Below are 576716 nucleotides of genomic sequence, written 5' to 3' on the forward strand. Positions count from 1 at the left end.
GTGCTGGGATTACAGGTGTGAGGCATTGCGCCCGTCTGAAATCTCTAATTTAATATTTCATCTGAAACCACCAAGTTTTTATATGCCCACACACACACTCATACACACAAACACACACACATACTAAGGTAAAATTGATTCATGCTTGATGCACAGGTATATTCTTAATTCTAAATAGACATTTTTATTTTCACTCGTTCATATGCATGTATGATATTATTCATCAGAAAATCAATGTTTAATAATGAACTCTAGTGCACTTTAATACCTTTTAGAATGAGTACATTAAAAAGGACATATTTTATATCTATATTTAAGTAATAATTTAGAAATGCTAAGATGGAATGCCAATGAAGTTGAGGGTAAAAGTAAACATTTCATCAACATCCAAAGTCAAGGATTTTGAAAAAAAAATTTTTTAAGGAGTATGTGTTCTCTAAAAGATAATTTATAGGATCATATCTATAGAAAAAAAGTTTGACTTGAAAAAAATAGATTCCTGCTCTTCGTATAAACTCTCGCTCACTACAGATCATAATATTAATTTTTTCTTCCATACATATGAGATCAGGAAGTTTTTATATATATGTGTGTGTTTCTGTGTGTGTGTGTGTATACACTTCAGCTGTGTATTTCAAGATATAATATCAGTTAGTGGCTATTACTATTTACCTTCCAGAAGTTTATTAAACATGCCTTGGGTCTCTCTGTTATCTTAAAATTTAAAATTACAGCACATAGATTAATACTACAGCCCCTCGGTTTTGTACCTCCTCACAGGTTTAGTTCCCATTACCTTTGGAGCATCTGACTTCTGAATAGGTTGGTGCACGTCTACCTCTGTGCTCTGAAAGCAAGAAACACCTGAAAGCGTGACATTGCCACATTAGTAGGGCTTTCTGAGCCTGGCTTTGCCTAGAGAAAAGCTGAATGTTGTGAGTTTTGTATTTATTTAATTTAAAAGTCCTTCAGTCAGGGGAGGTTCCTGAGAATCCTGTGCATGCTTCAGCCTCTTCAAGGTGCAAATCCAAAACAGAAAATAAGACACCCATGCAAGAAACAATTACACTGTTGGTTGGCTTATGATGGGATGTAAATACAGGACTCAAAAAGACAGAAAGTTGTACCATATGCAGAAAAATTTGCCCAACCAAATTCAGTTGCCCAAAGCCAATGCTTCTTCGGTAAACCAAAGAACAAATGTCGTCTCACACACTGCCCATCTTTTTCCTTTTCAGTTCTCCCTCATTCCTACTGCCTAATACGAATCTTTTCTCACTGTGTGGCTCACCCCACAGTTTCAGATGGAATGAGGTCTCCCAGATACCCATCCTGCACACTCTCTGGGCTTATGTCACTGTGAAAATACACCCAGCTCCCTTTCCTTCTGTAAACCAATATCAGCTCCCTGTTTTCTTTTTGTTTTCCTTGGTATATTATGTTTCTGAATTCAGATGGCTTGCTGCTTCCAAAGTTAACACAAACTCTTTTCCTTCCACTCTAGGCTTGGCAATTAGCTCTAATGTTTAATGCCCTCTCCCTCACCCTACCCCATACATTTCAAGCGTATTCTCCATAACTTTTTCTGTATTTTAAGGTTTTAAGAAAAGCTGACAGATAAGAGTGAAACACATCAAACTATGTTTTTAGGTTAACAGTTATGTATTTATCACTTGTGCAAGGTAAAGTTGCCTTTGTACGCTATATAATTCAATTGCAATATTTGATAGGCCAATGAAAACAGGATCAATCAACTATGTTAATGCCTCTTATGAAGAATTTTGCTTTCAAAGATTTTTTTGCTCTAAAAGCCATATGGTCATGCTCACACATTTAAAGTCTTTTTCCAAGTCTTAATGTCTTTCCTCCAAGTCCTCCTCTAATTATTCGTGTAAGGAACCACATTTCATCAATACAGATATATACACTTCATTAAATGACGCAAGAGCCTGAACCTTTAGCCTTTGTTCCATGACGTTTGCTGATGGATCTAAGGAAGGGTACAGTAGTCAAAAGTCACTTGTTAAGAACCTCTACTGTGAAGAAAAACAACCTTGTATTTAAGTGGCTAGTAGGTACTTAGAATAGTATGTAATTACTGTCTAAAGCAGTGATTTGTATAGAAATCACCTAGTTATCTTTGTAAAATGCCAATTCAAGTTTAATAGAAACCTGAGATTATTTTTAAGAAGTTCACAGGTGTTGACCACATTTTGAGTAGCAAAAGTGTAGAGTGAGGACCAGTGGTTACTTTTGAAAAGGACATTTTACAGTCATATATTAAGTATGGAAAATGGTTTCTCCCATCCACAAAAATAAAAGACACCTTTTCTACAGTAATACATGGTTAAATTGGTCACCAAAGCACACACCGTCCTGCTGTTGGTCACTGACAATTCTTCCTTCTCATAGTGATAGTTTTTAGGGACAAGAGCCTGCAAAATGGAACAAAGAGTAAAAAAGGAAGGTAATGAATATCATAAGCAGAAAAAACATGACAGATCCTACTCCAGTGGCCAGAGGCAATCTAGCCTAGTGGTTTTGAGTCAGACTCCCTTAGACTTCAGATCTGATTCCTCTACTTACTAGTTGCTTGACCTTACACAAATTATTTTACCTTCCTCTGCCACACTTCCTTACCTATAATAACGAATAATAATGCCTTACAGAGTAGTTGTAGGAAGTAAAAGAGATAATGTAAGAAAATAATATAATGCACTAGTATGACTACAATAAACTAAAACTACATGATTATACTCTTTAATCGTCAGAGATAAAAATATATCAACTGAGATGCAAAGGAAACTCTCCAACCTTCGCACATATTAAGCAAATTACCTAGAAATTAATTAATGTTATTAAGGGATAAAAAGCCCCAACTAGAACTTTAAACATAATGTTGGCCCATATACAGAAAATGTATCTTAAATATTTACAATTACCTCCAAAGAAATGATAAGATTAATGTAATAATGCAGGACATTATTAGGTGTTTGCTTTTTAGACTCTAAAATATACATTGTCTTTATTGTTCAGGACTTGTATTAAATGGTAGAGAAGCTTTGCTGTATTTAGAAAAACATTTAAACAGAGGACAGAAGGCTTAATATATTATTGCTTCCAAAGGAAATATGTGTTTTATATCTAAATTATATTTCTAAACATAAATATGGACTTTCATATTTAAAATATAGCCTTTGAAAGCTTTTTGATATTAGGTGGAAATTTATCATGTAATCATACTTAAAGTAAAAAATTCAGCTAAGTGTCACATATTTGATGACCAGTTAAGTGTTTACATCTTCTTCTGGAACTCATTGGCTTCATAGAGACACAGCCTAAGGTTTCACACATACCATGCCAGTCTCTCTTAATTCAATTAATTGAGACTCACTGGGTCTTCACCTTGATTCAACACTCTTTGCTACTTTATTCTTCTCTGGTGTTGCCTTATTCACGTTGCTCTTCTTCACAGACCCTTTCCTTCTGCTGTGCTTCTGCCCAGCCCCACGTAGATGTTGTAGAAAGAAAACAAGGTGCCGGAGAAACATAGAACCAAATCCAGTGTGGAGTCTGCCAATGGAGACCTGCATGGCCTTGGACAAAGCTTTTTCTCTGAGACTTGGTTTCCTTTGTTCATATCAACACCACTTTACTGGATTACTGTGAGGATTTGAGATAATATTGTTAAGCATTTACATGGAGGCCACACATGGAAAATAGGCAACGTTTATAAACTTGTTTTTATTTACTAAATGCCAACTGATGCACCACTTAGTCCTGAAAGCTCTGAAGACACAAGCAGTTTTTTACCTCCTCAAATATACATAGGTGCATTTTATTTGCAACTGGTTACTTTTTTATGTGGCATTCTAGTTATTAGGTATAAATTACAGTCTGTGTAGATTATCTCCTTTATAAGACTTGAAATTTCTAGAGGAAATATTGCCATATTCATATATGCACCATGCTTCCAGCCAGGAGCTTATGAATAATAGGTATAATAGTAAGTAATTCAATCAGTATTTATTTAATGGAACAAAAAGCACTTTCTTACCAACCTCATATCAATTTTTAAGTTGGTCTCCTTTGGGTTTCCCCCAATTTCTCCAACTTTTCAATGCCTCACTAAATTGAATTGCATAAAACACCAAATGTTTCACAATGTTTTCCCTCAAATATGATTTATTTAGCAATCACATGTAATAAGAAACACAGAAAATACAGCATAATAAAAACACAAGAATTGTAGGTTGTCATGTTAAAAATTAAATAAAAGAGGTTTCAGTTAAATGAAAAGGCATATAAACTGCAAGATATATATGTTGGGGAGCTGAGGTTAAAAATGCAAAGCAGGACATTCACGGTGCAACAGCCTAACCTATCAATCCCTCTCTTCAGATGGCCTCAACAGTGATGTTTGCAGAAAGACATGCACAGATAACCTCCACTCTGACTTTCTACTAATTAGTGCTCAGTAGTAGCTGTCTTACAGAGAGGAAAACAAAGGAAGGAATAAATATAAAAGCTTAAAAGAAAAAGAAAGAAAAGGAGGGAGTGTAGCAGATAGAAAGAGAGAGATTAGGAAAATAAGTACAGCAGTAGCATGACAATACTTCTGAAGGAGTAAAACTTTTTTTTCTTTTTTTTTTTCACTCTCTCTGGAAGTTTGGTCACAGTGCTTTATAAGTCGCATAACCTGGAAAATTAGGTTAAAGCCCATGTACAGAAATTGATGAATTCTTTATATTCCTCTACTTTTTAGTAATAAGGTCTTATAGATCTTAAAGTATTAATAGAAACAAAGTGGATATGCTTCCTATGACATTTAAGAAGTAGTATTTCTATTTACTTCTTTGAGAGATTCTATAGCTTTACTGAAAGACAACTGGCTCAAATAGGAACAATAGTAATTAGACTCCTCAGATAGATTCTATTTTAAATGCATGATATTTTCTAGCTGGTAAATAGCTTGCTTTAAAAAGACATTAAAAGCAGTAGTTACAGTCTCTCCATAAATAGAAATAAAAAGTCCATTTGAAAGGACAAAAAGTAACCATGATGTACATATCTATAAATGTTTTCCCCAGCACATTATTATAGATCAATCTTACTCCTTACATTTAAAAGATCAATTACATCATAATGTCTATAATACAACTCAATTTTTTAGCTGTGTTTTGCACAAGATTCAGGTGAAACTAAAGCTAAGGATCTATTCACAGAACAATTAAAAGCATTTTATACAGCCTACATCCAAATATATCTTAAATTACAATGATGCATAATAAATATGCATATAGAATATGGCTTACACATTAAAAGAGATCTAAGTTGTGAGTTATAAAATCTCACCACCCGGGCTTAAAAGCTTCCGATTGTACCCTTTTCTAAAATATTGCTTAACATTGTGGAACCCAGGAAGGAAGCAGGTGCAGCAGAAAACTCGTTAGGATGGATGGATCCTCCTTTGCATGATTTAATTTATGGCTACTCTTGATTCTTTCCAGCCAATTTTTACCTTTCACAAAGATAAATTCACTGAAGCTCACAATCATTGCAATGCTTGTACAGTGAAAAGTTACAACATCTAATTGTGCTTGATCTTTCTTGTCAGCTAACAATGCATAAAGGTAGTTTTTCAGCTTTAAGCAAAGGAAAGACTTTGCACATGCTCAGGCAAAACATGACAAGGAAGCAGGGCCTCTGAGGGCTGCAGTTTGTTTCTGTGTAGTAAAATATAAAAGTCACATCAAATAATGTTATCTGTACAGAAAAGTGTGGGTTTTCATTTTCATAGACATTTTTGAACACACACACACACACATTCTTGTCTCTTATCTCTTGGCTGGTAATATATTTTGTTACATTCTGATGGGATAAACATCCCGCTGGCAAATTTCATTTTCCATTCTAGTGTCTGTCTCCACCAATGGTTGACGGTCTTGTTATCATGAACTGTAGATAGCATGTGACTTGCTTGTAACCACAACCATGGAGGTAATGCATTCGTGCTTTGAAACCATGGGGACGGACGCAGGCTGGTCCATGGGTTCAGAAAAAGGTTTCACTGCCATTTCCCAGTATGAGAGTTTACAAAGGTGTCCATCAGGTCACCTAGCTGCGGATCTAATGCTCCATTGTTGGACTGTAGCATTGCTCTGATGCTTCAACCAGCTCCTCAGCATCCCACCTGTCATTCTGTTCCCATGCATTTAAAATAAGAAGGACAATCTAAATAGTATATTCCCCAGCACAACAAAAAAAAATTTTCCATAATTTTGTTTTTGCTTCCTTTTATTTAAGACCTTGAAAAATTTATAGTTATAGCACTCTGTGTAAGACAGTGCAAGGAAGTAAATTTTAAAATACCTCATCTTCTGCACATGTATTGCACAGTCATTATGACAGGGTTCAAAGCAAGAAAAATTAAGAACTGTCTGACTTTTGTCTCAAAAATTTATCTGGCTTGATTGAAGAAGGCCAAATTGTGGAGGGAAAAAAATGGCAGAAGCACTGGCCAAAAACTCTGATAAAAACTTGAGTGTATTTATTTGGCCAGAGTTACTAGCTCAAAATTTATGTTCTTCTTAATTCCTTGTATAGGAGTCAATTAAAATGGCCCAATCCAATTCTATGTTGAAAGAAGAGCCATAGCTTTGTGGAAAGTTGAGAATTTAGGATGTTTTTCATGCTGATTTCATTGTCCTGAAATAAAATCCAAATGAAAATATGGATCAGAGAAGAAAGAGTGGGAAGTGGTTGGGCGCATGCTAGTCAAAGAGTACAAAATTCCAGTTAGATAGGAGGAATCAGTTCAAGGGTCTACTGTAAAACATGGTTACTGCAGTTAAAAACCAATGGATCATATTCTTGAAAACTGCTGCTAAGAGAGATTTTAAATGTTCTCCCCACAAAAAGAGATGAGCATGTGAAGTAATGAATATGTTAATCAGCTTGATTCTCCAGTCCACAATTTCAAAAAAACATGTTGCACACCATTTTTATTTGTGAATTTAAAAATAAATAAATAAAAAGAAAAGAAAACATAGAAACTGAAGGTCATCACTTAGTCATACACAGGTATCAATTACTGTGTGGCAATTCACATTGCACTTTACATACCTTGTCAAAAATAAGGGCTTTCTTTTTTTAAAAATTTTTAATTAATTAATTAATTTATTTTATTTTATTTTATTTGTTTTTTGGTGAGACGAGTCTCACTCTGTAGCCCAGGCTGGAGTGCAGTGGCGCGATATCGGCTCACTGCAAGCTCCGCCTCCCGGGTTCACGCAATTCTCCTGCCTCAGCCTCCCGAGTAGCTGGGACTCCAGGCGCCCGCCACTACGCCCGGCTAATTTTTTGTATTTTTAGTAGACACGGGGTTTCACCGTGTTAGCCAGGATGGTCTCGATCTCCTGATCTCATGATCCACCCACCTCGGCCTACCAAAGTGCTGGGATTACAGGCATGAGCAACCGCACCCGTCCTGGCTTTCTTTACTATCTTTCTAATAGATAGTGGTTTTACATCGGTTGGAATTTCTCTTCCTATTTCTGCTCTGGGTGTGCGTGCGTGTGTTTGTATGTGTGGGTGTTCAATTCCAGTAAAAACTCTGGTTCTCTAGATCAGATAGGCATATGGGCCTGTCAGGTAGTGTAAATGAGTTAAGTGGGCCAGTGTGAGTGTAAAACAACTAGACTCACAGGGACTGTAGTCAACTAAAGAACATAAGCCCTGCCTAAAGACATTCCAAAAGATATTTTAAATCAGTGTGAAAGTCCAGGCAAGTCTACTGACTAAATACAGCAACAAATCATCAATTTTGATATCTTGTTGGATAGCACACTCAACGTTAAAGAGTAGACACCGGTCGTGATAGGGAACACTTTCCTCCCAGTGGGTAACAGGTCTGATAGTGGCTTGCTTTGGAAATGCCAGAAATTCCTGACATATCTTTCAAGAAAGATAATGTGATAAATGATATGCCATTAGCTTTTTAAATAATAAAGCAGCCTGGGATTATATATCCAACCATTCCATTTTATTTCCTTTAATAAACAAAAACACAAAAGAAAAATGTAAGCAAAACAAAACACTTTCGTGGTCTAAAATCTCTTAGAAATGATGGCGAAATTATACAACAATGTGAAAAGTAGATTTCAAGGGCTTCTTTCTTGTCCTAAGTGTAGTGTTGCACATTGATTTATGAAGTCTCAACACGGCACAGATTTAATTAGAGCTCAATATTTTCTGGGAAATTGCCTCACAGTGGGACCTACACATTGAGAACAAAGCAGGTAACGGCTTTCAGAGACATGGCCAGGCTGCGATAACATCTACACTTTCTGTGATGGCAGCCAGCAAAGAATTAGCTATCAGTCACAAAGAAGGTGTGCTAAATTTGCAACAGAAACCCTGCAAGCCAAATCTGACCCTCAGATATATTTTTCTCTTGTCCACAAAACATTTCAAAAAACTTTGAGCCAATAGGAAAAATTGGAAGAGTTTACTTTAAGGACCTTTCTTAACCACTAGAAACAGCTGGCAACACTGGGCCCTTACTCTTCCAGAGTAAAAATCTGCCAGAGCCAAAGGGTGGCTGACTGTAGCCTTCAGATTGGGTGTGCTGTGTCCTCTCTGTTTCCAGGACTGATCACTGCCTGTTGTCTCCCAGACACCATGCCTGAGTCACAGTTGCCAATCGTCACCCCTCCTGTTGTTTTTAGACCTCACTCATTTCCCTCATTTAAAAGACCTACTTGTTTTGGGAAGCTATGTGAATTTCTGTCTGAAGTTTGAGTAAAGATATTCCAACAATTAAACTTTGCACCAATTAACTTTGACATAATTCCTTTAACATATGCTGTAGGACTGTATCAACTCAGTTGCAGCAGAATTCTATAGAGGTTACATAATTAGTGAACATATAAAATTTATAAGGTGCTACTGAAGATCACATTTCCCGGAAGACTGTGCACCAAAGGCAGGGCTTTCTCAAACTGAGAAGGAAGCTAAATAATTTAACTGGCCTTGACAGAAAAAAAAAAAAATTGCCAAATCGTCTGCTCGGGCTTAAATATTATATTTAATTTGAGCGGGCCGCACACTGTTCTAGCTTTGGGGTTTTTTTAGTTGAAAAATGCAAAAAGGGGCCGGGTGCAGTGGCTCACGCCTGTAATCCTAACACTTCGGGAGGCCGAGGAAGATGGATTGCCTGAGCTCAGGAGTTCGAGACCAGCCTGGGCAACACGGTGAAACCCTGTCTCTACTAAAATACAAAAAAATTAGCCAGGCTTGGGGGTGGGAGCCTGTAGTCCCAGCTACTTGCGGGGCTGAGGCAGGAGAATTGCTTGAACCTGGGAGGCAGAGGTTGCAGTGAGCTGAGATTGTGCCACTGCACTCCAGCCTGGGCAACAGAGCGAGACTCGGTCTCCAAAAATAAAAAAAGAAAAATGCAAAAAGTTATTTCATATACAAGATGTTCACCACAGTGCCTGACACTTTATTGTTGCTATTCACAAAACTATTCTTATGAATAAAAGACAGTCTTACAACTGTCTTTGTAACTCAAGAATATTGAGGAAGAAATTATTTTAAAAGCGAATCACATTTTAACACTTTCATATCTAAAGTAACAGCTGTGGAACTAATAATAACAACATCTCTAAGGTTTGGAATGGTACCCTCAGCATTTTCTCTTGCCCCAACCCACCACCCCCGTAACAGGATGTGTTATAACACTTGGATTTTGTTCTTTACTTCTTCTTATTTTTAGTAGATATTAAGACATCTCCATTGTAAATACACATCCCTCTTTTCTAACTGCCCATATCTCCGCCATCGGTTCCAGACAGTGATTCTCAATTTTAGTGGACAGAAATATCAACAGACTGGCTTATCAAAAATTCAAATTTTCAAGGCATCTCTCCCAGAGTTAATAATTTGGTAGACTGAAAACAAGCCCTAGAAGCTGAATTTTTAAAAAGAGAACCATAGATGCACATGTTCACAGATTTTAACAAACATGATATTTGCTTTATAATATGTACTTGCTTTGTTTTAATTACTGGGTATAAACATATTTTTACATGAAATAAAACAAGAAATCAGTCTAAAACATTTATATTTCTTACATGATGTGGAAAAAGAAATGAGGATTAAACATCCCCATGAACGTATTTATTATTGTTATCATTATTATTATTATTTTGAGATGGGGTCTTGCACTGTCACCCTGGCTGTAGTATAGTGGCCTGATCTCGCTCACTGCAACCTTCGCTTCCCAGGTTCAAGCAACTCTCCTGCCTCAGCCTCCCAAGTAGCTGGGATTACAGGTGCCTGCCACCACACCCAGCTAATTTTTTATATTTTTAGTAGAGACAGGATTTCACTATGTTGGCCAGGCTGGTCTCAAACTCCTGACCTTGTGATTTGCCCGCCTTGGCCTCGCAAAGTGCTGGAACTACAGGCATGAGCCACTGTGCCCGGCCATTTTTAAAATTATTTTTAAAGATTGAAAATTTCAGTTCCAGTAAATATAATTTTTGTTGATTAACAAATTAAGAACTATTTGAAAAGGTAAATATTTAAAGTTTACCTGTTAAGATTTTGTCTCAAAGGATTGATGATAGAGATTTAAAAACTCTAGGAGGGCATTTAAATAAGATAATTTCATCCATAATGGTATTCTGCAAACCATTTACTTTAGAAGTTAAGTTTCTGGTCTATAAAATAAAATTACCTCTCATGTTTAAAATGACAGAAGTCTTTAAGGTGTTTCGGGCCTATGAATGTGTCTCATCATGTTTTTCTTCAGCATATACTAAGTCTTCTGAGTTCTTATGAAGATCGGATTCACCTAAAAACATAAGGAAACACAAGCAAAACAAAACAAAATAAGGCTTTGGAAAAAACTAATAAGGTTAGGAGACTGAAGAACTTTGTAAAATGTTGAAGACTGAATTTTACAATGGATTTTGTGGCACATTTTTTCAAAGACACCAAACATCTTCCTTTCAGCCTGTGGATCTACATAGTATAACAAGCTATCTTCTGTTGGTTACATAACTTTCTCAAGCTGTGATTTAATATGAAAATACAGAAATAAAATAGATGAAACATGTTTAAACATCTATTAAATCCCATGTAAAAAATCATGTTTTTTTCTGAATATTTTTTAATTGGAACAAATTCCTTTAACTAAACCTTCTAATGATCAATGTTTTTTTAACCATACATTGCTTAGTTGCTATGAATATTTAAAAATGAGTATGAAAGGATAGTAGTGTTTAAGATACCATCTGTCAAGACAAACTAATCTTGGAATCACTCAGTTTCCATATAAACTTTCAAGAAAAATAAAATATTAGCATGGAAAAATCTTTCAACATTTCTGGAGAGGTTGTAGAGAATCTATGAAAATAGAAGTATAAAGCAAAATGTTTAGATGAAAGAGTCTTATTACATAACCAACAAAGTAAACAAAATAAACAGAAATTAATTTTTGAGTCAATTACTTGAAATATCTTGATAGTTCAGGAAATAGTCACATACAATGAAAGGTTCTTTCTGTCTGAAGTTTGAGTAAAGATATTCTAACAATTAAACTTTGCCCAATTAACTTTGTTATAATTCCTTTAACATATATTGTAGCATTGTATCAATTCAGTTGCAGCATATTTTTGTTGAGGTTATGTAATTAGTGGACATACAGAATTTATAAGGTGCTATTACAAAACAATTTTGTCTTTACGATATGGAGGGTGGGGACTTATCTTCTCAGCCAAGATCAAAATTTCAGGTAGTCTCATTACTTTCCTGATCATTCTTAGAGAACTAAAAACATCCTGTGATCACATTAAGTTGCCAAAATCTCAAATCAGACAATAGAAGGTCTGGTCTCATGTAATACACATCGTCAAACAAAGATAAGACTCCTTTCCCACCTTGTTTGTTACAGAACCCAGAAATGGTGCCTGTGTGTGTGGAGGGGGGTGGGGTGTGTATGGTTGATGTTTCTCTCATTTCTTGCTTGCTCTCCCTCCACTGGCTACTTTGGGCTCCTAAGCATGGGAGAGAAGGCTAAGAGGAGCAGCAGTGTTGTAGGATGGCTTTGCACTCACTAGACCTGGCAGGCGTTTACAGCTGCCTTTATTTTCTGTGAGCACAGTCATGGGCTCTTAACAGAATTCTTGCCAAGGACCATGGCTTTTTACCAGGTTGGTAAGACCCATGAATCTCTGGCTTCTTTACAATGTCCACAGCCCCTGGAAATTTGCTGGTACATTTCCAGCTTCTGTCTGCTGAGGTCCCATCAGCTTTCCAAATGTGGGTGGGTACATTTGGTTCACATGACACACTCTTGAGGCATTTGTTTCCATGAATGACTGGAAGAAAAGCTGAAATCTACACAGCTGTCTCTCCTTTGGCTCACCTGCCACCATTTAACTCTTTAGATATCTCAGGTAGGAACTAGATTCCATTCTCAATAGCCTCTTAAATTCAATCTCTCCAAGGGTCTTGGTGAAGTTCTCCTCCCTTAATTTGAGGTGAAGAAGGAAGCGTTTCTGCACTTTTCCCAATAGCAGAGAAGTCTTTAAAGAAATCATCTTCATAAATCTTTTTTTTTCAAGCTCAGTGACCTGAGCTTTTCATTTGTTTGAATTGGGAAAGGGTTTTATGCATCTTATTACTGAGTTTTGAATCTTCTTTGAAATTCGTGTCTCAAAAATCCATTTTTTTCTGACATTTATCATGTTAGAGTCTTGGTTTAAATTGTGATTTAATATTCTGTTACTTAAGACTAGATTAGAACAGAACAAAACAGTCTAGAATAGAACAGAACATAGTAAAAAGAACAGACTGAATTACAAGAAAGAAATAGAAGTAATTAACTAATTCACTGGTTCTCAAAATTTTTTAGAGAACTTTTTATAATGGGTAAAGGCCATTACTAAGGCCATCCACCACCAAATTATTTATCTTATTTCTAGTGAATAAAGAAATCAGCAGTAATAAAAGAGTAAAAGAAAAAGAAAGTAATCAAATGGCAACAAGGCAGCAATTATAAAAAAATAACAAATCCCCAAATGATACACATATTATACCCAATAATAATTCTGTACATGTGATTAGCAACAATTAAAAACTATGATAAACTCAAGATAAGAGTTTCGTAGCACTGAAAAAGGGTCTTCCTTGAAAACTAAAATTCCAGCTCTTTTCAGGAGTAGACACGCAATTGCCAAGGAATTTCATGACAGCCAGATAGCAGAGTCCTCAGCAAATCCAAATTACATTATTTTAGTTGATAAATCTTTAGGTGTAGACGCCTTTACAATTAACTTGGGCAGTACTGCTTGTTAGTGACCCTTAGTACTTCATAAAAAAGGAAGTCATTCTGACATATCGTTCTCCCATAAAGAGGAAATAATTTGCATTTTCAATCCATTAAAGATCATCTTAGATGACCTTTATGGCCCAAGAGTGTACCATATAAAGGCTTCGAGAAACACCCATATACCAAGGTTCCAAATGGTTTTGAATCATAGATCCCTCTTGTAGTCTGGTGAAGCCTATGGCCCGCTTTTCAAAGTACAATTTATAAATAAAATAAAACATATATGATTACTAAGAATTCTACTTAAAATACAGTTATCAACATATTTAAGTAAACCTAGTGATGTGCTATAGTGTTATATATGCTCCATTAATGCATTAAATTAAAAGGTCTAATTGAAGGTCTACCTATGTAGTTTTGAAATAGTGATATAAAATGATACTTCAAGGTTGCTACACTAAATATAAGTGTATAATAGGTATATAATAAATAGATATATAGTTCTATTGATGACAAAAATACCATAAATGTTGATGCATATTCTTTCCTACAAATGAAGAGAATGATAAATTTCAGTTAAAGACTAGTAAAAAGAAATCCCTCTCTAAGTATTCTGAACCTCTCTATATAACTCTGGATTAAAACTTGATCCAGTCTAACTTCATTTTTCAGGCAAGAAATAGGTCCAGAATAATCGATTGACTTTCTACAATGCAGATCATAAATAGATAACCTGAAGTCAAGACTGTTGGCTTTTAATTCACTGGTACTTCAAGAAGACCAGTAACGTCACTTTTGAATTTCATCTTACTGAAAGGATTTGCAATGTCATATGTATAGAAAGCTGCTCATTAGGAATGAATGCAAGTGGTCTGCTCAAAGAAATTGCATATAAACTTGTTTGTCAGCCAGGAAAAACAGTGAAAATAAAGGAACATCAATAATTCTGTTCAGTTCAAAGAGTTTTAGGTGTTCATCTCAACCAGTTTCAAAAGTTCAAATCTAACAAAATAATTTGTAAAATGATAGAAATTTTATGGGTTTGGTTTGTAAATAGAGTCTCAATTCTTCAAGGAGCAGGGAGGGGATAGTTGTTATAGGAGAGACAGACTTACCAACACCAACAGAAATCCTCTAAATTTAGCTAATCTAGGCTTTTAGATTGCAATTTAAGCTCACTTTTACCATATTAGAATCATAATGTGTTAGACTCCTGGTGCTGTGAATAAGACTTGCAGGGAATTACACCAAACACACTATCAAGTGGATATTAGAGACTTTTGTCCTCCAGTCAGGGTCTCACTAACTATCTGAGAAATAACCTGTTAGGATAAATTATTATACAATTGAAAATATACCAATAATAATCAATACTTTGTGAACACCGACTAGGTGGCAGACACTATTCTAAGTGCTTCACTCACCTCACTTCCCTGAATCCTCACAGCAAACGTATTATTATTATTTTTTGAGACAAAGTTTTGCTCTTGTTGTCCAGGCTGGAGTGCAATGGTGCAATCTCAGCCCATTGCAACCTCCGCTTCCTGGGTTCAAGCGATTCTCCTGCTTCAGCCTCTCAAGTAGCTGGGACTATAGGCATCTGCCACCACACCCAGCTAATTTTTTTGTTTTTTGTTTTTTTGCATTTTTCATAGACACGGGTTTCACCATTTTGGCCAAGCTGGTCTTGAACTCCTGACCTTCAGGTGATCCACCTGCCTTGGCCTCCCAAAGTGCTGGGATTACAGGTGTGAGCCACCACGCCCTGCCCCCCTCACAGCAATCTTATAAAGTAAGGTTGAACAATTGTGGAAGCTGAGACATAGCTTGAAAGCTATCTGCCCAAAGTCTTAAAGCCAGCAAGGGGCTGGATCCTCTGACAAAGGACAACCAGAATCTTGGCCTCTAGTTTGACTGTTTCCCAAGCTACAATCATGAGTAACCTACCCTCACCAATTCTGCTGTATTCATATGCCACCTGTCCTCTCGCTTACCTAATATTTTTCTTTAAATAGACTTTAAATATACTCCTTTAAAAATTAGTTTAGTTCTCAATAGTAATTTTCCTACCACAGAAATAAATTTGTTGTTCTTTTTGTATTTTTCTAATACCTCAAATCCATAATTAAAAGATCATTTCTCATGTAGATATAAAAAACAAAATGATTTAATAGCTTATTTTGCACTCGTTATTTTTGACTTATCTAGCCCAACAATCCCTGCATGTAAGTGGGAAAATCATCATTATGATTTTCATTTTAGAGATGAGAAAGACATGATTAGAGGGGTAGCTGACTATTCCAACACAAAATAGCCTAGGTGAATTTGGGAGACAGAATCACAAGCTATTCCTCAGAGCAATGCCCCAGTTAATTTTTTAAATTTAACAGCAATAATAAATGGTGTTTGAAAAATACCACAAAATTGGTTTGTGCAGTCTTTTCAACAGAAATACTAGCTCTGAGTATCACTGCATTCTTATTTTTTCATAAGAAGAATATTACCTTTGCTATGTATAATAGTATTTCCTTAGGCACATCTCTAAGTTGCTTCAGCTTTACTTTTAGACCATTTATATAGTTTATGTTGCAGATAACTAGAATAAATTGGTGATCAAAGATTAAAGTTACAGTCATTGGAGAAATGTAATGTAGGATAAATCAGATATTCTGATTTTAATTGGTGTTTTGGCATCCATATAATGTAGTTTGCCTTACATGCTGGGAAAAAGAAATCTATTTTAATACCAGGGGAAATACTTTCCCTATTTTTTTCCTCTTTTTTTTTTTTTTTTTTTTTTTTTTTTTTTTGAGATGGAGTCTCGCTCTTGTTGCCCAGGCTGGAGTGCAATGGCATCATCTTGGCTCACTGCAACCTCTGCCTCCCAGGTTCAAGTGATTCTCCTGCCTCACCCTCCCAAGTAGCTGGGATTACAGGCACCTGCCACCAGGCCCAGCTAATTTTTGTATTTTTAGTAGAGACGGGGTTTCACCATGTTGGCCAGGCTGGTCTTGAACTCCTGACCTCAGGTGATCCACCCGCCTCAGCCTCCCAAAGTGCTGGGATTACAGGTGTGAGCCACTGTGCCCAGCCTATTTTTTTCCTCTTAATTTTAATGCATTTGGAGAAGAAGCAGTTGTATGTGTTCGTTTACTTTGCAGTATGCGTGAAGGCAACAGTAAGAGAAGACAGGACTGCACACTAGGCAGAAGAAAAAGAAGGCTGTGAAAACAAAATTCCACTTAATTCCAAAATGTGCTAGCTCCAACCCTGTAAAATTAGAGCAAGTAATACCTTAAAGTGTTACATAAGACACAAATCAAGAAATAGGTAAATTATGTATTGGTTCATTAAAGAAAAACAGAAACATCTGATTTTGAGGAAAATACACCAATTTACTTTAGCAAGCTTTATACTTACACCCAATGCATATGTGCTAGGCATCTAGATATGTAGAGAGTTTTACAGGTGATCTACAGAAAATGAAAAATTTATATGTATATTCATCTGCAAATCAGTGAAATTATACTCAACTTGGGGAAGCTAATACCTTGTCAGACAGCCAGAAATCTTAGCGCTTAAGTTACACTGAAATAGTTTAACAATGTGGGAGGTAGTTCAGCTGGCACCTTGAAAGAGTTGTCTAAAATTGGGTCTGAAGGTTGTATATGTTTTGTTGGCACACAGGTAGGAGTATGCTGTTAGTGAAGGGATGAGGAGGTACGGTGGAGTCTGAGCAAAGGCAGAGGGTTGAAAAGAAAAATGATATGCCAGGAAAGAAATGAAGCCCAGCTGAGAAAACTACTGTGAGCTCCTACCCACTGGTTGAAGCAATTATTTCTCCATCAGAGTGTCATTCTTTTAGAGGAAGGCTCTGACACCTATTAAAATGTTATTATTCCTAGAAGGGAACTTTGTGACTGAATCGCAGATCTTCTTAAAAGAAAGCAGGCTCTGAGAGCAGGGAGATGATAAGAATGCACAGGCATTGATTGAAGGTAGAGAAGTTGGGGGTGGCAATGGAGAGAGAAGCTCTGGAGTGGTGAAGTTAAGACCATTCAAATCACACTTTATCTCTTGTAAAGAGTAGCAGGAATCAGCCATGGAAATGATCAGATTTGGCTCGTAGAGGCAAGTTGATGTGAAAGGCAACATGGGGCTGCTCTGATTTCTCAATTAGGATGAAAAATGGGATGAAAATTGAGTCTGATGTTGGAGATACTGAAGGGTAGGAGGTTTGGAGGCAGGTAAGGGATGAAAAATTACTTAATGGGTATAATGTACACTATTCGGGTGATGGCTGCACTTGAGTGTGAGAGAAATGCCAAAAATTCACATATTCTTTATCTTTATAAATAGGACAAATTAACTGTAGAATATTGATTTTAACTATCTACCTAAGTGAGTTTCAAAAGCTAAAACTTGGAAAAAATAATCTGTAAAATGATGCAAACATTTTGGCTTTCCTTTAAATAATCTGAATAAACTATTCTGGTTGATTGAGTTTTCTTTGTAAAGCTGGATTAAGAAAACAAACAAACAACAACAACAACAAAACAAACTTCAATTGCCTTTAGTAAAAATGTCAATACATAAATCCATTTCTGTGCCTGAATGGAGAATGTTGAATATGATTGAATTTGTTTTGATGATGATAATCATGTAAAAACAAAAACAAAAAATCCTGAGGTGCATTGTTCTAAACATAAACCATTAATTTTCACTCTCCTATACATGTACACTAGATATATACGTGTCAAATAAACATGTATCATTCATCCTTATTATGAATGGCTCTAAGAAGTTGATATGGTTTAGCTGTGTCCCCACCCATATCTCACCTTGAACTTAATAATCCCCACGTGTGAAGGGCAGGGCCAGGTGAAGATAATTGAATCATGGGGGCAGTTTCCCCATACTGTTCTCACGGTAGTGAATAAGTCTCACGAGATCTGATGGTTTAATAAATGGGAGGTCTCCTGCTTCTTGCCTCTCTTGCCTGCCGCCACGTAAGCCACACCTTTGCTTCTCCTTTGCCTTCTGCCATGATTGTGATGCCTCCTCAGACATGTGGAGCCGTGAGTCCGTTAAACCTCTTTCTTTTATAAATTACCTAGTCTCAAGTACGTCTTTATTAGCAGTGTGAGAACAGACTACTACAGAAATCATTTAAAAAACAATTCTTAAATTTTCTGGTTTGTTACCATTTCTCAATTTACAAGTTAAAAAATTAATTCAAGGATCTACTTTCAATGTGGAATTTTATAACATAATACTACTACTAACAAATTATTTTTCAAGTTGCTTTAAGAATGTCAGAAAAAAACAATAAGGCATTCATATTATGTAATTTTACCACTTATCTGAAATCTCTCACCTATAATTTTTCATTGCTCTCTTTTTTTTTTAATGGGCCCAAACATGAATATAAAAAAATGTCAAATTTTAATTCTGCTTTTTTTTTTTTTTTTTTTTTTTTTTTTTTTTAAGAGAGGGTCCCACTCTGGTTACCCAGGCTGGAGTGCAATGGTGCCATCATGGCTCGCTGCAGCCTCCACCTCCTGGGCTCAGTTGATCCTCCCAACTTCAGACTCCCAAGTAGCTGGAACTACACAAGCACACCACCATGCCCAGGTACTTTTTTATATTTTCTGTAGAGATGGGGTTTCGTCATGTTGCCCAGGCTGGTCTTGAATTCCTGGACTCAAGCAATCTGCTCACCTCGGCCTCCAATAGTGTTGGGATTACGGGCATGAGCCACCATGTCCAGCTGGGAAATTCTGGCTCTTTATGCAATAACCTTAAAATGATGTAATACACAACCACATTTATATTTTAAATTCTTCTATCTGACTAAATATGGACTAGATATATACATGTAGGATAAACATGTATAATTCATCTTTATAATGAATGGCTCTAGGAAATTGATATGGTTTGGCTGTGTCCCCACCTATATCTCACCTTGAACTATAATAAGCCCCACGTGTCAGCCAGGTGCAGTGGCTCACGCCTGTAATCCCAGAACTTTGGGAGGCAGAGCCTGGTGGATCACCTGAGGCCGGGAGTTTGAGATCAGCCTGACCAACAAGGAGAAACCCCGTCTCTACTAAAAATACAGAAAATTAGCTGGGTGTTGTGGCGCATGCCTGTAATCCCAGCTACTGGGGAGGCTGAGGCAGGAGAATTGCTTGAACCAGGGAGGCAGAGGTTGCAGTGAGCCGAGATTGCACCATTGCACTCCAGCCTGGGCAAAAAGAGAGAAACTCCATCTCAATAATAATAATAATCCCCACAGCTCAAGGGCGGGGCCAGGTGAAGATAATTGAATCATGGTTGCAGTTTCTCCCATGCTTTTCTCATGGTAGTGAATAAGTCTCATGAGATCCGATGGTTTTATAAATGGGAGCTCCCCTGCACAAGCTCTCTTGCCTGCCACCATGTAAGCCATGACTTTGCCATAATTGTGAGGTCTCACCAGCCATATCAATAATCTGTCTATATGTATTTTAGCATGAAGTGTTACTATAGCTCAAATTATCTAATCATAAGTTATCTGTGCAGGAAATAGCATAAGAGCATAACTTAGTAAGGAGGAATAACTTAAGTTTATAATTATTAAGAACAATATTAGTAGCAACAGTAAAAACAATAGTAAACATTCAGAAAATGCTTACTATGTACCAAGCACTGTGCTTAGTGCTTCACATATTTTATCATCTTATCCTTTCAACACTTTTTTTTTTTTACCCAAGGTCATACACCGTCTAAGTGACAGAGCTGGGCTTTCAACCCCAGAGCCATGAATTTTATTACTAAGTTGAAGAGTTTGGTAACATGGTGCTAAGGCTCTGACTCAAAGGGGAAAGTATCTATTGATTGGAAAGGGCAGGAGCATTCCTAGTCATCTGGAAAAGCACAACAGTGAAGTTTCCAGTTGGGAAATGTGGAGTAAACATGACATTTTTCATCTTCCTTCTCTAACAAGCTACTAGTATTTGAAATTCAGTTCTTCAGGGGTGGCTGAGTAGTGTGGTAGTAAGAAGTGTGAGCAGCATTTGTAAGAAATAAGATTATCTTTTTACTACTATTCTCTGTGATAAAACCAGCAGTAGAAGATAATCTAAAAAGAATCCAGCAGCAAGGCCTGCACAAGTCCTATACCCCTGGGGATTTCAAAGTAAAGGGCTGCTAATACTATAAAGGAGAAATAATAGACATTGGGACTCCAAGAATAATGAGAAGTTATTTTATTTAAAATCCAGTATAAATATATAACTGAAGTAAGTATCTATGCTTAAAAAATCAAAAGATGTAGAGGAGCACAAACCCTGTTATCATTTTTGTTTTGTTGAATTTTTTATTTTATTATTATTATTATTTTATTTTATTATTATTTTTTTTTTGAGACAGAGTCTTGCTCTGTCACCCAGGCTGGAGTGCAATGGTGCAATCTCGGCTCACTGCAACCTCCAGCTCCTGGGTTCAATCGATTCTCCTGGCTCAGCCTTCCCAGTAGCTGGGATTACAGGCACACGCCACCACGTCTGGCTAATTTTTGTATTTTTAGTAGAGACAGGATTTCACCATGTTGGCCAGGCTGGTCTCAAACTCCTGACCTCAGGTGATCCACCTGCCTTGGCCTTCCGAAGTGCTGGGATTACAGGTGTGAGCCACTGTGACCAGTCTATTTTGATGAATTGTGACTCTCCGTCCTGAAACACCATGGCTAAGCATCCATTGTAGATCTTAAAACATCTCAAATTGTGCACACTTTGCATATTCAAACATAGCAAGAGCTATGAACTGTTTCTAACCTAGAGACTGCAAATATCACAAGTTTCTATAGACTCTAAGACCCAATTTTAGTGTTTATAATCAACAAACTCTTCAATGCAGAGGGCACTTCTTTGTATGAGTTTCCATCTAGGGAGGATGCGAGAAGAGTCAGGAAAGTAAGTTTCCTTTGATTTTTTTCTCTTCGTTTTTTTCGTGGAGACTAAACCCACTTACAATCTTTACCAACCTAAATAATATTCACCATGTAAGTATCTGTTACAGAAGAACAAGTCATCAAATGCTGGTGGTATGCATAATCCAAAATTCTAGAGTCTATAGATATCCCTGATGGTATTGTGTAAACACTGTTCAACAAATTTGTAAACTGAGTTGAATTGGAGCTACCAAATGCCCCCAGAAATAAATGTTTTTCCATCTCATCTTTTAGCTTGCAGCCACCAAATATTTAACTCTAAGAGGCTTTAGAGAGTTGGTAGTAGCTATGTTGATTGGGCCTAAGAATCAGCCAAGATAGAAATCAATTCCACATATTCAGCTATGCTTTAACCTGGGGTGAGAAAGGCTCTTGGCTTCTTACAAAAGTCTTTCCACGTTATTTCTTTCTCTGCTATGTACATGTCAATACCTAACTTTGGCTGGCTATGATGGGGGGTTATTTGATGGGATATGTGGAGAGAGCTAGCTTCATCTACTTACAGTTTGTGAACGTAGTGGTGGAAGAAATTGCCTCCCTTGGATGTATATGCAAGTTGCTCCTATTGAAGTAAACTTGTAAATTCATGCTTTAAAATAAAAGCACTTTAAGCAATTAGTCACAAAGTACTTTATTGATCTACAACTTTCAGTCAGGATTAGGAGAAGCAGTAGAATCTCTAATCTCTAAAGACTCATGTAACAGGTTAACTGTCCTGATGGAGGCGAACTTATTTAATATAAGTTGTGGGTGTTTTGTTATCTCTACATCAAATTACATCAAAACTATTCTCTTACTCTTGTTGTACTGCCTTTATTTGATGAAGTTTTTGTTTATTACTGATGTATTTGGGTTTCTCTGAATCAGCAGGCATGCCTTCATATTTTATAGAAGTCTCATCTGAGATGGAAGGGTAATGTGGGAACACAGGAGCCTTCTGAATGAATCCCATGTCCAGAGTGATGAGTTAATATCTTTGAGTTGATATTAACTTGACTGAATTTCTATTGCTAACTCTACAAAAATTTCCTGACATGAATCAAAATTAGTGCATGGCTTCCAAGACCACTCACTACCCAGTTGTCTTGCTAAAGAATGGGCCTTGGTTATGTTTTGAAGATGACACTGTAATAAACTTTGAGCATCAGATTCTTGTAGGTTTTCACCATCTTCCCATGAAGACATACTGAATCCTACCTTAAGAGATCTTTTAGATCACTTTTCCTTTCCTTTTCACTTTGCATAATTTTTTTCTTTGGAGAAAGAACAAAATACAGAAATTAAATACATATGACAGAGATCAAATACTTTAGTTATACATTTTTTGCATAATTACTGGGAATTTCCTAGATTCCTATCATTAAAAAGAGAAAGTTATATTAGCCAAAGTATAAATAGCAGTCCTAGAAGAAGTAAAATTAGGGAAGCTGAAGAGTTTGGGCTGTATACAGTCTAAATCTAGGCATATTTTAAGAGATAAAAATTAAAATGGTAAAAATCCCTTCAGGAAAGAATTGAATTGTCATAAACCAAGTTTACTGGATGAGCTAAAGTGTCCTCTTTTTGAGAAAATTTAGGTTTACAGAACATTCTTTTTTAGAATCCTTCTTTCCCCCTAAAGGCTTCTGTGACAAGTATATGAAGTGGCAGAATCCTTAACAGAAAGTATTTAGATAAAGATGGTCCATTTATAACTATATAGAGTGAGCAGTTGTAGTAACCATTCAGAACAAGCTAATTCCATTGCTTGATTTACTCATCAGAAAACTGGATGGATTTGAGAGATATTTGGGGATAAACTTTATAGACTATCTTGATAGGTTAATTAAGAATGGAAAGGTGATAGAAATCACCTATCAAGATAATTCATCATACAGCAGTTCACTCGACTGATTGATGGACAGTGCCATTGCATGTTTTGTCATGAGTAAAGCATAATCTTATATATATCAAAATCATCTTGAGCAAGTAATATTTTTCCATAGTACACTTCTTTAAGGAAGCTTTATATGAAATATCCATTCAGTCTCAAGGAACATATGTGAGCTGAGGAGAATAAGAATTAATGTAGGCCTAGTGCATTGGCTCTTGCACTTTGGGAGGCTGAGGAGAGAGGATCACTTGAGTCCAGGAGTTCAAGACCAGCCTGTGGAACATAGACCACATTTCTACAAAAGTGAAAATTTAGCCAGGCATGGTAGTGTGTGTCTGTAGTCCTAGCTATTCAGGAGACTGAGGCAGGAGGATTTCTTGAGCCCAGGAGTTTGAGGCTGCAGTGAGCTATGATTATGCCATTGCACTTCAGGCTGGGTGACACAGCGAAACCCTGTCTCAAATTAAAAAAAAGAATTATTGTAGAAAATGCCAAGTTCTAAACACTTTATATACATTGACTCATTTAATCCTCCTAACAGCTCTTGAGACAGAAACTATTTTTGTGATCCTCACTTTATAAATGAGCAAACTGAAACACAAAAAAGATTAAATCAATAGTCCAAGATTACATAACTAGTAAGTAAGGAACCAGAATTGAAAAAGATAGTCTAGTTCTAGAGTCCTGGATCCTAACTGTATATTATGCTCCCTCCCTGGGTGTAATGTACTGCCTTTTATGTTTTTGGCTTTTCTTAGCGTGATGATTAATTTTAGGTGTCAATTTGACTGGGTTGAGGGCTGGTGAGGTACTGATTTTGGGTATGGCTGTGAGGGTATGTCCAGAAGAGATTGACCCATGAGTTAGTGAACTGGGCCACCCTCAATGTGGGCAGGCACCATCCAGTCAGTTAGGGATGTAGGTAAAGCAATGCAGGCAGGAAAAGGGAGACATTCGTCTTGCTCAGCTTTTTCTTTTGGCCTCTCTGTCTCTCTCTTCCTGAGTAGACACCTTTTTATCCTTTGCCCTTGGACACCAGACTCCAGGTTCTTTGACCCTTAAACTCTGAGATGCAGTAGCCACCTCCTGGGGCACTCTAAGGCCGTTGGCCTCAGATTGGGGCTGCATTCTTGGCCTCCTTGGTTTTGAGGCTTTCAGACTGAGATGGTCACACTACCGGCTTCTCTCAAAGCCATGCTACAAACTGCTTCTTCATCTTGCAGACGGCCTATCGTGGTGAGACTTTGCCTTTGTGACAGTGTGAGCCAATTTTCCCCAATAAATTCCCTTTCATGTATATTCTATTGGTTCTGTCCCCCTGGAGAACCCTAATACAGACACTGATGCCAGGAATGGTTCTAGAGGAACAGTATTTTTAAAAGGAATTTCCTTAATTGGTTTTGGGATTTCTGGAACTGACTCTATAAGCTGATTAAACCTAAATAGTCTTTGGCGTGAACTGTTTATAGAGATACACAAAATAAAGGCACTTGATGCTTCTAATTCACCACTTTCAGGAGGGAAGGAGTTCAGTGACTCTATGCATACCTTCAAACTCTGGTGGGAAACCAAGGAATGATAATGAAGTTAGTTGGGTGCTCTTAATATCACTGGACAAAGTGAGGAAAGAAAAAGATGAGCTCAGGGATTCCAACTCCCAGCTCCAGATGCATATACATACCCTAAAAGTTTCTAAGTGTGTCCTGAGGGAGAATCTCCTCTTCTTTAGCCATGGGACTTAAACTGCTGAAAATCAAACACAAGCCTTCAGCATCCATCGGCTGAGTTACAAAGAAAGGTGAACTCTCAGCCTTTACTGGTATCTAGTGTTAAAGTGAGGACATTGGTTGGGGAAAAAAAAATGGAATTATCTAAATGGGGATGGAGATGTGTGGGATGATCCTGATGGAGCTGGGGGCATTGAGCTCGTAAATTCTGAAGAGTATTTTTTGCCAAGGTGACTGTCCTCTCCACCTCCAGAGGCAGTGGCACCCCCACCCACAATGGTATCTCTTTTCCACCCCTCTCTGGGATTAACTGCATTGTCAGAAAAAAGAGTAATGGTCTCCCCTGCAGCAGTTGCTAGGCAAGACAATGCTGATTCTCCTTGAGACCCACCCCTACTACCCCTCTTTGCTTCTAAACCTGTAACTAGACTGAAATCCCAGAGGGGAGGTTCAGAGTGTGACCCACAAGGAGGTGCGCTATACTCCAAAAGAACTACTTGAGTGTTCTAATTGATACCAGCAGAAATCCAAGAAACATGCGTGGGAATGGATATTAAGGATGTGGGATTATGGTGGAAGAAACAAAGAATAAGGTCAAATTTATTGATATGAGCCCACTAAGCTTATATTCTGCATTTAATATTGAAGCTCAAGGAGTGAAAAAAGGCACTGTAAGTTTATTTGGCTGACTGGCTGAAACATGGATCAAAAAATAGACCACCCCATGAGTGAGCTGGGGATGCCTGATCTACCTTGGTTTCATTTAGAGGAGGGAATTAAAAGGCTTAAGGAAATTGGAATGATACAGTGGACTTGTCACATAAAACCTACTCCCCCACACTGCGAGGGTCCAGAAGATACACCTTTCACTAATATTTTAAGAAATAAATTTGTGAGGGGAGCACCAGCATCCTTAAAGATCTCTGTGATTGCTCTTCTCTGCATTCCAGAACTTACAGTGGGAACTACAATCACTCAATTAGAAAACAAATGCAATGGGAATAATTGGATCCCTGGGTGGCAGGGGCCAAGCGATGGCACTCAAATGTCAAAGGCAAGGTGGGCGTAGTTACTGGAATTAACAGCAGAGGCAAAGCAACAATCAGAATAATCTGACTTGTGTAGACCTCCAGCATTGGCTAATTAATCATGATGTTCCTAGAAGTAAAATAGATGGGAAGCTTACTATGCTCTTACTTGAACTGTAGAAGCACAAAATTTCTGGGTCAAGTGAAGAAAAGTCTAACTCAAATCATGACAACAGGGAATCACTGCCCCTCCATCAATTTCTAGACTTGAGCCAGTTTACAGACCCAGAGCCCTTTAAGTGAAGGGGAGACCAGGTCCTGTTGAGGAAAGACTCTGGTGCACTACATAAAATTTATACTGTTAATCTTTCTCTTATACTTCCCCAAAGGGACCTCTGGCCTTGTATCAGGGAAAGGAAAATAATCAGACTTTTCAGGGATGACTGGCCACTGGCTCTGAACTGACACTGATTCCAAGAGACTGAAAACATCACTGTGGCCCTCCAGTTATAGTAGAGGTTAGGGGAGTCAGGTGATTCATGGAGCTTTAGCTCAGGTCCAGTGGTCCCCGAACCCATAAGGTAGTTATTTCCCCAGTTCAAAATGCATTATTGGAATAGACAGACTTAGCAGCAGGCAGAATCCCCACATCTGTTCCCTAACTAGTGGGTGAAGATTATTATGACAGGAAAGGCCAAATGAAAGCTATTAGAACTGCCTGTACCTAAGACAATAGTAAATAGAAAACAAGGTAGCATTCTTGAAGGGTTTGCAGAGACTAGTGCAACCATCAAGGACTTGACAGATGCAGAGGTGGTGATTTTCACCATGTCCCCATTCAACTCTCCTATTTGACTTGTACAGAAGACAGATGGATCCTGGAGAATGGCAATGGCTTATTGTAAGCTTACCCAAGTGGTGACTCTAATTGCAACTGCTACACCCAATGTAGTTTCATTCTTGAACACATTAACACATCTGGTGCCTGTTATGCAGCTTTAGTTCTGGTAAATGATTTTTCTTCATACCTGTCCATAAGGCCCACCAGAAGCAATTTGATTCACTGGCAAGGCCAGCAATATACCTTTGCCCTCCTACCTCAGGGGTATACCAACCCTTCAGCCCTATGTCATAATCTATTTTGCAGGGATCTTGATTGCTTTTCCCTTCCACAAGATATCACCCTGTTCACTTCATTGATGATATTATGTTAATTGGACCTAGTGAGCAAGAAGTAACAACCACTGTGGATTTATTGGCAAGACATGTGCATTGTCAGGGGGCAGGAAATAAATCCAACTAAACTTCAGGGGCCTTCTATTTCAGTGAAATTTCTAAGGGTCCAGTGGTGCAGGGCCTGTCAAGATAACCCTTCTAAAGTAAAGAGTTGTTGGCATCTGGCCCCTCCTATAACTGAGAAAGAAGCACAATTCCTAGTAGACCTATTTGGATTATAAAGGCGACATATTTGGGTGTGTTACCCTAGCCCATTTACTGGGTGACACAAAAAACTGCTAGTTATGAGTGGGGCACAGAACAGGAAAAGACTCTGCAACAAGTCCAGGCTGCTATGCAAGCTGCTCTGCCACTTGGGCCATGTGACCCAAGAGCTCCAATGGTCCTTGCTGTATCAGTGGCAGATAGGTATGCTGTTTGGAGTCTTTGGCAGGGCCCTACAGGTGAATCACAATAGAGGTCTTTAGGATTCTGGAATGAGGCCTGGCATCATCTGCAGATAACTACTCTCCTTTTGCGAGGTAGCTCTTGACCTGCTACTAGGCCTTAGTAAAAGCTGAATGCTTGGCCTTGGGCCAGCAAATTACCATGTGACCTAAACTACCTACCATTAACTGGGTGTTATTTGGCCCATTAAGCCATAAAGTTGGGGAGACACAGCAGTATTCTATCGTCACATGGTAGTGGTATACACATGATCGGGCTGAAGCAGGTCCTGAAGGCACAAGTAAGTTACATGAAGTAGCCCAAATGCCCATAGTCCTCACTCCTTCTACACTGCCTCCTCTCTCCCAGTTTGTACTATGCCTTCATGGGGAGTTCCCTACAATCAGTTGACAGAGGACAAGAATACATGGTCCAGTGGTTTGGCTGGATGGTCAAGGACTTGGAAGGTACATAATTGGAATATTGATAACACAGAAATTTGGGGAAGAGTTATGTGTATAGACCTCTCTGAGTGGGCAAAAAATGTAAAAATATTTGTGTTCCATATGAATACTCACCAAAAGGTGACCTCAGCAGAGGAGGGTGTTAATAATCAAGTGAATAAGATGACCCATTCTGTGGATACCAGTCAGCCTCCTCCTCAGCTACCATTGTCATTGCCCAGTGAACTCATGAACAAAGTGACCATGGTGGTAGGGATAGAGGTGATTCATGGGCTCAGCAACATGGGCTTCCACTCACCAAGAGTGATCTGGCTACTGCCTCACCATAGACTGAGCACTCACAGACCAATAGTGAGCACTCAGAGACCAACAGTGAGCCCTAATATGGCACCATTCCCCAGGGCAGATTGATTCCATTAGACTACTTCCATCACAGAAGGGGCAGCATTTTGTCCTTACTGGCATAGACACTTACTATGGATATGGATTTGTCTTCCCTGCATACAATGCTATTGCCAAAACTACCATCTGTAGACTTATGTAATGACTTATTCACTGCCATCCTATTCCACATAGCATTGTTTCTGACCCAGAACTCACTTCACAGGGAAAAAGTGCAGCAATCAGCTCATGCTCATAGAATTCACTGGTCTTAGCATGTTTCCCATTATCCTGAAGAAGCTGGCTTCTACAGTACCAGCTAGGTGACAATATTTTACAGGGCTGAGATAGATTTCTCCAGAAGGTTGTATATGTTCTGAATCAGCATCCAATATATGGTACTGTTTCTCCCATAGCCAGGAGTCATAGGTCCGGGAATCAATAGGTAGAAATGGAAGTGGAACTACTTACCATCACCTCTAGTGACCCACTAGCAAAATTTTTTCTCACTGTTTCTGCAACATTATGTTCTTCTGGCCTAGTTCTGCAGGGAACTTTGTTTCAGAGGGAGGCATGCTTCTACTAGGAGACATAAAAATGATTCAACTGAACTGGGAATTAAAACTGTGACTCGGCTGCTTAGGGTTCCTTATGATTCTTGAGTCAACAGGCTAAAAAGGGAGTTAGGGTGTTGGCTAGGGCGATTGATTGGCCCACTGCTCCACAATGGAGATAAAGAATAGTATTTCTGGAATACAGAAGGTTCCTTAGAGCAACTGTTAGTATTACCCTGTCCTGTGATGAAGGTCAATGGGAAACTACAACCACTCAATATAGGCTGGACTATGAATTGCCCAGACTCTTCAGGAATGAAGGTTTGGGTCACCTTGCCAGGCAAAGAACCATGACCAGCTGAGGTGCTTACTGAAGGCAATACAGAATACAGAATGGGTAGTAGAAGACATGTATAAATACCATATACAGCCATGTGGCCAGATACAGAAATGAGGATTGTAATTTTTATAAGTATTTCCTATTTTGTTAAGAATACATTTGTATGTATATTAACATGTCTTAAGCAAGTATCTTTGTTTTCTCTTTTCCCTTTATCATGTAACATAAGATTTATTGACTTAATATCAGCATTTGAATATTGTTAATTTTATATCAGATTTGAGTTGCAGGAGATCAGAAGAGTAAACAACACTCATGAACTTTATCCTTTCTTCTGAGGATGGGATTAGTACATGTTGGCTTGTAAACAGGATAGTTTTACCATGTTGGACAGAATTATGACCTTTTTATAGTCTTCATCTGGAGATTAGGTATGGTTTAAAGAGGTGCATAATGGGTGCCAAGCTGGCAAGGGGTAGACTTGTGATGGGTAATTTTAGGTACAAACTTGACTGGATTGAGGGATGCCTAGATGGCTGGTGAAGCATTGTTTTGGGGTGTGCCTAGGTGACTGTTTCCAGAGAAGATTAACCCATGAGTCAGTGGGCTGAGAGAGAAAAAGACCTACCCTGAATATGGGCGGGCACCATCCAATCAGCTGGGGGAGCAGCTGGGACAAAGCAGGTAGAAAAAGGGAGACACTCAGCTTGCTCTGGCTTTCTCTCTTTCCCTTTCTGAGTAGGAAACTTCCATCACAGAAGGGGCTGTTTATCCTCCTTCCCTTGGACATTCAGCTCCAGGTTCTCAGCCTTTGGACCCTGAGACTTGTACAAACAGCCTCCCGGGAAGGGGGTGGTCTAAGGCCTTTGGCCTCAGGCTGGGGCTCCACTGTTCACTTTCCTGGTTTCTCGGCTTTTGCATTTGGACTGAGCCAAGCCACCAGCTTTTCTGGCTCTCCAGCTTGCAGATGGCCCATCATGGGACTTTGCCTTTGTGACTGCATGAGGCAATTCTCCCTAATAAATTTCATTTCACATGTATTTCTTATTGTTTCTGTTCCTCTCGAGAACCTTGACTAATCTGATGATATTTTATAGCCAAGTTTTCCACCTCCTGTGAGAAGGCAAGGCGAGATAGATGAAATAAATATACTTATTTGTGAAAATACATTATTCAATACTGGACATCAGCCATTCTTAGCTAATTAATTATTGGAGTGCTTCCACTAGTCTAGCAGAGTTAACTATTAAGTAAACTGATAACAGTAAAAGATGATGTAGGAAAGCAGCTCTTAAAAACCAGACTTTTTCCAAAAAGAAATAACTTAGCTAATCTTAAACTGAATTATGTAGGAAACAAGTCAATTTCAAATCCAACAAAAACAGTACAGTAAACCGTTTATGTTCTGAGAGACCAAAATAAATACCCACTTATTAACTAAGATGAACACTAAGGTTAAGGAAACAAAAGTTACTTCCAGGTTGAGTGTTGAGAGCTTGACTGTCATGGAAACTTCCTAAATTCCTACGGCTATAAGAAAAACCACATTCTTGGTAAACTCCCTAACAATAGGAGATATCAGAAAAATTGCAGACCCTTCCTAACTGATTTATAGCCCACACCACTACAACTTTAAGAAGACTCAGGGCCAATCTTACAAACATTCTTTACTGAGAAGTAACTAAAGATCTCAAGCCAGTTTTGGCCAGCTTACAGAGACTGTCCACAAACTTTGTATCCTATGTTTCTTTAAAAGAAAGAGCCAAATTCCTCCTCATTTTAATGCTAAATCCCCACCCCAAAATGAACATGGGATGTACATTACATATATGTTTACCCATTAGGCATGTGCTTGACTCTGCTCATAAATATGTATAGCTTTTTCCCCAAACCTACTAAATATGTATGCCTCTATTGTGTAATAGACTCTGTGAGGCATAAAAACCCAACTACCCTTTCCCGCTTCGAAGAGAGCATCTTTGGTACACACTGAAGACTGTCTCTTCCCAGTTGCAAACTGATATTGCCAGTAAAACTCACCTTTCTACTATTTGGACAACCTGGTGGGTTTTTGGATGATACATTTCATCCCTGCCATTCACTCTCACTATAATATAAACATGTTTTCAAAGATATCTATCCCTTAGGACAAATGGTAGAATTAATGTAAAAGATAATTTTTTTTTTAATTTGCACTACCTTTTTGACGTTTTAGAAAAGGGACAATCTAAGGTGAAAACAGGTGGACCAAGCTTTATTATAGAAATGACAAAATTAGCAATTAGCTGCTCAAAGAAAATTTATTGGCACTCAGTAAAGACAAATGCCACAAAATGCCATTGAAACAGATATCTGAAAGCACAAGGTGCTGATGTAGCCACTAGATGAATCTGTTCGGTAGCAGTTGAGCCCGGTGAATTAAGGAGTTTACAGCTGTTATTTATGTGGCTCATGATGCTTATTGAGCAATCTGCAAAAATAGATTCCCTGTCTCACACAGGACAGGGTAGATTTCCAGCAAGCATAATCAAAATCTCCAAGTCTTTTGGTCAAATTAGAGCTGCCACCATGCACGAGGTTTTACTTAAAGGTGTTTACTGATGGATAAACTCACACTTCTGTGAACTGGTTCTTGCTTCTGAAAAAAAAAAAAGCGTACTTATTTTAATAATTTAGAGAAAATGCTGTAAAGAAGTTATGAAAAAAATGTAATTCTCATTTATAATCAGCCATGATTGTAAAAAATTACTGTGGTAAAATTATGAAGAGAAACATAATTGGCATATTTTCCTTAATTTTTAATATACTTTGCTTTTGCTATTGAAACTTTTGTGATTCTTGTATTCATCAGTGGTGATCTTAAGATGATTCATTTTTCTTTATAACTCAACTTATTTTTTACTCTACTTGAATTGTTTCCTGGATTCCTATGGAGTCCAACTCTAGTTGTTATCAACTAGAGCAGACACTCTCAGAATCTAATGAGAGATTATCTTGAAACCTATTAATATTGTCTGCTAACAAATAGTATGCAATGCAAATATTTGGATGTAGAATTTTATTATGTAAAGAAATGATATTCTGTGATTTATTTTCAAAATAAAAAAGAATAAAATCATGTTTCCTTTTCCTTTATCCACAGAAAATATCTTTCTCTTATTAAAAAATGTTGAAATATGCTAACAACAACAACAAAATTTCTGATTGAATTACAGACCTGGAAGGGCTAATGCTGTCACATAGGTTATAACATGATTTTCAGGTGGAATTGTGCTCTATCATTCCTCAATCTCCTGAAATGGCATCAAGGAAATTATTAAGTCTTGTGTGCATGTGTGTGTAAGTGTATGTGTGTGTATATCTGACAAGTTATAATCATGCCCAATATAATGCTATTTTTTGTAATTTAATATAAATGTCATAAATAATTTCTTTAACTCATAAGCATTTGGTAAACTCATAAGCATTAAGATGAACTATAGAAGGACAATTTTGGCCTCATGTGGGTTTTAGAACAATTCTAAACTCATTGAAATTAGGTTTCTTCTCTTTACTATTTACCAGACTTTACATTGATTCCATCTCCAGTTTAGTAGAGTTATGGAAATACAGTTTTAAGGAAAGAATATTGTACATTGAAAAAAACATACTGAAACATAAATGCTGAAAGTTATACCATAAGAATTAGTTATATTTATTTATTTGCACACATATGTGGCATGGATTTTGTATATCAACACAATAAATGTCATAAGCTCTGAGTGATACAACTAAAATAATAGTAAAGGCAGTATTGGCTAAAATTGTTGATCATAACAATGAGATATGACACACAGAAAGAAAAAAAATCTATAATACTCAATAAGGACCATCTGCTAGGGTTCCTGTTAAACAAATGGGAGGGAAAAAACGCATACCTTGGATGAAGGGGATTGGTGGAATCTTCTGGAAATAACTTCTAATATCCTGACTGTATCTAACTATGAGTAAACATCTAAGAGTTACTCCAAGACAGATGAGCTTCACAGACCACCCCTACTTTCAAATTTAGTAAAGAGTACATCATCTGATAACTCATCTTCCTACCAACCCAGATCCTTTCTTGTCCTAGTCCTGCCCCCCTTGGGAAAACATTTTATCATCACCAAGCCAGCTAATAATCTCCATGGGAATGCAGGCATGCTCCCTCTACCTTCCTTCTTACTTTTGTTGTCCATGCAAATACAGTGGATAGGAGACACACACACACACACACACACACACACACACACACACACACACACTCTCCCTCTCCCTCTCTCTCTTTCTCTTTCATACACACACACACACACACACACACTCACACACACAATATTACTTAAAATATCCTTAAGTTCTGCTGCTGTCAGAATCCTTCCATCAGTAGATTTTGAGCACACTTTTTGCTCTGGAGGGAAGTTTAGAGAATTTAACTAAACCAACCCATCATAATTAACTTCTAGAACATGATACAGGTTACTGGTTTTGAATTTGGGCAAAATAGATGAAAAGCCCCGCCTTTTCAAAAATTAGTTTTGTGACGTTAGACAAATAATTTAGTTTCTCTGAGTGAGCTTCACTTTTGTCAGACTAAAATTCTTTCCTTGTAGAGTTAGCTGTAATTTTTTTTGTATAGATGGTCAATGATAAATGACCATCTATACAAAATGATAAAATGATAAAAAATGAAATGATAAAGTGAAATGATAAAAAATTTCACTCCCAAATTCATAACTTTCAACATTTAAAAATAAAAATATCTGTGAGATATAACTAATCTTATGAGCACATTTGTAAGCTCATTGGATAAATTGTGCTAAGATTAAACAGAAGTAGATCTGATGAAGCAATTATGCTAGTCTTTGGGGTAAGGTTTCACAGGAAATTCTTTCCTCTTTCTGTCTGTACTCCTACCGCATAGCTATACCATATAATTTTCTGTGTGCTATATGAAACCGTGAAAAGAAATGAGAAAGTTAGATTCATTTGTAATACATGTATACACCTGTGATGCTGGAGACTTACTTCGCTGCCTTAGACCTAAGTTCTCACCTTGGATTTAGATATGATAATATCTAAATTGTAGGGTTATTTGTCTGACTAAACAGGATAGTGCTTGTAATAAAACTCAGTGTATTTTCTGGAACATAAAGATGTAGTTAGTAGAATATGAATCTACATTTGATTTGGCATTAATACCAACATAATTACAAAGATCATTTACCATACCTAATGCAAAATATTGCATCTTAAGATGTTTCAAATATAAACAATATATAAAGTTTAATTAGTGAACTATGATAATATATTAAAATACTATGTTAATCATAAGGCAAATTTGATCTTTTAATAATGTTAATACTTTCCCACCAATTTTAAATGTTGCTCTTACTTCTAGTGAAAAACACTTCTAGTTTTGTTTTTAAATTTTTAAACCAGTGATATAAAACATATTCCCATTTTTTTGTTTCCTACTGAGAAAATGTATGAGCTTTTCTAGCAAAAACATAATTTAAATAAACCGTAAAATGTTAAAAATATAAGCAACCATCTAACTCAGTAACTCGTGATATTTTCTAATTACAAATGTAGGTCATAGGTACAGTGATTAAGATTTTGAAAAATGTCCTGAGGGTAATGAGGAAATTAAATTTTTATAGGAATTCTAATGAAATTGAAAATAACAGACAAACCATGATCAACCCAGACAATATGCAGTATTGCATATTATGTATGGTACATGATTTTTGTTTGAAGAACTATAGATGTCATTTTAGGGAAACCATCAGGCTTTTGCTTTGTTGAATTGATTAATCTTTTGACCAGAACTAAATTGTTCTGAAAAATTGGGAGTATTTTAGAAGCAGAATGAGAAGAGAGATGGATAGAGACCTGGAATCAAGAGGAACGGAAGCCTATAGGTTTTGGAGAGAGAGGAGATGAGTGGTAACAAAAGAAGGGATTTCTGTTCTTCAAGGTGTAAGGTTAAGACAACAGAGCTTCCAATAATTTGGAAGTACTTTCAGTACTTGGAGCGGGGCTAATTATTGGGGGTATATAACAAAGTCTTGAGTTTGTCCTTGGTGTGAGCATTACACATGAACCCAGTCAAATTCTGGTCACACATCAAACTCCTACTAGATGAGAGCGGCAATAGAATGAGAGAACTGTCTCTGAGAGCTGTACCATACCTTGTACCCAAAGACTTAGCTTACTCTGCCCCATCATCTCTGTTCGACAGTGCAACATCCAACCCAATACTCCCTTCCCCATTATTACCTCTACTTCCCAAATTTCCACACTTCCTGTCCCAGAGTTTTCAGAAGCCACAAAACTCCCATGAACTCTTGCATGCATTACTTATATTGCAAAGTACAATTAGAGCAAGTGACTAGGTTTGAGGTATCAGAAAACATTGCAAATGCAGACATAAAACATGAGGAGAAACTTTTGGGGAACAACCCTTACATTTAGTTTGCCCTTTTGTGATTTATCAGATTTTTAAGGTCATTTAGCTAACAAACAAAAACATACTACAAAATAGTGGGTAATACTATTTCATTTATGTGGACTCACCATTAATATCAGACTTCCACAAAGTGGAGCAAACTTTCTTCTAATCAACACTGACAGAGCTCTTACCTAGCCCTGAGTAGGAGACACCAGAAATCTGATGCTGAACAGCCCATGAGTTCTGCTCTCAAGAAAAAAAGATGATAGGCATTTGTTTGCACTGGTACATAGGGGGTCTCTGTAAATATTTTTGTAATGACTTAATTAGTGGTTCTCAACCTTTTATCAAAATCCATAGTTTTTACATGTGTAACATACTCCAATCATATCTCATAATACACAGTGGTTCTCATTGCATAGAGAAATGGTGCACACACCCAAAGCAGAATGCCAGAACCTCGATAAGGCATGTGTAGTTAAATGTCCTCTCCACCTCCACTCTTACTGGAACTCTAATTTGGGTAGGCCTCCTGCAAATGCATTTCTCACTTCTTATTTTGAGAATGCAAGGTAGAATATGATAAGCAGTCTAACTACACTACAGTATGAAAGAGACAGCTATGTTTATAAAACTAAATGATAGGCTTCTTGGAGAAGATGGCATTTTAATTGAATCTTGGAAGACAGGTAGGATTTTAATAAGCAGAATGGAGGAGAAGGCCCAGGAAGAGCATTCTATGAGGAGGGAAGAATAAAACCAAAGGTAGAGAGATAGGAAAACATAGGCGTAGCTAGACTTCAAGTTGTGTGAAGAGTAACCTTAAGTTCCAGGACCAGTCATGACCTTGTCCACTGATCTTCCCAGAAGTAGAGAGCAAACATTCCAGGGTACAACAGTATGAACCAAGATCTAGATATCATGTGGGATAGACACAATGGAACTATCCCATCCCTAGGTGGATATAACTACAAAGGTTCCCATTGCCATTTCCTGACTTCAGCCTGCCAAGGTGAAGCTGGCTCAGATTTAGATCTGTACTTGGCTTGTCCTGACCATGAGCTGGTATTTCCTGCTCTTCCCCTACATGTCCTGTTGCACTGATTTAAATGCACAAAAGTGTTCTACCTAGACCTTCCTCTGTGAACTGGAGAAAGGGCATGTTGAACTTTAAAAAAATCAAGTAGTCCAGATGATGCTGATAGGCTGCCCAGGTTGAAAACTTTTGATTATACCTTTGTAATAAAGGAATGAGTGAATGAATGGATAACACACAAGCACACACCATTCAAACAATTATTTAAGCTCTTCTAGGGTTAAGTGACTCTGAATATCACTTCTTAGAACTTCATGATTCTTACCTTCTGAAAGTTCCACTCTATCAAATGCATACTCCTGCTCTATAGTACTGCTAACATGATGTAGAACATGATCTGAAGACAAAGCTGAAGAGGTTAAATTGGAAATAGGAACAATAAAGGAAATATATAATATAATAATTTAATTTACTAATAATTTAAAATATATAAAATTACTAACATGATCTCATTTAAACTTCTAATTACATTTTGAACCATAATTAGAGAGAGAATGATAGCAAGCTCTAGTTTTTATTTCTGAAAGACTTTGTTTTCCTCTGTTTGATTATTTGTCCCTTTTGAAATCTAAAATGTACATGTATATTCTCTCAGAATTGCTTAGGATTCAGTCCTGGGAACTTAGAAGTTATAATGTAAAGTGAACTGTGCTTTACATGAAGGGTTTTGATTGAATTAAAAAGATAGTGGAAAGGAATAGCAAATATTTTAAGAACACATACCTTATAAATACAACTTTTCAAAGTAATTCAATACAAAGTAACATTGACATGTTTTCGTTACTTTCAAAAAATCAATTTTTACTTTCTCTAAGCAACAGATGTGGAAGAGTGAGGCCCACTGGTGAGTACTAATAGGCATTGCTGGCAAATAAAAACATGTGCTCAGAAAGCTCACAGAGACCTGTGAGATAAAACTACAGATAAATACCACAGGGGAATGTAGGTCTTTGAGAGTCACTGCTCTGTAACTAGTTGGGGTGGGGTGCCAAGGCTAACACTGCTATTCATTCTCCCTGAGCAGCTTGTTATCTAGCAGTCCTAAAGGTGATTTGAAAATATTCACTGAAAAAGCCTCTCTAAGTGTCCACAGAATCAGAGCTTGGGAATGGAGCCTGAAGCCATTCAGCCTTATTTCCTGATGACGTCCATGGACGCAGACCTAGGTTTTTCACAGAGAGGCAAAGGAGGAATATAAAGGTGGTACTCAGATTGATTACTTATTTATTGTTCCAATAACAACTTTTTCACATGCTCTGAAACCAAAAGGAAGACTTGGCTTGATTCAAACTGTGATACTTTTCAGAAGGAGCAAGAGAAACTCTGAGAGTCAATCAGGGGAGGGTAAAACAACTGTTTGTTGCATTTATTTTTAAAGTTCTCTGCATTACACACTGAACAAAAAGAAGGGCAAATTCACTATTCCTACTCTGTTACAGTCCTCAAGTTTTTAAGCTGGCTTGTATAATCCTTTAAGTATTTTCTGGGAAGAAATAGTTTAAATAATTCAATTAACACCTTAAGATAGTCCTACACGTTGCATAAAACAGAACAGGTTATCTCATTTGTTTTTTATTTATTTTATTTTATTTTATTTTTATTATACTTTAAGTTCTGGGATACATGTGCAGAATGTGTAGGTTTGTTACAGAGGTATACACATGCCGTGGGGGTTTGCTGCACCCATCAACCCGTCATCTACATTAGATATTTCTCCTAATGCTATTCCTCCCCTAGCCCCCCACCCTCTGACAGGCCCTGGCGTGTGATGTTCCCTTCCCTGTGTCCATGTGTTCTCATTATTCAAGTCCCACTTATAAATAAGAACATGCTGTATTTGGTTTTCTGTTCCTGTGTTAGTTTGCTGAGAATAATGGTTTCCAGCTTCATCCATGTCCCTGCCAAGGACATGAACTCATCCTTTTTAATGGCTGCATAGTATTCCATGGTGTATATATGCCACATTTTCTTTATCCAGTCTATCATTGGTGAGCATTTGGGTTGGTTCCAAGTCTTTGCTATTGTGAACAGTGCTGCAATAAACATACGTGTGTATGTATATTTATAGTAGAATGATTTATAATCCTTTGGGTACATACCCAGTAATGGGAATGCTGGGTCAAATGGTGTTTCTAGTTCTAGATCCTTAAGGAATTGCCACACAGTCTTCCACAATGGTTGAACTAATTTACCCTCCCACCAACAGTGTAAAAGCATTCCTATTTCTCCACATCCTCTCCAGTATCTGTTATTTCCTGACTTTTTAATGATCACCATTCTAACTGGTGTGAGATGGTGTCTCATTGTGGTTTTGGTTTGTGTTTCTCTAATGACCAGTGATGATGAGCATTTTTTCATATGTTTGTTGGCCACATAAATGTCTTCCTTTGAAGTGTCTGTTCATATCCTTCACCCACTTTTTGATGGGGTTGTTTGTTTTTTTCTTGTAAATTTGTTTAAGTTCTTTGTAGATTCTGGATATTAACCCTTTGTCAGATGGATAGAGTGCAAAAATTTTCTCCCATTCTGTAGGTTGTCTGTTCAGTCTGATGATAGTTTCTTTTGATGATAGTTTCTTTGCTGTGCAGAAGCTCTTTAGTTTTGTATAAAGTGTAAGGAAGGGGTCCAGTTTCAGTTTTCTGCATATGGCTAGCCAGTTTTCCCAACACCATTTATCTATTTATTTCTTATTATTATTTTTTTTTTTGCCAGGAACACTGAATCTTTTTTTTTTCTTTTTTTTATTATTATACTTTAAGTTTTAGGGTACATGTGCACATTGTGCAGGTTAGTTACATATGTATACATGTGCCATGCTGGTGCGCTGCACCCACTAACTCGTCATCTAGCATTAGGTATATCTCCCAATGCTATCCCTCCCACCTCCCCCCACCCCACAACAGTCCCCGGAGTGTGATGTTCCCCTTCCTGTGTCCATGTGTTCTCATTGTTCAATTCCCACCTATGAGTGAGAATATGCGGTGTTTGGTTTTTTGTTCTTGCGATAGTTTACTGAGAATGATGATTTTCGATTTCATCCATGTCCCTACAAAGGACATGAACTCATCATTTTTTATGGCTGCATAGTATTCCATGGTGTATATGTGCCACATTTTCTTAATCCAGTCTATCATTGTTGGACATTTGGGTTGGTTCCAAGTCTTTGCTATTGTGAATAATGCCGCAATAAACATACGTGTGCATGTGTCTTTATAGCAGCATGATTTATAGTCCTTTGGGTATATACCCAGTCATGGGATGGCTGGGTCAAATGGTATTTCCAGTTCTAGATCCCTGAGGAATCGCCACACTGACTTCCACAATGGTTGAACTAGTTTACAGTCCCACCAACAGTGTTAAAGTGTTCTTATTTCTCCACATCCTCTCCAGCACCTGTTGTTTCCTGACTTTTTAATGATTGCCATTCTAACTGGTGTGAGATGGTATCTCATTGTGGTTTTGATTTGCATTTCTCTGATGGCCAGTGATGGTGAGCATTTTTTCATGTGTTTTTTGGCTGCATAAATGTCTTCTTTTGAGAAGTGTCTGTTCATGTCCTTTGCCCACTTTTTGATGGGGTTGTTTGTTTTTTTCTTGTAAATTTGTTTGAGTTCATTGTAGATTCTGGATATTAGCCCTTTGTCAGATGAGTAGGTTGCGAAAATTTTCTCCCATTTTGTAGGTTGCCTGTTCACTCTGATGGTAGTTTCTTTTGCTGTGCAGAAGCTCTTTAGTTTAATTAGATCCCATTTGTCAATTTTGTCTTTTGTTGCCATTGCTTTTGGTGTTTTACACATGAAGTCCTTGCCCATGCCTATGTCCTGAATGGTAATGCCTAGGTTTTCTTCTAGGCTTTTTATGGTTTTACGTCTAACGTTTAAGTCTTTAATCCATCTGGAATTGATTTTTGTATAAGGTGTAAGGAAAGGATCCAGTTTCAGCTTTCTACATATGGCTAGCCAGTTTTCCCAGCACCATTTATTAAATAGGGAATCCTTTCCCCATTTCTTGTTTTTGCCAGGTTTGTCAAAGATCAGATAGTTGTAGATAAGCGGCATTATTTCTGAGGGCTGTGTTCTGTTCCATTGATCTATATCTCTGTTTTGGTACCAGTACCATTGCTGTTTTGGTTACTGTAGCCTTGTAGTATAGTTGGAAGTCAGGTAGTGTGATGCCTCCAGCTTTGTTCTTTTGGCTTAGGATTGACTTGGCGATGCGGGCTCTTTTTTGGTTCCATGTGAACTTTAAAGTAGTTTTTTCCAATTCTGTGAAGAAAGTCATTGGTAGCTTGATGGGGATGGCATTGAATCTGTAAATTACCTTGGGCAGTATGGCCATTTTCATGATATTGATTCTTCCTACCCATGAGCATGGAATGTTCTTCCATTTGTTTGTATCCTCTTTTATTTCCTTGAGCAGTGGTCTGTAGTTCTCCCTGAAGAGGTCCTTCACATCCGTTGTAAGTTGGATTCCTAGGTATTTTATTCTCTTTGAAGCAATTGTGAATGGGAGTTCACTCATGATTTGGCTCTCTGTCTGTTGTTGGTGTATAAGAATGCTTGTGATTTTTGTACATTGATTTTGTATCCTGAGACTTTGCTGAAGTTGCTTATGAGCTTAAGGAGATTTTGGGCTGAGACCATGGGGTTTTCTAGATATACAATCATGTCGTCTGCAAACAGGGACAATTTGACTTCCTCTTTTCCTAATTGAATACCCTTTATTTCCTTCTCCTGCCTAATTGCCCTGGCCAGAACTTCCAACACTATGTTGAATAGGAGTGGTGAGAGAGGGCATCCCTGTCTTGTGCCAGTTTTGAAAGGGAATGCTTCCAGTTTTTGCCCATTGAGTATGATATTGGCTGTGGGTTTGTCATAGATAGCTCTTATTATTTTGAAATACGTCCCATCAATACCTAATTTATTGAGAGTTTTTAGCATGAAGGGTTGTTGAATTTTGTCAAAGGCTTTTTCTGCATCTATTGAGATAATCATGTGGTTTTTGTCTTTGGCTCTGTTTATATGCTGGATTACATTTATTGATTTGCGTATATTGAACCAGCCTTGCATCCCAGGGATGAAGCCCACTTGATCATGCTGGATAAGCTTTTTGATGTGCTGCTGGATTCGTTTTGCCAGTATTTTCTTGAGGATTTTTGCATCAATGTTCATCAAGGATATTGGTCTAAAATTCTCTTTTTTTGTTGTGTCTCTGCCTGGCTTTGGTATCAGAATGATGCTAGCCTCATAAAATGAGTTAGGGAGGATTCCCTCTTTTTCTATTGATTGGAATAGTTTCGGAAGGAATGGTACCAGTTTCTTCTTGTACCTCTGGTAGAATTCGGCTGTGAATCCATCTGGTCCTGGACTCTTTTTGGTTGGTAAGCTATTGATTATTGCCACAATTTCAGCTCCTGTTATTGGTCTATTCAGAGATTCAATTTCTTCCTGGTTTAGTCTTGGGAGAGTGTATGTGTCGAGGAATGTATCCATTTCTTCTAGATTTTCTAGTTTATTTGCGTAGAGGTGTTTGTAGTATTCTCCAACACCATTTATTAAATAGGGAATCCTTTCCCTATTGCTTGTTTTGGTGAGGGTTGTCAAAGATCACATGGTTGTAGATGTGTGGCATTATTTCTGAGGCCTCTGTTCTGTTCCATTGGTCTATATATCTGTTTTGGTACCAGTACCATGCTATTTTGGTTACTGTAGCCTTGTAGTATAATTTGAAGTCATGTAGCATGATTCCTCCAGCTTTGTTCTTTCATTCGGATTTCCCCATAATAAAAAAATGTCTTTTTTGTTTTTCAGTTTCCTTCTGAAATATGTCTTTGACATTACTAACCATACTGAAACACCTCAATGGATATAAAATTATGGATTTAATTTGTATCACATGATTCACTTCCATCACATTAAATCACTTAAATTCAAAGAAAAAAATAAGCTTCTAATCTTTTTTTTTCTGTAAAGTGATGAAACATACTTGATAAATGTTCTTTGAATAATAGTATTTTAAATACACTTAATTTAGTAATCACACATTGTTTTTCATTTCTCTTTTAAAACAACTACAAAAGCTTATTTTGTGTGTCTCGATGAGCTGATACAGTGAATCATTAGCTGATCTGGTTTTGTTTCTACTTGTTTGTTATCACAGGCTCATGCCTATTTAGACAAGGAGACACAGGGGTTGTTACTAAGCTACCCCAGAAACAAAGGCATCTATCCTTTGTCTTCAAATTCAAAAGCCACATCTATGCATGGCTAAAAGGTTTTTGGAAAATACTTAATCAAGTTCTACCTTCCCACCCATACTTCCAGAGGAGATCCAGGTTTCTCACTCCCTGGACATGGATCTAGGTTTTCCCTAAGAGAAGCAAAAAGGGGTATGAAGGTGCCATTCAAATTGGAGGAGGGAAAAGTTTAACTCCTTACCCTTCCAGTGACATATTTTTCACCCCCTATGAAACCAAAAGTAAGGTGTAAGGGAGAAAAGTGTTGGAAGATTCAAGAGACTTAGACAGTTATAGTCTGAGACGGGACCTGCTCTCTGAGTTTGGCCATCCCTGTGCATTTTGAGTTATTTCCGAGGGAAAAACAAGAAAGAATTCTGAGAAAAAGTCAGGGATCCAGGGGTTAGAGAAGATCTTTGTCATGTTCCCTTATCCAGCATTCTGAACAAGGTGGGTGTTCTCAGCGTGCAAGGAATAGAGGAGGGGTGGCTGTGTAGAATGTCAGGACAGGAGAGCCTGAGAGAGCGCCTGCAGTATTCAGTCAACCCCAGTGACTCTGATGTGAAGACCAGCCTGTCCTTCAGCCCTGAGAAGTACAATGAGAAGGAGAAGAAAAGAGAGCAAGCAAGCTGTGGAAAGCAAAGATATGGGGGCCTGTCATGGGGAAGCAAGGGGTCAGAGTCAGAAGGTGATACAAGCCAAAAACCAATGGGGGCTGTCTGTCTGGAAAGATGAGAGAGAGGCCAGAGGTCAAGCAAGGACCTGATGCTCATCTGAAATCCATTAATACCACAACGTTAGTCCCCAGGGACTGCAATGCCATCTAAAGAAGGAGGAAAGAGAGGTCAGAAACCCTGGATTGACCAGGCTTACTCTGATTCAGTCAAAACACTTAAATGATAAGCTTATATTTTCTTCAAACAGGTAGCATGAGGACATAGCTAGAAACTATGTTTGGTCACAGAGAAATAATGAAGGGTATATTATTTATGCACCTGATTTGTGGCCCAAGGATATGATATGTACAGACTTAAACAAAACACTGATATTTAAAAAGTATCTGCACAGTATTTGGATTTTTTTTTCTGTCTCATGTTTTCTGCAAGATCCAGAAAACTCCTGCTGAAACAGAACAACATTTGTGTTGTCATGGATAAATTTTAAAAAGCATGTTGTTGAGTGGAAAGCAATTCATAAAGGAATATATATGGCACAGTTCCATATATATATGTCTGTTTGGTTTTAAAACAGACAAAACTAAATTATACATTGTTTAAAATTATACAAAGAGGGATAACAGCTTAAAAAAAGAATGATTATCACAGAATTCAAAACAATAATTAGCTCATGGGTGGGAGAGAAGGAAATAAATGATTAGAGAAGGCATAGAGAGAATTCCAAGGGCATGGCAAGATCATATATTTCATATTTTGGGGCCTAGATGGTAGGTTTTCTACCTCTCTCTTTCCTTCTTCCCTTCTCCTCCTTTCTCTACCCCCTCCTCTCTCGTCCTCCCTCTTGCGCTCTGTCTCTCTCTTTCTTCCCTGCCTACTGCAGATAATCATTCGAATTTCTACTTTGTGCCAGTCTCTGTTCAAAGAGCTTAGGATACATCAGCGATGGAAACAAACATCCTTATTTTAATGAACCTTATTTTTAAGGGGGTGAAGTAGATAATAAAAATGAAGCATAATAGGTCAACAATCTCTCCCTGCTCTAGGACTAGGGAGATGTTTTTGCGATATCTGTGAAATAGAGCTTAAGGGTTAATATGATGATGAGCAAACATGTGGAATTCTCTTCAAAGCCCTGATGCTTAATTAATATTCCAAAGCTCTAAACATCATATGACCTGCTTATTTTAATCTCAATGCAATTGTAATAAAGAAACTTTCATCTTCAGCTTATAAGACTAGAAGTGGTAGGTACTGGAAAATTAAAATGGCAATATCTGATACTCAGTGACTTTAAAATTGATCACTATGTTAGTAGATGTATTTTAATAGCTTATCATTGTTTCATTTTTATGCAATATTTCATGTATATAAATGAATTATAGATGCATATATAAAGCACATGTTAGACATAATCATAATCATAATGATAAAATGAACTTTTGTGTGTCTAGTGCCCAATCTAGGAAGTAAAATTCTACTTATTTCTAATAATATGAAATTTTGGGTTGAAAAATTCTTATCTTTAAGAATGCTGAATATTGAATATTGTATATTGCCCTCACTCTCTTCTAGCTTGTAGGGTTTCTGCTGAGAGATCTGCTGTTAGTCTGATGAGCTTCCCTTTGTAGGTGACCTGACCTTTTTCTCTGGTTGCCCTTAAACATTTTTTCCTTTGTTTCAACCTTGGAGAATCTGAAAATTACGTGTCCTGGCGTTGATCTTCTCATGGAGTATCTTAGTGGTGTTCTCCGTATTTCCTGAATTTGAATGTTGGCCTGTCTTGCTAGGTTGGGGAAGTTCTCCTGGATAATATCCTGAAGTGTGTTTTCCAACTTGATTCCATTCTCCCAGTCTCTTTCAGGTACTCCAATCAATCGTAGCTTCAGTATCTTCACATAGTCCCATATTTCTCGGAGGTTTTGTTCATTCCTTTTCATTATTTTTTCTCTAATCTTGTCTGTATGCCTTATTTCAGCAAGATGGTCTTCAAATTCTGATATCCTTTCTTCTGCTTGATTTATTCAGCTATTGATACTTGTGTATGCTTCACAAAGTTCTTGTGCTGTGTTTTTCATCTCCATCAGGTCATTTATGTTCCTCTCTAAACTGGTTATTCTAGTTAGCAGCTCCTGTAACCTTTTATCAAGGTTCTTAGCTTCTTTGCATTGGGTTAGAACATGCTCCTTTAGCTCAGCAGAGTTTGTTATTACCCACCTTCTGAAGCCTACTTCTGTCAATTAATCCATCTCATTCTCTGTCCAGTCCTGTGTCCTTGCTGGAGAGGTGTTACAATCATTTGGAGGAGAAGAGGCATTCTGGCTTTTGGAATTTTCAGCGTTTTTCACTGTTTCTTCCTCATCTTCATGGATTTATCTACCTTTGATCTTTGAAGCTGATGACCTTTGGATGAGGTTTTGTAGGAGGTCTTTTTTGTTGATGCTTTTGTTGTTGTTGCTTTCTGTTTGTTACTTTTTCTTCTAACAGTTAGACCCATCTTCTGCAGGTCTGCTGCAGTTTGATGGGGGTCCACTCCAGACCCTGTCACCTAGGTTTCACCAATGGAGTTTGCAGAACATCAAAGATTGCTGTCTGCTCCTTCCTCTGGAAGCTTCAGCTCTCCTGTATGAGGTGTCTATTGACCCCTGTTGGGAGGTCTCTCCCAGTCAAGAGGCGCAAGGTCAGGAACCTGCTTGAGGAGGCAGTCTGTCCCTTAGCAGAACTGGTGCACTCTGCTGGGAGAGTCCCCCTTGTTAGGGTCAGCTGCTCTCTTCAGAGCCGGCAGACAGGAAAGATTAAATCTGCTGAACCTGCGACTGCAGCTGCCTCTCCCTTCAGGTGCTCTGTCCCAGGGAGTTGAGAGTCCTGTCTGTAAGCCCCTGACTGGAGCTGCTGGATTTCCTGCAGAGATGCCCTGCCCAGTGAGGAGGAATCTAGAGAAGCAGTCTGGGCACAGCCGCTTTGCTGTGTTGTGGTGAATTTTGCTTAGTCCAAACCTCTCAGTCTCCTTCACACTGTCAGGGGAAAGCCGCCTACTAAAGCCCAGCAGTTTGCTTATTTTGTGCAACACTGTGTCCTTCATTCCTGTGGTGATTAGTTAAATTTTAACAGTTTTATACTGTGCCATAATATGTACATACTACAGTATATAAATCAATTTTACTGTTTTTTACACTTTATTTTGCAGTCATGAACAATGCTGCTGTGAATATTTTAGACATGTCTTTGATGCATATGCACAAAAGTCTCTCTGGGGTAAAAATACAGAAGCAAAATTGTCGAGAAGTACGGCACATGCATCTTTAAATTTCCTACAGAATGCCAAATTGTTCCATGAAATGATTATATAATTTTACCTATATACAAATAATGTGTAAGAAAACCAAAAAGCCTGGCATCATTTTTGATTCTTCTCTTCACTTTGTTTCCTACATCTAATCTGGTAACAAATCCTATCAGTTCAGCTTTCAAAATATCTGTATATCCAGAATCCAATCCCTTTTTGCTTACCCTCCTTCTACTCACACATACTGCCACAATCTTTACATATCCAGAAATTATACACCCTCTCAACCATTACTACCTGGTCTAAGCTCCCATGTGTCTCCTGGGTTATGAACAACAGCCTTCCTTCTGATCTCCTTGTTTCTATTTTTACTACCCAAACAAAAGAACATTTTCCATTCTGTAGCAGAGTAATCCTTTTGAAACCTCAGTTCAGATCAATCAACATTTTTTCTCAAAACTCTACATTTGGTTTCCTGTCTTTCTCGGGCCAAAACCAAAGGTCAGGCACCACATTCCCCACCCATCACATTGCCTACATTATTCCCACTTGTCCAATTTCTTCCTGCTTCACTGCCCTTCTTGTTGTTTCTGGCATGTCAGGCAAGCTCGGCCTCCTAGATAATGTGGTAGCCAATCCGTTTTAAAAATTTGTTACCACCCACCCTCCCAGACCTCTCCATCATTCTCTTTCTAACCTCCATTGTGTATTTATTTAAATTATTTCTTCCTCAGTGAAGGCTTTCCTTACCAGTTTACTATATAGAAATTATCCCCAATTTCCATAGTAATTAGATTTTCTTAATCTGGTAATGTCTTTATTTTTCTTTATTTCTGAATAGTTTTGCTGGATTTAGAATTCAGCATTAGGGACACCCCTAGTTTCTATATAGTAGCCCTATAACCCTTATTTCTAGAACACATGGCAGAAACATAATAAATAATAGTTATAGTAATAACAGCTAACTCATATAGCGCTTAGTACTCTAGACACTTCTAAGCAAATTATATTAATAAACTCATTTAATTCTCTTAAAACCTATGGTGAAGAGGAATACTTCCTGCTATAGTGATGTCAAGAAGTTGAGTTTTTTCTCTTCATGAAAAAACAAGAGTAAAACTGGAAAGCATTAATAAAAACAACTATTCAATGACTCTGGAAATCAACCAAAGGGACATAATAATTTGAGAAACATTTATTCTTAAAAAATTGTTGGACATTCAGGTAAAAACAGCAGGAACCTGTGACCTTCTTGCCTGAAGTTACTCCCACTCCTCCATCTTCCTCTCCAACTCTGACCTGGGAATGGAAGCAAAAGCCAACTTTCCTGCTGGATGTGGTAGAATCAACTTGGAATGGGAAGGCAGCAAATAATTCTGGTTACTTGAATATAAAATGGTGAATCCACTTAGACTAGATGAGGAGAGCCCCAAGCTTTGTCAGCCTAGGGTTGGGGTCCAAGTTGGGGTAAAGGGTAAACCAGCAGGATTTAACAGAAAAACCCTAGAAATTAGAGAGCCATAGAAAGGCCATTTATAGTCAGTTTTAAAATTGATTTCAAAAAATTCAAGACAAGTTTTTTAAATATGTTTTTAAAATTAAAGAAAATAATCTTGAAGAATTAAAGGAAAATAATGCTAACAATGAATGAAAATATAAAATATCAACAGAGAAATAGATACTATAAAAAAGAACCAAATGGAAATAATAAAATTGAAAAAAAGTAGCTGAGATAAAAAGTTAATTCAGTGAAATCAACAGCAGGATTGAGGTGGCAGAGAAAGAAACAGTAAACTTGAAGATAAATCATTAGAAAGCAGCCAATCAAAAATGAATGAAGAAGGAAGGAAGGAACAAAAGAAGGAAGGAAAGGAAGAGAAGAAAGAGAAAGAAAGAAAGAAAGAAAGAAAGAAAGAAAGAAAGAAAGAAAGAAAGAACAATTAAAGAAATTGACAGAGATCCAGAGCATCCAGGACAATTTCCAGAATCCTAAATTATGCATAACACGATCCTCAGAAGGACAGAACAGAGAGAGAGAGGCAGAAGAAAAATATTGAACAAAATGACAGAAAGCTTTCTAAATTTGAAGCAAATTATTAATTTGTGGATTTAAGAAGCTCAGTGAACACTAAGTAGAATACTGAAAAAAAAACGACCTAGATATATCATCATCAAATTGCTGAAAGTCAAAATAAAGTCTAGAAAACAGAAAGAAAAAGATAATAGTACATACAAGGAAGCAACAATACAATTTATTTTTGGCCAACACTATCAGAAACTATGGAAGCCAGAGGCAATAGAATTACACATTAAAAGTGCTAAAATAAAAAAAAATCATTCAACAATTCTAAATCAAGTAAAATTATTCATAAATAAAAGTAAGATACAGACATTCCCAGATAAAGAAAATCTAATTGTTTGTCAGTATAACTGTGTTATAAGAAAATACTTGAGAAAGTACTCCAGTGTGAAGAGAAATGATACCAAATAGTAGCTCTGACACACAAGAAGAAATGAAGAATATCATAAGGGTAAATATGTGAGAACATACAAAAGATTGCATATACGAATGTGTGTGTCTGCCATCTGTCAAGTTCTGCAGGAATTAATGTACTATTTTTGGCTCTCTGGTCTATTCCCAAGGCCCATCTTATTATCTCTATATCACAGCCACACTAAATTTATTACTTCAGTATAAGAGTAAATTTCGATATATGGCAAGTGCTCCCACTTTATTATCCTTCAGGAGTGTCTTGAGTATTCTTAGGTATTTGCAATACCATATAGATTTTAGGATCAATTTCTTAAATTCCATGAAAAATGTATTGGAATTTTCACCGGAAACATGTTATATTTATGGTTGACTTTTGGGATAATTGAAAACTTTTCAATATTGTGTCTTTCTGACTATAAATATGATTTAACACTCTATTTTGATCTTATATTATCCATTTTAAGAAAAATAAGTTTATTCCTGAGTATATTAAAGCTGCAAAAAACACAAGGAAAAAAATTTCTGGCTGAAAAAATAACTACAAAGACCCTGGAGTATTTTAAGAAACTTCCAAGAGGCCATTGTGCAGGGAGTGTAGTGTATAAGGGAGACAGAGCTGTGGGAATGAGTGTGAGAACAGGCAGGGGCCAGATCTGGATATGAAAGCTAATTCCTGCAGGAAAGATAATAACTGTTTGAATACCAACTCACAAACCTACTAAATGGACTAATTAATTTGAAGCAGCTAATATGTCAGAAATAACTGTAGCTACCTTCCCATGCGATTGCTGTGGTGGTTGATTACTAATGATTTCCCCAATTCCTGTCTAAATTCTGAGTCAAAAAAGCAACTTAGTGAAACAGAAAAAAAACACACCCAAGTCTCTGACATGAAGTGATAACACACTTAATGCAACACAAAAACCACTTACCAAGTAAAATCCAGGCTGGAAAGCACCTCTACGAAAGCACAGGAGTTTATATGGTACCACAAAGTTTTGTCACCATTTCATTATCTCATCTTTCAGTATGCAGTTTGCCACCACCCACTGACACACAGATCTGCAGCCCATGTGGCACAAACAAACCAGAACCTCTTTTTATCTAATAAATGAGCCAACTTTCTCATGAATGATCAAAGAGTAGCCAAATTCCCAATACCATCAAGGGCTTACATATTCTATAGAAGAAGAAATCTAGAAGAAGTAATCCAAACTCTTAGAGGAGAAGTGAAGACAGAGAGAGATGGCAGTAAGGCCTCATAAACAACACTACCTTGTGCAGCTAACTCTTTCCACCTCTCTTTGTTCTGCTGAATGATGTCCACCAGGTTGTTCTTGAAACTCTTCAGGTCCACTGCTGCAAGGGAGTAGTCTGGGGAATAGGACCCATCACTCATGGAGCCTTTTGTATTTGATCGTCTTAGTGCATCAGCAATGTGTAACCCCACAATGGTGGTTGAGCTAACAGTAACAACCAAAGAAACCAAAAAACACCATCAGGATATGGGGTGAACAAGGAAAACCTGAAAAACTTTACAAAACCGACTAGAAAAGCAGGATAGTAGATGCTCAGTCCCAGTTCTGAGCACGTGGCAGCTGCTCACCTCCTTTCTCTCCCTCCCCACACTGGATTCTCCTTAGTACACACCTTACTAGTATTTCATATTTTGTGTATTAAACTTTAGTTGTCAAAGGCAGATGCAATATAATATAAAGCCACTAGGTGGCAATACTCCCTAATAATTCTTGTGAGAATTCTCTGCCTAGATGTGAGAAATATAATCATTAAGGAAAGGGTTACTAAACACCACAAAGATGAAAAATAATGCAAAAAAGAAAATATCATACCTGCTTGCCACATAGGAAGAAGTTTCGGCTTTTGAGGCTTCCTCTATAAGAGGAATAACAATTTTCTCTGTTGAGTCTGTCAGAAGAGAAAATGTTGGCTCTACTATGAAATCGATGAAACCTACAAAAGCCAAAATGAGAAGAGAGAGAGATAAATTCAAGTGTTACAATTTCCTGAATTCTGAAATCAGAAATAATGAAGAGCCTCTGACAATCCTGGGATAGCGAGAATCAACTAAAATATTGGTTCTGCTTACCCTTTGTATTGTTTTAATCTAATAACAGTCTTTAGAGATGGTTTAACTGCTCTATAAAATAATACTTGAAGCCATGGAAGTGACACAATTTAAGCTTGCTAACTCAAGTATATTGGCTTTTCTATTTACTATTCAGCCTTATATAATATACGATTGCTAACAATACATTTAGATCCAATGAGAGTGACTATAGTTTCCTCTCTCAACACCAGGGATCATTATCTTTTTTGAAAGCACATCATGTGCATTTTGGATTTCATTCTTTACTAACAAGAAATCATATCTAAGCTCCAAAGAAATTAAATAATTGAAGGTTTTTCTCAGGTAACAGGAAGACAATTACTTTTTGTTTCTTACTATATCAGTCAGAGCTTTCTGCCAGTGTGTTAATATTTCAAATTGCTGTTTATTATTCTCTGGATGTAAAGTGTTAGTTCACAGCATGTGTGTGTGTTCTGTCAAATCAGTGAAGAGAAAAGTAACATCTCTGGGAGACAGCATTAATCCCACCACTTTGAGATGTCAGTACTGAATGAAGACTTTTACATTTAAAGTACTCATCGAGATAGAAAATGACACACAGAGAAAAGGGCATTGTCCTCTGGGAGCATTTTCCATCCCATGTTTAGGCAGAGGAGGAGACAACAACCTATTCTAAGGTCTGTGTACATGGCAATATCCCAGATCCCAGGACTGCTGTGGGTGCCTCAAGTCAAGAATTGTTGTTGGAAACACTTCTGAGAGCAATGGACTACCACCTGAATATAGGAGAATAGCTGGAGGGAGGCTTTTTAAGTGATAATGTCCTGTAAAGTATGCACATTTAAAGACTGTCCATCAGATGCTTGGATAAAAGTAATTCACATTTCAAGTAACTGGATTACTTATAGTATATAATAAGGCACATTTTTAATTTAATAAAACTTCAGTAGTTTTAATGGATGCCTTCAAGTTAAATCAGTGTTAATTGACCACCTAGGGTACTATTTTAAGTTCTATGTTCTTTTTTTGTTCTTTTTTTTTTTTTTTTTTTTTTTTGAGATGGAGTCTCACTCTGTTGCCCAGGCTGGAGTGCAGTGGTGCAATCTCAGCTCACTGCAACCTCTGCCTCCTGGGTTCAAGTGATTCTCATGCCTCGGCCTCCCGAGTAACTGGGATTACAGGTGCATGCCACCACGCCTGGCTAATTTTTTGTATTTTTTAGTAGAGACGGGTTTCACCGTGTTAGCCAAGATGGTCTTGATCTCCTGACCCGAGATCCACCTGCCTCAGCCTCCCAAAGTGCTGGGATTACAGGCATAAGCCACTGCACCCAGCCAGTTCTATGTTCTTAAATGCCTGAGATGTGTAGACTGTCAACTGGGGCATCACCTCTACTAACATGGCAGCAATTTGCATTACAGCAACAAGCCTCAGAAACTTCCATTCTTAGCTTGCCACATCAGGTCCTTAGCCTGCCACATTTAACACTTACTAAGCAAGGATAGGCACCTGTGTTATGGTCTCTAGAAAAACAGCTGTTGAAACTTGGATGGGAAGGGGAAAAGGTCAGAGCAGGCAGCTTTCCCCAACGCTTTGTGATGGGTGGTGCCGGAGCATAACTACACAGCTAAGAAGTGATCCTTGTGTTTATTGATCATATTGTTCAGTAACAAAAATGCTGGCTTAGGGAATAATTATTACAAGTATTTGAGCCATGCAACACATGTTTTAATAATGGACTGGACTTGAAGTCCCCAACACAAATACAGATGATAAGAATGAATGTGGTTGGGAGCATTATCATTTTGCAAATTTCCTGTTGTTGGTTAATCTATTCACATCATGAGAGAATATTTTTCCAAATGAAATGTGCACTACTATATTAAGCATACCATGGAAACTTAGTGATAGAACAAGTGCACTAACATTTTCATTGAGTTGACCTATATATCTAAAGAATTAAATTACAGAAAACAATAATCAGCAACAAAACAACATAAAATGGTCTCCCACACAAGAAAATTTTATATTTTGTAAAAGGATTACAACCATGATAACAATTACATTTACTAATGTTGCTTTATTGAATTCATTTTGTGAAAATGCTTCAATAAGTCTTATTCAGCACCACATAGATCCATTTAAAAATCAAATATATCATGAATATGGAGTGAGGTTTTCATGCAAGTTACCCCTTTAAACAACATCGTTTACCCATTTGAAAACTGACAAGCACACACTCACTTTCCACCACCACAAATCATCAGAATTACCTATTTGTGACTGGGCCACCATGGTTGACTTCCGATCACAAAGTGGGGAAAATGGAAGCCCTAATTCAGCTTCTTTATCTCCCTGGAGAAAGAAAAGCACATTAATATAGACTTGGGTTGGAGAAGCTAAAATAATGAGCAACCTAAGATATAAAGCCTAGAAAAGCCACATCTTTCATTTCTTAATTAGCAATACTTTTTTCTTATTTATAAAACCAAAAGCTATGGTCCAAGTTTACATAATTTTTCTTGGATGGTCTCCATTTGGGGACATTTTGCAGGGAGAAAAATGAGGAATGTTTTCAGTACCTGGAGACTTTGCTTTGGCATTACAATCCCTTGACTTTCAAGAAACAAACATTTGCTTTTGGAATTTTCCAAAGTCACCATAAAATACCTAGCCATCTTATGTGTTATCTGACATTTAATTAACAATCCAAGCTAATTTATTTATGCCAAGTATATCAACAGACCTTTACTATCAAAATTTTGTGACGGAACTGTTTTTCAAAATTAAAAGTATATGATGTGAAACACCTTTCTATCCATTAACCAAGTTTTATTAAATCTTCCACAACATATAATGAGGAATTTCTTCAACATTCTTACATTCAGTGTGCATAAACTTATTTTAATGTTTTCTTCTCGGAGAAAATTGAAATATCAATTTTTTTATTATTTGATCTCATCTAAAATAGATTAATTGAGCACATATGTTAAAGAATTCCATTTATATTGGGGTTTTACTTCATGAGAAGTAATTAAATTTTCATCTTCTAAAACAAAGGTTGCTGTTCTGGTCAAACCTTTAATATCACAAGGTTTATTAAACTTTGGTTCTTTCCTTTGCATTAAAGGGGATGTGCTTATGAAAGAAAGAGGAGAGGATACTTCCTTGTTCTTGTTCATTTCAATTTCCTGGCCATTTGAAAGAACATTTTAGGTTCTATTTTCTCCTAATTTATTGGCTGTATACCTTCATGAGCAACATCAGCCTTGCATCATTAAGTCCATAACTTAGGATAAAATACGTAAGGACTCCACGGTTTCCTTTCACTCTGTTTCCATTAACATCTTTCTATGCTAATCTTTACAACATCATGTCAACATGTAGCTTTACAACTTTTTGAGAATATCTTCTAGAGCAGTTCCCCTAAACCATGCCTTTGATTATGAGAGTTATAGACAGAAAGTCTGGAATCAGAATTGTTGAGGAAAATCTAGATATGGCCATCAAAGAAGTAGGAAAATAGTTACAAACAGGAACATTTCACTATGTCATAACTCAGAGAAAACAAGGAATAAGAATTTCTGTGACCTCTGCCAGTAACTCCCCTAATTCCTCTGGATAATAATAACACTATTTCCATTTGAAATTGCGATTTATACTCAGCTTAAAGGACAGATGGAAGGGAATTATTAATGCCACTAGTCTTAGAGTCAGAAGATACAGTCAGCTGAATCGCTGCTGTCTAGGGGTTATTGCTGTTACTTCAGACACAGCACAGCCTTTGCTGAAATGAATTCTCCTTATCTGTTACCTAATTTTGTGATCTTGATTTACTTGTTTTAGGGATAAAATATAATAGATGTAATAGTATCTATCCTGAAGTTATCTAAGATTATTTATATGAAGCATAAAGACAGTGCCTGACACTTAGTAGTCATTAAGTTTAGCTAATAAGAAACATAATTTAGGTCAGGCACGGTGGCTCACACATGTAATCCCAGCACTTTGGGAAGCTGAGGCAGATGGATCACGAAGTCAGGAGATTGAGACCATCCTGGCCAACATGGTGAAACACCGTCTCTACTAAAAATACAAAAATTACCTAGGTGTGGTGGCATGTGCCTGCAGTCCCAGCTACTCAGGAGGCTGAGGCCGGGGAATCGCTTGAACCCAAGAGGTAGAGGTTGCAGTGAGCCGAGATTGCACCACTGCACTCCAGCCTGGGTGACAGAGCAAGACTCCATCCCCCCCCAAAAAAAGAAAAAAAAATCCATAATTTAGAATAGCAACAACATGAATGCAATATGTACAAATTAAAGGTATTTATGATGTCTAATGCATACATTGAATAGTTTTAAAACACAGGAAATTGAAGTAGTGCTTAATTTAGCATGTAATAGAGAGGGATCAGCTTTTTCTCCCTCTTTTTTCCTAGCAAGGAATTGACAAGAAAGGATTTCCACTTTTGAAAGATTAGTTTGTCTGCAGTATGAGAGATGACTTGGGGTGAGTTGAGGATGACTCCTTGGCTTCCAGTGTGAATGGAAAGGAGGAGTCTGTTGATGCCACTAATGGAAACCAGATATCTGGGTGGGGGAAAGATTTGAATACTATTATGGATTTGGTTTCTAACATGTTGAGGATAAGGTGCAAGAATAATGTCATCAATCATTTATGTTAAAATGTAAATACTAATATTACTATTGATGAAATAAAATAGAAATAAAGCTATCGATAGGCTTTTGGGAACCTGATATTAGAGATGCTTATTTAACATATGCTGATACAACTGCGTTTTATTCTTTTGTGTATTTGTTAGGTTGGTGCAAAAGTAATTGTGGTTTTTGCAATTAAAATTGTCAGTAGTCTTAGAATCAGAAGATACAGTCAGCTGTATCTTTTGCAATTAAAATTGCAAAAACCACAATTATTTTTGCACCACCCAAAATATTATAAGATTGTATCTATTAAATGCTGCTAAGCTATATTTAACTTTTTTTTTTTTTTGTCAAGATGCTGCTATCTGGCATTTAAGGACACAAATGTAATAGATGTATTTTTATACTCTGTGGTACAAGCTCTTTGGCCCCAAAATGATAACTTTGGCCTGAGAAAGGCATTATGATGATTTACTTTCTTTTTTTTTTATTTTTTAATTTTTTTTTGAGACAGTTTCGCTCTTGTTGCCCAGGCTGGAGGGCAATGGCGCAATCTTGGTTCACTGTAACCTCTGCCTCCCAGGTTCAAGCAATTCTCCTGCCTTAGCCTCCCAAGTAGCTGGGATTTCAGGCGCCTGCCACCATGCTGAGCTAATTTTTTATATTTTTAGTAGAGATGGGGTTTCACCATGTTGGCCAAGGTGGTCTCAAACTCCTGACCTCAGGTAGTCCATCTGCCTCAGCCTCCCAGAGTGCTAGGATTACTGGCATGAGCCACTGTGCCCAGCCACTTTCTTGAGCTAAATTTTATAGAATGTTGAATGGCAACATATTTCGTATAGGGCTTAGGCATTTGACAGATACATGCAGGGATGACCTTCCTACAGATGGAGCAAGAGATTTTATATTCTATTTGCTTCCTCTACCTCACAATTAATTTAGAATATTAAATTTTCGCTGTCAAAGCACATTGAATGCTAAAGTACATTAATTATTTAATTTATTTATAAATATTTCAAAGTGTTATTTACTCTTTAGGGTGAATAAAGGCCATGAGTGCAAGATTAGTAGGGGGCCCTGTAGGTAAACTATGAAGGAACTAGAACTTTGTATAAAGAGAATGTTAGAATCTCTGAGTATAGATTTGGCCACCTTTATAATTTCCTCATTCTGTCCCAGGATAGGGAATATTTATTTTCCATCAAGGTAAAAGCAGAGGTCATCGCAATAAGCATTGTGAAAGAAGAGTTTATATTTTTCTTAGAGGTTTCGCTGTCATTTGAGGATGCTGCCTTCAGGGGGCCAAAATACACTTTTAAAAATGAGGAGTAAGTAGAAAAACTAGTCCCATCGAAATGGAAACTCAAGGCAGCCTGAGGTTCTCAGGCCCCACAGCTTATACCTGTCTTTACAATTCCCTGGAGATCCTTCAGGTTTCTTCTCTGAAAGTCTGTAAGAGAACTAGTAATTGTTTTTAAATGCCTTCCTACCATTGTAAAGTTCTCTGACAGCCATTAATAAGGTATGAAATCCATTGACCTAACAGCACCTTTTTGTTGTTGTTTGTTTTTTGCATTTCTCTGAAACCAAAAAAATTTCTATAGTTTTGCTTTGTTTTTGTTTTTCTTTTTTTCTTGAGAGGAGTCTCACTCTGTCGCCCAGGCTGGAGTGCAGTAGCATGATATCGGCTCACTGCAACCTCCGCCTCCTGGGTTCAAGCGATTCTCCTGCCTCAGCCTCCCGAGTAGATGGGACTACAGGCACCTGCCACCATGCCCAGCTAATTTTTGTATTTTTAGTAGAGACAGGGTTTCACCATATTGGCCAGGTTGGTCTCGAACTCCTGACCTTGTGATCCGTCTGCCCCAGCCTCCCAAAGTGTTGGGATTACAGGCGTGAGCCACCGCGCCTGGCCAGTTTTGTTTTGTTTTGTTTTAATGAAGAAGATAAGACAGGGTAAAGTATAGAAATCTTGAGAAAACTCTTCATTGAAACGTCAATTTTGGAGAAAGAAGCAACGTCGATAACAAATATGCAGGAATCCCCTGACCACAGGGACAGGGGCTTAGGAAACACTCCTCCTAAGGACAGCCTTTGGAGACATTCTAAGGCTGAGGGTGAAATCTGAGAGACCACTGGTTCTATAGAGAATTTGATTGGGAGAGGAGAGGAGCATGCACTAATTTAGCCTTATTTGGAAAATTTAAGGAATTTAGGCCCTCTAATGACCCTTCTTTACTTCTTCTACAAATGGGCCCTTCTAAATTCGAAGAACGCCACGAAAAACATTTAAGCATTTAATAATTACAGCAACTAATACATTCAGTAAAATATTGGTCTGATATAACTGTATTTCTGTGAATGTTATAAATATTTTATGGAGTATTAGAACCCCTGGTGTAATCGGTGTTTATAGTACTTTTATGGCTCTTGAAACTAAAAGCTTTACTTTTTTACATTTAAAGTTATCTTGGCTCATAGCTACAGTTCTTTTCATTTCTGTAATTTTAGGGGTTATGTTTATGATTTTTTTGAAAAGCCAGATCCTTGGCTGAGAATGGACTAAGTACATTTGTATTACTATGGACAATGAAATTTATTTTGAAATAACACACTTTATACTACTTCTAACAACATTTAAAAATAGAGAGGCCTGACTGTATACAATTCAAGGTAAAGTAAACATTTTGACCTTTCTTTCCAAATAACTTGCATTTCCAATTATTTTTTTCTTCTTGGCTAACAAGGTAATAATGATTAATAAATGCAGATTTTGTTCAAATATAGATTTTTTTCATGTGTCACAAAACAGCTAGTTGAAGAAGGGAAAAAATTCACGTAGTTATTGTTATTTAGTTTAAAATATAAGCACATTTTGATGGAAGTGACTATTTTTGTAAAACAATTAACTGCATTGACTTCTTATCTTGCCAACCTGACATGTGTGTTCAAGAGGAGAATAAAAAGCAAAAACTTGTCTTCTTTTACCAATGATTACTTTTTTGGCTGATATTGATCTCTCTCTCCTATCAGTCATAGTTAAAATAAAGCAGCATCTTCCAAATCTACCCATTACTGTCAGTAGGTGTGTTGATCTGCATGAAAACTCGAGGAGACATTAATTGTATTAATAAATATCACAGGCTTGTTGCGAAAATGCCTTGGAAATGAGAACTCGCTCTACTGCCTTTTACCATTAGCAGCTTATTCAAGAGTCAGAAATCAGCGTTTCTCAAGACTGCAAATTCTGGATACAATTCTGATCTCTGGCTAGTTTCTCATGGCTTTAGAGGGTGAAACTAAAGTAGTAGCACTAAAGAATGGGATAACGTTGATGGGATTTTTAAGAATAATACAAATAGCTTGTCTTCCAGAAATATACAGCATTTAAAAAATTCTTAGTGTCTGAGTCCATTTGTTAAATAAAATGAGTTCGGTAGACAAACTAATAAGAAAATGATTTAGAAGTTAACACATCACAAAATTTCTCTGCATTTTTCTGAAATATTCACACACACACACACACACACACACACACACACACAGGAACCTTTCTTGAAAGGTTGCTCTTGAAAAATTCTAAAAATCAGCTCTTTCCTTTGCTACTTTTCTGATTTTTTGAATTTCTATCCAGGCTCTAATTTTGTTCAAAACCAATAGAAGGAATTGCAAGTCTAGCATTACATTCTGCAGAGCAAAAAGGAAAATACTTCTCTTAATTGGTTACTTTTTAAACTTGATGATTGTGTTGGAAATGTGCTTTTAAATTGTGCCCAGATCTTTAGAAATTCAGCGTTAAGTAACTATCAAACAACAAAATACTTCATAAGCAATGGTGTAGTATACTGATACCTTGCCTCGGAAAGTATAAAGCTTAAAATAGACTAGCAGGATAACAAATACCACCAATTCCTCACATTTGAAGCCCTCTTACTTTTGTTCTATCACTTTGCTCCTCACAATCATCCTGGGAAGTAGGCAGGATGGGAAAAGGTAAGAAGGTGTATAGAGACAGGAAGGGGAAGACTCATGTCTCCCACCCCTGGAAGAATGAGAAGCTAGGGCCTACCCTTGAGTTTTCTGAAGTCAAGTCCAATTATCTCTCTAATTCGCATTATTAGGCTTCTTATGTTTGACCAATGTACATAAAATACAGTCTTTAACAAGAAACACAAGATGTTTACATTTAAACTGTAGCTGAGCACCATAATGAGCTCTGGACAGACCTCCTTTGATTTACCTCAAAATCTCTAGCACAGCCAGTGGAATTTAAGACACAGTATTTAGCTTCTTAGTACCTTCCAAAGGAATGAAGACATATATTTGCAAATTGCTTTGTAAAAGTGCTGTTTTCACTGTCCAAGATGAAAAACCCAGTCACCTTGGCTAAATGCAGAGCAGAATGGTATCAGTACTGTGGGTCTGACAAAGTGACAGTTTTACAGATGGCTATGTGAGGATGAACAAAAATAAAACATACAAGAACCACTGCAGTCCTGCTAATTTCTAGGACATCTGCATAGATACATAGACACAGTTCAATATCTTATGTCAAATCAGAGAAATGCATACAGCAAGGAGTTTCAGGTTCATTGCTTATTTACCTCCAAAGGTGTACATTATGCAGTATGACTAAGAATAAGTGAGAGTAATATGGGATTTATTTAGTTAGTTCAATGCAAGAAAACGTTTTACCTGTTGGAATCAATATCATATTTCAGTTTAAGTTTCATAAAGAAAAACTTGTTTTGCTTGAAAGACATATTTGTTGGCAGTATAAACTTAATTATTTTGACCTTTAGCTCCACATTTTTCTGTTTTGCTGCATATGTTTCTGAAGGGGATTTGAAAATCATTTACTTTTAAAAATCCAGAAATTGGTGAACTTTCAACAGATCTGAACTCAATTTCATTGAATTTACTAATCTCATGATCCTGTCAGGTATTCTTTGTCTGTTTTGAAATCAGTAAAACAAAAGGATAATACAAATCGTGATATTATTTGGAGATCTAATGGTAATCTTCAGGAGTCTCTGGGATTTTAGTTTTGTTTTTTCCCACAGTAATTTTTTTAGGGTCTTCTTTAAGTCAGAGATGAGCTACCTTCATTATGATATACTCTTTTTAAAAAAAATTAAAGGGAAATTTATGGGCAAATCTGAAGGGTATAAACAGGAACACTTGTATAATACTTGATTAAGATATAGAGCATTTCCATTACCCCCAGAAAGTTGCCTTAACCTCGTCCAAGGAATCCTAACCCATATAGGCACCTACTGTTCTGATTTCTATCACCATATATTAATTTTGCCAATTTTTGAACTTCATATAAATTGGTTTATAGTATGTATTATTTTGAGATTTATTGTCATTTGTATCATTAGTCTATTTTTTATTGTTGCTTGATATTCCATTGTATGACTGTACCATGATTTATTTTTTATCCATTTCTATTTTTCATGAATATTTGGACTGTTTCTAGCATTGAGTTTTTGTAAGTAGTAGTATAATGACTACTCCTATATAAGACATTTGGTGGGCATAAATACTCATTTATCTAGGGGTAAAAGTGCTGGGTCCTAAGGGATATTAACTATCCCTTCATATTAACTTCAGTAGATGATATCCAGTAGTTTTCCAGAGTGATTGTAATAATTTATCCTCCCACCTGTGATGTATGTATGATACCTCCAGTTGTTCCTCATTTTTGGTAACACCTTATATTGTCAATTATTTTAATTTTAGTCATTCTCATGGGGCTATATGATATTTCATTATGGTTTAATTTATAATTCTTTGATAAGTAAAGAAAATGAACATACTTGTATGTAAGTATTACCTACTTGTACATTTCCTTTTATAAAATATCCATTCAAATTGGCCTGATTTTCTTTTTACTATTGATTTGTTGGAGTTCTATATGCAATTGGACACAAGTCCTTGGACAGATATTTGTAGTACAAATATTTTCTCTCAGTCTATGGTTTGCATTTTCTTAATAGTGCCTTTGGAAGATCAGAAGTTTTGAGTTTTGCTTTTTTCCACTTCATTTTTTTTTTCTTTTATGGGTAATGCTTTATGTGTCTTCTCTAAGAAATATTTACCTACCCCCAAGATTAGAGAGATCTTCTCTTGCGTTTTCCTCTAAGATCTTTATAGTTTTAGGTTTTGTCTTAAACTCCTTAATTTTGAATTAGTTTTTGTGTTAAGGTGTAGGTAGGGGACAAGTTTCCTTTTCTTCCCATATATTCACTAATTGCTGTTCCATTTCCTTTTGTGGAAAGACTTTCCTTTCCCCATGTAGTTGTTTTGGTGCCTTTGTAAAGATCACATGACATTATATATATGAGCCTGTTTCTGAAATCACTCCTCTATTTTAATGATCTATTTGCCTAGCCCTATGCCCTATGCCAATAACACAGTGCCTTGATCACTGTAGCTTTATACTAACTCACATAAGGAGGAAGTGTAAGTCCTCCAACTTCTTTAATCTTTTTCAAAATTGTTTTAGCTGCCTTAGACTCCTATATTTCTATACAGATTTTAGAATCAGCCTTTCAACTTCTACAAATAAGCCTGTTACAATTTCTGATAAAGATTATGCTAAATTTATTAAAAATTTGTAAGAATTGACATCTTAGAAATATTGAGTCTTTCAGTCATTAACATATCTCTCCATTTATATAGGTCTTAAAATTTCTGTCAACAATATTTTGTGGTTTGCAGTGTGGAGGTTTCATATACATTTAATTAAAGGTTTCCCCGAATATTTTATTATTTTATGCTGTTATAAAGCATACTGTTTTCAATTTTTATTTTCAAATTGTTTGCAGCTTGCATACAGAAACACAATTGATTCTACAACTAATAAACTCATTTATTAATTCTAGTAGCCTTTTGTAGATCTCTTGAGGTTTTCTATGCAGATGCTCATGTTTCTGCAAATAACAGTTTTATTTATTTTTATTCAAACTATACTTTGTTTTTTATTACCTTCCTACACTGGCTAGAACTTCAAATGCAATGTTGAATAGAAGTGGTAAGAGTATCTATAATGAACTTAGAATAAAAATGTTCAATATTTCATTGTGAAGTATCACATTAGCTATAGACCTTTGATCAGGTTGAGAAAGGTCTTCTACTTCTAGTTTACTAACAGTTTTTATAATTAATGTCTGTCGAATATTGTCAAATGCATTTTGCACATCTATAGGGTTGATAATATATTTTTTCCTTTATTTCCTTTAATATGGTGAATTACCTTAATTTTTTAATATTAAACTGACTCAAGTTATGATATGATATGCACTATCTTACTAAATTGCTGGATTTGATTTGCTAAAAATTTTAAAAATTAAAAAAATTTCTCTTTCAGTTTTATGGCAGATGTGGATGTGTAATTTTCTTTACTTGAAAAGTCTTTGTCAGGTAATGTCGAGAATTATGCTGTCAAATTTTCCTCTTCCTCTATGTCATAAAAGAATTTGTGTAAAACTGGCATTATTTCTTCCTGAAATGTTTGAGAAAATTCTCCATCTCTCAATTGAATTGAATATTGAGAATTGAAATCGGAAATAAGAATTAAAGTCATCTAAGCCTAGAGTTTTCTTCATAAGAAGAGTTAAAGTACAAATTCAACTTTTGAAACAGATATATGAATATTCAGACTACATGATTTTTTCTTGTGTCTGTTTTGGTAATTTATATCTGTCAAAAATTTTGACAATTTCATCTAAGTTTTCAATTTTATTGGCATAAATTGTGCATAATATTCCTCACCCTTTTGATGAATACAGGCTCTATAATGATATTCTCTCTTTCATTTATAGTTTTTTCCTCTTTTTGATCCTGCAAGTAATTTCATTACTTTTTCGGAGAGCCAACTGTTATCTTTATTAACTTTTGTTATTGTTTGTCTTTGTTCTGTTTCACTGTTTTTGGCTTTTATATTTATTATATCCTTCCATCAACTTATTTTGATTCAATTTTCTTAATTTCTAGCTTCTTAAGGTGAAACAGATATAACTTACTTTATTACACATTTTTTTCTAATGTAAGTATGTGAAACTATAAAATTTCCCCTAAGCACTGCTTCAGTTGCATCCAACAATTTTCAAATATTATGTTTTCAAAATCATTCAACTTAAGATATTTAAAAATTTCTTCTTAGCCTGAAAAATCTTTGTATCTCTTTATTTTTCTGTTTTTGCATCTCTAATGTCACAGGGCTATACAGAAAGATCTCTGGTTGATTGATTGAGTATATCATTATAATTTTTAATTGACCATAATAAGCAGTTGACCTTTAGAATTTGGTAGGTTTTTACATTTAGTGTATTTTTTTAGCACAAAGTAAATTATTAAAATATTTTTCAATACTATTTTTAGGACCAAAATATTTGAATTTAGTAAGATGCTACTCAGTAACTTTCTCTAGGAATATAAATTGCAATATAAAAATGAAACCACACATTATGTCCATCAACAATGGGAGACAGAAACGTGAGTCATCCAAACATAGTAATATATTTGGTGTTTATATCTTCAGAACAGGTATAAAATTAATGAACAAACTTTCAAAATACCACACATTATGTCCATCAACAATGGGAGACAGAAACGTGAGTCATCCAAACATAGTAATATATTTGGTGTTTATATCTTCAGAACAGGTATAAAATTAATGAACAAACTTTCAAAATAAAGAACAATACTGAGAAATGAAATAATCTGAAAATACAGAAATAAAAGAACTTCTCTAAGTGGGACTGTGATATAATAAAACAAAATTATCTGATATTCATTCCCAGTTCCTAGCAGAGCTTCAAAAACCTGTGGAATTTCATGAGTGATAGGAGACTCTATGCTAATGAGGCAACTCTGGGCCTATGCCCTAGATAGTTTCAGCATAGGGCCTGGTCACCAGAAACCAACCACATGATTAGAAAGTTGGAACTTTAAGCCAGCCAGGGGATATCTGGGAAGGAAGTGAGGCTGGAGACTGAGTTCAATCGCATGTCCAATGGTTTAATCAACCATGCCTATGTAATGAAACCCTGATAAATACTCTGGACAGGAAAGCTCAGTAGAGCTTCCTGGATGGTGAAAACATTGACAAGGCAGGATGGTGGTACTCGCTAACTCCACTGGAAATAGCAAGGAAGCTCTGCATCCAAGACCCTCCCAGGCCTTTCCTTATGGGCCTTTTCATTTGGCTCTGCCTGGATTGTATTCTTTATAATAAAATTGTAATTGTAAGGATAGCACTTTTGAAGTTTTGTGAGTCATTCTAGCAAGTTATCAAACCTAGAGAGGGTTGTGGGAACCACTGAACTTGTAACTGGCTGGTCAGAAGTGCTGGTGTCCCACAGCCCCATTTGCAGCTGGCATCTGAAGTAGAGCCAATCTTGTGGAAGACTGAGCCCTTAATTTGTGCAATTTGATGCTAACTCTGAGTGGTTAGCATCACATTTGTATTGTAGCACTCCAGCTCGGATTGTGGGGGTTGCAAAACAGGGACATGTATAAAGAAAAGATGTGTACTTGTGGCAGAGAACGCCAGTCACAATCCTTATCCGGGCTTGTTTCTGACGTAACATTAGATTTTTGTTGTTGTTGTTGTTGTTGCCTATTTCAGTTAGGCATGTGTCCACCCAGCTAAAGCAATATTTCTTGGCCTCCATTAAAATTCTGGCCAACAAGATTTATGCAGAACTGTTATATATCCTTATCTACTCTTTCTATTATGAAAGCTATTTGCTGTCTCTGCTGTGGCACTTACGTCTTAACAGCAGATAACAATTCTTAGCTGCCTTTATTTTTCTTTCCTGACAGTAGCATCTCAGATCCAAAATTTGAATCTCTTTAAAACATGTATCACACTACATAGACTTAATACACCTTTCTGATAGACTAATAAATTTTGCTGAAACCCCCAAGAATGTGTAGGTGGCCAGTTGATAATAGTAAGTCACAAGCCCTGGATTCCATACAGAAAAGGTGTACGCTAATATGCACAGTCACTATTTCCAAAAACATTTGCACAGAGTGTGAAAGAGGCACCTGCAGGAAAAACTCCTCCATTAGGGCCATGGTCCACCGATAATGCAGCTTCCAGGATTTGGCTGGGTGGCTGATGTCTGCTGCGTGGAGAATCAGGGACATGGTTTTGGCTCTGTCAATCCTGTCAAACCAAGGACATGCTTATATTATTCAAAACAAAGGAAACAATTACAGTCTTTTCTGAGGCCAAGCCCCTGGAACTTTAACATGACCAAAAAAAAAAAAAAAAAACCACAAAACAAAACCTACCCTTCAGGCTGCTGCAAACTGTTTCTTATATTTTTAATTTGCTGGAAGTGACCTGACATGTCTGTAGATAAAACCATTTCAATCACTAGGTTCCGAAGATCCCTGCAGAGTCACCAAAAGGAGAAAGGTTCATTCAGCCATTTATTGTTCTGAAGTGGAACACTTCAATAAATAATCACTCACCATGTTTTATAGTTCTTAATGGATACGAACACAAAAGATGCTACTTTTTAAATGTGAAAGTCCACACACAAGTTTGATATTATTTTACCTTTTAACTGTCATGGATCTAAGAAGTTGCCAGCAGCGAGAATGGCAACGATGTTCACACCTCCCTGAAGAGCTAGTGTTTTCCCTTCTCACTCCCACAACTCTTCTGCAGTCATAATTCCTAAATATTATTATTTTTAATCTGAAAGGAACTTTAGCCATTTTAAAGAAAAACTATTCCAAATACAGTATTATATAGTATTTCAGTGCTTTGAGGAAAAAAAGTAGTCCAATGGGGCCTGAGACTATTCTAAATCCACATGTCAACCAAACTAAAAGGTTTGATGTCTCAGAGAAGAGACAGAGATAAGAAGAGCATGAGATTTCAAGACCCTATCTGATTCTTCTTCATTTTGCATTTTTAATCAAAACTACTACTATTAATAAAACCAGTGCTATTCATTCAGTATTTATTCAGCAAGGCACTGAACTGTAAGGATTAAATGTCTTCATATAATACCGATAATAAAATACTTTAGCAACTAGTTGCTTTGTATGTATACAAAGACATTTAATCCTTCTAACAATCCTGAGGGAGCATTAATATTTCCCCCCAAAGGAGACTGAGTCACCCAGTCACACAGCTGGTACATGGCTCAGATAAGATTCAACGCAAGAGGTCCCACTTCCAAAGCAGACACATGGACCACTCCTCTGTGCCAAGCTTCCATCATAAGAACCCCAGAGAGGCCGGGCGCGGTGGCTCACGCCTGTAATCCCAGCACTTTGGGAGGCCGAGGCGGGCGGATCACGAGGTCAGGAGATCGAGACCATCCTGGCTAACACGGTGAAACCCCGTCTCTACTAAAAATACAAAAAATTAGCCGGGCGCGGTGGCGGGCGCCTGTAGTCCCAGCTACTCGGGAGGCTGAGGCAGGAGAATGGCGTGAACCCGGGAGGCGGAGCTTGCAGTGAGCCGAGATCGCGCCACTGCACTCCAGCCCGGGCGACAGAGCGAGACTCCGTCTCAAAAAAAAAAAAAAAAAAAAAAAGAACCCCAGAGAAACCAAGATGCTAAAGTGAGTAGTGATTTTCTGTTTAAGCTTTTGGGATCTGACCCTCCCTAACATAAACAGAGCCATTGGTATTACTGACTATTTTAACCAAGGCACTGTAAATACAATAACCATGTCACAAAGCCTCACACTTAGTAGAAAATAAGGCACCCCAGCAAAGCCTTGCACGTTCCACAATTCCTTGTTTGCTCTATACAGATAAGTTAAAAAAGTCACTTGTACTGGAAAACATATTTCATTTTCATTGTGTGGTGTGGCCAGTAGGATAAGCTGAACCAAAAGTGTGAAGGAAACTTGAATTACGATCTTGCACAAAGATATTTTATAAATATCAAAGATGATATAATCTATTTAATTGCTTTAAAAAAAAAACTACATATTGGCCGGGCATGGTGGCTCACGCCTGTAATCCCAGCACTTTGGGAGGCCGAGGCGGGTGGATCACGAGGTCAGGAGATCGAGACCATCCCGGCTAACACGGTGAAACCCCGTCTCTACCAAAAATACAAAAAAAAAAAATTAGCCAGCCCTGGTGGCGGGCACCTGTAGTCCCAGCTACTCGGGAGGCTGAGGCAGGAGAATGTCATGAACTCAGGAGACAGAGCTTGCAGTGAGCCGAGATTGCACCACTGCACTCCAGCCTGGGCCACAGAGCAAGACTCCGTCTGAAAAAAAAAAAAAAAAAAAAAAAAACTACATATTGATGGTTCTTGCTGAAAATCATGAGCACTCAACATTTCTATTGAATTTTTAGATAGAAGCCATGAGAATCAATACTCTGCTTACTTACTTTTATTCAAGTAGTAAGGGAAAGGAAGCTATTAATAAAATTATTCTCAATTACATTTTCTTCACTGAAAATATGACAAGACCCATATTTGAAAAGCAACTGAATAAGAACATTTATGTTTGCTAAGGAAAATGAGATTAGAGTTTAAGGAAATCAATAGAATCTAATAAGTATATTGTGCTTTGTATATAAATGATCAGTAAATGCTAGATGTTATCAATAACCAACTAATAATATGTCAATAATTAGGCAAAATAAGAAAACATTACTTAATTTATAAAATTTTCTTGTGAAAACTTTTAAATTAATGCATTTATTTTTACTAAAAGTACTTTAAGAAATAAACAGATATGTAAACAGAAAACATCAGTCTTTAAGAAGATATCCATATTTTAATTCTTAGTAAAATGTTATCAAACGTATAGCATCAAATAGGTATTTTATAGATTTTTGGAAAGTGTTGAATCTATTAAATTCTAAAATGTATATAATATGTACACTATTTGTTAAAACAATTCTTTAAAAACATTCAATTAAAATGACTCTGAAGTTACCAAACAGAAACTTAGACAATTACAGCAATAAACTATTAGAATAAAATATTTAAAATGGTAAATAACAAAATATAATAGGAAATAAAATCACACTGAAATAGCAACAAAGTGAACTTTGAGGAAAAAAGGTTTATTTCTTTGAATAACAACAGAAATTAATATTATAAAAATTATCTATGGGAATGGTAATCACTGATTAAGAAAATAAACTAATACCCTAGATGTAAATAATCTCTCTTAGGCTTTAGGAAATATCTCAGAACTTGTCTGCTTGTTCCTACCTTTGCCCATCTAATCGCTACATAACCCAACAGTGGTCTCTTTAAAATTCTTTCACAGTTAGATCCTGGCATTTCTAGACTGTAAATCCTCTTGGGCTACTATTTCCTGCAGAATACAGTTAACCCTTGAACAACGTAAGTTTGAACTGTGTGGGACCACTCGTACACATATTTTTTCCCCTCTGTCACACCTGAGAAGCAAAACCAATCCCTCCTCTTCCATTCTCCTCCTCAGCCCACTCCACATAAAGACAGAGGATGAAGGCCTTTTTGATGACCCACTTCCACTTAATAAACAGTAAATATATTTTCTATTCTTTATGATTTTCTTAATAACATTTTCTTCTCTCTAGTTACTTTATTGTAGTAATATTGTATGTAATACAAATAACATACAAATTATGTATTTATCAACTTTTATATTATTGGTAAGGCTTCCTATCCAGAGTGGGCTATTAGTAGTTAAGTTTTTGAAGTGTCAAAAGGTATACATGGGTTTTCAGTTGAATGGGGGTGCCCCAACCCCTGTATTGTTCAAGGGTCAACTGTAAAATGAAAGGCCTGAACTGTGTCTCCAAAAGAAAGTTCCACCTTCCCTCTACCTGACAGCATTTTCTAGAGTTGCAAAAATGAGCCCATATTTCTAGATATGGCCTTGAAGAACCAGGAAACTTTGAAAATTTGAAAAAGTGCTCACAGGAGATTTAGGCTTATTTTAAACTCTGATTTTTATCTTTTACGTTTTTTAATGTTTTTATTGTCACTTTCCTTTTGGATATTTCTTTTTACCTTGATTTAAAAAAACAAAAATGAAAGCAAAAACCTTTGATATTTACATTCAATTGGAAACCTTTTCTAGTCAATTAAATGACTTTTAATAAGATTGTTGTTAAAGATAAATACAGGCCTTTTTCTGTTCTTACTATAAGAGAGTCCCATAGAATATTAGGGACATATACTAAGAAGATTCTATGATTAATGAAGTTCATATTTAATTGATTGTCCTTTACTTTTATTTGTGAAGTCCAGCAACCCTATTGTCAATTGAAGGAGATGATAATGACCAAAGGATCAAAAAAAAAGAGAAGAAAGGTTATAAGAGGGATGGGGGTACATCTTGTTATTTTTCCCTACATAGCAACAAGTATCAATATACCATGTAATTTTTTTCAAGCAAACAGATGCTTTGGAGAAACATGTAAGATTTCCTCTGCACTTGGGTCATTTTAGTATATTGGAATTTTTTTCCCACATTTAACTTTTTGTTTTTAAAAAAACCTTAACTCCACATCTTTTAAAAAAAATATATGAAAGAATGAATATAATGCCAAAATTTTGAATTTATGTAACACCCCATATTGATAAAAATTGAGCAGAGCTCCATTCCAGAGAGTGTGTAATTATGTATATAAAATTATTTGTTGTGTTATGTGTGGTCTTATTCAGACATATGGATGTTGAGTTGACCTGGAAATACTTCAGGTCCCTTTAACACAGTCTGGCTCTGAACAAAGTCCCTAAGTACTAATCCTTCTCAGAGTCATCCAGTCGACAGTAATTAAGTTTGTAATTTGGGGAATGCATCGACTTTCATCTTTTTTCTTGACTTTAAATCACATAATTGATTCCTTTCCTGAAATTAAATTTCCTCTAGGTTTTCTCTGAAACTCACCTCCAGTCATCTTTGGATAAATTTATCAAGATATTCATTTCTTCTTCTTGCATAAGTCGATAAGCTGCACTCACGTGGTGATTCTCAAGGACAGAGCGATCATTATACAAAATGGCAACATCTGACCTAAGAATTAAAAACAAAATGCCCAACAGAGGATTTCTTTAGACATCATGAATGTCTAATAAGACTTACTCAAGTATCAAGTCATCTGACCAGAAAACATCCTATAATTGAACAGTGAGAATTATGGAAGTACTTAGTTTCTTTTATTTTTTACTGTATGATATTTTAAAATTTTATATAAACTCTATTAGAGAAGTTTTAGGCTCACAGCAAAATTGAAGTTGGTACAAAATTTCCCATGTACTTTCTTCTTCCACACATGCGTAACCTCCCCCATTGTCAACATCCCCAACAAGAGTGGTATTTTTGTTACAATTGATGAACCTACATAGACACATCATTATCATCCAATGTCCACAGTTTACATTAGGGTTCACTCTTGGTGTTGTACATTCTATGCGTTTAGACAAGTGAATAATGACATGTATCTACTATTATAGTACCATACAGAGTAGTTTCTCTGCCCCAAATCCCTCTGTGCTCCACCTCTTCATCCCTTTCTCTCCCCTAACCCTGGCAACCACTGATTTTTTTCACTGTCTCCATAGTTTTGCCTTCTTCAAAATGTTATGTAGATGGAATCATATAGTATGTTGCTGATATGGTTTGGCTCTGTGTCCCTACCCAAATCTTATGTTGAATTGTAATCTCCAGTGTTAGGGGAGGGACCTGGTGGGAGGTGATTGGATCTTGGGGGCAGACTTCCCCCATGCTGTTCTTGTGATAGTGAGTTAGTTCTCATGAGATCTGGTGGTTTAAAAGCCTGTAGCACTTTCTTCTTTGCACTCTGTCCTGCCACCATGTGAAGATGTGCTTACTTCCTCTTCACCCTACCATCATGATTGTAAGTTTCCTGAGGACTCCCAGCCATGCCTCCTGGATGACCTGTGGAACTGTGAGTTAATCAAACCTCTTTTCTTTATATGTTACTGAGTCTCAGGTAGTTCTTTATAGCAGTATGAGAATGGACTAATACAGAAAATTGGTACTAAGCGTGGGGTATTGCTATAAAGATACCTAAAACTGTGGAAGCAACTTTGGAACTGGGTAATGGGCAGAGGTTGAAACAGTTTGGAGGGCTCAGAAAAAGAGGAAGATATGGGAAAGTTTGGAACTTCATATAGACTTGTTGAATGGTTGTGACCAAAATACTGATAGTGATACAGACAGTGAAGACTAGGTTGAGGACGTCTTAGGTAGAGATAAGGAGGTCTTAGCTAGAGATGAGGAACTTATTTGGGACTCTGAGTATTTGAGTACTTATTTGAGTAAAAGTCACTCTGGCTATGCTTTAGCAAAAAGACTGATGGCATTGTGCCCCTGCTCTAGAAATCTGTGGAATTTTGAACTTGAGAGAGATGATTTAGGGTATCCGGTGAAAGCAATGTCTAAGCAGCAAAGTGTTCAAGATGTGGTTTGGCTGTTTCTAAAAGCCTATGCTCATTTGCATAAAGAAAGAAATGACCTGAAACTGGAACTTATATTTAAAAGAGAAGCAGAGCATAAAAGTTTAAAATAGTTGCAGCCTGACCATGAGGTAGAAAAGAAAAACCCATTTTCTGGGGAGGAATTCAAGGCTGCAAAAATTTGCATACGTAAAGAGAAACCTAATGTTAATAGCCCAGACGATGGGGAAAATGTCTCCAGGGCATTTCAGAGACCTTCATGGCAGCCCCTCCTATTACAAGCCTGAAGGCCTAGCAGGGAAAAATGGATTCATGGGCCAGGCCTATGGCCTCCACTGCTCTGTGCATGCATCCTGGACATCCCAGCTGCTCTAGCTCCAGTCGTGGCTGAAAGAGGACAAGGTACAGCTCAGGCCATTGCTTCAGAGGGTGAAAGCCCCAAGCCTTGGTGGCTTCTACATGGTATTAGGCCTGTAGGTATGCAGACAGTAGTAATTGAGGCTTGGGAGCCTTTGCCTAGATTTCGGAGGATGTATGGAAATGCCTGAATATCCAGGAAGAAGTCTGCTGCAGGGGCAGAGGCCTCATGGAGAACCTCTAGTAGGGCAGTGTGGAGGGGAAATGTGGGGTTAGAGTCCCCATAGTCCTCACTGGGGCACTGCCTAGTGGAGCTGTGAGAAGAGGGCTACTGTATTAGTCCATTTTCACAGTGTCATAAAGATAGTACCTGAGGCTGGGTAATTGATAAAGGAAAGAGGTTTAATTGACTTACAGTTCTGCATGGCTGGCGGGGGCAGGGGCCTCAGGAAACTTACAATCATGATGGAAGGCAAAGGGGGAAGCAAGGCACATCTTAAATGGCAGCAGGAGAGAGAGAGTGCAGGGGGGATGCTGCCACTTTTAAACCATCAGATCTCATGAGAATTCCCTCACTATTATGAGAACAGCATGGGAGAAGCTGTCCCTATGATCCAGTTACCTCCCAACAGGTCCCTCCCTCAAAACATGGGGATTACAATCTGAGATGAGATTTGGTGGGGACACGGAGCCAAACCATATCAGCCACTGTCTTTCAGACTCCAGAATGGTAAATCTACCGACAGCTTGCACTGTGCACCTGGAAAAGCCACAGGCACTGGACGCCAGCCAGTGAAAGCAGCCATGGGGGCTGTACCCTGCAGGGCAACAGAGGTGGAGTGCCCAAGGCCGTAGGAGCACACCCCCTGCATCAGCATACCCTGAATATGAGACATGGAGTCAAAAAGATTATTTGGGGGCTTTAAGATTAAATAACTGTCCTGCTGGGGTTCAGACTTGCATGGGGCCTACAGTCCCTTTGTTTGGGCCAATTTCTCCCTTTCGGAATAGGAGCATTTACCCAATGCCTGTAACCCCATTATATCTCGGAAGTAACTAACTTGTTTTTCATTTTACAAGCTCATAGGTGGAAGGGACTTGCCTTGTCTCACATGAGGCTTTGGAGTTGGACTTTTGAGTTAATGCTAGAGTGAGTTAAGACTTTTGGGGACTGTTGGGAAGGCATGATTGGTTTTTTGAAATATGAGAAGGACATGTGATTCAGGAGGGGCCAGAAGTGGAATAATGTATTAGTCCATTTTCAAGCTGCTGATAAAGACATACCCAGGACTGGGCAATTTACAAAAGAAAGAGGTTTATTGGACTTACAGTTCCACATGGCTGGGGAGAGGCCTCACAATCATGGTGGAAGGTGAAAGGCAAGTCTCACATGGTGGCGGCAAGAGAGAGAATGAGAACCAAGTGAAACAGATTTCCCCTTATCCAACCATCAAATCTGGTGAGACTTATTCACTATCACGAGAACAGTATGGGGAAAACCACCCCCATGATTCAATTATCTCCCACTGGGTCTCTCCCACAACACACGGGAATTATGGGATTACAATTCAACATGAGATTTGGATGAGAGACACAGAGCCAAACCATATTATGAGCCAAATGTTGATTACAATTCAACATGAGATTTGGGTGGGGGACACAGAGCCAAGCATATTATTTGATATGGTTTGGATCTGTGTCCCCCGCCCAAATCTCATATTGAATTGTAATCTCCAGTACTGGTAGAGGGACCTGGTAGGAGGTGACTAGATCATGGGGGTGAGTATCCCGCTTGCTGTTCTCATGATAATGAGTGAGTTCTCATGAGATCTGGTTGCTGAAAAGTGTGCAGCACTTCCCCCTTCACTCCCTCTCTTGCCACCATATGAAAATATGCTTGCTTCCCCTTCGCCCTTCTGCCATGACTGTAAGTTTCCTGAGGCCTCCCAGCCTCACCAGCCATGCCTTCTGTATGGCATCTGGAACTATGAGTCAATTGAACCTCTTTTCTTTATAAGTTATCCATTCTCTGCCAGCTTTTTATAGCAGTGTGAGAAGAAGATAATACAATTGGTTCCTTTCACTCAGTAATATGCATTCATGTTTCCTTCATGTCTTTTCACCGATTGATAGCTAATTTCCTTGCTGCACTCAAGTTTTCTTGTCTGCATATACCACAGTTTATTTATTCAGTCACCTACTGAAGGACATCTTGCTGGCTTCCAAGTTTTGGCAATTATGAATAAAGCTGCTATAAGTATCTGTGCTATAAGTTTTTGTGTGAATGTGTTTGTAATTTTTTTGAGTAAATACCAAGGAGTGCAATTCATGGATCATATGGTAAGAGTAGTCTCAATTTTGTAATAAATTGGTAAACTGTCTTCCGAAATGGCTATACCAGTTTTCATGCCTACTAGCAATAAATGAGAGTTCCTGCTGCTCCATTCTCACCAGCTTTTGGTGGTGTTAGTGTTACGGATTTTGGCCATTTTAATAGATGTGTATTGCCTATTGATCTATTTGGTATCTCATTGTTTCAATTTGGATTTCTCTGATGACATGATATGGAATATCTTTTCATATGCCTATTTGCCATTTGTATATCTTCCTAGCTGGAGTGACTGGTAAAGTTTTTGTTTCATTTTTAAATTAGGTTGTTAGTTTTCTTACTGTTGAGTTTTAAGCATTCTTTGTATATTTTGGATAACAGTGCTTTATCAGATGTTCTTTGCAAATATTTTCTTCCAGTCTGTGGCTTGTCTTTTTAGTCTCTTGATAGTGTCTTTGGTAGAGCATAAATTTTTAATTTTAATGAAATCCAACTTATCAATTTATTATTTCATATATTGTGCCTTTGATATTATATTTAAAAAGTCATCACCAAATCTAAGGTCATCTAGATTTTTCTTCTATGTAATCTTCTAGGAATTTTATAGATTTTTGTTGTAAATTTAGGTCTGTGATCCATTTTGAGTTAATTTTGTAAAGGGTATAAGGCCTGTGTCTTAGTGTGTTTTATGCTGATGTGACAGAATACCTGAGGCTGGGTAATTTATCAAAAAAAAAAAAAAAAGAAATTTATTTATCACAGTTCTTAACTGGAAAGTCAAAGATCAACATACCATCATCTCAGGAGGGCCTTCTTGCTGTATCATCAAATGGTGGAAAGCATCACATAGTAGAAAGGCAGAGAGTGCAAGAGAGCAAACCCTCTCTGGCAAGCCCCATTTTATAATGGCATTAATTTATTTATGAGGATAGAACACTCCTGACCTCAATACCTTCCAACCCTGTCACATTGGGAGTTATGTTTGCAACACATGAATTCTGGGAAACACATTCAAACCATAGCAGTCTGTGTCTAGATTCTTCTTTTCTTTTTGCTTTTGCATGTGGATGTTCAGTCGTGTTAGCACCATTTATTGAAAAGATTATTTTTGCTTCACTGTATTGCTTTTACTCCTTTGTCAAAGATCAGTTGACTATATTTTTTGTAGGTTCATTACTGGGCTCTCTACTCTTTTTCATTGATCTATTTGTCTGTCCTTTTATCAATACTACACTGTCTTGATTACTGTGGTTTTGTAGCAAGTCTTAAAGTTACGTAGTGTCAGTCCTCCAACTTTGTGCTTCTCCTTTAGAACTGTGTTAGCTATTATGAGTCTTTTGCCTCTCCATACAAACTTTAGAATCACTTTGTCAGAATCATAAAATAACTTGCTGGTATTTTCATTGGGATTGGATTATATCTATAGATGAAGTTGCGAAGAACTGACATCCTGACAATTTTGAGTCTATCTATGAACATGAAATATCTGTCCCTGTATTATTTATTTCATCAAAGTTTTACAGTTTTTCTTACGAAGGTCTTGTATATGTTTTGTTCCATTTATACCTAAATATTTAATTTTGAGTGGTGCTAATGCAAATGATATTTGTGTTTCCAATTTCAAATTACATTTGTTTATTGCTGGCATATAGAAAAGCAATTGAGTTTTGTGTATTAACCTTGTATTTTGCAACCCTGCTATAATCACTTAGTTCCAGGAGTTTTTTGGTCAATTCTTTCAGATTTTCTACATGGACAATCATATCATCTGCAAACAAAGATAATTTTATTTCTCTCTTCCCAAGATGCATGGGAAGAGAGAAATTCCTTTTTCTAGTTGTATTGCATTAGCTAGGACTTCCAGTATGATACAAAAATTAGTTGTGAGAGGGGACATCTTCCCTTGTTCACAATCTTAGTGGGAAAGCTTCAACTTTTTCACCATTAAGTATGAAGTTAGTTAGTTGTAGGTTTTTTATAAATAGATACTTTTCTTTGAATTATTTACTTTTTAATTGACAATTAAAATTATGTATATTTATTACGTATGAGATAATGTCTTGAAACATATATATCTTTCTATATATATATGTATACATTTATATATACACACACACACACATAGTGGAATGGCTAACTCAGGCTAATTAACATATGTGTTACTTCACAATTTACCATTTTTTGAGGTGAGAACACTTAAAATCTACTCTTGGCAATCTTTTAGAATACAATACATTGGGGAGGAGCCAAGATGGCCGAATAGGAACAGCTCCGGTCTACAGCTCCCAGCGTGAGCGACGCAGAAGACGGTGATTTCTGCATTTCCATCTGAGGTACTGGGTTCATCGCACTAGGGAGTGCCAGACAGTGGGCACAGGTCAGTGGGTGCGCGCGCCGTGCACGAGCCGAAGCAGGGCGAGGAATTGCCTCACTTGGGAAGCACAAGGGGTCAAGGAGTTCCCTTTCCAAGTCAAAGAAAGGGGTGACGGACGGCACCTGGAAAATTGGGTCACTCCCACCCGAATACTGCGCTTTTCCGACGGGCTTTAAAAAAGGTGCGCCACGAGATTATATCCCACACGTGGCTTGGAGGGTCCTATGCCCACGGAGTCTCGCTGATTGCTAGCACAGCAGTCTGAGATCAAACTGCAAGGCGGCAGCGAGGCCAGGGGAGGGGCGCCCGCCATTGCCCAGCCTTGATTAGGTAAACAAAGCAGCAGGGAAGCTCGAACTGGGTGGAGCCCACCACAGCTCAAGGAGGCCTGCCTGCCTCTGTAGGCTCCACCTCTGGGGGCAGGGCACAGACAAACAAAAAGACAGCAGTAACCTCTGCAGACTTAAATGTCCCTGTCTGACAGCTTTGAAGAGAGCAGTGGTTCTCCCAGCACGCAGCTGGAGATCTCAGAACCGGCAGACTGCCTCCTCAAGTGGGTCCCTGACCCCTGACCCCCGAGCAGCCTAACTGGGAGGCACCCCCCAGCAGGGGCAGACTGACACCTCACACAGCAGGGTATTCCAACAGACCTGCAGCTGAGGGTCCTGTCTGTTAGAAGGAAGACTAACAAACAGAAAGGACATCCACACCAAAAACCCATCTGTACATCACCATCATCAAAGACCAAAAGTAGATAAAACCACAAAGATGGGGAAAAAACAGAACAGAAAAACTGGAAACTCTAAAAAGCAGAGCGACTCTCTTCCTCCAAAGGAATGCAGTTCCTCACCAGCAACGGAACAAAGCTGGATGGAGAATGACTTTGACGAGCTGAGAAAAGAAGGCTTCAGACGATCAAATTACTCTGAGCTACAGGAGGACATTCAAACCAAAGGCAAAGAAGTTGAAAACTTTGAAAAAAAAAATTAGAAGAATGTATAACTAGAATAACCAATACAGAGAAGTGCTTAAAGGAGCTGATGGATCTGAAAACCAAGGCTCGAGAACTACGTGAAGAATGCAGAAGCCTCAGGAGCCGATGTGATCAACTGGAAGAAAGGGTATCAGTGATGGAAGATGAAATGAATGAAATGAAGTGAGAAGGGAAGTTTAGAGAAAAAAGAATAAAAAGAAATGAGCAAAGCCTCCAAGAAATATGGGACTATGTGAAAAGACCAAATCTACGTCTGATTGGTGTACCTGAAAGTGATGGGGAGAATGGAACCAAGTTGGAAAACACTCTGCAGGATATTATCCAGGAGAACTTCCCCAATCTAGTAAGGCAGGCCAACGTTCACATTCAGGAAATACAGAGAACGCCACAAAGATACTCCTCGAGAAGAGCAACTCCAAGACACATAATTGTCAGATTCACCAAAGTTGAAATGAAGAAAAAAATGTTAAGGGCAGCCAGAGAGAAAGGTCGGGTTACCCTCAAAGGGAAGCCCATCAGACTAACAGCAGATCTCTCAGCAGAAACCCTACAAGCCTAAAGAGAGTGGGGGCCAATATTCAACATTCTTAAAGAAAAGAATTTTCAACCCAGAATTTCATATCCAGCCAAACTAAGCTTCATAAGCGAAGGAGAAATAAAATACTTTACAGACAAGAAAATGCTGAGAGATTTTGTCACCACCAGGCCTGCCCTAAAAGAGCTCCTGAAGGAAGCACTAAACATGGAAAGGAACAACTGGTGCCAGCTGCTGCAAAATCATGCCAAAATGTAAAGACTATCAAGACTAGGAAGAAAACTGCATCAACTAACGAGCAAAATAACCAGCCAACATCATAATGACAGGATCAAATTCACACATAACAATATTAACTTTAAATGTAAGTGGACTAAATGCTCCAATTAAAAGACACAGACTGGCAAATTGGATAAAGAGTCAAGACCCATCAGGGTGCTGTATTCAGGAAACCCATCTCACGTGCAGAGACACACATAGGCTCAAAATAAAAGGATGGAGGAAGATCTACCAAGCCAATGGAAAACAAAAAAAGGCAGGGGTTGCAATCCTAGTCTCTGATAAAACAGACTTTAAACCAACAAAGATCAAAAGAGACAAAGAAGGCCATTATATAATGGTAAAGGGATCAATTCAACAAGAAGAGCTAACTATCCTAAATATATATGCACCCAATACAGGAGCACCCAGATTCATAAAGCAAGTCCTGAGTGACCTACAAAGAGACTTAGACTCCCACACATTAATAATGGGAGACTTTAACACCCCACTGTCAACATTAGACAGATCAATGAGACACAAAGTCAACAAGGATACCCAGGAATTGAACTCAGCTCTGCACCAAGCGGACCTAATAGACATCTACAGAACCCTCCACCCCAAATCAACAGAATATACGTTTTTTTCAGCACCACACCACACCTATTCCAAAATTGACCACATACTGGGAAGTAAAGCTCTCCTCAGCAAATGTAAAAGAACAGAAATGATAACAAACTATCTCTCAGACCACAGTGCAATCAAACTAGAACTCAGGATTAAGAATCTCACTCAAAACCGCTCAACTGCATGGAAACTGAACAACCTGCTCCTTAATGACTACTGGGTACATAACGAAATGAAGGCAGAAATAAAGATGTTCTTTGAAACCAATGAGAACGAAGACACAACATACCAGAATCAAATTTCCCTCTACACACTGCTTTGAATTAGGTAAACAAAGCAGCCGGGAAGCTCGAACTCTGTGGAGCCCACCACAGCTCAAGGAGGCCTGCCTGCCTCTGTAGGCTCCACCTCTGGGGGCAGGGCACAGACCTGCATTCAAAGCAGTGTGTAGAGGGAAATTTATAGCGCTAAATGCCCACAAGAGAAAGCAGGAAAGATCCAAAATTGACACCCTAACATCACAATTAAAAGAACTAGAAAAGCAAGAGCAAACACATTCAAAAGCTAGCAGAAGGCAAGAAATAACTAAGATCAGAGCAGAACTCAAGGAAATAGAGACACAAAAAACCCTTCAAAAAATTAATGAATCCAGGAGCTGGTTTTTTGAAAGGATCAACAAAATTGACAGACTGCTAGCAAGACTAATAAAGAAAAAAAGAGAGAAGAATCTAATAGACACAATAAAAAATGATAAAGGGGATATCACCACTGATCCCACAGAAATACAAACTACCATCAGAGAATACTACAAACACCTCTACGCAAATAAACTAGAAAATCTAGAAGAAATGGATAAATTCCTCAACACATACACTGTCCCAAGACTAAACCAGGAAGAAGTTGAATCTCTGAATAGACCAATAACAGGATCTGAAATTGTGGCAATAATCAATAGCTTACCAACCAAAAAGAGTCCAGGACCAGATGGATTCACAGCTGAATTCTACCAGAGGTACAAGGAGGAACTGGTACCATTCCTTCTGAAACTATTCCAATCAATAGAAAAAGAGGGAATCCTCCCTAACTCATTTTATGAGGCTAGCATCATTCTGATACCAAAGCCGGGCAGAGACACAACAAAAAAAGAGAATTTTAGACCAATATCCTTGATGAACATTGATGCAAAAATCCTCAAGAAAATACTGGCAAAACGAATCCAGCAGCACATCAAAAAGCTTATCCACCATGATCAAGCGGGCTTCATCCCTGGGATGCAAGGCTGGTTCAATATACGCAAATCAATAAATGTAATCCAGCATATAAACAGAGCCAAAGACAAAAACCACATGATTATCTCAATAGATGCAGAAAAAGCCTTTGACAAAATTCAACAACCCTTCATGCTAAAAACTCTCAATAAATTAGGTATTGATGGGACATATTTCAAAATAATAAGAGCTATCTATGACAAACCCACAGCCAATATCATACTGAATGGGCAAAAACTGGAAGCATTCCCTTTCAAAACTGGCACAAGACAGGGATGCCCTCTCTCACCACTCCTATTCAACATAGTGTTGGAAGTTCTGGCCAGGGCAATTAGGCAGGAGAAGGAAATAAAGGGTATTCAATTAGGAAAAGAGGAAGTCAAATTGTCCCTGTTTGCAGACGACATGATTGTATATCTAGAAAACCCCATGGTCTCAGCCCAAAATCTCCTTAAGCTGATAAGCAACTTCAGCAAAGTCTCAGGATACAAAATCAATGTACAAAAATCACAAGCATTCTTATACACCAACAACAGACAAACAGAGAGCCAAATCATGAGTGAACTCCCATTCACAATTGCTTCAAAGAGAATAAAATACCGAGGAATCCAACTTACAAGGGATGTGAAGGACCTCTTCAAGGAGAACTACAAACCACTGCTCAAGGAAATAAAAGAGGATACAAACAAATGGAAGAACATTCCATGCTCATGGGTAGGAAGAATCAATATTGTGAAAATGGCCATACTGCCCAAGGTAATTTACAGCTTCAATGCCATCCCCATCAAGCTACCAATGACTTTCTTGACAGAATTGGAAAAAACTACTTTAAAGTTCATATGGAACCAAAAAAGAGCCTGCATCACCAAGTCAATCCTAAGCCAAAAGAACAAAGCTGGAGGCATCACACTACCTGACTTCCAACTATACTACAAGGCTACAGTAACCAAAACAGCATGGTACTGGTACCAAAACAGAGATATAGATCAATGGAACAGAACAGAGCCCTCAGAAATAACGCCGCATATCTACAACTATCTGATCTTTGACAAACCTGAGAAAAACAAGCAATGGGGAAAGGATTCCCTATTTAATAAATGGCGCTGGGAAAACTGGCTAGCCATATGTAGAAAGCTGAAACTGGATCCCTTCCTTACACCTTATACAAAAATCAATTCCAGATGGATTAAAGACTTAAACGTTAGACCTAAAACCATAAAAAGCCTAGAAGAAAACCTAGGCATTACCATTCAGGACATAGGCATGGGCAAGGACTTCATGTCTGAAACACCAAAGGCAATGGCAACAAAAGACAAAATTGACAAATGGGATCTAATTAAACTAAAGAGCTTCTGCACAGCAAAAGAAACTACCATCAGAGTGAACAGGCAATCTACAAAATGGGAGAAAATTTTCGCAACCTACTCATCTGACAAAGGGCTAATATCCAGAATCTACAATGAACTCAAACAAATTTACAAGAAAAAAACAAACAACCCCATCAAAAAGTGGGCAAAGGACATGAACAGACACTTCTCAAAAGAAGACATTTATGCAGCCAAAAAACACATGAAAAAATGCTCATCATCACTGGCCATCAGAGGAATGCAAATCAAAACCACAATGAGATACCGTCTCACACCAGTTAGAATGGCAATCATTAAAAAGTCAGGAAACAACAGGTGCTGGAGAGGATGTGGAGAAATAGGAACACTTTTACACTGTTGGTGGGACTGTAAACTAGTTCAACCATTGTGGAAGTCAGTGTGGCGATTCCTCAGGGATCTAGAACTGGAAATACCATTTGACCCAGCCATCCCATTACTGGGTATATACCCAAAGGACTATAAATCATGCTGCTATAAAGACACATGCACACGTATGTTTATTGCGGCACTATTCACAATAGCAAAGACTTGGAACCAACCCAAATGTCCAACAATGATAGACTGGATTAAGAAAATGTGGCACATATACACCATGGAATACTATGCATCCATAAAAAATGATGAGTTCACGTCCTTTGTAGGGACATGGATGAAATTGGAAATCATGATTCTCAGTAAACTATCGCAAGAACAAAAAACCAAACACCGCATATTCTCACTCATAGGTGGGAATTGAACAATGAGAACACATGGACACAGGAAGGGGAACATCACATTCTGGGGACTGTTGTGGGGTGTGGGGAGTGGGGAGGGATAGCATTGGGAGATATACCTAATGCTAGATGACGAGTTAGTGGGTGCAGTGCACCAGCATGGCACGCGTATACATATGTAACTAACCTGCACAATGTGCACATGTTCCCTAAAACTTGAAGTATAATAAAAAATTAAAAAACAAGAAAAAAAAAAGAATACAATGCATTGTTATTAACTCTAGTTGACACATTGTACAATAGATCTCTTGAACTTCTTTATCCCATCTAACTGAAATTATGTATCCTTTGACCAACATCTTCCTAACTTTTATCTCCACCCCAGTCCCTCATAACCACAATTCTACTCTAGTATAGATATTCTTTATCAAGTTAAGGAAGGTCCTCTCTATTCCTAGTTAGAGTTTATATCATAAACGTGGGTTGGAATGTTTTGTAAAATGCTTTTTCTGCATTTATTGATAAGATCATGTGATTTTTTTCCTGTATACCCTGTTGATGTGGTAGATTATATTAGTTGAATTATGAATGTTGAGCCAGACTTGCATACCTGGGATAAACCCCACTTAGTTGTGGTGCTTAGCGTTCTTTTAATTATCATTATTATAGTTTAAATGTGTTTATGCCTTTTCCTTCTGATTTGTAATCCAGACACCTGCAAAATACTCTAGATATATCAAAGTGAATAAAATTACCTAACGTCTTATTCAGTCAGTGAATGAACAAACCCCTTTGTACCCATTCAAGAGTGTTGATACCATCCCTGTTCCTTTAAACTAAAATTACTTTGGGTAGCAGGTGAAGGGGATGATGAAAATCATTTGATCTATTTATGATTCTAGTTTTTTACTCTCTTATAATGTTGTGATTAAATTTTGTTACAGATCCTTTTGCTTTAAAATTAAGATAGAAAAGTCGTTTTTAAAGAAAACTTAAAATGTATGCTTCATCACCCATTTAAAAGGAACATTTTATTTTTAAAATGATGAATACATCAAGGGAAGGCTTTTATTTCTCACCTGTCTGTATTTTAATATAATTTTATTATGAAATAAATTGGTATACTTCAAGTTGCATTGATGAATTTGGTATTCTAACTTTAAGCTTGAAATATTTCAAGTATTCTCAGATCTGTATAATGGAACCTGGGCTTCTCCTTCCTCTATCCTCCTAGGTTGCCAGATCATTATGCAAGTGTGGAATGGAAGCAAAATCACTATGTTCAATCTCTTAAAATGGTGAACTCGTTCATATAAGTTGGCAAGTTGAATACTGACAACAAATATAGCAAAAAAGAAAGTCAAGTTAAAACTTGTAGCAAGTTTGCTACCACTTACCCAACACCGAGGCTTCTCTCACTGTCCTATCTCCTGGTAGATACTTAATGCTGTCAAGTGTAAAACTGCCTCACTCCAGACTTACTGTTTCAGGCTTTTCAGTGGGTAAAGTCCTAGGTATAACCTAGCACTGGCCCTGCCACTGAATATTTATGATAGAGTAGACAAGGACAAAATAAAAAATGAAAAGTTCCCACTAAAACAACACCACCACCACCACACATGGATAGCTATGTGAGATGATGGATATATTAATTTGCTTCTGTATAATAATCATTTTACTATCTGTATCTTATAACATCATGTTATATACCATAAATGTACACAATAAAAACTATTTAATAACAACAGAGAAAACAAAAACTAAAGAAATCTGGCATTTTATACAAGCAGCCTGTTTAAGATCTGTGTCTGATAGTCTGCCAGATAAACCAAGCTTTATTATTCATCCAACATATGATAAATGACCTACCAGGCACTATTACTTTCTTTTTTTTTTCTAGCACTATCATAAAGATGAAATAATATATGTCTTTAATAGCACATATTTCTAAAATAGATTTCCATTTAATAATCTTAGTTAAGGCCTAAAAAGGATTTAATCAATAATCATACCTCAGTATACAGAAATATGAACTAGCAAAGCATATGTATAATTCTTATTGAAGAGATAATTGAAGAGATGTTTCCCAAGCAAAACACTGTGTGCATTTCTAGAAGTTTGCTGAGATCATGGGGAAAGCTGTGATTTTCCAGTAACATTTGCACTATATGGCACCAAATCTAGCCATAGCAGATTTGTCAGGGTTATTACATGATATGGCTCCAAGCATCACCATCTACTCTTTCAGAAACAAGCTAAAATGTGTTTTTGAACCAGATTTAATTGTAGCAAAGTATGCATGATTTTGTCTCATAAAGCTAACAAGGATGCTGAGAATGCAGCATGGTCTAATGTTTGAGATGGTCTTTGACTGCTAAGAAAAGAACAGACTCTGAGCAACATCCAGTATCCATGGTAACATGTAGCCTGGCATTTTCTTTTCACAAAGAGGAAATTATTTCCATTTATTTACACTTTCAAGGATTTCATGCATTATAATATCTGCATTGAACTCAAATCTAGCCTTGCCCTATGTTCCAAATCACATTTTAGCCATTTTGTATTATGTAGTAAATTAGTTTCCAGATTGGAAAAAACACTCTCAATCCAAGTAACAATGAATAATATAAAATAAAATAGAATTACTGATATAAATGTCATATCACCTTATTTCATCTTGGATGAAGGCAATATTGAGAGTTAAAAATCATGTTATATTGTTGCATTTTGGCCATTACAACATTTTGGTTCATGGAATTTTCAAGTTCATGTAGAATTAATTCATTAAATAGTTGACCCTGTTAGACAATTTTTTCCCATTTTTATACAGAGTTTTAAAATATAAATTGAAAAAAACATGATTCTTCTTTTTCCTTCTCTGCCCCCAGCTACCCCTTCTTGTCCTCCTCTTCCTTGTCATCCCCCTCCTTTCCTCCACCACCTCCTCCTCCCTCTCCACAGCCAAATGCATAAGTAAATCAGGACTCTTCATCCACTTGCAGATAAATAGTAAAAGGAGAAAGCTAGAGTGATGATCTAACACTGCTGCTGGAAGAGGCCAGCCCACTGGCCTTTACTTTTCAAAGTCGAAAGGGCAACTGGCATTCACTGATAACAAATCACTTGCTTTCTTCTCAAACCCCTAGAACTGTTTTCCTGTACAGAGCCCAGCTCAGTGATGAGCGATCTTTAATTAAAATCCTCCACATCGTGGATCCAGTGGATGTAGAGAGCCTTTGTTAAGCAAAATGATCTGCATAGTCTTGTTTTCCTTTGACATTAAATACAAATAAAAGCAAAAATCTCCCTATACTCTGCAAATATGGGTAGAAAAACAACATTCCTGCTACATAACCAGACTCTGACGTTTTCCTTTTCCCTCCAAACTGTATCAATCTCTGGGACCCTGGGGTTTCCTCCATTCCAGGGACAGACAGAATGCCCTCCCCAACACTTCACTGTTTGAATTGCAACTCTTCCTCTGTCTCCATCAAGGGGCTACAATGTGTAAGCCCACCCCATTTCAGGCTTTAACAGCTTGGAATTATCATGTGTCCATCTCTGGCCGTGGGAGCAGACTTATATAAAAACTGGATTGACAGTGAGTGTCCCGTTTCTCACTCCTCAATTCTGCCACTGCCATCACCTGACCAAGTGCATATAGACAGGTCACTCTACCTCTCGAGGTCTTCATTTTCTATTTTTAGATGACGGATATCAGACCAGATGATCTATACTGTGGATCTCACTCATCTTAGGGTCCTTTAAGTTCTAAAGTGTCTAACATTTTAATAAACTGTTTCTATATTCCCCACATCAAACAATAACTCCCACATCTGGAAAATCAGTTGTTAAAAAAATATATATATTAAAAAAACAAATGAACTGACCACACAAGAGCCTGCACATGTATGCTTATATCAGTATTATTCATAAGTGCCCAAATTTGGAAACAACCAAGATTTGCTTTAATAGGTGAATAGATAAACAAACTATGGTATGTCCATGTAATGGAATAGTATTCAGTGATAAGAAATAAGCTGTCAACCATGAAAAGACATGGAGGAACATTAAACACATTCTTCTAAATGAAATAACCCAGTCTGAAAGAATTATATACTGTATTATTTCAGCTCTATGACATTTTGGAAAAGGCAAAACTAAAGAGACATTAAAGAGACCAGTGGTTGCCAGGGGTAAAGGGGCAGGAAGAGAGGAATGATAGCTGAAGCACAGGAGACTTTTAGGGCCGTGAAACTATTGTGTGTGATACTGCAATGGTAGATACATGACATTATACATTTGTCAAAACCCATAGAACCCATAATGCAAAGAGTGAACCTTCATATAAACAATGGACCTTAGTTAATAACAATGTATCAATACTGGTTAATCAATTGTAACAAATATCTCACACCAGTGTAAGATGTTAATAACAACGAAACTTTAAGGTAGCAGGAGGAAGCATATGGAACTCATGCAACTCTGTACTTCCTGTTCGATTTTTCTGTGAATCTAAAACTGCTCTAAGAAATAAAGTCTATTGATTAGAAAAAAAAAAATCAGATCTAATCTTTCCTCAACAAGAATGGAGATTTATGCAGTGGTTCAAGAGAGACATCAGCTCTTAACATATATCTCCTTATTAAGCATCCTGACTAGTGAAAGAGAAATTTCAGGATCCCACACATATAAAGTAAGTTGGATCCTGATGGGGCCTAGACCAAATCCTGCTTCTCAGATACTGACTTCTGTGCCTAACTAAAAAGAGGTTAGGGTAACTCTCTGTTATGGACTGAATTGTGTCTGCCCTAAAATTCATGTGTTGAAGCCCTAACCCTCAGTGTGTCTGTATTTGGAGACAGGGCTATTAAGGGTGTAATTAAAGTTAATGAAGTAACAAGAGTGGGGCCCAAGTCCGTTATGACTGGTGTCCATATAAGAAGAGGAAGAGACACTGGGGTGCATGTGCTCGGAGAAAAGACCATGTGAAGACACAGCAAGAAGGGTGTTGTCTGTAAGTCAAGAAGAGCAACCTCAGAGGAAACCAAACCAGCTGACACTGTGATCCTGTACTCCTAGCATCCATAATTGTGAAAAAATAAATTCATGTTGTTTAAGCCACCCATTCTGTGGTATTTTGTTATGGCAGCCCTAACAGACTAACATACTTCTACTCTGGTATTTGATTTAAATAACTTCCATTGTAACCATCATCAAATAATTTCATTTTCTAGTTATTTTAAATTTAATACTTCATGCTGGCCTGAAAATGAGATTTAATTTTTGGATTTTGTTTTCAGAAGTACACTCGTATTACTTTCAAATACATAATGACACCAAACCAGTACCTTAAGCATTATGTTGCAAGATTTGCCTCAGTGAATAGATGTCTGACTTGTGTGGTAGTTCACAGTGTAAGTTCTGGGCAGAGACAGATTGTCTTAAACATTTTCATGTTCTTTAAATTGCTAGATATGCCATAAAATACTATACACAAGATTCTTAAAAAATAGTAGTTAATTGATTCAAGTGTTAGCAGCTTAAGAAATTTTGCTAAAAATTAATTAAACCTGTTCTTATTAGAATCTTTATTATTTTTTAAAAATCCTCTTAAGTGATATGCAGAAAAATAAATTTCAAATTTTAACTAATGAAAGTTAATACTTTTTCAAACTTACTTACCTTGTCTGAATGTGAAAGTTGTTCGTTGTCCCTGTATGCTCATAATCATGAATGGCAGCAGCAAAGACCATTGCTAAAATTTCCAGTTCAGTGAGCCAGTGCTAGTAAATTACAGAAAGAATCCATTATATTCAAGAAGTAGATACCATCTTTCCTTTCTTTGAAAAGGACTTTCAGTGCACCCTGTTTATGTAATCATATAAAATTATTTTTCATTTCTTTTAATTTGTTTCCTATTTTACCTCCACTAATTGTGCAAGATGGATGCTTCATGAAGTCAATGATTGTTTCATGGCATATAAGTTCAAAATTCAGAATATAATTGTCCTTGCTAATTGAAAAAGGAGTAGTTTTCTACGATTTAAAAGGTGAACCCTAACTGGATTTTGAATTTACAGCCATACATGTTTGGGTTCTTCTGAAATCAATTACAGTTTGGTGATTTTTAACATACAGCTCATACATTATTAAAATGTCTTTTAGCCCAAGTGTTGTAGAACAATCTACTATGAAAAAAAATTTCATCTAAAAATTAAAAATATTCACTTTCTTACTAGAGAAAGTGCACTCCATTTTCATGTTTAGAGATTTAAAAAAGTTTCTGAAATTCACAAATTTTTCTATTCATAACACATAAAAATGGCTGTGCAATTAACTTCAATAATGTTAAAAGAAAGAATAAATGCTTTCATGTAAAAATCCATGACTATCTGCTTTACATACATTCATCTTTCAGTTACTAACTAGATGCTTTAACAAAAGTTCCCTGCTATTATTAGTTCATTTAGAAATAATTCAATAGTTTTTTCATCACTCACATTTTGTAAAACCCTTATACTGTACTCCCAATATGGTAACCACATGTGACTGTTTAAGTTAAAAATAAAGAAAATTAAGTAAAATTAAATTCACTTTCTCAGTTACACTAGCCACATTACATATGCCCATTGGTCACATGTGACAAGTGGTTACCATATAGAACAGCACAGACACAAAACATTTCCATCACCACAGCAAGTTCTACTAGAGAACACTATAAATAGATGGCACTTGATGGTACGAATGCGGAATCCAAAATGCTATGACACTCACTCTGAGTGGTCTTATTCTGTACACTTAAAACAATAAAAGACTTTGCGAAAAACAACAGAGATCATGTAAACTATGTGCACATTTGATAAAAGTTTGCAGAATAAAGATGCAATTTAAGAGCATAGACAGAAAGGCTAATTGGTGGCAGTAGATCTTGGGAAAAGGATGGAAAAAGGCTGATAGTTAAGTGCAAGGATGGAGACAGAAGAATTTCAAATAGAAAGAGCAAATGTAGAATCATACTATAGGGTCTGTATTAAAATAGAATTGTCAATAGTACAATCGTGTTGGAGAATCAAGTGAAGTGTAATTGAAGAATATGGAGAGTATGGAAAGAGTTAATGGACTAATTTGATGAGAATTGATGAATTTAAATTTTGTGTAAAAGGTAAAAGAAAGCCATTGTAGGTCCATGAGTCAAAAATGAAGGCAGTGACAATTGTTGAATCTCACAGGTACCAAAGGTATAATCTTATTAATCTTAGCTCCCTTCACATAACCTATCATGATATTTGGCACATATTAGGAACTTAGTATTTGTTTGTTAAATTGCAGTTAGCTAGTTTTGCATTAGAAAGAGGCAACAGTGGTAAGAGACCATGGAATCAGTCCTGGTTTTAAATCTCTGTTAATCCTCAGGAAAATAAGTTATTTACCCTCTTAGCTACAGTTGTGGTGAAAATGGCATTAGTAATCTTTCCCCTATGGGGTTTAAGAAGAAGTTTTGGGTTAATGTATGCACTGCGCCTGTCATGTCTTGTCATATGGTAAAATAAAGAATAAATGGCATTTTGCTAGGAACTTACTATGTTAAATGCATTGATAAAGGCATTAAATCTGGGAAATAATAGCTAACATATCATTAGTGATTGTAATTCATGTACAAATGCCTCACAACTGGATGAGTGAAGCAGAAATAATTTTCAGAGCCAAAGGGAGTTAATATAACTAGCTGTTCTGTGTTCATAGACACATTTAATTGTGAGTCATTAAAAGGAAGAAAGTTACCTTATAGAGGTCTGAATTGGGATTGAGCCTCCAATGTTCCCAATGAAACTATGGAACTAAACACCATGAAATGAATAGCAATTGAAGTTAAACTAGTTTTGTACCCTAGAAACCCATTGTTTTATTAAAGAAAACGGAAAAAAATCACTTATTTAAATTTTTGAGTAGGTTCAAATTACGTATTTATAAATATAGCTGTGGTTTTAAAAAAGGCAGCATTCATTATCTACTATGATAACACAGAATATAAAGTGTCAATAGTAAAAAGAAATTAAATTAGAAAATCAGAGATGGAATTAATTAGTGATTGACTCATAAATATTTAAAATTATTATCTTGCTAGCTGTGAAAATTTATTATAAATACATTTCCTGTTTTTATTTTGGTTCATTTCTGCCTCCCATAAATAGTACTTTCTCCACAAATCCCCCTTACTTATTTCTGCACTATGGACTATATCATTAAGTTCCACTACAAACTAATATAGGAAGAGAGAAACACTGAACTTTCACACTTAATTTAAAAACACATCTACTTTGCATTAGCAAAAGTAGAATTCTGGACTGATTGTTAGTTCCTTAGCTGCTGATTCATTTTGTGCTGGTATCAAAAAGAATTCTAACTCAGAAAACAGGTGCTTAAATTCATAGATTTTATAAATGACTCCTGAGGGCAAGCCAGAGAGAATGAGGTTAAATCCTGTCACTCTTCCCAACTACAGCACTGGTCAATACAAATCCAAGGTTCTTCTGATTCCTAATAGGCAGAAATAAAGGGTTAAGAGGATAAATCATGAGCAATGCAACACTGTATTTCATCAGAATTGTAGGTTGTATTTTGTCTGAAGAAATGCTCAGGTTGGCTTACTCTAGAGCGGGCAGTCATCAACTTACAAGGCGGTATTGACTGCTATTAATAACATGTATTATAACAGAAACAAAGGAAGGGAATTAACATTAACTGGACACTTTAGTTAGCTGATCTCATTTAATTCTTAAAACCACTTTATAAGATGGTTATAGGTAAATATTTTTATGCCTATGTTGCAGAAAACAAAGCTGAATCCTAGAGAAATGGATCAACATGTCAAAGGTCACATACGTATCTAGCGGCAGAGCAGGAATGCAAACCCAAATCTGTCTGATTTCAAAGTTTCTATTTCTTCAACGGATCACAATAGCATTCATTACATAAAGAAGGCAATATGCTGAACACATGCTTCTAAGGTTTCAAAAGTAGAATTTCTAGCTAATTTTAGTATATGAATGGGTAGAAGCTAACAGAGTTTTGACTTAGGACTTAAAATGTAATTTTCATGTCTGAATTACTCAGGATGTGTGAGTGTGTGCCTGTGGGATAGAAAAAGTAAATATGTGTATTATACAAAGTATGTATGTGTATTATATAAAGGGTGGGGAGAATTTCAAGTCAGAAAATCACATTTATTTCTTGATTCCTTGTGTATCTAAAAACACATAATTAACAATTCTTTTAGCTAGAATTTATGAGGTTTGACACTATTTTTCACTATTCCTTTGAATAGGCTGAAGAAGTTTGCTGTAAGTTACCAGTATAGAAAATTGGCATATTACAATTAATTAATTAAGGTATGTTAATAGCTATTATGTTTTAGGCACTAGGTTAGGTGCCTTGCAAATGTTTTATTTACTCCTCTTTGCCATTCTATAAGGTGGCTGGTATTATTAACTGCATTTTAGTGACAAGGGAAGCAATGTAGAGCTAGTGAATTAGAAAGTGGTGGGGCATGGTTTTAAACTCGTGTCTGACTGCTTCCTGAGTCCATGCTCTCTTTCCTCTTCCAAACAGTATCATATTGGAAGCCATTTATAAGAACAGAATTTCCACATAATTTGTAGAAAGATATAGTACTAAATGTTCTGTAGACTGATCAGAGAAAAATGCAGTCATTCCAAAGTGTGGAAGACTGTTTCTGTGTAGTCAGTGCACTAAACATTCCAAAGGAACTAGATTTACAGTCATCTCTCCTCCTTCTACTCTTAGTATTAGAGAGAACGCAGTGCCAGGAGCCCTCTAATGCAAATGTTTTCTGGCCAAGGCCCTTGTATAATTCCATATTCAAAGAGACACTTGAAGGTGACTTGACAGCACTTTATAAAACATTTGCTCCTTAGCAAATGGACTGAGTTACTGTGCATCACTGTCACCATGGCACAGGACTACAAATGTATCAAGTGACAAAAGGACAGAGATAGGGGGACAAGCAGGTGTATGAGCATCAACTCTCCTCAGCATTGTCTACTCCCAGACTTGAGGGCGTCCCTTATGACATTAACAAACAGAAGGACAATGGCTTAATTGCAATCCCTTTCAGGAATGGTCCTTAAAACATCTTGCAGATGACAACATGCATTAGTCTCCTGACAGTACTGGGCTGCTACTAGAGTGCTTCATAAATGTCACACTGATAGGGCCACCCTGAAATAGCAGGGCATCAACTAAAACACTAAAGTAGATGGCCCAGTCTTCTTTATATCAAATCTGAGGGGTGAGAAAGAACTAAAGATTTTTTCCTAATGAAAATTTCTATAAAGCTTTTTTGTTTCAAAGAACCAACACATTCATATACATGAAATTTAATAGTCACCTATCACTACTTTTTAATGTAGAGAAAACTTGTTAAAATAACTTTCCAAAAATTGTCAAGCTGACAATGTAACCTAGTTTAGACAAAATAGTCAATACATTCATAAACTCATGTTGTCTTCCCTTTCTCCATCTATGGTAAAAGTTCTCATTATTCTCTTTAGTTCAAAGGTATTTTCTTGGTTCTGGAAAACACTAAAGGTCTACCACCAGACTATTTTTGTAATGGTTAAATTAATGGATGAGTAAAGAGGCCAGTGACACATTTTTGCTAAAGGATGAATAAAATCAGAAAGTTACATTTATATTTGGTAAGTCATAGCTGTCTCAGAAAGTGACTATGTGATCTTTGCTAACAACTTTAACTTTCTAGGAGTCATGCCAGGCTGGGCCAAATTCCCTAGTCTTACAGAGAAGTTGGAATGGCTTATTAGGTCCCATAACAGTCTTCCTTATAATTCTGAGGGTAAAACCACATTGTAGATTTGATTTTCTCTATTTACCAATTAATATGACACCCACATCTCTTCAATGTCACCTTCACACCAGATGTTCTGAAGCTGATATAGTAGACTTTTATTTGGCTCCCTTTACACTTGTAGCAAGTGTAAAAAAAATGCATTCAAGCAGGAATTTTTTTTTAAATGATGAAATTCTGGTTGCCTCCTAGGCTGAAATGGCATTTTCTCACTGCACTTCACGATTAAAGCAGGTGCTAGGATTTAGAAATCTCACATGGCCTGCTCCTTTTTTGAACCCAGCTCAGTTTTGCACCTTCACAGGAAGGTCAGTTCCTCACTTTTTACCTTCTGGGAATCATCCTGAGTTCTAAGACATTACAAAAATTCCCAACTCTCTCAGAGTTCCTGTCATACACTCACTGTTATTTCAGGCTTTGCATCGCTGAATCGTTTAGTCACCCATTCACTGATTCATCAAATGCAAAGAAGAGGAAGGAAATTTTGGAAAAATTGACATTAATAATTTCCCCAAATCCCTATTAGAATTTGACTGTGATTAGTAATATGAATAAGAGAGCAAAAGCGACTAAGTTCAGGTTAGGAGCACATAAGGAATGAGAAAAAGAGTGCTATAACTTTCTTTCTAAAGACTTTTTCTCTAGGTCACTTTTTTTTTGGCTGACTCCTGCAGAATAAAGGAATTTACAAACAAAAATGTTTGGTAGTCCAAATTTTGGGGAACTTTTTTTTTTTTTGCCTCTGGTTATCTTTTTTGCACTGACTTAAAGTATTTTTTGAAAAATGTGTATTATAACACATTAAGCTTCAAAAATCCAAACAATTATTATTTATAATACTTATTACTTAGAATACCTCTGGGCATTAAAGAGACAATAGAAACTTATAGGAACGGAAGTTGATGCTTCCAAACTAACAAACCTCAGTTACAAAGACTGTCTTACCATGATACCTGTATGAAGCATTATGTAATGCACAGTTTGAGTGACATCAGCTGCATGAATCAAATTGTGATATGGATTTTTGTACTTGCTGTAACCAACTTCTAAAGCTTCTGCAAAGGTGATTAGGCAAGAAACAGGAATCTGTGGAAAGTAGTAATTATAATTATATTTTGACCAAAAAAGTGGTACTAAATCAACCTGAGCACTGTTTGTCATGGAACATATTAGTGAGTCAGATGTGGACAGTAGTTTCTTTATGTCAAATGTAGATTGTTCTGAAAAACCACCTCATGAACATGTTAACTTTCATTCCCAAAAAGAAAGATCGTAACCCCCAAGTATTTGACTAGGACAGATTAAATAATAGCCTTAGTTGTACTATAGCCTTGAAATTTTGGTATCTTCCGGAGAGTAGGAAGGCTAATTCGTAGAAGGGTAAATATTTCCAGTTACAATTAGTGGAGTCTAGTTTTTCTACCTTAATACAAAGAGGTTAAAATAGATTATCTCTCAGTACTTTATAGCTCTAAAAATGTGATGATTCTACAGGAAATGATGAAAGTAATAAGCTACAATCTGCTCAGTAGTCTGTATCAAATCTATTGCTTGGATGGTTCTAAATGAAGTTAATTAGAAGCCCCTTCATTCTAATTTAAGAAAAGCTGGCAATAAAGGTTCATTCTGTATTTTAGGAATGCTGGAGTAGTCATATTTCTTTAAGACATAGCTGCCAAACCCTATGTGAGTGTTTTGTGAATAAGTCAGGGGATATTGGCATCTTGCTGGAATGAGGCTATAGTGGCCTCATGATCTCTAGGTGGATATATAGATGTGTCAGTGAGTTGCGGAGAATGGTTCTATCATATAAAGACCTCATCCCCTTAATTCTGTGACCTGCTAACTAAAACATCCTAAAATGAATTGCTTAATTACTCAAATGTTCTGCATTTTCATTCTTATTCAAATAACCAATTCTAAGAGCATTTCACTTTTGTTCCATGTTTCTGACCTTGAAACGGTTGATAAGATCATATCTGGTAAACAGTTCATAAATCATAAACTTCAGACTATGCTCTCCACTTGCTTCATTTAGGGCAAATACATCGAAAGACCACTTATCAACATCCTGTAGAAAAAAGAATAAATACTTTAGGTGCCAATATCATACTGTTTCTACGAGAATTTATTCAAAAGATAAGGCATTGTACATTTAGCAGGTCATCTTTCAATTTAGCATGTCAAACTACACTTTGACCAGAGTTTCATAGGACAGGACCACTTAGTATCCATGGGTCCACAAAATTGAGGACATAATGCTTTATAAAGCATCAAAACCTTTTCTTTAATCCCAAAGTTACTAAAGTGATTTAATACATTTGATAATACCATAATACTGCCATTATCTTTAATCTCTCTCCAACTTCCTGCCATAAATCATTTTCTCAGAGTGGACCTCAATTTAGGGTAGAATTGCTAGTTACATAGGTGATGTCAATTGGGAAATACAGAAAAAATAGTCCCGGTTTTTCTTTCTTACTCACTTGCTACATTGCTTGAAATTTCACCATAAGAGTTTGCAGTTTGGCATAAAGTTTTGATATTTATGTCCTGTTTTAAGATGTAAATATCGGCCTGGTGTGGTGGCTCATGCCTGTAATCCCAGCACTTTGGGAGGCCAAAATGGGCCGATCACGAGGTCAGGAGTTTGAGGCCAGCCTGACCAACATGGTGAAACCCCATCTCTACAAAAAAATACAACAATTAGCCAGGTGTGGTGGTGCACACCTGTAATCCCAGCTAATCAGGAGGCTGAGGCAGGAGAATCGCTTGAACCCAGGAGGCAGAGGTTGCAGTGAGCCAAGATTGCGCTACTGCACTCCAGCCTGGGTGACAGAGTGAGACTCCATTTCCAAAAAGAAAGAAAGAAAAATATGTAAATATCATAGCGAGATAGAGTATACACTATCTTTAATTATTAAAAGGTATTTTTTTACACTACTTTTCAACTATTATTATTTGCTCTATCTTTGGCTGACTTACTAATACTTTGCTTGAGGGACAGGTGGTGAGGAAAAGGAAGTGGGCCTTTTGATTGAGGAGGAGGATAGTAATACTCGCATTTCATGCAGTTCCCTAGGGAAGCAAGCAGGCCAGTACGGAAACTGGAAAGTACCCCCTAACAGACAGAGAGGAGAGTGAGCAGGGATATAAACCACTCCAGCCACCTCATGATTTTGCTTTGAAAATCTATAGAAGCACTGTAGTCCATTCTAATGGTTATCAGAAACTGCTAGCAGGATGGCCTACTGTTTATACACATACAGTAGGTTTACTATTGAACAGTAAGTGGGCAACCATAAAGCTATGCGTTAATTTTCTATTTGAGTAGGCACGTTTCAAATTTCATTCAACACATTTTTCTGGAGGCCAACTCTATGTGCTATAATATGCTAGAACCAAAATAAAAATCTGATAAAAAGTATTCAGTCTCTTTTAAAAATACTTCCTTCAAAAAATAATAGTAAGAGCTTCAAATGGTACTTTTAATCACTTGGAAACAAGCACCAATGAAATAGTTTTTGGTTTGCTTGTATGTCGTTATTAAATTCCTTGCATTTGGCCCTTATTTGATCCCCAAATGCTTGCTTTATCTCTTTATATATTAAAAGTTATTATAAGTTCTGTTAGAAGGCATTTTACATCAGTAAATCTCAAAGGAGGTCAATAAATCTTTTATCAAACTCCAAAGCTAACAAACAAGAGTTAGTTCAGACTCTTAGAAGGTTGCTATTTATATTTACAGTTCCAACTTGGGGGTTCCCACTGAGTAAAAGGTTAATTCTTTATTTCTTGAGAATTTTTTATAAACCCTGATGATTTACATTTCTAAACTACTGCAAATGCTTGGCTTTTATGTCATCAGATTGAGAACAAACAAGACAAGGAGGCTTCTCAGAAAATAAGAATTATTTAACTAAAACATTCTTTACTTGGTGATATTCCCTCTCTCAACCTGTTAGTTTATATCTTTTTTACTATACAACACTTTAGAAAAAATACTACATTCTCTCATACTAAAATATTTTGTTAGTTGGTTTTTAAGCAAAGATTCTTAAAATAAATAAAAATGAGTAATTTTCTTGCTCATTGTTAATGAAATAATAGAGAAGGCAAAATCTCTCAAGAACCGAGGAATGATTAATATCCTTTAATGCAATGGTCCTCAATATTTTGGCACCAGGGACTAGTTGTGTGGAAGAAAATTTTTCTACAGGCTGAGTTGGGGTTGGATGGTTTTGGAATGAAAGTATTCCACCTCATCAGCAGTGCACAACCCTCACATGCACATTTCACAATAGGGTTTGCACACCTATCAGAATCTAGTGTCCCCTCTGATCTGACAGGAGGCAGAGAAACATAAATATAAAAAAAGCACCAAAGAAAAATGAGCTATCTTTTAACATTAAAGAGATTAAAATCTAATATGCAGCAGAGAAAAAACAAATGCAAAGAAGATGCTTAAAATTTTTAAAAACAAATTTAAAATTAAAAAGGAGTACAATAAGTCAGAAATAAATCAACCCAAGATCTGCTGCTGCCAATATCCTTTAAATTCTTGGTTAATGCAGAAAAACCAACATGCAGATGTTTTAGGAGACAATGTTAAATTCCCTTAACCAAATTAGGCAATAGAAACAAGTTTAGAAGGATGAGCCTACAAAATGCCTCTGTAGAAATACATTTAGAAACAAGGCACATGAACACCACACACACACACACACACACACACACACACACACACACACACAATGGAGCAAGTATGTGAGCCAATAACTTTACTCACTTCAGAGTTTCAACTCTGATTATTTCTAACATATGTAGCACTGCAATTGGGCCTTAGAATAGTGTAGCCACAGGAGAAGCCAAAGACGAGAGAGAAGTGTTTCTTCTTTCTTAATTTTATCTTACATTTTGTATTTTTTCAGACCTACAATCCTAAATAATTTCCTTCTGTATGTTTTGTCATTTAAACATCATTGACTAAAACATCTTTTTATAACATGCATTTAACTCTTCCATAATATATTCATAACAAAATATGTACATTTTGACAAGTACTAGTGCCATTTCAAAATGAATTCAAGATCCACATAAATAAAATTAAGAAAAAAAACACACGTGTGTGCATACAAACATGCATATATATATGTTGATATAGTTTGTGTAAATCAGTCATTTGAATCTACAGTGAGTCATGATTTGGAACACAGTTCATTTTTTAAATTGTTAGGATATGTTGAATTTTTTAACGTTCTAAGATGTAGGCTGCAGTAAAGACCTATTCTCATTTTCTCCTAGCCTTTTTAAGAAAATTTTTTTAAATGACCATTTTATACACGAAAATAATGAAATTATGTCACCTTTAATGTTACGATGACAGCTGCTGGATATGCCAAACCAACCATATGATATGTTTTTCGGTACATTCTAAAAAAGACAAAAATAAGTGTAAATATAAAATTCATTTATTCAAAGTTTTCAACTATTTCTTAAATATAAGGGAAAAGATTACTTTTGACATGTTCACCTCTTATCATTAGTTACAGACTCCCTTTGTGTCAATAATGATAACTATAGTCACCTTTTTACTAAACATCTACAATGTGACAATGTAATATATTCTCTATTCACAATCACCCTGCAAAGTTAATGTGACTTTAGTTTCCATGTAAAGATATCCTTCCCTGAACTTTATCGTATTAAAAGATGCACTACACTTTGCATATGCGACAACTTTCTAACATGCCACCATATCCCTGACAGCAGAACATTCTTGTTTTATGTCCATTTATATGCCAAAATTTTTAGTCTGGAAGCTAAACGTCATTAAAATATTTCCTTTATATTTTTATATTAAAATTATAGAGGGGAATATGTAGTATCATCAGAATTTACATAGCTCCCCCTTCTTTTATTTAATGATATTGGGGAAATCATACTAGCAAAAATTGTTTTGTTTTGTGTTTCTTTTTTTTTTTTGAGACAGAGTCTCGCTCTGTTGCCCAAGCTGGAGTGCAGTGGTGTGATCTCTGCTCAATGCAAGCTCCGCCTCCCGGGTTCAAGAGATTCTCCTGCCTCAGCCTCCTGAGTAGCTGGGATTACAGGCATGCGCCACCATGCCCAACTAATTTTTGTATTTTCAGTAGAGACAGGGTTTCACCATGTTGGTCAGGCTGGTCTCAAACTCCTAACATCGTGATCCGCCCACATTGGCCTCCCAAAGTACTGGAATTACAGGCGTGAGCCACCACGCCCAGCCAACAAAAGTGTTTTTAATAATCAGTGATTTGATTTTTTCTATCTTCTGCTGGGCAACCCAAATAGCATAAACCAAATATAAGAACCCCCTCCATGAATTCATGTGAGAAAAGAATCAATATGATAGCCTAGCGTGTGATATAGCAATAGTGCTTCTATTCGGGACTCTAAAAGAAACATGTTTCCTCCTCCAAGGCCTGGGAAGAAAGAATACAATTGAGATTAATCATGTCCCTTAATTTTTATATCAAGTTAGTCCACAACGAGCTGAATTTCTAGGCTACATGGCTGTAAATTCTCCCTACAAAAGGCCTGGACAATGCCATAGCTTAATTAAATATAACGATAAATATGGTCGATGTAAGAAATGGTCACATGGACAATATTCTACATCTTTTATAAAACCGCTATAGAGGATACTAAATTTTTTGATTCAATGTTCCTTATGTTAAAAATGCATGGGACATATTACTCAGTTTCTATGTAAAAGCCATCATTTGTTAAAGATAATCAAAGCTAAGCAACTTATCATGTTTTCCTTTTAAGTCTTGACTAGTTGGAAGTTCAGAATGAAAATATTGTGTTTAATTACATCTCTAGCCTAGGCTTTCTTGCTGAAGTAGCTCTCCATTTTATTCTAGAGACCTTAAGCACAAAGCTTTCATGCTTCCACTTTATGTTTATTTTAAATAGTCATAAATTATTTTTGGATGTGGGTGATTAGGTAGAATAAGAAATTATCCTATATCTCTATTGAAAGATTTTAGAACAGTTAAAACTAAAAATACTTATATTAATTACTCCATTGATATAGGTATAATTATTCTAATCTTGCAAAGCAAGGAAACTACTAATCATACTATACAAGATCTAGAATAATTACTATCAACGATACTCAGGTGTTTTTTTTTTTTGGAAACAGTCTTTTCCATCTGTTTCTAGTCATTACTATTAATACTAAAAAAATGGAGGTGCAGGGGAAATGGAAGGATGATGAACAGGGAAAAGCGTCAATATAAAAATCATTCAGGATTAAGAAATTTTAAAATGTTAATTAACATTAGCTCGACTTGACTTCATGGCACAGAAAGGCAAAGAGAACACATGCTTTGAATCACATGTTAGCCACTCACTGCTGTGTGACCTTTGGAAACTATTTAATGTCATTCATTTGTAAAATGAGAATAATTATAAGCTTTTTGTGTAGAGTAAATGATTCTCAATATAAGAAAGGCATCATTTTTATTATTATTTTAACTGTTCTCATTACTTTGCAGCCAATATCATTGGTTCAAAATCTTATGTCTTTAGAGCTCTCTGGCCTCAATGGGACCTCTGCTGCTACTGAGTTTCTTAAACTTGGGATAGGTTGAGAAATGAATACCAATATACTTTCTCATTACATGGAATGTAAAGGAAGACAAAGAGGATTACCCTTCCAAAGAGATAGAAAACTTTCCCATTATCATACTTTTCTAATTCTATAATCAGGAATAGAATTCTAGGATGGAAAATTAGAAATAGAACACTAAGATGGAAAATTAAGGTGACTCATCCTTGAATTAGAATGAGCATTGGAGATATCTTAACCCAGTTGTCTCACACTTTAGTAAACAGGTGATATATTACAAGTTTCTGAAAAATGATAGTGAATTTCCTGGGCTCCTAAAGGTGGTGAAAGTCTAACTGGAAATGTAGTGGATTATTTTTGGAAGTTTCCATAATAGTTACAAGATATAATTCAAAAACTCTTTTAAAATACTATTTTAAGGACGGGCGCAGTGACTCACGCCTGTAATCCCAGAACTTTGGGAGGCCGAGGCGGGTGAATCACCTGAGATCAGGAGTTCGAGACTAGCCTGGCCAACACGGGAAACCCTGTCTCTACTAAAAATACAAAAAACAATTAGCCGTGCGTGGTGGCACGCGCCTGTAATCCCAGCAGGAGAATCTCTTGAACTCGGGAGGCGGAGGTTGCAGTAAACGGAGATCAAGCCACTGCACTCCAGCCTGGGTGACAGAGCCAGACTCCGTCTCAAAGAAAAACAAAACAAAACAAACACACAAACAAAAAACAACACTATTTATACCAGGCACTCTGCAAGGCAACAGACTTATTTAGTGGAAGGCAAGGGAAATATTGTTGCTATTTCACAGGGCTTATTCCAGTGGTGAGGAGAAATGAAAAATAAGTTACAATATATGATTACAAACAGGGATAAGTGCTAGGAGGTAAACCACTGGCTGGGGGCAGCAATAGTGAGGAACAGCATAGAGTGATCCGGGAAGACCTCTGGAACGGTAAAAGGGTCAGCCCGCCATGTTGAAGGGTGGGGAGAACCACTTCTGACAGAGAAAATAACAGGATGAATGGCTCCAAGGCAGGAAAGAGCTTAGAAATGTTCTTGAAATTGAAATCAGGCTAGTATAGGTGTTCAGTCAAGGATGAAGGTTGCAGTAGATGAGGCTAGAAAGCAGAAAGGGACCTAACCAGGCTCAAGTGAATTGGGAAACCTTCTGGTGGTTTGAAGCTTAAGAATGACAGGAACTAGGCCAGGCACGGTGGCTCACGCCTGTAATCCCAGCACTTTGGGAGGCCTAGGTGGGTGGATCACGAGGTCAGGAGATCGAGACCATTCTGGCTAATATGCTGAAACCCCGTCTCTACTAAAAATGCAAAAAAATTAGCCGGGCATGGTGGCGGGCGCCTGTAGTCCCAGCTACTCGGGAGGCTGAGGCAGGAGAATGGCGTGAACCCGGGAGGTGGAGCTTGCAGGGAGCCGAGATCGCGCCACTGCACCCCAACCTGGGTGACAGAGCCAGACTCCGTCAAAAAAAAAAAAAGAAAAAGAAAAGAAAAAGAAAAAGAAAAGAATGACAGGAACTAATTTATATCCTAAAAACATCACTGTGGAATGGCTTGGTTGGGGTGGTCAAGTTAGGAGGAGAGGAGCCCAGTTAGAAAGTTACTGTCGTATTTCTGAAGGCAGATAGTGGAGGCTTAGATTGTGGTTGCAGGAGTGGAGATGAGGAAGTGAGTGGATTCAGAATGCATTTGGGTAAGTAATTGCCAGGGCTTGCCAGGGAATTGAATCTTGGGAGGAAGTGTTTAAAGGAAGAAGCAACAAGACTTCAAGTAGACTTTCAGCTGTCAGGATTGAAGATGATTACTTTTGAAAATTTCCAATAAACTTGTCCCACTATTTTTATGCACCTACTAGTGGGGATTCAACAGTGATTAAAAAAAGACTTTATTTCCATATGTTCTTAGCACATTGATTTCTTAAAGACTGCTTACTAATTTAGTTACCTGAAGAACAATTTTATACTTTTATAGGCTACTAAGTAAAATGTGTTTTATGTAACATATGAAAAAATTGAAATTTAGCATATTCATATATTTTATATATTATAACCTTCTCTTGAATGGAAATGGAAAATCAGTTGATCTTCCTCCACAGTTTACATTTTTTCCCAGTTTGCCAAGTTCTGTAATATTTTTTTAAACAAAGAAGACAAAATATACATTTCTTTAGCAAATCAAACATACTCTCATGTTTCATCTGTGATTCTCTCACAGATTTTCTGATGTACTATTTAGATATTTTTAATTTGATGCTAGAGAAAAGTCATCTTCTTTAAATTGCAGTGTATTTAACCATCTTTAAGCTTTATATTTGTTGCCATGCATTCTCATTTACACTTTTAGAAATTCAAATGTGCTTTCCATTGTCCCTTTAGCAGAAGAAAATTCAAGTTTGTAATATTTATTAACGGTAATGCCTAGAGATATCAGAAGATGAGAAATAATGCAGTTTATCTAAAATTTAATTTTAGGCATATTGGCAAAAATTTTCTCTGTTTCTCAACTTTATTAGTTTCTAAAATATTCAAATAATCATTCCACATATAATTTCATGTAATTATTTTTTAATCTAAGGGATTTCTGATAACTACTTTTCAATTCTGTCAAACATGAAATGTCTATTTTGGCAAGTCTTTTGTAGTTTTAGTTCTAGGAAATATCTTGTTTCCTAGATGGAAAAAATAAGCTGTATTCTTAAGGGCTGAAAGAATGTAAAATTGGGTCATATTAACATGTGTTTCACATTGAAAACTCTGATGATATAACTAGGCGTTTCTAGGGGCCATCAAATATCCCTTGCTTCAGTGACAGAAATGTTGAAAAAAAAAAAAAACCTATCAAAAGTGAGCATGAGAGAGATTTCCTCCATTATGGAAAGAAGGGAAGCAAATGGTCTTCTGTCTTTAGGGCAGAGGAAGGCCTAAGTGATCTTGACATGTAGATTGCTACCCAGTGTAGAATGTATTTCATGAAATGTTACATTTTATTCAGGTAAAATTAGTTGTGTAACATATACATGTGTCAGAATTGTTTTTAAACAGTTGTTCACAAAGGTTCATTTGAGGAGAAAGGTCATTCAAAAATCTTTGCTTTCAGTCTTCATGTCAACTTAAAATAAATAAAAAGAATGCATCCGGGACCAGGTGTTTTTGTTATAGGTAAGTTCATCATAAAGTCCCAAATTTGTTCATTCTAGTTATCATTATGATCACAGTTTTCGTCAATAAGTGAAATATAGACTGCTCATACCCTTGAAAAAATGAACGTATCTGCTGCCTTTCAAATGTTACTGTCTTGAGATACAAACAATTTCACTTACCTTTCCACAAAAATTCCAGCTTGAACAGCATGCACAATGCTCCGAAATTTTGGTTTTTCCTCAGGTTTCTTTTTTGTCATCCCCATTTTCCGTGTAAAGGTAGAAGCCAACCAGTCCCGGACTTCAGATGGGACTGAGTCAGTCTGAATGTCACTGAGCTCATCTTCAGTATCCAGAAGTCTTCTACAAAAATTTATACAGATTAAACTTTTTTATAAAAAAGTGAAGAAAAACTAATAACAGAAAAACAAGGATTGCAATCGGATTTAAAATATAGCCAATCACTCTCTGATTATTCCTTAATACGTACTCTCTAAAGAAAGAAAAAAAATTCATTAACATTTGGAAAGCTCTTAATTTCTCAAATTGATCATATGAAGACAACAACGAATAGACTTGAGCATTTGCAGCTTCCCAAACATTTCAGCACAATGATACACCAGTCTAGAGGTACCGACTGTTAATATCTTTAGTGTGCTATTCTAATAATGAATAAAACTAAGGAAAGATGGGGAAGAGAATTCATAAACAGATGTCTGCTATTAAAGGAAGTAACTGGAGTGGGAAGAAAAAAGGGGGATTGAATCTATAATAGTTGTCATATACTTAATAATCTTGTGTGTATCTTAAGTATAGTACATGCTATTTGAATAAGGCTTTGCAACTTATAAAAGTCATTCACAGATGCTACTTCATTGGATAAGTACCTCTAAATTTTAGGAAAATAACCACTTAAGTGCTCCCAATGATATCCATTCTATCAATGTCACAGATTTTAAAAGTGAAAAAAAAAATGAAAACACATGATATTAAATAGATTATGTTTAAAGCGCATTTCAGGTGACCACGGGGTGGAGCTCTCATGGGTTTAGAGCTGCTGGCTGAGGAAATCAACCCAGTGAGTGAGGTAGTGAACAGGAACTGAAACAATGACCACGCTCTGTATAAGCTCCAGGTAGATAAAATTGACTGGACTGCTGAGTAATAACAGCTGCCATTAAAGAGGAAACTAAGGAAACATCGTTATTTTAAGGCCAGTCAGCTTCGGCAGTCAAGAACTTCCTAGAGGTCTGAACGGGCAACATCCCAGAGGCTCCCCACCAAATACAGAAACAGCTTACAGAACAGTTGAACTTTGCCTCTAGGAAGAACACAGGCCAGCTCTGCCTGCCATTTGACTTGGTTCTTTCCTTATCTGTGCACCAATCTAAAAACTCTGGCACATGTTAGCTTCAACCTTTGGGTTTCATCTGCTTTTGAAAATCTCTTTGCCCAGACCTAGGCCTAAGGATTATGAGCTAATGTTGGAAGGTGGCCAGAGATGGTTGTACATGCTAATGCCTCAGAAACAAGGCAGGGGCCATCTCAAAAAGCAGGGACAAAACAAAGGACAAAAAACAGGAGGTCTCCACAAAGAACTCAATCTGACTAAAGAGAGGCTCAAAAGGTAATATGCAGGAGAGGAACTCTTCATGTTCCTTTAAATGACCTCTCACATATGCTGCTGTTTCCTATAAACCTGCAGAAAAGTCATTTGCCAATATTTATTTTCCATGGTATTAAATAAGCATGAATGTATTTATGAAATACCTTATAAAAAATAAACATAAGTTCTGGAGTCACAAAGATACGTGTATACATATAACGATAAAAAATATTTAGAGTTGAATGTTAATACTGATTAATACTTACTCTATATGATTTTTAACTTTCTTTCTGATCTGACATTTGGATGGTTTTGATTTACCCCTAAAACACCGAACTAGAAAATTAAAGCAAAATAGTTTGTTTATCTTTTTGCCCATTTGAAATTAGATTCCCTAGCCCATTTCAGCAAGTCACTAAACTTCATGGCTTGAAAATATCACTACTTTAAAGATAATGCCATTTCTACTATCTCTTATGCAGTGATCAGATACAGGGTAGGTAGAACAAGTGGAATAGGAATCATTGTGGTGTAATCTTGTGATGTCACCATGCTCCAAGCATTCCACTGCAGCCTAGTTTTGTCAGCTAATCTCCTTAGAATGACAGAAACCTGGCTGATGGTGCCAATTCCTTCACAGTAAATTTCATGTTGATGGCTTTAAGGCTATATGTCCTATACTCATAAATGATCCAAGAGAGCTCACCAAACATGACAAAACCAGCATATGGAAGTGATATTCCACATAGTAGAGTGGTACTTAGGAGGCTGGAAATCCTTAGTCGTGATGCATGAGGTCATCTACTGAGAAGAAAGTGCATATAATTTTAGGGAGAAATAATCATACGGATTAATTAGGGACACACAAATAAAGGACGACAGTGTGTTAAGGGAAGAGCATGGAATATGCTATTGTGTAACTTGAAAAGGGAATCTTGAAAAGGCAACAACTACCTCCGTGAGGTTTAATTTTATGTGTCACCATAGGTAGGTTATGGTGGCCAGTCGTTTGGTCAAACACCAATTTAAATGTCGCTGTGAAAGTATTTTTTAGATGTGATTAACATTTAAATCAGTAGACTTTGAATAAAGCAGATTACCCTCTAAATTATGGGTAAGCCTCATCTAATCAGTTGAAAACCTTAAGAAAAAAGATTAAGGTCCCCCAAAGAGAAAGGAATTCAGCTTCCAGAACGCCTTTGAAATCAAGACTGCAACAATGACTCCTGCCAGGGTTTCCAGCCTGCCAGTTTGCTTTGCAAATTTCAGACTTGCCAGCACCAATAATCACATGAGCCCATTCCTTAAAATACATATCTTGCTCTCTCTCTCCTCTCTCCTCTCCTCCCTCTCTCTGTCTCTCTCTCGTGTGTGTGTGTGTGTGTGTGTGTGTGTGTGTGTGTGTGTTGTGTAGCTGTTGGTTTGGATAAGAAATCATCTTTCCATCATTTATGAATGCTGCGTGATAACTACCAGTGTAGGTTATAAATAAAATAGAATATAAAGACTCAGTTCTCTATTAATATTCATTTAATAGAACATACCAGTCCTATTTCTCATGTAAAAATCCTATTTGCAATGAAATAAAATGCCTTTTTAGCAATTATAAATCTACACACCATACTGTTTAAACATTACGGAATTATTGTCAAACTAAATGAAGTGATTAAAAATTGAAAAAATGAGAATGATCCCTTATCAGGTAGAACTTATATTTTAAAAGAAAGACTAAAAATAAAATAAGAATTATGATATAAGGTTAATTATGAGAGGAAACACTATGTTAGATAAAATGATCAGATAGTTAAGACCCGAACAATGAGGAAGTATTAGTTATAGGAAAGTCTGGGGGAAGTCTGTTCTATCTATTCCAGATAGAAAGAACGGCAAGTACAAAGGCCCGAGGCATGATCAGTATTGGCATGTTTGAGGAACAGGAAGGAGGCCAAATGTGGCTGGAGTATACTGACTGAGAGAGAGAGTGACCCAAGTTGGGAGGCAAACATAGGTATAAGTAAGCTAATATCAGGCCTTGGAAGGATTCTGTCATATTTGCAATGGCAGGTCATTGAATTATTTTAAGCAGGATGCGATATGATTTATGTATCTAAAAGACCAATGTGCATGCTGTGGGAGGAATAGAAAAAGTTGTAAGAATGGTGTTTTGAGTTTAGTTAGTTTAGTTAACTGAGCACAATTGCAAAAATGGTCTTTTATTTTGGAAGTTCACTACTTTCAAAGACCGTAATTGGTATTGAGTTGGGTATCATTTTGTCCTGTAAACATATGGCTCAAAGTCTTAATGTTATATTATTTTATTTACTTATTATTATTATTTCTGAGATGGAGTTTCGCTCTTGTTGCCCAGGCTGGAGTGCAATGGTGCGATCTCGGCTCACCACAACCTCTGCCTCCCAGGTTCAAGCGATTCTCCTGCCTCAGCCTCCTGAGTAGCTGGGATTACAGGCACGTGCCACCACGCCTGGCTAATTTTGTATTTTTAGTAGAGACGGGGTTTCTCCATGTTGGTCAGGCTGGTCTCGAACTCCCGACCTCAGGTGATCCGCCCGCCTTGGCCTCCCAAAGTGCTGGGATTACAGGAGTGAGCCACCATGCCCGGCCTTAATGGTATATTATTAATGTTTTCTCAGACTATACATTTTTTTTCTGTTCCATTCGTTTGGTTCTCTTCTTCAGGGAAATGGATTATGCCTATCAGAGATCTCTTTTATCTAGTTTCCATATCTATCATTTTTCCACTAAACTTTTTTTGAAAAATTAATGTCTTGATCTTATCCTGTTTTGTTTACCTTTTTCTTTTTTTTTAAAAGTATTTTATTTGTCAAACACTCTACCATGTTTTCAGTTATGTCTCTTTTAAGTTTTGTGGCTTATGGCTTGGCTGTCTCTACAGGGTAGCCTCATTTTCCTCCTCCATTTGCTGACTGAGTTATGTGTACCCATGTTTCACCTCCTTGTATTATCATATTATTTACCTCTTGAAACCTTTTTCTTTGTTTTAATTGTATTATTTTTTCTACAGAATTGATGATTTCATTAAGTTCTTGAGTTCATAGGATGAGCTCACAGATTTGTACATTCCTCTGGCATGGGTTCTTTGTCATGTGTTTTTCCCTATCTTTTCCACCTTTGTTCTTGTGGTATTTTTTTATATGGATTCCATGTTGGTTTCTTTTTGAAAATTGTTCATTCTTGTATGAGAGAACTTCTTTCCAAATCAGAAGGTTGAAGAGAAGGACCAGGAGAATGTGTACAGCAGAAAAGAAGTGAATCTGGGTATGAGTTCAGTTGTATGTCTCTGTGTGCAAGAACTGACTTAACTTTCTCTTCAGCTGACAGAAATAGTAGCTGCAGGTCTGTTTCTCACAGATTTTTCTCTGCTCTACAGCCCAGTTACAACAATGGCCTTTGAGATCTTCATCTGCCTATGCATGCATCTCTGCTACTCCAGTGTGTGAAATGGGGGAAGCCTCCAAAGCCAGCCAACATAACTTGACCTTTTTATTCTCCTCAAGAAGTTTTTAATTTTTCCTTTTTGAATAAGCATGATTACCTAGAGAACTCTGTACTATGCTATCCCTGCCTGAAAGCCACAATCTCAGGCACCTTCTTCATTTAGACTTTATTTTTTAGGCTTACAGAAAAATCGAGTGTATAGTACAGAGAATTCCCATTCATCTCATCTCCACCCCTACCTTCACAGTTCCCATATTACTGACATCTGGTATTATTGTGGTACAGTTATTTCAGTTGATGAGCCAATGTTAATACATAATTATTAATTAACATCCATAGTTTCTATGAGGACTCACACTTTCTGTTGTACATTCTATGGGTTTTGATAAATCTATAATGACATATGTCTACCATTACAGTATCATACAGGGTAGTTCCACTGCCCTAAAAAAAATCCCTATACTTCATCTATTCAACCTTCCTTCCTTCCCTCACCTCTGGTCCCTGGCAACCACTATCTTTTTGCTGTCTCCTTAGTTTGGCCTTTTCCAGACCATCAAATACTTAGTATCATATAGTAAAAGGCTAGACTTTTTAATATTGGCTTATTCCACTTGGTAATATGCATTTTCTCCATGTCTTTTCATGGCTTGATAGCTAATTTCTTTATATTGCTAAATAATATTCTATTGTGTGCATAGATAGTTAGTCTATGCATTCTACTATTGAAGGACATCTTGATTGCTCCAAGGTTTGACAATTATGAATAAAGCTCCTATAAACAGGTACAGCTTTTTTCAACTCATTTGAGTAAATGCCAAGGAACACAGTGGCTGGATGGTATCATAAGTGTTTAGTTTTGCAAAAACTGCTAAACTTTCTTGCTATACCATTTTGTATTCCCACCTGTAACGAATGAGCCAGAGGCCAAGCTGCCATCATCTCTTGCCTGGCCTCCTGTGCAGCCTGCTAACTGGCCTCCCCCTCTTGCTCCTGACCCCTGTCAGTCTCTTCTTCCCTCTACAGCCAGAATGCCTCTTTTAAAGTTTAAGTCAGACCACAATGCCTTATTCATAAAACTCCACATAAGTCATCTCAAGCTAAGTCTCCAACCTCACCTTTTAACCAGTTCCCCTTTATTCATTTTGCTCCAGTGACACTAGCCTTGCTGGATGCAAAGCTGCCAAGCTTGCTTTTGCCTCAGGGCCTGTGTACTTGCTATTCACTCTACTTAGAATCTTGTACTCAGATATTTGTGTGAATCATTTCCTTACTGCATTTAGGTAGAGAGGGCATCCCTGTGCCTGCCCCCAATAGTAAGCATTTTTCATTTTTATTTTGTCTTTTTATTCTACTATAGTCTTTTTCTTTTTTCTTTTTTTTTTTTTTTTTGACAGAGTCTTGTTCCGTCGCTCAGGCTGTAGTGCAGTGGCATGATCTTGGCTCACTGCAGCCTCTGCCTCCCATGTTCAAGCGATTCTCCTGCCTCAGCCTCCCAAGTTGCTGGGATTACAGGCACGCCACCACATCCAGCTAATTTTTTGTATTTTTAGTAGAGACAGGGTTGGGTTTCGCCATGTTGGCCAGGCTGGTCTCAAACTCTTGACCTCAAGTTATCTGCCTGCCTCAGCCTCCCAAAATGCTGGGATTGTATACAGGTGTGAGCCACCATGCCCAGCCTTACCCTGTTATAATCTTCTTAGCACTGACCACTACTAGATGCCATACCATATGTCCACTGGTTGGTTTGTTCATTTTATGCTTACAGTCTAGCAGCCTGGGCTGCAAAGACCTGGAGAGCAAAGAGTTGGCCTTCTGTTGTACACTGCTGTATCATCAGCTTCTACAATCATGTGTGACACAGAGCAGGGGGTCAATATATATCCACTGAATGGCTATAAAGTGTCTAGAAATATTTACATTAGACTAATTGTAACTGATTACCTTCATGAGTGGAGTAAGGATGGAAATGGTAGAAGTTTTAATGTATACTCCTGTGCAATTTGATTGATATAATCAAATTTATTGCTGCTTATGCAGCAACAACATCTTGGGAGCAATTCACTGCTGCCAATCATCTCCTTCATTGCCTTTAGATTAAGTTGTTCCTGAATAATCATGTTGCATATTATTGAAACAAATTGTGGGGAAACACATATATTTGGTGTAGAAAAAAAAAACTAAACATTTTTGATAGCATGTTAAAGTCACAGGAAAGAAAACTTAAAAAAAAGTATGCATTGTTTATATGCCTTTAGCCAAGAAACTCAGTATTTCTGTCAAATATTAGCTCTTTTATGCTCATTTATCACATAGATAAGAGTAAGAAACTTCTAATGAAGACATAAGTAAGTGTTCACAGGTTCATTAAGATGGTTATTCCAGTTTGGAGAGAAGAAAGTTGAAAAACAGGTAGATCAAACCTAAATTTGAATAAATTTTGAAAATAAACTAATAAACCTAAAGACATATTTCTCCCTACTCCCCTCCATTTACCTCTTCTTACTTATTCATTTTCCCTTTCCCTCGTACCCGCCTTGTACTCCGTGTCTTCTTCCGTCTGAGCAACATGAGCAGCTCCTCAAGTTTCATCTGACCATGCTAGACAGTGCAGGAACAAAAACTATAATGTAATATGGACTAGTCATTGTCATCCTGTACTTTTTCACGGGCAGAGAATTATTATAAAGAATTTTCCTATACATTTATCTAAGACATGAAAATATCTGAATACTTGTATAAGATTATGCCACATGTAAAACATATATTTTGTCCTCATTTCATTTTTGAAAGAAATTTGTGCAAGGAGGATGATAAAATAGGATCTCAACTATCATAGTTAATTTTGTTTTACAAACATCTAATAGCTTCATTGCTCTTTATTCTAATGTTAAAGGGCAGAGTGTGCATAATCATTTACATTGTAAATGCTTTTTAAAAATGAAGACTTTGTTTTTAAGAAACATACAACGTGAAAAATGATGACTGGTATATTTTCCTTAGGAATTCTTAAAATGTGTCAAGACCAGCCTGGCCAACATGGTGAAACCTTTTCTCTACTACAGATACAAAAATTTAGCTGGGTGTGGTGGTGCATGCTTGCAATCTCAGCTACTGGGGAGGCTGAGACAGGAGAATCACTTGAACCCAGAACCAGAGGTTACAGTGAGCCAAGATCACACCACTGCACTCCAGCCTGGGCCACAAGAGCAAGACTGTCAAAAAAAAAAAAAAAGAAAAGAAAAAAGCAATTCTTAAAATGTGCTATACAGAAAAAGAAACGATAAGGAATATATGTGTAAAATGTTACCACTGTTTACCTCTGAAAAATGCTCCCACTGGTGTTTGATACGACTTTAGTTTTTGTCCCAGTGGAGTCAATAAAGCATAAAGTCAAGGGTTTCTAAACACGACCTGGGTGCAGATGGCAGCCGGTGAACTGTGAAAACTGACCCTGCATCCAATCTGTGACTCAACTAATCCTTCGGAGCTATTTATAATCATAATTTTCTCTTGAAATCAGATTACATAACTCCCAAAGGGCTTATATTTTGAACTAAAAAGTTTGCAGGGAAGGGAAGTAAAGAAGGAGGCGGCCACGGAAGGAGAGGTCATGGGATTTTGACTCTTACAATCATATGTCAGTGAAAATATTTCTGTCCACAGTGGACTCTTGGAAAATGATTACATTCATGTACTGATGTGGTTATTTCTGGGCAATTGGTACCCGCAATTATACCTTCTAAGTGCTAAAATTCAAGTGCTAGGTGCGGTTAGGAGATACTGGTTTCTCAAGTTTGAAATGTTCCTTTCCTGCTTTACTATTCTTATAAAGGACATGTTTCACGCAGCAACGAACTCATTCAGTTCTTTCCCCTAACATTTCATGGGCTCAGGGTGGGAGCATATTTCATCCAAATACCATTTAACTAAGTATTTTAAAGTTATGTATCAGGTGACTAAACTGCTACATGTTCTATCCTTCTACCTTTTAATAAGTTTCATAAAAGACAGACAAGTTGGGTGAACTGAAAGTTCTCAGCTCCTTGTGTGACAGCGCTGGGCCAGCAACCTGCAGCTCCACTCTGCACCACAGGTGGAAACCTCAGCCCCCAAGTACAGTCTCCATCAACCTACCTAGCTTTGAAAGGAGCTGCTTCTTGGCCACTCCTTGGTTTGAGAGGGTACAAACACCAATAGCGCCCTGGGTCCCTTGAGAGGAAAGACCTAATAAGAAAGCCCAGTAAGATGGAGGAGACAGGCTTGGGGACCTTTGGGTAGAGAATGCTGGGGTCTTCTGCCCAAAATAAGGTAAAGGAACATACTGGGAAGAGCAGGGAATTCCAGGGTCCTACAGTATCTGGAGGGGGAAGAGGGCCATGAGCTTCAGGTTCTTCTTGGTCTTGCGGGGCACACCATGGGGAGAGGAACACCAAAGAGAGCCCTTGTCAGGCCCCCTGAAGTGGGGAATCGTGCCCTGGGAAGCAGCTTCACTGGCCTGGGGCTAAAGGTGGTACTGAACTCATATGTTGCGAATATCTTCCAGGACAGCTGGAGGAATTAAGGGTGGTTCATCTTTCCATAGTAGGAATACTCTTGTTGGAGTAAGTGGTTTCCTCCTAAGAAAGGCCATTAGTATTATTTCTTTGATTAACCTATGTCTGCGTTCTGAGCTGCTTGTACCCTTCTTCACCCTTACCCCCCAACCCCGCCCCAAAAAACAGAAAACAAACCAAAACTCTAAAGGTAACACCAATCCGTCACTCAGGCTTCAGAACTGTTTGAGGATCGATATAGATGATAATGCCAGCTGCTTTATTGCTTTCTTACTAAGAACCAGGCAAGAAACCAAGCTTTAGCTTATTTAATCCTCATAATACCACCATTAGAAAGATCTAATTATTATTGCTACTTCTATTTTACTGATAAATAGACTGAGGCACAGATGTCTTGAGTGATTTGTGCAAAGTCATTCAACCAGGAGTGTCCGTGTCACATTTTTTGGTCATGTATGTCTGGTTTCAGGGTCTGAGTTACTGATTGATAAGTTATCCTCCACTTTAAACGCATTTTTTTCATACTGAGTACCCAGACTGCCTTCACATTCGGTCAATGCTAATGCCAGTAATCATTTTCTCTATCTCCTCTCTGCCTTGAAACTTATGGTTAAAAAGAATTGATCTCAAAAAGTCTTAAAGGAGTTTGATCTGTCTTGATCTGTCAGGAAATCTTTAGTTGGAGGAAGCTTGAATTTAATTTCCAGTGCTAGTATGTTGAATTGTTTTCTCATAGAGAAATATATCTGGATGACAAAATTTCAGGACACTTTGAAGTACAATAAATTAAATGTCAGGATGGAAATAGGTAATACATTTGAAATGCCATATCTACTTGTCAGTAACCTACTTACTAAGCGCTAAATACATTTGAATTATTTCTTTCAGGCCACCACTGAAGCATGTTTATTTATTCCCTGTTTTGTTCCAAAAGGGATTTAAAATGGCAAGCTTACCAATTTATCTCAATAGCGTTTTTTTAAGAAAAAAGTTTCCTGATAGATTTGTTCAATGTTCCTCTGGTATTGTTAGCCTCTCCTCGACCCAACTTTTTTTTTTAACTGTGAGAAGATGACCATTGTATATGAGTGACTATGAAGACTGAACTTTTGGGTGGAGAAGTCAGTTATGCCGACCTTAGCTCAATTCCCAAAAGGCAAATCTTGGCGTAAATGAGGTCAAGTAAGGATAATGTTGAAGTTAGATGTGGCTTTCTCCAAGGTAAGACCTACGGAGTGCTTGGTGCCTCCTCCATACCCAATCTAGGAAGCAAAGGTGGAGGCAGTGGAGGTCCTTTCCCCCAGGAGAGGCAGAAAGGACCCAAAGAATGTTGAGGGGAAGGGCCTGAGAAAGAGTCAAATTGCTTGGAGAGCTGGGATCAAGATTGTATTTTTGGAGTCATTTGGGGATGGAATTGGGATTAATGGGTGAGGCAGAAAACTGCCCAAAGCCTTGCTGATGACTCTTGGCTTCCCACCAGGAAATCCTCTTGGCTCAAAAACATTTTTGAAAATATTCCATTAGGCATAGAGCCTAATGCTCCACTGATTAACAAATTTTGATTAATAAGCATCCTGTGTAGTTAGAAAGACTGCCTCTGGAGTCAAACTCCTGGCTTCATCACCTATTGGCTGTGTAGTTTTGGAAGAAATATTTCATCCGCGTGAGACTTAGTTCCTTTATCAGTACAAAAAAAGGTTGGAATTGGGGCATTTTAGCACAAAGTTATCTCATTTACAACTTGGAACAACACTTGGGGCATAGTCTTGATAAGACCTTAAATTTCTAACCACCAAATTTCTAATGGTCTGTTTCTCTTTTTTTGTGTGTGTATGGTCTCATTGTGACATCATCTAGAAGAGTAGTTTCAAATTGTTGTCACTAGACCAGAAGAATTAGCATCACCTGGGAACTTGTTAGAAATGAAAGTTCCCATGCTGTAAGACCTATTGAATCAGAAAGTCTGGGAGTGAGGCCCAGCACCCTGGTTTAACAAGCCCTTCAGGTGATTTCAATGACTACTAAGGTTTGAGAACACTGTTCTCCTTCATTCACAGCTTGCCAATTAATGGAAGCTCTATACCAAGAAAATACGATTTACTTATTTTCTATGACATGTACTGAATGGCACTGCTTATTTCCTTATGCACATTATTTCACCGTCAGTGATGAGGCATGTTGGTGAATTATATCGGGAGGAACAGTCAGAAGAGTCCTCATGAAAGTATTTTAATTAATGAATCTTTTATAATGATGTTACAAATGGGAATTATCTGTATGTTACTTGACTGCGAACTAAAAAAGTCAATTTTCAACAGACCATGGGTGGAGAATGTGTCCTCAGTAGAGCAGGGGTATATTTGGAAGACAAGAGTGTAAGGGGAGATAAGGAATATATTTCTTTCTACACCCATGAGGCCAAAATAGTAGGGATGATGACAACTGGGAGGTAACGGTAGCCAAACAGAATAGCGAAATAAGTATCAGTGTATATAGTGTGTCCTTCACAAATATTTGTTGAATAAATGAATAAAAGTATAAAAAACATAGGCATAGGGTCTCTGGTTTTAGGGATTTTTAAAATATTCAGGTATTTGCACTAGTTAGGTATTAGCCCAGATGAAGAATAAAGTCATTTTTATTTGCTTATTTTGATGCATATGTTGTATATGTCAGTGTTTTTAGTCACATCCTGTTTAATGTAGAAAAAGATATTTTTCATGGGTAAAAATGTTTAAAAAAACAATTTAAAAAGTATTTTCTGTGATCCTGTAACTCTTTGTATATACGGTCAGCCATGAATTCACTCACTGACTCAAGTTGTAAATGACACACAATAACCTACCTGAAGGAGGGAAAAATCCATGTCCCATGGAAGGAAGAGAGACCCAGGAAAAGATAATAGAAGAATATGTGATAAGTCAGAGTAAAGTTTCCATTCCTGTGATTGTCCAAAGATACCCCATATTAACGAAGAGTAGTCAGAAAGGAAGGCAGGAGAGATCTTGAGAAGGAACACTGGATCCTGCCTGACCTCTAATCCAAGACAAACTGTGAGGAGGGTGGGAGCATGCCCCAGATAAGTTTCCAGGATCCTGCAGCAGAAGCCAGCTGAATGCCCCACCCTAACCCCAGCCCCTACTCCTGGGTGGAGCCTGCAGGACGGCAAGGTCCCTGTGTGGAACTGACTAATGTGTGTCTACACAGATAGGCCTGAGACAGCCTCACAGATAATGGTGACTCCAGCTAGACTGATAGGGATGGAAATGAGATAAAAGAGATGGAGAGTAGACAGAAGAAAAATATATTGGGAAGTAGGCTATATAAATATAGTAAAGAATGTACAAACATCTTTGTATGTAGAAAAATGTAAGTCCCTCATTTCTAGTACTTGATACTTGCTCAAGAAACACCTATGTTGTTCGACTTTATGACGGGATCAGTGTTTTGAGGGTTACCTTGGAAACTTAACCTATTACCTCATTTCATGGGAAACTAGATTATGAATTATTAGTGGTTAACTTAGAAATCAAACATTTGCATTAGGATTTATTGTTAGGGTAAAGTGACTCCTGGGAAGGATTAGAGATGAAGAACACGAATTTGGAGCAAGTCCAACCTACCTGGCTGTAAGAATGCTGTCAATGACAAGTGACATCAAACCTAAATGAAAGTGGCTCAAATAATGTAGAAATTGATTGATTTCCTTAAAAAACAGTTAAAAGTAAGTTGACCCCAGTAAGGGATTTTTTAAAATCAGGAAGTCAACGATATCACCAAGGACTAAGGTTTCCTTTGTCTTTCTACATGAACAACTTTAGTATTAGGTTTAGCTTTCTGTTTGAAGCAAGATGGCTGTATTCACTGTAAGTATCAGATGTAGATACACCATCGAGAAGCATGACACCCTTCCTATGAAGAGGAAACCTTCTGCCAACACCCCCTTCATTCTGCCATTTATGCAATTCTCATTGGCCAGAATCATATCACATGTCCAAGCCTAAACTCACTGATTAGTGAACTGGAGAACAATAACTGGTTAATATCAATTAGGAGTCATCCATCCTGAGCCTGGGGCTGATGTTGGTGTCCCCTGAATCACTTGGCCTTAAAAAAGGGAGTAAATAATTAGGAAAAAAATGGGCTCTGTTGGCTAGGAAAAAAGAGAAAAATAGATGTTTGATATATTCCATTTAAGTTTGAACTTGTCTCTGATGCTTAATAATTATATAATCCTAAGCAAGTCAATTACTTTCTTTATGCCTTAAGTTTTTTAACTTTATAGTAGAAAGAATATAAGTATCTAATTTATAGGCATTTTTGAGAATTATATGGAATCATATATGCAAATTGAATAATATGTTGCCTTGGATGTAACTGTCAAATGATTTTCATTATCATTATTATTATTATTAGAAAAGAATAATATTTGAAACATCTTTTTAAAATGCAGCAAATATTCATTTATATTACACGAATCAAAACTTCACTAATAATCAGATCTTATTCAACACATAGAGCTTTTTTGTTAGTCATTTCTCAAAAGATCTGGTCAGGTTTTTTTCCCCCTTTTCAGGAGTGAGGCTGTTTTTGAAAGTTTGTAGAAAGTAATACACCACAGATGGACAGAAAATAGGAAAACCAACCAAAAAGTATTGCAACTTTTTCTAAGTGATTTTCACACTCCACCTACAGGGTGAGAACAGCCTACAAACACAACACTCCAAACAGCCACCCCTCCCCACAACTCACACCACAAAAATGGAATTCAGAAAAATCATTACTTGATTTTTAATGATTCACTGAGCTCCAGCAACGTCTTAGCACATTTTCCTCAAATTGATTTCCTCAGGGACTTTTCCAAATGGAAATAATTTGAAGAATACAAGAGCCCATATTTATAAATGCTAAGCAAATGATAAGCAGTTTCCTCCTGTCACCCTCCTGGTAGTCAGGGTAATTGAGTCATGAGCAGGTCTTTACAGGGGGACTTTGGAACCATGGATAAAATCACACAATTCCAGAACAAAAAGGGACTGGAGATTTTATCTTCCACGTGAAAAAAACAATGATTAGAGACTAATCATTAGTAGGAGCAAAGCCAAGAAAGGAGTTGCTGAACTGCCAATCAAGGGCTTTCCACCACATCCCACACAAACCCCAATCCAGGTCCCCTGCTTGTGACACTAACGGAAACATTTTAGTTTTCACTGCAGAGACAACACAGTTGTGGTTTGAGAAAGCACTTTCCTCCATTCTCAGTGCTTAAGCGTATGACTTAAATAGAGTTGACCACCTATCTTTCTCATGGGATGCTTGACGACCGACCTTGTATATTCAACTCCCCTGGACACAATGACTGGTTGAGGGATAAATATGTTACCTAACTAGAGCCAATGAAACATAAGGATATGCTTATCGGATCCTATGGGAAAGAAAACTTTTCTCATTCCTGTTGGATTTGATGGTGTGAGGATGTGAAGCTTGGAAATACTGTCACCATCTTGCTACCAGATAAAACATCAAAAGAGCCATTCCAGAGCAAGCAAAACAGAGGTGGACCTGCTGACATCATTTGTGCCCTAGATCAACCTATGTTTATAGTCACCACTAGCCATCAATATTTTGGCCATGAAAGCCAATAAGTTAATCATTTGTTTAAACTGGCTTGGTTGGGTTTCCTGTCACTTACAATTGAAATATTAATAAAAGCCGTTCATTAGCCCAATCTATTTCTCTTTTTCCTCTCTCTTATTCTGACTCTAAATGCCAAAGGAGCACACATGAGTGAGTGCCATCATGATGTGCAGGTTGTAGTGATTAAACATAAAGAGTTTGCCCTCCACATCATTCCCCAAGTTTAGCAGCTCATTATTCATACGTTAGCCATAACTCTTGCAGCGCATTTACCCATGCTAAGCAGCTGAGTTTAAAATGAAATACCAGTGAGTCTTTCGGATTTTACAATGCTACTCATGTTTTGCTTACTTGAAGACCCTTGGCTGTGCACTAGTTAGCTCCAAGTTCATCTACACTTTTTCTTTTCTTTCTTCCTTTTCTTTTTTTTGAGACAGAGTCTTGCTCTGTCACCCAGGCTGGAGTGCAGTGGCATGGTCTCAGCTCACTGCAACCTCTGCCTCCTGAGTTCAAGCGATTCTCCTGCCTCACTCTCCCAAGTAGCTGGGACTACAGGTGTGCACTAGCGCACCTAGCTAATTTTTGTATTTTTAGTAGAGAGGGAGTTTCACCATATTGGCCAGGCTGGTCTTGAACTCCTGACCTTGTGATCTGCTGACCTCATGATCCACCCGCCTCGGCCTCCCAAAGTGCTGGGATTACATGCATGAGCCACCGCACCTGGCCACATCAACATTTTCAACCAATGTTTGGCTATTTCTCTCTTCCTAGATAACTTCCCAAGGATGACTTCTTGACCTAATCTTTCTAGGAAGCATTTTTTTTCTTGTCATGCTAAATACGTTTTTTAAACTTTTCATTTCTGGGCTACAGATACCAACCTTTCATCCTAAAAACAATGTGAACAAAAACATACAAAAAGGATTCCTCAAGTATATGTCCAAATCAGTAGATTGGTCTATCTCTGTTTTTTGTACTCTAGCAAATTCTGGAAAAATAATCTATACTAATTTCTTCACGAAGCCATTCCACATTAATTCCTCATAGTATCATCTTCTGGCTGGTAGCTTTTTCTCTTTGCTGAAACTCTACTTCAGGGCATTAGGAATCTCCCAACTCATCCAGTGGTTCACCCTGTGGCATTTGATTTACCCTTTTCAGTAACCCTGCTTTCTGCTAATTGGGCAATTCATATTTGTCATATATGCCTGTTGCTTTGGTGTCTATTCTTTCTAGTCTCCTCTTTGGTAGCTCCATGCCTTGCCTTAAATACTCAAGTTTTCCTTAACTACCTGCCTGTCCTTAACTACCCTCCTGTTCCACACCTCCAATTTTATCCCCTCCCTTGATTTAAATTACTAGGATAACATGGTAGCCCATTTTGATATGGAATTCCAAGCGTTTTTTAAACCTTAATAGTTGAAAGTGAAAAAACTTTGACATTTGAAAAGTCAAAAAATTGGTTTAGTCTACATAGATAGGCTTTATTTTACCTTCAGTGCAGACTAATTCTTTTGTTTTATAAAAAATACTTTGAATAGGTCTTTTAGTTACACTAAAAAAAGTAAGGGCTCTCCTTTGGCATTTAGAAGACTGAGACAATGGGATTCCAAGAGGCTAAACATCTCCAGAAAGTAATGCTCAAGCTTGTCTTCACCATGAGCACAGCTGCAACACTCTCAGGTTCTGTGTCCTTTAGAAAACTGTCATGTTTTTTCTAAATGTGAATTTAGACTGCACAGTCTTTTAACATAGGGGTTGATCCTTAGAGATGAATGACATTAATTTTGATTGCCCCCTATCTTTATTTTAGTCACAGAACTTGAGGTCCTGAACTCAGGACAGCAAGACATGTCAAAAGGACTTCTGTAGTGGAAGGTCTCTGTGACATGGGCATCAGGCATTAGAGGATGCACCAAGATGCTTGATAAGGGACCTCTATGAAAGGGCTTAAGTTGTAGATTTTTGAAAGCATCTATCGGCTGGGCGCGGTGGCTCACGCCTGTAATCCCAGCACTTTGGGGAGCCGAGGCGGGCAGATCACGAGGTCAGGAGATCGAGACCACCCTGGCTAACACGGTGAAACCCCATCTCTACTAAAAAGACAAAAAAAATTAGCTGGGTGTGGTGGCAGGCACCTGTAGTCCCAGCTACGCGGGAGGCTGAGGCAGGAGAATGGCATGAACCCGGGAGGCGGAGCTTGCAGTGAGCCGAGATTGTGCCACTGCACTCCAGCCTAGGCGACAGTATGAGACTCCATCTCGAAAAAAAAAAGAAAAGAAAAAAAGAAAAAAGAAAAAAGTAAGCATCTATCACTAATGCCTTATAGCAATTATAGCTGATTTTAGCTTCAGTTTGGAGAACAGGAGGAAGGGATTGAACTCATGCTTGGGATCCTGGCTATACACAGCTGGACTTGAGGAAAAAAATAGGTAAGAAGAAAAAAATGCAAAGGAACATTTCATCAGTCTGAAGCCAGAGAGCTGGCTGCAAAGGAAAGTGACAGCCAGGACAGACTGGTGAAATAAGTAAACATTCACTGACCATTCTCAAGAACTTTAGGATGGAGAACATATTCAAACAGTAAAGGAGCTCCAACTATTGAATGTTAGCATCAAAGTAAAGGTATTTAAAAATTCTGAGACCCTTGAGTTATAATTCATATCTCTAAATGGCACTATATTTCTGAGCTTCCATGCACATATATCTAGCATATTCCAGACATATTTTACCTTTAGTCCTCTTGTTAGAAGCCATGTCTTTAAGAATAGGCAGGGAGAGCTTTGCCAGAGAACAAACTCATTAATACTCAAAAATGCCTGCAAGTCTAGAAGTCTAGACATATCTGGTTTGGAAGTCTGACTCTGTATAAATTCTTACCCCATTCTTACCCCATGTTACTCCCTCTGGTTATCAGTTACTGTTGATACTTGGTGTTTCCTCCTTGTAATCTGTCACTGTTGCTTGGGTCTCTCTCTAAATCTCTCTGTTTCTTGTTTGAGCATTTGTTCTTGTGCCTAGGTTTGGCTTCACGATTCTAGACCCATTTCTAGCCACCAGCTGCCTGCACAATTTTGCTCCTGATTCTGATTACCAGTGTGTCTGGTATTCATTTCAGGTACTCAACAGGTATTTGTTAAATGAGTGAAGATTCCTTGGAAAGTCCCTCTACTCAGTAATTTCAAGGATCTTAGCCTCTAATGTACCCTAAATGACACTCAATTTCTTTCTACCAGACTAACTTCTCAAAGTACTGATTGACATCAATGCAGTATCTAATCCCAAATTAAGGATCCCTAGATTTAGCAAGACGCAAAAGTCAACTGATGTTTTTACAGAGATAATGTGACTCTGTATTAAGGGAAAGGCATTCTTTTCCATAATTTTATGCTTTCATTCCTTGGTGACCAGCACCCGTTTTCATTTTCTCAGGATTAAAAACTGCTCTCAGGGAAGCATTTGATACCTTCATTAGAATATGTAAATCATATAGCTTCATGTGTTATGTATCCCAGAGTTATTTGCATTTTACTCATACGTAATAAATAAGAATTTTATTTAAAATAGAAATATCTTGTTATTTAAATTTTACTCTTAGGCATTGTTACACATTTAATTCTCATATCAACTTTACGAAGTGAACATTGTCCTTACTCTTATTTTGTAGATGATAAAGCCAGGGATGTAAAGTAACTTCCTTAAAGAAAGAGTATTAAGTAGAGAATCCAGACTTTGAACAACCTACTCTTTCTGAATCCAGAGTCTAAGCGCTAATCATCGAAATTACGAGACAGATTGGTTCATGTTAAACAAAGAAAGTTATAAATTGTGTTTTTAGGAGGTATTAGTAAGCACAATACCGATCTTGAAAGTATATCTCTCAGGCAGCTGCCTGCCCTGCTATGCATGAGGCCAAAAATGCTACTTTGCTTGGCAATATCCCAATCCAAATAAGGACAATCGAACATATTTTTTTAGGCTACATGTTTCTGGATTAAAACTTTGTAAGTTTGAAAAACAATAGCCTCTAGAGACAGTTCTGAACACAAGACTCATAAAGGATTGGCATTTGCATTTGAAAATGTCTTTTAAAAAATCCAGCAGTCATATTCATTAGGGTATTGTGCTATTATCTCCACTAAGAGTCAGAATTCAGAAACTTTTTATTTTTCTCACCAAAATCATCTTTAAAGGGAGATTTTTGTTTTGATTGCTTTCTTAACTGAAATTCTGCAATCATTAAGGCTCTGTATGTGTGTGTGTTTTAAACCAATTAATAATTTGTGTTTTACACTGCTCTATTTTGTGCTGACTTTTTTCTTTCAGTCCAGCCCAACTTTCAAACAATACCTCTCTGGAATACTCACGGCATCGAATTTTCTATCAAAAAACATTTCAGAAGTCAAAAGGTTTCTAAAGTTTAAAAGCAACTAAATGCTTCTTGGACCTGACTCCCTTTACATAATCTCTGTTTTACTGATAGTTTTAAGGGAAATGGTACTTTAATAATTGTACGGACATCTCAACAGAAACATCCTCAGTTTACTGCGGTGTGTGTTACTAAGTATATAGAAAATCAACCACATAAATTATTATTGTTCTAAAAAATCTTAAGCTGATATTTTGATCATGAAATTGCAGCTCTTAGGAGATTTGTAAGAGGTAATCTTAGGTCTGACCTGTGGTATGATGGTAAATGTTTAACAACAGACTCACCAGAAAAAAAATAAATTCTGATGTGTAGCATGTTATTTTTCATGGGTGTGAATACTCCCACGGTAGCCATTTTCAAGCTAGCCACATGAAATTACTGAAGGCAGAATTGGAAAGAGATGCCACACAATCAGTACACCACTGGGGCTGATGATCCTGACAACCTGTGCACTTTCATCAAACTTCAGTGTCTCTGAAGTCACCTTTTCATCAAATGTTAGAAAAGGGATGAGGATGAGAATTGCACTTCATAGCCCAAGCCCTAGAGTCAGACTGCCAAGGCCTTAATCCAACTCTTCAACTCCCTGTCTTCCCTTTGGTAAGCTATGTAACTTTTCTGTGATTTAAGTTTTCTCATATACAATCTGGTAATAATAGAGTTTCTATTTCATAGGACTTTTATGATGTTTAAATAAAATGGTACATATAAAATGCTTAGAAGATTTTTTAGCACATAGTAGGCCCTTAATACGTGTTAGCTACAGGATTTACACTTCCAGCTATCAAAATGTTTTATATGTTGTCATCTAAATCTTTCAGAGGTCACTAAAAACCATTCTGTTTTATAGGAATACTCTGAGAAGAGTCAGGTATAGAGGAAGGAGTACTAAATAAGAAGTCATGGGTTAGGTTTTAGTCCCAGTTTTGCCAACACTTCCATCCATGACCTGTGTCAAACCATTTTCCTTCTAAGAGCTTTAATTCTCTCATTAGTAAAATGCAGAAAGTAATAATCATCCTGCCAATCACATAGGATTGTGGTGACACTAATGTGAGATAATGAAACTAAGAGCCCTTTGAAGATGATACAAATGTGGGGTATTATTATTAATCCAATTTAAAACTCATGATGCCATGGAAGCATTATAATAAAATAATAAAAATTTGGAGTAAATATTAGGAATAATGTGGTGTTAAGAGATGGAATGTTTTGTTATATGAAGGAAAAAAATAAATGGATTTCTACCACGAAGCAGGGCAGCATTGTGCTCAACCTCTTTTCCCCGCAAAAGAGCAATTTTCAAATGAAAAAGGGCTATACTTTAGGTATAATATACATTTAAATGAGTTAGGGATCATAGGGAACTAAGTTAGCAAATATCCATGGAGTCATACTTCTCAGGGAAAGGAAATGCACCAGAAAAATGAATAAATAAATAAAGCATATAATAATCTATTAAATGACAGACAGGACATTTAGGCAAACCAGGTAGTTAGCATTATGCCGTTAGAAGATGAATAATGAAATTTTCAAATCGTTCTTTGGTTCTTAAGTTTTATAGATAAATAGAAAAGAAAATATCTGTTCAAGGACAGATTGAATAAATCTTAAACCTGTTAAGTTCAATCATCTTGTGAACAATAAGAGCACACATAAAAATGAGGGAGCAAGGGAAAAACATCAGATATTTTTAAAATTTGCACTTTGGATTCTGTTTACTTAGAAGAATCATGTACATTCATACACATTCAGTGAACATTCACCAAGAAAATAATTTCTTTCTTTCTTTCTCTTTTCCTTTCTTTCTTTCTCTTCTTTCTTTCTCTTTCTTTCCTTTTTCTTTTTTTCTCTTTCCTTCTTTCTTTCTCTTTCTCTCTTTCTTTCTTTCTTCTTTTTTTATTTCTTCTTTCCTTCTTTTATTCATTTATCTATTGACATGATCTCACTCTGTCACCCAGATTGGAGTGCAGTGGCACAATCTCAGCTCACTGCAACCTCGGCCTCCCTGGCTCAAGTGATCCTCCCACCTCAGCCTCCCAAATAGCTGGGACTACAGACACACGCCACAATGCCTGGCTAATTTTTGTGTTTTCTTGTAGAGATGAGGTTTTGCTATGTTGCACAGGCTGGTTGTGAACTCCTGGGCTCAAAAGTGATCCGCCCACTTCAGCCTCCCAAAATGCTAGGATTATAGGTGTGAGCCACTGTGCCCAGCCTGTTTTCTTTTCCTCAAATAATTTCTCCAAGCTATGCTTTAGTAGAGGAGTTTCATTCTGCAGACAAAGAAAGAATTGCTTGTGCAACAAAGCTCTCAATATGGCCTCTTCTGCCAGCTATTAGTAAAAATTCTCATTGTCAAATATTTAAAAAATCAGAATAAAATAAAAGGAAACTTTTAAGTTTCCTTTTTCAGTGAAAAAAGAAGAATGAGAGACTGTTTACGTAGTATACTATCTTCCATGAAAGGATGAGGCAAAAATACAAAATAAAAATATGTAATAAATCACTGGAAAGATGTATAAGAAATTTATGAGAAACAGAGTAGACTGTGACCAGGGTAGAGGCAAGAATTTCATCATGTGAATTTTTTACTTATTAAACAATGTGTGTGTGTGTGTTTGTGTGTGTGTGTGTATCTGCATGCCTGTGAAGTCCAGTACACATAGGTAAATAAAAACCAATGTTATTTAGTTGCCCATCCAGTTTAACATTGCTCATCTTCCCCAAGCTTAGGCCTGGGACAGGCATGGACACCTGCTGAGTGGAAGGGGCCTAGTGGGTGTCCTCACCTCCATATTCCCACTCACTGCTGCTTCTGGTTGTTTAGCAATGCGGTGCGAGAGGCAGGAAATTATAGGACCAAAGGGTCTGGCTAGACTGGTGGTTTTGCTGTCATCTATGTGACAAATGCCCAAATGCTGCCTATTTTTTTTCTCCTGGGGACCATTTGTGGGTCCTTCAGAGACAACTTGCTAACACCAAGAGAGTACTTTGAATATATATATTTTCTACTATTTTAGCTGAATTTTTATAATTCCTACCCTGGCTCTTATACCATCACTTACTCTATGCAGCCTCTTTTTCACTATTTGACTTAAGTAGTCTTTGGTGCTTTAAGAGACCTCTATTCTACCTGCTTTATGGCTGTGAAAAAAATTAGCACCTTTTCCATGTCAAATGCTGGAAATGCATGCCTCTCTCCCCACAGGTTCCCTCTTAGCTCTGAATTCACAGGTAGCCCTGATTAGCCTGTCACTTTTATCCTTTTTGAGAAGAGAATTAGGAACCAGATATCTTTGAACACCAAGAGACACTGGTCACATCTCCTGGATTTGCCAAATATCCTCCAGGGGGTGAACAGCCTCTTTGAGGGTCACAGCACTAAGCTGGCAACCCTCTTCAAATAAGTCCCCCTTTCCTAATCTCCTTACAACTGCTAATTATGAGGCTAGGTTTGGATGATCAAAAACACACATTTGGGATGCCCCTTAGCAATCCCTGCATAGAGGGCCTGTTAGACACATCTCATGAGAATGTGTGGGCATATAACACCCATTTTCCTAAAGGGACTCTTACATTTGAGATAATAGGGAAAATCCTTACATCAGTGAAAACCAATATAAGCCTACATGTAACTCTGACATTTAAAAGTCTGAGCCCAAGGAGACTGAGGATGGGGGAAGAGGAGATTTTTTTTTCACTTTAGTGTTTGACTATCTTATGACATTCAAACATTTGGATTAAAATGTGTATTAATTTTAGAGAATCATAGTCCAGTTAATTAGCTACATGAAGAAGAACATTTCAAATTTTAATAAGATTTGATTTTGGTTTCACAGGAAGATATGCTAAATTCCTGTTTGAGATAAAGGAGGGTCAAGAAAGAGGAAGAAAAACGGGAGAGAATCAAAGAAGATAAAAGAGAAGAAGGTTAAAACTTACCTTGTTTCATCGATATAAACTGCTTCCAGCACAGATGCCGCATATTCAATATTCTTCTTTAAGTCGACGACGTTAACATCACCTCTTTCCAGCTGCTTCACCAAGCATCTTAGTCTATTTCAAAAAAGTAGCCAAAGAGAGAAAGAGCAAGGAATTTATTGTAACTATATGGAAAATAGTACAGTATTAAATACACTCAGTTAAGATTTTTAACATAGCTACTTCTAGGTCAACAAATAGCATTATTTTCAGATTTTTTTTGATATAATTAAGACCAGCCTTTATTATGTAAGGAATTATTAGGTATTATATTCAGCTCACAATAATATTAGGAGTATGGGTAGCTAGTTTAAGTATAATATTTCAGAGATAGTCTTCCTGAAAATTCAAGACAATATAGACATTTTCAGAAAAGTATATTCCTATAATTTATTCTATGGTTTTTCTGTTTTTTCAATGTTGGCACTAGGAGAATATTCAAAGGATACTCTTCTTAATTCACAGTTGCAAAAATATGGAACCAACCTAAGTGCCCATTGACCAATGAGTGGATAAAGAAAATGTGGTATATATATATATACACACACACATACACACCATGGAATACTACTCAGCCATAAAAAGGAATAAAATAGTGTCTTTTACAGCAACTTGGATGGAGCTGGAGGCCATTATTCTAAGTGAGGTGACTCAGGAATGGAAAGCCAAATATAGTATGTTGTCACTTATAAGTGGGAGCTAAACTGTGAGAATGCAAAGGCATCTGAATAATATAATGGACTTTGGGGACTCACAGAGGAAGAGTGGGAGGTGGTGTGGGATAAAATACTATATATTGGATACAGTGTACACTGCTCGGGTGATGGGTGCACAAAAATCCCAGAAATCACCACTAAAGAACTTATCCACATAACCAGAAACCACCTGTACCCCCCAAAAAAACTACTAAATAAAAAATTAAGAAATAAAATTAAAAGAAGACTTCATAAAATAAACAAAAAAACAAAGAGTGCTTTTCTGACTGCTAGATTAGCTATTATTCACTGTATAAAGCAATAAAGACAGACGAAAGGCAAACATTATTTTAAAAGTTAATTGAGACAAGAAAAAATATATGTATGTGTCCTTAGTGTATTTACTGCACTCATTTTTCACCTGAGGCAAATTTGAAAATATTTTCTCATGTTTGAGTCCTTAGGATGATGTGTCCCAATGCTCTGAGGAATTTTAAAGTATAGGACTCAGCTAGATTCCTGAGTTACAGAAACCATGAGATAATTAATCTTAGTGTATTAAGCCCCAAGCCTTGAGATAATTGTTATATAGCAATAGGTAACTAATAAAGTAAGGTGATACAAATTACCTTAACAAGTTTGTAACAGCTTTGGCAACTTCTATGCATTAAATTGTAAGCTGCCTGTTTCTGAAGATACTGCTCTTTACCAAGTACAAAAGGAACATATTCCTTACTCTCTCCATACTACAGATAAGCAATATAAAGACTACTTGTCTATTTTCCTAAGTCATCAGACAGAATTTAATTCCATTCTATTCAGAGGTATTGCAAAAGAGAGTAGATTGCGGCTACTTTTAGGCACTCCCTTAGAGATAATTTAGCAGATTTCCTAGCAATTTACCTTGGATAATTTTCAATGCCAAGGGTGAAGATACAAAGGCAAGTTAAGAATTTCAGCAAAGGTATTTGACATTTCTCCACCCATAAGCAATAGTTCATTTCTCTATGGGAAAAAAAAGACACACCTAAATGAAAATGTCTTACTCAGGAAGCTGTAAACAATTACTTTTTTTATGCCATTTACTTTTGTATGATAAAATATCAGCAGGCAATAACATTGAAAAATAAATTGTATATACCAATAAATAAGTCTTATTAATACAGAATAAGCAAAACAAAGCACAACAAAAAGGCAACCAAAACAGGTTACTTAGAAAGGAAAAATTAAGCCTGGCTTTGAGGCTTGTCTGAAACAACGAATGTGGTTATAATGGATCAAGATACAGAGGGTTTTGAGATTTTTGTAATGGTTATGACCCAAGAACATTATTCTTAGTCAAACTGTCCTTTATTTATGAAAGTAGAAGATAGAGTTTTTGTTTTTCCATAGTCCTGCAATGGCTTAGAAATATACTATCATATGTCTTTCTTGTGAAAATTACTTGAGTTCAGCTTGGTAATATAAGGTGGTTTAAAAACAATAGTACTTCAAAGGGTTGCCTTCCTTTTCCCTGAAAAACTGCATTCTACTTTTATTTGTTAGCGATTTTCCCACTAAAAACACTACATTTTCTAAGCTCTCTTGAAGCTAGGTATGGTCACATGACTAAATTCTTGCCACAGATGATGTGCATGGAGGTTGTTGGTGAAACTTTCAGAACAGTTCTTTGGAGAGAGCTAACTGTACCGGAAGGAGTTCTCTTGCTGTCTGGAATGCAGCGGAACTCTCTAAAGGCCAGCAGCCATCTGGGATCATAAATGACCTGGCAAAAGAAAGCCACACACTAAGCATGGTAGAAAAGAAAAAATGGAAGTGGCCTGGATATCATGCTGTGGGTCCACCTGAATGAAATCGCCCATCTCTGGACTTGTTTCTGATGCAAGAACAACAAAAATTGCATTTAAGCCACAATTATTTTGTGGTTTCTTTTATAGGCAAATGAACCCAAAACACACTGATAAATGAATAGAGAATGAAGCAAAATAAGGTAGTCAAGAATGGAGAAATCTTCATTATCAAATGAGATGATGAGTACCCTAGGAGACCATCGACAAGTGCATTTCCTAACTCACAACAGCCTGTGGTTGTTCCTAGGGGATTCATCCCATCTGCAACTATAACTGATAAGACTTGTGAAAATCAAGAGGCTCTAATGCTTGCACAATGAACATGCCCTTTCACACAGAGATCTCAATGTGGTTTAAAAACAAAATATTATGAATTATGTCTTGATAATTCATAATTAGGTATATAAACCTATAATTGGACATAAAACTTCCACTGGGGAAAAACACTTCAGTAAGGTTTTACCACCCAATTAGAAAATGTAATTGCATATAGTTATAACTCAGTAAAACCATATCCCCTCATACACACATGCACACACACACACACACACACACGCCTATATTCACTATGCCAACCCCAAAAGACTGGATAGAAATGTATATTGGGGGGTTACTAGGACTCGTTTTTTCTCCTTTGCTTCTTGCACTAAATTTTCATTAACGAGTGCACATTTCTATTTACATAAAAAGGAAAACCTTTATATTGTAAAAATATTATTTACAACTAGAACACGAGCTTAATGGAATAATTTATATTATTATTACTATCCTAATTGTAATCATTTATATCATCACTATCCTAATTGCAAATATGCTTTTGTAATCAAATTATATATACAACAATCCTCAACAATCTTATTTCGGCTACTATTTTACTTTCTTCCTAGATAATACAAGGTCAAACATCTTCATGAATAATTTTCAAATGATTGTATGTTCTGTACTGGTGGGTTCCAAAGTGTTAAGGCTTTATTGTATATATCTGTACAATTTTTTTTATTTTTAAGATAATCACATCTTATTTACCTAATTCTTAAGCCATCCAATAGACAAATTCTCAGAGCTGAAAATAAAATATTTTATGCAGCAAGTCATGTGCATAAAATAAACAAGTTCCCTTAATTTAGCAAAAATTCTTTTTAATAATGATTTTGCTTCTTTCATCAATCAGGGTGGACAAGCTGAGTAGAAAACAATGTTCTTAATTTCTGGCATAGATAAGTTGTTCTGGTTCCCAAAGCTTAGGGTGAGGGCATGTTCTTGATGTTCTAATCTGAGCAGTTTCTGACCCAGAAAATTGTGGATGAGGACGGCTACTGTGTTTGGTAGCAAAACAAGTCAACAGCTGTTGTATCAAGCAGTATAGACAACTTTGCTAAAAAGGTGTTAAAAAACCCAGTTCAGTTAGATAAATTATTATTGGGTATCTATTACTGCACCTAGGGCTGTGTAAAAGAATAAATATCTATATATAGATATTAGTGCATATATAAGAATACATATGTATACATTAGTTTATATATATAAGGATACACACAAAACCACACTTATATATACATATATACATATATAATGCATGGGTACCTGTGTGTGTGCACAACAATACCTTCTTCAAGGTATTTGCAATCTCTGAGGGGTGTATGACATGCAAACAATGTGGTCAAATGTCAAACTGCGGGTATTTCCCGTTGCTTCTTTTATGCACACCATAATTTCTAAGCAAACTGGTGTAGTCACTCTTCCTCAAAAACCCTCACATCATCTTAGATCCCAGTGCTTCTCTCTTGCTGAACTCTCTTTCTCCCATGTTCCTACCATTTGTTACTGTCTTAAATTATGTTTGGTTACCAGGCATATCTGAGATGCTAACTATCTCGTAAGTCCTTTGAAGATGCCTGTTCATTGTGATCACTCCCTACGTAGAAACTAAGCCACATTTTATTTGTTTCTCATTGACAACGTTCACATTTCTCTGACTTTCATATAATTTCAATTTTTTTTTATATGATAGTTCCCCAACTGGTCTCTCAGCAAATAAAAAATTTTCAGGCATGCAAACAAGCAGGAAAATTCACCCATGATGAGGATAAAAATAAATGAGTTAAAATTAACCCAGATATGACAAAGAAGATAAATTAGTAGACAAAAATGTTGATTGTTATTATACAAATAAAATAATATAAACAACATTATGCCAATAAATTCAATAACTTAGATAAAATGAATTATTTTCTTAAAAGACACAAACTAACAAATATCAAGAAGAAACAAATAAATGAAATTTGTAGCTAAAAACCCTTCGCATAAGAAAACTCCTGGCCTAGAAGACTTCTCTGGTAAATTTTGAGAGGCCGAAGTGGGTGGATCACCTGAGGTTGGGAGTTTGAGACCAGCCTGGCCAACATGGAGAAACTCCGTCTCTACTAAAAATACAAAATTAGCCGGGTGTGGTGGTGCATGCCTGTAATCCCAGCTACTCAGGAGGCTGAGGCAGAAGAATCACTTGAACCCAGGAGGAGGAGGTTGTGGTGAGCCAAGATCACCACCATTGCACTCCAGCCTGGGCAACAAGAGTGAAAAATCTTTCTCAAAAAAATAAATAAATAAAAATAAAAAATAAAAAAATTAAGGATGTAATAATATTTTATACATGCTTTTCCAGAAAATTGATCAACTGTAAATACTTCCCAACTCATTCTAGGTGACCAAATTATTTTTATAACAAAACTAGATGCAATCATTGAGGAGGAGGAGTTCTATTTATATAAAATTTGAGAAAATGCAAATGATCCTAATAGTGACAGAAAGTAGATACTAGTTGTTTAAGAATGGAGAAAGCAAGAATCCGGGAAGCAGAGGTTCAAGGAAACTTTTGAGAGTAATGGATAATGTTAATTTTCTTGTTATATGGTGATGGTTTCACAAGTGTATACCTGTGTCTGCACTTATCAAATTGCAAATTGCAAGCTAAAATATGTAATCAGTAATTTGAGAAAGAAAAAGGCTATGGGCTAAATAGAGGCTATTGGTATATACCTTCATTTTTCATCTATTTTATTAAAATATTTAGAATTCCAAGTTATATTATCAAAGACATGAAAAAAATCTAAAGCATCATTAATGATCTTTTCCCAAAGAGAATGACACAAATCTTTGATAATTCCTAAGACTTTAAAAATCAGCCTGAAAATATGTGCTGAGCACACTTTGATCTGCTTAGTTTTTAAAGGGACTTCCTTACCTTCTAACAATCAGGACACATAAAAGAAGACAGAAACAAAAATAGCAATACCATCTTTGAAAGCAATTGATTGGCTCTGTGGCTAAATCAAGCAATTGCAGAAGACACATAATTTCTTCTTTTGAACAAAGAGTACTGAGTTGTAGAAAATTATTGAGTATTTTAATTCAAATACAGAACTGCTACATTCCAAATGAAAAGTTAGTCAATGTCAAATAATGCAGTTTTTATAACCAAGTACTCTGAATACCTTCTAAGCTACTGTTACATAACCGAATCTTGCAGAATGACCACCTACATAAGTAACAATGTTCTCATATGGAAAAATCCTGTGCGTCTACGCATGTCTTTTTAAATTTTAGGATACAAAATACCCCGGATATCCCTCATGTGACAGAGCATGAATAAAACGTAATAATTAAATAAATAAAATTTATTAAAATAATTTATAATTATTATATAACTATCAACGATCCCACTTGTGATCTGATTGAAATATAAAAGTGAAAAGGATATGGTTGTAAGAAATCCATACTAAGAAGAGCTAAAGTTAAAAGAAATTATACACCTATAATACATATTAATATTAACATTAAAATCTGGCCATAAGCAGAAGCGCATGAAATCGCATAAATAGAAACTATCAGAACAAGAAGCTACTGTGTCATTTTCAGTAAGTCCTGCTTGACTCTAAAACAATAAAAAGTTGATAATAAAATCTGTTAAATAATGAAGTCTTATCTATTCTGCAGGTCGATGCTCAGGAAATTAAACCCTAACCTTAGTCTAAAATGCAGGGTTTATGGACGTAAAGACTTTTCCAGTATTTTTTTCATACAGGCAAATATAACTGTAAAGCTCCATGATACCTTTATTTTATATGATAAATAATTCCCCAAACAATTTCTATAATTGAACACAATGAAAACAAATGGGATCAATGGCATAATGCACAGCATGAGGACTACACTTAATAATATTGCATTGTACACTGGAAATTTGCTAAGAGAGTAGACTTTTAGGTACCTTTACCACCAAAAAAAAAAAAAAAAGCTACCTATGTGAAATGATGGAATGATGGATATGTTAATTTGCTTGAGTGTACTAATCATTTCACTGTATATGTATATAAAACATCATGTTGGTCTACCTTAAACATATACAACAAAAATAGTATGGCAAACAGTATTACTCTTAAAAATGTGTTTACAGTCTACATTTAAAGGAGCAAAATAATCCCATTGAAGCAGAGAATATGTGACTGAAAAAACTCTTTTAAGTACAAAGGAATATATTCTCTCTTCCCCAAAAGTCACAATTTAGGTAAACTATTTCTTTACTTCAAGAGGTATTAACTTTTTCTACAAAAATGGACATTATGTAATTTCCAGTTTGTTGAAGAATTCCTCATAAGTACAGAGATGTAAACATTCAAAGAGTTAGAAATGCTTTCAAGATCAATTTGTTTCTCCTTGAAGATAAGAAAACAGTAAGATCATATCGAGTCTAAACAAGGAACCAATCAAGTGTTTCTGGTCAGTGTTAACCATCTGAAATAACTGAGTCATATTACATCATTTAACTGTGGTATAATTTTTATATTGTTCAAAAAGAAATAGACAAAAGGGTATTTATGGTTTGCATTAACTCCTGGTAGATTAAAAAATTTCTTTATTGGTGCTCACCATCGAAACATTAATATGACTTAATAAACTGAAACAGAGACTGAAAAGAACTATTAAGAAACAAACAAAAAACTTTGAGAAAAGAGATTGATACATGATGCAAAAACATGCTACTTTTTAAATGGAATAAATGGTGATGAAAGGGCTTTTGGAAATTAACACTAATAATTTACATGAAAATGTCAACAGAAGGGGTAGAGGAAAAGTCTAATTTCTATCCCAGGAAGTGGACAAAAAGACAGCAAGATGGATACTAGAATAATAAAGAAAAACATTAGAGAGCCGGTTTGGGAGATCTAATATCCAGCTAATTGGGGTTCTACACATAAGGAATACAGAAGAGAATTAGACAAAATTATCAAAGAAATAGTCACTTTCCCAGAACTTAGAATCTCCATGCTGAAAGGACCTCCCAAGGCCAGCTTCATGGGCATGTACCTGTGCAGTCACTCAGGGCCTTGCACTTGGGAGGGCCCCGCACTTTCCTTAGTGCTCTGCTGTCGCTATCTTGAAATTCTTGATAATTTTGAGCAAGAAACTGCATATTTTCATTTTTTCACTGGGTCCTGCATGTTACGCAGATGGTCTTAGGTCTGACCTAGAATTCTATACTCAGCCAAACTCTCAATCTAGTTTGAGGAAAGAATAAAGGCATTTTCAAATATTCAACAACTTCAAAAATTTGAATTTTCATGCACTCTTTTTCAAGAAGCCACTGAGGAGATGCATTTGACCAGTACAAGAACATAACAGAAAATCTAAGACAGGTAAGTTGGGAAGGGAAGTCTTACAATAAGAGGTATGTGTCCATCCTGGAAACTAACTAGTCCAGATTGAAGTATGAGTACAGAGGAAAGGAAGTGTGAGAGAAACCTGTAAGGGAAAAAATGGAACTAATGACCAATGGAACCGATAGAATGTTTGGAAATTCGTTTTGACAGATCAAGCATTTACAAAATTGTGAAATATATGTATGAAAAAATACAATAATTATGAATCTAGGAGGAAGAAAGAAGTTGTATGAGATAGGAAACAGTCATAGTTCACTATCTGATTGACAGTTGAATAATATATACAAAGTCATATTACTATAAACACTAGTAATTTTAAAACAAAATAAGGCACAATATCTCTTTTGAGAACATTAGAGTAAGGAAGTTGATGAAGTTAATGTACAAGAGTTATTTCCTCTATTATCATTGTGGATGTCCATAAAGTCTGAAATTGATAAATCAAGAAAGAATACAGCATTTTATTTGGAAATATAAATCTTCCTCCAAAAGAAGGAAGGACTAAAAGAGCTAAAACATTGTGATTATTCACTTCTGGGGAATTGACTGATATCTTTTGATAATTAAAAAAAGAATTTTAATGATGTAGTTCCCTATTTAAGTAAAATGTCCAAGTCACAAGGAAAGTGACTTAACTTAGAAGTCAGATCCTTTACTTGGTAGTTTTTGAATCACTGACCATGACAAATTTAAAAGCCTGAAAAATAACAAGATGTCAAAATTCATCTTGAATTTAAAAGATTTTGAAAAGGTATGAAGCATTCAAAGTTGATAGTGATGTTGAGATACAGTTCTAGGCTCTTTTAGGCATATGGCTAAGCCAAGGATAAAAAAAATAGATACAACATAAAAAAAATATATATCTTTTGTCACATATATCATGCTCATCTACTGAACTAACTGAAAACAGGCACATATTTCAGGTTTGAGGTAGACATAAAGAAGAAAATACACATTAAGTGAAAAGAGAAAGAGAAATATGATGAAACAAACTATGATGGCTGAATTTATCTTTTCTTTTTTCTTTTTGCAAAATCAGAGGAAAGAAAAAAGTGTGTTGAATACTTTTACAAAAATCAAATTAAATTGTGGCTTAGAAAGAATGAAAGTGAGGAGATAAAAGGTTGGTTGGGCAAAGAACTCTGAGATTTGGGTGCTCCTGAAGCACTAAGGTGGTGAAAACCAGTAAAATCTATTACTATATTGGCTGAGCAAAGCAATCTCAGCACCAGTTCCACCAAAAATAACAAAGGAATGGTTAAAAGTGGTATATTAGACCAAACAAAATACCATGTACTGGGTGGCTTATAAACAAGAGAAATTTCTTTCTCGCAGTCCTGGAGGCTGGGAAATCCCTGACCGAGGTGTTGGCAGATTCAATGTCTGGTGAGGGCCTTCTTCCCAGTTCATAGATGGCTGTCTTCTCACTGTAACCTCACATGGTAGAAGGAGCAAACCAGCCCTCTGGGGTGTCTTTTATGAAGACACTAATCCCATTCAGGAGAGCTCTGCCCCCATGATCTAATCACCTCCCAAAGGCCCAACCTCCTACCATCACCTTGGAAGGGTTAGAATTTGAACCTATGAATTTTGGGGTGACACAAATATATCAAATGGCTTGGGATATTTATTCTTAATTAATGCAGTACCATGTACCGACACACTTCAAAAATGCACTAGCAGAGAAGGAAATCTTTTAAAAATAGATTTTTACACAAACATGCATACGGAAAAAAAACACAGAAAGAAAAGTCAACATGATATTTTTCCAATTACAATAGATCTCACAACACAAAAATATCTAAAAACAGAAATATTTCCATGGCAGATACTATCGGAGAGCATAGAAGTCCTTCTGTTACTCTTGATACTCAGTGATAGAAAAATTGAGTCATTTCAAGAAGCGTCTCTTGAAAGGCCAATTTTTTGGAGATACAATTTGTGGCATAAAAAGCAATCAAATCGAGTCCAAAAGAATTGATTGAGAAGATAACTTTTATTGTGAAGGTTGTTATATGTATTATAAAAAATATTTTAGACTCCAATTTGATTGATTCTCTCTCTCTCTTTCCCTCTCTGCCTTCTTTCATGTATGTATGAACACCTAAGTTTCAAGAAAAAACTAAAGTTGAATGACAAAAAACTCATATTTGGTTTTACAGAATTTCCCTTGCTTCTGTAGAAATGTAGCTTTTGTAGCCATAATCTCTCAGAATCATTGTAAATAATTCTTTCTTTATGATATCTTTGAAGCATTATATTGACATTGACAGAAGTAGTTTTGAGAACGCATCATCACTGGTATAAACTTCTGAGTTGCTTAGCAAGGCTTAACAATAAGAATAAAAAATGAAATACTACTAAATAAATTAGTTAAGGTCTAACTAGGAAAACAAAACTCTGAACATTTAAAACTAAGTTTAATTCTTGCAATTGATTACTTGGATGATGGGAGATGAGAAAACAACCAGGGAATAGTGAGGATCCCCCAAATAAGCAACTGCAGGAAGCTTTTGGAGGGTCAAAAGAGGGAGGCAGGATCACCAGACCCCAGTGGCTTTGGGAGTTCCTGCAGAAGAGAGAAACACCAGTGGGGACTTCCCACGGCAATCTTGAACCACAGAAGAGACACAACTAATGTAAGAGAGGCTTCCTCAAGGCAGACAGAGAGGGAGAGGAATGCCCTGGCTTTTACCTTCCTCCTCACCTATCCTGACTTTATATGCCACTGGCCAGATCCAAGCACAAGTCAGCTGACAGGAACCTGGGAAATTTAGCTATGATTCTACAGAGCACTGCAGGGCAGGGATAAGGCAAGGAATAGATCACAGGCTAGTAGGCCCAGAACCGCAATACACAGTACCCAGAAGGTGTCAGAAAGTTTTTCTTGAGATTTGCAAATAAGGCAGAAAGGTAGGTGGCATGTTGTTTCTGTCACATAAAGGCAAAGCCAACCAAAAGGTATCTAGAATAAGGTATTTAGTTCATCTTACTGTTTGATGTTGATTAAAGGGCCAAGGTTTAGCAAGGCTGTTTAGTTAACTTGCAGATTTTTGTCTGGTGTGAAAAAAAATAATTTTTATTTGGCAGAATAGGCACCCTCGTAAATTCATAATCTCATTAGACATCAACTAGATTTGCTTCTAACACAGCCATTTTATTGAAACATTGCCTATGTATATCTAACTTTCTAAATGCTCTTTCAACCAGTCATAACTTCTTACTGATTCCCTCATTATTAATGATTTAAATAGAAACATTGGCATATGCTCAATTTATATTTGCACATGACTAATACTTTTACCTTTGGAAAATTATATATTAACAAGGCATTACAAATTTTGGTACAATTAATTTCAACACCTTCAACATATAGGATAATAAATAATACTCCTAACTCTAGAAAGGAGGGAGGAATCTAAGAGAAATAAAATTAATGACCAGAAAAAACATTTCCTTCCTCTCTCCCTTCCTTCCTTCCTTTCTCCCATCCTTCCTTCCTTTTTCCATTCTCTCTCTTTTCTCTGTTTCTTTGTTTCTGGTTTCTTTCAAGAAAACTAATAAAGACATGGCTCTCATGAGTTCCTAGAATGTAGACAAAAAATGAACAAAAATTGGTCTTAGAAGCTATGCTCCAAATAGCAACTGCTGCAGGAAGTCAGGGACCCCAAACGGAGGGACCAGCTGGAGCCATGGCAGAGGAACATAAATTGCAAATATTTCATTTTAATATGGACATATATCAGTTCCCAAAATTAATACTTTTATAATTCCTTATACCTGTCTTCATCTCAATCTCTGAACATAAACTGTGAAGATTTCATGGACATTTATCAGTTCCCAAATAATACTCTTATAATTTCTTACGCCTGTCTTACTTGAATCTCTTAATCCTGTTATCTTCGTAATCTGAGGATATTTGTCACCTCAGGACCACTATTGTACAAATTGTTTGTAAAACATGTGTGTTTGAACAATATGAAATCAGTGCACCTTGAAAAAGAACAGAATAACAGCAATTTTAGGGAACAAGGGAAGACAACCATAAGGTCTGACTGCCTGTGGGGTTGGCCAGAATACAGCCATATTTTTCTTCTTGCAGAGAGCCTATAAACAGAGGTGCAAGTAGGGAAGATATCACTGAATTCTTTTCCTAGCAAGGAATATTAATAATTAAGACCCTGGGAAAGGAATGCATTCGTTGGGGGAGGTCTATAAACAGCTGCTCTAGGAGTGTCTGTCTTATGAGGTTGAGATAAGGACTGAAATATGCCCTGGTCTCCTGCAGTACCCTCAGGCTTATTAGGGTGGGGAAAAAATCCCATCCTGGTAAATTGGAAGTCAGACCAGTTCTCTGCTCTCGAACCCTGTTTTCTGTTGTTTAAAAGTTTATTAAGACGATATGTGCACAGGTGAACATAGACCCTCATGAGTAATTCTAATTTTGCCCTTTGCCTTGTGATCTTTGCTTTTGTCCTTGCCCTGTTTCCTCAGAAGCATGTGATCTTTGTTCTCCTTTTTTGCCCTTTGAAGCATGTGATCTTTGTGACCTAATCCCTCTTCGTACATCCCCTCCCCCTTTGAAATCCTTAATAAAACTTGCTGGTTTTGTGGCTCAGTTGGGCATCATGGTCCTACTGATACGTGATGACACCCCTGGAGTCCCAGCTGTAAAATTCCTCTCTTTGTACTCTTTCTCTTCATTTCTCAGATCAGCCAACACTTAGGGAAAATGGAAAGAATATACGTTGAAATATTGCGGGCGGGTTCCCCCGATAAGCAATTCATTTGGGAATGCCATCATCCATTTGAATTTTTGGTTTTTAAAAGCAAAGATCAAGTGCTGAGCATTTCCCAAGAGACCACCATAGTCTCACTGCATATGCACGACAGAATTCTCCACCTAGTTGGGCTTCTCTTGTAAGTTCATATCTGCCCCTACATGAGGCAAACAAAGCAAGTAACTTGGCAAGACGAATTTCTGATCTTAAACATAAAATAACGTACTAAACAACAACAAAAAATTGCCCTAGGTTGTCTTTAAGGAATTCTTAATGGTCTAGATCCTTGCTAGAGAGCTACTGGGTGCAAGAGAGACACCTGATTCTTAAGTGAAGTTTTTCTCATTTAACTGAGGTAAGCACAGTTCCGTCTATATTGAGATGCACTGAGTTTCAGCAGGTGTTTCAGATGGAATTAAACTGCCCTGTGGAAAAAACAATATGGTATGTAACACTGTCAGAAAGCTGCTCACCTAGAATGGCTCACACTGTCACTTGGTCTTATCCTACTCTACTGTGTCCCTACCATGACAAGGTTACACTGAACAACTGTCAAGTACCATCCTCCATTACAGTGTATTCAATGTCAATCAATACACAGTACCAGACAGAATATATTTACCATATGTGGTCTGGCCAAGAGATCTTGATGACTTCTTCTTGGAAGATCAAAATTTCTTCATAAAACATATTTAATATAGTGATTAAATAGGACAATTTCTTAGTAAGTCTTGAATTCTCTACCCTTTCCTGTGTCCCTACAACAACTCACATCAAGACAAGCACTAGTCTGAAAATGGGCACATTTTCACACTTAAGGATCACATTTAAGGATGTGATTTAACAAGCTTACACAATTGAGTTGAGTCTTCTAATTTCAAAGTCTCTAGTGGATATAACACACACACAAAAGTGGATATAACACAAACAATCATCAATCTGCAGGAGAAGATGAGCTGGAGCATAAACTTTTGACATTATTTTTCCAGGTATTTAACCATAAACACTAAAAGGCTTCAATTCTATGTTTTGGTAGACTAAGATATAGAGAAAGTTTAGCATTAAAATAGAGTTTTTAAAAAAGTATCATCAGTAAAATTTACATTTCTATCATATGAGAGGTTTATAAGTCATTTTGATTATTTAGCAGTTCATTCATAGTTTTGATCTAGTGTATAGTGGTAAATAGAAATGTTGTTTATGTATTATGGACTAGACTTCAAAATTACATGGATACTTATCAACACTAAAAATCTAACTGAAACAGTGATTCATGTTGGTCCAAATGTAAGAGGGGCCTCAGAAGTGAATACCTGTTTGACATTCCAGAAGGAGCCTTCACTCTGGTTAAGTTCAACCCTGTTCTCTATAGTAGCCCAGCAATGATTAATTTGGAGGGGAAGAAAAATCTGGTAGAATTGACTAACCCAAGAATATGTGAAGTTATTTTTACAATTTTTAACTTTTTAAAGTAAGCCAAACACAGTTTATACAGATTTGTATAGGGTATTAGGAACAGAAGCATTAATGTAAAAGCTTAAAGTTTAAATTCCAAGATTGAAGTTCATTTCTTTTCAAACTCAGATACCTTACATTGGTAAATGACAGAGACTTTTATAGTTTCTTAGAGACTCTTATAAATTATGTTCTTTTAAACAATAACCAAAATCCTAAACCAAAACAATAACCAAGGTATAATGAAAATAGGGCATAGAGGCAGGATTCTTAAAAAGTAAATTATCAGTTTTTTAGTTTAGTTTTTAATCTTATGTAGGCAATGAATATTCACTGTCAAGAGTTGGAGGATGAGCAGATTTTCAACAACGGTCTGTAGTAGGAGAAAATATGCCACTCTGTAATTCTTAGACGAGCACAACCTAAATTATCATGATGTACAGAAACTCCCAAAGCATCCCAGCACCATAAAAAAATAGAGAAATCTTATCAGTCTTCTTTAGGATTTGTTCCCTGGGAAGCCAATGACCATCAAAACAGAATGGCTTTGGTTACTGGTAAGAGCAACCTTCCTTGTAGAATATATATTCATGGACCAGATTTTTAAAATCCTGCTTTCTTTTTCTTTCCACAGTCAATATGCTTGGAAGAATATCAACCCTGAATACCTATCATGTATCCTTTACAGCTTCAATGGTATAGGGTCTACATATCTTCAGGAAAATATCTTTGTAAATCTAAATATTAAGGTTTTCTTTTGTCTTTCTCATTCTTTGAACTTCACTTTTAAAACATCTTTATTGGAGTAAATTATGGACAAAATTAAATGGCATATTTAATTTACAAATACATATAGTTTTATAATGAAATAAAATATATTTAATTTCTCTTTCTCTCTACCTATCTCTGAAATCTTTTTATAAAAATTAGCAGTTTCTTCATCCACTTAGTCCTACCCTATGTTCTGCTCACTGGGACATCTCTTTAAAAATACTTTGATTGTTTTTTTCTGGGATTTTACTCTACATTTTAAAATGGTATGCTTATTCTGCTATCTCTTGGTTTATTGATACTGGATACCACCTATTGGCCTCCTGTTATGGTGAATAAGGACTTAGGTGTTTTTTATATATCTGCTCCATTTTACCTTACCCTAAGTTACCAAAAATACTGTTTTATAATACTTGTAACATTAATAATCAAGGTTTACATTTTTATGATCAGACATACAGTGTTCATTACATAGCTGAATAGTGTATGAAGATTACATTTCCATGCCTTTGGGTTTTTTTTATTACCCAAAGTAATGAATTACTGCGTTTTTTACTAACATTATGTTCTGAATGTCTATCCAAATTTTCCCCCTAAGCCCCATTTACATCTTCCAAATATCAATCAGCACTTCCTCTTTTATGCTGGAAACCTATCTTGGACCTGTATCTCTGGCTCACATTCAGATCTGTTGCTCTCCAGATCTTACACAGCTGTCATCCTGAGGCTGCCCTCGACCACATTTCCTGTTGGATTCCCTGTTTCTGGATTCTATGACCTCACTTCTGAATTTTCTTCTGTTTTGCACATTCTCCAGTAGTTTCCAAGAAAGTGTGTATGTGACATAAATCACTGAGTTTCTGAATGCTAAAAATTTTGTTCTTTCTTCCCACTTGATTGATAGTCTGACAGAATATTCTAGATTGAAAAGAATTTTCTCTCAAAATTTAAAGGCTTTTCTTCATTTCTTCTGTTAGGGGGAGTCCTATGCCTAGTGACTCTGCTCTGCCAGTTACCACTATTCCTTCTGTTTACATTTTTCAAAAATTCGCTAAAATAACCTATTCTCTAATGCCTTCTCTTTTTTTCCTCTTTGATTTTGTGGGTTTATAAATTTTTATTTTCAATTTTAGAGGGTTTCAAGCTGGAAAAAAAATCAATACATGTGACCATCCATCACCTTATTCAAAAGTAAGATTTTATTTTTTTGCTGCCTGACTAAATTGGCAAAATGATAGTAATAAGGTGGCAGCAAGGTAAAAACTTCTTTTTAATGATGTACCTAAATAACTGCACAAACTAACAATGACGAAACAGATAAGTTACAGGGCTGGTGCAAATGGACATTACCCATTTGGTATTGGAAAAATTATAGAGATGTTTTTCACAAACAGAAGATAATCTCTTTGTTTTTTCTGGGGCAGAAAGAATAACTGAGGAAATAAAAAATAAAGAATTATAACAGAAAGTCCATTTAGATAGTAGGAAGAATCAAGTTTGATCTAGATCTCAAGGGAGTCTGTGTATTCTAAAATGCATGAGTCATTTTCATTTTTTAATTTTAGCATTAATTTTGTGTTTTCATCAGTTACTTCATTTTCCTTTGAAGGTGTGATATTCTGTCAAGTTCTATAACACGGATGCTGGTTTTCTACTGCAATTTGCTTTTAAAATGTCCAGTGGAAAAAAATGCTAAAGAATGTTATAATGAGTGCTTTGTCTTAGTGATGTTTAAAAGAACCTTGCCTCTCAAAGAAACTGCTTAAAACAAGCCTGTGGAGCAAATGGTCATGCAACTTTAAAATGCTGCCAGTAAAATAGCTAAGTAATCTCAAGAAACCCATCTGAATGCTAACCACCTAGACCAGAAAACTCAATCCAAACTCCAATAATCAACTGCTTCGTGAAAGAGCCAGCTGCTGAAAAGATGTTCTTCCTACTGCTGCTAAGAAAGAAAAAATAACTGTGCATACTCTATGTACACCATATTCAACACGTGCTTTTACAGCCAGAAGAGAACTGAAGAAATCAGTGGAGTGTGATAAATATCAGTGTGTCCAAAGAAATCAGTTTGTGAAAATTTCATTATTTTTTTAATTTTCCCCTCTCAACGGCTGCTTAGATTGTTTTACAGTCACTCTGATTTAGCAAGAGAATATTGACTGGAAGGGAAAATATTTTTTAATGCTGTGAATAAGCAAATTGTCAATTTTGCTTCTAACACTAAATGTCTTAGAGTTTAATATTAAATATAGTTAAGAAATTTTAGAAAAATAAACCTGAGACTAAAATGATAAAGAAAAGAAACAAATATATTATTGATACCATTTTGTATGTTTATTATTGATCACCCAAATCATTCACCCCATACCTGTGCCTTTCTGTCATCTGGAACAATGTTACCCTCAATGATGTTATTTTAACAGACAGAATGATGACAGTTTAATCTTGATATGGGAGTAGGCCTATCCAGTTAACTCTGGTTTCTCAACTCACTCACCTCTAACTCTTACAGAAGATATTTAAGCATAATCCTAATCTTTTGCCACTATTCCACTCACTTATCCTCACTACTTTGTCACTCTTGAGCTCTTTCCTGTCTCCACTATCCATGCTTAAGTAGGTCTTGGCTACCTTTCTGCTCCAAGAAGAGATGATCATTGTCAGGAAAAGCCACTGTAGCCTCCTTACATACAAGCCTCCTTACATACATTTCAAGTTAGTGACCTGGGTCCTCTGATGTTCTGCCCTAATTTTAGCTATCAAACATCTTCCCTAAGAAAAACTTTCTATGTGAATAAAATTCATCCTTTTGAATTAATTAAGTTCATAGGTGTCATTGTTACTTAACTCAAGATTATGAAAACCTCAGCACCAAAGCATACATTCTCACCAAATTTCAACTCTCAGCTCTATTGCATGCAACACACTCAAACATCCCAATATTTGTAGGTAAGGAGACATCCATATCATATTTCATATCCTAATATTGGAGATTTGTGTTAGTTATGTGTGAGTACCTATATATAATTCCAAAACTTGGCATTATTTTCCTACATACACCAAGAATTTAATTTGTTTATTTTTTTGCAATTTATAAATGATTGACCCAATATATAAATATACAGTCTACATGCATGTTTTGTGTCTTAATAAATCTGTTAGTCCTCAATTACAATTGGCAGTCCAGTTCATTCAATAAACTATTAAAACTTCCTTAATGTTCATAAAAGCCCTAATGAAATAGTCTCAATTGGAAAATGTGGACACTGTGCCTTAAACTTTTACAGAATCTGTGCATAGCCATACTGTTGAATCACAGAAGAGGCATGTCTAAAACAAGCAGAACTTTCTCAGAATCCATGCTATTTCCATCTATTTAAAGCTGGAAATAACACTAAGGTTATGGGTAGTAAATTTAGTAAATACCTTAGGTATTAATCAATACTAATAAGCAATAGGAAAGAAATATTTTCTTTTCAAATCTTAAAGTATAAACTGTCAACTCAATGTAATCGTTCCCAAGGACTAGGAAATGTAATGGCAAAGTAAAATCACTGGACACTTGTTGAGTGTCCACATATGTGTGGTCAGGTAAGTTTTACACATAGTAGTAAATGGTCACCTATATGTTATGATTAAGTGATTCTGATGTAATGTTTTGACCACCAAATCTTTCCAAAAATCATAAAACAAGTTGCTTAAACTGGTATATCTCTTTGAATAGTCCACCTTATCAATATGAGAACATGGTTTTGGTATAAAGGGTACCTGAGTTACACACACACACATACACACACACACACACACACATTATGACTTGGTGGCAGCCTTCATTAAATGCTATATAACACAAATTATTAGATTTGAGAAAATGACAAAACAATATAGGGCTCCGGGATTTTGATATTATTTATTTATGAAACTGTTATGAGTTTTTTAAAAAAAAATCTTTTCAACTTTTAGCTCAGAAAAAAATGAGTTAAATCTTGAGTTTTACAAAGATACAACCTGAAGTTTTCCTAGGAGGAAACAAAAGATGTATTCACCCAGAAGGAAATTAATCATGCTTAGGAACTGGGGTCTGTATTTGAAAACAAAAGACAAAGAACCATCACTACAACTTGACACATTTTGACAAAGTTGTAAAGATTATGAAGTGAAAGTACAAAGGAGGATGCTTTTGATTAAATTAGTGGTTAGCTAGGACTCTATGGAAAGCGTCATGGCTTGTAAAAGATTATCCATTATCAAACCTCATTTTAACATCTTTTTTTACAGATAGTGGAAAACTTCGATGACACATGAAGCCTACTGCCACTTAGGATTTCTAGGAGGTGGTTTTTTAATAGTAAAAGTTATAACAATCAAGTACATACCTTCTTTTTCTCTGGGATACAACTGTATCAGGTCCCAGCTTTCAAGCGGCTAGTGACCTGGCAGCCCTTACCTGGCCTATTGCAAGAATCAGTTTGGGAGAACAAGAGGCAGTAAGGAAAGGAAATGGCATATATGAAAGAACAGAAGGATATAACCTGAGGCTGCATTGTCCATGATTTTAAATTCTCGTTTGAGGAGTCTGTGTCTTACAATACATGAAAGATTTCAAGAAATTGTCAGATGAAAGTAGTTTTTGGTAAATTGACTTAGCTTACTTCTTAGCTAGAACAAATCTTAAATGCAAAATAACATTTATACTTACAAATAAATAGCTGCATTAGAGGATTTTTACTGACTGATATATCACTAAGATTTTAATAAGATGACTGATAATTAAAATATAAAATTGGAACATAAAATTAAATTGAGCAAACTCACAAATTTGGAGAAGCATTGGCTAATTTGTTATTTTCACTATCTTTGCTAAAATGCATATAAATATATTTTGGAGGGAAATGAGTATAAGTTGAAATTTTATATAATGTCATTAATTATCAGATACACAACAAATTTATCTTGCTTAAAGGGGGCATGTTGGCTAAAATGATTCAGAAGAAAATAATCAGATTTCTCCCATTTACCTAAGTCAATAGAAAATATAGATGGGTGGTAATTTTTTAATAATAAGGACATAATATAAAATCCCCCTAAATTTTTAATCTTTTCTTTATGCAAGCCTTTTGTCATCAATATAGGATCATGTCGAATATTTTCCCATTCTGGAAATAAAACAATAATAACTAACATTTATTAAGCACTTTACATATAATAATTCCTTTCATCTCACATTGATTTTATGAAGTAATTTACATTTATCTTCATTTCATGATGAGGAATCTGAGACACCATGAGATTAAGTAACTTGCCTAAGGTCACACAATTAGTTGGTAGTTTCTTGGATAATTAGCCATGCAGTTTTAAGCAATGCACGAGTTAGCTTAGCTATCTTCGCTTTCCTCAAGCCAGCATTCTTATACTCTTGTACTTTCTCTTCATAGCAAACTTGCACGCAGATAATCGTTTTGCCGCCTCTGATTCCCTCCCCAGTGCCTGCCTTCCACCCATCAAAGTGGCACTGCAGCCACTCTTGCTTCTGCCATCCTGACTTCCGCACAGCTATATCTAAGGATACTCCTTGGTTTTTATGTTTTTCAAAGCTCTGCAGCATCTTTCACTTCTGGACACTCTTCAGAGTGTTTTCTTTTCTTGTTTTCTCTGGCATCATCTTATTTTTGTTCAAGCAATAAAGTTGGTTTATTTTCCTCAATTTCCCTTTCTTCCCTCCCTCTGCTAAGGACATTTAAAATGCATGAACCGACCCTTATTTGTACCAAATTTGCTAACCACTAATTTAATCAACAGGACACTTAGCAGAGGGAGGGAAGGAAGTGGCCAAAATCAGATTTACTAAGAAACGATCTGGTCAAATTATGTCTAAGGACACTTAGCAGAGGGAGGGAAGGAAGGGAAATTGAGAAAAAACTGAGAGAGTAGAGTATAACCTTCTTCTCCTAACCACTTCCCATGTGGATGTTGACTTTGACAATATGAGTTACTTTGGCCAATGGAAAGTCAGCATCTTGAAACAAGTGGCAGCCTTAAATGCAGCAGCTTGGCTTGGCATCTCAGGCTTCTGTGACCCACCATAGTAAGAACATATTCCAAGTAGTAGGTGGCTGAGGACAGTGAGGAAACATGTGGAGCAGACTTGAGTCTAACCTGCAGCCTGGAGCCAGGCCCAGATGATCTTAGCTGAGTTCAGCAGAGGAATAGCAGACTTGCAGACCCATGAATGATAAATCAAACAAATACTATTATAAATCAATGGAAAGGGACAGATTCAACTCCACTACTTATCATGAAACTTTAATATAGGCAAGTTATTTATCCTCTGTAAGTCTTAGTGTTTTTATCCGTAAAGTTGGAAAATGAATAGTTTGCTTTACTTTTACTTGATTTGTAGAGAAAATTAAATGAAGTAATATATGTGAAGTGCTTAGCACAATGGCATAGTATGAGCCCAGTTAATGCTAATTTAAGCAAAGAATGTTTTCCTTATTTCCAGACTCAAATATGACGCTAGAAAGCTGCTCTGGGAGGGCACTTCAAGAGCTCAAAATCAACAGGTGTCATAATGAACTCATTACATTTCCTCCTCCTCTGATATCTAACATTGTAAATGACAGCCTTTTTTACACAGCTCACAAACGAGCAACTTAGGGGTCCTCCCTACCTTTCTCCTTACCACTTTTCTCTGATTTTCAATCAAGTTTTTTTTTTATTTTATCTCCTGTATATGTTATCTGTTCATCACCTTTCCTTCATCATTACAGCCACCATCTAAATCACTTATTTTACTGCATCAATACCTATTTTAGTTAAGGTAAGGCTAAACACTGTAAGAGGTAAAATCCTCAATCCAGTCATTACATAATCAGTTTGCTTCTCACTCATAAGAAATCTTAGTTGTGAGTTCCTGATTAGTGAGTGATTTCGGACCTAAGCTCTTTCCATCACATGATGTCACTATTTTCAATACATGGCTTCTTCCATAGTCGCTGTATTCACATTAAGCCGGTGGAGAGGGAAAGAACATGGATGGTTGTATGTGGAAGGCTTTATGGTTAAGAGTTGGAAGTGGTGCTCATAGCTTCCACTCATATTACATTGAGGATAAATCTATCATATGATCACATCTAACTTTAAGGGAGGCTGGAAAAGGCAATCTGACTGTATGCCAAAGAAAAAGAGGTAATAGGTATGATGAACAACTAGCCATACATTATCCCAGTTCCCTCAGTGGCCTCCATGCTTCCAGCCTAGTCCTTTTACAATTCAGTTCCTACAAGAAGCCAGAGTTTTGTTTGTTTGTTAAACATAAATTGGATCATCTCACTCTTATGTTTAAAATTTCCAATGTCTTTCAGTAGGGCATTGACTAAAACCCAAACTCCTTACCTTGACTTCATAATCTTGCCCCTGCTTTACCTTGCTGAACTTGTCTCATTCCAATCTCTTCATCATGCACTATGGTTTACTCACATTGATTTTCTTTCTGTTCCTTGACCATCTGAAACAAACTCTTCCCCTATGATCTTTATACCAGCTCTTCTTTCCTTCTAGAACACTCTTCCATAATCTTCACATAGCTGGTATCTTCCTCCCACTAAGACTTCATTTTAAATGACACCTCTTCAGAAAAGCCCTCCCTGACAACCCAGTCGAAAATAATCACCCAGTCACTTTCTACCACATCGATGTATTTTAACATTCTACATAAAACTTATGAGAATTTGGTGGGTTTCTTTCTGTCAGGTAGCTATTTATTTTTTATTTGTCTGTCTATCATCTATCTATCACGTCTATTTATCTATCTATTTATGCCTCCACATGCAGACAGAGATCCTTGAGTGTTTTATTCCCCACTGAACTCTATTACCTAGAATACTAGCCCTGTTTGGCACAGGGCTACTTGAGTAAAGTTTGACTCACTAATAAAGTTTGCTGAACTTTCTGTGCACTAAGGTAGGAACACTTTCATCCCACCAACCAACTCTACTGAGCAGAAAAAGACAAAACAAGTTTGTTTCTTACTTAGCATTACAAAAGATACCTGTGGCTGAAAGTCAGGTTTACTAAGAAACAAACTGGTCAAATTATGCCTAAAGAACTGATTAGCTGACCAATTTACTTGTAAGCTTTTCTCTTTCCACTGAGCCTAAGACTCTGAATGTAATGTCTGATGATAGAAAATACACTTTTTCTCACTTAGGTAGGAACCTGTGTTTTTTGTTTGAAGGAAATTTTATATTTATGTGTAGTAAACCACTTAATTTTTCAGCCTAGAACAAATATCCTCTTTAATTTAATGAACTGAATTGTTCTTCTTGTTTACATTGATAAATCTCAGTTCAAAGAGAGAACAAGTGTATTACATGGCATTTAAAATTAAAAATTAAAAAGTTTTACAAGGAAAGCCAAATTATTGGTACTTAAAACAATGAAAGACATTTATTAACATTTGATAAGTGTTTTAGTACAATTTTAGTTTGCAAATGTGGAATGAAGACTTCTATTTTATTTCCTTCCAATAGAATGTTTGTAGTAATAAAATCATAGCAGTTAATAGTTGCTGAGAACTTTTGATATGCCAGTCACTATCCATGCTTACTTTACAAGAACTGTGTGAACTTAGGCAAGTGAGGCCTAAAGAGGTCAAATTACTTTCCCCAAATCAGAAAGCTATCAAAAGTAATCGCCGTACACAGTGCAAATGCAATTTACAAATCACAGTGTAATCTCTATGTCCTGGACTACAAGAAACTGCAGTCAACAGGTTCGTCTATCAACAGGCATTCTGTCTTAAGTTTGGATATCATCATTTTCATAAGGCATACTTTTAATTTCAGTCTGTAATAATCATCCAGTTCTCCTGGATGATGTAAGGCATAGCAGATTCTGGCAAATCTACCCAGAATTACCTTCATGGCCAGCAATTCAATACTTGCAATAAGAACTACCAATAACATTAGTTTCTGCCTGTGGAAGACACCACAGAAAACGCCAAGTACAACTAGCTTGGGGGAAACTTGAACTCTTAAACAGATCACCAATGTAGCATCCATGTCAGACGTGTTATCCAAAAGGAGCTACCAAACCTGCTTGTGGAATTTCTGTGGATGACTATGCTTGCTTCCCTCTCTGACTTTGCCACTTCATCAATCCCTCAGCCCATTCCCGCTTGAGTACAATCGAATATTAGAAATGATGCACATTAGAAGTTAAGAAATCAATATGTTTCAGAACTTCAGATTTTGAAAGACTTTTAAAAATAGTAATCTGGTTTAAGATTTTTCTTTTGACAATGAATTAAATCATTTCAGAGAGATTTGCCATTAGGAGCAGTCAGGACTAGGACTCCAGGCCTCTTGCTCCTGGATTCACATTCCTTTTGCTATACCACTCTTCCTCACCTTGCTACTTCTGGTTGTCCATAATTCTTTAGAGTTCCCTGGACCTTTAGAATCTACATGATTCCCGAAGTTAGAATCCCCACCCACTCCCATTACAACACCAATATTTACCTATTCTGTTTCCTTTATTCTCAGTGTTCTCTTTCTGTTCGTTTAGATATTAGAAAATTGCATAAATTAATTCTAATGCCTATATTAATGGAGGCTACAGATTGAAATACTTCTTTCCCTTTCTAGCTAAAATTTTGTTTATTTAAAAACACACCATTGCAATTACTAAGATTTCAGGTAATATAGCAGACCAAGAAGAAAGACATTATGGGCAGGCATTTTTCAGAGCCCCTCACATCATTTGAGGGAGAGCCCAGCTTCACATAAAAGACACAGAAGCGGAGATGCAGTGGTAACATAGCAGCCAGAACAAGTTAAATAACATGGATATAAATATTTTAACTAGGGCTAGACATCACTCCCTGTGTTTTAATATTGTATCTCTCCTTTAATCACAAACTCTTCCTTGTTTAGTTTTCTGGTTCAAGAAAAAGCAGATTTCAAGAGGGGCCCTTTTAGCTTTTAACAGGAAGGACATTTTCTACAGTTATTTTCTCAAATGTAGCAGTTTGTTCAATTTCCTTATTGGATTTCTAAGCCGGAAACTTATTATTGCCTTTTGCCTACTAATGGCAAATGTATGTACTTAATTCTAAAATTCTCATCTTCTCTTTTGATTCTATTATTACTCCTAACCTACGAGTTACTTTTTTGATGTTTTAAATCAGTGTAAATAAAATCAGTGATGATTTTCAAAAATTATAAAAAATATTCAAAGAAAAATAACTAGAAATGTAATCTCATCTTGAGACAGACTCAGCTATGTATGGATCAAACATATTCTGTACTGACATAAACCCCACAGTAGGTTTCCAAACAAATTTGTTAAAGGTTACATTAAATTATCCTAATAAAAATGTTCAATTTTGCTAGAAAAAAATGCATGCCATAGTAACATGAAAAATATAAAAAGTAAATAACTGTCAATTGTGGAATTAAATTAAAAAATTAAAAAGTCTCTTTTACTCTAAAGCAATATGCTCAGTGATTGAGATCATCAACAAATTAGCTCTGAAGACAATTTTACATATTCTATAGCCTTTTTTGTCCATTAAGCTCAGGAATTACCAAAATTAATTAATGCCAAAACTTGAGAAGAAAAGTATATTGAGTATGCATGTATTAGTATATTTGTATGCATCTTCTGGGTAAGTCATCTTTTTTCAAAATAAAATAAAATAAGATAAATGTTTAGTAATATCCAAATCTTTTGGTGGAAAGACTGAAAGCCTTCAGGTGTTTACTAATTTCTCTCAACCTTACGGCTACTGTCTAGCAATACTAACTAGGGATAAAATGAAAAAAACAAGGGTAGAACTAGTGGTAACTTTGGTTAATCTTAAAACATGAAAAAACTGTAACAGATGAGTCTCTGCCCTATATACAAAGAATAAAGAATCCAGCCTCCCTCTGCTTGCCTGAAAGGGCCTCCCCATGTCCCTTCTTTGAAACTCTGTATTTCTATGGCTTGTATGCCTGTCACTGCACTGATTTCTTCTTTTGCTCCAATCTAATCCATCCTTTTTAGAGCCTTTTACTGTTTCCTTTCTCATTCTTCTGCTTAGATGATAGTGTTGTCGAGGGTTCTATTGTTGCTTCTCTTCTCATTTTACTCTACATGCCACTGAAAATCTACTGCCACCTATCAGCACCTCCTACTTGAGTTCTCTATTTAGAATTTTAACCAGTAATTTCACTCTCCATAACCCCAGCTGGAGCTCATAAACTTTCCCCCAAATCTGCTCTTTCCCACCTACACTGAATTTTATATAAATGGCACCAACATTCGCCCAGTCCTGCAAGCTAGAAATGTGGTTTTCATGTGTTCTGACTTCACACTTACACTAACTCATCATGTACAGTTATACATTAAATGCCACTGATTCTCCATCATAGCTCATCCATTTAAACTTTCCTCTTCTTTCCTGCAGCCACAATGTTAGCTCTGATCCTGACCATCTCTTGCTTGAACTAGTAATTCAGTCTACTAACTGGTCCACCCTCCTTCTAGACCCTTCAAACCTCTCGTCCTGCCTAGGCAATCCTTCATGTACATTACCACTGATCTTCATAAACCACACATTCAACCAAGATTAAACTCTTCAGTCTTCCTATTGCCTTCAAAGATTTCCAAAAGAAATTTCTCACCATATCTACACCTGGAAACTCTGTCAAACTGCTGGTCAGTCTTCAAGAACTAGATCAAATGTTTACTTCTTTGTGAGATCCTTCATGACCTACTGATGCAGGGTTAATCACCCCTTCTGGTAACAGTATTGCACGTAGTGCATATCTCTTTTTTATATTTACCACACTGGTATGATTATGTGTTTACATGACTGTACTGCCTCTGGATTGTCAACTCTTCAAGGCTCTGGTTGTAACTATTTATCTCTGTGGTTAGGGACCTTAAGTTTTCTGCAGAAAAAAATATACCAATTCCCTCTGGAAACATGAGAGACTAATAGGATTTGTTTAATTTGGAACATAATCTAGCAACAGTTTAGAGCATAAAGTGGAAGAATGAGTGGAAAATAGGGACCAGGAAACAAGTAGGAAATAAGCTGCTGCAGTACAAACACAGAAGAATGACAAAGTCCTGGATAAAGAGAGAGCTGGGGGTCTGCCGAAAGGGCACTGCTGAATTTTGGAGAAAACTATTTGCCTATTCATAGGATTTAAATTCTGACATTCAAAGAAAATTTTTAAAATTTTGTTTAATAATATTTGTAGGCAATTTGGAGAATAAATATATTCATTGTGTTTCCCCTCCCCTAAATATCCTTTTGCATCATTGGGAAGTGAAACAGATGCTCAGGAAGCATGACTGTTACTTGTAGTTTAAAAAATGATGTATTTCTTGGTTTTAAAAAAGAAGACTAGTAGTATAGTATGATCTATAAAACTGTATTGCCAACTTGGAAATAAATGTCTCTATGATAAAGGTAAGAAATATTCTTTTTGAAATATTCATATAATTGGATATGCTTTGTGTGTATAAGGGGCTTTACAAGTGTTCTTTTTATAAGCTTCTGAAAGACCAGAGGCTCTCTCTCTCTACTAATTCTATCATCTGATTAGAATGCAGATATTTTGGAGACATTTATTTTTTGGTTATTTATGTTGACCTATATTTTATGCCTAAATTTTCAACAATTAAGCTTCTGAGAACCAAGTGTCTATAGATCTAATAATTTTTATGACATTTATAAACAAAAAAATTATCTTACTAGTTTCTCCATTTTTCATGTTTTCATATTTTAAATAATTTTTAATTAAAATAACACTTTAACATGTTTTAGCCCTAATTTCTGCTTAGGTTATCTGTCACACAGAATTTGATAATTATTTCTTTTTAAAATATGTATTCCACAATAGTGAGACTATTCAATATTCAAGGTATATTCTTGAAGTACACTCAGAATCTATTCTCATCAAAATTATGTATTTCTGAATAATAGTACAAAATTTGCTATTTTTATTTTTTATAATATCATAATGCAGAAAACAGAAACAAGAAAGTGGAAACCACACATGCAATTGCAACATCTTTCAGGAGAACATAAATTAAGTAGTAAAACTCTTTCTCTATCTCCTCTCTCTTTCTTACCTTTTAAATTAAAAGTTTGATGTTTCTCATTCCACATTTTTCCAGTGGTTATAATAAAATGCATCTATACAAATATCTGTATATAAAGCATAGCTTTTTGTTATAAAAATGAAGTCATATTGCATATACTCTTTTGCAAACTTAAAAAATATTGTCAGTGTATCATTGTGAGGTTTCCAATTCAGTATATCATACATAAAAATGTAACTCCTTTAATTTTTAAAATTGAGGTATAATTTACCTACAGTGAAAGGGATACATCTTGAGTGTACAGTTCAATGAATTTCAACAAATGTATAGATGAGTGTAAACAATGTACCCTTTTCAAGATTTAGAACCTTTCCATTGATATTTTAAAGGTATACCATAGAATTGACAGTCATCAGTTACCCTCTGTAAGAATTCTTTAAGAATTACAAGCTGAGAACCCTGGATCCTCTAGAAAGAAAGTTGCATCAAATTCTTCCTCAGAAATTTGAAAGTAAAAGGATGGAATTTCCAGACAACAAATAACGCAACAACTCTTGTATCATTAAAACTTACATTCAAGAAAATAAATTAGGAAAAACAGTAGCGCTTTGATTTAAAAAAAAATCTTCAGAGAACAGCAATTCTGCAGCAACATTATTACTCTGAACATTTTAGTTACTTCAGTATTAATGATCTATATTTTTTCTCTCACCTGGTACTGATATTGTTCATTTGCTAACACATATTTGAAGGAAAAAAAAACACCTATAGCCTTTAATGAGCTAATTATCACATGCAACTTCCACATACATCATGATAGTATGAATAATACAATAGTGTCCCCTCATTCATGGGGAATGTGTTCCAAAACTCCCAGTGGATGTCTGAAACTACAGAAAGTACCCTAAACACAGCCTACATGTGATGACATTTAATTTATAAATTAGAGACATAAGAGATTAACAGCAATAACTAATAATAAAATAGAACAATATAACTGTAAGAGGAGTTATGTGAGTGGTATCTCTCCTTCTTAAAACACCTTATTGTACTGTACTTATCCTTCTTATGATGATGCGAGATGATAAAATGCCTACATGATAAGTGAAGTGAGGTGAATGACATAGGCATTGTGAGGTAGTGTTAAGCTACTAATGACCTTCTGACAATACTCAGAAGGAGGTTCACCTGCTTTCAGGGTTCCTGGATCATCAAGCCATGATGATGTCTATGGTGTGATATTAGGAGCAGATGATATTGATGACTGACGGGTAAGTAGCATATATAGCACAGCTACGCTGGACATAGAAATAATTTATGTCTCTGGCAGGACAAAGTGGAACAACAAAAGATTTAATCACACAAATCAGGATGGCACACAATATAAAAACTACGAATTGTTTATTTCTAGAATTTTCCATTTAGTATTTTTGGAGAGCAGCTGACAACACTTAACTGAAATCTCAGAAAGTGAAACCTTGGATGAGGGGGGAGCTATTGTACAACATAAGTAAACGTGATAAATGTAAATTAATCAGAGAGCAATTAATCTGGGCTTATAAATGATAATTTTTCAAAATAACATTGGCTTACAGAAAGGTATGTTTTTCATTTAATTTTAGCTTTTTATTGGAATGAAACACTAATATTTTCATGGCATTGTTATGCTTTTAATAATAATGGCATTAATAACTCATATGATCTCAAGTAAGCATGAAAACACACATACGAGGTAAATGTGCTAGGTAGACATTGACAATGCTGCTCACACATTCTGTTTTAAGAGAAAGTCCAAACTCCCTTCTATAGGATCCCCATAGGCAGCCATATTTAATATCACATTACCCTGTGTCTTTCAGCATCAGCTAATTGGGCAAAAGGTGAACACTGTTTCAAGGGTGGTAAGTTTATAGAGTATCAAGTACTATATGATGTAGCCTGGCACAAAAGTTAAGCTGGGACCAATAGACTTTCTGTTTTAAAAAAATGTGAATTGAGAAAGAGTAATAATCAAGCAGTTAATAGTGGCAGGTAAAGACGAAAGGGTGTTTACAGAGGTGAGCCATGAGGGCAATCAGGGTCATCAGGTGTGATGACAAATCAAAGTTATAAGGGAACAGAGGGAAACAGAAATGCCAGGAAAGAGAAATCTTTGGCCCATGAGAGGGAGAAGGATAGGTAGTGCCCAGAGCCGAGTGCCCCAGTTTTCCACAGATAATTTTAGGTAACTTGGTTAAGTCTCCGTTTATTGCAACCAAAAACGACCAATCAAAATAAAAGGTAATCTTATCCCTACTTTGTAAATTGAATAACAGAAATTCAAAAGAATGGAAATCACCTATCTACTATCAGATGGTCATAAAGTGTTTTAGTTGGTAATGGAAGAAAAACCTCTTAAAGTCAAATCAATGTTTTGTTCACAGATGTTTTCTTAAATCTAAAAAGTTGTCAGAATTTTTAGGAGAGTTTTACAGCATGCCAATTTCCAGGCCCTGAATGGTACCTATGGATTCATAGTCTTCAGGGATATGACCATGGCTTAATTTCAGAATTTTAAATGAGTTCCCTGATATTATTCTGATGATCATTCAGATTGAGAGCTAAAATGTCTACTTTTAAAATAACTTAAAACTTTCCAAATTTGTCTCTTTGTAAAATTAGCTTAAGTCCTTTTTTTGAATAAAATATATATATACTGAGAGAGAAAGAAAAAAATGTTTGATTTAACATTATTGAACAAGAACTATAAAAATGAAGAAACCTGGATGTTGTTAACTATTGATTCCTTATAAGGAAAAGAAATTAGAATTTATTGGTCATATTTCCAATATTTGAGTATTAGGAAGAAGTCCACCATAGTCTAGTCATACAGATGTGGCTTGCTAGATACTAGAAATTTACTCGTTAATTAACTTAAATAGTGGGAATGCAGGCAAAACATAAAACTCTGAGTTCACAATTGGTTGAATATTTTAAGCAAGGTAATGCTTTCAAGCTTTCAATTTTAATACCAGTCAGTATACAGAAACTAAAAATATAATCATGGTAAGCTCAAATATAGGCATGTGTAATGCATTAGAGTCCATGGAATGAGGCCAAAAAACACTAACTTAAAGTATACTGCCTTGATTTGACATTTGGGGTTGCTTTTGAGCTCACCTCGGGCTCTCTGGGCTGCTGTGCCCCAATGCCTTGCTGTAGATTTCTATCATCTTTTTCTTAGTTTTGATACAACTCCCCCACTGTCATACATATAGGACAGTGGGGATGAAGTCAAGGCACATATTTGCCTACTTATCAACTAGGGTGAACTGAAGAAAGTACTTTTGGTTTTGCAAATATTTGGATGTCTGAGTATATGTGGCTACTACTGGGGAAATCCTACTCATAGATAGATGATATAGATACACAGATATAGACACAGATACAGATATAGGTATAGATACAGATATAGATATAGACCTTTCCCTAAGGGCATAGCAATGAGTGGCCTATGACATATTGCCTAAGAAAAATAAGGCTAACTAATAAAGAGGCAACCGATCTTCAAGTGAGGAACACCTAGCAAAATTGCCTTTGGAGGCTCTAAAATCTATCCCACCAGCCACTGGATGTGTGTGATGATTAATTTTATATCAACTTGACATACAGTGCTCAGATAAAACATTATTTCTGGGTGTGCTGTGAGAGTGTTTCCCAATTAGATTAGTATTTAAATTTATGGGCGCAGTAAAATAGATTGCTCTCACTCATGTTGAGTACACATCATCAATCCATTGAGGGCCTGAATGGAACAAAAAGGTGGAAAAAGAAGGAACTCACCCGTTTTTTCTTTCTGCCTTCCTAATTGAGCTGGAATGTCAGTCTTCTCCTGCCATTGGTCAAGGATTTATGCCACAGGCTTCTCTGGTTCTCAGGCATTCAGACCTGGACTGGAATTACATCACTGCTTTCTTGGGTCTCCAACTTCCAGAAAGCAGATTTTGGGACTTCTCAGCCTCCATAATCATGTGAGCTATTCCTTATAATAAATCTCTTCCTAAATATATCCTCTTGGTTCTGTTCTTTGGAGAACACTGACTAATATGTTATATTATGATCTATATTTTGCCATTGGATTGGTTAACTATAAAGTAACTTTCGGCAGTTACAGGGTTATAAAAACTGTTACTTGGAAGGAGGAGCCAAGATGGCCGAATAGAAACAGCTCCAGTCTACAGCTCCCAGCGTGAGCGACACAGAAGACGGTGATTTCTGCATTTCCATCTGAGGTACCGGGTTCATCTCACTAGGGAGTGCCAGACAGTGGGCGCAGGTCAGTGGGTGCACGCACCCTGCGCGAGCCGAAGCAGGGTGAGGCATTGCCTCACTTGGGAAGCGCAAGGGGTCAGGGAGTTCCCTTTCCAAGTCAAAGAAAGGGGTGACGGACAACACCTGGAAAATCGGGTCACTCCCACCCGAATACTGAGTTGTTCCGACGGGCTTAAAAAACGGCGCACCAAGAGATTATATCCTGCACGTGGCTTGGAGGGTCCTATGCCCACGGAGTCTCGCTGATTGCTAGCACAGCAGTCTGAGATCAAACTGCAAGGCGGCAGCGAGGCTGGGGGAGGGGCGCCCGCCATTGCCCAGGCTTGATTAGGTAAACAAAGCAGCCCGGAAGCTCGAACTGAGTGGAGCCCACCACAGCTCAAGGAGGCCTGCCTGCCTCTGTAGGCTCCACCTCTGGGGGCAGGGCACAGACAAACAAAAAGACAGCAGTAACCTCTGCAGACTTAAATGTCCCTGTCTGACAGCTTTGAAGAGAGCAGTGGTTCTCCCAGCACGCAGCTGGAGATCTGAGAACGGACAGACTGCCTCCTCAAGTGGGTCCCTGACCCCTGACCCCTAAGCAGCCTAACTGGGAGGCACCCCCCAGCAGGGGCACACTGACATCTCACACGGCAGGGTATTCCAACAGACCGGCAGCTGAGGGTCCTGTCTGTTAGAAGGAAAACTAACAAACAGAAAGGACATCCACACCAAAAACCCATCTGTACATCACCATCATCAAAGACCAAAAGTAGATAAAACCACAAAGATGGGGAAAAAACAGAACAGAAAAACTAGAAACTCTAGAAAGCAGAGTGCCTCTCCTCCTCCAAAGGAATGCAGTTCCTCACCAGCAATGGAACAAAGCTGGATGGAGAATGACTTTGACGAGCTGAGAAAAGAAGGCTTCAGACGATCAAATTACTCTGAGCTACGGGAGGACATTCAAACCAAAGGCAAAGAAGTTGAAAACTTTGAAAAAAATTTAGAAGAATGTATAACTAGAATAACCAATACAGAGAAGTGCTTAAAGGAGCTGATGGAGCTGAAAACCAAGGTTCGAGAACTACGTGAAGAATGCAGAAGCCTCAGGAGCCGATGCGATCAACTGGAAGAAAGGGTATCAGCGATGGAAGATGAAATGAATGAAATGAAGTGAGAAGGGAAGTTTAGAGAAAAAAGAATAAAAAGAAATGAGCAAAGCCTCCAAGAAATATGGGACTATGTGAAAAGACCAAATCTACGTCTGATTGGTGTACCTGAAAGTGATGGGGAGAATGGAACCAAGTTGGAAAACACTCTGCAGGATATTATCCAGGAGAACTTCCCCAATCTAGCAAGGCAGGCCAATGTTCACATTCAGGAAATACAGAGAAAGCCACAAAGATACTCCTCGAGAAGAGCAACTCCAAGACACATAATTGTCAGATTCACCAAAGTTGAAATGAAGGAAAAAATGTTAAGGACAGCCAGAGAGAAAGGTCGGGTTACCCTCAAAGGGAAGCCCATCAGACTAACAGCGGATTTCTCGGTAGAAACCCTACAAGCCAGAAGGGAGTGGGGGCCAATATTCAACATTCTTAAAGAAAAGAATTTTCAACCCAGAATTTCATATCCAGCCAAACTAAGCTTCATAAGCGAAGGAGAAATAAAATACTTTACAGACAAGCAAATGCTGAGAGATTTTGTCACCACCAGGCCTGCCCTAAAAGAGCTCCTGAAGGAAGTGCTAAACATGGAAAGGAACAACTGGTGCCAGCCGCTGCAAAATCATGCCAAAATGTAAAGACCATCAAGACTGGGAAGAAACTGCATCAACTAACGAGCAAAATAACCAGCTAACATCATAATGACAGGATCAAATTCACACATAACAATATTAACTTTAAATGTAAGTGGACTAAATGCTCCAATTAAAAGACACAGACTGGCAAATTGGATAAAGAGTCAAGACCCATCAGGGTGCTGTATTCAGGAAACCCATCTCACGTGCAGAGACACACATAGGCTCAAAATAAAAGGATGGAGGAAGATCTACCAAGCCAATGGAAAACAAAAAAAGGCAGGGGTTGCAATCCTAGTCTCTGATAAAACAGACTTTAAACCAACAAAGATCAAAAGAGACAAAGAAGGCCATTACATAATGGTAAAGGGATCAATTCAACAAGAAGAGCTAACTATCCTAAATATATATGCACCCAATACAGGAGCACACAGATTCATAAAGCAAGTCCTGAGTGACCTACAAAGAGACTTAGACTCCCACACATTAATAATGGGAGACTTTAACACCCCACTGTCAACATTAGACAGATCAACGAGACAGAAAGTCAACAAGGATACCCAGGAATTGAACTCAGCTCTGCACCAAGCGGACCTAATAGACATCTACAGAACTCTCCACCCCAAATCAACACAATATACATTTTTTTTCAGCACATCACACCTATTCCAAAATTGACCACATACTTGGGAGTAAAGCTCTCCTCAGCAAATGTTAAAGAACAGAAATTATAACAAACTATCTCTCAGACCACAGTGCAATCAAACTAGAACTCAGGATTAAGAATCTCACTCAAAACCGCTCAACTACATGGAAACTGAACAACCTGCTCCTGAATGACTACTGGGTACATAACGAAATGAAGGCAGAAATAAAGATGTTCTTTGAAACCAATGAGAACAAAGACACAACATACCAGAATCTCTGGGACGCATTCAAAGCAGTGTGTAGAGGGAAATTTATAGCACTAAATGCCCACAAGAGAAAGCAGGAAAGATCCAAAATTGACACCCTAACATCACAATTAAAAGAACTAGAAAAGCAAGAGCAAACACATTCAAAAGCTAGCAGAAGGCAAGAAATAACTAAAATCAGAGCAGAACTCAAAGAAATAGAGACACAAAAAAACCCTTCAAAAAATTAATGAATCCAGGAGCTGGTTTTTTGAAAGGATCAACAAAATTGATAGACTGCTAGCAAGACTAATAAAGAAAAAAAGAAGAATCTAATAGATGCAATAAAAAATGATAAAGGGGATATCACCACCGATCCCACAGAAATACAAACTACCATCAGAGAATACTACAAACACCTCTATGCAAATAAACTAGAAAATCTAGAAGAAATGGATAAATTCCTCGACACATACACTGTCCCAAGACTAAACCAGGAAGAAGTTGAATCTCTGAATAGACCAATAACAGGATCGGAAATTGTGGCAATAATCAATAGTTTAGCAACCAAAAAGAGTCCAGGACCAGATGGATTCACAGCCGAATTCTACCAGAGGTACAAGGAGGAACTGGTACCATTCCTTCTGAAACTATTCCAATCAATAGAAAAAGAGGGAATCCTCCCTAACTCATTTTATGAGGCTAGCATCATTCTGATACCAAAGCCGGGCAGAGACACAACAAAAAAAGAGAATTTTAGACCAATATCCTTGATGAACATTGATGCAAAAATCCTCAATAAAATACTGGCAAACCGAATCCAGCAGCACATCAAAAAGCTTATCCACCATGATCAAGTGGGCTTCATCCCTGGGATGCAAGGCTGGTTCAATATATGCAAATCAATAAATGTAATCCAGCATATAAACAGAGCCAAAGACAAAAACCACATGATTATCTCAATAGATGCAGAAAAAGCCTTTGACAAAATTCAACAACCCTTCATGCTAAAAACTCTCAATAAATTAGGTATTGATGGGATGTACTTCAAAATAATAAGAGCTATCTATGACAAACCCACAGCCAATATCATACTGAATGGGCAAAAACTGGAAGCATTCCCTTTGAAAACTGGCACAAGACAGGGATGCCCTCTCTCACCACTCCTATTCAACATAGTGTTGGAAGTTCTGGCCAGGGCAATCAGGCAGGAGAAGGAAATAAAAGGTATTCAATTAGGAAAAGAGAAAGTCAAATTGTCCCTGTTTGCAGATGACATGATTGTATATCTAGAAAACCCCATTGTCTCAGCCCAAAATCTCCTTAAGCTGATAAGCAACTTCGGCAAAGTCTCAGGATACAAAATCAATGTACAAAAATCACAAATATTCTTATACACCAGCAACAAACAGAGAGCCAAATCATGAGTGAACTCCCATTCACAATTGCTTCAAAGAGAATAAAATACCTAGGAATCCAACTTACAAGGGATGTGAAGGACCTCTTCAAGGAGAACTACAAACCACTGCTCAAGGAAATAAAAGAGGATACAAACAAATGGAAGAACATTCCATGCTCATGGGTAGGAAGAATCAATATCGTGAAAATGGCCATACTGCCCAAGGTAATTTACAGATTCAATGCCATCCCCATCAAGCTACCAATGACTTTCTTCACAGAATTGGAAAAAACTACTTTAAAGTTCATATGGAACCAAAAAAGAGCCCGCATCGCCAAGTCAATCCTATGCCAAAAGAACAAAGCTGGAGGCATCACACTACCTGACTTCAAACTATACTACAAGGCTACAGTAACCAAAACAGCATGGTACTGGTACCAAAACAGAGATATAGATCAATGGAACAGAACAGAGCCCTCAGAAATAACGCCACGTATCTACAACTATCTGATCTTTGACAAACCTGAGAAAAACAAGCAATGGGGAAAGGATTCCCTATTTAATAAATGGTGCTGGGAAAACTGGCTAGCCATATGTAGAAAGCTGAAACTGGATCCCTTCCTTACGTCTGATACAAAAATCAATTCAAGATGGATTAAAGACTTAAACGTTAGACCTAAAACCATAAAAACCCGAGAAGAAAACCTAGGCATTACCATTCAGGACATAGGCATGGCAAGGACTTCATGTCTAAGACACCAAAAGCAATGGCAACAAAAGACAAAATTGACAAATGGGATCTAATTAAACTAAAGAGCTTCTGCACAACAAAAGAAACTACCATCAGAGTGAACAGGCAACCTACAAAATGGGAGAACATTTTCACAACCTACTCATCTGACAAAGGGCTAATGTCCAGAATCTACAATGAACTCAAACAAATTTACAAGAAAAAAACGAACAACCCCATCAAAAAGTGGGAGAAGGACATGAACAGACTGGATTAAGAAAATGTGGCACATATACACCATGGAATACTATGCAGCCATAAAAAATGATGAGTTCATGTCCTTTGTAGAGACATGGATGAAATTGGAAATCATCATTCTCAGTAAACTATCGCAAGAACAAAAAACCAAACACCACATATTCTCACTCATAGGTGGGAATTGAACAATGAGATCACATGGACACAGGAAGGGGAATATCACACTCCAGGGACTGTTGTGGGGTGGGGAGAGGGGGAGGGATAGCATTGGGAGATATACCTAATGCTAGATGACGAGTTAGTGGGTGCAGTGCACCAGCATGGCACATGTATACATATGTAACTAACCTGCACAATGTGCACATGTACCCTAAAACTTAATGTATAATAAAGAAAAAAGAAAAAAAATTTATTACTATTAAAAAAAAACTGTTACTTATTACACAAGGCTTCCACTGTCTTTTCTTGGTTTTGATCTTTCCCATTAGTGAAAAAAAAAAATCCTACTAACCCTCTTTTCCTCTTCTTCCTCCCACCCATTTGCTTATTAAACTCTATATTCTGAGCCCAATGGAGAAAAAACAAGAGCCATTTTTAAATCTTTATCCTTGGGCTGGCCACAAAGAGGAGGTTTGATCATTAAATTGAATTGGGGCTCATTTTTATAAAGCCACTTTTAAGTAAGTGAAAACTAGACAACGTTCCCTAAGGACAAATGTGAAAGTAACAGTCTAACGTAGGATTACCAAAAAAGTCAAAAAGCCTGTGCTCTTGTTTCCATTCTACTTCACATACACTAAGACGTTAGATGTCACTTATAAAAGATGCTATCAGTGCCTTGCCCATATCTGTTCAGCCTTTACCATTTCATTCCATGTCTCCTCTACTTCCAACATCCAGCAGCTAAATCTCTACCTGAGAACTTTCCCTGTATAACAGAGCCCACTCTGCCTATGCATGTGCCTATGCTTCCAGAATTACACCTTGATTGGTATATGAATACCCTACCCTCTCACTCCATTTATGGTATAACTCTGAGGTGTGTGTTCCATACCGTTTCCTAGAGTTCCCCAGCAAGCTCCAGCTGCCCAGTGGTAACTTGCTAAATAACACATTATTTCCTCTGTTACTTCCCCCTTCCTTACCAATGATCCTGACCAGCAACTGTTCTGCTTTGAGGAATCATATGCAAAGACATTATTGTCTTATATTAAGTAGCAGATACTCAGGGTATGTTAGCAGAATTGGGTAACTTGTTAGCCATATGGCAACAAGAATTCCATTGCTGGCTGTAATTGCAGTGGTGATAATCCCTGGTGTACTACAGCACCACAATTGTTATCTCATCTGTGAAGAATTGGGATAAAATACAGATGGAAGAAGATACTTACACATAGCATCTGACAGCTGTAAAGGCAATGGTAATTATAGGACCTATGAAATTGGGTGGCTATTGATAAGTGCCATTGCAGTGCTTAAAGCAAGAAAATGACAGTGTCAGTTGAGCTCACTGTAAACTCAGGGCAAGGTGCGAAGACCAAAAAGTCTCTGTGGTTGTATTTAAACACACCTGTCTTCTCCAGCTGGAGTAATATGTTGCCTTATTGTGAGAAAGGCTAAAACAGAACCAGTAAGTCCTATATGGTGAAGTAAGGCCCTGAGAAGAAAGAACATGACCATGATATGTGGGATGGGGACAATGCGGGTGGATGCATTTGGTAAAACTGAGTCCTCCAATTTCTTAGAACCCCAATAGAAGTGCCTCACCCCCAGTTGTTAGAGGATAGCAGCCTTTCTTTTACTGGAGACTATACAAAGACCTCACCTGAAGCAGATGGCTCACAAGCTAATCTTGCCCCACTTTACCTCATTACTTCCAGAAAAATAATTAGGGTTAAGTCTCAGCATGACCCAGCTGGAGAAACGGTCCCTTCTATAAGAGGAAGGTGATTATTAACCTAATTAACCACAGGATATCAATATTATATATTAGCAAAAACTGAGAGAATATGCCTGAGAAGAAATCTTGAGGACTCTAGACTTTAAGTGCTGAAATATAAGTAATGGAATATAAGGTTGAATATATACAAACACACACACACATTTAAAAACAGATCAAGATCAGGGGAGCTGAAAAAGCTAATATTTGACTACAATGGAAATTTACAATCTCTCAGCCAGTGTTCCAAGCAGAAACAGTATTAGATTCAAAACCTATTAACTAGGAAAGCTAGGTCCCCTTGTAGAAGAATCCTGCAACACCATAGCAAATGTGTAGAGTATCAATTCCCCAATATTTTCCCCGAAATACCAGGGTCTCTGTACACTGGGGAAAAATACATATTTTAAGGTGTGTTGGATACCAAGAGACCCTGAATACCATCAAGGCCTGACTGTTATAGGGTATATAGATGCCAGGTAATAAATGGAGGCCTGGCCCAAGTCTGTCTCACAGTGGACATAATATGTCCACAAACTTATCTGGTGATTATTTCCCTAGTCCTTGAATATAGAATCTGGATTGATATACTTAGCAACCAGCAGAACCTTTCAGTTGGTTCCCTGATCTTTTCAGTAAGAGCCATTATGGTAGGAAAGACCGAGTACAAGTCCTTAATACTGCTTCCTCCTCTCTGGCCAGGGATGTAATTCAAATGCAATGTGGCATCCTAGATGAAATGGCAGAGATTAGTCCCACCACCAATGACTTAAAGGTCCAGGATGGTCATCTCCATCATATTCCCAATTAATTCACCATTCTGGACCTGCAAAAACAGCCTAGAACATGGCACATGGCAGTCAAATACTACAAATTTAATGAAACAACAGCTCCGTTTACAGTTTCTGTGCTAGATGTGTTATCTGTTCTACAGCAGAGTAAGAAAGCCTCTGATATACAGTATACAACTGCTGAAATGATAAATTTTTTTCCATACTTATCAGAAAGAAGGATCAGAAGCAGTTCAGATTCACATGATTGCATAACAATGTGTTCTTGATTATACACCAAGATTGCTAACTTTCTTGCTGTCTAACACAATATAGTCTGAAGGGACCTTGATCATTTCGACATCCTTCAGAAAGTCACACCGGTGTATTGTATTGATGACAGCATGCTATTTAAACTTGAGCAGCAGCTAGCAATAAGGACAACCACACTGTGACATATCTCAGACAGATAGTGGGAGATAAATCTTCCTAATTCAGGGGTGTATCACATTGGTGAAGTTTGTAGTAGTCCAGTTGTCTGGGACATGCTGTCCTATATGCCCCAAGGTAAAGAACAAGTCATTGTACTTTGCACATCCAGCACTAAGAAAGAAACGTGACCCTTAACATGGCCTCTTCAGATTTTCAAGTCAGTTCTGCCCCATTTTGGACTATTCACTGATCTGTTCATCAGGTGAGTTGGATGTTAAACAGATAAAGCCTCATATAACAAATATACTGAGAAAATATAAATAAGCTTCAGGAATAGGTAGACTAGACTTCCATGTTTCACTGACACGTTTTTCATACCTATGGCTTCATGGGAAGTTCCATAAAACTGGCTGATGGAGCTAGAGTAAAACCTGGACTTGGTTCATTGATAGGCCATTGCAATCAATTGTTGGGAGTTGAAAGCTCTGTACTAGATCCTCACTCTGTGATATCCCTGAAAGACAATAGTATGGACAAACCTTCCCATTAGGAAGAGTTTTGAGCAGTGTATCTAGCCATCAATTGTGCAGGGGCAGAACATATATTTAAGAGAAGGGTATATATGGACTACTGAGCAGTTACAAATGACTTGAATGTTTAGTAAGTGGCTTTGGAAAAAGCAAGATTGGAAGACTAAAGATAACAATGTCTAGAGAAGAAATAGTGGAAATAATTATAGAAGTAGGCACAAAGTATGTATATCTTGGCCTCTTGTATAAATGTCCTCTGAATTAGATGCACTGAACAAACAAATGGATAGAATTACACGTCTAGTAGGACAAGTTGTTTTTGTTTTTCTTGGCTACTACACTTGTTGTGTAATGGCCCATGAAATGAATAATTACTGTGACATGAATGTACGCTATGCATGGGCTCTCTCTTGCAAAGTTGTTCAAGCTACTTCCTCCGTCAAATGACTGATTTCTCATAATCAGAGACGAACTTGCAACTTGGTTGCAAGTTGATAATATCTGACATTTTCCTACCTGGAAAGAGCAGTAATTTTTCATTATCGAGATCAATAAATATTTTAGATATGGGTTTAGCTTTTCTAAGTGTCTCATCTAGCAATATTATCCAAGGACTTGGAAAATGTGAGATTTATCCTCACAAGATGGTATATGATATCTCCTTGAACTAAAGAACCCATATTACAGCAAAGGAAAGATGACAAAATGTAAATGACTGAAATATCACTCATTTTACAATATATTGCATTACCCCAAATCTGCTGGCCTGACAGAATGTTGGATTTGTTTCTTAAAGGCACAAGTAAACAAACCAGTCTGTGGATGGCATTGTTACTCTGCGAGATTTGGATATTATCCTTTAAATGCCAGTGGCTACTATATGGTGTTGTGTCTCTAACAGGTAGAACACATGGCTCTGAGAACCAAAAAGTCAAACTATAAGTGCCCTTTTATTATCTCTCCAAGTGACCCAGTTGGGTGATGTGTGCTTCCCATGTTCCACTTTCAACTCAGCTGTAAAAGACACACTTGATTTCCAAGGTGTGGTAGTGGTGCAGGGGTGCTTTTACAAGGGAGGATAGAGTAAGGGTTCTACTAAACTATGGCTGCTACCTGATCATTTTGTTATCCTGATCCTGATATATTAGAAGGAAAATATAAAACAGTGAGTATGCTGACACAAATAAATCATAATCATAATGATGAGAAAGAAGTATTGATGCAAAATGATAATGAACAGTATGTCTTAGAATTCAGGGGACTCACTGAGGAGCTCTTGGTGCCCCCAAGCCTAGTGATAACCATGGACAAACAATTACAGTGACCTCTGTCTGAAAAGGTCATAGTAACCAGGGGCTCAAGCCCCTCAGGATGAAAGTCTTTGTTACCCATAGGACAAACCTACACCTACAGAACTACTGGCCAAGGATGAGAGGAATCTAGAATGAGTGATAGAGGAGGGGCATGATGATTATTAATTATAGTTTTAGGATTAATTGCAGCAGTAAGGACTACAAAATCTACCATTAAGTCTCCTGTACTAAGTTGTTGGGTTTTTAAAAGAAATTGTAATCTCTTGCCACCTAGAAGAATACAGAAGAATATGTAGCAGGAATGGGGTGAAGTTAATGGAGGCAACAGTGGATATTAATAGTGGTAGGCTGGATTTTAGCAAACACCCATAATAACTCAGCCCTTAACATTTCAGTACATGCCAGCCCAACTTTCAACTGCAGTTCTTGCATCTCTTTATCTGACTTTTTTCTCTGGCTATTGAAGCCTCTTCCGCCCTTGCACATGGTAAGATAGATTGCAATAGAATTAATACCCCTACGAGAAACCCTCAATTATCGGCATGCCTCAGAGATACTGTGGGCTTAGTTCCAGACCACTGCAATAGCGCAAATGTGAGTCACACAAATTTTTTTGTTTCCCAGTACATATAAAAGTTATGTTTGTACTACACTGTAATCTCTTAAGTGTGCAACATTATGCATAACAATGTATATAACTTAATTTAAAATACTTCATTGCTAAAAAATGCTAACAATCATCTGAGCCTTTCAGCAAGTTGTAATCTTTTTGCTGGTAAAGGGTTCTGCCTCTGTGTTGATGTCTGCTGACTGATCAGGGAGGTAGTTGCTGAAGGTTGAGTTAGCTGTGCCAGTTTCTTAAAAATAAGGCAACAATCAAGTTTGTCACACTGACTGACTACGTCTTTCATAAAAGATTTATCTGTAGCATGCAACCCTGTTTGATAGCATTTGACCCACAGTACTTCTTTCAAAATTGAAGTCAGTCCTCTCAAACCCTGCCACTGATTTACCAACTAAGTTTTTTTTTTCTTACCAACTAAGTTTTTGTAATATTCTAAATACTTTGCTGTTATTTCAACAATGTTCACAGCATCTTCACCAGGAGTAGATTCCATTTCAAGGAACCACTTTCTTTGCTCACGCATAAGAAGCAACTCTTCATCCACTTAAGTTTTAACATGAGATTGCAGCAATTCAGCTACATCTTCAGGCTCTACTTCTAATTCTAGTTCTCTTACTATTTCTACAACATCTGCAGTAACTTCCTTTACTGAAGTCTTGAACCCCTCAAAGTTATCCTTGAGGGTTGGAATCAATGTCTTCCAATTCCTGTTAATGGTTATGTTTTGACTGCCTTTCAGGAATCATAAATGTCATCTAGAATGGTGAATCTTTTCCAGATGCTTTCAATTTATTTTGCCTAGATCCAACAAAGGAATCACTATCTATGGCAGCTATAGCCTTATGAGATATATTTCTTAGATAATAAGACTTGAAAGTCAAAATTACTCCTTGATCCATGGGCTGCAGAATGGACGTTTTGTTAGCAGGCATGAAAATAATATTAATTGTATATATCTCCATTAGAGCTCTTGAGTGACTAGGTGCATTGTCAATGAGTAGTGACATTTGAAATGAAATCTTGTTTTCCAAGCAATGGGTCTCAACAGTGTGCTTACAGTATTTATAAACCATGCTGTAAACAGATATGCTGTCATCCAGGCTTGATCGTTCCATTTCTAGAGCACAGGCAGAATAGCTCTGTTATTTTATTCTTAAGGGGCCTGGGATTTTCAGAAGGGTAAATGAGCATTGGCTCTAAGTTAAAGTCACCAGCTGCATTAGCCCCTAATAGTAGAGTCAGCCTGTCCTTTGAGGCTTTGAGAAGTCAATGTCTGGCTTCAAAGCTTGGCATTGACTTCTCCTATTTAGCAATGAAAGTACTAGATGGCATCTTTTCCATTAGGCTGATTCTTCTTCATTGAAAATCTGTTGTTTAAGGAAACTACCTCATCAATGCTCTTACCTCTATCTTCTGGATAAACTGCTGCAGATTTTACATTAGTATTTGCTGCTTCATCTTGCCCTTTTATGTTACAGAGATGGCTTCTTTTCTGTTTGTTTGTTTGTTTGTTTGTTTGTTGAGATGGAGTCTCGCTGTGTCGCCAGGCTGGAGTGCAGTGGCAAGATCTCTGCTCACTGCAACCTCCGCCTCCCAGGTTCAGGTGATTCTCCTGCCTCAGCCTCCCGAGTAGCTGGGACTACAGGTGTGTGCCACCATGACCAGCTAATTTTTGTATTTTTAGTAGAGACACGGTTTCACCATGTTGGCCCTTGACCTCGTGATCCTCCTGCCTCGGACTCCCAAAGTGCTGGATTATAGGCGTGAGCCACCATACCCGGCCGATGGCTTCTTTTCTTAATCCTCATAAACCAGCCTCTGCTAGCTTCAAAATTCTTCTTCTGCAGCTTTCTCACCTCTCTCTATCTTCATATAATTGAAGAGAGTCAAGGCCTTGCTCTGGATTAGGCTTTGGCTTAAGGGAATATTGTGACTGGTTTGATCTTCTATCCAGACAACTAAAACTTTCTCCGTATCAGTGATAAGGCTGTTTTGCTTTCTTATAATTCATGTTTTCACTAGAGTAGCACTGTTAATTTCCTTCAAGAACTTTTCCTTTGCATTCACAACTAGGCTAACTGTTTGGCATAAGAGACATAGTTTTTGTCCTGTCTTGGCTTTCAACTTGCCTTCCTCGTTAAACTTAATCCTTTCTAGCTTATGATTTAAAGTAGGAGACATCTGACTTCCTTTTACTTGAACAGTTAGAGGTCATTCTAAGGTTAACTGTCCTAATTTCAATAATATTGTGTCTCAAAGAATAGGAAGGCCAAAGAGAGGGAGAAAGACACGGGAATGGCTGGTTGGTGGAGCAGCCAGAACACACACAACATTTATCAATTGAGTTGGCCATCTTATATGGCATGATTTAGTGGTGCCCCAAAACAATTATAATAGTAACATCAAAGGTCACTGATCACCATAACACACATGATAATAACAATATAGTTTGCAAGAATTACTAAAATATCACACAGAGACATGAAATAAGCATATGCTATTGGAAAAAATGGCACTGATAGACTTGCTTGATGCAGGCAGTGTTGCCATAAACCTCCAATAAAATTAGTGTATAAAGACCCCAACTCCATTGTCCCTCAGATGAAATAACTCTAAGGAACATGCATTACATTTTTCCCCAGAGTCGCTCAGTAGGATTGAGTTTCAGTTGTCCACCAAGAAAACACATGAATTAATAACACTTGCCTAATAACACATTATTGGCTTTCTTCCTTCCTTGTCTCTCTTCTCCAATCTTCTATTAATGTTTGTTCGGATTACTTCCACAATAAACAAACTAAATTCAAATCTTTTTTTCAGAGTCTATTTTTGGGGAACTTCAAAATAAGACAGCAACTAATCTCCAGGTACCTCAACTTCCCCCGTTGTTAAGTAAATTTTTCCTCTACATCATGAATAAGCCATTTTTTTTTCTTTAAAGGGCCAAATACAGGCCTTACAGGGCATACTTTCAGCTTTACCCTTACAGATAATACATAAATAGATGAGCCTGTGTTTCAATAAAACTTTATAAAAAGAGACTGCTGACCAGATTTAGCTCATGAACTATAGTTTGCTGATCCCTGCTCTAAATTAATTCCAAGTTTTTTCATGGTCTAAAATTCAGTACTGTATGCCTCTGAATTCAGACAACACTTTGGAAATCCTACAAATTGCAAGAGATTATCAGTAGCTCTATAAAGAGATTATAAAGTTTATAAAAATCAAATAATCTAAAATTGTTGCTAAGCATTAGAATTTCAAAATTTATTCTCTAATGATAAAAGTGATGTATTTATTACTGTTGTTGTTTTTATTATCTTAAAAGTAGATAATTATTTTTATTATATTGTAATTTGACAAATTATAATGGTATATATTTATGAGGTAAAAGTGATATTATGATATAGGTATACAAAGTGGAATGATTAAATCAAGCTAATTAACATATCCATCACCTCAAACATTTACTGTTTTTTATGATAAGAACATCTGAAATTTACTCTCTTAGCAATTTTAAAATATACAATACACTATTTTGAACTATAGTCATCATACTATGCAATAGAGTTCAAAAAATTTATTTCTCTTATTTAACTAAAACTTTGTATTCTCTTAACAATATCTCCTCATATCCTCCACCCCCAGCCTCTGGTAACCACCATTCTACTATCTGTTTCTTTGAGTTCAATTGTTTTAAATTCTATACATAAGTGAGAACATGTAGTATTAGTTTTTCCTTGCCTGGCTTATTTTACTTAGCATAATGCTCTCCAGGTTCATCTATTTTGCCACAAATGACAGAATTTTCTTCCTTTTTAAGACTGTGTAGTATGCCACCATGTATACGTACAATATTGTACAGCATTGTAAGTCATGCTGCAGTGAAAATGGGAGTGCAGATATCTCTTTGACATACTGATTTCAAATTCTTTGGATACATACACAGAAGTGGAATTGCTGGATTCTATTGTAATTCTATTTTTAGTTTTTGAGTAATCTCCATATAGTTTTTTGTTATCCCAATGTCATTTTTCACAGAAATAGAAAAAAATCCAAAAATTCATATGGAACCACACACACACACACACACACACACACACCCACCCACCCCCAAGGCAATATTGAGCAAAAAGAACAAATCTGAAGACACCATACTACCTGATTCCAAACTATAATGTAAATCTATAGTAATTAAAACAGCATGGGACTGGCATAAAAATAGACACATTTGCCAATGGAATAGAAGAAAGAACCAAGAAATGAACTCAAACATTTACAGTCAATTGATTTTTGATGAAAGTGCAAGAATACAATGGGAAGAAGAAAGTCTCTTCAATAAAAAGTATTGACAAACATGCAGAAAAAGAATGACATTGGATCCTTATCTCACTCTTTATAGAATAAACTCGAAATGGATTAAAGACTTAAATGTATGACCCGAAACTGTGAAACTACACTGAAAACACAGGGGTGACACTATACAACATGGGTCTGGGTATTGATTTTTTAGATATGACCCCAAAAGCTCATGCAACAAAAGCAAAAGTAGATAAACGGGATTACATCAAACTAAAAAGTTTCTGCATAGCAAAGCTACAATTAGCAGAGTGAAGAGAGAACCTACCAACTGGGAGAAATATTTACAAGCATATTATCTGTTAAGTGGTTAATATGTATAATATAAAAGGAAATTAAACAACTCAATAGCAAGAAAACAAATAACCTGATTAAAACATGGGCAAGGGGCCTGAATAGATATTTCTCAAAAGAAGACATACAAATTACCAACAGATATATGAAAAAATGCTCAACATTACTGCTATGGTTTGAATGTCTGTCTCCTCCCAAACTCATTTTGAAATTTAATTATCATTATAACAGCATTAGAGGGTGGGACCTTTAAAAGGTGATTAGACCAGGAGAGCTCTGCCTTCATGAATGGATTAATGCTGTTCTCACAGGACTGTGTTTTTGATGTGGGAGTGGGTTCCTTATAAAGGTGGAATGTGCTTTCACTGTCACCCTCTCTTGCCCTTCCACCATGGGATGATGCAGCAAGAGGTTCCTTGACCGATCCCAGCCTCTTGATTTTTGTCTTTTGAGCCTCCAAAGCTGTGAGTCAATGAATTTCTGTTCATTATAAATTACTCAGTCTGTGATATTCTGTTATAGCAGCACAAAACAGAGTAAGACAATCACTGGATCATTAGGAAAATGAAAGTTAAAACCAAAATGAGATATCGCCACAAGCCTGTCAGAATGGCCACTATAAAAACATGGAAACAGCTTGGGCAACATAGCAAGATCCCATCTCTACCAAAAAAAAATGCTTCGCTGGGAATCATGGCTTACGCTTATAGTCCTAGCTACCTGGGAAACTGAGGTGGGGGGATGGCTTGAGACAGTGAGCTATGATTATGCCACTGAACTCTAGCATGAACAACAGATACAGACTGTCTAAAGACAAAAACAAAAACTAAAATAACAAAAGAGATGAAAGATGACAAGTTGTTGGTGAGGGTGTGGAGAAAAGAGAGCCCTTGTACACTGCTGGTAGGACTGTAAATTAGTACAATCATTATGGAAAACTATATAGAGCTTCCTCAAGAAAACTAAATATAATTGTTTTTTAACAGTTAGCATTAAGACACTGACAGTTAAATGAAAATTGAATTTGAAAAATAATGTCCACTGGAGAAATTACTCTTTTTAATATGGCAGGCCTTGTTGACAACATTATTCTGCACAAGTTTAACAATTATAGCCTAAATCAGAACAAAATCACATCCAGCTTAGAGTGCTCAGGGAGAAATACTACACATAACATATATAATAACTAAGAAACATAAAAAGGTTGTTCTTTCAAGGGTAATTCTATAATGAAATCAATTATGTAAGCAATATAAGAGAAATTGCTTTTATTTAACTCCAATAAAGATGGATGTGGTTTGTGCAAATCATCACTTTTAAATTGCTAAAAATATATTAAATATTGAAGTGCCAAATAAAATACATTGCTGTAAATCTCTTTTAAAGTCCGAAATGTAATTTAAAGTCATTGAGAAATTTATAAAGCAAATCTTGGTATAATAAGCAACTATAAATTAAGTAAATCCATATGTGGATCATGTTTTCTCCCCCTTCATTTTTAACCAGGCAGAATATTTTATAGGATAAAATAAAATAAAATGATCTAGAAATTAGTAAATTGTAATAAAATGTGATATTTGGTCAAGCATAGTTTTTTAAACTTTAAACAACAATGATGTAAAAATTTTTCACTTTCATCCAATTGTATGTTTTTATATCTTTTTTACAGATACAATGTGAGTTATAAAGTATGAAAGTCTTTGAAACAATCCAAATACTTTTTTATATTTAGTTGAAGGCAAAATATATGTGCTTCTTTCCTTATAAAGTGCAGCGTGCAACCTATAAATCTCTAATATTGATTAAAATTCAGCTTAGTCAAAGCACACATACAGGCTAAGAATTCTGCTATGTTTATTTTTCCTCTTTAAATTGGAATCGTATTTATGCCCTTATCTTACCTATGTCCTTATTTCTACAACTTATCCTAAATGCCAGATAAATATCTATTAGTAAGGTTATGAAATAGCATTAGTCTTGCTTTAAAAAAAAAAAAAAGTGACAAAGAAGTTCACACAGGGAAAAAGCAGAGTTTGCAAATTAACCTAAGAAGAGCTTCATGAAATTCAGGTTTTCCTTTTACGTAAAAAGTTGGATATGATTTTTGTTTATTTAAGAGACTCAATTGCATTAATTCTGAAAGGAGACAAGACTTATTAACTATCCCTTTATTTTACAGAACCATGTTTTTTCCTTCTAAAGTTGTAAACTTAAGTAAAGAAAAATCAGTGTGTTGTATTTATATTGAGACAATAAATTGTGACAAAATAGAAAATAACATTGAGCATACCATCCTTATAATTCTACAATCATGGGTAATCACATACACAAAAATATACTTTATTGCACTTACACCTAACCAAAACTTAAGGCTTCTCCATTTCTGCCAATAAAATGTGGCACCTAGAAAATAAAAATAAAATAAAACAAAACAAATAAGTACCCAAAGTGTCAGAAGAAACTTAGAAGGCCAGCTTCCTACTGATGAAGTCACAGTTACCTTCTAAGAGTATAAAGCATTAACTGTACCCATGATCTCTAATCAAAAAATATCAAAGATGAGAAAGAGTAAGTCTATTCAATTTGAATATTATATCAGTAATTTCAGTCAAAATCACATGTGCAATTGTTTGAAGGGCGAGAAGAACGAATCAATGAAGAAAACCTTATTTTTCAGATATATGCAGTCAGGTAAAATATGCATGAAATACAACTGATGGAAAGTATCAAAACCACAATTTTAAGAATGTTTCTGACACAAAGACATGGAAAAGTGAAAAAACTGCATGTGATTGATGTGAATAGCTCAAGTATGGTGGAAAAGTTGCCTTGGAACTCAATAAAACAGTTAAAATAGGAATCAAAGGCACCAAGAAGGTAATTTAAAAAGAGAGAGGAGAGAATGCCAATGCAATAAAAAACATCAAATTGGTTTTAGAAGTGACTAGTTGGCAGACAGCCCTAAGGGAAGAGACAGAGTTATCAGAGTAATTGAGGCAAGACACAAGGAACATACTAAAGATAAGCAGAAAATATAGATGAGGCAAAAATGAAATCTGCAGAAAGAAGAGACAAAACCAGGGCTTAATTTCATCTTTTGAAATAAGAGTCTATCATTCACTTCAACATTGCGCACATTATTGTTATTTTTATTAGCACAGATGGTACCACTATATGCTTAGCTATAACATAGCAGGAATCCAAAGAAGTGTTCTAAGAAATCCTGTGGTTTCCTTTCCTTTATAGTTAATAACTTATTAATATCTTCTCTTTAGAGGGGAACAAGATAGGCAAAGGAAATAACTATTCCTTCAGGGGGCTATGGAGGAAATATCAAAGGTCAAAAGTTATGGAAAAACTTTGAACGTTGAAGGGAAATCATTGAAAAAGAAAGAAATGCTTTGCAATTGTAGCAACTTTTTTTTCAGATTAATACAATATGTGTCATATACTCATTTAGTGTTTTATAAACCTTGAGAGACAGTTTGACTATATTACACTATTCCATCCTCAGTATATCTTTGAGTGGTAGGCAAATATTATCCTAGTAAACAAACATGTATTTAACGCAAATTTATTCCCCCAAAGACAGTATAATTGGCATTTAATGTCCTCCTTTAATTTCTGCCACATTCTCTTACAAATTTTACCAGCTTCCTACAGCCAAACTGAACTCACTGCTCCATGGCTGCACATCTCAATTTCACGTTGCCATACCTGTAGCAGAGACATTGTTATGTGCTCATCAAACTCATTTCCTTCTTCTAGGAACCCAGCTCAAACTATATCTCCCAGTGCTTTTTTCAGATAAACAAGGCCATGTGACCATGTTCTGGCCAATAGAGTGCAGGCAGAAATGATATACTCAACTTTTATGCCTGTCCTCCAAAATCTCCCACTCGATCTGCCACAAAAGCGCTCTGCTTCCATATCTTTCTTCCCCTGTCTCCAGGCCAGATACAGAAGACACAGTGGAGGATGCCAAGACCTACACTCTCTAGGTTTGAGATCCTGCCTCATCCGTGGGAAGAATGCCTCCTGAATATTGAAGTGAACTGCCATGTGGGCCAGAAATATATCATTCCTCTGTTAAGCCACCAAAATGTTGGATTATTGAATAGCAGTAAGTTTTTCCTAACTCATATTATAACTTCACTCTTCTGCTTTTCATCTATTTAGATAGAAACTCTAACCAAGTGAACCTACTCCAGAAAAACTTTCCTGACCACTTCAGCATGTCCCAGTTTTCTCTACTATTAATCAGTTCTGCTTACTGTTTCATGTGCATAAATATATTTTTTAAAAATCAGGTTCATTGATGTATAATTTATGTAACAAAAATAATCTTTCTGAAGTGTACAGATCAATAAGTTTTAGCAAATGTATATAGTCACGTTACCATCACTACACTGAAGACACAGAACATTTCCATCACCCCTAAAAGCTGCATCATTGCCTTTTCCCTCAATTCCCTTCCTACTTCTGGTCCTATAGTTTTGCTTTTCTAAAATGTCATATAAATGGAAGCATACCATCTGTAGCCTTTTGTGACTGGCTTCTTTCCCTGAGCATAAAGCTTTTAAGAATAGCTCATGTTATGGCCTCTATCAGAAGTTTGTTCCTTTTTATTGCTGAGTACTATTTTTTTTTGAATGGATTAGCCACAATTTGTTTATTCATTCCCCAGCTGATGGACATTCACATGTAAGTCTACGTATCTTGTATGATTTCATTTCTCTTGGATAAATACCTATGAATGGAAGGGTTGGATTGCATATTAGGTATAAGTTTAACTTTTTAAGAAGCTTCCAAACTTTTTCCCAAAGTGACTGTACTATTTTATATTCCCACCAGCATTATATAAGTTCTAGTACCTCCACATTATCACCAATGCTTAATATGGTCAGAGTAAAATAAAAATTTAGTCATCCTAATAGATGTGTAGTGGTATCTCACTGCAGTTTTAATTTGCATTTCCCTAGTGATGAATGCTTCTGCTGCTGTGAGTTATCTTTTCATGTGCTTACTTGCTATTCATGTATCCTCTTTGATGGAAGTGTCTTTTAAATTTTTTTCCCATTTTTAGTTGAATTATTTTTATTTTCTTTTTTCCTTTTATAGAATTTTGAGAGTTCTTTAGATATTCTTGATGTAAGTCCTTTTTCAGATATACGGTTTGCAAATATTTTTCCCTGTCCATGGCATCTTTTCATTCTCTGTACAATGTCTTTCAAGGAGCAAACCTTTGTGGTTTTTAAATAGTTAATGAAGTCCATCATCTTTTTTTAATTTTGTAGATTATATGTTTTATGTTATATCTAAACAATATTTGCCTAACTCAAGATCACAAGGCTCTTCTCTTATAATTTCTCCTAGATGTTTTACAGTTTTAGGCTTTACATTTAGACCTATCATTCATTTTGAGTTAATATTTTACATATGATGTGAGATACTGCTAGCAGTTTATTTCTATACATAGACATCCAATTATTGAGAGCACCATTTGTTGAAAAAGCTATTATTTCTCCACTGAATTGCCTTTGTACCTTTGTGTAAAAAATAGATTGTCCATATATATGTGGGTTAATTTGTGGACTCCACTTTATTACATTTCTCTATTATCTACCAGTGATGCCACACTATCTTGATTACTGTAGCTTTTAATCAATCTTGAAATCAGGTAGTGTCAGTCTTCTAACTTCGTTCTTCTTTTACAAATTTATTTTGGCTATTACAGGTTCTTGGCATTTTCATATGGATTTTAGAATAAACTTTTTATGTTTTACCAAAAAAAAAAAAACCTGCTGGGATTATGACTGGGGTTATATTGAAATTGAACCTATAGAACAATTTAGTGCGAACTGACATCTTGAGTCTTGACCATAAACATAGTATATCTCTCTATTTATTTGTGACTTCTTTAATTTCTTTCTGCAATGCTTTAAAATTTTTAGTACATAGATCTTGCATATCATTTATCAGATTTACTCTAAAAATTTTCAGAATATCTGTTGCTATTGTAAATATTAGATATCCTATTATCTTGCTAAACTTACTTATTAGTTCTAGGAGTTTTAAAAAGTAAATTATGGCCAGGTGCAGTGGCTCACACCTGTAATCCCAGCACTTTGGGAGGCCGAGGCAGGCAGATCACGTAAGATCAGAAGTTCGACAGCAGCCTGGCCAACATGGTGAAACCTCGTCTCTATAAAAAACATAAAAATTAGCCAGGTGTGGTGGCGGGCACCTGTAATCCCAGCTACTCAGGAGGCTGAAGCAGGAGAATCGCTTGAACCCGGGAGGCAGAGGCTGCAGTGAGCTGAGATCGTGCCACTGCACTCCAGTCTAGGTGACAGAGAAAGACTCCGTCTCAAAAAAAAAAAAGTAAATTATTTCCGGCTTTCTACATAGGCAATCAGATGTTCAGCAAATAACAGTTTTAATCCTTTCTAATCCAGATTTTTCTTTCTTTTTCTTGTATTGTTGCATTTCCTAGAATTTCCAGACCACATTGAATAGCAGTAAGAGCAGACATCTTTAACTTGTTCTAGTTGACACTTAATTTTATTTTCATATTTTGCTTTTCATACACTTTGGTATTTCACCTGTATTGATCTGTACTGGTGAGCATATTGAGGAATGGTAAGAAGTGTGTGGCTTCTACAAACACTTTAATTTATCAATTTATTTATTTTGAGTCTTACTTTGCATATAGGATGAAACATTAGTAGGTTTTTAAGGGGAGATAATATGAAGAAGTCCACTTAAGTACACTTGAGTAATCATCAGTTATGCAAATACATAATTGATCTAATATTAAAGGGTAACTCATTTAAAAAGACTGGGAATACCTAGTGCTGGCAATGAGGTAGAGCAACTTGAAACATACGTATTGTAGGAATACAAAATGAAGCAGTCACTGTGGAAAACCTAGCATGTTCTACTAAAGGTAAATATGCATTTCTTATACAGTCCAGCAATGCCATTTCTAGATAGTTACCCAAAAGTAATGAACACAATATGTTAATACACAGACTTGTACATTAACATTCATAAGAGCTTTATTCTTAATAGCCAGACTAAAAGCAAACCCAAATTTTCATCAACCGATAAAAATATAAACAAATTATGATGCACCAATACAGCAGAATACTACTCCAGAGAATAAAAATGAATGAATAATTGATACACACAGCATCATGAATGAATCTCAAAATAATTACACTGAGTAAAAGAAACCAGAAGCCTAGTAAAGTCAATTCCTGTAGTCCCAGCTACTTGAAGGCTGAGGCAGGGGGATTGCTTGAATCCAGGAATTCTGGGATGCACTATGCCAATAGGGTGACCTCCTGGGAGTGCGAGACCACCAGGTTGTCTAAGGAGGGGTGAACTGGACCAGGTCAGAAACAGGGCAGGTCAAAACTCCTGTGCTGATTAGCAGTAGGATTGCATCTGTGAATAGCCATTGCACTCCAGCCTGGGAAACACAGTGAGACCCTGCTTCTTAAAGAAAAAAGCAGCAGCAGAAGAAGAAGACACCACAGCCACCCGACAAAAAGAATGTTATTTATGTAAAATTCTAGAAAATGGAAATGAATTGATAGTGATCAAAAGCAGATAAGTGGCTGCCTGGGACCAGGAGGCCAGAGAAAAAACAAAGGGAGAAATTTTCAAGGAGCATATGGAAACTTTTTGGGGTAATGTCTATTTTTGTGATCTTGATTGGAGTAGTAATTTGATGAATATATATCAAAGCTTATGAAAATGTATACTTTATGCATGCAATGTATTATATGTTAATTATGCCTCAATAAAACTGTTTTTAAAAAAGAAACCTTGGGGAAAATTATAATATTTATTCAGTTAGATTAACTTGTCTTAGAACTAAATGTCTTCTGAGACTGTCCCAGTTATAAGCATATCAAAACAAAACTGTGTGTAAAGGTGAGGGTTTAGGGGTCTGGAAGGTATGTTTTCTTAGCTAGACCCTGAATTTTCCATGAACACTTTAAACTCAAAAAATCAGCATAGAATGGCTTAGTAAAATATCCTGATTAATAACACTCCTTGATTAATTCTTAAATTTTACCTTTTAAATTGTAAAACTATTAATATGCCTTCAGAAAAAATGGAATGACATCAAGATTTTTAAGGCCATAATTAAAATGCATTTATATGCATGTGGTCTCTCCAATCATTTTCATTAATAAGTTTGAAACTATTATTACTTTGAGCATATTTTTCAAGCATTTATTTATCCATTCATTCTTCAAGAATTATTTTTTTACCATCTACTATGTGCCAAGTACTGAAGCTATTGACACAGAGTTTCTCTCTCAGAACTTACTTCTAGAAAGCTAGAAGACAAATATTAGTAAATAAAAGCAAAATGCATATAATTAAAAGTTAAATTCTATAGCAGAAAAGAAAAGAAAGCAATGTCTGATTATCCATTCAAGGAAGCCACACCAGTTTATTTTACATGTATTGGCTGAAAAAAGAAGAGTTACTTCTGGGCTCCTTGTGAGAAGGAGTTGGGATCATGAGGATAAAAAGTACAAGTTGTGTCTGTCTCAGCTAATGGTCCCCATGCCCAACTTCAAGAACTGACTCTATTAGAGAAAAAGATTACATATCTGGGATATCTATTTTAGTGAGGGACTTTCTGGGACACTGGGGCACATGTAAGATGCTTTAGTGCCTGCCCAGACTCCCAGCACAGAGTAGGAGAGAGAAATATTCTTCCTACAGTTTCAAGGTCCACTATGGGGTTTTGGCAGAGAGGATCTGGGAAATTCAATATACATTTTGCCCTTAAAGGGTTTGCAGTGTTAAGAGCACCAAGAAAGAGCATCTCCTGGCAAACACATCACTATTTCCACTGGGGACATTGATGATAGGTGTCTGGCAAAGCTCTGTTCACAAGTGGCTTTACAAGCAATAAAAATTGACCAAGAGGTAAGAAACCAGAAGAATCTGGAAGTTGTGAACTCAGAGGAGACATCCTGGTGTCTCTGAGCAGTAATTGAATAAGTCTCTAAATCTGGTTGGAGGACCTTGCTAAGCAGATGCATCCAGGAGTTGAAGATGTACTGCACAGGTTCTAAATGAGCAAGATGCACATCAGATTATTCTAACTCATCCATGTGATCAGTAGGGTAACAGGGGACTTTAACATAAAAATGAGGTAATTTATGTGGTCAAACTTTGAAAGAGTGTAATGTTTTATAAAGTTGTAGTGCATTATACTGATGTATTAAATTATATGTTTAAACTTTTACAAAGATCTTTTACATATTTTTCTCATTTGATTAAGTAAATGTTAATTAAGCAAACAGGAATTATTATCACTATTTTACAGAATAGTGAGCTGAGATTCAAAGGAAATAAGTAATTTGCCCAAGACCATATGTTTGGTAAATGGCCCAGATAAGGGTGGGTCTTTTGAATTCTAATCTAAAGTACTTCACATTCTACTAAGCTCATAGTGTTAAGAATGGATTTGCAATGTCAGTTTTGTTAATAGCTAAAATATTTGTAAAAATATTGTTGGTTTCTTCATTTCTGGTTTGGGATTGAAAAGAAGATATTCACAAAACTAAGAATGATGAGTATATCTTTTAATTTTTATTCTCTTTTTAAAACTGCATGACAATAAGTATTGTATATTGTACTTTACTTTCAATAACTGTTATGCAGACTGCAGACTCTGAATATACGAAAACATTTTAAAAATTGTATAAATTGGATATTACTAATTTTTGAAAATCAAAGGTAAAAACATGGACATTTGTCTCATTTGGATATGTGTTGGCTTAGTATTAAGTAAAGAAAATCTGCCAAATTGCTGTAGGATTGACACACTCATTAAAAAGAGTGAAAAGTTACTTACATCCTTTTGTAAGACTTTAAGGACGATCATATTTTCATTGTTCTTCCTCTGACCAGCCTATGATTAGGTTTAAAAAAGGCTTGTGTTTTGGTTTCATCTTGCTTCCAAATAATACATTTCTGGTTTGGAGTTTAGACAAGTTTACTTATGCAGTGCATCTTAATGCACACACTTAAGTATATTCTCATACAAACCAGATGTTAGCACTCACATGCATTTATACTTTATGACACGTGGAGTGATATGTAGCTCCAGAGTTGTTTCAAATATTTTTGCTTAATTTTTTAAGAAAACAGATGCTCTTGGAACATTTCTCACAAACTTTTTTTTTTTGAGGATAAGAGTACTATTGGATAAAACTATGATTCATTGAGCTAGGACATTCTGCATAGTATCATTCTCTCCACTCAATGCTACCATCATCCACCTTAAAGGACTACAGCCATTACATTAACAAATATATGTTGAACACCTACTATGCACCAAGTATTATGCATGCCATGGCAAATTCTAAAATGAAACATGCAGTTCTCATTTTTACAGACTAGAAATGCAGATAGGCAAGTACTCTGGCAATCATCGTATAAGATGATGAGTGCTGCAACAAGGAAAAGCAGAGGCATACATAACCGATGAGTGCTGCAACAAGGAAAAGCAGAGGCATACACAATGATATGTCCGAAAGCCTGAAGGTATGCAAGAGCAGAAACCCTTCAGCAAATTGCCAATTATTAGAAGCCAGGGACCCTGTGGCAGCTGATGATCCCGGAAAGCAGGCAGGGACCATCTGCACCATTAAGAAGTTTGGAATTAACATAGAGGCCTATGGGAAAGCCAGTGAATGATTTAAAGCATGGAATAGCACTCCTCCAGTAGCACTCCAGCAGTTTTGCAGTATTGTGAAAGATAAATCTAAGAGGGATGGGAATACAGCACGAAACTTGGAGGATATTTTGTTATCCAAGTGAGGAACATGAGAAGGCAGGCAGGGTGGAGAGCAGAACTTGATGACTAACGGGATGTGGCAGTAACAGAGAGAGAGATGCTTGGGTTTAGGAAAGTGTGGGATTAGTGAGCATCACCATGATAGTGATTATGGGAGAGGAAGGAGCAGGCTAGGCTGAGAGAAATGATGGATCCAATTCTGGGCACCCTGAACTTGTGGTGCTTATGGAAGAGAACCTGCCCAACAAGAAATGGAGCACTTAGTTCTGGCACTCAGGAAAGAGATTTGAGATGATGACATAGACTTGGAATTCATCAGAATGCAGGACAGAAGAAGATCTGGGGTCAAGCCCCAAATATGCATGTCTTTTAAGTATCCCTAAGTGATTCTGAAGAAGGTTTATTCACAGCCACATGTGCAGTAATAAATAGTAGGTAAAACTATTGGTGTGGACTAATGTCTCCAGGAGATGTAATAAAGACAGAAGGAAACAACGATAAAGATGGAACCATAAAAATGACAGTATGTAAAAGGCAGGCAGGAGAAGATGAACTCTGTAAGAAGGGAATAAGAAAAGGAAAGGCAGAGAGGAAGCTGAGGCAGAAAACGTCAAGGAAGAATGTATAAGAATAATTATAGTACTAGTGATCCTCAGGATTAGGTGCAGAGAGAAAATCCTGAGAACTACTGATTACATTTGGCAACCAAGGGAATTGGGACCTCAGTGAGACCAGCTTCAGTGGGACGGATGAAGATCAAAGCCAGTTGCAAAGGGTGGAGGCTTGAATGCACCATGAGAAAGTAGAGATAATGAATGTGGACCAGAAAGTTTTACTACTAGGAGACAGCCAGTGTGGTAACGGGGCAGGGACCTAGGAACAATGGAGGTGGCTCTCTTTCAGTTCTTAATTGATTCTTGAGTATGCTTAAATTCTGGGTGGGAAAATAAATAGACATGAGAAAGCTAGAAGGAGAAGGTGAGCAAGAGTTAGAAGGAGAAGGGAATAGGTAGATGGGGGAGAAAACAAATCACTTTTTTGTAAGTATGCCTGACACTTAAAATACTATTGTATTTATATGTCTTAATGCATGGATATGATTATCTAACTCTGAAAATTTGATTATTCCCAATTTACAGGTCAATAAAATAAGACTTAGGAAGTATAAGTCAGGTGCCCCAGCATACAACAAGCCAGGCTGATATTCAAATACAGAATTCTCTGGCTATAATACATATTTTCTTTTAAATACACCAGATTCTCAAACATTTAAAACCTTTCTCTACTTTCACAAACATGAAAATTTCAGGGTCACACTTTTAGCTGATTTAATATGTCCCCTCAATATAGATCACTATAATCTGTATTCTCACTAGCCAAGAATTTCAATCCCTATAGTTTGTAACACAAATCAAATTATATTTGTTATTTCTAAATATAAAACTGCAATGCCAATGATGCATTTTCAACCTACACACACCCTCTGACCCCAGTTGTCCCCTACTGAAAATCACCGCTCACATCATACTATTCCCTGGCCTCACCAGTCCTAATCTTCATATCGAGAAATGATTCCTGCCATTTGTCATTTTCAATATCCTTCATTTAGAAAGATCAACAATGTTATACACATAAGTCCATATAATCAAGAAACAGCTTTCACAGATAGCATTGTTAGGAGGTGCTAAGGCTCTTTTGCCGAAAATTAAATGCTGCAATAGTAGCATGCTGGTTTCACACTCTCCCTGGAGCTCTTCATCTTGAGGCCCATATGACAATCATGTGAATAAAAAGAACTTCACCCACAGGACCACAGCTGCTGCCAAATGCTCACTTCAATGCCTTGGAAACTCTAGGAGGAAAGGAATAGCTTTGCAGCAACATGATAATTCTCTGTGACTTCTAAAATTTTGCAGAACACTAGTGGTCCTAATTTTCACTAGAGTCACCCTCAGCTGCAATCTATATGATATGAGCTCTTCTTTATTCCTTTCTTTTTTAAAAACCTTTAAAAAGACTTTGTTCAGCCCACATTGATTTCAATATGTCTTAGTATTCTCAGCATGAATTACTCATTATCCTATTTTCTTAGTCATTCTTCCTATGTTTATAAAAATGTGTTGAGAGCTGCCTTGGAGAATGAAGATATTCTTTTCATCACCTTCTCTCTCATTTTACCTTTCATGCCTTCATGTTTTGAAAATGCAAGATTATTTCTCGTCATGTATTGATTTTCCCATTTTGGTAATTTTTGCTTTTGCCAAAAAAAGAAATTGTGCAATATGCCTCTTATCTCAGGATAAGATGATTCTTTTTGATTTCTGTAAGAGGATCTACTGACTGAAATTCTCAGCAGAATTATACAGAGTTAGGAGAAAAACTAAAAACATATCTTTACATAACCTAAACATGTTCTGTCAGGTCTTTATTGATGTTATTAAACCAACACTGTTAACTTTGACATGGATGATAAAATTTATAGGGAACAAAAGAGATTTTAAAATTTTTTTTAAAATCTAAATCCCTGTTTAACCTTTTGTTTTCTGGGCTTAAGTTAACTGAAAACTAAACAATGCTCATTGTGGTCTGGCCTTAATTTTCTATCTTAAATCTATTCATATTTAGCTGTAAGTGTATCTTTATTTACTCCTATATTTCTAAATGGAAGTTACTATGCTTGAACAATTAGCATAATATGCATTAATGGGGTGATGTTATGTAGACTTCATCTACTCCTGTGGCAATCTAAGGAATAATTTTCCCCAAACATATTTTCTGAGGTCTCAAAAGGACAATAGAAGTAAGAAGTATGTTTAAGCACCTTTCCTAGCTGGCTCATTTGTATCTGTACAGCTGTTCTTTAGAAGCTGCCCAGAATGACTTCAGCTCCTGATGACAAGCACAGTAACTCATCAAGAAATATAAAAATTGGTGTGACAAAGTAAATAAAGATGATACACATTATTTAATTGGCATGTAATGGGATTATTTTCTTCAGAGTTAGACTGTAAGATTCTGAATATTTATTCAGTCTCTCCAGGATTCTAAGACTATGATAAATCAAGAAGCAGTTTTCCATTTTCATATTTCATTCTTGTTTAGAGTAGCATAGACTATGTCAGTGGTCTGCATTCTCTGGTGGATTTAAAGGCTGGTAGGCCCTATGTTGCCTATATTCAGTGTCTTTCATTCACCAGGACCTATAAAATAAGGGCCAACTGGAAGCTATACAAGTCGTCTTGGCTCATAGTCAAGACTGGACAAATACAATAACTGTTTAATTAATGAATATTCTAAGTAATGCATGAGGCTAGGTATTGACCCTAATATTAGTGACAACATAAGCTCAATATAGGAAGATACTGTCCAGTTCCTTTTATCCTGTGACCCAAGAACATGGCTGGTTGGTTTTGTTGGTTATTTGAGTGGAGGATAATTACCAGAGCATGAGCATACTCATTCAGCAGACAGCTGGTGTAACCTGCCAGATCCTAAGGTGCTGGGGTATGAGGGCTCTGTCTTTGTGTAGGCTGCACTGATCAAGAGGAAATTTGCCAAAGAAGACTTGAGAGAAAAATACAGCTTCACATAGGCTCAAGAAATAATATTTTCTAAATTTACAAAATTTAAAAACTGTAGTATAAATCCAAGTAAAAATAAGAAACAATATTATCTGGAACAGAAAAAACATTTTTGAATAAAATTTATGTTTATCTTTGTTACGTTTGTAAGTAGATATTAGCAATAAGTAGATATTTGCTTTGAATTTGCTCTTTTCAGGACTCAATACAACCAGCTTTTTGAAAGTTAGCTATTAATTTTAGCAATAAATCACTTTTCCAATGTTCGTAGCTAACTTCAGTTGAATAATTTTCAATGGACTAGTTACAAAAGACCTATGATTAATATAAATTTAGACATGTCATTTGACAGAAGATCTTGATGGTTTATAATAGCAAATTCACTGTTACTTATTTTGTGACTCCTTTGTCTCCATGAGATCTAATTTCCAAGGTATAACCTAAACCAAAAATATTCCACATGTAAGCTATTATGCAAATGAAATATTTTGCAAAACATTTTGTCCTATTTCACTAGTAGGTATACAATATGTAATCATTAATTAAATTATTTACTAATGTATCTATTTACACATTCAATCTCATGCAATAGGTTCTAATAAAATGCTTAAATAATCTGCTATCAACAAAAAGCAAAAAATAGCATTTAGGGCAAATAACTGCTAATGACGTGTGAGTGACTGTTTATTTAAAGCAGATAGATGTTTTGCATGTTGCATGAGATGTAAAACCAAGATGATCATTAAAAACAGGAATAATGGCATTTTCCAGAAAGAACATTTACTGGTGCCTTCTGACTGAATTCCAATTCATGAGATCACAGCCAGAATTTTCGAGCTCTCCTGTAGTTTCAATTGGCATACTTCTCTAATTCTTGCTTATTTCTCTGTGAAGGGACATGGTGTTTCATTTTTAATAGTTCACAAGTTCTCCCCAAGGCAATATATGTTAGAACAAGTCTGATGATTAGTTACAAATCAACATGTAGCTATGAAAAATTAACTTTCCTTCCAAAATCTTTGCTTTTTTTTTGGTTTTATGAAGTATCAGGCACTGTTAATAATGAGTTTCAACAATTAATGAAAAGAACAAAATACAATCGGTATCCTCCTACTATATGGATCAAAGATGAGAGAGAGGAGCCACAAAGAAGGGAGTCTATTACTTTGACAAGGAGTAAAATGATCCTTTCATTTTAACTACATTGCTGAACACCTGTTTTTTCACTAATGGAATAAAGATCTTGGCCTTTACAGTGGTTTTGCAAATTATTCCTTTAGGACTTGCATCTAGAAGGATTCTTTGACACTCACCTAGAAAGCACCTCAAGCTGAAAGTTGTACAAACCTTCCCATTGCCCCTTCTCTCCTCATAGAGCTCTCCAAATTTGCATGTTTTATAGCTTTAAGCTTCCAGGTAAGATTTTTATATAAGGGAAGAGTTTCATGGCTAGGAAGCAATTTATAAACCACCAGGCTAGATATTATTTTAATTTCCCTTCCAGCTTCACCATTCTAGGATTCTAGGAAATGATGTTTTACTCTGGATTTAAAATTTCAAGGTAATTACCTTTAGAAGGACAGTGTGGTGTTCTGTCCCTAATCGTTGGAAATAAGAGCTCCAAAGTCACGTTGCACTTTGAATTCCTTCTCTCCTACTTACAAGTTGTGTGATCTTGGGCAAACTATATTTTCTTTCTAAACCTCTGTCTTCTCTTTTATAAAAAGAGATAAGAGAAGAATCACCAGGATTGAATTCAATATTGTATGAAAATTTCTTAATATGGTGTTGGGCACATAGTAAGCCACAGAATCAACTCGAGACTTCACAGATTCCAGACTATTAGAAGCTGATATGGTTTGGCTTTGTCCCTACCCAAATCTCATCTCGAATTATAGCTCCCATAATCCCCACATGTTGTGGGAGGGACCCAGTGGGAGGTAATTGAATCATGGAAGTGGGTTTTTCCTGTACTCTTCTCCTGATAATGAATATGTCTCAAGAGATCTGATGGTTTTATAAAGGGCAGTTCCCCTGCACATGCCCTCTTGCCTGCCACCATGTAAGATGTGCCTTTGCTCCTCTTTTACCTCTGCCAAGCCATGTGGAACTGTGAGTCCATTAAACCTCTTTTTCTTTATAAATTACCCTGTCTCAGATATTTCTTCATAGCAGTATGAAAATAAACTAACACAGAAGCTGAATTCACTTCTCATGAGGCAGACTCTGTTATACAATTAAAAAGTTATGTGATTCACCAATAGTTTTTATTTTTATCTTGATGGGCTTTTTACCTAAGACACTCACCATTTTTATAAAGTTTAGTAAAAGAATTTGTAGAACACTCCAGTGATACAGATAGGTGAAACTATATTCTTTTTATTTTAGAAAATAAATGATAAAGTAGATACGTTAAATGATTTCGCAAAAATAAATAAATAACTAGGCTGTAGACCCAGAAATAAAATCAGAGAGTATATTTCTTGAAAATATCTTAATTACATGTTAGTTGATTGTTAAACTATGCTTAGTTTCTACAAAATGAGTTCTTATCTGAATGTTTTAGAATACTCAATATTCTGAGTGTTATACACAATATAACTATTCTACATCTTGTAAGACTCATAAAAAGTTGTCTGCTGACTTATTACAAAATAAAACAAATGTTATTTTAACCTTATGAGCTTGAACAAATAAATCTAAAATAAATGGCTTTATAGAAGCCTTTGAACTTGTAAACCAATTAAAGCAATGGAAAACAACTACATATATATAAAGGACAGAAAAACATACCCGGTTTATCTCTTCTTTGTGACTAACAATTGTGGCTTATTGTCAATGCTGTTCGATATATTTTGTAAATTTATGGAAATGAAAACAGACAAACAAAAAACTCCCATTTCTTCTCTCCAAATAAGAGATTAGCTATTTCTATCAATGGGATTCAGTCACAAGAGTTCTAAAGAGAAGTTCTTTATTAGAGAAGTAATAACTATAATAAGGAATGTTTTCTCTAAGAGGGAAGAGAGAGACTATTAGGAAGTTGAACATAGGCTGGAGACAGACAAGAAAAAAATGAATTTTTCAGAAACATCTCTACCCCTGCCCTGTTGTTTACCAGTTAAGAGCCAAAAGTGTCTTTCAACTTCTTGGAGGCAGGGGAAATTCTTTGGAAGATTTAAGTGCCTGTCGGAGGAGCGCTGAAAAAATCCATCTTCAGCATTAGCACTGCTTGGAGGGTCCTTGTCTGGAGAGGTAGGTCTGGCTATCGTCAATGAATAGGGCAGGAAGCCCCCAGGAACACAAGGAGGATAGTATCGCAAGTATTACATCTCACGAGCTCTGAGGCACCCTGTTTCTGCCAGAGGTGTGAGACTGTACCAGCTTCCAAGGGATTTCCACCAGAAGCCCCACACCCTGGTAGAGCAGACCAGCGTGTCAGTGTGTTGCCACACCATCCAAGGCACAACTGTAGGACCTGACATTGCAGTAGGGCTGTGCAGGCCTTTTCAGGCACAGCATAGATTTTCTCAGTGGGCCAGGGAATCAATCAGAGACTCGCTACACCAGTAGGGAAGACATTTCTGCTTTAAGAACCATAGGAAAGTGAAAGAGAGACCCATAAATATAGGTGGTGCTATTAATTTTTACTGTTTATTTCCCAGCAAGATGCCTGGAAAAATTATTCATTACAAGCTTATATGCTTCATTTCATTTGAACCTCAATATATTACTGTGAGGGAGATAGGAAAAGAAGTATTATTTCAGTTTCGTTGAGGAGGGGATAATACTAACGGTTCTATATCTCAGTGATTAGAGAACAGGGAGGAGAATCTATTCAAACATAATTCCCTCACAAGAATCTTGACTTCATCATTTAATCCACTAAAATTTCCATTTTGGGAACTTGCATACAAGATAATTGATGTATACAAATTTAGGCATATTTTAAAATTCTAATTCTGTTAAATATGAAAATGATGTGCATAAAATCATCTTAATGTCTAAGTTTAGGGGATTCCAAAACATAGTAACTTAGTTGTCATAATTACCTGTATATGAGAAAATTAAAAACAGATGAAAATCAGAGACCTTCTATGTAATCTTAAATATTTAGACTTTCCACCTAATGCCAAGCATACTCTATGTTAGAGGTCAAATCTGTTATGTTACTTTTTGCTTGAGGTTTCATATTTTGCCCCAAACCTACAAGAAAATAAATCACTGTTCTGTGGGTACATTGGGTAGCACACGCTCATCCCACGTCTGTACTCCTTTGTGATGTCTCTTGGAACTCGTTCTTTTTTTGTTCCCCCAGCATAGACGGTTTGTCCCTTCCATCCTCCATTCACTGTACAGTTGACTGCCCTCAATGCAAAACCAAGTCAGCTGAAATTAGTCACTCACAAAAAAATCAGTGCTTCAGTCTTGAGCAATAAGTTCAGGAAACATTTAAGTGTTTATTACGTGCCAGTTGCTTTCACAAAGGTTATCACAACAAATTCTGAGGTAGACACTATTACTCCTGCAGCTCAGAAAGGTTCAATGATTTGCTCAGGGTCATGGAACTAGTTATTTCTGGGATTCAGTCCAAGATTTTGACTTTGAATTCACTGCCCTTTTTCCTATCCTATTAACACACATCAGGGCTAAAATCCCAGGGTACAAACATACATTTGACTAGTCAACAGGAGCAAAAATGGTAATAAATTCAGGCCATACTGAGCAATTAAAAATAGGAAGATATAAGTCTCAAGTATGAGAGTAATGGAAAATATAGACTTGTTGGTTAGTAATTAATTTAAAGTTACATAGATACTTTGTCAACCTATAACACTAAATGTGACTAAAAAGCATATGTGCCTTTACCATACAACATATACAAAAAGTAAAAATGAATCAAAGATCTAACATAAAAGCTAAAACTATAAAAAATCGTAGAAGGAAACATAAGGGAAAAGCTCTATGATATCAGATTTGGCAACAATTATTGGATATGACACCAAAAACATGGGTAATGAAACAAAACAATGGAAAAAAATTGAGTTCATTATAATTAAAAACTTGTACATCAAAGGAGACTATCAATAGAATAAAAAAGCAACTCAAAGAATTGGAGAAAATATTTGTAAATCACATGTCTAATAAGAGATTAAGATCCAGAATACATAAAGAACTCCTACAACTTAATAACACCAAAATAAAAACCCAGCTGGGCGTGCTGGCTCACGTCTGTAATCCCAGTAGTTTGGGAGGCCTAGGCAGATGGATTGCCTGAGCTCAGGTGTTCGCAACCAGCTTGGGCAACATGGTGAAACCCCATCTCTACTAAAATACAAAAAAATTAGCCTGGCATGGTGGTGTGCACCTGTATTCTCAGCCACTCAGGAGGCTGAGGCAGGAGAATTGCTTGAACCCAGGAGTCAGAGATTGCAGTGAGTTGAGATCACACCACTGCACTCCAACCTGGGTGACAGAGCAAGACTCCATCTCAAAACAAACAAACAACAATGACAAAAACAAACAAGCCAGTTTAAAAATTGGCAAAGAACTTGAATACACATTTCTCCAAAGCTATATAAATGGCAAATGAACATATGAGAAGACACTTAGCATCACTAATCACTAGGAAAATGCAAATCAAAACCACAATGAGATATCAGTTCACACCAATAAGGATGACAAGTATATATATATATTTTAAAAAGAACAGAAAATAAGTGTTAGCAAAGATGCAGAGAAATTGGAACACTTGTGCATTACTGGTGAGAATATAAAATGGTGGACCCATATCTACCCACAAGAATTGAATGCAGGGACTAAAAGAGATATTTGTAGACTAATGTTTATAGTACCATTACTCGTAACAGCCAAATGGGGAAAAAATTCAAATGTCCATTGATGAATTTGTGGGGAAACAAAGTATGACATATGCATACAATGAAATATTATTCACCCTTAAAAAGCAAATAAATTCTGGTACATGTTACAACATAGATAAACCTTGAAAATATTATGCTATGTAAAATAAGTTAGATGCAAAAAAGATGAACGCTGTATGATTCTTAGAATTATACATGAGGTTCCTAGAATAGTCAAATTCACAGAAACAGAAAATAGAACAGTTGTTCTCAGAGAATGGTGAATTATTGTTTAATGGATACAGAGTTTCAGTTTGGAATGAGGAAATAGTTCTGGAGATGGATAGGGGTGATGGTTGTACAACACTGTGAATGTAATTAATACTACAGAATGGTATGCTTACAAATGTTTAAGCTGGTAAATTTTATGTTATTTTATCACAATAATAATTTTTTCTTCAAGACTATCCCTGCAGTTACTTGGTAAAAGTGAGTTAGAAGCCCTGAATAAAAAAGTCCATGTGGGGATTAGGATCAGAGACTGGAGGGAGGCACACACATTAACTTTCTCTGAATATTGGTGATTCAGTCTTTCAATTATTCAACATTTAAAAGCATATGTTAAGGCTCTCATTTATTTGTAATGTAAACAAGATATTATCTCTGTGCTTAAAAAGCTCACAGACTATTTTGAGTAAACATTATCTCAACAGAGATACCTGTGATGCTAAATTGGTTCACTATCTCTCATTCATTCAACAAATAATTATTGAATATCTAGCTGACTAGGAATTCTTCTAGGTCCTGGGGACACTATGGTATATAAAACAAAGTTCCTGTTTTAGTAGAGCTGACATTTCTTTGAACAAGACAGAAAACAGGCAAATGAGTAAATATGTAATGTTAGATGATGATCAATGCTGTGGAAAAATTAATCAGTGTAAGGGAGAGAGGGAATGACTGGTTGGAAGGAGCAAGTCGAAGTGTATTGGAAAAAGTGATCATGTGATACTGGAGTAGAGAATTGAGTGAAAGAAAATGTAGGCAATGTGGATATCTGCAGGAAGAGCATTCCAGGCAGAGAAAAATTTATTTTCAGAAGTCAATTAAATCCCTCAGATAGGAATATGCTTGAGTGTTCAGGGAAAAGTAAAGAGGGCAGCATGGCTGGAGCAGAGGTTTTTGAAAATACTTTAAATTTTAATGGTAAGGAGATGAGGAAAAATCAACAGAAGTCATTGAGATGGAGTGGCCAACGAGTGAGGTTAGGGTAGAACCAAGTGAAGAAATTATTTCAAAAACGAGGGAGTATTTCATCACCTCTAAATCTGCTAATAGTTTTTATAAACAGACTGAGCTATGACCACTGGGTTTAACAACACAAGGTCACTGAAGACTGGCTGGAGACACAGGGACAAAGCCTGATTCCAGTGGGTTTGAGAAGTATGGAGGAAGAGGAAGTAGAGAATGCACTGCAGACAACACATTAGGACTTTGTTATAGATGATGAAGAGTGGGGAGAAATGTGGGTTGAGGAGGGCTTTTTCTAAGTAGAAAAGATAAAAACATGTTTCTGTGCTGAAAGCACTAAACCAATAGGACAAACTGATGGAGTGAAGAGAGGGAGCGATGTCTGGAGTAAAGTGAAAGGTGAGAAGGAATGCGATTTAGCACCTAAGTAGAAGCCATGGCTTTAACAGGCAGGCTCTTCTACATTAATAGGAATGAAGGTAGAATATGCGAATATAGGTGCCATTAGGGAGGTAGATGTGCGGGAAATGTCTCAAGTTCTCTTCTGATTGCTTTTATTCTGTCAGTGAAATAAGAAGCAAAGTCACAAAGACTATATCTAAGAGTGACAGGGCAGAGACCAAGAAGGTGTGAAATAGATTCTAAGAGAGTACTTAAGCCTGTAGCAGTAGGAAAACATGGAATGATTGCCAGGAAACATTAAGGGATTATTTGAGGTTGATGGTGAATTTAAACACAGAATATTACGCATGAGTTTGTTTTTATTCAGTGACACCACTAAAGTGCTGGTGTGAATCATTTAAAAGTTCATTGTAATATTATTTGGGTTTTGCCAGAAGAATAACATAGAAAGTAATGGAACGAGGGCATTGAGAGTACATGGAAGGTCATTATTGCAATGATGGATTATTGAGTATAAATTGGGGAGAGAAATAAAGGTAAAGTTCAGGGACATAGTAAAAAAAAAGTGGTGAGATGAACAGATTGTAAGTTCTACTATAATCAAGAATTTTTGGAGTTGGAATATGAGAGGGAGGGAACTTGAAGGACGAGATGCAACTTGAAGGCTGGACACTGAGATGCTAGAACCTGAGATTGTGGAAGGGGTACAGTTATTAGGTCTAGAGGATGACCACGGGAGCAGGTGGTTAAGAGAGTGAGGAGAAAATCTAGAATGAGGAGATCAAGGAACTGAAAGGCCAGAGTTCCATGGGGGAACCACCATGAAATACTTCTAGAGACTGTGACAATAAACCAGTCCTAAACTCTTCAAGGACAGGTAAGTAAGAGTCTCTGCATTATTTAGAATCAAAGTAACATTGAAGAATGGTGTTGGACAGCAACTCATCCTCCATAGCAAGAGCTTTTAACCTGGGCTTTATGGAAGGGTTTCCAGAGTTCCAAGAACTCTACAAAATTGTAAGCAACTTCTTTTCTTTGTGTAAACATGGGCTTTTCTCTAGGGAAAGAATCCACAGCTTTCACAGGTTCTTAAAGTGGTCTAACTAATAACTTCAAATATAAACAACTACCAGCAGGGGTAAAAAAATTATACAAATTATACACAATAAAAATAAAAACTGTAATTCACATGTGATACATTCCTATGGCTGTCTTTACCAGTAGGCATAATAGATGACTATATATGGCTGTAAAATTTAAATTGCCAACCTCCTATTCCCTGTGCTCTCAAATTTCACTCCAGCCATAGTGGCATCTTAGTTGTTCCCTGAATATGTCAAAATCTCTGCAGTTGTAGATTGTTGCACTCACTGTTCTTCATCAGAAACTTTTTCTATCCATATATTCATAAAGTTGAATCTCTGGCTGCCTTGAGATTTATACTCAAACGTCTCTTTATTTTATTATTTTTTATTTTTTGGAGATGGAGTTTCACTCTAGTTGCCCAAGGTGGAGTGCAATGGGGCAATCTTGACTCACTGTAACCTCTGCCTCCCAGGCTCAAGCGATTCTCCTGCCTCAGCCTCCCGAGTAGCTGGGATTACAGGCACCCGCCAGCAGCCCCAGCTAATTTTTTGTATTTTTAGTAGAAAGGGGGTTTCACCATGTTGGTCAGGCTGGTCTTGAACTCTTGACATCAGGTGATCCACTGGCCTCAGCCTCCCAAAGTGCTGGGATTACAGGCGTGAGCCACCAGGCCTGGCCTGTCTAATTACCAAATAGGGGTTTCTATCTCCTATCTGCAAAGCACCATCACCACTCCAGGGACCACTCCTACTTTCGGATTCCAGTTTAGTTTTCTTCATACTAATTATCTCCACCGGACATATTTTCTATCCATTAATTTGCATGCTTACTGTTTATTTTAGAAAGACTCCACAATGAAAGTTCCATGAAAGCAGGGTTGTTTTCTGTTTTGTTTTTGCTCGTTATATTCCCCACACTTAAAATGGTGTCTGATATATAATGACTATTTAATAAACATTAGTTGTTGAATGAACCTCAAATTACCATCTGTTATTTCTCGGTTGGGCATCGTGGCTCAACGTCTGTAATCCCACCACTTTGGGAGGCTGAGGTGGGTGGATCACCTGAGGTCAGGAGTTCAAGACCAGCCCGGCCAACATGGTGAAACCCCATCTCTACTAAAAACACAACAATTAGCTGGGCATGGTGGCGCAAGCCTGTAATCCCAGCTACTAAGGAGGCTGCGGCAGGAGAATCACTTGAACCTGGGAGGTGGAGGTTGCAGTGAGCCAAGATCATGCCATTTCACTCCAGCCTGGGTGACAACAGCAAAACTCAGTCTTAAAAAAAAAAAATAACAACAGTTATTTCTTGGGTTACAGCACTGAATAATTTATTAAAATGTAAATATTTTCAGAAGGGTTATAAGCCTACTTCTTTCTCCTCTATCTTACTTTATCACTCTCTAGCCTTCTCAGTCTCATTATTTCTCTGATCCTTAAATATTATTAAGAAACACACATAAATGACCCTTATGTGCAAGCCCTTCTCTCAGCTGTTTTCTCTCTGGCTTCAACCGTCTCTTTCTGCAAGACTGCTTACTGTCCCCTCTGTCGCCCTCCTGCCCTCTCTGCCTCTGAACCCACTGCAATCCCACTACCATCGCTGCAGCTCTAGAAAGGGGTCTCTCAAAAGGTCAGTGATGACCTCATTGCCAAACATAGTCATCTGATTTTAGTCCTCAAAATATAAAAAGTTATCTTTGGCCTTGCTGACTAGTTTCTTGGTTTCTCTAGCATCACTCTCTTGGTTCTGCTCCAGTTTCTTGAACCTCTCTCCCACACAGTCCTTTACAGCATCCCTTTCATTTCTGAATATTTCTCCCTTCCCTGGCCCCACAGGGAAATCTTGCTCCATGCGTTCTTCCTGGAGATCTCACTGGGCTTCCTTCCACTGGGAGCTGTAAGTGGCTAGTTTCCAGACATTGTGCTCCACCTTGCCTCTTAAATTCCAGAGGTACCTTTTTACCTGCTCACTGAACATCTCCACCAAGGGGGCTGTGAACTCTTTGAAGCATATCTATTTATTTTGTATCCCCACTGACCTTCTTTCAGATGAGCAGATGGAGGCATAGAGAGGCTTAGTCACTTAGCTGAGATCACACAGTTAGGGAGTGGATGACTATAAACATCATACTGACTTGAATCTTGACGCTGGGGAAATTACTTAACTTTTCTGTGCTTAAGTTCACTCATCTACAAAAGGAGATTTTTAAAAGTCCCTATGAGTCTTGACTCTTTCTCCTATTTGCCAGTCTATGTCTTTTAATTAGGGCATTTAGCCCATTTACATTTAAGGTTAATATTGTTATGTGTGAATTTGATCCTATCATTATGATGCTAGCTGGTTATTTTGCCCAATAGTTGATGCAGTTTCTTCATAGTGTCGATGGTCTTTACAATTTGGTATGTTTTTGCAGTGGCTGGTACCAGTTTTTCCTTTCCATATTTAGTGCTTCCTTCAGGAGCTCTTGTAAGGCAAACCTGGTGGTGACAAAATCTCTCAGCATTTGCTTGTCTGTAAAAAATTTTATTTCTCCTTTGCTTATGAAGCTTAGTTTGGCTGGATATGAAATTCTGGGTTGAAAGTTCTTTTCTTTAAGAATGTTGAATATTGTCACCCACTCTCTTCTGGCTTGTAAGGTTTCTGCTGAGAGATCCACTGTTAGTCTGATGGGCTTCCCTTTGTGGGTAACCCGACCTTTCTTTCTGGCTGCGCTTAACATTTTTTCCTTCATTTCAACCTTGGTGAATCTGACAATTATGTGTCTTGGGGTTGCTCTTCTCAAGGAGTATGTTTGTGGTGTTCTCTGTATTTCCTGAATTTGAATGTTGGCCTGCCTTGCTAGGTTGGGGAAGTTCTCCTGGATAATAACCTGAAGAGTGTTTTCTAACTTGGTTCCATTCTCTCCCTCACTTTCAAGTACACCAATCAAACGTAGGTTTGGTCTTTTCACATAGTCTTATATTTCTTGGAGGCTTTGTTGGTTCCTTTTCATTCTTTTTTTCTCTAATCTTGTCTTCACACTTTATTTCATTAAGTTCATCTTCAATCTATGATATCCTTTCTTCCGCTTGATCGATTCAGCTATTGATACTTGTGTATGGTTCACAAAGTTCTCGTGCTGCATTTTCCAGCTCCATCAGGTCTTTTATGTTCTTCTCTAAACTAGTTATTCTAGTTAGCAATTCCTCTAACCTTTTTTCAAGGTTCTTAGCTTTCTTGCATTGGGTTAGAACATGTTCCTTTAGCTCGGAGGAGTTTGTTATTACCCTCTTTCTGAAGCCTACTTCTGTCAATTCATCAAACTCATTCTCTGTCCAGTTTTGTTCCCTTGCTGGCGAGGAGTTGTAATCCTTTGGAGGAGAAGAGAAGTTCTGGGTTTTGGGAATTCTCAGCCTTTTTGCACTGGTTTTTCCTCATCTTCATGGATTTAACTACCTTTGGTCTTTGATGTTTGTGACCTTCGCATCGGGTTTCTGGGGTTTTTGTGTGGATGTCCTTTTTGTTGATGTTGATGCTATTCCTTTTCATTTGTTCATTTTCCCGCTGCAGGTCTGCTGGAGTTTGCTGGGGAGCCACTCCAGACCCGGTTTGCCTGAGTATCACCAGCAGAGGCTACAGAACAGCAAAGATTGCTGCCTGCTCCTTCCTCTGGAAGATTCGTCCCAGAGGGGCACCCACCAGATGCCAGCCAGAGCTCTCTTGTATGAGGTGTTAGTTGACCCCTGCTGGGAGGTGCCTCCCAGTCAGGAGGCAAGGTGGTCAGGGACCATTTCACGTGGAAAGACACACATAGGCTCAAAATAAAGTAATGGAGAAATATTTACCAAGGAAATGGAAAGCAAGACAAAAAAAAGCAGGGATTGCAATCCTAGTGTCTGATAAAACAGACTTTAAGCCAACAAATATCAGCATAGGCAAAGAAGGGCATTACATAATGGCAAACGAACCAATGCAACAAGAAGAGCTAACTATCCTAAATATATATGCACCCAATACAGGAGCACCCAAATTCATAAAGCAAGTTCTTAGAGACATACAAAGAGATGTAGACTCCCACACAATAATAGTGGGAGACTTTAACACTCCACTGTCAATATTAGACAAATAAACAAGACAGAAAATTAACAAGGACATTCAGGACTTGAACTCAGCTCTGGACCAAGCAGACTTAATAGACATCTACAGAACTCTCCACCCCAAATCAACAGAATATACATTCTTCTCAGCACCACATCACACTTCTTATAAAACTGACCACATAATTGGAAGTAAAACACTGCTCAGCAAATGCAAAAGCACTGAAATCAAAACAAACAGCCTCTCAGACCACAGTGCAATCAAATTAGAACTCAGGATTAAGAAATTCACCCAAAACCGCACAATTACATGAAAACTGAACAACCTACTCCTGAATGACTATTGGGTAAATAACGAAATTAAGGCAGAAATAAATAAGCTCTTTGAAACCAATGAGAACAAAGACACAATGTACCAGGATCTCTGGGACACAGGTAAAGCAGTGTTTAGAGGGAAATTTATAGCACTAGATGCCCACAGGAGAAAGCAGAAAGATCTAAAATCGACATCCTAACATCACAATTAAAAGAAGTAGAGAATCTAGAGAAAACAAATTCAAAAGCTAGCAGAAGACAAGAAATAACAAAGATCAGAGCAGAACTGAAGGAGATAGGGACACGAAAAACCCTTCAAAACATCAATGAATCCAGGAGCTGGTCTTTTGAAAAGATTAACAAAATAGACAGACCACTAGCCAGACCAATAAAGAAGAAACAAGAGAAGAATCAAATAGCCACAATAAAAAATTATAAAGGGGATATCACCGCTAATCCCACAGAAATAAAAACCACCACCAGAGAATACTATAAACACCTCTATGCAAATAAACTAGAAAATCTAGAAGAAATGAATAAATTCCTGGACACATACACTATCCCAAGACTAAACCAGAAATAAGTTGAATAACCGAATAGACCAATAACAAGTTCTGAAATTGAGGCAGTAATTAATAGCTTACCCACCAAAATAACCCCAGGGCCAGACAGATTCACAGCCGAATTCTACCAGAGGTATGAAGAGGAGCTGGTACCATTCCTTATGAAACTATTCCAAACAATAGAAAAAGAAGGACTTCTCCCTAACTCATTTTATGAGGCCAGCATAATCCTGATACCAAACCCTGGAAGACACACACACACACACACACACACACACACACACACACGCACAAAAAAGAAAGAAAGAAAGAAAGAAAATTTCAGGCCAATATCCCTGATGAACATCGATGCAAAAATCCTCAATAAAATACTGGCAAACTGAATCCAGCAGCACATCAAAAAGCTTATGCAACACGATCAAGTTGGCTTCAACCCTGGGATGCAAGGCTGGTTCAACATATGCAAATCAATAAACGTAAGCCATCACATAAACAGAACCAATGACAAAAACCATATGATTATCTCAATAGATGCAGAAAAGGCCTTCAATAAAATTCAACATGGCTTCATGCTGAAAACTCTCAATGAACTAGGTATTGATGGAATGTATCTCAAAATAATAAGAGCTATTTATGACAAACCTACAGCCAATATTATATTGGATGGGCAAAAGCTGGAAGCGTTCCCTTTCAAAACCAGCACAAAAAAAGGATGTCCTCTTTCACCACCCCTATTCAACATAGTTTTGGAAGTTCTGGCCAGAGCAATCAGGCAAGAGAAAGAAATAAAGGGTATTCAAATAGGAAGAGAAGAAGTCAAATTGTCTCTGTTTGCAGATGACATGACTGTATATTCAGAAAACCCCATTGTCTCAGCCCAAAATCCCCTTAAGCTGATGAGGAACTTCAGCAAAGTCTCAGGATACAAAATCAATGTGCAAAATTCACAAGCATTCCTATACACAAATAATAGACAAACAGAGAGCCAAATCATGAGTGAACCCCCATTTACAATTTCTACAAGGAGAATAAAGTAACTAAGAATACAGCTTATAAGGGATGTGAAGGACCTCTTCAAGGAGAACTACAAACCACTGCTCAAGAAAATAAGAGAGGACACAAACAAATGGAAAAACATTCCATGCTCATGGATAGGAAGAATCAATATCATGAAAATGGCCATACTGCCCAAGGTAATTTATAAGTTCAATGCTATCCCCATCAAGCTACCACTGACTTTCTTCACAGAATTAGAAAAAATGACTTTAAATTTCATATTGAACCAAAAAGGAGCCCATATAGCCAAGACAATCCTAAGCAAAAAGAACAAAGCTGGAGGCATCACGCTACCTGACTTCAAACTACACTACAAGGTTACAGTAACGAAAACAGCATGGTACTGATACCAAAGCAGATTTATAGACCAATGGAACAGAACAGAGGCCTCAGAAATAACGCCAACACAACTACAAACTTCTGATCTTTGACAACCCTGACAAAAACAAGCAATGGGGAAAGGATTCCCTATTTAATAAATGGTGTTGGGAAAACTGGCTGGCCATATGCAGAAAACAGAAACTGGATCCCTTCCTTACACCTTATACAAAAGTTAACTCAAGATGGTTTAAAGACTTAAACGTAAGACCTAAAATCATAAAAACCCTAGAAGAAAACCTAGGCAATACCATTGAGGACATAGGCATGGGCAAATCTTCATGAGTAAAACATCAAAAGCAATGGTGACAAAAGCCAAAATTGACAAGTGGGATATAATTAAATTAAAGAGCTGCTGCATAGCAAAAGAAACTATCATCAGCATGAACAGGCAACCTATAGAATGGGAGAAAATTTTTGCAATTTATCCACCTGACAATGGGCTAATATCCAGAATCTACAAGGAACTTAAACAAATTTACAAGAAAAAAATAAACAACCCCATCAAAAAGTGGGCAAAGGATATGAACAGACACTTCTCAAAAGTAGACATTTATCTGGCCAACAAACATATGAAAAAAAGCTCATCATCACTGGTCATTAGAGAAATGCAAATCAAAACCACAATGAGATACTATCTCATGCCAGTTAGAATGGTGATCATTTAAAAGTCAGGAAAAACACATGGTGAAGAGGATGTGAAGAAATAGGAACACTTTTACACTGTTGGTGGCAGAGTAGATTAGTTCAACCATTGTGGAAGACAGTGTGGCGATTCCTCAAGGACCTAGAACCAGAAATACCATTTGACCCAGCAATCCCTTTACTGGGTATATACCCAAGAGATTATAAATCATTCTACTATAAGGACACATGCACACATATGTCTATTGTGGCCCTATTCACAATAGCAAAGATTTGGAAGCAACCCAAATGCCCATCAATTTTAGACTGGTTAAAGAAAATGTGGCACATATGCAACATGGAATACTATGCAGCCATAAAGAAGGATGAGTTCATGTCCTTTGCAGGGACATGGATGAAGCTGGACACCATCATTCTCAGCAAACTAACACAGGAACAGAAAATCAAACACCACATGTTCTCACTCATAAGTGGGAGCTGAACAATGAGAACACATGGACATAAGGAGAGGAACATCACACACCAGGGCCTGTCAGGGGGTAGGGGGCTAGGGGAGGGATAGCATTAGGAGAAATACCTAATGTAGATGATGGGTTGATGGGTGCAGCAAACCACCATGGCACGTGTATACCTATGTAACAAAACTGCACGTTTTGCACATGTACCCCAGAACTTAAAGTATATATATATATAAAAGTCCCTATGAGAGTTGAACAATGAGAACACATAGACACAGAGAGGGGAACAACACACAACAGGGCCTGTTGGGGGTAGGGTGTGAGGGGAGGAAACTTAGAGGATGGATCAATAGGTGCAGCAAACCACCATGGCACACATAGACCTAAGTAACAAACCTGCGGGTTCTGCACATGTATCCCTTTTTTTTTTTTTAAATAAAGAATAAAAATAAAAGTCCCTATGATACAAAGTGGCTACGAGAATTAAAATAAAATACACATATAAAATAGTATTTAGAAGAGTACATTGTAAGTGGTAAATACTTGGTACATAGTAAATGGTAAATACATGTTAGGTTGTATTTTCCTTATCTGGAGTTTAATGTATACACTTTGCCTTATATGTACAGTGTGAAGTGCACAACCTCAAAGGTAGGGAAAGGATTTGAACAGAAAAAGATTGAAAGATTGTGACTTTCACAGGAAAGAAATACATACAAAATAAAGCAGAACATTAAGTGGAAAGAAAGAAAGAAAATATCCTACATGTTAAGAGTTTCACAGTTAATTTCATGTAAACATTATATGAAACATACTTAGTTAACCACATTATAATACAGAATTACGTTCAATTTACCATCTAAATGGTAGAGTGTGTGTGGAATCTTCAGAATGTAAATAATTGTCATTTTCAAAGTCATGAAATTATTAATTACCTAAAACTTTTGGTAAATAACATGTCATTTCATCTTCTCCACTGTAAAAATTAGCCCCTAGAATCTAGAAATTAGCTTTTCACTAGAGTTTCCAAATAATTTGGAGAATGGCCTTTTGTACTTTCAGATGCCAGAGCACTTGGGAAGAAACAGAAGCTCATTAGAAAGCTGCTTCATTTCCTTTCCCCATCCATGGTCAATAACCTTCGACAGCTGATCTAAAAAGGTCGCCTATTCTAAGTATCACAGGATAGAGTTATGTCAAATTGGACTTAATGAATGTTGTTACCTTTTTGACAAAAAGCAAAATGATCCTTTTCAGTGCACTAAAGGTAAATATAGGATTTTAAAAAAAAAGAAAGTGTGATACCCCTCTGTTATTAGTAATGTCTATGTCAAAATATTAGACACTAAACCAAAACTACCTTTGTCAATTTTCATCCTCAATGACCTACCTGTCATTTGATGTTCCAGAGCCATTAGGTCTATATCACATAGGTATGTTCCTACTGGATCCCCCATTTTTTAAATGTCCTTCAGCAAGACCTGCACACTATTAGCACAGTTTGAATGGATTAAAATATTCTAATGCCATCATTTCAGAGGTAAGTCTACAGAGAAGAGACAGTCATTCAAAGATGCATGACACTTTGGATCCATTGAGTTCATCCTCTTACTGCCTTGAATGAGGCCACAAGAGAAGTGAGGATGCTGGAGCTGGCAGCACCTACATGTGAACCCTGACTCTAACACCCAGTAACTGTTTGATGTGGAATTACATAAGCCATCTTTGGGTCTCAGCTTTCTCATCTGTAAAATAGGTATAATATCACTCACTTCACAGGGACTTCATGAAATGAGCGTGTAAAATGCTTTTAATAAATGTTAGTTCACTTTCTTGATCTAACATGAGAGTTCCTTTCTTGTTGGTTCTGCACTTAGAATTTTAACTTGCATAAGTACCTATGTAATCAAAACCACTTTACTCATCACAATATCAGCTATCACTGATTCCACCCTTCCACTAAGCACATGGTTTTATTTATTTGTTTGTTTGTTTGTTTGTTTGTTTTTGAGACAGTGTCTCATTCTGCCGTCCAGGCTGGAGAGTAGTGGTGTGATCTCGGCTCACTGCAACCTCTGCCTCCCAGGTTCAGCCATTCTCCTGCCTCAGCCTCCCAAGTAGCTGGGACTATAAGCACCTGACACCACGCCTGGCTAATTTTTGTATTTTTAGTAGAGACGGGGTTTCACCATATTGGCCAGGCTGGTCTCAAACTCCTCACCTCGTGATCTACCCGCCTCGGCCTGCCAAAGTGCTGGGATTACAGGTGTGACCCGCTGTGCCCAGCCGGTTTTATTTTTAACCAGAAGGCAAGGGCTTGAGATGACAGACAAGTAAGTCATCTGTTTTATTTTGCCTGACTGCACCCAATAGTAGCAATCAATATTTCAGTGGTAACTAGACTGAATTTAATGAGGTGCTTGAAACTCTTAGCCTTATTTTCTGTTGATGATTATCAGTGTGTTTCTGAAGAATATGAATTTTAATTAAATTCTTCCTCATGGATTTGTGCTGAAGATATTTTTTTTCTATATGTTTACAAAAGGATAACCTTGCCCTAACCTCAAGGCATATTTCCTCTTCTTTGTACCACTGCATAAAAGAAAATTTTACAGGGTGTGTTACTAGGAGTCCTTTAGTAGAACTAAAAGAGACACAATGAATAGAACCACTTCCACTTGTTTAATAGATTGTGAAGACTTTCAATGAAATTTGTATTTCTCAAAGGTGCATTTTTTTTACCCTACCTCATTTCATATTACTTTTTTATTTCTCAAGTTGCCTGAGAAAATGTTTAGTATAAACTAGATGCTCTTATCCATGAATTTCCATTCTGTAAACAAAAGTATGGCAACAAAAATCTCATTCTTGAAAATTACTTTTTAAAAGAGCTATAAAATTCAAACACAATCTAGATTCAACAAAAATTAAGCTTACTTAATTTGAATAAGATGCTTTCATTACTGTAATAATATGTAACTCAAATAATCATCAGAACATAACTGCTTTGAAAAGTGACTCAATTCAATTCTTTGTGTTAAAATGATCACATAAAAATGGCCTGAGTTCTACAAGTCCTGTTGTATCTGCTGGAGCCTACTGCACTTCTAAATCTTGAACAATTGGGAGTTAAAAGGCAAGGGCTGGTCCCTCTTTCAGAGGAAATTAAATATTCTACTTCCATCTATGACAGTGGTTCCTAAACCTGCCCACTCATAATCTCTTGTAGAGCATTTTAAAAATATTAACACTCCATGAAATTTTGATTTAGCAGGTCTACTCCATGTAGATTCCATGAAACTTTTGCAATTATTCTTATGTTTTGTGAAAGAGGGAGAAGAGTTTTCATTTTCTAAAGTCCTAAACCCAATTTACTTAGGGCAAAGGGAATGATAATCATATATTCAATATCCTACTTTATTCTAGAGATGTAAATATGCCTCAGAATAATCCTGATAAAGCAAGCTCCTGCTGCGTAGTTCAGGCATAGATGGCTGAGATTATACTGTAAAATGCAACTTTCATTAAAGAACAATTTATGAGGATTGTTGAATTATGACAAGGCCAAGGTAAACGTTAAAATGAAGTATAAGCAGTTTGTAGATTTATAAAATTGTCAGAAGAGTTTCAAAATAAGCAAATGGCTGCTTTTAAGGTCATTTGTAATATATGCAACTGTACTTCTATTTGCTTTCAGGCAAATTATATCCAATTTAAATGTTATTCTTCAGAAAGTATGTCTAATAAAATTCACCACCATAACTTCTGCATGGGTAATGCCTGCTCTCATCACTGAAGACTAGTTTGCTGTCAAAACTTTCAAAGAGCCTCCAAGTGAAATGAATACTGAAAAATAAAGCTTCTAAAGGCTATTTTGGGTTCCGACACCTCCTTTCTCATGTGGCATTAAACTAAGCCAAGGGCACCTTGTCTCATAAGACTCACTTCATGAAATACCTCTTGTAAAACTGCAGAAAATGGGAAGTTTGAAATTAGAAACAGAATACAAAAGAGAAGCTAGCCCTTAACTACATGTAGCATCTTCAGATTTTTAAGTAGAAGGAAAAGTGGTTAAGAAAGGGTTTTCTGTGAAAATTGCATGACTATGTTATATATAAATTAAATAGCTAGAATGTAAGGGACAATAGCTAGCTTTTCTGTAGCCCTGATGTTAAAACAGAAGGAAGTTAACCGAAATCTGGGTATTAAAAATAATTTAATGATGATGAATGTTTTAACAGATCAAATGGATATATTGTAGAGAATTTCTCTTACCTCTCCTTTAGAGTCATGATGCCTGGTTATGCCAGGCTAGTTGTAGAATCATGGATAAATCAAACAGATCTTCTAGGTCTCAGAATTCTCATTTGTAAAATGGAGAGTTTGGATACGTAATTTAACTTCTAAGGTGTCTTCCTGTTCTCTGGACTCTGACTTAAAGTATTATTTCCTCCTAGAAGCTTCGAAAGTGTAAACTGTTTTCTAACATGCTCTGGCATTGTTTAGTATGGTGCTGAGCATACAGGAATTTGGTTGTTCATTAATAATAAAACCTAAGTTTTCAATAGTATGTTACTCCTTCAAAGTACTCTTATAAACATCAACACTTTCAATCCCAATTCTGACAACGTTATAGAGAGGAACATGGACATGAATAATTCCCTTCATTTTATTAAGGAGAGAAGCAAAATTCAAGCGATTTGGGATCCTATCTAAATTACAAGACCAAGAAGTAGCCAATCTGGCTCAAGAAGCCAAGATTTCTAACTCCTCATCCACAGCATCCTATTGATGAAGTCATTTGTATGAGTTGTGCTTGTATACAGAGGCTATTTTTCTAAATTTCTAACTATAAAAACAGCAATATTTGTGGCAATAACTGTTTTAATGTCATCTTTGAAGATGTCCCCATTGTTAATCATCTTTGTTTAGTCCTATGGTGCACTCATATGGGAACTCCAATCTACCTCATAGTTCCCCTCCCTGAAGATTCAGCAGCCCCAGAAACTCCAACTTGGCCTGGTCATATATTTTGATAAACAGGTATGACATGCAGTTTTATCTTATCCATCACCCCCATAAAGCATAAGCTCTTACTTGTGAAATTTTCTTTGTAACTTCACTGAGTGAGCAATTGATAGGGAGAAAGCTATTTTTACTCTGGTGCTTTATTGTGTTCATATGTGACACTTTCTTTGAATAAACTACAAATTTGGTAACATTTCTTTATCCTCTTTTTTTGAGATAGGGTCTTTCTCTGCCATGCAGGCTTGGAGTGTAGTGGTGCAATCACGGCTCACTGCAACCTCAAACTTCTGGGCTTAAACAATCCTCCCATCTCAGCCTCTCCAGTAGCTAAGACTACAGACACACGCCACCACACCCAGCTACTTTTTTTAAAAAAGTGTTATTTATTGTAGAGACCAGGCCTCGCTATGTTGCCCAGGCTGATCTGGAACTCCTAGCCTCAAGTGACTCTCCCACTTCAGCCTCCCAAAGCACTGGGATTACCAGGCATGAGCCACCACACCCGGCCCTTTTCTATAGTTCTCTTTTATATATTAGCAGAATTTGCTCATATTTGCTCCCAGAAATTTTGTGTTAAATGTTCATTTTATAACTATTAAACAATCTTTTATGTTTTGGCTGAGAACATTTCACTTCTTTGTACTATACCTGGACCAGACTTGGTAGACAAATCAGAAAGTGTTGTTGTTGTTTGTTTTTATATAGTATTTTTTGTTTCTTAAATTTTAAGTTCAGAGGTATATTTGTAGGTTTGTTACATAGGTAAGCACGTGTCATGAAGGTTTGTTGTAAAGAAAGATTTTTCAAAGATTCCGAAGCAAAAAACATCACCTAAACATAGGCCAGGCACGGTGGCTCACGCCTGTAATCCCAGCACCTTGGGAGGCAAAGGAGGGAGGATCACGAGGTCAGGAGATTGAGACCATCCTGGCTAACACGGTGAAACCTCATCTCTACTAAAAATACAAAAAATTAGACTGGCGTGGTAACACATGCCTGTAGTCCTAGCTACTCAGGAGGCTGAGGCAGGAGGATCACTTGAACCCGGGAGGTGGAGGTTGCAGTGAGCTGAGATCGCGCCACTGCACTCCAGCCTGGGCAACAGAGCGAGACTCCGTCTCAAAAAAGAAAAACAAAACAAACACACACACAAAAACTAAGTTAATTTATACTGAATTTTCTATTTAAAATATACAAATAGTCATCATTTATATGGAACCATATTACGTAACATAATTTCATATGGAACTCTTTTGCAAGAAAGTCAATAGACTCTTTCGTACCTATAACTAGAGATTCTAATGTGTTATACTGAAGAGAGGTTCAGGGCTCCAGAATAATAAGACACTTTCTTTGTCCTTTAGACTCCTATGCAGGATAAGGTGAATATACAATATGTATATGCACATATATGCATTCATATATGTTTGTGTGTGAATACATGTACAAACTGCATATGAAGAATAAATGCAACTATAATTATGTTTTATAATTGGACTATAGAGTGGATACATTGTCTTATATACAAATAGGCCCATAATACTCATTGGTTGACACCTGAATGTTCTGCATGAATCAGTTCATCCACTTAGAGTGTGCATAATTCAATTTACAATGTCACCACCTGCAAGGACACGGTCAATTCAGGTATAGTCACAGTTCAAGGTTGTTTTGTCTGGGCATTTTGGTGGAAATTTAACATTAAGCAGGCAGGTCTAATTCCTGCTTATTCACTATAAATTAAAGTTAATAGTTATCACCTTATTCCCTGGCTAACATTTAATAGATATACAACACTATACCAACTAACTACTTCACAGTACATACACATAATTTAAATAGGAAATAATTCTGAAGGTTTTCAGATGCCATAAGCAGCAGACCTAACTAGGTGATCTTTGAATTTTATTCTTACAATATTAGTATAATATGTTTCTTCTAAGATAAGAAAACAACTAGAAAATTTGTCATTAAAATTGCTCCAATCTCTAAAAATTCTTACACTTAAAAAATTTTGCAGCCTAATTGACAAGGTTAGCATTTTATACAGGTCTATGTCTTCTAAACTATTATTGTGTTTTTGCAATATACTTATCAATTAATTGTGATAACAATTAAATTGGGTATTGTGGTACCAGAATTACAATATTACCATTTATGATTTCTTATATTTAGTAATTAAGATATTAAATGTTTTATCTCTGGTAAGAATATCCAAGGACCATAAACCATATTTTATCTCTGTCAAGAATATCCAAAGACCACATTACTATGTCCAAATACATAGTAATCTCTTAATCTTTTTCTTTTTCTTTTTTCTTTTTTTTTTTTTTTTTGAGGCAGAGTCTTACTCTCACTCAGGCTGGAGTGCAGTGGCACAATCACAGCTCACTTGCAGCCTCAACCTCCCTGGGCTCAGGTGATCCTCCTATCTCAGCTTCCCAAGTAACTGGGACTACAGGCACACGCCACCATGCCTGGCTAATTTTTAATATTTTTTGTAGATTCAAAGTCTCATTATGCTGCCCAGGTTGGTCTCAAACTCCTGGGTTCAAGTAATTCTCCTGCCTTGGCCTCCCAAAGTGCTGGTATTACAGGCATGAGAAATGAAGCCTGGCCTTTTAATCAATATTTTTGAAGCCATCACTGAAATTTAATTGAAAATATTGTTTATATTTTTGCATCATACTACAAAATATATGAATATAGGGAATCTTATTCATATGCAATAAAATATATATAATGTTTACAAAGAAAATATGAACAAATATTTTAAAATGAAAACTCAGGATTATAAGTATACACAAATACATTGTATGTTGATTTGCTCTTACTAATGGCTGCAAATTGGCTTCAATCTTCCTAGCTATTGTACTTAATTATAACATAATTTGATTGTCTCCAGACTCCATACTATTTTATACACAATCACTCAGAGCAGAGCATTCGACTCATCTTGGCTTTTTTTAACACCTCCACTTGTAGTCATGGCCTCTGCTTTACCTTTGTGTCAACACTCATGGTTATTTTCTGGAAAAAGAAATATTCAGTACCAAAAGTGTATTTCTATCTTTACCTTTGCAAGATGGAAAACTGCTTGCATCTTTAAAGTAATAGTGTCTGTGTGTACTAGGTTTTTGTTTGTTTTGCTTGTTTTTCTTCTTTCCTTTCTCTCTGTCTCTCTGTCTCTCTCTCTCACACACACACACACACACACACACATATACAGTGTCCTCACACACTCACACAAAGATTTCAAAGATTTTAAGAACGCATCTCATCCAGGCCTCAAGTTCAAAGTGCCAGTTATTTGACTTCCCTGACAGAAGCCCCTGCAGAAAAAAAGAGCTTGTCCCAAACCCACAATCTGTAAATGGCCACCTCATTCTGAAGTGACCTCAGAGAAAACACCCCGATTTAGTGCACTGTCTTTTCCTTGGTTTTCTACCAGGTCTGCACTCTTCTCTTAGAATCAACCAGGATACCCTGGCTTGTTTTGGGGGCTAAAATGGGATGACTATTTTCAAGTCTTTATTTAGGCTTTATTTGGTTATTTATTTATTTAGGCTTTATTTATAAATGGCTTCCACATTTATATCTTCAGCCTAAAGCTCTCTATCCCATCACCATCTCCACTTAGATAATTAATAGACATCTAACACTGAATATGCTGATAAATGACCTCCCAGGGTTTCACCCTCCATTTCTGATGTCCCCATCTTGGTGAATGGTGGCATGTTCTTCAAGGTGCTAACCCACACACCTTTAAGTTATCCTTGCGTTATCTTTCTCCTTCACCTCACATAGAAATCCAGGACTTAGGACACAATTTCTTGCCTATAGTACACCAATAAATATTATTTCCTGCTTCGTCTCTTAGCTTTCCATCATCTATTCTGAACAGCAGTCAGATTCTCTGCCAAAAACCATCCATGTTTCCCTATCTCACTCAAGGTAAAAACTGAGCTTGCTAATACGACTTAAGAGACTCTACATAGCCTTATCCCAGTTATTACAGACCTCCTCTCCTCCCACGCCTCCTCTTAATCACACTTTCTGCGGCTCCCCTGGCTCCCCTGCTATTCATTGAACATACCAGCATGCTCCTGCTTAAAGAGTCTTTGTAATGGTTGTTTCCTCTGCCAGGAATACTCTTCCCCCAGGTTCTGTGTGGCTTGTTCCCTCATCCACTTCAAGTCTTTGCTCCATCTCTTTCTCATCAAGGCCACTCTGACCACCATAGTTAAAGCTGAAGACTCTGCCAGCACTCTCATGTCCCCTCCCCCTGATTGCCTTTGCGTTATTTCCATAGCATACTCCACCATCCAACATACTAAGGAATGTGCTTATTTATTACTTTATTGTTTATTATCTGTCTCCTGCAATGTTACCTCTGCAAGGAGAAGGAAATGTGTCTGACTAATTCACATGAAGTAACACGAGAGTGAGGGTATCAGACACATATATAGTAGACAGCATAAATGTTCCTTAAAGGAATATATTATCATCAGGCTTTTAGATCTGTATGTCTTACCAAAAACAGACAAGCTATGCTATTAAAGTTTAGATTTTCTAGAAACATAAATATCTTCAGCATTTATCTATTCTAGTTGTTTACTAGTGTAAACATTTAGTTTTTAAGGTATATTATCCCCACCAACAAGAGGCAAAATAAATAAATAAATAACAAAAAACTCAGCAATTTTGGAAATTAATCTTAAATTTTAGCTTATTCTATGGTTAAAAACAATTGCAAAAGGAAAACTCAAAATTTCCTTTAATGGAACACAAGGATAGATTAAGATAAAATACGGTAGAACTAAAATTTCCATAAAAGAGCAGACATGTTTTCTTATGGATACCAGATCAGGGAGGGTAAGTTGGAGGTAAAATAGAGAAGATGAAGACAATATTTACTGAGTACCATGTCAGGAACTGTGTTAGAAATTTTATTTCATATTGCATTATTTTTCAAATCAAGCAGTTTAGTTTTAAAAGAATAATACATGTAATGGTACAATGTTCTAAAGGTATAAAAGAGTATACCCTAAAAAGTAAGTCTCTCTCCCATCTCTTGACACCTGCAACACATCCAGTTCCTCTCCCTGGAGGGAAAAATTGCAACCTGTTTTTCCTGTAACCTTTTAGAGATGAATCTATGCACATACAAATGAAGGTATCTGTGCATATTTACATATCTGTACAAAAATGATCATTGATTCCTACTTCAATATGAGAAAATCAACTCAGAGGGTTTAAATGACAATCCCATGATCACTCAGAGAATAAATAACAGAGCCAGGATTTGAGCTCATACCTGTCTACATCTAAGCCCATACCAAAGAAAAAAATCTCAAGTATTTCACCCAAGACTTCTGAGAAAATTTACTTGTCCTTCATAGAAGCACTTTTCTTTCATTTGGCAGCTGGTAAAGAAGTAGACTATTAAGACACTGTATTCTTTTTCAGAAAATTATTTTGAAACCAAAGCTGAGATAAAGGTCTATAAGACAGACCCCATGGTCAAATGGTTAAGTCCTTATCTATGTCAGAAAGAAAGACAAGTTACCAAAAAGCTGAGGTTTTTTTTCCCTCTGGCCTATGTGTAAAAGCCATTTAGTCAGAAAATGTTGATTTAAATCCTGATCAGAAAATTTTTAATTTTGTTTAAAGCTCCAGATCTCTCTTTGATAAGTACGTTGACCTACCATGCTAATAACTCAAGGAGAAAGGAATATGCACAGAATCTGCTACGAAGAAAGCGATTTTCCTAATTTCAACTATGAGTCTAATTTAAAGGGGTAAACTCAGAAATTAATATTAAAATCTTCGGAGCTTTCAGTATAATAGCTCATTTGTGCTATGTTTCTGTATAACTCATATATTCAGTCCCAATATTAATCTACTTGGGTATCCATTTCATTTATTAAAATTATGTTTCCCTCCCTCGTAATCTCCTTTAATAACATACTTTCTTTGCCTCTGGTACAATCATGGATTGAAATCTTTGTTAACTGTAGCATGAATTCTGTCCTTGGAACATTATTTTTTTTGTCCACGTATTGAAACTCTCCAATGCATATCAATTGCCTAATTTAAGACAGGTGCCATGCTAGATATTGTGCAGTAAGAATGAATAGGGTGAATGCTCCATTTTCAAAGAAATTGCCAATTGCTAGAAAAGACAAGAATGTATATAAATAATTATAGTGCAAAACCATAGGAGAGATATAAACAAAGCACTATGTGAGCACAAAGTTTTGAGTATTCATTTTAACAGAGAGGATCAGAAATAGCTTCATGAAGGAGGAGCATAAAAACTGAAAATTAAAAAGGGTTTATGCTAGTTGAGGGGAAAAGTAAAAGAAAAAAATAGAATGGTAGTACAGCGTTTTCTTTGAAAGAAGCAACACGTAGTTTTGGGGAAAAAGGATTTGTAATGCTATCCACAAATGAAGTGACACATTTAAGTCAATTACCCTCCTAGAGATTTGAGAAGACTATTGCACTTAAAACTCACCCATACTATGCTGATGTAAAACCAGCCAGCATTTTTGTCATTTATTTGGGACCTACTACTTAGCTATAATCACAAATCTTTAAGAAAAATAATGTATCTCTTAAATTAAGGATTTGCTTTATGTTAATAGTCTTTAATAAGCCAGTATGGGCAAAGGAAAGTAAACAAAAAGTAGAAAGATGCCATTTCTCCATTTTGTGTATGTTGCCAGGAATCTTCAGGAACTTAGGCAGATTGTTAGACTCTTTCAGTAAGAGGAACTAATCATGCTTAAGAGAAAAGTGGTAGATAGAGAAGGTGAATGGGGCCATTGAACATGTATAGAACAATTCAGGATTCTGTGATCTCTGACTTTACAGGTATCCATTACTTACAGGAATCAGCCCACATCACCTAACAGGAAGGCCATAAATTCCCTAGAAAAGATTTCCTCCCATATTCTCTCATGGTTCAGGGAATTTCTCCCGGTTCTTCGCACATGTTCCAGCTATTTTTCCTGTCTTTGACACATCTTAATAAGTGTCACATCTATACATGTATAGATTACATGTATCCAATTGATTATTTGGACTCTATGCTATCCTGTCCATTTCATTTCATTCCATTTCTTTGATCCATAAAGTAGTTCTTAGTTCATCTTAGCTCTATGTTTAGCTACACTCCCAGTTGCATCCCTGGATCTCAAAACCTTACCTTGTGACAGAGCTTTGGGCTACTAGATGTCTGAGAGGGTAATTGAACCTTATTCTAAATTTTTAGTTCAAATTGTTCTGTACTTTCCTCTACTAAAACAGATTATCAGAGGAAAGAACTCAAGACAGAAAAGGCTGTGTAAAGGAGGTGGGACAGTTTGAATTTCCGTAAAAAGTGTTACTATAACACCAAAATAAACTAATCTGTTCTGATAAATGTTATATTAATAGGCATCTCCAATAAGGATCTAGGTAGAATAAAATGTCATTGCTATAGTGATTTCAGTCTCAGGAGAATTGAAAATAACTCAAGGGTACGTACAGACCAGACCTTTGACTGCTAAGTTTATTTAGTTAGAAAGCTCTTTGCTGTGGATGCCAGGAGAAGTATTTCAATATACTGAAGATTACAAAATGGAGGCCACTGAGAAAAAGGGAAGCCTCTGTGGGTGAACAACTTAATTTTTTAACTATCATAAATAAACAGGATAAACATAGAATCTGTCTGAAAAAGATACACTTTCCATTTCTCTTTGCCAAAATCAAATACTGGCCTCCAACTGTGCCAGCATAGGTCAGCAAAGTAACATGGCTGTTGAGTTCTTGGGATCTTAACTACAACAACAAATTGAATGGAAAAGCTTTTCAGTAACAAGCATTTATGTTTAGATTTTCTGTCATGTTTTTTATTTTTCTTGGTCAGAGACCAAATTGGTGGAATTTTTAGTAGTGTTTATGACACTGAAAGGCACGTGAAATTTCTGTAAACCATCAATCTTCTGATTAGAAAGATTAAGATTTGTCAAACTGCATTCCTTCCCAAAGTCATAGCCTTCTAGACATGGTACTTGATCTGAAAATTAAAACACAAACATCGGAGGCTGAGGCAGGAGAATCGCTTGAATCCGGGAGGCGGAGGTTGCAGTGAGCCGAGATTGCACCACTGCACTCCAGCCTGGCGGCAGAGTGAGACTCCATCTCAAAACAAAAACAAAAACAAAACCACACAAACATAAAGACACACGCAAACACAGATTAAAAGAAAAGATAGCCTAAGCCTCTGGAGGGTAACAGTAGGTGAGTAGCAGTGAATAGAAGAATGCAAGATTTTTTTACTACTGTATTTTTTTTAACTTTTTATTGACATATAACATACATACAGAAAATGCACAAATCTTAAGTTACAACCTGATGAGCTTTTCTAAATTAACACTGGCTCCCAGATTAAGAAAGAAAATATTATCAGGACACTAAAAGTTCCATTTATTCCTCTTTCAGTACTTATCCTGCCCCCTCCAAGTGTAACCATTACTGTGACTTCTAACACCACAGTAACTAACACCATAGATTAGTTCTGCCTATTTTTAAAATGCATATACATGAAATTACACTGTGTGTACTCTTCTGTATTTGGTTTCTCTGATTCAGCATTATCTTTGGGAGATTAATGTATCTTGTCGTTTGTGGATATACTCTGTTTCCAGAATTAATTGCGCATTTGGATGATTCTCAGTATTGGGCTATGAGAGATGGAACTTCTGCGAACATTCTTGTACATGGCTTTAGATGAATGTATGCATTTCTATTAGATATTTTCCTTGGAGTGGAATTGCTGGGGATGCTTATATCCTGTGTGCTAGCTATCGTATCTTTATTTGAGAATAAGCAGAAGTAGTTTCTCACAAAGAATGGCTACATACAAGGCCAGTTATAGAATGTACAGGTTACAGTGCAAAATAAAAATGCAAGGCCCCTTTTTAAAAAGCAGGAAAAAAGTGCAGTTCGAGGTATAAAGTTTTTTTCTTTCTTCCATGATGTTTTTCTTGACTTGTCATGATGATTTTTAATTGCTATATAATTATATTCTAAGTAAAGAAAGGCTCCAGATTCCTCATTCATAGTCAAGAAGAGTGGTGTGTTCAGACTCTAGGAGGACATTTCCAGTTATCTCCATGGACTTCTCATCTGTAGAGTGGGGCATGGCCAGAGCAGTGCCAGAGAAGGGACCAAGGTAGAGGCCCCCAGGACCCAGCTGTAGGGACAGTACTGCCCCCACCCTAGCTACTACCAATATCACCCTCACACGTTGACTCACCCACCTATCATTACTCCCTGCCCTATAATATTCTGCTCCCTGATTCTCTTTATCTCAAAGAAAGGCTCTAGTTGTTACCACTCTGTAACTTTTATAGCTTCTCTTTGTTTTTATGAACTATGATAAATGCAAGTTTGGCTTATGGTAAAAGATGTTTTTGCTTGTTCTTGTTTCAGCAGTATTAACAGAAAGCACACTGAGCAACAGAACATGTTCTTAGGATAATTTGAAGAAAAATGCTTTTGACATAAGCAGACCCTGTCTTCTAGGGACTCTAGAAATAATTTAATTAAACTCCAACTTTGCCTCGCAGCACTTGAGGACTACAGACAATTTTGTCCTCTTAGTTCATTGCTTCTACAGCTTAACCTGTGTTTCCCAAAGTAGTCATCCAAATTTCCATTTTTTAAATAGACGTAAATGTGGATAAATGCTTATACCTTCTGGTACATTAACAATGGGCACAAGTAAGGGGTAGTTTCTAGTCATTTGTTTTTATCCAAATGTCTCAAACTGATGAAATCCAGTTTCTTAGAAGATAACTACAAAAATTGTAGGCTGATTAGACACATTTTGCAGCTATCTTTTAGGACCTGATTATCAAGCTGGAAGTGGGGGAAAATCAGTACCAATTTACAGTATCAACACTGAAGAAAACATTGAATAAGAGATGAAAATATTCCGACAGGGTGACATCAGAGAATGTCATTTTTCATCACAAATTTGGAATACTTTTCCATGCATGTCACAAACCAATCATTTCAACTGAGGTGTTTCAAGTGTCAGTGTTGGCACTTTACCGTGACATTTGTGATCAATCATAGCAATCTGTACTCACTTCTGAAAGTAAAATCACAGCCAACACTCTATCAACCCTGTTCTGTTGTGCAGACAAACTTTACTGAGCCATAAAAGGTTATTTTTTAAGGCAATGGATCTGAACCATAATTAATTGATGTTAATAATCCACTTGATGCTGAAGTTCTAGAGCATTATCTGGATTAAGAAAATAGGTAGACGCATATTAATAGTTTACCATATACACATTCAGTTAGTCAAATGCCAAAAACGTATAAGAAATATGCACACATACCCACCTAAAATAGAGTCGTGCATGTCAAAACATTTGTAATTTTCATACATAAAGATGTTATGAGATACAGACCTTCATGGGTCTCTTCACTCCTACATGTCCTGCTGTGTGTGCACCAAGACTGTGGAACCACAACCACTTTTTACCCAGGCTACTTCTCACATTATGTTTGCTTCAAGCCACCTTGAGGGATGAGGTAATGTCTCCCATTGGGACAAAGAGCAGGCTTGCCTACTGTTCACGGTATAAAATGGGTTCCCAAGCCCAGTGTTCCTCAACTGTGATGCAAAGCCACTGCATGAGCAGTGTCCACCTGAGTCTACGTCATGTTGCCCCTGTGGGACTTGAGGACAAGAAGAATCCATGCACATGTTGATACTCATGCTGCTTGCAGTGCTGTGCACAAGTAGAGTTTTGCTTCTGAACCCAGGAGCCTTATGCCTTCTGCCAGCAACCATGATGCCTTAAAAGGCTAACTTCTTGGCTTCTAAGTAGGGTTAAATCTATTCTACAAAAATGGGGCTCAAATATAAAATACTGAAACAAAATAAAAATGAAATATTAAAAAATGAAACTAAGAAAGGGAAGAAAGAGGAAATAAACCAATAAAGAAAGGAAAGGAATAAACTACTTTATGGACATCAACACAAGGATATCCAATTTACTGGAAAGTGATGCTCACTCTGTTGTTGTTGTGTTTTTTTCAGTTAATTTTCCTCTTAATCGTGTGGGCATTCTGCCCATTTGCTAGCTGGACTAAAAGAGTTGCCTACAGTAGCTGACTTGATGTGTGGCGGAAAGCATTCATTTTAGATAAGATTTTGTAAACAAAACACAACTGCTGCATTCAATTAAGCAGTGAATACATTTCATCTTGAGTCAAAGAAACTATCAGCCAATTGTGCTTCTAAACTGAGAACTTGAAAATCATTAAAAAAAAATAAATCAACAATTTGACCTAGTATATCTCAAATATGTGAGACATACATAAAAATTCAATACTTTAATATCTCATTTCATTTGGGTTGGGCCTAAGAGTTCAATGAGATAACTATAAAGCAGAGCTAGTTAAATATAAACATCTGGATAAGCAAAGATGTACCTTGACAACTACTATCACAATTACATATGGAAAAGTCATGTATGGATTTTACAGCTGCAAGCTAAAAAACAGACACTTGCTAATGGCAAAGTAGACAGGCCCAGTAAGTTAAATTATGCTCTGTTTCGTCTGTCTTCTAAAAATTAATCTGTTAATTGATTATTTGGACCATCAGCACTTATCAATGGCAGAAGCTTTATTGCTTTTGCTAAATCCAGAATTATTTGGTGTGAAATGCATATTATAAAAAACAAATACAAATATACTTATGAAATGTAAATGTAGGCTCACTTATTGATTGCTCTAAATCTGAATATTATACATGTTCTAACTCTTTCATCTCTATTCTGAGGTATAAACAAAAAACAGTTCACTAACTTGCTAGGAATTTTTCTTTGCTTGGTATTTCACACATTTTGATGTTTTGTTATAGCATTATCTGTGGAAAACAGATAGAAAAATAAGGTAATTTCATAAGTTCCCTTCTAATTCTAAGACACATAATTTTATAGATCTAAATTCATATCTACAGCATGCACAAATACACATATTGAAAGGAAACAATGAAAATTTTAAATTTAATTAGAATGGGAATTAAAATAAAAGTTTATATTTGTAATATAAAAACCTATCTGTTTCAATTCTGTGAGATCGAGCACAGGGTAAAGAGAATAAAATACTCACTACATTAAGATGTCAGTTAATCAGTATGGTTGAAAATTGGAATTTCTGAGTACCTAAATCTCTGGTTAAATAATGGATCTAATTTTCACTTATTAAACTTAATCTAATTTTAATAAATCTAATTATATGGTGATTCCAAGAAGTAGTATATAGAAACCTGCATTTCAGAAACTCTTCTTGGGTGGCTATAATTATATCAGTAAATCTATGTACTGTATACCTTTGAAAATATATCACTTTGCAACCATAAGACTTTAGTCTGATAACCAAATTGTCAACCACACTTTCACGAACGAGATCTCCTGAATACATAAAGTATTCACGTAAAGATGATACACAAAGATGACATGGAGCAGAACCCCCTGCCAATCTTCAACTGATAATTGACACCCAGTTTAAGCAAGAAATAAATTATGTTTTTTAGTCCACTGAACTTTGAAAGCTGTTTGTCACTGCAGCATAATCAATCCTATCCTGAATACCGTAATTCTCATCAGAAACAAATGCCCAGCTATTTTGTACTACATGCAATGTCACACTGGTGACTGTCAGTAGACATTCCACCACTATAGAATCTACCCATCCGAAATATTTGAAAGCGAGAACAGGGGCACATCCTATCAATCATGTAGTTTCCCCTCAAATTAGGAAGATAACAAGCCAGTTTTATTCACAGGAAAATCACGTTTTCTGCCTTAAGGTTGCATTCCAAATCAGGCTTTACTGACAACCATCTGGATGCAAGTCAATCATTAAAAGTTGATTATAGCTATTCATGATTTTTCACAGTAAGTAAGTGTCAGAACAACTTGGCAGATAAGGGCACTGTCTTCACTTTAAGAGAAAATCCACAGTGAAAAACATCTATGGTAACAAGTGCTTGAGAAAAGACCTATTCATGAACAAATAAATGTGCTCAGGTTTTTGATGGATAAAGGGGAAAAATTAATGTAGCTTTTAAACACAGAAAAATATTTAAAGGTGGACATTTAATAAATAGATTATATGTCAGATAACATTCAAATATTAGTACCTACTATTACTTTAAAGACCATTTTTAAAAGAACGCTGGAACCTTAGACCAGAGGTTCCTAATTATAGGTTTGTTGATCAGCTGTATCAGTATGACTTTGGGGTAAGGGTACTTTTTAATAATAGATTCCTGGACCCTGTCCAACATAATAAAGTGAACCAAAGTATTTTTAATAAGGTTCCTAGAGAACTTTTGATCCATAATTAGTGATGACTATTATAGCCAGCATGTATTTGAAGTGTTAATGCACTTCACTTAATGGAGTATTTATTTTACAATTCCCCTGATAAAATAAGAGATAAGCTGAGGCTTTGTATTTTAATGGACATTAATATTTAATATTAGCCAATCTTTCTCATATACACAAGAAAACATAATTAAATAAAAAAGAAATGTATATATGTAAATATTCTATTGCCAGTTATATCAATTGCTGAATTATACTAAAATAAATATGGCTACTCTTACCATTAAGACTTAGCAACATATCCCTATCAACAGTTAAAAACAAATCCATTTCTGAATTTGTCTTGATACTCACAGTATGAAGAAGACAGTAAGTGTAGGTACATAAATATATTTTCAAATGACTCATATTTGTAAAACCTTAGGCAAAATAATTATAATTTAAAAATTTTAAATTTTAAAATATTTAAATTTTATGCTATTTTGATTTCATAAAATAAACCTAAGTTTGAACATAAAATTGTAACACTATGAAATACTCAAGATAATACTTCAATCTTATTTATAAATAACTGGATTTTATCTCTGTATGTTTTATGTAGCTATTATTACAGCCAGAGTGTGCCATATCTCATCATATATCTGAATTTTACATGTATCCATTAATATAAAAATTATTGCTATTGAATTCTAATTTTCTAAAGCATTTTTTTCCTAAAAATAGTTTCATGGTAAAATTTTTTAAAAGGCTTTTAATTAAGGTAGAGTTTTGGCAGCAATGCTGTTTCTATGACAACTCATAATTCCAGTTTAGTTCCTTCAATGTAATATTAAAAGTTAACAATTCTAATTGAGAACACATTTAATGAAATTTTAGGCTTTTGATTTAAAATGACTCTCTCCTTTAAAATAATTTGTCTGAAATATTTTCATTTGCATTGAGTTATAGGGACCTGAAGAGAAACTAAGTTTGCTTATAATTTTTGAGTTGTTTATATTCTAGAATAGGAAAGCCTAAGTTGGATAATAGTTTCTAGCATGCAAGTGTTGCACAACTTTCAGGCAGCTACAGGTCAGTTTGATTGTAACAAGAGCTTTTGAACTATTCTGCTGAGTGCTGATAATAAAAAACAATTAAACTATACCAAAAATGAAAAGATGTTTTGCAATGTTACTAAAATTCCGAAGAAAGAAGACTTTAAGTGGTGTGCAGTGGCTCATGTGCATAATCCCAGCACTTTGGGAGGCTGAGGCAGGAGGATCACTTGAAACCAGGAATTCAAGAAAGAAGACATTAGTAGTGACTAGGGAATACTTTAGTAGCACAAGTCTAGTTAGTGAAAAAAAATCAAAAGATTACATGACCTTGTATCTATATACTATGTTACAAAACTTTTTCCATCTAAGTTTTAAAACGTAAAATCTATATTAAGAATTTTTATTAATGTGAATTAGTAATTATTAATGTATTAATATTAAAATAGAGATTTCTCATTGCTGTCTTATGATCTAATAATTTTTATGAAAAGTGGTTCTCAGCACTTTGGGAGCCCGAAGCAGACGGATCAGTGGAGCTCAGGAGTTCAAAACCAGCCTGGGCAACATGGAGAAACCCCACCTCCACAGAAAATACAAAAATTAGTGGGGTGTGGTCCCAGCTATGTGGGAGGCTGAGGTGGGAGAATCTCTTGAACCTGGAAGGTGGAGGTTGCAGTGAGCCAAGATGGCACCACTGCACTCCAGCCTGAACGATAGAGTGAGACTGCCTCAAAAAAAATTAAAAGCACTATTCACAATAGCAAAGACTTGGAACCAACTCAAATGTCTAACAATGATAGACTGGATTAAGAAAATGTGGCACATATACACCATGGAATACTATGCAGCCGTAAGAAATGATGAGTTAATGTCCTTTGTAGGGACATGGATGAAGCTAGAAACCATCATTCTCAGCAAACTATCACAAGGACAAAAAACCAAACACCGCATGTTCTCACTCACAGGTGGGAATTGAACAATGAGAACACTTGGACACAGGAAGGGGAACATCACACACCGGGGCCTGTTGTGGGGTGTGGGGAGGGGGGAGGGATAGCATTAGGAGATATACCTAATGTAAATGATGAGTTAATGGGTGCAGCACACCAACATGGCACATGTATACATACGTAACAAACCTGCACATTGTGCACATATACCCTAAAACTTAAAGTATAATAAAAAAATTAAAAGAAAAAAGGAAAAAAGAAAAGTGATTCTTAAAAAATAAAGATTCAGTGAACTACAGAGAGAGAGAGCAAGGAGGAAGGAAAACAAAAAAACAAACAAACAAACAGAGAAATGGGTAAAGGAAAACCAGAAGGGAGAGAGAATAGGACTGGTAGTCTGAACACGTAGATGACATCAATATTTTCAACCATCTCTGAAATCAGTTCATTGCTGTAAGTCTTCCTAATGTATAGGGAAAAGCTTAAAAAACAGTATTGCGTGGATAATCACAAATTCATTGACCTTTCTTTAGAGGAGGAAGTCAACCTACAATATTCCAAGACTGAGCTGTACTTGGTTATTTTACTGCCAACAGATTTTGAGCATTGCAGAAAGTGCGTTTATTTATTTATTTATTTATTGGCTATTAGGATCATTATGATTTAAATAAGAATATAACTATTTCACATATATCAAATCCCAGCAGGAATAATTGACATAAGTAATGTCTGGTGAAAATACTATGAGAAATTTTAACTAAAAATGATAAATTTTAAAAATTGTGACTTTGTCACCAATTCTGTTGTATTCTGAATAATATTGGGTTCCAGACTTGATTTTAATTTAAATTGCTCCATAATGCCTTTCAAAGGCAGCTCCACTGAGTTAAGGCACATGCCTCAAAGAAATAAATGGACTTTTATCAGTAGATCATGAAATATATGTTAGATTTACAAGCAGTTTGTCCCAAGGTACCATGTGGCTCCACTGATGCCTGCAGATCAAGGTAGGGAAGTCAGCACCCCCTTCCTTGTGATGAGCTGTGTTGCAGTTCTTGCCTCTAAGTGGATGGCTATCTCTTGGTTGGCTCTCAACCATTTCTCAGCCACCTTCCATTTTCTAGGCTTGTGTTTTGGGTGGACATGATTGCACTCTTCCTCACTTAAAGTTATCTTTTTAGGGACGAATCCGATGATACCACCTTTTCATGTAATCCTGTAATGGCTTCATAGTGTTCATATGTTAGAGTTCTGGAAAGCCATGGATAGCCTGATTCTAATCTTCCTTTCCATATTTATCTCCCTCTACTCAGCCACTCTCCCTCAAGGCTCACTTAACCAATCACTACTTCTTAAATTTACCTTGTGTTTTATGTCCCCATGTCTTTTCTGATGCCCTTACATCTGCATACTTTCTAAATCTTTATATGCATCAGGAAACTTCCTTTTTGAAGTTTTGTCTAACCCAACTAATCAGAATTAATCTTGCCTCCTTTGTGCTGTTCTGCATTTGTTTTTCATCCCTTATCTATTATCTTCTTTTCCTAGACACCACTGTGTTTTTTTCCATTGGTATCATCTCTGTAACTCCTCTAGCACTTTGTTCAGATTTATTTCACAATATTTATCATGCTATATTATAGTTGCATCTGTATCTTGCTGTTTTCCTATTACACTATGAGTTTTTTGGTAGCAACAATATTCAGCTAATAGCTAACATTTTTTGAAGGCTTACTAAGCAACAGGCAGGATCCTAAGCAATTTACATACATAAATCCATTTGATACTCATAACAGTCCTAGAAGGTTAGACTATTATTATCCCCGTGTTACAGATGAGGAAACTGAAGGAGAAGCAAGTTAAGTAATTTCCTCAAGGTTTTGTTTCTTGTTATTAGAAGAGATGGCATTCAAACTGAGGCCATCTGACTCCATAACCCTAGTTATTTAACTAATTTGCTACACTGCTTGTCCTTTCATCTTCCTTCCATTCCCTTTCTTCCTTCCCTTCCTTCCTTTCCTTCCTTCCTTCCTTCCTCTGTCCTTTCTTCATTTCTTCCTTTTATTCTTTCTTTCCTTTCTGACTTTACAATACTTACTATAATTCCTAACATGTAGCTGTGGATGTTTCTTGAACAAGTTAACATTGTTTGAACATGTGTAAGTCTTTGGGAAAGGTAGGCACAGCTTCTTCCCAAGCAAACTCTTTAAAAGTTTAATAAATCTAAGTTAACTTTACATAAACAGTTCTGCTTCCTTAGTTTGAAACTGATAATAACCAGAATCCATTTGAAGCAAAATTTAAGTACACTCTTTCAGAGCACACTAACTCACTTAGTGGATAGTCTCTTAAAAAGCAAACTCAAAATGACCATGTTAAAACTTGTAATAAATAACAGTAATAAATCCCTCCATCCGATTCTTGATAGGTTTTATTGAGCGACTTTATAACGTAAAACTGCTTTTACAGAGGACAAATTTACAAGCTCTTAGCTGACACATCAATGATTTACGTAAATGACTTTTTCAGTTTTAAATCAGTTTCTGGGTCTAAGAATTTGGATGCCTAAGTATACAACTGTACTAATGCATTTCCCTCGTTTGAAACATCATTTTCATGCATCAGAAAGATTATTGATGTCATTTTAATGAAGTATTTTTTTGTTTGACATCCACATCAGTACAGTAAATGAGTAGTTAAGATCTGAATGGGATTGTATGTCATAGAAACACTTTATGTCACTGAGACTAAAGCTCCCAGCAGTCAAGAAAAGTAACAGGGAAAAGGTTACAGAAGGCATTTTCCCATGAGCTTCTATTCCCTGCATTCATAAACCTTCCTGTCTGAGGAAACTCAGATGATCACACCACACCAAACATTACCCGGCAAAGAAGGGCAGGCTTATCTTGAGATTGCCAAAGAATGACATGTTTATTTAGCTTTGTTTCTTGAAGATGGTCCAACGATTTTATACAGTTCAAACCTGCAATTTCTAAATTCTATAGAGCTCTCAAAATGGAACCGAAATACCATGAAGAAAATGCTATGAAAGTTTTAATGTAGCATTCCTCTTTCTCCCAATGATTATTCTATGAAAACTACACACTTAAAATGCGTGATTCTGGGCTCCTTTTCTTTCCGGATTACACCAACTCCAGACACAGACTTTGACACTGTTTTGGAACATTTAACATAGATACGACTTCTGGAGAAGACGTGATGAATTACTACATTTCCTAGTACACATTTGTTTGTGATTAATCTTAGATTTCATTATCTGACGTGGAAGAACTGTTGTGTTTTACATGTTTTAAAATATTAACTTCTTTATCCCAGACTTTTAAATTTGTATAATCTCATCCATCACTCACAGAGAGTGAGGCAATCGGATTTGGCAAGTGTCCCAGTTTTATCTAACTCAGTTTAGGAGCTAACTATAGTATACTTAGGAAGTCACTGTGAGGGGGGTGGGGAGACCTCACTGGAACACTCTGAATTGCAAGACCAAACATAGGGATAGAAGGATCCCTTATTCATGTTGTTTGTCTCCATATGAAGCAGTTTGGTGTTTTTTTTTTTTTTTTTTGTAACTTAAGATTGGTTTAACCATTAGACACAGTGGGGATAGTGCCCAGGGCCTATGACGCATGTAGAGACCTGCAAAAATATTCTTATTTTAATTTCCTTTAAAATATGACAACAAAGTGAATATAATAGTAATGTATATATTCAAATCAATCCCACCTGCATTTTTAGAAGTTTTTTTTTCCCCCTATGGTGGAAGGGGCCCATGAAGGCAAAAATGCCCATGGCCCAACAAGTCATAATTCAGCCCTGTACTCAGTTGATCTGCTGTATGGATTCTTGACAAGTTTTAAAATATTACTTGTAAACAAGTCCTGGGTCCTCAAGTTACAAGTTATGTCTATTGGACAAATCACTTAACCTCCCTGAGCCTCAATTTATTTATCTGTAAACAGGAATAATAATACTAAAGGCTTATTTGTCTGGCATTCTTCTAGATACATTATTAGCATTACCTCATTTAGTCCTCCAACAACTTGGGAAAGGGTTGAGTAAATGAGACAGACACTGCAATCACCATTACACACCAGCCGAAACTAAGGATCAGAGGTCTGATCTGATTCCCCCAAGTACTTACAATTAGAGTGATAGTGTAAAGATCTGAATCCAATCTGATTTTAACACTTGCTTTTTTCTAACATCACTATGAGGATTCTGTTATTAATATTATTTGTACATGTGTACATAGTACATGTGAAATAATGTTAGATATACGTAATGCATAGTGATCAAATCAAGGTATTTGGGGTATCCATACTGTGAGGATTAATAGACAAAAAATGTGATCTCTAAACACCTAAGTATCATTTAAATATAAAGTATTTAATTGCAAATGATGATGCTTGCTATTGCTAACATTTTTTCCCCAAAGGATTTGTAAATCTAAACATGAGAGTTGTATTTAGATGAAACTACTTGTTTGTCTAATAGGTTTTATTCAAATTTATGAAAGGATAGCACACAGCTAAATATTTAGAGGATAAGGAAAAAATATGAATGGCCAGGTTTCCTTTAATTTCTACACACACAGTTCAGCCTCATATCTCTGTGTATATTTTTTTAGTCATAACTACGCACATTTTATGAGGAAATTGATAGTAAATCATCAAATTATGTTTTAAATTGCTCACAAAACAGCTGGATCCCTTAAACATTAATTTAGCAGGGAACACAGCCACTTTAATAGGAAAATGTTTAAGAGCTACATCACACTTTTTTCACACTTTTTATCATGAGGAAATCTTAGTTGGGAAAAGGCAGGTCAGGCACTAACACTGATAACATAAGGGAACCAAAATTCCCTTGACTTTTCTAGATCCAGGGAGGCTCCTGCTTTTCCCCAACTGCCAAGTTCTTTGATTGAGGACATAGCAGTGGCCAAGCCATCTACCAAGCAAAAGGAACAGTTTCAACTGCAGGTCAGAAGAAACCCCACAGAATCGTTACTATCCTAGAATGCTGGTTGTGTAAAGAGTTTGCTTTAGCATCGGTTTTCATTTTATGAAAGAAAAAACAAAGGCCAGGTTGGTGAGGTGAGTTGAGATTAGTGGCAGAATTTGCACTAGAATTCAGATGTTTGCTAGTCTGGTACTTTCTTCATAATAACATGAAAAGTATTAGCAAGAAGAACATGTATTCATTCTGCAAATCAATCCAGAAGACCAATGAAATTATACCATTTACAGACTTATCAGTTAAAGAAGGATGTCCCCCAGGCCTTTTTGTTGGATAAACATTTGTAATCTTATTAAAAATTACTGGAAACCATAGTAGTGTCAGCAGTAGCATAGGAAAAAAGTAGAAATAGAACAGAAATAAAATAAAATAATGTACGGTAGCCATCTCACACTAAGACAGGAACAGGTGATTACAAAATTTAAACAATAATAGACAATTATAAGAATAAAAAGTGACCAACTGTCCTGGCCTGCACAGGGCTGAGAGGGTTTCCAGGACAAAGGACTTTCATGTTAAAACCAAGAAACTCCCATGCAAACTGGCACAAAATGCCTAATATATTGTTTCTCTTTAAATTGTCAATTTACCTTTTATCTTCCTTTTATTTTCAAACTTATCTATAAAAATGTGGTTGTTGTTGTGGAAGACAATGTAGTGATTCCTCAGAGACCTAAGACATACCATTCAACCCAGCAATCCCATTACTGGGTATATACCCAAAGGAATATAAATTGTTGTATCATAAAGACACATACATGCTCATGTTCATTGCAGCACTATTCACAATAGCAAAGACATAGAATCAACCTAAATGCCCATCAATGATAGACTGGATAAAGAAAATGTGATACATATACACCATGGAATACTATGCAGCCATAAAAAGGAATGCGATCATGTTCTTTGCAGGAACATGGATGGGCCTGGAGACCATTATCCTTAGCAAACTAACACAGAAACAGAAAACCAAATACCACAGGTTCTCACAAGTGGGAGCTAAATGATGAGAACACATGGATACATAGAGGGAAACAACACACACTGGGGCCTATTGGAGGATGGAGGGCAGGAGGAGGGAGAGGATCAGGAAAAATAACTAAAGGGTACTAGGCTTAATACCTGGGTGATGAAATAATCTGTACAACAAATCTCCATGACACCCGTTTACCTATATAACAAACCTGCTCATGTACCCCTGAACCTGAACTTAAAAGTTAAATTTTAAGAAAAGAAAATGTGGTTGTTAACATTTAGTAACTAATAACATGCATATATGTTCCTATACAAAATAGAGAAAATAAAACAAGATAAAAATCCCTACTTCAAAGACATTACGTTCTACTGGAGGAGAAAAGAGAGAATATAAATACAATGAAGTATATAATATATTAGAAGATTCCAAGTGTTATTGAAAAAAAATAGAAGAGAGAAATAGAGTTGATCCAGGGTAGCAACGTTAAGTACGACAGCCAGAGAAGACCTTCCTAAGAAGGTGAAATTTGAATTTAGATGTGAAGGAGGTAAAAGAATGAGCCATGTGGATGTCTGAGAAAAGTATGTTCCAGGCAGAGGGAATAACACACGCCAAAATTCTAAGTGGTGATGAAGCTCTATTTGTTTGAGGAAGAGTGAAAATTTATTGCAGCTGGGGACAGAGTAAAAAGAAAAAAGGCTGCAAAAGGCATTTGAATTCTCCAATACCATTTTCTGCATCATGCAGTGCTGAGTACAGCATTGACTATGGAGTGGTTTCAATGAGGAGGGATGAGAAAGTAATGCTACTACATTCTAGAGTTAAGTTTCTAGAATTAGAAATTAACAAGGCAATAGTCTCAATAAAAGATGTGTACCACAAACTATGCATATACTTAGAATGGCAATCATTAAAAAGTCAGGAAACAACAGGTGCTGGAGAGGATGTGGAGAAATAGGAACACTTTTACACTGTTGGTGGGACTGTAAACTAGTTCAACCATTGTGGAAGTCAGTGTGGCGACTCCTCAGGGATCTAGAACTAGAAATACCATTTGACCCAGCCATCCCATTACTGGGTATATACCCAAAGGACTATAAATCTTGCTGCTATAAAGACACATGCACACGTATGTTTATTGCGGCATTATTCACAATAGCAAAGACTTGGAACCAACCCAAATGTCCAACAATGATGGACTGGATTAAGAAAATGTGGCACATATACACCATGGAATACTATGCAGCCATAAAAAATGATGAGTTCATGTCCTTTGTAGGGACATGGATGAAATTGGAAATCATCATTCTCAGTAAACTATCGCAAGAACAAAAAACCAAACACCGCATATTCTCACTCATAGGTGGGAATTGAACAATGAGATCACATGGACACAGGAAGGGGAATATCACACTCTGGGGACTGTTGTGGGGTGGGGGGAGGGGGGAGGGATAGCATTGGGAGATATACCTAATGCTAGATGACGAGTTAGTGGGTGCAGTGCACCAGCATGGCACATGTATACATATGTAACTAGCCTGCACAATGTGCACATGTACCCTAAAACTTAAAGTATAATTAAAAAAAAAAAGATTTTAGAGGCTCAGAACTCTGTTGAGTATGTATAGTAACTTTATGATATACACATATCATGAGTTTTACAGATAGAAGAGATGGAACAAGTATCTACTATGTCTAAAAATAAGCAGAGATATATTACTTTGGAAAATAACTGTTCCATATTAAAATGAATAACATCAGCCACGCGCGGTGGCTCACACCTGTAATCCCAGCATTTTGGGAGGTCGAGGCGGGCAGATCACCTGAGGTTGGGAGTTCGAGACCAGCCTGACCAACATGGAGAAATCCCATCTCTATTAAAAATACAAAATTAGCCAGGCATGGTGGCGCATGCCTGTAATCCCAGCTACTTGGGAGGCTGAGGCAGGAGAATCGCTTGAACCCAGGAGGCAGAGGTTGTGGTGAGCCGAGATCACGCCATTGCATTCCAGCCTGGGCAAGAAGAGTGAAACTCCGTCTCAAAAAATAAAAACAAACAAACAAAAAAACACAAAAACATAATTTTATATTAGCTAACAGTTTGTCTTGTATCTTAACGAGAGGCAACAGTGATATTAATGAAACACACTAGTTGCATTTCCTGAATATGTGTGAATGTCATCAGTCTTAAATTTTATAATGGGAGCTAACATTGGGGAAAATCTTTCTGATCTAACAAATGCAATGACTAAAAAGTCAACACAGAGTTTACAGATTTAAAATCTAAGCCAAAAGATATTTTATAGGTGTGTATGGTATTAGCCAGTATTTTGAATGTGACATGGTAGTGTGAAGAGCTAGAAATGCTGGGCTATTTAGAAATTGGAAGACATGATGTAATCCTCAATCACTCCCTAAATAACCTAAGAATCTCACTCTCTACTCCTTGCACCAACCCCTTCCTATTTGGACTGTTGTCATAGCCTGTTAATCTACGTGGTCTTGCTCCTCTCCATTTCTCTCTTGCAAACTTGGCCATGACATTCCCATACTTAAAATTCTTCAAGCGTACTCCTTCAATCTCAGAATTAATTATTATCTTCATTTCAGAGCACAAAACCATTCATAATTTAATGTGTCTAGGGTTCATTTCCTGATGATTCTTCATGTGGAATCTACATCTACTTTCTCTTTTATCCCCTCAATAATGCCATTTTGTCTTAACTGCAATTAATAGGTTTTTTCCTACCCTCATCACAATTCTTCCTCCACCTCTATGAATTCTTGCTCATTCTTCAGCTCCTCTATGAAGCTTTCCTTTACAGTGCCTCCCCATCCCAGTCCTCCTCTGCATCTCCAGAGCACACCCTTCTAAAAGACTTACATTGGATTTTAACTGAGACTTTTCCTCTCTGTTTTCCCCTGCTTGCTGAATTATTTCACCATGGGTGCTGAGACTTGTGCATCTTTGTATCACTAGCTTTTAGAACTGTATCTGACATCTAAGTAATCCTCGCTAGAAAGATGGATGCATGGACAATTTGATGAAAGATTGAAATAATGAATATGATCCTGGGGAACTCAATTTATTTAAACCATAACTTTTCATCTAAGAAGATATTTTTATTTTGCTATCATTCACTTTAAACTTAAAATTTGAATTTCAGTAAATTTTCATCACTAATATTTTCATCAGGGTTAGGTGCCTATGTTACATGGTTGGAAATAATGGGCTCATGTCATATTTGCAATTTCTGTAGCATCTTCTTTTCAACCCCCAACAATGTTGTAATCAATCATTTCATAATTAATTTAGAATTATGGAATTCCTAATCAAACCTATAAAGTAAAAAACTTATGCAGCATTGGCTTTCTGATCCTCTCTCTTTTTTTTTTTTTTTTTTTTTTTTTGAGACGGAGTCTCACTCTGTTGCCCAGGCTGGAGTGCAGTGGCGTGATCTCGGCTCACTGCACCCTCTGCCTCCCGGGTTCAAGCGATTCCCCTGGCTCAGCCTCCTGAGTAGCTAGGATTACAGGCACCCACCATCACACCTGGCTAATTTTTGTATTTTTAGTAGAGATAGGGTTTCACTATGTTGGCCAGGTTAGTCTTGAACTCCTGAACTCAGGTGATCCGCCCACCTTGGCCTCCCAAAGTGCTGGAATTACAGGTATAAGCCACCATGCCCAGCCTCTGATCCTCTTATTAGCACCACTGGAAGCCCTTTGTCATACAAGATCTCATACAGAATATACAAAATAGTAGAAGTAGAAATCACAGATATTCAAGTTAAGGCTAAAATTGAGATACTCAGCCTTTCACTCTTAATTTCCTCTCCTTCCTCCCTCTCATGGGGGCTGCAATGTGTATTTGTCATATTACTTAATAATGTTTAATTTTTCTATATAGAAAACAAGAAAAAGAAATGGAATGGATGAAACTCACAAGTATTAAGAATAGATAGTAAGCAAGCGATTTCTTGTCAGATATAGTTGAAATTCATAAGACATGTTAATTATAGACAGAAAGTAAATTAGTAACTTGTAAGACATGGACAACTATCCTGTGGATAGAATAAATGGAACATTTAATTTTTTAAATGAATAGAATAAGCAAGAATATCACGTATAGATGGAAATAGATAGAAAGAACAAGCCATGGTACAGATCATGCCACCTCCAGATTGAAAGGTATATCATCACCAAGTCAGCCACCCATTTGTAATATGCATCATGGTTCCATTTTGGTTCCATTTATGCTCTGCCTCCACATCTGCAGAGAAAACACGTGACTATTTAGCAGGTCACATGAAAGCTACAGCAATTACCCAGGTCTTAGCCCTAAATATCTCCAATAGAACAAGGATATGTTGGCTCTAAGTACCTTCCTTCCCTGAGTCCACTTCTTCAAGGTAACTCTTGTCTTTACAACCATACCTTCAGTAAGAAAGGCTAATGTGGCCAAGAGCCAGGCAGGGCATATTAAGCAAGTGCTTTACAGGATTCAGGTAGAGCAGTCCTTCCCCCAGCTTACACCCTATCCCATGTGTGTTAATTTCATATCTTCTCCTTTGTTTCTTGTTGTGTGTTGTGTTGTTTGGGTCAATAAAATGCCTCTCAGTAACCTTAAACTCTATCAATTTTAGTTTAATTTAATATTGCTTTCACAGCATTCTCAGACTATATTAGAACACTTTGGTAAAAACAAACAAACAAACAAAAAAACACCTTATTCTGAATTCTTTGCTAGGAATCTTACCCCTTGCAGGAAAAGCTAGTACATAGCTCTGACATTTCAGGACAGCATAGCATTAAAATATACCCAACTTTTCTCTCAACTTCCAATGCATCCCTCTTATTTTAATATCTTACTATATTTGTAACAAATAAAGATATAGTTTAATTTTTATACTTCCTGATGGAGAACTTTTAAGATTTTATAATTTTTTAAAAAAATAGCATGTTACTTTTCAAACATGGAACGTGTTTTTACAACACAATAAACATAAAATAGACTCCCAGGTGTTGGTAGACATGGTATTCAGTTAATACAATGACATTTTTGTATGTCTAAAACAGACATTGTATTCAGTTAACAAACTGACATTTTCATACGTCTAAAACAGGCAAATATTGGCACTTTCATATAATTCAAATTAATACATCTGCTGCTCTAACCCTTATCTGGTTTAGGCCTCCTAAAAACTGATAGCTAATAGTTTTTCAGCATCTGATTGAGGACTGCTAGTTTTTCCACTGGTTCTTAAGGCAATGCCTTCCATTATAGGACAATTTCAATTTGTAGAAGGTTCTCCCTAATTTTAAGTACAAATCTATATAACTGTAACTTCAATTTATGAGTAGGGTGTTCATATTCTTTATCATGCAAACCAGAACTCTTTAAGAATGAAATAGGATGCTCTTAGTAATTACACAGGGACAGCAGGTGTAAGCTAAGATGATGCCTGGCAAATGTGCAGTTGCAATCATCCTGCACATACGTCACGGTGAATATAGGTGATTCTTCTTTTGCAAGCTAACCATTAAAATAACTGATTATTTCTACTATTGCTGTTTTCTCCTGTTTTCATGAAATTAAACACAGCTCCATTTTTTAGATGATTCCTCTGCTGGCATAATTTTGAACCCTATACACTTAACTTAGCTAGTATAAATATGTTAAATACATATTACAAAGCAAGGAGAATCAGATTAAACTAAGTCAACTTCTCAGTCACAAAATGGACAAATTATAAAATTAACAGCAATGCCTATCCCCAAGTTAATTATCGGTTGTAAATTGCAGGCTCATCATGTGCTCCTTCTTTCCTTATTTCTATTCATCCTGTGTTCTTCTCCTTACTCCTCTCTCTCTCTTACCAGTGTCTTGGGCCTCCAATGATAGAATTAATATTGTTTAGACTTGATTTTGTTTCTCATCATTAAAAATGTGCTGACCCATCCCAGAATTCTTTTGATTGAACATATGCTAAAAATCTCTACTTGTTAGCCTCCTTGATTAGAATCTATCCCTCATGTTGTATTGTTCTCCATGTAACTGAAATCAAACTACAGATGATAAAAGTGACTAAAACTTATTAAAGGGCTTTGTACCCCATAAACACTCAATAAATCAATGGTTCTCACCTATGCTAGGTACCACACCCCTCCGAGGTGTACTGTCAACTGTTAAGAGATGCTAAAAGGAGTGCAACGTGCAGGAATTTGCCTCCTGAGTACTAAGAGATGTTCATCTGGCAATAAACAGTTAAAATCAGAGACACACTGTTGAAAGGTGATGACGTGAATTGTGAGAAACTGTGATTACTTTTATAGGAGCAGGCACTGTGAGAAGTTTCTCTTCTAGAGTCATTTTAAAAATTTAATTATTCCTTATGTGTTTAGTGCTATTTTGACTTTTTTAGTCCTCTCAAGGGTGGTTCCAAAAGTTCCAGTATTAAAGAGTTTGCCTTAAAAAAGGATAAGATCCACTGTAATAAATGTTTGTTTATAAACAGGTGATTGGCCAATATCAGTTAAAAGATGAGAAAAAGGAGATAGAATGAGAAACATGTTTCCCAACTACCTTTATGGGTGAGGTGACATTTCTGTTAGAGCTGGATCAAAAATCACATTGATCTATCAATTATGATTTGCCGTTGGATCTCTTAAAGTTCGTCACATAACCTTAAACACCCTAAACTAACCACCTCTCTATAAAATAATCATATCCCCGTCCTCATTAATTTAATAACCTATTGTTTTTAAATTTGAAAAATGAATTAAATATTCATAAAATTTTGAAAGTACTATGACTAAAACAAGCAATATGGACAATATGAAATTGAAAGCTCATTTCACATGAAGAGACATTTTAAGCATGAGAAGCCAGACTGTTTATGTAAAGCTTTATTTTGGGACATTAGCTTTCCCTTTAATAGAACATCATTTCCTCAGACTACATGGGTTACTATGGTATCCCACTTCTATTTGCTTCTGCTAATGTTCTTCAGTCCATTAATGTTCAATTGTGAAATTGTTTTGACTAGTGGGCTTGGCAGTCGTGGCTAATGTGGAACAATGAGAGCAGATCCTTGAGCAATCAGATTGGTACAGAAATAAACAGAGTAAAGCATCATCATCACAAGCTTGTATTAAATCATTGTGGGCTTTATTACTATGACAAGATAATCGTAAATCTGACAAAAGTTACAAACAAAAAGCAAGTGAGATTTCAAGTACTTCTTGACCATCTTTCTTCAAATTAACACTGATCACTAATGTAGTGATCACCTAATGCAGGCAAAAATATAGTCTGCTTCTTTTAGTCAAAAATATTAAATGGTTTATAAAATTTTCAAGTTAGAAAAAAAACAAGCTTGCTTTTGTTGATTCCTTGATTTAGAAGTCATATGGAAAAGATTTTTTTTAAATGACAGCTGAGTTTAATATTAAGGCTCTTTTAGGAAAACTATTTCTTATTGAATTCTTGCTAATTGTTGCAACTATTTAGTCTCTTATGACTAGAATCACTAGAATCAGATGTAAAAATAATTTGTTCATTTGTTTACAAGAGCGTGATATCCATATTACATGATACACTCAGTAAATTTGCTCACATGATTTGTTTAAACCTTTTATCTTCATATGTTTCAAGTTCAAACCAGCATTAAAAACTTAAAACCTGTATTAAACATTAGAAAAAAAACACTCTAATGAATTTTAAAATACAGTGGTGGGAATTTGTTCTCTTAATAAAATGTCAAGTGGAACAAAAGAACTTCCTTACAACTTGGGTAGTTAATTTCTCGATAGAAGAATCCTGACAAATTAATGTGGCAATGTAGCAAAGCCAATTCAAGCATGAAACTGCATTTGATGGGACAAGTAGGGTTTATAGATTAGTCAGTGAGTTTTAAAAATCCCATTAGTACCTAATACTTTAAAAAATTAATTGAAAAAATAAAATTATATTTTGCCATGCACAGATGCCTTAATATATAATTTTTAAAGTCACACATAAACATTAACCTGGAAATATCTATCTTATTTTTATTTATTATCTGTCTTTTAAAAAATCCACTTTATTGAGATATAATTGGCCTACAAAAAGCTGTATATATTTAATGTATAGAACTTGATCATTTGGTAGATAAATATATACCCATGAAACCAACACCACTCTGTCTTTCTTTTACTTTTTCTTCTAGAAAATTTAAAACACACACAAAAGGAGAGAGGTTAATATAATGAATTACCATACATCCACCACTCCACTTCAACAATTATCAATAGTTTGCCAATCTTTTCTCATCTATCTCCACCTACTTATATTTGTAAGAGTATTTTAAAGTAAATCTCACATTTAATATCACCTCACCAGTTTACACCTCAGTATGGATCATTAACAGATGACACTTTTTCCATAACACTTTCTAATAACATTATCGCATTTTACAGCATTATCAACAATTCCTTAGTATCATCAAATATGGAGTTCATGTTCAAATTTTATTATTTTCTCATACATATTTTCTCAGTTTCTTAAGTCCAGAACACCCCAGCCCCCCCACCCAAAGGCCAGACATTGCATTTGATTGATAAGTTTATGAAGTCTCCTTCAATACATAACATTTTCCCCTTCCCACTCTTTTTTATTCATGCCATTTATCTGTTGAAGGAACCATCTCACTTGTCCTATAGAATGTCTACATTTCAGGTTTCACTGATTTTCTCCTTATACTTCTCATCACCTTTTTTTTTTTTTAACAGAAGACTACAATGGGGCTGAGAGAGATTAAATGATTCATCTGTTGTTGCATAAGTAAATAATAAACTTAGGGCTGCAACTCACTCTCTGTTGTTGAATCTAGAGCTTTATGCAATCTCATGAAAAGGCAGAGCAAGAAGTTTGCAGATTGGAAACTTGGGATGGGAGCCCATCCTATTTTCCAGCTGAGTGAACTTGGGCATGTTATCTAAACTCTCTGAGACTCATTTTCCACATCTAAAAAATAAGGATAATAAAACTCTCCTTACAGAATTGGGAGTGATGATTAACAAGTAAAAATATAAAATCCCTTCCTTGCCCATAGTGAACACTCATTAAATGGTAGCTGCTTTCACATTATTATTTCAAGATTTATAAACTATCCTTTTGGAAAGGAAAATGTTAGTTTTTATCTAAAGTAGTAGCATATTTTGGTTACTCAACCGGCCTAGTTGTAGGGAGTTAGACTTGGATAAAAAAACTGCTAAATAGTCACTAAATATTTTTTAATATCAAATCGAGCAGGAACCATTGTATATATCACCTTAGATTACTTCCCCGTCTTTCTATCTCAAATTTGATCTGTCTCAGCAAGCCCAATCCATTAGGATATTTAGTATCCCTCTCTATTTCTGCATTCTGTCTGTCTCTAGTCACATCCCCAAAAGTCACCTAACAAGCATGCCTAACTCAGTGACTCCCTTTCCTCTTTTCACAAGCCCATGCAGTGTACATTCTTATTAAGCTAATCTTCTTGATACATTGTTTTTATATAATAGCTTCTTATTGCACAGGTTTATTGTTTCATTTTGTTAACATCTATTTAGAAGACATAAAATATAATTATGTGTAGCCTATTTAAAATAGAATTGATTGCTTAAAAGGCAGCTGCAATAAAAATATAAGTAAAGTGGTCTCTTTCCAGTTTGACAAAGCATTTATTGGAAATAAGGGGGAAACGTTTCATGGTAGCTTCATCTTTACCAAGATTACCTCTAGTGAATTTCAGGTCTCTGGGGTGTCATATAAATAAAGTAGCACATTTGCAGAACACTTTGAAGAAGTGGTCAGAAGTGATAAATCCTGCAGCATAAGTCAAGGAAGATGAGAAGAAAAAGAGACTCAGAAAAAAAAAAATGGCCATCAGGTAATGCCTTCAGACCTTGGAGGAGTTCCATTGATATGGTGAGAACTAAAGCCAAATTGCAGTGTCATAACAAATAAATTGGAAATGAAGAATTAGAAGCAATGCATCAAAACCAAGTGTAGTGCAAATGGAAGGTTAGAGATAAACTCATTACTTGAAATGAAGGTAAGTGTAAAAGAAGCCTTAGAAAGGAGTTTCATTGGCTGGGCGCAGTGGCTCACGCCTGTAATCCCAGTACTTTGGGAGGCTGAGGCAGGTGGATCACCTGAGGTCAGGAGATCAAGACCATCCTGGCCAACATGGTGAAACCCTGTCTCTACTAAAAAAATACAAAAATTAGCCGGGCGTGGTGGTGGCTGCCTGTAATCCTAGCTACTCGGGAGGCTGAGGCATGAGAATCCCTTGAACCTGGTAGGCAGAGGTTGCAGTGAGCTGAGATCACACCACTGCACTCCAGCCTGGATGACAGAGTGAGACTTTGTCTCAAAAAAGAAAAAAAAAGAAAAAGAAAAGAAAAAAAGAAAGGAGGTTAATCTTTTTTCCTGTGAGATAAGAAAAAAGGAAGAAAGGATGGCTGATTAATTAGTTAAACTTTGACATGGAGATGAACGAAATTAATAGGTCGCATGCCTAATGGACTCTAGTTCCTTGAAAGGATCATAACAGACAGTTTGCTGAGTGTTAGGTTGAGTGTTTGAGGAAACTTGTAAAGATTTCAGACAGTTGGTGAGAGAATGCGAGAGACTGATGGGGAATCAAGAAGGGCTGACTGTGCCTGAACTTTTATTTAAGGATGACTGGTAACAATGTCAGGCAATTTTTCTTAAGCACCACCCAGGCAAGGAGCAGCTCAGAGGGGGCAGATGATTGATCTGAGATTTGACAAGAACCCAGAACCCAGAGAATGTGGCAAGACTGCTGTTGCTGGTGAGACTGCTGTTAGATTTAAAATGAGTTCCAACCTGGGTAGGAAGAGAAAGAAAGCCAAGAGTGAGTGACAAACTGGGAGGAAGAGATTATGATGAGCTCGTGTGTGTTACAGAAGGACACAGAAAGTGGACTTTTAAAGTTCAAGATCTCAAAGACAGGACCATGTGAGTGTGCTGTTGAAACAGAAAAGTTATGGGATTGTAGGAGATTAGGAGTTCGTTGAATGAATTATCATTGAACATGCTGAAGTTACAATCTTTCAAGAGACTTCAGAAACCTTCCAGCAAAGACCCAGAAAAAAAGAAAAAGTTCAGAAAAACTGCGAAAAGAGGCTCTAAAGTCTTACCACAAGATACAGCAAAAGAGGAGGAGGACTACTCAAACGCAATCAATTAACATATCTGAGAAATACAAAGAAAAAGTTTTCCCAGAGGTATAGGCTAGGCAGAAAATCTTAGCCCATCCAAAGCAGCAGCTGGATGGAATCACAACTTAATGTCATTTGATTCTAAAATATTTGAAAAATATTAGAACAACAGTTCCAAAAAAAGACTACGAAAAAAGTAGTTATAAAGTATGCACTATAAACATTTATTAAATATAGACTTCTTCCATATTAAATTATTATTTTAATACCTACAGGCATTAGTTTCTATTTAAGATCAAGGCCCTGCCAAATTTTGTTTTATTAACAGAAGAAAACCAGAAGAAACTTCCCCAAGCAGTATTTTAATTGAAATGTTATTTTTATAAAATGACTATCAGGTCTCCTGAGACGAAAACTTATTCTGATAAAAGTTTATTGTTAACAGGACTTCAGGAGCTGAGCAAAGGGAGAAGATTGCAACAAGCAATGAAAAGCTCCCAATAAAAGTACAAGCAGACTGCCCCACAATGTTTCAGCAGATAGGCAGAAGAAGTGACACATTTACAATTTTGCCCTAATAGACATTTTTTAAGTTTTTCCCTAACAATTTGTTTACTGGATATCTGGGAGGTCATGGATGCTCTTTAGGATAAAAATGACTCCTCTCAAAGGTGATAGTAATAACCATTTGTTTAGGTGTTCCTAACACATAGTCATGTCTTGCCTCATTAAAAATCATGCATGATTATCTTACTTTTATGATAAATGTTAAAATGACCTACAAAATGAATTAACATTTATTTATTTATTTAGAGACAGGGTCTCACTCTGTCACCAGGCTGGAGTGCAGTGATGCCATCTTGGCTCACTGCAACCTCCGTTTCCTGGGCTCAAGGGATCCTCCGACCTCAGCCTCCTGAGTAGCTAGGACCACAGGCATGCACCACCACGCCTGGCTTTTTTTATTTTTATTTTTGTATTTTTAGTAGAGATGAAGTCTTGCCATGTTGTCCAAGCTGATCTCAAACTCCTGAGCTCACGCAATGCATCCACCTCAGCCTCCCAAAGTGCTGGCATGGGCCACCATGACTGGCCAACTCTGATATATTTTTATTACCGTTAATTGGCATAATTTTTTTCAAATGTGCATATCTTGACTTGCATACCAAAATGTGAGTTTTCCTAAGATACAGTAAAACTGTGGTTTTATTTTTATTTATATAACTCTTGTATTTATACAACTCATCTACTGCATAACTGCTATGAGGAGGAAGGTGTTGTGTTTGACATTACATAGGGGAGAAGTATTGGTAAAAATGTGGAATTTATCTTAACTAAAATGTTAGGTGTATAGCATAAATTCAATAACTGTTTGATAAATAAAATGATAATTGTGATCATTTTATCTATATTTAAGTGGGAATGGGTTTCAATTTTCTCTTTTAAAAGGCATTTTAAAGAAAAACTTTGAACATGTCACAGACCAGGATGTAAAAATAGTGACAACAAAGAATTAAACAGGTAACACTGTTATATGCTGCTGATATTACAACAGTTCCTTAAGTACTTTCTAATTTAGTGAAGAATTCGGAGCTAGGCAGGATAGGGACTGGAGAAACAAATTTCACCCCCTAGTCTGACCCTGAAGAGTGAGAAGGTACAATGTTTAAGAGGGTGCTATGCCACAATCTCAGGTCCAAATTCCAAAGTTATTCATACTAGAGAACCAATCTGAGGGGCAATTCAGAACACAGAGAAATTCAGGAACTGGCTGATTGCTCAGGAGTGAGGCAGACCAACGGTTAGCACTGGGAAGTGTTCCCGTAGGAGAAAAGGCTCAAACACCAAGATGACTCATAAGACAAAATTCCATTTCCTGTACAGAGGGACAGGCTGGAACAAGGCAGCACAGAAAACAGAAATGTCATAAGGACAGTGATAAAGGAACAATGTGCAGGCCAGGGATCCACTCATGACTTAGGAAAAGGGACTAAGACAAAGGCCCAAGCCCTGTGCACTGGGACCCTATGTAGTGACAAGGAGAAATTGTTGAGGCTCAGCAGTTTCACGACCTCACATAATGCCAGTTCTTACCTGTGGTTGTCTGTGAAGAAGATTAGAATGAAAAATACATCACAGGGGCTTCAATGATTTACTTGAGTCAGGCATCCTGAATTTTGGGGTTTAGTATCAAACACTGCATTATAACAATAATGGAAGGGGAACCAATTACTATCCAATCTGCCTCTTTTGGAATGGCCTCAGGGGTGACCTGGGCTGCATGTGGTACTGTCAGGAGAACAACTTTCAACTTCAATAAAATGGTGGAAGGCAAAGCCAAATGACAAGGGACTGCTAAGGAAAGGAGGAGGAAAGAGGGCAGAGAAACCAACAGTGTAAATTACTTCTTCGACAATCTATTAATGTCAGTACAACCACATATCTTAGGTTCAAAAGCTGGAAAAAATTAATTATTAAGTGATTTGGTCATGGTGGGCTTAAAAACAGAAATTTAAAGGCAGTTCTAAAACTCTAATAAATCATTGTTTTAAAGTTCTCACACAGCTGAAATAGAATAAGGCTATTTCATAAAATTTCCTTAAAGTAAACATTCAAATTTCTCATAGAAAAAGTCACAGGTTGCTAGAAATGTATTATAGCACTTCACTTGAGAAACAGAAGTAAAGCAGTGAAGAAGGAGAAAGGATAGAATTTAGTGACTAGTAAGGCTGAAAAATGAATATTTTTTTCACATGAGCTTGTTTAAAGGCAGAAGAAGGAATTCAGGCAGGGACAGATTAAAAATACATGTAACAAGAAATGCTTGGGGGAGATATATGACAAGAAAACAAGAGGAAATGTTATTAATATCACAGGAAAAGAAATCAGATTTTCACAAGATGACTTCATTGAGTTGCCAAATCATGTGCAAATGTTGTAAAGGGACTAAAAAGATATGCAGTAAATAGAAAAGGACAAAAAACAATAAATATTAATGGCTTTGCCACAGCAGTCATTCAATTATTTAATCAATAAATTTTTACCAAGTATTTGGTGAATGGTGGAGGAGAAATATTAGATAAAGTACTAATGTTCAAAAAATTAAAAATTTAGTCAATCCACATATATGATTAGTCAAAATTTCTTTATAACATATACTTATTATTTTTTCATATGTGACTTTTAAAATTTATATGTACATTCATGGGTCAAATCAAAATAGATAACTCTCAAAGACTGATAGGTACTTCTACGATAAATATCATCATGAACACTTGAATATTCATATAGAAAGAATAAACTTTATGCCCCACCTCACACCATAGATAAGAATTATTTCAAGATGAATAAAAAACCTACACATAAATGATAAAATTATAAAGCTTATAAAAGAAAATACAGGAAAATCTTTGTAATCCCAGCACAAGCAAAAATTTCTTGAGACACAAAAATACTAACCATAAAAGAAAATTGATAAAGTTTACTTCATCACAATTAAACTTCTGCTATTTAAAAGAGACAGTTTTAAAAATACCATTAAGAAAATAAAAATTCAAGTAAGAATTAGAAGAAAAAATTCATCAGACATATATCTGACATAAGTCTTACATACAGATCATATTAAAATCTTCTACATATAAATAATTAATAGAAAAAAATGAACATGATACTAGAATAAACACTTCAAAAAATAAGACACAAAAGTGGTGAATAAGCACATAAAAAGATGTTCAATATCACTATAGCCAAAAGGGAAATACAAATTAAATCCAATGATTTACCACTTTTGTATTAGTCTGTTTTCATGCTGCTGATAAAGACATACCCAAGACTGGGAAATTTACAAAAGAAAGAGGTTTAACTGAACTTACAGTTGCATATGGCTGGAGAAGCCTCACAATCATGGTGGAAGGCAAGGAGAAAGTTTCGTCTTACATGGATGGCAGCAGGCAAAGAGAGAATGAGGAGGATGCAAAAGTGGAAACCCCTCATAAAACCAACAGATCTCATGAGACTTATTCACTACCATGAGAACAGTATGTGGGAAACTGCTCCCATTACTCAAATTATCTTCCACCAGGTCCCTGACACAACACATGGGAATTATGGGAGTACAATTTGAGATGAGATTTGGGTGGGGACATAGAGCCAAACCATATCATTCTGCCCCTGGCTCCTCCAAATCTTATGTCTTCACATTTCAAAACCAATCATGGCTTCCCAGCAGTACCCCAAAGTCCTAACTCATTTTAGCATTAACCCAAAAGTCCACGGTCCAAAGTCTTTTCTGAGACAAGCAAGTCCCTTCCAACTTTGAGCCTGTAAAATCAAAAGCAAGCTAGTTACTTCCTAGATACAATGGGGGTACAGGTATTGGGTAAATAGAGCTGTTCCAAATGGGAGAAATTGATGAAAATCTGAAATCTTCCAGGACAGTCAAATTTTAAAGCTCCAAAATAATCTCCTTTGACTCCAGGTCTTACATCCAGGTCACACTGATGCAAGAGGTGGGCTTTCATGGCCTTGGGCAGCTCCACCCCTGTGGCTTTGCAGGGTACTGTCTGCCTCCCAGCTGCTTTCATGGGCTGGCATTGAGTGTCTGTGGCTTTTCCAGGCATAAAGTGCAAGCTGTAGGTGCATTCTGGGGTCTGGAAGATGGTGGCCCTCTTCTCATAGCTCCACTATGTGGTACCCCAGTAGGGATTCTGTGTGGGGGCTCCAACCCCACATTTCCCTTCCACACTGCCTTAGCAGAGGTTCTCCATGAGAGCCCCATCCTGCAGCAAACTTCTGCCTGGGCATCCAGGCATTTCCATACATCTTCTGAAATCTAGGTGGAGGTTCCCAAACCCCAATTCTTGACTTCTGTGAACATTCAGGCTCAACACCATGTGGAGGCTGCCAAGGGGTGGCTTGCACCCAATGAAGCTATGGCTCAAGCTCTACGTTTGCCCTTTTCAGCCAAAGCTGGAGTGACTGGGACAAAAGGCACCAAGTCCCTAGGCTGCAAGCAGCATGGGGACCCTGGGCCCTGCCCATGAAACCATTTTTTCCTCCTAGACCTCCAGGTCTGTAATGGGAGGGACTGCTGCAAAGGTCTTTGATGTGTCCTGAAGACATTTTCCCCATTGTCTTGGGGTTTAACATTTGGCTCCTTGTTACTTATGCAAATATCTGCAGCTGGTTTGGATTTCTCCTCAGAAAATGGGATTTTCTTTCCTATTGCATTGTCAGGCTGCAAATTTTCTGAACTTTCATACTCTTCTTCATTTTTAAAATTGAATGCCTTTAACAGCACCCAAGTCACCTCTTGAATGCTTTGCTGCTTAGAAATTTCTTCTGCCAGATTCCCTACATCATCTCTCTCAAGTACAAAGTTCCAAAAAACTCTAGGGAAGGGACAAAATGCTGCCAGTCTCTTTGCTAAGACATAATAAGAGTCACCTTTGCTCCAGTTCTCAACAAGTTCTCATCTCAGCATCTGAGACCACCTCAGCCTGGATTTCATTGTCCATATTATTATCAGCATTTTGGTTAAAGCCATTCAACAAGTCTCTGGGGACTTCCAAACTTTCCCACATTTTCTTGTCTTCTTCTGAGCCCTCCAAACTGTTCCAACCTCTGCCTGTTACCCAGTTTCAAAGTCACTTCCACATTTTCGGGTATCTTTTCAGCAATGCCCAACTCTAATGGTACCAATTTACTGTATTAGTCCATTTTCACACTGCTGATAAAGAGATACCTAAGACTGGGCAATTTACAAAAGAAAGAGGTTTAATTGGAGTTACAGTTCCATGTGGCTGGGGAAGCCTCAAAATCATGACAGAAGGCAAGGAGGAGCAAGTCACATCTTATTGGATGGCAGCAGGCAAAGAGAGAATGAGAAGGATACAAAAGCGGAAACACCTGTTAAAACCATCAGATCTCGTGAGACTTATTCACTGCCATGAGAATAGTATAGGGGAAACTGCCCCCATGATTCAAATTATCTTCCACAGGGTCCCAGTCACAACACATGAGAATTATGGGAGTACAATTCAAGATGAGATTTGGGTGGGGACATAGAGCCAAACCATATCAACTTTTAACCCACGTGATTGGGTAAAAAAATTATGAAAATGATATTGACATACTTTGGATATTTGTCCCTGCCCAAATCTCATGTCGAATTGTAATCCCCAATGCTGGAAGTGGGGCCTAGTGAGAAGTATTTGGTTCATGAGGGTGGCTCCCTCCTGGCTTGGTGCTGTCTTGGTGATAGTGAGTTCTCATGAGATCTGGTGGATTAGAAGTGTGCAGCACCTACACCCCCTGACCCTTTATCTTTCTCCTGCTCCTGCTCCTGCTCTCGCCATATAACATGCCTGCTCCTGCTTTACCTTCTGACATGATTCAGATTCCTGAGGCCTCCTCAGAAGCAGATGTCAGAGCGATGCTTCCTGTACAGCCTGCAGAACTATGCACCAATTAAATCTCTTTTCCTATAAATTACCCAGTCTCAGGTATTTCTTGATAGTGATGCAAGAACAGATTAATACAGACATTGTCAAGTGTTGACAAGAAAATGAAGCAAGTAGAACTCTCCTAAATTGCTAGTGGAAGTGAAAAATTGTATTACAATTTTGGAAGTTAGTTTGGCAGTTTTTCATAAAGCTAATTACACAATCTCTTTATGACCCAGCAGTTCCACTCCTTGGTATTTACTCAAGAGAAATGAAAATATGTGTCCACAAAAAGACTTGTACAAATATGTTCATAGTAGCTTTATTCATAATAATCCCAACATGAAAATAAACCACACGTCCACAAATGGAAATTTGATGAACAAATTGTATTGTGTTCATACAGCAAAATGCAATTCAGACAGTTTTTTTTTTTGAGACAGAGTCTTGCTGTCACCCAGACTGGAGTGCAGTGGTGCGATCTCGGCTCACTGCAGGCTCCTCCCCCCAGGGTTCATGCCATTCTCCTGCCTCAGCCTCCCGAGTAGCTGGGACTATAGGTGCCCGCCACCTCGCCCGGCTAATTTTTTGTATTTTTAGTAGAGACGGGGTTTCACCGTGTTAGCCAGGATGGTCTCGATCTCCTGACCTCGTGATCCACCCGCCTCAGCCTCCCAAAGTGCTGGGATTACAGGCGTGAGCCACCGTGCCCGGCCCAGACATTTTTTAAAAAGAATCAAATACTGATAACAAAACAACATGAATTATCTCAAAAATATTATATTGAGCTAAAGAAGCCCAACACAAAAGTGTGCATAATGAGTCATTTCATTTTTATGAAGTTCTAGAGCAGGTAAAACTAGGCTACTGTAATACAAATTTGAACAAGATTGTTTCTGGGTGAAGGGGGCATATCAATATTGACCTGGCCATGAAAAACATTTTTGGAAAGATAAAAATGTTCAATGTTTTAATTGGTGATGTGTTTGCATACTGTGTCAACAACTGTCAAATTTTATTGAACTAAGTACTTAAGACCTGTGTTATATAGTATATAAATTACACCTCAATTAATTAAAAATTGCCACCAAGTGATTTCTAGGAGTCCCTTTCTACTCTAATATTCTTGTCATGACCATAGTGATTTTCCAAGTATTAGCTGTGATACAAATAATTATTGAAGGAACTCTGTAAGTTACACTTAGACCCATTTGCATGTTACTGTCTCAAAGCTTAACACTATTTAAGTGTTTAATGAGGTCCAATATGCAACTAATGAACTATCCAAATAAAATGCTACCATATATGACTCATGTTATGCACTGTATTGTTCAACAGCTGTCAATCTCAAATCTTCTGACTTCACTTCCAGTCAGAACTACACTACTATGAAAATCCTGCTGTTTTGTTATTACAGCTTTTTACTACAAAATCTTCGTATTATCCAGTATTTTTGGATTTTTAAAGGTCATTCTTATTTTAACATAGCTTTATCTGTATCAAAACTAGATAGTCCTAATCTAAACATAGCATTTGTTCAGACTCTCAGCATGTCCCCAAGGGCAACATGAAACAAGTTGAATTTTATTTTTGACAAAACTTTTAAAGTTAGTTTTCATGAAGATTATGTTAAGCAATTGAAAAATGAGAATAAGGATGAAATAGTTTTGTGTAAATCCCACTGATACCTACTTTCACAATTTAAAATAACAACTTCCGTTTTTTCAATAGTGTAAAAAAAATTCCATCCTAGAACTACTTAAATCTTTGCTTCATGCCAAATACTTCACAAGATAGAATAACAATATAATTACAATGTTCTAAAATGGATTTAGCAAAGCAATCACAAAAGTCCTGCAATGTTAAAAGCCAGATATTAGATGCAATTCCTTCTCACTCTCTCTTCCATCCTGACATAAATTACAAATGTCAGTTTCTTTCAAATGAAACTGTGTGAATATCAAGCCTCTAGGAGAGATCATGAAAGCACATGGCCCTTGCTGACAGGATCTCTGCAGATCTTTTTTCTTCAAACTCAGAAACTACAGAATCCCAGCTGTTCAAACGTCTGATAGAAATAAGGGCTTGGACAAGTTCCATCTGGCTGAACTTTAACAGCACAAACAGGAATAAAGCAGTACTCAAAGGCAAGGATTTTGAATGACTAAATATTCCTGTAAAGGTAAATTAGAACAAAATGTATAGTAACATAACATAAAATAATTTAAGCATAAAATGTTAACAGGATTGTCCTCACTTCAGTATTCCATCTAAAATAAAGATATGCATGTATTTATTTATGAAATATTTTTCTTTCCAAAAGTGGGTATTTTTCAGGATCATCTTGCTTAGTCTACAGCAGTAGGAGAGGTTTCAGTGAGGATGAAGATCTTTTCTATTGTTCTATTCCATCCTTGATGGTCCAGGGACTTGCATGAGCCCCTTACTTTGTAGCAATTCACAGGCAAAGCTGGAAATTCTGGACTGCCATCCTGATGGTACACTTCTAAATGTGGCATACAAAATCTATCAAAATCACATTTTCTTTTAACTTTGTTTTCTCTACCCTTTCTTTAAATGCTTACTATGGTCCTTTACTCTATCATGTCTCTCTACATTTACCTATTTTCTCCCTGATTCTCCTCTTAAACGCCAAGTCATCTTAGAAGACCCAGCTCCTCTTTTTTTTTTTTTTTTTTTTTGAGACAGAGTCTTGCTCTCTCGCCCAGGCTGGAGTGCAGTGGCACGCTCTCGGCTCACTGCAAGCTCCACCTCCTGGGTTCACACCATTCTCCTGCCTCAGCCTCCCGAGTAGCTGCGACTACAGGCTCCCGCCACCACGCCAGGCTACTTTTTTGTATTTTTTTAGTAGAGACGGGGTTTCACCATGTTAGTCAGGATGGTCTCTATCTCCTGATCTCGTGATCCGCCCATCTCGGCCTCCCAAAGTGCTGGGATTACAGGCGTGAGCCACCGCACCCAGCGCCAGCTCCTCTTTAACTTTCCTAGCTTTCTGTCTCTCCTGCCCGGGTAAAATAGATCATGCCCTTTGCCCACTCACGGCAACGTGATACATTTTCTGGTTCGTTTTGAGAAGAATGGTATATGTGCTAATTTTACAACAAATAAAAACAATTTAAAATTTATCTTCAATGGATCTTTTGAAAGAGTCATTTTGCAAAAATTTGAAATTCATGTTGCAGGTAATCTTATAATTTTTGTCCTTAACTATTTGTTTTCAATAAACATTTGTAGAATTTTTAATTGGGAAAATTATTTCTTCAACTTTAGGATAGTTATAATTAGATAATTATAAGGATTATTATTTGAGGATAATTATTAGGCATGGATAGTGCCTAGTAGAATCCAGTTCACAAGGTAACCAGACTAATAGTTATTTAATAAAGCAATAAATATCACTGAATGAACCTCAGCTGGGCCATGACCAGTTACTATGCTGAAGAGCACTAAAAAATGCACCAGTATCCTAGAAATGAGAAGTCAGATACAGGGCATACTGTAGTGTGTCTGGGAGAAGAATACCTGTTGACTTCGTAGTCAAGATCACTAGCCATGGCAGATGTGATGGTTGTATTTGAGCCAAAGCAGTGATGGACATGGAGAAGTAGTAATGAGCTCTAAGCACTTAGGATCTAGAAGTGGTCAGGACAGGAATGTAGATAGTCAAATTATATGGTTACTCTGATATGATTGTGATAGGTTTTCTCTTTCTTCATGAATGCATACTTTTTTTTTTTTTTTTACATTTCTCAGAAGAAATAGAACTATTGAAGTTGTAACAGATTTTTAACACAGACTATGTTATTTTTCATCTAGAATACTGGGAGGAAGGGGAGCTTTCTATCAGCTCCCACTTCATCATCATGCTCTTTCTAGCCCAGTCATGAAACATCTGAATTCATTGTTGGGATATCTAATTAGGCCAAAATGTGATTTAGAATAGTTGCCAGAGTAGTCAATGAAGCGTTACATTATAAGGCTTACAGGATGGTGGCGAATTGCCCTTTTAAAGGGCCTTTGTTGAATGTATCAGTGTAATGTCACGTATTGCACAGAAAGTACAAGTTGCTTATAAACGTTATATTAGGCCAGGCACGGTGGCTCACGCCTATAATCCCAGCACTTTGGGAGGCGGAGGCGAGCAGATCACGAGATCAGGAGTTTGAGACCAGCCTGGCCAACAGGGTGAAACCCCATCTCTACTAAAAATACAAAACTTAGCCAGGCATGGTGGTGCATGCCTATAATCTCAGCTACTCAGGAGGCTGAGGCGGGAGAATCGCTCAAACCCAGGAGGCAGAGGTTGCAGTGAGCCGAGATGGCACCTCTGCACTCCAGCCTGGGTGACAGAGCGAGACTCTGTCTCAAAAATAATAATAATAATAATTATTATATTAACTGAGTTTAATTTTGTTCCCAAAGAGTAACCATTTAGATATGTTTTAATTTTTATTTTATTCTTGCTGAAACATAGTCATTGTTTCTGGATCACATGTGTTTTTCACTAATCCCTAAATTATTATATATTTCTGTAACAACTATTATTTGCAGTATTTATATTATGTATAATATTAAGTTTTGACAATAAACAAATACATATTTTTGGTAGGTAGACTTCTAGGAACGACCCCCCAATAACCCTTACCTTTTTATAAGCTCTCCTTTGAGTATAGGTGGAAACTGTGACTATGATAAAATATTACTCTGCTATGATTATGTTATATGGTAAAGCTAGACTTAAAATTAGTAGATTATCCAAGTGTTCAAATCTAATCACATGAGTCCTTTAAAAGCAGAGTTTTCCTTGAACAGTGATATAAGAAGAAGGCAGAAGAGCAAATAAGAAAGATATAAAGCTAGAGAACGTTTTGACAAATGGTTTGAAGATGGAAGGGCTCAAGAACAAGGAAGAAGAGCAGTCTCTAGAAGCTAAAAGGTAGCCCCTGACTAACAACCAGCAAGTAAATGGAGACTTCACTCTCACAGCTATGAAAAGAAATGAATTCTGCCAAAATATATTGCACTTGGAGCCAGAGATTTTCCCAAAACTTCCAGATAAGAGCCCAGCCTAGCTAACACCTTGATTTCATTCTTGTGATATTCCATACATACATCCCAGCCTAGCATGCTTGAATTTCTGACCCACAGAACTTTTCACTAATAAATAGGTGTCATAAGCTACTGTTTACAATAACTTGTTACTTAACCAAAGAAAACTAATATAGCATCTGAAATGAAGAGACACACAGCTTAGTTTACTGTTTAGAAAAAAAAAAACTAAATTTTGAGGATATTTTCTTTTGGAGCAAAATATTCCAGAAACACACTACTATTCACTTAACATCTATTTTTTTCTATTTTTATACTCTCCTATAGGCTGTACTAGAAGATTTAAATAGGTATCTTCCAAAATATGAATTATAGCATTTGGTGTAAGTTAATAATTAAAAGTCTGAAAAGCATGTATGGAAAACATATTTAAAAGTAAGAAATGGTGCTAGATAAATTTAAAGTTTCCATAGCTAAATAAGTAAAATTGACCAAGATAATCATTAACAACACCATACCACCAATACGTTAAAACCCCAATTAAATATCTCCCTCATTCTGGTCCCAAGTCTTCTCCTTGCCTTATCTGCAATTAATCCCATTCTCCAAGACTCCCCATAATCTAAAAATAGCTTGGGAATTTCTCATGCCGTCTTTCTAGTAACCTATTCCTCACTGTCTGTGCTCTCTTTTCTTCTCTTTCTATCCAATTTCCACCCATACTTCAAGACATATTTAAAGTCCTTCCTGAAGTTCTTGCAACCTTCTCTTGCTGTGAAAATCTTTTTTCAAATTCTCAAGTGCTTCTTAACTGTGCTGAGTTTTTGCTTTTCCATTTTATATATTTCCATCATCTCAAATATCATCTTGAGCCATTAGTTAACTGATCTTGTCTCTCTATGTAGATTGTAGTTTAATGAAGGACAGAGATAATGTCATAAATACAGGAAATGACCAGTATATGACAGTTTATCTGAATATTTATAAATATGAAAGAAAATTTAAAAATAAATTTAAAACATATATAATACAAGGCAAAGGAAAAGTGAATTAGATAACATTTTAGATCTAGTTGGATGCAAGAAAATATGCCGACTGGAGAGAGGTAGGCAGAGCAAGATGGCAGAGTATGGCCCTCCAGTAGTTATCCCCCAACAAAAACATCAATTTGGAAACCATTCATGCATGGAAATACCTACACAAGAGCTAAGAAAACCAGGTGAGAGATCACAGTATCTAACTGTAGCAAAACAATGAGAAAAGATATAATACAGAGGATGGGAAGGACAATTTTACATTACTTGCATCATTCTTCCCCAACCCCAGGCATTTCAGCATGGAGAGAGATGCCATTTGCTTGGAGGGAAGAGACAGAAGTGAGCACAGGACTTTGCCTTGGATTCCACCACACGGCCTACTACAGTAAAACTCAGCACTGGGAAGACTTCTATAGTCTCATACTCCGTGATGGTACTTTTGGACTGAGCCTATAGAAATGCCTTGGTGCCATATTGGAGCACACAGCCCCAGGCTTTAGGCTTCTGTGGTAGACTTGATCTCTAGACCACATCACCAGCAGGCTGACTTCAGCAGCTCCATGCTCCAGACAATCCTTAGTGACAGGCAGCCCTCAGTGGCTCTGAGCTTCTGGCCCATCCCAGTGCCATACCTGCCACAGGGCTTTCCCAGACAAAGCCAGTTTACAAATACTGAAATGAGTATCTACTTTTTCAAATATGCACACATAGACACATGACCACAAGAATCAAGAATAATTAAGGAAACATCATCAAACAGGCAAAATGAGGTTCCAGTGATTGACCCTAAAAAATGAAATATATAAACCACCTGACAAAAAAAATTCAAAATAACCATTTAAGTAGGCTTAGTGAACTTCAGGATATATGAAAAATGATTCAACAAAATGAGAAAAATAATAAATTACCAAAAAGCAAAATTTAATAAAGAGAAAATAATAATAATAATAATAATAATAAAATAGAAATCCAGGAGCTGAAAAATACAACAAACAAAATTAAAAATTAAAAATGCTATAGAGAGTAAATTAATGAAGTAGATACAAATAACCTGAACTCCAAGACAGGTTATTTGAAAATATGTAGTCAGAAGAGGGAAAAAAATAATAAAAAGAAATAAAGTTAGCTTACAGGATTTGTGGAACAGCATCAAAAGAGCAAATATTCCAGTCACAGGAGTTCAAAAAGGAAAACTGAAATATAAAGGGATAGAAAGCTTATTTTATAAAATAGTAGCAGAAAATTTTCTAAACCTGGAGAAAGATGTAAATATTGAAATACAGAAAGGTCAAATATCTCCAATCAAATTCAATTCAAATAAGACTACCCCAGTACCTATTATAATCAAACTGTCAAAAACTCAAAGACAAGGAGAAGACTGAAAGCAGCAAGAGAAAAGAAGGAAATAGCATATAATAGGATTCCAGTACAGCTAGGAGCAGACTTATCAACAGGAGCTTTACAGGCCAGGAGAGGGCAGAATGATAGATCCAAAATCCTAAAGGGACAAACTGTCAACCAATAATACTGTACCCAACAAAGCTTTATAAATGAAGGCATGATAACAACTTTCCCAGAAAAACAAAAGCAGAGGGAATCCATCTCCACCAGGCCTGTCTTACAAGAAACACTAAAGGGAATTATTCAAGTTGAAAGAAAAGGATGCTAATGTATAACATGAAGACATATGAAAGTACAAATCTCACTGCTAGTCACAGAGACAAATTCATCATACTCTAATACTATAGTGGTGATACACAAATCACTTATAACTTCAGTGCGAAGGTTAACAGTCAAAACTATTAAAAATAATAATAGCAACAGTAATTTGTTAAGAAATATGAAATATAAAAAGATGGAAATTATGACATCAAAAAGTCAAAATGTGAGGGGAGGAATGGAATAAATGTATATTTTGTGGGTTTTTTTAAAATCAAAATCAAGTTTTTATTGGCTTAAAAGAAAGTTATTAGATTTTTTGCAAGCTTCATGTTAATCACAAAGCAAAAATCTATAGTGGATACACAGAAAAATAAAAAGCAAGGAATCAAAACATACCATTAAAGAAAAATGCTTAGATGAAAGAAACAGAAAGAAAGAAGAAAGAAAGAAAGAAGAAAAAAAGAAAGAAAAGAAAGAAAGAAAGAAGAAAGAGCTCTCCCTCTCCCTCCTCTCCCTCTCCCTCCTCTCCCTCTCCCTCCTCTCCCTCTCCCTCCTCTCCCTCTCCCTCCTCTCCCTCTCCCTCCTCTCCCTCTCCCTCCTCTCCCTCTCCCTCCTCTCCCTCTCCCTCCTCTCCCTCTCCCTCTCCCTCTCTGTCTCCCTCTCTTTCCACGGTCTCCATCTGATGCCCAGCCAAAGCTGGACTGTACTGCTGCCATCTCGGCTCACTGCAACCTCCCTGCCTGATTCTCCTGCCGAGTGCCTGCGATTGCGGGCGCGTGCCACCACGCCTGACTGTGTTTTTTTGGTGGAGACGGGCTTTCGCTGTGTTGGCTGTTGGCTGGGCTGGTTTCCAGCTCCTAACCACGAGTGATCCGCCAGCCTCAGCCTCCCGAGGTGCCGGGATTGCGGACAGAGACTCGTTCACTCAGTGCTCAATGTTGCCCAGGCTGGAGTGCAGTGGCGTGATCTCGGCTAGCTACAACCTCCACCTCCCAGCCGCCTGCCCTGGCCTCCCAAAGTGCCAAGATTACAGCCTCTGCCCAGCCGCCACCCTGTCTGGGAAGCGAGGAGCGTCTCTGCTTGGCCGCCCATCATCTGGGATGTGAGGATCCCCTCTGCCCGGCTGCCCAGTCTGGGAAGTGAGGAGCGCCTCTTCCCGGCCACCATCCCATCTAAGAAGTGAGGAGCATCTCTGCCCGGCCGCCCATCGTCTGAGATGTGGGGAGCGCCTCTGCCCCGCCGCCATGTCTGGGATGTGAGGAGCGCCTCTGCCCGGCTGCGAGCCCATCTGGGAGGTGAGGAGCGTCTCTGCCCGGCCGCTCCGTCCGAGAAGTGAGGAGCCCCTCCGCCCAGCAGCCGCCCCATCTGAGAAGCGAGGAGCCCCTCCACCCGGCAGCCACCCCGTCTGAGAAGTGAGGAGCCCCTCCACCCAGCAGCCGCCCCATCTGAGAAGCGAGGAGCCCCTCTGCCCGGCCACCACCCCGTCTGAGAAGTGAGGAGCCCCTCCGCCCGGCAGCCGTCCCATCTGGGAAGTGAGGAGCGTCTCCGCCCGGCAGCCACCCCGTCCGGGAGGGAGGTGGAGGGCCAGCCCCCGCCTGGCCAGCTGCCCCGTCTGGGAGGGAGGTGGGGAGCGCCTCCGCCCGGCCACCGTCCCGTCCAGGAGGTGGGGGGGCGCCTCTGCCCGGCCGCCCCTTCTGGGAGGTGAGGAGCCCCTCTGCCCGGCCACCACCCGGTCTGGGAGGTGCACCCAACAGCTCACTGAGAACGGGCCATGATGACGACGGCGGTTTTGTGAAATAGAAAAGGGGGAAAGGTGGGGAAAAGATAGAGAGATCGGATTATTGCTGTGTCTGTGTGGAAAGAAGTAGACATGGGAGACTTCATTTTGTTCTGTACTAAGAAAAATTCTTCTGCCTTGGGATGCTGTTGATCTATGACCTTACCCCCAACCCTGTGCTCTCTGAAACATGTGCTGTGTCCACTCAGGGTTAAATGGATTAAGGGCGGTGCAAGATGTGCTTTGTTAAGCAGATGCTTGAAGGCAGCATGCTCGTTAAGAGTCATCACCACTCCCTAATCTCAAGTACCCAGGGACACAAACACTGCGGAAGGCCGCAGGGTCCTCTGCCTAGGAAAGCCAGAGACCTTTGTTCACTTGTTTATCTGCTGACCTTCCCTCCACTATTGTCCTATGACCCTGCCAAATCCCCCTCTGCCAGAAACACCCAAGAATGATCAATAAAAACAAAAAGAAGAAGAAGAAAGAAAGAAGAAAGAAAGAGAGAAAGAAAGAAAGAAGAAAGAAAGAGAGAGAGAGGTTGGGTGTGGTGGCTCATGCCTGTAATCCCAGCACTTTTGAAGGCTGAGGTGGGCAGATGTCCTGAGGTCAGGAGTTTGAGACCAGCCTGGCCAATGTGGTGAAACTTCATCTCTACTAAAAATACAAAATTAGCCAGGTGTGGTGGTGCAAGCCTGTAATCCCAGATACTTGGGAGGCTGAGGCATGAGGATTACTTGAACCTGGGAGGTGGAGGTTGCAGTGAGCCAAGATCATACCATTGCACTCCAGTCTGGGTGACGAGAGTAAAACTCCATCTTAAAAAAAAAAGAAAGAAAGAAAGAATCACTCTACAAAACAACTAGAAAACAATAAACAAAATGGCAGTAGTATCAATAATTACCTTGAATGTAAATGTATTAAATTCTCCAATAGAAAGACACTGAATGGTTGAATGGATAAAAAAAGACCCAAGTATATGCTGCATACCACATACTTCAACTGTAAGGAAACACATAGATTCAAAGTGAAGGGATAGGAAAAGATATTCCACGGAAATAGAAACCAAAAAAGAGCAGGAGTAACTATACCTATATAGACAAAATAGACTTTAAGTAAAACCTATAAAAAGAGACAAAGAAGATCATTATATAATGATGGAGGGGTCAATTAAGCAAGAGACTATAACGGTTATAAATAGATATGAATACAACATTGTAGCACTTAAATATATATGAGAAATATTAATAGATCTGAAGAGAGAGACACACTGCAATACAATAATAGTAGGGGATATCAACACTCCACTTTCAGCAATGAACAGATTCAACCAGACAGAAAATCAAGAAGGAAACATCAGAGTTAAACTGCAATCTAGGCATAACAGATATATACAGAAAACTTCATCCCCCAACTGCAAAATACACATTCTTCTCAACTGCACACAAAACATTCTCCAGGACTGATTATATGTCAGGCCACAAAATAAGTCTTCATAAATTTAAGAAAATTAAAATTTTATGAACTATCTTTTCTGACCACAATGGTATAAAACTAGAAATTAATAACAGCAAGACTTTCAGAAGATTCATAAATACATGGAAATTAATATGCACCTAAACAGCCAATGATCAACGAAGAAATTTAAAGAAAAATTTAAAAATATTTTAAGACAAATGAAAATAAAAACACAACATACCTATGGGATATAGCAAAAGCAGTTATAAGAGGAAAGTTTACAGCAATAAATACCCACATCAAAAAAAGAAACATCTCAAACAATCTAGCACTGCACCTCAAGAAAGGAGGAAAGCAATAACAAATTAAGCTTAAAGTATATGGAAGGAAGTAATATAGATCAGAACAAAAATGAAATAAAGACTAGAAAAAATAGAAAAGTTAACAAAATTAAGAGTTGATTTCCTGAAATGATGATTAATATCAACAAACCTATAGCTAGACTAAGAAAAAAAGAGAGAAAACTCAAATAAAAACTTTTAAATGAGACATTACAACTGATAAAGCAGACATACAATGCATCATGAGAGACTACTATGAACAATTGTAAAAGAGGACTTCAAAAGATTCATGGAAAAATGAAGTTAAAAGATAAAAATAAAAATTATAAACTTTAGTTCTCAAAATAAGTTCAATCAAGTTCAAGATACTTTTGTAAGTAATGATACCAACCATTAAGTCCATCCCTAAAGAACTGAGAATCTTGAGAATTTAACTGTGTCAATGCAGTCTTTTTAACATTATTAACTAAAGAAAAATGAGTGCTTTATACAGATATTTTTAAGATTAGGAAACAAAGTAAAGTCAGGAAACTATCAACAGAGTGAACAGACAACCTATAGAATGAGAGAAAATACTTGCAAACTATATATCTGAAAAGGGTGTTTTGAATATATGAGGTTGTGTATATATTCAAAATATACGAGGTATACAAACCATAGCAAGAATACAAATAACCCAATTAAAAAATGGACAAACGGCATGAATATACATTTCTCAAAGAAGACTTATAAGTGATATATTAAAAAAATACTTAATATCAGTAATCATCAGGGAAATGCAAATTAAAACCAAATAACATGCAATAAATAAAATAAAACCAAATAAAAGCAAATAAAATGAAATAACACCTCACAGCTGTTAGAAGAGCTACTATCAAAAAGACAAAAGACAGTGTGATGGTTAATAGTGTCAACTTCATTGGATTGAAGGATCCAAAGTATTGTTCCTGGGTGTGTCTGTGAGGGTGTTGCCAAAGGAGATTAACATTCCAGTCGGTGGACTGGGAGAGGTAGACTCACCCTCAATCTGGGTGAGCACCATCTTATCAGCTGTCAGCGCGGACAGAATAAGGCAGGCAAAAGAAGGTGGAAAGAGCAGACTTGCTGAGTTTTCCAGCCTTTATCTTTCTTCTGTGCTGGATGCTTCCTGCCCTTGAATATCGGACTCCAAGTTCTTCAGCTTTTGGACGCTTGGACTTACACGGGCGGTTTGCGAGGGGCTCTTGGGCCATCAGCCACAGACTGAAGGCTGATCTGTCAGCTTCCCTACTTTTGAGGTTTTGGGATTCAGACTGGCTTTCTTGCTCCTGAGCTTGCAGAGGGCCTATTGTATGATTTCACCTTGTGATCATGTGAGTTGGTACTCCTTAATAAACTCCTCATCATATATACATCTATCCCACTAGTTCTGTCCCCCTAGAGAATCCAGACTAACACAGATTTTGGTACCAGGAGTGGTTCTAGAGGAACTGAATTTAAGGATGGATTTCTTTAGTTGGTTTTGGGGTTTCTGGAGTTGGCTTCTTAATCTGATTAAACCCCAAAATACTAAGGACTCTACTTCTAACAGTATGGAGAACACTGATAGTCTTTGGCATGAACTGTTTAGAGAGTTATGCAAAATAAATGCATTTGATACTTCTGAATCATCACTTTTGAGGGGCAAGGAGTTTAGTGACTCTATACATAATACCTTCAACCATATGTGGAGAACCAAGGAATATAATGAGGTTGGTTGCTCCTAAGTTCACTGGATAAAGTGACGAAAGAAAACAATGACCTCAGAGATTCTAATTCCTGGCTCCAGAAGCGTATACTGAGCCTCAAATCTTCTAAGACTGACCTGAGTGAGTCTTACCTCCTACAGACAAAGGGCTGACATTGTGGAAAATCAGACACAAGCCCTTATCGTGTGAGTGGCTGACCTGCAACGAAAGGTGCACACTCAGCCTCACCAGGTGTCTACTGTTAAAGTGAGGGCATTGATTGGAAAAGAATGGGTCCCTGCAACTTAGAATGGGGATGTGTGGGAAGACCCTGATGAGGCTGGAGCCACTGTGCCCAGTAGTGACAACATCCCTACCCACAACCACACTACCATCAGCCTTCTCACCTTTCACTGAGGAGAACAACCATGCACTGCCTGAGGCAACAGTGATGGCCTCCCCTGAGGCAGTTGCCACGCCAGACAATGCTGATTCTCCTCAGGACCCACCACAACAGCCCTGTTTGCTTCTAGACCTACAACTAGAATCAAGGGCCAGCAGACCCCTAGAGGTGAGGTTCAGAGTGTGTCTCACAGGAGGTGCACAAAATTCCAAAAGAACTGCTTGAGTTTTCTAATATAAGCAGAAATCTGGAGAACGGCTCTGAAAATGGATATTAAGGGTGTGAGATAATGGTGGAAAGAATATAAAGTTGGTTCAGGCTGATATGGCCTGAAAGATATGGGCCATCTAAGGAGGGCCCATATCTGCATTTAACGTTGCAGCTCTGGGAGTTATATTGATATGGGCCCTCCTTAGAAGGCCCTCCTTAGAGGGCCCATATCTGCATTTAATGTTGCCAGCTCTGGGAGTTAAAAAATGTTCTAATAGTTTATTTGCTTGGTTAACTGAAACATGGACCAAAGATGCCCCACTGTGAGTGAGCTGGAAATGCCTGATCTCCCTTGGTTTAATGTAGAGAAAGGGATCCAAAGGCTTAGGGAGATTGAAATGCTAGAGTGGATTAGTCACTTTAGACCTACTCATCCCAGCTGAGAGGGTCCAGAAGACATACCCTTCACCAATACCTTGCAAAACAGATTTGTGAGGGGAGCACCTACATCCTTGAAGAGCTCTGTCATTGCTTTTCTCTATATGCCACATCTTACAGTGGGAACCACAGTCACTCAACTGGAAAACTTAAACACAATGGGAATAATTGGATCCTGAGGTGGCAGGGGCCAACTGGAGGCACGCAACAGTCAAAGGCAAGGTGGGTGTAGTTACCATAGTGAACAGCAGAGGCAAAGCAGCAATCAGAATAGTCTGATTCATGTAGAGCTCTGGCACTGGCTAATAATCACAGTATTCCTGGAAGTGAAATTGATAGGAGGCCTGCTGTATTCTTACATAATTTGTACATGCAGAAAACTTCCAGGCTGAATGGACAAAAAACTAATTTTAATTATAAAAATAGGGAATCATGACCCCTCAATCAGTTTTCAGACTTGAACCAGTTAACAGAGCCAGAACCCCTTTAATGAAGGAGAGGTCAGGTCCCATTGAGGAAGAATCCCACAACACTACTGACAATTTATACTGTTAATCTCTCTCCCATCCTTCCCCAGGGAGACATCCAGCCTTTTACTAGGGTGTATCAGTCCATTCTTATGCTGCTAATAAAGCCATACCCAAGACTGGGCAATTTATAAAGAAAAAAGAGGTTTAATGGACTCACAGTACCATATGGCTGAAGTGGTCTCACAATCATGGCAGAAGGCAAAGGAGGAACAAAGGCACCTCTTACATGGTGCCAGGCAAGAGAGACAGCATGTGCAGGGGAACTACCCTCTATAAAACCATCAGATCTCATGAGACTTATTCACTATCACAAGAACAGCATGTGAAAAATCCAACCCCATGATTCAATTACCTCCCACCAGGTCCCTCCCACAACACTTGGGAATTTTGGGAGCTAATATGCAAGATGAGATGTTGGTGGGGACACAGCCAAATCACATCATTCTGCCCCTGACTCCTCCCAAATCTCATGTCCTCACATTTCCAAACCAATCATGCCTTCCCAACAGTCCCCCAAGGTTTTAACTCATTTCAGCATTAACGCAAAAGTCCACAGTCCAAAGTCTCATTTGTGACAAGGCAAGTCCCTTCTGCCTATGAGACTGTGAAATCAAAGGCAAGGTAGTTACTTCCTAGATATAATGAGGGCACAGGCATTGGGTAAATACATCTATACCAAATGGGAGAAATTGGCCAAAATGAAGGGGCCACAGGCCCCATGCAAGTTTGAAATCCAGTGGGGCAGTCAAATCTTAAAGCTCCAAAGTGATCTCCTTTGACTCCATTTCTCAATCCAGCTCACGCTGATGCAAGGGGTGGGTTCCCATGGTCTTGGGCATCTCTGCCCCTGTGGCTTTGCAGGGTACAGCCTCCCTCCTGGCTGCTTTCCTGAGCTGGTGTTGTGTCTGTGGCTTTTCCAGATACACAGTGTAAGCTGTTTGTGGATCTACCATTCTGGGGTCTGGAGAACAGTAGCCTTCTTCTCACAGCTCCACTAGGCAGTGCCCCAGTAGGATTCTGTGTGGGGGCTCCCACCCAACATTTCCCTTCTGCACTGCCCTTGCAGAGGTTCTCCATAAGGACTCTGCCCCTGCAGCACACCTCTGCCTGGACATCCAAGCATTTCCATACATCCTCTGAAATCTAGGCAGAGGTTCCCAAACTTCAATTCTTGACTTCTGTGCAGCCACAGGCCCAACACCATGTGTAAGCCACCAAGGTTTGGGGCTTGCACCCTCTGAAGCAATGGCCTGAGCTGTACGTTGGCCCCTTTTAGCCACAGCTGGGATGCAGGGCACCAAGTCCCTAGACTGCACACAGCAGCAAGATCTGGACCCTACCCGCAGAACCTTTTTTTTTTTTTCCTACTAGGCCTCTAGGCCTGTGATGGGGGCACTGCTGTGAAGGTCTCTGACATGCCTGGAAACATTTTCCCCACTGCCTTGGTGATTAACATTTGGCTCCTCATTGCTTATGCAAATTTTTGCAGCCAGCTTGAATTTTTCCTCAGAAAATGGGTTTTTCTTTCCTATTGCATCAGACTGCAAATTTTTCAAACTCTATGCTCTGCTTCCCTTGTAAACATGTTATGATTCCAAACCATATTTTTGTGAATAAAAAACTGAATGCTTTTAAGAGCACCCAAGCCATTTCTTTGAACACATTGCTGCTTAGAAATTTTTTCCACCAGATACTCTAGATCATATCTCTTAAGTTCAAAATTCCACAGATCTCCAGGGCAGGGGCAAAATGCCATCAGTCTCTTTGCTAAAACATAAGAGTCACCTTTGCTCCATTTCCCAACAAGTTTCTCATCTCCATCTGAGACCACCTCAGCCTGGACTTCATTGTCCATATCATTATCAGCATTTTGGTTAAAGCCATTCAACAAGTCTCTAGGAAGTTCCACACTTTCCCACATCTTCCTGTCTTCTGAGCTCTCCAAGTCTCCAGGAAGTTCCAAATTTCCCATATTTTCCAGTTCTTCTTCTGAGTCCTCCAAACTTTTCCAACCTCTGCCTGTTACCCAGTTCCAAAGTTGCTTCCTCATTTTCATGTATTTTTAGAGCAGAACCCCAATCTATTGGTGCCAATTCACTGTATCAGTCCATTCTCACGCTGCTAATAAAGATATACCCCAAAACTGGATAATTTATAAAGAAAAAGAGGTTTAATGGACTCACAGTTCCACATTAACTGTTAGGTTGCGGGGGGCCTCACAATCACGGCAGGAGTTGAAGGAGAAGTAAAGGCATGTCTTACATGGTGGCAGCCAACAGACAGCATGCAGGGGAACTACCCTTTATAAAATCATCAGATTTCATTAGACTTATTCACTATCACCAAAACAGCATGGGAAATTCCCACCCCCATGATTCAATTACCTCCCACCAAGTCCCTCCCATGACATGTGGGGATTATGGGAGCTACAATTCAAGATGAGATTTGGAAGGGGACACAGCCAAACCAGACCACAGGGTAACTGCACTGGGGAAAGGGGAATGACCAGACCTTTGAGGGGCTGCTGGACACTGGCTCTGAGCTGACATTGATTCCAGGGGACCCAAAACATCAATATTGGTCCTCCAGTTAAAGTAGGGTTTATGAAGGTCAGGTAATTAATGGATTGTTAGTTCAGGTCTGACTTACAGTGTATCCAATGCATTCCTGGACTCATCTTGCAGTCATTTCCCCAGAGCCAGAATGCATAATTGGCATAGACATACTTAGCTGCTGGCTAAATCCCCACATTGGCTCCCTGACTTGTAGGGTGAGGGCTACTATGGTGGAAAAGCCAAATGGAAGCCTTTAGAGCTGCCTCCACCTAGAAAAACAGTAAATCAAAAACAATATCACATCCCTGGAGTGGCTGCAGAGATGAGTGCCACCATCAAGGACTTGAAAGATGCAGGGGTGGTGATTTCCATAACATCCATATTCAAGTCTCCTGGTTCGTTGTGCAGAAGACAGATGGATCTCTGAGAATGACCATGGGTTATCATGAGCTTAACCAAGTAGTGACTCCAGCTGTAGCTGCTGTACCAGATGTGGTTTCACTGCTTGAACAAATTAACATATTTCCTGGTACCTGCTATGCAGCCATTGATCTGGCAAATGCCTTTTTCTCCATTCCTGTTCATAAAGCCTGCTAGAAGCAATTTGCCTCCAGCTGGTAAGACCAGCAGTATACCTTTACTTTCCTACCTCAGGGGTATGTCAACTCTCCAGCTTTGTGTCATAATCTTGTTTGCAGAGCCCTTGATTGCTTTTCCTTTTTACAAGATATCGCATTGATCCATTATATCGATGACAGTATGCTGATTGGAGCCAGTGAGCAATAAGTAGCAAACACTGGACTTATTGGTGAGACATTTGTGTGCCAGAGGATAGGAAATAAATCTAACTAAAATTCACAGACCTTCTACCTCAGGGAAGTTTCTAGGGGTCCAGTGGTGTGGGGTATGTTGAGATATTCCTTCTAAGGTGAAAGATAAGTTGTTGCATTTGGCCCCTCCTACAACTATGTGGATTTGGGAGGCAACACCTTCCCCATTTGGGTGTGTTATGCCAGCCCATTTACTGAGCGACCTGAAGCGTGCCAATTTTGAGTGAGGTCCAGAGCCAGGCTGCTGTGCAAGCTGCTCTGCCACTTGGGCCATATGATCCAGCAGATCCAATGGTGCTTGAGGTGTCAGTGGCAGATAGGGATGCTGTTTGGAGCCTTTGGAAGGCCCCCATAGGTGAATCACAGCAGAGGCCTCTAGGATTTGGGAGCAAGGCCCTGCCATCTTCTCCAGATAACTACTCTCCTTTTGAGAGACAGCTCTTGGCCTGTTATTAGGCTTTGGTAGAAACTGAACTTTTGACTAGTGGTCATCAAGTCACCATGAGACCTGAACTTCCTATCATGAACTTGGTGCTTTCTTACCCATCTAGCCATGAAGTGGGTCATGCACAGCAGCATTCAGTCATCAAATGGAAGTGGTATATACGCGATCAGGCTTGAGCAGGTCCTGAAGGCACAAGTAAGTTACGTGAGGAAGTGGCTCAAATGCCCATGGTCTCCACTCTTGCCACCCTGCCTTCTCTCCCTTAGACTGCCCCGATGGCCTCATGTGGAGCTGACAGAGGAAGAGAAGACTAAGGCCTGGTTCACAGATAGTTCTGCATGACGTGCAGGCAACACCCAAAAGAGGACAGCTGCAGCACTACAGTCCTTTCCTAGGACATCCCTGAAGGACAGTGGTGAAGGGAAATCTTCCCAGTGGGAAGAACTTCGAGCAGTGCACCTGGTTGTGCACTTTGCTTGGAAGGAGAAATGGCCAGATGTGCAATTATATACTATTTCATGGGCTACAGCCAATGGTTTGGCTGGGTGGTCAGGGACTTGGAAGAAGCATGATTGGAAAATTAGAATACAGATGGGTAGTAGAAGAAGGTAGTCATTAATACCAGCTACGACTACATGACCAGTTGAAGAAATGAGAACTGTAATTGTCATGAGTATTTCCTCCTTATTTTGCTAAGAACATGTTCATGCATATATACACTTGTACTAAGAAAATATCTTCATTTTATTTCCTTTCTTTTTCCTTTATCAAGTAACATAAGATTTATTGACTTCATATCATTATTTAAGTGTTGTTATCTTTATGTAATAGCATTTAGGTTAAGGATTAGTATGCTCCCGGTTGTATGAAGGATAGCTGTATTATGTTAGGCATAATTATGACCTTATTATTGTCTTTATTTGAAGATTATGTATGATTTCAGGAGATGTGTATGGGTTTAAGTTGACAAGGGGTGGACTTACGATAGTTAATACTGAGTGTATTCATTCACTTCCAGGTGATTTGGCAACTGCTTTTACCTCCGGTTGTATTGACTGGGAAGTGAAAAGCAGTGTTTTTTTCATGCATCTAAGAAACAACATAGCACAAATTTATCTACCTGTGGGTATTTCCCTTTTAAGGCTTCTTCAAGACTTGGTTATGGTTGTGCAAGCAATAGATAATTGAGGTCATTTATCTCATAGGAAATACTCATTACAATGTCAAATATAGGCCTCACTTCTCTGTTCCCATGCCTTTCTGCACGCACTATTACCTTTCATTTCAACGATATATACAGTATATTTTTAGGACATTTTGAGAGGCAGCAAACTCAAAATATGTAGTAACAATAATGAACCTAACATATTTGAGGTGATGGCAAGATGAACAGAAATAACAAAATTTACAAATGGGCTGGCTATTATTATATATTTCTGTTCTTGTAGGTTGAAAACAGTTCAATATTGGCAATTTCATATTGTTTAATCCTATATGTCATGATTGCCATATCCCCAAAAGTGATTGCAAAACACCATTTATATGACACATGATTTCAGAGACATTACAATGTGGAAAAAAATGTGTAAATCAGAATTTAAAAATGGTATTTTTCAATTAACGCTTTCCCTGAAAAAAAGTTATATATGATTTTAAGAATTATTAGTGTTAATGTCAGACATGAGAAAAAATTCTGCGATAAGAAAACCGATAAGGAGGGTAGTTTCACTGAGTATTTCAAAGACCCATTAGAAGAAATGTCCTCTACCTGTTTCAGCAACACCATAGTGTCTTTTCGGTTTTTTTCCTATTACGCTATGTCACATAATGTTTAGTACTGGAGTCACATGTACAGCTTCTTATCTCTTTTACTGTATAAACTCTTTAAGATCAGGGATCAGTTTTTGGTCATCTGTGTGTCTCCTTCACCAGGTAGCATGGGGCTTCATATAGAAAAATGATCAATATCTACCTGATTGAATGAACGGATGCTAGAAAAATGTAAAAGGAGCTTGTAACAGTCTCCGCACTTACAATTTATTTGGGGAGATGAAATTAACTTGCATAAAACTATGACTATTCTATTCTATGTATAGTAATATTTCAGAAAATAAAAAGAATTCTTTCTAAAGATGTTTACATGAGAGACATGGTATTTCAACTGTGCTGAGAACAGATGAACATGGTTTAGATAGTTGAGGCAAGAAATGAAAGACATCATTGGACACTGAAAAAAATGACAAAAAGAGAGAAAATGTAAGAAATAAAAAAAAGCTTGAGTTGGGTGAAGTCAGTGAGGAAATTCTTATTCTACTCTTGTAAAACAGTTTTTGTTTAAAATGTGCAGTCTTGAATTATGATCACTTAAGAGGCAGACAGATATTTAATATTCATACTGGAAATAGCCATATCCATGAATTACAATGCAAACTGTCAATGTTAAATATACAACTACTGATCTCTTATGCCACTTGACTCCTACCGACATGAAAAACCCACAGTTCAACATTGTCATAGATGTGAATATAGGGTTACTAAATATATTTTAAATTCATTATACTTTTTGTACTTTGATGACTCATTAAGTCATTTACCATTGACTCTTTATCCTCTAGTATTTCATTAAAAGCTCTTTTACAAGAGTATAGGTCATGTTCTTTTGCACAGTTGAATTAAGATTCCTTATAAAAATATATGACCTTATTTTCAGCATCCTCAATTGAATTATAAACAGAGATGACTGTGATAATTACACAACACTAAGTCCACTAAGCCTCCAGAGGTGCTTGGATCAGTACCGACCATAAGTGACTACTTATATATTAGGTCTGTTTGATTACTCTTAAAGTGTAGGAGCATACCGCTATCTTAAATCTTACTAGTTTTTTCATTTTTGCCTTCTGATAATTAATTCATACAAATGGCTTGAATCCTGTAGATACTTTACTTTTAGAAATCTTAAATTTCTTTTTTAAAATTTATTTTACTTTAAGTTCCAGAATACATGTGGAGAATGTGCAAGTTTGTTACATGGGTTTGAATTTCAACATGAAGTTCTTTTACCTATGTAGTTCTTGGTAAACTACCAAATTCCCCTAAACTTCAGTGTGTTAACTATAAAGCAGGATTAATAATAATACCTATTGAACTATCCTACTAAATGACATTTTGATGACCGTCAAGGATGAAGTGGGCTGAAACCGAAAAATAACCCTAAAGTTTTCAAAATTACGGCCAGTTTTCTCTTTAAAATTTTTTTTGTCTCAGTTTAGCCTATAATTAGAATATTTTGGAGGACTATGTTTATTACTCATTTCTTAGTATTTTTTAACCCATATTTTTTCTTCACTAATATAGTTTCTTTTAAATTTATATGCTACAAAATAATGCACTTTTTTGGTATAAAATTCTATGAATTTTGACACATGCATAGATTAATGTGTCATTACTCACCATCAAAATAGAATACAGAACAGTTCCATCAGCCAAAACTATTCCCTTATGTGACCCCTTTTAGTTAAATCCTGCCCCCTCTGCTTCTAATCCCCGGAAACTCCTGATATGCTCTCAATTTAATACATTCTACATCATGAAATTAATACATGCTTATTGTAAAAAGTTTTAAAATGGTATACATTAGTATATAAGTTTAAAAATGAGTCTTCTCATTCCTTTTACCAATATCATCCCTCTAAGCTTATCAATTGTAATAGTATATGTATCCTTTTACAATTTTCTCAATGTTCAACTTATACAAGTATTTATAAATGTATCTAAACTTACAGAGTCTCACTCCTATTTTTTTAAGTGAAACCATTCTAGTATAGAGTTTACATCTCACTTTTTCAATACTAACATATTTGGGGAGTATTTCCACATTAATGTAGAACTCTATTTCACTCCTCCTAATAACTGCCTATGTTCCATAGTTTGATTATACTATAATCAATTTAGTCAGTCTCCTGTAATGGCAAGCATTAAGATTGTTTCTGATTTAGGCAGTTACAAACAATGCTGAAATCAAGAGACGGTCCTATACACTGATGCTTTTATTCCTGCATGAAAGACTTCTAAAACAGGATTGCTAGTCTAAAGCTATGTATTTATAATTTTAATAAATATTATAAGGTTATTTCCTCAAGAGATAGTAAAAATTCACACTCTTTCCTTTGCCCACAATGAATGCTATCAGTCTTTAAATGAAATATTGTTTTAATTTGCCTCCCACTGGCTACTATTGAAGATTAAGATTTTTACATATTTATTGGCTATTTGATTTTTTTCTTCCCTAAATTCTTTGCCAATATCACTGAACAAATGTCTATTGGGTTATTTTTCCTTTTCCCATGATAAAAGAAGGTTACATGTACTTGACAGAGCAGATCCTGAGCAAACTGAATTAAAATTTTCCTTTATCTTTTCCCAATTGTTGTCTCAAGTTAGCAACCTTTGTGACATGGTGGCAAGACACTTTCACATATTAGAATACACTTCTGTAAAATGAGAAACAGTTGCTCCATTTACATTACAATAATTTCAAGACAAATCCTTTATGGATAATTCTCCAAGATAATGTGCCTTCATATATGGCCCCAGAAAGAGCTTTCAGAACACATGTGTTTGTTTTCTCTTCCCTCCTTACATCTTTACCCAAAGGAGACTCTCAACATCTCCTTAGATGCTGCAACCCTAATTAGCCCTCCAGAGGACTCTCAGGAGCCATTCTCAGGGGAGTTTTCCAACTAAGTAACTAAGGGATCAAGCATAACTGCGTTTTCATTCAAAGGAGCCACTCTCTAAAGGCATGAAGAGAAAGCAGAATGATGTCTTTTGAGTTTAATACAGTGAGAGGAAGGAGAGACTGGGAAAAATATTAGGAAATCAAGACCAAAGCAGGGTAGGGCAAGAGAAGGACCACTTGCTGGGGTGAATAATGGCAGGTACTATCTTGATTTCCTGCTCTAAACTCGTCACAGATATTTCTTTCATAAAGTTTAGTAGAGAAACCACCTTTGCCAAAATGTCAGAGCATTTCTCATCTTCAAGTCCAGTTACCAAACATTAATGATTCCTATCAGAGAGGAGTTTTTATTATTCCATTGGTGTTCTCTTTTTTATAAGTCCCTAGTTCTGTTTCATAAAAGTTCTGATTCAGTAAAAAACCTGCATACCCTCTGAGGCTTCCTCCACTTAAGAAAATAAAGGATTCACAGCTGAATTCTATCGGAAGTATAAAGAGGAGCTAGTATCATTCCTTCTAAAACTATTCCAAACAATATAAAAAGAGGGACTCTTCTCTAACTCATTTTATGATGCCAGCATCATCCTGATACCAAAACCCAGGAGGGACACGACACAAAAAGAAAATTTTTGCCAATATCCCTGATAAACATCGATGCGAAAATCCTCAATAAAATACTGGCAAACCAAATCCAGCAGACGTCAAAAAGCTTATCCAACACGATCAAGTTGGCTTCATCCCTGGAATGCAAGGCTGGGTCAACATATGCAAATCAATAAACATAATCCATCACATAAACAGAACCAATGACAAAAAACATATGATTATCTCAATAGATGCAGAAAAGGCCTTCAATAAAATTCAGTAGCCCTTCATTCTAAAAACTCTCAATAAACTAGGTACTGATGGAAAGTATCTCAAAACATTAAGAGCTATTTATGAAAAACACACAGCCAATATCATACTGAATGGGCAAAAGCTGGAAGCATTCTCTCTGAAAACTGGCACAAGACAAGCAAGGATGCCCTTTCTCACCACTCCTGTTCAACATAGTGGTGAAAGTTCTGGCCAGGGCAATCAGGCAAAAGAAAGAAATAAAGGGTATTCAAATAGGAAGAGAGGAAGTCAAATTGTCTCTGTTTGCAGATGACATGACTGTATATTTAGAAAACCTCACTGTCTCAGCTCAAAATCTCCTTAAGCTGATAAGCAACTTCAGCAGTCTCAGAATACAAAATCAATGTACAAAAATCACAAGCATTCTTATACACCAATAACAGACAAACAGAGAGCCAAATCATGAGTGAACTTCCATTCACAATTACTACAAAGAAAATAAAATACCTCGAAATACAACTTACAAGGGATGAGAAGGACCTCTCAAGGAGAGCTACAAACCACCGTTCAAAAAAATAAGAGAAGACACAAACAAATGGATAAACATTCCATGCTCATGAATAGAAAGAATCAATATTGTGAAAATAGCCATACTGCCCAAAGTAATTTATAGATTCAATGCTATCCCCATCAAGCTACCACTGACTTTCTTCAGAGAATTAGAAAAAAAATACTTTAAATTTCATATGGACCCAAAAAACAGCCCGCATAGCAAAGACAATACTAAGCAAAAAGAACAAAGCTGGAGGCATTATGCTACCTGACTTCAAACTATACTACAAGGCTACAGTAACCAAAACAGCCTTGTACTGGTACCAAAACAGATTTATAGACCAATGGAACAGAACAGAGGCCTCAGAAATAACACCACAAATCTACAACCATCTGATCTTTGACAAACCTGACAAAAACAAGCAATGGGGAAATGATTCCCTGTTTAATAAATGGTATTGGGAAAACTGGCTAGCCATATGTAGAAAACTGAAACTGGACCCCTTCCTTATACCTTATACAGAAATCAACTCAAGATTAAGATTAAAGACTTAAATGTAAAGCCCCAAACCATACAAACCCTGGAAGAAAACCTAGGCAATACTATTCAGGACATAGACATGGGCAAAGCCTTCATGACTAAAACACCAAAAGCAATGGCAACAAAAGCCAAAATTGACAAATGAGATCTAATTAAACTAAAGAGCTTCTGCACAGCAAAAGAAACTATCATCAGAGTGAACAGGCAACCTACAGAATGGGAGAAAATTCTTGCAATCTATCCATCTGACAAAGGGCTAATATCCAGAATCTACAAAAACTTAAACAAATTTATAAGAAAAAACAAACAACGCCATCAAAAAGTGGGTGAAGGATATGAACAGACACATCTCAAAAGAAGACATTTATGCTGCCAACAAACATGAAAAAAGTTGATCATCACTGGTCATTAGAGAAATGCAAATCAAAGCCACAATGAGATACCATCTCACGCCAGTTAGAATGGCAATCATTAAAAAGTCAGGAAATAACAGATGCTGGAGAGGATATGGAGAAATAGGAATGCTTTTACAGTGTTGATGGGAGTGTAAATTAGTTCAACCATTGTGGAAGACAGTGTGGTGATTCCTCAAGAATCTAGAACCAGAAATACCATTTGACCCAGCAATCCCATTACTGGGTATATACCCAAAGGATTATAAATCATTCTAGTACAAAGACACATGCACACATATATTTATTGCAGCACTGTTTACAATCACAAAGACTTGGAACCACCCAAATTCCCATCAACGATAGACTGGATCAAGAAAATGTGGCACATATACACCATGGAATACTATGCAGCCATAAAAGGGATGAGTTCATGTCCTTTGCAGGGACATGGGTGAACCTGGAAACCATCGTTCTCAGCAAACTAACACAAGAACAGAAAACCATATACTGCATGTTCTCACTCATAAATGGGAGTTGAATAGGAGAACACATGGAAACAGGGAGGGGAACATCACACACTGGGTCCTGTCAGGGGGTGGGGGGCTAGGCAAGGGATAGCATTAGGATAAATACCTAATGTAGATCATGGGTTGATGGGTGCAGCAAACCACTATGGCACGTGTATACCTACATAACAAACCTGCACATTCTGCACATGTACCCCAGAACTTAAAGTATAATAAAAAATAAAATAAAAGGTCAGTTTAATTTGGGGTATAACTTATGTCAATAGGAACAAATTTTTTTTTAAAAAGTCATATCCTACAAGAGGAAAAATACGCTTTGGAAATGGTCCTGGTAAATATGAAATAAGCCATGAAGAAATTCTATGCTTCAAATAGGCTGAAAATTCACCCAAGTCTCAAACCTGACGACTCTGCCTTTTTCTCTCTTGGATATCCTCTGCCAATTAGCCAAGGAGCAGAGAAGAGCAAAGGTGAAATCACTATAGGAAATGGATGAAATTCTTTATATTCCATAGGCCAACTTCTAAGAGAGATGACTCATTCTTTGGCTCTCAAAATGATATCCCAGGATGACCCTTCTACATCAAAAAGGAGAACAGAAGACATTACTGTACACTACCGGACACTTTATAAACCCTGTACACTTAGCCTACACTAAATTTGTTTTTTAAATGTTTCTTTCTTCAATAAACAAATTAACTTTTTCTTACTGTAACTGTTTCATTTTACAAACTTTTAAATTAAAAAACATTTCGACTCTTTTGTAGTAATACTTGGCACAAACACATTGTACTGTTGTACAAAAATATTTTCTTTCTTTATGTCCTTATTCTATCAGATGTTCTGTATTTTTAAAACTTGTATTTTTTTTTTACTTTTTAAATATTTTGTGTAAAAACTAAGATACAAACACACACATTACCCTAGGGCCACACAAGGTCAGGATAATATCACTGTCTTCCTCCTCCATATCTTGTCCCCATGGAAGTTCTTTGGGGGCAATACCACGCATGGAGCTGTCATCTCCTTTGTTAACAATGCATTCTTTTGAAATACCTCCTGAAGGATCTCCATGAGGCTGTTTTACAGTTAATTTATTAAAAATATAAGTAGAAGGAATACTCTATAAAATAACAATAAAAAGTATAGCATAACAATACATATACCAGTAACATAGTTATTTATTGTCAAGTATTATGTACTGTACATAATTATATGTGCTCTAATTTTATACAACTGGCAGTGCAGTAGGTTTGTTTACACCAGCATCACCACAAACATGTGAGTAATGCATTGTGCTATCACATATGATGGCTATAATGTCACTAAGCAATAGGATTTTTCAGTTCCATTTTAATATTATGGGATCACTATCATTGTATATGCTGTCCATTGTTGACTGAAATGTTATATAGCACATGACTGTACATATATGACTCAGTGGCAAAGCCCTTCCCTAGGATAACATGAGGAATACAAAGGAAATCAAAGATTTAAATTTATTGTCACTCGTCTACTTTCTCTGGGGTCATTTATATAAGAAGAACAAGAAGACACAGCTGCTATTGCAAGGAGGCTTATTGCCATCTAATACTGCATGGTGCCCCCAGGGTCAGTGAACTGTAGTTCACAATGCTAAGTTCTGAATAGGATTTTATCAAGTGGTCCTGACATAAACCTCACTTGCAGGAAACTACAAATATGCATCTCATAGGGTATTTTGCTCCTTTTATCTACTGTGGTTTTTATTCCTTCAATTTTCATCATTTCTGGCTTTCACTTAATTCTGTCAAAAACTACACTCACCAAATCCTTGTGCCCTAAAAATTTTAAGAATAAAATATTGGGTGAAGGGGGCTGCTGGAAAAATGTTGGTCAAAGGGTACAAAGTTTGAGTTAGACAAAAGGAATACATTTTTTAAGACCTTCTGCATAGCATAGTAACTGTAGTTAATAAGGTGTATTTCAAAATTTCTGAGAGTAAAGTTCAAATAGTCTCACCATAAAAAAATAAGTATTTGAGGTGATGGAAATCTTAATGAGATAAATTTGATCATTCCACATTATGTACATATATCATAACATCACATTGTACCCATAAATATATGCAATTATCATTTGTCAACTAAAAGTAAAAATAATTTTTAAAATAAAATATTACTAATAAAAAGAATAACATACTGCTCTACAAGTATTTTCTCCTCAATTTGAAAGTTTTATGGATCCATCTTAGGTCAAAGAAATTTTACCAAAAAATAAATAAATTTCCTATTTGATAATAATAGCTATCATTTATCAAATGCTTAGAATATTTTGAGCATGCTGTTAAGCACTTTCTATATAGTACTTCATTTTATTCTCACTTCAACTGTATATAGCTCTATTATTATTATTCCCATTTTACAGATGAAATAAAAGTTCAAACAAGGCCTAAAATTACAAGCCATTTTTACAGATTATATTTAGGGGACCAAGGCTTAAGCATTCTGAAATTTACTGTATTTATTTAGTCATTCTCATCTTTAGCATAAACCTAACAGTAGTTTTGTGGATCTGATTAGCAGTCAACTTATTTTTAGGTTTTTTGGCTCACAGTAAAAAAAAAAATGTAGATTTCCAGTAATACTAGCAGACCAAGCATGACACATTTTAGGCGTTTGCTTATTATTCATTTGTCATCTGTTCTTTCGTTCAACAAGTATAAATTATCAACTGCTGTGCTCAGAACTCTGGTGGACACAAAGAAATAAGAAGCTATTTCCCACAATCATCCAAGAAGATTTACAGAAATAACCCTTAGTTTTAGCTACTGGCATAGTTAGCATGTTGGATATTGGAGTAGATCATTTTTTAACATTCCTTTTTTATGTATAAAAAATTATTATCAGAAATAATCATGAAATGAGATAATAATAACAGCTAGAAAAGAAATGCAGGCAGTAAATATTTTCTTTAGTTGAAATTGTGCTGGTATACCAGTTTGAAAAAACAAATAATTTTTTAAAACTACAGATATTACAAGAAATGAAAAAAATGCATTTATTTTTAAAATTATATTAATAAATTATTTTATTTATACAAAAGTGAAAAGGTATACCTTCTTGTTGCTCTGTCACAGTAATCAATACTCTCTCAGTTTCTGTTTTTAATTGTAAATCCTGCATATTTTTCAATGATGTTGTCTAAATTGATCTTCTTTAAATATTCATGTTCAGTAGAGAGTATAGCGAGATTTATCAATCTATTTTCCCCGAGAGTACTTCAAAGAGTTTGTTTTAATCAATTTACTTTCAAAATGTTTTCTTCACATGAAGCAACAGATATAAAAGTGGATAGGAAACGTCTTAAATATAAGTTTGGCAGAGATTTATGAAATCCCATTTCATAATTAAATGCTGTTCATGTCTTTGTTTCTGCAGATTGATTCTAACAGCTTTCAACTGTCTCTGTCATAAGAAAAAAATGCTACTAAAAAATCTTCATCAAAAAAGTCAGCATACATGTGTATTATACTTGGTAAACATTTCCAAAGTTTATAATTGTTCAGGATAATTTGAGTTTGCTTTAAGTACAGTTTTTGCATTCTTTCCTTCAACATACTTTATTTATTATTATTATTTTTTATTTTTTGAGATGGAGTCTTGCTCTATTGCCCAGGCTGGAGTACAGTGGTGCCATCTCAGCTCACTGCAACCTCTATCTCCCAGGTCCAAGTGATTCTCTTGCCTCAGTCTCTGGAGTAGCTGGGACTACAGGTTCCCGCCATCACACCTGGCTAATTTTTGTGTTTTTAGTAGAGACAGGGTTTCACCATGTTGGCCAGGCTGGTCTCAAACCCCTGGCCTCAAGTGATCCACAGCCTGGGCCTCCCACAGTGCTGGGATTACAGATGTGAGCCACCTTGCCCGGCCAACATACTTTACGTAGCATATTTGCAACAAATGCTACCACAGTGACCAAAAAACAGAACTTGACCAACCACTTACTCTTGAAGCAAATGTATGTAGCTAAGTCTTCACATGTTGGGAGACTAGCCAATAATTGGAAACGCCCTGAAAGTTTCTCCCATGAAGAATACAATGTTTCTTAAAGAATAAGTCATATGTACATGTATGTATATGTTATATATGTGTGTGTATACTATATATCCATACATATTCTATATGAATATAGATAAGTAGATAATTTAAACTCAACAGCATCCACAGCAATTCTTTAGGAGTTAGACAAACACAAAACTTTTGAGGAGTATTTTATTGCTGATGTTGTTTAGAATTGCTGGCACGTGATGATAATAAAAAGCAGACCAGGGAGATCTTACCCCACTGCCCCACACATAGCTAATCACTGGTGTAAGTCACTGGAGTTTAGTCAATCAATTTATGCAAAATTATTTTTTTAAAGTATCTGCCAAAAAAAAAAAAAAAAGCAGTGGCTACCTAAATCCCTCCCACCTTTTATTTTCCCACACTATTACTCCAAGCTATTTGGAAATGACATACCTGGACTACCCATGGATTTTGTAGTTTGACAGATGTGGTTTTGAATCTTGGCTCTGCTACTTTCTAGCTGTATTACCTTAAACAAGTTAGCTAACACCTCAGAGCTTCACTTTTAATTTCTCAAATGTGAACAATACTTACTAGAATGACATACATTTCATAAATAACAAATGAAAAGCACCTTCACATATCAAGTGCTTATTAAATGGTAACTATCATGATTATCCCTTAGCCATGGCCCTGACCTATCACCTGCTACAGACCCTTAAATATTTCAGGGTCTTTGGGCAGTAATTACCTGTGATAAAGGGTGGACTAAATGAAGACGTTAATTTTTTCCCTAAAAGATCATGTTAAATTAGCGTGCAGTGTCTTCTGCACCACCAACTTAGCTCTCATAAACTGTTTAAATAAATGATCTACACCTACTGCTCTCTCTATCACTACCCAGTTTTCATAAACTGCTCATTTTCTTCCATTCTTTTAAAGGTGGGGCTTAAATGTTACCAACAAAAAACATCAACACCATGGCCTTTGCTCACTCTCACAGAAACTTTGCACAAAATTCAGGGACTGCAAAATCCACTAGAAGGAAACTGGGGGATCAGCTAGAAGCCAATCCACTCACCTTGCAGAGAGAAAACTGATGATCGGTATGGTGAAGTGATTTGTTCTACCAGCTAGTGGCTGAGCAGGGACTCAGTAAGGCTTCCCAGAGCCACAGGTCTTCTGCCTCCACAGTAGCTCCTTGGGCTCCAGCTTCATTATTGGTCACTTCCTGCTCTGAAACTCTCCATTCTTTCTTCATTCTTCTGTAATTCCTCTCTCCCCTAATAATGCTGGGCATTTCCCTTGATTCATTTTTCAATCCTCCTCCCTTCTCCTTTTACATGCTTTTCCTTAAAATCGAATCCTTTTTCCACGTCGATTAGCACCTTTCTCAGTGTCTCCTAACTCTCACTTCAGTTCCACTCCTAGACTGTGAATAGCCTGCTAGAAATTTCTACCTGAACAGAATAATGACTTCAATGATTAATCTCAAATATTGGATACAAACTTAATTAGATAACCAATTAAATAAGGCCCAAGCCTTTAAAGGAAATTTAATGTTATTTGTTATTCAACAAATATTTATCTAGCACCTATTAGGTAGGAGGTACTGTGCAAAGTATTGGAGATACGATATGTACAAACCCAGTCTCCATTCTGTGAATACAGAACATACATTCTAGTGGAGAGGGCAGACACTAAGCAGATTGTAAAAGTAAATGTATAGCTAAAAACCATGAAAAAGCCTTCAAACAAGTTACAGGTCCTATGAAATAACCACATTCTTACTTCCTGATGGGCCTGTGGGTGCCTGTTTGCTTACTCTTCCATTCATAGCAATTGAATGAATGGGAGGGTCACTGGGTATACCATAGGCATAAGGGAAGTCAAAATGTCTTTTTATAGATGAACCTCCAGTCTCATTGATCTCATTCAAGTGCAGTGGTCAGGAACATTACAATTATATGTACCATTTGGTCTATTAGTAAAAAATATTAATATAAATTAAATGTGATATTTCTTCTTTCATGATAAAGACATTTATATCACATAGTTCATATAGCCAAGTCATAATCAATAGTAAGGATAATAATTTTAATATAAAGAACTCAAAATCAAATGTGTTTTACTGCTTTTTTCCATCTTCAGATAAATGCATACTTTTTGGAAATGAACGTATAAAAAATTTTCAAAAAATTGTATAATGAACAGTTCAGTTAATTTACTGTTTTAAAATGCATCCACAGGCCAGACATGGTGGCTCATGCTTGTAATCCCAGCACTTTGGGAGGCTAAGGCGAGAGGATCACTCAAGCCCAGGAGCTCAAGAACAGTTTGGGCAACATAGTGGGACCCTGTTTCTACAATTTAAAAAAGAAATTTTTTTTTTAATTAGCTAGGCATGGTGGTGCACACCTGCAGTCCCAGCTACTTGAGAGGCTGAGGCACGAGGATCACTTTAGCCTAGGAAGTCAAGGTTGTAATGAGTCATGACCATGCTGCTGCACCCCAGCCTGGGTAACAGAGTAAGACTCTGTCTTAAAATAAATAAATAAATAAATGAAAGAAAATGTACCTACAGTTTGAAACTATGAATAAACATTTATCAGAGTGTGGCTTATTTTAAAGTAAATATGCATATTTTATGAATTCTTTCCAACTATAACAATAATAAGCAATCTAAATATTTAATGTGAGAGTCTCTCTAATGTACATATAAGAATTGTAGTACAATTAATAAATGGCTGTGTTAAGAAAAATACAGCTGGGCTCACATGATCAGTGTCATTCTGTGCAAAGAATTTCTGTCTCAAACTCAACCTCATCAAGATAATATAATTACTTTCATTAGCAATGTAGAATAATAAAACTTGGAAGATATCTGGGTAAACATAAAGTACCGAAAAATTAATGTCTTCCCATCCAGCTTTAATTGTTCTTCACAGTTGTTATTTTTTGACAGATTTCCACTGACAAGACACAGAAAAGAAGTACCATCCATTCCCTTTGTGCCTATCCATGCCACACTAAGGCCCTTTACAAAGTGTCTCCTCAATGTCACTCTAATACCACCATCAGGTTTTCCCTGGAGCTTCACTTGTAATTGGTTAATTTGGGAAGTTTGTGTCTTCTCCCAAATAGAATCTGCTACAGTTTTTTCCCTAACTTTTTACTAAGGTGTAACATTCATACTGAAAACTACACAAATAATAATTTTCATAAATGAAACACATCCATGTAAGTAGAAGCCAGATCAAAGAAACAGAATGTTCGTTGCCAACACCCTAGAAGACCCTTTCATGTTCACTTTAAGTGGTTCCAAGGATAACCACTGTCCTACATTAGTGTTGCATACTCTGTTTTTTCTTCAGCTTATATAAATCTTTCACTTTTTACATTAGTGTTGTCTGTTGCTGAACCCTAAAAAAATGGAATCACACAATATATTTTTTGTCTGCCTCCTTCCATTCAAAATTGTGTTTGCGATATTTGCACACACTGTTGCATGTATTTTTGGTTCCTCTTTTCTCACTGCTGTATAGCATTCCACACAATTTACTTACCTATTCTACTGTTGATGAACATTTGAGTGGTATTTTTGTTTGAGGTTATTATGAATAGTGCCTCTAAGAACATGCTTGTACAGGTCTTTGATGACAATTGGGGTATGTATTTACTTCTGTTTGGCTTGGAATTTCTGGATATACCTATGTTCACCTTTAGTAGATACTACAAACAGTTTTTCAAGTTGTACCTCCTTTCAGTCCCATCGGCCATGTATGAGAGTTCCAATTGCTCTAAATCAATGGTTCTCAATTGGTCATAATTTCACAAATGTCCAGGAACATTTGGCAATGCCTGGAGACACTTTTGGTCTTTACAACTAAAAGGATGTTACTGGAATCTTGTGGGTAGAGACCAGTGATGTTGCTCAACATCTTACAATGAACAAAATGGCACCAACAACACGCCTGTAATCCCAGCACTTTGGGATACTGAGGTGAGCAGATCACAGGTCAGGAGTTCAAGACCAGCCTGGCCAACATAGTGAAACCCTGTCTCTACTAAAAATACAAAAATTAGCCGGGTGTGGTGGCATGTGCCTGTAATCCCAGCTACTCGGGAGGCTGAGGCAGGAGAATTGCTTGAACCTGGGAGGCAGAGATTGCAGTGAGCCAACACCGCACCATTGCACTCCAGCCTGGGCAATGGAGTGAGACTCCATCTCAAAAAAAAAAAAAAAAAAAAAAAAAAAGATTATCTATTCCAAAATGTTAAGTGTTGGAGTCGAGAAATTCTGCTTTAAACTCTCACCAACCTAGGTAAATTTTTGACTTCTATATTTAGCCATTTCAGAAAGAATATAAATGTATTGCATTGTGGTTTCAATTTGCACTTCCGTGACAACTAAATATAATCATTTTGAAGGCTGAGATTTGTTTCTTAGACAGCTATCCAAATTTTTAGTTTCCAGAAATGACTACTCCAAGATCCCACCCTAAACAGTAGACAGTTCTGTTTATTCATTCAATATCTGACTCTAGAGCATAGTTGCTGAAATCAAGTGGACCTCGCTTTGACTCCAAATTCTTCTACCCAGCAAAGTTATTTAAGCTCACTGAAATTCAGTTTCTTTATCCATAATATGGGGATACTAATGCCCATACTTCAGTATTACTGTTACAATTAGATATAATGTAGGTAAGATCCCTGGCATGTAGTGGATGCTCAATGGTTATTACTGCCATGGGCTATAAGAACAAGAGGCACAAATAAATTAGACTAGAAACAGCACGGGCTTGAGAGTTGATGTGTGTTCTAGTCCTGACTCTACCACTAACTAGCTGTGAGGACTTAGTCAAAATACTTAATGTCTTAGAGTTTTTCATTTATCTATGAAATAAGACAGTTACACTAGATACAAGGTCTTTCTAACTTGATTATTCTCTAATTCTATGGATATGACAGGGTCTTAGCCATGAAGTTTACACTAAGAAGGGGAAATAGGACATGCATTAAACAATGACACAAATTACTGAGAAATATACTCAGAAATTCAGAGCTACAAATAAAGTACTACTGCCATGCAAGTTCAAAGGAATAAAAGCTTATTTTGGTTGGAACAATCAGGGAGCCCTTCATAAAGACAGTGGCATTTGAATTAGGACTTGAAGCATGGACGAGGACAGAGACCAGTTCAGACAAAAGAGAGAGAAGCATAAAAGCAGACAAAGCAGAGTAGACAAAGGCTTAGGAAGGGAAGCGTAAGACAGGTCCTAGGAGCAATAAGTCACCCAGAATGACCGTAGCATAAGAGTTGTGAAAGGAGGAAAGAGACGGAATAGATGGAGAGTAGGTATAAAGTGCTTGCAATCTCAGAAGAATCCATGTTTCACTTGGTAGAAAATAAAGGGCCATGGCAAATTACAAATGAAAGGAGTGACATAACCATGACAAAGTTTAAAGACTAATCTGATAACTTGAGAACCAAGGAACTGTGGAAGAGGGGCTGAAGACTAGAAGATTAATTTTTAAATATCATTAAATTTTAAATGGGAGGCTAGAGGGCTTTGAAGTGGAGAAGCACAAAGAAAAGAGTAGAGAAAGAAATGTTCTAAGGACATAAATGAAAGGACTTGATAATTGTTTTGTTAAGAATGATAAGAAGTAGAGAAGCATGAAAAATAACAGACATTTGAAATCTAAATGACAAGAGGATTAAAAGTACAGGGAAGTGTTTTATGCTTTCCTTAACAGCTTTCAACAAAGAGGCTCAAAGCAGCTAGGCTAACCTGTTCCTCTAAGCAATATTTCTGAAACAACAATTTACTGAAAACTTTCATATGTTTATAGATATTTGGCACAAAGAAAGTTCCACTGTCAATTTAGGAAACACTAAATATCATATCTTTGCCTTAAATATTTACATTTAACATAAACATTATAAAGTTCTGGGAAATCCTCTTGTAATCCTGTGTCTGTGTGTGTCTGTGTTTATGTTAGTGTGCACATATGTGTGTGTGATAAATCTATTAAATCTCATGGTGCACTAGTGTTACAAGGGACAAGGTTTGGAGAGATAAGCATGTGCTTCTGAACTTATTATTATTGTTATTATACATGCATTATAAATCTCTTTCAGAGAGATTAGTATTGGTAGTATTGGGTATCAGGAGGTCATCAGGTGGACATGTTTAAGAAATGTAAAGAAATGTGAATCGTCACTCAGAATAGAGTTGAGATCTGCACATGTAAATTTGAGGATCACCTAACAGAAGACAGTTGAGATTAAGAGAAGAGGTGTATTCACAAAGGACAGAAGAAGTTCATGGGAAGACATGGAAGCAGAGGACGATTCCTGGTCTACATTTTGAAGATAAATGAATGGAAGGAAGAGATCGAATTGTAACTAGATGGAGTAGATAAGAGGAAATTATTTTAGAATGAATAGAATGAACATCTGCAAGTAACTCAATAAGTTATGAAGATATCACCTAAGCATTCTAGTCTGAGTCTTAAATGTGGAATTCCAGACCCCCCCAGGGGTCTCATTCTTTAAGGGAAAACCCAGAAACAACATCTACCTAGGAGTCCTAAGGCCACTATCTGCTCAGATATAAACTCACAGATCTAAGGTGACCTTCAATGTCCTAATGTTTGTTTACAGAGGTAGGTAGAACTCCTCAGGATAACATAGTAACTGGCATAAACACTTGTTTTCTGGATATGCAGCAAGTTGTTCTCACATAGAAAATATTAGGCATTCTGGTTTCTGTCAAGGGAGAAAGGATGAAAGAAAAGAGAGGGCGGTGGGAAGGGGCAGCATCAAATTGTTATCTAGACATCTAAATGAAGAAAAAAAGAAAGATTCAAGCGAAGGTCCTTCATTAGCTCAGTGTTGACATTGCTTCCATTAAATGGATGAGTGAGCTAAATTCCAACTGAGCTAGTAGAGAGAGTGGGAAATGATGTGTTGGTAGGCAGGAAGAAGGATAAAGCAGAACAAATTATCCAGATTAAACACACGGATCAAAATTTTTCAACTTTAGCAGCTCAAATTCTACATCAATTTGTCTAAAAACTGTACAGAATAATTGAAAAGAAATTTTACATAATGTTTAGCTCAGTGGTCATTTGGTACAACTGTTCAGCTCCTTAGACTGGAGTCGGAAAGTATTTTCCATTTTTTAAGTAAGCACCAATTTGGGATAGATTATTATTGAAGTAAACATCATGAAATAATGGTTCTACCCTACAGATAGAAGCATTTTTAAAAAAATTCTGTCTTTACCACTCTGTACCACATAAAATATATTGCCTTCAATAAACACTTTCTAAATATTTTATTCCTAAAAGAGAGAAAATAGCCTTCTGAGGGCTTTGTGTTGTTTGCCTAGCCAACTGTGGAATATGTTTTCTCTTCAGAAAATAAATTCTTGGTATGTTTCAGAAAATCACAATAAGTAAAATATTTTAAAATAACAAAACATGCAAGCTTCATAGCACCCAAGAATGGTCTCAAACACATTAAAATAAAACAATGAATTTTTAGCATTTTGGATACTAGGAAATTGATGGAAAACAATGTCTGAAAATATAGATTAATAGGATGGCTGTCAAATTATATTTTAATCATTTCTATTAATGAAATCATGAAATCCAGTTCTAGTCTTGTACAACCTAGAAGTCATATCCTTCAAGATCTACATCTTTCTGCTGTCTAGGAAAATGTTATTTATATTATGATAGCAACAAATCTCTTCTGTTTAGAAACACTTTCAAAGCAACTGCCTGAACTTTATTTTTTCCCTCCTGTCTTTACTTCTTCTAGAGACAGTTCTTTATGTCCTAAATTTTCTAGTAAGTGTATCATATGTGATATGTTAAATCTATATTTGTGCAGTCATCACAGTAAATCGTATGACACTGAAAACATATAATTTACTTATCTCAACTTTTTTTCTCTCTCCATGTCTAGAAAAGGAAACTTGCATGGAAATCATGGGTATTAAATAACTCTAAGTAGCTAAAAACAATGTTTAAGGACATTCAAATCACTTCCTTGGCTACTGAGAATGGGTTATACCTCAAAGAAGAACCATATGGCTGGCCTGGCATACACACTAAGTTCTCCTAACATATTTGTCATAAAAACTAAATCTGTAATGGCAAGCCACACTTAATCTGCCTGTTCTTAATGTCAGTGTCCCGTGTCTCTTTCTCTAACTCCCTGTGACCATTTGAACTTCAATTTCTTCATCTATGAAATGGGGAGCTATATGGTTTCATTACAGGGCAAATGTGCAAGCAAATAGTATAACAGATGTATAAAATTAAAAAATATAAACTAAATATGGGATTCTACACACCTACAAATTATCATTATTCAACATGGCATTATTCGTAGATGTTTAACTGTCTATTTCTCACTAAGTGTGAATTTCAGGGCGATGATTTTTTAAAAATCTCTTCAGGATGAAGCAAGGGAAAAGACACAAAGGCAAGTTAAAATGCTGCCAAATGGGTGTACAGTGACACCTGGGTGTGATAATCCACACATAACTTCCATCTGTTATTTCTTAATTTACGCTCAGCTGTTTCAATAATGTGACATTGTTCATCCTCTCCCAATCTTTTCAAAATATTTCTTCTTCCTTTTTTTAAACTCACATCATCACAGTTATGTAATAAAACATTAACTATTCCTTCAACTAGGCAACATTTTTTTGCCTGACTTCTCTAAAAGGAGATGAAAAATGTTAACTATGGAGAAGTTTCTTGAGGACAGGCTATCTTCCAGAAAACATAAATAAGAAAAGAAATAATTAAAGGAGGAGAAAAGACTAGCTGAAGCACAGTGAATTTCAGAAAAATAAAGAAGGCATGTTTTGGAGAAATTTAGGAAAACTAAAATATGTTTCTTTGGAACACTACTTTCTGGGGATATTAATAAGCATTATACATAAATAGAGTGTTTAGGAAAATATTAGAGTAAACGAGTTTTACTACAAAACTTCTAATATGCTTTGTAAATCTCTAAGAGGGAAATTAGTGTGACTGGAAGTAATTCCCAAGCTCATTTGATGCTTTTGTTCAGAGTATCTCGGGGGAATGGTGACCTACGACCAAACGGTATTTTGGAAATGCTGAGCTCAAGATTCAGTTCATTGGATTTGTCAGTTTCAACATCATGCCACATGGGTGACAATACACAGTCACACAACAGACACACACTGTATGGCCCTGGACTCTCTAGCCCAAACCAAACTGAGCCACGCATCCCTTCACATGCAGATGCTCAGCACTTGGCTGGCCAATGAAGAATTCTCCCTATTCCTGAGACTTTCCCAAACACTTTATGCACTTTTAGATTCCCACGCCTTAGCTGATGCTATACCACTTTGCTAATGTTCTTTCCTTCTTCCAGTTGCCTGTCAGAATCCTATTCACCTTTCAGTGTTCACCTGCAAGTGTTTTCCCTTCTTCTGTCACTGTACTTTATGTGTGCTTCTCTTTAGGTCTGTGGTTTTCAAGTGTGGCTTAGGGAATTTAAGAAAAACACTGATTCCTAGGTTTTACCCAGAGATTTTGATACAGTAGGTCTGAAATACCACCTAATTTTTGGGATTTTTAAAAATTCCCCAGTGAGTGCAAGACACAGCCAATATTGAGAACCGTTGCTTTGAAGTTCATGGTAGTTTGTCTCTGTTCTATATCCTAAAAAAGCATTGAAGATTTTTTAGAGGAGACATTTATCCTTCTTCATATTCAGAAGTCCACTGTACCCAACAGAGATTTTTCATGAAAAATGAAAGAAAAAAATAGCTTATATCTCCAATTATGATGTTAATCTTATCAAAATGTTTTACAAATTATTTTGCCTTTCCATTCCTAGTGTAAATTATATCATCAAGGAAATGGGTCCCAAATCTAGCAATGAATCAGACAGCTTGTAGGAATACATCAAACCTTTCTATCCCCAGAGTTAACGAATCAAAATCTCTGGTTACAAATGCAGAAGTTTGTTGTGTTTTGTTTTTGTTTTTGTAAACTGCAAGTCTAATGTCAATTTAAAAAAAATTCATTTTGTGAATCACTGTTTCAAAATAAATGTTATATAATTTGCAGGTATTACAAAAATATTTACCTATTATAGTGGTGTTTAGGAGGGTTCAAAATAGAAAACGTTATCATAAATCTATCCCATAAAAAAATTTTAAGATAATAAATTTAAGTCCCAAGAGAATACACATTATGGCTAGAACTCAAATTAGATTCAAATGCATAAGGAAGCTCTGTTTTATTATTACGATTTCCAAAGCCTCCTTTCCCTGTCATAGTTTTAGTGTATTTGGAATGGAATTGCCCAAAATTATGTAATTAATTATGTTCAGCTTCTATTAAAATAATTAATTTCATCAAGTCGGCTAGCATGACACTTGGTAAAAATCAATTATTGAAAAAGAACTGGGAAAATGTGGGCAGTCATTAGGGGTGTAATAGCTCATGTTTTAGGGCAATTAGGTGAAATGGTTTTTACTTTTTAACTTTTTAAAACTTCTTAAACCAGGAATCTCAGGCATGCTATAACCCTGGAGTCAGGTGAACCATGTTTGACCCTTGGGTCACATGAGAGTCATCTGGACTACACTGCTTCATTCATATATATTTTTTTCCTATCCTCACTGGTCACTTAGACCACTTAACAACATGAAATGAAGATCAAACTATGTGCTTTTTCTTCAACGGCGGAATGAACTGCAGATGGAGTAAGGGAAAGAAGAATCAAAAAAAGCATAAGCGTTTTAAGAGCAGAATAATCGCATTAACTGACCCAAATGCAAATGCTTCCTCGTATCTACACCCTTTGGTTATGCCCTCGCACACCAACACTGGGCTTGGCCACGTGGATTTTTTATTGTTTTTTAAATGGGACAGTAACAACTTAACTCAATCAAACTTAATCACAACCTTGAAAAACTTTGTGAGTTTCCTCTTCCTCTTAAGCCGGCCCACAGAAAACCCACCATCTGGCCACAGATGCATGGAAAAGACCCACTGATATCAACCAAGCCTGGCACAAATCAGCAGAAACATTCAGCTGACCCACGGGCGCAGATCATTTTAAGCCACTATGCTTTGGGAAGATTTACAAACTGCAATCGCCGATACAATTGTCTTCAATGTTTAAAGAGCTAAACTATGGAAGAGAAAGTTTAAATCCTTCTTGTTCCAGTTCCACTAAAAGAGAAAAAAAAAAAAAACATTGTACTGATAGGAAGACAGATTTCAATTTAAGAAAGTATTTTCTAACAAGTTAAGATCAAATTTGAAATGCCTATAGGCAATGAATTTCCTGACACTGGAATAATTCAAGTTGGTGCTAACACAAATGCATTTTGTTCATTCAAGGATTATATACTTCATCTATTCTTTTAATGCTACAAAATTATATACAAGTTATCAGTACAGTTATGCGGTAGAGTATATTGATTGTCTCATTCTTTTTTTCTTTTCTTTTTTTTTTTTTTTTTTTTTTTGAGATAGAGTCTCACTCTGTCGCCCAGGCTGGAGTGCAGTGGCACGATCTTGGCTCACTGCAACCCCCACCCCCTGGATTCAAGCAATTCTCCTGCCTTAGCCTCCCGAGTAGCTAGGACTACAGGCGTGTGCCACCACATCCGGCTAATTTGATTTTCTCATTCTTTAATAAGGATTAGAAACAAGAACCAAGTACTCATCCTCCTAGTATACCTCTTGGATGTAACTGCCAGAATTTTCAACTAAGCTCTACTGGCCATTTGTTCACCCTAACAATAGAGAGAAGACCACTGTGTGGACCTAACAAAACAAACTTTTCATTCTATCATTCATTCATTCATTTCAAGGGGCACCAGCTAGCAGTCTGCAGCTAGATCCTGTTTAGTGTTTTAGTGTTTTTTAAAATGTCAAACTACATGCCTTTTGTTTCGCACCTACTACGTTCCCACCATATCCTACTTCACACATTTACAATACCAGTGTGGTCCCTGTAGGTATTTAAGTTGAAGACTTGGGTGAATTCTTACTTATAAAATACATTCTACTAAAAGTTATGAGAAATACAAAGATGAATTCAGTATTGATTCTAGCCTCAGGGATCTTATAGTTTCGTAGGGGAGCTGATCCCCTTACTTAATTAATTATAATAGAATTATAATAATTATAATAGAAGTATAATATAATTAATACTAATTAATTACTTAAGTATAATAGAATGAGAGAGATGCACAGCAGAAGAGGTGCAGATAAAATGCCACTGTGCTGTTAGAAATAATAATTGGATGCAGCTGGACTGAGCAGTAAATGCCTAATGGGTCCAAAAATTAGCAAGAGTCTCTTTTTTTCTGTTTTCTGTTTTGTTTCGTTTTTTTCACAGAAACATCACTATTAGAATAGATATGTCTTTGGCATCTTTGTTAGTGATCTCTAACAAACAGGTGGGCCCAGATCATCACATATCCCTATTTTCATCCAAATTTAATTTAATGATATAACTTAAAAGTGACTTGACCTGGTGGGGATTTTCTTTTCCTACCTCAGTTGGAACTGACATAACTGCCACTTTTATATGACAAAGATACAGCCCTACTGTTTTTCATTACCATTGGTTTCTAATCAATTTGTTCCAAGCTCTTTGATCCTTAAAAAAGTCAAATTAAGTATTAATATTTTAAAGCTGAAGTGATGGTTTTCATAATAAAAGCACATAACTTTTCAAGCCTATAAGCAGCTGGTTAATACATATACAATTAATATTTAAATATCTGTTTTGGTTTAATGTAAAAACTCTTCAAAAATAATATCCTAAAACCCTAAAGGCTGGAGACACCAAAACACTAAACGTGGATACCAACTTGACTCAGAACTAATGCTTCTACATAACAAAACGTAAGACTTCAGTGCAGCTGGCTTGGATATTACAAAGATAATAAATCTGGAAGTATTATCATCTATTCCTTCAAATGCACTGGAACTTGCCCCGTACATTTCCAGCAGCTCCAACTCAGGAAATGTTGAATTTTCCTCAATTATAGCTTGTGTCCAAGTGGCCGTAATCAAATACATAAATAAACTGAAGCTTTCCCATGAGAACTAACTGTCAAAACTCCATTATGTCCAGTCACAGAACTGAGAAGACTAGGTTCAAAAATACTGCAGACTTCTTTAAATTTATTCCATCTCTACATACCTACAGGTCATCTTTTAAACAAGTATCCATCAGTATGACTGTTTCTTTTTTTCATTGCTTTTTACCTAAACACTATGTGAAGTAGTCTGACTACTATAAATGTAAAATTTTCCAGATGGCATAAAATCACTAACAATACCAGTAGATTGTTTTACCTGCATAATCTTAATTTTCCTTATTTTGATCATTCCAAATCTTTGAAAAGCCATTTCTAAATCTTACCAATGTCTAAGATAAATGTACATGTCATCAAGCTGCTCTAGCTGAGAAAACGACATTTGTGTAGCTCCTGAGTGGGAGACACCTCCCCACATTTTAATCGTACGCTGTTCCTGACTCTATACCCAAAATTATTAATTGTAGATTTAATACTGCCTCATGGAGTTATCCAAAAGATTACATGCATATAGCTTGCCTAAAAATACACCAAGTTTTGTATGAATTTTCCCTCTTGATGTTAATATCAACACTTGCTACTGCTGCTGATAATTATGATGCTAGTTTATTGGAGATAATTTAAATTGTGCTGACTGTGGGTGAAATAATACCAGCAGGAATAAATGCCTGGCATTAAATTTACCTCCTGCTATTAAAATGTATAACAAATCATAGTTTATCTATTAGTGATGACCTCTTAAAAATTAGAGCTACTTTTATCACAACTGGAAAAATAACAAGGCACTGTAATGTCTGAAATTTTCTTTCATGGTAAACATTATCTGCCTTACACTCAAATGTGTTTATTTGTTTTCCTTTGATCTTGGTAATACATTTCAAAAATCAGTAAGTTACTAACAGCAATAGGTATTAACCATACCCATTAGGTCCACAAACAAAATTAGGATGTGCTTTTCTTTTTCTAGGCTTTCCTATTTAATCCCACTGCTTTCTCCATTATTAAATGAAGAAAATATGCCTGCCAAATACACACTCAGAACTCCTCTGCTAACAGATACTTGTGAAAATAAAGCTTCTGAGAAGGCGTAAAGAGAAGAAACAGTGTGATCTAAATGCTGTGAAGATCCCAATATGATGTTCACTAGTCTTGAAACCTGGCTGCCTTTAGTGTCTTTGATCCTGGATGTACAGACTTGTTCTCAATTACAGGCCTAATAAGGAACTATTTGCGTGATTTTGTTTGTGGCTTTTTAGTTTTATTTCTAATGGAAAATTACCACAAAAGTGACCTAATCACTTTTGAACCATGAAAGAGCTTCAAAAGGTTGTCAGTTCCAAAGAACACTAAAGTTTCACATATAAGAATCATTTCAATTTACTTTTTAAATTCATTTTTTCACTGCCTACTTCTGGAAAGAATTCGGAGAGACAAATGGGGAAAATGCCCATATAATAGAATTTGATAAAACAAAATATCAAGTAAGAGAAAATAATTGTAACAAAAGCCCAGGCTTAAATGGTTTGAGGCAGTGAAATTCAGAAAAATACTTTTACTGGTGCAATTTTACTAGAAGAAACAGATTTTTCTTGGCCTCATAGTCTAAGGTTGATTTATCACAAGGGAATATAGAAAGTTTACTAAGCAAGATGAGTATGCAATAAGGTGGAAATGTCTTCAACAATTATTTTACTAAAGTTACATAAAGATCCTTCATTTGAATGTGTTACATCATTTAATATTAAAACACAAATTAATGAATATAGTCATATAAAGAGACAAATTATTATAATTACCAGAGATAAAGATCTCTGGGAATATAGAAACAAAGGTTTTCAAAAGCCTAAAGGAATGTATCTATGTGAGGTCTCATATATGAACTGTTGATTCACATCTTGGATTTTAAAGATATATGTACAGTAATTTGTTACATGCCGAGGACCTTAGTATTATTGATTGAAAATATATTAATATACTTTTGTGATTGTGTTTTCTTTCCAGAAAATTATAAAACTCAAAGTATTTCTCTTGAGGAAAAGGAGCATCGTGTTTTCTCAACACCAGTCTGAGCTGGAAGAGCCTGTGCAGGCAGAATCACAGTGTGCCCAAAAGGCACTCACCATGCACATATGCTCAGGGCTGGATAGTCTCATTGATGCCACACTTCCACATGATAGCCATAAAGGAGATAATAGAAACTCCTGCCTTGGCCATAAAAGAAACTTAGCCTTTCTTCCTTCCCTCATTGACATGATATGAAAATATATACCTAAAATTTCCAAGGAAATTTTTTAAAAAATAGATTTGATAACCTCATGATACGAAAATATATACCTAAAATTTCCAAGGAAATTTTTTTAAAAATAGATTTGATAACCTAACTACAGGAAATGATTTGGAATCTTTACTGTAGGAGCCCCAGACATTCTTAGACGCAGGATCTAAATGATACGTAAGATTCCTCCCAAGCCTCCTAATATCGTAGCCAGCTACAAAATTTCAACGTTCACCATCTACTCCAAAACCTCTCAGTAACTTTTTCCACTTGATGGATGACTTTTACTTTCTGAAATTTAGGATGATTGTGCTGATGAAAAACTGATTTTAATTAAATCTTGAAAATTAAATTGGAAAAAAAGCTCTTGCTCTCATATCTTTCAGGTCACTTAGGTGTTTAGAATGAGTCATTCCTGAAATCTGTCTCTTCCATTTCAATCTCCCAGGATGTTATCACCTCCTTTATGGCACCCATTGCCTGCCTGTAGCACATTTATCTAGGTATATCCTCAATGATATGTCACGTGAGGGCACATAAGTATTTTTCTCCCCATATCTGAACTCTCAAGCACCATGAACTCAGAAGTGGACACTTGTAGTCAATCAGTGAAGGCCAGGTGACTAGAATTAAAGCTGGAGCTTCAATTATACGGGAAATTCGCCTGTATATAGAAATTTGAAACTATGTCAATGAGCCAAATATTTCAAAAAAAAAAATCCTGGATTAACCTTTTTTTTTTTTTTTTTTTTGATGGGGTCTCACTCTATAGCCCAACCTGGAGTGCAGTGGCGCAATTTCAGCTCACTGCGACCTCCGCCTCCAGAGCTCAAGCGCTTCTCATGCCTCGGCCTCCCAAGTAGCTGGGACTACAGGTGCACACCACCACACCTGGCTAATTTTTTGTATTTTAGTAGAGACGGGGTTTCACCATGTTGCCCAGGGTAGTCTCAAACTCCTGAACTCAGGCGATCCACTCCCCTTGGCCTCCCAAAGTGCTGGGATTACAGGCATGAGCCACGGCACCCAGCCAAATATTTCTTAATGACTGAAATTTTAAATGAATTACTTTTAAACAGCCAAGATACTATTTTCATAAAATGTCCATTAAGCTTATAACTGGCCCCACTAGCACATAAAATACACTGGTACAGATTTGCCTGTCAAGTGGATTGAGATCCAGTATGCAAGGCCCCTAGGAAGTGGGGTGCAGTTACAAGTACATACTGAGAAGGAAAGGTCTGGTACATGGGTCTCTGAAAAGTCAGGCTTGAGAAAGATGTCTCAATGTGAGATGCCAGACAGCCTAGGGAAAGCCTAAGAGAACAAGGTGCCTAAGAAAGGAGGCTGGCGAAGAAAACGAAGTGAGGCATGAGATAAGAAGCAATGCATCAAAAGCAAGCTTAACCCACTGCCAGCTTCCCTAAAAGTACAACTAGCTATCGGGAAGTCTGTGTTATGGAAATCAGCCCCAAACTTTCTCTGTGCAATTAAGCCTAGTTATTTGAATCTTTTAAGATATTCTCCATCTCCCTTTTCCCTAATCACAATCATAACCTGGTAAAAGCAATGCCAACTGTCAATGTGCCAGATGACCAATAAATCCTGCTCTCACATACAGCTTTAATCTGTTATCAGTCAAAGACCCATTTCTAGACCTACTTGTAACAATTCCCTGGTGAAAGTATGAGAGCACCAGGATCATGAAGCAAATCACTTGAATTTAACAAATTTTATTCTAATTATCTGGGCAAAGAATCTCAGCTTCCACAAAGTTCTATTTTTTATATAAATAAGCACAGAAGTGCAGTTAAGTTGCAATCCACCTTCCCCATAGCACCTAAGCATATAATTAATTAATTAGGAAGAAATGAGGATTTGGCATAAATCAGTGGTGAAAACCACCTGCTTCAATACCCACAGCTCTCCAAAGGGGTAATACAATAAAGATGATGGCTAGGTGGATCTGATTTTGTCCAACACAACCTTGCCTTTCCAAACTGCTGTGGGTGCCCTCTGTGAGTTGTGCCTCACTGGTGTTGAGTTTAGAATCTCCTGGGCAACTATCATGCCTTTTTGAAGTCGCATGTGCACTTGGGAGAATATAGATACTACATACAATTGGAAGAACTTCTTAGGAAATATGGTAGGTGAATATATTTTGGGGGTTATTTTAGATTTTTGATTATTTACCAACATCATTGCATAAGACACAAAAACATATTTAAGTAGATGGGGATAGTAATATTAAATCCATATATATGAATTTAAATATAATTTATGTTCAAAGGAAGACTTTAAAACAGATTCAAGCTAACATCTTGTTTTAAGCATTACAAAGGTATAATGTTGCTATTAATAATTCAGTAATAATGTTTAATCAGTAAAAATGGCCACATTTTATATAATTATATTCCTTGAGGTCTACTCATTCATTATGTAGAAACCACAGAGAAATTTTGCTCATACGTTTTATCATCCTGTATTTAATTCCAGACAAAAACCAGTGGTTGCAACTTGACTTTAACATTGCTAACATGTAGTATCTCTGCTTTATCTAGAATATTATTTTGTGGAAAGACAAAACTGATATATAACTGACTTTCTTAAAAATCTTCTGCTTTGAGGGGCAAAAATAGGGTTCAATTTCTAGATACTTTTAAATTATTTTTTATTTTAAATTCTAAAGTACATAATAGGTAACTAAAGAATCCAGAATTAAAGAGTCAATGAAGAAACAGCTGCTTTCTTAAAGAAAGGGTGTACCTCCCTCCAAAATTAAACTTTAGCTCAATCCATTATACTGTATCTACATTTTGCCTGGTCACAGATTCCACCACAGTGTAAAATTTTTCCTATCACCCTGTTGTTTCTTTAACTGCTGGTCTGATATTCCTGAGCAAGCTGTAAAATGTGTACTCTAGTAAAGTAGCTATCAAGTTCAAATTTATCTCCCGACACTTAACTCCAGAAAGGTGTAGTATTCACAGCACTGAAACACTGCCCTTGCCTGTAATCAGTTGAAAGAACTAAGCACAACGTTTCCTATTTAGAGGGCTGTGCAACAGCCTACAGAAACAGCTAGAGATTGCATAACGTTTCCAAAGTTTTTCCAGTACTATGTCATTTATGTGTTTGAATAGTTAAGATTTTTTTAAATGTATTTTCAGGAGTTGATAAGAGTTTGTGCACAAAGTTTCAGAAAACAGAAAATAAAAAGGCTCCCGCAGTATGCCTGAAGTTAAACTTTAAGCACTCTTGATTGCTCTGCTGTAGCTTAGTGGCAGAATCCCCAAATTAAGGATGAAGGGAGAAACTATTGTTCCTGACAGCCCTAGAGCCACCTGGGATGTAGCATTACTTACCTAAAGATGGGTCTTTGGAGATGTTTCTTCCTGATTGTGACATGGTCATCCATTTAAAGGTGAAGGTTTAACTTCTTCCTGGAAACCACTCTAGAAACTCCAGAGAGGAAATGTGGAAGCTTATCCTGATCTATTGTGCTGCAAGGAGCCCAGAAAGAAAAAGTAGTTTCCTCTTTCTCTTTTTGGGTGCTGGGAGAAAACTTCCCTGCTCTCTGCCAGCTGAGCAGTGTGTCCATAGAGGCCACATAAGACAGGCACGTTGGGGCACTCCCCCACAGAGCAGGGTGTGCAAAAACCACCAAGAGTCACGTTGATCCAGGCAAGAGAAGTGCACGGGACCCTCCGAAACAGAACAAAACAAACAGAAAACTTCCTACCCCAGTGTCATCCAGGTAGGAACTCCCTAAGTTATTGCAGCCATGAGAGCTCTCCTTCCACATGCTGGTCAAGCTCCAAAAGGCTAAGTCCCTCCCTGTCTTTAAAACAGACTGTTCTGAGGCTCAACTTTTTTTCTTCAAAATAAAAGTTGTACAGCTGGTTCAGCAGCCCCATGTGAGTACCCTCTGAAAGTTTGTTCTCTTAAAATAAGAACTGTATACAAATTAATGAAGAAAGATAGGCTCGGGTTGCATGGCTGGCTCTGCTTCAGATTATAATTATTTTACAATCTTGCTTGTATTCATGCTGGCTGAAGTGTGGAGACGACTCATCATTTTTAGCACTTATAATCTAATAACCTCCTCTTGGCTGAAGTTGAAGATGCCATATCAACTGATAGAGAAGCCCATGCGAAGCTGACCAGAGCTACAAAAGTTAGAAAAACAAAAATTGCTAATTTCTACTGGTGACATTATACCCAGATGTCTGTACCCAAATGTGGTTTCCAACTAAGAGGAAACATCTCTTGCAAAAAAGAGATGGAAACACACACACACATCCACGTGCTTTTTTTAACAAAAAGCCCCTCCAAAGTGCCTGGGAGCCTATGGTTTATATATTATGTGATGAAATTTGGATTTATAAAAGTAAAAGGAAAGAAAAGAAGGTATAAAAGAATTTGTGAACAGCTGAAAATAAATGATATTAAAAATTGTTTTCTTTTAGAAGACAGATTTACACTGCGGGAACTCTTATTCTAGCTCCAGATAAAGGGAATGCTCGTATTTTAATGTAAATTATTTTGGAGACCTTCCTGTATCTGAATCACTAACAAAGTTCCTATTCAGTCAATAATGTCATAAGATTCCAGGTCAGAGATTTGTAATAAACTAAATCATTTCAAAGCATGATTAGAATGTTTTTAATATATACATGTAATAAAAAGGGAAAAATGAGTAACGTGCATGCCTTTAGTTGAATGATCCATAAAAATAAAGATCAAATGTCACGAAGGAGGATACTATCTGTAGTTATTGGCACTCTCCAAATACTTCCAGGGAGAAAGATCACCTTTTTATTTTCCTCCCTGAGGAGAGATAAGGAAGGAGAAGAGAGTTATAAGGGAATCATGGATTTTATCGAGCCGCTCTAATCCAAACTAAGAAATGTAATCATTATGAGAGCATTGAACTAAAAATAAAATAAATGGGTTCTAGTCCTAGTTCTATCGTAAATATGCCGGGCCACTGTGGGCAAATTTCTTGACCTGTCTGAGACCATTTTCTTGTTTGTAAAATGAAATTATAATATTAATTGAATTCTATATTTCTTTCCAGCTTTAATGGTACTATCATGTTATTTCTAAATCTGATTCGCCTGCTTCTTGCAAAGAAACTGCCATAGAAGTTATGATGCCTGATACTTCAAAAACTACACGCTTATTATGTACTGTTATAAATAAATAAGGAAGCTATAAATAAAAAGATGATTTTATATTATGTATAACATATTTATATAGATATTACATAGTTATGTAGTGACATCTATGTCACTGTTCTCTTTATGATCAATAAGTACCAATGATAAATTCACATGTGTGCTATACAGCAGTTAAATATACAGACCATGTATAAACAAACTTAGATACAGATCTTTGAAGCAGATGCTTTATTATTACCATATGCTTTGGCTTTCTTTGTATTTAGGAAAGCACATAAGAAATAACACATTGTACAGGTCTTCTGGGAGGGATTTTGCGTTTGTGGGTAGCATTCAATTTCTGTAGTCATGGTTTACCTATATTACCATTAATATAGCATAAATCTTCCTCCTGAGGGAAAATTCAAGAAAATAATAAGCCCATCAACTTTTAAAAATTAACTTTCATTTTGTCTTCTTTTGAATTGGAAATGTGAGACAATTTCTACATGAACACAATGGAGAGAACTCAACATAAATACTAATAAACATCTAGCCAAGGTACAGTTCAAACGGCAAGCAAGTATGAAATATAGCTTGAAGTCCAAAGGCTTGATTACCAGCTGAAGAATCTGAAAGTTGTTAATCATAGGAAATCCATAACATACTTCATTACCTTAGGTTTATATTCTTTTTTCTTTCTGTGATTAAGTTAGAAAGTTTAGATTCACTTTATGGAAAGCACTATATTTAAAACCAATCTGAGACCCTATAAAGCATTCAGATGATACCAGTAAATTAAATATTCACTGGGCACCAAGAAAAATATATATTTCTTAAATGTTTTTATTAGCTTTTTCTCAAAGAACATTTAAATTTAACATTGGAAAAAAGTTGGCTTTATCAACTTATTCAACTTTAATGTAGTATTCAATAAGACAAAGATTTCATGATTATTAATTAAATTACAAAAATATATTCCTTACATTAACACAACTGTAGTGTGCAAAATACTAAAATATATGGCATAAATAAAAAGGCCAAGTCTTCTATACAATAGACTATAATTTATTATGAATAGTTTTTTTCCTGAGGGGGGTCAGAAAGGGTGTTTTTATTTTTCCTGTTGTGGAAAAACAAAGTCAGGCTGACTTAGTCTAACACGTTCACACACATACCCTACCCGACTCAGTGCTGTTAGAAATCGTCCTAACTGGCGCTCAATAAATATGTTAATTTTCTAAAACACAAATCAGCTGAAACACACCAAGAATTCCATCTAACCAACTCATTTTGTGTGACAAAACACATAGATCAACCCATGTGACTTTTCCAACCAAAAGTACCCTAAGAGTGTCATGGTATTTTCCATTAAGCATCATGGAGAAAAGGTAAGCTTTTCTTTTCCTGATTTTCTTCATTGTTATAGTCTGGCTGTGTTTGTAATACACAAGTGCCAAAGCATGCAATGGCAAAAAGGTCATTTGATATTATGCCATCCCAAGCACTGGAAAATGCATGGGTCTGCAGGTTCTCAGTTTAACCATGTAAGTCTAGTCAAATAGCACGTGAGACCACATGTGTGTTCTTTTTGTTAAACAACATTTAATTAAACACAATGTTACAAGTTATATATTTTAATGAGCTTCAAATTAAGTGCAGGAGGGAAACGAAACTGCAAGAAAGAAAGGATTAGATGGCATTTTAGGTTTTACCATGACACATATATGATATTATCTCAATTTAAAAAAAACACAACACTGCTTCTTTTACTCTTCCTTCACTACCATTCACCAAAATTAAAGCTAGCCTTGTGTATGATTAGAGTACCTCACACACCTAAACTCCAGTTTAGTTGTTGCCAATCTTTTCTCTTTTTTGACATATCATACATGAAAGATAAAGTGTGCATGTGATCCTCCCCCAGGAAAGTTCCAAGGTCTTGCTAAAACCATGAAGAGTAAAACGTGGGCATTAAATGCAAACGCTACTATAATTTTCATTTGTCATAACTAGGAATATCACATCAATAAAGTGGAACACCACTTGGTCAATTATACCATGAGATAAATGGGGGTGTAAATTCTTCCTCATAAACTAACCATAACTTTACCGCTTTACCTCTAGAGGAAAAACTACTGCATATAAGTGAGTGACAGTAGAATCATTTTCGAGATAACTTAAATCTGATTTATCCTTCCAAGGTAAGTCATTCACAACTCTCAGCATTTTGTTCATTCTTTATAACACATTTCTTGCTACAAGTTTTACAACTGACTAAGAAGCTAGTAGATACATGATAGAGCTGGGATTTGAACTCAGATGTCTCATTCCTGAGCCCAAGCTTTTACTCCTTACAGTAGGCTGTCATCTTGGCAAGCACTCTGTCTCTGGGGTCACTCAGGATCTTTCTGGGCTGTATTTAACATTCTACTGGGAAAAAGAAGAAACAACTTACCACTCTAGAGAGTTTCTATTCTTCTTCTAACCGCCTACCCTACTCAAGTGTCATAACACTGCCAATTATGTTCCCAATACCTATAAACACTAGCCCTAGAAACATTTCCAAAGGGCCCTGGTTTACTTGATATCAAGGTGAATTGAATAGGCTTATAGATTATCTCCTGCTAAGATATGAATGAAAGTTCTGTTCTATTATAAAGATCCCTAGACTAAAGTCAAAAAACATATATTTAAACCCCAGCTTTAGCGGCAAGTTTCCCTTCAACTCCCTGTATGTCAGTTTCCTCACTAATCAAACTAAGAGGTTGGACCAGATGACCTCTAAGATCCTTTCCAGCTCTAAAATTCTGTGCCTCTCTGACTAACCCTATGATAAAATGTCAAGTTATTTAAATTTAATGTCCAACCAAGAATAAACTCTGTAGTCATTTTTAACTCTCCTTAACCACAACAAGGTCATGCATACCACCAGAATACTTTTCATCCCCATTGTTGTAGGATTAAAAATACAGCACACTACTCAAATGTGAAAATAAATTAAAGTATCTTTTTTTAAATTGAGCTTTGTTGTTGTTGTTGTTGTTATTTTCCTTATAGCTTCAACCAGGAACTACCCTCACTAAGCTCTGGAAAGGCAGGGATTAGTGTCTGTTGTATTCCCTGTGCATAGTATATAAAAGATGCTCACTGGTTATTTGTTAAGTGAATGAATACATGAACAAAGTGATCATTAATGCTATCTCATCATCTTTTTATATAAATACATATTCTTTTTCTAAAAACTCAGTAATCTCTGTTAAATGTGTAATCTTTCATATTGCCTCCAGCCCATTGTTTTTCTTCAAGGAGACACCTGAGTTTATAAGGAAGAGGGTTTCTCTGACCTTGAGGTGGCAGGAAAGAGGTGGTCTCAGCCCCAAACCTGCAGGTCCCTGATCTCCTTTGTGTCCTCTGGTCTCTGCAACTATGTCCCTTGTCTGTCTTGTCACTTGGTTCCCTGCACACATCTACAGCTAAAATCCAGGGCTTCTCTGATCAATTGCCTCAGTTTGGGAACCTTGGTCATTTGTCATGGATCGAGCCAATCTCAGCCTTCCTTGTTGCTTCAATATCCTCTAAGTCTCATCCACATCCTCCACCTGGATCTCTATTGAGGCTATTAAACCTTTGGCATCTGTCTAGGACCCCCCAGCCTCCTACTGTGGTCATGGCAGGCTCATGACAGATACACTGCTCCATCTCAGCTAGCTTTTGACATCCTCACAGGGCTAGCAGAACTTCCTGAGACTCCATCCCACACAGGCACTGAGGAAGACTTGGGATTGGCCACACCATACCACCATTTTTACTCTGTCATAGCTAACTCACTAAATCACAGCAAAATTCACTCTGCTTTAGCTTTTCACTTTCAACCAAACCTGCTCCTCCTCTGGGATTTCAGCTTATAGGAAAGAAGTCAAAATACTTTGACCATTTGCACAAAACACCTTCTTTTGGGGGTTCTCTTTTCTGTACTTCATCAGGGCAGAAGAAATGCTTTCTTAATTTATCTCCTGCGTACCTTTCATCCATGGTCTATAACAGACCCAATGTTCAAGTCTACAGCCCTTGATCATGTATATCAGGTAGAGCTTCAGGGATTTAAGAAATAATTTTTGGTGTGAACAAAGTCTGGCTTTCAGAAATATTGTCTTAAAGGGGCTCAAAATTTCCATTTAGGTTTTCAAAACTGGCCCACACCCATGCTTCTGGTCATACACATCAAAATGGAAGATAGACAAATACATTATCACTATATATGATGAAACTTTCTTATTCATTTCATTGGGTGCATAATGAGTACAGCATACCACAATATCCACATTCTGCCTGATCCGGCCCTCGTGTACCTGTACCCTTCATCTCAAAACCCTGACCTTTGGCTCATTCCCCACTACCTGTGCTGGCATTTTGTGCCTTGAACACTTCACGTTCTTATCCTGCTGTTTCTGTACATACTTTTCCTTCTGTTTGAAATGCTTTTCATCCTGCTCATTGCTCAGATATCATTGCAGTGTCCCTCTTCAGAGATGTGACTCTCCTGACAACTCTGTTTGAATTTCATGTACCTGTACCTGCACTGTTTTTCCTCCCTCAGCAAGTATCATAATCTGTGTGCATCATAATCTGTTTAATTTTTTATTCACAAATGTATCTGTTCAATGCATGAATAAGTCCATTCTGCAGGATACAATAACTGAGGAAAAGATCAGAACATGTAACTTACCATGACTACTATAAAAATAAACCTAGTCAAGTTATACCAAAAATATATTTTTTCTCATATATGTGACTGTAAGACCCTAAAAATAGACTCAGTGATCTCTTGTAATGCTTCAAAACATTTTGTAAAACTTACATTCGTGTTTCATATTTGCCATTACACTTCTTCAAATCTGGAACTTTACATAAATGAGAGCAAATACAATGGCATCTTGGTCCATGTTGCTCTGCTGTAACAGAATACTTGAGACTAGGTAATTTATAAAGAACAGAAACTCATTTCCTCACAGTTACAGAAGCTGGGAAGTCCAATATCAAGGTGTCAGCCTCTGGTTTAGTGAGGGCCTTTTTACTACATCTTCAGATAGGCAGAAGACAGAAAGGAAAGCTAACTGAAAATGAAGCCTTTTTTTTTCCTGAAAGGGCCTTAATCCCCTTAAGTGGGGAGCAGCCCTCCTGGCCTAATCACCTCTTAAAAGTCCCCACCTCTACTACCACACCGAAATCACTTGAATTTTGGAGAGGACACATTCAAACCACAGCAAAGAGAATTGTAAAATTAACAATACAACTGAGAATCACTTTGAAAATGGTTCTCAGCCTCACCAGAAATGTTTTCTACCTCAGGGGAAAATTTTCTATTCACTCAATAGCTTTATACTAGATTCCCTTGATTTGTGTATCAGACTCAGTTCATTGGCCACAAATTCAATAACAAAATACGCAAGAATTATTATTTTCTTAGATTAATTAATAATAATGTTCACATTTATAATTTCTAGTGACAGAAAAGCTGTTCCCCAAATTGGCTAACTCCCCGGTCATTTAAATCCATCAGAAACAAGGCTTTCTATGTCACAAAGTAGAAGAAATTCCTCTTTGTCACTGAAGTGTAGGAGCAGGTAGGTTAAAGTTTGATTGGCTCCAATTAGCACTCCCACCACTTCTCACAGCCTTAAGTGCTGCCCATCAAAAAACTTCCTATAAGTAGTGTAACATTATATGAAAACATCAACAACAACAACAACAATAGAAATAATTTAAAACAGATTCTCATAGCCTAACATCCGTTGCTTAGTGTGTAATCAACGAACATACAAATCTACTATTAAAGGAAATGGCTTTTGTATAGTAGGTAGTTAAAGGAACATTGCAAAAAGAAGTCTCCTTAATATAAAATTCTCTTTGAGTCAGAGGTCTAAAAAGGAGATGGCTGAACAGGGGTTGGAAGGATGAATAGATATTCAACTAGCAGGATAAGAAGAAGAGCAAGCAGAGTGTTTCATAAGCCCTAAGTACCATGCAATAATACGTGATTTCAAGTGCACATGGTGGGTGAAGCAGTGTGGTGTCAGTCATGCGGCATTCGCCTGCAGTTACAGAGGCTCACACCATCACATAAAAAGAGGGGTTTTAATTAGGGAAGTGATCCATGTAACATCAAAGTTTAAAAGCATCTGATTCAGAGGTTTCCATTACTCCCCAAACATGCCAAAAATATTCTTATCTGCAATTCTTCAGTCAGTGGAAAGCTGTTCAAAAGTAGCTGCATACTGAGACTTGGTTAGTTTCTCTGAAACTCTGAAGTCCATCACAAAATCAACAACCTAACTTCAATATTGAGTCCTCCTTACCAGCTTTCCTCCATATTTTAAGTTTGGCTTCAATATAATGCTAAATTGGATTAGCAATTTTTTTAAGTCTGCTTAAGCTTTCAGTAATGCTTATGAATAAATGTTCAGAGCTACAACCAAGAAATGAATTGAATCAATGTCAGTAATGGAAAATTCCTAAATGCTAAACTATTGGCTTCTCTAAGCTTTGAGAATTAGACAGCAATAGAGATAATCATGACTCATGCTGACTGAGTAGAACCATCCACTGACTTTGCCAGACTTCCAATAGTGTGTTTGGTAAGGTTCTGTGTAAATAATCCAAATGTATAGAAATAGGTTACAACACTTATTACCTTTCTAAAATAAAAATTAGTTATTAACAGAGAAAATCAATACCACATATATTTGTACCCTCACTCCTTAAAAAACTCATTCTAGTTTCAGCTTTTCTCTTTGCTTCTATGGAATACTCCCTCCACTCCAAGTGCACTGTAATAATCTATCCTTGGCAATCTCATCTTTGGAATTACTATCTTCTTTTGAATATCAATGTATCATTACTATTAATTGTTCTATGACATGCCATAGTTACCATAATTCTTTTGTACTTTTATTTTATTAAACTCAAAATTCAAATTCCATACAGGATTTAAACTGGTCAGTAGTGCTTTCCCAAGCCCCATACTGGACATATTATTTATTGCATCATCTATTGCATGGCTCGATACCAGAAGAGAATACTGGAAATCAAGTCTATCTTAGAAATGCTGCATCTTTTTCAACATTATGAACCCTCATCTTGCTCTATGGTACTAGAAAATAATAATTTTCCCTCATCTGCTCTTTACATGACCCAATGGAAAATGTGGAGGGAGGAAAGTTGGCATGTGTTTGGCAGTCATTAACTGTGTCAGGTACTATACTTTATATGCCCTGTTTCAGTTAATTCTACATAACACACCCAAAAGGTAGAATCTCATATCTTCATTTCACACTTAAGGCAACTAGATTTTAGAAAAGTTACATAATTTGCCAAAGACTGTATAGTTCGCATATTACAGTAATAGGATTTGAATCCAGTCTTTCTGATGCTGACCTCTTTGTTCTTACTAACATATTGCACTGTCTCTCCATGATCATATTCTTAGTTTTAATAACAGCCTTAAAAAAGCACCTTGGCCAACCATATTTTTAAAATTATAATTCTCTGATAATTTAAATTAAGTTGAACCCTAGCAGGAATTGAGACTTGATTTCAGAGACACATTTATCTGGTTTGGGTCAATCTCACAATACAAGCCTTACATGTGGATGGATCAATGAACCATGAAAAGCACAAGACTAAATATTTGGATGCTTTAAAGTTTAAATTTTGCCATTTGTTTGCTGTATAATCTTCATTGAACAAAAGTGGATAAACAAAACTTCTGGTCAAAACATCACTGAGAAACTCTTGGGGAAAAAATCAGATTAGTAAATGTGCACATGAAGTTGTGATATATATCCCCAACATACAGAATGGGTCTCCAACACAAAGGTGTGTCTGTAAGGTAATTTTCTCTTTGAAATCCTATTTGCAACCACCCAAATCGTAAAAATAATTAATTGATTAATTAAAACTCTCTACCTTTTCTCTAAATCACTTCATAAGATGTTTCACCTTCACTGAAAAGGCTAGATAGGCTCCATTCATAGACTTGTAAAGCTAAGAGTTACCTATGAAATTACCTAGCCCCTATATCCAATAAAAGAGCTGTTGCCATTACAGAGCACATATGTACCAGGCACTGCTGAGGATTCTACAGAACCTATTACACTGAATTCCCCAGATGACAATATGGGATAATATTAGTATCCTAATTTTAGAGATAGCTAATATTGTACAGCTGGGACTGACAAAACAAAGGTTTGAACCTGGGACTGCTTTTCACCAGAGTCCACAGAATTAATTATTAGTGCCTTGTAAGATTGGGTCCATCTAATATGATGCACTTTGATTCTTTCTCTCTGTTTCTTACAATCATTTTATATTTTTATCTTCACTCTTTTCTTTTGCTCTGTTTCATAAATAATTTTCTTTTCCAGTGATAAGCATCAAGTGTATTATTAACTGGTTCTTACCTTAAATTTATGGAGATTCTGAATTCACTTCTCTTGGTTGTTCTGCAAATACAGAACATTGCTGCTGTTTTGAATGTACACAATGTTTCAGTATAGTTCATGAACATCAATTTTTTGACCTTGAGGTAATGAGTTATTTGTTATAAATAGAATCATAGACTTCTGGAATCTGAAGGGATTTTCAAGGTCAAGTTATTCACCTTCCTAGCCATTACAGAACTCCTCTTGTTTTCCTCTCAGAGAGCACTTACCTCTCAAGTATCCCTGAGCTGGTAAAAGTAAATCTACAGTTCCCCTGATCTCCAAATTTAAGACCTCTCATAATATGAGCATTTCATCTTGTTAAATGCTACTTGTATTTAAAGATAGAGACTTCTTATACCAAGTTATTTAGCCAATACACAGTCAAAAAACAACAATCTACTCCAAGAATGGAGGGAAAACTGGCTGCGTTCAGCTTACTAAGAAGTCCTATGTTGGTCTCCAATGGGGCCACTTTTAAGGCATATGGAAAGGTAAATTTTGATTTTAATTTTTAAATTTTGAAGTATAATCTATTTTTAAAAGTAATTTTAATACAATTAAGTGCATTCATAAAATAAAAGGAACAAAAGAGGCAAAGAGGGGAGAGAAAGGAAGACTCACAGAGGAAATTATGCTGTTTTAGCAAGGTTTAGCCAGTGCTTGGAAGTTCATCAGGGGAAAATTATTTACTAGAAAGACAATGTAGAGAAAGAAAGTTCAGTCAAAAGATGGTAGAAAGTAATGCAGAATCATGAAATGCCATAGCATTCAGGAAGGTATCCTGGCATGACTTAAAGGTAAAAATATGAGGAGAAATTACAGGAGATGAATCTGAAAAATTATAGAGACCAAATTATATATGCCATACTGAAGAGCTGAGACTATATCCAATAGGCAATGGGGAGCCACTAGTGGGCTACCATCAGAGAAATGATACTTTCTACTTTGCAGTTTTGGAAGATGTCACTGAACAATGTAGAAAATATTTTTTAGGATTACAAGTATGGGTATAGGGATATCAGTAAAAAGCATGTTAGAGTAGTCTAGGTGAAAGATGACTGTGACTTGAAGTAAGGCAAAGGCATTAATTGCAAAAAAGAGTGTATTCAAAAGATATTAACAGGGATAGTACATAGGTTATAGTGCATAATAAGGTGTACTGAATGAAAAAGAAAAAGGATTCTAAGATAATAATTAGATTTCTGATTTGTTATCTGGGAGGATGGTGTAAGAAGACCCAGATTGGTAATAAGAAGAAAGAAGTATAATGGTAAGTTTATTGGTAACACATAGTGAATTTGTGATGCCAAAAGATGGTTCAAGTGAAGATATTTAATGGGCAATTAGATATTTGAATGGTGCAGGGGGGTAGTGTGATGAAAGAGGAAAGAAGACAGTTATGGAGATAAAATGTGGGGGAGGGGAGTTGCATAAATATAAAATTATGAACGTGGATGGTCTTGCTCAGAGAGAACATTTAGATTACAGAAGTAAAGTCCCAAGAACAAAACTCTGGCAATTGAGGAGATGGACAGGGACGAGTATTCAGCAAAGATGTCAGAGAGAATTGGGACTCAGGAGGAGAAGTTTGTCCTACAACAGAAGTGGAGAGGGCGTCAAGTGGAAGAAAGATGTCACTGGTACCAAAGCTGCAGAGCAGTCAGAGAGACTAGTGGAACATTTCCACTAAACATTTCCAGTAAAGTTGGCAGCATGGAAGCCACTGGTGACCTTAATTAAGGCAGTTTCTGTGCTGGAACAATCCCATATTCAGTAAGACAAAAAGTTCTGAAACCAAGAAAACCTTTAAGGTTGGGAGAATTTTTCTGATTAGGCACACAAAACAAGCACTTCAGTTAATTGTTTCTATGGAAATAAATATGAAAGGAAGATATGGGCTAACTGTACAAATATTTGAAGTCACAGAAAAAGTACATATGGCTACCGTTTACATGACAACATTTTACTTCGAGCAAGTTGTTGTTTCCTACCTTAATGCCTTGATTTAAAGTTTCTGAGGATATTTTCTTTTGGGAGGACATGTGTAGGAACATAACAGAAATATAAACCAAAAGAAAAGTTGCCCTAATTGCGTCTTCCTCAGTTGGAATTCACTTGAATAATCTTTTTTGGTTATGGTATATGTAGAAAGGGTGACACTGCTGTCCCAGAGCATATAATTTAAGCAAACACAGATTATCTCATATATCCTTCTCTTCCTTTCAGGATTCATTTCCAGAATCCCAGTGCTCTCATTTTAATTTCTGGAAGTTCAAATCTCAAACTGAAGCAATCATCTAGCGTTACTAGTCTACATATTTTCTTCCCATTCTGATTTCTATAGAAACTCGCATATTCTGTGTTTCATTGGCTCAAAATGGTACTCTGAGCCAGCTGACCCGAGGAAGAAAGGGAATCTGCTAATATATTAGGAGATGACAAATTCCTCTTATTACATTCTGGGACGCAATTATCAAAAACTCTAACAGAAAGTAACTGTGGCAGATCAATGGGATGCTACTTAGTTATAGGCATGCCTTTAAATCATACCACATAGCTGTCTATTCTTCCTGACTATATGCAGACATCATATACTTCCACTCAGCTGCAGCAAATGCCTATTGTGTTTTCATTTATGAAGAAGAAATAATAAATGCTTGACATATTTCTGCATTATTAAAACAAGATATATTCTAAATAAAATACTTTTCTATTGAGAAATGAATTAACAGTACATAAAACTTAAGGCATATTCTCAATATTATAATTGGATTTTTCCAAATTATCCAAAATGCTTATTATCCCAATATTATGTGTTTAAAATATTCTTTATTTTCTCTTCTACTTTAAAATGTTACTTTTATTATACATTTAATTTTCATGGGGTTTTTTTTTCGCTTTATTTCTCTTCTTTTCTGTTGATTTTTCTGCTCAAGCACCAAACTGGTTTAATTACTGTAGCTTTTAGTATGCCTAAGCATTGAGTAATAAGTCTTCCTTCAGTTTATTTTTCCCCTTACCACGAAAATTTTTTGGATACTAATGCATGTGTACTAGTCCATTCTCGTGCTACTAATAAAGACATACCTTAGACTGGGTAATTTATAAAGGAAAGAGGTTTAATGAACTCACAGTTCCACATGGCTGGGGAGGCCTCATAATCAGGACAGAAGACAAAGGAAGAGCCAAGGGTCATCTTACATGGCAGCAGGCAAGATGGCTTGTGCAGGAGAACTCCCATTTATAAAACCAACAGCTCTCATGGGACTTATTCACCACCCAAGAACTGTATGGGTGAAACCACCCCCATGATTCAATTATCTCCACCTGGCCCCATCCTTGACACATGGGGATTATCACAATTCAAGGTGAGATTTGGGTGGGGACAAAGCCAAACCATATCAGTATGTTTATTCTTCTCCATAAATTTATTTTTATATATAATCATTTTATATGTATAAATCTCCTATTTATTTGAGCAAAAGAATATTGAGGATAATAGGAGCCAGATTGCTCATGATTGGAGATGGAATTTCACATATGGAAAGGGGAAGAACTAAAATAGGTACCATGGCATTGGCTAGAAGTTAGAGGTACTGGTATAAACTATAGGTTTTATAAATATAATATATACAACCCTAGCTATGTCCAGTGAGAGGAGCAAGAAACAACGCCACAACAGTAGCAATTAGCACACCTAGCACCCAAATTTTGTTTTCTATATAAGATTCACTACTGAAAGTGATCAAGAATCCTTATATAATAGGCTGAATCCAGGGCTGGGGAGAGAGAAAGTGCAAGATAAATCTGGAATACATCACACTAGAAAGTAAGGATGCATTCAAAGAATGATGGTAGCATATCAAAAGAACATGCAAATAAGCTTGAAGAGGCTTCATTGATCAAATCTGGGACAATCTGAACATCAAAATAAATAATGATAGCAATGTTTTATGTCTTATTGCCCACTGAATAAAATCAGAATCCATGAGTCATTTCTGATAAAAAATAAATGAATGAATACATTAGGAATAAAGGTCCTCCTACTGGAAAACACCAACTGATAAATACCAAAGGAATGATAGAGCTAGAAAATCAGTGAATAGTAAAACCATTGGGTGAAAATTTGGTGAGAAAGAAGCAGGATATTTATACATCCTCAATATATCATTCTATAAATTTCTAATTAATTCAAAAATTAAAAATGGGAATATTACTGGTATTGCATCACTATTAGGACAAACTAGGATTAATTATGTGCCTCCTGACCCAATATCACAGAAACAAATCTACTCATTTTTGTAGAAATAAAAATTTCTAATTATTTTCATGGAAATACCAAACATAACCAAAGTGAGGGAAAGTCTATAAATAATTGGCCTGTACTCTAAAAATGTCAAGGTCAAAAAACACAAGGAAAGGTTGAAGAACCACTCCAAATTAAAAGACCCAAGAGAACTGACAACTAAATGCAATGTATCATCTTAGATTTCCTTCTACGTTAGGAATGACATAGATATAAAAGATTATTGGGACAAAGACAAAACTTGAAAAATAACTGCAGATTAAACAGTATTTTACCTGTATTAAATTATTTGATTTCATTTGTGCTATATATGTGCAAATGTGTGATAAAAATTATATGCATTATGTAATACATATTTAATTTTATTCTATTCTTATAATAAACAATATTTATATGCATGTTTAATTATACATGAATAAAGAGAATAAAGACAATGATAAGTGGGGCAAAACATAAAAAATTGTTCCTGGACTTCCCTGTACTATTCTTGCAACTTTAAAATTACATTAAATTTGAAAATTTTTTAAAAACTTGTTGCAACTTTAATTTTTAAATCATATAGAAATTATAGATTTTAAAAGGTCAAAGGAAATGTAAAATTTAGCATCATCTTGAAATGTTGTATCTTACAATAAATTTTGCTACATCAGAACTTTGTGATGCCATATTTCAGAAGCAAGGTTAACAACTCTGGGAGAATGACATCTGTGTATTGTCTCTATTCACAGTGATTTACAAACAAAACAAAACAATCAGTAATAAATAAGATGGGTAATCTGTGAATATGTTGAGTAATAAACCCAACCAAAATATTCCCCCTTCACCCTGAAGGGGGTTCAGGTAAATCCCCCTTCTGAGGTTTACCTGAATTCTTCAAGTAGAACTAATCGTACAACTCTTAACTCACATGGCATTGTTTTTCTAATTTTCCTAGGATATATAAAACTTTCTACCTCGGATAATAATTATGTATACACACATTATCTTTGAGAATCAACTAAAAAAAAACCCTTAAGGATAGAACTCCCATTTGCTTAAAAATCTTTCAGTGGCTCCCAGATGCCCTTAAGATGGTCAAACTGTTTAATTTATATACATAAAATATTATATATTTAAGCTTCATAAATCACATATATATAATATAGTCTGCCTATGATATGGTTTGGCTCTGTGTTCCCACTCAAATCTCAGGTTGAATTGTAATTCTTATTGTTGGAGGAGGTACCTGGTGGGAGGTTATTTGATCATGGGGGCAGATCTCCCCCTTGCTGGTCTCGAGATAGTGAGTGTGTTCTCATATATGATGGTTTGAAAGTGTGTGACACTTCCTCCTTTGCTCTCTCTCTCTCCTGTCAACATGTGAAGATGTGCTTGCTTCCCCTTTGCCTTTCACCCTGATTGTAAGTTTCATAAGGCCTCCCCAGCCATGCTTCCTCTACAGCCTGTGCAAATGTGAGTCAATTAAACTTCTTTTATTTTCTTTTTTCCTTTTTTTTTTTTTTTCTGGAGATAGAATTTCACTCTTGTTGCCCAGGCTGGAGTTTAATAGTGTGATCTCAGCTCACTGCAAACTCGGCCTCCTGGGTTCAAGCTATTCTCCTGCCTCAGCCTCCCAAGTAGCTGGTATTACAGGCATGCACCACCATGCCCGGCTAATTTTGTATTTTTAGTAGAGACGAGGTTTCTCCATGTTGGTCAGGTTGGTCTTGAACTCCTGACCTCAGGTGATCTGCCTACCTTGGCCTCCCAAAGTGCTGGGATTTCAGGCGTGAGCCACTGCGCCCGGCCAAACTTCTTTTCTTTATAAACTATCAAGTCTCAGGTACTTATGTATAGCAATATGAGAACAGCCTAATATAGGCTAGGTCTCTCAAAATCTCCCTAACCACTCATTCACTAAATAGACACATGGTCCCAGCTTTGGCAATATTGGATGACTTTCAGTTCACCTAAATCACTACATTTTCCCTCCAAGAAGTTTTAAGTTCCTTTGCCTAGAATATGCTTCCTTCAAATTCTTCCCCGAGCCATTTCTGGCTTCATGTTTAACCTTCAGTATGGGTATGGGTATCTCTTGCTTCTAGAAGTCTTCCTTGAGAATCACATCTGAGATAGATGTCCCTTCTTTGTGGCTGTGTATTTTTACTTCCAGTTTCAAATCATCAGTAGCATGATTACAATAGCACTTATACTTCTTTTCATTAATCATTAACTGTAACTTTCCTGTCTCATTTTGTACTGTATTGAGAGAATAACTCATCTTCATATTCTATACATTTCTTTAATACTGTCTTGTATAAAGTAGCTTGGCAATTAATAAATGCATATCTATATTGTGCTTGAGCAAAATGCTACTTATGAATTTTGAGTTTGAAGAGAAATCCATCTAACTGTCTATCAATATATATCTCTCTCTCTTTCTCTCTCTCTTTCTTGCTGAGACCACTCAGAAGGCTTAGAAATAATGGCAGCTCGGTAGTAATGGGCATACCTAGCACCAAGGCCTTAGCTTCTATATATCATTATCTACTAAAAAAGAAATTGTCATCTATCCACACTTACATGTATGCATATATAGCTGAATAACATGTTTCCCAAAAGAATGTACTTCAGTACTTAATTTAGTACTCTTATTCTTCTTTTTGAATAGAACAAGGAAAAAGAACTCTTCAAAAAGAGTGGAAAAGATAGCTAATCCTCTGGGGTTTTATGTGCTAAAACAGTCCTGAGATACACAAGTTAAACTTGGCATACTTTGGATCGGGGCCAAAAATTGTTTTTATTGGCTGTAGAAAATGGAATTTTAGACCATGTTGAGCCATACTATAATTATGTTTGGAAATGCATGATGTGATGGTTGAGCATTCAGTGCGACTAAATGAGTTTATATCTTCTGGAAAGTGATTGATCATATTTTTCTCAGCATTTACGCCTTATGCAGGCAAAAAGAAAAGTTTTACTTCTTAACTCCATTTACTGAAAATATAGAAACACAAATATTTCCAAAAGACAATGAGGAATTATAAAGGAACTTCCTTCTAAATATAGATATCAAGATCTCGACAGGGTTAATGTAAGCCTAAAGTCAGCTTTTTATTGATAGAAAAACAACAGTAAAACAAATCATTTAGAGTAAATAGTTTATGCCTTGAGCTATCGCCTCAAAATAAACATTCCATTTTCCCACTTGACATTGACTCAAATGACATTGTTTTGCTTCTAAACAGAATTATTTTTTCTAGGTTCCACAGATGTCGGTGATTTCCTTCAGGAGAGTTGAAACTGATAAATATTGTTTTAGAGAGCTGATCTGGGAGTTGAAAGGAAAATATTTTATGCCAATAAAAATTAAATTAGCTTCAACGTGAAAGCTATACAAAAGAGGAAAATACATAACACAAGAATATAATTCAATGATTTAGGCAATGTTAAGGGCTGAAATACCATAGAGCTTTTAATATTATTATTTGGAAAAGTTTCTGCCTAGGGCAATACCAATGTAAACATTTCCAGTTTCATCCCTGCCAAATATTGTTGTTTTTTCCATTATTGAAGCTTAAAAATACTTGGGCTGTTTTAAAGATTAGTGTGTTGGCATAAAACCACACATGCTTCCTAGAAGTATGTTCTTTAACCCTCAATCATGACATTTAAAATTATTTTTCATGATATTTAAATATTGTCAAGGTACTTTGGCATCAGAAGAGAATTTCACCAATTCTCATTAGGCAATTAGTTATGATAGAAATGAGGTAACATGCTGAGCCATGAATATTCAGTATTTATCACTACTTAAAATGCTAATATGCAAGATAAAAATGCCAAGTACACTTTTTTGGATTCATTTAAACTTAAATCATAGGGATGGCATTGTGTTTTCACCATCTCAGCTTTCATCATTATATTAAGATTTTAAATATAATAGCCAGAATATATTAATTACAAAGCAAAGTGGTCAGCAATGGTTTCCCAGGGTTATTTTGTAGTATCTTAAAATGCTGGCCAGATGAAAAGCATGCACAATTACCACATCTCCTGCCTAGAAGAGATTGTGGACCACTCAGCTCTGTTAGAACAGCATACCAGTGAAGTCAAAGCTCTCACAAGGTTCAATTAACATAGGACAAAGATAAACTTATCTTAGCCATTGATATCATAAAGGCATGCTGTTTACCCCAAATAAAATCAGGTCAGAGGATGGAGATAAATTTTACTGCCATTAAACATTTGTTAAATTGAGTGTAGTCTCCTGTTTTGGTCAGGAGTGGCTACTACAACATACCTTGACTGAGACTAAGTATTCTGTGTCTAAAATGTCAGATTTAAGAACTGAGGACAGATATCTATTTGCTTTGAAGCAAAGAGCATGTATTCAGATTGAAAATTTGCTTCGTAAATGGAAATGGAGAAAACAATTAACAAACTTGCTAATATTGTCGTTTGGTTAATTAACTTACCTACATTACACATGTGGACTGTTGAGTTCAAATGGTTAAATATTAAGTTTATGTGCCCTTCAATGATTAAGCAGCCTTCTCTGGTAGAGAATAAAGAGCATGAACTCTGGAATGGCCTGCTTTGGTTAGAATCCCAGCCCCTCATCTAACAAGGTATGTGATCCCCAGAAAATTTTTTAAAATAGTTAAGGTTAAATTTCCTCATCTTCAACGAAGGGAAAATAATCATCACCACCATATGGGATTTCTGTGTTTTTTAAGTGAGATAATATATATAGAGAGAGAGACCACGTAGACAAATGCCTGATACATAGTAAACCTGCACAAAATCTTTTGTTTTGTCATTTAAATCTGTACATTAAACTCCACAATTACACTTACAAGTTGGTTAAGTTCAAAAGGACGGCCACTGGAAAAATGTTTGAGAAATTTTTTTTCACTTACACACACACACACACACACACACAAACACACATACTCTATTCATATTTTACATATCACTGTTTATTATATTTCCCTTTATAAATTTTCATGTTCCTCATTATTCCTAGATAATGTTGCACTTAGTTTTGATGTCCTAATATCTCATGTCATCTATGAGCAATCATTTCCAAGCAGATGAAGCTGGGACATGGCCACATAAGACCGTATCAGAATCTACTGAGAGATTTTCCAGACTGTAAACACACTGGACCCTCTACTTCCCATTCTTGCCAAATTCTGACACTTTCCAGTGACCTTCCTGATTACCAGTTCAGTTCATGAGGAGCCCTTTTTGCTGATGGCAACGTGTGCCACAAGAGGAATAGAAGAAACAGGCTGTAGACCACCAACAAGTAAAGGTCCTCACACTCCCCAGTAAGGATGATGCTACTGTAGGCCTGGAGACTAAGGGATCCCTTCTATGAGGCACACATGCCTACCCTGTAAAGCCCATCTCAAAGGCTATATTTTCAACCTTATTTTCACTGGTGCTCTCTGCTCTTTCCCTCTGAACAACCATAAATCTATCTATACTTTCTTATGGCATGGCTCACTTTCTACTATGTATTATAGTTTCTTATGTCCATGACACATTTCCCTACTAGGCTTCTGTGCATTACAGATAATAAGTGATTTCTGAATTAATTAATTAATTAATTAATATCAAATGTCTCCCTTTGAACTGTGCCTAAACGGTTTAAACAGGCTTGCGTTTCAGAGTTTCATCCATAGCCTGTCATATGGATGTTTCTGATGAGCACAAACATTGGTCAACTTTTTGACATTATGGGGCTAGAACACAAACTTCTTGGAGCTCTGGCTTTATCTCCTTAACTATGTGATCTTGTTTCACAACCCTGACGTTACTGCTATTTTCCCACATCCCAGTCATGCCTTATGATGACAAGCTGCATTTTTAACATTTTAGTGCTACAGGATAAGCTCAGTGAAACTTCTTTTAATTTGCAAGTCTTTGGCTTTCCTAACATTTCAAGATTCTAACACTCATGCTTGGCACATTGGGTGTGCTCAGTAACTTTTGATTTTATATCTTAAATTTTCCCTTCCTTTTCTCACTCCTTTCTTCTTTATTTTAAACCATTTTGGAGCATATGTTTCTAATCAATAAACAAAATCACATCATTTGCTTAGTCTTATCATTTAGATTTTTTTTTTTGTTCTTGTGTTGAAAGCAGATTTTAAAGACTGGTAGTTTAGAATTACCTTTGAATTATTCTTTTAACTTATGTTTCCCTTGTTGAAGTCTGATTTACACATACCCCGAAACTCCACAATTGTAAAGTATATGCGATGTTTTAGAACCCAACAGAAATGTTGGGTTATGGACCATTCTGCTGTGAAAATTGTGAAGAATCTCAGATATTTAGAACTGAAAGAAAAAACTTCAAAGGCATTCCAAAACAGCTCCCTGTTCTTTCCACATTATATCCAAAAAAACTATCACCCACTGCTAATGACTGTGCATGCCAGCCAATTTTCATCTACCAACAAAGGTATTCACTTTCAGCAGAGTTCCAAATTGGTTTAATTTAGTGCAGTTTGATGGATAAAATCTAAATGATCTTTTTATTTAAAAACTAACACTACAGAGTTGTCTTAATCTACTGTGATTCCGTTTTTAGCAGATACAAACATAAGTTATGGTGTTGGTGTGGAAAGGTACTATAGAGATTATTTGGTTCAGACTCTATTTTCCTCTGGGGAAACTGAGACCACAAGACATACTAAAGCAATATCCTTTTACTCTAGCCTACAAATTTAAAATTGATTCTTCTCTATATTTAAAGATATACGTTTAAATTTAAAATAATAAGTATTGGAGATTAACAGAATTGTACCACTACAGGATCACATCATACACATACACACACACACACACACACACACACACACACACACACATACACACACACACACAAAACCCAGGAAATCCTTCTAAATCTTCTTAGGATAGTCTTGTCAAACCTTGTAATAAACCTGTGAATAAAAGGCATCACAAAATGATAGCTTATCTAACTGTGGAAGTATCCTTCCCAAACATCTAGGCTGACCCAGAAAAAATAAACCAAAAAAAGGAAAAGCAAATGAAAACATAATTAACTCAACTTTACCAAAAATGAAACAGAGAAAGAAAGAAAGAGACAGAGAGAGAGAGAAAGATAAAGGAAAGAAGGAAGGAAGGAAGGGAGGGAGGGAGGGCGAGCGGGCAAAATAACACAAAATAACAGCTCCATGGAAAAATTCATTCTGTATCATGAATAGTGAAAAAAATGAGGAGAGGCTATAAGAATAACCTCCCTCACCTCATTACCTCTTCCTATACTCCTTCACCAAAGGAGGGTGTTTGTAGTTCAAATATTGTCAACAACATTTCAAGTTGAAAGGAGAAAGTATCTTTGTCTGATTTTTATGCCATACAGGCTTATTTTCCACATTTTCTGAGAGACACTAAACATTCACTCTTTGGCATTTTTACCTTTATTTCTATTTCTATTTCTATAATTCTACTAAATCATAAAGTCCTAGTATTCATAAAATCAGATGTGAAAAAGACCCATATTTGAATGTTGGTTACATTACCTACTAGCTATTCAACACTGGATAATTTTCTGAATATCTCTCTGTCTCACCTTCACATTACTAAAATAGGCTTGAGAATAATAACTACTACATAGGGCTGCCCTAATAACTGAAGAGAATCAGAGTGAATTTTGACCCCTCTATAGTATACGTAGCATTTAAATTTAAATTTTTTAATGACTAGACTTCAGCTATTATAACAAACTAAATTACACCAACTTGGATCATCCATGTAAAGCATTTATAATGCTACAACATAAAATGTGCTAGCTAAAATTATTTTTAGGTTGTTGTCAAGATTAAATAAAACAAAAGAAATATATTAATTTCTGAGCATAGAACCTGGCACACAGTAAATGGCACTCAATAAATGTTGGCTTTTTAATCATCATCATCATCATCACTGGTATTATCTTTAATTACTCCTACTGCTAACTGCCTTCTCTTTTATTCAATACCAAAGGAAACAAAAGCACCATCAAGCACATATCACATTTTCAAAAGGCTGTGACACCAACAAAATTTACTAACCAGAGAGAAAGAGAGAATGGACAAAGGAAAAGAATGGAAGAAATGGAGACATAAAGTGCCACATTGAGCTAGAAAGTTTCCAACTGAAAAAATAAGCTATGAAATCTTCCATGAATAGAATTCAGGGCTGGCCAATTTATGACTCCACCTCATGTCATGTGCCTCAGTTAGCCCAGAGGCCAAAATGTAAGCATTTGCCCATGAAACTGAATTTATTGGCTCACGGTAGGAAACAATATACCAATGACATCAAGCTAGTCCTCAAAAATGTTTTCATTAAAAAAAAAAAAAACCAACATTACTAGGGCAATGAAAATTCCCTGCAGTTTGATTAAATAAAGACTAGTTAAGATCAAATCAGGCTTGTTCCTTTTAAGGCTATTGTTTTCTTTTTCAAATTTCCAAAGAGCCATGCTTTGGAAATTATAATTTCTTCATCAGAGAGATGTTACATGAATATCACTGTATGACCTGGTAGCTTTTCACTATGTATAAAAAAGACACAAAGAAAAAAAAAGAATTTCTCACATTTGCAAAAATTAATGTATACTGACTATAAAGGGAAAAAAGCAGCTATTTACAGCTGGCACTGTTTGTTGTATCGGTTTCTGAAACAATAGAGAATATCAAAGTACGTGAATCACCATATACAAGTTCTTTCCTTCTGAGAAATCTAATTTACAAATAACTTAAGCCTGTATTCTGTAATTCCCATTGAAGTTAGTGAAAGTTGGGTTCTGAGTCTCATTTAGATGACCAATGCTATGGAAATACATGCTTGAAAGATATTTTTCTTTGTATTAAAAATATTTTAACTATACAAATGCATAAAGTATTAGTATGTATGTGGACATATGAAAAGACAAAACTATGCACACTCCCCAGATCTATTTCTGTTATTAACTGGCATCATCAGAAAATGCTGTACCTTACTTAACTGTGTAAGTAACTCTTTAAGCCTTTTTTAAAATGTTAATTTTTTAATAAAAATTAATCTGAAATTTATTATATACTTTTACCAGTAAGAATTCTGCTATTGTTTCAAGCCATAATCAGGGACCTGAGCTCACATGTCAATGCAAACTTGCATAACCTATACTCTAGTTGCTTAAACTTTTGATGGCACCAAGAACACCGAAAGAGAAGCAAACTGAGGATGCTCAGAGTTGTGCAGTACCGCTTCCCATGCAGCTCTGAGCTGCCCCTCTCTCCTACTGCCTCCACGGCTTTGTCTTTCTTACTACTTCTGCTCTGCACTGCTTTCCTCCAAGCACCTCTGCTTTCCTTTTTTCCTTTTTCTCTCATTCACCATTCAGTGCCAAACATGAGCTAGAACTTCTGCTGGGCACTGGTTCCATAGCAGCAAAAAGACAGACACATTTTCTTTTCTTTTTTTTTATCTGAGTTTGTTTATTGTTCTGATTTACTGAAACTTAAAATATTCCATCAAATTATCCAGGAAAATCCAGGTGGCAGAAATATATAATATGTCCATTTCATCAAGAGGTCTCGAATAAATTTTAAAAGTCCAGAAAATGATATATACTATGCTATTTAAATCAGTTCTATCTTCTGTACTTAAGAACTCAAGTACAGAAACAAACTGTGGTGCTGAGGTAACATTGTAACCCGCTGCCAACATGACTGCATAGGTGTCTAAGGTTAAGAGTGAACGTTACTGTGAGGTCTCAAGTTATTTGATTGATCAGTCCCATTTGAATTTCAATCCAAGCAGCATATTTTACATGCACCTGAAGGAAATATCTTCAATGTGTTCATGTGTGTGTTTATGTGCACATATGTGGAGGGGATGACTGAAAAACATTGATAAGTGCATGCTAGAACTCTGCTGTCCTAACAAAGATTAAATTCCTGTCTTATTTGCATATGTCCTTGAAGCTTTTGTTTTGTTTTCTTTGTTGTTCATGATTTGTTCAGTTTAACTTCCAGCACCTTGATTCTGTGATCACCACTAATCCACAAAATCTTTTTTCTGCTCAGTGAACAATGCCACTACATTTTACTGGAACAGATTGTTGCAATGAAGCATTTACCATCTCAGTTTCTACTGAAGCCCCAAGCAAAAAAGGTGACAACTTGCCTCATGTTTCACAGTGAGCTGGAGGCCCATCAAAGTAAGACTTGCAGAAGAAGAGTTCGAGAGCCAGTAACCTTCAAATGTGCTCCATTTAAGTCTGCTAAAGCCCTGCAATGCCAGTGGTTAAACACCATGGCAAAACCAGAATAATCAAGGGATAACTTTCCTGCACTTACCTTTTTCTTCCCACCCCACATCCAGTCAAGCAAACATGAAGCAGCCCTGTAAATAGGTACTAGCCAAGAAAAAAGAACAGATGGTGACTGCACTTTCACTTTTTTATTTTGCCATGGACAGTCTGCAAAAACAGATCCAAGCTGACCTATTAGAAAACCTTTCACCTTAAATGAAGATAGATACTTTATTTCATTCAACTAGGCATATCATTACTGAGACTATTTTTTCGTGTGACCAGAAGTGACTTGACGTATTTTTATGGCCTAAAAATGATCAGATAAATTATAGTTTCTGCTCAAGTTTTCATTGTCCACCTCAGCAAAGCATGGTGGTAGCAAGACTCCTCATTAGGGTAATTCCTTTGTTTTGGCACTATCATTATTAGTCATTCATTATGAAGCTGATACGGTGATGAAAGAGCTCAAAAAGCTTTTTGGGATACCACTTGATGCAGGCCATTTTTTTTCTCAGTCCTGGAAAAAGTCAATAAGACAACTCCATAGCCAAATTGGACACATGATGCCCGATTTGGTCTACTTATTTTCCAAAAGAATTGTGAACCTCTTCATTAAAAAAAAAAATCTGTGTGCAGGAAATTACTTTAACAGAAGAATTTGCAATATCCTTGATGAACATTGATGCAAAAATCCTCAATAAAATACTGGCAAACCGAATCCAGCAGCACATCAAAAAGCTTATCCACCATGATCAAGTGGGCTTCATCCCTGGGATGCAAGGCTGGTTCAATATATGCAAATCAATAAATGTAATCCAGCATATAAACAGAACCAAAGACAAAAACCACATGATTATCTCAATAGATGCAGAAAAGGCCTTTGACAAAATTCAACAACGCTTCATGCTAAAAACTCTCAATAAATTAGGTATTGATGGGATGTATCTCAAAATAATAAGAGCTATCTATGAAAAACCCACAGCCAATATCATACTGAATGGGCAAAAACTGGAAGCATTCCCTTTGAAAACTGACACAAGACAGGGATGCCCTCTCTCACCACTCCTATTCAACATAGTGTTGGAAGTTCTGGCCAGGGCAATTAGGCAGGAGAAGGAAATAAAGGGTATTCAATTAGGAAAAGAGGAAGTCAAATTGTCCCTGTTTGCAGATGACATGATTGTATATCTAGAAAACCCCATGGTCTCAGCCCAAAACCTCCTTAAGCTGATAAGCAACTTCAGCAAAGTCTCAGATACAAAATCACTGCACAAAAATCACAAGCATTCTTATAAATCAATAACAGACAAACAGAGAGCCAAATCATGAGTGAACTCCCATTCACAATTGCTTCAAAGAGAATAAAATACCTAGGAATCCAGCTTACAAGGGATGCGAAGGACCTCTTCAAGGAGAACTACAAACCACTGCTCAAGGAAATAAAAGAGGATACAAACAAATGGAAGAACATTCCATGCTCATGGGTAGGAAGAATCAATATCGTGAAAATGGCCATACTGCCCAAGGTAATTTATAGATTCAATGCCATCCCCATCAAGCTACCAATGACTTTCTTCACAGAATTGGAAAAAACTACTTTAAAGTTCATATGGAACCAAAAAAGAGCCCGCATCACCAAGTCAATCCCAAGTCAAAAGAACAAAGCCGGAGGCATCACGCTACCTGACTTCAAACTATACTACAAGGCTACAGTAACCAAAACAGCATGGTACTGGTACCAAAACAGAGATATAGACCAATGGAACAGAACAGAGCCCTCAGAAATAATGCCGCATATCTACAACTATCTGATCTTTGACAAACCTGACAAAAACAAGCAATGGGGAAAGGATTCCCTATTTAATAAGTGGTGCTGGGAAAACTGGCTAGCCATATGTAGAAAGCTGAAACTGGATCCCTTCCTTACACCTTATACAAAAATCAATTCAAGATGGATGAAAGACTTACATATTAGACCTAAAACCATAAAAACCCAGAAGAAAACCTAGGCAATACGATTGAGGACATAGGCATGGGCAAGGACTTCATGTCTAAAACACCAAAAGCAATGGCAACAAAAGACAAAATTGACAAATGGGATCTAATTAAACTAAAGAGCTTCTGCACAACAAAAGAAACTACCATCAGAGTGAACAGGCAACCTACAAAATGGGAGAAAATTTTTGCAACCTACTCATCTGACAAAGGGCTAATATCCAGAATCTACAATGAACTCAAACAAATTTACAAGAAAAAAACAAACAACCCCATCAAAATGTGGGCAAAGGATATGAACAGATACTTCTCAAAAGAAGACATTTACGCAGCCAAAAAACACATGAAAAAATGCTCACCATCACTGGCCATCAGAGAAATGCAAATCAAAACCACAATGAGATACCATCTCACACCAGTTAGAATGGCAATCATTAAAAAGTCAGGAAACAACAGGTGCTGGAGAGGATGTGGAGAAATAGGAACACTTTTACACTGTTGGTGGGACTGTAAACTAGTTCAACCATTGTGGAAGTCAGTGTGGCGATTCCTCAGGGATCTAGAACTAGAAATAACATTTGACCCAGCCATCCCATTACTGGGTATATATCCAAAGGATTATAAATCATGCTGCTATAAAGACACATGCACACGTATGTTTATTGTGGCACTATTCACAAGAGCAAAGACTTGGAACCAACCCAAATGTCCAACAACGATAGACTGGATTAAGAAAATGAGGCATATATACACCATGGAACACTATGCAGCCATAAAAAATGAAGAGTTCATGTCCTTTGCAGGGAGATGGATGAAACCGGAAACCATCATTCTCAGCAAACTATTCCAAGGACAAAAAACCAAACACTGCATGTTCTCACTCATAGGTGGGAATTGTACAATGAGAACCCATGGACACAGGAAGGGGAACATCACACTCTGGGGACTGTTGTGGGTGGGGGAATGGGGGAGGGAAAGCATTAGGAGATATACCTAATGCTAAATGACGAGTTAATGGGTGCAGCACACCAACGTGGCACATGTATACATATGTAACAAACCTGCACATTGTGCACATGTACCCTAAAACTTAAAGTATAATAATAATAAACAGGTTAAGAGAAAAAAAAACAGAAGAATTTGCTAACAAATATGTGTGTGTGCTGATTGTTCAAAGTAAATTATATTTAGATTATTTTCAACACATTAAACTTATGCATTTATTAAAATTAACTCAAGAAAATTCAGATCTAATTCATATCTTTGAAACCACATAGATGTGAACTCATTGTGGATGTAAAATGCTGCCCAACTAGTCATCAGGGTTACCTAGCTCTAATCGGGTTCTCTAACATATTATACTAGTTCTTTCAGAGTGTGGTCCCTGGATCAGTAGCATCCACTTTACCAGGGAACTTATCAGCCATGCAAACAATCGGCCCCCCTTCCCAAGCCTACTGAAGTAGAAACTGTTGGGGGGGGTGGTGCTAGGGGCAGCAATATGGATCTTTACAAGACCTTCTAGAGACTCCGATGCACGCTAGTTTCAAAGTCACTGTATTGACACAAAGATCTTTTAAATAACAACTATTTCATAGTGCTCCCCTTATTAGCCTAAATTTTATAAATGATGTAACTTACCCATATAAATTTTTGAATCAATATAATACCTTATCTGTGTAATGCCTAAATAAAAGTAGTACAATAAAATAATATTAATTTCTCTATATTAGCATTCAGGCATGATGACACTTAGAGATTCTGAAGTATTGAAACAATTGAACCAATCACCATGAGTACAACAGCTACACATGCAGAGAAGGAGGGCAGTGAAAGATTCTTGACAAAAATATCATGATCACATTACTGATGTGATACAACTGAGTAACTCTGGGAAATTTTAAACTACAAAGAAATACAATCGTCAATCTTTTATCAATATGTACAATAGTAGCACTCCTGGAAAATCAGTGTATACTACAACTGCCAAAAAATGTGCGTGTGTGTTTATATGTAAAATCAAATTAGTCTCTATGCTCCAATTAATATAAACAGGTTCTCTCCTACACAAATGTCTGGTGAGGAATCTAAAATTCTTGCAGGAAAAATACAATGTTTTATATTGCAGTATGGATAGCATCTCACACACTAAATGCCTGTGGTTAATCATTGGAACAAGCATAAAAACATCCCCCAGCATTTTTAAACATTTCCTAACAGTAAGTATGAATGCCTTTGAGAACACTGAAAACCAGACAGTCTGGACTGATTAAGTTGGTACACGTTCCCTTTCTTGTTAGGATGCATACATGCTTCTAGGCGAGGTGTGCTCCATCTCAAGAAACAATTCCACTTTCTTAGTAGAGGAGAAACTTACTGATTCAGACAATATAAGGAATTTTCTGCCCTGCTGGATTCTTTTTGCAAAATTTTTATACTCTAAAATATTCCTAAATATTAGCTGGTGGCCTCTTATTTTATTGACCTTGTCATGAAATTACCTGCATATGATATAGTAGGCCATTTTTCTCAATTATCATAGATGTTTATATTAAGCACTTAGTTAAACAGGTAGAAAACTGTAAATAAGCAAGATTTCTTCAGCCATCTGCCTGTAAACAATTAAATCTGTGTGTAAACAAAAAAAATTAGATAAAAATCTCAGGAAAAGAATTAAGTTTGTAGATGGTAATTAAGCATTCTAGATTCTTCAAGTCAACTTCCAACTCTGAAAGTCTACAGTTCTATGAAAAGGTCCTTTGGACAGTATAATGCCAAAGTAGATTAATGCTGATGTATGGTTTTGGTAGTGATGATTAGAATAGTGTGATGACTGGCAAACCTCAAAATAGAAAGTCTTCGTTCTTATGTAAGTAAATTATCTTACAAAAAAGCATGTACAGACAAGCAGTACTTAGCAAAAATAACTCTAGGAAGTGCTTTAGACTTATATATTGTTTTGATATTGTGTGAAGGACCATTTCTCCACATACAATAACTGGATAAATAACAGCTATGGTAAAGGGAAGAAATTTAAAATGGTTACAGTAAGAATAGGTTTGGTTTAATGAAGGGATAAATACTGAGCATTAACAATTCATTAGATTCTATTTAAGATGTAGCTTTATTTATGACTTTTGTTGGGCAAAGTAAAATTTATGCTTAGGTTTAAGCCAAAATTTCTATACATCCTCTATTGATAAGGGAAACACTCCTCTATAAAGCATCAATATTAGCAAATGTACATAAAAAATACATGATATTGAGGTACATATTTACAACAGTAGTTACAGCAAGTAGCTTGAATGAAAATTTTAGGAGAATGCCACTTGTCTTGTCTTGAGATAATGTGAAATAACCATGGTACAATGGGAAACAAACAAACTAAGATCATCAATCAAATATGAGAAGGCTTCCTCAAATCCAACACTTTGGGACTAACCCCAATCTGTAACAAGCCTCCCAAGAAAGGCATTCATAATAAAAAAACAAAAAAAGCAATATTTTCATTCCTTATTATCTGAATTGTATTCAGCACATTGTCTGTGGCAGGCACTGCCATGTGCTTTTGAAAAAAAAGAAGTTAACAAAATGTGTAAAGTCCCTGTGTCCATGGAGCTTCCATTCTAACTCAGGATGGGAAAAAATCAGTAACAGGTCAGGTACAATAAGAACTGTAGGAATTAACAGGCTATGTGAGGGGGATATAGAGTGACCAGAGTGATATTTTATAGCTGGTGTTAATTAAATCTTCCCAATAATGCTCTAAAGCAAATAAAGAGGGTTCATTTGAGTGTAATCGAGAAAACTAAAGCTCAGAGATGATTACAGGAAGTAGCAGACTCAAGACTAAGTCCCAGCATTCCCAACTCAATCTTATACTCATTTTATTTTATCACCCTGCCTCTGATTGGGAAATTATGCTTATCTGAAGAGTTCTTAACAAAGCAAAATGTGGGGGAGGTCAAAGCTGTAGGCAACCACTTTTAAAAACACTGGACAGCAAAAACAACTTAAGCCATCATAAATTCCCACTAATTAAAATGTTGCTAAGTGCCCTGATAATTACACAGATAACTGTGCCAATCCATTCTTCTAGCCATTTGTGGTCCAGCTTTTCATCTATCTTATTCTAAAGATTACTCCTTAAGCTTATCAATATCTTCTCTTGTTCTTTTTTATTCTTACACAATATAGTAAAAGCACTTCACATTAACATAATAAACACAATAGTAATCTGTTGCCTGAACTCATGAAGTATTTTATGATTTTAATACATTTTGTTTATCACAATTTTTATTCATCTCTAAGATAAATAATACCTATACCTATTACTGGCTGTTAAATTAATCTCAACAAACAGGTAGAGGGTTCTTGTAAAAGATTAATATTTAGTTAATGAAAATTTGAAGCACCAACATCAAAGACAGAAGTCCTAATACAAAGCACTAAATGCTTAACATCTTAAGAGAGAAGTTCAGAGAACCTATAAAATCTAAGTTCTCAGAGGAGGGAATGTTATAAGCCTCCCCCTTGAGAAGGCTCCCTCCAGTGCATATTGAGAGGAAGTTGGACCATAAGAATTTCCTTCAATTCTAACAGCAAGCTTTAAAGTTCTCCCTTTCTTATTCTCCTAAATCAAGTTTTATGTTCTGCCTTGAATTCATTAATGCCTGTGTTTATATCTGTCAGGTGAAACTTGGTCAGAAAAGGAATTTACTAAAAGGATACTGGGTGGTTGCACTCTTAATCCACAAATGATCTCTAACTACTCAATGCCTTCCCATCAGTAACTTCACATTCTGAATCTGCTCAAGAGCATCAGTTGACTAAGCCTAGGTCCCTAAAGAAACTCTAGTTGCCAGGAAGTGAAGAAGGAGAGGGAATATCTGGCCACCTTTAGCTTCCATAACAGGAATAACTACCAACATTCAATGAGGAATGCTACAAAGGGGGTAGAATGTGAGCAGCCAAAAAACCCCTAACAAATATCTACTGTAGCATGCACAGTATTTCAGTATTTTTTTTCTCAAAACTCTGAAATTCTAGAGAATAGTAATCTTCCCCATTGTGCTTAGCACCATACCTAGCACAAACAGGAGCTCAATAAATACTTAGTTGCTTTTATCATATTATTCCACTTTAAACCCTTAAGGTCAAATAACCCACTTCTTAGCCACTTCAATCTCCATTCACTGACAACTGCCAAGTCATCTTTTGTTCTTCCTTCTTCCTCACTCCTGTTATTTAGTCCATGGCCACAATTGATACTACCTCTTTTAACATCTTGCTCATTCATTCCAATCCCTCTTCCAACCTACCACAAGAGTGACTTTCCTAAAAATACAAATCTGCATAAAATCCATCAATCCAGCTATTGTTATCTTTGTCCCTCAGAGGCAAGAGAATATCTCATACCTTGAAGCCTTCAGTCACAGGTCCTCTCATTTTCAATACTCCCAGCAGCCTCTTCGGTGACAGGTGCACATTCAACCCTCAAGACAGGTCAAGCCTCACTTCCCCAGTGTTACTTCCCATCACCAGTTCGACCTTTCATTCAAAAACAGTAAAAGCCCTCTGATCCCATGGAATATTGAAACCCATATGTAACACATTTTTAAGAGATGGGGTGTCACTATGTTTCCCAGGCTTGCCTCTAACTCCTGGGCTCAAAGAATCCTCCTGCTTCAGCCTCCCAAGCATCTGAGACTAACTACAGATGTGCACCACCGCACCCTGATTGCAACCTGTATGTAACTTTAATATTGCATTTGCCTTGTTTCCTTTGCTCGACTAAAGATGACTTTTCTTTCATGTATGAAACCAGAGTTCAAGTAGAATTGTTAGTGGACAGAATTGGATTAAGTATGCATAAACAAGAGTAACTAAAAAGAATAGAGCCTCTAATGTTCAACTGTATTTGAACAAAAGGAATAAGCCATTCTGCTGAATAACTATAACTACAAATTAGAAAATATCAGGTTTTCAATGAGAGAGAATGTTATCATTTTATTAGGTTGGTGCAAAAGTAATTGTAGTTTTTGTTATTGCTTTTAATGGCAAAAACTGCAATGACTTTTGTACCAACCTAAGAGTAGCATTCTTATTTAACCCACTCTCCTCCACTTGGTATTACAAGGAAAACAAAAGGTGGAGGGCTAAGAGGGAAGAGAATTCATGGTCAAATGAACTAAGGAAAAATAAATAAGCTTCTTTACTATTTGCCAAAGTTTTTAATATACTAAAGTACCCTATGAGTGGTCAGAAGGTGACCTCATATGCAGCATTTCACAGACTTATTTGGCCATGGAATCTTTTTCTCATGAAGTGTTTGTGAGCCTGGAGTTCTGAGGTGTATTCGTTAGCAAATATTATTCTACAGCATAGAACTATAGGAATCTGAAAGGAATACGAAAAACTAAAATAAAGTTCAACCACTTCCACTCTGGCACATATGACTTCATTACATGAAATAATATATTGTACAGCCATTAAAAAAAAATTTGAATACTGTCAACTAAATTGTTTCCATCGAAAAATTTTAAAAACCTTGGGCCAGGTTATTCATGATAAAGCATGGATGTCTGATCCACCTATACAGTTTTACAACCAGGAATATTGAATCTGCCCTGCTATTCACTTTGACTCTCCCATCTCTCTCCCATATAAGGTATCCAAGAGTGATAAGCTTGGGAATAATAACCAAATAGGAAACAAAATATCCCATCATTATTAGTTGAGCCAGAAACCAATAATCCCTCACCAGCCATATCATAACCCATGATGGAGTGCACAATCTAACCCTCCTACATTCCCCTGTAACAGCGTCCTGTATGTTGCAAGTGACAGAAATACACCTCAACCTGACTTAAAGAAAGACAGGAAATACGTAGGACCTATAAATGAAGATTCCAGTGCTGGTGCTTTCTTCAGCTATGGTTTGATTCAGAGTTTCAAATAATCTCATCAAGATTTGTTTCCTCTGTGTATCTCAGCTGTCCTTTCCCCTGTCAGTAAGCCTCATCCTCACGGTGTATCTCATTGGCAGCAAAAAGGTTATTCTCACCTCTTCACACTCACAAATCCAGTAGAAGAAAGATCTAAACTAGTTTTTCCCAGAAGCCCCAGAAAAATTTCTCTTGTGTCTTATAGCTTTGATTGGGTTGCATGCTTATCTGTTAATCCAGCGAGATAGACAATGCTTGCTGGATTAAACCAAGGGGGCTCATTCTCTTTAAAAAGTATTCTCAGCAAACTATCGCAAGAATAAAAAACCAAACACCTCATAGGTGGGAATTGAACAATGAGAACACTTGGACACAGGAAGGGGAACATCACACACCGGGGCCTGTTGTGGGGTGGGGGGGAGCGGGGAGGGAAAGCATTAGGAGATATACCTAATGTAAATGATGAGTTAATGGGTGCAGCACACCAACATGGCACATGTATACATATGTAACAAACCTGCACATTGTGCACATGCACCCTAGAACTTAAAGTATAATAAAAAAAAGAATAGACATATAAAAAAGTATATATATATGTATGTATATCTTATATATATGTGTGTGTGTGTATATATATATATATATATGTATATCTTAAAAGCAGGACTGAGTTCTGATCAGCACCCTCAAACCAGACTCTTGGTGTTTAACAGTCTGTTAGGTTTAGGCTTGATTGTGGAGAGGGACAAGTGACAAGGACAGCCACGTTTAGGCTAACCTACTCATTCTGTGCATGAAGAAGGGAAAAAAAAGGAACAGAGCATGGGCCCTGCCTTTTAGCATGCAGTGGTTCTCAACAATTTTCTTAGATATTGACTAGTCAAATTAACATACTTCCACCTTAAGAGAAGGATAAGGGGGAAAAAAGGGTGTAAGCAGGGAGCCCTAGAGGCAGTACTGCAGTGAGAGGGGACACATATGTCCCCTCCCCAACAAGAAATGCTAGGATTATTTTTCTCTACTGATTTTTTAAATATTCAGAATAAAAATATCAAAACCTTGAAACTTTTTTTTATTTTTTGAAATTTTAAAATAAAAGTAAAAAGGGATGATGTTATTCACAATCTGTTTTATGAGTTTTAAGGTCAAATGCTAATTATATTTTTCTTATGACTAATTTTCTGCATTGTATTAATAAAATGACTACAATTCTAAGGGTAGGCCGGGTGCGGTGGCTCACACCTGTAATCCCAGCACTTTGGGAGGCCAAGGCAGGAGGATCACTTGAGGCCAGGAGTTCGAGACCAGCCTGGCCAACAGGGAGAAACCCCGTCTCTACTAAAAATACAACAATTAGCCAGGCGTGATGGCATGCACCTGTAGTACCAGCTACTCGGGAGGCTGAGGCGAGAATCCCTTGAACCCAGGAGGCGGAGGTTGCAGTGAGCTGAGAGTGCACCACTGCACTCCAGCCTGGGTGACAAAGTGAGTCTCCATCTCAAAAAATAAAAATAAATAAATAAAATAAAATAATAAATTAAAAATAAAAAATTTAAGGGTCTCAATGTATCTGAAAATATTAGTTAATTAAAAAAACAAATATGTATTGCAAAGTTAGACTCTCACCCCCTGGAATGCTACAGTATTCACAGCACAACAAATATACTTCACACGTTATCCCTCGGCCTTCAACCCTTAGATTTAGAAAGCAAGCCCACTCTGATTTAAACTCCTTTGTGTGAAAGAAGAGAATATTTATGCTGCATTGTACTTCAACTAGAAAAGAAATCACCTGCTGCAATTTTGATAGCCTCAAACAAGAATGGTTACCATAAGAAAAGAGTTGTGGAAGACATACTTTTATTTTCTTCTGTCAAGAAGAGCAGGAACAATTCAAGATCTTTCCACTCACATATGGCTCTACGAGAGGAAGAACAAGTACATTTTGCAAGGCAAAAATTTTATGTTTTGTTAATATTGATTAACAAATCTATAAAAGATAATTGGTGTCCAAGTCCCTGTAAGGTTAAAATAATATGCAAAATATGTACCACTTATTACAAATTCAGAGTTAATTTTCAAAATCATAGACAAGTACAAGCTGTGGAAAAGCATAAGCATGAAATCAGATTCACCCAGGGCTGCCAAAGAACACTTCTAGGAGCCCATGGTAACAGAATTATCTCCTGGCAAAGAAACTTCTGGCAAGGATATGAAGCTGGTAATGACGAGGGAAGAACTGCTTCTATGCCAGCCCCACTTCTCACTCTATCTGTTAGATAAGTGAATGGGTATTCAGAGCCACAGTGATGGCTATGCTACTCTATGAAAGCTCTCTCCCCCATCCTGACCTGGTCACCTATACCAAGCCATGCCAAGAATCTAGAACTCCCAAAATTTTCTATGTTTTCTTTAGGCTACTGATGTCATGGAGATTCTACAATTGTTCACCCGAAATTCTGAGTAGTGTTAATGAAAAAATTATTCAATGACACTTGTTAAAGCATGGTAAGAAAGACTTTACTTAGGACCATTGTGACAGGCATAGGGACCACTGCAACAGGGTCTTGCAGTGGGGTATAAGGCAAATACCCTATTCCAAACTCCAAAAACAGCAGAGATGAGTGAAAATTTATGGCCAAAAAGCAGAGTGCAGGTCAATACATGAGAAACTAGTAAAAAGGAAATATTAGGGGTAAGGAGAATTCTGCTTAAACTGACCAAATACCTCTCAGTAGGAGTTTTGGCCACCCTATCTAAAATAGACTATGCATCAACCTCTTATTTCTGTTCTATAGCTGATTTATTTTCTTTGTCAAAGAAAAACCAGAGCTGGATAGTAGCTAACATGGTAAAAAAAATAATAATAATAACAGATTTAATTTATGACAATTGCAGTAGAGAGAAAAGAAACATCAATAAAGAATCAGGCTCAATTCTGAATACAGCATAGGCAAGTGGGAATTCATAGCCAAGGATCAGGGTCAGGGTGGTCAGTGAATAGAAAATCACTGAAGGGAAACATCAGCAGTAAGGAGGGATTCTGGCTAAACCAACCTAATAGGAATCTTGCTCAAGTCAGACCAGGGTGCTGAGACCACCAGAACGAAAGCACCATTGTGCACAGACCCTTTAGCTTTTTTCATCGCTGTATGCCTCATGCTAAGCAGAATTACTGATACATGGTGAACACTCAATCAATGTTTTTGAATGAATATTTAATTGAAGAGTGAGACTTAAAGACTATTAAAAAATATTAACTGTATGTTAAAATATAACAATATTAAAAGTATGTTTTTCTACCTCTATTTTGTTAACTTGACATTACCTCAGTTTTTTTAATTTGACTTAATCCTTTACAATTATAAAAAATAAACTGTGATGGCTAGCGAAAGGAACAGTGCCTTTATTTCATAAGGACTGCAGTAATAATAATTTAATGGGAGATGACAATTTTGAACTACCAAATATTTAAAATCTAACCTAAAGTTTACTTTTCAAATCACAGTGGAATAACTAGCTTTGCTTTCATCCAATAATATTGTAAATGTCTATGCCTAAGAATTTTTACAATTTTCCTTTCCAAACATGCATACAAAAGAATTGGAATTTGAGAACCTCTGCTTACTTTGATTCAAAAAACAGTTCAGAGCAGTGTCTCAAAAAAATTTTATTTTTTAAAAAAAATCTGATACATTCAATCAATTATATTGATACATTCAATTAAGAGTTGTAGAATTCCTAATGAACCACAGGAATTAAAAATTTTTTTAAGTAGAAAATAAGATACTCTTTGGTTTAGAAAGCATTTATTTTCTTTATTCTGTCCTTTGGCAAGTATAATGTTTGAGAATAGCACTATCTAAATTACTCCATAAAATATTAACCTTAAAATATGTTTGATGCAGTTTAAAGCAATAATTTTTGTCCAGTAGACACAAATATTTACTGACTTCATGTCTGCTGAATTTAGTTATCCACAGACAAACATGGAAGATATTTCTTAATATCCCCCAAATCATGATTATTACTTCATCTTTTAAACATAACTATTCAGAATCAATTTTTTCTAAAAGCCTTAATAAAATTTTGACATATCCATTTTGATGATGAGAACATGCAATTCATTAAATAAACAGTTTACTTTTGTGGCCCCAGTGTCTAGAGTGATGCCGGAAAAGAGTAGTATTCAAAAAATATTTGTAAAAACAAATAAAATTACATAAATATTTACTATACCAAACAATATGATACAATTTAGGGTAATATAAGTAAAGAATTTTAAGGTTTTGCCTACACTTTTGTGTGTGTGTGTGTGTGTGTAACCTGCCAGTTCTTTATTCCTAAGGTCTTGAATGTGTTTGTCACTTGTTTTCTTCATAATGTCTTTAAATGCATACGTTTCTCTTTGTCTCACAACCCCTGAACTAACCTGAATACCTCAGTCCTCTTTACTCTTGTACTTACCACAAGTTTCATCTTCTATCCTACTATTTAAAGATATTGAGTTTATCTTTCCCAGACCACATTTTCTTCCTAAGAGTTACCTTCCCAGGAACCTAAAAGGCATCCTATTTCTCATCAGATTAAAATCAAACTCTTAGAGCTAGGAAAGAAAAACCCTACATTTGTCTTTTCTCATTCTCTTAAATAAAATGTTTGTCATTGATAACTTCTGCCACCTCTCTGGGCTTTAGTTCTCCTAGAAAATGTAGAGAAATTAGAAATTGGGGAAATTGAGGAGTGGGATGGTCCTACAAATGTGAAGCCATAGTAACATAAGTCCACGAAGTATGTTGGCAAAATAGTAAACCATCTCACCTGGAGAGGTGAGGATGGAAACAGTGAAATAGAACAGTGGAAAGTTGGGAAGACCAGAGAGAAGAGGATTTAGAATACTAGACAGAGAGCTATGTACACTGGTCTATAAACAGTAAGATCTTCAAAGAAGGGGTGTTACTCGTATTCATCACTCCATTCTCAGGAGTGAGGGCTCTTGACTGAAGCATCCAAAAAGAGCACACAAATGGATCATTATACAGGAGGTGGAAGTGTTGGTTAGAGTTGTGAAGTAAACCAAAGTTCTATTCTTCTTCCTAACTAGTGCCTTCTTTCTTCTCAAGGGAATCCTTATTTTTGAAAAGGCAACAGGGCATGGACACAGTTTTGCTGAATAGAAGCCTAGAGAAAAATCAACTCTACTCTTCCCATACGGGTATACTAAGAGGAGCTCTTAAGATTTGTCTTTTGAGCTGCTAGGCTCACCAGACTAAAAGGGCAGCTAGAGATTAAAGTGTATGCATAGCTTATATCTTGGGAAGGAGAAAGAAAGAAAAGGAAGGGATAAAGGAAAAGAAAAGATGGAAAGAAATAAGGAAGAAAAAAAGAGGAATGAAAGAAGGGAGGGAGAGAGGAAGGGAGGGGAGGAAGAGAAAGAGGGAGAGAGGAAAGAAAATTACCAATATCAGGAATGAAAGAGACCACCTCACTACAGATTTTATGGACAGTAAAAGGAAAATAAGGAAATTGCAGGATATGAAGAAGATATTACAAACAACTTTGTGCCAATAAATTTTGCACCTAAATGAAATGGGAAATTCCTAAATATCACATGAAGAACATTTTTAAAAATTGAGTAGTTTTATATTAAATTTAAAAATTTCAGTTTGTAATTAAAACCTTCCCAAAAGGAAAACATTGGACCCAGATAGCTTCAATGGGAAATTATATTAAACATTTCAGGAAAAAATAGTAACTATCATCCAGAAACTCTTTCAGAGAGTAGAGTATTAGAAAAAACTTCCCAATTTATTTTATTAAGCCAGAATTTTCCTGATTCCAAAGCCAAACAAAGATAACACAAGAGAACTGCAGACCAATATCACTTGAAAACAGAGATTAAAACTGTAAAAATAAATTAGCAAATCAAATTGAGCATTATGTAAAAAGGATTATATATCATTACCAAAGAGATGTTTGTCCTAGGAGTGTAAGATTTATTTAACATCTGAAAATTAATCAATGTAATTAGCCATATTACTTGAACAAAGAGAGAAAACCATAGATAGGCATACCTCAGAAACATTGCAGGTTCAGTTCCAGTCTACCACAATAAAGCTAACATAATAAAATGAGTTACACAAATTTTCTGGTTTTGCACTATGTATAAAGGTTATGTTTACACTCTACGGTAATTTATTAAGTGTGAAATAACATTATGCCTAAAAAACAGCATAGATACCTTAATTTAAAAATTCTTTATTGCTAAAACATACTAACGATTATCTGAGTCTTCAGAATCATACTCTTTTTCCTGGTAGAGAATCTTTCTTCAGTGTGATGGTTGCTGAGTGATCAGGACGGTGGTTGCTGAAAGTTGGGGTCGTTGTGGCAATTTCATAAAATAATACAAGAATGAAGTTTGCTGCATCAATGGACTCCTCTTTTCACAGAAGATACCTCCGTAGCATGTGATGCTGTTTGATAGCATTTGACTGACAGTAGAACTTCTTTTGAAATTGAAGTCAATCCTCTCAAACTCTGCCATTGCTTTCTCAACTAAGTTTATGTACAAGTTTATATCTGTTATTGTCATTTCAACAATGTTCATAGCATCTTTACCAGAAGTAGATTCCATCTCAATAAACCATTTCCTTTGCTCATCCATAAAAAGCAACTCCACATCCATTGAAATATTATTACAAGATTGAAGTAATTTGGCCACATCTTCAGGCTCTATTTTTAATTCTAGTTCTCTTGCTATTTTCACCACATCTGCAGTCACTTTCTCCACTAATGTCTTAAACCCCTCAAAGTCATCCATGAGTGCTGGAGTCAACTTCTGAACTCCTTATGTTAATGTTGATATTTTGGCCTCCTCCCATGAAACACAAATGTTCTTAATGGGATTTGGAATAGCAAATCCTATCCAGAAGGTTTTCAATTTACTTTGCTCAGATCCATCAGAAGAATCACTATCTGTGGCAGCTACAGCCTCATGAAATGTATTTCTTAAATAATAAGACTTGAAAGTCAAAATTACTCCTTGGTCCATGGCTTCAGAATGGATGTTGTGTGAGCAGGCATGAAAACAGCATTAATCTCCTTTTACATCACTAGCAGAGCTCCTGGGTGACCAGATGCATTGTTAATGAGCAGTAATATTTTGAAGTGAATCCTTTTCTCTGAGCAGTAGGTCTTAACAGTGGGCTTAAAATTTTCAGTAAACCTTGCTGTAAACAGATGTACTGTTATCCAGCTTCATTGTTGCATTTCTAGAATAGAGGCAGAGTAGATGTAGCAAAATTCTTCAGTGCTCTGGGATTTTCAGAATGGTAAATGAGCACTGGCTCTAACTTAAAGTCACCACCTTCATCAGCTCCTGACAGGGGAGTTACCCAGGCCTTTGAAGCTTTGAAGTCAGGCATTGACTTTTCTTCTCTAGCTATGAAAGTCCTAGATGGCATCTTCTTCCAATAGAAATCTGTGTCATCTACACTGAAAATCTGTTGTTTAGTGTAGCTACCTTCATCAATAATCTTAGCCAGATCTTCTGGAAAACTTGCTGCAGCTTCTCCATCAGCATTTGCTGCTTCATCTTGCACTTTTATGTTAGGAAGACAGCTTCTTTCCTTAAACCTCATGAACCAGCCTCTGCTAGCTTCAGACTTTTCTTCTCCAGCTTCCTCACCTCTCTCAGCCTTCATAGAATTGAAGAGGATTAGGGCCTTGCTCCGAATTAGGCTTTGGCTAAAGGGAAAGTTGTGGCTGGTTTGATCAACTATCCAGACCACTAAAACTTTCTCCATATCAGCAATAAGGCTGTTTGCCTTCCTTATAATTCATATGTTCACTAGGATAGCACTTTTAATTTTCATCAATACTTTTCCTTTGTGTTTACAACTTGGCTTACTCTTTGGTGCAAGAGGCCAAGCTTTCAGCCTATCTCGGCTTTCACTGTGCCTTCTTCACTAAACTTCATCATTTCTAGCTTTTGATTTAAAGTGAGAAACATGCAACTCTTTCTTTCACTTGAACATTTAGAGGCCTTAGAGGCCATAGAGGTCATTGAAAGGTTACTAATTGGTCTAATTTCAGTATTGTTTCAGGGAACAGGGAGGCTAAGGAGAGGAAGAGAGAGAGAGGGAATAGCTGGCCCATAGGAGCAATCAGAACACATGTAACATTTAAGTTCTCTGTCTTATTTACATGTGGTTGGTGCCCCACAACAATTGCAATAGTAACAACAAAGATCATTGATCACAGATCACCATAATAAATATAATAATAATGGAAAAGTTTGAAATAGTGCAAGAATTATCAGAATGTGAGAAAGATATTAAGTGAAAACACGCTGTTAGAAAAATGGCACTGGTAGACTTGGTCAACAGAGGGTTCCCACTAACTTTTAATTTATAAAAAGCACAATATCTTTGAAGTGCAGTAAAGCAAAATGTAATGAAATGAGGTGTTTATAGAATCATTTCAGTAAATTTAGTGAAAGAATTTGACAAAATAGACCAACATTTCATAATAAAAGCTGAGAAATCTAGAGCTTAGCAGGAATATCCGTAACCTGATTAAGTGCAGCTATGCAAAACTACAGCTAACATCAAACTCAATGGTGTTAATCTCAATGCTTTCTAGCATTCTAAATGTTCGGTATAATTCAATTCTCCAAATATTAATAGAGCAGCTATTCTCTAGCAAAAGCTATTATAGAAATAGCTATTTAACAGTAAACAAGAAGACAGTTCTTCCTCTCTAGGAACTTATAGTTTAGTAAGAGAGAGAAATAGGAAATTTCAATAAAGATATGATAACACTGTGAAGTCAGTAAATACATACAGGAAGCTATATATTCAAAGTGGAGGGGCCTCCACTACTGTCTTGCAATCCAGGATTTATTCCGAAAGTGGGTTTCTGTACATTGAGATCTTAAGAATGGGAAGAAGTCATCCTGTGAAATGAGGGTAGATGCAAGAGACAGTATGCTGTTCATGGGACAGCAAATAGGTACTATATATGAACACAGTCATGGAGTGAAGAGAATCTCAACTGTGTTACAGAACACTTAGAAGAAAGGTTTTGCACAAGGAGCATTAGGCTCAATCCAGTGGGAGATGACATTTGACTTCACATTTTTATAGAGATACTATGACTATTTTGATATAGCAATTTGTTTTTCATGAATTACCTTGTCTGTGTTCTAAGTGATTTTTGTGCTTAACTACTGCATGTAGGTGGAATAACATTTCAAATAGTTAAAATTATATACACTTATCTAAAAAACTGAGAGTAGGCAAATGACAATCTTCAAAATTTAGTGAACTAAATTTTTTAAGTGGTAACATGAAAGTCAACTTGCTCTACAGACCAATACATTTATATCTAGAGCAAAAATATTATCTAAAGCCATCAGCTATAATCCATAGTCATGTGGCTTTAGAACACTTAGAAGTTATAAAGAAGAGATACATTTCAATAACTGTTTATTTAATAAAATGGATAACATATCACAAAGGTATTATATGTCAGGCAGATGAAAAATATGAACAAGAAGCTTTCCCTATGCCTACCACAGAATTGACCTCACCTAGTCCCACAATCATTAGATGTTCTGAAGAACCTTTTATACACAGTATAATTATTGATGTTCTCACAAGAAGCCCAATTATAATAAAGCAAAATACAGAAGTCTCTTGAATTATGACTTCTCAAATTTTGACTAAAATGAAACTAGTTTTTGAGTGTAGGATAGAAGGTAAGGTAAAAGTTTTCTAAGTGTTTCTTCTCCAAGATATACCAACCCAATTCCTTTTACCTATTAAGATGCTATGTACTACACACCACTTTATTACACTGTACTTTGGAAAGAGAATTTTTACGTTACCATTTCCTTCTTTTTTAAGAATTTTTTTGTAGAAAACTTTCTTGAATAGGAATAGTGTTCCAACTCTTCAGTGAATGTCAACAAGAAAGTCAATGGTTCAGCAATACGGTGGCTAAAAGAGTTTCATAAGACACTCTTCCTCTAAACTTTTTTATTTTAAAATCCATTTAGAAAGAGAAAATATTTCCAAAAGGGGACAGAATGTATAAGGAACTCAAACAACTCAACAATAAAAAATTCCCAAATAATCCCATTTAAAACTGGGTTAGGGCAATGAATAGACTATATTTTTAAAGAAGACAAATGTCCAACAAGCATATGAAAAAATGTTCAACATCACTAATAATCAGATGAATGCAAATTAATATCACAATTAGATACCATCTTACACTAATGAGAATGACTAATATTAAAAAGACAAAAAGTAACATGTTGGAGAGGATGTGGAAAGAAAGGAACTTAAAACACTGTTGGTGAGAATGTAAATTAGTACCACCTTTATGGAAAACAGTATGGAGATTTCTCAAAGAACTAAAGAAGGAATGACCATATGATTCAGCAGTCTCACTACTTGGTATCTACCCAAAGGAAAAGAAAAATCATTATATCAAAAAGATATCTGTACTTGTCTATTTATCACAGAACTATTCACAAAAGCAAAATATGAAATCAACCTAAGTGGCCATCAATGGATAACTGGATAAAGAAAATGTGGTATATATACACAATGAAATACTATTCAGCCACAAAAAAAGAATAAAATCATGTCTTTTGCAGCAACACGGATGGAACTGGAGGCCATTATCCTAAGTGAAACAACTCAAACACAAAGACAAATACTAAACGTTCTCCTCATAAGTGGGAGCTAAATTATGTGTACACATTGAAGCAGTGTGTGGAATGGTGGACAATGAAGACTTGAAAGGGTATGAGGGATGAGGAGGGGTGAATGATGGGAGGTTGCTTGGTGGGTACAACGTGCATTACTCTAGTTATGGATGCACTGAAGACTCTGACTTCATGACAGTGTAGTACATCAATGTAGCAAAATTGCACTTGTACCCATGAATATATACAAATAAAAAAGCTCATTTCCACATAATCAACTCTAGCTCAACTGCTATTAAATTCACAGACCTTCTAAACAAAATCTGATTTGTCATTTCTCACAGTAAAGATTTTCTTTAGGCAAAAAGAAAAACAAAACTTTTTTAAAATAAATACATTTAGAGCCTGAGAAGAACTTCTTTAACATTAAATCCTACCTTTAGTATCCAGACTCATACATAAGCTTTTTAAAAATTTTATTAATTTTTTCTTTTTTTTAAATTTTTTATTTTATTATTATTATACTTTAAGTTTTAGGGTACATGTGCACAATGTGCAAGTTAGTTACATATGTATACATGTGCCATGCTGGTGTGCTGCACCCATTTAGCATTATTTGGCATTTAGCATTAGGTATATCTCCTAATGCTATCCCTCCCCCCTCAACCCCACAAGATGGATTAAAGACTTAAAACCTTAGACCTAAAACCATAAAAACCCTAGAAGAAAACCTAGGCATTACCATTCAGGACATAGGCATGGGCAAGGACTTCATGTCTAAAACACCAAAAGCAACGGCAACAAAAGCCAAAATTGACAAATGGGATCTAATTCAACTAAAGAGCTTCTGCACAGCAAAAGAAACTACCATCAGAGTGAACAGGCAACCTACAAAATGGGAGAAAATTTTCGCAACCCACTCATCTGACAAAGGGCTAATATCCAGAATCTACAATGAACTCAAACAAATTTACAAGAAAAAAACAAACAACCCCATCAAAAAGTGGGTGAAGGACATGAACAGACACTTTCTTTCTTTTTTTATACTTTTAAGTTCAGGGGTACATGTGCAGGTTTGTTACATAGGTAAACGTGTGTCATGGCAGTTTGTTGTGTACCTCATTTCATCACCCAGGTCAGGTATTAAGCCTAGTATCATTAGTTATTTTTCCTGATCCTCACCCTCCTCCTACCTTCCACCCTCTGATAGGCCCCAGTGTGTGTTAATTCCCTCTATGTGTCCATGTGTTCTCATAATTTAGCCCCACATATAAGTGAGAACATCAGGTATTTGGTTTTCTGTTCCTGCATTAGTTTGCTAAGGATAATGGCCTTCAGCTCCATCCATGTTCCTTCAAAGAACATGATCTCATTCTTTTTCATGGGTGTATAATATTCCATGGTATATATGTGCCACCTTTTCTTTATCCTGTCTATCACGATGGGCATTTAGGTTGATTCTATGTCTTTGCTATTGTGAAAAGTGCTACAGTGAACATACATGTGCATGTATCTCTATAGTAGAATGATTTATATTCCTTTGGGTATATACCCAGTAATGGGGTTGCTGTGTCAAATCGTATTTCTGCCTTTAAGTCTTTGAGGTATCACCACGCTGTCTTCCACAATGGTTGAATTAATTTACAATCCCACCAACAGTATATAAGCGTTCTTTAAATTCAATATAAACATTTTTTGGTGTGTATATATTATGAACCTACTTTGTGTAAAGTGATGGGTAACCATGAAGAGTAAATATTTACTTGGGTCTAGGTATTTTACTATGATGAAAGTTTTACTCTTTCGCTTCAGCTAAGAAAGGCTCTTTCAGAGTGAGAAAAAAAAGTATTTGTAAACATGTTTATCAAATGAAAGGACCCAACAGGAATGCCTCAGGCGTCATGTGCAGCAGCAAAGTAGGCTATTCAGCAGTGGAGAAGTCATTTACTCAAGGAGGCCAAAAGCTGCCCTAGAAGTAGAGGATGCACTTTGGGGTCCAACAAAATGCACCAAAATTGAACATGGACTCCATTCATAATTAGCATGTGATCTTGATCAAGCCACTTAACTCCTCTGAACCCTGGTATTTTTTAACATATAAAATGCACATTCCTAATTTTTAAGGATTTGTGAGAATTAAACAAGATTATTATAAAGCACATAATAGGTGCTTATTAGGTCACTCCTCTTGATGATATATACAAGTTCTATCAGGTTACTGCTTTTCCTCAATAATACAGAAAAAAGATAGAATATGAGGACAATTATATATACATAAACCCTAATAAAACTCCCTGGCTTACTCTTTCAAAAAAAGATTAAGGAGAAGACGACGACCAAGAACACTCAACTGCCCAAGCTGATGCTGTAAAGTTCTACTTACACGAAGACAACATAGAATTCCAAGAGAAAAATAGAATTTATGTAGAAAACTGGGCTAAGACATACAGAAATTAAAACTCCTCACAAAAGGGAAGATAAACACTGCCACACTCTCTCTCTAAATGGGAAATGGATCATGTCTGAGAGAAAAGAGTCAGTGTGGCTCGACATCATTCTGGGGTAACCCTTGTCACAGCACTTTTAGAGGTAGCTCTCTGTGTTTCTCTTTAGATAGCTTTTTCTCTCATCTCAAGGACTTGTCTATACCTTCTTGAAAAAGTAAAGTAAAAGCTTAGACACTTTCAGGAGCCAAGTAAGAAGTTAGAGCCTTCCACTACTTCAACAAGCATGGCAACAATGGACTTCAGGAATGGGATGTCTTCCACATCAGCACTGTCAAGATGAGACCTCAGGAAAAAAGACCAAGATGAGTGCCATCTGGGACAGCAGCAACAGGTGCAGACTGAGGCCATCAGGTGATACAGTGTTGATAGCCCCACTAACGGAGGCAAGACAGGGAAAGAAAAGTGAAGAAATTGAGGGTCTCCCCATTCCTCTGCCCAAACTCTTCAAATCAGACATTGTGTTTTATATACAGTATCTCACTGAGGGGAATAAATTTGCAAACTGAGAAGTGATTTATATTCCAAGCAGCTCCAAAGGGCTGGAATCCACAGCCAGACTATATGCTTTACCATTCTCATTATTACTTTAATAGTTTGTTATTACCAATATATTCTGGGAGAGCTAGGGTTATATTTTTTGTGACTGAAATTATCTCTTAGGAAACAAACACGGGCTATTCATTCTTTCTTCCAACATTAAGGACCACAAAACACTTCTCAAACATACCAGATTTTTTTCTCAACTCTCTTGCCTTTAATGAAGTTAATATACAACTTCATTTTATTTCACTCATTAAAACTGTTTTATCCGTTTCCTTAGGCCATATACTCAGCAAAAAGTAGTAGAATGGAAATGGAGCCCTTTCAAAATCCTTAACTGCTTGTTTACCAAAATGTTATACAATGAATTTCTGTTCACTGGTTTCTGAGATAACATAGTTTTTAACATTGTTTTTAAGATAACACAGTAAAAGTTTTGAGGAGGTAGGATGTTGATAAAAAATTAAAACTAGGTGCACTTAAGGCTATATGAGAAAAGAACGAATGTTTAAATTTTGTCTCCAAAAGAACATATTAAAAGCTAAATTTTATACAAGAGCACAAAAAGAAATACTATATTAATTTTAAAAGGGTTATTTTTATATTGTGACCAATTTTCATTTAAAGGTGAAATATCACAACAATAAATATGTATGTTCTGTATCCACAGGTTGGTTAACTATTAATTAGAATTAATTATATTTTTAAAATTAAGGCTGGATGGGGTGGTTCACACCTGTAATCCCAGCACTTTGGGAGGCCAAGATGGGTGGATCACTTGAGGTCAGGAATTCAACACCAGCCTATTCAATATGACAAAACCCCGTCTCTACCAAAAATACAAAAATTAGCCAGGTGTGGTGGCACATGCCTGTAATCCTAGCTACTTGGGAGACTGAGGCAGGAGAATCACTTGAACCCAGCAGGCACAGGTTTCAGTGAGCTGAGATCCCCACTGCACTCCAACCTGGGCAACAAAGCGAGACTCTGTCTCAAATAAATAAATTAATTAAATAAAAGTAGTGTTACCCATCTTAGCATGTTATTTCATAATGCACACATTATTTTGATTAATAGACAGTACACTGCTTTGCTGATTAGGACATTTACTGAGTGTCAAAATTAATTCTGATTTAATAAAATTAATGTGGAATGTTGCAGGATAGCAAAAGTAGAATCAAAGCTTATCAGAATTAAATAACATTATTTTTCTAGTTTTCTAATTTTCAGTGATCCATTTATTTGAAAAGGAGCTTGGGCAAGTTTACCCTAAAAATGAAGATACAGAACTGGAATATAGTAACATAAAAATGAAAGAATAAAAGACCAATAATAAAAGTGACTAGGAAGCAACAATTATATAAGAAGGTTTCAATTTTTTACATGGCTAAGGTTTTCGTAAAAAGAAAAAAATCTCTGAGCTTCCTGGCAGCCAAAGTAAAGAGGGAAATGTTATGCATTATACATGACACATTTTGCCTCATGAAAGAAGATACAACAATAAATCAAAAGAAAGATGTTTATTCTAATATTTAAATTCTGTTAAGAGTTTGTCATATGGGCTATGACATCAAAAAACAAAAGGAACAGCATAATAATTCATAAGTCAAAGGCATTCATGGATTTCCATCACTTCAAAAGAACATCAATAAGAAGCCAATATATCTTATATTGAGAACCTATAGCAGTAAGTGTACTGCGGGGTAATGCAAAATAATTCATATATGTAGCCTTCCAATTATCTGACTCATGTTGAGGGTAAAAGAGAAAAATGTAGTCTGGTTAGCATGTCTTGGATTATAACTTTCATTAAGTCAACTAGTATTTATTGATTATAATAGCTGCCATTAATTGACTATTTACTGGGAACAAGTGACTATGACAGCTGCTTTAAACACTTGACAATTTAATTATAACAGTCCATTTCAATCAAGGCAAATGAAGAAATTGAGGCTCAGAAGGGTCAAGGAAAGTTCCTTGAGTCACGTAGTGAATGGTGAAATTGAGATGTGAATCTGGTGCGCTTGGCTTCAAAGACAATGTTTTCAACTTCTCTGCTGTCCTGCCTCCACATATGGTAAGTGCCATGTTCTAGAAAACACAGCGTGTAGGGTTGACGGTTAACTGGCATTTGTTTGAAACTGCACACAAATTTTCACATATTTAATTTCATGCCACAAAACAAATCCTAGACATAGAGAGCATTATCACAGTGATCTCCATTTTGCAAATAAGAAAACTGAATCCAAAGATGCATAAGATTGCATAGTTACGGTAAACTACACACGGACTCACTCAAAGTTTGAAAGCCCAGAGCCCTTTCATGCTTTTGACAGAAGCTGTATGACATAGTTCACAACCCAATCACAAAAACATCATTCAAGTGATGCACGTCTCTTTTGTGGAGGACTGGGGGATCTTCATTCTCTAGATTCCAGGTGTGTAGGAAGAAAAGGTGGGATTTTATTGCAGGAGCCATGGAGCCTGACTCACATTCTTGCCATGACAAAGGACAGCTGCATGTCAACATGGAGTAGAGCTGAAAGAGTAACTGCAGGCAGAGATGAAACTCATCTCAAAAAGAAGCGGCTCAAACCAGTATACACCAACGTGAAAACGATCCATTGCTAAACTTTTTTTGTTTCTTTGATGAGTGTTTCTTTTAAGTAGAATTTTGAAAATAAACAGGTAACTCTAAAGATGTATTTCTTTGTGTCTCGATACTTGCTATAATCCCCAAAACACCAATGGAATTTTATAAATTTTCAACCATCTTGTTCAATACATTTATGATAAAACATCCATTAGATATTTCTGAGTCAAATACTGAGCTGGTTATTCCTGCTGTGCAGAAAAAAAAAATAGTGCTCTATCATTCTCTTGGACTGGCAGTGAATTCCTGGAGCACTGCATTGAGGACAATGTCCAGCCTCAGTAGGACAAGGTGTATAATAGATGAACAGTATCTTACCTGGGCTGAGAATGGGGAAACTACATATGCAAGCCACATATATACCACTCTTATTTCAGGGGCACCTTCATACCTACTGTATTTCCTCATGTCATTTATCCCTGCAAATACCTTTTAGTTCAGACCAGGTTTTAATTGGAAAAATCACAACACAAGAGTCAAACATAGTACCTGGACTGATCATGTCTGGATATCACTGCCAATGCATTTGTCCTGCTGCCTCCAACATTTTGTGCAATTTCTTGGCTAGCACAAACTCTTTTCTTAGTGTGTAAAAGTTGACATTTTTCTATATAACTTTTCATGCCCCAGATCCCATATTTGGAGGCTAATAGAGTGAACACTTCACATCTCTCATCATGCAAGAAATGAAGGGGTTATAAATCTAGCTTATGACTTTAAAAAGGTTACTAGACCCCTTAATCTGGCCTTGGGTGACTTGACTATAACAACATTCTCTTCTCAAAACTAAAATTATAATGGCACAATGCCTGAAAAATGACTCCTGTCCTGTTGTATTATTTTTTATACACCATCTTGCTTCAAAACACAATAGATATGATAGATGATATTTCCTTATTAATCCTGTTTAGTTAGAAGTGAGGAAAAAGGATAAAAGCCTTACATATCTCAAATGCAAATATATGTGAATATTAATCCTACAAATGGATAATCCTTTTAGATCATGTTTATAGAGCAGTCTATATAGAAAGTGTTAGGATTTTCTTAGACAAACTCAAATCAGGAAAAGTGAACTTTACTTCTATAAAAATCAGCAATTGTAGGCATCTTAAGGATGCATAAAAGCAATATGCCTGTCATTACATTTACTCCCACTCAAAAGTTCACCCAAAAGATAGTTATGTTGACAGCTTACCACGTTGGCAATCATAACAATTCTTGGATAAATTTGGGCATTACAAGTTATGTTGAAATGTGAAAGCTCTAATTTAACCCCTAATTGACAGAATCATTGATTTCAAACTCACAGATATAATTTTACCCTCTTCTTCATAAAAAGGAAAAATAGGGAAGAAAGGCAGGCAGGCAAGAAGGAAGGGAGGAAGGAAGACAGGCAGGAAGGAAGACAGCCAGACTTAGGACACATGACTGATTTTGATCTAGTCCTAAAGGATAAAAATGCGTTAATATGCAGATTGTGACAACACTAAAGATTGTAAAAAAAAAATTAAAAGATAAATATATATAGCATTTCAGTCTTTATCATATTCTGCCTCTAGTATTTGTTGAGCACATAATAAAGTATAAATCATACATAATAGAAATAGTAATTATTGTACTATATAAATACATATCTTGCATTATAATTTCTTGCTTTTACTTATTTTATTATCAAAGGTCCTGGTAAAAGACTTTACCTGCAGAAGTCACTTGATTCTTTACGTACATAGGAAGAAAGGACTAAGTATGAATTCTGTCCTGTTGTCAATGATAAGCTGTTGAAAATTATTCTATCATATCTGTTTCATATGGAGAACAAAACTTCCTAAAATATCATAGTACCAATTACTTTCCTCTCTCAAATACAAGGGACTTTTTCTATTAAACATTCAGCACCATTATGGTGAAGAACAGTAATCACAAAAACAAACAAATGGACAAAAAAGCTTTACCATCTTGATCAACAGTGTTTTCAGGTATGACTGCTAAGGCAAAGAAGAGTTTCTTTATGACAAAAACAACAATTTTCTACCAAAGAGAATCCAATATCATATTCTCTCCCAATTACAAAAATATGCTACTAACTCATATATGGTCAAATAACACTCATTTTATTTAACTCCTAAAACACAATGGTATTACGTGCCAGAAACTGTACATGGTGATTAAAACCAACAGTCAGAAGCAATCGCATCATATATAAAGAACATATTTAAAGTTCAGAGAGCCCAGCCTGTTAGAGATAGCCACCTCCTTGAAAGGCTTTCTGAAAAATGGTCAGTTAACAGAACCAGAAATACAGTCAGCCTACTGTATCTCTGGGTTCCGCCTCTGTGGATTCAACCAACTGTGGATGGAAAATATTTGGGAAAAATTTCCACAGGGTTCCAAATAATAAAATTTTAATTTTCCACCTGTGGAGTACTACACTTAATCCATGCAAATGAAGTGATGTGTAGGCATTGTACTGGATATTATAAGTAACTAGAGATGATTTAAAGTATACAGGAGAATGGGTGTAGGTTATATGCAAATACTATGACACTTTATATAACGGACTTGAGCATCTTCTGAGGTCCTGAAACCAATCCCCCACGATAATGAGGGATGACTGTACTGCCACACATGTGCATGTACATACACAAACACACTCCCACCTACTAAAAAGATGATTGATAGGAAGAAGAAGGAGGCTATGCTTTAGGGAGGCTGCATTCATGGAAGGGATATTTCCTCTCTTCCCTCCCTGCTGGAGTCAAAACGGGTACTTTGTAGCCACTTGCAGAAACCTTTACCTCCTCTGTCCTCTCTCCAGGTTCCAAGGATCTGGTGCTGGGAAGGAAGGTGGGACAAAAATAGAGAAGACTGCTCCTTCCATTCTTGCACTTCGAGTTTGCAGAGGGATGTGAAGAGTTTTACACCGGATATAAGGTTCATACTTTAAAATAAACTGGATGAAGTTTTAAAGAAACAAAAAGAATCAAACTAATAAACAAAAGCAATCGAAAAGTTTTGAAACAAGACTGGTTTTTTTAAAGGGGGGCACTACTTTGTGTGAAAAGGAAGAGTGTAATAACATAACTAGGGACAATTGTAAAAAAGCAGTTTTATGTTTAGGCCTCAAGAAACCACTTACATATCCATTATTGTTAAAATACAATAGCATTTATCATAGTCTTCAACAAGTGAACCTCTCTGTCATGGAACCTGTGCTTGAATACCTCCATTTGTGTAGAGCTCACTAGCATACTGATGAAGTCTAATCCATTTTTTTGAATAGCTCTAACATTTGACTATGAAGTCTGAAGTGAAAAAATCTCCCAAATGCTGAAAATATTTCATTCTAACTACAGAAAAAGGAAAGAATTTCCATTAACTCAAAATGGTAATGACTGATTTGATCATCATAGAGAAACATGAAGGAATTTATAGGTTGGAAGTTTCTGTTCTTGTGGAGGAAGGACCTGATTTAAAGCACAGTACAAAAATCCCAGATTGTGGAAATAGCTAGTGACTGAGGGTGTCCTGGAATGCAAGAAAAATGAATATGTGGGGGAAGGTACAGAAAAGCACCAACATTGCCTTATAGTCCAATCTCGTCTCTTTTCTTTTAGATTTTGTCCCTGCAGAGCAGATGGCACATGGCCCCAGTGCTCTATTAAGTTACAGTAAATCAGAATGAGAAAGTCCCATACTAATCTGATAAGAGGCATCTACTAGTTGGATAACAGCATTGACTTTAGAATCAGGTGAACTTGGGTTTGAATCAGCTCAATCCCTTGGCAGCTGAGTGACCAATGTAATTATCTCAGCTACAGAACTGGAGATATACGATACCTTTACATTCTGAGATCCCCTGATTCTAACATATAGTCTCTGTCTTTTCCTTCCCTTCACTACCTATTCACAAGAAAGTGAAATTTACACATTGTCACTATTTTCTTATTAACAGTCTATATATTTTTAATTCCATGGTAAATTTAGAGTCTGACAAAATTGATTAAGCACAATAATAAAATAAAATCACTCTATTAATAAATGTAGGAAGTAAAAAGTAGAGATTTTAAAAACCTGAGACTTTATAAGATTTATATAACTTTTAGGTTATCACCTAGTTTTTAAACTGCTATAAGACAAACAATCTATCAGTATTGAGAAAAATTTATAGTTCCAAAAACCTTTAACTTAATTTTTAAAGTCTAGTTAAAGTATAAGAAAAAATATGATTATGGAGTTTTTAAGTTATCATTTTTCATTTGTCAAAAAAAGAAAGCCCACATTTCATCAAAATATTTTATCAAATTCAAAATGTTAGAGACTTCTGACCATGAAGGAGTAAAAGGATCACAAACAGTCTCCACAAAAAAAAATGAAAATAGCTATACAACTGGATCACATTGTCAGGACAATAATTCCAGGATCTAGAAATCAACCACGGGCAAACAGCAAATTGAGAAGCATGTATTCACCAGAAACTATGGAATATCAGTTAACAGTGGGAGTCTGCGGAATTCCAGCCTGAAGCTATTACCCCCATCCACTGCCCTACTGGGTCAACATGGATATTTTACAATAGTGGCACTGGTCTTGAAACCAGCAGCTTCATTGCTGGAGGTAGCTGACTTGATTTGGAACAGAGTATGGAGTTCAGAAAGCATGTGAGTTAGAGAAAGCAAATAGCAACATGACAGATTCCAACCATGTCAATTAGCTGTAACTAGACTTAAACACTACAATCAAAAGGCAGATTATCAGCCTGCACACAAAGACCAGATCCAACCAAATGCTGTCTATAAGAGATACACTTTAGATACAGACATAAACAGGTGAAAATAAAAGGATGGAAAAAGCTATACTGTATAACCATCAGGGAGCTGATGTGGCTGTATTAATATCATACAAAAATACTTTGAAACAATAAATGTAACTACAGACAAAGAGGATCATTCATAATGGTCAGAGGGCCAATACATCAGGACGATATAGCAATCATAGCTGTATACTTACACACAGAGACAGAAAATACCCAAAGCTAAAACTGACAGAATTTAAAGCAAAATAGGCAATTAAACAATTATAGTTGTATATTTTAATACTGTATTCTCAATATTTGATAGAAAAACTAGACAGAAAAAATAAAGGGGTATAGAAGACTTGAACATCACAATCAACTAGACCTGACATTCAGAGAGCACTCCACCCAACAAAGCGAAATACACATTATTTTCAAATGCACACATAATATATGCTAAACCAAAGAATACATCTCAATAAATTTAAAATTATTGAAATCATTCAGGTATTGTCCACAACCACAACAATAATCAATTAGAAACTGACAACATAAAGAAATTTAGGGACTCCACAAATACATAAAAGACAAACAACATACTCTAAATAATTCACAGATAAATGGAGTTATAATGGAAATTAGAATACATTTTGAACTTAATAAAAACACAACTCATCAATGTATGAGATATACCTAAAGCAGTGTTTTAAAGAAAATATAGCTGTCAATGTAAATACTAAAAAAATTTTTCAAATAAATAATCCAAACTTCTACTTTAAGAGCCTACAAAAGAAAAGCCTAAGCAAGCAAAAGGAAGGAAAAACTAAAGATCCAGAAATCAATTACATAGATAACATAAAACAATAGAGAAAATCAACGAAACCAAAAGTTAGCTTATTGAAAAGATCAACAAAACTATTTTACCTGTAGCTATGTTAACCAAGAAAAGACACAATTGTTACACTCAAGAATGAAAGAGTAGACATCACTATGAATTCTTCAGAAATTAAAAGAACTATAAGAGAATATTTTGAACAACTCTATGCTAAAAAATTGGACAACTTAGATGAAATGGACAAATTCATTAAAAGATCTAAATCACTACAAAAGACTCATAAACAAAAATCTGAATAGAACAATAAGTAAATAATTGAATTAGCAATTAAATTCTTCCCACAGAGGAAAATTCAGGCCCAGGTGTCTTCCCTAGTGAACTCTATAAATGTTTTTGAAAGGAAATAATACTAATCCTACACAACCTTTTTCATCAACTAGAGGTGGAGGAACACTTCCCAACTCTTTGCATAAATTCAAACCCAAAGATACCACAAGAAAAGAAAACTATAGAACAATACTTTTCATGAACATATACCAAAAAATCATTACTAAAATAGTAACAAACATTATATAAAAATCAACTCAAGATGGATTACAGACATAAATGTAAAACCCAAAACTATAAAAACTTTGGAAGATAATCTAGGCAATACCATCCTGGATACAGGAACAGGCGAAGACTTCATGATAAAGATACCAAAAGCAATCGCAACAAAACAAAAATTGACAAGTGGGATCTAATTAAATTGAAAAGCTTCTGCACAGCCAAAGGAACTATTGACAGAGTAAACAGACAACCTAGAAAATGGAAGAAAATATTTGCAAACTATGCATCTGACAAAGGACTAACATCCAGCTTCTATAAGGAACTTAAACTAATTTGCAAGAGAAAAACAAACAACCCCATTAAAAAGTGGGCAAAAGACATGAACAAATACTTTTCAAAAGAGGACATACATGCAGCCAACAAGCATGTGGAAAAAAAAAAGCTCAAAATCACTGATTATTACAGAATGCAAATAAAAACCAAAATGAGATACCATCTCACACCAGTCAGAATGGATACTATTAAAACATCAAAAAATAACAGATGCTGGCGAGGTTGTGGAGAAAAGAGAACGTTTATACACTGTTTGTGGGAATGTAAATTAGTTCAACCAATGTGAAAGACAGTGTGGCGATCCCTCCAAGAACTAAAAGCAGGCCTACCATTCAACCCAGCAATTCCATTACTAGGTATAAACCCAGAGGAATATAAATCATTCTACTATAAAGACACTGGCAAGCAAATGTTCACTGTAGCACTATTCATAATAGCAAAGATATGGAATTAACCTAAATGCCTATCAGTGACAGATTGGATAAAGAAAATGTGGTACATATACACCATGGCATACTATGCAGCCATAAAAAGAATGAGATCATGTCTTTTGCAGGAACACAGATGCAGCTGGAGACCATTAGCCTTGGCAAACTAACACAGGAACAGAAAACCAAATATCACGTGTTCTCACTTACAAGCGGGAGCTAAAAGATAAGAACTCATGAACACAAAGAAGGAAACAACAGACACTGGGGTCTACCTGAGGGCAATGGGTGGGAGGAGAGGGAGGAGCAGAAAAGATACCTATTGCGTACTGGGCTTAATACCTGGGTGATGAAATAATCTGTACAACAAACCCCCGTGACACAAGTTTACCTATGTAACTTTCACACGTACCCCCAAACCTAAAATAAAAGTTTTTTTAAAAAGCTATAGTATCAAATATAAATTAAAGCAGTAAAATATACCACTTTTTGTGAAAGATGCAGAAAACAAAATAGTAGCAAACCAAATCTAACAACATATAAAAGAATGATACAACACATCCAAGTGAGATTTATCCCAGGAATGCGAGACAAGTTTAAAATATAAAAATTAATTAATACAATACATCACATTAATAGAATAAAGGACAGAAAAGCATATCATTGTCCTAATAGATGCAGAAAAACTATTTGACAAAATCTAATACATATTCATGATTTTAAAAAATTCAACAAACAAAGCATAGAAAGAAACTTCATCAACAAGGGCATCTAAGAGAAGCATTGAACAACCCCCACTTAAGACAGAACTAAGGCAAGGGCATCTGCCTGCTTCACTACTATTTATTATCAAACTGGAAGGTCTACCCACTACACTTAGACAAATCAGAGCAATTACAGGCATACAAATTAGAAAGGAAGAAGTAAAACTCTATTCACAGACTACAGATTCTTTAGGTAGAAAAACCTAAAGAATCTATAAAAGGAAGACATACTAGATACTATTAAATGAATATAGCAAGTTTGCACAATTCATGATCAATATAAAAAAATTCAAATGTATTTCTATATAATAGCAACTAAAAATTCAAAAATGAAAATAAGAAATTCTATTCAAAAATCATCAAAAAGTGTAAAATTCTTAGCAATGGGTTAATAAAAGAAGTGTAAAATTTGTACACTGACAATAATAAAATATTACTGAGAGAAATTAAAGAATATAAAAGTAGACGGACATTGTATGTTTATGATGAAGACTTAATATTGGTTAACAAGAAAATTCCCAAGAATTGATCTACAGAAACAATAATATTTCTATCAAAACCCCACCAGGCTTTTTTTGTAGAAGTTGGAAATACGCTTCTAAACTTGAGAGGGAATTATAAAGGATCTAGAATAGCCAGAACAATTTTTTAAAAGAACAAAGTTGGAGGATTTACACTTTGAAGTTACAAACTTACTATAAAGCTACAGTAATCAAGACAGTTGGTACTAGCATAAATTGACATATAGACAAACAGAACAGAATTGAAAGACCAGAAATAAATCCTTAGATTTTTGATCAATTCATTTTTAACAAAGCTACCATTGGGAAATGGATGATATTTTCAACAAATGTTTCCAGGTCAATTAGATATCCATATGCAAAAATATGACTTTTGGCCCTTACCTCAAACCATACACAAAGATTAACTCAAATAGGATTATAGACCTAGATGTAAGAGCTAATATTACAAAGACTTCTAGTAGAAAACAGGAGAGAATTTTTGTGACCTTAGATTAGGCAAAGATTAAGACACTAAAAGCATAATCCATAAGGGAAAATGATAAATTTGACTTCATTAAAATTAAAAACCTTTATTCTTCAAAAGATGCCATTAAGAAAATGAAGGACAAGTAATAAACTGAGAAAAAATATTTGTAAATCATCTATTGGACAAAGCACTTGTGACCAGAATTGATAAAGGACTCTTAAAACTCAAAATATGGATTTAATTCATCTTAAAAATTGGCAAAAGAATTGAATAGATATTCTATCAAAGAGGCTGTACAAAGGACAAATAAGCACATGAAAAGATGTTCACCATCATCGGTCATTAGAGAAATGTAATTTAAAACTACAATGAGATACAATTCCACACCTGCTAGAAGGATTCTCATTTTTTAAAACTGCCATACCAGGTGCCAGCGAGAAAGTGAAGAAGCTGAAACTCTCATACACTGCTGGGGAGACTATAAAGTTGTATGGCCGCTCTGGAAGATTAGCAGCTTACGAATGGATTAAACCAACACTTACTTTTGGATCTAACAATTCCATTCTTAGGAATCTACTCAAAGGAGTTAAAAACATATATTTACACAATCTTGTCAACTGATGTTCACAGCAGCATTATTTGTAATAAACAAAACCTGTCAATCCACTGGTTATTTAATAATCAAAATATGACATCTATAAAATTGAAAACTATTCAGATATAAAAAGGAATTTCAAAGGAATGAAGTTCTGATATCCACTACAAAAACACTGAGAACTACATATTGCCTGATAGATCATTTACCTGTGGTTGGGGTGTGGGGATGGGTAGGAGTGGGCCATGACTGCACATTGACACAAGGGAACTTTTAAGGATTGCATAACTCTAAAAATTTTTTGAAAATCACTGAATCATATATTTAAAAGGATAAATTTTATGATATGTAAATTATGCCTTAACAAATCTGTTTAAAACTGTCATTATTAAACCAAAAACTTTTACTTGGAGCTGACTTCCTAAGAAAGTTTGTAATGAAAGATATCCTGTAGCAGAAAGACTCATGCATAATATGTTCAAAAGGGGTTCATTAATGTCAGAAAAAATATCAAATAATTATTCAATGCATGTGTCAAGATCTGAATATACCACTGTTTATAGTTTTCTTTTATAATAAGTAAATCTTATCAGAGTGGTTTACAATATTGAACAAAAAAGTATAAGTTGAATAGAACACTCATAATTTTGGATTTACATAATGTGTGTAGTTTCACAGTTTTTACTAACATTTTTTTCTGAAAAGTTCTCAAAACCAGTTCCATCACATTGATATGTTTTAATAAATCAGAAAGTTATAACTAGGGTACAATTCACAATTTGTAATCTGTCAATATTAAAATGTGATTAACCAGTTTGGTTCAATTAAAATGACTATAGCACTTGAAAATGTTTCTCTTTTTCCCTATGTCAAAATTTAATTTACCAAGGGCTACAGTGGATTCTTCACAACTGCGACCTTCTGAATATACTGACTCAAGATAAAAGCAAATAAGTGATTACAAATAAGCTAGATAATGATATCTAGGAGGCAATATATGAAAAAGCAAATCATATAATAAAAGTTCAGATATCCACTTTATTTGGCAAATTAGATATTTCAAAGTGTTTTGTTATGCCTTATTTCCATTTAGATATTGTACTGTAGTGTTGATTCACATGTTAACACTACACTATTACTAAAACAATGATAAATACCTGCCTATCTACTGAAGCCTTCTGCAAAATTAACAGTTTTTGAAAATTGTAAATACACGAAATGTGAAGATGAAGAATATGTAAGTAATCAAAAATATTCTATTGTAATTTGCCCACCAAATTATCCAAAATTAAAACTAATATCCAATGCCTATAAGTGTGTGATGAAACTTGCCCTTACAGAAATTATGTAAAACACAGTCTGATAATATGACTCAACAATTTGAATGTATAGATGCTATTTGTCCAGTCAACGAAAAACGGTGGATGTCAACCAGGTGTTGCAGGAATGATTCAGGCCCTGGAAAGAGAGCATGTTCAAAAGCAAAGTAAAAGTGCCTGCTTTTATGAAGTTTGCTTTCTAATGGGCATGGGCAATTAATCAAATAAATAGTATGTCAGAAGGTGAAAAGTTTATAAATAAAACTAAAATAGAATAAAAATGTACAGACTGATATTGGGGGAGCCATTTTATAAAAAGTGGTCAAAGAGAGCTTTTCTGAGAGACGACATTTGAGTTGAGCCCTAAAGGAGGTGAGAGGGTGCACTATGAATGTATCTCAGACAAGAGTGTACCAGGAAGAGCAAAGGGCAGATTCACAAGCCCTAGGGCCTGAGCATGCCTCAAGTTTAGAAGGAGAAGCAAGAAAGCCAATGTGGATGGAGCCAGTGTGTGAGAAAAGAAAAAGACATGAAGTTAAAAAGATGGAAGAGAAGGGCCGAATTACAAAGAATAAGGATGTTTGATTTTACTCTGAGATAAAGGGCCAATGAAAGCTCTCAAACAGAAAAGTGACATGATCTAGCTTCCTCTGTAAAAGGATCACTGACACTGCGTGAAAAAGAGCAGAGGTGGAAGAGTGGATTAGGGAGACCGTAGCAGGCCATGGCAGGTGGGAGTATTCCAGGTGTGAGAGATGACAGCAGCTCGGACCAGGGAGGTTGCACTGGATGTGGTAAGAAGTGATTGGATTCTAGATATATTTTGAAGGTAGATTCCACAAGATTTGCTGATGAATTGGATATGGCTGTGAGTGAAAGTCTCTCAAGCTTTTAGAAGCTTCTGGTACAAGAAAATGACAGAATGGAGTTGTCATTGACCTAGAGGAGGAAATCTACAGGAAGAGACAGTTTTCCAGAAGGACAAAAGGGGAAAATTGAATTTGGTTTTGGAAATGTTCAGTCTGAGCAACAAGAGGTGTTGGATAAACTGTAGTTTTTAAAGTCTGGAGAGGTCCAGGCTGCAGATATAAATGTGGCACTAATCGGTAGAGCATGATAGATTGATGGAATATAGCACCATGATGCTGGATGTTATCACACGGGGCAGTAGCACAGATACAGACAATTAATCTGAGAATTGAGCACTGGGACATTCCAAAATTCCAATGTGTAAAAATAAGGAGAAATCATCAAAGAAAACTGAGAAGGAGTAGCCAATGAAATAGATGGAGAACCAATAAAGTGTTATTCTGGAAGCAGTAAAGAAAGTGTTCCAAAAAGAAACTTTAAGCTAAATGTTGCTAATGGGCCAAGAGAGATAAAGATGGAGAAGCGAACATTTGATTTGGCAATATGGAGGCCATCAATGACTTTTAACAACAGCAGTTTCAGTGTGGAAAGTGAGATATAAAAAAATTATTAGAGTGGATTCAACATCAGATGGAAGCAGAGCAAGTGAAAACCATGAGTAGTCAACCTTTAAGGAGTTTTACTGTAAAGGAGAACTTTGACTTACAGGAGGATGACATAGGTTAAAAGATTTTAATTTTTATTTATTTATTTATTTACTTTTTGAGACGGAGTCTCGCTCTTTCGCCCAGGCTGGAGTGCAATGGCTGGACCTTGGCTCACTGCAAACTGCCTCGTGGGTTCACGCCATTCTCCTGCCTCAGCCTCCCGAATAGCTGAGACTGCAAGCGCCCACCACCACGCCCAGCTAATTTTGTTTTTGTATTTTTAGTGAAGACGGAGTTTCACTATGTTAGCCAGGATGGTCTCAATCTCCTGAACTCATGATCCGCCCACCTGGGCCTCCCAAAGTGCTGGGATTACAGGCGTGAGCCACCACGCCCAGCCAAGATTTTTATTTTTTTAACCTGAAAATATTATGGTACACTTATAGGCTGATCAGAATTATACACTAGAGAGGGAAAATAATGCAAGCTAAAGCAGGCACAATTTTAAGAGTGATGTCCTTGAATGACAATATACTTTAGTATACAAGTAGGGGATGGTCTTAGACAGGCGCACTGACAGTTCATTGACTATAGCAGAAAAGAATGCAAAGTGTAGGAAGAGATATGTGGGGCTGTAGACATGGTAGGGAAGGGTTCTTTTTAGTAATTCACTTGCTCAACGAAGTAGGAAGCAGTGGGGAAGGAAGTGTCTGAGGTTTGAGGAGGCAGGAAAAGGCTTAAAATAATCATTAATGGTTATATTTAGGTTGATGGGAACGTAATTGCAGTTTTCGCCATTACTTTTAATGATTTTAATTACTTTTAAAACGCAACTATGTTGGCACCAACCTAATAGGAAGTGCAGAGATTGGTGGACAACAAATAGGGTGCACTTGCAGTTTGTGGTCATACGTTTAGGGTAACAGCAGTCAGTATAATAGTGTGTTTTTCTCCAACCGCAATCAGCTACATGAATGCAAGCATGAAATGATCAGAGTGGAATTTAACCAGGAATAAGATTTTTCGGGAAGTCTATACATGAGAGGGACAAGGGAGTTTAGTGAGTATGCAAGTGAGGGATATAATAATGGACTGTGACATTTAAGCTTGTTGGGGGGACATGAGCGCATGGGACGAGCAGAGAGGAATGAGAGAGGCAGTGTGAAGGTACAAAGAATTGGAGGTCCCAGTAGGGAAGAAAAACTACTGTAGTTGAGGTGCTACAAGGACTACGCTGGAAAATAGGAGGCAGTGATGGAAAAGTTGGTCACTTGAAATTTAGATTTGACCCAGCATACTTACTTCTGGACATTTATCCTAAGAAGAAAGACGAAATATGGGAAAGCTGTTTCCTAGTGTTTATAATAGCCCTAAACGATCTACAGCCATACCACTCTCAATACACCTGATCTTGTCTGCTGTGGTTTTATGAGATAGAATGTTATTTTTCCCAAACACTTTACATTTTCCTACTACCTTGCATATTCTCATACTGTTTCTTTTTCCTTGACTATCATTCTCCTTATTTCTACTTAATAAAATCCTTCAAGATACCAGGTAAATGCCACTTTCCCTACCAGTTGTTTCTTATTTCTCTATGCACTTGCAGAGGACCACTCAGGCTTTTTATCTCATTCTACATTGTGCATTCAGATGTCTAACAGTAACATTAAGATTCCTTGCTTAAGAGTTGGCATATGTTCCGCCCATTAAACTCCATGCACTCATGACCTTTATTATTATTGCCATGGCCTGATGCCCCACTGCTTGATCATTGCTTCTAGAGGCTAGTCTGATCATTTCCTATCATCTTGCTTTGCCTTGCCAATATCAATACAGTTGCCCCATGACCAAATCCCTTTAGATGTGTGAATTTTTTTGTCCAGTGGGATAATTTCCAGTCTTGACTACAAAACTTCAGGCTTCCTCTCCTCTACCTATTTCATACTACATTGGACTACACTATAATTATTTATACCAATATCTAATTATTTATGTGATTATTTGTGTCAAAGTCTAACTCTCATACTAGCTTTTAAGTGCTCGACTTCTTAAGGTTTACAACTATATTTTTATCCATCTAAAAAAGCAAGCATCAAGCTCTAAATATGATAGAAGCTCAGTACATTTTATTTTGAACAGGTGAGTGAGTTTGTGAATGAGTGAACTGATGGATGATAAATGGATCTCTTTATACTTTTGGCTTTCAAATCTAAACATCACATAAAATTTTTAGTAATAGCAAGATTCTATCAAACTTCCTGAAATTCTGAGCTTAGCTCCAACCTATTGATGAAAATTATTTAAGGTTATAGAATCATATTATAAATTATCACTTTTGCTTATCTGACCTTAAAACAACTCTGGATGAAGAGTAAAATATTCACCTTGTGAATTAGTTTCACTTAGAGAAGAATCAACTTTTCTGTCATGAGCTTTAGAGAAGAATCAACTTTTCTGTCATGAGCTTTTGTGAACCATAAACTTTTGTTTATTGTTATATTTTTAAAACAAGGCTAACTAAATTTTTTTGATGCAGTGAAATATGTTTTTATAAAGTCTGATTCTCAGAGAGATTCTGTGACAAGAGATATCCACATACTAAAAAGTCATTGGCACTTCCTTTGCTATGCACATACTAAAACGTGTGGGGAACTACACAGTTTCCAGGCTTAGAATCAGTGTCAGTGTAATGCCCACATGTACAATTATGGTGGCAAAAAAAAAAGGGCAGGGACCAGCAGGCTTTTCAACCACACTTCTTTTATTGCATAAAACATCTACTCTGTGCTTACATCATCCTAGTCATTACAACAGCTGTAAGACCCCAAACAACAAAACACTACCAGAAACTTACAAAACAAAAAGTTTAACAATTAGTCAAAGCATGCCTTGCTATACCTAGTTTTTAAATCACCCCTTAACTGCATAAATTTTAATCGGCAAGGGGACTTTCTCGACTAACTTTTTTTTTTTTTTGGAGAGACAGTGTCTTACTATACTGGTTAGGCTGGTCTTTTTATATATATATATACTTTAAGTTCTAGGGTACATGTGCACAATGTGCAGGCTTGTTACATATGTATCCATGTGCCGTGTTGGTGTGCTGCACCCATTAACTCGTCATTTACATTAGGCATATCTCCTAATGCTATCCCTCCCTGCCTCCTCACCCCGTGACAGGCCCTGGTGTGTGATGTTCCCCTTCCTGTATCCAAGTGTTCTCATTGTTCAATTCCCACCTATGAGTGAGAACATGCGGTGTTAGAACTAGAAATACCATTTGACCCAGCAATCCCATTACTGGGTATATACCCAAAGGATTATAAATCATGCTGCTATAAAGACACATGCACAAGTATTTTTATTGCGGCATTATTCACAATAGCAAAGATTTGGAACCATCCCAAATGTCCGTCAATTATAGACTGGATTAAGAAAATGAGGCACATATACACAATCAAATACTATGCAGCCATAAAAAAGGATGAGTTCATGTCCTTTGTAGGAACATGGATGGAGCTGGAAACCATCATTCTCAGCAAACTGTTGCAAGGACAGGAAACCAAACACCACATGTTAGGCTGGTCTTGAACTCCTGGCCTCAAGTGATCCTCCTGCCTCAACCTCCCAAAGTGCTGGGATTACACGTGTGAACCACTGAGCCCAGGCATGGACTGTATTTTGCAATGCATGCTTTACCACTGTTTGAAGAAATTCCAGATCATGGCATGTGAACAATTATATAAACAGAGAATGATAATGTTCCTTAATTTGGTGGCTTTGTTAAGTCCTTCAGAAATGTACATTCAAAACAATCAAGGTAGGCTTTAAAGGAGCATTCAAAATCATTAACTGAGTCTTCAACTGAGTCATTTATTATAATTTGAAGAAGGTTGAATGGTCTTTACTGGGATGTCTCTTGAGCAAAGGTAACCTTTTATCATCTACATATCCAAAAGCCTTAGAACTGTCAATTTTGTTCTCTCATCTAAATGTGTAGCAAGCTTACAAGACCATTTGGATTCTACAAAAAAAAAAAAAAGAAAAGAAAAAGAAACAGACTATGGACTACACAGAAAGATTTACACCTTCTGTTACTTATAATTGATTATACTTTCCACACCCAGTGCTCAGCCCCTCTGCCCAACCACCATCCCTTAGCCCAGATAATACAAATGGCGAGCCCACAGTTTTGGCTTGCAGACATGAGTAACTGTTTAAGAAACATACTGATGTCAGCATTGTGTCTTTTATGGTTTTCTTCCCATTGTCCCTTCACACTTTCTGGATTTCTTTGTCTCCACCCCTGGATGAAATCCACCTCCCACAGACATTCTGGCTCCTTTTAGTCACAAGATGGTTCTCATCTCAGAAGTCAAAATGCCCAACAACCAATGTAATAATCAGAATTCCATTTTTTTTTTCAAAGCGAAGAATCTGAAAAGCCTTACCCTCCCTCCCAAGCCCAGGCCTGCTTCCACTTGGAATTTTCTTCCTCTCCAACTCTCCAACTTACTAGGCTCCAGGGGAAAGGAATTAGGAGAAACAGCACAGTTTTATATAGCAGATGCAATTGGTTCCTTGTGTTGGTTCCTTCTAGATGCTGAATTTGTCTCTTGTGAGATTCCCTTCTCCCAACAGAATTCTTGGATTTTTTTAGCTCTTTCCTCTGTGGTCTTCTCACTGCAGTTTCTAAGGCTATCCTCTACCTGACCATTAAGGACTCCCTTTCTCATCCCTAGCTTCAGTGGTCCACTCTGTCGGGGGTGCTCGGCACTTCCAGGCAGTCATCTTAGGCAGGATCTCTTGAATTGGTCCAGGCTGACTTCTTTCTAAGGTGCACTTGGCCGGCAGAAGGACACGTGCCCCTGACATTAGTACAAGCCCATTGGATCTTCTTTCTCCTTGCTGACAAAGGCAGCTCCAGTCACAGTCTCTTGGCTTTAGCCTTTTCCTTGGGGTGATAAGGGTACCTGCATACTGACAGAGCTCACTTCAAATAAATCCTGAAATCCTCCCTTTCAGTATCTCATTCGATACAGACCAGAGGAGGCCTGTCTCTAATGCTAGAGAACCCATTTTGCACTCACTTAGCTATCCTCTATGGGTGGTCCAGCATGTAGAATCTGGCTTTGGTTGGCACCTTTTGAAATTTTCTTGGCCTTCAGTGCTTCAGCCAGGGCTAAAATGGAACCAATCCCATTTTAACATGCTGTAACACATGGGTTTTATTTAGTCTTCATAGTGTTGACCCAATCAGTGATTTTTAATGCTGTGATTTGTTTGCTAACATTTTTAAATCAAAGGATTATATATTTTAAAATATGGATCTTTAACTTTTCTCTAAAAGAGAAAGTAAAGGCCCCTTAGCCTCCTGCCCCAAGAGGCAACAAGTAGTCTCTGAGCTGCTACAGTCAGCAGCCACCCCCGCTCCTTCAAGTATGGCCCCTGATAGAATTTGAGTTTGAGATGCCTGTCCTATCCCTCTCTCCATCCAAATCCTACCCTTCATTAAGATTCATCTGAAATCTCCTCGAGAGACAGACTGATATAAAAGAAAGAGCAAAAATATTTAAATCCCACTCTATAGTCCAATGTCAGTATAATTTCATGAAGTTATCTAATCTGGAGTGTCAATGCACTGTTCTTCAAAATGGCAAAGGCAATATTACTTTACAAGGCTTGTATGGAGATTTAGTGGGATAACAAATACAAAGTTGCTGACATACAACAGATATAAGTCCTCTAAACCATAAAGAAAAACACATATCTTCCAAATTTTATAATGTACCCCAATTAATAGGAATTTGTTTTATCTACCCTATTAGAGGAAAGACTGTCTTTTATTTTTTTATCTCTTAAGTAACCTAGTTTAATATTAAACATGTAATACAGGTTCATACACTCACTGCAGAGATATTACTTAAGAGATAATATTAAACTAGGCTACAAAATATTGTACTAGGCTACAAAATATTGTCCAGCATTTAAATACTACCAAAGACTGCTAGGAAAAAAAGCCTTAGAAGGAAAACATGTTGCTCACATTGTTATTGTATTTTAGATAATCATTCCATTTTGAAAACAAATTGTAATGTGGTTATGTATCTTTTTTATTATTATTTTCTTAATGAAAAGAAGCAGTAGAAATAAAAATACTGAAAGTGACAAAAACTGGGATCTGGTTATAGCTCTGTCACAAACCGTTATTATGATAGATAATTTAGGTTGACTCATTGTATTTGGAGAGATTTGAAAGCTAAAATCTATATCCCTGGGCCATTTTAGCTAGGCTTCTAACGTGAATTAGGTACTGCCAATTGAAAGGGGCCTGAAACCATTTGGAAGGCAAAGTGAGGAAGAGCCATCTTTCTGCTGCTATTTTGGCTGACAAACAAGGTCATGAGACAATTGTATTGGCTGGACTTTGCCTTTGCATGTCTAGCCACTGGCTCCATAGGTATCTAGAGGCAGCGGACTGATAGCAGCAGTAGTGATGGCAGCCCAGAGGCAGTAGCTTCCTGACTGAATCACAGCTAAGCTTTTAACTTGCTAATCCAGTAGTGGCCCTGACTTCCGGCTCCTATAGACATTCCTGTGATTTTGTAAGCAACTAATTCCTGTATTGAATCCCTTTCTGTTTCAAATACCAGTGGGTTTTCTTTCCTGCACTGAACCCTATATGATGCAATTACTTTAAGGTTACTTATTTTGGCTTCCTTATATGATAAATGGAGTTGGTATATGGTTTTACTTCACAGAGTTTTCCAGACAATTAAAGTGAAAAAAAATTTTAATTTATTTTAAATTATTGAAAAACTTTAGTGCATCTCTTTTAACCATGGCCAATTGAATACATGTATTTATCATTGTTATCTCCTAAAACTCCACTAACATGACAGTAAAAACAAAACATGTTATAAATCCCTCAAAAGGACAGTGTGAATAGGAAAGAAGTAACAAAATCCAAGAGAATCAATTCGTTTTCGGGAGTGTGGAAACTAGGTGGAGGGGTAGAAACCTTAGCAAAGGATGACAGCAGAAACAAGGGTTTCACCCTAAAGATCCCTGAAAAGATGCAGGAATTGAAGGCACCAGGTATCGCAGCAGTCAGGGAAGCAGAGTGGTGCTGAAAGTGGGGTTTTGGCTATGTAAAGACAAGGTAAGTCCTTAATTTCCTCCTAGTACCTGGTAACTATTGTTCCCATGTCGCTTTGGGAAACAAGGTGTTTGTTTTCTTGTGAAATTAAACCACAGAGGTGAGAGAGGTTAAACTTCTATTCTTAATAAGTAAAAACTACATAATGAATGTTATGGCCCCAACGTTTTTCCTCATTCAGTTCTAGAGTAGACACAAAAAGGCTTAAGCATACTAGACAGGATATTAGATTATTTTCCCTTATAGAAAATACATAGCTCCAAAGAAAGACCTGTGGACACAGGTACCGGCATTTGGTAACCACCCAATTAAAAGACAGAGCACCCGGCCGGGCGCGGTGGCTCACGCCTGTAATCCCAGCACTTTGGGAGGCCGAGGTCTCCCAAAAGACGGCGGATCACGAGGTCAGGAAATTGAGTCCATCCTGGCTAACACCGTGAAACCCCGTCTCTACTGAAAAAATACAAAAAAATCAGCCGGGCGTGGTGGCAGGCGCCTGTAGTCCTAGCTACTTGGGAGGCTGAGACAGGAGAATGGCGTGAACACAGGAGGCGGAGCTTGCAATGAGCCGAGATCGCGCCACTGCACCCCAGCCTGTGCGACAGAGCGAGATTGCGTCTCAAAAAAAAAAAAAAAAAAGACTGAGCACCCACCACACTGTTATGAAGCCCACTGCCCATTCACACTGAGTGTCAATGAGCTCTGCAATGTCTCACTTTGCAATGTGAGAAGGCAGCCAAGAATTACCAAACCTCTGAGGAAAGCCTTTATCATGAAAGATACACTGAAGTGAACACAAAGAAAGTGGCACTCCAGAGAAAAAGTCTATTCATATAGAAGAAGAATTGTTAATCAACTAAAACAATTTCAGAGCTATAAAAATTATTATATACATAGCAAAAGAATGGAATGCTACAAATAAGAATCAAAGTAAGAATGTTATCAGGTCTCAGAAAAGTATTAGACAGGCTGAGAGATAGATGTTAAAGTTTTGAATTTTTAAAAAAAGGCAAAAATTGGCAAGAGGAGGAAAAAAATATAAGAAAATTTCAGGCTTAATCCAGGAGGTGCAAACTATAAATCCCAGAAAGAAAAAAAAAAGAAAAAAAAGTTATCAAATTAAAAAAATGAAATATTCTCCATACTGAAAGGCATGTATTTCCAGACTGAAAGGACCAGTCAATTTCCCAGTATCAAAATTACCCTAAGGCCCGGCGCGGTAGCTGACACCTGTAATTCCAGCACTTTGGGAGGTCGAGGCAGGCAGATCATGAGGTTAGGAGATCGAGACCATCCTGGCTAACACGGTGAAACCCCGTCTTTACTAAAAATACAAAAATTTAGCCGGACACGGTGGCGGGCACCTGTAGTCCCAGCTACTTGGGAGGCTGAGGCAGGAGAATGGCGTGAACCCGGGAGGCGGAGTTCGCAGTGAGCGGAAATGCGCCACTGCACTCCAGCCTGGGCGACAGAGCGAGACTCCATCTCAAAATAAAAAAATAAAAAAAGACCCTACTAAGGTTTTTTTTGGTTTTTGGTTTTTGGTTTTTTGAGATGGAGTCTTGCTCTGTCACCCAGGCTGGAGTGCAATGGTGCAGTCTCAGCTCACTGCAACCTCCGCCTCCTGGGTTCAAGCAATTCTCCTGCCTCAGCCTTCCAAGTAGCTGGGATTACAGGCATGCACCACCATGCCAGGCTATTTTCTTTTCCTTTTTTTTTTTTTTTTTTTTTTTTTTTTTTGAGACGGAGTCTTGCTCTGTCACCCAGGCTGGAGTGCAGTGGCGCGATCTCAGCTCACTGCAAGCTCCGCCTCCCGGGTTCACACCATTCTCCTGCCTCAGCCTCCCAAGTAAGCTGGGACTACAGGCGCCCGCCACTGTACTCCGCTAATTTTTTGTATTTTCAGTAGAGACAGGGTTTCACCATGTTAACCATAATTTTTGTATTTTTAGTAGAGACAGGATTTTACCATGTTGACCAGGCTAGTCTCAAACTCCTGACGTCAAATGAGCCACCAGCCTTAGCCTCCCAAAGGGCTGGGATTACAGGCATGGGCCACTGCACCCGGACTAAGGTTATTATCACGAAATTCCAGAACAGCAGAAATAAGAAAAATTCCTGGCTTATGAGGGTTGGGAAGAACATCACACAAAAAGAAGACTGAAAGGCATCAGGCTCCTTGATAGCAATACCGAGAGTTAAAAGGCAATGAACTGGTATCTGCAAAATTCTGAGAGAAAGTATCTTTTACTTATGTTTGAACCAATTAACCTGTATCAAAATAAATATATCTTCACATATGAATTCATTTTTACACATGTATTTCTCAAGTGCCCTATCTCAGGAACTATTGGAGAAACTCATCCCCTAAATAGGGTAAACAAGAAAGGATGAGATCCAGGAAACAGCAAACGCAATTCATGAGAGTGCTGGAGGGATTTACCAGAATGAAAGCAAAGGGCAGTCCCAGGGGATGGCTGTGTCTCCAGCTTTAGCGAGTCCCAGTTGGAGCTGGGGGACAAAGATTTGAAAAACAATACCAATTAAAAACAACAAAAACAAAATGTCTTTAAGGAAAAGAGTGGGACAGAAGAAGCACATGATGGTAATATATTGAAGGGTTTTGCAGTTCTTTCGGTGAACTCAGAAAGAATTAGTGATAGGTTTGCAGTAATCAAGTCCAACAAACTAACAATTAAAATGAGATATTTATTAATTCCAGGAAAAACAAGAAGTTATACTCCATAGGAACATATTCATACTTTACTACTTGGCTCAGACGTGAAGCCAATTCAGTCATAAGACTACAAACCTCAAATACTGATTCACTGAAGTGGTCATAGAACTACATTGGGAGGAGGGTCAGTCAGGAGGGGGTGGCAGGAGCTTGGTCTAAAAATGCTCAATTTTCATCCATGTTATATGAAATCAGTAAAGAATATTTAAAATAGATAAATCAAAAAACAACTACATTAAATTATTATTTAAAAATAAGGAAAAGCAGAAAAAGGATCTCCAGGAGTTGAGAAGGAAGTTTAATCTATCAACCAAAAAATGCAAAGAATTACTGATGGGAACATCTCACTAAGGGTCCAAGAATTGCAAGAATTACTTTGGGATAAGCAGCCTGACACTAAACTTCAAATAAGAGCCACCCTCCAATGCCAAATAAGAAATTCAACCAAAACTTCAAAAGATTTTTTTAAATATTGACATAACTCACATATAATTATCCCCAAATTAGCTTATTGCATGAAAACAGAAGATTCCATTTCCAAAAAGCCAAAAGTAGATGTAAAATCTATCCAGTGACCCCAACATGGCAGTCTTACAACTGTTTAACATTGTGACCCACCAAATTCTATATATAATGACACTAATTGTGACAAAAATCAAAATAATGACTTTCACTTCTCCTCACACCTGATCAACACTGTATTGTAGTTAGTGAATAGCAGTTGCATTTACACCAATGTACATAATTTTGTATCATTATTTTATGTGTATACATGTGTAGCTACTTTGTTATAAAATTTCAACCAAAACGAACTCCAGTCTTGGTAACAAAATCATCAGAAAAAGGAACAATTAATTGCTTGCTGAGCATGTGCAAATTTACAAAACAATTTGGCTTTTCAGATGGAATTTGAAGGCCTGAATTATTTAAGTCAACTGAAACTACTATTACTGTAAATAGAGGCACAACAACCCTTATATAGTGACATAATCATCACATCCTTCTGGTTAATAACGTATTTCACAGCAGTCCTTCATTGCATGCTTGGCCTGTTGCTACTGATCCATACTTTAAATTTGCCATCCACCACCATCAACACCACAAAAAGTAAAGCTCAGTCACTAAAGCAAGGTGAAGGAAAAACCCTGTTATGAGTTTTGATGACACTGTTTAAGTGTAACTTCTATTGTTGTATAGGCAATACTTTAAAAGCTGTGGTCAAGGAAAAGCATCCTAAAAATTAGATCTGCCTGCTTTGTTTTCTTTTCAGGAATAGCCATGCTTTCAAACAGCCTCTTCTGTTTTGAAGAGAAAGCCTCCTAATGAAATGTAAAGGTGCTCACAGAGGTCTTCTACAGAGGAAAATAAAATCTCCTACCATATATTCATTTCACAAATTATATTTCTTGTGTAAGCTTGTCTAATTCAATATGTGTTTATTATATCATTTTGTGCCTTTAACAAGAAAAGGTCACTGATTCTAGCGCCCTATTCTAGCAATTCATTACCGTCTTCTCTACCACCAATTCATTGACCTCACCCACTTTCTCCCTGTCCATACTTCCTCCCATGTCCTCATTTCTCTCCCTACCCAACTTAGATCTCATGGTCAATCTAGGTTTAACACCCTGTCCTTTAAAGAGGCCCTCAAGCTCCAGTTTTCCCTCTCTTCATCCATCACACTTATGTTTTCTGGCAAAATATGAACTCTGTAAACCTAGTTCTGAATCTGCCCTGAACCTCTGAGCCTGCATGGAAACAGCTGAACTGAACGTAACAGGAAAAAAGGCACACAGGGACACAGATCTGACTTTAAATACGACACCGCTGGCAGGCCCTCAGACTGCCTGCCCTGTCCACCTCCTGTCCTCAGCCACACTCCTCTCAGGTGACTCCATCTTCTCCTCCTTCCTCAAATGCCTCTTCAAATAGCCTCTTCTTTCATTTCGCTGAGTAAATAAAAGTAACCAGAGTTTTCACCTATCTATTTGCAAATGTTCCCAAACATTCTGTCTTCCCTCTTGCTATCATAGATAAGCCGCCCTGCTCCTAGACTTAGGTGACTGCTGAAAGAGGTAAAGACATAAGTCCCCTTACTGCTCACCTACTCTCTTTCGTGTGTGTCTGTGTGTGTTTGTGTGTGTGTCTGTGTCTGTGTATCTGTATCTGTGTCTCCATTGTTTTTATCACTCTCTACAGACCTGTAAATGTTAGAGTGCCAGACAGCCCTCGATCCTCTTCTCACTTATACCAACTTTCACTCCCTGAACGTTCTCATTGAGTCCTGTGATTTTAAATACACCCATATATCAACAACTCCAAAATGTATGTGTTCAGCCCTGACCCCCTATCTGTCCAGCTATGTATGTATTTGTTAAGGCCACTTGAGCATCTAATGGGCATCCCAAAAGCATGGGTTTAAAAGAGGTTTTTATTTCCACAGCCATCTTCCCCATTTCAGGAAATAGTACAAGTCAACAATCCCTTTTCCACACTGAAAATTCAAAAACCCTAAAAATCAGACTTTTTTCATTTGGCAGCAAAACTTGGCCAGACCTGAGCTCATCTGACAGCAAAACCTGACCTGAACTGAGAGGAGAGCATGTATTAAGTGAATACTTATATGTTTTGTTGCAGATTTGTGCCTATGGAGCTACCCCAAACCCCACTGGGAATATGTGATAATTTTTGAAATAGGCACATTATTACCTTTCTAAAATTTGGAAAGTTGTGAATTTGGTTCACATCTGGGCCCAAAGGTTTCAGGTAAGGAACTGTAGACCCAGTTGTTCAGGTTCTCTCTCTCTTTCTCTCTCTCTCTCTCCCCCTCCCCATTCTTTCTTACACACACACACACACACACACACACACACACACACACACACACAGCATTGTGCCTCATTCTCTTCCATCCTTTAACCCCATATCCATTTCATCAGTGCATTCTGTCAGCTCTAATCTCAAATATGTCCCAAATCTTCATACTTCTTACCACCTCCAAAGGCACCAATGTCACCAAAGCTACAGAACCTTCACATGGACAAAGGTCAGAGCCTTGTGACACATCCTCCTATTTTTAATTTTGTCCTTCCTTGCCTCTCCACTTCTTAGCTTTATTTTCCACAAAATGGTCAGAGAAGTCTTCTTAAAACATAAATCAGATCTGCCACCTACCCTGATGCTCCTAAGGTGAAAGGGCTTCCCATCATGCAGGAAATAAAATCTTGACTTCTTATCAAGGCTTGCTGGGTCTTGGGTCATCTGACTTCTGCCCATCTCTCGACATTCAATTATTCCACTCTTTCTCCTACCTGTACTCCAGCCCTTCTGCTCTTACTGGTTTTCTTCAAACAGGCCAAGTGCACCCTGCTTGGGGTGTGTGCCCTTGCTTCCCTCCGCACACCAAGGCCAATGCTTCAGGCCTTGGTGTCACTCACTATTCACTTCATTAAGGTCTTTCTTCACAAGTCACCATCACGAGAAGCTCTTTCCTGACCACTCTGGTCTAAAATACAGACTTTTGAAACTCCCAGGAGTTTGTTGCTGTACCCTGTTTTATTAAAATTACATTATATTCTTTTGCCTGATTATGCAACCCCACCATCAAAATATACACTTCAGGAAGGTAGGGATCGTATCTGGACTGTTTATTGTTATATCCCTGGTTCCTAGAGTAATGCTGGAACTCTCCATGTGCCAGTGAATGAATATTTGTAGAATGAACAAATAATTAAGTTGTATTAATAAGTCAACAGAGTTGAGTTAATAAAAGAATATTAACCCTACTTTCCAAAGTATCTCAATGTTTTTAAAAGTATCAGTATAGTCTGGATGAATTTGGCTATAACTTTTTTTCTGAATGACACTCATTCTTAAGATAGTTCTAACCAGTGGCTAAGATTACCATAGTGTGACTCACGCTGTATACATTAGTGTTTACTGCTATACCCACAAGACATACACTTAACAAAACAATCTGAATTCATCAAGGACAGCCTTTTCTTTTCATTCTTTGCTTTTACTGCAAGCTGGATTTCTCTTTCTAAGGAATTTAAGATTACTTAGCAATATGTTTCTAATTCCAAGGTGCGCTAAAGTGATTCCGTGTGATTTCTTGTTCCCCAGGTAATACTGGTAGATACAACCAAATTATCTAATTACAGAAAGTGTGTATTATGCAAATTTAGCATAGAATTAGGAATTTTAAAAACATAAGAATGGAGATAAACAAGAAATCATTTTTAGTATTTTATCATTTTTTATTTAGTAAAGATAAAATTTACAGTAAGGAATTTTAAAAATTATTGCCTCATGTAAAATAATTGGAAAGTATATATAATAAAGTCATTTGGGGACTAATGCTGGGAATATTTTAATCTCTTAAACTGGGTATTATTTCGGTTGTGAATTTCATTTTGGAACACTCTCAGTTATTAAGCACATATGATTAAGCATATATGATCTCCTTTTGGATAGATGAGTTAACTTTTAGAGAGAGGCATCTTCTGATAAACACTGTACGAGTATTTATCCCTAACTGAAATTTGGTTCACATGATAGAATAAATAAAGTCTGAGAACAAAAATTAAGTGACAGCTTCAAAATGGTGACTATTGTCCAAGCTTCATCACACACCTTGGAATTGAATGTCTGGTAAAAATGAAACTTGAGAAATGTTAAAATTGTTCAATTACATCGGAAAACTTCAAGATTACCTTGCTTTGTAAGTTTCTTTTTAAGGACCCATGCGAAGAGATTATATAGTCTTCAACTCAGTAGCAAACAACATGTTGTAGCCTGGAAGCCAATTCTAAAGTATTTAGCCTGATTGCCTCCAAATTCAGTCAGCTTATCTCCCCGTCTGACTCACTGCAATTGGGAAACTTCAGCAGGCAATTTTCTCTCACAGGACACACAGCCGTCTCCACTCACTAAGAATTCTCCAGGCTGCAAGGCCACATGAGGCCAGAATGTTCACTAATCACTGAAAGATACTGTCAACATAATCCTAATTATTCAGCTACATCATGAAACAGAAATTTCAGTTTTCCTGGTATATGTGTGGTGGAGAACTTAGGAAATTAGAACCTTGGACTATAAGAAATTCATTAATTCAGTCAGTGTTTAAATCTCTTCTGCCTCCTATCCACTATGTAGTTATCTAGAGTCGACTTTTACCTCAATCTTAACATTTGGCAGAGGAATGGGGAAAAACAAACACATTGTTTCCCACATAGATATACCAAAAAAGTAATTTACAGTAACAGCTATCATTCGTAGATGCTTATTCTGGGCCAGACACAGGGCCTGAGCACTTTGATTTTATTACTTTATCCCTCACAATTTTGAGAAAGTTGGGTAGTCCTCACTCACATGTCCGGTAGTTAACTGTTTGGTTTAGAGGGGCCTCAGCTGGAGTGGTTTATATCCACCCCACATGCCCATCCTCCAATAGGTCTCACCAGGCTTCTTCACACGCCAGTTTGAGGGTTCCAGAGAGCTTAAACTCCAGTGCATAAGTCCTTTCTAAGCCTTTGATTGTGTCACATTTGGTAAGGGCCCACTGGCTAAAACAAGCTGCATGGCCAAGAGTAAGTATGAGAGAGATTAGTCAAGAGAATGGATACAGGAAGTCGTGAATAAATTGGGCCATTACTGCAACAGTAAACAACAACATGATAGAATTTCTGGAAAATAAATAAATAATATCTTTGGAAAACTCAAGATATTGAAGCAGAGATTTGCTAGGAAATGAAGTATCAAAAGGCCACACATAAAGATGCTTGTTCATACTGCAACCAGTGGGAAGTACTGGAAATTTTTCAAATTCTAAAAGTTAGAAAGGAACCCGTTAATCCATATGCTAGCCATCTCTAAGTGCAATGCATAACTAAATATCAGAAAATGATGTTATGCTATACAAGTTTTTATCAACTGAATTCCCAATTCTATATAAAATTTTTCCTTTTTCATTCTTAGCCTTTTCTTTCCTTCGTCATTCATCTTTTCTTTCCATGTAGAGTTCGTAAGAAAGCAATCTGATCAAATTCTTTTTTTCTCCTGTTTCTCTTTGTTCCCTATGCAATTGGTTTGATTACAAGTAGGAAATACCGTTTGTCTTTACAACTTATATCTTATTTTAAAATAAGACCAAATAAACAGCCATTTTATAGATGTGACTTCTTGTGATGACTCCTTAAAAATTTTAAAGGCTAACTAGTGTGGCTAATGGACACATACCCCAAATCAGCTCTCAGCTGCTAAACTGTTCTTATAATATTAATGCTTCTCTGGTTTCCACAATTTATTCTCATTACTATTTTGATTCTCTCTCATTTTTTCTTATCATTTACTCCTTTGAACTAATCAAATATTAGCAAATGTTTCAGAGCTTATGAATGTAAAAATTGAAGTCACTATTTCCTGCCCCCCTCTTACATCTGGAAAGATAAATCTTATACTGGAATGGTTCAGATAACAGAAGAAATATGTAGGTGGGGAGGAACAAGATGCAACATCACTTTCTTCTTTGTCTTTGTGGTTGCAAAGAGGAGGCCTAGAAAACTGGGAACTGGGCCTTCCCATGCCCTGTATGACCTGTTGTCAGGGCAACAGGATGTGTGGGGAGCCCTGGCCTTTCTAGTGCCTGTTGCCAGGGTAACAGGATATGAACCATCTTCTTTTATGCAACTATGCAGTTTCCCTGCTTTACTCTATACTTCTCTTCTATTTGGTGGGAAATTACATTTGTTCACAGAAATCTAAGAGCAATACAAGTTCAGTACACAGCTGCTGAAGGAGCATGTACTGGAAGAAATATTTTATGTGGACACATGCCATTGATAGTGTTGCTGGTGAAAATAATATGTAGATGAATTTTATTAGACTATCTTTCTAAAAAGAGAGACCTCAATGTTTATCTTTGTAAGCTCTAAAATATTTACTAATTGGCTATTAGTTCAAAGAAATAAATGACAGTAGATGATGAGAAAGTAGTAACCACAGTAATAGGTAGAAAAAAAAAAACTTTAGAAACCAGAGAATTACGTGAAAAATTCAGAAGCTAAGAGATCATTGTGGGTGCATATCAACTAGCTTTTGTTGTGCAACAAAACACCGACAACTTAGTGGACAACAATAATAAACATTTATTGTTTTCTCACAATTTTGAGAAAGTTGGGTAGTCCTCACTCACATGTCCGGTAGTTAACTGTTTGGTTTAGAGGGGCCTCAGCTGGAGTGGTTTATATCTACCCTACATGCCCATCCTCCAATAGGTCTCACCAGGCTTCTTCACACGCCAGTTTGAGGGTTCCAGAGAGCTTAAACTCCAGTGCATAAGCCCTTTCTAAGCCTTTGATTGTGTCACATTTGGTAAGGTCCCACTGGCTAAAACAAGGTGTATGGCCAAGAGTAAGTATGAGAGAGATTATTCAAGAGAATGGATACAGGAAATCATGAATAAATTGGGCCATTACTGCAACAGCAAACAACAATATGATAGAATTTCTGGAAAATAAATAAATCATATCTTTGGAAAACTCAAGATATTGAAGCAGAGATTTGCTAGGAAATGAAGTATTGAACAGCCACACATAAAGATGCTTGTTCATACTGCAACCAGTGGGAAGTACTGGAAATTTTTCAAGTTCTAAAAGTTAGAAAGGAACCCATTAATCCATATACTAGCCATCTCTAAGTGCAATCTAAGAATGCTTGAAAAAAATACTGTGTAGTTTAAGTTCTGTTTTGGAAGTAAGGCAGAATAAACTATATTAAGATTATTTTTCTGAAATAAACAGAAGAAAGACTACTCATTTGACTTCAGGGAAGAGCATTCTTATGTGCTTAAGTTTTGTTATAACAAGAATAGAGTAGTAGCTTAAGCAAAAATAAAGTACCTAGATTTAATGGTTAGAATTCTTTTTTTTTTTTTAAGGATAAAAATTTTATGATTATCTCAATAGATTCAAAAAAATCATTCAACAAAATTCAACATTCTTTTATGATTTAAAATTCTCAATAAATTACTAACATAAGGCATATACCTTAATATAGTAAAGGCCATATACAACAAGTCGATAGCTAACATTATAATCAATGGTGAAAAGCCTAAAACATTCCATCAAAGACCACCAACAAAACAAAGGTGCCCACTTTCACCACTGCTGTTCAACATAGTACTGGAAGTCTTAGCCAGACTAACCAGATAAGAAAAAGAAATAAAAGATATTCATGTGAAAAAAAAAAAAAAGGTAAAAGTGGTTTACAAATGAAAGGTGAGTTAGGTCGGAAAAATTGGCATGTGGAGTAATTCATTTATGTTTTCTAAGCAAAAGTTCTCTACTTGGATATTTAGGAATGACATTACTGACTTTATTTGCTGTAAACACTGAATGACAGAATACCTAAGGAGCCACAAATAAACATCAACAAGTAAAAAAGAAAACTAGCATAGCATTTTTAACACAGAGTATAAACACGAAGATTCAGAAGTGAGATATTTTCCGGGGTATCAAAGCCATTTGTAAATTTCTTTTTTTTTTCATTTTTATTATTTTTTTTTTAAAGCTTGTTGATTATTTTTATTTTATTTTATTTTTTTTAATTATACTTTAAGTTTTAGGGTACATGTGCACATTGTGCAGGTTAGTTACATATGTATACATGTGCCATGCTGGTGCACTGCACCCACTAACTTGTCATCTAGCATTAGGTATATCTCCCGATGCTATCCCTCCCCCCTCCCCCCGCCCCACAACAGTCCCCAGAGTGTGATATTCCCCTTCCTGTGTCCATGTGATCTCATTGTTCAATTCCCACCTATGAGTGAGAATATGTGGTGTTAGAATTCTTGGATTTATTTTCATTGGTTAAAAAAAAATCTTCTGAAATGGGCACCCAGACATTACTGTGCAGGGTTTTCTTGGTTGTTTGGCGTACCAAAGGCCAAATAAGTTACAGTGATTTCACAAAGGTCCAAGCTCTAAGGAGGTAAAAGAGTTTAGAAAACATCAAATTCTCTTGTAGCTATTAGCTAGAATCATTGTTTAAATAAATTAATTTAAAAGGTAATGGTAGCACATGTCCTAGAGAAGAGAAACAAAATTGGGGAGTTTCTGACATCCAAACCATATGCCACATGATAACTCCCTTTAGTATTCAGCTTTGAGTACGCAAAACTAGACAAACAGATGGCAGGACTGTGGAAAAAATCAAAACAAGAGAACAGCTTTTAATTCCTGAAATGTCAGGTTTTATACTGAGCCTTGCGTATTAAGTAGAATTATCTAAGTCAGTGTTCAATGGAATAAGTATGGGCCTCAGAATTTGGCCCTCCCCTTACTAACTGTGAAATAGTGGCCAAGTGGTTTAATATCCTGGAGGTTCAATTTTCTCATCCGAAAGACTGGAGATAATTGTACTGAGCCATACAGATAAAAAGTAAAATCTTTCAGAAAGTATCAGGCAGAAAACAATTATAAAGTATGATTACTACTATGATTCAATTTTGAGGTGATTTTTAAACAATTTAAGGTAACCAGAAATGTAGTTGATACCAAAGTTGTTCAGCTTTGTCTTATCTTGCTCCAAACACAGCTTATTTTGAACCAACTCTTAGAAAGTCCAGTTTTAAATGGACCAGAATTAGTACATTATTGTTTTTCTAATAAGTTCATTTTTATTTTCTTTTAAATTTATCTACAACTTGTTTTAAAAGAATCCCTTGAACATCCATACTTATGCAGAGTTTAGTTAATGTTGACCTCAGGTTTCTTCTCCTGGAGACTCTGGTGCTTAGAGATTTTACTAATTTTTCATGACTCATTATAAACATATTTGAATAACTATAAATATCAAAAATTTGCCTATCAAAAATTATCTGCATGACTGAGCTTTTTGTCGGCCTATTTAGTAAAAGTCCACGTTTTTAAATATTTTATAAAATATAAAATAAAATTTGATCTTTTTAAAAAGCTTCAAGAAAGTGTAGCTGAAAGGAGAAGCCAACCAAAGGGTCATGTTTCATATATACGCTTCTAATGAGCTATTATCATTGTTATGCCTTCCTTAACTATAGTCATTCATGCCTAAAACTTGCTCAGCCTGGATATGTGGAGTAGTGTGATTCTCATGAGACTTTAACACTATCATCTGTTTAATAATGTTAATTAAGACTTTCTTTCATATCCAAAAGGCCTACTATAGCATAGTCCTTTACCAGATGATAATCAAACTTGCTCACATATTACATTTGACTAGCTAATTGAAATATGTTAAATGACAAAATCTGATAACATAATGGAAATACAGCATTTTCTAAAATGAGTCAGCAAGGGGATGGACATGGGACATGATAGAAATTACCTAGAAGTCAAGTCTGTTGTGAACCAGGCTCAGGTTATAATAAGAAAAGGCCTAAAGAATAATTTTCAAGCCAGAGTGACTCAGGAAAATAAGTCTAGCCCTGAGATAAACATGATTATAGAGACCTAAAATCCACTATAAGGCTACCTCAAGATGTTGACTTAAAGATGCCCTCAAGACAATTCTTCTATCAGTGAAACTCTCAAAGCCCACTTCTCCTCAGCTCTCTCTCCTTATATACCCTAGTTCCTGCTCCAGGGAAACACAAATCCTTATGTATAATGATTCTGGTGAAGAGAAACCTGGGGAGTGAGAATACTTCCATTGAGCTAAAAGAAAGTTGTCTTTCTGCATCTTGACAACCCTACTCTGTGCATTGATTCTGATAAGAAAAGTACATGAAAATATATAGAATTGTGTTTCTGCATTTAATATTAGCAATAATAATGACTGACAAAAGCTAGGAATTCTTGAATTCTGGATACATTTCTAAATAATTTGTGTGTCAATTTAATTAATTCTCTCAACACCGATGAGATACGTAATGATATTATTTCCATTTACAGATAAGAAAATTGAGGAATTGAAAAATCAATCAAGAGGGAAAGAGTCAAGATGGTCAACTAGATGTAGCCAGGAAAACCTTCTCTCACCAAGAGACCAGACCATCCAAAAGACCGGCATGCTCCAAGCAGATCTTCAGAAGGGCATTGAGAGTGGACAGAGGAAACAGACCCTGAGCTGAAGAGAAAGGAGGCTGCGAATGCTGCATAGGATTGCCAAGCACCAGGACTCATTCCTGGACCAGAGGAGCTCCTGGGGCCAGGGTGAGTAAAATAGGTGGAGAGTGGCCCACTCTCACCACAGACCTCCAGAATCCTAGCTGCAGGAGACCCCATGACACATACTGACTTTTGAGCTGGCAGGGAGAGCTTCTTACAGAGTTGATAGGGGTGGGACTTAAGCCTGCACAGAGCCTGAAGGGTTTAGTGTGGGAACAGCTGTAGTGGAGCACAGCCAGGGATGCCCATCTCCCAAGGCCTGCCATGCTATGCTAGCAGGCTTTGGCTTGTGTTGACTCAAATCTAGACAGAACAGGGCTATTTTCCCCATGAGACAGAGCCAATCTGATCTTGGAGCCCCCCTGTTTGCCAGCCTCTCCCCAGAGTCCTTGCCTGGACACACCCATTTGCAGTGCAAGCACAGATACTGAACTGGGGTGCTTCCCAGTGGACACTACCACAGCTCCTTCACCAACAGACCCTGTCTGACCATCAGAGAGCTTCTGCAGATGGGCCCCTGCCAGTGCACACCCATCTGCCACTTCCCCTACCACCTTGCCAACACATGTTCACAAATGTGTCCTGCAGCTGCCCAACATACATGCGTGGACCACACTGCCCCACCACCACCAGTGCACAGGCAGATTCCACCACTGCTGCTGCCAGTGCATGTGTGCAAACCTCCTCACACCACCATCCCATTGTCACTGGTGAATGTGCACACAGAGCCCACCACCTCACCACTACCCTACCGCCACTATCGCACATGTGCACATGCAAACCCCACTGCTACAACCTCAATAAAGTCCTTTTTCCAGCACCTTTCTCCCCATCAGAATGTTGTTGCCAGTGAACTGGAAACACCTCAGCCCCTCCAGTGCAGCAGGTGCTTAACCTCAAGGGGCCATAAAACAAAGTCATGGGCCTGGTCCCAGGCCCCAGTGTTAGAGCATGCAGTCCAGGAGTGCTGAGCTGAGACTTGGCCCCCTGAAATAATCCAAAAACAAAGCCAGTCAACTCAACCCAACTTATACCACAGTCAAACCCTCAAGTGCATAAAAGAATATAAAAGCAAAAAGCCCCATCCAAAGGACAGCAACTTCAAAGATTAAAGAAACATCAGCTTACACAGATAAGAAAGAAACAATGCAAGAACTCTGGCAACTCACAAATCTAGTGTCTTTTACCTCCAAATGACCATAACAGCTACCCAGCAATGTTTTTTTACCAGACGAAATAGTTGAAATGACAGACACAGAGTTCAGAATCTGGATGGCATGGAAAATTATTGCAATTCAAGAGAAACTTGAAACCCAATTCAAGGAATCTAAGAAATCTATTAAAATGATTCAAGAGCTGAGAGACAAAATAGCAATTTTAAGAAAGAAACAAACTGTTCTGATAGAGCTGAAAAACTCACTACAAGAATATCATAATACGATTAAGATTAACAGCAGTATTAATAGCAGAATAGACCAAGCTGAGGAAAGAATCTCAGAGCTCAAAGTCCGATTCCTTGAATCAACTCAGTGAGACAAAAATAATGAAAAAACAATTTTAAAATGAACAAAATCTCTGAGAAATATGAGATTATTTAGAAACCAAACCCATAACTCAATGGCATCCCTGAAAGAGAGGGAGAGAGAGCAAGCAACTTGGAAAACATATTTGAGAATATTGCTCACAAAATTTCTCCCAACCTCACTAGAGAGGTTGACATTCAAATTCAGGAAATCAGAAAACCCCTGTGAGATACTATACAAGATGACCATCCCTAAGACACATGGGCATCAGGTTCTCAAAGGTCAATGTAAAAGAAAAAATATTAAAGGCAGCTAGAGAGAAGGGCAGGCTGCCTACAAAGAGAACTCCCTTAGGCTAATAGCAGACCTTTCAACAAAAACTCTACAAGCCAGAAGAGATTGGGGGCCTATATTCAGCATCCTTACAGGAAAAACATTCCAACCAAGAATTTCATATCCAGCCAAACTAAGCTTCATAAAACAAGGAAAAATAAAATCCTTTTCAGACAAGCAAATGCTAAGGGAATTTGTTACCACCATACCTGCTTTACAAGAGGTCCTTAAGGGAGTGCTAAACATAGCAACAAAAAACTGTTACCAGCCACCACAAAAGCACACTTAAGTACATAGACCATTGACACTATAAAGCATGTACACAATCAAGTCTATATAACAACCAGCTAACAACATGTCAGGATCAAATCTGCACATATCGATGTTAACCTTGGACGTAAACAGGCTAAACGCCCCACTTAAAAAGCACGAAGTGGCAAGTTGGATAAAGAAGCAAGGCCCAACCTGTATGCTGTCTTCAAGAGACTCATCTCACATGTGATGACAACCATAGGCTCAAAGTAAAGGGATGGAGTAAGATCTATCAAGCAAACAGAAAACAAAAAAGAGCAGAGACTGCTATTCTAATTCAGACAAAACAGAAATTAAGCCAACAATGATCAAAAAGGACAAAGAAGGGCATTACATAATGATAAATGTTTCAATTCAGTAAGAAGACTTAACTTTTCTAAATATATGCACCCAACACTGGAGCATCCAGATTCATAAAACAAGTGCTTAGAGACCTACAAAAAGACTTAGATAACCACACAATAATAGTGTAAGACTGCAACACCTCACAGCATTTCTATACACCAGTAACATCCAAGCTGAGAGCCAAATCAGGGATGCAATCCCATTCACAATAGCCACAGAAAGAATAAAATACCTAGAAATACTACTAACCAGGGAAGTAAAAGATTTCTACAACAAGAATTACAAAACACTGCTTAAAGAAATCAGAGATGACACAAATAAATGGAAAAACATTCCATGCTCATGGGTAGGAAGAATCAACATTGCTAAAATGTCTATACTGCCCAAAGCAATTTACAGATTCAATGTTATTCCTATCAAACTACCAATGAAATTTTTCACAGAATTAGAAAACACTATTTTAAAATTTATATTGAATCAAAAAAGAGCATGAACAGTCAAAGCAATCCTAAGCAAGAAGAACAAAGCCAGAGGCAGCACACTACCCAGCTTCAAACTATTGTACAAAGCTATAACCAAAACAGCATGGCACTGGTACAAAAACGGACACATAGACCCATGGAACAGAATAGAGAACCCCAAAATAAAGTTATAACCATCTGATCTCCAACAAAGTCAATGATAACAAACAATGAAGAAAGGACTCCCTATTCAATAAACGATGCTGAGATAACTGGCTAGTCATATGCAGAATATTTAAACTGGACACCTTCTTTTCACCATATACAAAAATCAACTCGAGATTGATTAAAGACTTAAATGTAAAGCCTAATCTATAAAATCCCTAAAAGAAAACCTAGAAAATACCACTCTGGAAATAGACCCTGGCAAAGATTTCATGAGGAAGACTCCAAAAGCAATTGCAACAAAAACACAAATAGACAAGTGGAACCTAATTAAACTAAAGAGCTTCTGCACAGCAAAAGAAACTATCAACAGAATCAACAGAAAGTTTATTTTGTTCTATAGTTCTGCAGTTTTGAAAGTTAAGTTGGATTCAAAGGAATTCTGGTTTATTTAGCCACACACCCAAACCATGTTCTTCCATGCAAGTTTAATCTGCAATAAAGCTGATATTTTGATTTTCATCTACGGGACTCCTAAACCTATCTCTCTCTTAATTCTGAACTTGGGCAGGAATTATGGGTATCATTCATTAGCACTTCCTCTCACCCTAGCATCTTATGAGGTAGGTATCAGTTTTGTCCATGTCTCAGCTGAAAAATAACCTAAAAGAAGTCATCCCTGAATATCCAAAATACTTTCCCAAAGGTGCATTTTATTCTGGTCACTTCTTACTGCATATTAACTTGCTTTTTATAATTTACTTTTTTGTTGTTTGTCTCCTCTACAGGAACAGTAGCTTCTGTGTCTAACATTGTACCTGACACAGTATACAATCAGAGTATATTTACTGAATGAGTAAATGATCAATTCAATTAATGGATTTTACAAATAAGAAAAGTGAAGTTTAGGTAAATTAATAACTTTTCCATGGACACTCAGCTAAAAAGCAGGTAGTATTGTAATATTAGAAAATATCTGATTAGAGTTCAATTTCTAAGCCACCTAATCTGTAAGGTATTCCACCTTAATAATGTTAGTTCTATAAACTATAACATAATGTTATGTAGGACTGAATATTAAGACTACGTCTACACATCAAAATGAGTTTTGATGAAGTGGTTTTCTTCAAAACAAATTATGATTATGATTAAAAGACAGATTTTTAATAACTGATTTGCCTGATTAATCCATCAAAACAGTCACATACTGAACAACATACAGACTTATCAACAATTTCCAAGAAAGATCACATTCTCTTCTGACATTTGAAATGAATCCAGTAAATACCCTCCATCTCAGAGTTTGGTGAGGAAACTGGTGTTTTGGGCATGCAAGTCAGGGTTAGATGGAGGTACAGTGAGTTGTTTAATGGCTAAGAATAAAGAGTATCTGAATCCAATGTGCCATAGAGTGAGGCAGGGCTTCACCACTAGGGATTGTGTGTGTGTGTGTGTTTCTGTGTGTGTGTGTGTGTGTGTATGTGTGTGTTGGGTGAGGACAGGAATGGTCATGTTGATGTGTTCTTCTGGTATAGAAGGCATGTATTAGATTTTTATTGCTACTGTAACAAATTTACCACAAACTCAGTGGCTTGAAATAAATTAATTATCTTCAGTTCTGTAGCTCAGAAATCTGGTGCAAATTTCACTGAGTTCTAGTATCAGCAGGACTGTATTCTTTCCAGAAGCTCTAGGCACATTCTGTTTTATTATCTTTTCAAGTTTCTAGAGGTTGCCCTTGGCTCGTGGCCCACTTCCACCATCTTCAATAGTAGCACAGACGAGTTAAGTCCTTGTCACTCACTCCTACTTTCTCTTCTGCCTCTCTCTCCCACTTTTCGAGCCTTTGTGATTGGCCAGGCATGGTGGCTCACACCTGCAATCCTAGCACTTTGGGAGGCTGAGGTCAGCGAATCACTTGAGCCCAGGCATTCAAGACCAGCCTGAGCAACATGGCAAAAACCCATCTCTACTAGATGTATAAAAAAATTAGCCAGGTGTGGTGGCACATGCCTGTAGTTCTTGCTACCTGAGAGGCTGAGGTGGGAGGATCACCTGAGCCTGGGAGGTCAAGGCTGCAGTGAGCAGAGATCGCACCACTGCACCAGAGTGAGATCCTATCTGAAAAAGAAAGAAAGAGAGAAAGAGAGAAAGAAGGGAAGGAGGGAAGGGAGGAAGGGAGGAAGGAAGGAAGGAAGGAAGGAAAAAGAGAGAGAGAAAGAAAGAAAAAGAAAGAAAGAAAGAAAGAAAGAAAGAAAGAAAGAAAGAAAGAGAAAGGAAGGAAGGAAAGGAAGGGAAGGGAAGGAAGGAAGGAAGGAAGGGAGGGAGGGAGGGAGGGAGGGAGGGAGGGAGGGAGGAAGGAAGATGAATCTTTGTGATTACATTAGGCTCACCTGGGTAATACAGGATACTCTCCCTATTTTAAAGTCAGCTGATTAGCAATTTTAACTCCATCTGCTCCTTTAATTCTCCCTTTCAAATGAAGTAACATATCCTTTGGTTCAGGGGATTAAGACATGGACGTTTCTGGAGGGTGATAAGTCTGCCTACCCGAAGCCTGGGAATTGAGTTTTAAGGAGAACCATTGTAGATCCTTTTCTGGTGTCTTTTGGGTAAGCATTCTGAGACTGTCATCTTTTCTGTATTGGATGCAAGATAAATATAATGTTAGAACTAGGTATATCTATGTTTAAACCCATGTTCTACCAGATACTAGCTGCATAACTACTTAAGATACTTATGTTTTTAAGAACACTGGTGGGGAGTAAGAATACAAATATGTTATATCTGCACAATTCTAACAATATGATGATAAAGATGATAAAGCAAACACCCTTCCATCTTCTCCATGTTTATTCCAGCTGTGAATCTATCTCCAATCCTCCCACCTGGTTTTAGTCACTATTTTCGCAGCCTGGCTGATCTAATTTTCTAGTTACAGCCAGTGTAAGATTCAGAATTTTATTCATTCATTGACTTAAAATATTAATTGCATTATCTCCTATGTGCTAAGTACTGTGCTATGTGCTGGAATCCAAGAGCAAATCCAATGAAGTGAGCATAGCTCTTGCACTCAAAAGCTGTGGTTGAATAGGGAAGGTGGATTTTGTTACGAGAAGAGAAATTCAGGTTATTTATGAGCTGAAAATAAAAAACTAATCTAGTCTGGAAGGTCAGGAAGAATTTCCTTTGCAAGTGAAATTTAAGCAGCAATCTTTGCACATTTTTAACAGGATATCTATCAGAATTTTGAGTGGGACAACTCCTCCTGATAAGGAAATGCCCTGAGCTCTGTAGGACATTTAGCCTACTCGGACCCTGCTGCCCACTAAATGCAGAAACACCTTGCCATCACTGCAACCACCAGAAACTTCCCTACGCAACTCCAAAAGCTTCGTATAGAACAAGAGCAAACCTGGCTGAAAGGAAAACGGAGGAACAGTTGCCTCCAGAAGAGAGAACAATATGAGCACAGGAAAAGGGGTGGTAAGCAATGTTTCTTTTGGGTGACCCTAGGTCTGAATAGGAGGCATGTCACAGAAGGAGAGGCATTAGAGGAGAATCCAAAGATCAAGCTGGTATGCAGTGACCCTGTGAAGGATGCAAAGCTTTAAAGGTGTTTAAGCAGAGAGTAAAAGGATCAAATTTGTGTCTTATCTATAATGCACCTTCATCCTAAAGTATGGTTCCAATTTGGGAATATGATGCTAATAGCTCCTGTCACTTCCATGTTTTTTTTGCTAATTTTTATTTTAAATGTATATTTCTGCTACATCCTCTTGGTGATAAAGGCCTGGACAACTCCTTCTGAGAACTACACAACATACTGCCCTCTTCAACAATAACAGTTGCTTAGAATTAAAAGATTACCATCTAATTCTTCTCTCCTTCACTTTTTGCTTCTAAACATTTTGTCCTTCACTATTGATAGTCATGTTCACTACCCTACCAATCACAGAGAAAAAAAAGACAACGAAGCTTAACTTAATGTCTTTCAAGCATTGCATTCACAATTCCAAGTCTTAAAATTAATATCTGGACATTCGTCAGGATGGGGGAGATAAGGAGGTATGTGTCGAGACGTGTAAAATTAGCGATCAGATATAAAGTTAGCTTCTAACTGAAATTGTGATAGATTCTAGTACTATGTTTATAAAAACTGAAGGAACTGGGGCAGTAAGTACTATGAAGTGGTGAGTATTACATTTTTGTCAGTAGTTTATGGTTTCTGGCAGTTCATACTTTCTTCTCTTCTGTTGAATGCCTGAGTAAGATAATACTTTGTTTCAGATTTTTCCCTATAATTTCATGTCGTTTTCACTGAATTTTCTACCTGAAAAATGCTCATTTTCAGTTTTCTGAAAATGCTGTCACCTCTTAGATTGAATTCTTATAGCAATGTCACTAACTGGAAAGAGCAACACCAGTGTTTTTTAAATGTTTAATTTTTAAATAAAATCCACAGGTGTGGAACTCTTTGTATGTTTAGAGAAAAAAAAAGCAACAGTACATGACACAAAAAGGCATTTATCTTTCAAATGGAAAAGAAACACAATGCATAGGTGAAATACTGTAAAATCTTCAAACCAACTTTCCACATGGAAATCAATGAAATTGACAATCTTTGAAAGACTATCAATAGCTATGTTTTCTTAGTATGTAGGAAGAAGTCTAGGTCCCAAATTCATAAGAAACTTCTGAATCAGAAATTTCATTTGGTGTTGAGATGGCATAAGAAATAGGAAGTGTTTTCCAGCCCTAAACAATTGATAACTTATGGCCAAGTATATAATTCTTTTTAAATCTAATTTATGAAAGACCTGATGCCATAGTTATTTGCCCATATTTCCACCATCATAGATGATGACTTGTAGTGTAGAATCTAAATTGTTGTACTGAGTAACAAATTAGTGGTTGAATATGGAAAAAGATAAATAAAAAGATTGTAATATAAGAAGAAAATTAATAGACTAATGCAGAGAAGTCTACATCAGAATGGGAGTAAGAAACTGTTTCACCTTTCTTGTCACAAAAGAAAAAGAGATTTCTTGGCACATAACTTTATATGGTGTCTCAAATATTATATGAAGACAATTTAGAAGAAGCTCAATAAAAGAAAACAAAAATGGTAGACAGCATTGATATTTTAATTTAGTTACCAATGTTTTCCACGTGTTCCAAAATTTAAAAATTATTTCTATGGACTCAAAAGACTCTCTAAAATGTTATGTCATACTACAATCCCTATAAGATATTTTCTCTAAATATCTACCTGTAATGGTTCATGATTTCTATATTTAAGGCATAATTGAATAAACATTATTTTACTTTCACCTTTGTCTCTATTTTTATTTAACCTTAAAATTTACATACTGGAAGCTCAATTAAAAACAGTATATTATGCCAAAATAAGTCAATATATTTGTAAAGTACAAGATTTTAAAAATCACTTTCTAAACAAATATCTAAAGGTCTTTAGTCTATTTTAGCAAAAATAAGAAAACTATTGCACAATTGTTTGATAGGTTTAATGAGTAGCATGATTTTAATTGCCAAAACTTAAGTGTAGAATTCTAGTACCAGCAATTTTGATAAGCTAAAATTCTGTTTGAATCAATATTGCATTTTAAATAGACAAGACAATATCAGCAATGGAATAGGGAGTCCCTCATATCACTGCTCTGAATGCAAACTATACAAAAGACCATAATTAAACAATTTGGTTGTCATTAGTCATGCAGATTTTAGATTTAGAGTTTCTCGCTTTGACAATTCTAAGCCTTGAACACTGAAAATGTACTAAGTCAAAGTACAAGTTAAAGTGATAGTACCAAAATGCAATTTCTTCTTTATTCAATGAAAAAGCAGTCATTTTAGTCAGTTAGATAATGATTTTTAAAAGAAAGAAAGAAAGAAACTTGGTTAATGATTATTTAGTGGCTCTAAATAAACACAACTCAAAATTAATTTTGCATGTACATATTTTCATATATCCTTCTATCAATTCATGAAGATCTACTGTTGAATGACTCTATCACCCTTTTCTGAAATAAAATGACAGATTGATCTCTGAGACCAACTGATACAGTGAGTCAGTAACTTTGCCCTAAAGTATCGAATAAACACAAAATCACTTTTCAAATTTCTTAAAGACATATGCATAAATCCACCAGCATACATCTTCATACATTCAAGTAACTACAGGAAACTAGAAAAATGCAAACAAAACAAAATAAGCAAAACATCCTTCTAAGGAGAAGAAAATCTAAAATAGGTTGTAATGAGAGACATAATTTTCCCGGTACTGATGTTCATCCACTCATTAGGCTAAAACACAAATCATCTGCTGACTGCTAATGTTTAATTTGCATCTATGCTAATTAATTTTGAGAGCTGTTATTTGCTTTGATAGGATTACTTGTTCCGCTAGAGAACAACCTCACCAAAAAGCTGTAATTTCTAAATCTTCAATGGATCTTAGAAACAGATTTCTAGCTCATCCAAATAATGTAAAGATGGCTTCCTTTTTGAAAGTTATTCTCTGCTATATGTTCTTTGCATTATGTGCTCTTACACTAATGCACTGTAAAGCCATGTATTACTTCAAGAAGTAAGAAAATATACAAAGAATATTTAAATACATAAACATCATTAAATACAATCAAATGAAGGAAAGCAGAAGGAATTTTTACCTCTAAACAAAGTTTGATGTAATTTTCTTTAAAAAAATATCAAACAGGGACATCAAATTTACTCAGGTACTGAATTTTTAAAAATAGTGTGTAAATACAGCATTAGAGATATAAATCTTAGAAAATCTCTATTTTGCATAGTGTAGGATTCTTTCAGCTGTTATTATAGAAAAGCAAATATATTAATATTTTCATTTGAGATCTGCAAATATACTAAGCAATTACAATGGCCTGTAAAATTCATATTCATATTTCTCATTTTTATCCAAATGTTAAATCTGATTTTTAAATTATGACAATTAAGATAAAGCATACAAACAGTGTGGTGCTGAAACACTAAACAGGAACTAGTAGCACACACAGCTAAAAAAAATGTAAGGGTGTAAATATCAAGGTGAATAGCATTGCAATTAACGTTTGACTTAGGTAATTACATCCCATGTTTGACATAATGCATAATTCTTGACCCATTTTACTAAGGGCTATTATGTACTATGGACTATTCTGTACTCTCAGGAGAAGTGAACTGTGAACTGGTTAATTTAAAGCCAAAACTCTCCAATAAGTTTGATATGCTGTTAATATTTTTATCACGTAAACATTTTTTCTTATAGAAATATCATTTAAGCAAAAAGAAGCACAATAAAGTATAATTATTTATTATCATATTAATCATCTCATTGCTTTTCCAAATCTAATCACAGAGAAAGAAGTATCAGTCTTATTTCTCTCTCTGCTTACCTGAGGGAAATTTTATTTGTGGCAGTATCCCGGCAAATGGCTTTCTTAGTTACCTTTCTGCATATCTGAACCACATATCTAAACAGCACATATAGAATGCATAAAAGAAACCATGTAATATGACAGTAAAGTGACTTCTCCAGAAGTTACCTTACTTTAATAACGTGCAAGTACAAAAAATCATTCGTCTTTCAACAAGTTGTTAGCTGAGGTAGGCACATTTTATTTTTCAAGAGAAAATCTTTCTAAAGGAAACTAGCCCACAAAGGCGGATAGCACCAACAATTAGTCACGTTAATAGTCAAATCTTTTGGGGGGAAATAAAAAGCAAAGAGCATACTCACATTCCTTTCAGGCGCTGCCACATTTTTTCAGTCTGTTCTCCTGTAGGATACTTAAAAGTGGTGTTTTCCAATTCTTCAATCTCTGTGGCACTAGACCCCATGATGATGCTCCTAAGACAATACAGTTACAGTCAGTTTCAGCAGCTAGAACAAGCATTCCTCAGTCCATTACAAATCTTACACACTTATACAGTAGCCTCTCTTATCTATCAAAACAGTGCTGATGTACAAAGCTGAGGGAAGACTCTGACAGATTTGCTATTGACTTTGACAGGCATATATCCACTGCTCACCACCTCACCACCCCCCTAAGCAGACAGCAGTATAAACAGATGCTCTGACCTCACAAGAACAATCCGTACATGTGAGCCTGCTACTGTACTACTGACCGACTGAGTACTCAAGCTCTCCCCAAAAGCAGCTCATCTGTTACTGTTCTGTGCACTGAAGCACATCAGAATTCCTACAGTTTACGAGCTCTATTATGCACAAGAGAAACGTGAATGACTTTCGCGCTCCAGAAGAAGCTGAATTCCTCTCTACCAACAGAACAAGGAAGGGCAGGATGTAATAAGGAAACAGATGGTAGGAGCCAGTATCAGCAGCACCACCGTGAGAAAAAAAAGTGCCTGTTTAAATGCCAAGGTTTTTTTCTCTAAATTGATCTGAAACTAACACTTAAAAATGTATCATCATCTAACAATAAATGCAACAAATATTAATGATAACAAAGAGAAAATAACATCTAAAGCCATACAGAAGAACACAGCTCCACAGGTTGTTATTGCAAGAATATGTACATCAACTGATGCTGTAATCATGCTTATTCACCTTCTCCTAGCAACTCCACACAGTAGGTAACTGCCAATTTAACCAGTGGAAAATACAGCAGCTGCACACAGCCTGCTCTATGAATCCTTTGGGGATTAAAAAATAAATAAAATGAAACTAGTGTAAACGCACTTTTGTGTGTGTGTGTTTTTTGAAGGAAAAGGGAATAGGTTTGTGTGTGTGTGTTTATGAGAGAGAGAAGGAGAAAGGGAGAGAGGGACAAGAGAGAAACTGATGGTTTGCGGCTTGTGCATTTTAGAAGAGAAATGAGAGAGAGTGGACATAAAAGGAATCAGAACTGAGTCGTCTGCCAAGCTCCTAACACATGGCGAGCTTTCTTTGAAACAAGCACAGACCTTAAGTATGAGCACCATAACAGCTCTTGCTATCTGCAAGCTGCTATAGAAAATATACTTATAAACAATATTTCTTCTTGTTTGTTTGAAAACCCAGATGTAGTTTTATTTCTTCTTGCAAGAAAACTTGCCTGTTACTATGAGTTTTAAGGTAGAGACATTCAAAGATTGGTAATAACATCCAATATTTGTTGAATATTTCTGATGTTTCAGACAATGTTCTCAGTACCTATTACATATTACCTTTTTAAATTCTTACAAGATGCCTGTGAGATAGGCAATACTCCTGTTCAACAGTTGAGAAAACTGAGAAACAGAGACATTCTCCAGATTTAAAGCTAATTCTTAAAAATGGGAACTATTATTAACAATTAGTCTTCCAGTGTAAAATTACTATGTCTATCCAAATGACACTGATGCTATCTAGTAGTCAGTTATAATGTGTATGTAAAAAGGACCTTTTCAAAATGTTATAGAAAATGGCTTCTGATTTGCAAATTATAAGAGGGTAAATCAAGTGAGGCTTCCATTTTCCTTTCTCAGACAAGATATTTCCAGAATTCAATCTGAATGTAATGTCTTTAGCTAGCAGACAGCTTTGTGAAATTAAAACTTCATTCCTATAAGCATTTACCAGAGTTGTCAGAAATAAGTGAATCTTTGCCCTGAAAGTACCAATTTTACCCTCACTGTGCCTTCATTTGTAATCTTAGCTATATTCATGTAATAAACTGTTACCTGATATTTCTTTAACGAAACAGTCAACAAACATCTATGTTCTGCTTTCAAAGAAATATTGCAGCCAAAAATCTCCACAGATAGCAAGTACTCTATAATTATTATTTTATGAATCAAGATACCTAAGTCCTTGAGGCTATACAGATGATTTTCTAAATATGACATGAAATGTCAAGACCTCACATTGACCAGCTTACCAATAACATTGCAAAGTAAATAAAGAATGAGAACTATTCTACTTAAGTATATGTCTAAGAATCTTGTTTCAATACTACAATTCATTTGCCCTTTGCTTTCACTATGTAACTTCTATCACACATTGATATTTAAGACCTCAAGGTATACTAATTCGGTCACTTACTAGAAAAAAATCCTTAATCATTTCATTAAATGTTTCATAAAATAAAATTTTGAATAATAAACTAGATAAAATAGCTTATTGTTGAAATCCTTGACCAAGATAATCTTCAACCTTAGGAAGTATCAAAAAGTTACTTCTGTTAACATAGAGAATTCAAATCATTTTTCTTTGTTAGTTTACAAAAAAATTCAATATAAGTTCTGCAAGGGAAAATTGAGAAAATAGTCATAAAAGTACAGTAAAAAATGATCCAATTTGTATGTCCCTCATTTCTCATAGTTTCCATTTATTTTGCTTTAACTCTACAGTCAGGTAAATTATCTCTATTAGAATAAGTAGTTCCTTCATTCCTGTTTACCTAATATTTTATTAGGAATGGTGACAAAAATGTATAGAATGAATTTAGTATCTACTATTGCCAAAATGTAATATAACATATACTCTAAATCTAGACTACCTGGGTTTGAATCCTTATTCTTTCACTGAAAGAATTATGTGATTTTTTACAAGTTACAATTTTTGTCTGTTTCTTCATGTATAAAATGAGCATAATAATAACATCTCCTCATAGTGTTCATGCACTGAATGAGTTAATACAGGTAAAGAAATTAAAACAGTATCTGGCACATAATAATTGCTTAATAATTATTAGTTATTATTATTATTGATAATATTACTTGATTTTTTTCCTTTTCATTATAGTCTAATTATTCAATAGATTTTAGTGACAATTATTTCCCAAATCATTTGTAATCATTGTTTTTATGCATTGCTGGTGTTCCTTTTGTTTAGAAACTACATCCTTATTTATAAGCAAAATCGTTCTAAGTATTTGTGTCACTAGGTTTATTGGTTTTCATATTAAGGTTATATATTGGCTGATGTAGTTTGGATCTGTGCCCACTCAAATCTCATGTTAAAATATAAGCCCCAGTTCTAGAGGTGGGGCCTGGTGGGAGGTGATTGGATCATGGGGGTGATTTCTAGTGGTTTAGCACCATCCTCCTGCTGTGGTCATGTAAGATGTGCCTGCTTCTCCTTCACCTTCTGCCAAGATTGAAAGTTTCCTGAGGCCTCCCCAGAAGCAGCTATGCTTCCTTTACAGCCTGCAGAACCATGAGCCAATTAAACCTCTTTTCTTTATAAGTTACCCAGTCTCAGATATTTCTTTATAGCAATGTAAGAATGACTAATACATTGGCACCATGTAACAAATGGTAAAGAAAATAATTTTAATTCTTTAGCCAGTAAGCCATCACTCAATGACAAAGATAAATGATGACACATTCAGAACACCAAATTCAGAAAGCATACCATTCAAATACTCGTTAAAAATAATTACATGAGTTAATATACCTGAAAAAAGAAAAAAAAGTAATTAATGAGAAAAATCAGAAACGTAGCAATGGAAAATCATAAACAAAATCCCAAGTTAGCATCTGTGAAGAAGGGCTAGGAAGAAATCAACTCAGGTGAGAACAAGAAATCATAGGGATCAAAAATGTGGCTTCAAGAAAAAGTGGATTAAATTCATCAAGAATATTTAAAAACAAAATACTGTTTTATTGATAATAAAAGTACATTATGTTTTCACTGACAAGAAAATAATTTAGAAAATATCTTAATTTCTGAACAATATCGCAGACTAAGGTACTCTTAAAACTTCCAGACCAAAAATAATTTTCAACTATTGGAAAAATTCTAATAAATATTATTTTGAATGCATAACTGAACCTATATAAAATGAAGTCCAAAATGAACAGGGACAAAAAAATTAGAATTGTAAGGACATTTATCAAACATAGTAATCTACAGCTTTGTATTATAATCAGTATATAGGAAACAGAAAATAAGGGTTTGGGTCTGTACAGTATGAAGACTTGAAACCAAGGTCCTCCCAGAAAGATAGAAACCATAAAAGGCTACCCATGTAGTCAATTTGTGGACAAGAAAGCGTTAAGTGTGGCCAAGAGATACCTGAAAAAATGTTCTCTCTCAGCTTAGTCTCTAGGAGAGGAAAAACAAAATAAAAGCATTCTTTGATAGATTTTAACAATGGAACTGCCATCTATGAGTTTGATTAAACTTAAACTACCAGCTTTGTCTGAGAAACAGCAAAACTTAAAGTGATCTTGGGTTAATGGCATCCAAGGTTACCTAGAATAAGGAAAGCAAATTTCTTTGGAGGAATGAATCCTGAAACACACCTCTTAAAATTCTTACAGATAAATCTAGTCAAATATGAGCTTACAATTCAAAATTATAAAACACATAGTTAATCAAGTCATCACTAGTGAGAGTCACTAGACAAAAACTAATAGAACCACACCCTCATTTGTTTATGAATATCTGTTGCTATGTTTCTGATTTTTCTCATTAATTACTTTTTTTTCTTTTTTCAGGTATTGTAATTACCTAATAAGTTATAACAATGTTTAAATTTTAAATAAATAGAAAAAATTATTGGTCAAAACATGACCAATAAAAGATATTCTATTTTTTTAAAGGACCATTCAGGAAAAGGAAGTAAAAAGAATTTTTTTTAATTAAAAAAGAACCATTGAAATTACATATTCAATGTACAAGGTAAGAACAGAAAGAGAATTAGCTAATAAGAAAAATATGAAGAGGCTGGGAGCCATGAGTCATGCCCATAAACCCAGCACTTTGGGAGGCCAAAGCAGGCAGATCACTTCAGCTCAGCAGTTCAAGATTAGCCTGGACAATATGGTGAAACCCTTTCTCTATAATTAAAAAAAAAAAAATATATATATATATATATATATATATACACATATATACACACACACACATATATATACACAAAAATTAGCCAGGCATGGTAGTGTGTGCCTGTAGTCCCTGCTACTTGGGGGGCTGAGGTGGGAGGATCACTTGAGCCCAGGAAGTTGAGGCTGCAGTGAGCCTTGTTCATGCCACTGCACTCCAGCATGGGTGACAGAGAGACCCCATGTCAAAAAAAGAAAAAAAGAAAAGAAAAATCTGAAGAAATTGCCCAAGATGTACAGATAGACACAGAAGTGAGATTATGAAAAAATAACTTAGACATCAAGAAAGACAAAAAAAGTTCCTAATGTACATGTCTAATATGGTTTGGCTGTGTTCCCATCCAAATCTCATTTTGAATTGTAGCTCCCATAATTCCCATGTGTTGTGGGAGGAACCTGGTGGGAGATAATTGAATCATGGGGGTGGTTTCCCTTACACTGTTTTTGTTGTAGTGAATAAGTCTCATGAGATCTCATAGTTTTGTAAGCCTTTTGCTTGGCTCTCATTCTCTCGTCTGCCACCATGTAAGATGTGACTTTCGCCTTCCACCATGATTGTAAGGCCGCCCCAGCCATGTAGAACTGTGAATCCATTAAGCCTCTTTTTCTTTATAAATTACCCAGTCTCAGGTATGTCTTCATCAGCAGCATGAAAATGGACTAATACAGTAAATTGGTACCAGTAAAGTGGGGCACTGCTGTAAAGATACCCAAAAAGTGAAAGCAACTTTGGAACTGGGTAACAAGCAGAGGTTGGAACAATTTGGAGAGCTCAGAAGAAGACAGGAAAAGGTGGGAAAGTTTGGAACTTTCTAGAGACTTGTTAAATGGCTTTGACCAAAATGCTGATAGTAATATGAACAAAGAAATCCAGGCTGAGGTGGTCTCAAATAGAGATGAGGAACTTGTTGGGAACTGCAGTAAAGGTGACTCTTGCTATGTTTTAGCAAAGAGACTGGTGGCACTTTGCCCCTGCCCTAGAGATTTGTGGAATTTGGAAATTGAGGGAGATGAGGTAGGGTATTTAACAGAAGAAATGTCTAAGCAGCAAAGCATTCAAGAAGTGACTTGGGTACTGTTAAAAGCATTCAGTTTTAAAAGGGAAACAGAGCATAAAAGTTTGGAATATTTGCAGCCTGAGGATGCGATAGAAAGGAAAAGCACATTTTCTGAGAAGAAACTCAAGCCGGCTACAGAAATTTGCATAAGTAATGAGGAGCCAAATGATAATCACCAAGACAATGGGGGAAATGCCTCCACAGTATGTCAGAGACCTTTGTGGCAGCCCCTCCCATCACAAGCCTGGAGGTCTAGGAGGAAAAATGTTTTTGTGGGCCAGGCCCAGGGCTCCCATGCTATGTACAGCCTAGGGACTTCGTGCCCTGTATCCCAGCCAGTCTAGCCATGGCTAAAAAGGGCCAAGGTACAGCTCAGGCCATGGCTTCAGAGGGTGCAAGCCCCAAGCCTTGGCAGCTTCCAGGTGGTGTTGAGCCTACAAGTGCACAGAAGTCAAGAATTGAGGTTTGGGAACCTTCACCTAGATTTCAGAGGATGTATGGAAATATCTGGATGTCCAAACAGAAGTTTGCTGCTGGGGTGGGGCCCTCATGGAGAACCTCTGCTTGGGCAGTGTGGAAGGGAAATGTGGGGTTGAAGCCTCCACACAGAGTCCCCACTTGGATACTACCTAGTGGAGCTGTGAGAAGAGGGCCACCATCCTCCAGACCCCAGAATAGCAGATCTACAAACAGCTTGCACCGTGCACGTGGATAGGTGCCACAGACTCTCAATGCCAGTGCATGAAAGCAGCTGGGAGGGAGGCTGTAACCTGCAGAGCCACAGGGGCAGAGCTGCCAAAGACCATGGGAACCTACCTTTTGCATCAATATGACCTGTATGTGAGACATGGAGTCAAAGGAGATCATTTTGGAGCTTTAAGATCTGACTGTCCCACTGGATTTTGAACTTGATAGGGCCTGTAGCCCTTTTGTTTTGGCCAATTTCTCCCATTTGGAACAGTTATATTTACCCAATGCCCATACCCCCATCATATCTAGAAAGTAACTAGCTTGCCTTTTATTTTACAGACTCATAGGCAGAAGGGACTTGCCTTGTCTCAGATGAGACTTTGGACTGTGGACTTTTGAGTTAATGCTGAAATGAGTTAATACTTTGGGGGACTGTTGAGAAGGCATGATCGATTTTGAAAAGTGAGACCACGAGGTTTGGGAGGGGGCCAGGAGCGGAATGATATGTGTGTCTCCACCCAAATCTCATTTTGAATTGTAGCTCCCATAATTCCCACATGTTGTGGGGAGGACCACTGGGAGATAATTGAATCAAGGGAGCTGATTTCCCCATACTGTCTTCATGGTAGTGAATAAGTCTCAAGAGATCTGATGGTTTTATAAGCCTTTCACTTGGCTCTCATTCTCTCTTCTCTGCCACCATATAAGATGTGACTTGATTTCCACCATGATTGTGAGGCCTCCCTAACCATGTGGAACTGTGAGTCCATTAAACCTCTTTTCCTTCATAAATTACCCAGCCTCGGTATGTCTTTATCAGCAGCATGAAAATGAACTAACACAATCTCTTTGGATTTTCAGAAGTGTAAAATAGATTGAATACAGAAGCAGAAAAATATGAAAAGGAAGCAATTAAGACGATTCCAGAATCAGTGGAAAACAAGAAAATTCAAATTCAGGAAGCAAAACACATTGCAAACTCTTACTAAAAAGAAATTCAGGCTGCTGCTTCCAAACAAGATTGAGTAATTAGGACCATCTAAATTAGCCAGAAAGCAGACAAAATATATTGTTTTCAAGCCATTAGCCATCAGGCAACAAGAGACAGTATCCTTAAGAGATGAGAAACAAACAGAATAAACTGTATAGTTGCCCCAGATTAGCAACTTTGAGAGAAATTTTAAACCACAGTGAAGGTAATGGGACGCCAGATGAAAAGAATAAAGAGAGCAGGGAGGTGGGAAAACTCAAAGAAATAATAAATAAAAGCCTTCCAAATTTGGCAAGAGACATAAACCTAGAGACTCAGGATGAATGGATCTCAAATAGGGTAAACCCAAAGAAATCCACATCAAGACATATTGTAGTGAAGATTCTGAAAACTAAAGACGAGGAAAAAATCTTGAAAGCAGTGAGAGAAAAATTCTTACCTATAGAGAAAAAACATTTACAGTGACAATGGATTTGTCATCAGAAACCATAGAGGGCAGAAAGATGTGGCACAGCTTTTTTCAAGTACTACAAGAAAAGATCTGTCAAATTTGAAATCCATATTCAGTGAAAATATTCTTCAGAAATGAAGGTAAAACTAAGACAATAACAGATAAAGAAAAACTAAAAGAATGTGCCACCAAAATACCTTCTTTAAAACAATAGCTAAAGGAAATTCTCCAAACAGAAAGAAAATAATAAAATGAAACTTGAAACATCAGGAAAAAACAAAAAGCACAGTAAGCAAAAATGCAGGTAAATATCATAGCCTTTCTTCATCCTCTTGAGTTTTATAAATTCTGTTTAAAAGTTGAAGCAATAATTATATCATCTGATATGGTTCTAAGTGTATACAGTGGAATATATAAAATTATTATAAATGGGAGAGAGTAAAGGAACATAAATGAGGTGAGAGTTCTATACTTCTCTAAACTGATAAAATAATGACATATCAGTAGATTTTTATAAGCTATGCATAGATAATGATATCAAAAGGAACTATTAAAAATAGCTATTTAAACAAATACACTTAAAAATATAGATATAGATGAATCAAAATAAAATTCTAAAAAAAACGTGCTCAAGTAACCGATAGGAAGACAAGAGAAAGAAAACAGAAACAAAAAACAGAAGAAAAAACAAGAAAGCAAAAAATCAAGACTTAAATCCTAACATGTCAATAATTACATTAAATGTAAATGATCTAAATGCTGGTCTATAAGAAAAGCACTTCAAATGTAAAAGCTCAAGTGGATTAAAAGTAAAAAGGTAGCAAAAAAAAAAATACCATAATAATTCTAACCAAATGAACACTGGAGTCATGATAGGAATATCAGAGAATGTAGATTTTAAAGCAAAAATTATTAAAAGAAATAAAAAGGGCATAGCCTAAAGATAAAGAGTTTAAGTTCATTAAGAAGATATAAAAATCCCAAATGTTTATGCACATAAAAATCGAGTTTCCAAACACATAAAGCAAAAATAATACATAGAAGAGATTTCATGTATTCTACAAGATTTTCATGTATTGTTCACGTATTTTCTTCTATAAGGAGAAGCAAACAAGTTAACATTATAGTCATATAATCTAATATTTGTGGGTTTTTAAATATACTTTAAGCTCTAGAGTACATGTGCACAATGTGCAGGTTTGTTACATAGGTAAACATGTGCCATATTGGTTTGCTGCACCCATCAACTCATCATTTACATTAGGTATATCTCCTAATACTATCCCTCCCCCAGGCTCCCACCCACCTACAGGCCCCGGTGTGTAATGTTCCCCGCCCTGTGTCCATGTGTTGCATTGTTCAATTCCCACCTATGAGTGAGAACATGTTGTATTTGGTTTTCTGTTCTTGTGACAGTTTGCTAAAAATAATGGTTTCCAGCTTCATCCATGTCCCTGCAAAGGACATGAACTCATTCTTTTTTGTGGCTGCAGTAAAAAGGTATTGAATACTGATGTGTACTACCACATGTATAAATCTTAACACCATTTTGGTAAAAAAAAATTTTTTTAAAGGATACAAATGTATACTTGGAAGAAATAAATTCTAGTGTTCTATAACGCTGTAGGATGACTATAATCAACAATAATGTATTGCATAGTTTCAAAGAGCTAGAAGAAGGATATTAAATATACCCAATACAAAGAAAGGATCAATGTTTGACATAATGGATATGCTAATTACCCTGATGTAGAGTACACACTCTATGCATCACAACATCACTATGTATCCAATAAATATGTACATTGTGTCAATTTAAGAATGTTTAAATTTTTTTAATTAAAAACTTTTTTAAAATTATAAAAAGCCAGACACAAGAGATCACATATTGTATGATTCCAATTATATGAAATGCAGAAAAGGCAAATCTAGAGAGTCATGAAGTAGATTAGTGGTTTCCAGGGGCTGGGGTTAGGAAAGGGGATTAACTGTAAATGGACATAAGGATCTTACTGGGGTAATGAAAATGTGAAACTGTTCTAAAACTCAATTGTGATGATAATTGCATCACCTGGTATGTTTACTAAAAACCTTTGAATTATATACGTAAAAATCAATGAATTTGCCAGGCACAGTGGCTCACGCCTGTAATCCCAGCACTTTGGGAGGCCGAGGCGGGCGGATCGACACGAGGTCAGGAGATCGACACGACGGTGAGACCCCGTCTCTACCAAAAATACAAAAAATTATATGGGCGCGGTGGTGGGCGCCTGTAGTCCCAGCTACTCGGGAGGCTGAGGCAGGAGAATGGCGTGAACCCTGGGAGGCGGAGCTTGGAATGAGTCAAGATCACGCCACTGCACTCCAGCCTGGGGGACACAGCGAGACTCCGTCTCAAAAAAAAAAAAAAAAAAAGAATTTTGTATTATGTAAATTATACCTCAATAAAGTTGTTAAAAAGCAAAGAAGAGGCCAGGCGCGGCTCAGTCCTGTAAACCCAGCACTTTGGGAGGCCAAAGCCGGTGGATCATTTGAGGTCAAGAGTTGGAGACAAGCCTGGCCAACATGGCAAAAGCGCATCTCTACTAAAATACAAAAATTAGCTGGGTGTAGTGGCGCATGCTTGTAATTCCAGCTATTTGGCAGGCTGAGGTGGGAGGATCACCTGAACCCGTGGGGTGGAGAGCGCAGTGAGCCAAGATCACACCACTGCACTCCAGCCTGGGTGACAGAGCGAGACCCTGTCTCAGAAAAAAGCAAAGAAGAAAGAATTACATTTTTTCCAATGGATTTCAAATATGCGGTATGTTCTATTGATATATCAATAACTTTTACATAATCAAAATATTATCAATTCCCCTTTGATAATCTTCTGAATCTTAGTGAAAGTGATGGAATAGCTGCCAGATAATGGGAGAAAAATGAGGATGAGAAGTGGAGGGAAGGTTATGATTACTGACATTCTCAGCTCATATTATGGAAAATTAAATGATACTGTTTAAAGCTGAAAAATCAAGATATAGAGACTTGAAGTTGAAAAATTCAGATAAAGAAGTTTAATAGATTAGAATCATTATCAATAGATATAAAAGTGTAAGTATAATTGATTAGAATCATTATCAATGGAATATCAAAAAATAATTCAACTTAAAAATTAGGAGGAGGGGACCACAAATTTCTGGTCTTTCAGGGTATAGAGACATCATATAAAGTTTAATGTTGATAGATCAAGGTATCAAAATTTGAGCTCCATGGATATGGATTGGATCACCAGATTAAATAAAAATGAAAATAACTGAAGAGGTAAAACTCTTTCTTTCTGTGCACTTTTCTAGATATCTTTATTTATATAATTGAGGCCATCTGCATGTGTATTTCATGGTTTAACTCATTTAATATGATATCAATGGCAACATTTTATATTTTTTTCTAAATATAAAATACATATTATTGTAGAGAATTTGAACCAGTATCAAAAAATGCAAAGTAAAAAAATGAAAGTCACTCATAACCCCTGAGAGGAAATAACAACTACAAATTAGATTATGATGTAGAGGCATATAAAAGTATATACTCCTTTATCCTTTTAAAATTGTATTATGCACAGTTTCCCATTCCCTTAACTTCTCTTCAAAATTGTACATTTAATGGCTGCATAGTATACCATCATTTGGTTGCATCATGATTTAGCCAATCCCTGTTTTTTTTTCCAATTTTCCTTTGTTATAAAGAATTCTCTAATGAATAGTTTTGCATCTCAGTGCTTTTACACATCTCTATTTCTTAAAACAAATTTGCATACAAAACATATTGGGTCGAGGGTTATAAATCTAATGTAAGATCTTTAATATTTACTCCAATTTATTCCCTAATCTGCATTGTCTGAACATTCACGTTTCAGAGGACGCTAACCAATAATGGATATTAAATTTTTTCTTTCAAATTACTTACCAGTTTGATAAGCCAAAAGGTCTTTAAATTTATTACTAATGAGAATTAATGTATTTTTTGAATTTTTGTACCACTTTAAAAAAAAATACCTGCTGCAATTTTTAATCTTTTTTTCTTTTCTAGGGATCACAATATTTATTATTGATTTGTAAAGATTATTTTATATTAATTACTTATATTAATTTTTGGCCTATCATGTATGATGCAAATACCTTTTTTCTCATCATTTGTAATTCAATTTTTATTGAATTTTTTATGTTACACCTAACTTTTTATGTAGTTAAATTTGTTAAATTCGTCTCTTTGTTTCTGCTATTGCTCTTTTGCCTTAGAGGTTTTTCCTAAAGTCAATATCCAACACGTATTGACCCAAATTTTATTCTAATTTACATGCAGCTTTATTTTATTTAATGCTCTAGTTTACATGAAATTTACCTGTGTTTAAATAAAAAACACACATCTAGCTATTTTTTTCCAAAGATTAAATGATGGTCCAGAACCATTTACTAAAATTTTTCTGCTGCCTTCATTGGTTTGAATTGTGGCCCTTATCAAACAGTATTTTTTTATATATAAGTACTGTATTTGTCCCTGAAGCACCTCTACTATTTCATTGCCCCATCAGTCTATTTTTATGTAAGTCCTACAGTTTTAGTAATAAGGTTTTGATGCATTTTAAATTACATTTAATAGATACTATTTTGAAGTGCTTTTTCCAGGCATACATTATCTGTTAATCTCACATTAACATTACATTCATTTTATAGATGAGGAATAGTGAACTCAAGGAGATTAACCTCCTGTCTAGTACAAGACAGAGTCAGGATTTAAACCTAGACATGTCTAATTCCAAAGCCTGTACTCTTAAATACTTTGTCATTTACTTATTCCTTTATATCTTGTCATCAGTCCTAAGTATTTTATATTGTATGGCTATTATGCTTTCTTATTTTTCCATTCTGCCTTCTAATCATTGCTGTTTATAAGAAAACTAGTGGTATTTTTATATTATTTTCTATCCAATTAACTTATTGAATTTAATTTTTAGTTAATTATCTTGGAGTTTTAGTTAGGTAATCCTGCTGTCAGCTGTGAAAAATGATCTTTTGCTTTCTCTTTTGGGAAGTCTTTTTAAATGTATGTACATTTGACGGGGGTATATAATTAATTTCTCAACCATTCTACTAACTGTGAATATTTAGATTGTTTTCAGCTGGAATGAAAAATCACCCATTTCTCTGTTCCTCTGATTGTCATGTCCTTGAGGGCTATTATTAAGAGGGCAACCTTAATGCATATACCCATGTTTGTGTCACAGAACACTACACTGTGCATTACGGAAAATGGGTTTTAAATGAACATTTCTTGGCTTTAGAAAATTGCCACTTTCATTGAAGATCCAAGGAATACTTTTTCCTTTCTGATTATAAACAGTCTGCCTTAAAAGAAGCATAAATTTAGGCACACTGAACATGCTAAAGTGAACAGTCCGAAATGGCGAGTAGGGTCACTGTACCACACAGCTCATCTTCACTGATATAGCATGAGCTACATTATGGCATTTGTATGGCTGTGACTGACACAGTATTTACAATGTTATAATCTGTGCACATGAGCAGATTACAATCTAAACTCACACTTCTCAACTTCTGTGATTTGTATCAACTGAGAACTCAGGAAGTGTGATGTTAAAAAGCTACAGTTTTCCAAAATGTTATACAGGAAGCATGTACTTTCTTTTTTCTACTTAGGTACATGTCATAAAAACCAACTCACATTTAGGAAAATTTTAGTATATTCTATCCTCTTATTGTGTTTCTGGAACAATTTATGGAATATTATAAAACTTTCTTTCATCTCTAAAACACTAGTTTTCATAATACTTCTATTGTTTCATAGATCATTAATTCAGGAAATATTTATTCATTCAATAGCAGAAATTGTTGAGTGCCTACCATATGCCAATCATTGACCTATGTAGCAAAACCTGATTGATCAGCAGTAAAGAAGACTATAAAAGCTTTGACTTTATAGGGCTTATATTCTAGTGATGAAAACAGAAAATAAATAGAGCAAAGTCTGCACTGGAGAAAGAAAAAGGAATGTGGAAGATTATATTTTCCAAACATGGAGAATATATTTATATATACCATTACACATGTTCTTAAAATGTCACGTTCACCTCCTCCCTTGAAGCTGGGTTAACCTTTGTAATTCCCTCAACTAAGAGAATGCAGCAGAAGTGATACTCACTGACTTTCCAAGACTAGATCATAAATGGTGGTATGGCTTCTACATGGCTAACTCTCTCCCTCAGGACATTTGCCTTTGGAGCCTTGAGCCACCACGGAAGAATTCTGATTACCCTAAAGCCACAACGCTGGAGAGTCCCTACAGAGAAAAATGACTAAGGAGACCCACGTGTTCTAGTCCCCAGCTTCTTTAGTCTTCCCAGACCAGGTGCCAAACATGTAAGTGAAGGCTAAGAGATGATCCCAGCCATAGCCGCTGCATGAATGCAATATCATAAAACACCCAGAGACAGAACCACTTAGTTGAACCATTTTCAAATTCCTGACCTCACAGAAACTGTGAGAAATAATAGTTATTGCTGTTTTAAGCAACTAAGCTTTCGTGTAACTGCTTACATAGTCATACCAACTGGAAGAAGCAGAGTAAAGGAATATTGAGGGATAGGAGGAGGTTAGATTTTACATTGATATTGAACATAGGCTTCTCTAAGGTTTTAAAATTTGAGCAGAGAAAGAAAATGTGGCACATATACACCATGGAATATTATGTAGTCATAAAAAAGGATGAGTTCATGTCCTTTGCAGGGACATGGATGAAGCTGGAAACCATTATTCACAGAAAACAAACATAGGAGCAGAAAACCAAACACCGCATGTTCTCACTCATAACTGGGAGTTGAACAATGAGAACATATGGACACAGGGAGGAGAACATCACACACTGGGACCTGTCGGGGGGTTGGGGGCAAGGGGAGGGATAGCATTAGGAGAAATACCTAATGTAGATGACAGGTTGATGGGTGCAGCAAACCACCATGGCACGTGTATACCTATGTAACAAACTTGCACTTTATGCATATGTATCCCAGAACTTAAAGTACAATAAAAAGAAATGAAAATGAACAAGAAAAATTAAGAAGGCCTGTATATATCTATGGAAAGAAAATTTCAAGCAGAGGGAGCAGCAAATAAAAACTTCCTGAGGCTGGAGATACTTGGCATATTAGACAATCAGCAAGGTGTGTTGCTGGTAGGAAGTAATCAGAAGAAAAGTGGGTGAGTGGATGGGAGAAGTCATGTCATACAGAGCCTTGGAGGCCCCTGAAAAGTCCTGGGATTTTGTTCTAGGTGTAATGGGAAGCTCTTGAAGGATTTTGAACAAGAGATTGAAGCTCTTCAAGACTGAAGCTCTTGAAGGTTTTGAGCTCCGATTTATGGGTCAAAAGCACCCTTCTGTATGACTTCTTCCCCTGCACTCTCTTTCCTACTGATTTGGTCCAGCCACACTGGCCTTTTTTCTATGCCTTCAACATACAAAACTCTTTCCGGAGTTAGGTCTTTGAGACTACTGTTCCCTCTGCCAGCACCTGCCTCCTCATATCCTCAAATGGATGCTGAACCAAACATTCCTTGGTCTGTTTATCCAGCCTAAAATATCAGGCCACATCAGGTGACACTTCCAATCACATTTCCCTGTTTTTACTTGTTTATGGTGTGTTGCTCCTTCTCAAATATAAACTCCCATGGCAAGAGAGACTGTGTCTCTCTTGCTTTTTGATACATGTACAGAAATATAGAACAGTGTTTGAAATAAAGTAAGTGCTCTACCAGTATTTGCTAGATAAATGCATGAACAACAATATCTTCTGTAGATATTATGAGAAGGAAGAAATACAAGGTATGAAAAGATATTGGCATGCACCATTAATTTAGAGAATTTTATTGTTTATTTTTTCTCCAATTTTTTTTGCTTTTTTTTGCTGGACTCTATATTCTTATTAGCCTCATGCAATATAAGGAAAATATCTTCATTTGTTTGACTATACACATTTCACTTTTAATTATAAAATTATGTAAATATTTATCTTATGAATAGATTCTAAACAAGAGAAAAACTTCAATAAATATTCATAGAGATTTTTAAATCTAAGTATCTTTGGAAATATTTTAGGCCTAGTACTCCTCTACTATATTCCATGACATTTGTTAAAATTGGGTGAATCAAATACATATGGTGTCGGATTTTGTAAAACTCATTTTGATTTTAAGTGGTAAAAAGTACTCATTCAGTAAAAACAAACATCAACATTATATGAATTAAGCCTACAGTAGTAATGAGTTACGGCCTGACCCAACATTCATGTCTCTGCCCTTTGCTACCTCAGGTCCATACCTAAGATTATGTCAAAATCAATCTATTGTGTTAGAAATTGCCAGCACATCTACACTATCTTTAAAGGATCTCATTTGCAAGATCTTGAAGGTTTTGAGCTCTGATTTATGTGTCAATAGTACCTTTCTGTATGACTTTTTCCCCACACTCTCTTTCCCACTGATTTGGTCCAGCCACACTGGCCTTTTTTCCATTCCTTCAACATACAAAATTCCTTCCTGACTTAGAGTCAGGTAGGGTTTCATAGAGATGGGGTTTCACAAACATGGTTTATTTTACTCATAGTAAATTTCCAAGTTATCTGAATCAAACTTAAATTCTGTGAAATTCATATCATAAAAGATTATAAGCAAAAGAGGCTCTCGAGCCATCACAAATCCTTGGGAGCTTTCAAGATTTTCTCTGTCCTCCCACTAGCTGCTAGGTCAAGTGGTGGGCTTGCATTATTAGTTTTATTTTGAGTCCCCAGAACAAACAGTGAGCTTTCAGAGACAGCCCAGGATTTATAAACCAAAGTCCTGAATATCAACCCCAAAAAGGAACATTCGTGAGCATAACTCCACTAGCTTTCAAAGCAATTGAATAAAAACCAATAGTTTCTATCCTAACTTAAAGCTATCTATGGGAATATTTGGTTCATTGTTTGTTAGCTAGAAAAAGCTATAATTTTCTTTTGTTATATACATCACATCCCATACTGAAAGTCTTCATTTTGTCAGGAAAAAAACGTTGTGTTACTCCACTACTGTACATGTTATAGATTATTTAGTGCCAAGCTCATCTTATAGTTTAGTATGAATAGCCTAACTGTAGTTTCAGTGCAATGGGCATTGAATGACAATGGAATGCATTGTTAATAAACACTTGTAAAAACACCTATCAAATGATTTGTTGACTTCATTGTCAGTTTTATGCAGATATGGAGTAAAGTTCATTCAGCTATGCTCAGGAAGTCATTTCTTTCCCTTCAAATATGTCTCCCACTTGCTTGATAATGACTAAAATTATATTTAGAAGAAAGCTTTTTATTGTAGCATTACTTAGAAATATCAAAATGCAAATAACTCTTGGAGAAATAAGACCTTGACCTAAAGTTCCACAAAGGCATAAATTACTGACATCAAATCATTTATCGAAAGAAGTAGGAAGTGGCTGGGTGCAGTGGCTCACACGTGTAATCCAGCACTTTGGGAGGCCGAGGCAGGCGGATCATTTGAGGTCAGGAGTTCGAACCCAGCCTGGCCAACATGGTGAAACACCGTCTCTACTAAAAATACAAAAATTTAGCTGGGCGTGGTGGTGGGCCCCTGTAATCCCAACTACTCGGGAGCCTGAGGCAGGAGAATTGCTTGAGCCCAGGAGGCAGAGGTTGCAATGAGCTGAGACACACCACTGCACTCCAGCCTGGGCAACAGAGAGACACCCTGTCTCAAAGAAAAAAAAAAAAAGCAGCAGCAGCAGCAGCAGCAGCCGGAAGTCAGAAGAGGTCATGAGTACTTTAGTGCATGAAGGAGACAAGGGATACAGAAAAGGGAAGCTATTTTGCAAGGGACTAACCTCTCCCACTTTAAAATCTTGCCAAATTATTAAATTGGCCACACTGATGTAGAATAACTACTTCTTAAAACAAATAGTGTCTGAGTTAACCAAATTCTCTATATTTAAAAATTTTTAAGTTAGTTATTTCTTGATTTAAGTAAAGCCATATTTTTTACATTCAAAATTGTATATGATCTTGACTTACACAGTTTTACCTTTCTTCATATGTACACAGTTTGTCGAAAACTGGTATAAAATTTTCAATTCACTTATGTAGTTTTAATAAATATAATGAACATAAATACATGTTTATTTATATTGCTCTTAATTCACATTGACACAAATACATGACTATGTACTTGTATTACCGTATGTTAATATACATGCATAGGACCTCCCCCAACTGAAAGGCTCCATAAAATACTAAATATTTATTACCTAATTGTATATTTACGCTTATTCCATGCAAGAAAACTCAACTGCTTTCCCTATTACCATTAGCTAAAACCCCCAATATAATTGCAGCAATTATCTTGGAAGGAAGGAAAGATCCGAGAAAGGAACGATGGCTGATTGGCTACAAAATCAGAAATCAAAGAAACAAGATATATTTATATGTAAGAGGATAGAGTTCAAAACATATACAACAATATCTAATCTAAGCATACTGAAAGTCACTACTAACCTCACATGATTTAAATGAAAAAGTTATATTTATAAAGACCCTTACAATAATTTTGGCACACAATGGTGATGCAGTAGAATCAGTGCTGGATTTGGATTCACAGGAACTGGGTTCAGGTTCTGGCCCTACTCCTTGCTAATGATCTAAACACTTAAGCTCTCTATATTTCAGTTTCTTCATCTATAAATAAAAAGCCAAAAGAGATTAAGATAAGCTTAGATCTATTCCCAGTCTTACCACTTTCCAACTCAGTAACCTGGCAGAAACTGCTTAATATTTCTAGTTTCCTCTGACATAAAGGACTAACCACAGAACTTCCTTCACTAGGTTGTCACGAGGTTTCAGAGAGGAAATACATGTAACATGGTGACCATGGGTCTTGGTGGAAGGAAACGTTCAATAAATGCAATATATTATGCTATTGAAGGTCTGTGAGAAAAGCTGCCCTACTAACCTTAGAGTTTTCTTGTGAGGCTCAATCTCTAATAAGGTTTATAAAAACCTATTACACATGTAACTATTTTAAAACCCATTAGAGACTGACCATTAGGTCTATATTTGTTCATATTTAAGTTAATTTAACTGATAATAGAGTATTAATGCTCTGAACGTAGAAAATTTGAAAATGTGTTGTTAGCCATGCATGTTTGCAGACAAATCTGCTTGTGACTTAATTACCTTTACATGTTAGAAAAGGGAATATTAAGTTTAAAAATTCCAAATTAACTATTGTAAATGAAGCTTTATGTGTGACTTGAGCAGGAAAGACTGGCTTAAGGAGAGGCCCAAATATTAAGATTCCTTTTCCAACTAATAAACCTATCAATTCCAAATCCAAAGCATGAAAATTAAAATCAACCTGGGAATTTAATGTCAGGAATTTAGAAACATTTGCTGAAAATATCTCAATTAACCTATTTTTAAAATTTTATGTGATTATAAAATACATTGCTTTTATTAGATTATTTTAAAATCAAGCATTGCCTTTTCAAATTAGTTATTATTTTATACATCTATACCTATGCGATTTCAGAGAAAATATATACTTTAAGTTAAAAATCTAACCTTAAATATTTCAAAATGTTATATATTCTGCGAATTTTCTAAACTACGCTCAATTTCACAAAAAGATGTATTTGATATTTTATTTGACAGCTATCTCTATGTATGTTCTTTAAGGCCAAATTACTTTTAACATTAGAGACAGGGCCCAGATTTTCTGAACTGCTAACCAGTAGATGTTCCAAATAAATTTAGGTAAAAACATCACTGAAGATGTATGAAAATATCTAGCATTCTGTATGAATTAAACATTTGTGTAAGTTTAATGAATATATTAAATTACATATAGTATCTAATATATTCCAAGTGTTGAATGTCTTGAATTATTTTATTTGTATTTCTAGTTTTTAAATTTTTTATAAATCTCATTTTATCCTTCATAGCATGTTCTATTATTTTATTAGGCAATAAAATAGTAATACCTATTTAGGGAATAGAAATCTCTTGGTCCCATGGCATATCATTAGAATTTCTACACTACGGGTTTACGTCAACGAATGATAAATTTTTGGTTAAGATGTCCAACTGGCGTATTAAAGCCAATTGTCAAGATAATAACTTGGATGTTTCTCAGTATTCACATTTGTTTTGATTTCTCTGCCAAAATCATATCTTTATCTCTTAGGGGGAAATCACGTTAATGAAAATAAGCATATGTCTTCATGTCCAAAAGCCAGAACTCACAATGCAATGATAAAGGAAATTAGAGTGTATGTACATTTATAAGCATTATCATTGATGTACCTTGCTTCCACATCTCGTTTTTCCTTTGGCTTTTTTAAGAGGCTGTGTTTTTGTGAGTGTACTCTGAGTGAGTCAGCTCAAGGCAGCTGCTCTATTTCCCTGAAGTTACAAATCCAGGAAGCAGTGGGCACTGGAAAGGGTAGCCATCAGAGGAGACCACTCAAATCATGCTTTGTAACTGCACTATATATGAAATATTGATAGTGTACGTAGCTCAGATATAGAAATATAAATAAGATTGTGGAAAATAAAGTCCATTTTCTCTTAAGTGTATTTATTAATGTTTTCTCAAAAATGCCCTGGAAATGAAATAAAACATACAGATTTGTATGATTAATTCTAAGTAGCCGACTATTCTACTCATTGTAAGACGAAACCCTAATGTACCACTGACCATTGTTATAAGCCACTACAACTTGCTATTGTAACTATATTTCATTAGATAAACCAGATTACAAGATTCTTAAGGGCAGGGACTGAGATTTGTTTGGGTAGTCCAACCCAGGGTTTAAAATTAGGACTCAGCTTTGTACATCAAACTATAAAAGGAACAGGGGATGCCTAAATTATGGGTGGATTTTGTTTTTTACATTTTGGGTTATTTTATTTTGAACATTAAAATCAAACTTTAACCTTATTTTAATCAAAGACATGTAATCTTTATGTTCTTGACAAATTAAACATTGGAAACAGTTCTTTTAGAAATTTTTTCATTAAAAAAAAGATGTCTCAATTTATCTTTCAAGGTCAGTCTATATTACACTCCAGATACTCGTGAAAAAATTTTGTGAATTATAATGTGAGATTTATAATTTAACTGAAATGCTCTTCTTAATAGGGTTTATTTTTAATAGGATGTAGACTAAAACTATATGGCAATTTAGCAGAGCATTATGAAGCACCATATGGGCTTCTAAACTGAGAAGATGATACACATGGGTCCTGCCAACTCTTCCTCTCTGTCTCTCCTTCCCCACCTGCCAGTCTCCCTCCACATCCTGAATTCTGTCATGATACTGAATGTCTTTGGTGAAAAATTACTTAAGTAGTGGTCTCTGTATTTTTCAACTAACTTCTCTCAGTAATAAGCGGGAGAAAATAAAAAGAATCCTAACCTTCTTAAAAATAAGTGACCTGGTTCAAGTTGCAGGACTATCAACACATAAACTTTCCCAAATGAGGTTAAGAGGTGACCAAGCAATTAATGACCTGACCATAACTGGCAACCAAGACTGGGTGATAAACAGATACTACTGAAATTAAAGCAGGGCAACTTGCTCAGAGTAGCAGCAGGACTAGCCCTGACAGATAGTGGTAAACAAAAGTAATTGAAGTACAATACAGCTGTCTGGTTTCCCTCCTCTGTTTATGGTCAAGTTTTAGTATCTTTTCTACAGCATGCTTTCTTTTGCTGCTTTTGCTTCCTTCTGCTGTCCAAACTTAGACTTTTGAGTCTAGATGAGTTTAAGTCACAAGGAAAAAGTTGTCTAAAATATTCATAAAAACATGGGATTTGCAACATACCATCAGCTCAGAGAGCTAAACATGTGGCACCTGCTCTGGTGACAAGAAATCAAGGTCAGCCTAAAGGAAAGTGATGTCGTGGAGGGAGAATTTGTTTGAAATATTCTTTTCCACTCACCTTCCCAATCCCTCCTCCTTCCTCTCATTTGAATGAGGAAGCTGCCCATTAAAATGTAGTATGCATAGCATCATTTCAAAACTTTATAATTACAGTTACTGGCCTTGCTTTTCTGCCTCAATTTGTCTGTTTTTCTTGATTCTCTCCACATTGGCTTCTCTGATGCTTCCACTTGCCTTCCCCTTTTTTCCTGTCTCATCTTTCTGGTTCATCTCCTTCTTTATTTATCTCCTTCTCATGTGATGGAAAGAAACAAAGAGGTAAAATTACTGTAAAAGTTGTGATGAGGATGAAAAGGAATAAACAGTACAATAATCACGTCTCATTTTATCATTTACTATTTGTGTAATTATTATTTTTATAATAATTAAATAAATACCGGTCTTACTGGAAGTGTGCTTCTTTTTATCCTTTAAATATGCCCCTTTAGAGCTTAGTTATTAGATGTGCCATGTGTTTTCTTAGTTCATAGCCATTGTATTCACTAGGAAAATTCAAAAAGGAAAGACAGACACAAGTGTAAGAATAGCAGACAGAATGAAGGAAGAAACCGGATACTACTCCCTGTCTCTGCTGTGGCTGGCTTCTCTGATAATGGCTGCACCTTGTTCATGGCTCCGGATCCCACTGGACAATCCCATCCCCTGTGGTCCCAGCTTCTCCCAAGCAGCCCCTTCCCTGGTCCTAGACCCCACCCCATGGGCTCCAGTGACACACTCAAGCACTAGGAATAGTAGCAGCTCCCTGCACTTGCTGTCCTCTGAGTTGTTGCCCTCTTCCCTGCTCAATGTCTTCTTTCTTACATTTCCAGTGTAACAAATTCTCTCTAATAAATTCCTTCCATTTGAAATATCCAGAGTGGTTTCTATTTTTTTAATAACTCTGATGGATACAAATACTATAGTGGAAAAGACATGAGATGAGAAAGCCTGATTTCATGTCTTAACTGTGACTAAGTAGCTAGAAAGTTCCGGTCAGGTCATTCAACCTAGGGTTCATAACATTGCTTTATGGCTCAGAGCTCAAAGTTTAAAGTGAAAGCTCTCTAACTCACCTTATGAACAGACCTGTCATATTAAAACTCTCTGTTCCTCTGTAAAACATACTGACTGACTTCCGCAGCACAGTGAAAGGCCAAATCTGTGATCTTTTTTTCCAGGAGTTTATACTTCTGTTTCTACACCGTAATTTATGTTCTTACCAGCAGTCAGTTATATTTATTCCAAAATCTATTCATGCCAGTTGTTAGTATAATTACATAATGTAATTAGTAAGTGACAGAGGCCAAACTTGTTTAGTGACTTTTATCATACAGAGTTTTAAGAGGACTTTTACTATATAGAGAAGCAAGACGAAAGTGACCTTTTCAAGTACTATAGAGTTAGTGGAGAATAACCCATTGCTCCCTTCATCCCCTCTGTGGCTGAGGAAAGTTATTTGAATTGGTTCTCCAGCTCTGGTCTTTCAACCAAAAGTGTCTCCCCTTGTTACTGAAGCAAGTGTTGGTAATCATCTCTTGCCTGAAAGTGGCAGAGTTCCTGATAAGCAAAATACCAAGAAGAAGCAGGAGAGAAGGGGCAGATCAGGAGCATGAAGTGCCAAGAGTCCAGCCTGCATTCCCATTGTGCTGTTGCTAGGATGCACCAGGGTGTCTGATACACACCTAGACAAAGGAGAAGGTAGCAAAGTTAAAACCATTTTGCTTATATCCATTCCAAGAGACCACTCACTGGATGGATGTACCCCAAGAGCAAGGCATTCTTGGTGGTCCATCTGCTGTGGGAGGAAAGAAGGTAAAGATAAAGCTGAGACTAAGATGGATACCCCCTATCAGAGGGCTGTGCATCAAAAGGCCCCTATAAGGCCCTGTGAGGAAGAAACAACTGGGGAAGGGTGATAGCATTTGAAAGCCACGTGGATAACGAAGCATCGATCACTCACAAAAGAACAGCAACTTCATCACCACCCATGAGGAGTGGTTCTCATCCAAGAACAAGAGTTACAATCAACCAGAGATTCCAGCCAACTTGCTGTGTGTTGTTGCCCTGTTGCTGGTTCCTCAAAGGGCAGATCCTTTCATTCCCTCTTCTTCCTTGCCAAACCAATACCAAAGGAACAAGTCTGGAGAACAAGAAAGGACTCACCTAAATGAAACATTTTATTAACTCTAAATGACAGGGTGTTGTAGAATTGAACTGAAATAATCTTAAGGAAACTTACTACTACAGAGCAGAAGATATGGTTAACTTGAAAGAACTACCGCTTAAAGGACAATAGAAGTTATTAAAAAGTTCAATCATTTCCTGTTTTTACCTCCAAGTTGCTATTTCATCAAAACAGTTACTTTCACATTATTTTTTATGGAATCAAAAAAATGATTAAGAGGCACTCGCAGCTAACTGAAGTTAGTGCTCCTTCAGTAGATGAACTCACTTCACAATTTTTTAAAAATAAAATTGAAAGTATATTAGTGATTATTAGGGGTAAATACATCTAAAAATAGGATTTAACAAAAAAGAGCCTTCATTAACAGCCCTAGTTAATAACTGCATTTGCAAAATACAAAAAGAGGCATTTGCACATCCTGGGTGCTGGGTTTCCATCTCGTTGTTGGGTTCCTGTTCTAAACGATCAGCCTACCCTTTCTGATCTAGCACCCTTTTGCTGTCCATATGTGTCTAGCAGAACTGTCATCTCCTAAAATAAATCTACCCCCACAAAAAAGAGAACCAAAGAGAATTCTTAGGAAACCAACCAAAGTTGATGTGTTTTAACCCTCCATCTTATGCCTTCCTGCCTTTGATGATGAGCATAAGATATTTTCTTGATGAAAAGACTCCAGACGGGAACTAATTAATCAACAACATCAGAATTTACTTTGTGTAAGTTGTTTTTATTAATCAGGCCAGGTTAACCAACAGTACTCAGTAAATACTAATTAAAACACATAAGCTATGCAGACACTTGACACATTCTTCATATTGCATAGGAAGTGTATATAGGCAAATATCCTTAAAAAAATAAATCTACATTAATTTACACTCATGCAGACTAGGCTGATGCCTTTGTAATGTAATTTGGCAGTTACCAGAAGGCCCATTCTGACCAAAAATCTCTCAGAAATGTCCTGTGAAAGAGCCAGAAATTTCTATGACTAGAATAAATACTAATATATTTATCAATTATTACTCTTAATGGCATCATGTGAATTAATTGATAAAGTAATTATTTCCCAGTTCTCTGAGAGGTTAGTACCTAGGACAAGTAAGTTTTGAAGAAAAAAGTTAAATAGCCATTTTTATTGCAACAATATCGAGAAACCGAGAAGTAGGGTCTGAGAGAGATGTGTAGATATGGGAATTGCTTACCCTAAAATAAAATCAGAATTTTTCCTGGGACTGGAATTCGGTACCATTTAATTCCTATCACAAGTTTAAAATAAACATCTCCTTTCCCAAGTTTGTGCTTTTTCCCAAGGAACTGGAAGATGGAAAAAGATTTGCTTTTATTCTCATCTTAAGTCAGTGAACATAATATTTGCTCAGACACCAGAGGTGAAATAGTGGACAGCAGATCAGCGCCTAAAGAAGCCTGTGCTCCAGATTCAGCTGTTACTAACAGGAAACAGCTGGTTTTGCCTTTTTTCCCAAGACCTCCTGAATAGTTCCCTGACTTTCAATTTTTGTTTTTAAAGTACCTGAGCCAAAACAACGGCAAGCTTGATATTTAAAATAGGATCAGTGACAAATGCTGAAATGCCAAGTCGAAACGCACAGGATACGACCAAGCAAAATGCAAGAAGGAATTTGGAAGGCAGATTAGGGGAATGTGGATCCCAATCTGTGCCTGACAACTGCTCTCAATAAACTGTGCCGAGGTCAAAGAAACATTTGGGAGTTTATTCAAAAACACACACAGACCAAGGAGACAGATGTTGCTTTTCCACAGATTTTTAAGAATTTTTTTCTTTTTTAAATAAGGAGGCTAGAGCACTTCCCAAAATTATGGATTTCTACCATTCTTTGTGGGTGAAATTTTTTTCTCCCATTGCCTAAACCCTTATCTGGGGTAGGTTAGGTCCCTTTGGTAATTCCCTAGTTCATGCAACACTAGTATATTTTCCCCACTTGGAACCAGATTCCACTCATGGTTCTGCATTCCCTCAGATAGGTCATGCTAAGGTCAAACAGCAATTCCACAATGGAAAAACTAACCACTGCATGTCCTCTAAATGTGTGCAGACCAGTCCTAAAGAATGTTCCATGTGGATAATCAATTAAGTGTTTTTGATAATCACAATTTGTAAGACTAACAGGAAGCAGAGATGTGTTTAAGACGTTAAGTTCAACTAATAAAGCTTAGAGTATGCAGTGAAGGTAAATGTATATTAGTATGTCTACATCATAAAAGAAATTAATATTTATAAACTACCTTGAAGTTCTCAAGTATAATTCACTTTGGATTATAGAAGTTTTGAATCCCTCAATCATCAGTGTTTCCATTTCCCTTGGAAAAAAATCACTTTTATGGAGAAAATATTTCAAAAAATATTTGAGATATATTTGAATAGCCAAAAAATCTTGAAAAAAAATAACAAGCACAATCGATTTCTATTGTATGTTTCATAGAAGATAAAGTTAAAGTCTACTTTAACTTGCAAACCAGAATTACATTTCTATTAATTTAGATTTTGTCTCTTTCAAATTACAAGTATTGATTATGCAAAAAGGCACAAAACCAATAATTCTAAAAGAACATAGGAAATTAAAAAGTCATGAGTTACACATAAATCAGGAGTTAATGGTAATATGATCAGCAATATAGTATTGTATTATGCATACAATGTATAGCATACTGAAGAAGGAAAGAGTGAATTAGGAAATATGATTTGCAGATCTCTGGAAAATATCTCCAAATTTGAACAAATTGTGTACTTAAATAGGAAACAAATGCCTTTTTCTGTCTAGATTATATTTTGTTACAAATCATTCACTATAAGTAAAGGCAAAACTGGGGAACTCTCTTCCAATTTAAATAGACATGGAATACAGAAGACAGAAGCAACGTTATTATTCTAAGTACATATTTTTTTCATTCCTTCACCAAGTTATTAGGGTTCTTTCAATGAGATAGTGTTTTTTGACATATTTGTGTGTGTATATGTTTATATTACTTATAGGCAGGGTTATTAAATAGTTTTTACTATCTGTATTGTTTAATTCCGTTTTATAAATAGTAACATTTGGTTAAGGTAAATTGATATACAAATGAAATCAGGCAGAAAATCTGATTATTCTCAATTTAGCTATTATCTTTATGTCTTACTTAGCTTTTCCCTATGACATTTTTATTTTCACCTTCATAGTCATTCAAAGTTATTAGATTTTTCTAGCCATCAATGAAGAAAAAGAGGAACATTTTCTCTTGGAGATTCCTAGTAAAGAAGTAGCAAATTTCTGACCCCAGATATCCAAAATAATCAAGACCGGCATTAGAATCCAGGTTCTACCTCTGTTTAGCCTACTAGAGAATTCTTCCTATAAATAAAGAAAGTAAATGTGAGAATGACACGTAACTAGTTGAATTTGTCTTTTCCCAGTCCACCAAAAATTCCTTGAACTCTAAACAAAGGTGTTAAATACCATGAAATAAATAATTAATTAGTTTCAAACTTAGTCTGGAATAGATTAATTCACAGGGCACTTCGCTAGCCTTTCTATTTGGTTATTATAGCTGTAATAAAACCCCATTCTCCAGGGAAATCATGCTCTGGGCAACTATTATACTTCTCTGGCACAGATCATCAGAATTCAGGGCAATTCCAGCCAAGCCAGACTCTTTGTTAGCCTTAGTCTACTACTAAGTTCTGAAATACTGGTAAAGCAAGTACTGGTGATTTTAAGACCTTTAATTCCGTTCTACTGAAGGAAAAAAGGAATAATATGTTAATGAACAATTACCACACTCCAGTCACAGTTCTAGGTGCATTAGACACATTATTGTATTATTCAGGATGGCCTCACTGTTATAACAGACAAACCAATAGTTTTCATGCCTTAACAATAGGATTCTATACCTCTGTGCCAGGTAAAAGATCAATGAGTGTGTTTGGTGGGCAGCTATCAGGAGTTGACTCAGGAATCCAGAATTGTTTCCATCTTGTGGTTCCACTATCCTGTAGAGAGCATGAGAGTCTCCTGTTGGATCTTCCGTGTCCATATGGCAAATGGAGGAAAAAGGAGCACAGAGGCAAGACCTCAAAATGGTATGTAAGTTCTGTTCACATTCCTTTAACCAGAAACAAAGCACAAGGATATACCAAACAGGAAGGGAGCCTGGAAATATAGTCTACCAGTGTACCCAGGAAAAAAAGAAACAGATTTGGAGAATAACTGGCCAATGTTTCCTACAATCAGCAAATACAAAAAAAAAAAAAAAATCCCTGACCTTTAGGAACTTACATTCTGTCTGGGGGAAACAAATGACTAGAAAGAGGCATAATAAATTATAAATTGCATAATCTATTATAAAATAATAGCTACAATTGGGGGGTGCAAAGAAAGCTCAGAGCAAGGTAAAAGGGAGAGGTATCTTTTGAAAATAGCTATAGGTGGCTGTGGCAGGGTAGAAGATGGATCACTGTTGAAGAGTCAATCAAAGGAATGAGAGGCCAATTATTGGAGGAATCATCTTTGCCAATAATGGGATAATGTTGGAGAGAGTGATGGTGATCCAGAAGCTAAAATCGGAGCGAAGTGGGGGCTTGGGGTTGTCCCATGAGTAAGCTGATAACAGTAATAGAGAAAAGCAGTGGGTGTCGTGGAATTTGGAATTTTACAGGAAAGAAAAAGAATGATCTGAAAGCAGCAATGAGGAGAGAAGACAATGCCTACTCCCAACTTCAGGTCCAGCTATGAAAGAGTTGTGGAATTAAAAGCAGCCACCACTTCAGAGGGCTGCAGAGAAGGAATGCCCTCTTGTGAGAGACCAGTTCCCCCTAGAAAGCATTCTTATAGAAAGAATGTCAATGATATCAGGATTTTAGGAAATCTGGCACTTTCTGTGGTGACCGGTATGAACAGAGATAAGTGGCATACTGAGATTTGTCCTGGTGGAGTCAGGCTGAAATGGTGGCAAGCCTACAAGTGTCCAGGACAGTAAGGAGTGAGGATTGGCAACTCACTCTTGACCCCTGCTAAAAAATCAAGGTAGATAGAAGGCTTAGGATTAGGTTTTCTTAAACTCAGTTCTTGACTTCAATCTGGACCTCTTTCAAGAAGGGTGAGTTTATGCCAAACACAGTGTCTACTTCTATACCCAGAGAAGCTAGAGATTACTCTGGATGAACAGGTAAAAGTCACAGGGGTGTGTGGTCTTGATCTAGAATGTGGCCACTTTTTGACTTCCAATGATCACTACCAGCCAGCCATCACATACAACTCTTTGAAACCTTTAAAAAATATTTTAAAAGATATGCTATTTGTTTTACTATTTCATTTTTATCACATAATGAACCCAAATATTCCCATTACCTCTCCAATAAGTCATATTGGGCCTGAGTATCACTTCAGTTTTTCACATATAATGCCTTTCCAAACCTATAACATATCTTTCCAGGGCTCTCAAAAACAGGGCGAAAAATAGACTCTAAAGAAAGCATGTTAGCATAAGCAACTCCCCAAATTTTCAGCTCTTCCTTCACATGCTCTTCCTTGACACAGCATTCAGCTAGTCATTCAACAAGGAATTGTGAGCAGCTATTGTACTGGGAACTGCAGTAGGCAATTGTTTGTAAAACAAAAGCTACACAAAGTTTTTTTTTTTTTTTTGAAACAGAGTGTCGCTCTGTCACCCAGGCTGGAGGGTGGTGGCGTGATCTCGGCTCACTGCAACTGAGAGACAGGACTAGCTGGATTTCCTGGGCCAACTAAGAATCCCTAAGCCTAGCTGGGAAGGTGACCGCATCCACCTTTAAACACGGGGCTTGCAACTTAGCTCACGCCCAACCAATCAGAGCGCTCACTAAAATTCTAATTAGGCAAAAACAGGAGGTAAAGAAATAGCCAATCATCTATTGCCTGAGAGCACAGTGGGAAGGACAAGGATCGGGATATAAACCCAGGCATTCGAGCCAGCAATGGCTACCCCCTTTGAACCCCCTCCCTTTGTATGGGAGCTCTGTTTTCACTCTATTTCACTCTATTAAATCTTGCAACTGCACTCTTCTGGTCCATGTTTGTTAAGGCTCGAGCTGAGCTTTCGCTCGCCATCCACCACAGCTGTTTGCCGCCCTCGCAGACCCACTGCTGACTCCCATCTCTCCAGATCCAGCAGGGTGTCCGCTGTGCTTCTGATCCAGCGAGGGGCTCATTGCCACTCCTGATCCGGGCTAAAGGCTTGCCATTGTTCCTGCACGGCTAAGTGCCTGGGTTCATCCTAATCGAGCTAAACACTGGTCACTGGATTCCACGGTTCTCTTCCATGACCCACAGCTTCTAATAGAGCTATTACACTCACCGCATGGCCCAAGATTCCATTCCTTGGAATCCGTGAGGCCAAGAACCCCAGGTCAGAGAACACGAGGCTTGCCACCATCTTGGAAGCGGCCCACCACCATCTTGGAAGTGGCTCGCCACCATCTTGGGAGCTCTGTGAGCAAGGACCCCCCAGTAACACAACCTCTGCCTCCCAGGTTCAAGTGATTCTCCTGCCTCAGCCTCCTGAGTAGCTGGGATTACAGGTGCATACCACTACACCGGCTGATATTTGTATTTTTAGTAGAGACAGGGTTTCACCATGTTGGCTGGGCTGGTCTCGAGCTCCTGACCTCAGGTGATCCACCTGCCTCGGTCTCCCAAAGTGCTGGGATTACAGGCATGAACCACCATGCCTGACATACAAAGATTTTTTTAAATAAAATGTTGTCATTCTCCTTGAGGAGCTAACTCATAGTTGGGAGCATGTGGAGATATGATTACAGTTCAAGGTGTTAAAATGAAAATATGTACCAAATGCACTGGAGGAATTGTGAAAAGAATGATTAACTTGCCTGGGAGGAGTTGAGAGACTTCTCACAGGAGGTTTCATTTAAACTGGAACTGAAAGTATGAGTAGGCATTTTCTAGATGGAAAATGAGAAGACAAGCATTCAGTCAGAGGTACAAATGCACACACAGAAGTGCAGAGCAATCTGCATGACAGAGTTATGTATATCTCTATAACAGATTTAGGGGCTATAAAGAATCCCCGTATGTCTGGAATGGTGGGTGCATGCCGAAAAGTATCAGGAGACTTTAGACAGTCAAGGCCAAAGCCTTGAGCAATGAAGTAAAAAACTGACAATGGAAATCATCACAGACTGTTTTAGGCAGGGGGGTTACGGGATCAGGTTTGTATTTCAGTAGATAACTCAACTTTATAGTGGAGAGTTTATTACAAGGCACAAAACTCCAGGCAGGTAGACCAGTAGAGAAAGGACTATAATACTTAGATGAGACATGAGGGCCTGAAGGAAGGCATCTCTCAAAGGAGTCACACCATTTTCCTTTGACTAAATTTAACCTACAATTCAAAGAGATCATTTGTTTGGAAACCAAATTTTCTAAACTATTTCATATTCCATTTTAGTGCTTTAAATTAAAACTAATTTTAAATCCATCTTTGATGAAACTCCAGTCACGATTCCCCTTCTGAAGTCTAAAGGTACATAAAAATACATTTCTTACTGATATAAACATAGAATCACATATTCTCAGGGCTTGAAAGTTTTACTTCACTTGGTTCACCATCCATCTGATGTTGGAAGCCTTTCTAAGCTCTCCTTGCCAAGCCATCTTCTGGACCAGGCTTGATCATCTCCAGGAATGAAGTATCTAGTGAGGTGGTGAAGGTGTGGGTTCTGAAACTAAGCAGACCTAGATTTGAGTTCCTATTTCATCGCTTCTACTTGTGTGAACTTTGGCGAGTTAGTTAACTTTTTTCTCAAAGCTTCATAATCTGTAAAATGAATATAATATTATTTAACTCATAGAGTTATACGAAGGAAATAATGCATGCACAGCCTTCAAAAATGTTTTATAATGTTATCATTATTTTTAGTCATGTCATTATTATTATTAGTTTCCAAGGCATTCATCTTCTAATGTTGGATCGCTACCTTAGAAATGTCTTCATTCTGCCAGTTCATAGAAAAATATGGTTTCATAATATAATTTAGCAAAATAAAGTCAGTATTTCCTTAGCTGTAATTCACCATAAAATTTGGAGGAAACTCTTTGAAAAGGATTTGCACAATCTCATCGATATCTTCTCAGGATTTCAAGACATCATTTCAAAAGTGTAAACAGAGAAATAGTTGAAATATTGAATCTATAAAGCCCTGTCAGTAATATCTGTCTCATAATACTCATATAAACTAAAGAGATGTGAACAAACGTAATCTGTTACCTGACATCACTCCTGGGCAATGACTCAAATGGCAAATTTAATTACAGTAGCACTCACAGTAAACATTCCCTGACTTCAGAGCTTTCTGTTGACAGAGGCACTCTAGACAATAAATAGAATCTTAACCAAAAAAGGATTTTATGAAGCTTTTCTTAAATTCACAACAGCTTTCCATGCTACCTGAGTTAATTACATCATTCAAACACATTGTCAGTGAATGTTTTTGTCAAGATACTCTGAGCGTTTGATAATAGAAGTAAGATAACAGAATCAAGATTTCAGGAGCTACAATAAAATAACTTCTAATCGGTGTGGATGCCACCTGCCATAACTAGTAAATCCTGATATATGTAAATGAACCTCTTTTTTTCATGTAAATTAACCAATTCTTTTTTTAAATGTCTTTTATGTTATAGTGCAGTGAAAAACGTCAACAATCTTAAAAATCACATAACCCTTTCTTCACATTTAAGAATATGTACTAAGAATGCATAATTTTACACTGAGAAAATTTTGCCCAGAACATGTTCTCAGAAAATGTTTGAAATGTCATTATTAGTTATCAGGAATTTTTTAAGATAATATTCTTTAAGAATGTCATTGTTGGCTGGGCGTGGTGGGTCACGCCTATAATACCAGCACTTTGGGAGGCTGAGGCAGGCGAATCACCTGAGGTCAGGAGTTGGAGACCAGCCTGGCCAACATGATGAAACCCGTGTCTCTACTAAAAATACAAAAATTAGCCAGATATGGTGGCAGGCACCTGCGATCCCGGCTACTCAGGAGGCTGAGGCAGGAGAATCGCTTGGACCCGGGAGGCAGAGGTTGCAGTAAGCCGAGATGTCGCCACTGCACTCCAGCCTGGAGACAGAGGGAAACTCCATCTCAAAAAAAAAAAAAAAAAAAAGAGTGGCATTCTTTTGACTTAAGATAATCATAATCTACTCTTGGATGGATAATTAGAACTGTGTGCATTGGTGAATTGAAGAGGGAAACAAAAAAACTCATTGGAAGAAAATCAACAATAAAAATGAAGGGAGTGATGTACATAAGATCTGACAAAAGAAAATCAGAACTGACCATATTGAAATTATTTGAGATGGTAGCTACAAACATGGAGCAAGAAAAACCTTTGGAAATAACTATTTAAACCATCTAAAATTTCCCACCAAAGATCCACCAAAGAAAATATGGCAATGAGGCTGAGATCTGAAAGATAATTTGGCTGTTGGGGTGGTGAGAGAGGAAGAGAGAGCCACAGGCAGCCAGGATATCGTGACTTTTCAGCTTACTTGTAAGCAGTTAAATTGGTTTACAAATTATTCTATATAACGTTAACTAAACTTATTCTCAGAAAATGCACAAGTGTCTTAAAAATACTCCTATAAATAAATTAAATATTAAAGACAGTGTAATAATGATGCAAGCACCAGCAAACAATCAGAAAACAAGGAAGCTAACCCTCCTGTTAGGAAATGTTCCTCAATGGCCATATTGGGAATTGAAAGCAATGAGTCCAATGAGCCCTTTAAACTTTTTGAAATTATGGAGACTATAAAATAAATTTACATGAACTTTCATTTATGATGAATGCACTGCCCTAATTTTATTTCTTAAAATATTGTCTAATGTGCTTCAGAAGCCATAACTAGAAATATGACATTTTAAAATATTTTCATGCCATCTTCATCTCAGCCTTTTCAATTTCTATTTCTCCATTTATTTTATAATATATTAGGTACTTCATATAGTAAGCCTGGTACTTAAACACTAGGACCATAGTACATGTATATTGTTAACGAACAAATAAATATTGGTGATGCAGTGAATACACATTTTCACTGAAAGCTGAATGGTAGAATTGATATTTACCCAAAGCCAAGTATTATCATCATGGAGAGAACACCTGGAATTAGAATAAACAAGGCTGGGCACGGTGGCTCATGCCTGTAATCCCAGCACTCTGGGAGGCCGAGGCGGGTGGATCACCTGAGGTCAGGAGTTCAAGACCAGCCTGGCCAACATGGAAAACCCTGTCTCTACTAAAAATACAAAAATTAGCCGGGAGAATCACTTGATCCCGAGTGGTGGAGGTTGCAGTGAGTGGAGATTGCGCCACTGCACTCCAGCCTGGGTGACAGAGTGACTGTGTATCAAAAACAAACAAAAAAAGAATACATTAAATTTTATGAAAAATATTTATTTCAGATCATTAAAAATTCTAGTGCTTCCTTTTCTAAATTTTTATATTATTGTCTGAATATAATTTCTCTGCACTGTCATCTCTAGATTATTTCGGCAATCACTGTTTATAGATTCTGGCCCATTTAAAAATGTCTCTAGGCTGGCACAGTGGCTCACACCTGTAATCTTAGCACTTTGGGAGGCCAAGGTGGGCAGATCGCTTGAGCCTAGGAGTTCAAGACCAGCCTGGGGAACATGATGAGACCCCATCTATACAAAAAATACAAAACTAAGCCAGGTATGGTGTCATGCACTGGTAGTCCCAGCTACTTGGGAGGCTGAGGTGGGAAGATGGCTTGAACCCGGGAGGCAAAGATTTCAGTGAGCCAAAATTGTGCCACTGCACTCTAGCCTAGGCAACAGAGCAAGATCCTATCTCAAAAAAAAAAATAATAAAATAAAAATAAATAAATAAAATAAAAAAGTATCTAAATGTCTCCATGCACAGAAGAATATTATTCAGAAAACAACTTTTAGTAGCGTATTTCCTAGAGAGAATTTTATAAAACATCCATAGCTTGAGCAAATCTTACAAATCTTTCATCATCAACTACTGAAAGTAGCTGGCAGCTATAGCAATCATAAGTTTTCTCTTGAAATTTTAACTGCCATAGCCACAAAACTTTAAGAACTTTTCTTTATAAATTGTTATAAAATCTGTTATTTCAAAGTTTAATTAGTAAGTACAAAATATGTTTGGGGTAATCCATTCTTCTCCTAACATAGTTCTTCATATTCTTATAACAGTTTGAGTTGAAAATAATTTATCATTGATGTATATCATTTTGTAGGATTTTCTTTCCTGTAAATTTTGAGAAGATAAGTTTGGCATCCTTCTGTTATTTCATTCTCACTGGATGTGCAGGATTCTCAAAGAAACACTACAACAGTTTGACAACTCTTTTTTTTTTAATAAGGCAAGTACACCAAAAGAGTCTACAAATATTTGAATTATGATATAATCTAATATATATTATGGCATTAAGATTTAAGATTAACATTGTCACAAAAAATAAGTTGATCTTCCCAAATTTATGTAATATTCTCATTTAATATACATATTAATGGCTACTCCATATCTCTGTTTAGCCCTTTGACAGTCTGTAATAATATAAAATAAAACAAAATTAAAGCTTTTACAATCATTATTTTACTTCTAGCATAATATGCTACAGCCATAATGGCCTTTAATCTATGTAAAACCAGGACTGCTACAAGAAGTGAAAGGTACAAGATCATGTCAGTTTTTTCCTTTCAACAAATATATAGTCAACTGCAATTTTAAAACATCTGACAATGGAAACTGTAAAAGTGAAACAGCTAACAGTTCTTTCATAGTGCATGACAAGAGTGATTTATAAAAGCCATGCCAAAGATAAAGGATTTGCAAAAATAATAAATGTGCTTTCCATTTCTCAATAAATCATAGTGTACAGTATTTAAACTGTCAGTACTCAAATCATGCAGTCTTCCATAAAAGAAAATGTACTCTTCCTCCTAGCTCTGTTTGGGAAAGAAATGTCTGCAGATCAGAATGTGGGCTTGAATCAATGTCAACATTTATTCAATCTCAGTGATTCCAAAAGGATGTTGAGGAACGTTTTTTCTCCTCCTTGCCAGGAAACGTATTCTTTGATCATCGCTAATATCAAAGCCTAAGCCTAAATCCAAAGGGAAAACAAAATAGTGATTTTAAAGGACTTACTGTTCTCAAACTTTGAGAATACCTCAACCAAAGAGAGCTTTTCAAATCATATCACCTTAATTTATCTTGACTCCTTATATTTGCCCAGTGATCAGTTTTTTAAAAAACCATTATAACATTAAAAATTAAAGGCTGAATAAGTGAAAAGGTGAGACAAAAACCTAATGCAAAATTTCCAAAGTTAACTTTGAAAAGAAGTAAAGGCTGCAGATCTGGAATCCACAGAACAAGGGAGACTGATATAAAGTGAAATCAGGAATAAGCAGTGGCTAGATTATACAGAGGTCTGTAAACTATGGTAAGAAGCTTGGATTTTATCCTAGGTTAAATTAGAAGCCATGGGAGAGTGTTTTTAAAACAGAAAAGATATAATCATGATTTTAAACCATCACTCTGACCACAAAACATCCATCAGCACAGCTAAAATTACAAATAGTGACAACAGTAAATGCTGACAAGGGTATAGAGCAACCAGAATTCTCTGACATTGCTTGTATAAACGTAAATGGATAAAATCACTTTGAAAACTACTTTACGGTACCTACTACAGCTGAACATAGGTATACCCCATGGCCCAGCAATTCTCTCCTACATATATTTCCAGTACAAATGTGTACATATGTTCAATAACAAGATACTTAATAGAATGCTTGTTATACCATTATTCAAATAGCATCAAACTGAAAACTACCCAAATGCTCATCAACAGTGCAATAAAGTGTATCATATTCACACAATGAAGCACTATATGTACAGCAATAAGAATTAATCATTTACAACTAAACAAAACAGGATGACTCGCACAAGTATCATCGAGCAAAAGCCAGTTACAAAAGAATGCTTTGAATGAATCCATTTAAATTTTTAAAAAACAGGCAAAGCTAACCCATATTTGTAAGAGACAGGATAAGGGTTACCCTCAGTGTGGGTAGGGAGCAGCCAGTGACTGGAAGGTAGTTTGTCGGGGAAGAGAAGCATTAAACACATTTTCTTGGTGGCAGAGGGATGGATGAAGAAGAGATAGGGGTTCTTTTTTTTTTATATATACTTTAAGTTTTAGGGTACATGTGCACAATGTGCAGGTTAGTTACATATGTATACATGTGCCATGCTGGTGTACTGCACCCATTAACTCATCATTTAGCATTATGTATATTTCCTAATGCTATCCCTCTCCCCTCCCCCCACCCCACAACAGTCACCAGAGTGTGATGTTCCCCTTCCTGTGTCCGTGTGTTCTCATTGTTCAATTCCCACCTATGAGTGAGAATATGCGGTGTTTGGTTTTTTGTCCTTGCGATAGTTTACTGAGAATGACGATTTCCAATTTCATCCATGTCCCTACAAAGGACATGAACTCATCATTTTTTATGGCTGCATAGTATTCCATGGTGTATATGTGCCACATTTTCTTAATCCAGTCTATCATTGTTGGACATTTGGGTTGGTTCCAAATCTTTGCTATTGTGAATAGTGCTGTAATAAACATACGTGTGCATGTGTCTTTATAGCAGCATGATTTATAGTCCTTTGGGTATATACCCAGTAATGGGATGGTTGGGTCAAATGGTATTTCTAGTTCTAGATCCCTGAGGAATCACCACACTGACTTCCACAATGGTTGAACTAGTTTACAGTCCCACCAACAGTGTAAAAGTGTTCCTATTTCTCCACATCCTCTCCAGCATTTGTTGTTTCCTGACTTTTTAATGATCGCCATTCTAACTGGTGTAAGATGGTATCTCATTGTGGTTTTGATTTGCATTTCTCTGATGGCCAGTGATGGTGAGCATTTTTTCATGTGTTTTTTGGCTGCATAAATGTCTTCTTTTGAGAAGTGTCTGTTCATGTCCTTCACCCACTTTTTGATGGGGTTGTTTTTTTCTTGTAAATTTGTTTGAGTTCATTGTAGATTCTGGATATTAGCCCTTGGTCAGATGAGTTGGTTGCGAAAATTTTCTCCCATTTTGTAGGTTGCCTGTTCACTCTGATGGTAGTTTCTTTTGCTGTGCAGAAGCTCTTTAGTTTAATTAGATCCCATTTGTCAATTTTGTCTTTTGTTGCCATTGCTTTTGGTGTTTTAGAAATGAAGTCCTTGCCCATGCCTATGTCCTGAATGGTAATGCCTAGGTTTTCTTCTAGGGTTTTTATGGTTTTATGTCTAATGTTTAAGTCTTTATCCATCTTGAATTAATTTTTCTGTAAGGTGTAAGGAAGGGATCCAGTTTCAGCTTTCCACATATGGCTAGCCAGTCTTCCCAGCACCATTTATTAAATAGGGAATCCTTTCCCCATTGCTTGTTTTTCTCAGGTTTGTCAAAGATCAGATGGTTGTAGATATGCGGCATTATTTCTGAGGGCTCTGTTCTGTTCCATTGGTCTATATATCTGTTTTGGTACCAGTACCATGCTGTTTTGGTTACTGTAGCCTTGTAGTATAGTTTGAAGTCAGGCAGCATGATGCCTCCAGCTTTGTTCTTTTGGCTTAGGATTGACTTGGCGATGCGGGCTCTTTTTTGGTTCCATATGAACTTTAAAGTAGTTTTTTCCAATTCCGTGAAGAAAGTCATTGGTGGCTTGATGGGAATGCTATTGAATCTATAAATTACCTTGGGCAGTATGGCCATTTTCACGATATTGATTCTTCCTACCCATGAGCATGGAATGTTCTTCCATTTGTTTGTATCCTCTTTTATTTCCTTGAGCAGTGGTTTGTAGTTCTCCTTGAAGAGGTCCTTCATATCCCTTGCAAGTTGGATTCCTAGGTATTTTATTCTCTTTGAAGCAATTGTGAATGGGAGTTCACTCATGATTTGGCTCTCTGTTTGTCTGTTATTCGTGTATAAGAATGCTTGTGATTTTTGTACATTGATTTTGTATCCTGAGACTTTGCTGAAGTTGCTTATCAGCTTAAGGAGATTTTGGGCTGAGACAATGGGGTTTTCTGGATATACAATCATGTCGTCTGCAAACAGGGACAATTTGACTTCCTCTTTTCCTAATTGAATACCCTTTATTTCCTTCTCCTGCCTGATTGCTCTGGCCAGAACTTCCAACACTATGTTGAATAGGAGTGGTGAGAGAGGGCATCCCTGTCTTGTGCCAGTTTTCAAAGGGAATGCTTCCAGTTTTTGCCCATTCAGTATTATATTGGCTGTGGGTTTGTCATAGATAGCTCTTATTATGTTGAGATACGTCCCATCAATACCTAATTTATTGAGAGTTTTTAGCATGAAGGGTTGTTGAATTTTGTCAAAGGCCTTTTCTGCATCTATTGAGATAATCATGTGGTTTTTGTCTTTGGTTCTGTTTATATGCTGGATTACATTTATTGATTTGCATATATTGAACCAGCCTTGCATCCCAGGGATGAAGCCCACTTGATCATGGTGGATAAGCTTTTTGATGTGCTGCTGGATTCGGTTTGCCAGTATTTTATTGAGGATTTTTGCATCAATGTTCATCAAGGATATTGGTCTAAAATTCTCTTTTTTGGTTGTGTCTCTGCCTGGCTTTGGTATCAGGATGATGCTGGCCTTATAAAATGAGTTAGGGAGGATTCCCTCTTTTTCTATTGATTGGAATAGTTTCAGAAGGAATGGTACCACTTCCTCCTTGTACCTCTGGTAGAATTCGGCTGTGAATCCATCTGGTCCTGGACTCTTTTTGGTTGGTAAGCTATTGATTATTGCCACAATTTCAGAGCCTGTTATTGGTCTATTCAGAGATTCAACTTCTTCCTGGTTTAGTCTTGGGAGTGTGTATATGTCGAGGAATTTATCCATTTCTTCTAGATTTTCTAGTTTATTTGCGTAGAGGTGTTTGTAGTATTCTCTGATGGTAGTTTGAATTTCTGTGGGATCGGTGGTGATATCCCCTTTATCATTTTTTATTGTGTCTATTTGATTCTTTGCTCTTTCCTTCTTTATTACTCTTGCTAGTGCTCCATCAATTTTGTTGATCCTTTCGAAAAACCACCTCCTGGATTCATTAATTTTTTGAAGGGTTTTTTGTGTCTCTATTTCCTTCAGTTCTGCTCTGATTTTAGTTATTTCTTGCCTTCTGCTAGCTTTTGAATGTGTTTGCTCTTGCTTCTCTAGTTCTTTTAATTGTGATATTAGGGTGTCAATTTTGGATCTTTCCTGCTTTCTCTTGTGGGCATTTAGTGCTATGAATTTCCCTCTACAACTGCTTTAAATGTGTCCCAGAGATTCTGGTATGTTGCACCTTTGTTCTCGTTGGTTTCAAGGAACATCTTTATTTCTGCCTTCATTTCGTTATGTACCCAGTAGTCATTCAGGAGCAGGTTGTTCAGTTTCCATGTAGTTAAGTGGTTTTGAGTGAGTTTCTTAATCCTGAGTTCTAGTTTGATTGCACTGTGGTCTGAGAGATAGTTTGTTATCATTTCTGTTCTTTTACATTTGCTGAGAAGAGCTTTCCTTCCAACTATGTGGTCAGTTTTGGAATAGGTGTGGTGCAGAGCTGAAGAAAATGTATATTCTGTTGATTTGGGGTGGAGAGTTCTGTAGATGTCTATTAGGTCTCCTTGGTGCAGAGCTGAGTTCAATTCCTGGGTATCCTTGTTAACTTTCTGTCTCGTTGATCTGTCTAATGTTGACAGTGGGGTGTTAAAGTCTCCCATTATTATTGTGTGGGAGTCTAAGTCTCTTTGTAGGTCACTCAGGACTTGCTTTATGAAACTGGATGCTCCTGTATTGGGTGCATATATATTTAGGATAGTTAGCTCTTCTTGTTGAATTGATCCCTTTACCATTACGTAATGGCCTTCTTTGTCTCTTTTGATCTTTGTTGGTTTAAAGTGTTTTATCAGAGACTAGGATTGCAACCCCTGCCTTTTTTTGTTTTCCATTTGCTTGGTAGATCTTCCTCCCTCCTTTTATTTTGAGCCTGTGTGTGTCTCTGCACGTGAGATGGGTTTCCTGAATACAGCACACTGATGGGTCTTGACTCTTTATCCAATTTGCCAGTCTGTGTCTTTTAATTGGAGCATTTAGTCCATTTACATTTAAAGTTAATATTGTTATATGTGAATTTGATCCTGTCATTTTGATGTTAGCTGGTTATTTTGCTCGCTTCCTAGCCTCGATGGTCTTTACAATTTGGCATGATTTTGCAGTGGCTGGTACTGGTTTTTCCTTTCCATGTTTAGTGCTTCCTTCAGGAGCTCCTTTAGGGCAGGCCTGGCGGTGACAAAATCTCTCAGCATTTGCTTGTCTGTAAAGTATTTTATTTCTCCTTCGCTTATGAAGCTTAGTTTGGCTGGATATGAACTTCTGGGCTGAAAATTCTTTTCTTTAAGAATGTTGAATATTGGCCCCCACTCTCTTCTGGCTTGCAGAGTTTCTGCCGAGAGATCTGCTGTTAGTCTGATGGGCTTCCCTTTGTGGGTAACCCGACCTTTCTCTCTGGCTGCCCTTAACATTTTTTCCTTCATTTCAACTTTGGTGACTCTGACAATTATGTCTTGGAGTTGCCCTTCTTGAGAAGTATCTTTGTGGCGTTCTCTGTATTTCCTGAATCTGAATGTTGGCCTGCCTTGCTAGATTGGGGAAGTTCTCCTGGATAATATCCTGCAGAGTGTTTTCCAACTTGGTTCCATTCTCCCCATCACTTCAGGTACACCAATCAGACGTAGATTTGGTCTTTTCACATAGTCCCATATTTCTTGAAGGCTTTGTTCGTTTCTTTTTATTCTTTTTTCTCTAAACTTCCCTTCTCGCTTCATTTCATTCATTTCATATTCCATCACTGATACCCTTTCTTCCAGTTGATCGCATCGGCTCCTGAGGCTTCTGCATTCATCACGTAGTTCTTGTGCCATGGCTTTCAGCTCCATCAGCTCCTTTAAGCACTTCTCTGTATTGGTTATTCTAGTTATACATTCTTCTAAATTTTTTTCAAAGTTTTCAACTTCTTTGCCTTTGGTTCAAATTTCCTCCTGTAGCTCGGAGTAGTTTGTTCGTCTGAAGCCTTCTTCTCTCAGCTCGTCAAAGTCATTCTCCATCCAGCTTTGTTCCGTTGCTGGTGAGGAACTGCATTCCTTTGGAGGAGGAGAGGCACTCTGCTTTTTAGAGTTTCCAGTTTTTCTGCTCTGTTCTTTCCCCATCTTTGTGGTTTTATCTACTTTTGGTCTTTGATGATGGTGACGTACAGATGGGTTTTTGGTGTGGATGTCCTTTCTGTTTGTTAGTTTTCCTTCTAACAGACAGGACCCTCAGCTGCAGGTCTGTTGGAGTTTGCTAGAGGTCCACTCCAGACCCTGTTTGCCTGGGTACCAGCAGCGGTGGCTGCAGAACAGCGGATTTTCGTGAACCACAAATTCTGCTGTCTGATCGCTCCTCTGGAAGTTTTGTCTCAGAGGAGTACCCGGCCGTGTGAGATGTCAGTCTGCCCCTACTGGGGGGTGCCTCCCAGTTAGGCTGCTCGGGGGTCAGGGATCAGGGATCCACTTGAGGAGGCAGTCTGCCCCTTCTTGACTGGTGATGTGTACACGAAAAGCACAGAATCAAAGAGTCCTACTTTGCAGCCATCCATTACAATCTGCCTTCGATACATCTGGTTGAACCACTGGTGATGAGAAACACAATTTATAAGGGAGACTGTTCTTTTTTGGAAGAAAAAAAAGAATCTAATGACTCACATGCTATTTATTAGAGTCAAGATTTTTTCTAGTTATTCTTTCTGAAACATGAAACAATCCACTTGAATTTCCAGTAAAAGTTCTTCCAGGAATTGAACACAGCAAACTTACTTTGCCCTTAGTTTTTTTCCCAGGTTAAACAACTCAGCTCCTTAATCCACTCTTCGTAGAAATTATCACAGACTGACCCATCACCATCACTACCCTGATAAGCTCTCATTTGCTAATATTACTAAGAAAAAGAAGAAAGAGAGTGATTTGGATCAGACATGTAGACACAGAATACAAAATTTATGGAATTGTGAGTTCAGGGAGTCTCAGAGCTCAGTGATTTGAATGAAATGCAAGAGATTTCAAGGGTGGTTCAAGGTAGCTTCCAGACCTTCTGCTTGACATTCTTATTCTAATTCACTTACTTGTTTTCACATAGGCCATTAATTCTCTCTCATCTACAAGCCTTCCTTCATGTGTCACAACTATGTTCTCCCTCCATTGAACCATAACAAACCTTGGTCTGAACCTTAGGCTAAACTTCTCCTGTTTTAAATCAATTCATTTCCCATATCTATCTACCTGCCATACTTTTGACCCTACACCTTCTAATACTGTAATTTTTAAGTTATATTTCATATAAAACTGGTAAACTTCTTAGTCATCAATATTTCGAAATAATTAACAATGAAGATTAAAAAGAAAAGAAAGAAGACAGGAAATAATGGAGGGAAAGATTTCAGCAATTTTACATTCCAAATATATATGATTTAATACCATATGCTATGCATAATATAAATTATATAATATATATTTATTATACATCCTATGAAACAGGAAATAAGTAAATTATATTAGATTTTAAATATTTCTTTCTAGTTTCTCAAGATGTAGTTTCAAGCATGGAACTGGAAAAGGCTTCGGTGTTAGTTATTTATCTGATAATACATCCTTAAAGTTCTCAAGTTTATATTTGAGTCCAAACTTCTATAAAGCTAGGAAGCTGATCCTAGTGAGAGTGAATTTGCCAAGTTTTCTTTCCTTCCTTTCTTAACATTCTAAGACCATCTACCAGTTGTGAGTTGATTTTTCATCTTCTGTAAATAGCAACACTGCTATGGAAATATTTTTTATAAACTTAGCTTTGCATAACATCTTCAAGCAATCCAAATTTTTAAACTTATTCCTGTGAATACCTAGATTTAGTTTACTGTTTACTCTTGCTTTGCAACATAGAGATAATTCATGATAACCTTACATATTTTGTTTCTTATATAATTATAATTTAGAATGAACAATTTGAAGTGTTAAAAGCCCTGGATAAGTCTAGCTTGATTAGTTACTTTATTTATTAGTAATTAGTTATAACATTTTTTAAATGCAGAACATTTTTGCTGCCATAACCAAATTTAGCTGTATGATATTCTAAATCACTCTGTAATGCCATCTCGTAACAATTTGCTATAACATTACCATGAGAGAACATTACCAAGAATTAGGAAATCAGCAAGAAAACTACCTGATTCCCACAAAACGTTTGCTTCCAATTGGATGACTGTGAAACTTCGTTTTCCTGGCATATTTGTGTTTGATATCTCTCCCAGCTGGTGACCTACTGCTCTAAGGTAATTCTTCAGAAAGGGAAGAAGATTTTATAGCAGAAGTACTATTCATTTACTTTTCTGGCACCTGCAGAAGAAACCTGGAATGATATACCTGGCTTTAAAACAAAGAGTCAAATAGTTATGAAAAGGAAAATCTTTACTCATTTAGACATGAAATACCACCAAATTGGGAAACTTCAAAAATATGTCTTCTCGTCTTCCTTCCATTTACAACAAATAAAATCTCTTTAATAGGTTTTCTAAAGCAAATACAGTGATTTCTAATTGCTCAACAAAAATAATGTTTTAACAACTAATCATAAATTTCAGCTTGCAATATTGCAAATTGAAAAAATAATATTCATTTTGATTTTTTTATATTCTTGGTTGAAATAAAATCTAATTTCCCTGATAATGAGTTTTTAATATCTTTTATATAACGTATAAATCATTTTAATGTTTACTTTTTTTTTCTTTTTTCTTTTTCTTTTTTTTTTTGAGATGGAGTCTTGCACTGTTGCCAGGACTGGTGTGCAGTGGCATGATTTTGACTCACTGCAACCTCTGCCTCCCGGGTTCAAGCAATTCTCCTGCCTCAGCCTCCTGAGTAGCTGGGATTAGAGGCGCCCGCCACCACGCCCGGCTAATTTTGTATTTTTAGTAGAGACAGTGTTTCACTATGTTGGCCAGGCTGGTCTTGAACTCTTGACCTCTTGACCTCATGATTCACCTGCCTCGGCCTCCCAAAGTGCTAGGATTACAGGTGCAAGTCACTGCGCCCGCGCCCGGCAATGTTTAAGATTTCTAAATAACTTTTTGTATAGCATTTTTGTAGAGTTTCCTTTAGTTAAATTTAAATTTAAAATGTAACAGTATTGTTAAAATTTTTGGTTTTTAATCTGTTCTTTAATAACGAGTTATTAAACTAAAGTTTACATTTATAAACTTAAGAAAAAAACATTTTTCATTGAACTCATATTTCTGATTTCCTTAGCTGTTATTAAAACTTTGAAAACAAAAATTATTTTAAATTTATCTTCTATCCTTTTATAAAATGTTTTTATAGTAATAGTAAACACAAAGACTGGGCACGGTGGCTCACACCTGTAATCCCAGCACTTTGGGAGGCCAAGGCGGGCAGATCACTAGGACAGGAGATCGAGACCGCGGTGAAACCCCATCTCTACTAAAAATACAGAAAGTTAGCCAGGCGCAGTGGCGGGCGCCTGTAGTCCCAGCTACTCGGAAGGCTGAGGCAGGAGAACGGCATGAACCCGGGAGGGGAGCTTGCAGTGAGCCGAGATCACACCACTGCCCTCCAGCCTGGGTGACATAGTGAGACGCCGTCTCAAAAAATAAATAAATAAATAACACAGAGTAGGTACATATTTCCGTATTTATCATCAATACAAATATGCTTAGTTGGTATACAACATGTAATTGCACTCAAAAAATTCATACAAGTTTAATTAGCTGAATAAAATGGCTTAGAAACTTTTTCTTGAAAAATCACATATGTGATCATATATATTTATTTCCTATAGGCCAGGCACGGTGGCTCACACCTGTAATGTTTTAAGAGATTAATCACCAATCTCATCTTGCCAAGTCGCAAATTGAAAAAAATAATAATAATAATATTCATCTTGATATTTTTTACATTCTTGCTTGAAATAAAATCTAATTTCAGCCCTTTGGGAGTTCAAGACGGGTAGATCACTTGAGCTCTCAGGAGTTCAAAACCAGCCTGGGCAACATGACAAAACCACATCTCTAAAAAAAATTTTGAAGTTAACTGTGTGTAGTGGCACATGCCTGTAGTCCCAGCTACTTGGTGGGGCTGACGTGGGAGGATCACTTGGCCCAAGAGGTCAAGGCTGCAGTGAGCCGAGATTGTGCCACTGCACTTCAGCCTGAGTGACAGAGTGATACCCTGTCTCAAAAATATATATATATATATATTTCCTATTGTAATAAAATAAAGCTCATAATTGTTTGCTGAACATTAGCTCTGACCTACAATTTTTCATTATGCTCTGTATAAATTCTCTACTCTAGCTAAATGGTTTTATAAGGTAGGCACTATATTCAGCTATGGTCAACCTGCTCCCAGCATTCTGCTCCATCATTCTGAGTGTCCTCTTTATCCTCAGGGTCTAAGACGCTCATTGAGCTCCTTGGGCGTCAAGCAGTAGGATGGTAGAAGGAGAAAAGAAGAGCAAACTTCCTCTCTTTAACGAGACTTTCTCAAAGTCCCACAGAATGACACAACACTTTGTGCTTATATTTCACTGGCAAAAGCAGATTACTTTGATTAACCTGGTTTCAAAGCAGAAATGGAAAACATCGTCTTTTATCTGGTTACATGGCTGCTCTGAAATAAAACTGAAGTTCAGCAATTGAGGGAGAGATGAGAATGGATGTTGGAGCTGACAATTAACAATCTTCTGCCATTGTTATCTGAATAAGCCAGATTCCCATTAACATCTTGGTTCAATACATTTTCCTTTCTTAAAAACCTTCTTTCGATACTACTCTTACTGAAGTTCTAGCCTTTCTTCAATGGCCAGTGTAGTTTCTAGTTCTTCTTAAGTGTTTTCCAACTGTCCCAGACCTCATGCAAAACTCCTACAGCATTTTTTCAATCTATACCACTTGTGATATTCCCAAGGTGAATTTGCTTCTGCATCCTGTGCTGTATTCCCAATCATGTCTGAGCTTCATAAAATCAGAGACCATGCCTTTTGCTTCCTTGCTTCCCTGGGGTTTGGGGACACAAAATTGTCTCTATCTTATTCTACAAGAGATTTGAGGTGGTTTACGTAAAACATTCAAAGGGGAGATAAAATGTTAGTAAAAATCTGGAGCAGGGAAAATACAACCTGAAATAGGAAGCCAAGACATAAAGAGAAGGGAAGTAGAGAGTATAAAATAGAAAAATAAAATATAAAAATGTAGACTGTAAGAACCTACTTTAAAACATTTTTAATACTGAGCTTCATATTTGACTCTAAGACACATATTTGACTAAACTAAATATGTTATTCCTGGTAACCAAAGTGAAAGAGAAATAGAGACAGTTGTAAATGACTGTTGAAAAAGGCAGGGAGATTATCAGTGAGAGCAAATCCCTTTCTTATCACTAAATTTTAAAAGATGTTCTTCACTCAGGTCTTTACAATGTGAGACAAAGTAATACAGTAGACAAAGCCCTCAGTAGCATTGTCATGTCAAATACAGCGACAAATCTATGAAGTTGTTTCTTAGAGCATACACCAATAAAAGAAAGGCCTGGCATCAGACACAGTAATGAAGTCTATTTTAGAAAGGGTCAGTGTTCAATATGATCATTTTCTTATTGTTTAAAATAGGGTAAAAAGGAAACCTAAAATAATTGGAGCAATATATGTCCTTCAGTCATTAACACCTAATGCTTTCTGGATCTTGCTTCTGAGCTGGGCCAGATAGTGGAGAGCTTAAGGATTTGTGTATCCATATATTAGACATGAAAAGCTGTATGAGAAAATGGCACGGGATAGAGATAAAGGCACTTGTTGCCTGTGGAGCACTGGGTAAGTCATTTGACATCTCTTTGCTTTAATTTCCTCATCTGTAAAATGAGACTAATAATTGTACCTAGCTCATTGAGTTGATATGGATATTATAACAAAATCATTCGTAAGGTTCTTAGAGCAAGAGCTGGCAACAGCAACTGCTATAAAATAAGTGGCTAATTCATTTTAAGTAGATGCTAATGTTTAAATACTCATATGAAGATTAGAAAGCTGACTGGAGCTTTTATTTTAATGGGTGCCAACAATTTATCCTTGAATGCTTCCTGATTATGAGAAGAATGGTAAGAGCTATTTTCATGGATGAAACTGAAATTTTTAGTTTGCAATTCAAACCTTTAAGATCATGTTTTTCATATGCTTTCTTTTAAAATAGGGGTCATTGAAATATCACCAAGAGGAAGAGAATGAAAAAAGAATAATGTAAATATCCTCATTATTATTCTACCAATCAAATCATAGAAGAGATGATAGGACTGGACAAAGAGAATTTCAAGAAAATAGCATATAATGATTACCACAAACTTTGAAACTTTGGAGGTTTGTTAAGCCTCTTATTTTCTAATTCTTTGTCTAAAGTGAGTATGGATCTGTGAAGGCAAATGTCATGAGTTATAAGGAAGCTGATGTCTCTCTCTACATCATTGTTAAAATTAAAAATTGGTAAAATACAAGAACTGCTTATTGCTGGATTAAAGATAACATTCAATGGCACTTTCCTGTTATGTGAGAGCAAAATAGGATGCTAACTACTAAATTAAACAATAAGTTTATATTAAAAAATAATAATAATAATAATGTCAATCATAGAAAATGTTTTAAATGTCAGTAAATCTGATTTCCGAGAGTAGCAAAAAAAGCTCAAATAACTTTCAGGTCTCCGGTGTAGTAGCAACTTTTCAAGAACAGTATCATGATCCATTATGCCAGCAGAATTCTAAATCTACAACACAGCAGTCACTCAACCATGTCTCATTATCCAGAAAAGGTCCTTTTAAAAATTGACCTTACTCTATGTTCACTTCCTAAGAAAGGCTAACCATGTGGCAAAGTCATCTTTGTGATGACCTCATGACAGCCCATAGTTTATTTCTCTTAGAACTGAAGTGTCAGCTAACTCCCCTTAGAAAGATGTTTTCTAACTGAACTATAATTCCTGAGAGGCAGAGACTTTTTTTGGGTGGTTTTATGTCTCTAAAGATCCAGGAACTGACACTGTGCCTGACATTGAGCAAATGTTCAATATTTGTTTGTTATTGAAAGAATGGAAGTTGGCAGAATGTCTTCTTAGGAGTGTGTTTTATGTGCTTATACGAAGCCCATTTTGCATGAACTGGTGAGGTAGAAGACAAGGGAAGGAAGAGCTTTCACTAAAGAAGAATGAGGAGAAAATTCATACAATAATCTCTCCTCTTCTGACAATCTAGGAGAACACTCTTCTGATATAACTCAGCAGGAAAACAGGTACAGGAGGAAGGAAAGAGAAGAAAATCATCCACTCTTCCTTTAAACAAACTGGCTCTTTCTTCTCATGGTTCCAAGTTTGTTACCTTAAATCACAATCACTATAAAACAGTTTAGAAAAGTATGACAATAATTACTATCCAATTCCTATCAGCCCTGGACTTGCTAGGAAATTTTCTACTTCATTGTAAAGCCTCTTGCTAAACATTTATAAAGGCTACAGTGTTTTAAAAGTGAAAGATAGGCCAGGCGCGGTGGCTCACGCCAGTAATTCCAGCTGAGGCAGGCGGATCACGAGGTCAGGAGATCGAGACCATCCTGGCTAACACCATGAAACCCCGTCTCTACTAAAAATACAAAAAATTAGCCGGACATGGTGGTGGGCGCCTGTAGTCCCAGCTACTCGGGAGCTGAGGCAGGAGAATGGCGTGAACCCGGGAGGCGGAGCTTGCAGTGAGCCAAGATTGCGCCACTGCACTCCAGTCTGGGCGACAGAGCGAGACTCTGCCTCAAAAAAAAAAAAAAAAAAAAAAAAAAGTGAAAGATAAATCTTATTTGCCACCACTAGAGGAGACAACAGTGCCCAATCTTTACTCTAGAAAGTGATAACTAAAATGAAAGAATTCAACATCTAACTTTCCTTTTTAGAGGAATTCTAATTCATCTGTATTTTTAAATCCCCAATGAAATAATGATTTAATTAGACCAAAGAATGCTAAAGCCATTTGGGGTAAGGCTGGTGAGAAATGGGCTCTGCCTCGCACGTTATTCTATAGACTGCTTGGCAAATACCTGATACCGTTTACAATGTAGTTTATGACTACATTGTAATGACCCTCTCTTAACCCACTGATCAAGCTTAGCAAACTGTGGGAGGAAAACCTGCTTTCATGTAACTGTTGGGTGTAAAATATAAAGACATCACTGATCCTGTCAAAAATGTTTCATCTGAATCTCACTGAGGCTTTGGGACTAACTTCCAGATTGACAGAAATAGAGGACAGAGAGAAACAAGCTGAACGACGCCATAAGGAAATCATTTTTTAAAAAAAAATACAGAATGTGGGACATTTCTCAAGACAGCTATACTGGTCTCTTCAAAAAGCTAATTTCACAGGGAAAAACAAACAAGGGGCTATCACTAAACTAGGACAGAATCTAAAGGGACGCAACAACAAAATGCAATGCAGGAATCTTAATAGATCCTGGTTTGAAAAATTTGTCTATTAAAGACATTTAGGGGACAGATGATGATATTCATATATTAGTGAGGAATATACGACATTAGCAAATCGTTAGTAATTTCTTAGTTATAATGGAATTGTAACTATGTATAATTTTGTTCTTAGGAAATGCATGCTAGAATATTTAGGTAAAAGGTGATGATCTCTGCAATTTATTTTAAACGATTCAGCAAAAATACACTTTCATATAATATACAAAATTCTAGTAATATCAATCGGGGTTCTCTAAAGGGACAGAATAGGATATATATATTTATATATACATATGTATATATATTTATATATACATATGTATATTTATATATTATATATATTTATATATTTTTTATACACACACACACACACACACAAACATATATATATACGGAGTTTATTAAGTGTTAACTTACAAGGCCCCACGATAGGCTGTCTGCAAGCTGAGGAGCAAAGAAAGCCAATCCAAGTCCCAAAGGTGAAGAACGTGGAGTCTGATGTGTGAGGGCAGGAAGCATCCAGCACGGGAGAAAGATGTAGGCTGGAAGGCTAGGCCAGTCTCTCCTTTTCATGTTTTTCTGCCTGCTTTATATCCGCTGGCAGCTGATTAAAAGGTGCCCATCCAGATTAAGGGTGGGTTTGCCTTCTCCAGCCCACTGACTCAAATGTCAATCTCCTTTGGCAACACCCTCACAGACACACTCAGGGTCGATGCTTTACATCCTTCAATCCAATCAAGTTGACACTCAGTATTAACAACCACAAGTCCAACCCTTGTCAACTTGAACCCATACACATCTCCTGAGATCATACATAATCTTCAAATAAAGACAATAATGTCATAATTACACCTCACATAATACAACTACCCTTTGTACAACCAGAAACACACCAATCCCCAACCTAAATACTATTACATAAAGTTAACAATACTTAAATGCTGATATGAAGTTGATAAATCTTATGTCAAATGATAAAGAAAAAAATATTTTCTTAGTACAAGCGTATACATGCACAAACATGTTTTTAACAAAAGAAGGAGGAAATACTCATGACAATCACAGTCTCCATTTTTTTTGTTTGTTTGTTTTGTTTTTTGAGACAGAGTCTCACTCTGTTGCCTAGGCTGGAGTGCATTGGCACAACCTCGGCTCACTGTAAGCTCTGCCTCCAGTTTCAAGTGATTCTCCTGCCTCAGCCTCCCAAGTAGCTGGGACTACAGGTACACACCACCATGCCCAGCTAATTTTTGTATTTTTTAGTAGAGACGGGGTTTCACTATGTTGGCCAGGCTGGTCTTGAACTCCTGACCTCATGATCTGCCCACCTCAGCCTCCCAAGGTGCTGGAATTACAAGCATGAGCCACCGTGCCTGGCCTGAGCCACCACTGTGCCCAGCCTACAGTCTCCGTTTCTGCAGCTGGTCACGTGGTTGTAGCTGGTATTGATGCCTACCTTCTTCTACGACCCATTCTGTATTCCCTTTGCTTTAAGCAAGCACCTCAGCAGGTCATGGTTTTTTTCCTGGTGGACTGATCCAAACCTTCATTCCTGAGGGGTCTGAGACACTTGTGGTCCTGCCTGGATTGGGCTGTTGTCGTTTCCCATTGACCTTAATCACAGAGTATGATAATACTAAAAGACACCCTAATTGATCTCCTGTATTCCACGAATTCTCTTCCTTACCTCCATTGTGGAGGAGTACACTGATTTCATACTGATAGTTTGGGTCAATCACCCCAGCCAACACTATAACTCCCTTCTTAGCCTGTTGACTTAAAGGTAGGAGGAGCCCAAAGTGTCCAGGTGGCAATCTTAACTTCTAGTTTAATGGAATAATTGTTGTGACTCCTGGTGGCAATGTTCCTTCCTCTGGAACTAAGACCTCTAGGCCAGCAGAACATAATGCCGCAGGAACAGGAAGCAAAAATTTTGCTAGGGGATGGTGGTGAGTGGTGCCACTTCCACTTCTGCCCTTTGATTCCTGGACCCATGAATCCTGGCTATGGGAGAAACAATACCAGGGTCTGCCAGCCTAGAGGTCTTAGTCCCAGGGGAGGAACGCTGCCACCAGGAGACACAATTATTCCATTATGTATCTATATATATATAGATAGATAGATAGATATAAAAAGTTAATACTACATATAGTATTAATAATATATTATATAATTATTATTAATAATTAGTATTATTAATTATTAATTACTTAGTCTTTGCTCCTCATCTTGCAGAGAGCCTATTGTGGGACCTTGTGATCATATAAGTTAATACTTTATATATATATAAAGTTAATACTATATATAGTATCATATTATTATACTACATATAGTATTAATATATTATAATATATATTAATACTAATACTAATTAATTAATTAGTACTATATTAAGAACACACTAGGTGCTGTATATACATTATCTGATTTGCTTTTTAAAAATTGTGATAAAATGCATATAACAAACTTTTTTATCTTAACTACTTTTGAGTGTACAGTTCAGTGGCCTTAATAAATTCAAATTGTCATATAATCATTACCACCATTCATCTACAGAACTCTTTTCATCTTGCAAAACTGAAACTCTGCACCCATGAATCCAAAAGTCTCCATTCCTCTTTTCCCTAAGCACCTAGTAACCACCCTTCTACTTTACGTCTCTATGAATTTGACTACTGTAGGTACCTCTTATAAGTAGAATGGCACCATATTTGTCTTTTTATGACTGCTTGTTTCACTTAGCAAAATGTTCTCAAGATTCATCCTTGTTGTAGAATATGTTAGTATTCATTTCTTTTTAAGACTGAATAATATTCCTTTGTATGTATAGGCCACATTTTTCTTATCCATTCATCTACCAACGAACACTTGTGTGGCTTCCACCTTTCTGGCTATTGTGAATAATGTGGCTATGAACATCAGTGTACAAATATTTCTTCAAGATCTTGCTTTCAACTCTTTTGTGTATATAAACAGAAGTGAAATTGCTGGATTATATGGTACTTCTAATTTTAATTTTTTGAGGAACCACCATACTGTTTTCCACAGTGGCTACACCATTTTATATCCCGACCAACAGTACACAGGGGTTCCAATTTCTCTAAATCTTGCCAAAATCTGTTATTTTGTTTTGTGTTTTTTATAGTAGCCATCCCAATTAGAGCCATTAAAACCACTGATATCACCAGTAGATAGAAGGTGGTATCAGTGGTTTTTATGACTTCAATCGACATTTCTGTAATGATTGGTGATTATAAGCATCTTTTCATATATATCTTAATTAGAAAAATGTCTCTTCAAGTTTTTGCCCATTTTTATTTGGTTGTTTGCTCTTTGTCCTTGCATTATAAAGGTTATTTATATATTCTGAATATTAACCATATCAAATATACGATTTGCAAATATTTTTTCCAATTCCATGAGTTGCTTTCTCTATTGATTGTATTATTTGATGCACAGAAGTTTTTAATTTCAATGTAGTTTAATTGATCATTTTTTCTTTTGCTACTTGATTTACTTTTCATATTACTTTGAGAGATGTGTATTTTAGCCCAATTTTATACAGAAAGAATCTGAAGCTTAGAATATAATTAACTTGGCCAAGTCTACACTACCATTATGAGGTGAAGCCGAGTTTCAAATTCAGTTCCATCTGACATCTCTATAAGCCATGCTGCAGTACTAATTTAAATATTTATATTGTTACCAAATTAAGAATAATTAATTAGAATAAACTTTCTGTCCCATCCTGAATTTGCAGATTTGTCAGTTCTACAAATATAGAGTCTGATTAAATTGATTAAGAGAAACTCTTTCCCCGAGATGGCAAAGCTCGGACAGCCAAATGTCTTAGATATTGTATTCTTTGACATGTGAACTGCTTAGAAACAGAGAAAGATAAATAGTCACACAAGACTTCTGACAGAATGTCACTGTTTAGAATAACTAAAGCAAGAGGTGAAGGGGTCAAACATGATAATCAGGGAATGCTGAATGTGGCAGCAGGTCCGATGTGTGAGATCACCTCTAAAATTGCACTCATAGAATTGCATTCATAAAATTGCACTTACAGAATTGCCAAAGAGAGTTGGTAGAACCTTCTCAATAGATAAGAGCAGCCTGGCCAACATAGCAAAACCCCGTCTCTACTAAAAATACAAAAATTAGCTAGGTGTGGTGGCCCGTGCCTGTAATCCCAGCTACTCAGGAGGCTGACGCAGGAGAATCGCTTGAACCTGGGAGGCAGAGGTTGCAGTGAGCCGAGATCTCACCACTGCACTCCAGTCTGGGCGACAGAGCAAGACTTTGTCAAAAGAAAGAAAGAAAACGGAAGGAAGGAAGGGAGGGAGGGAGGGAGGGAGGGGAAAGAGCAAGGAAGAATTAGTTAAAATTTAAAAATTAAAAAGTGTCTTTGCACAAGGACCAGAAAGAAGGCTTTTCTTTTTCCATTTTCTGAACCATGAGCTTTGGTCTAGAAGAAGCCCGAAGTCATGAGCCAGCCTAAATCATGGAACCTCTATAACAAAGCATAACAAGGATCTCTTTCCTTCTAAACTCCCTTCTACTCTTTGGCAGGAAGCAAATTTAAGGGTCCTCTTTTATACCTTATGTATCTATTAAGCTTATCATCTGAGTTTCTTACAAATTTTATTCCAAACATAGGAAACAAAATAGAGACTTAAAGCTTCTAACATCAAAAAGGCAATATTTTATGATTTCAAAAAGAAAGTCTATATTATTAAGGTTTAAATTAGTAAAGTTTTGAATAATGTGATCTGGCAACATCTATTTTAAAATATTCATGTACTTTGACCAACAGATTCATTTTTTTATAAGCTTATCATTTAACAGCAAAGAGGACAGGGGCCCTGGAAACAAACCAAAGTTCATCAGTAAGGGAATGGTTGAATAAGTACATTTATACAATAGAAAAGTATACTGCTATTTAAAAAATAAGCTAGCTTTTTTACATGAACCTGAAAGAATGGTATTTCCACTCCATGCAAACAGTAAGTTGTAGCAGTGTACATAGTTTTGCCCTATTGTGAGCTCAGGAAAGGGCAAGGAATGGTAGACAGTGAGGTGCTAACATGGGTTACTTTAGGCCTGAAGGAAGGTTGAAGGGAGTATTATCAGCCTCTTCTTAGATCTCACATGGTGACCTTGTTGCAATAACAAAGTACTATTATATAATTTTTTAATCTAGTAAAGACAAAATTCTGAAGTTCTGCTCAACAGATACAATTTGTAAAGTCAAGTTTTAGGCAATGGAGTTGCTTCTCTTTCTTTTTCCTAAAAGGCACTTAGTTATCTATTCACACAAAAGGGAAAAACAAATGTTTTCACCTTGAGTGAAGTGAATAAATAACCTGAAAACAGTTTTGAAAGCTCAGAGCCACTTAATTCTAACTTGATTATAAGAGGAAAACAGTGAGCTTAATGTATCTCAAAATAAACATGCTACAATGGATTTAAGAAATACTTATTAGTTGACCATCTCTGCTGCTGAATGGGGCTGACCCCAGCTCTGGAGTCAGACTGCCTGGTTCAAATTCTGTCTGCTACTCACTTGCTTGCTACGTAGCATCTGACTCCTTATTTATTCTCTCTGTTGGCCTCCCTTTGCTCATCTATAAAGTGGGAGGTCACTCCCTTAGCAAGGTGGCAGGCATATAATACATGGACAATAAATGTTTGGAGTTAGGCACTCTGCTATAGAGTTCGGTCCCTGCCCTTAAGTAGCTCATAGCAAAGCAGCGAGACAAATATCTAAAAATTAGCAAGAAACACAGCTAATGAAGATTTCTTCTGCAAGGGATCAGAATCATTTTCAGTTCTCCCCAAGTGGCATGGTCTGCAGCAGCTTGAAGATCAGCCAAGGGCTATGAGTATATAGAGCCACTTTGACTGTCATTGTTGGCATAAGTCTGAAAGGAGAACAAGTTTGAAAGACGGGGATAACTGTTTTCCATCATACCTAGAAGCAAGTACATGGTATGCCCCCCCAAAAAAAAAGGAGAAATGAGCATTTTAAATCTAAATTACTTTCATATAAATTATTATAATAAAGTGGTATACACTTGTATAATTTGGACAAAAGAATGATAATTATAGTACTAGAAGAAACACAAATGGAGGGCATTAATTCCATGAGAACAACAAACAGTGAAAGAATGTCTAGCTAACTCTTCTTGTCCCCAAAAATGCTATCAGCACATATTTCACTATAGCTGATCATGAGCAATGTGACTTCATTAAATGCAGATAAATACACAGACCCTGTTTCCATTTCATTCAGGCTAACAACATCTTCAAAACAAACTATAACTACTCCTTTGATAACTAAAATAAACACACAAATTAATCATTTGAATTTCCTAAATTTGCCTTCCTTAACAAGGAATTCACTGTATCACAGAGAACTTCTTATGGTTGGATTGTGTTGGCCAAAATGGTATATTGATGTCCTAACCCTCAGTACCTCAGAATGTGACCTTATATTAATTAATAGTTTGCTGGGAGTACCATAACAAAGTACCACAGACCAGGTAGGAAGTTTAAACAACAGAAATTTATTTCCTCACAGTTCTGAAGGCTAGAAATTTGAGATCCAGATTGGATTCATCTGAGGCTTCTCTCATTCGCTTATGGGTAGCTGTCTTCTCCCTGAGTCTTTACACGGTCTGCCTGCTGTGCCTGTCTGTGTCCAAATTTTCTCTTCTTATAGAGATACTAGTCATATTAGATTAGTGCCCACCTGCTCACTTCATTTTATCTCTTTAAAGACTTGACTTCCAAATATAGTCACAATCTGAAGTGCTGCAGGTTAGAACTTCAGCACTGAATTTGGGGGTGGAGAGCCAGGGGAAACAGTTCAGTCCATAGCAAGGTTGAGAAAGATTTTACTATAACTTAAATGGAAGACTGGCTTTCAGTCAATCCATTTTCAATGTACTTAGTGCCACTGTAAGTACCAGGAATAACGTAGGTTTTTAATTTAAATGTATTACTAAGAGCCAAGGGATATTTAATAAAGGTGCACTTCCTTTTAACAGCATTTGTAAACATCCTCTGCTTGACACCGCTCAACAATGGCCTTAGTCATATAACTTCATTACTTATCTTTTGGGAAGATAAGTAATTTTTGTCCCTTTTTCCCCATTATTCCACATAAATTACATGCCTTGCAAAAAAATGATCTCCCAGCTGCAAAATATATATGCCTCTTTTCTGTATCTTGTCACTCTTACTCTCCCAGTCTGAAATACCTTACCATCCTACAGCTTTCAGTATTGCTGACAATATCAGATAACATCTAATAAGATAACCATGGCTGTTGACCACATAGGCAGTCATCATTTTCTTCATAAATTGAGTCTGATGACAATAAAACAAGTGATTTAAAGTTGTACCTGCTAGCTAGTTTTAATTATACCAAAGCAAATTTTAGTCCCTGGAAGATACGTATTTTCATAATTGTTGCACAAAGTCAGTGAAGACCATCCTATCTTCCCAAAAGACCTGGTAAAGAAAAACTAAAGATGTTGGAGTAGTCTCACAGGTTTAATTCTTCAAGTGTAGACTCAGACAAGAACAGAATTGGGTACAAACCTCAAACGGCCTCATGTAGACTCTCTCTTGCCAAAGAAAATAGCTGCAGACTCGCTCAGCATGCAAAAAGGCTCTGTGCATTCAAAAGATAGCACCCATATTCTCCAATGAAGGGCCTTTGCACACAAATGCCCCTGTGTGTGAGCCCTCCAGCATACTTCTCATTTTTACCTAAAGGAATAATTGGGAGACCTGCACCCATGTCAGAAATCAAATCAATCTATTATTTCTCTGTTATAATTCTCTGTATCTCACATTGGTTAACTGTCAGTCTTCCCTGTTACATAGAAATCAAAGAAAATACCAGATTGAGAAATCAGAACCAAGTTAGTATAGGACACCCAAGAAGAAAAACCTGTACTTGGAAAACCTTAGACTATTTTATCTGGACAGAAACAGCTGAAGAAACAGAAGCCTAGGGCAGTGAAATAACAGGGCTAGCAACTGGAGAGCTCACTAGAGACTCAACCAGAACGTAAGCTGATCTCAATCCACTCGAGGGCAGCTTCCATATTAACCCCCCTTCTGTATCACCTGGGGGAGGCAGAATAGTTTTGTTATCTGGTTTGAGATACTGAGAAAAATAGAAATCCTATGCATTTTTAAAATACAATACTAAAGCAAGCTCTCCAACTGCTCCAGGTAAAACTAAAAATGACAATAAGGAAATACTGAATCACATACCAAAGCATGCAATTTCATGTAGTAGAATTTTAAAATGTTTAGCTTAATATTAAAAATAAAGTAAATTACCTGACAGCCCCCTCCACCCTAACCATCCACTTGCACCTCAGAATTTCATTTTATAGGCCTTCCTGGCTTAAAATGCAAAGGTGGCAAGGATCAAAATGTCTGGTTAGATGGATACTTCCAAGGAGTTGGAAATATAAAGCAATGAACTGGGCAAGAATCTTCAAAGTTATGTCAGTTGGCATGAAAATGTGGACATCTTCTCCAAAAGGGCATAAAAATTGATCAATGTAATTTAGCAAAAAGCTTTTGAATGCCTGGTATGTGCTTGTTGCTATGCTACACGCAGATGGTCATTAAGATGTAGTCTCTGCTTCCAAGGAACCCAGGCCTAACAAAGGGGATAGATACCAGATTAAAAAATAAAACAGTATAACTGAAATTTTTAAATAATATCAAAGGCACTACAGAAACAGGAATTAATTTTGTGGAAGTCTGAAACACTAAGACTTGATCAATATGTGAGATCTCAAGAATGAGTAAGGATATATGGACAAAAGAGATGGGAGAGTGCCACTCAGGCCAAGGGGAACAGCTCGTACAATGATGCACAAATGCAAAATCTCAGATGTCTGCAAGGAAGAGAGTGCCCTAGTGGGGCTAAGGTCTATATTACAGAACACATAGGAGAAAGCTTGAGTTGAGATCAAAGGGATAGACCCAGTTATAAGAAACTTACTACTAAGCTAGCGGACAGAGCCTATGGGACTTGGAAAAACACTAGTGACCATAGGATCAGAGATATAACCTGTGTTAAGTCAGATCATTTTTGTTTCCCACATTTTTCTGTGCTTGTATCCTTATATTTGTGGTTCTGTGTTTGGCTGATATTTGAATATTTCATGCTATATTAATTGTAAAAAAAGAACTGAAAATGGGGTTCCTTTTTGCGCTTGAACCAGACCTTTAAAATAACTACAGCATACCCCCAGAGAATGGTTTGATGATGGTGGGAGTGATTAGAACAGAAAAACCCCAAGACAAAGATAAATCCAGGAGAACAAAGAAACAGCTGCTTGTTCACCTGCTCTCCTCTTCAAAAATCATCTCCTTCCAGTGGTAAAATCCATGGAGCTTCTGGGTTTTGTTTTTAATAAGAGAGGCTGTTCTTTTTTCAATAGCTGACATTATATGATTCAGCTATTACGCATTTAATAAGAATTGAAAGAGAACAGCAAAATATCTATAATCAAAGAAAATTCAGTAATTGAGGAAATTATCAGAATAATATATGCAAACTGACCACTTAAAATTATTATAAAGATATAGTAGAAATCTGTTTCACTATTTATCTGAAACATCTGGCTTTTCTTTCTTCAACTGCAGACGTAAGAGCAAAATGCCTTTCTCAAGGAGCTGGAAGCCATCCGTCCAAAATGCAATCATGATCATCCATGGATGCCTTGCTCTAAGTTGTAAACCTGCCTCCTGTCATGAAGATATGGAAAGTTTACTTTTCCTTTGGGTAAGTCCAATTAGCAAATACAGGCAATCTATGATTCTCCTCACCCCAGCTCTTAAAAACTCTCCAGCCCTTTGTTTTGGGGAAGTTGAGTTCAACCTCTCTCCTCTATTGAAATAGCCTTGAATAAAGTCTTCCTTGCCTGTTTAACTTTTTCCAGTGCAATTTTTCTGCATTATTCACATCAGTAAAACAGTCACATATTTCTGCTATACTGTATTCCCAGTGACAGGTCTTTGCCTTCATTATACAATGTTTCGCATGAATTTAAAAATCACCTATTTAGTGTTCCACAGAAGACCCACCTGAGGTAAGCATATTGTGGTGATTAAATTTTTGCACAGAAGTTGAAATTGGGATGATTTAAAACTTGGAACTCAACAAGAATTGGGTTCACAATTCCTATCAAGAGATTCAATAATATTATTAAATCCTTCAACCTCTGATTTCCTGATAAGAAATCAGAGATATTACGTGATCTCATTTAGAAAGCTGGCCAATGCTACTTTCTCTTATTAGTTAAAAAGGCAGCTCTAGAGATCTTGCAAGGAGCCACAAGGAGTTGCAGAGAGAGAACACAGCAGTGTTGGACTTACAGAGACTTCAATTTGAATTCTAGTTCTACTGCTGACTATCTCTGTTAGTTAAAAAGGCAGCTCTAGAGATCTTGCAAGGAGCCACAAGGAGTTGCGGAGAGAAAGCACAGCAGTGTTGGACTTAGAGAGACTTCAGTTTGAATTCTAGCTCTACCGCTGACTATCTCTGTGACTTTACAGGCAAACTACTTAACTTAAAGATTCAGATTCCCTGTCTTTAAAAAGAAGATAATAATAATCACTTGGACGTCATGCTGTAAGTCATATGTGAGATGATGTGTGTAAGTGAGACAGACGGTGGCTGTCGTCACCTGCTCAGGCCACTAGTGTCTGAGACAGCTGTGCAATGCTCACCATCTAAAAGGGAATTGACAGGATGTGCCAGAGAAGAGTCAGAGACTTCTCCAAAGTGAACTCTGCCCTCCTAGGGTGATGGGAGTCTCTTGCCAGCAACTGTCAGCACTTGTGGTTGAGGCTCACCTCTCAGCAGAAAGCCTGGCTACACCAGGGCATTGGCTCTCCTCTGTCCTCACCCAAGAGCAAGTGCCTCAAGCTATCTTGAGCACAGGAGGAAAACCCACCCCAATAATTAACTCCACAAACAGAACAGACTCAATCCACTGTGAAAGGTGATATGAGAAAAGCTTTGTTTTTGAGCTGGTTCTACAAAAACAAAAATACACAAAACAAAATCAAACAATAAACCTGGACGTAAAAAAAGTAAGAGGGTTCTTCAACTTCTTGATTTTTTGAAAAACGTTATAAAGCAAAAGCTTTTAACACCTAAATAGAGGAGCACAGTAATGTTTTAACTTCAGTAGGAGAATAAGAACTGGATATAAATTGGCAGGAATTGCATTTCAGCTCTAACTCTCATGTATATCCCATTTAGTCTTTAATATTTGGCAACAATCACCTGGAAAGAATTGACATCTTCCAGGAAATTTCATCACACTAGAGATCCTGATGAAAATTAGATTCGTGATAGCAACATGTCCCATAAAGTATCTCATTCAAAAATTAATGGTGTGTTATTTTTATGAAGTGTATTTTGGGAGTCTCACTCCTATTTGGGAAATTTTTATTCTTCAATGTCCTCAATCAGAGATTTCTCCATTAAAATTCACATATAAAAATTTGTATATGAACCACAGAAAGTGATCGTATTCATGAGTCAAATAATAGATTTGTCTTAAGAACTACCTAGGTTTGAGCACTTTTATTTCCTCATTCAGAAAGCGATTCAGAACTCTTAAAAAAATTGATAGTCTATAACCACCTTTAAGAAAGTGGGTTTTCAGTCCACTTTCTTAATCTTACATTTTCTATTCCCCACCCACATGACTTTGCTTTTCTCCTGGCAAAAATAGATAATAACACAAGGAAAACAAGAAGGGCAATATCTGTGCTGATTATTCAGAGAAGCAAAATATTTCTCATCTTTGTATATTCGTTGGTGGCAAAAATAATTTTCCTCTTTGTTCCCATAGATACAGTAAGTCTGATTAGTAATCAGAATAATAGATCATAAATCACAAAGCCAGTTCAATATCATCTGTCCTTATGTAACATTTTAAACATATTCTTGTTTACTAATTGGTCCCATTTGTTACAATAACATGATTTTGAAAGGTGATTTGACTTAAATTTAGATGCATTTCATATATACATGTAGAAAAAAATGGTATTACCATGCTTGACCATGTGTAAACTGTAATCAAAAAGATATTACACAGATGATATAGAATAATGTATACCTATTTCTAAGACAGGTCAAAATACTGAATGTTTTCGCATTTCCCATATTAGAAGCACTTTCGGTTCTATCTCCCCCATCTTTCTCCTACAAATTATGAGGTATTCATCTTCAGTATTCATCCCGAGTAAATAATCTATAATATTCAAATAGAATATTATTTTTTTAAACTTCAAAATTGAGTGACAAAAATATCTTACGGACATTAAGGAGAAGTCAAGGCAATGTAAAACAGCAATTAACTAGAAGGGATAAGAAAAGGACAATAAATATTTTAGAGAACACATCCCAGCCTGAACCTTGTGCACTACTCTACTCAGCCCCGACCACCACTATCAAGGGAAGATTGGTGCCTCTTGCTCTCCATGACTTTGCTTCTGAATCATGCTTCTTGTTCCTTGTCTTAAACTGCTTCCAAACCTCCCAATTATTTACTTTGACTGTCTATTTTTTCTACTACTTTCCTCTGAGGACAACTTTGCATTGCCTGTTACATGTTACACTGAACATGGTATTATTTGTAGCTAGGTTTCTCAATCTCAGCATTATTGACACTTTGGACCAGACAAGTCTTTGTTATGCATTATAGGATGTTTACATCCTACAGTGGCCTCTACTGACTAGATACTGCCAACACCACCCCTCTCAAATCTTGTCAATCAAAAACGTCTTCAGACATTGCTGAATATACCCTAGTAGGCAAGATCAATGGCCCCTAGATGAAAATCACTATTTTACACTGACATTTATTCATGCATTCATCCATTCGATAAATGTTTATCAGATGCATATTATGTGTCAAATACTGGACTATAATAGTAAGAAAGATACAGTGGTTGCCCTATCCTAAAGTCTGGTTATAAGTGTGGACAAGTAATCTGTTAATTATAGTTTAGTATATGAAGAGATAAAAACAAAGCACTACTAAAGCATAATGAAAGGGCACGTAACCCAGTTTGGCAGGGGTGGGGGGTGTAAAGCTTTTCACAAAGGAAAAGGCACTTAAGCACATACAAGAAAGATGAGTGGTAATTAGCTCAGTGAAAAATTTAAAAGGCACAGAGTGCTCCAGACAAAGAGACCAAGTAGGCAAATGCCTGCAGGTCAGCATTATTGGGGCACAGAGAACAGTAAGCAGGAACCAGGTCACACAAGGTCTTGTGTTTCATATTAAGGAGTTTGACTTTATTCTGAGGATAATGATGAGCTATGACCTTGCTCCTCAGGACAATGCTAGTTGGGGTCCCCTGCCCTGACTCTTATAACTTGAAATAAATGTCCTTCTAACATATGCCAGTCCTTGGGTACTTCCATGACAGCCTAGAACCTCTCCAACACAGCACTCTTTTCAAGCTTTATCCACTCTTTTGACAGGTCCAATACAGAGACCATCAATCTTCCAGGTCTAACCATAAAAGAATGAGAAATTATCTCTACAATTTAAACTAAAATGATTTGCCATTTTTCACTATTGCACAAATAACTAAATTCTGAAGTTATTCCACGTGGTTATAACTAAGTGGGGTACCTACCAAATTTTCTGTGCACTAACTAAGAATTAGTTCTTTAAGAATATAAAGAAAGTTAATTGTCATTTACAGATGAAACTAAGAAAAAATCAAATCGATGGCTGATCGGGTTTAGACAAGTTCTACTGACTTCCCCTTTCCTAGTCTTGATGTTATATCTAGTTATATTTGTCTAGAGTTCACTGGGGAATTTTGAGCCACAATAACTCAATTTTTAAAAAATTAAATGTCTAATACGTTCATTACATAAGCAATGGATTTAGTCTTTGTGTGAATTAAAAACACTAAATATGCAGGCAATGTTTGTTTAATATACCACACAACTAAAGAAGACATTTAGCATGAGAGAGAAAACAACTTGATGTGACTTTGAATAACATCTGAGTCACAAGGAAGAAAATCAAATAAATGCTCAACATATTGGGAGAATGTTTTTAACCAAGCAGTGACTGTGTTTTAACAGAATGTGGTTTTGATATGTGAAGTTTGGAATGTGAAGTTTGGAATGTGAAGTTTGGAATGTGAAGGATGAAAAATTGGTAGCATTGCTTTGCAATTAAGCAACCTTACTCAAACCAAAGCTTTGTGGAATATGTCTATTTGCAAGTAAGTAAGTTTGAATTCATTTCCTTCTCATCATCTGTTCACTACAGCATAAAACAGGGAAAAAGAGAGCGCTGGGTAAAATAAAACCAGAGTTGAGCTTCTCTCTCCAGTTTTGTAAAGATTCATCTTTTCATCTGGAGTAAGTGGCCCAGGGATCTTTACTTTTGATCTTTAGCACATTTCAAAGTGATTCTTGTCCATTGATCTTTCTCTCACAGGTGAACAAAAAGTTCCTCTAGTTTTAAATTTCCATAAATTCTGCTACATTTTAAATTCTGAATATTTAGAAAGACTCTAAAGTGCTGGAGAAATTAACCTTCCCCTGAAACTCTTATTACTTCTGTCTAAATTTTCTCAGCAAAAATATACTTAAATATCACTGCAGGTCTTAAAAATGAACAACCATATGACCCTTTTTCATATTATCTGTCACCTCATATTTAAAAAGTATCTCATCCTTTCTAAGTGGTCATATCTGAATGTCTAATTAAGATTATAAAACCTATTAAAGAAGGTTAGAACTGAATTCTTTTTTCCTCACAGTATTTAAATTTTTAAAGATATTCAACAAAAGGTAATCATTAGGTAATAATTTTAAATAATAATTTTTCGCCGGGCGCTATGGCTCACACCTGTAATCCCAGCGCTTTGGGAGGCCGAGGCGGGCGGATCACCCAAGGTCAGGAGTTCAAGGCCAGCTTGGCCAACATGGTGAAACCCCATCTTTACAAAAATACAAAAATTAGCCAGGCATGATGGCGGATGCCTGTAATCCCAGCTACTTGGGAGGCTGAGGTGGGAGAATCACATGAACCTGGGAGGCAGAGGTTGCACTGAGCCGAGATGGCACCATTGCACTCCAGCCTGGGTGACAGAGTGAAACTCTGTCTCAAAATAATAATAATAATAATAATAATAATAATAATAATAATGATCTTTTGACACAATTATATTGTTTTTTTTTTAACTTAGCAAGACTGGGCCTGAAAGAGAAAACAGAAGGAAAGATAGCAGAGGAAGAAGGGAAGAAGGAAAGGAAAGAGGGAAAGAAAGAGAAAGAAAAGAAAAAAAGGGGAAAAAAGAAAAGAAGGAAGGGAGGGAGGGAGGGAGGGAGGGAGGGAGGGAGGGAGGGAGGAAGGAAGGAAGGAAGGAAGGAAAAAGAGGTATGATTGATGTAATTCATAGAAGCTACCGTGTGACAATCTCCACTGAGATTTAGAATCAATGAATAGTGTGCAAGTGTAGAGATTCCCTAGCCCAAAAGATCAAATCCAATCTGAATGAATATAATAATACCCTTAAAGAAAGATGTCCATTATGACTTGGTGGAAGATATGAAAAAGCAGGGGTATTCTGTCACAAAATCATCTAAAACAAAAATTCAAGGAGAAAAAGAAAACTAGAAGTGCCCATCCAAGCCTCATCCAGGAAAGAAAGCATTTTAGCCAACTATACTTAGAGTAATGCAATCCCATGAAAAATGTTCTTCCTGTCAGGGAAACGAGTACATCAGGCTAAAGAAATTTGTATCTATCTAAATCTCACTGCTCTGATTCTGATTTCAGATGGATGTGCCTACAAATCGAGAATACTCTCATTTAAGAATGCTCATAAATATTGATATATTAACATTTCTATTCCATACATCAGTCCCACAAGCCTGGTCAATGGAAGTCCATCATACCAGTGGTTAACATACCCACCTAGAGTTACTACACCAGATTTAGGATAACATATACTTACTAGGATAATAATCAGCCAGGCTTCCTCCAGTGGACATCCTAACCATGCTATTAGCTTTTGGTGCTCTCCATTTGAAATTTCTACAACTAAAACTCGTCCATTCCTTGTCAACATTAAGCAATATGTGTATGTACAAACCATAAAGACAAGTTATAGGTGTCCTTTCTGGATGTTCTTCCATCATACATAACTCCCTCTGTGTGCTAGATTCTTTAGTAAGTAGTGGAGACGTAGCATACCCACCTTGATATAGCTCACAACCTGGCAGAGGAGACTGAAATGTGTATAAATGTAGTTAGGCATGGTGGCTCATGCCTATAATCTCAGCAATTTAAGAGGCTGAGGCAGAGGGGATTGCTTGAGCCCAGGAGTTCAAGACTAGCCTGAAGAACAAAGTGAGACCCTCATCTCTGCAAAAAATTTAAAAGTTAGCCAGGCATGGTGGTGCCCGCCCATAGTCCCAGCTACTCAGTAGACTGAGGTGGAAGGATCTCTTCCACCCAGGAGTTCAGGGCTGCAGTGAGCTATGACTATGCCACTGCACTCCAGCCTGGGCAACATAGCCAGACCCTGACTCAAAAAAAAAAATGTGTGTGCACATGATATAGTATTAAAAACACTATAATGGTGCTTTGTGGGAGTGAAATTGAAGCAAGTGGAGGGGGAACTTAATTCTGCATGCAACTCAGTTGAGAGGGATCAGTTCTACAATTTAAATAACCAAGAGACTTTACCAAACATTCACCATTTTTTTTCATAAAATAAAAGCAATGATTGCAGAATTTGTACTTATAGATGTTCTAACTCATGAATGACTACCCCAGATATTTTATATGCAAAGATTTCCATTAAATATAGGGAAAACCTGGTTCTGAGAGGAAAATATATCTGTTACGTAAAATTGAGAAAAGCATGTGACTCCCATAGTCCCATTTATTTGCACCCACTAATTTGCACTGGAAATGACTTGCCTACTAGCGAAACAACTCAGTTGTGTTCTCACAATTGGATCTAAGACATATTTCTAATACCACCCACAGTAAGCAAGCCCTGTGTCTATTTTTGCTCACCATTATGTCCACAGGAACTATAACAATGCCTCATACATAGAAGATGCTCAATATAACCTATTGAATATACAAAACAAATATTTAAGAATGCCAGTAGTTCCTTAAGATACTGGGTGGGTCATCAATGTGTTAAAAGGTTGAAACTGGACCTATTCTTTTTAGAACTAACCTAAACAAAATTAGTCATGCACAATCATTAGGATACTTTGATAAATATAAATACTCCCTAATAATGAGGGGTAGATAAGGGCCATAGGTCTTCATTCTCAAAATTTCTTAGTCTACCAGGTGTTCTATTACAATAAGTGTAAGTCTCAGATCGAATTCTGTAACACACTCAAACATATATTAGCAAGCAGGCACAAAAACAGTTAAGTCCCAGTTATCTGACCTCTTGGGAACTCCAACTATCATGTTCCATCAAAGATTCATTTGAGAGAATTGCAGCAGTATTCTGGCAGCAAGAGTCAGCTAAATTTCTAGTCAGAACCAGGTGGCAGAATCCTCAGTTAATGGCTACACATGGGACCAAATAGCATTCTAGACCTGGGATACCACCCTGATGGGTCTAGGCTACGGTTTCTCAACCTTGGCACTACCAATATTCTGGGTTGTGTAATTCTTCATTGCGGGTGAGTGATGAGATTTTATACATTGTAGGGTTTTCCACAACGCCCTGGGTATCTACCCACTAGATGTCAGTAGCAGCCTCTCCCCAAAGCTGTGACATCCAAAAATGTCTCCAGACATTGCTAAATATTCTGGGACAGGAGGTTGAGAGGCAAAATCACCCTAGTCAAGAACCACTAGTCAAGCCGCCTGGTTCACTGGAAATTTAGTCTCTTTTTAAGTTAAGTCAGTTGTGCCTATGCAACATTTCTAACCAATTCATACATCTTGAGCATTCTCATTCCACCAGTGAAGAATCATTTCTAACATTGCTTACAACATAATTAGAACACCTACCAGTGCTCATCAGAAAGCAAGATATGAGAGTGCTAGTAGCAGGTGCCTCTGGAGAGTGCACTCCTGATTAGATTCTTTCAAATGCTAACTAACTGCTTGTGGTGGGTGTATGCCTGATTAGAGTATTTCAAATGTTAACTAACCATCCTCTGACTTCAAATCAAATAAACACTTTTTCTCTAATTTTGATGCCAGCTTGGTAGTGCCCCCAAGCACCTCAGAGAAGCAACCACTGGAAAGCTTAAGGCTAAACTCTCAGGAAAAAAGTGATAAAGCTGATAGCAATAATGCCAATACCTTAAACACAAGCATACATGCTGTAATCCTACTGCTAGAACAACTGAGATGTAGCATGCTCTACAGTTTCTCTCCGAGTTTCATCCAACAAAAATGATTTTGCTCATGCACAAGCATATTCATTATAGCAGGTGTTCAGTTCAAAGAATGAATTATGGGCAAAAGTTTTGCAAGTATATAAATATTTGAGTATTAAGATTTAAATGGTGCTAGATTCCTATATCCACATGGGGTGCATTTACACTTGAACTTGGTTACATATCTTCCCAACACCAGCTTCCATGACTGAAAATTAAGAGGTGGTTTTAGATTATTTCAATTTTGAACTGAGTAAAAGTATGATTATGCTGACAAAAGACAGCTACTTCCCATCCAGGACTGGATATTCTGGAGATGTTTTCTGCATACAAAATACAGGAAAAAAAATAAGGACAGGGCAAATCAAGTGAATCCAATGAAATAATCACAGCCACATGGAGGTGTTTTGGATAAATTATACTCCTGGTCAGGGTGGCAGAGGTTTTATGCCTGACACAGAAAGAAAAAGAAAGAATGAATCAGAAAACAAGTCAAAAAAGGAAAAAGGGTAGTTGATACATTTGTCAAAACAGACATCTCTTTCACACACACTGTTCTGCCTCTCTGGACAGTGTACTTGAATCTGCTAATCCACCCAGTTAGGAACTGAAAGCATAAAACGACGAGGTGACCCAGAGGCCTTACCCCTAAAGATAACTGTGAATGCCAAGGATGGTGCCCACCTAGAAGGAGGTTCAGTTGACCCTCTCGGAAGAAACAGGAATAAATTCTACCCAATAATTAAACGTATCTACACACAACACCATTAATGTACACTGATTGCTTAGGAGACAGTGAGAGTTCTATGCCCCTGAGAGTCTTCCAGGGAAAAAGACTGGGCACAAGTGTTGTTAAAAACATAGAAGGTGTTATCTACCCAGAAGTGTTAAAATCATTACTGTACTTGCAGTGTCATCCCCAAACAATCACAAATAGGTTAGCTCTTTTTGACTTCCCTATCACCTGCTGGTGGAATTTGGGATCAAACCTAGGGATTAAACTGGGCAAGTCTGCACTTGAATCCAGTTATAGTTTCCTTTCATTACTAAAGAATCAGAGAACAGATATTGTCAAGAATACTAACAGAAGAGCACTGCAGTTGAACCAGAAAATTGGGAAGAGATTGGCAGAGATCATATAGAAGCCCCATCAATCCACTACTGTTCGAATTAAGTACTCAGGAAATCTAGACTAGTAGATAGGATAATGTGGTTCCACTTAACATAAGGACAGAATAATCCCTCCTGATGAGTCAGACCCGTGGGAGGGAATTTGTGTTGGATTTGAAAAAACTCATTTGGAGTTTCTGCCAAGCAGCATCTTATACTAAAAAGATATATAATTATGTAGAGTGACTAATTTACTTTTGCAGACCCCTTACGTGTTACATGAAATAAAGTCTTCTGTTTACCTGTTTGTCTCTACCACTGGGACCATGTCTTACAGGACAGGGACTGTGTCATCTGCATTCTTTTGTCTCTGTAGTGTAACACAGTATGAACACCCAATAAAGGTCTTTTGAGTGTTGAATAAATAGGCAGACAAGTCTTTATGCAGAAAAACTAATAGCATCTGCATATTTGAGTATTCCCTTGTGTGATTCCAGGCCATTTGTGAAACTTCAAATAAAACTGTCTTGAAAATGCATGGGCGTCACTTCTTCTATCCAGAAGTAATTTTTATCTGTTCCCTTTGTTACTTATATCTGTTTATTAGTAATTAAACTTATAAAAGGGCCCTTAAGTCTAGAAATCTAATATAACCATAGATTCTTTTTACTTTATAAATAAAAAGACCTGCTGAAATAATAAGGTGAGATTAATTCTTTTCAAAGCCTATATCATGGTTTATGATCTAAATATATTTTAAACAACCTAGTCCTAAATTTTTCATTTACTTTTAACACTCATGTGCATTAAATATAACCCAAATGATTTATTTATTTCTAGATTGCCAAATGTGAAGATAATACCATAAGCTTACAACTCTCTAATCTAAAATGTGGACATCTCTAGATAGAGTCTAAGTATGGCACTTTGCACAGCGTATTTCTTGGTAAAGATTTAAGCAATTGTTGAAGATCTGTGCTGTCTCCTTTCTAGTCCTCACAGCAACTCCTACACAGTGACTACTGAGTAGTACTCCTTTGTGTTAGCAGCTGGCTTCCTTATTTCAATATATTTTAAGAAACCTCTAAGTTGCAAACTAAAGCCCTATTAAGGCATTCCTCAAATTCTTTTTGACTAATCTAAGATCTAGTTTCAACATGACATAACTTTTCTTTGTCATATACAAGTCAGATATTAAATGAACACAAAATGAATTTCCAAAAATAATTTATAAAAGATATTGGCATTTTTATAGGACCACTTCTTGTATAAAGGTATTTAACTCGACACTTAGTCTTCTGACCTATAATACGTAACAGCAGGATTTTTTAAAAGTTGTTTTTAAGCAGGCACGGAGTCCAACTTATTTAATAACTCATTTAGCACAGAGATCTACCATTCAGAATGGATGCTGGTGGTCATAACACTGGACCAGGGCCTGAACTGCTCCTTCATGCTCCTTATTAGTTTCTGGATAATGGGAGGCCTGGGTGAATTGCAGGGATTCAATGGAATGGCAGTAGGGGACACTCAGGTAATTGAGGCAATGGCTATTTATCAATTATTTCGATTTTTGCAATAATTAAACAACTGTGCATAGTTAGTGGTACACATTCATAAAAAATAAGCCCTGTGGTAAGCCTTTTTGTTACTTTTTTTCTTCTAGAAAAGAAATGGACGATAAAGACAATTGAACTAAGAGCCATTTCACTTTGAGGAAGAGAGTATCCTATTTCACAGTGTTCTCAGGGATTAGACATAATCAATTTAAGCAAGGCCTGAAGCTTCTGCAATTGAGGAAGAAAATGCTTTTTAAGAAAAAAACATATTTCTTATGCAAATTTTACAAAAAACAATAGGACTATATGAACACATTTCTAGAGTTCCTCCCAGAGGACCTAAAGCTCCAACTTCATTATCATCACTAAATCCTCCTCTGCTGATTGTCCAAAAGAAACTGCAAAACTGATTGACTCTTTGAAAGATTCTCCTGTGCCCAATATAAATTTTAACCCTAGCAAACTGAGAAATTTATTAAAATCCAGAATTAACATTACACGTCACATTAACTGTGTTTTTATATAGTAAACAGGAAAATAAATAGGTCAAGGCTGAAAATGAGATAATATATGCTTATTTTCTGATCCTACTCAATCGTTTTCAACTTGGCCAAAGATTATTCTTATAGCTTAGAATGGGGAACTCTATAGCATCCATAAGGCAGTTTCTTTCTCCCTCTGAAGTCTGTGTTTGAAATTCTTTCCTTATACAAATTGCTATGGACTCACTTCAAGCACCAAACTAAAATTCAGCTTTCTCTCGCCATCAGGTGGATCTCTTGATATGACTTGCTGGTGGGTGAGGGTGATTTGTCTGCTTTCATCTGAAGGAGGAGGACTACTATTTTGACATCCGGAATAAAGATTAGGAGGGTGAGGAGATGACTATAACATTGGCCTCCTGTCAATGCTTATAAAATAGAAGTTCTCAACCCTCATAGCACAGTAGAATCAACTGATGCTAGGGCTCATCCAGACAGATTAAACCAAAATCTTTGGGGTTGAGGCAGCAGCACTTTTAAAGGAGTAACTTAAAGTAGGTGATTCAAGGTGAGAAACACCACTATAAATTTATAGTACAAGCAAATAAAGTCAAAAGCTAAAACAGCAACAACAACAACCAACCTTTGTTTCATAAGGGAGTATTTGAGACAGAACAGGCATAAGGAGTGTTACTTAAGTCTCTAAAACAAAGTTTAATCAAGTAAGGTACATTCTTTGGTACGCTGGACCAGGCAGCTATGAAAGTTCAAAGAGAGTGAACACATGGAGTGAGCATGGGTGTTTTGCAGCAAGCAGCTGCAGGCAGAGCACTGACAAGCAGCCCTTCAGGCAAAGGGGAGTCCGAAGAGCACAGAGTGATCAAGACAGTGTTCAGGGCATGCACCCACAGACTCTTCTGAGGCACACATGAGACATACCTTCCGGAACCCAGGGAGGCTGAAGACTTAGGTGAGAATTTGCAGAGTCTTAAAAGTGCCAGCCACATCGCAAGGGGAGAAGGAAAGCCAGTGAAATTTGAGCTACTGATCCTGTTACCAAAGTGGCAATACTCTTCAATAATTGGTTTATACTTTAAATACTTTTATATCTTTAACATAATATTCACTATGTGCAGGTAACTCCATTGAAAAACAAATAAGGCTATCAAAGTTGAGGGCCATCAGTAACTATGAGGCTACTGTATAATATGAACTGTCTGCATGAACAATAAACTGGATGGATGGATGGATGGATGGATGGATGGATGGATGGGAAAAATGCCAGAATTTGGGCAAGGACAAAGAGAGTAAGGCAAGAATCAACAGCTACAATGAAAGCTGTAGAGTAACCAGAAAGCTGATTTTTAAAAAACAGAAGCAATGAGGTGTGAGGAATAGAACTTTCATATAAAGAATCTAAACACACTGCCAGGCGCAATGGCTCATACCTGTAATCCTAGCACTTTGGGAGGCTGAGGCAGGTGAATCTGTAGAGTCCAGGAATTTGAGTCCAGCCTGGGCAACATGGCAAACCCCGTCTCTATTAAAAATACAAAAATTAGGTGGGCACAGTGTTGAATGCCTGCAGTCCCAGCCGCTCAAGAGGCTGAGGTGGGAAGATCACCTGAGCCTGGAGGTTGAGGCTGAGGTGAGCCATGATCATGCCACTGCATTCCAGCCTGGGCAACAGAGTGAGACCTCATCTCAAAAATTTTAAAAAAAAAAATTTTTTTTTAAATCTAAACACATTATCTAAAAATGATTTGGAGTTTCAGACTTAAGAACAATTATGAGAAATGAATTTGACATCAAAATCTTAGAATTGCTGAGGAATTTTAATTCATGGAGACAATGGAATGTACCAGGATAGGTATATGACTTATTCTGGAAGACACAGACTATGTGGTTGCTATGCCTCACTAAGGGGAAATACATCTGAATGGTGCATGTGAAGGAGCCATCAATAGGTTCAAAGGCAAGGCTGGAGGAAACAGAGAAGCCAGCGCTTGCAGGCTATTGCAGAGGAAGAGAGGAACTGGTGGGCCAGGACAGGGCATGAGAGCTGAGGGGTCCTGGGAGGGTCCTGAGAGGTGTGGGGGAAAGGGAGTAAAGAAAGTAAAGAATACAGGGGTAGAGAGACCGTTTCCACAATACCCACCTCATAATTTTGCCCAAAGCCCACTTCTAAATCAAGAAGTGTACTTTTTCACATGTAAATAGAAATCTCTAGATGTTAACTTTATTTTGAGTAATATAAGACATACTTTGAATTATAAACTTTTCAGGCATTGTCAAGTCCCCAGGGAAAATGATGCAACCTTCAGTATCTTCCCTACAACAACTGCGGATGGTGAAGCTCAGAAACAATCCTTCCACAAATAGAGATAACATAGTTTCTTTTGCATTTATCTTTGGTCATTCAGCAGTTTGGAGACTTCTCAAAAGGCACTGAGGCGTTAAGAAAATCCTCTTTTCACCAAATTGCTGTTCTCCCATGAAACTTTTCTGTTCTTTTAGAACACTTTAAAATTTCCTTGTTTCAGCATGTTAAAGAAATGTGAAATTTAAGCGACTAAGTCAGCCTACTGGGTCACCAATGCAAAATTACTGCAATCTGTTTCTCAGTTTATCAGGCTCCCTAAAGACCATTAAGTCCTATGCACAGCCATAACAGCTTCATCTTCAAATGCTCAGAAACATAGCCCAGAAATTAAAATGGGAGTTTAATTTATTCCTTCTTCTGTTCAACCCTTAATCTTTTTTCCAGTGCTTCTGCAAGTTGATTTACTTTAAATTGCAATTATCCTAAGAAGAAAATTGTAAAGGAAAAAGAACAAGGTTCTCAACCGGGCACAGTGGATCACGCCTGTAATTCCAGCATATTGGGAGGCCGAGGTGGAGGGATCACCTAAGGCCAGGAGTTCAAGACCAGCCTGGCCAACATGGGGAAACCCTGTCTCTACTAAAAATCCAAAAATTAGCTAGGCATGGTGGCGGGCACCTGTAATCCCAGATACTTGGGAGGCTGAGGCATGAGAATCACTTGAATCTGGGAGGCGGAGGTTGCAGTGAGCTGCAATGCACTCCAGCCTGCGTGATGGAGCGCAACTCTGTCTCAAAAAAAAAAAAAAAAACAAGGATCTTTGCCATTAATTCTGCTTTCACGCTCTCCCTTTCTCATTTCCCATGTTCTATACTCCCTATCAAGCTCTGCCTTTCGAGTGTGGGGGCAGGGCAGAGTAGGGGAATCCTCACCCTACCAAAGCCTCTGATGACTCCTTCTTCCATTAAGCTCCTGCACCACTGATTATTTTAACCATTCACTTTATACTGAGCATGTGTATTACAGTTACTATTACTGCGTAACAAATAACCACAAAACTTTGTGGCTTAAAACCACTTTACTATGCTCCTGGATTCTGTAGGTCAAGAATTAAGATAGCACACAGCTTATCTGTGCTCCACAATGCCTGGGCTTCTGCTGGGAATTACTCATGGGATGGAGGCTGGAGTTCTCCAGACAGCACAACCGCTGCCATCACGCTGGCTGCAGCAGAGAGACACGGCTGGGGCTTCATGCTCCATGGAGCCAGTGAGAGCTCTGCCCCTTCTGAGTTGGGGCAGGAGCTCCCCAGGTGTCGCTGCAACTACCCAAACCGTGGCTGCAGACTCATGCATCCTGCATTCTTGGGGGCCCAGGAAGGCCCCCCCTACCCTCACAGGCTCAGAAGTGACTGCTCCCACTGCCTGGCTTTTCCCTGCTATGGGTGCCTGCTCCCATGACTGGTGGTGGATGCTGGCTCTGCCTCAGTGGGACTTGAGCTGGGGCTGTCAACTAAAGCAGCTGCTTGAGCTCTCCATGTGGCCTGGGCTCCCTTATACCATGGTGGCCTTAGAGTAGTCTTTTTCTTTCCTGGGCGCTCATCTGCAAAAGCAAGACAGAAGCTACAATGCCTTTTATGACCTAGCCTCCATAGCTATGCAGGCATTTCCTCTGCATCTATTGGTTACAAGTGAATCATTAAATCCGATCAGATTTAAAAGAAAGGACATACATCCCACCTCTCAATGGAGTGCCAGAGAACTTGTGGATATGTTTTAAATCCACCACAATGTGCTTCTCTGTGTTATTATTTCTTATGTATGTTCTGGCTTTTAAGCTTTGTATTGTCTAAACTGATAAAATTTTCAGAAATAACAAATAAAAATACAGAATGCCCCCACTAGATTTGAATTTCAGATGAATAGGACATCCTTTTACTATTAAAAAAAATTATTTGTTGTCTATCTGAAACTTAATTTTAACTGGATGGCCCATCTTTTATCAGACAAGCCAACCCAAGCACATATCCCTGTGCTATAGGCATCAGAGAGGTTTAATTATGCCAGTTATTGACCCAAATGTAATATCTGATTAGATTGCTAAATAATTACATGTACCAGATCTCTAGACTCTACTCCCTCCATTGCAATCATAAAAGTAAAATCCCATATTCCACCTCCAGATCTTCAGGTTGCTACTTCAACATGACAGGAAAGTCCCTTGAAGCCTGGTCTAGGAACACAATCCTACTTTACTCTCAGGATAAAAATAAATCCGTAAGTAAAAATTTTCAGGTTTTAGAGTTTCCATCATTGTTAATTAGATTTGAACACTCTACAGCAAAGTTCTCTTAGGTTTTGAAAATAAAATTGGGTAGTTTTATAAGAGCTGATTATTAAAAAATAAGTAATGCTATTTCAAAATGCTCCTGCTTTTTTTGTCATCATCAACACATTTCTCTTTCTGTACCATCTGTTGCAGAATATTCATTTTCTGAAAGGTTTTTTTCAGGTTGCTTGCTACACAATTTTCAACAACAGAGGACCCATAGAGAGGACTCAAAATTATTGTAAGTTGTTTAGAAATCCCAAGCCTTCCTTGTTTATGCACTGAATACATAAAAGTGCTATTACTGTTTTGTGGAAATTCACATTTTAATCTTCACATTTGTGTAGCTGAAAAAAAATATTGAGTTGTCCACTGGATTTCCTTCATGGAGAGAGCTGTTTTACTCAGAAACATATCTTCAGGTTTGTTTACAAAAATTAGGTCTTTGGGGGATGGATTTAGATGACAAAGAAGAGTTTTAAAAGAAAAGTACTCATAAAATGAAGAAACAAAATCAGAGGTTGGGCATGATTGAGTTACTGAGTCAGGATGAAAAGAAAAAAGTTCAGAAGAAGAGAAGTTAGCCCAGCCATGCATTGAAATACATGCCCCCTAATAGAAAAGATGACCACTTTTTAAAAATATATAAAATGTTTTTAAACAACGTGTGGTAGACTGTTTGCAAGTTGGCTCAATAATTCTTCTTCCTATATCCTTTTCCTTGATTATCCCCTACCCAACACTGATTCTGGGCTGGGCCTTCAGTCTTTCCTTGATCAATGGCAAATCTGACACAGGCAGAGATTTTTTAAGTGCTCATGTATTAAGAACATGTCTCCTGCTACTTTTCAGAACTTTGTGGCTGCTATCATGTTAAAAGCCAAGGCTAGTCTGCTAAATAATAAAAGAATATGGTCCAGTTGTTACAGGATCTTTGGGGTGTCACTTTTCTGGCCGGAAACCTCTGGCTGGTGGTGCGTTTGCCCACCTTTTGCTCAGACCCAGCTTGTTCCACCCACTCGGCCTGGCAGGCTGCACTTGGATCACACTACCAGCATGGATCCCACATCTGCCAAGGGTGAGCCAGGCATGGAGCTGCAAGGGGTGTGTGAGCAAGTGAGTGTAGGGTCCGGCCACTGCACATAGTCACACTGGCTGCTGCAGTGTGGCAGGCAGCTCCAGGTGCTGACACAGGTGCCAGCTCTCTGCAAGGCTGCAGCTGGACCAGCTACACTGCAAGCAGCTTTCCCAACTGGCACCAAGGAATTCAGCAGCACCCAGAAGCTCAGAGATTCCAAAATCCATAGGGCCTCAAAGAGGGAGTCATGGCCCTGAATGTCTAGGCTCCCCAAAGAGCCTCAGCTCTTCTCTTCATCAGCAATGTGGTGAGCAAGGGGTATGTTTCTGTCCTGTGTCTGTTACAGATCTTCTAGACTTGCCATTTGGTGGGCCCCAAGTTCTTGTCCTGTGACCAGGAAGAATGAGGCACACAGACAAATGGAGGGTGAGCAAGATGAAGAGAAGCTTTATTGAGCAGTAGAAGAGCTCAGAGACCTGCTGTGGGTAGCTCGTTTCTGCAGCTAGGATGTTCCAACGAGTGTTCAGCCTTCAGCAGAGAGGAGGAGGCTCTGGGTTGGGTGGCTCCTCTCTGCTGGCAGCCCGTGCCATCCTCTCTGCAGCTCTTAGCAGAGTAGAGACCCTGGAGTGGGAAGCTTCTCTCTGCTGCTGGTCATTCCATCATCTGCTCATCTCTAGCTGAGCCCGGGACTTTTATGGGCCCCAGAGGGGATGAAGTCACACCAATTGGTCCATGGGCAGCCATGGGTGGGCCCAGAGAAAGCACCACAAGTTCCCACTCCATTCCGTGGGACTGGCAGCCCAGCCCCCAGCCTTCAGGCCCTCCCTGTCCTAAAGGTAGGGTCTCACTGGGGACCTTCCCCCTTCCACCCAGGAATCTGCCTGCCTCCTGCTGCCATTCATGGTGCCCAGGTTCAGCCCCAACTTTGCTCCAAGATGAGAGCAGGCACTGATAGCAGGGAGAATCCAGGCAGAGGGAGCAGGCATTTCTGAGCCTATAAGGGCAGGGGGGACTTCCCGGGCCCCCAAGGGTGCAGGATGCGTGAGTCTGCAGCCACGGCTTGGGCAGCTGCAGCAACACCTGGGTAGCTTCTGCCCCAACTCAGAAGGGGCAGGGCTCTCACTGGCTCCATGCAGCATGAAGCCCCAGCCATGTCTCTCTGCTGCAGCCAGCATGATGACAGCGGTTGTGCTGTCTGGAGCGGCCACTGCCATCAGTCATCCCTATCACCCCAGTCAACATCCAACACCAACTGGTCAAATTAAAAGTAAAGCCATTCTAGAATAATCAGCCCTCAGATGGACATGGAACTACTTGGTCAACCCACAGATTCAGGAACAATAATAAAATGATCATTAGCTTAAATTTCTTGGGTGGTTTCTCATGAAGCAAAAGCTAACAGATGCAAATATCTATTATCCAATTTTAAACTGTATACTGTACTATGATACAATCTTACTTTTTTGGTCCCACATATCCAATAAAAATTTTCTAGACAATCAGCCCATGATTGGTGGTGATTTGGAAGCAGAATAAAATTGGGCAATGGCAGTAATTTAAAGATAGAATAGTGGAAGAACAGGCATGAGAAAGGAATTAATAGAGGAGAAGATAAATGGTACAATAGACAAAGAGAATAAAACAACATTAGAAACTCAGGCCAAGAATAAGTGGCTTTCATGAAACTGAAGATACCAGAAGAGACACTGGGTTAGAGGTTGTAGCCAATTACATTAAATGTAAGAATACAATATGAACTCAGTTGATCTAGGGAACATCTAAGAAGCCGACACTCGGGTTGCCCTAAAATACATCACACACACACATACATACATACATACATACCAGTTTGGTGGGGGAAGCTGATATACACTCTCTCTATGTGGTCATCTTTGACATTAATTTGAAAGGCAACTTGGCCAGAATTAAAGATGAACCCAGTTCATAGAATGACAAAAGTCCTGGCTATAACTTAGGTGTGTTCTTTTATTGTTTCTAGAAATTCTCTCACCTTTCCTGTCTGTGAATTATTGTTTAGGAAAATATCATCAGTTTTGCTGATATTCACTCCCTAAAAATGGTATAACTGAGACCACATGGATTACTACTGGAGGTTAGCACAGAAGAGGTGAGTTGAAGTTTTTTGTTTTTTGTTTTTTGTTTTTGTTTTTGTTTTTGGAGATGAAGTCTCATTCTTTTGCCCAGGCTGGAATGCAGTGGCGCCATCTCAGTTCACTGTAACCACCACCTCCCAGGTTCAAGCAATTCTCCCTGCCTCAGCCTCTTGAGTAGCTTGGATTACAGGCACCTGCCACCACACCCCAGCTAATTTTGGTATTTTTTAGTAGAGACAGGGTTTTGCCATGTTGGCCAGGCTGGTCTTGAACTCCTGACCTCAGGTGATACGCCCACCTCGGCCTCCCAAAGTGAGTTGAAGTTTATTAGTAGTTGCAGAATGCAGGTAAGAAGCTCAAGTAAAATGCAGACTGTGAGAGCAGCAAAATAGAAAGTTAATTATTTGGATGTTTACACTGAAATTTTAGTTTGCTCAACAAGATGTGGTATTAAGTTAAATTCCTTTTTTAAAAAAAGAACTCAGGTCAACAAGAAACATTATCAAAAAATGTAAACTTTATACCAAGAAAGAGCCAGAATATTAATAAATAATTTTAAAATTGCAGCAATTTAAACTCCTAAAATTTCATAGAGTGATGTTTAGATTCCTCTTTCACTCTGAAATATCTCAACCTACTAATACTTCATTGGGTTAAAAGTAAACCCTTTTATAAAAGTGATATTTTATAAAATAAATTATATACTATTCCTAGAAATTTAGTTTTTAAAAAAAATTTCATACACTTTTCCTAAAGTATACATGCCCAGAACTATACAGGAAGTATTTACAAATTAAGAAGATCTTACTGGAATACAAAAGAATAAGAATTTTAATTATATCTGAAAGAAATTATAATGAAATGTAAATAAAATTTTATTTTAATTTTTCATTTGGAATAATTCTGGTTAATTTGTAGTGTCTGTGCACTAAAATAGATATTCCATTTACATAGAGCAGTGCTTAGATAACCTGTCTAATTATTTGAGAGTTATCAGCACTTTAAGCCATTCCTAAACTAGCAATATAAATTTGATACATTACACAAAACATTTCAAGAGGAAATTTGCTATTTCTTGAACATTGCTTAGAATACTAACCGAATGATCTTAATTTTAAACATGCTGTCAATCATTATAATCACAGAAAACAGTCATATTCAGAGAAAAGGAAAAAAGTACTTCCCATGAAGAACTACTTAAAATGACAAAAGTAATCATTCGCTCAGTCCAAGGATATGGAGAATACAGTGGAAAGTTTATCAAAAAAGACAACCAATGAAAGAAGTTACAGGTTTTCAGAAATCAAAGTTTTTAAAAGATAGTCTATACGTATTTTATTATTATCCCTAAGCATGCTACTACTGATTAATTTTAATTTCTGCATTTGTTGCTAATTGATGAGGAAAATGCATGCCATATATATAAAATAGCCATTCCTGGTAAGAATTCACAGCATTCTAAGAAATTTAACCCAAGACAGTTTTGAAAGCCAGGTTATATTGGTTTTTTAAGTGTTTCATGATTGTTACTCTTTTTTTAACTCATAAAAGACTTACCAAGTGTTTAGTATTATACGTCAGGTACTCTCAAAGAGTTTTTTCCACTCTAATGAAGAAAATAGAAAAGTGAACCAAAGAAAGATATTTTCTTTCTAACGTTTCTTAAAGTGTGACTTAGTGGCCAGCTTCAGAATCACTTCATCAGTCTCTGGGTGGGGGCCTGAGGGGAGTGGATTTTTTTTTTTTAATCATGTTCCTTGGTGGATATTTTTCCTAAGATTTTAAAACCACTCACCTAAAACTGAGAGCATTTGACCTTAACAATTCATTTCAAGCCCGTCTCTGCCCTGGGCCCTGCCCTGGTCCAATTAGGCCTACCGATGACAAGAGGCCCCGCCAATGCAGAAGGTGACCTCAAGCCCAACCTATCTGTGGTACTACCCATCAGGGCTGCTAATCAAATATTTCTGGTGCTTTCCTCTTCCTACACTAGCTGTTCCCTCACAGCTAGTTGTGACCCTGTGATCAGTAGTGGCATATGAGATGTAAACAGAAGTCATTCCAGGCAGAGGTGTCATTCCAGGCAGAGGTGTCTCTCCAGCCAGAGGTTATAAAAGCTAAAGCATGAGTTTCCATATCCTTTTCTAAATTCCTTCATAACTGTGGAAACACAGGGATGGATTCTCCCTCAGTCCTTGAGTAAGGACAATGTGGAGCACATCTCCAATGGATGGCCTCGTGAAATACGGGTAAGAAATAAACCTGTTTTTTAAGTCATTAAGACATTTAAGTTTGCTTGTTTCCACTATCCTGATGGCTACATAACCACACCAGCTACATAAAGTACAAAAAGTCATCAATCCATTGATCCAGAGTAAAGGGAGAACTTTCAAACCTCTGTTATCCCCTCCTAAATTTCACCCAAGCATCATAGTCAAATTGTGTCTCTGAGTATTCCACAAATCCAGAGCTGCTCACCAAGGGTGGAGTAAAAAGAGAGGAAGGAGTAGCTTTGAACTAAATGTTAATGTGAACTGTACTTGTGATGGGAATTACATTTTAGAATCAAAATCCAATTAAACACACCTGCACATACACACACCAAAACATCTCAAGGATGTCACATCTTCCAGCTCTCATATTTTTTTAATGCTTCCAAGGCCTATCTGATTTTCAGACTAATCTCCTGTGACTTTGTCAATAGGATATCATGCCATTCCTGTTCAATAGGATATCATACTGTCACTTAATGACATATGACTTTATTACAATGACTGTGGAAGATAGGTATGAAATATAACTCTATAGCACTGTCACAGAAAGAATAAATTACTCCCCAAGGTATGTATGTATGTATGTATGTATGTAGTTATTTATTTGTTTGTTTTTGAGATGGAGTCTCGCCCTTCGCCCTATCACCCAGGCTGGAATGCAATGGCGCAATCTCAGCTCACTGCAACCTCCACTTCCCAGGTTCAAGCAACTCTCCTGCCTCAACCTCCTGAGTAGCCAGGATTACAGGCACATGCCACCACACCTGGCTAATTTTTTGTATCTTTAGTAGAGACGGGGTTTCACCATGTTGGCCAGGCTGGTCTCGAACTCCTGACCTTGTAATCCTCCCGCCCTGGCCTCCCAAAGTGCTGGGATTACAGGTGTGAGCCACCGTGCCCAGCCTCCTCAAGGTATTTATATAATGAAAATTCAAACCCAGTTTTTTTCATTCATTCAATTATTTAACAAGTATTTATAGCTACTGAGGATACAACAGTGAACAAAACAGACAAAAATCCATGCCCTGTGGATGTTATAATATAGAAAAAGAAGACAGGAAATAAACGAATAAGCTTATCATATAACATACCAGCAGGTCATAAATACCATGAAATTAATAAAACAAAAATTGTATATCTAACTTTTCAGAGTGAAGGTGTCTTGCATTTCTAAATAGAGTGGAAAAGGAAAGTATTCATGAGAAAATGGCGCTGAAGGAATGGAAGGCCACATACTGACAGCAGAGGGGAAGCTCTTCAGGAAAAGGAAAGAGCAAGTACAAAGGTGTCACCAAAATGCCAGGGGTTCAGTCCAGGTCCTGCTGCTCACTGTGCACAAAGCCAGTCACTGAGACAATAAGTATTGCCAGAGAAGAAGGTGCTGCCGCTGAGGAGATGGGAGACCAGTCTCAAATCCATCTCCCTGATGGTCTAGAATTCTAGAATTAAGGGTTTAAATGGCAGAGAAGAAATGTAACGTGGCGGGGGGGGGGGGGGGGGGGGGGGGAAGACAGGATTTAGGGAAGAGTAAGGAAGAGGAATTGGTCAACCAGAAGCAGGTGGTTAGTTAGGCAATTATGATGGGTGTTGGGTCTAGTGTCTCATCGTCCAGATGTGGTGATCTGGTAAGTTTCAGTTCCTTGATACTATCTGGGAGGCCTGATGGTTGGTTTTCTGAAAAAGCAACTCACATAAGATAATTGTAACTTTCTCAAGTTTTAAGATTGGGAGGGCCAATTTCTATGTTTATTCAAAATAAACCATAAATATCAGTTCTATAGGACAATTGGGCCGGTTTCAAAGGCAGGAAAGACAAAGTATGCCCGGATTGTTTGAGGAATAGCACTTTAAGTACACTTAAAATGAGTGCATTTCACTATACAGTTGTCTCTCAGCATAGTGGGGGATTGGTTCCAGAACCCCCGCGTATACCAAAATTCATGCAAACTCAAGGCCCAAGGTCAGAACTGCAGAACCCACATACATGTGAACAGTCAACCCTCCCTATACTGGAGTTTCACATCAATGAATACTGTATTTTCCATCCACGTTTGGTTGAAAAAAGTCTATGTACAAGACCCATGAAGTTCAAACCCATGTTGTTCAGGGGTCAACTGCGAGTAAATTTACCTTTATGTAAATAAAGCTGATGTTTTTAAAATAAAATAAAACGTTCATATTACAGGATGAGTTCTCATAGAAGCAGATTCTAACAAGCACTTTACAGCACATGATGTTACTTAGGAAGTGACCTTGGGAACGGCACCTGTGGAAGGGGGAGGAACTAAGTGGGAGTGAATAAAGGGAGAAGGCACATTGGGACTTTAGGCCAAAACACAGCTTCTGCAGACTCCATGGGGACTAACAAGATCCTTCAGAGTTATCGTACATTTGGCAAAAATGACCAGGCCTTTATACCTCCACCTGTATCAGTCACTCAGCATGGGCTGAGTCCTGGGAAGAGGGTATTGGGACTAAGAAAACAATACCCCTAAAAGAAGCCTTCAAAAACAGCCTCAGAAGCAAGAGTTTCCTCCGACCTTCTCCTGCTCTTCTCTCTCTCAGTTCCATTCTCCCCCGAGGCTAGCCTAGAAACTAGAATTCCTCTTCTCCAAGAGGGGTGGGGGTTGTGGGGTTATAGAAACCAGGACCCTTTTTCCCTGAAAATCTAAAAATATTACTGTAACTTTTCTGCCACTTTTCTGCGGAAAAACTTACCATAAAGAAATTATCTGACCTACCTTGTTTGACTGTAGGTCATCATGAGAGGTGACACCCGGGCTCGCTCTCGGCGCCTCCTCGGCCCTGGCGCCCACTCTGGCTTCAGCCCACAGCTGCACCGTGGGAGCCCCTTTCTGGGCTGGCCAAGGCCCAAGCCGGCTCCCTCAGCTTGCGAGGAGGTTGGAGGGAGAGGCGCAGGTGGGAACCTGGGCTGCGCCAGGCGCTTGCGGGCCAGAGCGAGTTCCGGGTGGGCGTGGCCCCGGCGGCCCGGCACTCGGAGCGGCGCCGCACCTGGCAGTGAGGGGCTTAGCACCTGGGCCAGCAGCTGCTGTGCTCGATTTCTCGCCGGGCCTTAGCTGCCTCCCCACAGGGCAGGGCTCCGGACCTGCAGCCGGCCATGCCTGAGCTTCCGCCGTGGACTCCTGCGCCTCCGGAGCCTCGCCGACCAGCGCCGCCCCCTGCTCCACGGCGCCCAGTCCCATCAACCGCCCAAGGGCTGAGGAGTGCGGCCGCAGGGCGCGGGACTGGCAGGCAGCTTCCCCTGCGCTCTGGTGCGGGATCCACTGGGTGAAGCCAGCTGGGCTCCTGAGTCTGGTGGGGACTTGGAGAATCTTTATGTCTAGCTAAGGGATTGTAAATACACCAATCAGCACTCTGTATCTAGCTCAAGGTTTGTAAACACACCAATCAGCACCATGTGTCTAGCTCAGGGTTTGTGAATGCACCAATTGGCACTCTGTCTCTAGTTAATTTGGTGGGGACTTGGAGAACCTTTATGTCTAGCTAAGGGATTGTAAATACACCAATCAGCACTCTATCTAGCTCAAGGTTTGTAAATGCACCAATCAGCACTCTGTGTCTAGTTCAGGGTTTGTAAATACCCCAACCGACACTCTGTATCTAGCTAATCTAGTGGGGAGGTGGAGAACTTTTTTGTCTAGCCCAGGGATTGTAAAGGCACCAATCAGCACCCTGTCAAAACGGACCAATCAGCTCTCTGCAAAACAGACCAATCGGCTCTCTGTAAAAGGGACCAATCAGCAGGATGTGCGTGGCGCCAGGTAAGAGAATAAAAGCAGGCTGCCCCAGCCAGCCTGGTAACCCGCTAGAGTCCTTTTCTACATTGTGGAAGCTTTGTTCTTTTGCTCTTTGCAATAAATCTTGCTGTTGTTCACTCATTGGGTCCACACTTCCTTTATGAGTTGTAACGCTTACCGTGAAGGTCTGCAGCTTTGCTCCTGAAGCCAGCAAGACCACGAACCCACCAGGAGGAATGAACAACTCCAGACGTGCCGTCTTAAGAGCTGTAACACTCACCATGAAGGTCTGCAGCTTCACTCCTGAGCCAGTAAGACCACGAACCCACCAGAAGGAACAAACTCCGGACACACCGCCTTTAAGAACTGTAACACTCACCGTGAGGGTCCGCGGCTTCGTTCTTGAAGTCAGACCAAGAACCCACCAATTCCAGACACAATCAGATTCCCATTCCAGAGTGGGTCCCACCCTATTCCTAGGAAAAAAACGGATGGGGCACAGTGGTTCATGCCTGTAATCCCAGCACTTTGGGAGGCCGAGGCAGGTGGATCATCTGTGGTCAGGAGTTCGAGACCAGCGTGGCCAACATGGCGAAACCCCATTTCTACTGAAAATACAAAAATTAGCTGGGTCTAGTGGCACAGGCCTGTATTCCCAGCTACTTGGGAGGCTGAGGTAGGAGAATCGCTTGAACCCAGGAGGCGGAGGTTGCAGTGAGCCAAGATTATGCCACTGCACACCAGCTTGGGAGACAGAGTGAGACTCTATCTCAAAAAAAAAAAAAAAAAAAAGAAAGAAATGCATGCTCAGAGGAGCCAACAAGAGTCTGGACAAATAGGCCTTGCTGGGTTTCCCCACTCAGCCTATTAGCATTAGACCATACCCTTTTTGTCCAATCCTATTTCTATACAGCTCTTCATGCTTTGTCAAACCTAAGCATAAACATTGACAATTTCCCCTATATCTTTGGGTCTTCCTTCTGAAGTCTCTTTTGTACACATTAAGTCAATTCGTATGCCTTTTCTCCAGTTAATCTGCCTTTTGTGGGCTGGTTTTTTCAGTGAACTATCAGAGGGCAAAGGGAAAGTCCTCCCTCAGCTCCTACAGCTGTAATCATGGAGGTGGTGCTCTCTGTGGTTGAGGCAATCCCTGAAGCAACTGACCAAGCTGAAACTGACCAAGCTGAAACCTTCCTCGAAAATCTTCTGTGGGTTAAAGTCAGATAAAAAAAAAAGCATGGCAATGTTTTAAAGGATTACATTGTAAAATTATTTTTAAAACTGCTTTAAAATAGTAAATTAAAACAGTTGAAAATCTTTTATTTAAATCAGAAAATAAAAGCTAGGGTTAAATAAAAACAAAAAGAATAAAAAGTATGTCAGACAAAAGCAATAGCTCAAAATTGAATAGGATTGGATAAAACTAAATTATAACAAATTTATAAAACTTTTTGAAAAAGAGAGAAGAAAATAAAACTGAAAAATAAAAGTAAAATTAAGTATCCTAAAAACAAGAAAATTAAAGGCAAATATAAACTTGAATTATTAACAATATAAGCTATTATTGCTGTAAACTTTAAGAGAATAAAGTAAATTATATAACACTGGTTACAAAGTATTTTATATACAAAATGTAAAAAACACAAAGTGCAAGCCAAGTGCAGAATATGTCCAGAGGTTCTGCTTTTTTGACTCCTCATTTGTCGTCTGAAAATTTAAAGTTCTTTGAAAGGATATCCAGGTAAATTCTTTAGATGAAAAGCAGAAGCTCAGGTAATCAGAGCTATTGCCTTACAGGGCCCAGTTTCTTCTCTATCTCCCTGAACCTCTGGTCCTCCCAGTCCCTAAACCTACAATACGTAAGTGAGTGATTCAGCCCACTTCCAATTCCATGCACTGCCATTTGGAGGTGCTGGATAACACAGCAACACTCAGCACCTGAGCCACACAGAACTCCAAGCTGTTTACCACTTGAGGAGCGCAGGAAAAACAAGGAAAAATGGACTTCAAAATAGCAATAGAAAAAAGTGATTTCAAAGAGAACAAACCACCCCTCCCCAAAATGTATCTCAAATATATATGCCAAAAAGGTAGCATGAATATAAACAAAATAATCCCAAGGCACAGTATTTCCTCTTTGCTACACTTTTCACCAAACTAATCTTCTTAACCAGTATAGACAGTCTGTAAATTTAAACTTCAACTCATCTTCCATTTTGCTTGAAGTAGCAGATTTCAGAACCCTGGGATTCATAGACTCTTAGGAAAGTATGCAATTTTAACTTTCTGCCTTAACTTACGACCTAAAATAATCCCAGAAAAACTGTCTTACTGGTAAAGATTCCAAAGACGGTGCTTTTACAGCATTCTTTAGTAATTATTTAAACATTTAACAATTTATATTGCCAGGAAATATATATTAAAGAAAGAATGAAGAAAAAAGAAAAAAAAATCGTGTCTATTTGAAAGCAAAAGAATTGCAAAGCACAAAAATAAGCAAATAAAGAACAATAATATTTGAAACTGATGACCGGCTTTAAATAACAAAGTTGAATATAAGTAAATGAAGATGTTTGGTCAAATAACTACTTTTCCCAAAACAAGAACAGCCAGGCCAGCTGCTTCAACACCTTCCATGCCCTGCTGACAAAATCTCAACCTCAACACTGAACTCTGTCAAAACAACAGCTCCATTTTTTCCAGGTGCCCTAATCAGATGACAAAGTGTCAACTCAAATATACTTTGCAGCACAAAGGACTCCAGCCCAGTACTAATTTCATCCAAAACAAATATACACAATATTTTAATATTCAGAAAAATCTACAAATTAATCTATCAAAATAATTTCATTTATAGGAATTTTATATTCTTAGTGAACATAATATTTAACAATTCAGTCGTTGTGAATCATGTATTAAAGGCTAATCAGGTTGCTTAGACAAAGATATCAATTTCACAGGTATTCAAGACAAAAAAAGGTCTGAGTGAAGGAATTTCATGGATTGAAATAACTTTTCATAGACTATTGTTCAGAAACAGATTGGAGTCAAAAATGAACATTCTCTAATACCTAATTCTCATATATCCAGCATGTTTATTCTTCCAGTATGTAAGTTCTCATTACACAAATGCATCAGTAGAAATTTATTTGGGTTTGAGCACCCTAGGCTATGACACTGAAATCTTCTGTTTCTGCAATTAAATGATATTGAAGTATGAAAACAGGAAAAAAATGACAACAAAAAACACCTTGTATCATAAAGGCCACATGTATTTCACTCCAATCTATATGTAAATTAATTATCTTGCAAGGCAAGAACGAAAATGGCTTTCACTATACACTATTTTTCTTTTTCATTGGGGCCTCTATAAAGATGGGGAAAAGCAAAAAAGTAGGTGCATGATATTTTCTGTTCCTATTTGCAAAATGTCAACTGACTTATACAAAAACAAAGCAGGACCAATATGAATATTTAGATCGAAATTAAATTGAACAGAAACGAGATTATTTTATAAACTTTTCCTCTGAGATAAATCATGGACCTCTATTTGGGGGAGATGGGAATAACCATTTGCGAGATCGGCCTCCTCCATAAGCCACCAATCTTACTCGTTTCTGCAGTTTTTTTATCTTTTCATGAGTCTTTTGAATATGAGCTCTTTTACTCACACTGAATCTTCAGGGCAAGAAATGTTTTTAAATGCACAACTTTGTAGTTATACAAATTTTACATGAGAATTCAACATTTAAAATTCGTAGCAAATTGGATAGTCCTGATTTAAATGTAATATAAAAGATTGAAGCATTTTTATCTCTGTTATCAGAGAAAAATACCATGCATGACACTATTTTTTATATTTGTCAAATTGTTTTCATGAGTTTTTAAAATTATATTATTGAAGAACAATTGTCAAGGATTCATTTATTTATTCTATACATAACTTCAAATAACATCATTAAATAGGGTGCCGGGCACGGTGGCTCACGCCTGTAATCCCCAGAACTTTGGGAGGCCGAGGCGAGTGGATCACGAGGTCAGGAGATCAAGAACATCCTGGCTAACACGGTGAAACCCCATCTCTACTAAAAATACAAAAAAATTAGCCGGGCATGGTGATGGGCACCTGTAGTCCCAGCTACTTCGGAGGCTGAGGCAGGAGAATCGCGTGAACCTAGGAGGCAGAGCTTGCAGTTGGCTGAGATTGCTCCACTGTACTCCAGCCTGGGCAACAGAGTGAGTCTCCATCTCAAAAAAAAAAAAAAAAAAAAAAATCATTAAATAATGTTTTCATATACTTTGTTTTTATACAGGGTTCTATTGAATGGTACGGTGGTAAAGTCTTAAGTCAATAAAAGATCAACTATCTTCAGTTATTAAGATATTTTGAATGCATAAATACACTATGGTTTCAAATCCTAACTTCAACACTTATTAGCTGTTCATTTTGAGAAATTTTTAACCATGAGTTTCCCGAACTGTTTGCCAAGGTATTCCAAGGATTGCCATGGGGTATTTTAGGTTTTCAAGAGCAACACAGTGATACTCAACATCTTTTCAATACAGTGCAAACGGGGTCAATATTAGATCATGCCACACTCCTTTCAATGATGACATATTTTTGCAAAGCTGGGTTTTCAGAAATTAGTATGATAAGCAAGTACCACCTCAAATTCAATGTAAAACACGAAATTGGGGTGAAGGTATCCTATCTGATGTAAAGTTTGCAAAGCTGTGCAGTGCCCAAAAGGCACGTACATCCTGTTAGTAATTGTGGTTAAGAATGAAGTAAAAATAAACTTAGCTTCAATTTATGTATATTTTATTTTCCAATGGCTACTAAGTTGATAGAACCTACATACTTATTAAGGTTTTAGAACTAATAACTTAGTCAAGGAAACTTTTAGGAATACCTTTAGGCAGAGTGGTGTGAAAAATTACTGAGACGCTAAGAACATTGTGCAGTGAAAAAGTTTGGGAACCTAGGAGTATCCCTCTGAGGGGCATTTTCTTTATCTGTAAAATGAACATAATAGCTAGCTCATAGAGCTATTGTAAGAGTCAGAGTTTATAATGAATGTAAAACTGTCTAATATAAAGTCCATGTAAACTCTATAAATTTTAATTCTTTATCTTTTCAAGTGACTTAGCTTTTCAGTTTTGAATATTATTATATGAAAACATTTTTCTCTGCTACATTTATGTAAGTTATCACTTTATTACATAATATTTAAAGTAACTAGTATATCTTTTTTTTTTTTTTTTTGAGACAGAGTCTCACTCTGTCTTACCCAGGCTGGAGTGCAGTGGTGCAATCTCAGCTCACTGCAGCCTCTACCTCCTGGGTTCAAGCAATTCTCCTGTCTCAGGCTCCTGAGTAGCTGAGACTACAGGCATGTGCCACCACACCCAGCCAATTTTGTATTTTTAGTAGAGACAGGATTTCACCATGTTGGCCAGGCTGGTCTCGAACTCCTGACATCAGGTCATCCACCTGCCTTGGCCTCCCAAAGTGCTGGGATTACAGGCGTAAGCCATTGTGCCCAGCCTATCTATTGTTATTATAGCTGAGGAGATGCTCACAATTCTTATCCCAAACCTTAGCATGAAACAAAAATGATTTATGAATTATCAAACATAAAGTAAAATATGTCCTGTATAGTTTTAATATTGATGATACTTTTAGAATAAATAATTCCTATACACTCTGTTAATCGGAATATTTCATAAATTAGAATATTCTATTTTCCTGAAAATTCATTTATAATTGAATCCAAATGCATGCCATTTTCACCATTTCCTAAGACTATGTAGCTATGACAGATGATTTGAGAATGTGTGACATTGTTACATAAATTTCATTTCATTTCTACTTCCATGGGAGTAAGGTCCAGTGAAAGCCTCCTGAATAAAAGTAGGCTGCAGTTCTGTTCAGACTCCAGTGAGTAATTTTGAGTCATTTGACTCCTCCTGGTATATGATGGCATATCTTTGCAAAGCTGGGTTTTCAGCTGTAAAACCCAGCTAAAATGACAAGATCAGTCCTGCCCCAAAAGCAGTAAGAGATACAAAAAAAAAGTGATAGTTATTTATATCTTATTGGAACAATACAATTAAAATATTATTGGGAAGATAAAACTGCAACACTTAGGAAAAACCCAGAAACAATATAAGACCATATGTCATTAGATGCTAAATTAGCAATTTCCCTATTAAGATTAAATATAATTATCTCGACATGTGTTATTAGTAGCATTACTAATAAAATAACACATTGCTATTGTCTATTTTTTGTTGCTGTAACAGAATACCTAAGACTGGGTAATTTATAAAGGTCAGGAACTTATTTCTTAAGTTCTGGAGGTTGGGAAGCTCAATATCAAGGGTCCCACACCTGATAAGGTGCTTGGTGCTGCATCATACCATGGTGGAAGGTAGAAGGGCAAGAGAGCATGCATGTGCACACATGAGAAGGGAAGAAAGAGACAGAAGGAGAGGGAGAAGGAAGAGGGGCTCAAACTCATCCTTTTATCAGAAACCCACTCCCACGTTAATCAACCCAGGCCCATGACAATGGCATTAATCCATTCATTAGGGTGGAGCCCTCAAGACCCAATCACCTCTTAAAGGTCTCAGTTCTCAACACTGTTGCCTTGGGGGTTAAGTTTCCAACACATTAACTTTGGAGGTCACATGCAAACCATAGCACTTATGAACAATAATGAATAAATTATTTAACATTTTTTAAGTCTTAGCTTCTCAGCAATGAAATAAAAATTAAAATGGCATTTACTTCATAGGAATGTTGTAAGAATTAAGTTCATTTATGGGTTAAGGTCAGCAATTTGGCACAGTGGCTAGAATAAGGCTTCAATCACCTACCTCAGTGAGATGCTGAGGATCACACTGCTGGCACTTTTGGAGCCTATAGCAAAAGTTCAACACTAAAGTTTACATAATCTTACAACAAGTTATGAGGTATCTCCTATTATCCCCATTTTACCAGTGAGGTAGCTAGGGCTCAAAGAATTATGTAATCTGCCTCAGAAGGTGAGAGGCAAAGGCCAGAGTAATAGGTAAACTCATTCATGTGGCACACCACAAGGACAGGTTACTTCAGATGGAAGATACCCACTGTAAGGATATAATATGTCCAGAAAATCAACCTAGCAATAGTTGAGTAAAGTCTCATGACATGCCTGTCTGCATACCTCAGCAACTCCAATAGAAAATCATTTTCTTGATTCAGCTTCTCTGTTTATGCTTCTTCTCCTGAGACTACATCTTTATCTACACCCACTGCTGGAGCCAATTATTTGTCTTAGTCAGACTCCCCAGGAGAGGACATCACACTCCAGAGAGCATCTTTGCTAGGCAGTTTTCCCAGCTACTTCATGAAGTGGTTCTCAATCTTGACCATGAATTAGAATTATCTGCAGATCTTTTAAAACATACCAATTCTGGACCTGCCCCAGACTAATTAAATCAGAATCTCTGGGGACAGCGGGTATGGGCTAAAACATCAGCAACATTAATTATCCCTGTGTAAGCCTAATGTGCAGCCAGGTTGAGGTCCATTAAACCTCAGTGGAAGTCTTTGATTCAACAGCTGACCTCAGGTCCAGGGAGTGATGCCTTATGCCAGACTTCCTCCAAAGGAAATATGACTGGAATTTAAAAGTTTTGTGGTGTGTGACAAAGAATTAATCTTGCCCAAACAGAGGTTTGACCTTTGCCTTCCATTCCTGGGAGGTAACCTCTATGTCCTTGGAAGGTCCTGCCTAATCACATTGTTTTTGTGTACCTTGGAATCTTGGACCATGCCAAATATCCTACACTAACAATGTGATTTATGGTTGGGGCCTTGATATACATGATATCAGCTTGACCTCTGAAGGGGCTAGAGTCTAAAATCAGCCATATGAGTGGTCAATCATGTCTATATGGCCACACTTCAATAAAACTGGACACCAAGGATTGAGTAAGCTTCCCTGTGTCAACACCCCACACATGTTGTCACACATCATTTCAGGGAAATATTAGCACTGTTTGCAAGGCTCTACCAGGGAAGGATAACTGGAAGCTCATGCCTGGATTTCTCCTGGCCCCTGCTCTATGGACCTCTTCCTTTGGCTGATTTGAATCTATATCCTTTGTTGTAATAAACTGTAACCATGAGAACAACAGCTTTGCTGAGTTCTATGAACACTTCTAGTGAATTATTGAACCTAAGAGTGGTCTTGGGGATCCCAGAATTTGCAGTTTATGTCAGAAATTAGGGTGATCTTAGGGATCCCCTGAACTTTGCATGTGGCCTATTCAGTTCACCCAGTGCAGACGGCCTCCTCTCTGAAGAACACAACAACTCCCATTCTGGATAATTCTCCATTTGAGTCATAGCAGCATCCTCTCATATCTCCATGCCTTTGCATCGGCTTCTTCCTGTTCTTGGAATGTCTTTACTCATCTTCATCATCAAGTCACTCCTTCTCATTCAGTGTACTTTTCTCAGGTGTCACTTGCCCCCAGAAACCTCCACACCCCATCTGGATTACATGTTAGCCCTTTATGTTCTCTTAAGACCTTATACCCATTTCTAACATAACCTTATCATAGTGTAACTCTCATACCTAAAGCTTGCTATTTTTGTTTTCTTTCAATCTCATACATCCTTGATAGAACTTTGACCAAAGTTTCAATTTTAGCAGCAAAGAAACTCCAGTATTTCATTCATCCTGTTTTCTTTCTCATTTACTGCTGTGCTGCCTGCTTAATGTTCTAATGTCACGGACATTGTGTTGTTACATTTGAGTTTTATTATTTGTGAGAAATTACAGGAAAACTGAAAATAAATGCCACCAAGAGAAAGAATTAGACAGACAGAAAGAAGGAGAAAAGACTGCAAATTTCACACATCAGTAATATTTCCCCTCAATTTGGGAGAATTATTATAGTGTCATAAATTTTTGATTTGGCCAAGTAAGCAAATTAACAAAGCTAACCTATTATAATACTCCATTCTTATCACATTGAATAAGTGGATATTTTAATAAGATATGAATAGAGAAATTATAATAGCAAGAATTAAGAATGTAGAATTAATTTACCCTTAGGATGAACTCGTTATAGTATCTTTTGGTTCAAAGTGGAGGTGGAGGAAGTAAAAGAGTTTGACAAGGAAGGTGAGCAACACAATGGCATTCAAAGAACAATAAGGCTGAAGAATCTACACTAAGAATCATTGTTGAGCTTTGATTCTGCTTGCAAAAGAAAAAAAGAATAGATGTACATGAGAATTTAATAAAGATAGAATTGACAGTTTTCTTTGCATACTGGCAATAGGTTTACTGCTTTAAAAGATGGCATGCATTGCATTTCTCCCTTTTGTGTCTTTGATATACATGGTTATTTCCGGGAACATGAGTCAGTGACAACAAGATTCAACTGAAAAATTATCTGTTTACAGATTGTGAGTTTCATGAGGCAGAGACTTTTATCTTTATGTTCCTGGCACAGAGCACAAGCCTGGCTTGTGTTTGTTAAATAAATGAATGCCCTACAAAGAGAAGACAACCTCAAAGAAAGTCTCTGTTCTGACACCATGTTAGGATTATAGACAGCATTAAAGCTGGCCAGAATAAACGACATAATCTATGGCAGTGACTCCCAAATTTCAGTCCTTCGTCCAGTGCCAGTTAGTGATTAAGTTGTCATTGACTCCTCTGCAAAAAAAAAAAAAAAAAAAAAATAGGCGGGTGAGGGGGGGCAGGGTTGGAAGATACTATAACAAGTTCATCCTAAGGCTCAATTAATTCTACATTCTTACTTCTTGCAATTATAATTTCTCTATTTACATCTTATTAAAATATCCATGTATTCAATGTGATAAGAATGGAGTATTATAATTTGTTAGCTTTATTAATATGCTTACTTGGCCAAATAGAAAATTTACAACACTATAATAATTCCCCCAAATTGAGGGGAAATGTTACTGATGTGTAAAATTTAAAAACCTGAGAACACCCAGAAAAATGCTATAGATCCCTCAGAAGATGAGGAAAGAGCAAAAGCTCTGAGAAGACATTGTGTGACCCATACAAGCAGAGGGCTGTGCAGCCAGTCATGCCTCAAAATGACCAGAAGAGCAGAGTAACATGAGCAAACCATGGCAGCAGAGCAAAATACAGCAGAATTTGTCAGAGCCACTCATGGAGTGAGTGCCTACATGGAAATATTTCTTATTCAGAGAGGTTTTTGACATGGGGAAATACTCATTGTGAAACACTGAGATTCTAAGACACTGGCGGATTTTATATCACTTTGAATTACCTATTAAATAGGACAAGATTTTTTTCTTTTATCAAAATTTCCTTTTGACACATAAGTGTTATTAGACATGCAAGTTCAGGAGTTTCATGCCACTGAGTTTTCATGGTGTCAGTCTGTTTTGTGTTGCTATAACAGACCACAGACTAGGTAATTTACAAAGAAAAGGCATGTATTGCTCACAGTTCTGGAGACTGGAAAGTCCTAGGGCATGGTACCAGCACCTTGCAAGGGCCCTTGTGCTGCATCATCACATGGCAGAAGGCAGAAGCGCAAGAGAACACACTGGGGAGCAAGAGGGAACTCACTTCCAAAAGTTTTTTTTTAAGGCATCAAACCCATCCATAAGGGTAGAATCTTTGTGGCCTAATCACCTCTTAAAGGCCTCACATCCCAATATTGTTACAATGGCAGTTACATTTCAACATGAGTTTTGGAGGGGATGAACATTCAAACCATGACGCATAGTCTACTGGGATTTTTGGTGGAAATTAAGCCAAGTATAGAATCTCATAAAATAAAGAAGTTATTAACTTTAAAATGTATTTATTTCTTTATTTATTTAATAAATAACAATTAATTGAGTCAATTTGAGCCTCTGGGAACACAACTATTAACACATTTCTATATTAATATGAATTTCAGTTATTTGATTTGTAAAGCTTAAAATGATTTCACAAATAGTTATTCAATCTTTGTTTATTGCTTTCAGACATCTGATTGAAATCTATTATTCCATGTACTTTTTCAAGTTTGATTATAGCATCTATAAATTTGTCCAGATATATGTGTGGAATTATCCTGCCAAAAATATAAGTTGGCACCTTCCTCTAAGAACAAAATTTATCTTCTATTGTTATCCCCCATCCAAACTGGGTCATGCTGAACTAGAATAAAGAGTAAGAACAAGGATTTGAAAAAGAGAAAATACATTTTATAATTCTCTTAAAACAGGAAATAGAGGCTAGAATGCTATGAATCCAAGCCTCTTATGAGTCACAAGATTTTTTAATGCCATTAGAAGAACAAGAATAATAAGATTTATGTTTTTCATGTTCCCTTTCAGTTGTCTTATGTAATGCTATGGATTTAATTCCACAAAGTTACATATACACAAATATAATTTTCTTTCTTTCCTCAAATTCAGTTTCTATTTTAAGCACCATTTCACCAGGATGGCAAACTTTAATCTTAGCTCATTTGAGTTCGCAACTCCAGTTTTTCTGGGGCTCTAAATTCTGGGTGTCTATATACTGCCAGAGGATTAAGGAGAACACATTTTGTCCTCAATGCATATGATTCTTCAGATATCCAGTATGCTGTCCACCAGCCCATCCAATTATCAGCCCACACAAGACATTGCTGAGACAATTCGCATTCCTGCCTACATGGCCCTTTAAGGTTCAGCAGTTCATCTACTCCCTGGATATACTCCTAGTGACACAGAAATTATCTCTGGAAGGTTCTCTGTGCCCCTTCTGCCGAGATGCATAAAGCAGCCATCTCCTCTCTGACGCTCCGCCACATCCCAAGACTCTTAAGTCTGATAATTGGGAGCAGATCCCTTTCTATCTTGGGTTCTACAAACTTCTCATATCTTTCCACATCTCCAGGTAATATCTTAGAAGCAGGGCTATCCATCCTTCTCTCTGTGACTCAGAAACCTTCATAAGTAGGAGAATCTTTTGCTATCTGCAGTTGACACTCCCCACTCCCTTAACCTTGCTTTGAGAGTGGAAGAATTACTTTCTCTATCAAATGTTTTTGCTTCAAAGAGCACCTAATATAATCTCCTCCCAGGGGCTGAGCCTTTTGGAAACACAAAAGCCTCAGTAAAAAGGAGATTCCATCCTTTTTACTCTCCAACCTATCACACTCTCCTCAGGAGGAATAATACCCATTAATATCCTTAAAACTGAGGTCTGTTGTGTTCTATAACATCAATTGTTTTTCAACCATTTACAATAACTTTAAAAAAAAATTTTTTTTTGGTTATCATTATACAAATAATTCCTTGTTTTTCTCTCCCTTTGAATGTGTTATCATACTTTTTGGTTTCCAAAAGAAATTTTTAGAACTTGATTTTTGTGAATATAGCAAAATGTTTATTGTTTTTTCTAACATTTATACAATTCCTGAGGGTTTCAAAGTATTTAACTCCTATATAATTAAGTGAATGACGGTAGACAAGAAGAATACAGCATTACATCCTGAAGAAAAATGAGCTTTCTGATTTAGTATGAAATTTACAGGATGTGAATTACAGTTCATGCATATTCCTTTGGTTTGCTAATTTATAATGCATTTACTTAATAATGGAAATAGCCTCAAGAGAGAATTACACATTTTCATGACTTTGGAGAATGAGATTTGAAAATCTAATTAATGGCTTCATTTGTAAACTACAGAACATTATAGACTGGTTATCTCATTTCCAGATGTGCAAAATACGCCATCTTAGAGAGGAATTGAGGGTTAAGTATGCTCTAAATACTTTTATTCATAAAAAGAATGACTGGAAAGAAATGAGACTATTTAGTATGACATAGAACCACTATTTAAAACTAGGTAGCAAGTGATTGTTTTGATACAGTCCTCTAATCCAAGTGGTTCTAAACCCTAGCTGCATATTAAACACACGTGACAAGATTGTTTTTAATGTCCATGTCCTGGAACCATCTATAGAAATACTGATTTAATTTATCAGAATTGAGTGGGGTATATTTTTAAAAACTACTCAAGGTAATTTAAAATGTGCAGCCAGTGCTGAGCACCACTGCTCTGTCTCATTAGGTCAGAGAATAAACACGAGAAGGAAAACTGTGCAGTGATAGTTTCCCAAATGAGTAAGATAAACTATCCTGAAGTAAGTTCTTAGCAAGCCAAGTAGTCTTTTGTAAGTGTTGGAAGCACACTTCCAAGCAGTCTTCCAAATTTTTTTGCCATAAAGAAAAATAAATGCCCTTTATATGGGGTCTACACAGAAATGATAGGAATGAACGTATATTAATTTTACAAATTGGTTCATACCATCCTACATCCAAGCTGCCGATTATCCACTACCAGGTCAGTAGGAAGCAAAGGTACTGACCTGGGCTGAGATCTCAGAAGGCTGAGCTAGATTCGATAGTAGCCAAGACTGCCCCAGAAATTAGGGACTCTGAGAGCCTGGTGAAACACAACATAAGTATAGGTCCAAAATGAGAAGAAAACTGGAACAATAAGCACAGAGTCAACAGCAAGAAAGACACAGATTCAAGGACATATTCAGAGATGGAGTCTCAAAAAACAATCTTCAGTGGATGGAAGCATTTTTATAATAGCAGAGTCTGTGGGTAGGGAGCATAGTTAGAACAACACCACCCAAAAGAGGATATGGCTTAATTTACAATAAATGGCACTCAACAACATTATTATTATTGAAATGCAGTGTTTTACTTGGTCCACACTGAACTGCAGTTTGCACAAGTGGTTGAATTAAAACTCTGCCACTATCTATGTGCATGAGTTGACATCTATAAATGCTTTGGGGCCTGGCAAGAAGAAGGAGGAAAAGATATGAATAGGTAGGCATATGCATACACTAAGCTGGGAATCTAATGAGAGGAAAGAAATGAGGATGGAGGTGACAGCACAATTACCATCTTTTCTGCCCAGCCAAGAGACTGGTATAGACATTGCATGTAGAGAGAAGTTTAAAAGCAGAAAGACGTAGTACACTTCTCTAGGATAGCCTGTGTTCCATTTCAGGCACAAGGAGTCTCAAGAAGTCTTGTCACAGGGCCCAAAAGACAGAAAAAAAACATTAAAGCAGTTGATATTTTACCTGCTCTTCCACAGACTAGGGTCATGGCCTGGGACTCAGGGTTGTTACCAGCAACCTGACTTCTAATGCACAGAAGAGAGTGTCCTCATAGGAGATAATAGCAGAAGAGCCATTAGTGAAGGGACACTAGTGAGGGGGCACAGAGACCCCTGAATACCTACAAGACATCTTCAGAAGACATGTAGATATAAAGAGAGAGCCTTAGGAGTGGAGGGCAGGTCTTGCATAAGCAGGCTGTAACTACAAAAAACTATCTTCATTTGGATGTTAATATCATTGACTTCATTTCTGCCCATAGGCTACAGCCTAGGTTATTTGGATTACGTTATTATTTAATGAAACACTGTGACATAAGTTTTCTCAACCATCAGCTTGCTTGAACATTATACAAACCCTTTAGATAAGAAGGCAGGCCAGGTGCGGTGGCTCACGCCTGTAACCCCAGCACTTTGGGAGGCCAAGACGGGAGGATCACGAGGTCAGGAGACCGAGACCATCCTGGCTAACACCGTGAAACCCCATCTCTACTAAAAATACAAAAAATTAGCCGGGCGTGGTGGCGGGCGCCTGTAGTCCCAGCTACTCGGGAGGCTGAGGCAGGAGAATGGCGTGAACCCGGGAGGCAGAGCTTGCAGTGAGCTGAGATCGCACCACTGCACTCCAGCCTGGGGGACAGAGCGAGACTCCGTCTCAAAAAAAAAGAAGAAGACAGGTTTTGGTTTTATTCCCATTTTACACTGAAATCCAAAAAACATAAATGCCTGCTCAATATCAGCCACAAAAATTTAACTTTGTGTCTCCTGATTTAAAATACGTAATAAGCCTCCTGCTAGCTACTATGCTCAAGGCACAGGTGGGCACCTCTACTCCTGGCTGCAGCTGCTTATTGAAAAGGTCTGTACTCAAAAGGAGAAACAGAAGCCACCGCATTTGTTAGCCAATAATCAGATGCTCACATACCAGTGGATTCAGAAACATTTGTCAATGGTACTAGATCCTAAGAGGAATGTATATGGTAAGTCTTTACACTGATATCATGGGGACCAATGAACACTATTTCCAATAGCACTTTTTAAAAGATGCAGAAACCTTTCTTTTATGGCCAGCCCTTATACCAACCCCTAATGAAAGCTGGGTCATATGAAATCTGTTCCTGGCAACCATGAGCAATATAATTTTTTGTAAATTTCTGTCTTGAGCCAGTTTTGAGGCCCTGGCTAGAGGCCTGTCAGTCCCCTTCTTGAGCAGCTGATTATTAAGTCTATACCTCAACCACATTTCTTATTGGGCTCTCAGAACCTGGGCCACTATGCACGTGTCCTAATTGCCCTGGGGCCAGATACCAGACAACCAAGAACAGTTCCATGCCCCAGAGATTGAGAAACTATTCAAATTAGCCAGTCCACAGGGAGCCCAGCAAACCTAGCTAACCCCAAACCTCTTTCCATACTTCAGCTGCCCCCTACAATTCCACCTTAATATTACCCTTGCAACCCCCTGCTTGTCCCCCAAAATTTCATATGTTGAAGCTCTAATCCCCAGTGTAATGGTATAAAAAAGTGGAGCCTTTGGGAGGTGATTAGATAGATTTGGATGAGATCGTGAGAATGGTAGAACACTTATGATGGGATTAGCGATGAGATTAGAAGGAGAGACACCAGAGCTGCTTCTCTCTGCCATGTGAAGATACTGCAAGAAGGTGGCTGTCTGCAAGCTAGAAAGTGATCCCTCACTAGATCCTGACCATGCCAGTAGCCTGGACTTTCCAGCATCCAAAACTGTGAGAAATTAATTGTTGTTTAACATCCATTCTATGGTATTTTGTTATAGCAACCTGAGCAAAGACAAAATCTTATAAAATACCATATAATGACAGTGAGGTGAGATGGTCCTCCCAGGAGTACAAGATGTTCTGGTGCTTGGACTTGACACGGGTACAGAGATTGGAGAAATAGGTAGTTAGTTTAACTTTTTCTGACTATTTCTTCCAAATATTTGTTGTCTCTTCTGGACTCTTAACAATTGATATTAAGTTCAGGGCACTTGCCTACATGCAGAGACCATGCCTTGAAGAAATCTCTCTGCTTTAGGGAACAGGATAGAGGTAGTACCAATTTATGCTAGGTTAGGAAAATAACTCTTGGCTGAATGGATGGATACAAGACCATCTCACTGGTCCTGACAGAGTCTAAATTTCCTTTCAGGTTTCATGTGGGAATAGACTTAGTAACAGAAAAATGTGAAAATTTGAGTTCAGTTTACATTGCTTTTAAGTTGTCAGTATCATATGATAGCCTAAAGCCAATATGTACTTTTGAGGGGTGCAGGGCTAAAAGGCCAAATGATCACATACTTCTAGCTCAAAGGAAAAGAAGCTCAAACCTTGATGTCTTCTAATAAAGACATCCCTCCTCATGTACAGCAACATATGCCATAACACTGGCATCTACTGTTGCCTGTATGTAAGAAAAACAAAAGAGAAGACAGGGAATTAGAAAGATTTACAAGGATAAAATTCAAACAATGCCTATGATCAAAGACAAAGGCAGAGACAGGAAAAAAACATCTCAGAATGGTAACGCTGACAAAGCAGGAACAGGTAGCTGATCCTGCTCACCTGCTGCTCCCTGCTGCCTTTGAAATCTGCAGGGCTTCCACATGTTGGAAGTGCAGGAAGTGACTGAAAATGAGACTGTAGCTTGACACTTGTCTGATTTGCTCCCATGAATTTCCAAAACAAAAAGCAAACTTAAACACCAGGTAGCTATATCTTCAGCTCACTTTGAAACAGCAAATGTGAATAGATCTTGAGAGTTCTAGTTAAAGCTTTTTACTGGTGAAAACCAGAATAACACTCAATTGAATCTGAATTCAATTTCAGAGAAAGGTCAGTGAGAAACTTTAAAATCCACAAAGTATTTCAGGGAAGCAAAGGACACCTGCATTTTTTTTTAAAAAGCCCAAGGATATATTTTAAAATGTTATCTGTTTAAAATGCTACTTTAAAGGCCGTTGCTTTTGAAAATTCTGATTATTTCAAACACATGTTGAACATATTAAACTAATTTTAGAGTTTGTGATATTAATCCTTACACTGGTATAAAAAAAACCCATGATGACTCCCTTCATTCTAGAGAACATTATATAAATACATAAACTTTTAGCAACAACCTGTAGATCCAATAAGAAAAAAATGTTTCCTAATATGTAATTGCCTTTGAGAAAAAAAAAATCAAAGGACAAATGTCTTTATATATATATATATATATATATATACCTTTAGACTGTAGATCCAATAAGAAAAAAAGTTTCCTAATATGCAATTGCCTTTGAGAAAAAAAAAAAGACCAAAGGACAAACGTCTTTATATATATATATATATAATTATATATAATAATATAAATAAATATAAATAAATATATATATTTATATATAAATATATTTATATTTATATATAAATATACTTATATTTATATATAAATATATATATTTAATATTTATTATATAATATACAACATATATTATATATTATATAAATATATATTATATTTAAATATATCTATATATATAAAATGTCTTTCAAGTAAATCATTGAGTCACTTTCAGTGCATTCAAGATTGCTCCAACAAATAGCTTATTTAAAATAGCTTTTCAAGTTTGATTAGCATTCATTTTGTCTAAGGAAAAACATTGCTCACACATGATATTTTAATTATGTCTATTTGCTGCGCTTACCTAAAAAAAAATTTCCAGACATCTGCAGCTGAAAGTTAAAAATTAATTCAAATTGCTGGGTGCAGTGGCTCATGCCTGTAATCCCAGCACTTTGGGAGGCTGAGGCGGGCGGATCATCTGACGTCAGGAGTTCGAGACCAGGCTGGCCAAACTTGTGAGACCCCATCTCTACTAAAAATACAAAAATTTAGCCAGGCGTGGTGGTGCAATCCTGTAGTCCCAGCTACTCGGAAGGCTGAGGCAGGAGAATCACTTGAACCTGGGAGGTGGAGGTTGCAGTGAGCTGAGATCATGCCACTGCACTCCAGCCTGGGCAACAGAATGAGACTCCATCTCAAAAAAAAAAAAAAAGAAAGAAAGAAAAAATTAATTCAAATTATTTATAATGCTATTTTCACCTCTAACAGTGCTTCTATGAAAAAAGTGTATGTGCGCGCACACACACACACACAGAGTTTGCATTTTTTTTTACCTGAAAATGGAACCCTAGTGACCTAGAAGCACTAACTGACTTCAGAGGACTTTGCTTATCCTTACTTGGCCAGAATCCGATTATTGTTATCGCTAATTTTCATTTTAGAGAAATAGAAGGATGTGAAGTAAGCAATGTCTGAGAAAAGGGAGGTATCCCACTGGGATCTAAAAACTTCCAGCAGGAAAACTAGAGAGCTTTCTGGAGGAAAAAATACATTCAAGTAGTTTCATCAAATCTAAGACAAATATATTTTCACATTTTAACATTTTTTAATTTGGCATATACCTCATAATTAATTTGCTAAGCAAGCCTAGTTTAACTAGAGTTCTTTTCCTTTAATTGTAATACATAAAATAATAATCCTCTGACAATTAACACCATGTTAGAATGGATGAAATATAGAAGCAAAGACTGAAGAAAAACAACCAAACCCAAGAGGACATTCATTAGGAAGAACTCAAGGAAGTACATGATATTGCATCAATGTATAGTATTAGTACTCTCAGAAAAGCTTGTGGAAATACGTATTACTAATGGTCTGAGGTGTAGAAGTAATTTTCTTTTCTTAATGTCTGTTTTTTTTAATTATTCAACACATAGATGTAATTTTATGTAATAAGATCATGTTAATCATTTCTGTTTTTGATTTGGCTTTGGTCTTTTTAAAATACTGTTTTCATTGTTTGCTTGGCCATCTGTAACAGATACACCCTACTCTTGACACCCCCAGTGATCCATGTTCTCGTAATCATCTCCAGTCCTTGGATAAGTGGGACATGCAACTTTCTTCTACCCAACAGAATATGGCAAAAGTGATGGTATGGGATGTCACTCTTGTGATTGTATTTCATTTCGTAAGACTCCATCTTAGCTGATTTAGCAGCAGGAGATCTCCTGCTGGCACTGAAGAAGCAAACAGACATGCCAGAACTGCCTATGGAGAGGGCCATGTGACACGGAATTGCAGGTGGCCTCTGAGACATAAGGGTGGCCTCCAGCCAACAGCCGGTAAGAAGCCAGGGCCATCAGGCAGGCAGTCCCGAGGAAATTAGTTCTACCAACAATAATGCAAGCTTGGAAAAGGATCCTGAGCTCCAGAAGGGAATTCAGTCCTGCCAGCACCTTGATTGTAGCTTTAGAAGATCCTGAGCAGAGGATTCAGCTAAGCTGTGCCCAGACTCAACCCATGGAAACAGAAAATAAGTGTATGTCATTTTAAACTTCTGAATTTGTGTTAATTTGTTACACAACAGGAGAAAACAAGAACATTCCCCTTCTCTTTTCTCTTCCTCCCCTCTATCCACATTACTACCACCACCACCACTCAGGTAACAGGTGATGAAGTTCCTTTGATTATAAAATTACAAGTATTTACAAAATACACATACACTTATAGTGGGAGGATCTTACTTATGTTTCAAAACTGGGCTATTACACAGTTTATCAGCATCCTGCTTTTCTCACTCAACCATACCTCATGGAAATCCCTCCAGGTTTCCTACTATCTTTCTAACACAGTCTTTTTGATGGCTACAAAATAGCCCATGGTATTAATGTGCTATTATGGGCATTCACTTTGTTTCCAGTTCTTATAATCAACATTATGTATACATGTTCATTGGTGCTATTATTTTTACTAGTTAGATTCCTAAGGGTGACAGTGCTAGATCAAAGCATCCTATGCATTTATTTCTGCTAATAGATGTTACAAGATTACGTTCCAAAAAGGATGCTAAAATGTAAGTTACTACATTTTTGTTAGAAATATCTGAAACTACCATTGCCTATCCATTCTTTGGCAGAAAGTGGTGCTTTCCTTCTTTTTAGGTTTGGCCAGTGTGTGAGGTATATAAATGTTAGTTTAATTTGTACTTGCCTGCCTATAAGAAGTTTGATCTTTTTGGGATTAACTCTTCTATGATTTGCCTATTTTTCTCTTTTGCCCATTTTTCTATTGGATGATCTCCTCATCATTTGTAAGAATTCTTTGTCTATTATAGTATTAATCTTCTATGTCCTGCATTCAAACATTTTTTTCCAAATCTATTGTTTTTTCTATTCACTTTTTTAAATGGTCCTCTTTTTCCCGCTAGTTTATACTTATAATCTTGTAGATTTTCCTGTAGGTGTTTCTTGTTATGTTGCTAACTTTAATATTTAATTCATCCCAAATTTATCTATATTGTGTAAGTCAGTGATACAATTTTATTTACTTCCTGATGGATTAGCCAATTGGGCTAACACCATATGTTGCAGGAAACCGTGATTTTCCCAATGAGTTAAAATACCACCTTGGCTGTATGTTAAATTCTCATCCATACCAGGATCTATTTTCAGATTCTGGATTCTTTTCCACTGATCTGTTCTGATGCCAATGCCATATTGATTCAAATACAATAAATTACAGCATGTTCTCATATGGTAAGGCAAGCTCCCTTTCTTTAATCCTCTTCTAAAAAAAAAAAATCTTACCTGATTTCAGCCATTTATTCCTTCATGAAAATTTTTAAACATTTCATCAGTTTGATGGTTCTAATTTAAAATGAATTTTATTTTTATGTAAACATTTAGAAGATTCATAATGTTATTAATCTTTTAATCCAAAAATGTATTCTAGCTTTTTATTTATATCTCATGTTCTTCAATACAAATCTATAGTTTTCCACACAGGGATGAATCTAGCATCAGCTCTCCCTTCAGGACCCTGGCAAGATCCAGGTGCTCACTAGAACACAGACATCATAAACACACCAAAATTTCTTTTTTCCTTCTTTCCCTTCCATTTTCTTACTTCAATTTAATATTTATTAACTTAATGAGAATTTGAGTTCTGTATTAATTATGGTTCTCCAGAAAACAGAACTAATCTAATGTACATATACGTTGTGTGTATATATATATGTATACACACACACACACACATACAGATATAGAAAGAAATATTTATTATAAGGTATTGGCTCACACAATTGTGGAAGCTGAGAAGTCCTACAATCTGCTGTCTGCAAGTTGGAGACCCAAGAAAGTCAGTGGTATAATTTAAAAACTTGACAGCCAGAAAGCCAATGGTGTACATTCTAGTCCAAATCTGAAGCCCTTAGAACCAGGTGTACTAAGGGCAGAAGATCAATATCCTAGTTCAAGCATTCAGGCAAAGGAAGGGTGACTCCAATCTGCCTTTGCCTTCTTTTTTTTTTTAATTAATTAATTAATTTATTTATTATTATTATACTTTAAGTTTTAGGGTACATGTGCACAATGTGCAGGTTAGTTACATATGTATACATGTGCCATACTGGTGCGCTGCACCCACTGACTCATCATCTCACATTAGGTAATCAGGCTCTCAATGGATTGTACAATGCCACATTAGGGAAAGCCATCTGCTTTACTCAGTTCACCAATTCAAATGCTAATCTCTTCAGGAAAACGCCTTCACAGGCATACCCCCCAGAAACAATGTTTCACCATCTATCTGGACACAATCAACCAGTCAAATTAACACATAAAATTAACCATTACAGCTTCCTACAGTTGCAAAGCACTTTCATATGATAGGATACTATATAGTTTGTAATTTCTATTTAACAGGCATTAACTTAGTTAAAAATTAACTGTATATTAGACAAATAAATGCTTTTGTCACAATTTACTTTTCTTCCTCTCTGACATGGTTTTCACATGGAAGTATTCCTCTGCATCTCTTTCAAGTATAATGCTAGGAAATTGTCAAAATTTACATCTTGCTATTCTCAAACACGTAAGTGGAACTCAGAGTCCAGCTGAAACAGCAATAATTACCATTTGTTTTAGAAATTCTCATAAATAAAAAAGCATTATTAATCAAATTAGTGGAATGAGATACAGCTGAATCAGATACACTGCTACTAAATTATAGTGACTACTTTCTTTTTCCCTTTTTCATACCGATTTTAAACAACTTTCAAAGGGTTTTATTCTCTTCCAGACTGAAGTATATAAAGGGTGAGAGACAGTTAGTCTGGAGATGGGTGGAAAAGGAAGAAAACCTTTAGGATACATAAACACACACACCAAGAGACAGAGAGAGAGATTTTTTCCAAACATACATTTCATCAGATTTAAAGTCAAACAAAAATACAGTATGCTTTCATTAACTGTACCACCATTAAAAATAAAATTTTAAGTTACGAGTATATTTTAATGAGTGTATTTTAACCACTTTTATCTTAGCAATCAAATAAATAAAATTGATGATGTTTTACAATCGTTCTATGTAAGATTTAGCATCCACCTGAGTAAATGAAAGAATAACTGCAAATGTGAATCTTCCTTTTTAAACATTTGATAATGAATTCAAAGATCAGCATAATACTACTTCTCTTTTTTTTTCTTTGTAAGTATGTCTCCTACTCCTCCAGTTGCCTTCTCTCTCCCCTAGCAAGAAGATAGCACTATTAGATACTGCAAGAAGAAATACTCTCTTTCTACCTTGAAAATCATACCTTCTTCTTTCCTCCACTGTTACCATGCCCCACTGGGTTCTACACTTATGAAAATGTCCTGGTTTTTACAAAGATAGGAGATAATTTTTAAGCATCTCTATAAATGAAAGCAAATAGACTACACCATAGAATTGTTTATAAAAGTTCAAATTACATTTTGAAAAGATTATTCTTCTTATAAATACACAAGTTTACTTAGCCCCCCACAATTTTAAATAAAAGTTTCAAGTTCAGGATATTATAAAACAATCTCAAATTATGACCACTATAAGGTGGCAATGCTGCTTTGTTTCTCTGTTTCTTAATTTACTCAATAAAAAGCATAATTATATCCTAAAAGCCTAAGAAAAAGGAAAATGATTTTAGGACTTCATGGTAAACTCAAAGCTCCTAATCCAGTAGCATTCAGATTATGCTGTATCCATTTAGGTCTTGAGACTTCCCTTCAAATTATGCTATATGACAAATAAAGACGAATTTCATGTTTGCTCCATTTACTCCAATCAAAACAAAGTAAGATAAAATGGCATGATGAATGGATTTACTCAGATACATTTAGGATGGAGATGTCAGTGTCACAGCAGGTCAGCATAAAATGGGTAAATAGCACAACATGAATAAGATTTTCAGTTGCTCAGGTCAACAATATGACAACGATTGCATGGACAATCTGAAAATCAAAAACAACTTTATCTGTGTAGTCAAATATATTTTCCTCAAGCCATGCAAAATTAAAAAGGTCCACCCTGTTGCATTCTGCTCCAGGCTGGTATTTGTGCTTTTCTTCCTGTTTCCTACCTACATTATTCTCCTCAGACTCCCCACTAGTCTCAGTCACTTACACTTAGCCTGAAAACTCACTCACACCAAAACAGAAATGGCTGGTGTTATGTCCAATTATCTGCACTTGGAATATTCTTAATATTGGCATGGAAGGCTTACCTCTTATTAAAGGAAACCATGGGGAAGGAGGAGCGTTGTTAATCTGTGACCTTAGTCATGGATTTCTTCTAGCAGAAATAGGAATCATGTGACTTCTGGACCCACGGTGTTCTCATTTTGTTCCCACTCTTCATTTCATCCTGCCCCTATTTCAGATATTCTCTTAAATATTTCTAATCATTTGGCCTGCATCCTAAGAGAACATTACATTCTTCCAAAAACAGACTTCCACCTATCTCACAACACGTAAGTCCAAACTGAGTGATTAAAAGGATAACCAGGCCGGATGCAGTGGCTCATGACAGTAATCCCAGCACTTTGGGAGGCCAAGGCAGGCAGATCCCATAAGCCCAGGAGTTCAAGACCAGCCTGGCCAACATGGCGAAACCCTGCTCTACCAAAAACAAAAAAACAAAAATTAGCCAGGAGTGGTGGTGTGCGCCTGTAGTCCCAGCTACTGAAGAAGCTGAGGCGGGAGGATCCTTTGAACCTAAGAGGGAGAGGTTGCAGCGAACCAAAATCACACCATTGTACTCTAAGCCTGGATGACAGAGCAAGACTCTGTCTCAAAAAACAAGAAAAAAAAAAGATAACCCCTCAATTTCAGTAGCAATCCTTTTATCTGACACATCAGCACTGGTTATATCATCAACTAATCAAAAATAAAAAGTATTATACATCCTTTAAACATTCCATCTGAATTTAAAATGTACAAATGTACATTTATTTTCTAGTTTTTTTCACATAGAGCCAAAACATCTCCAAGTATGGGGACTCAGCTGATGAGTTTTGAACTATGTCTAGTGTGAACCACACGTAATGCAGTCTAGTGTTTCCAATTTTTATTGTTTAATGTGAAGAGAAAGCAGCTTTCTATCTCCAAATGTTTATAATACTAAGATTAAAAGTAGAGAAAATGAAAACTCCAGGAACAAGGCAGACCAAAGAGCACACAGACAGTTGAAATAAACCAAGCAACAGCAGGGGAGTCCTGCTTTGCCGAAAGAGGTTTGCAACCATCATTTTTGGAGCATGAAATTGATCCTATTAGCATTTTCTGAGATGCTAAGGATTGCAGGTGTCACTATTATTCACTAAATAATGTTACCCTCGCCTTGAAATGCAAAATCTTTCTTTCACATGGGGAGCATTATGCGGTACTCAGAGAAAAAAACAAGTTTCTAATGTGAAGACTGAAAATAAAGGTCTACAAGAGGACTTGATGAAATGCAAATGAATTGTTTTAACAGCAATTTGCACTGGCAAATATTAAAATGATCAAAATTCACACAGCATATATGGATGATGATTCATCTTTAGTCAAAGCTTAATTACTACATTCATCCTAATGATTGGAACCTGTTCCAGAAATATTGAAAACAGGTGCAAAATAAAAGGTAGTATAAAATGTCACTCACTGTGAAATAAACTGCAGTTGCAATTATTATAAGTAATGTCATGCAGCTTATGGATCTCAAAAGCATAATCTGAATTTTAGAATTATAGGACAATAAATCAATTGGATACCGCTCATTATAAAAAATGTGTTCTCATACTCTGCGGGAAAAGGGGAATTGGGTACATAGCCACATTGTAAATGAAAAGAAAAAAAAGCTGATTTTTAAAATTTTGATCAATACTAAGTTTCTGTATTTTTCTTTAAAATTTTGTGATGTTGCTTTTAATACCATTGATTTAATGTAATAATAGATAATTCACATGACTCAAAAATTACAAAGTTCAAAAAGATACACAGTGAAGACTCCTTCCAAGATAATTCCCATCTGCCCATTCCCAACTATCGCCTTCTCAGTAACAATTGTTTATATATATAATTAATACTATATATTGATGTTTCCAATTTATGCTAATAGTAGTATATTATAGTTTCCTGGACCTTTTTTGTTTAATATATCTTAGAAATCTTTCAAAATTAGTACATAGAATACTTCCTTGTTTGTTTTTATCAAATGAAAAATATTTCATTGTATGAAAAACCATAATTTATTTAACTAGTACATCTTATGGACTTGAACAGGTTTAGGAGAGTTTCTGTCACCAGTCTAGCTTATCACCAGCTGTTCCCACATCTTCGGTTGGCCAACTTTTCATTTTAATCATTTATGGATCACTTTGTTTTAAGAGTATCTCTCTCTCTCTCTCTCTCTCTCTCCACATATGTGGAACTTCTTTTTAACTTCAAAGAGTGTCCTTCATATGGGAGGTGAGTTTTTTTGGTTTTCTTTTTCCAGCTTTATTGAGGTATAATTAACAAATAAAAATTGTACATATTTAAGGTATAAGGAGGTAAATTTTGATTAATGTTTTCTGAGGTCTGCTGCCACTGAATTCTCCCACTGCTCTGAGTCCTTATTTTTCTTTACTTCCGTCAATAAAGCTTCTGCTCAATCTCACCGGTATTTTTTTTTTTTTTTTTTTTTTTTTTTTTTTTGAGACAGAGTCTTGCTCTTTTGCCCAGGCCGGACTGCAGTGGCACTATCTCGGCTCACTGCAAGCTCCACCTCCCGGGTTCACGCCATTCTCTTGCTTCAGGCTCCCGAGTAGCTGGGACTACAGGTGCCCGCCACCGTGCCTGGCTAATTTTTTTTGTATTTTTAGTAGAGAAGGTGTTTCACCGTGTTAGACAGGATGGTCTCGATCTCCTGACCTCATGATCTACCCGCCTCAGCCTCCCAAAGTGCTGGGATTACAGGCGTGATACATTGCGCCCGGCCTCACCTGTATTTTCTAGGCTTAAAGTAATTTTTAGCCTGCTGATTAATAGCTGTCTCCTAGTTCCAACAAAAATGGAATTCACTGGGTTTTTTTTTTTTCTTTTTTAACTCTGTCTTTAACTTTTGGATAATTTCTAGAAGGAAAACAGCATAATCCTGATTTACCTTAGTTAGGTTTGTACGGGAAGTTCACAAACGCTGCTTTCAAGTGATAAAATATGATTTAAATCACCCAAAAGGTGATTAAGTCACCCAGTTTCCCTTCATCATGTAATTTTCACAATGAGAAAAAAACCCATTTAGCACGATTTTTATTTCAAACAAACGTATTTTGCTTTCATCAGTACATGTATTCCCTAATCAGCAAAGCGAACTTTCTCTCATGTATTATAATAGTTTATAATTGCTTCTTAGAGGTGTAAAACAATACAAATTGATTATCTCACAGTTCTATAGTTGAGAAGTCGGTCAGACCCTGCTTAGAGTCTCACAGGGTGCCGATGAGGCTGTGCTCCTTACTGGACACTCTAGGGAAGAATATGCCTCCCAGCTCAGTCAGGTTGCTGGCTAAGTTCAGTTTCTTGTGTTTGTAGCATTAAGGTCCCTATTTCCTTGCTGGCTGTCAGCAGGGGGCTGGTCTTTGCTCCTAGAGGCTGTGCACATTCTTCTCATGCTTTTCATGAGCCCCCTCCAGCAATGGCGGGTTGAATACCTCTGGCAATAAAGTATCTCTGACTTGTCTTTCTGCCACATCTCTCTAACTCTGCCTGAAAAAAAAAATTATTTACTTTTAAAGGCTCATGTAATTAAGCTAGGTCCAGCAGGACAACCCAGGATAATCTTCCTATTTTAATGTCTGTAACATTAATCACATCTGCAAAATTCCTTTTATCATGTAACATCTTCATAGGTCTGGTGATAGGGCATGAGAATTTAAAAGAGGTCATTATTCTTCCTAGACATCCTATAACTGCATCCAGCATTTGAGACATAGCAAAATAAATTTCACCAAAGATATACTACTCCACTGATTAGCTAATATAATCTCCTAGTTCTACCCTTTGGCAGACTGAAAATCCCACAGCAATCCAGAAAAAGTTGATGAACTGAACTGTGAAGAACCAAGTTGATTAGTGGCTAATCCATACAGATGCCAAATATGATGAAGATTAGAATCTAAGCATAAGAATCTGAATTTTTAAATATTCCTCAAGTTGTCAAAAAATGAAGCTAATAAAATGGAAATATGAAAGACCAATTAAAGAAAAGAGCTCATATCAATGTGGCTAATATAAGAAAATACCAATGATGAAGGTTAGAATCTCAGCATAGGAGCCTGAATTTTCTTACCAAAGAATCAGTACTCTTCCAAAATGTCAAAGTCAGGCCGGGCACTGTGGCTCACACCCGTAATTCCTGCACTTTGGGAGGCTGAGGTGGGCGGATCACTTGAGACCAAGAGTTCAAGACCAGGCTCCCAACGTGATGAAACCCCATCTCTACTAAAAATACAAAAATTAGCCAGGCATGGTGGTACGTGCCTCTAATCTTAGCTACTCAGGAGACTGAGGCAGGAGAATCACTTGAACCCCAGGAGGCAGAGGTTGCAGTGAGTCGAGATCATGCCACTGCACTCCAGCCTGGGCAACAGAGCGAGACTCTGTCTCAAAAAAACAAAAAGTCAAAGTCATACAAAAAAGGAAAAGACCAGGGAACTATCACAGACGGGAAGAAACAATGGAGAAATAAAAACTAAATGCAATGTGAAATCCTGGATAAATTCTGAAGGAGAAAAGAAACATTATCAAGGAAATTCATGAAATTTTAATGGAATCTCTTAATTAATAATATTGTACAAATATTAATTTCCTGTTCTTGATAATTATCCTTTGGGAGTGTAAGATGTTAAATAGAGGAAAAAGGATGAGGGATTGCTCATGCATTTATTCTGTAAGTCTAAAATTAGTTCAAACTAAATAATTAAAATAAAAATCAGGCATACAGCCGGGCGCAGTGGCTCACACCTGTAATCCCAGCACTTTGGGAGGCCAAGGCAGGTGGATCACCTGAGGTCAGAAGTTCGAGACCAGCCTGGCCAACATGGTGAACATCTCTACTAAAAATAACAAAAATTAGCCAGGTGTGATGGCGGGTGCCTGTAATCCCAGCTACTCAGGAGACTGAGGCAGGAGAATCACTTGAACCCAGGAGGCAGAGGTTGCAGTGAGCTGAGATTGCACCCCTGCACTCCAGCCTGGGCGACAGAGTGGGACTCCATCTCAAAAAAAATGAAAAAAACAATTTAGGCATACAAAAAAATGGCTTTCTCTTCTCCTCCTGAATGTCACACAAAGGTATCAGGGTAAATGGGAAAAAGCCCATTATTTTCAGCGAAAAACATTAGATATAATCTGCATAAAAATTTTAGCAAAAGCAGCTAAAATCATGACAAAGTGACAAAGTTGCACAGGAAGATTACAACAGAAGCAGTAAAAAGAAAAGTAAATGACAAGCCAGCCTAGCGCTTCTGGTAGGCTAGGGGCTTGCACTGAGATGATAAAACTATCACCTTTCCACACAAGAGACTCCAGATCAGGAGGGAACCAGATAGAGACTGAATAAACAGAAGCCATGTGGTGAGGAAAGTGTAGCAAAGATACTCAGAATTTCAGTGGTGAGAACTCAGAAAATGTCAGCCCAGACTCTGAAGACACCTCCTTTCAACAGCAGGGTCAAGGAAATCTAACTCATGACATTTTGAAAGATCTGACAGTGCTGATACAAAATTTCAGTATGAGAAACAGAAAGAGCAGGAAAACTTACCAAAAGAGGAACATACATCATAAGTAGATAAAAACTTGGATTAAACATTTTGCCATGAATTTCAGAACTTAATAAAGCAATTGCTCTCTGAATATAAATCAGAAGGCGAAAATACAAGAAGGCAAAAGAGAAATGGTAAGAAAACCTAAGCAGAGAGTAAGAAAACAGAAGAAGATGAAACATGACCTGAGAGAACTCAGGAAAGAAAGTGAGGATTAAAATAAATTTGCCTGTAATCCCCACACTTTGGGAGGCCAAGTGAGGCAGATCTCTTGAAGCCAGGAGTTCGAGACCAGCCTGGCCAACGTGGCGAAAACCCGTCTCTTACAAAAATACAAAAATTAGTTGGGCAGGGTGGCACACACCTGTAATCACAGCTGCTCGGGAGGTCGAGGCAGGAGAATCACTTGAACCCAAGAGGCAGAGGTTGCAGTGAGCCAAGATCATGCCACTGCACTCCGGCCTGCATGACAGAGTAAAATTCTCTTAGGAAAATAAAAAATAATTAAAAACTATCATCTAAATGAAAATAAAGTCGAAAAAGAGAGAAATCCTGTGAAAAATACAGTAAGAGATATTGACATATTTAGGCCAAAAAGAAGAGTAAGCAACATGAAATGAAAACAAAATTTAAAAGAATGAGAAAATATTAGATATAGAAGATAAGCAAAAGAGACCCATCATACATGTAACTGGAATCCTGAGAGAATAAAACAAATACAATGGAATAGAACAAATATATAAAGATATCAATCATAAAACAGCTCTGAAACATATAATTTATATAAATATATATTTATTATATATATGCATAGATAATCTATATATTATAATAAAAGGACACATTATTCAGAAAAAAATAAATTAGAATGCTCAACAATATGGTCTATTCCTGTTTAAAGGATGTTAAAAAAAATGGTGAAGTCTAGCAAGAACTTTAAATAATTTCTTGGGGAAAATAATTCAGGCTGTATTCATATAACTCCTCAATGTCTTATAATACTAGAGGACAGTAAAGCAATACCTACAGGGTTCACAAAAACCAAAGCATGGGCTAAGGATTTTATATCTTGCCAAGCTGTTATTAAAGTGTGAAGGTTGTGTATACAAGAACTCAGGAATGTTGGTTCCACAAGCCTTCTTGAGGAAAATATTAAAATACAAACTTTACGCAAGCAAAGTCAGGAAAACTGCAGCAAAGAGACCATAAATGAGGACTGAAATATATTTCTCTTAGAACTGACACTGAATAAAAGTGGGGATAACAGTGAACAATCAGAATGTAAATATTACATGCTCTGAAGTTATTGAAATGATACAACCCATCAAAACAGGAAGGGCATTAAGGAAAGAGGTAGAAAGTAAATAAATATTCTGATTGTCCTACCTGTCAGCTGGGAATAAAAATATTTGAAGCTGACAAATCAATTAATAGAAACATATGTATATTTAAGAATATAAGAGTAAATACTAAAATGATTTTATTTTCTAATATCAAATGGTGGAAGAAGGAGGGTGCATGGAAGAAGATAAAATGCTAATTTTATCATTTCTCTTAGTAGGATCGATACTGTAAGACAAAGGGTATAATACACAATTATATTCATGAAAGCAACCACTAGAAGGAAAAAAAGAATTCTTAATTATCAGAAAATATACAGGCCGGGTGCAGTGGCTCATGCCTGTAATCCCAGCACTTTGGGAGGCCAAGGCAGGCAGATCACTTGAGGTCAGGAGTTCAAGACCAGACTGGTCAACATAGTAAAACCTCGTTTCTACTAAAACTACCAAAATTAGCCAGACATGGTGGCACACAGCTGTAATCCCAGCCACTTGGGAGGCTGAGGCAGGAGAATCGCTTGAACCTGGTAGGTGGAGGTTGCAGTGAGCCGAGATCACACTACTGCACACCAGCCTGGGCAACAGAGTGAGACTCCATCTCAAAAAAAAAAAAAAAAAAAAAAGAAGATATACAAGGAATACAAAGCAAGAGAACAAACCATGTAGTAAGTTTTCAAACATGTGAAAAATGAAAGAACATTAAGATTCTAGGTACACATTTTTATAGATGCATAAAGAAACTCTGAAAGGATATAGTTTACATTAAAAAACTAAAAAGATGGTTGCCTATGAAGAGGAGAAGTGGGAAGAAGAATGTAGGGAAAGTACTAGGCATATGGGGGAAAAGGATGAGACAGATTTTTCACCATTCTATTTTAGTTTAGGATTACCTAACCAGAAAATCAAATAAAATAATGTAAAAAATATTTTCAATCATTAAAAACTAGGCCAATTTTTTACCTGTTGTCATAGTTAAGCTATTCCCCATATTTCATAACTAATACAAAGAGTGATCATTAGATATTTGTCCAAAACTTTGGGTATTTCAACATTTTTCCCAAGAAAGCAGTTATAAATTGAAAATTTTTAACTAAGAGCAAACCACTAATCCAAATGAGTTTTTTGGACTTTTATTCATCTCATTTATAAAATGAATCATTATGATGAAAAAGAAGACAATGAATTTATAATTAACAAGTTACTATGGTTTCATGTTCTGAGAACATTAGTCTTCTTTCACATCTTCACATAATAAGTTAATTTTACAACCCGAATAATGACTAAAGACCTCTACAAAGTTTTTCTGAGGTTACAAGCAATTTATTGTTTTTGTAACATATTTATTGTTACTATTCTTAGGCAGGATAATCATTTGGAAATTTGAGCATGTCAGTATAGCTGCTCTCCCAGGTACATGAGACAATACATGTCTTCACAGTTGACATTTAAGCAATCTTCAATTGTCGAAAGGTGCATCCAAGAAAAGCTATCTGCACACTTTTCTAATTTACTATGGCGTACCTCCTAAGATCATCTGAGGCCTATTATTTAAAGTCACTAGAAACTTTCTTTCCTAACCAATTGCATTTAATCATAAAGACAAAGACCTATGAGAAAAGTTTTCACGGAAAGGTTTCATAGGACAAACTTAACTATTATTTCTAAAGCAAACACTTCAGCAGGGGCTACACATGATATGGAATCCTGCAAATTATTTGTAGTCTAAAATATTTCTTTTACTTTTGCTTCACTAAATTATAAATTATGTAATATAATAAGAAATATTTGGGGCTCAACGCTTTGGAAACTGTATAAGCCAGAACATTTTCAGCATCAAGTGACAGAAAAATGTAAGTGAGAAGATCATAAAAGATAAATCTCCTGTTAAATCCAGGAATTTAAACAACATCATCAGAACTCTGTTCTCTTTCCTCCTTGACTTTGGCTCTGCTTTCCACTGCTTTGCCTCAGATCAGACAGGATTTGAAATGGCTGCAGGTATCCCTAAGACCATGTGGATTAGAGATGTCATAAACCTGAGGACTCTGAATTTGCCCACTGTGAGTTACATGCTCATCCCCATAGCAATCACTGAGGTCAGCGGGATGCAGCGCTCTGATTGGTCAGGCCTGGAGGGTGTGCTATGGAGGATTAGGAAACATAAATATGCAGCCAGGCCACACCGGTTGTTATGAAATTGGGGAAGAGATGGTTCCCATCTCTTAAAAGGAATTGGGGAAGAGATGCTGAAGTTTATCTATACATTTTCTTTTTCACTTACCTCTGATGCTAAGATATCTAACCTAGTAGAATTAACTTTGGAAGTTCTGTAAAGTGTGTCTTTGAAGCCTTCCATCATCTCATTTTAGAACCCTAAGTTATTTTAGGGAACATTGTCTGGCTTAAATCCTGAAAATTGGGTCTTCCAGTGACACTTTAGATTTCCCAGTGACAACCATTTACTCCCTTTAATTGGCTCCAGAAATGCCTTCCTTCTGGAGGCAGGAACAAACACAAGTTGACACCCTTAAACTGAGTGTCAGGGACAGGCATGTGCCCAAGCATGGAAAATCAGAGGTTACAAGGAGACCTGATGCCCATCATTTATCTCAGCCACATCCTCCTCTTAGAGAATATTCCCTGTCTAGTGCAGCCCTCCAGGTGAGGCAGCCTTAACCTTTGCTTCAGGCCCAAAGACAACTACTGCTGGGTCCTGGTCGTCAGGATCCTGAGTCCTGCTCAATTCCTGGCTGCTTGCTTCTGCTCCTCCAGCTCCGTATTAGCCAGTCACAAGTTACCAAGCACATTCAAATACTTGTAAACCTCCTTTGAGGCAGAGTATAGTTCTCATTTTATACAGATTAAAAATTAGTGCTGAGAGGTTAATTAATTGCCTGGCACGGCACAGGTAAGCAGGGAGCCAGGTCTGCCGCCTAGGTCTCATGTTTTTCTCCCTATATCCAGCTTCCAGGTTCTCTCTGGGTCTGGCTCATCTTATGCCTGGTCTTGGGTACTGCCCTCAGTCTTACCTTGTCTTTTCTCATCTTGCATTCTCATCTCAGCTTCCTGCCCAGCCGTTATACATTGCATAACTTTCTTCCCAATATGTTTGCTCTACAACAAATGGTATTATTTTTCGAGTGAGGCATTTTTTGAGTTATAGTTCTAAGAAGGAAGTGAAGGCATGTAGAAGTAGACAAGAGGAGTCATGAAAGAGAAAGCTCTCTCACCAGAACTATTAGCATTGCTCTTTATCTTCAGGAAGAGAAAGAAAAGGTTTAAAAATGGAGGTCCAGAAACAATGGCTACTGTTCAGGGGGACACTACAATAACAAAAAGAGAGAGAAACTCAGTGTCAGATCTTTAAATGAAAGAATTGATATGAAGGACATTTGCTTTGGCACATCTAGAAAAATATGAGAAAATAATACATTGTAATTTATTTGCAATATATTTAAGCTGCTTATGTGGATGGCTTATTAATTAGGCCAGGAATTCAGCCAAGTCCCATTGATTTATACAACCAAAATTCTTTGTTTAGCTTATGATGGATGATACATAAATGCTGATGATTAATCTCTTGTAAGTTTTCCCTTTTTTTAATTCCCAGAACACTACAGTTTGCCTCAAGTGAGTTGATGCTCTTCATAGCCTAATTGTCATATTTAATTTGTTAAGTCAGAGATACCTTCTCTCTAATCAATGGTTACACACACACACACACACACACACACACACACACACACACAGAGAGAGACTGGTAATGAGCTTCTACACCTGAGGATTTACCAACCACCAAAAATGACTTAAATCTGGGCTTTTACTTCCGATATCTCCAGGTCAGAGTCTTAAGACTCTGTGTGTGTGTGTGTGTGTCTGTGTGTGTGTGTGTCTGTGTGTGTCTGTGTATGTAAAGCCATGTATGAAACCCAAAGTTGTTATTAGATCCAAACCATGGAGTTTGGGATGATGGTTTCTAGAGTTAATGGATCAAAAATAGTTAAGTTCAAACATTCATCAGGTTTGAAATAAACTGTAATGCTCTTCTAATACAGTAAAAGGATCCTAGCAAAAATTCTACATTAGAAGGTAAGAATTATAACTCTCCAAGTGCATGCTGTTATATAGTTTAAGAAGTACAATCCATGGTGTGGAATGAGTTACTAAACTAGAAGACTGAGCTTCTGACACCAATTTTGCTGAAGTTACTAATACTGTGACCTTTGGCAAGGACTTCATCTCTCTGAGCCTGATTTTCACATCTATGAGTGGGAAGGATACAACCTGTTCAGAGGACTGTGGTGATGAAAAACTGTGACAAGGGAGGTAGCATAAGAGGCAGAATGACTAGCACATGGTTCCTTCTTCTTTCCCAGTTCTATTTAAGACCTAAACAGGATCAGTGAAACCCACCAAGATGTTGGAACATAAGTAGAGTCTGGAAAAAAAAACCATAATATAAACACATATATTTGAAAAATAGATAATAGCATTAAATTATTTCAATTTTGAAAAGTATAGTAATTTAAAATGAAATTAATTATTTCTGCTTCCTCAAGCATGCCCATGTCTTCTGTATTTTTTTTTGTTTGTTTGAGACTGAGTCTCGCTCTGTTGCCCAGGCTGGAGTGCAGTGGCACAATCTCCACTCACTGCAAGCTCAGCCTCCTGGGTTTACGCCATTCTCCTGCCTCAGCCTCCCGAGTAGCTGGGACTACAGGTGCCCGCCACCACACCCAGCTAATTTTTTGTATTTTTTGGTAGAGATGGGGTTTCACCATGTTAGCCAGGATGATCTCTATCTCCTGACCTCATGATCCGCCCACCTCAGCCTCCCAAAGTGCTGGGATTACAGGCGTGAGCCACTGAGCCCAGCCCTCTTCTGTATTTTTGTGGCTACTTTCTGTTATGGATATTTGTTTTAATATAAATATTCCTTTTTACCTGATGAAATATTTCTGTGAGGGCATTCTTTCTACTAAAATTGTCACTTATTATAAAATCATCACTGGCAATCTATCTTTTTTCACATTTTCTTCATCTTTACTAAGCCATTCAAGCGTGGTTGGCATTTCTTATTCAAAACACATCAATAACACTGGAGGCCAGAGAACACTTATCTTTTTTTGTCAAATTGAAGTCAGCTATTGTACTATTTGGAATGTTAATGGAGAGCTTGTCAGATATTCAGATAATAATGAAACGTTTATCAAAATCATTATGCTCAAAAAAACAAAAGTTCAAGATTTCTAAAGTAAACGAAAAACAAAAATTTTTGCAGATTATCTTAAGTCTACAATTTCTAATGAAAAGAAAAAAAATTAATATATGGCCACTACAGAACAAAATATACTAAATCCAGGTACAACATAATTGTTAATTTGAAAAGGTAAAACGGTGAAGGTTATGCCAGCTTCTTATTCCATAGTTAAGAAAAATCCATGTTTTAAATATTACCTCCCTCCTCAACAAGGTAAATTATTATTCATGTTAAATGTCATCCAAAGTAAAGAATTTGCCTAAAATATATTTTCTCTTTTTCTAAATATGCTGAATGAGTGATTCGTATCCTCCCCATTTGGGGAAGGAAATGTCATATTTTGGTTGAAAATAACTTCCAATAGGCTACGTGGGGATATAAAAGATAAATTTTTAAAAGGGTATAGTAAAAAAAAGAAAAAGAAAGAAAACAACCTTCAGCCACTCTTTTACAGAGTTAGATGGATAAGAATATAGGTTGGATTGGTCATGGCTAATTACATTAAGAATTAAGCAAAATGGGCAGGGCATGCCTGTAATCCCAGCACTTTCAGAGGCCGAGGCAGGTAGATCACCTGAGGTCAGGAGTTTGAGACCAGCCTGGCCAACGTGGTGAAACCCCGTCTTTACTAAAAATACATTAAAAAAAAAACGGGCATAGTGGTGCATACCTGTAGTCCCAGCTACTCGGGAGGCTGTGGCAGGAGAATCGTTTGAACCCAGGAGGTGAAGGTTCAAAAAAAAAAAAAAAAAGCCATATGCGGTGGCTCACACCTGTAATCCTAGTACTTTGGGAGGCCGAGGCGGGCAGATCACAAGGTCAGGAGTTCGAGACCAGCCTGGCCAACACAGTGAAATCATGTCTCTAAAAATACAAAAATTATCTGGGCATGGTGGCAGGCGCCTGTAATCCCAGCTATTCGGAGGCTGAGGCAGGAGAATCGCTTGAACCCGGGAGGCGGAGGTTGCAGTGAGCCGAGATCGCGCCACTGCACTCCAGCCTAGGTGACAGAGCTAGACTCCATCTAGGAAAAAAAAAAAAGAATTAAGCAAAGTCACCCAAAAAGAATAATTCCCAAGTCAGTGAAACATAAGTATAACCCAATTAAAGGTAGTAATATTGCTGAAGAAATTATGTATTAAGCAGAATGAAAGATCAGCTAAAAAATCATAGGAGACTCTTTTGAAAACATTGGCAGTGCCTACACAGATGGTGTCAAGAAAAAGCAGTAAATTTAGCCATCAGGCTCTCTGGTGATAAACTGGTTTCCATCTAGGCCTGCGTGGAGACAAAGCAGATGTGGCCATGCTGATAATTGGATTCCAGTTCTTATCACACAGATAATGGTAAAGTAAGAGATTGGCACGATGACTTTTTGCATTAGTTTTAAGAATTTGTTGGGAGTTTGTTTCTTTGTTTTTAACAATGTTGAACCCACCTGTGGAACTGACCGAATTAGGATTTTTAAGGCTGTCCAGCTGAGGACCAGCCCCTCAGCACAACAAATCCTCCAAAATGACTTCACCCCAGGAAGTCTCTTCTCTCAGGGGACATCACTGCGTGCACTCACCTGTGTCCCTGTACCTTTCCATATGCTCTATTAGGGTGATGCTTGCACAGACGAGGGATCTTGACAAGATAGATTACTGAATGGATGGATCAGCAGTTTTCAAGATCAGAATTTATTTCTGGTCTCTTTCCAATAAAGCATAGTTAGATTAGATTGGATCGTACACCTTCCCAGAACAACTTAATACAATAACAATCATATAATTTGTCATTTTTCCTATGGTATCTTTATGTGCTTTGTTTTTATAATGTGCCAAGAGCCTCATGGAATTCAATTTAAGGGTTATTGAGGTAGTCTATTAAGAGTTATTGAGATAGTTATTGAGACAGACTATCGAGATAATCAGCAGCTTCTGCAGGGATAAAATGGAGTCACTTAGGAAAAGACACGTCACCTTTTTCTGAGCAGATAAGACTTAAGCTGAACACCATCTGGTTCCAAAACCTTTCATTAGTGTATGGCTTTTAAAGATACGATGCTACAGTAAAGACTAAATCATCTTGGTGGCTACAATTTCAGAATCATTTACTCCAGTTCAATTTAGCATAAGAAGCCTCTGTAGAAAAATTGGCTTTCCAAACCCAAATTACATAGTGAGCTGATAAACAATTAGATGAAATTCTGTCATTGACAGGAGGAGCCAGGCAGAGGAGGACAAAAAAGGGAGAGAAAGATGCCCAAATTTACTGAGGAAAAAAAAGGCACAGGAAAGGAAGTGAGGTGAGTATCGGCAGGTTAACCTCACATCCTTCTGAGAGACTTTCCTCTAGGAAGCTTATTTTCAAATTTGCTTGAAGATAAGAACTGACTAGAACACTTGTTTAAAAAACTCTCAGGCCTCAGCCCGGACCTACTAAACCATGGTATATTGGAAAAACCATAGTATATTGGAGAAGAAACCTGGTAACCTGGCAATCTGTGCACATAACAAGTGCCTCACGTGATCCTCATCAGGTAAGTTTGAGCTAGCACTGTAGCTAAAAAGATGTTTCTATGGGCTTGTTGGGACATTCTGAGCCTTGGGAGTAGTAAGCCTCATTCTTAATAAGACGGTCCAGTTGTTGGAGTCAGAATAGGAGCTCTGATTCAGATGAGCAGAACAAAAACATTAAGGCCTCACAGTTTGTGGCAAGAGCTTAAGTAGATGCAGTAATAAGTCCAGGCTGGGCACAGTGGCTCACACCTGTAATCCCAGCACTTAGGAAGCTGAGGCTGGAGGATCCCTTGTGGCCAGGAGTTTGAGACCAGCATGGACAACAGAGCAAGCAAGACCCTGTCCCCACAAAAAAAAAAAAAAAAATTTAAAAAATTACCTGGATGTAGTGGTGCACTGGTGCATGCCTGGAGTCCTGGCTGCTTGGGAGGCTGAGGGAGGAGGATCACTTGATCCCAGGAGATTGAGGCTGCAGTGAGTCATAATCATGTTACTGCACTCAGCCTGGGTGGCAGAGCAAGACCCTGTCTCTTTAAAAAAAAAAAAAAAAAAAATTCAAGACAAGGCAGTTAAAGCCAGTTGCAATTAATTTAAATAAACAACAACAAAGCATCCTAATACCTGTAATATGAAGACATGGGTGCAAATGCCAACTCTTCCAGTCACATTTTTATCATCTATACAAAAGAAGTGATGATATCCAGTTTATAGATGTTATTATCAGAGCTGGTGTTTGAAAGTGCCACCTAAATATGAGCAATTATTGCTACTAGGTAAAGGGTACGAGAGCAAGTGCTCGTATCAGGACAGTCAAACAAGATGTGTCCCTACAAGTGGGTGGGGAAACACTGCAATGGGAATGTAGAATGGAAAAATTGTGAGGTGTGTGTAAGTGGCAGCAGGCAGCAGGCCCCTCTGGTGGCCTAGAATACACCTGAAACTATCATCTTCAGGCATAGAAAGAAGAAAATGAGGTGTGACTTAGTGGAGAAGAAACTGGATAGCTGAGAGATTACCAAGATAAGATTCAGACATATTAAAAACAATCTTGGTACCCACTGCCTGGCGACAGGGTATGTGGTAGCAGCTTTGTGCAACATAAGTTATTAGCACAGAAACCAAAATCAGAATAGGAAAAGCAACATGAGCTATTCCTAACACTTCAGTTCCCCTTGGTCAGAGGTAGGAAATTTGAGCCTACAAATAGGAATAAAGTCCCAGCCGTAGAACATAGAGAGACGCAGGAAGCTAAAGAGGTTTTTTCAGGGGGCAGGTAAACCTTATTCAATCATGAAATGATGTTCAAGAGAGACATCTACTGGCCGGGAGCAGTGGCTGACAATTGTAATTCCAGCACTTTGGGAGGCCAAGGTGGGAGGGTCTCTTGAGCCCAGCAGTTCGAGACCAGCCTGGGCAACATACCAAGACCCCACTCTATACAAAAAAAAAAAAAAAAAATTGAGATGGAGTCCCGCTTTTTCACCCAGGCTTGATTGCAGGGGCGCAATCTCAGTTCACTGCAACCTCTGCCTCCCAGGTTTAGGCAATTATTTGCCTCAGCCTCCCAAGTAGCTGGGATTACAGGCGCCTGCCACCACGTCCGGCTAATTTTTGTATTTTTAGAAGAAACAGGGTTTCACCATCTTGGCCAGGCTGGTCTTAAACTCCTGACCTTGTGATCCATCCACCTCAGCCTCCCAACGTGCTGGGATTACAGGTGTGAGCCACTGTGCCCGGCCTACAAAAAAAATTTTTTTTAATTAGCCAGACATGGTAGCTCATGCTTGTAGTCTCAGCTACTCGGAAGGTTGAGATAAGAGGATCACTTGAGCCCAGGAGTTTGAGGCTGCAGTGAGCCGTGATCATATCTAGGTGTGATCGTACTCCAGCCTAGGTGATAGAGCGAGACTCTCTCTCCAAAAAAGAGAGAGAGAGACATCTGCTGCCAGCAAAAAGATCCTAGATCTATCCATAGGTTTAAAACACACGTGGCTTTAGGTGCCAGGTAGATGAGGAAATGTATAAGGGCACAGGGTCTCAGACAATGGGAAAATGCAAGTATTGTTTAGTATTTAGAATGCAATCACTGAAATGCAGTCTAACTCAGATTTTTAAAAACATACTAACAAGCAAAACTGGTCTCTGGGCTAAATAAAATCCCAGGAGACCAGGTTCTTAACATGAATGGCCCAGAGCAGAGAGCACAGATACAAATATGTAGTGTGATGTATTCAATAACATTAAAAGTTATTTTTTTAACTTCAGATTCAGACTTAAGGAACATTCATTTAGCACCTACTATAACCTAGGAATGAGGCCCTCCTATATACATTTCATGTGCATGGAAATAGGGAAGAACCAGGCTACTTGAATCAAAACACTTTGATAACCTTATTCCCCAGAAAGCATCTCAAAATTCTGATTTCATGTCAACAATAATGATAAAAATGACAGTAGTAGTAATAACAGTTATACAAGGTAATTAAGTAAAATGTCATAAAGTAATGTAGGGATAACAATTATACCTATACATATTGTAACTCTAACTTTTTTTATGTAAGTATACTCTCTTGAGAAATTAATTGTATCCTCGGCATTAAAGAACTTAAACCATCCCAACTGAAAACACTTGAAAGAGAACAGGAAAATCCCACTGCTCCATGCTGACAACTGATATTCAAGATCTTGCGTAAGAATTCTAACCTTCTTGAAAGTATTCACAATGACTTTTAAATATCTGCCTTCATGTTACATTTAAAAAGCCTTCTTGAAAAACAACAGGAGTAGAGTGCCCTCTAGAGTCTTATTTGTGTTTTGTTTTTTGGGTTTTTGTTTTGTTTTGTTTTGTTTTTTTCCAGATGGAGTTTCGCTCTTGTTGCCCAGACTGGAGTGCAATGGCATGATCTTTACTCACTGCAACCTCTGCCTCCCAGGTTCAGGCAATTCCCCTGCCTCAGACTCCTGAGTAGCTGGGATTACAGGCACCTGCCATCACACCCAGCCTATTTTTGTATTTTTAGTAGAGATAGGGGTTCACCATGTTGGCCAGCCTGGTCTTGAACTCCTGACCTCAAGTGGTCCACCCGCCTTGGCCTCCCAAAGTGCTAGGATTACAGGCATGAGCCACCACACCTGGCCTTGTATTTTTAATGCCAAATTAGGGGGGTAGATAATTTGATCATTTCTGGCTGCAGTCAATGAAATTGAGAAATGTGAAAAATTTGACTATTGCTGCTACAAAAATGTATCTCTTTACAAAATTTAGTATGATCTTTTTCCTCCCAAGAGAAATCTCTTTGAACATTACCTATCTACATAGTTAGAACAGACAAAAATATTAAAGATTTGTATTGAAAATGTGTTAATTTGTATTCTACTTTCTATGTCCTACACATACAAATTTATTCAAAGGAATTCTAATATCAGTATGACTATTTCATCTTTTGTGTGCACTTTTTTAAAACTTATACATTCATTTCAGTCCATAAGTTACCAAAAGGGAAACAATATTTGTTAATCTAACATTTGAGGCTTCTACCTAAAATTTATACAACGCATTTGGGTAACTAATAAACGCTTTTACACATAGGTGCATTAACATACACTGATTAAAATAAAGGCATAGCTAGAAATGTCTTTGCCCCGCTTAAGACATACAGATCATCACAAGGCTGTGATGGCAGGCCTAATAGGAATATGTGAAGCCTAAAGCTGCAAACTTGGAATCTGCAGTTTAACAAAAGATAGGCTTTGCTTTTACATCTAGCACTCCACTATTTATCAAGGAAGTCAGGGATCCAACATACTTAGCTCTAAAATGGGATAATATTGACAGCTGAGCTTATTATGTATTTTTAATGTATCAATTGTAAAAATTTATAGGAGGGCTGTATAGATCATAAATAGCAATGCATATAAGGTATTTTTTCTGTTTTTCACATAAAATGGAGAGTTCAGCCAAGTTAAGTCATCCTTGAATAAAAACATGAAGCATTCTCCCAGTATTATTGCAGACTGCTCTTCAAGCTTCTTTGCCAATGTTTTCTCCTCACATATATATTACCTGTCCCTTGACTATAAGTGTTTTAAATATTCTTTGGGACTCTTCCCTATGAACTGTCTAATTTCACTGCTGAAATTCTCCCTAGAGAAATTTTTCCCTCCCAGGTCTTTAGATTCCTTCTGCAGTCTAGAAACACACTTACCTCTCCAGATCGACCTCCTATGATCTGGATCCCTATTTCAACTGCCTATTTCACACCTCCTTCATCCTCAGCGTCAGAGGAACCCTAGGCCTGAGATCAAAGACATACAATAGAGATCTGAGGCAAGATGTCGTCACTGCAAAATGAGTCAAAACATGCATGGAACTATCCTCCCCAGCCACAGCCGGATAAAAAGGTATAGCTCACAGGATGTGAGGTGGGGCACATCCTCTTGATGCAGTCCACCCCTGGTACCATTGAGACCCACTTGTACCCTATATTAAATGCAATTCATCACTGAGTGTTCAAGGTGGTGGCCTCTTCAAAAAGCTTCATATACAACAGTTACAGGTAGAAACTACAAATGCTGCAACTGGTACCCAAATCATAATTCATATTCATATTTCACTTCTCTATTACACTTTGTAATTTCTCTCTCCCTTTTGTCCATCAGGTTGCTCAGTCCCTCTTTTGCTGATATAGGTTGCTTGTCTAATGGAGTCACCCAAACCTTCAGCTGATTCTGAGTTCTTAGTTGTTTTGTTCTTACCATGTTATGGTCACTGCAATTTCTGGTTCATCATCGTCACCAGACATGGACACACAAGTGCACCTCATGAGTTCTACTGTGTAGTAGCAACTCTAGCTCTTCAGGATCATGGGGCTCATTTCCCCCAGGAATATACTTCTTTTTTGGCTGCCATTCTGCTGGCATGAGGAGCCCACAACATAGGAATCACTTTCGACCCTTTTGAAGTAGTCACAATTGCAGGTTTAGTGGGCACTTACCATATTGCTGAGTGCAAATATTCCCCTAATATAGCAGAGCTAATTTATTTAAAAAAGGAAAACGTGAATTCCATCCTGAGGTGGACCTCAGGATGATAGGGAGGGGAACTAATTCTGTTTCCATGTCTTGCTTCCTGGATCTGTATATTTTAGCCATGAGAGACACCTCGCTATATATCGCTAATGATTTAAGGCAATTCTGAAGGACATTGACTAAATCACTCCATAATTTTAATCATTTGGTTTTTTTCGAGGGGATGTGGTGTGTGGCAGGACCAGAAAACTATTTGGCCATACTCTTGCTTACTCACCTCTTTCTCTATGAAATTAGGCTCTTGATCTGACAGGATGTTTACAATATTGCTTTTGTAAATCATACATTCTGTAAGTGCTTGAATGAGGTGTTGCAGAAACCACGTTATCAAGGAAGGAAACCCATATCTAGAAAAGATAGCAATTGAAGAATCAGTTTCATCTTCAGGATGGAAGGGGATTGATGTAATCAACTTGCCATCAAGTGATTACTTAATCTCCTTGAGGGATGGGAACATATAATTGATCTCTGCTTCTGATAGGCCCAGCATTCAGCAGCACTAGTAGCCCACTCATCCTGGCTGATCTGGCTCAGATACGAGTCTTAACCTCTGCCATCATTGCTACTCTGAAACTCTGAAACTTTATAGGGTCCTTCTCCCAGCTTCTGACACAAACGTGCCTTACTGGGGCAACTAGGGTACTCTCTTCTTCCTGCACATCAGATCCATCATCGTCACCACACATGGACCAGTTGGCACAATGGCATCAATGTAGTGGACAAATGAAATGATCTGTGAAATATTAAAATAATCAGAGTCCCCACAGACTATATTTTTATAGACTATAAGAGTGTTAATAATACCTGTGGAAAATAGTGACTGTATACTACTGTCCATCTAACATAAAAGTGAATTAATTATGAAACTCTTGATTGATAGAGATTGAAAACTGCATTTGTTAGATCAATACCAAGTACCAGAGGCTATATTAGTTGATTCTAATGGAAATAAAATACCTGACACCACTGCAGTTGCACCCACCACTTGGTTAAGTTTGTGGTAGTCCACCACCGTCTACCAAAATTCATGTTGTTGTTGCTTGGGTCAAACAGGTGAATTGAAAAATAATGTGTTGGAAGCAACCCTGCATTCTTTAAGTCTTTGGGAGTAGCACTAACCTCTGCAATTTCTCCCAGGTTGCAGTTTCACTTGGGATTCTGTTTCTTGGTGTTGGGAGCTGGACTCACTGTAAGATATATTTAGGTCAGGATTCCATTTAGCATCTGCTCTTCCAAGGTGTCACTTTAACTAGGGATCATAGTAATATTCCTGTTTAAAATGTCCCCTATTTTAAGTGCCAGCTCAGATAATTTATCCAAAGCCCTTTGAAAGGCCTTTTTTCAACATGTAATCTGATATATGCTTTAAGTCCTTTTGGGGCAGGAATGGAGACATATTTATGGCATACACATGAAGTAACCTCTCAGGGTCCCTCCTCAAGTGAACCTAGCCTTCCCTTCAATGAATGGGCTCTGGCTCTGTGAACTAGCTCAGATCTCTCTAGCTCAGTCTGGAATCTATTCATTGTCCATCATCCCATCTGACATCAGTCTTCTGTTCACAACTCTTTTTTTTTCCATTTGTTGATGTTAACAAGCTGTACCTCTAATGGGCTTTCCATGTCTCTTCTATTGGGAACACCATGATGTATGAACACTTGCCACAGGTCCCAGTGGGTCAAGGCCTCCTGGTTATTCATCTGGCCTTTTTGCTCATTTGTTCTGTCTAAGGTACCACCATTTGGCCTCAGAAATTCTGGAATCCTATCACTCCTATTTTGTCTAGGCAACCACAGATGCCAATCCCCAACTCTCAACCATAGCGTAAAGAGGATAGTAACTACAGAGCTTCTCGAAGATGCCAATGTCTGCCTCAAGGTGCATTCCTTATTGCTTTAGTGAATGAAGTGTCATCAGGGCTCTCCCCGGGAACAGAGGCAGGAATGAGAGTTTTCTAGTCTCCCACAATAAATCCATTCTAACATGCCCACTTCCCTGAGCTTCTAACTCCATTCCTCAATACTCTGTCTAAAGGTTCTGGCTTCTCTAACTAGCTTCAAAGAGCCATCCTAGCAGGGCATTATGATGGACTCCAGGTGTTTTCACTAGGATGTTAAATCTTGAGTCATGGGAAGATGAACCCAAGTCAATAAACTCTCCACTTACCAGCCTTATATTCTGCACCAAGCCCCTGGCTAATGGCCACAAGATCTATTTCCACACCTGCTTACCTAGTTCCTGTTGGTACAGCCTATCCAGATCCTGCCATCCTTTAAAGAGTAAACTATTCCTCCCAGACTTTTCTCCTCAAGGAATGCTCAGATTTGACCCTTATTTCTAGCCTCTAGACAATGAGAGAAGGAAGGAAAACATGCATTATTTTGCAAGGCATTTGCCTGTGTTGAGGTCTTTCAGGAGAGTTTTCTTTTTCCCCGGCAAGGAGAGGATACTCTCCTCTAGCCAGTAGGTGGGGGTCACCTCTGACAGCACAGGAGAATAAAGGGTTCAAAATTCTCTGGCACATCCACCAAATGTCTTCATTCCAGTTCTCAAGTTTCCGTGATCTGAGCCCTGAATCTAATTTAGGAAACCTGCCAAGGCTTCTCACTCCATCTCCTTTGCAACTTGACCACCGTCACAATTAAATTCCAGTCCCAATCTATTCTCTGGCTGCAGGAGATAAAGATCACTTCAAAAACTGCCTTGAAGGCCTGCTGGGTTTCACAGTGTCCTGATTGATGGTTGGCTGACCTGACCCTGTGGTTATCCTTCATCAAGCCTTTTAAAGCAGTTAGCAAAGGCCAGACAATTATACAGTCCTTATTATTTCCCCCACATCATTCTATTACTGTAGCTGCCAGTATTTTACCTTCTACCTGTTGCAAGTGCAATCCACTACAGGTAAGATTCTTAGCCATCATGATACCACATTACTCCAGGAGTTCTCATCATTCCACTGAGCACCAACACATCAGTTTTCTTCCAAAAGACCTCTGAGACACATGAAGTACAGATTTAGAAATGAAGTATAGATCTATATTTGATAGTAATGAAAATAACATTCATTACAATCAAAACCTCTAAAAATCTGAGTGGTTTGACTCAATCTTACTTTTGTCAAGCAGCCAACTTGTGATTTAGCTATAATGCACATTCTATGATAATTTCACTTTGAAACTATAAAAATGGAAAGATGGGAAGAGCAAAAGAAAATCATCACTTTCATCACTTAGCTATACTGGATGAGGTATCAGGAATATGGACTGATGACCAATAAAGTAAGACAGACTCTACTCTGAGCCCTGGGATGAGATTTTAAGTTCTGCAGAAAATGGAAACGAATCTTTAAAATGTCTTTTTACTTAGTCTTCAATAAGTAGCTGTACCTAAAACAAGAAAAGTCTATTTGCAGAAATTCAAATAATCATTAAACTGTATTAGGCATACCATATTTGTATTCCTTCATTTATTTTTATTTTATTTGAAAACTTTCCAATAGTTCAAAACTACATGCTGGTATTATCTCATTTAATTTTTAAGTATTCATACAATATGTCCTGAAAACACATACTGAAATAGAGCTTTGCCAGACTTAGGATGGTGTGATTAGTCATTTTCTTCTTTTCTCTTATCTATGTTTTCTAAATTCCTTACGGTAAAAATGTATTATATGCAGAATAAAACACAACTGGCCAGGTGCGGTGGCTCATGCCTGTAATCCCAGCACTTTGGGAAGCCAAGGTGGGCAGATCACAAGGTCAAGAAATCAAGACCATCCTGGCCAACATGGTGAAACCCCCTCTCTACTAAAAATGCAAAAATTAGCTGGGCTTGGTGGTGCATGCCTATAGTCCCAGCTACTTGGGAGGCTGAGGCAGGAGAATTGCTTGAACCCAGGAGGTGGAGGTTGCAGTGAGCCAAGGTCGTGCCACTGCACTCCAGCCTGGTGACAGATCGAGAATCCGTCTCAGAAAAAACCCAAAACAAACAACACAACTATATTACGTTAAATTTTTTCAACCGCATTTAGAATATCAAATAGTTGCTTGAGCCAAGTAATGTGTCAGACATATATTTTATTGTCCTACCTCTACCAAATATTCCAACTTAGTCCTTATATTTAACACTATTACAAATATAAATCTCCAGTGATGATGATGTCAGCCCTAACAACAAAAGTGATTAAGGATAAACAAATATATAAGAAATACTTGCCAGACCTTAGCAAAATCCTAAGTGGGCAGGATTTATTTTATATTGCTACTCTACCTTCTCTTTCTATACCTTTCACTAAACCATGCCCATCTTTTCATCATGTATCCAACGGTCTTAAGCTGTAGAGCTTCTGTGACATCAGAGAAAAATAACAAAAACACCTGATAAATTTATGTTTCCATGGGCATATGCTATTTCTTCTAGGAATATTTACATTGCAAAAATAAATATTAATAATGAAAAATAGTGAAATTTTAGACATTAGTAGGAGGTATATTTTTTGCTTCCAATTCTCCTAAAATCAACCATGTGGGAAGCCCCAGGTGGCTAAAAACATCTCTAAGTTTAGCTGTCCCTTTGTAGATGAGAGATCATCAGCAATAATGTGTTATAATTGCTTCTGTATCAGATAGAGACCATTTACTGTGTAACTTTGGAAAACTTATTTAAGACTACTCAGCCTGAGGTTTTGTAGCTATAAAATGGGAATAATATCTACCCTGCAAGGAAGTTGTGAGAAGAACAGTAATGACATAATGTGTGTATCGCATAGTACCTAGCACATAAACAGCTTCTCAGTAAAAAAAAAAAAAAAAAAAGTTTTCTTCCTGCCTTTCCTCCTGTGTTAGTTTCCTAGGGCTGCCACAACAAAGTACCACAAACTACATGGCTTAAAATATCAGAAAAATATTCTCCCATTTCTAGAGGCTAGACCTCCAAAGTCAAGAATCAGCAAGGCTGGTTTCCTTTGAAGGCTCTACATATGAATCTCTTCCATGATTTTCTCCTAGATTCTGGTGATCACTGGCAGTCCCTGACATTCCCTGCCTTGCAATTGTAACACTCCAATCTCTGTCCCAGCCATCATATGGTATTTTTCTGTGTGCACCTTTGCCCTCATATGGCCTTATTAGAAGGATACTGGTCATTATATTTAGAGCCTACTCCAATCTTAACCTCATCTTAATTTGATTATATGTGCGAAGATGCTGTTTCAAAACTAAGGTCACATTCACAAGTTCCAGAGGTTTGCACTTCAACGTATCTTTTTAAGTGATGCAGTTCTACCCACAGCATCGTGATTCTATAATGACATAGCATAGGTGGATTCCACAGTGTAACTGAGAGACTAACCCAAGTAAAGACGATTGAAGGAGTGGTACTCTATTAATAAGCGTAACAAGAACATGGTAGAAGCAGCTCAATAAGTGAGAAATGTTTGTCATTTTGTGCTGAATATAGCAATCATGTACACAAATAGTATAAGTTCTCTCAGTCATTCAACATTTTATCGATTCAAGGGCAAAATTCTTTTGGATATGAGATGTCCAGAAGTTTTTCTTTGTATGCATACAAGTGCACTTTACTGCCATTTCCCACTCCTTCTTAAATTCCATTACTTTCAAACACTGGCAAATCTTTTTTCCCATTTTGAAAAAGGGTGAAATTTCTGCAAATTCTCACTGCAAGCCATCATACTATTGACAGGGACTGGAACATGGAATTGAAAGAAAAACTCATTTCTTACTACACTCTTTTTACCTATTTGAATTTATAATCTGCCTATATTACCTATTTAAAATAATTAAATTTTAAAAGTTACCTGATATTGACCCACTTATACCATCCATCTCTCTATTTGTAAGTTCCATCTACTTAACAAAAGCCTCTTGCCAAGCAGAATGTCTTCATCAATCTCCAAACCTCATGAATATTTCTATTTCGAATATTTTTTCATTCTTTCTTAGGAAATTTGTCTCTAGACAATGAAATGTTGTTAAGGAATAGTCTAAGTGTGAAAGGCTGAGAAATCCTTGAATAAATCTGTTAACTGGACTGTTTTACATTTGTTCCCTTTATAAATAAGATTTACAGCCTCATAAAAATACAAGGAAAACATGAAGCAGACAAGAATCATATGCCAAATATAAATGATAGGGCATAATAGAAATAAAACCAATTCATAAAGAGTTGTACATAAATCTCGAGGTAAATGAAATAGTCATTCTTTGAAATGAGTTCAGAGTTGCACAAAATAAGATGATATCCCTCCAATTCTATAAAGTTATGTCTCTATTATTTTATGAAAACATGATATACTTATAAACTCTTTCTACTCATATGGTAGTGAAAAGGTTATATGAAAGAGCTTGAACTCAAAATTCCTTGGTTGGATTCCCAGTTCTACCCAATTCTACCTGCATAATTTGAGGAATCACCAACCTTGGTATTCCTTTCCTCACTTACAACATCGCTGCTAAGCATTATGAGATACATATGTAGCATGATGCCTTGTAAACTATAAATGTAGGTATTACTAATAAACAGAAATGTAAGTATTAATAATAAAAACCACATCTCTCAAAGGTAAAACAAAATACTATGAAAATGTTTTTTCTGTCACTTTAGGATTCTCTAATGCTGTCATAATTTTGTAAACACTCTAACATATTCAAACTGCAAAAGAATAAAATTATACCAGAAATTATTGCTGACTAACAGCAAGACATTAGTAAAACTTTACAATAAGTTACCAAATATATCATGGGCATGGCTGGATGTGTGTGTATACATGTGGCTTTGAATATAACTGAAACATCAGCTGTAAACCAGTGAAACTCAGAAGCTCTTGGATTAAAATTCATAAATTATCCAGCTACTGAAGGGCACATGAAAAAGATGGTCCCCAGCCTTATCTAAGAAATGAGGCTGAAACCATACTATCAATGTAAGGCATTTGGCAGCTTAAGGTATATGCAAATATTTAGAAAAGAGAAAGATTCATTGACACCTTAAGATGATGCCATGAAACAAGAAAGAAAATGCTTCTCTGAGAGAGTGGAAGAAAGAGGAGAGTGACACTCTGCATATATGCAGGATCTGTGATAATTGGAATCCTAAAATGATCCCATTGCCCCTCATCCTGTATAACCCTATTCCCTTGTGTGTGGGGAGAACCTATGAATGTAAGATTTCACTCCAGTGATTGTTACATTGCATGACAAAAGAGATTTTGCAGCTATAATCAAGGTCCCAAATCTGTTAACTGAGTAAATCAAAAGGTAGGTTACCTTAGTTGTTCTATCCTAATCAGGTGATCCCTTCAAAGCAAGAATTTTCTCTGGTTGGCTTAAGAGAAGGAAAGCAAATACTGTAGCCATGTTGCAAGCTGTCTACAGAGAGGGGTGGCCTTCAATTGCTTAGAGAGGTGCCCAGACAACAGCTAGAAAGAAAACATGGACATCGGTCCTGGAGCTGCAAGAAATTAAAATCTGCCAACAACCTGAACGAACTTGTAAAAGGTCCCTAAACCCAGATAAGAACCACAGCAAAGCTGGCACTGGGATTGCGGCCCTTAAGACTCAAACAGAGAGTTCAGCTAACCCGTACCCAGACTCCTCGCCCTGAAAACCCTGGGATAATAAATTAGCAGTGTTATAAGCTTCTCACTTTGTGATAATTTGTTACATAGCAATAGAAAACTAAGACAGTAGCAGAACTGTGGAATCTGACTTCCCTCTCCAAATGCCTAGTATTGGTTTTTGTTTTTGAAGAAGGCATACACAAAAACATAGCTTCTGAATGACATGTTTGACATTTGAATGTTTACGCCTAGTGAGTTGACATTAACAGATGTTTAAAAACGACAATTTTGTCATAAATCAATTCTCCTCAGTTGCAGAGTAACTTCTTCCTGTTTATCACAGAGATTAAAAAGATTCTTAAATATTCAAGTTGACATCTCCTCTGGATAATTTAAGATGCTACACCAGATTGCAAACTTTAATCACTGTGCATTTAGGTGTATAATTTTCTGAGATTTTTATGCCTGACAGAAATGCCCTTACCTAATATATGCCCATATACTAGAAAGAATAATAGAATTTAAATCAATAATTATTCAGTGGGCACCTTCTATATATCAGATACCAGGTTAGGTGCTGGAATCAAAGACAAATTCTCAACCACTGATTACAAGCAAAGACTACAGTTAATGGTGAACTGTTAGAAACATTGCCATTAAAAGTAGAAACAGAGTACCCCCCATCACTACACTATTTGATGTGGTTCTAGAGGTTGTCCTAACCATGAAGCTAAACAAGAAAAAATAAAAATATGGAACGGTTGGAAATGAGGGAAATAAAAATTGACATTATTATCAGACAATGTGACCACCTACAAAATAATCCTACAAGAAACTATAGACAAATTATTACAGTTAATTGGATGTAATGTACCAAATATATTCCTAAACTAGCAATAAATAGCTGTATAATATAATTTTAAGAAATATCCTTTGTAATAATAGCAACAAAAATGTCAGGTACCTAGAAATAAATGTAGCAAAGGATATGTGAGACATTGTAAGACTTTACGGAATTACATTAAAGGAGACCAATTCACATAAAGACACACATTCTGCCCAAATTAATCTTTAAAACTGATATAGTTTCAACTAAAAATCCAGAGAAAATTTTACTAATTCGACCAGCTGATTCTAAAATTTATATGAAAAAAATCAAAGGGCCACTAATAGCCAAAAACATTTTGAAAAAAAATACAAAAAATATGATAGGGGAGAGGGGGCTTACCCTACCTAACATGAAGACTTATAATACAGTTTAAATGGTATACTATGACCTCAGAAGTAGATAAATAGAACAGAAGAAAGAACCAAAAACAGGTATGTATTGAGAAACTTGATATTTCACCATAAAGAAAAGTTGAAATATCCAAAAAAAAGTTTGTTAATAACTGGTTTTCCAGTTATCTCAAGATAACTAAAAAACCTACATATTAAAAGGAAATTTTTATATAGGAGAGCTTAAAAATTGAAAAAAAAAAAAGAAAAAAAAACAAAAAAAAACTTTTTCCCGAATAGCCACGACAATCCTAAGCAAAAGGAACAAAGCTGGAGGCATCACACTACCCTGCTTCAAACTATTCTACAGGGCTACAGTAACCAAAACAGCACAGTACTGGTACAAAAACAGACACATAGACCAATGAAACAGAATAGAGAGCGCAGAAATAAGCCTGCACATCTACAACTGTCTGATCTTTGACAAAGTTGACAAAAACAAGCAGTGGGGAAAGGACTCCCTATTCGATAATTGGTGCTGGAATAACTGGCCAGCTATATGCAGGAGATTGAAACTGGACCCTTCCTTACATCATATACAAAAATCAACTCAAGATGGATTAAAGGCCTAAATGTAAAACTCTAAAAGCCCTGGAAGACAACCTAGGCAATACCATTCTGGACATAGAAACAGTCAAAGATTTCATGATGAAGATACCAAAGCAATTGCAACAAAAGCAAAAATTGACAAATAGGATCTAATTAAAATTAAGAGTTTCTGCACAACAAAATAAATTATCATCAAAGTAAACAGACAACCTAGAGAATGGGAGAAAAATTTTGCAAACTATGCATCTGACAGAGGTCTAATATCCAGCAACTATAAGGAATTGAAACAAATTGACAAGAGAAAAACAAACCACCCCATTAAAAAGTGGACAAAAGATATAAACAAACACTTCTCAAATGAAGACATTTATGCAGCCAATGACCATATGAAAAAAAGGTCAACATTACCAATCAATAGAGAAATGCAAATCAAAATCACAATGAAATACCATCTAACACCAGTTAGAATGGCTATTACTAAAAAGCCAAAAAATAATAGACACTGGCAAGGTTGCAGAGAAAAAGGAACACTTATACATTGTTGGTGGGAGTGTAATTTAGTTCAATCACTGTTGATAGCAGTGTGGCAATTCCTCAAAGACAGAAAAACCATTCAAGCCAGCAATTCCATTACTGAGTATATACCCAAAGGAATATAAATAGTTCTATCATAAAGACACATTCATGCAATTGTTCATTGCAGCACTATTAATAATAGCAAAGACATGGAAACAACCTTAATGCCTATCTATGGTAAACTGGATAAGAAAATGTGGTACATATACACTATAGAATACTATGCAGTCATAAAAATGAATTAGATCATGTCCTTTGCAGGAACATGCATGGAGCTGGAGGCCATTATCCTTAGCATACTAATGCAGGAACAGAAAACCAAATACCTCATGTTCTCACTTATAAGTGGGAGCTAAATGCTGAGAACACACGGACACATAGAAGGGAACAACAGACACTGGGGTCTAGTGGAGAGAGGAAAGTGGGAGGAGGGAGAGAATCAGGAAAAATAACTAATGAGTACCAGGCTTAGTACGTGAGTGACAAAATAATCTGTACAACAAACCCGCATGACACAAGTTTACCTGTATAACAAACCTGCACATGTACCCCCGAACTTAAAAGTTAAAAAAAAAAAAGAAAAAAGGTCTGCAAGATCTCCTAAAATAAACCATAAGAAAGTAACTTATAAAAATTTAAAATTTTTGAACATTAAGAGTCCCCATTTTCTAAAGTGAAAAGACCAGACATAGACTAAGAAAACTTATCTGAAACCCTTTTATATAGCAAATGATTAATATCCCAAATGTATTTTTTAAAAAACTTTGGTAAGAAAAACAGTCCAAAAGAATAATGGGCAAAAATTGGAAAAAGTAGTTGACTTTACTAGTAATGAAGGAAACACTAATGAAAGCTACAGTGAGAATTTTTACACATCCATCCAATAAATAAAAATTTAAAAATCAAGTAATAGTAAACCAGTGTATAGTTTGGTGCAAATCACTTTGGAGAACAATTTGAGAACATCTGATAAAGTCGAAGATGCACAGATCCAATAACTTGCAGTTCTGCTGCCAAAGAAATTTTTGCAAATATGACCATGGATTATTATACAAACATTACTTGTAAAACATTTGGATACAACATAAGTGCCCATCAATGACAGAATAGGTATGTAATTTGTGGTATATTTATACTTTGGAAAACCACATGGCTATAAAAAGAGTAACACAGAACCACATGTACTAAAATAGGAAAGCCTCACAGTGGCAGAAGGATAACTAACGTACTAATATTTATTTGAAGTTTTGAAACTCCACTATCTTGTTATGGGATGAATACAAATGTGATTAAAATAATGACAATGCATTTGGCTTAAAATGTTAAGTACCAAATAGAGAATAGTGGTTCCTTTGGTTTGAAGAGGAAGGAAGGAGGGAATGTGATTGAGTTTAACATTTAAGAGAAAGACACCATTGCCCATCTAAATAACCAGGTGTCTGGCAGAAAGAAATATCCCTACCCTAAAATGAGTTCTAATTAATGAATGCACTTGGATCCATGGAACTTCTGGATCAAAAATATCAAAGGCTTCATGATACCAAGAAAGTGCTAGCCAAAGCGATTTCTGTTTTGAAATTATTCTAAAGAGATACGTAAGTCAAATAATAGTATCTCTTTTTCATTCTCGGGCTTAAAACAATACATATTACAATAATGGCATGTGGCACAATTATTTTTCTCAAAAAAAGTAAACTCAAAATACACAATAGTTGTTGTCAAGAGTAGTTGTTAGGACATCTTCTTTTAAAGTTTATAAACAATGTTCTTGAAAATTTTTAATCAAATCAAACTTTGTTTTCTCCAAACGGTTTTGCTATGAAAAATTATAAACATATAGAAAATTGATAAAATACTACAATAAACTAGATTTTTTGTTTCACTTTTAACTTTTCAGTAAAAAAGACTTCAGAAGTTTTCTTGTCATAAAAAACGTACATGCTTACAAAAACAAAAATTGACAATGGGTCCTAAATAAACTAAAGAGCTTCTGCAGAGCAAAAGAAACTATCATCATAGTGAACAGGCAACCTACAGAATGGAAGAAAATTTTTGGAATCTGACAAAGTCCTAATATTCAGAAGCTACAAGGAATTTAAACAAATTTACAGGAAAAAAAGAAATAACCCCATCAAAAAGTGGACAAAGGACATGAACAGACCCTTCTCAGAAGACATTTATGTGGCCAACAACCATATGGAAAAAAACTCGACATCACTGATCATTAGAGAAATGCAAATCAAAACCACAATGAGATACCATCTCACAGCAGTCAGAATGGCAATTATTAAAAAGTCAGGAAACAACAGATGCTTGTGAGGCTGTGGAGAAATAGGAATGCTTTTACACTGTTGGGAATGTAAATTAGTTCAACTATTGTGTAAGACAGCGTGACGATTCCTCAAAAATCTAGAACCAGAAATATCATTTCACCCAGCAATTCCATTACTGGGCATATATCCAAAGGAATATAAATCACTCCATTATAAAGATACATGCACACATATGTTTATTGCAGCACTATTTACAATAGCAAAGACATGGAATCAACCCAAACGCCCATTAATGATAAGACTGGATAAAGAAAGTGTGGTACATATACACCATAGAATACTACGCAGCCATAAAAAGGAATGAAATCATGTCTTTTGCAGGAACATGGATAGAGCTGGAAGTCATCATTCTCAGCAAACTAACACAGGAACAGAAAAGCAAACACCCCATGTTCTCACTTATAAATAGGAGCCGAACAATAAGAACGCATGGACACAGGGAGGTGAACAACATACACTGAGGCCTGTCGGCAGGGAGGGAGAGCATCAGGATAAATAGCTAATGCATGCAAGGCTTAATTCCTAGGTGATGGGTTGATAGGTGCAGCAAACCACCATGTCACATGCTTACCTAAGTAACAAACCTGCACGTCCTGCACATGTACCCCAGAACTTAAAATTAAAATTAAATTTTAAAAAATCCTCCCCCAAAAAATGTACATGCTTAAATTAATAAACACACATAAATTTGGCTTAATGAATTAAAGATTACATTTTTTTTAAAATCATAGACAAGCGGCTGGGTGTGGTGGCTCACGTCTGTAATCCCAGCACTTTGGGAGGCCAAGGCGGGTGGATTACCTGAGGTCGGGAGTTCGAGACCAGCCTGACCAACATGGTGAAACCCCATCAATACAAAATTAGCTGGGTGTGGTGGTGCATGCCTGTAATCCCAGCTACTCAGGAGGCTGAGGCAGGAGAATCGCTTGAACCCGGGAGGCAGAGGTTGCAGTGAGCTGAGATCATGCCATTGCATTCCAGCCTAGGAAACAACAGCAAAACTCTGTCTCAAAAAAAAAAAATTATAGACAATAACATACTCAAAGGGGTAAAGCTTGACAAGGTAGCAAGAAGCAGAGATTTTGCCAATTGCCAAGTATGTCTATATTTGCAGCTCTACATTCAGGAACCAGGGAAGAAATTACCAGCTAACTTCTACCTCTATCTAAGCCTTTGTCTATCACCTGGCCACCATAAACTCCCATTTGACTGATACAGTATAGCAGGTTTGGAGTGCCCAGGAATAGCATCAGTTCATATTAAGTGTCTAGGAATATCTGAAAAGTCTGGGTATTTCCTTTTTCCCAGTACACAGTCACGGTCTAGGTATTTCCTTTTTCCCAGTGCACAGTCCTGCTAGTAAGTCACCCTTTGGGAAAGAATCAGGGGAAATTTTACATTCTATATTTGGTTCTGCTGTAGCATCCTTCTTCAAAAGAACCTGGCCTCCCCTTGAATCAGGGGGTTCTAACCTGTGAACTGGTTTAGCTCTAAAAAGTAGGTAGAAATCCATCACTCTCCACTAGGTGGCTCAAGTCAGGTTTTTAGCCACCAGACCTGCAGTTTCTGTTTTATAAATTAAGCAGCTTTTTAGTAGGCTGCTCATCATTTTCATTTCTGGTAACCACATGGTCAATTAGTCACTACCAAAAATTCCTGCAGGTCTAAATAGTCTGATTACCTTTACAGTAATCAGAATCTGCCAGCCTTTATAACAAATATGGCTGCTTTATCTTTGGCAGTTAAGTATTGTCCATTGGCCTCTGCTCTTTCAGGGTCCCATCATCCCTATTGGAATCAGGGAACCCATCACAATGGTGGTATTTCCCACCATCATATGTGGCTTACATATGAGAGCCACTACAGTGCTCTTCAGAGTGTGGGTGTTCCCCTCACTAATGTGTTTCTCACTGCTTTCAAGGGAGTATCCTCTGAGTCTCCTCAGACAATACAGTTGAGGGTAGAGGGACACAGTACACATATAACAAATCATTCCTGTTCGAAGCCTTTGGAGTCCTAAACTTTTAGATTCCTTTCTGCACATGTGAAGTCAACAAACATTTTCTGTAAAGGACCAGATTGTAAATATTTTAGGCTTTGTGAGTCAACAGTCCAAACAGAAGAGATTCTGTCACAGAGGGATTAGAATTGCTATATCTGGAAAAGACAGAACGATGTCAATGTTCAACTTCCAAAACTGCAACCCAAAATGAGAGATTTTATAAGTTCCAAAATCTCTTTCTTTCAAATGAAAAGTAAACCCTTGGGATCTGAAAATAAGGCTTTATTAGAAGCCATAGTGTAAAGAATACTTGAGATATAATATCAAGGAAGTCCCACCAGAGATATTAGAGTCTGCTAAGGGAAAGGTTGAAGGAGGGAAGTGGGATGGTGCTGATGAAGATGCAACACCCTTCCCAACCCATGGACTTCAGTCAAAGGGAAAAGAGATTCCTAAATGGGTGGAGAAGGAACCCAAAATTATCTGGGAGGCTGCTCTGTCCTTCTCAGTGTAGCATGGCTGAGAGGTATTAGTCCATGATCAGAGAGCAGTGAGTATTTAAGAGTAGCCTGAGGTAGCACCAATTCTCCACAGCTGACTTATGATTCCCAAGGGCTCAGAGACGTAGGATTTGTAGGGGTTCTGAGAAGGATGCTGGACAACTAGAGATCTGCAGTCAAGACAGGAGATATGGGGCAGGCACATCACAACAGTGACAAATAGTAGGAACCATGGACTTAGGCAGAGGGCACTTACAGATGAGTGTTATAAGCATACCTCTGCAAGATTAGACCAGACCAATCAACTTCACTTCAGTGGAGACTAGCATGAGACCGAAAAAAAGGCAAAAAAAACCAATAGAGGCCACCAAGAGTAACTGTAAGCCACACACACATGCACACCCCTAGACAGTCTCTAGAAATGGAGGAAATGGAAGAGAGATGTCAGGTTTGAGCCCAAACTGAGGTTCAAGGGGGAGTTGGTGGATGACTGGTAGGTAGTTGAAAGAACACTCGGGGCTGCAGTCAGGTGAAATATGGCTTTATTCTCTCTCTGGGCACAAGCCTTTGTCTCGGCTGCCTGCTCCTGCCACAGCCCTTCTCAGCAGCCAGCTCTTCGGCTCCTGCTGCCCCAACGCATACAGCTGCACTCCCTGGAGCACTCACCATTTCCTGGCTCCCCACTGTCTGCCTGCAAGGTGGTTAGCTCTGGCTCTCTCTTACAGAGTCAGCAGCTTTACTCTCTCTTTCTCCTGCCTCGTGCGAGCCGGTGGCAGCAGGGCAGTTACACTCCTTACAGACAAAGTGGCTCAGAGCCAAGTATGAGCTTAACAAACAGGTTACATAATGCATGGGACTGTGCACCTGTGCTCCAATCCCACTCATCATGCTGTACTGGATGTTTATCTTGGCCTATTCTTGACCACAGCATATCCATTTTCCTTTCAAGAGGCCTTTGATAGAGGAGAGAAACAGCCTTTCAGGAAGGTTGAACTTTGAATTAACTGTTTCCCCCAAAGAAGCTATTCTAGACTGAAAGGACCAAATAACCTTTAATAAGGCAAGATTAAGTGTACTGACCCTTCACTCACCCCAGACACACTATTTACAGGACTCCAAAGATCATTCCTCAAAACAAAGGAATACTACTTGTTTTGGCCCATTTTGTTAGGTGTGACTTTTAATACAATAGCCCAGTAGGGTCAGGTGTTGCTTAATTAAAGTGATGGGAATTATTGTTTTGACAAAGTCAAAGACTGTTCCCAGATGTGGGTTTTTAACCCATCTTTTAACAAATATTCCCACCAGTCAAGGAAAATTTGTTGAATTTTGCTATAGTTTCCATGTATTAAAAGTTGGAAGTTTGTTTTGTTTTCTGTTTTCAGTCTCTTCTCTGACTTTACCTTTTGTTAAGATCTCACCCTTCTTTAAAACAGCAACCTTCGCTATTTTTCCCTATTAAGCATGTTATTTCTTTCCCATCTTCCTGATTAAAGATTTTTAATGAACTCCCCATCACTCATATTTTCGTCATTAATTCTGTTTATAATCCCTTGTATTTTACATTCTATTCGCACAGCTCTTGACTGCCTTATCATAGGTGGTTCCCACACTTCTTAACTCTCTCCTTTGAATCCACCTTTTACACCATGTGTATGGTAAACACCCTGATAGCAATGACATAAGCATACCCTGAAAATGCTCCCGTATGGCAGACGCACCTGCATGTGCGTTCTGAGCTAAGGAATCCGGGAGTGGCCAACCCAGAGATTCATTCCTTGTCTATTAGGAACATCTGAGCCCTCGGAGCATCCCATGGGAACATGGGCCACACACGGGCCCATTTGGAGCACATGAAGGTTGCCAGGTGCAGGTCATTAAGGGATGATGGTGTTAAGTAAAAATGCTATATAAACCACATGCTGTTTGCAAGCAGTTATGGTTGTCCTGGCCAGCTCACTGCCACAGGGCCATGCAGATATCTTGTCCAGCCCACCACCACTGGATTCTCTCTTCCCTGTATATAAGTGCCCAGTACAACCCCATGTCTCGTTTGCTGGCTCTGGGTCTCTTTTTGGCTTCTTGAATCAAAAGGTACTCAGGGGGTTTACCCTACACCTGTTTAGAGAAAAAATTCCAAGGTCTTCAGTTGTTCCCACCTAAACCATTTAACTGTTTTACAAGGACTAGTATTTCTCAATCCTTAATTGCACACTAAAGACTCCTAGGAAGCTTGAAAAATTAATATAGAGTCCTGAGCTCTACAACAGGGCAAGTAAATCAGAATATCTCAGAGTGAGGCCCAGCTATCAATAGCTTTTAAAAGCTCTCCAAGCTATTCTCATGTGCAGTCAAGGTTGAGAATCATTTATCTAGAACTAGATCAAGTCAAAGTTGGGCTAGATTGTCCTAGGCCTAGGGCAATGATGCATCACAATCACCTGGGGGATCTTGTTAATATTCCTGGATTTCAGACCAATTGAATTAAAATCTCTAGTGATGGGTGCCGAAGCCTCTTTTTAACAAGCTCTCCAGACATTCTTATTTAGCCAAATGGTCCTGGTGTGGTGACCAGTATTTGGGAAACCAATCACCTACCAATGTTTCTCAAGCTTTAAGGCACATAAGAATCACCTGAGAAATCTTGTTGATGTGGAAGTTTTAATTCAGTAGGACTATGGTGGAACCTGAGAGTCACTATTTCTTTTGGAGGGGAGGCGGGTGGTGGATGGAATCTTGTTCTGTCGCCCTGGCTGGAGTGCAGTGGTGTGATCTCGGCTCACTGCAACCTTTGCCTCCTGGGTTCAAGTGATTCTCCTGCCTCAGCCTCCTGAGTAACTGGTTTTACAGGCGTACACCACCAAGCCTAGCTAATTTTTGTATTTTTAGTAGCGATGGGGTTTCACGATGTTGGCCAGGTTGGTCTCAAACTCCTGACCCCAAGTGATCCGCCCACCTTGGCCTCCCAAAGTGCTGGTATTACAGGCATCCAGCCACTGCGCCCAGCCATACTATTTCTCATAAACTCCCAGGTGATGGTTATGCTGCAAGTCTATGGATCACACTTTTTTTTCTTTTGAGACGGTGTTCTCGCTCTGTCGCCCAGGCTGGAGTGCAGTGGCGCGATCTCAGCTCACTGCAAGCTCCACCTCCAGGGTTCACGCCATTCTCCTGCCTCAGCCTCCCGAGTAGCTCAGACTACAGGCGCCTGCCACCACGACTGGCTAATTTTTTTTTTTTTTTTTTTTTTTTTGTATTTTTAGTAGAGACGGGGTTTCGCCGCGTTAGCTAGGATGGTCTCAATTTCCTGACCTCGTGATCCACCGGTCTCAACCTCCCAAAGTGCTGAGATTACAGGCGTGAGCCACCACGCCCGGCCTGGATCACGCTTTTGAGTGGCCAGCACTCAAATTACACAAACCCCATTTTTCCTGATAGGTACATTTCTTGACCCTTCCTTACTAGCATCATTTGCAGCTTTGCTCTGGTGGGGTGGTTGTGACTTTCTTTTTCTTTTTCTTTCTTTTTTTTTTTTTGAGACAAGTCTCACTCTGTCGCCCAGGCTGCAGTGCAGTGGCGCGATCTCAGCTCACTGCAAGCTACGCCTCCCAGGTTCACGCCACTCTCCTGCCTCAGCCTCCCAAGTAGCTGGTACTACAGGCGCCTGCCACCACGCCCGGCTAATTTTTTGTAGTTTTAGTAGAGATGGAGTTTCAGCATGTTAGCCAGGATGGTCTCGATCTCCTGACCTCGTGATCCGCCCACCTCGGCCTCCCAAAGTGCTGGGATTACAGGCTTGAACCACCGTGCCCGGCCGTGACTTTCTAAAATGCCCTCTCCTTTCTTAGTGACCATACACCCCACAATACTCCCCTTACTCCAGCTCCACCTCAAATTCTGCCCGCTAAACCTCTCCTCTAAATTGCTAGAACATTTAGTGTCCAAACTAATTTTTCATGCTACATAGCATACTTACCAATTATTTTTAAATGGTATGTTTTTCTTGGATCCCTAGTTTTCTTCAGTGACTATGCTGAGGATGTAGTAGGTATTTTTTAAAATACTGGCTAGTTAAACACTTGAATAGTTATATGGTAATTGTTCCCATTGTTACCTATTGGTTGAGAAAATACACATTAAAATATTACTATCAATTTGTTAATGTTTTTATATAAACATATTTTACTTGACAAAACAGCATGTATGCACCTTAAAATAGTATTACTTTACCATTACTTTTAATGCAAAAACCCCAATTACTTTTCACCAGCCTAAAATTACAAAAGTGTGAGAGATCATGAATTTGGACTGTTGACAAATAACTCAGAAACCTTTAGTTAGTATTCACACAAAAGGTTACTGACATAAAAGAGAGTCAGTCATTAAACAGTTGTCAACAAATATAACAAAAAGAGAATTTATAAAAGAAAGAGGGTAGAAAAAACACACATAGACTATCTGAGAGCAGTGTGTTTTGTTTAACTTTTCTTTGGTAAGCTGATTGGCTGGAAGCCATCAAAAAGACAAATGTGGGCAGCCTTTCCTGGAGCAGATTGACCAGCCATTAGTAACAACTATTGTAGTGACTTCTGGATTCTCTGAGAAAGTAAGCTGAGCAGCATTCATGATAAGCTGCCTCTGTAGGATGCCTGCCACGTCCTTCTGTTAACATTTCCACTTTGGTTGGGCTAAACTTACACCATATGCCCCTTCAAATCTGAATTCTATCAGTAATTCTTAATCTTCCTTTTAATGTGTAATAAGAATTTTGTGGCTCATCATTTCTTCCTACCTCAGATTGAGAATCCCCACTCTAAGGCACCATCCTCATCATATTCTCATGTGCATGTCCAGTAGTTATCAAGCGACTCATAGACTTGGCATTCTGCTACTCACGTCACTCCAGGATTGACTCTTAGAAAACAGCAGAGTAATTTTTCCGGTGTAAAAGAATGACAATACAACAGAAAAAGGGTCCTCACATGTTTCTGTGGCAATCCAGTTGCTACCAAATATTAATGAAGATATGCCATTATATCATTAGCCACATGCCATTTTAGACATATCATTGCCTAAGCCACTATGGTGACTTCTATAATTCTGATTGTTTCAGATTGATGACTTTGTAATCAATATGTTAGGCTGAGCTTAAAATTTCAAGTTTTGATATTGTCTTCATCTGAACACGTGAGTTATTAAAATTAATCAAAATAAATGTGTTATTATCGAAAGGTATAAGTGTTGAAAGACAATGTTCCATGGATCTCTTGTGTTTCTGCACCTCTTACGAAGCACAAAGAGGTAAGAAATATGACTCCACTTCTTTTTATTGGTGTCTACCTTTTAGTTCAATACATCTAGATGTAGACAATAGCATGCTAAGAAAAGTTAAACAATAAAAAATCATGAGAGAATTATTTTTCAGAAAATGTGTCACTTAAATTATGTAGTATATTGGGGCAGCATTTCAATATAATATTAAACATTTTAAATAAGTAATTTTTGAGTATATTGTAATCTAATTCCATTTAAGATTTCATTTTAATTTTGTATAAATTAAAATAGTCATGTATAAACACGACTATCTCAGAATTCTTTAAATAGAATTGCCTTAAATATGTTGCTTATTCAACCCAAATTTCTAAGATATATGCTCTGATATAATAAAAGCCAAGAATACTATAATAGGAAACCTTAAGTATAAGAAAAACACCCTGATTTCTTGCTTATACAAATCAGCTCATCTGTATTTTCTAGGCTGATCACCCTAAAAAGTGGTCATAAACAGGAACATCCAGCCATAAAACTAGGGAGAACTTACCATCCAATAAAAATAGTGATTCTTATAGAGTACTTATTATGTCATAGGTAATATAACTTCATATATATATATATATATATATATATATATATGAATTGATTTAAGCCTAATGGTAACATATGAGGTAGAAATTAACAGCCCTGCTTTTATGGATGATAAAACTAAAGAATAGAAAATGTATAGAATTTGACCATGATCACAGTTAGTAAGTGATATAGCCAGGAACTGAACTTAAATCTGGCACCAAAAATCTATGTACTAAAACACTGTGCTACACTATACACTAAACCACTATGTGACCCAACTGCAGTTGCATTGCTTTCAAACTTGCCTCATGATTCAGTCCTTTCTATACACTGATATTTATTAAAATGCCCATAGCGCCTTCTGTTAGGTACCATAGACAAACACAATGAAACAGGGTCCCAGCCTCCAGTAAACTTTTCCCCAATTATCTCATTAAATGGCTATTTATTTAATCTGTGTTCTTACCTTAAATTTATAATAATCTGATAGCTGTTTATGTAGAACTGGCAAATAAAAAGCCAGTATCATCCCTACCAATATGAAATCTTAGAATGCAGGGCCTAGGACAAAATAAAATTATATATTGAATCACATTTATTAATCCCATTCACAGATACATATATATATATACCCCACCACCCCACCCACTCCTGTCCCACAAACAGACTCCTTCTTAATCTATTCAGAATTGCCACCTCTGATCATAGTGAGGCAGAAGACAAATTCAATGGTAGATTCAAAGTCATGTGCCTGAAGAAGTTCCATTTTCACAACTGTATAAGAAGTTCAAGAGGAATACTTTCTACTTACCTTTCTTCTGTACATCTTTTTTGCTTTGTTTTTTGTTTCAATGATTTTATTACCGTGCATAATAATCCCAGCAGAGAACATGTATTCAAGCAATGTTAATCAGTTCCCTAGGCTGCAACCCCATGATGTAATGGGCCATTTGATTTTCTTTTCAAAAAAATTTTGATGTTTTTATTTATTTATTTAACTTTTATTTTAGGCTCAGAGGTACATGTGCAGGTTTGTTACATAGGTAAACTTGTGTCATGGGTGTTTGTTGTACAGATTATTTTGTCACCCAGCTACCAAGCCTAGTACCCAATAGTTATTTTTTCTGCTCCTCTCCCTCCTCTCACCCTCTACCCTCAAGTAGGACCCAATGTTTGTTGTTCCTTTCTTTGTGTTCATGAGTTCTCCTTATTTAGCTCCCACTTATAAGTGAGAACATGAAGCATTTGGTTTTCTGTTCCTACATTAGTTTGCTAATAATAATGGCCTGCAGCTCCATCCATGTTCCTGCAAAAGACATGATCTCGTTGTTTCTTATGGCTGCATAGTATTCTATGGTGTATATTTACCACATTTTCTTTATCCAATCTGTCATAGATGGGCATTTAGGTTGATTCCATGTCTTTCCTATTGTGAATAGTGCTACAATGAATATTCACATGAATGTGTCTTATGGTAGAATGATTTACATTCTTTTGGGTGTATACCCAATAATGAGATTGCTGGGTCAAATGGTAGTTCTGTTTTTAGGTCTTTGAGGAATTGCCATGCTGCTTTCAATAATGGTTGAACTAATTTACACTCCCACCAACAGTGTATAAGTTTTCCCATTTCTCTGCAACTTCTCCAGCATCTGTTATTTTTTGACTTTTTAGTAACAGCCATTCTGACTGGTATTACATGGTATCTCATTGTAGTTTTGATTTGCATTTCCCTAATGATAACTAATGTTGAGCTTTTTTTCATATACTTGTTGATCACATGCATGTCTTTTTCTGAGAAGTGTCTGTTCATGTTTTTTGCCCACTTGTTAATGGGGTTGTTTTTCTCTTGTAATTTGTTTAAGTTCCTTATAGATGCTGGATATTAGACCTTTGTCAGATGCATAGTTTGCAAAAATGTTCTCCCATTCTGTAGGCTGTCCGTTTACTCTGTTGATAATTTCTTTTGCTGTACAGAAGTTATTTAGTTTAATTAGATCCCATTTGTCAATTTTTGCTTTTGTTGCAATTGCTTTTGGCATCTTTCTCATGAAATCTGTGCCCATTACTATGTTCAGGATGGTAGTGCCTAGGTTGTCTTCCAAGGTTTTTATACTTTTTGGTTTTACATTTAAGTCTTTAATTCAGACCAAAAAAAACCATTCAAAAGATAAATGAATCCAGGAGTTGGCTTTTTGAAAAAAGTAACTAGTAAAGAAGAAAAGAGAGAAGATCCAAATAAACACAATTAGAAATGACAAATGGGACATTACCACTGACCTCACAGAAATAAAAATAAACACCAAAAACTACTACAAACACCTCTACACACAAAAATTAGAAAACCTAGGCGAGATGGATAGATTTCTGGACACATACACCCTCCAAAGACTGAACCAGGGAGAAACTGATTCCCTGAACAGATCAATAATGAGCTCTGAAATTGAATCAGTAATAAATAGCCTACCAACCAAAAAAAAAAAGGCCAGTACCAGATGGATTCACAGCCGAATTCTACCAGATGTACAAAAAAGAGCTGGTACCATACCTACTAAAACTATCCCAAAAATTGAAGAGGAGGGACTCCTCCCCAACTCATTGGGAGGCCAGCATCATCCTGATACCAAAATCTGACAAAGACACAACAGAAAATAAAATTTCAGGCCAATATCATTAATGAACATTGATACAAAAATCATCAATAAAATACTTTCCAGCCAAATCCAGCAGCACATCAAAAAGTTAATCCACCATGAGCAAGTAGGCTTCCTCCCCAAGATGCAAGGTTGGTTCAACATATGCAAATCAATAAATGTAATTCATCACATAAAGAGACCTAAAGACAAAAACCAAATGATTATCTCAATAGATGCAGAAAAGGCTTTCAATAGAATTCAACATCCATTCATGTTAAAAACTTTCAATAAACTAGGTATAGAAGGAACATAACTCAGAATAATAAGAGCCATCTATGACAGACCCACAGCCAACATCATACTGAATGGGCAAAAGCTGGAAACATTCCCCTTGAAAACTGGCACAAGACAAGGATGCTCTCTCACCCACTCCTATTCAACATAGTATTGGAAGTCTTGGCCAGCGCAATCAGGCAAGAGAAAGAAATAAAGCGTACCCAAATAGGAAGACAGGAAGTCAAACTATCCCTGATTGCAGACAATATGATTTGATATCAAGAAAACCCCATAGTCTTGGCCAAAAGCTCCTGCAGCTGATAAACAATGTCAGCAAAGCTTCAGGATACAAAATCAATGTACAAAGATCACTAACATTCCTATACACCAACAACAACCAAGCTGAGAGTCAAATCAATTCCCATTCACGACTGCCATAAAAAGAATAAAATACCCAGGAATACAGCTAACCAGGGAGGTGACAGAGTTCCACAATCAGAATTACAAACCACTGCTCAAACAAATCAGAGATAACACAAACAAATGGAAAAACATTCCATGTTCATGTATAAGAAGAATTAATATCATTAAAATGGCCATTCTGCCCAAATGATTCGATGTTATTCCTATCAAAGTACTGATGACATTCCTCACAGAGCTAGACAAAAACTATCTTAAAATTCATATGGAACCAAAAAAGAGCCGGAATACCCAAGACAATGCTGAAGGCATCAGGCTACCTGACTTCAAACGATGCTACAGGGCTACAGACAGCATGGTACTGGTACAAACACAGACACATAGACCAATGGAACAGAATAGAGAGCCCATAAATACGGCCACACACCTACAACCATCTGATCTTTGACAAAGCTGATGAAAGCAAGCAATGGGAAAAGGACTCCATATTCAATAAATGGTGCTGGGATAACTGGCTAGCCATATGCAGAAGACTGAAACTGGACCCCTTCCTTACAACATATACAAAAATCAATTTTTCTGTACATCTCTGACTGCCCATTTTATCAAATAATCTCATTTCAACCCAGGAATTCTATACTCCTTCCTAATAAAATACTCAATAAAATAGGAATAGATAGAAACTTTCTTAATATATCGCAGCGCAAAAGCCAGGAGCATATAATAAGGAAATACCAGAAGCACCCTTTTTAAAGGCAAGAATGAGAGAAGGAAAACTACTATCACAAGTACTATTTCAGATTGTATAGGATGTATTAGTTGTAACGCCATTAAGAAAGAGAAAATATGGCTGGGCGCAGTGGCTCACGCCTGTAATCCCAGCACTTTGGGAGGCCAAGGCAGGCGGATCATGAGGTCAGGGGTTTGAGACCAGTCTGGCCAACATGGCAAAACCCTGTCTCTACTAAAAATACAAAAATTAGCCAGGCATGGTGGTGGGCGCCTGTAATCCCAGCTACTCGGGAGGCTGAGGCAGCAGAATCATTTGAACCTGGGAGGTGGAGGTTGCAGTGAGCCGATATCATGCCATTGCACTCCAGCCTGGGGGACAAGAGCAAGGCTCTGTCTCAGAAAAAAAAGAAAAGAAAGAAAGAGAAACTATTTAGGGCCTGTCAATTGAAAAAATGTCCTAATTGCTTTCCATTGCTTAATAACACAAAAATCATATTATATGATATATACCTGCATGTGCCAAAAAAATTAATGGGAAAAACAACTACAAACAATAAGATTTCAGGTATATTATTTAGGTAGCAGAATATAAAATTAATATACAGAAATCCATAGAATTTATCAAAACAACAACCAGTTAAATGACATAATGGAAACTAGGATGTTGTTTACTATAACAGCAAAAATATAAAATGCTAAAAATATACTTAATAAAAAGTTGATCTCATACAAGTAGAGATTAGAGTAGTGGTTACCAGAGGCTGCAAAGAGGAGGGGGAGAGGGAATGGAGAGGGTTGGTCAACAAGTAGAAAGTTATAGTTAAATAAGATGATTACTTTCTAATGTTTCATTGCACAGTATGGTAATTATAGTTAACAACAGTATATTGTGTATTTCGTAATAGCTAAAGGGAGAATTTTATGTGTTGTTACATTTCTGAGATGATGGATATGCTAATTATCCTCACTTTGGTTTCTTTTTTTTTTTTTTTTTTTTTTTGAATCAGAGTCTCACTCTGTCACCTAGACTGGAGTGCAGTGGTGTGATCTTGGCTCACTGCAACCTCCACCTCCTGGGTTCAAGTGATTCTCATGCCTCAGCCTCCTGAGTAGCTGGGACTACAGGCACATGCCACCATGCCTGGAAATTATTATTATTATTATTATTATTATTATTATTTTGAAACGGAGTCTTACTCAGTCGCCCAGGCTGGAGTGCAGTGGTGCAATCTCGGCTCACTGCAAGCTCCGCCTCCCGGGTTAACGTCATTCTCCAGCCTTAGCCTCCCAAGTAGGTGGGACTACAGGTGCCCGCCACCATGCTCAGCTAATTTTTTTTTTTTTTTTTTTTTTTTGTATTTTTAGTAGAGACGGGGTTTCACCGTGTTAGCTAGGCTGGTCTTGAAATCCTAACCTCAGGTGATCCACGCGCCTCAGCCTCCCAAAGTGCTGAGATTACAGGCGTGAGCCACCGCACCGGGCTCTAATTACCCTAATTTGATCATTACGCATTGTATACATGTATTGAAACATCACACTGTACCCACAAATATGTACAATTATTACGTGTCAATTACAAATAAGATAAAACTTTTTAAAAAAGGAAATGTAAAATCCTCCGTGAGAAAAAGATCATTAAAACCCTTCTGGAAAAACACAAATATAGACGTGAACACATTTCTAGAGCCATTTCATGAAGAAGCAGACTCAGTATCACAAAGATGTCAGTTCTTTCTGTGTTAATTCACAGATCTAATGTGATTTTATTTAAATAATCAACAACTTTTTTCCTAGAGCTAATAAAATTGATTCTAAAGTGCATATGGAAAGATAGGGAAGTCAAAATAGAACAGGAAACCCCTGAAACATAGAAATGGTGGGTAGGGGGAAGATGGGAGGAAGAAGGACTACCTCTACCAGATATTACAACATTATCAAGCCTCAAAAATTAAAATAATATGGCATTGGCATATGAGTAGTCAGACCATGAAACAAAATTGAATGTCCAGAAATAGAAAAAGTACACATAGAAACATAATAAAACATAAAGCAGCATTTTGAATCAAGATAAAATATGGTCAGTCAGTTCTGCTAAAGTGGCAAATAACCATTCTTACAAATTACGCCACTATGTAAACTCACACAATAAAAATCACAGGGCATATAGGGGTCAACATTCAAAAACTTTATCAGTGACTTTTTTTTTTTTTTTTTTTTTGAGACAGGGTCTTGCTCTGTCACCTAGGCTAGAGCGCAGTGGCATGCTTACAGCTCACTGCAGCCTCAACCTGGTCTCAAGCAATCCTCCCACCTCAGCTTCCCAAGTAGCTGGGACTACAGGGATGCATCCCCACACCTGGCTAATTTTTATTTTTTTTGTACAGAATTTACAAAAATTAAATTTTGTACCAAATTACAGTTTCACCAAGCTGCCCAGGCTGGGACACTTTTCTTTCAGACGGGAATTTAATAAAAAGCATAGCATAGTTTTATACATGTTAAATAGTTAAGAAATACATAGATACTATTTTTTAAATGGCACTTAATCTTAAAAAAGACCTGAAATTTGCTTGTGAAAGTGTATGTAGGAAAGATTGCAGCTTGTGAGTTACTAGGAAGTGGTACAAGGAGGATTCTCACAGTTTGTGACGTTTCACAGCTTTAAATCCTTTTGATGCAGGGAAGGCAAGTCTTAAAGTTGGGGTTTAGCCCAGGAAGGTTCTTGGCTTCACCCAGGAAAGAATTCAAGTGTGAACCAGTGGTAGAAGAAAACAGCTTTATTGAGGCAGCAGCATTACAGCTCCATGACTGCTCCTGCAGGGCAGGGCTACCCCATAGGCAGTGTATAGACAGTAACAGCTCAGGGATACTTCTGCACTCTTATGTATACCTACTTTCAATTACATGTAAATTAATGAGATTATTCAGAAATTTCTAGAAAAGGGGTGGTAACTTCCAGGTTGCTGCCGTGGAAAAGGGCAGTAACTTTCAGGTGTTGCTATGGCAATGATAAACTGTCATGGGGCTGAAGGGTGTATCTTAAGGAGAGGTACTTTTGGTGCCTCTTCCTTTCTTCAGCCAGTCTTCAATCTGGTCTGGAGTCAAGTCCTACCTCCTACTTCACTGGGGCCTGTTTTTTTGTGTGTGTGTGTGTGTGTGTGTGTGTCTTTGAGATGTAGATCCTTCAAGAGATACATTTTCAATAACAGCTGTTTCCTCAAAACTGAAGTTTGATACAATATATAGCCTAGCTCTTCAATTCACATGTGTTTCACTGCTGGAAATTCTTTTATAATTATTTAATTATTTATTTTAGAGAGAGAGAGTCTTGCTCTGTTGCCCAGGCTGGAGTGCAGTGCTGCAATCAGAGTTCATTGCACCCTCAAACTCCTGGGCTCAAGCCATCCTCCTGCCTCACTCTCCCAAAGTGCTGGGATTACAGGCATGAGCCACCATACCTATCTGGAAATTCTTTTGTGGCTTTTTTGTGCACAAAAAAAAACCTGACAGCTGAAGACTTTGAAAACTACAGTGATGTTTAAAATTGCCAAACGAGCACCTCTAAATTTAAAAAAAAAAAACACAGTTATTCAGGATTTGTCAATATCTACTTAAGGTCTTTGCTTTGTATATAGATTACTCTTTCTCTTTGTTTTTTTGTTTTGAGATGGAGTCTCGCTCTGTCACTGAGCAGTGGCACGATCTGGGCTCACTGCAAGCTCCACCTCCCGGGTTCCCACTATTCTCCTGCCTCAGCCTCCCGAGTAGCTGGGACTACAGGCGCCCGCCACCTCGCCCAGCTAATTTTTTTGTATTTTTAGTAGAGATGGGGTTTCACCATGTTAGCCAGGATGGTCTCCATCTCCTGACCTCGTGATCCGCTCACCTTGGCCTCCCAAAGTGCTGGGATTACAGGCGTGAGCCACCATGCCCGGCCTACTCTTTCTCTTTGATTATAAGAAAGGCTGTTCTCAACACAGTTTGGTCTTCAATCTATATTCCACAATTTTTCCATTTCTTCTATTTCTTGAGACCTCCTTTTCTTATTGACTTCACAGCACTTGAACTTGTTCCAGCCACGATGTTTCTTTTATTTTGTGGAGTTTCTGACTGTCTACAATGTGAACTTCCATATGCCTTTTACCTGAGAGAGATTGTTACGGAATACCAGGCATTTGGTCTAGGTCCAGTTGCTTGCCACACAGAAGGCCAATCACTGAGATGAGCATTGCCTGAGAAGACTTTAATCGGGAGCTGTGTCTGAGGAGATGGGTGATCAGTTTCAAATCTATCTTCCTGACCAACTAAAAGTAGGGGTTTATATAGCAGGGAAGAAATGTAAACATGTGTGGGGAAACAGTAATTAGGCAGGGGTAAGGAAGAAATGTTGCTAAACAGGAAGCAGGTAGTAGGTTAAGCAGTCATGATGGATAAAGGGTCTGGTGTCTTATTTTCCAGATCCAATGATCTAGTAAGTTTCAGTTCCTTGATACTACCTGGGACTCCTGAGAGTTCATTTCCTGAGAAAGGAGCTCAGATAAGACAATTATAACTTTCTCAAGTTCTAAGACTGGGAGGCTTAGTTTCTATGTTTAATCAAAGAAGCCCTAAATATCAGCTCTATGGAATAATTGGGCTGGTTTCAATATCACATATTTTCTCATTTCCCTCAAAACTTTTACTATGTCAAGACTTTACCCAATATTTAGTTTTCCTTTTTCATGCACTGCTTAGCATTTTTGAACCAGCCTGCTTAGGCATGTGTGGGAAGTTAAATGAATGTTGTTGTTGTTGCTGTTGTTTAACACAGAAAAGTTTACAAATGTGTAAAATAATAGCAAAACACAACCTTATCAGATAAGATTGCAGTGAACTGAGGTAGATGTCTGAGGACTGTGTGTGTGTAAGGGTGTGTCTGTGCATGTTGTACTCCTCTATAGGGTAGCCCAGTTAAGCTGGGTACAGTTTTTTGTGTGAGTTTTGTGTTTCTAACATAAGATTGTGCATAAGAAAATGCAAATTTAGTGTTATGATCAAACATATATGAATTGCATTGGAACAACTTGTGTTTTCTTTTTCTTTTCTTTTTTCTTTTTTTTTTTTTGAGACGGAGTCTCACTCTGTTGCCCAGGCTGGAGTGCAGTGGTGCGATCTCGGCTCACTGCAACCTCTGCCCCCCAGGTTCAAGTGATTCTCCTGCCTCACCTCCTGAGTAGCTGGGATTACAGGCGTGCTGTAATTTTTGTACTTTTAGTAGAGACAGGGTTTCACCATCTTGGCCAGGCTGGTCTTGAACTCCTGACCTCATGATCCACCCACCTCGGCCTCCCAAAGTGCTGGGATTACAGGAGTGAGCCATCATGCCCGGCCAACAACTTGCGTTTTCAAAACGAGTATAATAGCGGAACTGACTACACTTTCCAATTGTGGAAAAAGATAAAATTGAGTCCAAAAAATAAACTCCAAATGGATCAAAGATCCAAAGGTAAAAAATGAAACTATACAAGAATGGGAAGAAGACAAGTACAAGACTAGAATTTCTATACATCCTGCAAGTGGAGAAAGTTTTCTAACCCCAAATACAAACTACAGAAACAATAAAAGATTTACAAATTTGACTATATCAAAAACTGTTTAAATCATGACCGATAAAACAAAAGCAAAGTCAATGAAGAAAAATAACAGGTAGGAAAAAAAGCTTGCAGCTTTTCACTAGCAAAGGGCTTAACTACTTTTTAGGTAAAGACCTGAAAATCAAGAAATATGATAACAGCATCTATTGGTAAGGCTTTGAGGAACCAAACTGCTGATAGAAATGCAAAATGGGGCTGGGAGCGGGGGCTCACGTCTGTAATTCCAACACTTTGGGAGGCCAAGGCAGGAGGATCACCTGAGGTCAGGAGATCGAGACCAGCCAGACCAACATGGAGAAACCTCATTTCTACTAAAAATACAAAAAAAATTAGCTGGGTGTGGTGGCGCATGCCTGTAATCCCAGATACCTTGGAGGCTGAGGCAGGGGAATCGCTTGAACCTGGGAGGCAGAGGTTGCAGTGAGCTGAGATCACGCCATTGCACTCCAGCCTGGGCAAGAAGAGCAAAACTCCATCTCAAAAAAAAAAAAAAAAAAGAAATGCAAAATGGTTCAACAAAGGATCATTTTGTAATACCTAAAAAAAACTATATAAAAATGATACACCAAAACTATTTCTAAAGCTTCATTCCAAAAATAAACTGCCAAAAATACTAAGAAAATTTACTTGACAATACCGTATGTAATATATGTACATTGTGTATTATATATAGTATACATTTTATTGTATTTTCTAGCCAATACAGGCTGCTAATTAAATAGCTGAGAAAAAATAAGCTACATAAATATTTAAACTAAACAATTCTCACCAAGAAAGAACTCACTAGTTTATTACTCTGCTTTGAAGTAGAGACTACAAATCCAAACTGCAAGCCTTATGTAAGTAATCACGTCAAGAACAGACTTTCCTGAAGAAGAAAATTCTACAAGCTTTTAAAGATGCAAAACATATAATTTTTTTTTTGAGATGGAGCCTTGCTATGTCACCCAGGCTGGAGTGCAGTGGCACAATCTCAGCTCACTGCAACCTCCGTGTCCTGGATTCAAGTGATTCTCTTGCCTCAGCCTCCCGAGCAGCTGGGATTACAGGCATGCGCCACCACACCCAGCTATTTTTTGTATTTTTAGTAGAGACAGGATTTTGCCATGTTGGCCAGGCTGGTCTCGAATTCCTGATCTCAAAACATATAATTTTTAATTGACCATATAACATATCATTTCTAATTAACCATATAAATGTTAAAATTATTAATTTCTTAAATGATGTATTAGGTTATATTGGTGTCATTCATATATACGTATATAAATGACACATTCATACATTCCCAGTGAGAAAGGGAGGGGTAGATTCAGAGAGACAGCAGAAAGAAGAGGAGATTTAGCATTTAAGAAGTGCCTTGCATGTTGCAAGCTTTTGACAAGCATTTTAATAATAGCAGCACTGTGGTTATTCCGAATATATATATATATTCAGAGTATATATAAATATATAACATATACATATACATATACACACACACAGAGAGAGAGAGAGAAAACAGATAGACATATCTCCACAAAGTAACTTTGTAAAACCTTGACTATCAAAAGAGAAACAGATGGCTTGCCTGCTTTTAATGCCCAATTAAACTTATATATACTAAAGAAATAAAATAATCCCCACTGCTTATTGTTAGTCTTTGTAGTTAACAAAAGGACATTCTCTGCTTTTGAAGCTCACTGAAGTTTTTAGTAAATCAGCTAATGATGTATTTGTATGCTATGTATAATATGTTTATGTAATACTCATTCTCATTATTGAAAAAGTGGCATAGTTGACTATTCTTTAATTATTTCAATGGAAACAACATTGACTTTGGAGTCATACAAACTTGGAATTAAAATTTGGCATAGCATTTTGATAGATGAGTCACTTTGTGCAAGTTATTTAACCTCTCTAAAATTCAGTCTACTCATCTATAAATTGTGAACAATCAGTGCTTGCTATTATTAAAACGCCTGTCAAAAGTTAGGACCATGGGAGGGACTGCCTGAGTGCTAAATCTCCTCTCCTGTCTGCACTCTGTCTGAGTGTGCCCTTCCCTTTCTTGCTGGCCTCTGTGATTAGAGCACAGACATTCAAGGCTCACCCTAAACCAAAGTGTTACATCAGCAAAACTGATCAAAGTGCTTTTGCTTGTTGATCACGCACCTTCCTCCCCATCTTATGTGTCCAATATTTTCTTTCCACTTCCCTAACAAAAGTCTCCTCTGCTAATTGGCAAGTGAAGCTGAATATATTATCCCTGCCAAGATAATTTGCATTTTAATAAGACACAAAATCTATTCTACTAGTCATTAGAGCAATCTTAATCATCATATATCATATAATGATTCTGTACCACATAACGAGCTTGATTTGAACCAAGTTGAACAGGCTTAACAGCCTGCTCTTCTAGAAAAATTGAAAAATATTTTATATACCCTTCTTTTCCTTCCCCTCCAATAGGCAAGTTTATGGACTGGAAAATTTTCTGATCACTCCAGAAGTCATCTGCAAAGTAGGGAGAGAACTGAAGTAAAATACACCTTCCAAATATATACAACAATAACAAAAATGAAAAAAATCTATTAATATAATTATATGATTTTTCTTCTTTAATCTGCTATGGTAATGACTTATATGAATAGATTTCCTAGGGTTAAACTATCTTTCAACCTTGAAATGCAAAAAAGTACTTGTTTATGGTTTATTTCTCTTGTAATACATTGTTAAATTTAATTTGCTAATATTTTATTTAGATATGTATATCTATTCATGTATATTTTTGTTTGAACTATTCTTACTAGTATTCAGAATTAAGGTTGCCTTTAAAAAATTAATTGTGGCCATTTTGCATCCATTTTTGGTCTGAAATAGCAAGTAATAGAGGAATTATAAGTTATTTGAAAGTTAGGTTGACAGGCGGTTCCAAGATGGCCGAATAGGAACAGCTCCAGTCTACAGCTCCCAGCGTGAGCAACGCAGAGACAGGTGATTTCTGCATTTCCAACTGAGGTACCGGGTTCATCTCACTGGGGCTTGTCGGACAGTGCGTGCAGGACAGTGGGTGCAGCGCACCGAGCATGAGCCAAAGCAGGGCAAGGCATCACCTTACCCGGGAAACGCAAGGGCTCAGGGAATTCCCTTTCATAGCCATGCAAAGCTGTGACAGATAGCACCTGGAAAATTGGGTCACTCCCACCCTAATACTGCGCTTTTCCAATGGTCTTAGCAAATGGCACACCAGGAGATTATATCCCGCGCATGGCTTGGAGGGTCCCACGCCCACAGAGCCTCGCTCAGTGCTAGCAAAGCAGTCTGAGATCAAACTTCAAGGCGGCAGCCAGGCTGGGGGAGGGGCGCCCGCCATTGCTGAGGCTTGAGTAGGTAAACAAAGCAGCCCGCTGGGAAGCTTGAACTAGGTGGAGCCCACTGCAGCTCAAGAAGGCCTGCCTGCCTCTGTAGGCTCCACCTCTGAGGGCAGGGCATAGCTGAACAAAAGGCAGCAGAAACCTCTGCAGACTTAAATGTCCCTGTCTGACAGCTTTGAAGAGAGTAGTGGTTCTCCCAGCACGGAGTTTGAGATCTGAGAATGGACAGACTGCCTCCTCAAGTGGGTCCCTGACCCCCGAGTAGCCTTTCTGGGAGGCACCCCCGAGTAGAGGCAGACTGACACCACACAGGGCTGGGTTTCCCTCTGAGATGAAACTTCCAGAGGAACAATCAGACAGCAACATTTGCTGTTCAGCAATATTCCCTGTTCTGCAGCCTCTGCTGCTGATACCCAGGCAAACAGGGTCTGGAGTGGACCTCCAGCAAACTCCAACAGACCTGCAGCTGAGGGTCCTGACTGTTAAAAGGAAAACTAACAAACAGAAAGGACATCCACACCAAAACCCCATCTGTACGTCACCAATATCAAAGACCAAAGGTAGATAAAACCACAAAGATGGGGAAAAAACAGAACAGAAAAACTGAAAATTCTAAAAATCAGAGCACCTCTCCTCCTCCATAGGAACACAGCTCCTCACCAGCAACGGAACAAAGCTGGACGGAGAATGACTTTGATGAGTTGAGAGAAGAAGGTTTCAGACAATTAAACTTCTCCAAGCTGAAGGAGGAAGTTCGAACCCATCGCAAACAAGTTAAAAACCTTGAAAAAAGATTAGACGAATGGCTAACTAGAACACAACCAATGCAGAGAAGTCCTTAAAGGACCTGATGGAGCTGAAAACCATGGCACAAGAACTACGTGATGAATGCAAAAGCTTCGCAGCCGATTCGATCAACTGGAAAAAAGGGTATCACTGATTGAAGATCAAATGAATGAAATGAAGTGAGAAGAGAAGTTTAGAGAAAAAAGAATAAAAAGAAATGAACAAAGCCTCCAAGAAATATGGGACTATGTGAAAAGACCAAATCTAGGTCTGACTGGTGTACCTGAAAGTGACAGGGAGAATGGAACCAAGTTGGAAAACACTCTGCAGGATATTATCCAGGAGAACTTCCCCAACCTAGCAAGGCAGGCCAACATTCAAATTCAGGAAATACAGAGAACGCAACAAAGATACTCCTTGAGAAGAGCAACTCCAAGACACAAAATTGTCAGATTCACCAAAGTTGAAATGAAGGAAAAAACATTAAGGGGAGCCAGAGAGAAAGATCCGGTTACCCACAAAGGGAAGCCCATCAAACTAACAGCTGATCTCTCGGCAGAAACTCTACAAGCCAGAAAAGAGTGGGGGCCAATATTCAACATTCTTAAAGAAAACAATTTTCAACCCAGAATTTCATATCCAGCCAAACTAAGCTTCATAAGTGAAGGAGAAATAAAATACTTTACACACAAGCAAATGCTGAGAGATTTTGTCACCACTAGGCCTACCCTACAAGAGCTCCTGAAGGAAGGACTAAACATGGAAAGGAACAACTGGTACCAGCCACTGCAAAAATATGCCAAATTGTAAAGACCATCAAGGCTAGGAAGAAACTGCATCAACTAACGAGCAGAATAACCAGCTAACATCATAATGACAGGATCAAATTCACACATAACAATACTAACCTTAAATGTAAATGAGCTAAATGCTCCAATGAAAAGACACAGACTGGCAAATTGGATAAAGAGTCAAGACCCATCAGTGTGCTGTATTCAGGAAACCCATCTCACATGCAGAGACACACATGGGTTCAAAATAAAGGGATGGAGGAAGATCTACCAAGCAAATGGAAAACAAAAAAAGGCAGGGGTTGCAATCCTAGTCTCTAATAAAACAGACTTTAAACCAACAAAGATCAAAAGAGACAAAGAAGGCCATTACATAATGATAAAGGGATCAATTCAACAAGAAGAGCTAACTATCCTAAATATATATGCACCCAATACAGGAGCACCCAGATTCATAAAGCAAGTCCTTAGAGAACTACAAAGAGACGTAGACTCCCACACAATAATAATGGGAGAGTTTAACACCACACTGTCAACATTAGAGAGATCAGCGAGACAGAAAGTTAACAAGGATATCCAGGAATTGAACTCAGGTCTGCACCAAGCAGACTTAATAGACATCTACAAAACTGTCAACCCCAAATCAACAGAATATACATTCTTCTCAGGACCACACCGCACTTATTCCAAAATTGACCACATAGTTGGAAGTAAAGCACTCCTCAGCAAACGTAAAAGAACAGAAATTATAACAAACTGTCTCTCAGACCACAGTGCAATCAAACTAGAACTCAGGATTAAGAAACTCACTCAAAACCACTCAACTACATGGAAACTGAACAACCTGCTCCTGAATGACTACTGGGTACATAACGAAATGAAGGCAGAAATAAAGATGTTCTTTGAAACCAACGAGAACAAAGACACAACATACCAGACTCTCTGGGACACATTTAAAGCAGTGTGTAGAGGGAAATTTATAGCGCTAAATGCCCACAAGAGAAAGCAGGAAAGATCCAAAATTGACACCCTAACATCACAATTAAAAGAACTAGAGAAGCAAGAGCAAACACATTCAAAAGTTAGCAGAAGGCAAGAAATAACTAAGATCAGAGCAGAACTGAAGGAGATAGAGACACAAAAAACCCTTCAAAAAATCAATGAATCCAGGAGCTGGTTTTTTGAAAAGATCAACAAAATTGATAGACCGCTAGCAAGACTAATAAAGAAGAAAAGAGCAAAAAATCAAATAGACGCAATAAAAAATGATAAAGGGGATATCATGACCAATCCCACAGAAATACAAACTACCATCAGAGAATACTATAAACACCTCTATGCAAATAAACTAGAAAATTTAGAAGAAATGGATAAATTCCTTGACACATACACCCTCCCAAGACTAAACCAGGAAGAAGTAGAATCTCTTAATAGACCAATAACAGGCTCTGAAATTGAGGCAATAATTAACAGCTTACCAACCAAAAAAAGTCCAGGACCAGATGGATTCACAGCCGAATTCTACCAGAGGTATAAGGAGGAGCTGGTACCCTTCCTTCTGAAACTATTCCAATCAATAGAAAAAGAGGGAATCCTCCCTAACTCATTTTATGAGGCCAGCATCATCCTGATACCAAAGCCTGGCAGAGACACAACAAAAAAAGAAAATTTTAGACCAATATCCTTGATGAACATTGATGCAAAATCCTCAATAAAATACTGGCAAATGGAATCCAGCACTACATCAAAAAGCTTATCCACCATGATCAAGTGGGCTTCATCCCTGGGATGCAAGGCTGGTTCAACGTACGCAAATCAATAAACGTAATCCAGCATATAAATAGAACCAGAGACAAAAACCACATGATTATCTCAATAGATGCAGAAAAGGCCTTTGACAAAATTCAACAGCCCTTCATGCTAAAAACTCTCAGTAAATTAGGTATTGATGGGATGTATCTCAAAATAATAAGAGCTATGTATGACAAACCCACAGCCAATATCATACTGAATGGGCAAAGACTGAAAGCATTCCCTTTGAAAACTGGCACAAGACAGGGATGCCCTCTCTCACCACTCCTATTCAACATAGTGTTGGAAGTTCTGGCCAGGGCAATCAGGCAAGAAAAAGAAATAAAGGGTATTCAATTAGGAAAAGAGGAAGTCAAATTGTCTCTGTTTGCAGATGACATGATTGTATATCTAGAAAAACCCATCATCTCAGCCCAAAATCTCTGTAAGCTGATAAGCAACTTCAGCAAAGTCTCAGATACAAAATCAATGTACAAAAATCACAAGCATTCCTATACACCAATAACAGACAAACAGAGAGCCAAATCATGAGTGAACTCCCATTCACAATTGCTTCAAAGAGAATAAAATACCTAGGAATCCAACTTACAAGGGATGTGAAGGACCTCTTCAAGGAGATCTACAAACCACTGCTCAACGAAATAAAAGAGGACACAAACAAATGGAAGAACATTCCATGCTCATGGGTAGGAAGACTCAATATTGTGAAAATGGCCATACAGCCCAAGGTAATTTATAGATTCAATGCCATCCCCATCAAGCTACCAATGACTCTCTTCACAGAATTGGGAAAAACTACTTTAAAGTTCATATGGAACCAAAAAAGAGCCCACATCACCAAGTCAATCCTCAGCCAAAAGAACAAAGCTGGACGCATCATGCTACCTGACTTCAAACTATACTACAAGGCTACAGTAACCAAAACAGCATGGTACTGGTACCAAAACAGAGATATAGACCAATGGAACAGAACAAAGCCCTCAGAAATAATACCACACATCTACAACCATCTGATCTTTGACAAACCTGACAAAAACAAGAAATAGGGAAAGTATTCTCTAGTTAACAAATGGTGCTGGGAAAACTGGCTAGCCATATGTAGAAAGCTGAAACTGGATCCCTTCCTTGCACCTTATACAAAAATTAATTAAAGATGGATTAAAGACTTACATGTTAGACCTAAAACCATAAAAACCCTAGAAGAAAACCTAGGCAATACCATTCAGGACATAGGCATGGGCAAGGACTTCATGTCTAAAACACCAAAAGCAATGGCAACAAAAGCCATAATTGACAAATGGGATCTAATTAAACTAAAGAGCTTCTGCACAGCAAAAGAAACTACCATCAGAGTAGACAGGCAACCTACAGAATGGGAGAAAATTTTTACAAACTACTCATGTGACAAAGGGCTAATATCCGGAATCTACAAAGAACTCAAACAAATTACAAGAAAAAAAAAAACCATCAAAAAGTGGGCGAAGGATATGAACAGACACTTCTCAAAAGAAGACATTTATGTAACCAACAGACACGAAAAAATGCTCATCATCACTGGCAATCAGATAAATGCAAATCAAAACCACAATGAGATATCATCTCACACCAGTTAGAATGGCGATCATTAAAAAGTCAGGAAACAACAGGTGCTGGAGAGGATGTGGAGAAATAGGAACACTTTTACACTGTTGGTAGGACTGTAAACTAGTTCAACCATTGTGGAAGACAGTGTGGCGATTCCTCAGGGATCTAGAACTAGACATACAATTTGACCCAGCAATCCCATTAGTAGGTATGTACCCAAAGGAATATAAATCATGCTGCTATAAAGACACACACACACGTTTATTGCGGCACTACTCACAATAGCAAAGACTTGGAACCAACCCAAATGTCCAACAATGATAGACTAGATTAAGAAAATGTGGCACATATACACCACGGAATACTATGCAGCCATAAAAATGATGAGTTCATGTCCTTTGTAGGGACATGGATGAAGCTGGAAACCATCATTCTCAGCAAACTATTGCAAGGATAAAAGATCAAACACCCCATGTTGTCACTCATAGGTGGGAACTGAAAAATGAGAACACTTGGACACAGGAAGGGGAACATCACACACTGGGGCCTGTTGTGGGGTGGGGGGAGTGGGGAGGGATAGCATTAGGAGATATACCTAATGTAAATTATGAGTTAACGGGTGCAGCACACCAACATGGCACATGTATACATATGTAACAAACCTGGATGTTGTGCACATATACCCTAGAACTTAAAGTATAATAAAAATATATATATATATAAAATATATATATGTAATATATATAAAAGAAAGTTAGGTTGAATTCAGATATAAAACAATCTGGACTTGAAAACTTTTTATGGTTATCTTTAAGAACCTTTCCTAGTTCTTACACAGTAGTCAGTGTAAACATGTCTGCCTCCTCTTGGGTCATTTCAGATAATTTATATGTTTCACTAGGTATCTGTGATTATGTTTTACTTAATCAGTGGTTACATAATTTATTGACTTTAAAAATAAATCTATTTTCCATTTTTATTGTCCCAATTATTTGGCACCTATAGTCCTAGCTACTTGGGAGGCTTAGGTGGCATGATGGCTTGAGCCCACGAGTTTGAGGTTGCAGTGAGCTATGATCATGCAACTGCACTCCAGCCTGGGTGACAGAGAGAGACCCTGTCTCCAAAAAAATAAAAATAGATAAGCAACTAGGAACTCAACAATTAAAATAATTCCCTAGAATCCTATGAATCTTTGTTTCAAATTTCAAATATATATAAAATCAGTAAAGAGTATAGTGAACTCCCATTTATCTGTATTACCCAACTTCAACAAGTATCAATTTTGGTCACTTATATTCATTTAACTTCTACCCAATTCTCCCCATCCCATATTATTTTGAAGCCAATCACAAATATCATATCATTTTATCATAAATATTTGTATTCCTTATTTAATAAGGAATCTCTTTCAACATAACCACAATACTGTATTATTTGTATTTTCCTAGCAGCTAATAATGTGCAGCAGCCTTTTATGTGCTTGCAGGTCATTTGCATAACTTCTTTGCATAAATGTCTTTGGCCATTTTTAACAATTGGGTTGCTTGGTTGATGTTGAATTATAAGAGTTTTAAAATATATTCTGGACACTAGACCCTTATCAGACATATGTTTTTCAAGTATTTTTTTCTTTTCAGTGTGTTGTCTGGTCACTTTCTTGATAGTGTTCTTTTTTTTTTTTTTTTTCTTTTTGAGATGGAGTCTCACACTGTTGCCCAGGTTGGAGTGCAATGGTGCAAACTCGGCTCACTGCAGCCTCCACCTCCCAGATTCAAATGATTCTCCTGTCTCAGCCTCCGGAGCAGCTGGGATTACAGGCACCCACCACCACACCCAACTAATTTTTGTATTTTTAGTAGAGACAGCATTTTGCCATGTTGGCCAGGCTGGTCTCAAACTCCTGACCTCAAGTGATCCGCCCGCCTTAGGCTCCCAAAGTTCTGGGATTACAGGCATGAGCCAGTGCACCTGGCCTCTTGACAGTGTTCTTATAAAAACAAAGCTGTTTAATTCTGATGAAGCCTGTTTTATTTATTTCTTCTTTGGTTGTTTCTATCTTTGGTATTATATCTAAATATCTAAGAGACCATTGCCTAATCCAAAATCATGAAGATTTGCACCTATATTTTCTTCTTAGATAGATATATGTATGTCGTTGATTCATTCTGACTTAATTTTTGTATGTGGTGTGAATAGAGACCCAAATTCATTTTTTACCATGTGGATATCCAGGTGTCCTAGCACCATTTGTTGAAAACACTTCTTTCCCACTAAATTGTTTTGGCTTCTTTGTTGAAAATCAATTGACCACAAATGTATGGGTTTGTTTCTGGGCTCTTAGTTCTATTGAGATATATTGATACATATGTCTGTTTTGCCAGTACTGCAGAGTCTTGATGATGCAATGGGCTCAGATGGATTCTGTGCATGCAGTGAGTTTGCGCTGCACTTGAGAAACACTGAGCATCGGGAATCCACTCCATCTACAGAAGCGGTAACGAAGCCTACTCTCATCTGAGAAATGATCCATGTAAAAGGGCAGTCAGGTTTGAAACACCCAGAAGACATGTAGGAATACAAGAGATCCATGAAGAGATCTCTTCTGACAGGGGGAAAGGTCTTTACTTAGAGTTGGAAAGAACACATCTGTGTTAGAACAAATGTTTACAGAAAAAGGCACATATCCTTGACTAATACAGCATGTTCATATGCTAAAAAATAACCCAGAAAGAAGAAAAATTCAAGAGAAGAAGAGCAATTGATGGAAGCAGACTCCTGAGAAAATGGATTATGGAACCCAGAGCTCCAGTGGAAGAATTGAAAGACTGTTGATATTACATAGAGGGAAAAAAAAGGTGGGGGGGTGGGCAACAGTTGTTTGTTTTTTGTTTTTTTTTTTAAAAAAAGACAAGAAATAGAAATTATAAAAGTGATTGTTTATGATGATGGGATTATTGATGCTATTTCTACTTAATATACTATCCCATTTTTTGGGAAGTAACATATTATTTTATAATCTAAAAAATGGTTACCATTGTAAAATTTTTTTAATTCAGAAAAGCATTTAGATTACAAAATTAAAGAATTTAGAAACTATAATTGATGAGTATTCCTATTGTTTTCTTTGAAAGGCATATTTTAAATTTTTATTCCTCGCATTATTTAAAAGCCAAGCATGGCTAGCCTGACATGTAAGGGGCTTGGAAGTCACCACTGCATCCTAACAACAAGTAAAAGGCTGAGAAAACTGAAAAATCAACAACTCTTCTTAAATTCATAAGAGAAGAGAGGTCAGAGGGCAAACCACTGCCCCCAAAATTGAGTCACAATGTACCACACAGAAAACATCAAGCAGAAACTTTCATGGGAACCAGCATGGAAGTAGGAAAACTTAAACTATAATTGCAAATTGCAGGAGGTTCAGTGTGGACATGTCTGAGAGTTTAAAACTCATTAAAATTTAAAATTTCTGCTCTGCAAAAGAGAATGAAAAGATAAGCCATCCTGGCTAACACGGTGAAACTCCGTCTCTACTAAAACTACAAAAAATTAGCTGGGCGCGGTGGCTGGCGCCTGTAGTCCCAGCTACTTGGGAGGCTGAGGCAGGAGAATGGCGTGAACCCGGGAGGCGGAGCTTGCAGTGAGCCGAGATCGCGCCACTGCACTCCAGCCTGGGCGACAGAGCGAGGCCCTCTCTCAAAAAAAAAAAAAGAAAGAAAAAGAAAAAGAAAAAAAAAGAAAAGATAAGCCACATCTGGGAGGAAATATTTGCAAACAATATATCTCATAGCGGACTGTTACCAAAATATACAATTAAGAAATTGGCCAAAGACCTTAACAGACACCTCAGCAAAGAAAATACACAGATGGCAAGTAAGCATATGAAAAGCTGTTCCATGTCATATGTCAATAAGGAAATCCAAATTAAAGCAAGATACTACTACATACCTATCAGAATGGCCAAAATCCAGAACACTGACAACACCAAATGCTAGCAAGTATGTGGAACAACAGGAACTCTCATTCATTGCTGGTGAGAAGGCAAAATGACACAGCCACTTTGGAAGACAGTTTGGCAGTTTCTTACAAAACTAGACATACTCTTGTCATAAGAGCCAGCAATTGCACTCCTTGGTATTTACTCAAAGGAGTTGAAAACTTATGTCCACACAAAAACCTACACACGGATATTTACAGCAACTTTATTCATAATTGCCAAAATGTGGACGCAACCAAAATGTCCTTTAGTAGATGAATGGGGAAATAAACTATAGTACATCCAGACAACGGGATATTATTTACTGCTTAAAGGAAATGAATTATCAAGCCATGAAAAGACATTGAAGAAACTTAAATGTACATTACTAAGGGAGAGAAGGCATTCCGTAAGGATAACATACTGTATGATTCCAACTACATGACGTTCTGAAAAGGCAAAACTATGGAGATAGTAGAAAGGACAGTGGTTCCCAGGAATTAGGAGGAAGGAGAGATTAGTAGGGAGGAATGAGTAGGCAGAGTGCGGAGGATGTTTAGGACAGTGAGACTACTCTGTATGACACTATAATGGTGGACATATGTCATTATACATTTGTTCAAATCTATAGAATGTACAACACCAACAGTGTACCCTAATGGGCTTTGGGTAGTAATGATATGTCAATGCAGGTTCATTAATTGTAACAAATCTACCACTCTGGGAGGGGATGTTGACAATGGGGGAGGATGTGCATGTGTGGGGACAGGGGGAATATGTGAAACCTCTGTACCTTCCACTCCAGTTTGCTATAAACCTAAGACTGCTTTAAAATAAAGTCTATTTTCAAAAATTTCCTATGAAATGTATGAAGCATGAAGCAATATAATTTGTTATAGATCATTAGGTCATAAAGTCTAATGTTTTAAGTTGAAATCATATAACTATATAACAATAAAAAGACTCATAAGTATTTCTCAGGACAAAATTTGTCTTAGATTCTAAGCATTGATTTTTATGTCTCAGTTTTTTCTATCTTGAGTTTGAGCTGATCACCATATCAATTCTAAATGTTACATACAAGCTTATCATTTGAGAAATGTCAAAAGGCCAAATTGCACCAAATCTCAACCCCTCTGATATACCAAGATGGCTGAAATTCCCACCATGAGAGTCATTACCATCTTTTAAGTGATTATGTCTGCAGAAAGCCTGTACTAAAATACAAATGTACTTGGGGGAGGTGGGGCTCATGAAGGCAGGAGCACTCAACGGCACAATGGAAGGAACATGGACCTTGGGGTCTCACACACCAAAGTTTGCATGTCGACTCAGCCACTTGCCACTTAACTGTGTGACCTTAGGAAATTGCTTAACATATCTAAATCTCAGCTTCTTTACCTACAAATATGATTCTAATTCTCACAGTATTATTTCAAAGACTATTTGTGATAATTTGGAGGAGTGAGGGATCTGAATCCTAGATCTCTTCCTCAGTTTCCATGAGAATACTGCTTCCCTGTCCCAGTCCTTCCCCAGGGGAGGAGAAGTGCCTGACCTGATTGGATTTACAGAGAGGCCCCTCTCCATAGAACTATGTTGACCAGAAGGCAAAACACCACGCTGCCAGGTGGACAGATGATAGTCTCTCTTTCATTCTCTCAGGCGTGCCTGCTTACACAGTGAGTACCTGTGTTTTTAATTTTTATGTGAGAAGCAGACCAAGAGAGGCCTACTTTGTCAACCCCAGCTTCTCTGCTATAGGCAGGTAGATAAATCAGTGACACTTGGATTCCAAAGTCTAGGCTTGGAGGGAATTAGGACGCATTTCACATACCTCAACCCAGTTTTAGCAGTATGGCTAAGACATTGGGCGCTGTATGACTCCGTTCTCTGCAGCTATACTCTGTTGATGAGAAAACCCTGTTGGGGAAAATAGATGAGTGCTACAATTCAGGCAACAAATCCCACTATGTAATTCCAATAATAATAAATTTGAAATAACAATCACTGCGCCTGGAGCCAAATAGGCACTCAATAAATGTTAGTTCCTCTCTCTCTTCTTGAGAAATTCATCAAGTTGAAAATATGTTCAATTTTCTGTTAAACTCCTCTCAGGCATCAGAAGAGCAGCATTGAAGGTTAGCATTTTCTCCTAGCTGTGCTGCTGCTAAGATAACAAATATAAGTAACAGAATACCAGCTCCACAGTTCTGACATGCCCTGTTGCCATTCCTAAAATATGGCTCCTCAGTCCAGGCTTCAACACCAGATTTTAAAGAGCTGATTAGGATTTTATTAGGAGAAAGTGGTTCTTTATCATCTACTAAAAAAAATCCTGCAGGAATCTATCTTAGGCTCTTGGACCCTGAAATTCAGCTCTTGGGAGTGTATCTTAAGGTAAGAAATCTGAAATAGCAAAGGCTGATATTATATCAGCAGAATGATATTTACATCAGCACTATTTGTATGAGCAAAGGAAAACATGGAAACAACTTTAAAAACTAAAAATAACTAAAGAGTGGTTAAATAAATTATGCTAACTCCATCAGTAAAATATTATATACTATAGCATTATTAAACATGCTTATAAAGATTATGTTATAACATGGAAAATATTTGTTATGATTTTGAATAGAACGAGCAGAATAAAAAATAATTTTTCATTATTTTACAGATTTGTAAAAACTGAATGATGGACATAATTATATTATGTCCATAGTAATTATATTAGCGTGGCGAATAAAAACACTCTTTTTTCCTTTTTCTACTCTTCTTTTTTATTGCCTATTCTTATGGAAAAAATATTTCTTTTTAAAGCCCAGAGACATTTGCATGTAGAGAGCACAAAACATAGTCTATCACCAAGGCAAAGGGATAAAACTGCCTGGCTATGACTTCATTCCCCCCTTGAAGGCTGTTCTTAATGTTCTTTTCAAGCTGATTTCATCTCTAAATGCACTCGTGTGGGAGAACATAAGAACACAGTGCATTTGGCCCTGAGACCTCTAGCTCCCAAGGAACGGCTACAGACACTTGGCAATATTTGTCAACTAACATGAGGATCAGGCAGTAACACTGTTATTCTTAAGCATTAAAGACTTCACGTCTATCCCTGAGGTAGCCCTTTATCAGTAAAAATAAATGCTGTATTGATCCCTGTTGAACTCAGATCTCTTTTTATCATAACCCAAGGTAAAAAGGGATAGGTGGTAATATTCTCACTCCATGAAGGAAACCAGGGTAGGAATTGTTTTCATCAAAGTAACTAATGCTTCTAGGCAAAGCACCGCACTAATAAACTGACTATTCATACCTTCAGAAAGCAAGTCATTCTATTGCTTTTCCCAGTAAAGAAATGGATACAACCAGCTGATTGTTTGAGGTTCAATAAGTGTCACATTTTGGTAAATACACCAAATTTCAGAACCAAATTTTTCTTACTTTTTGGTTTCTGAAAATTGATTTTATCAGCTCACTGAAGAATAAAGCACTGGTGATTTTGATACAAATAACATATTTTACAATAAACTTTAGCATGCATAAACAGTAATGGTTTATTTTATAAGAATGAAGATGTATTTTTTCTTCTGTAAGATATTTGTTATTGGATTTGAGTTAATACCTCTTCAAAAAAAATAGACTATAGGAGGCTAGTTAGAGTATGTAGAATTTTAGATGACAGTTACAGGTTCTTAAGAAATATTTCCACCATGCTAAAATAGCATGATAAGATGCCATTCTGAGCTGTAAAAATATTTCTGTATAAAGAACAAGTTTGTTTATTTGTTTTTCTTTGACGTTACCATTTGTTGAATGCTTACTGTGTACCAGGCTTTTTAAAAACATGTTTTTTAAAAATAATTCTCAAAGCAATTTTGGGAGATAAACAGAATTACTATGACTGTTTTACAAAGAAGGAGACAAGAGGTCAACCAATTTGTCCAGAGTTAAATTGGCATAGCTAGGATTCCAACCAGGCCTGCCTCTTTTTCCTGTAATCACTGCTCTTGACCATGAGGCTCAGCTGGCTACTGGTGCTACTGTCATCTAACCTGTTTCTCTTCTCTTGGAAAAAAATGGACAAGACCTTATTCTCCAGCTTTTCTTTCTCTATGAAAATGATTCTAATGAGGAAAACCACTTTCTCATTGCCTCTGTCATTGTACCACTTTTCTTGACATTAATACAAGTGCTTTCATAGTAGGTCACATTTCCCAAGAATAAAAACCAGTGATTTACTCTCATGTTGGCTGAATTGTAAGAACATCTTACTCTAGTGGCTTAACTCTTTCCAAAATACAACACACAGCAAATTTGTTCTAAAATTTCCCATTTAAAAAAATATGTAGGCCGGGCGCAGTGGCTCACGCCTATAAACCCAACACTTTGGGAGGCTGAGGTGGGTGGATCACCTGAGGTCAGGAGTTCGAGACTAGCCTGGCCAACGTGGCAAAACCCATCTCTACTAAAAATACAAAAGAAATTAGCTGGGTGATGGTGGGGCGCAGTGGTTCACGCATGTAATCCCAGCACTTTGGGAGGCTGAGGCGGGTGGCTCACAAGGTCAGGAGATCGAGACCATCCTGGCCAACATGGTGAAACCCCATCTCTACTAAAAATACAAAAATTAGGCGGGTGTGGTGGCAGGCACCTGTAATCCCAGCTACTTGGGAGGCTGAGGCAGGAGAATCGCTTTAATGAGGGAGGCAGAGGTTGCAGTGAGCTGAGATTGTGCCTCTGCACTCCAGCCTGGGCGACAGAGCAAGACTCCATCTCAAAAAAAAAAAAAAAAAAAAAAAAAAAAAAAAAAAAAAACAGAAAGAAAAGAAAAAGAAAAAGAAATTAGCTGGGCGTGTTGGCAGGCACCTGTAATCCCAGCTACTTGGGAGGCTGAGGAGAGAAAATTGGTTGAATCTGGAAGGCGGAGGTTGCAAGGAGCTGAGACCACACCACTGCACTCCAGCCTGAGTGACAGAGGGAGATTATATCACACACACACACAAAAAGTAATTCATTAAATGCATGTCCTAATTAGTTTTCATTAAAAAAAACCTTCCTGAATGAATATGAATATTCTGTTTACTTCCTGACTTTCTGTTTTTTGTTTTTGTTGTTGTTGTTTTGAGACAGAGTCTCGCTCTGTTGCCCAAGCTGGAGTGCAGTGGCACGATCTCAGCTCACTGCAAGCTATGCCTCCCAGGTTCACGCCATTCTCCTGCCTCAGCCTCCCAAGTAGCTGAGACTACAGTCGCCTGCCACCACGCCCGGCTAATTTTTTGTATTTTTAGTAAAGACGGGGTTACACTGTGTTAGCCAGGATGGTCTTGATCTCCTGACCTCGTGATCCGCCCGCCTTGGCCTCCCAAAGTGCTGGGATTACAGGTGTGAGCCACCGCGCCCGGCTGACCTTCTGTTTTAGTAATATTTTCTCTTATCCTAAACGTTAAGGTTTGCTTAACTTTTTTTTTTTTTGAAGTTTTGCTGTGTTGCCCAGGCTGGAGTGCAGTGGTGCCATCTCAGCTCAATGCAACTTGCACCTCCCAGGTTCAAGTGATTCTCCTGCCTTAGCCGCCCAAGTAGCTGGGATTACAGACGCGCACCACCACACCAGTCTAATTTTTGTATTTTATAGTAGAGACGGGGTTTCGCCATGTTGGTCAGGCTGGTCTTGAACTCCCAGCCTCAAGTGATCCACCTGCCTCGGCCTCCCAAAGTGCTGGGATTACAGGTGTGAGCCACTGTGTCCGGGCTGGCTTGCTTAACTTTTAAACCTGTGTCCAAATGACTAAAGTACCAGATTTGTCCCAAACCACCGATTCACTATCACCCTCTTGTGATTCTAGGTAGCCTTCAAAGACATGAGAGAGGAGCTGTAGTCTCTAGGATCTACTATAAAAGCACAGAGCTTTTATTCCAGCAAAACTAACTGACTGAGACAATGCTAACAAGATCAATTTTAATCATTGTTTAGATAATGCCTGCCTTTAATGTTAACACTCATTTAAAGAATACAAATAAACAAAATTTAAGGAAGACTCAGCTAAATTTGGGGCTCTAGATTCTAGGTTTCTCTTAAAGAAACCAATTTACAGAATTTAATTTGCAGAATTAAGATTAAAATTGTGAGAAAAACTTTAGCATGCATAAACAGTAATAATTTATGCATATTACTTATTTATTTATTTATTTTTGACTGTAGTCTCACTCTGTCGCCCAGGCTGGAGTGCAGCGGCAGGCTCTCGACTCACTGCAACCTCCACCTCCTGGGTTCAAGCAATTCTCTTGCCTCAGCCTCCCAAGTAGCTGGGATTGTAGGCATGTACCACAACACCCGGCTAATTTTTTATATTTTTCGTAGAGACAGGGTTTCACCATGTTGCCAGCTGGTCTCGAACTCCTGACCTAAAGTGATCCACCCACCTCGGCCTCCCAAAGTGCTGGGATTACAGGTGTGAGCCACCTCACCTGGCCTATTCATATGGCTATTTATTGGCTACAAAATATGCAAAGCAGGGTGCTGCTTTTGGTGAAGGACCCAAAGATGAATAGATTCTCTACCCTTAGGAGTGTGCATTCTAGTGAGGGAGAGGAGAAATGTACACAGAAGCTGGTATGTGATGCACTTCATAAAATATGCACAATGAATTAATATAAGGGGTCGGAGAAAGACACATTGTCTTATTTTTCATAATTATAAAAGTTATAAAAAAGGTATTTTGCATAGAAAACATAAAGAATATTGAATCAGAGCAATACTTTTAAAAGCTATTTTCTAATTATTTAGAACTCTGATAAATTTACCACATATCATCTTCATAATTTTTGCTCTGAGTCAATCTAAACTCTTTATTAGAAAAGTGGCTAGTGTTGTTCCTCCTCTCACATTGGTATGATTGGGTTAAATTCAAGTCTTTTTTGTTAGAAGTGAAATGAATAAATAGGTGACAGTTAAAATATATCAGTTTGGATTTGTGCAAATTATCACTGTCTTTCTTGTGATCTTTCAGATAGGAAAATCACACAAAGTACTTTCTGAAAGAATAACCATTACTTTTAAAGACTTCAAGTTATAATGGCACATAGAGATGAAAGTTAATGATATGAACCTGTTCATGTACTTAAGCTGATTGTTAAAATGGAACGCAACCAACGAAATTGGTCTAGATAACTTAATGAAAGCATGATAAAATTTCTTTCAGGAGCGGGTATGGGTAAGTAGTCAAGTTATATATTTAATGTTACATAAAAATCCTACTTGTGATTTGATCTTTATTTCTAATAACTCTTCAATCTCTAGTGGCAATTTATTTTGAAGTTCCTGTTAGATTAATTTCAACTTACATTCCAGAAGAAACAGGCCTATCTTTACTCATTAATTTTCGCAGCTGTTGACAGGTCAGTGACTCTCCATGCTAAAAGAGTTCTGATTCTAATGTAGAGCATACAGTTATGAGTGTAGGCAATGGTTAGAAATTCCAATTCTGATCAGGTTGCTGAATGGCATAAGGGAAAGGGAGAAGAATCCTAAAAGAGCTAAGCAGGACCCAGCTCCCGGGTTGGGTAAAATTTATGCCTCCACTCTACAAAAATGGAGAATGTTAAACATGTTTTATAGTCCTGACCCTCCCAAGGCAAAAATCTAAAGAAGAAAAAATGTCATAAAGGGAATTGAAAGGCACCTTCTCCTCACATAGCCTGGGATCTAATCAGTCCAGGCTGGGAATCCCAACTCTGCCAATTAGCTGTGTCGTCCTGAACAAATCATTTCACTTTTCTGAACCTAGGTCTCCTCATCCATGAAATGGATTCTTCTTCTTCAATTTCAGAGAAGCCACAAGGATTAAAAATAAAATACATAAAGTACCTAATAGAAAGTAAGGCATATTCCAGGCCATCCATAAATAAGGTTCCAGCTCTGGTCAATTCTTGTGGCCATGGTTACAGGAATGTGAAATTATAGGAGAAATATTAATAAAAACTCAGTTCTGGCTGGGCGTGATGGCTCACACCTGTAATCCCAGCACTTTGGGAGGCTGAGGCGGGAGGATTACCTTAGGTTAGGAGTTCGAGACAAGCCTGGCCAACGTGGTGAAACCCTGTCTCTACTAAAAATTACAAAAAAAAAAAATTATCTGGGCATGGTGGCAGGCACCTGTAGTCCCAGCTACTCAGGAGGCTGAGGCAGGAGAATTGCTTGAATCCGGGGGGCAGAGGTTGCAGACAGCCGAGATCACGCCACTGCACTCCAGTCTCAGCAAGAGAGAAACACTCCGTCTGGAAAAAACAAAAACAAAAAAAAAACTCAAGTTTTTTAAAGCTCCCTGTTCCTACTAATAGCTCCTCACTCATACCTCTCCAGTAGTTTTGCCTCTCAAGTCACGAAGTTGCTGCAGCTATTCAGGGCTCTGTGAAATTCAGAATTCAAGGTAATTGATCTGGCAGTGAATCTGTGGCTAGGGGGAAAAGGCATAATAAGATCCATGAACTAAAAATAGAGTTAAGGTTGTTAAAATGTATTAGGAAGTTAGGCAAAAATCTAAATATACGATTCTTGGCAGAGGAAGGTCAAAGTAAGAATTTTCTTTGTAATCTTTGTTTATATGTGCTGTGTCTACAAATATTTACCATATTAGAAATTAAAACATAAATTTAAAACGTTTATTACTTTATTTAAAAATAATCCATTACATATTAACATATATATTTGTGAAAAATTTTCCCCAAAATTAATGAGTAAGATGGCAGCATTTTACCTTTCTGCAAATCTCTTAATGTTTGGCTTTATAAAGGTCAACTAGATTTTCATATCTGTGTCTACATTCAATCTACTGTGGTATCACACAACATCACATAGTCTGTGGAAAACTTCATTGTATATTTAAGAATGAAAGTGGATAAAAGAATCATCATGAAAGTAGTTTTAACCTCACAAAGCCCTGGAAAGAATTCGGGGGTCCCCAACAGTCCCTAGATCGTACTCTATGG

General features: G+C 37.0%; 1 protein-coding gene and 1 long non-coding RNA gene across 38 annotated transcripts; both read right to left on the bottom strand.

Annotated features, from left to right (window-relative positions):
* Positions 1–4007: 4007 nt before the first annotated feature.
* Positions 4008–395854, bottom strand: PDE1A (phosphodiesterase 1A). 37 transcript variants are annotated; one of them, XM_054678807.2, is made up of 18 exons: positions 395651–395668; positions 394820–394930; positions 130585–130686; positions 128948–129061; positions 105475–105657; positions 99892–99958; positions 96480–96596; positions 95471–95611; positions 89323–89423; positions 71263–71388; positions 66680–66781; positions 66431–66551; positions 53981–54062; positions 51469–51589; positions 50894–51081; positions 37195–37278; positions 10745–10861; positions 6621–6708 (listed from the first exon to the last, which is right to left on the bottom strand). In XM_054678807.2, the coding sequence occupies exons 2-17, from the start codon at positions 394918–394920 to the stop codon at positions 10788–10790; spliced, it is 1824 nt and encodes a 607-aa protein (XP_054534782.1). In that variant the 5' UTR covers positions 394921–394930; positions 395651–395668; the 3' UTR covers positions 6621–6708; positions 10745–10787.
* A 120159-nt stretch (positions 395855–516013) lies between these two features.
* Positions 516014–525409, bottom strand: LOC129143318 (uncharacterized). Its single transcript, XR_008546657.2, has 3 exons — positions 525280–525409; positions 520354–520504; positions 516014–516648 (listed from the first exon to the last, which is right to left on the bottom strand). It is a non-coding gene; the product is annotated as an uncharacterized LOC129143318 (long non-coding RNA).
* Positions 525410–576716: the final 51307 nt, after the last annotated feature.

Source organism: Pan troglodytes, chromosome 13 (genome assembly GCF_028858775.2).
Source record: "Pan troglodytes isolate AG18354 chromosome 13, NHGRI_mPanTro3-v2.0_pri, whole genome shotgun sequence".
Classification (NCBI taxonomy): domain Eukaryota; kingdom Metazoa; phylum Chordata; class Mammalia; order Primates; family Hominidae; genus Pan; species Pan troglodytes.

Coding starts and splice junctions, on each gene's coding strand:
- PDE1A (XM_054678807.2), bottom strand. CDS start 394,920: ATGGGGTCTAGTGCCACAGAGATTGAAGAATTGGAAAACACCACTTTT. Junction 129,062..130,584: donor GGCATTGAAAATTATCCAAG/GTAAATTGCTAG, acceptor TTTTTGAAATAG/ACTAAGATGCTTGGTGAAGC. Junction 99,959..105,474: donor GCTGGAATTTTTGTGGAAAG/GTAAGTGAAATT, acceptor TGTCTTTTTTAG/AATGTACCGAAAAACATATC.